The sequence below is a fragment of the Rhizophagus irregularis genome, chromosome 10, assembly GCF_026210795.1.
Source record: "Rhizophagus irregularis chromosome 10, complete sequence".
In the NCBI taxonomy this organism is placed as follows: domain Eukaryota; kingdom Fungi; phylum Glomeromycota; class Glomeromycetes; order Glomerales; family Glomeraceae; genus Rhizophagus; species Rhizophagus irregularis.
In genome coordinates, this window is record NC_089438.1 from 1,821,228 (window position 1) to 2,365,669 (window position 544,442).

At 28.3% G+C, this 544,442-nt stretch overlaps 130 protein-coding genes across 139 annotated transcripts; 60 read left to right on the plus strand and 70 right to left on the minus strand.

The window, feature by feature from the left end:
• Window positions 1–5,344: 5,344 nt before the first annotated feature.
• OCT59_001911 (uncharacterized protein) lies at window positions 5,345–5,614 on the plus strand (the record flags this gene model as incomplete). Its single annotated transcript, XM_066144154.1, has 1 exon — window positions 5,345–5,614. One exon carries the CDS (start codon window positions 5,345–5,347, stop codon window positions 5,612–5,614), a length of 270 nt encoding a protein of 89 aa, XP_065995346.1.
• Window positions 5,615–15,439: 9,825 nt separating this feature from the next.
• OCT59_001912 (uncharacterized protein) lies at window positions 15,440–22,165 on the minus strand (the record flags this gene model as incomplete). Of its 2 annotated transcripts, XM_025316098.2 has the most annotated exons (25): window positions 15,440–15,937; window positions 16,015–16,114; window positions 16,199–16,271; window positions 16,344–16,446; window positions 16,543–16,674; window positions 16,755–16,820; window positions 16,909–16,995; window positions 17,071–17,318; window positions 17,401–17,508; window positions 17,595–17,853; window positions 17,935–18,090; window positions 18,178–18,335; window positions 18,406–18,519; window positions 18,648–18,759; window positions 18,826–18,998; window positions 19,076–19,718; window positions 19,811–20,110; window positions 20,197–20,334; window positions 20,566–20,640; window positions 20,738–20,837; window positions 20,946–21,061; window positions 21,144–21,503; window positions 21,622–21,771; window positions 21,883–22,012; window positions 22,128–22,165. In XM_025316098.2, the coding sequence occupies 25 exons, from the start codon at window positions 22,163–22,165 to the stop codon at window positions 15,629–15,631; spliced, it is 4,248 nt and encodes a 1,415-aa protein (XP_025181490.1). In that variant the 3' UTR covers window positions 15,440–15,628. The 2 variants fall into 2 exon arrangements, with proteins under 2 accessions (XP_025181490.1, XP_065995347.1); XM_066144155.1 differs by lacking the exons at window positions 21,883–22,012; window positions 22,128–22,165 and having other exon boundaries at window positions 21,622–21,726.
• A 273-nt stretch (window positions 22,166–22,438) lies between these two features.
• On the minus strand, window positions 22,439–24,056 carry OCT59_001913 (Proteasome subunit beta type-7; the record flags this gene model as incomplete). The annotated part of the gene is made up of 6 exons (XM_066144157.1): window positions 22,439–22,710; window positions 22,817–22,890; window positions 22,983–23,169; window positions 23,253–23,666; window positions 23,816–23,897; window positions 24,001–24,056. The coding sequence occupies 5 exons, from the start codon at window positions 24,054–24,056 to the stop codon at window positions 22,820–22,822; spliced, it is 810 nt and encodes a 269-aa protein (XP_065995348.1). The 3' UTR covers window positions 22,439–22,710; window positions 22,817–22,819.
• Window positions 24,057–33,115: 9,059 nt separating this feature from the next.
• On the plus strand, window positions 33,116–36,251 carry OCT59_001914 (uncharacterized protein; the record flags this gene model as incomplete). The annotated part of the gene is made up of 13 exons (XM_025316094.2): window positions 33,116–33,168; window positions 33,747–33,880; window positions 33,978–34,112; window positions 34,230–34,313; window positions 34,416–34,534; window positions 34,720–34,842; window positions 34,977–35,034; window positions 35,111–35,208; window positions 35,329–35,577; window positions 35,645–35,765; window positions 35,858–35,921; window positions 36,012–36,029; window positions 36,111–36,251. 13 exons carry the CDS (start codon window positions 33,116–33,118, stop codon window positions 36,139–36,141), a joined length of 1,287 nt encoding a protein of 428 aa, XP_025181486.2. The 3' UTR covers window positions 36,142–36,251.
• Window positions 36,211–40,470, minus strand: OCT59_001915 (uncharacterized protein). Its single transcript, XM_025316093.2, has 7 exons — window positions 39,660–40,470; window positions 39,350–39,574; window positions 39,181–39,280; window positions 39,058–39,106; window positions 37,991–38,952; window positions 36,912–37,908; window positions 36,211–36,782 (listed from the first exon to the last, which is right to left on the minus strand). Exons 1-7 carry the CDS (start codon window positions 39,991–39,993, stop codon window positions 36,543–36,545), a joined length of 2,907 nt encoding a protein of 968 aa, XP_025181485.2. The 5' UTR covers window positions 39,994–40,470; the 3' UTR covers window positions 36,211–36,542.
• Window positions 40,471–41,410: 940 nt separating this feature from the next.
• Window positions 41,411–42,606, plus strand: OCT59_001916 (uncharacterized protein). Its single transcript, XM_025316092.2, has one exon. The coding sequence runs from the start codon at window positions 41,493–41,495 to the stop codon at window positions 42,450–42,452; it is 960 nt and encodes a 319-aa protein (XP_025181484.1). The 5' UTR covers window positions 41,411–41,492; the 3' UTR covers window positions 42,453–42,606.
• A 92-nt stretch (window positions 42,607–42,698) lies between these two features.
• On the plus strand, window positions 42,699–43,357 carry OCT59_001917 (uncharacterized protein). Its single transcript, XM_025316091.2, has 2 exons — window positions 42,699–42,781; window positions 42,866–43,357. Exons 1-2 carry the CDS (start codon window positions 42,707–42,709, stop codon window positions 43,271–43,273), a joined length of 483 nt encoding a protein of 160 aa, XP_025181483.2. The 5' UTR covers window positions 42,699–42,706; the 3' UTR covers window positions 43,274–43,357.
• A 2,440-nt stretch (window positions 43,358–45,797) lies between these two features.
• Window positions 45,798–47,984, plus strand: OCT59_001918 (uncharacterized protein). The gene is made up of 9 exons (XM_025325395.2): window positions 45,798–46,175; window positions 46,259–46,503; window positions 46,567–46,634; window positions 46,726–46,856; window positions 46,936–47,115; window positions 47,192–47,307; window positions 47,383–47,449; window positions 47,521–47,592; window positions 47,677–47,984. Exons 1-9 carry the CDS (start codon window positions 46,025–46,027, stop codon window positions 47,754–47,756), a joined length of 1,110 nt encoding a protein of 369 aa, XP_025181482.1. The 5' UTR covers window positions 45,798–46,024; the 3' UTR covers window positions 47,757–47,984.
• OCT59_001919 (Sm-like protein lsm3b) lies at window positions 47,797–48,598 on the minus strand. The gene is made up of 4 exons (XM_025316090.2): window positions 48,431–48,598; window positions 48,194–48,289; window positions 48,062–48,115; window positions 47,797–47,999 (listed from the first exon to the last, which is right to left on the minus strand). Exons 1-4 carry the CDS (start codon window positions 48,563–48,565, stop codon window positions 47,970–47,972), a joined length of 315 nt encoding a protein of 104 aa, XP_025181481.1. The 5' UTR covers window positions 48,566–48,598; the 3' UTR covers window positions 47,797–47,969.
• An 811-nt stretch (window positions 48,599–49,409) lies between these two features.
• On the plus strand, window positions 49,410–51,361 carry OCT59_001920 (negative regulator of the PHO system). Its single transcript, XM_025309192.2, has 2 exons — window positions 49,410–50,193; window positions 50,291–51,361. The coding sequence occupies exons 1-2, from the start codon at window positions 49,567–49,569 to the stop codon at window positions 50,897–50,899; spliced, it is 1,236 nt and encodes a 411-aa protein (XP_025181480.1). The 5' UTR covers window positions 49,410–49,566; the 3' UTR covers window positions 50,900–51,361.
• OCT59_001921 (ATP-dependent RNA helicase) lies at window positions 51,138–53,837 on the minus strand. Its single transcript, XM_025323266.2, has 7 exons — window positions 53,332–53,837; window positions 53,018–53,257; window positions 52,756–52,955; window positions 52,565–52,682; window positions 52,179–52,480; window positions 51,787–52,107; window positions 51,138–51,711 (listed from the first exon to the last, which is right to left on the minus strand). The coding sequence occupies exons 1-7, from the start codon at window positions 53,816–53,818 to the stop codon at window positions 51,397–51,399; spliced, it is 1,983 nt and encodes a 660-aa protein (XP_025181479.2). The 5' UTR covers window positions 53,819–53,837; the 3' UTR covers window positions 51,138–51,396.
• Window positions 53,838–53,951: 114 nt separating this feature from the next.
• Window positions 53,952–56,527, plus strand: OCT59_001922 (uncharacterized protein; the record flags this gene model as incomplete). The annotated part of the gene is made up of 2 exons (XM_025310542.2): window positions 53,952–54,000; window positions 54,076–56,527. The coding sequence occupies 2 exons, from the start codon at window positions 53,952–53,954 to the stop codon at window positions 56,445–56,447; spliced, it is 2,421 nt and encodes an 806-aa protein (XP_025181478.1). The 3' UTR covers window positions 56,448–56,527.
• Window positions 56,460–57,764, minus strand: OCT59_001923 (uncharacterized protein). Its single transcript, XM_025316089.2, has 6 exons — window positions 57,656–57,764; window positions 57,521–57,597; window positions 57,306–57,435; window positions 57,062–57,208; window positions 56,803–57,004; window positions 56,460–56,739 (listed from the first exon to the last, which is right to left on the minus strand). Exons 1-6 carry the CDS (start codon window positions 57,742–57,744, stop codon window positions 56,635–56,637), a joined length of 750 nt encoding a protein of 249 aa, XP_025181477.1. The 5' UTR covers window positions 57,745–57,764; the 3' UTR covers window positions 56,460–56,634.
• Window positions 57,765–57,888: 124 nt separating this feature from the next.
• OCT59_001924 (60S ribosomal protein eL18) lies at window positions 57,889–59,340 on the plus strand. The gene is made up of 4 exons (XM_025316088.2): window positions 57,889–57,979; window positions 58,280–58,366; window positions 58,441–58,826; window positions 58,905–59,340. The coding sequence occupies exons 1-4, from the start codon at window positions 57,977–57,979 to the stop codon at window positions 58,978–58,980; spliced, it is 552 nt and encodes a 183-aa protein (XP_025181476.1). The 5' UTR covers window positions 57,889–57,976; the 3' UTR covers window positions 58,981–59,340.
• On the minus strand, window positions 59,155–60,850 carry OCT59_001925 (uncharacterized protein; the record flags this gene model as incomplete). 2 transcript variants are annotated; one of them, XM_025316087.2, is made up of 7 exons in its annotated part: window positions 59,415–59,580; window positions 59,648–59,781; window positions 59,856–60,110; window positions 60,182–60,276; window positions 60,345–60,546; window positions 60,608–60,742; window positions 60,827–60,850. In XM_025316087.2, 7 exons carry the CDS (start codon window positions 60,848–60,850, stop codon window positions 59,415–59,417), a joined length of 1,011 nt encoding a protein of 336 aa, XP_025181475.1. The 2 variants fall into 2 exon arrangements, with proteins under 2 accessions (XP_065995349.1, XP_025181475.1); XM_066144159.1 differs by having other exon boundaries at window positions 59,155–59,781; window positions 60,812–60,850.
• Window positions 60,851–61,049: 199 nt separating this feature from the next.
• OCT59_001926 (uncharacterized protein) lies at window positions 61,050–63,935 on the plus strand (the record flags this gene model as incomplete). Its single annotated transcript, XM_025316086.2, has 12 exons — window positions 61,050–61,128; window positions 61,238–61,379; window positions 61,489–61,579; window positions 61,663–61,763; window positions 61,837–62,087; window positions 62,151–62,256; window positions 62,320–62,431; window positions 62,516–62,698; window positions 62,761–62,863; window positions 62,961–63,094; window positions 63,174–63,236; window positions 63,304–63,935. The coding sequence occupies 12 exons, from the start codon at window positions 61,050–61,052 to the stop codon at window positions 63,655–63,657; spliced, it is 1,719 nt and encodes a 572-aa protein (XP_025181474.1). The 3' UTR covers window positions 63,658–63,935.
• On the minus strand, window positions 63,788–64,872 carry OCT59_001927 (uncharacterized protein; the record flags this gene model as incomplete). The annotated part of the gene is made up of 2 exons (XM_066144160.1): window positions 63,788–63,948; window positions 64,028–64,872. The coding sequence occupies one exon, from the start codon at window positions 64,870–64,872 to the stop codon at window positions 64,363–64,365; it is 510 nt and encodes a 169-aa protein (XP_065995350.1). The 3' UTR covers window positions 63,788–63,948; window positions 64,028–64,362.
• A 155-nt stretch (window positions 64,873–65,027) lies between these two features.
• OCT59_001928 (uncharacterized protein) lies at window positions 65,028–67,848 on the plus strand. The gene is made up of 9 exons (XM_025316084.2): window positions 65,028–65,148; window positions 65,242–65,322; window positions 65,506–65,655; window positions 65,735–65,934; window positions 66,015–66,134; window positions 66,217–66,314; window positions 66,392–66,563; window positions 66,650–66,818; window positions 66,887–67,848. The coding sequence occupies exons 1-9, from the start codon at window positions 65,061–65,063 to the stop codon at window positions 67,501–67,503; spliced, it is 1,695 nt and encodes a 564-aa protein (XP_025181472.1). The 5' UTR covers window positions 65,028–65,060; the 3' UTR covers window positions 67,504–67,848.
• Window positions 67,849–72,811: 4,963 nt separating this feature from the next.
• On the plus strand, window positions 72,812–74,842 carry OCT59_001929 (uncharacterized protein). The gene has a single exon (XM_025316083.2). It carries the CDS (start codon window positions 73,019–73,021, stop codon window positions 74,516–74,518), a length of 1,500 nt encoding a protein of 499 aa, XP_025181471.1. The 5' UTR covers window positions 72,812–73,018; the 3' UTR covers window positions 74,519–74,842.
• Window positions 74,843–74,919: 77 nt separating this feature from the next.
• OCT59_001930 (uncharacterized protein) lies at window positions 74,920–76,965 on the minus strand. Its single transcript, XM_025316082.2, has 10 exons — window positions 76,795–76,965; window positions 76,604–76,728; window positions 76,482–76,512; window positions 76,388–76,404; window positions 76,255–76,306; window positions 76,083–76,182; window positions 75,886–75,990; window positions 75,410–75,799; window positions 75,268–75,336; window positions 74,920–75,194 (listed from the first exon to the last, which is right to left on the minus strand). Exons 1-10 carry the CDS (start codon window positions 76,901–76,903, stop codon window positions 75,113–75,115), a joined length of 1,080 nt encoding a protein of 359 aa, XP_025181470.1. The 5' UTR covers window positions 76,904–76,965; the 3' UTR covers window positions 74,920–75,112.
• Window positions 76,966–77,049: 84 nt separating this feature from the next.
• OCT59_001931 (uncharacterized protein) lies at window positions 77,050–80,330 on the plus strand (the record flags this gene model as incomplete). The annotated part of the gene is made up of 14 exons (XM_066144161.1): window positions 77,050–77,223; window positions 77,288–77,336; window positions 77,416–77,589; window positions 77,661–77,830; window positions 77,909–78,050; window positions 78,128–78,372; window positions 78,436–78,619; window positions 78,694–78,956; window positions 79,031–79,270; window positions 79,351–79,440; window positions 79,505–79,660; window positions 79,732–79,878; window positions 79,955–80,041; window positions 80,117–80,330. The coding sequence occupies 14 exons, from the start codon at window positions 77,050–77,052 to the stop codon at window positions 80,234–80,236; spliced, it is 2,241 nt and encodes a 746-aa protein (XP_065995351.1). The 3' UTR covers window positions 80,237–80,330.
• OCT59_001932 (uncharacterized protein) lies at window positions 80,239–86,743 on the minus strand (the record flags this gene model as incomplete). The annotated part of the gene is made up of 22 exons (XM_025325394.2): window positions 80,239–80,513; window positions 80,586–80,715; window positions 80,795–80,974; window positions 81,045–81,192; window positions 81,264–81,410; window positions 81,486–81,638; window positions 81,723–81,864; window positions 81,931–82,009; window positions 82,087–82,285; window positions 82,359–82,841; window positions 82,913–83,086; window positions 83,152–83,520; window positions 83,594–83,772; window positions 83,858–83,999; window positions 84,059–84,244; window positions 84,312–84,401; window positions 84,471–85,170; window positions 85,276–85,425; window positions 85,520–85,677; window positions 85,740–85,820; window positions 85,894–86,073; window positions 86,525–86,743. 22 exons carry the CDS (start codon window positions 86,741–86,743, stop codon window positions 80,327–80,329), a joined length of 4,476 nt encoding a protein of 1,491 aa, XP_025181467.1. The 3' UTR covers window positions 80,239–80,326.
• A 578-nt stretch (window positions 86,744–87,321) lies between these two features.
• OCT59_001933 (uncharacterized protein) lies at window positions 87,322–90,284 on the minus strand. The gene is made up of 6 exons (XM_025316080.2): window positions 90,213–90,284; window positions 89,975–90,129; window positions 89,327–89,889; window positions 87,993–89,216; window positions 87,418–87,923; window positions 87,322–87,326 (listed from the first exon to the last, which is right to left on the minus strand). Exons 1-5 carry the CDS (start codon window positions 90,243–90,245, stop codon window positions 87,538–87,540), a joined length of 2,361 nt encoding a protein of 786 aa, XP_025181466.1. The 5' UTR covers window positions 90,246–90,284; the 3' UTR covers window positions 87,322–87,326; window positions 87,418–87,537.
• A 7,584-nt stretch (window positions 90,285–97,868) lies between these two features.
• Window positions 97,869–99,434, minus strand: OCT59_001934 (uncharacterized protein; the record flags this gene model as incomplete). Its single annotated transcript, XM_025316079.2, has 6 exons — window positions 97,869–98,600; window positions 98,679–98,880; window positions 98,971–99,084; window positions 99,151–99,179; window positions 99,241–99,325; window positions 99,393–99,434. The coding sequence occupies 6 exons, from the start codon at window positions 99,432–99,434 to the stop codon at window positions 98,068–98,070; spliced, it is 1,005 nt and encodes a 334-aa protein (XP_025181465.1). The 3' UTR covers window positions 97,869–98,067.
• Window positions 99,435–100,157: 723 nt separating this feature from the next.
• OCT59_001935 (uncharacterized protein) lies at window positions 100,158–101,990 on the plus strand. The gene is made up of 8 exons (XM_025316078.2): window positions 100,158–100,263; window positions 100,350–100,435; window positions 100,521–100,572; window positions 100,645–100,940; window positions 101,013–101,053; window positions 101,128–101,418; window positions 101,483–101,626; window positions 101,702–101,990. The coding sequence occupies exons 1-8, from the start codon at window positions 100,191–100,193 to the stop codon at window positions 101,826–101,828; spliced, it is 1,110 nt and encodes a 369-aa protein (XP_025181464.1). The 5' UTR covers window positions 100,158–100,190; the 3' UTR covers window positions 101,829–101,990.
• OCT59_001936 (uncharacterized protein) lies at window positions 101,863–105,164 on the minus strand. The gene is made up of 5 exons (XM_066144163.1): window positions 104,965–105,164; window positions 104,390–104,797; window positions 103,827–104,313; window positions 103,463–103,554; window positions 101,863–103,382 (listed from the first exon to the last, which is right to left on the minus strand). Exons 1-5 carry the CDS (start codon window positions 105,046–105,048, stop codon window positions 102,654–102,656), a joined length of 1,800 nt encoding a protein of 599 aa, XP_065995352.1. The 5' UTR covers window positions 105,049–105,164; the 3' UTR covers window positions 101,863–102,653.
• Window positions 105,165–110,762: 5,598 nt separating this feature from the next.
• On the minus strand, window positions 110,763–111,218 carry OCT59_001937 (uncharacterized protein; the record flags this gene model as incomplete). The annotated part of the gene is made up of 1 exon (XM_025310541.1): window positions 110,763–111,218. The coding sequence occupies one exon, from the start codon at window positions 111,216–111,218 to the stop codon at window positions 110,763–110,765; it is 456 nt and encodes a 151-aa protein (XP_025181462.1).
• A 1,348-nt stretch (window positions 111,219–112,566) lies between these two features.
• On the minus strand, window positions 112,567–113,327 carry OCT59_001938 (uncharacterized protein; the record flags this gene model as incomplete). Its single annotated transcript, XM_025331838.2, has 4 exons — window positions 112,567–112,779; window positions 112,849–112,935; window positions 113,068–113,229; window positions 113,298–113,327. 4 exons carry the CDS (start codon window positions 113,325–113,327, stop codon window positions 112,567–112,569), a joined length of 492 nt encoding a protein of 163 aa, XP_025181461.2.
• Window positions 113,328–113,892: 565 nt separating this feature from the next.
• Window positions 113,893–114,320, minus strand: OCT59_001939 (uncharacterized protein; the record flags this gene model as incomplete). The annotated part of the gene is made up of 2 exons (XM_025325393.1): window positions 113,893–114,148; window positions 114,214–114,320. 2 exons carry the CDS (start codon window positions 114,318–114,320, stop codon window positions 113,893–113,895), a joined length of 363 nt encoding a protein of 120 aa, XP_025181460.1.
• A 184-nt stretch (window positions 114,321–114,504) lies between these two features.
• OCT59_001940 (uncharacterized protein) lies at window positions 114,505–114,756 on the minus strand (the record flags this gene model as incomplete). The annotated part of the gene is made up of 1 exon (XM_066144164.1): window positions 114,505–114,756. The coding sequence occupies one exon, from the start codon at window positions 114,754–114,756 to the stop codon at window positions 114,505–114,507; it is 252 nt and encodes an 83-aa protein (XP_065995353.1).
• A 1,150-nt stretch (window positions 114,757–115,906) lies between these two features.
• OCT59_001941 (uncharacterized protein) lies at window positions 115,907–119,420 on the minus strand (the record flags this gene model as incomplete). Its single annotated transcript, XM_066144165.1, has 1 exon — window positions 115,907–119,420. The coding sequence occupies one exon, from the start codon at window positions 119,418–119,420 to the stop codon at window positions 116,130–116,132; it is 3,291 nt and encodes a 1,096-aa protein (XP_065995354.1). The 3' UTR covers window positions 115,907–116,129.
• Window positions 119,421–119,728: 308 nt separating this feature from the next.
• OCT59_001942 (uncharacterized protein) lies at window positions 119,729–124,674 on the minus strand. The gene has a single exon (XM_025308335.2). It carries the CDS (start codon window positions 124,465–124,467, stop codon window positions 119,914–119,916), a length of 4,554 nt encoding a protein of 1,517 aa, XP_025181458.1. The 5' UTR covers window positions 124,468–124,674; the 3' UTR covers window positions 119,729–119,913.
• Window positions 124,521–126,144, minus strand: OCT59_001943 (uncharacterized protein). Its single transcript, XM_066144166.1, has 2 exons — window positions 124,968–126,144; window positions 124,521–124,884 (listed from the first exon to the last, which is right to left on the minus strand). The coding sequence occupies exon 1, from the start codon at window positions 126,123–126,125 to the stop codon at window positions 125,124–125,126; it is 1,002 nt and encodes a 333-aa protein (XP_065995355.1). The 5' UTR covers window positions 126,126–126,144; the 3' UTR covers window positions 124,521–124,884; window positions 124,968–125,123.
• Window positions 126,145–126,347: 203 nt separating this feature from the next.
• Window positions 126,348–128,143, plus strand: OCT59_001944 (Succinate--CoA ligase [ADP/GDP-forming] subunit alpha mitochondrial). Its single transcript, XM_025316074.2, has 7 exons — window positions 126,348–126,453; window positions 126,523–126,641; window positions 126,822–126,938; window positions 127,018–127,161; window positions 127,234–127,522; window positions 127,590–127,855; window positions 127,942–128,143. Exons 1-7 carry the CDS (start codon window positions 126,399–126,401, stop codon window positions 127,966–127,968), a joined length of 1,017 nt encoding a protein of 338 aa, XP_025181456.1. The 5' UTR covers window positions 126,348–126,398; the 3' UTR covers window positions 127,969–128,143.
• OCT59_001945 (uncharacterized protein) lies at window positions 127,960–130,341 on the minus strand. Its single transcript, XM_066144167.1, has 3 exons — window positions 129,500–130,341; window positions 129,093–129,433; window positions 127,960–129,026 (listed from the first exon to the last, which is right to left on the minus strand). The coding sequence occupies exons 1-3, from the start codon at window positions 130,003–130,005 to the stop codon at window positions 128,101–128,103; spliced, it is 1,773 nt and encodes a 590-aa protein (XP_065995356.1). The 5' UTR covers window positions 130,006–130,341; the 3' UTR covers window positions 127,960–128,100.
• Window positions 130,342–139,167: 8,826 nt separating this feature from the next.
• On the plus strand, window positions 139,168–139,644 carry OCT59_001946 (uncharacterized protein; the record flags this gene model as incomplete). The annotated part of the gene is made up of 1 exon (XM_066144168.1): window positions 139,168–139,644. The coding sequence occupies one exon, from the start codon at window positions 139,168–139,170 to the stop codon at window positions 139,642–139,644; it is 477 nt and encodes a 158-aa protein (XP_065995357.1).
• A 444-nt stretch (window positions 139,645–140,088) lies between these two features.
• On the plus strand, window positions 140,089–140,406 carry OCT59_001947 (uncharacterized protein; the record flags this gene model as incomplete). Its single annotated transcript, XM_066144169.1, has 1 exon — window positions 140,089–140,406. The coding sequence occupies one exon, from the start codon at window positions 140,089–140,091 to the stop codon at window positions 140,404–140,406; it is 318 nt and encodes a 105-aa protein (XP_065995358.1).
• A 7,584-nt stretch (window positions 140,407–147,990) lies between these two features.
• Window positions 147,991–149,720, minus strand: OCT59_001948 (uncharacterized protein). The gene is made up of 4 exons (XM_025316072.2): window positions 149,496–149,720; window positions 149,360–149,408; window positions 149,194–149,273; window positions 147,991–149,107 (listed from the first exon to the last, which is right to left on the minus strand). Exons 1-4 carry the CDS (start codon window positions 149,584–149,586, stop codon window positions 148,497–148,499), a joined length of 831 nt encoding a protein of 276 aa, XP_025181454.1. The 5' UTR covers window positions 149,587–149,720; the 3' UTR covers window positions 147,991–148,496.
• Window positions 149,721–163,664: 13,944 nt separating this feature from the next.
• OCT59_001949 (uncharacterized protein) lies at window positions 163,665–164,198 on the plus strand (the record flags this gene model as incomplete). The annotated part of the gene is made up of 1 exon (XM_025325392.1): window positions 163,665–164,198. One exon carries the CDS (start codon window positions 163,665–163,667, stop codon window positions 164,196–164,198), a length of 534 nt encoding a protein of 177 aa, XP_025181453.1.
• A 3,044-nt stretch (window positions 164,199–167,242) lies between these two features.
• On the minus strand, window positions 167,243–172,750 carry OCT59_001950 (uncharacterized protein). Its single transcript, XM_066144170.1, has 20 exons — window positions 172,152–172,750; window positions 171,982–172,092; window positions 171,441–171,893; window positions 171,197–171,343; window positions 170,965–171,123; window positions 170,716–170,883; window positions 170,547–170,630; window positions 170,166–170,462; window positions 169,941–170,099; window positions 169,748–169,867; window positions 169,577–169,666; window positions 169,414–169,497; window positions 169,206–169,319; window positions 168,986–169,125; window positions 168,778–168,913; window positions 168,436–168,710; window positions 168,267–168,351; window positions 167,986–168,126; window positions 167,819–167,908; window positions 167,243–167,741 (listed from the first exon to the last, which is right to left on the minus strand). Exons 1-20 carry the CDS (start codon window positions 172,533–172,535, stop codon window positions 167,340–167,342), a joined length of 3,639 nt encoding a protein of 1,212 aa, XP_065995359.1. The 5' UTR covers window positions 172,536–172,750; the 3' UTR covers window positions 167,243–167,339.
• Window positions 172,751–173,663: 913 nt separating this feature from the next.
• OCT59_001951 (uncharacterized protein) lies at window positions 173,664–174,345 on the minus strand. Its single transcript, XM_066144171.1, has one exon. It carries the CDS (start codon window positions 174,311–174,313, stop codon window positions 173,945–173,947), a length of 369 nt encoding a protein of 122 aa, XP_065995360.1. The 5' UTR covers window positions 174,314–174,345; the 3' UTR covers window positions 173,664–173,944.
• Window positions 174,346–174,996: 651 nt separating this feature from the next.
• OCT59_001952 (uncharacterized protein) lies at window positions 174,997–176,547 on the plus strand. Its single transcript, XM_025316070.2, has 6 exons — window positions 174,997–175,120; window positions 175,212–175,397; window positions 175,467–175,566; window positions 175,662–175,796; window positions 175,883–176,044; window positions 176,114–176,547. Exons 1-6 carry the CDS (start codon window positions 175,002–175,004, stop codon window positions 176,246–176,248), a joined length of 837 nt encoding a protein of 278 aa, XP_025181449.1. The 5' UTR covers window positions 174,997–175,001; the 3' UTR covers window positions 176,249–176,547.
• On the minus strand, window positions 176,390–180,900 carry OCT59_001953 (uncharacterized protein). The gene is made up of 14 exons (XM_025316069.2): window positions 180,790–180,900; window positions 180,596–180,701; window positions 180,292–180,504; window positions 180,086–180,183; window positions 179,901–180,011; window positions 179,625–179,825; window positions 179,440–179,541; window positions 178,929–179,364; window positions 178,745–178,848; window positions 178,134–178,652; window positions 177,999–178,058; window positions 177,883–177,933; window positions 177,743–177,806; window positions 176,390–177,671 (listed from the first exon to the last, which is right to left on the minus strand). Exons 1-14 carry the CDS (start codon window positions 180,835–180,837, stop codon window positions 176,527–176,529), a joined length of 3,258 nt encoding a protein of 1,085 aa, XP_025181448.1. The 5' UTR covers window positions 180,838–180,900; the 3' UTR covers window positions 176,390–176,526.
• Window positions 180,901–182,669: 1,769 nt separating this feature from the next.
• Window positions 182,670–185,281, minus strand: OCT59_001954 (uncharacterized protein; the record flags this gene model as incomplete). The annotated part of the gene is made up of 8 exons (XM_025325391.1): window positions 182,670–182,678; window positions 182,753–182,888; window positions 182,956–183,679; window positions 183,744–183,911; window positions 183,994–184,613; window positions 184,706–184,823; window positions 184,898–185,045; window positions 185,138–185,281. 8 exons carry the CDS (start codon window positions 185,279–185,281, stop codon window positions 182,670–182,672), a joined length of 2,067 nt encoding a protein of 688 aa, XP_025181447.1.
• An 894-nt stretch (window positions 185,282–186,175) lies between these two features.
• Window positions 186,176–187,595, plus strand: OCT59_001955 (uncharacterized protein; the record flags this gene model as incomplete). Its single annotated transcript, XM_025316068.2, has 1 exon — window positions 186,176–187,595. The coding sequence occupies one exon, from the start codon at window positions 186,176–186,178 to the stop codon at window positions 187,127–187,129; it is 954 nt and encodes a 317-aa protein (XP_025181446.2). The 3' UTR covers window positions 187,130–187,595.
• An 823-nt stretch (window positions 187,596–188,418) lies between these two features.
• Window positions 188,419–190,114, minus strand: OCT59_001956 (uncharacterized protein; the record flags this gene model as incomplete). The annotated part of the gene is made up of 6 exons (XM_025316067.2): window positions 188,419–188,689; window positions 188,769–189,130; window positions 189,208–189,356; window positions 189,430–189,835; window positions 189,909–189,995; window positions 190,064–190,114. The coding sequence occupies 6 exons, from the start codon at window positions 190,112–190,114 to the stop codon at window positions 188,419–188,421; spliced, it is 1,326 nt and encodes a 441-aa protein (XP_025181445.1).
• A 116-nt stretch (window positions 190,115–190,230) lies between these two features.
• On the plus strand, window positions 190,231–191,682 carry OCT59_001957 (Dimethyladenosine transferase; the record flags this gene model as incomplete). Its single annotated transcript, XM_025316066.2, has 8 exons — window positions 190,231–190,401; window positions 190,473–190,621; window positions 190,691–190,784; window positions 190,847–191,020; window positions 191,090–191,227; window positions 191,301–191,384; window positions 191,465–191,571; window positions 191,640–191,682. 8 exons carry the CDS (start codon window positions 190,231–190,233, stop codon window positions 191,680–191,682), a joined length of 960 nt encoding a protein of 319 aa, XP_025181444.1.
• OCT59_001958 (uncharacterized protein) lies at window positions 191,674–192,969 on the minus strand. Its single transcript, XM_025309201.2, has 6 exons — window positions 192,882–192,969; window positions 192,442–192,774; window positions 192,360–192,369; window positions 192,169–192,291; window positions 192,055–192,073; window positions 191,674–191,976 (listed from the first exon to the last, which is right to left on the minus strand). The coding sequence occupies exons 1-6, from the start codon at window positions 192,937–192,939 to the stop codon at window positions 191,815–191,817; spliced, it is 705 nt and encodes a 234-aa protein (XP_025181443.2). The 5' UTR covers window positions 192,940–192,969; the 3' UTR covers window positions 191,674–191,814.
• A 145-nt stretch (window positions 192,970–193,114) lies between these two features.
• OCT59_001959 (uncharacterized protein) lies at window positions 193,115–194,691 on the minus strand. Its single transcript, XM_025309193.2, has 4 exons — window positions 194,376–194,691; window positions 194,089–194,253; window positions 193,713–193,967; window positions 193,115–193,601 (listed from the first exon to the last, which is right to left on the minus strand). Exons 1-4 carry the CDS (start codon window positions 194,667–194,669, stop codon window positions 193,236–193,238), a joined length of 1,080 nt encoding a protein of 359 aa, XP_025181442.1. The 5' UTR covers window positions 194,670–194,691; the 3' UTR covers window positions 193,115–193,235.
• A 324-nt stretch (window positions 194,692–195,015) lies between these two features.
• OCT59_001960 (uncharacterized protein) lies at window positions 195,016–198,370 on the plus strand (the record flags this gene model as incomplete). Its single annotated transcript, XM_025316065.2, has 10 exons — window positions 195,016–195,160; window positions 195,225–196,064; window positions 196,156–196,818; window positions 196,890–197,022; window positions 197,090–197,160; window positions 197,233–197,317; window positions 197,407–197,761; window positions 197,831–197,935; window positions 198,002–198,071; window positions 198,324–198,370. 10 exons carry the CDS (start codon window positions 195,016–195,018, stop codon window positions 198,368–198,370), a joined length of 2,514 nt encoding a protein of 837 aa, XP_025181441.2.
• Window positions 198,371–200,978: 2,608 nt separating this feature from the next.
• On the plus strand, window positions 200,979–204,172 carry OCT59_001961 (uncharacterized protein). Its single transcript, XM_025316064.2, has 10 exons — window positions 200,979–201,250; window positions 201,503–201,654; window positions 201,730–201,978; window positions 202,087–202,323; window positions 202,400–202,514; window positions 202,602–202,746; window positions 202,828–202,928; window positions 202,999–203,336; window positions 203,419–203,671; window positions 203,744–204,172. Exons 1-10 carry the CDS (start codon window positions 201,079–201,081, stop codon window positions 203,752–203,754), a joined length of 1,773 nt encoding a protein of 590 aa, XP_025181440.1. The 5' UTR covers window positions 200,979–201,078; the 3' UTR covers window positions 203,755–204,172.
• A 777-nt stretch (window positions 204,173–204,949) lies between these two features.
• On the minus strand, window positions 204,950–206,903 carry OCT59_001962 (uncharacterized protein). 2 transcript variants are annotated; one of them, XM_066144174.1, is made up of 6 exons: window positions 206,883–206,903; window positions 206,778–206,782; window positions 206,468–206,612; window positions 206,227–206,304; window positions 205,998–206,110; window positions 204,950–205,931 (listed from the first exon to the last, which is right to left on the minus strand). In XM_066144174.1, exons 2-6 carry the CDS (start codon window positions 206,778–206,780, stop codon window positions 205,314–205,316), a joined length of 957 nt encoding a protein of 318 aa, XP_065995361.1. In that variant the 5' UTR covers window positions 206,781–206,782; window positions 206,883–206,903; the 3' UTR covers window positions 204,950–205,313. The 2 variants fall into 2 exon arrangements, with proteins under 2 accessions (XP_065995361.1, XP_065995362.1); XM_066144175.1 differs by having other exon boundaries at window positions 206,227–206,302; window positions 206,695–206,782.
• Window positions 206,904–215,931: 9,028 nt separating this feature from the next.
• On the minus strand, window positions 215,932–218,276 carry OCT59_001963 (uncharacterized protein; the record flags this gene model as incomplete). Its single annotated transcript, XM_025316062.2, has 9 exons — window positions 215,932–216,189; window positions 216,258–216,301; window positions 216,415–216,445; window positions 216,534–216,723; window positions 216,790–216,901; window positions 216,980–217,301; window positions 217,377–217,683; window positions 217,780–218,147; window positions 218,222–218,276. 9 exons carry the CDS (start codon window positions 218,274–218,276, stop codon window positions 216,119–216,121), a joined length of 1,500 nt encoding a protein of 499 aa, XP_025181438.1. The 3' UTR covers window positions 215,932–216,118.
• Window positions 218,277–220,862: 2,586 nt separating this feature from the next.
• OCT59_001964 (uncharacterized protein) lies at window positions 220,863–226,095 on the plus strand. Its single transcript, XM_066144176.1, has 6 exons — window positions 220,863–221,839; window positions 222,182–224,187; window positions 224,270–224,488; window positions 224,578–224,715; window positions 224,798–225,037; window positions 225,122–226,095. The coding sequence occupies exons 1-6, from the start codon at window positions 221,341–221,343 to the stop codon at window positions 225,644–225,646; spliced, it is 3,627 nt and encodes a 1,208-aa protein (XP_065995363.1). The 5' UTR covers window positions 220,863–221,340; the 3' UTR covers window positions 225,647–226,095.
• A 52-nt stretch (window positions 226,096–226,147) lies between these two features.
• On the minus strand, window positions 226,148–228,529 carry OCT59_001965 (uncharacterized protein). Of its 2 annotated transcripts, XM_025316060.2 has the most exons (11): window positions 228,443–228,529; window positions 228,315–228,368; window positions 228,127–228,221; window positions 227,865–228,010; window positions 227,618–227,784; window positions 227,393–227,516; window positions 227,159–227,201; window positions 226,937–227,008; window positions 226,829–226,838; window positions 226,540–226,645; window positions 226,148–226,451 (listed from the first exon to the last, which is right to left on the minus strand). In XM_025316060.2, exons 1-11 carry the CDS (start codon window positions 228,518–228,520, stop codon window positions 226,264–226,266), a joined length of 1,083 nt encoding a protein of 360 aa, XP_025181435.1. In that variant the 5' UTR covers window positions 228,521–228,529; the 3' UTR covers window positions 226,148–226,263. The 2 variants fall into 2 exon arrangements, with proteins under 2 accessions (XP_025181435.1, XP_065995364.1); XM_066144177.1 differs by lacking the exon at window positions 226,829–226,838.
• Window positions 228,530–229,447: 918 nt separating this feature from the next.
• OCT59_001966 (uncharacterized protein) lies at window positions 229,448–231,370 on the plus strand (the record flags this gene model as incomplete). Its single annotated transcript, XM_025316059.2, has 4 exons — window positions 229,448–229,963; window positions 230,047–231,088; window positions 231,181–231,222; window positions 231,300–231,370. 4 exons carry the CDS (start codon window positions 229,448–229,450, stop codon window positions 231,368–231,370), a joined length of 1,671 nt encoding a protein of 556 aa, XP_025181434.1.
• An 84-nt stretch (window positions 231,371–231,454) lies between these two features.
• On the minus strand, window positions 231,455–232,757 carry OCT59_001967 (uncharacterized protein; the record flags this gene model as incomplete). Its single annotated transcript, XM_066144178.1, has 4 exons — window positions 231,455–231,708; window positions 231,800–231,970; window positions 232,055–232,432; window positions 232,596–232,757. 4 exons carry the CDS (start codon window positions 232,755–232,757, stop codon window positions 231,586–231,588), a joined length of 834 nt encoding a protein of 277 aa, XP_065995365.1. The 3' UTR covers window positions 231,455–231,585.
• A 513-nt stretch (window positions 232,758–233,270) lies between these two features.
• On the plus strand, window positions 233,271–234,790 carry OCT59_001968 (uncharacterized protein; the record flags this gene model as incomplete). The annotated part of the gene is made up of 8 exons (XM_066144179.1): window positions 233,271–233,288; window positions 233,424–233,525; window positions 233,617–233,793; window positions 233,865–233,969; window positions 234,053–234,152; window positions 234,233–234,288; window positions 234,388–234,603; window positions 234,683–234,790. 8 exons carry the CDS (start codon window positions 233,271–233,273, stop codon window positions 234,788–234,790), a joined length of 882 nt encoding a protein of 293 aa, XP_065995366.1.
• A 923-nt stretch (window positions 234,791–235,713) lies between these two features.
• OCT59_001969 (uncharacterized protein) lies at window positions 235,714–237,030 on the plus strand (the record flags this gene model as incomplete). Its single annotated transcript, XM_025310540.1, has 3 exons — window positions 235,714–235,822; window positions 235,964–236,475; window positions 236,548–237,030. 3 exons carry the CDS (start codon window positions 235,714–235,716, stop codon window positions 237,028–237,030), a joined length of 1,104 nt encoding a protein of 367 aa, XP_025181431.1.
• Window positions 237,031–237,336: 306 nt separating this feature from the next.
• Window positions 237,337–238,455, plus strand: OCT59_001970 (uncharacterized protein). The gene is made up of 2 exons (XM_025310539.2): window positions 237,337–237,884; window positions 237,981–238,455. The coding sequence occupies exons 1-2, from the start codon at window positions 237,375–237,377 to the stop codon at window positions 238,134–238,136; spliced, it is 666 nt and encodes a 221-aa protein (XP_025181430.1). The 5' UTR covers window positions 237,337–237,374; the 3' UTR covers window positions 238,137–238,455.
• A 1,939-nt stretch (window positions 238,456–240,394) lies between these two features.
• On the plus strand, window positions 240,395–241,633 carry OCT59_001971 (uncharacterized protein). Its single transcript, XM_025309194.2, has 5 exons — window positions 240,395–240,490; window positions 240,571–240,699; window positions 240,770–240,815; window positions 240,890–241,163; window positions 241,281–241,633. Exons 1-5 carry the CDS (start codon window positions 240,462–240,464, stop codon window positions 241,379–241,381), a joined length of 579 nt encoding a protein of 192 aa, XP_025181429.2. The 5' UTR covers window positions 240,395–240,461; the 3' UTR covers window positions 241,382–241,633.
• Window positions 241,178–242,406, minus strand: OCT59_001972 (uncharacterized protein). Its single transcript, XM_025308330.2, has 4 exons — window positions 242,377–242,406; window positions 241,865–242,295; window positions 241,681–241,799; window positions 241,178–241,593 (listed from the first exon to the last, which is right to left on the minus strand). The coding sequence occupies exons 1-4, from the start codon at window positions 242,399–242,401 to the stop codon at window positions 241,383–241,385; spliced, it is 786 nt and encodes a 261-aa protein (XP_025181428.1). The 5' UTR covers window positions 242,402–242,406; the 3' UTR covers window positions 241,178–241,382.
• Window positions 242,407–244,915: 2,509 nt separating this feature from the next.
• Window positions 244,916–246,787, plus strand: OCT59_001973 (uncharacterized protein). The gene is made up of 4 exons (XM_025316057.2): window positions 244,916–245,089; window positions 245,165–245,970; window positions 246,058–246,111; window positions 246,191–246,787. Exons 1-4 carry the CDS (start codon window positions 244,936–244,938, stop codon window positions 246,284–246,286), a joined length of 1,110 nt encoding a protein of 369 aa, XP_025181427.1. The 5' UTR covers window positions 244,916–244,935; the 3' UTR covers window positions 246,287–246,787.
• On the minus strand, window positions 246,343–248,408 carry OCT59_001974 (uncharacterized protein; the record flags this gene model as incomplete). Its single annotated transcript, XM_025308329.2, has 7 exons — window positions 246,343–246,708; window positions 246,782–246,951; window positions 247,038–247,566; window positions 247,637–247,717; window positions 247,785–247,858; window positions 247,960–248,038; window positions 248,112–248,408. 7 exons carry the CDS (start codon window positions 248,406–248,408, stop codon window positions 246,343–246,345), a joined length of 1,596 nt encoding a protein of 531 aa, XP_025181426.2.
• A 155-nt stretch (window positions 248,409–248,563) lies between these two features.
• Window positions 248,564–251,558, plus strand: OCT59_001975 (uncharacterized protein; the record flags this gene model as incomplete). Its single annotated transcript, XM_025325390.2, has 5 exons — window positions 248,564–248,603; window positions 248,673–250,011; window positions 250,094–250,313; window positions 250,395–250,548; window positions 250,610–251,558. The coding sequence occupies 5 exons, from the start codon at window positions 248,564–248,566 to the stop codon at window positions 250,774–250,776; spliced, it is 1,920 nt and encodes a 639-aa protein (XP_025181424.1). The 3' UTR covers window positions 250,777–251,558.
• A 149-nt stretch (window positions 251,559–251,707) lies between these two features.
• Window positions 251,708–253,138, plus strand: OCT59_001976 (uncharacterized protein). 3 transcript variants are annotated; one of them, XM_066144181.1, is made up of 4 exons: window positions 251,708–251,774; window positions 252,140–252,330; window positions 252,439–252,644; window positions 252,765–253,138. In XM_066144181.1, exons 1-3 carry the CDS (start codon window positions 251,757–251,759, stop codon window positions 252,599–252,601), a joined length of 372 nt encoding a protein of 123 aa, XP_065995367.1. In that variant the 5' UTR covers window positions 251,708–251,756; the 3' UTR covers window positions 252,602–252,644; window positions 252,765–253,138. The 3 variants fall into 3 exon arrangements, with proteins under 3 accessions (XP_065995367.1, XP_025181423.1, XP_065995368.1); XM_025316055.2 differs by having other exon boundaries at window positions 251,713–251,774; window positions 252,834–253,131; XM_066144182.1 differs by having other exon boundaries at window positions 251,733–251,774; window positions 252,144–252,330; window positions 252,765–253,131.
• Window positions 253,139–265,126: 11,988 nt separating this feature from the next.
• Window positions 265,127–265,393, plus strand: OCT59_001977 (uncharacterized protein; the record flags this gene model as incomplete). Its single annotated transcript, XM_025325389.2, has 1 exon — window positions 265,127–265,393. One exon carries the CDS (start codon window positions 265,127–265,129, stop codon window positions 265,391–265,393), a length of 267 nt encoding a protein of 88 aa, XP_025181422.2.
• A 6,864-nt stretch (window positions 265,394–272,257) lies between these two features.
• On the plus strand, window positions 272,258–273,472 carry OCT59_001978 (uncharacterized protein). Its single transcript, XM_025316054.2, has one exon. The coding sequence runs from the start codon at window positions 272,531–272,533 to the stop codon at window positions 273,347–273,349; it is 819 nt and encodes a 272-aa protein (XP_025181421.1). The 5' UTR covers window positions 272,258–272,530; the 3' UTR covers window positions 273,350–273,472.
• Window positions 273,473–274,808: 1,336 nt separating this feature from the next.
• OCT59_001979 (uncharacterized protein) lies at window positions 274,809–275,843 on the plus strand. The gene has a single exon (XM_025316053.2). It carries the CDS (start codon window positions 275,010–275,012, stop codon window positions 275,583–275,585), a length of 576 nt encoding a protein of 191 aa, XP_025181420.1. The 5' UTR covers window positions 274,809–275,009; the 3' UTR covers window positions 275,586–275,843.
• On the minus strand, window positions 275,651–277,118 carry OCT59_001980 (uncharacterized protein). Its single transcript, XM_025316052.2, has 2 exons — window positions 276,690–277,118; window positions 275,651–276,618 (listed from the first exon to the last, which is right to left on the minus strand). The coding sequence occupies exons 1-2, from the start codon at window positions 276,848–276,850 to the stop codon at window positions 275,886–275,888; spliced, it is 894 nt and encodes a 297-aa protein (XP_025181419.1). The 5' UTR covers window positions 276,851–277,118; the 3' UTR covers window positions 275,651–275,885.
• A 2,201-nt stretch (window positions 277,119–279,319) lies between these two features.
• Window positions 279,320–281,063, minus strand: OCT59_001981 (uncharacterized protein). Its single transcript, XM_066144183.1, has 3 exons — window positions 281,008–281,063; window positions 280,795–280,920; window positions 279,320–280,712 (listed from the first exon to the last, which is right to left on the minus strand). Exons 2-3 carry the CDS (start codon window positions 280,910–280,912, stop codon window positions 279,592–279,594), a joined length of 1,239 nt encoding a protein of 412 aa, XP_065995369.1. The 5' UTR covers window positions 280,913–280,920; window positions 281,008–281,063; the 3' UTR covers window positions 279,320–279,591.
• A 308-nt stretch (window positions 281,064–281,371) lies between these two features.
• On the plus strand, window positions 281,372–283,208 carry OCT59_001982 (uncharacterized protein; the record flags this gene model as incomplete). Its single annotated transcript, XM_025325388.1, has 10 exons — window positions 281,372–281,575; window positions 281,654–281,716; window positions 281,797–281,856; window positions 281,939–282,095; window positions 282,163–282,320; window positions 282,395–282,492; window positions 282,577–282,673; window positions 282,755–282,844; window positions 282,914–282,979; window positions 283,050–283,208. 10 exons carry the CDS (start codon window positions 281,372–281,374, stop codon window positions 283,206–283,208), a joined length of 1,152 nt encoding a protein of 383 aa, XP_025181417.1.
• A 119-nt stretch (window positions 283,209–283,327) lies between these two features.
• Window positions 283,328–284,402, minus strand: OCT59_001983 (uncharacterized protein). Its single transcript, XM_025316051.2, has 4 exons — window positions 284,294–284,402; window positions 284,067–284,188; window positions 283,877–283,973; window positions 283,328–283,794 (listed from the first exon to the last, which is right to left on the minus strand). The coding sequence occupies exons 1-4, from the start codon at window positions 284,349–284,351 to the stop codon at window positions 283,556–283,558; spliced, it is 516 nt and encodes a 171-aa protein (XP_025181416.1). The 5' UTR covers window positions 284,352–284,402; the 3' UTR covers window positions 283,328–283,555.
• Window positions 284,403–286,544: 2,142 nt separating this feature from the next.
• On the plus strand, window positions 286,545–288,415 carry OCT59_001984 (uncharacterized protein). Its single transcript, XM_025316049.2, has one exon. It carries the CDS (start codon window positions 286,694–286,696, stop codon window positions 288,005–288,007), a length of 1,314 nt encoding a protein of 437 aa, XP_025181414.1. The 5' UTR covers window positions 286,545–286,693; the 3' UTR covers window positions 288,008–288,415.
• Window positions 288,416–288,431: 16 nt separating this feature from the next.
• Window positions 288,432–289,119, minus strand: OCT59_001985 (uncharacterized protein; the record flags this gene model as incomplete). The annotated part of the gene is made up of 4 exons (XM_066144185.1): window positions 288,432–288,574; window positions 288,651–288,716; window positions 288,784–288,937; window positions 289,000–289,119. The coding sequence occupies 4 exons, from the start codon at window positions 289,117–289,119 to the stop codon at window positions 288,432–288,434; spliced, it is 483 nt and encodes a 160-aa protein (XP_065995370.1).
• A 128-nt stretch (window positions 289,120–289,247) lies between these two features.
• OCT59_001986 (Mitochondrial inner membrane protease atp23) lies at window positions 289,248–290,218 on the plus strand. Its single transcript, XM_025310538.2, has 3 exons — window positions 289,248–289,465; window positions 289,535–289,875; window positions 289,955–290,218. Exons 1-3 carry the CDS (start codon window positions 289,270–289,272, stop codon window positions 290,090–290,092), a joined length of 675 nt encoding a protein of 224 aa, XP_025181412.1. The 5' UTR covers window positions 289,248–289,269; the 3' UTR covers window positions 290,093–290,218.
• OCT59_001987 (uncharacterized protein) lies at window positions 290,054–296,555 on the minus strand (the record flags this gene model as incomplete). The annotated part of the gene is made up of 22 exons (XM_025309199.2): window positions 290,054–290,600; window positions 290,675–290,809; window positions 290,882–290,900; window positions 290,978–291,231; window positions 291,304–291,446; window positions 291,518–291,642; window positions 291,713–291,791; window positions 291,888–291,931; window positions 292,010–292,199; window positions 292,276–292,338; window positions 292,409–292,520; window positions 292,595–293,116; window positions 293,192–293,494; window positions 293,566–293,692; window positions 293,770–294,023; window positions 294,123–294,557; window positions 294,657–294,723; window positions 294,798–295,404; window positions 295,500–295,918; window positions 295,999–296,266; window positions 296,396–296,436; window positions 296,514–296,555. The coding sequence occupies 22 exons, from the start codon at window positions 296,553–296,555 to the stop codon at window positions 290,251–290,253; spliced, it is 4,599 nt and encodes a 1,532-aa protein (XP_025181411.2). The 3' UTR covers window positions 290,054–290,250.
• Window positions 296,556–296,836: 281 nt separating this feature from the next.
• Window positions 296,837–300,548, plus strand: OCT59_001988 (uncharacterized protein; the record flags this gene model as incomplete). The annotated part of the gene is made up of 3 exons (XM_025310537.2): window positions 296,837–297,818; window positions 298,099–298,319; window positions 298,394–300,548. 3 exons carry the CDS (start codon window positions 296,837–296,839, stop codon window positions 300,266–300,268), a joined length of 3,078 nt encoding a protein of 1,025 aa, XP_025181409.2. The 3' UTR covers window positions 300,269–300,548.
• Window positions 300,518–301,797, minus strand: OCT59_001989 (uncharacterized protein). The gene is made up of 3 exons (XM_066144186.1): window positions 301,712–301,797; window positions 301,473–301,643; window positions 300,518–301,401 (listed from the first exon to the last, which is right to left on the minus strand). The coding sequence occupies exons 1-3, from the start codon at window positions 301,794–301,796 to the stop codon at window positions 300,662–300,664; spliced, it is 996 nt and encodes a 331-aa protein (XP_065995371.1). The 5' UTR covers window position 301,797; the 3' UTR covers window positions 300,518–300,661.
• A 391-nt stretch (window positions 301,798–302,188) lies between these two features.
• On the plus strand, window positions 302,189–304,295 carry OCT59_001990 (uncharacterized protein; the record flags this gene model as incomplete). The annotated part of the gene is made up of 7 exons (XM_025308325.2): window positions 302,189–302,607; window positions 302,676–302,958; window positions 303,030–303,196; window positions 303,273–303,442; window positions 303,520–303,685; window positions 303,776–303,998; window positions 304,080–304,295. The coding sequence occupies 7 exons, from the start codon at window positions 302,189–302,191 to the stop codon at window positions 304,293–304,295; spliced, it is 1,644 nt and encodes a 547-aa protein (XP_025181407.2).
• A 1,466-nt stretch (window positions 304,296–305,761) lies between these two features.
• On the minus strand, window positions 305,762–306,481 carry OCT59_001991 (uncharacterized protein). The gene has a single exon (XM_066144187.1). It carries the CDS (start codon window positions 306,307–306,309, stop codon window positions 306,016–306,018), a length of 294 nt encoding a protein of 97 aa, XP_065995372.1. The 5' UTR covers window positions 306,310–306,481; the 3' UTR covers window positions 305,762–306,015.
• Window positions 306,482–306,491: 10 nt separating this feature from the next.
• OCT59_001992 (uncharacterized protein) lies at window positions 306,492–307,077 on the minus strand (the record flags this gene model as incomplete). The annotated part of the gene is made up of 5 exons (XM_066144188.1): window positions 306,492–306,497; window positions 306,598–306,632; window positions 306,703–306,827; window positions 306,922–306,974; window positions 307,045–307,077. 5 exons carry the CDS (start codon window positions 307,075–307,077, stop codon window positions 306,492–306,494), a joined length of 252 nt encoding a protein of 83 aa, XP_065995373.1.
• Window positions 307,078–307,304: 227 nt separating this feature from the next.
• Window positions 307,305–309,109, plus strand: OCT59_001993 (uncharacterized protein). Its single transcript, XM_066144189.1, has 8 exons — window positions 307,305–307,631; window positions 307,701–307,775; window positions 307,855–307,966; window positions 308,040–308,216; window positions 308,296–308,394; window positions 308,467–308,621; window positions 308,705–308,815; window positions 308,892–309,109. The coding sequence occupies exons 1-8, from the start codon at window positions 307,341–307,343 to the stop codon at window positions 309,045–309,047; spliced, it is 1,176 nt and encodes a 391-aa protein (XP_065995374.1). The 5' UTR covers window positions 307,305–307,340; the 3' UTR covers window positions 309,048–309,109.
• Window positions 309,110–314,944: 5,835 nt separating this feature from the next.
• On the minus strand, window positions 314,945–316,142 carry OCT59_001994 (uncharacterized protein). Its single transcript, XM_025316045.2, has 5 exons — window positions 316,049–316,142; window positions 315,901–315,974; window positions 315,666–315,819; window positions 315,494–315,582; window positions 314,945–315,414 (listed from the first exon to the last, which is right to left on the minus strand). The coding sequence occupies exons 1-5, from the start codon at window positions 316,113–316,115 to the stop codon at window positions 315,289–315,291; spliced, it is 510 nt and encodes a 169-aa protein (XP_025181404.1). The 5' UTR covers window positions 316,116–316,142; the 3' UTR covers window positions 314,945–315,288.
• A 146-nt stretch (window positions 316,143–316,288) lies between these two features.
• Window positions 316,289–317,888, minus strand: OCT59_001995 (uncharacterized protein). Its single transcript, XM_025316044.2, has 6 exons — window positions 317,744–317,888; window positions 317,369–317,530; window positions 317,249–317,282; window positions 316,990–317,183; window positions 316,833–316,913; window positions 316,289–316,742 (listed from the first exon to the last, which is right to left on the minus strand). Exons 1-6 carry the CDS (start codon window positions 317,778–317,780, stop codon window positions 316,609–316,611), a joined length of 642 nt encoding a protein of 213 aa, XP_025181403.1. The 5' UTR covers window positions 317,781–317,888; the 3' UTR covers window positions 316,289–316,608.
• A 96-nt stretch (window positions 317,889–317,984) lies between these two features.
• Window positions 317,985–323,954, minus strand: OCT59_001996 (uncharacterized protein; the record flags this gene model as incomplete). 2 transcript variants are annotated; one of them, XM_066144190.1, is made up of 13 exons in its annotated part: window positions 317,985–318,274; window positions 318,358–318,531; window positions 318,604–318,698; window positions 318,767–320,285; window positions 320,362–320,628; window positions 320,701–320,781; window positions 320,855–322,316; window positions 322,396–322,590; window positions 322,679–322,753; window positions 322,821–322,906; window positions 323,002–323,164; window positions 323,346–323,500; window positions 323,900–323,954. In XM_066144190.1, the coding sequence occupies 12 exons, from the start codon at window positions 323,952–323,954 to the stop codon at window positions 318,491–318,493; spliced, it is 4,194 nt and encodes a 1,397-aa protein (XP_065995375.1). In that variant the 3' UTR covers window positions 317,985–318,274; window positions 318,358–318,490. The 2 variants fall into 2 exon arrangements, with proteins under 2 accessions (XP_065995375.1, XP_025181402.1); XM_025316043.2 differs by having other exon boundaries at window positions 318,358–318,533.
• Window positions 323,955–325,472: 1,518 nt separating this feature from the next.
• On the plus strand, window positions 325,473–327,291 carry OCT59_001997 (uncharacterized protein). The gene is made up of 4 exons (XM_066144191.1): window positions 325,473–325,824; window positions 325,921–325,994; window positions 326,063–326,159; window positions 326,343–327,291. The coding sequence occupies exons 1-4, from the start codon at window positions 325,731–325,733 to the stop codon at window positions 326,822–326,824; spliced, it is 747 nt and encodes a 248-aa protein (XP_065995376.1). The 5' UTR covers window positions 325,473–325,730; the 3' UTR covers window positions 326,825–327,291.
• Window positions 327,171–331,128, minus strand: OCT59_001998 (uncharacterized protein; the record flags this gene model as incomplete). The annotated part of the gene is made up of 18 exons (XM_066144192.1): window positions 327,171–327,838; window positions 327,905–327,955; window positions 328,052–328,130; window positions 328,214–328,395; window positions 328,479–328,503; window positions 328,581–328,683; window positions 328,754–328,869; window positions 328,940–328,971; window positions 329,052–329,085; window positions 329,176–329,191; window positions 329,275–329,334; window positions 329,411–329,471; window positions 329,552–330,098; window positions 330,170–330,251; window positions 330,321–330,501; window positions 330,578–330,671; window positions 330,738–330,813; window positions 330,914–331,128. The coding sequence occupies 18 exons, from the start codon at window positions 331,126–331,128 to the stop codon at window positions 327,303–327,305; spliced, it is 2,490 nt and encodes an 829-aa protein (XP_065995377.1). The 3' UTR covers window positions 327,171–327,302.
• Window positions 331,129–333,462: 2,334 nt separating this feature from the next.
• Window positions 333,463–336,405, plus strand: OCT59_001999 (uncharacterized protein; the record flags this gene model as incomplete). The annotated part of the gene is made up of 3 exons (XM_066144193.1): window positions 333,463–334,069; window positions 334,132–334,638; window positions 334,715–336,405. The coding sequence occupies exons 1-3, from the start codon at window positions 333,487–333,489 to the stop codon at window positions 336,403–336,405; spliced, it is 2,781 nt and encodes a 926-aa protein (XP_065995378.1). The 5' UTR covers window positions 333,463–333,486.
• A 474-nt stretch (window positions 336,406–336,879) lies between these two features.
• OCT59_002000 (uncharacterized protein) lies at window positions 336,880–337,655 on the plus strand (the record flags this gene model as incomplete). Its single annotated transcript, XM_025316040.2, has 4 exons — window positions 336,880–336,898; window positions 336,983–337,158; window positions 337,235–337,308; window positions 337,388–337,655. The coding sequence occupies 4 exons, from the start codon at window positions 336,880–336,882 to the stop codon at window positions 337,653–337,655; spliced, it is 537 nt and encodes a 178-aa protein (XP_025181399.2).
• Window positions 337,656–339,900: 2,245 nt separating this feature from the next.
• Window positions 339,901–342,047, plus strand: OCT59_002001 (uncharacterized protein). The gene is made up of 5 exons (XM_025310536.2): window positions 339,901–341,063; window positions 341,158–341,390; window positions 341,479–341,494; window positions 341,629–341,704; window positions 341,780–342,047. The coding sequence occupies exons 1-5, from the start codon at window positions 339,984–339,986 to the stop codon at window positions 341,920–341,922; spliced, it is 1,548 nt and encodes a 515-aa protein (XP_025181397.1). The 5' UTR covers window positions 339,901–339,983; the 3' UTR covers window positions 341,923–342,047.
• On the minus strand, window positions 341,776–342,648 carry OCT59_002002 (uncharacterized protein). Its single transcript, XM_025325385.2, has 4 exons — window positions 342,599–342,648; window positions 342,444–342,534; window positions 342,250–342,373; window positions 341,776–342,186 (listed from the first exon to the last, which is right to left on the minus strand). Exons 1-4 carry the CDS (start codon window positions 342,633–342,635, stop codon window positions 342,082–342,084), a joined length of 357 nt encoding a protein of 118 aa, XP_025181396.1. The 5' UTR covers window positions 342,636–342,648; the 3' UTR covers window positions 341,776–342,081.
• A 107-nt stretch (window positions 342,649–342,755) lies between these two features.
• OCT59_002003 (uncharacterized protein) lies at window positions 342,756–344,082 on the plus strand (the record flags this gene model as incomplete). The annotated part of the gene is made up of 6 exons (XM_025316038.2): window positions 342,756–342,822; window positions 342,897–343,000; window positions 343,183–343,218; window positions 343,298–343,832; window positions 343,981–343,989; window positions 344,066–344,082. 6 exons carry the CDS (start codon window positions 342,756–342,758, stop codon window positions 344,080–344,082), a joined length of 768 nt encoding a protein of 255 aa, XP_025181395.2.
• Window positions 344,083–344,093: 11 nt separating this feature from the next.
• Window positions 344,094–347,403, minus strand: OCT59_002004 (Iron-sulfur clusters transporter atm1 mitochondrial; the record flags this gene model as incomplete). Its single annotated transcript, XM_066144194.1, has 13 exons — window positions 344,094–344,260; window positions 344,348–344,714; window positions 344,795–344,924; window positions 345,119–345,276; window positions 345,351–345,508; window positions 345,578–345,840; window positions 346,034–346,122; window positions 346,193–346,274; window positions 346,346–346,532; window positions 346,606–346,717; window positions 346,784–347,023; window positions 347,097–347,216; window positions 347,293–347,403. The coding sequence occupies 13 exons, from the start codon at window positions 347,401–347,403 to the stop codon at window positions 344,094–344,096; spliced, it is 2,184 nt and encodes a 727-aa protein (XP_065995379.1).
• Window positions 347,404–347,549: 146 nt separating this feature from the next.
• On the plus strand, window positions 347,550–349,737 carry OCT59_002005 (uncharacterized protein). The gene is made up of 9 exons (XM_025316037.2): window positions 347,550–347,686; window positions 347,767–347,879; window positions 347,958–348,051; window positions 348,123–348,252; window positions 348,320–348,374; window positions 348,444–348,626; window positions 348,735–348,879; window positions 348,956–349,230; window positions 349,314–349,737. Exons 1-9 carry the CDS (start codon window positions 347,561–347,563, stop codon window positions 349,468–349,470), a joined length of 1,278 nt encoding a protein of 425 aa, XP_025181392.1. The 5' UTR covers window positions 347,550–347,560; the 3' UTR covers window positions 349,471–349,737.
• Window positions 349,718–352,321, plus strand: OCT59_002006 (uncharacterized protein). Its single transcript, XM_025316036.2, has 2 exons — window positions 349,718–349,912; window positions 349,986–352,321. The coding sequence occupies exons 1-2, from the start codon at window positions 349,807–349,809 to the stop codon at window positions 351,854–351,856; spliced, it is 1,977 nt and encodes a 658-aa protein (XP_025181391.1). The 5' UTR covers window positions 349,718–349,806; the 3' UTR covers window positions 351,857–352,321.
• A 24,239-nt stretch (window positions 352,322–376,560) lies between these two features.
• Window positions 376,561–376,986, plus strand: OCT59_002007 (uncharacterized protein; the record flags this gene model as incomplete). Its single annotated transcript, XM_025325384.1, has 1 exon — window positions 376,561–376,986. One exon carries the CDS (start codon window positions 376,561–376,563, stop codon window positions 376,984–376,986), a length of 426 nt encoding a protein of 141 aa, XP_025181390.1.
• A 13,397-nt stretch (window positions 376,987–390,383) lies between these two features.
• Window positions 390,384–391,976, minus strand: OCT59_002008 (uncharacterized protein; the record flags this gene model as incomplete). The annotated part of the gene is made up of 4 exons (XM_025316035.2): window positions 390,384–390,833; window positions 390,916–391,458; window positions 391,527–391,645; window positions 391,712–391,976. The coding sequence occupies 4 exons, from the start codon at window positions 391,974–391,976 to the stop codon at window positions 390,384–390,386; spliced, it is 1,377 nt and encodes a 458-aa protein (XP_025181389.1).
• A 180-nt stretch (window positions 391,977–392,156) lies between these two features.
• OCT59_002009 (uncharacterized protein) lies at window positions 392,157–395,261 on the plus strand (the record flags this gene model as incomplete). The annotated part of the gene is made up of 14 exons (XM_066144195.1): window positions 392,157–392,291; window positions 392,397–392,494; window positions 392,571–392,616; window positions 392,686–392,768; window positions 392,851–393,031; window positions 393,099–393,249; window positions 393,316–393,644; window positions 393,703–393,798; window positions 393,862–394,008; window positions 394,068–394,217; window positions 394,283–394,537; window positions 394,606–394,747; window positions 394,833–395,083; window positions 395,163–395,261. 14 exons carry the CDS (start codon window positions 392,157–392,159, stop codon window positions 395,259–395,261), a joined length of 2,163 nt encoding a protein of 720 aa, XP_065995380.1.
• On the minus strand, window positions 395,093–396,582 carry OCT59_002010 (uncharacterized protein; the record flags this gene model as incomplete). Its single annotated transcript, XM_025310534.2, has 5 exons — window positions 395,093–395,547; window positions 395,609–395,714; window positions 395,785–396,081; window positions 396,162–396,262; window positions 396,333–396,582. 5 exons carry the CDS (start codon window positions 396,580–396,582, stop codon window positions 395,366–395,368), a joined length of 936 nt encoding a protein of 311 aa, XP_025181387.1. The 3' UTR covers window positions 395,093–395,365.
• Window positions 396,583–396,633: 51 nt separating this feature from the next.
• Window positions 396,634–398,255, minus strand: OCT59_002011 (uncharacterized protein; the record flags this gene model as incomplete). 2 transcript variants are annotated; one of them, XM_066144196.1, is made up of 6 exons in its annotated part: window positions 396,634–396,895; window positions 396,987–397,070; window positions 397,149–397,188; window positions 397,262–397,459; window positions 397,766–397,832; window positions 397,918–398,255. In XM_066144196.1, 4 exons carry the CDS (start codon window positions 398,253–398,255, stop codon window positions 397,159–397,161), a joined length of 633 nt encoding a protein of 210 aa, XP_065995381.1. In that variant the 3' UTR covers window positions 396,634–396,895; window positions 396,987–397,070; window positions 397,149–397,158. The 2 variants fall into 2 exon arrangements, with proteins under 2 accessions (XP_065995381.1, XP_025181386.2); XM_025309200.2 differs by lacking the exon at window positions 397,149–397,188.
• A 1,607-nt stretch (window positions 398,256–399,862) lies between these two features.
• On the plus strand, window positions 399,863–400,763 carry OCT59_002012 (uncharacterized protein). 2 transcript variants are annotated; one of them, XM_066144198.1, is made up of 4 exons: window positions 399,863–399,978; window positions 400,063–400,198; window positions 400,306–400,426; window positions 400,504–400,763. In XM_066144198.1, exons 1-4 carry the CDS (start codon window positions 399,924–399,926, stop codon window positions 400,627–400,629), a joined length of 438 nt encoding a protein of 145 aa, XP_065995382.1. In that variant the 5' UTR covers window positions 399,863–399,923; the 3' UTR covers window positions 400,630–400,763. The 2 variants fall into 2 exon arrangements, with proteins under 2 accessions (XP_065995382.1, XP_065995383.1); XM_066144199.1 differs by having other exon boundaries at window positions 400,306–400,763.
• Window positions 400,764–400,881: 118 nt separating this feature from the next.
• OCT59_002013 (uncharacterized protein) lies at window positions 400,882–405,996 on the plus strand (the record flags this gene model as incomplete). The annotated part of the gene is made up of 18 exons (XM_066144200.1): window positions 400,882–401,045; window positions 401,135–401,258; window positions 401,340–401,426; window positions 401,490–401,678; window positions 401,754–401,888; window positions 402,030–402,161; window positions 402,236–402,395; window positions 402,479–402,663; window positions 402,739–402,950; window positions 403,018–403,198; window positions 403,260–403,488; window positions 403,548–403,738; window positions 403,802–403,933; window positions 404,017–404,253; window positions 404,325–404,622; window positions 404,686–405,305; window positions 405,372–405,566; window positions 405,648–405,996. 18 exons carry the CDS (start codon window positions 400,882–400,884, stop codon window positions 405,768–405,770), a joined length of 3,594 nt encoding a protein of 1,197 aa, XP_065995384.1. The 3' UTR covers window positions 405,771–405,996.
• OCT59_002014 (uncharacterized protein) lies at window positions 405,787–406,578 on the minus strand. The gene is made up of 2 exons (XM_025316032.2): window positions 406,333–406,578; window positions 405,787–406,252 (listed from the first exon to the last, which is right to left on the minus strand). The coding sequence occupies exons 1-2, from the start codon at window positions 406,503–406,505 to the stop codon at window positions 406,042–406,044; spliced, it is 384 nt and encodes a 127-aa protein (XP_025181383.1). The 5' UTR covers window positions 406,506–406,578; the 3' UTR covers window positions 405,787–406,041.
• A 3,106-nt stretch (window positions 406,579–409,684) lies between these two features.
• Window positions 409,685–410,648, minus strand: OCT59_002015 (uncharacterized protein; the record flags this gene model as incomplete). Its single annotated transcript, XM_066144201.1, has 6 exons — window positions 409,685–409,725; window positions 409,873–409,961; window positions 410,113–410,120; window positions 410,229–410,263; window positions 410,410–410,488; window positions 410,586–410,648. The coding sequence occupies 6 exons, from the start codon at window positions 410,646–410,648 to the stop codon at window positions 409,685–409,687; spliced, it is 315 nt and encodes a 104-aa protein (XP_065995385.1).
• Window positions 410,649–411,985: 1,337 nt separating this feature from the next.
• On the plus strand, window positions 411,986–418,041 carry OCT59_002016 (uncharacterized protein; the record flags this gene model as incomplete). Its single annotated transcript, XM_066144202.1, has 4 exons — window positions 411,986–414,770; window positions 414,871–417,735; window positions 417,907–417,931; window positions 418,019–418,041. Exons 1-4 carry the CDS (start codon window positions 412,986–412,988, stop codon window positions 418,039–418,041), a joined length of 4,698 nt encoding a protein of 1,565 aa, XP_065995386.1. The 5' UTR covers window positions 411,986–412,985.
• Window positions 418,042–419,009: 968 nt separating this feature from the next.
• Window positions 419,010–420,278, minus strand: OCT59_002017 (uncharacterized protein). The gene is made up of 3 exons (XM_025316031.2): window positions 420,109–420,278; window positions 419,927–420,006; window positions 419,010–419,840 (listed from the first exon to the last, which is right to left on the minus strand). Exons 2-3 carry the CDS (start codon window positions 419,938–419,940, stop codon window positions 419,273–419,275), a joined length of 582 nt encoding a protein of 193 aa, XP_025181380.2. The 5' UTR covers window positions 419,941–420,006; window positions 420,109–420,278; the 3' UTR covers window positions 419,010–419,272.
• A 7,128-nt stretch (window positions 420,279–427,406) lies between these two features.
• On the minus strand, window positions 427,407–427,988 carry OCT59_002018 (uncharacterized protein; the record flags this gene model as incomplete). The annotated part of the gene is made up of 4 exons (XM_066144203.1): window positions 427,407–427,450; window positions 427,523–427,593; window positions 427,664–427,706; window positions 427,790–427,988. The coding sequence occupies 4 exons, from the start codon at window positions 427,986–427,988 to the stop codon at window positions 427,407–427,409; spliced, it is 357 nt and encodes a 118-aa protein (XP_065995387.1).
• Window positions 427,989–428,317: 329 nt separating this feature from the next.
• OCT59_002019 (uncharacterized protein) lies at window positions 428,318–429,828 on the minus strand (the record flags this gene model as incomplete). Its single annotated transcript, XM_025316030.2, has 3 exons — window positions 428,318–428,408; window positions 428,474–428,670; window positions 428,746–429,828. The coding sequence occupies 3 exons, from the start codon at window positions 429,826–429,828 to the stop codon at window positions 428,318–428,320; spliced, it is 1,371 nt and encodes a 456-aa protein (XP_025181378.2).
• Window positions 429,829–430,371: 543 nt separating this feature from the next.
• OCT59_002020 (uncharacterized protein) lies at window positions 430,372–432,984 on the minus strand. Its single transcript, XM_066144204.1, has one exon. The coding sequence runs from the start codon at window positions 432,804–432,806 to the stop codon at window positions 430,458–430,460; it is 2,349 nt and encodes a 782-aa protein (XP_065995388.1). The 5' UTR covers window positions 432,807–432,984; the 3' UTR covers window positions 430,372–430,457.
• A 1,332-nt stretch (window positions 432,985–434,316) lies between these two features.
• Window positions 434,317–435,620, minus strand: OCT59_002021 (uncharacterized protein). Its single transcript, XM_025325382.2, has 3 exons — window positions 435,493–435,620; window positions 435,111–435,422; window positions 434,317–435,040 (listed from the first exon to the last, which is right to left on the minus strand). The coding sequence occupies exons 1-3, from the start codon at window positions 435,547–435,549 to the stop codon at window positions 434,426–434,428; spliced, it is 984 nt and encodes a 327-aa protein (XP_025181376.1). The 5' UTR covers window positions 435,550–435,620; the 3' UTR covers window positions 434,317–434,425.
• Window positions 435,621–437,216: 1,596 nt separating this feature from the next.
• On the plus strand, window positions 437,217–437,417 carry OCT59_002022 (uncharacterized protein; the record flags this gene model as incomplete). The annotated part of the gene is made up of 1 exon (XM_066144206.1): window positions 437,217–437,417. The coding sequence occupies one exon, from the start codon at window positions 437,217–437,219 to the stop codon at window positions 437,415–437,417; it is 201 nt and encodes a 66-aa protein (XP_065995389.1).
• Window positions 437,418–449,445: 12,028 nt separating this feature from the next.
• Window positions 449,446–450,801, minus strand: OCT59_002023 (uncharacterized protein; the record flags this gene model as incomplete). Its single annotated transcript, XM_025331836.1, has 1 exon — window positions 449,446–450,801. The coding sequence occupies one exon, from the start codon at window positions 450,799–450,801 to the stop codon at window positions 449,446–449,448; it is 1,356 nt and encodes a 451-aa protein (XP_025181374.1).
• A 2,458-nt stretch (window positions 450,802–453,259) lies between these two features.
• Window positions 453,260–454,648, plus strand: OCT59_002024 (uncharacterized protein; the record flags this gene model as incomplete). Its single annotated transcript, XM_025316027.2, has 3 exons — window positions 453,260–453,331; window positions 453,429–453,734; window positions 453,827–454,648. The coding sequence occupies 3 exons, from the start codon at window positions 453,260–453,262 to the stop codon at window positions 454,451–454,453; spliced, it is 1,005 nt and encodes a 334-aa protein (XP_025181372.1). The 3' UTR covers window positions 454,454–454,648.
• A 1,235-nt stretch (window positions 454,649–455,883) lies between these two features.
• On the plus strand, window positions 455,884–456,703 carry OCT59_002025 (uncharacterized protein; the record flags this gene model as incomplete). The annotated part of the gene is made up of 4 exons (XM_066144207.1): window positions 455,884–456,009; window positions 456,078–456,141; window positions 456,346–456,486; window positions 456,651–456,703. The coding sequence occupies 4 exons, from the start codon at window positions 455,884–455,886 to the stop codon at window positions 456,701–456,703; spliced, it is 384 nt and encodes a 127-aa protein (XP_065995390.1).
• A 1,238-nt stretch (window positions 456,704–457,941) lies between these two features.
• Window positions 457,942–461,525, minus strand: OCT59_002026 (uncharacterized protein). Its single transcript, XM_025309198.2, has 14 exons — window positions 460,947–461,525; window positions 460,797–460,859; window positions 460,638–460,736; window positions 460,488–460,560; window positions 460,396–460,420; window positions 460,272–460,326; window positions 460,135–460,203; window positions 459,911–460,059; window positions 459,686–459,839; window positions 459,493–459,602; window positions 459,254–459,376; window positions 458,878–459,188; window positions 458,655–458,797; window positions 457,942–458,592 (listed from the first exon to the last, which is right to left on the minus strand). The coding sequence occupies exons 1-14, from the start codon at window positions 461,199–461,201 to the stop codon at window positions 458,347–458,349; spliced, it is 1,875 nt and encodes a 624-aa protein (XP_025181370.2). The 5' UTR covers window positions 461,202–461,525; the 3' UTR covers window positions 457,942–458,346.
• Window positions 461,526–461,919: 394 nt separating this feature from the next.
• Window positions 461,920–462,268, plus strand: OCT59_002027 (uncharacterized protein; the record flags this gene model as incomplete). Its single annotated transcript, XM_025316025.2, has 1 exon — window positions 461,920–462,268. Exon 1 carries the CDS (start codon window positions 462,029–462,031, stop codon window positions 462,266–462,268), a length of 240 nt encoding a protein of 79 aa, XP_025181369.1. The 5' UTR covers window positions 461,920–462,028.
• Window positions 462,269–462,396: 128 nt separating this feature from the next.
• On the minus strand, window positions 462,397–464,403 carry OCT59_002028 (uncharacterized protein). The gene is made up of 2 exons (XM_025308321.2): window positions 463,772–464,403; window positions 462,397–463,702 (listed from the first exon to the last, which is right to left on the minus strand). Exons 1-2 carry the CDS (start codon window positions 464,133–464,135, stop codon window positions 463,527–463,529), a joined length of 540 nt encoding a protein of 179 aa, XP_025181368.1. The 5' UTR covers window positions 464,136–464,403; the 3' UTR covers window positions 462,397–463,526.
• Window positions 464,404–466,493: 2,090 nt separating this feature from the next.
• OCT59_002029 (uncharacterized protein) lies at window positions 466,494–468,616 on the minus strand (the record flags this gene model as incomplete). Its single annotated transcript, XM_066144208.1, has 12 exons — window positions 466,494–466,517; window positions 466,667–466,696; window positions 466,789–466,825; window positions 466,913–466,949; window positions 467,031–467,061; window positions 467,133–467,168; window positions 467,239–467,284; window positions 467,478–467,521; window positions 467,604–467,647; window positions 468,062–468,092; window positions 468,177–468,218; window positions 468,494–468,616. 12 exons carry the CDS (start codon window positions 468,614–468,616, stop codon window positions 466,494–466,496), a joined length of 525 nt encoding a protein of 174 aa, XP_065995391.1.
• A 4,841-nt stretch (window positions 468,617–473,457) lies between these two features.
• On the minus strand, window positions 473,458–473,751 carry OCT59_002030 (uncharacterized protein; the record flags this gene model as incomplete). The annotated part of the gene is made up of 2 exons (XM_066144209.1): window positions 473,458–473,488; window positions 473,558–473,751. The coding sequence occupies 2 exons, from the start codon at window positions 473,749–473,751 to the stop codon at window positions 473,458–473,460; spliced, it is 225 nt and encodes a 74-aa protein (XP_065995392.1).
• A 1,130-nt stretch (window positions 473,752–474,881) lies between these two features.
• Window positions 474,882–476,121, minus strand: OCT59_002031 (uncharacterized protein; the record flags this gene model as incomplete). The annotated part of the gene is made up of 3 exons (XM_025309190.2): window positions 474,882–475,342; window positions 475,413–475,914; window positions 476,017–476,121. 3 exons carry the CDS (start codon window positions 476,119–476,121, stop codon window positions 475,176–475,178), a joined length of 774 nt encoding a protein of 257 aa, XP_025181366.2. The 3' UTR covers window positions 474,882–475,175.
• A 337-nt stretch (window positions 476,122–476,458) lies between these two features.
• On the minus strand, window positions 476,459–477,582 carry OCT59_002032 (uncharacterized protein; the record flags this gene model as incomplete). Its single annotated transcript, XM_025308320.2, has 5 exons — window positions 477,551–477,582; window positions 477,235–477,456; window positions 476,877–476,951; window positions 476,581–476,801; window positions 476,459–476,501 (listed from the first exon to the last, which is right to left on the minus strand). Exons 2-5 carry the CDS (start codon window positions 477,448–477,450, stop codon window positions 476,459–476,461), a joined length of 555 nt encoding a protein of 184 aa, XP_025181365.2. The 5' UTR covers window positions 477,451–477,456; window positions 477,551–477,582.
• A 4,128-nt stretch (window positions 477,583–481,710) lies between these two features.
• On the plus strand, window positions 481,711–482,146 carry OCT59_002033 (uncharacterized protein; the record flags this gene model as incomplete). The annotated part of the gene is made up of 2 exons (XM_066144211.1): window positions 481,711–481,870; window positions 481,944–482,146. 2 exons carry the CDS (start codon window positions 481,711–481,713, stop codon window positions 482,144–482,146), a joined length of 363 nt encoding a protein of 120 aa, XP_065995393.1.
• Window positions 482,147–484,162: 2,016 nt separating this feature from the next.
• Window positions 484,163–487,318, plus strand: OCT59_002034 (uncharacterized protein; the record flags this gene model as incomplete). Its single annotated transcript, XM_066144212.1, has 13 exons — window positions 484,163–484,207; window positions 484,271–484,480; window positions 484,562–484,803; window positions 484,889–485,120; window positions 485,190–485,244; window positions 485,320–485,574; window positions 485,645–485,839; window positions 485,910–486,071; window positions 486,137–486,413; window positions 486,482–486,612; window positions 486,681–486,855; window positions 486,921–487,042; window positions 487,110–487,318. The coding sequence occupies 13 exons, from the start codon at window positions 484,163–484,165 to the stop codon at window positions 487,316–487,318; spliced, it is 2,310 nt and encodes a 769-aa protein (XP_065995394.1).
• A 4,372-nt stretch (window positions 487,319–491,690) lies between these two features.
• On the plus strand, window positions 491,691–494,224 carry OCT59_002035 (uncharacterized protein; the record flags this gene model as incomplete). Its single annotated transcript, XM_066144213.1, has 6 exons — window positions 491,691–491,728; window positions 491,800–492,149; window positions 492,987–493,433; window positions 493,506–493,778; window positions 493,845–493,947; window positions 494,065–494,224. The coding sequence occupies 6 exons, from the start codon at window positions 491,691–491,693 to the stop codon at window positions 494,222–494,224; spliced, it is 1,371 nt and encodes a 456-aa protein (XP_065995395.1).
• Window positions 494,225–496,058: 1,834 nt separating this feature from the next.
• Window positions 496,059–496,625, plus strand: OCT59_002036 (uncharacterized protein; the record flags this gene model as incomplete). Its single annotated transcript, XM_025310204.1, has 1 exon — window positions 496,059–496,625. One exon carries the CDS (start codon window positions 496,059–496,061, stop codon window positions 496,623–496,625), a length of 567 nt encoding a protein of 188 aa, XP_025185000.1.
• An 11,445-nt stretch (window positions 496,626–508,070) lies between these two features.
• On the minus strand, window positions 508,071–509,738 carry OCT59_002037 (uncharacterized protein; the record flags this gene model as incomplete). Its single annotated transcript, XM_066144214.1, has 6 exons — window positions 508,071–508,106; window positions 508,186–508,341; window positions 508,421–508,774; window positions 508,840–509,010; window positions 509,192–509,658; window positions 509,729–509,738. 6 exons carry the CDS (start codon window positions 509,736–509,738, stop codon window positions 508,071–508,073), a joined length of 1,194 nt encoding a protein of 397 aa, XP_065995396.1.
• A 14,088-nt stretch (window positions 509,739–523,826) lies between these two features.
• Window positions 523,827–525,237, minus strand: OCT59_002038 (uncharacterized protein; the record flags this gene model as incomplete). The annotated part of the gene is made up of 5 exons (XM_066144215.1): window positions 523,827–524,040; window positions 524,112–524,323; window positions 524,525–524,579; window positions 524,654–524,816; window positions 525,234–525,237. The coding sequence occupies 5 exons, from the start codon at window positions 525,235–525,237 to the stop codon at window positions 523,827–523,829; spliced, it is 648 nt and encodes a 215-aa protein (XP_065995397.1).
• Window positions 525,238–528,826: 3,589 nt separating this feature from the next.
• On the minus strand, window positions 528,827–530,175 carry OCT59_002039 (uncharacterized protein; the record flags this gene model as incomplete). The annotated part of the gene is made up of 4 exons (XM_066144216.1): window positions 528,827–529,089; window positions 529,289–529,640; window positions 529,809–529,999; window positions 530,085–530,175. 4 exons carry the CDS (start codon window positions 530,173–530,175, stop codon window positions 528,827–528,829), a joined length of 897 nt encoding a protein of 298 aa, XP_065995398.1.
• Window positions 530,176–534,001: 3,826 nt separating this feature from the next.
• Window positions 534,002–535,453, minus strand: OCT59_002040 (uncharacterized protein; the record flags this gene model as incomplete). Its single annotated transcript, XM_066144217.1, has 7 exons — window positions 534,002–534,495; window positions 534,582–534,672; window positions 534,737–534,829; window positions 534,910–534,990; window positions 535,064–535,128; window positions 535,211–535,305; window positions 535,377–535,453. The coding sequence occupies 7 exons, from the start codon at window positions 535,451–535,453 to the stop codon at window positions 534,002–534,004; spliced, it is 996 nt and encodes a 331-aa protein (XP_065995399.1).
• Window positions 535,454–544,442: the final 8,989 nt, after the last annotated feature.

Sequence of the window (544,442 nt, forward strand, 5' to 3'; positions counted from 1 at the left end):
AACAAAACATCATAAAGCTGTTGTTTCAGAACTTGAGCTTGCCCTCAAGGAATTTGTATTAACTTATTAGCATAGAACAATTTTAAGTGATGTTTTACTAGTTGAAAAGGCAAAACAATTGACCGATGAATTAAATGTTCCTGAAGGAATATTACAGTTTTCTTCTGGCTGGCTTCAAAAGTTTAAAGATTGAAATAATATTCGTCAAATAAAGCTTCAAGGAAGTAGGGCAAACTTGGGGGTTCTGGGACAGCGGCGGTATCAACGTAGGTCTGCAATGAATTTGGTGTGTTTTAGACCACTAGCCTTGATTTCTGATATGATAACACTATACCTGTTTTTCTATCCCCAGACCACCTAACCTTAATTCCCGATATGTTATTACTTGATAGCTAAAAAAGAACCCCCAAGCGTTGTAGATAAGATTAACATCATTTATTCCTAGGCATTATTACCACGCATGGATCCATTCCAGGGTATCATAATTTTATGCTATATCAGATTGCCTTTATAAGTGCCAAAGGTATGAAGGACACAAAGTGTCTGTAATACCGATGGCACGATTCAGCAATCCATTGTGGTATACTATTTTTATGATACTCTAAAATGGATTCATTTGATGATTTAAGCCATTCATGCTCTAACCAAAAATTTTTAGCAGGAAGGCAACTAGACATATTGTAAAGCTTTTCCTGCTATACGAAAAATCTGGGACAGCGAAGTCTAACCAAAAATCTAACCCAGTCTAACCAAAAATGTATAGCAGGAAGGCAACTAGATATGTTTTAAAGCTTTTCCTCCTATACGAAAAAATCTGGGACAGCGAAGTCTAACCAAAAATCCGACCCAGGTCTAACCAAAAAATGTATAGCAGGAACGTAACTAGATATATTGTAAAGCTTTCCTTGCAATACGAAAAAATCTGGGACAACAGGTCTAACCAAAAGTCTAACCAAAAATCCGTCCGAGGTCTAACCAAAAAATATACAGCAGGAAGACAACTAGACATATTGTAAAGCTTCCCCTGCAATACGAAAAAATCTGGGACAATAAAGTCTAACCAAAATTTAACCCTAATCATAAATTGCTCTGATTCTTTGACGAAGCCTATTTTCATACCGATTTTGATAGTAATAAGATGGGAAACATTTTAGAATTTATTAATTGAAGAAAAAAATTTTTAGGTTATTAGTACACAACCAGTATGGCAACAAGCAATCGAACTTGTGATAGATGTGGAAAGGCTTTTGCAACTCCACAAAAGCTTCGTAGGCATCAAAATAGAAAGTTTCTATGCAAGCCTGCAGCTAAACCTCAGGATCCCACACCTGAGATTGTACAATTGCAACCACAACCGGAGCAACTCCAGGATCTCACACCTGAAGTTATCCCAGCTCATGCAGAGAAAACTCCTAACTTAACAATTGATGAACTAGCAAAATGGTTAGCAGAACCTGGTGATTACAATCAATATACTCCACGAAAAAGAAGAGCTCCCCAAACAGATAATGAATGGTTTGCTTATATGCAAGGAGATTATAGAGGAAGATGGTGTGATATTCAATTTGTAAAAAGAGTTCATGATCCTGCACGTTCACATAAATCTCTAAAACATAAGACAGTATGGCAAGCTGATCTTAAACCAAATGTTAGAGATATACCATATTTCCCAAGTATAATAGCTGATACCCGTCAGAAAATAACAGAAATTCTTGAGAGTGAACTTGAAGAAAAAGGGCAAATCAAATCAGCTATCACTATATTGGCTACATATACAAATAATAGTGGAACAAATAAACAAGTTTATCATAGAGGAGTCATGCGTGTACTTCTTTTAAAGAATGATATAGATAATCATTTAACAAAATCAGCAGTGGATATCACGGATAAAATTGTCAAATTTATGAAAGGAGGGTCTGGTTGGAAAATTGTTAGTATAGATATATTAACTATTGAGACGTATACTTACCGCCGAGCAGAAGGAGGCTCATACATTCTTACACCTAAGGCACTTGCAAATAAGAAGTGCACTATCAATCCGGATAACAAAGATCTCATAGATCCGGACACAGGCTTGCTCTCTGAAAAATGTTTGCAAGGGGCTTTAGGTGCTTACTTTGCATATAAAGATGGGCATACACAAAAACTTGAGCGAATCTTTCGGGCAGAAAAATTTAAGCCATACTTGGAACAAGTCAATCTCAATGCAATTCCCATGCCCACTCCTGTTTGTCCACGCATATTTAGCAAGATTGAGGACCTCAATCCTGAGATCTCCATTAATGTATGGGAATGGGAGGAGAAAACTGGTATTCCAAAACCTGTTATTGCAAGTAAGAATTACAACCGTCAACATATCATTCACCTCATGGCCCTTACAGATATTACAAAATCAGATGAAGGAAAGTATGGTCAGAAGAATCACTTCCTTTGGATTAAGAATCCTGATGCTTTAATATACAAAGATACATCCCACAAGGGAAAGAAGCATCTTTGCAATCGGTGCTTCCAAAGCTTTCCATCGTCTAAATCTTTAACTAATCATCAGGAATGGTGTTTTGGATTAGGTGAGGCACCACAAAGAGTTGAGTTACCAGTTAAAGGTAAGAATGATTTTGAGGAGTTTAAGAATTTTAACCGAACAATGTATGCTCCATGTGTAATTATTGCAGACTTTGAGGCTGATAACAGAAAGTGTAATGAAAACTATGGTGGAAATATGCATAAGATTATGGAGCAAAAGGCTAATAGCTTCTGCTATATGGTCCACTGGATTGAAACTGATGAGACATGGGGCCATTCTTATACCGAGGACCAAATGCAACAGAAGAGTTTGTCAGCAGACTTGATAAAGAATTAAGAAGGATTAATGATGTTTTAGAAGTAAAAGTAGAACGTATTATAACAGAGGAAGCTAAAAAGGAATTCACTGAAGCAGTTAGTTGTTGGATATGTAATGGGAATTTCAATCAGGGCGTGCAAGACAAAAAAGTTTGGGATCACTGCCACATCACAGGTAAGTTTCGTGGGGCTGCTCATAATGCATGCAATCTTAAGCTTCAAATCGAAGCATGGAAGACTCCAATTCCTGTAGTATTTCATAACTTCCGTGGCTATGACTCCCATTTAGTTTGTGAATCTGTTGGACGATCAATTGGAGCACATCAAATCAAAGTTATTGCAGAGACATTCGAACGTTACAAATCCATGAAGGTAGGGCAATTCAAGTACATTGATAGCATGCAGTTCATGGCCTCCAGTCTTGCAAACCTTGCAAAGAATTTAGGGACAGATAAACCCCTCACAAAGCGACACTTCAAAAACTTCTCGTCTGAACATATTAACTTAATCACACGTAAGGGGGTTTATCCTTATGAATATATTGATTCACATGATCGTTTCAAGGAGACAGAACTCCCATCTATTCATGACTTTCATAGTACTCTTGGAGGAAAGATCACTCAGGATAATTACAAACATGCACAAAAAGTTTGGAAGGAATTTGGCTGCAAGAACTTGGGCGAGTATCATGACCTTTACCTTAAGACTGATGTTCTTCTCCTAGCAGATGTCTGGACAAAGTTTCGACAGACAGCGATGCATCGTTATGGACTTGACCCAAGTCATTATGTCTCTGCTCCAGCACTTTCATGGGATGGCATGCTTAAGATGACTGGAGTCAAAATAGAGCTATTCACTGACATGACCATGCATGATTTTACTGAAAAGGCTAAACGTGGAGGAATAGCTATGGCTGGACACCGTTTTCTAAAAGCCAATAACCCTAAGATGGGTGACTCTTTTAATCCCTCTAAACCTACTACCTGGATTTCCTATGTAGATGCAAACAATCTGTATGGATGGGCTATGAGCCAGTACTTACCTATTGGTAATTACAGATGGGAAGCATCTCCAGAATATTTCAAACAGAATCCAGATAAGCAGAAGCAGATACTTAATGTAATTCTTAATACAAAACCAGATGCTGCCCGTGGTTACTTCCTAAATATCAAAGCGCACTACCCCCTTAGGACTCATGATTATCTACAAGATTTACCTCCTGCAGTTGATAGTATAGCTGTAAAAAAAGATAGGTTAAGCCCATATATAACCAAACTTGTTGATAACTTAGATGGAGGGCGATTTCCTGAAACAGAGAAGTTAGTTCCACATCTTGGTAAACATGAAGATTATGTCATACATTACCAAGAGCTCCAGTATTACATTAAGTTAGGCATGGTTGTAGATGAGATTACACAAGTCCTATCATTTGATCAAGATAACTGGTTAGCTCCTTATATTGCAAAAAATACAAATTTACGTCAACAATCCAAGAATTCATTTGAGAAAGACTTCTTTAAACTCATGAATAACTCAGTCTATGGCAAGACTATGGAGAATGTACGTAAATATCAGGATGTCAAGCTTATGCGAATGATCAATGAAAATGATGAGAAGAAATTCCTTAAGAAAATCCGCAAGCCCTCCTTCAAGTATGCTCGTCAACTTGGCAACACACTTGTAGGAGCACATATGGGTAAGGCTAGTGTTATTCTCAATAAACCTATCATTATCGGTGCATCTGTTCTTGGTCTCAGTAAACTCTTAATGTACCGCTTCTGGTATGGTTTTGTCAAAGAGAAGTATGGAAACAAAGTACGACTTGGATATATGGATACTGACTCCTTTATCTACCATGTCGAGACAGAAGATATTTACAAGGATATGGCAGAGCGTCCAGATCTCTTTGACCTTAATGATACTAAGACTATCGGGCTTTTCAAGGATGAGACTCCTGGAAATGTAATTACTGAATCTTACCACATCCGTGCAAAATCCTACCACTATGTCTTGGCAGACAAGTCTACAAAGTCCAAACATAAAGGAGTAAGCAAGAAGGGTATGAGTGATATGGCTAAGGACACATATTTCCCATCTTTAGGTGGAACTTTATTAGATGATACAGTAGAAAAAGATGAAATCTTCGATCCTATGACTCAAGTATATCGGGACTGTCTGTTTGAAAATAATATCTTCTATGCCAAGAATGTGGGAATGCGTACAAAAAATCATGTAATATCCCTAATCGAGTCAGAGAAGAAGGCATTATCCCCAATCGATACAAAACGCTGGATTTGGTCAGATGGTATATCCTCCTTACCATTCGGACACTGGCGTATTCAAGTATATAAGAAACTTCTTGAGCGTGGCACAAGTCATGAGGCAGCAGAAAAAATAGCTATAGGAACCAGATTACCAGAGAAATATTAGAATGATATAGAATAGTTTAGTGATACTTAGGCATATATTAATAATAAATTATATTTTTTTCTCAGTAGTTAAAATGGAAGACGATCCAATCTATGATATACATAGTGAAGAATATATCGATGACCTTATACATATCACAATTCAGAGAGGTCTCTTTAAAGATGTAGAGGATGCAATAAAAAGTATAAAGGCATTAGCTAAAATGGTCATAAGTTCTAAGACTAGTATTGATGCATTTATGAAATGCCCTGTACCAAACATTCCAAATGCCTTTTATGACTTAGTAGAGGCATTTTATTATTCAATACTAAGAGAAAGACAATCATTAGCACACGACATCTAACAGATTTCTGGGAGGTGTCATATGATAAGATATTCTATGAAATTCTTCAGAATTCTTTGGAATTCCAAATTTTTTTTTCGTAATAAGAACTAATGTCTTTCAACCAGATATACACTGAGCTACTAGTTATGTTACCAGCTTCTGTAATACATGAGGCATGGATTCGTCTCACAACAAGGAAGCGCAGTCCACTATCTGTATCTGATGCCAGTGGAGTAAATTCCATGGTAGAGTTATTTTTGAAACATGAAGTAGAAAGATACCAGAAAAAATTAGCACGTCAGAGACTAACTGTTAAACAGACATATATGCCAAGAAACAGAATGACACAAGACATGATTAGTGAAGAGGTTTCCATACTTCAGAAGCACTTGCTTGAATATAATAAGGTTACTTTTGGCCGATTCATGCAGAACCTTACTAAAGAACATGAGAAATTGATCAAGATAAATCATCAGATACGACATGAAATTGATACCATGAAGAAGCAAGTACGAGAAATAGAAAAAAAACTTGCTTCCATGTCGTAGTTCCCATTATTCATCAAGAAATAGACGAATGGGTACTGTTGCTTCACTCAAATTTTGTGTGGATTGCACATGGGATTTTTTTACTGTGCATAGACTTTGCATGGACTTTGCATGGGAAATTTTAACTGCACATGGGCTTTGCATGGGCTTTGCATGGGACTTTTTTACTGCACATGGATTTTTTCGTAAAAAATGTTGTCTAAGATTAGAAGGATATAGGAATTCCTTCCCACAATGCTGACAGGTACGATCAGCTAGTTTTTTTTTATAGGCTGGCTATCTACTGCAAAAACATTACGTTGTGCCTTATGTACAGAGAGAGGAATTGAGACAACCTGTCCATTTACATTTGCTTTGAACTCACCCTTTACTACAGGTTCCCAACCTGCACGATACTGCCACTGTGTACCAAGTATTAGCAATGATTTGTCCTTACCATTTCGATCCTTCTCGGTAGGTATAACAGAGAATTCGTCTGATATAGTGACTGTATTTGTACCTTCACCGATAGTTATGGGAATTTCATTGATAGTGCCAAGAGTTTTGGTTGATCCAGCTACACCATTAAGTGCATGTATATTCTTTCGATCTATTTTGAGACCTAGATGCTTAGCTACATTCTCAGAGATTACTGAAGAGTCAGACCCTGTATCGATCATAGCATAGGGTATGCATACATTTTTGATTTTACAGGAAATGGTCGCTACATCATTGGGATCATCTAACTGGAGAAAGTTGATTTCTAAGTGTCTTGGCCAGTATAGGTTTTTCTGCTGATAGGCACGTATTGCATGGTTCAGTGTTTTGTCTTCTTTCTGTTCTACTTCAGATGGTACATCTGCAGGAGGAGTTGGTAATAGTGGAGTTGCTGTATTTACAGCATGAGCTAGAGGAGATAAAATGTCTTGCATATTTGCTGAAAGAACATCCCAGAGTTTCTTCCTTTCACTAACTGGATAGTCACTAACAAAATGGTTTAAAAGCGGGTCTTTCAGATTCTCATATGCTTGATTGGTATAAGCATTAATCTGTAGGAGGATTTCTTTAGGACATTGTGCTGCTAGTGAAGCAATTATAGACTTCAGTGCTGCATGAAAGACTTCATCAGTTTTCTTGAGAATAGGTTCTCTTTTAAATTTGGAAGTACGGGATTTCTTCCCTTTGTTTTTTACCAAAACTCTACGTTGACGAGTTTTTTTTTTACACTAAAGCAATTCTGAGATTCATCCTCCTCCTCTTCTTCTTCAGTTAACTCTTCCTCAGTTTCTTCATCAGTTTCCTCATCACTTTCAGATTCTTCATAGTCAACTATGTGAGTATTGTTAACTTTCTTAGTACGTCTACTCCGTGGACACTTGTTCTTGGAATGACCTGTTCTACCACAGTTTGAGCAATGACGTTTAGGAGAAGATTTGGTTGTCTTTGTCACCTTTTTAACCTGACCAGTTCCGAAGTGATCTCTTCTTAGATGTTGTGTTTGTCCACCTAACTTTCTGGTAAGATCACTCTCAATGAAAGTATGTATTGCTACAGGATTTGTTATGTCACCAGTATAGCCAAGACGTTGAGATCCCCCTATTCCCTCTGTCATCAATTTACAGAGTTGCCACATCGAACGGGCATTCCCATGGTCAAACGAACGAGTAAACGAACGAACGAACAAATAAACGAACAGCATAATTATCAAACAACATAAACAACGAACAACATACAACAACATTCTTGGTTTACGACATAAATAGCGTTAGTAATATAAAACGTTGGACGACATAAAATAAAATTTACTTCTCCAAATTTTCCCCAAATTATATCCACTTCTACCTTTAATTTCAAACTTCGATAGCTCTCGCTACGAATTATTACTTTTCAAAACTTATATTTAATTCATCTTAAAATTTCCATTTGTTTAATTAAAATTAATTAAGCGAACATTAATTAAAGTTTAGGGCGAACCTATTACCTTTAATTAACATTAAACTTTACTAACAAATAATTAAAAAATAAAACTTATATTTTTATTGAGTTCTGTGGATGAGAACTATGGAATTACCTTGAATTCCGTTCTCTATTTATACAATTTTTATACTACTTTCTATTCTATCTATATACTATCTTTTATGTTCTTTTTACATATTATCTTTGAACTATCTTTCTAATATACTATCTATATTTTAAATACGCTATCTTTTAATATGCTGTCGTTTAATATGCTATCTTTTAATATGCTATGCTATCTTTTTATATATGTTCTTTTTAATATGTTATCTTTTATGTTCCATCTTTATACTATCTTTTTATATTATCTTTTATATTATTTTGTGTGTTTTTTTTTAATCTTTCTGACATTATTCTATATGTTCTTTCAATTCACTTTATGTGTTTTGCTTATAATCTATCTTTTGTGGCTTATAATTATTCTTTCTAATCGTTCTTATTGTTAAAGATTGCTAAGCCGCAATTGATCGACTCTAATTATCCTATTGGTTCTTTGTCAACTACTTGATGAATATTACATTATGTAGATCATTACTCTTCCTAAATGTTTATCAACATTATAGATATCGCTTAGTTTATATATTACTAAAATATTGAGTTCATAAAAATTATGGGATTCCCATTACTCTTCTTAAATGTTTATCCTTTTCGGCTAATTATTTATCCATCTACGCCAATTCACAATCAATTTGTTCGTTCTTAATATTTGGAAATTACATTTGGTGGTTGAATTTTATCATCTTTTCATGCTTGATATTCGACCGTTTACAACGTACTGCTATATCTGCAAGCTTTTCTAATGCAGTTCTATTCTGTGGTTGTTCTACTATAGTGGTTGGATTTTTTCGCCCTCCACTTTCATACCATTTATTACGCAACTCATTAAAGAAAGCATCAAGATCAGCAGGAGCAGCAATTCTAACTCTCATTTCTAAAACATCAGGCAAATGATTATATAGATAAGGTAAAATTTCAGCATATACTTGTCCTTGTGCTAATGATCGAATCCTTTTTGCATATGTATCTGGTGTATCTATAGGAGAAAATGATTCATTCATGAGTGCTATTATAGCACCTTGATTTGTTCCAACCATCACATCTCTATATTTTCCTTGCAGCCAGTTTAGAAACTCTGGTTCTGTATTAATAGCAGCATTGGCATTATATGGATTATTTGCTGGAATAGGAATAAATCTACCAGACATTTTATTTTTCATAACACTACACCTCATAGCAGCATTAAAACCAGCAAAAGCTAGTGGACGAGCCATCTCATTGACAGCTCTAAGCTTTTGATAATAAGAGTCTGGCGGCTCTTGTCCATCATAAAATGGTAACTGTGCAAGACCTGGTGATATAGTATGCATGACATCTTGTATTGTAGCCATGTTTGGAGGATTGTTTTGTAACGCTAATATTTGTTGTTGTAAATTTAAAATATTTTGGGCCTGTGCTTGTACCTGGGTCTGTGAAATCCTATATTGTCTTTGCCAGTTTTGTGCCTGACGTATACAACCTGCATGCCTTCTTCTCCAATGTTCTGTATCAGCATTATAGCGTAACATCAGCCTGTGTGCATTCCTTCTATGCTCAGCTATCTGATTCTGTTGGTTTGCTATCTGATTCTGTTGATTTACCAGCTGATTCTGCTGGTTTGCCAGTTGTGCATCTTTACGTCTATTCAGAAAACGTATACCTAGATTGGCTATTTGTATTCCTGCAATACGTGCTTGATTCTGTTGTGCAACAGTTTCCCAGTGTCTACGAGCATTTGTCTCATATGTAAAATCATCACGTACTCTTATTAAGTCTTGATTAAGAGCATTTGTACGATCTAAAGATTCTCCAAGTAATGTCTGCAATCCTTCTATCTGATTTAGTTGGTCTACACCAATTTCTTGCATTAGAGCAGCTTGACGAATAATTTCATCAAGACTTTGAGTGGTAGCATTAAAGACATCATCTATGTCTTGTGGAATTGGAATCCTATTCCGATCAAAAAATAGTCGAATCTCAGACACACAATCTGCAACTGCCCGTCGGCGGTCTAGTATTCTTAGAATAGGATTGAATAATTCATTATCTTCATCCATTTCTATCTTTCCTTTACATAAAGATAATTCTTGAATGCGTTTTTTGAGTTTATCTACTGTGTCTTCAAGCTGAATGATACGTTCATCCTGGGTAACAAGTGCCTCTTCCTTTAACTCTAAGTGATCTTGATACTTTCCAAGTTCAACTAAAGTGGACTGACACTCTGCCTTTAACTGATCGATCTCATCCTCACGTGAAACAAGATTTTTTTCAAGATAGAAGATATATCGTTCACATGCCTCTATCTCCTTTGTGAGTTTACGGATTTTCTCCTTATTGGAAATATTATTTGTTTCCTCTTGAACTAGCTGTTTGCGCAAATCAAAGTTGCTATTTAACAAATCAAGATATGCCTGTTCAACTCCCATTGATTCCTATTATTCCAATAGATTCTGATGAAGCACAAAATGTAGAGGTGACTTCAGCTTTACGCAGGATATTCTACCAACCATCTGGATATCAGAGCGTACTGCCAAAAAATTGTGGGCCAGACATCACAAATTGACATAATTCCTTACCTAGACAAGGTGGATATCGAGGACTGCCAAAAAATTGTATGAGACATCACAAAATGCTGGATATGATTTCACCTTAGATGAAGTGCAGGATTGGCTTGAAAGACAGGCAGTACATCAAGTCCACAAACCTCGTCCCCGATTTATCCCTCGTGTAAGTTTTAGTTCTATACAAGTTCCCAATGAAGTTCATCAAGCTGACATTTTGTATATGCCATATGACAAGGTTGGACATGTGACTTATCTTTTCTGTCTCAATATAGTTGATATAGCATCGAGGTATAAAGAAAGTGTCCCTATAGGTTCAACCAGTGTTAAAGATCGACAGGGAATCCTAACTTCTCATACTATTGCTCGGGCTTTTGAAAAGGTATATGATGATACAACATGTCCGCTTACTTGGCCAAAATTATTGATTACAGATAGGGGTTCAGAGTTTAAAGGTGAGTGTGAAAAGCTGATGACTTCCCATGGTGTAAAGATTCAAAAGGCCAAGTCTAAGCGTACTGTTGGCATTGTGGAGCGATATAATCGTACCTTGGTTGAGAAACTATTTCCCTCTCAAGATGCATCTGACTTACTAACTTTAGGTAAAACGAGATCTCGAGTCTGGGTAAAAAACTTACCTATTGCTGTAGAAAGTATAAATAACTCAGTGACCCAACAACTTGGTATATCTCCTGCTATAGCTATAAAAAAATCACGAGTGTCTTCCAGATCTTCTTATCCTCGTGATGGACCTGTTGGGTATGAAGAAGAGAAACTACCACCTAATATAAGTGTAAGGTACTTACTTGAACCAAATGATCTGGAAGGTGGAAGACGTCGAGCAGGAGATATGAATTGGTCACCTAAGATTTATCATATCCATATGTCTTTAACACAGAAAAATCAACCAGTTTTGTACTGGCTTATTGATGATGATGGTAAAGAATCAGAGAGATCCTTTGTGAGGGAAGAACTTTTGGTTATACCAGATGATACAGAACTTCCACCACAATGGGTACTTATGAATTAAGATAGTCTTCTACCTCATCATCTGCTTGGGAGTCTGTGAGGAAGTAGTCTTTTGCCAATTCATTGTATAACCTGTATAGCTTATTAATAGCAGACAAAAGTTTTGGCTCTCTGCTATACCAGGTCTTATAATTTTCCAAGATTTGCTGATACTTTGTCTCATTAGGTAGAATAGATTGTGCTGTTTCAAGAACAAAATTTTCTGGTTCTTCTGCTTGACGCAATTTGATTATCCTTTGTTTGTAACATAACATGAATTTACCATCCTTTGGTTTCTTGTAAAGGATGCCTGCTTTAATTACAGCAATTAGAGCTGATTCAATTTCACGGTATGTTGGCTTAGCTGGTATAGCGGGTAGACATCATTTTTATATCATGTAAAGTTTTTTTTAATTTAACTTATTTATACTTAATAAAAATGATTGGAGAATATACTTGTGAATATTTACATAACACAGGAAAGCCTTGTGGTCGTCCTTGTGTGAGGCCAGAAGGTTGTCGCATTCATTGGAAGACAAAATCACGCTTTCGTGCTGTATGTGATAAACCTACAGGTTCATCTAGTGGTCGATGTCAATCTCATATTGGGAGTTACTATCAAAATCGGTATGAAAATAGGCTTCGTCAAAGAATCAGAGCAATTTATGATTAGGGTTAAATTTTGGTTAGACTTTATTGTCCCAGATTTTTTCGTATTGCAGGGGAAGCTTTACAATATGTCTAGTTGTCTTCCTGCTGTATATTTTTTGGTTAGGGGACTGACGGATTTTTGGTTAGACTTTTGGCTTATTGACCTGTTGTCCCAGATTTTTTCGTATTGCAAGGAAAGCTTTACAATATATCTAGTTACCTTCCTGCTATACATTTTTTGGTTAGACCTGGGTCGGATTTTTGGTTAGACTTCGCTGTCCCAGATTTTTTCGTATAGGAGGAAAAGCTTTAAAACATATCTAGTTGCCTTCCTGCTATACATTTTTGGTTAGACTCGGGTTAGATTTTTGGTTAGACTTTACTGTCCCAGATTTTTTCGTATAGCAGGAAAAGCTTTACAATATGTCTAGTTGCCTTCCTGCTAAAAATTTTTAAGGTTGTAGCATGAATGGCTTAAATCATCAAATGAATCCATTTTAGAGTATCATAAAAATAGTATACCACAATGGATTGCTGAATCGTGCCATCGGTATTACAGACACTTTGTGTCCTTCATACCTTTGGCACTTATAAAGGCAATCTGATATAGCATAAAATTATGATACTCTGGAATGGATCCATGCGTGGTAATAATGCCTAGGAATAAATGATGTTAATCTTATCTACAACGCTTGGGGGTTCTTTTTAGCTATCAAGTAATAACATATCGGGAATTAAGGTTAGGTGGTCTGGGGATAGAAAAACAGGTATAGTGTTATCATATCAGAAATCAAGGCTAGGTGGTCTGGGGGTACACTAAATTATGGTTAGACCTATGTGATAGCCGCTGTTCCAGAACCCCCAAGTTTGCCCTACTCACGGAGAAGCAGATTCTGCTGATGAAAATGCTGTTGCTAAAGCTTTACCATTATTACAAAATAAATGTGCAGAATATCCTCTTGAATAAATTTATAATATGGATGAAACTGGGCTTTTTATCGGTATATATTACTTTAAAATTTATTAAATACAATTTTTTATTTCACACTAATTTATATAATTTTTAAGTTAGAATCCGATCGAACATTAGCTTCAAAGCATCTTTTAAAACGTAAAAAAAAATAAGGAACGCCTTTTTATTGCATTGTGTTCAAATGCTAATGGATCACATAAGTTGAATCCTTTAGTAATTGGTAAATTTGCAAAATCACGGTACTTTAAAAATGTTAACATTAACAATTTACCAATGACTTTATATCAAAGCAATAGTAAAACTTGGATGCTGACAACTATTTTTCAACACTGGTAAAAAAATGATTTATCCTACACATATCTTACACATATTGGGTACTCAAAATGTAGAAAATCATACACAAATAATACACATATCATACACATATCAGGTACTAATATATATATCATACATATATCAGGATACTGATAGGTATACTATATATATAAACATTCCCGATATGTGTATGATATGCGTATTATTTGTGTATGATTTTCTACATTTTGAGTACCTGATATATGTAAGATATGTGTAGGATATGTGTAGGATAGACCATTTTTTTACCAGTGCAAGAGTGGCTTTAGGAATTTAATCGTCAAATTGGCCAAAAATATGGAGGACAACATGTTTTATTGCTACTTGATAATTGTTCAAATCATAAGCTAGAAAATCTAACTCTTTTATATGTTGATGTTTATTTTTTACCTCCTAACACCACATCAAAACTTCAGTCAATGGATGCTAGAATAATTATGGCTTTTAAAAAACATTATCGGTATTATCATATTAGGTTATTATAAATTTTTAATTTATTAATTTATTATTTTCATAAATTAATTTATGAACTTTTTTTATTTTAGGTGGATGTTAGAACAAGTTGAAGTGGGCCAGCTTATACAAGATTTAAAAATGAATGTTTTACAAGCAATCCAATACATTATTCAAAGTTGGGATGAAATTTCAGCCGATACTATTCAAAATTGTTGGAATCATACTGAAATTCTTCCCAATACTTTTCCTTTGTATGATATTTATGAAGATAATATTGATGATGAGCTTGGTAAAGTAATTGAAGCTCTTAATCTTCACAACAGAATGCAAGTAAAGGAATTTTTAACTATTCCTGATGAAAACATAGTTTATTTGATTCCTAACAGAAGATCAAATTATTTCAGAAATTGCAAAATTATTTAAAAGTGGATTAGATGTGGATCATTCAGATGAAATAGATGATAGTACTGAAGGATGATAGTACCAAAGTAGAAACTAATTGCATTAACGAAGCATTAAAAAGCTTAAAAACTGTATATACATTTTTAATTCAACAAGAGAATGCAAATGGTTATATGAAATTAATGGATAAAATTGAGAAATTTATTAAAAGAGAACAAATTAATTCAATGCAGCAAACTACTATAGATAAATATTTTAGATAGGTTTATTTCTGTATTTCTGTATTGATTTTCAGATTTCTTAATAAATATAATATTCATTAAAATCATTATATAAATAAATTATGTGATAATTCTATAAATGCACACCCTCTCTAAATGCACATTTGTACCTGATCCCAAGGGGAATGCATTTATGGAGAGTTGACTGTACATGTTAAAATTTCAAATATTATTAATATACACAATTATAAATAAATTGGCAGCTTATCCGTTATATTAGTAGTATAATTTTCATTAAAATTCGTTTATTCTTTTTTAATTAAAACAGATGTATAAATGCTAGAAACATGAAATTTTAAATATATACACTTTAGAATTTATTTTATCACATTAAAATTTCAAGTATTATTATTATATACAATTTTAAGTAAATAATACATATATAATGTCTGCTACTTTTGTCTAGGTAGTGTATATGTTATCTTAGTATTTTATATATAATCCTAAAAAAATGCTTAAAACTTTAAATTTACTAAAAAATATATATATTTGACAATATTTTAAAAATTATACTTTTTTGTTTTTGATTTTTTAAACTTGTTTATCAAAATTTGATCTTACTATCAAAATATTAAAATGTAATTAATTAATAATAAATAATCTTTTTATTTTTAGCAAAAAAAAAAAATTCTTAAAATTTATGCTAAAAAATTTTTTTCTGTTAATAGTATACAGTATATTAATTTGAACAAGTGTTTCTCTATTAATTATATTATTTTATGTATTATTGTAATAATAAAATAAATAATTCTGTAATTTCTGTAAATCTAAGCATCATCAATTGCTGTATCCCCATATGTAAATTTTACATGATTTTCTTTTGTATCAAATATTAATTTCCTTTTTGGTGGTTTTTCATTCTCAAATTGTGATTTTCTTATTAACTTGAATAAACCAGTTCCAAGTTGCATAGGCATTCCCATAATTATAGATTCACTTACACCTTCAAGACAATCACGTTTACTGTGTAATGCAGCATCAAAAAGATGATCTGTTGTCTTCTCAAATGATGCCAACATAAGAACACTACTTTTCATATTTGAAATACCAAACCGATGAATTCCTAGTACTTCACCCTAAATATTTAAGTTAATGGTTGATTTATTAATGATTTGTAATATTATTTATTATTAATTATTTAAATTTCACTAACCTTGAATGTCATTATATCTCCTAATAACATAACATGTCTTGGGTCAATACTCATTCCATGTCTACCCATCGTATATTGAATTTCTTGAATAATTGTATTTCTAAATATTTACAAAATAGAGATTAAAAAAAAAAATATTTTGGCAGATAATAGAGATAGAATTATGTATGATTATTTATTCTACCTAGCTGCTTCAATACCAAGAACTTTATGTACTTCATTAATATTATTACTTGTTGTTTCAATACCAACAATACCTATTTAGATAATTGATAATGCAAGAATGTTATTTATGTCATTATATCAAATAAAGTTAACTATCAACTTACCTTCGGTTGTCATAACTTCACGAAGTCCATATCCTTCAACTAACAATAATTTCTTTCCTCCCTTGCCTTCACTAATTACAGCTCTCGTAACAGTCTGTATTCCCTTTATATACAAAAAAAAAAAAAAAAAAAAAAAAAAAAAAGTTGGATTACTATATCGTTTATTAGTACCACTTGAAACATATTTAACATGTCTTACTTTTACTATAACTTTAGGCAGGGCTCGTTTTAAAACTTGTAACCTATAATATAAACAATATGGATCTTTTGACATCTCTTTATCTGAAATATAAACGTCAATTTCATCATCTGAAACTACACGAATTCCATGCTAAAGTTTAAAAGTTATTAATGTAAAAAATAATTTTGACCAGTATTAAAAAAACAATGATATTCGAATCATATACTTACAGCTTCAAGCTTTAAGCTACGATTATCAATAATTGCGCGTGCTATTTCTTTAATATTTGTTTCCAACTACAAAAATTAAACAAAATAAATAATATTAATAAATTGTAATTAAATAAATAAAATTTCATTATAATTATAATTGATTATAGTAAACCTGTAATTTTTGTATTGCCTCCAAATCCAACTTAATTGCAAGAAAACATTGATCACGTTCATAAATTTCATCAATATATTTTGCAATCTGAAATATAAATAATTAGTAAACAATATTTCAAAAATAAAGAAACGAATATTTAAATAATTAAGTATAACTCACATCACCCAGATATGTTGTTTCTAAACGTCCTTTAACAATTCTAGCTGATTTCACATCAGTATCATTGACAAGCTTACAAGTAATGATCGGTGTACTAATTGTTTTAGATGCATTAATAATTTCCTTTATACGCGGAACACCAAGAGTAATATTCATTGATGCAACACCAGCAAAATGGAAAGTTTTCAGCGTCATTTGAGTTCCTGGTTCCCCAATGGATTGCGCGCCAAGAGCTCCAACAGCCGTTCCTAAAATTTTCATATTAACAAAATTTGAATATATAATGAAACTTGAAAGGATTTATCAACAAAAAAAAAGGTAATATTTTACCTGGCTCAATCTTTGCCCTCATAAATTTTGTCCAACAAGTATCTAAAAACCTTCGAAGCTGTTTTTCAGTAATTTTTAATTTGTGATTTACAACAGCTTTAACAGGATCTTAAATTTAGACAAATAATTGTAAAATTAAAAATGAAAAATGAATTGATAAATCAAATATAACTATCAAATATAATTATAGTTACTTGAACCCATAGTATTATAAACTGCATCATCAAGATCTCCATATTCTTCACTAAGTCTATAATCTCCTCTCATTAAACCATATGATTCTCGTATAGAACTTAATCTATTAACAAGTTCTTGTTGAACAAAATTACTCAAAGATTCAATATAGGATTGAGTACATAATTTCACAAATTTATCACTTCCCAAAATACTATCTGTTATTTCTCGGATTTCATATGGTAACAGCACTTTATCATTACCCCATGAAACTATATTCTATAAATTGTTTAAAAATTCAATAAATAAAAGAGTTTATAAAAATAAATCATAACTTTAAAGATATAAATGAATACATACTATTATATGTTGTAAATTACGTTTAAGGTCCACCGGAAGAATTTCTGCTTCAAGAAAAGCTGGATCTAAACCATCATCACCATAATAAAATTGAACCAAACCACCTGATGAATTTCGTACCGACATATCATAATGAATTGTCAGATCTTCTAAAGCCTATATAGAAAATTATAATTAGAACTATTAAATAAGACATCAGGAAATATGTTGATATATTGATATATTTATTATACACATAAATACCTTCATCAACTTCCTTTGCATGTAACCAGTTTCGGCAGTCTTGACAGCAGTATCTACAAGACCTTCACGACCGGAAATGGCATGAAATAAAAACTCTGTTGGAGACAAACCACTATAGAAACTGTTCCTAACAAAACCTCGAGCTGCTGGTGTCTTTGCTATAAAATATAAAATGGTTATTATAAACAAATAATATTTGAATTCTGAATTTGAATCCGTCATACATACAATGCTTTGGGAAATGTGGTAAAGAACGATCTTGGAATCCATCAGGAATTCGGCTACCACTAATAATTTGTTGACCAACACAGGCAACCATTTGAGATACGTTAATTTTTGAACCTAAATTATAGAGCGCATCATGTTAAATTAATATTTACAATTTACAACCATGTCGCTAATACTGGGAAAATTCTACTGATCAGAAAAAGATTGACGAAATATAAATTAATACATAAGTTTGTTGATACCTTTTGAACCACAGGTTGCCATAATAAGAGGTGCATTATATTTGTTTAGTTCTGTCATGCAAATTTGACCTGCATCATCACGAACTTTTGATAGAACGCCAGATATATGGGTCTATTAAATAAATAAAATTTAATATATATATGTTTGATAAATGTTGAAACAAAATATTTTAATCACCTCCAATGTCTGTTCCTCATCACAACCAGGTTGATTTTCTATCAAACCTAATTTAGATTGTTCAATGAGTTCATTGCATCTTTTGTTTGCCATTCCAATGAGTTCTTCTTTTCTTTCCCTTAATTTTTCACCGGGCTGCACATCATTTATGCCAATTGAAAATCCTCTGTTAGCTATTTAATTAAAATGAAAATTATATATTAATAAAAATCAAGAATATATTATTTATAATATATAAATTAAACTTTACCTAACCACCGTGAACATAACTTAGATAAACGATTCATTGCACTAGCAGCCTCTAATGATCCAAAATCACGGAGTATCGTATAAAATAATGAATGTTTATTACCATCTCCTACCAAGGTTTTATCCATACAACCACACATAATCTCGCTATTTTGAATGACAGCGTAACCTTCATTTGGACAAAAATCGGGCACTCTGCCCTCCTTCTTGTCAAATGAACGTCCTTTGGCTTCAAGATTAACTAAAACTGACGATTTCTTATTTGGTCTCATTAATACATTAAAAATCTGTTTCCCTGTCCAAAGTTTCATTGGTTTCCATATTGAAGGTGGAGGTATATCAATATGTATATCAGCATCTGCCATATATGAACAAATTTGTGTAAACTGTGCTCGATTATAAAACACGTCTTTTTTTGTAAGTAGGTATGATGATGTGATAAAATCTTGAATTGCAGCAATGATAGGATCTCCATTTCTAGGTGTAACCAAATTGTTTTTTACGCCCATTAACTCTATTGCTTCAATTCGAGCTTCCTCAGTTTGAGGTACATGAAGATTCATTTCATCACCATCAAAATCTGCATTATAAGGACTACAAACACATTCATTAAAACGAAAAGTTCTCCATGGTTTGACTCGAACCTATCAATAAATTTTAAATTTAATACTTTATATTCATTGAAAATTATAAACATAGAAAAATTACAATATTTTTGTTTTTTATAATACTTTACATAATGGGCCATTATACTAAGTTTATGTAAAGATGGTTGACGATTAAATAAGACAACATCATCATCTCTTAAATGTCGCTCTACAACATCTCCTATTTGTAACTCGGCAGCACAAGCATCTTTTGATGCTTGGTCAGCATATTTAAGAAACCTTTTCCCTCCAGACTTATGCTTAACAAAATTGGCGCCAGGATGAACATCGGCACCATTTATTACGCACTGACGCAACTTATCAATATTATGTGCAAATACTCTTTCCGGATAAGTCAAAATTTTTGCTACTAGTTCTGGAACAGCAACCTAGCAAAGAAAAAAAATTTTGTATATATTAGATATAATCCATGTTAAAGAGCAAAGACCATTGAAAAGAAAATGTTTAATAATACCTCATCAATCCGTAAATTCGGATCTGGTGAAATTACTGTACGCCCAGAAAAATCAACACGTTTCCCAGATAAATTTCCACGAAATCTACCCTGTTTGCCTTTCAATCGTTGACATAAACCTCTACTTGGTTTTATACCCTTTTAATTTTTTTTAAAAAAAAATCTATTATCAACAATAAGATTCAACAAAGAAAGCTCCCATATTTACGACATATACAAGCTTATAATATTTCTCTTAGTTTTGGCCGGAATGGTCATGTGTTCATTCAGTTTCAGCCTTAAACTATAACAACTCTTTTTCTGCTATTCACAACAATAGCCTACACCGATCAATTTATTAATAAGAAACTAAAAAAATTCGACATTTACCGCCATATTTCCTAATCCTGGCATTTCACTATGTATGTACATGGCAATTGTTAATTGTAAGTAATCCCATTGTTCCTATATAAACAATGATGTAAACGATGAACAAAAAACAAAAAAAATAAATATATTTATACGTATTATTATTCCAATCGAAGAGTATAAGAAATATTACCATAAGTTGTGTTATAGTTACTCCTTTAGTTAAAGCTGCTGTAATATTGGTATTTGTTTGGACGATTTCTGATAATTTCACCGTCAAGTCGTCTTCTGTGCTAATAATATCAAAAGTATTTCAATTGAGCATGGCCTTTTTTTTTAAATTGTATTTTTGGTACACTGTATAATTAAACAATTTTTTTTTTTTTACAAAAATCTCTCACCTAGCATTATCTTGCGCAATTGAAGGACGAATCGCTACAGGTGGTACTGGAAGGCGTTGCCATATAAAAAGTTCTGGTCGCGCATTTTGAGGATCTAATCCAAGTAATTCACAATCCTAAATTTATATAAATGAAATATATTTGAATTATTAATTAAATAATTTATATATAAATCAATAATAAAATCATCATACTAACATCATCAGATATCCTTTTAAAAAGGTCAAGAACTTTCATGGCATTTAAATCTTCTTGTGCTTTATGTAAATGAGGTCTAAGATCTGGTGTATATTCGATCGCATTATTAAATGTACTCTTGAATTTTTCGTGCTCTTCATGTGCTTTCTTTGATTTGAATTTTTCATGAACGATCTTGAGTGCACCAACTTTCTTGACAGATCCATTTATTGCTCCACAATGTGGACAATCCACTTCTTTTTTACACAAAGTATTTATAGCTTTTTCGAGTTTTTGACGCGCAGATGACTCTCTAGAAGCTCTTATCCGTTTCAGATATGACCGACGATCATCTTCGTTTAGTAAAACTCGACTACATGTCTAAAACGCGTAAAAACAGGATTAATAAAACTTAAGATCAACATTCAAATTATTAAATTATTAAATAAAGAAGACCATATCAAACAGAAAATTTCAAAAAGAATAATCATTTATTTACCTTGCAAATATTTTGTAACATATTTATTACGGCCTTAAAATATCCAATGTGAAATACTGGTAATATCAATTTAACATAACCGAAATGACCGATACATTGAGCCATTTTTTCTCCACATGTTTGACACAATGTGTCATGATCCGATGTTCCCTATAAACATTTTTACCTTTTAGTATCAGTTAAAAAGTTTTAGGTGAGATATCAAACAAAGATTAGATAAATTAACAACTAAAATCATATTGATTGAAGTTTGAAACATACCAATCGCGTATCGAGAACGCCATTCTCCATGGGTTTTCGATTATCGTTAAAAAGATCGCGATGCGTAATTGCTAATTGAGCATTTTTGACGATTTCTTGAGGAGAAAGAACACTAAATTGAATATGTTTACTAAAGGATAAAGAAAAGGATAAAGGTAGAAAAATATATATATAAAATATATACATATATATCTAGTTTAGAATTTATTTTACAAGTATAAAAACTACAGAACACTTACACTTACATTCTTCGTGGAGCTTGCTCGAGAATTTGCTCTTTCATGATTAATTTATTTTCTTATAAATAAACACGTCTCGAGTTAAAAAAACCTATGAATTGTATAAATGAAATCACGGAAATTTATATATTTGTCGATCGGTAATTTACTAATAAATTATCGATTTGAACCAATTTGACTCACGTGCATTAATCTAATTTCTACAAAAAATTTACCAAATTTACCTAATTTCTACAAAACGTTTAAATGTTTTTAAATTCAGTTCTTTATGAACCAACATTTATATTATTTTAAATTATATACTCATCACATCAGTTATATGTCAAAAAAAGTATTTTTATTCATTGTTATCGTAATAGGTCTCAAACTTTGATAAGACATAATATAGAAACTAGTTGGTTAGTAATGAATTCATTTGATCAAAATGTTGATTCATTCATTTGTTTAAGAAAATAGTTAAAAACAATTATTTATAAGTGACGTCACTGGTGATTGTTTTCTAATAATAATTGTATTGTAACTTTTAATTTTAATGTTTCAACTTGAATTCGAATTCTAAATATGTATAACTTCATAGATTTTTTGTTTCCTATAATTTAAAATTATTTTTATTTAATTTATTATCATTGATCTTACTGAATTTGATACAATTTTTTTACAAACATCATTATTAAACATAAAAGAATGTAAACCACCTTCTATGAAATATCCATCTCTTCAATACCTTCTGTAATAGCAACAATATCTCTGATTGATTCCTTGAGGATTGCTATTATTTATTAAAAATAATATTAATGTAATTAATATAATTAATTAATAATTTTGAATAATAATAATAATAATAATAATAATAATTCGTACCAGTAGTTCCACGCTTAAATTTATAACTTTGTTCTTTTACTCCACGTTCATTAGGTTTTGCATAATTTCTATATACATCTATTTTACCTTTTTCAATTACAGTAACATCAACATTTGATCCAGAACCAAGATCATTGAAAATACCGGATTCAATGGCTTCCCTAACAAGATCAATTGCTTCTTGACGCTAATAAAATGACAATAATTTTATTTAAAAAAAAATATATATATATTTTTTTTAAATATTATCAAATCAAATTTTCAAATTACCTCCAAATCTTTTCTCCATTTACTTTCAAATACAGCCATAGCAGCTAGAGAACCACTACCCATAGTAACGTAAGGTAATTTATCCGTACTACCATGAGGATGTATGGTGTATAAATTAGGACCGGTTACATCATAACCACCAAGTACTAAAGCGGCACCAATATGACCTTGATATCTAAAAAGCATTTGTTTTAACATTATTAAGGCAGTGGCGACACGAGCTTCTCTCCCGGTAGTTAATCTATGTAATTCCAATTGAGAACTAATTAAAGCGGTAGTAAATTCAGTATCTGCGGCAGTACCAGCTCCACAACAATACATATTTGGAGCAAGATAATGAATTTTTTCACAGTTCTTATCCGCTACTATTGGACCAGCAGTTGCACGTGTATCAGCACCAAGACAGATACCATCCTATTAAGCATAAATTACATAAATTTACGCGAATGATTGATTAATTCGAAACGAAAAAAATCAAAAAAACAAAATAAAAAAATTAAATTAATTTAATTTAATTATAAATTAAAAAAGTAATACATTAATTACATTAATTATGTTAAAACCTTATAGATCAGTCCAACAATTGTTGTACCAGTTTTAGTCATTTTGGGGAAAGTAATACCCTTTTTTTCGAGAGCGACATTTCTAAACACAAAATTAAAAAATTTTTAAAATATTAAAAAATTAGTACTTAAAAAGATCATAAATATGAAGTAAGTAAAAGACGAGTAAAATATATCAAATATACCTTTGATAATTATCAAAATTGAAACCACCTTTTGGTTGCTCAAGTTTAGTTACCATGTTTGAAAAAGATATTTGAACGAGTGAAGATCTGATAAGAAATATCAATTAACTTTGATAATAAAAAAAGTATACGTAAGTTAATATGACGGCAATGTCATATGCTGATAATTTCGGCCTACATTAGTTGATGCAACAAATGAGTGATTATAAGCCCAATTAATCATGTGATACATGATACATTTAGTGATATGTACCAATTGTACAATTGTAACAATTGTACCATGGTATGTAACACTGTAAATCTGTAAAATAATACAAAAAAGAAAGAACTTCTTTTAAGAACAAGTATAGAGTGTGTGGCTTGCATGAAAAGAACGCCACGGTAGAATAGACATGCGACATGAAAACTTTCCACTGTTATTCACTGTTATTGTTGTTATTGTGGTGCATGTTTGTGGCAAGAGAAAGTATCTATCGAATTTTTTTTTATTCATATCCATTTAAGAAAGAACACTTCTTATCAGAAAAAAATGATAATTAAAGTTTTGCCTAATCCTAAAATGAAACCATTACCGAATAATTGGTTAAAAAGGTTGTGATATCTATTAATAAGTTTAAAAAACCAATGAAATTTAAACAAAAACCTTCTTCCTTTATTGATACATTTTTGGAAATAAGTTAAAAAATATTGTATTGTGAAACTGTGATAACGAACAAAAATGACTGCGGGATCTTATCTGTTATCTTTTTTTGTTCTGCGGAAGGATGTACAACAACGACTACAACAATATTACGTAAATGTCAAATCATTTAAAATATGCACCGAATATTTTTAAAGAACATCAGAACAATGCTAACAAAAAGAGCGTCAAGTCAATGGAATGACGGCATTGTCGACGGGATGACGGGCATATAGGATTATAGGATTATAGGATTATAGGGTATTATGTATACAATTATGGTTAACAAAAATTATCGACATTTTATTTTTTTTTTAAAAAAACAATACATTTTAAAGTTACATTTGAATTCCTTGCAGCAATTATCCTTAAAGGCATATAACCTGTGTACTAATAATAATAATGAAAAAATTCGAAAACCTGGTAAATTAAAAAATACATAAATAATAAAATAAAAAAAATATATATAATATAATATAATATATATATATATGTATATATATATATATATAAAATAATAAAATAATAATAATTTATTTGCATTTAATATTAGTCAGAATGGTGCCATCATTTACACGTAATATTGCATATAAACTATATAAACTTAAAAACTAATTTATAAAAATTGGCCAAGAATGGTGAACAAAAAAAAATCTTGCACCAGGTTTACTATTTATATACTTGATCATTTAAAAGTCTGGATTCTGGAATGATCGTGTCGCGTATATGTAACATGGGTATATCATTATATTATAATATACATAAATAAATAAATAATCAATTATAAGGTTACATTAAATTACTGTAAGGAGAAAATTGATGATCTACATCGTTTCGAAACGTGTCGTATATATATATATTTTAAAGTAATTTATAATTGATAAACACGAAAAAAAACAAATATAAAGTTAACTTATTAAAAAACAGACGATTAGAGTAACACTGGATGCGTAAAATGAATTTCTTTTGCACAAATAAGAATGCTTCGTTAATTCTCTTGATTCCTTTATTCGTAAAATAAAATAAAAGAAAATTTTTATTCCCATCAACAAAAATTTGAATAAAAAAAATTTTTATTATGTGTGACCTTTTTTAATTTATCGCGTGGTTATTATTACGTTAATCAAATCGTACAAAAAGCGTAAATAGTAAATCATTCAAAAAAAAACAAAAAAAAAAATCATTTTAAAAAAAAAGGAGAATCGGAAATGCCGTGAAAAAACTTAATAAAAGAATAGGAAAACCCGAATTAATCCCAATGAGTAAATATGCATGCAAAAGAAATTATTATCTTTATATCAATATAGTAAATAACCTTTACAAGTTTATCGTTTACGTGTACGTTTCACGTATTTTTCAAGTAAATGTATATAACGTAATTCTGTAATATCCGAAGAAATTACCCAAACTTGGCTTTTTATTGATACCAATAAAAATCGTTTATTTCCGCTATGACCCGTTTTCATTCATTGTTAAATATCCAATATCGATTTAACTATTCGGTAATTCGCGTATTAACTATCACGTGTGTGTAACTCAATGATCCTTTTTTATTTAATTAATTTATAGTTAAATATTCCCTTAAATTTTGTGGCTTAAAAAACAAATATAGTTTATTTAATAACTAAAAATATGAAACACAATAATTAAAGAGAGAATGATTTCTTATTTAATATATTTCATACCTAGAAAATTAAACAAGAAATGTACAAGTTTTTTTTTTTTATGTTTACTATAAAGTGATAATGTGATAAAATCAAATTTACGCCATTTTTATCACATGAAGTGTAATATCACGTGTAATTTTAAAAAAGTCGTGTGTTCTTTTAGAAAAATTTCTTTTTCTCACAATATTGTTTCCAATTTAGTTTTAGTAAGAAAGGTAAATATTATTTTAGAAAATGATCTACTATCAAAAAAGTGGGTTGACAACTTGTAATTTTTTTTTATTGAAATCTGATAATTGAAAGATAAAGGGAGAAATTTCAATAATTCAACCGAATATCATTATAAAACGGGTTCCGGTTTAACCATTCTCCTAAAGTAAAAAAATCAGCCAAATTTCCAAAATCCAACAATGGTAAAAAATTGAATTATTTTATTATTTGTTTGAAAACAAACAAATTTTATTTTAATTCTTTTATGCTCTTGAGATTTCCCATTTAGTATAAAAAAAAAAAACAGTTACCGTTCTTCTTATTTTCTTTCTTTCTTTAAATTTAATTCGTACAAATATTTTTTCCTTTAAAAAAAAAAAAATATATCCCATGATCGTTATTATAATCACATAAATAAATGCAACGTAATCTACAATACATGCGTAATTATTAATAATAATATTTTAGAATCAATTGGAAAAAATGGAACGATGATAACGAAATTTACACAAAAAAGTATCATTTTAAGATGAAAAAAAATAAACACGCAAAATTAAAAGATTCGTTGTTCCAAAATTATTAGTTTAAAACAAAAAGCACAATAAATAAATAAAAATATTAAAGTGAAACAAAATTTTAATTTTTATTTGTTACAAAGTAACACCGGAAAAAAAATTATTTTATTTTTTTTTTCTCAAAATTTTTTTTTTTCCCAGCAGAAATAAAAAAGAAAAAAAAGAAAAAAAATTTCATTGAAAACGAAATGTGGGGGTGGCTGGAGAATTTAGATCCGCAGAAGATAAGAATTAGTTATTATGACTCAATTACATTCCGGAATTAGCCCTCAAAGTTTAACCAAATTATAAACCTTGTGTAATAGATAAGATGTTGAATGGAATACTGCGGGAATTCAACCAATTCATCCCGTCTCCAAAATAAATAATAATAATAATAATAATAATAAATAATAATAAAGATCGGAAGAAATTTATTGGAACAGGTTTGCTGGAAACTAAAACTCCGTTGAAATTTTACACTAAACCAAATCTGTTAAATTGTTTATATTTGTCAAATGATATTTATTCCGTTGATCGTTTCCATCACATTAAAATATTAGCCACGGCATGATCTGACACTTGTCACCCACTTGTAACCATTTTTCAATAATAGGAAATTCCCGTTCATTCTCTATTCGCATATTTCTTTCCTTGGTTATGATATTCCAAAATATTTCAAACTACTTAAAACATTTCCTTTTTATCAGATCAGGTCTGGATTATTAATTTAATTTATGTTGTGTTTCGATATAAAGTCAATTGACCCTCCCGACTTCTCACGTATAGATAGATAAGTTTTTTAATTTTTATTGGTGCGAGTCTAAATTTTTTTTTTTTTTCATGACTCATTATCATCATAATCAGTAATGCAAATAACCCCATTAATATTATCGGGCGTCAAATAAATTCTCTGATTCTCTAGTTGGGGTCAATAAACTTGATTAGGCAGTGTAACATTTTAATAGGCGTTGGGGCAATTTACGTTCATGTTATTTCCTTATAAGTTGCGTCAAATTGTGCAAATTTTGTTTATATGGTGTCATTGGTGTCATTTGGTGCGTCCTACCGTGGGCGTCCTACCATGGGCGTCCTACCGTGGGACTTTAATTTGATCTCCTTAATTGTTTCAACCGGAATTTGAATCCCGATAATGCATACAACTTTTGAAAGAAGAAGATTCTCAACAATTTTCTAAATTAGTCTTCTATTATCCTTGGCGCCAAATAAAAAAAAAAAAATAATAATTTTAATATCTTAATTACTTTTTTATTTATTTATTAATATATACTTTTAATTAATATATATATAATATATAATAAATATATATATATATTTTTTTTTTTTTACATTTTGAATCGGGATCAAAAAAAAAATAAAGATAAGCAAAGAATAAAAAAAAGAATAAAAAAAAAATCGAAAAAATTAAAAATTATTAATCTCACGTAATTAAATTCCATGAATTAACAATTACCCATTCGGCGTTTTTTTTCTCCCTTAGCCAAAAAATTATCTTTTAACTTATTTCTTGTAAGGGACATATTAAGAAATGCTAAGAGAGATAAGAGTCGGTTTGCTTTGACTTTTCAGAATAGGAAAATTATTTTTCTTTTGTGTCATTGTTTATTTTTTTTTTTTGAAAAAAGTAAACTTTTTAAACCTTATTAAAGAAAGTTGCTACTGCGGGATTAATTAATTAATCACAAATATATTGGGTTATTATTGACAGAATTTATTATCATTTCATTTGACTCTCCAAATTTGAATTCTTATTACACAAACTCAATAAAATTACACAAACTCATTATAAAATCACAATAAAATAAATGCAAACTGTTTTATATTATTAATACATAAATAAAAAAAATAAAAAAAAAGAAAAAGAAAAGGTATTAAAAAATATGTTGATCTTACATGAATATAAATGAGTTTATTTATGCTTATCTTACTTTAAATTTTATTTTATTATTATAAACTTAAATATGTTATTTTGTCTCGTAAGTAAAGGGGATTTTTTTTGTGTATAAATATAGTAGCTATTTTTTGAATCAAAAAAATTTCCTCAGAAAACATTTTAGTTTCTCTTTGCTCCTCTGTATATTGGTATTTGATTCCTCTAAAAAACAAGTTTTAAACTCTTTATAAGAGTTTAAAAAAAAAAAGTATTTTTAAAACGTAAAGTTTCTAATTTTTTTTTCTTTTTCTTCGTACAAGAAATAGTAATAGTAATAGTATAATTTCTTAAGTATCAAAAAAAAAAAAAAAATTTTTTAAAAAAAAAATTGGTCCTCTTTTTTTTATTATTTATTAAAATAAATAGTAAACCATTTTCACTTCAAATTTTTCGTTAGTTTATATCACTTTATTAAATTTAGTAAAGTTGTTGAAACCCCGTCTGATTCAAAAAAAAAAAAAAAAAAAAAAAAACCTTTTTTAACTCACTTCTTTTTTTTTCTTTTTTCTCCTTCTTCCATTCTAGTTTTCTTACGTTTTTCGTGAACTCGGATACTACCACACACATTAATAACTTCGTTGTGGAGTCCGTTCCGAATAACAACCAAACTCAAAATATTTTAAATATTTATATGTACGAAGAATCTTTCAACAACTTACCTTCCATTGAACTAATGCATTACACTTCTACTCAAACATCTACTGATAACACCAGCACTATTAACCCTGATTATATAAATAATTTGGATTTTAATATTTATTCTCAACCTTCTACTTTAACTACTGATTTTACTGAAAATGAACTATTCAACTCTCTCTCTCAGATTGGCCCGCGAGCCTCACTTGTAAATCATCAAGAAGCAGAGATTGACGTCACTAATAATTATTCTGAAGATACCCCTCTAAATAATCACTCTAATCACATTGTAGAAAATCATTTCCATTACACAACTCAAGACCAATCAAATTTCACTACAACTTCGCCACACGGATACTCCGAAAATAACATTACAACTCCATTATTGGAACCTTATAACAACGGAGCTTTCTCCGTTCATTCTACACCACTTCTTCAAGACAGTAACCAACTCTTATTTTCTCCTTTAATAAATACTTCTCCTGCCGCTCATAGCGACTTGTTATTGTTTGACGATATTGGTTCAACACCAACTTGTTCCGATTTTGGAACTCCTTATACAACTTCGGTTCCTTTAATTACTCCAAATACTCCTTATATCAATACTCCTTACGTCACTAGTAGTCCTTTTTCTGTTGCTTCTTCAACTATAAACACACCTTTTTTTCAAACTACTTCTTTATTAGATACCCCTAATCTCGTTAGCGCTGACCCTGATTTATACGACGATAGTAGTAGGGGTTCTTGGTTTAGTTTATTTGATCCTATAAAAACTTATAAAACTCCTTACGATTATAACCGTATTAATCAACCTTTTCATTCGTTAAATATGGAGTCTCTTACTCTTAATAATAATATTGATATTATTGATAAGAAAGTTGAACAAGAAAGTCCAAAGAGTGACGTTTCAACTCCTATTCATTCTGAAAAGAACAATGAGTCCATTGTTGATAACTCTTTAAATGTTTCGGTTGTTGATACTGTTGAGACTTCTAAAATCATTGAAGCTAACTCTGGAATTATTGAGACTATTAAAACTGAAGCTTTAAATGCGACTGATTCAAATCCTACCACTCCAGTAGATAATTCAAAATTGGTTCCAATTAGACCTCGTCCTCAAGATGATGATGATTCTGGTGAAAATGATTCAACAAGAAGGAGCAAACGTCAACGAACAATGAGCGTTTCTGAAGAAAATGAAGATGAAAATGACGATGAAAGCGAAAAGAAATACAATTGTCCTGAATGTGGTAGAGGCTTCAATCGAAAGTTCAATATGCAAACTCATAGGTCAACTCATGATCCTAATCGTGTGAAACCTTTTGCTTGTGAACATCCTAATTGTGGTTCAAGGTTCACTCGAAAACACGATTTAAAACGTCATATAAACGGCATTCATAAAGGTGAAAAAGTTCATGAATGTAACGTATGTAGAAAACCTTTCTCTCGCAAAGACGCATGGAAAAGACACATCGCTACTTGTGGCAAGATGTAAGAAGTGTTGAAAGTATTGGTTATTAATTCTTTAAAAACAAAAAAAAAAAAGAACACCTCCCCTTTTAGTGGACAAAAACAATCTTGCAACGATTGCAGCGTTATTTTTTATACGAGAATACAAAAAAAAATTATTAATGGACTTTCTGTTCTTTTTTATTTTTCATATTTATATATATTTTTTATTTAGTCACAAAAAAAAAAAAAAAATTTGTTAGCCATAGTGAAAACCCATTTTCCCTTTTTTTTATATAGTTTTTTTTTCTCTTTTCTTGAAAATAGCTTATCTTAATCTTTTTTTTTTTGATTAGTTTCTTTTTCTTGTAGTCTCAGAATTCACTAGTGGCAAAACAATGACAAATTTTGTCAAGAAAAAAAAAATTCTCGTCTCAAAAATATTTATCCTGCATCCCGGGCCGTGTTAGTGTTCGCATAATTTAAAATAATAAAAAAAAGATAATGCGTAAACATCAATAGGGCCGTTTACGGATTGCAATAAGGTTTAGAATTAAGGCTTTTGCATTAAAATGTTTTCGCCTTTACCTATTCCCTTCCGTTACGGTTGTAAGACGGCAGTTCTAATCTGTTAAAAAAAGAATCTTTAGATTCTTTCCGATTTAGTTCACTTCTCTTAGTATTAAAAAAAAAAAGAACATTTTTTGTTTACTTTGCTTCCCTTTATTAAGACCCCCTCTTCATTTGATATAGCTTAGCATTACTATTCTTATAGTCGCTTTTAGTTTTTTTTTATTTGAACATTTTTTTTTCAATATATTTTAACGTATATATATTATCTTATCCCCCGTGATCTTTTTTGGGGAAATGAATTTTTGTTTAGGGAATATTAAGACTTAGATTTGAATCTTGAATCTTACCCATTATTTCGTTTTGTTTTCTTTAATGAATGGAATTTTAAATTGAATAATGTCGATGAAAATTATCGATGAAGAAAAAAATGATGTTTTGTGAGAAATGCCAACATGTTTGGGGATCAAAAAAGAGTAGTTACATCTGTGGTTTATTATAATTCCCCTTTATAATGTCCTGTTCGATTCGAATTTGTTCATGAATTTCTTGTAGATATAGGGAAAAAAAAACATCATCAAATTTGATACTTTGTTATAAGATTCCCTTCTCTTTTAAATAATTTTTCCCCCTGAATTTTTTTTTATAAATATTATCTTCATATTATTTAACATTAAATTTTCTCTTTAAAAATAATTTTTTCTTTTTCTTTTCTTCCTCATTTTATATATGTATATATATATGTATATATGTATATATTTTGTGAATTTTTTTTGATCAAAAAAAAAAAATAATAATAATAATTTTAGAGAACGTAGAGAGAATGTTTATATATAGAGAAAATTAATAAAAGAAAAAAATTATTTTATCGTTATTGACCTTTAAAAAAAAAAATAAATCTTTTTTTACATTTTTTTTGAATTGAATATTTTTTGATCGTTCAAGTAGTGTTTAAGTTTATATATCAGTACTATGTGAAAAAATCAAATGTTTATATATGTTTCTTTGATCTGCTGCGTAAAATTCGAAAGCTGCGTATAGATTATCTCTAAATTTTTTCTCTCGCTGCGTCTTTATCTTAAAAAAAAATTCTTAAAAGTATTCCAAATACCTGGTAGATTTTTCTAGATAACCTGGAAACCGGTCAAGAGAATTGCAACGGCCGCTGCATTGATAAAGCTTAAAATTAAAAGAACGAATAGGCGGAATAGTATAAAATTTCGGGTGGCTTAAACCGGCTGGTGGCTTAGCATAAGAGGATAGAAAAAATTATAAAAGGAGTGCAAATATTTTGACCTTTCTCTTCTACTTAACTTTTTTATTTCCAGTCCTCCGCTTTTTTCTCTTTCAATTCCCGCAGTTGGAGATTTGCGCAGTATAATCATTCAAAAAAAAGATGGAAGAACAACAGAGTTTGGATCGTGAGGATGTCCTCTCTTTAATCACTAGGTGAGTTGTTAAAGCGAACTATTTAACCTACTTAACCTTTTTAAAAGGGTTGAAAGGATATCTTGGTATCTTGGTTGCTGAGAAAGTAGAAATATTTTTTATTTTGGAAATTGAAATTATAGTTTGGATTGGTTTTTTTTTTTGAGATTATTTGGTTATGTAGAAAGGTTGTAGACAGAGTTAAAGTGAATATACAAGAGAAATTATAGAGAGAGAAATAGTTGAAGTAGGATAATAGGAAGAAGTACTATTTGACTTTCTTTATACGTAATGGTTAATAATTTTATTTTTGATAAAATTTTATTGATCCATTTTAAATATTTATCAAGTTTAATTGAGATGAAAAGAAATATCTGAATTAATTTTTCTTGTATAATTAATTATCAACACTTTTTTTTCTTTCATCTTGAAAAAAAAAAAATAATAATATGTAATTTTTTAAGTAATTTTTTTTTAAATAAAGTGATAAAAGCTATAAGCAAAAAAAAAAAAAAGAATTCCTTTTTTAATGATTTAATGATTTATTCCTTTGTTTCTTTCTTCCTTTTTTTTTCTTTTATATTTTGCCATTTAATTAGTCAATTACGTTATTATGGATATACAGAGATTGCTCAAACTTTAACAGAAGAATCAAATATTCCTATGGATCAAAATGCTAGTACAGAATTATCTGATTTACTTTATGCTGCAACATATTCGTCAAAGGATGAAGGTTTATATATCTTTCTTTTTTAATAATATGTATATATATATTTTTTTTAATAAAACATGATTATTTAAAAATTATTTTCTTTTTCTTTTTTTTTTAGATGAAGATGATGATGATGATGATGAATATGATATTCCTGTAATAGTTGATGATATATCTTATTCTGATGATGAAATCCAAAGTGAAGATATCCCAACAAAACATTTAACTGAAATAGATCCCGAAACGAATCATGGTAATTTATTTTAGAAATTTGAGAATTTAATATGATATGAACTCATATGAACTCTTAATGATATGAACTCCTAATGATATTAATGATATGAATTATTAATGATTAAAATTCTTATAGAACCGAAACAGACTCCAAATTATAATCTTTGGTATATAACAACTCATCGAGCTGCAGCCACATGTGTAAGATTTAAGAAAGATGGTGCATAATTTTGTGGTTTTTTTTTCTGGTATTTATTAATCAAAATTAAATAGCGGTGATGGCAATAGTACTTAAATAGTTTTGATGATAATTTTTTATTAGGAAAATTTGCGGCTACTGGTTCGGCTGATTCATCACTTAAGGTTCTTGATACTAGCAAGATGAAAAGTCATTCAGATGAAGATAGGCCCGTTATAAGGACTTTATATGATCATACTGGTGTAAGGCTTCTACTTTATTCCTTTCTTACCTGATTATTATAAACTGTCAACAATGTTCATTATACAAAATATTATTCTTGTGTTGATCTTTTTAGTTAGATGATTTAATACTTAAAAATTCATTTTAATAATGTTATTTATTAGATACTAACCATACTAACCTCTTTTTTTTCAAAAATTAAAAGCGTGTAAATGATTTATCATTTCATCCAAATGGACTTACATTGGCTTCATGTTCGGATGATCGTAATATAAAATTATTTGATATTGCAACACAAGGAATTAAACGATCATTTCGATTTTTACGGGTCAGTGAATTTTAATTCTATTTTTTGAGTAAAAATATAGAATGATATTTCTTTGATATTAATTCTATTAATTATTAATTATTATAAAAAAAAAGCTAATTAATAATTCTCGATATTTAACATTAATATAACAGGATAAATATCCAGTCAGATCTATTGATTTTCATCCTACCGGAGAATATATGCTAGCAGGTCTTTTTTTTTTATTTATCTGGGGGGATTAGGGTTTCTTATTGTTGATAATAAAATTTTACTTTATTTATTATAGGTACCGATCATGAGGCTATCAGATTTTGGGATGTTCAAAATATTAAATGTTATATTCCATCTAATTCACAATCCAATCATAGATTAAGTATAACTAAGGTAAGGTAGACAATTGTTATTAACGCGTTAAATGTAGTTTTTAACATTATAAAATCGATTTATTTGAACATTTAAAATCTAAAGATTCCTAACAATTCTCTTTTTTAAAAATTTTGATAGGTTCGATGGAATTCAAATGGTGGGAAATTCGTTACTTCTTCACTTGATGGTAGTATAAAGATATGGGAAGGAGAAAATGGAGATTGTATTCAAACGATAGATAATGCTCATAGTGGACAAGCAGTTTCAAGTGTAGAATTTTCCAAATCTGGGGCATATGTACTTTCTAGTGGTTGCGATTCTACATCCAAATTATGGGATGCTAATAATGGAAAATGTATTGTAACTTATGAAGGGGCTGTTCATCGAGTAAGAAAAAAAAACATTGTTATGTAGTTTTTTTTTTCCAGAAATGCTTACTATTATTTATTTATAGAATAATCATGTACAATCTACTTTTTTGTGTGAAGAAGATTATGTTATTAGTAGTGATGAAAGTGATAATTCTATAATTTGTTGGGATTCACGTACTGGAAAATTACTTACACGTTGGTCTGGTAAGTTTTTTAAAATTAATTTATTATTTATTAAATTAATTCAAGTTAGTTAATTGTAATTATTTCCTTTTTTTTTTAAAAAAAAAACAAAGGTCACACAGGAATTGTTAGATATGTTGCCGCTTCACCTACAGAATCAGGATTTATGAGTTGCGGGTAATTTTTTTAAATTTAATTTAATTTATTCGTTCAAAAAATTAACGATGTAAATAATTTTTTTATTAAATCAAAATTTTTTTCTATTAGGGATGATTTTCGCGTTAGGTAATTAAAATATTCCTTTTTTTCTTTTTTTTTTGCTACAATAATTAAAAAATTGACATCATTTAAAAAATGATTTATTAGGTATTGGAATTTGGATCCGATGCAATCTTAAGAGATTTTTTTTGATAGTATCAAGAAAAAATAAAAAAAAGAGTTTTTTAGCTTTTCTCGGCTTTTTTTTTTAAAATGATTTCAATTAATTAATAAAAATTTTATTTTTTAAACAAAGCTTATTATGATTATTATTATTTGTTAAAATTGATGTCTAAGAAAAATCTTACTAGATAAACCACAATATATTATATATATACTGCTGATAAATAAATAATTTAGAAGGAAATCTTACCTTGTTTAACTAATAAATCTATCACGCAGAAAATAATATGTCCCTCATGGCCCATAATAAACTAATTCTAATTTTTTTTTTATAACATACATGGAATAGAATATGTACAATAAAGTTCCCAAAAAAAAAGAAAAATTTTATCATAATTTTAATTTGTTTTACATATTTCATAAATTAATATCATCATTATTGTAATTGTCATTTAAATTATTTAAATTATTTACGCCAAGGTTTGATGATGATGATGATGATTGAGCATTCCCTTCGGAAAAATTAAATTGTTGATTAAAAAATGGTAAAGGGGCCGTAGGTAATGCATCCATACCACCATCAATAACGTTACTATTCTTGTTATCCCCAAGAGCTTCAATCATAGCAAGACTAGATGCCATAATATTTTTTAAATACTAAATTTTTTTTTTTAGAAAAAAATTTTAGTATATTTTTTTGTTCTCGTTTCATACAATTATAATTATTATAATTATCCAGAAAAATGAACAGAATATAATATTTTTGACTGATGAAACTTTACTTACCATAGTACGTTGTTCTTGAGGAGCAGCCTTATCGGCTAATTTTCTACGTTCTTCAATTGCAGCATCTTGTAATCTTAAATTCATCCCCAATACACTTTCTTCAACACGATTCTTACGACATTTATTATTTTCATTGTCTTTAACTTCTAATTCTTCATCCTCATCGGCATCAATATTTATAAAAGGAGAAGGATCAGATGAATCCGATGAAAGAGAGTCGAGTTCCATATCTTGAATCTCATCATATTGGGAACATTTTGAATTTGTATTATTAGATCTTGATAATTGAAGTAAAGTATTGTTTTTTAATAAATATGAATTATCCCTTGAAGTTTCTGAAGATGATGGTTCCGAAAAATTGTTTGAATATGGTGATGATGATGACCCGTAACCAGATGATCCGCCACTATCTGAAGATGATGTTTTTGATCTTGTTGCAAATGAAGTTCTTCTCACTCCTGGTGGTGGCGAAGTTCTTGGTTGAGGACTCATAGAAGGTGGTAATTGAAATAATTTTGTTGAAATAATTTTATGTGATTTTGATGATTGTTGTGGTCTTTCATTGTTTTGTTGTCCCATATCTGTACTACTACTATTACTACTGTTACTTGATGAGCTTAAATTTATCTCATTATCAACTAAAGATTCTTTAGAACGAGAAATTTTTTTTTCCGGAGGATGAGAAGTCTGTACTAATAACATAAAATTATCTTCTGTAATAATTCCAGGAACTTTAGTTGTGTGTAATCTTTTATAATCTGGTATACATTTAGATACTTGATCATTCCAATCATTAATTTCACCATAATTTTTTTCTGATTGATGATTAAACTCGATATCCTTTTCCATTAAAATCTTATTTAATCCATCATTTATACCTATAGAATTCACTTTATGACGATCATCTACTGCAATCATCGTGTTATCAACAGAAATATGTGAACAACTTAATGAACAATGATCATTATGACCACAAATATCACATAATTTCGTTAAACTTTGATAAAACAGAGAAAATAATTTGTTATTTTTATAAAAAAAGAATACTCTCATGAATCAGATATAAAAATTGTACGTACCTTTCATCTGTTTCTTGCCCAATATCACTTATTTCCATCAAAATAGTATTGTTTCCACCTAAAATAGAATTCGTCGCTCTTTTATAATGAGGTATATTCCATCTCTCCTTAAAAATATCGATATTGTCATCTTCGATTGAATTATCAAGTGCCGGTGAAGATTGAGTTCCAGATGAAGTTGTTGGTTTATCATCATCATCCATTATCACATCTCTACTAAAATCAGTACAAAATAAACCACCTTCATAGTAAATAACGGGACCATCGTGTTGATCATTTTCACTATTAGTTTCATTCGAAGATGAAGATGATGAACTAGCATTACGGTGAAGAAATACAGGCCGATAATGAGTTATTTGAGGGGTTGATTTAACTTGTTGATTGTTAGTATTAGAAGAAGTTAAAGATGATGGTGTGATATATGCATTTGCAGAATTTTTTTGATCTAAAGAATAATTTTGAATCGATTCAGACAAAGGATTCGATGGTGAAGAATCACTTTGTTTATCACCAGTGCTACTACTAATTTCGCTTACACCCCCATTTCTTGATAAATTTTCACTACTTCCTCCACTTAAACTAAATTGATCAGGCTTAATATGATCTAGACCCGTACGCCATCGAACTTTTGTATCATCTTCATTCAATTCTAAACAGTTTGAAAACGTTCGAATAGCTTGTTTAACAAAAGGTAAAGTGACACTCATTGTATGTAATTGTGCCATGTTCGTTAAAAGATTCAAGTAAACGTATCCTTGGGGATCCGCATCTTCCTGATCTTTGAGATAATGATCATCTAATGATGGTTTTGTAGTAAATACATTTTCGATTGCCCTAACAACTTGTTTCATCTTTGATTTATCACTTGCTTTAATACTTAAAGTATCAAGAGATAAAGAATTTTCTGTAGAATCATTCACATTTGTTGAATTTTGTGTGGAACTCGAGTTGGGTGTTGATAACTAAAAAAGTAGAAAGTAAAAAAGTGAAATAAAAATTAGTTACTAACTCATAAAAGCTATGAAAGCTATTACAATATTTTCTTTTTAGCGATAAATAATATTTACTTGCGCAGCGAATTGTCTTAAATATTCTTCCAACTCATGTCGTTTTCCTCTAAAATTAGAATTCGATTAGCCTGAGAAAATACATAAATAATATAATATTAATAATGTTAAAAGGATCTTCACCTTGGCATTTGATAATATCGTACTTCAAATAATTTTTCTTTATGTAATGACTTTGAATGAATCCTTTCTAATTTTCGAAGTTTTTGACGTAATTTTTGATCTTCACAAAAGAACACGTATTAGTTATTAAATCAACGAAAAAAAAAAAAATCGTGCAATTTCAACCTACTTTTCAAGGTTAAATCATCAATAACAGAACGATACGAATCGCTTCCCGAAGATTCTTCACATTTTTCATGAAAATTTCCATGATTAGAAACCGCATGATGTCCAGTACGTTGAGAATGTTGATGTCTTGATATTAAAGATGGCTGTTGGTTTGACACAAGTTTGGGATGTTTAGGATGTTTAGGATGAGTTTTATAAGAATTTACGTAATATGGAGTTTCGCTATCTAAATCGTATAATAATCATAATCATTTCAAAACAATTTTTAATCATTCTTATCCTATTTGACATCTTTTTATGCCTTAACTTACCATCATCATCAAAATTATTCTTATTCAATTCTTTGGTATTTTGATTAAATTCTCTAAACCATGCTTCCATAGTAGAAATGGAACTGTTACTTTTTTTTGAGTTACTACTATTACTACCATTACTCGTTTCACCACTTGTTTCACCGCTTGCTTCGTCCATTTCTTGGTCATTACCACTTGACTCGTCTGAGAGAAACAAGTTCATTTCAGAGTCTTCGGCATCAATCTCACGTTTCGTTAGTGAACTACTCTCACATTTTTCAACAGTCGTCGTACTATTTATTGGTAATTTGGTAATATTGTCACCAAGTTTCGTTGTTTCAAGGGAAGACATTTATTATCTTACTCCGTTAAGGAATTTATTTGAATAATATATGTATATATTATATACATATATATATATATATATGTTATATCAATTTTCTTTCTTTATTAAAAAAAAAAAAAAAAAAAGTTTTTATATATTTTTTATTTCATTTAGTAGAAGGAAATTACTAAAGAAAGACTTTATTTAAATAAAATAATGATACCTCGTACAGAAAAAGAAAAGAAGGGATGTATATATATATATATATATATATAATATTTTCCTTATTATAAAAATTCCAAGAAAATGATTTGGCACAAAAATTTAGCATTTTATTCAAAGAAACTTTACGATTTATTAAAGCCATGGGTAGAAATAAATTACTAATATAAAGAAAACGGAGAATTTTCGTCTTAAATGTAAATCGACTATAATAAAAATGGATAAAAATGGATAAACTACACAATTAAAATTATCTTCGAGAAAATTAGGGAAGAAAAATCCAAAAAATTCGATTTAAATTGAACCGGAAAAAAAATTTTTGCGCCTAAAAAAAATGCAGAAATTTTTTTTGATTCATCAATTCAATCGATAAATAAAGATTGTCGATCCGCGTAGATTAAAACAGAATTATCAAGCATTGTTTTTAATTTTTCATTTTTTTTTTTCGATTACTATATTCAAAGTCCGATCCGTATAACGTTCTAATGATGTCATACTTGCCTTGCATACGTTCCAAATATAGGAAGAAAGCGTAAAATAATTGGCTATACCAAAGCCATACGAATGGGCTATTTTTATTATCGAATCATCAAAAACCCTGGGTACTTATTTAATATTTTCCCTTCATCTAATAAATAATAAATTATTTCTATTCTTCAACTAGCATATAAATAACTTTGACATAATATGATGTAACTGAATTCAAAATAGGTAAATAGTTGCGCAATAATCGTCATAGAGCGTGCCAGTAAAAAAAAAGCTAATCACTTAATAACACGAGATATAGAATATCACAGAAGGTTCTTTGGACCGGGGATGTCGCAGTATTTGATAACTAATTAATTTTGCTAAATAAATTCGATCATCCCAAAATTTTATTTTTGGCGCATTCTGCTAAAACTTTTCGCAAATTGGCAAACGAGCAATGTAACTTTAATATAAAAGGCGCGATTTGCCGATTTACGTTCACATATTATTGTTTTTGATTTGTATTTCAACAAATCGCGATTGGAATAAATTTATGACATTATTAACAATTGTTACCAAAATATGTTTGATTGATGCTATGCAAGTTGACGACATATAATTGTCCTTCGCTCCGAAAATTATACATACTTTTTATGATTAATTAATAAGTCACGTGTAAACTGTTCGCGTCACATAATCACGTCATATTTGACCATGTGAATGTTATTGCAAGTACGCGTTTTGTTTCAAGCGTAAGTATTAAAGTTATAATTTATTCTTTATTTTCGATTTATTGAGTTAACAACCTTTATTTATTTTTGTAATTTAACCCAAAGATGTCAGAAGACTCGGTAGTACGTGTTTTTTTGCCACAATTTTTATCGAACAGTGAAAACTTGAATGAGAAGATGTTAACAGTTAAATTTCAACTTCTAAATCAAAATGAAGTAGCAAGATGTCGTCAAGCAGCAAATAATCCAAACGATCCATTCAATATGTCCGTGGCATTTGATAGTTTATCAATGGATTATAATAGATATAGTGATATCTTACCATTTAATCATAATAGAGTAAAGTTATTACAACAAAGACCATATAAAACAGATTATATTAATGCAAGTTATATTGAAGCACCAAATAATGTTAGAAGGTATATTGCGACTCAAGGTCCGCTGAATAAAACCATCGAAGATTTTTGGTTAATGATTTGGGAACGGAATACCAATGTCATCGTAATGTTAACAAAACAAATTGAGGATGGAAAAATTAAATGTGAAACTTATTGGCCTGAAAGTGTTGGATATTACGTGATAATTAAAGATATTGGATTAAAAATCACGTTGGAATCTGAAATTTTGGATCAAAGAATAGATTGTTATATACGTACATTAAAACTTGAAAAAATAGGAGGATTAAACACAGAATATAGACAAATAACTCAATTACAATCACTTGCATGGCCAGATCATGGACTACCTAATTCGCCTGAACCTATTATCAATTTAATTATGAAAAAAAATGAATATATTCAATATTATACTTGTTTAAATAATGGAAATATTGGACCTACTGTTATACATTGTAGTGCAGGATGTGGTAGGACTGGAACTTTTTGTACAGTGGATTCTACCTTGGCTTTATTACCAGATTTACAACAAAGTGATCCTACCGATTTAATATTTAACGTTATTCAACATCTTAGACAACAACGTATTTCTATGGTAGAATCATTTGCCCAATTTCAATTCTGTTATTTGGCCGTTCTTAGTAAACTTGTGAATGATTTACATTTATAAAGTTGCTTAAATTTATATGGGGTTCATAATGGCGAAATATTTGTAGTAACGTTAATATGATTTGCTGAATTATATTAAATTACCTTTTTTTTTTAAACACTAAATATTAATCAATAATATTTTTTTAAAAAATCAATCACATAAATCACATACAAAGTTAATCGGTCATAATGTCGTCATGATAAATATAATGTTTGTTTTTTCCTTGATTTAAATTTTTTTTTTCATTTTTCTTTAATATTTTTTAACACAATATGCCTAAAAAACGGAAAACATATAAAAGTTTCGATGAAATAATTGATTTAACAGACAAAATTAAAATCGAATCTGTAATTTTTTTTGGAACATAATATGTTATATATTTAATGGAAAATAATTTCAGTGTTAAACTTTCTTTTTTTGATATTATAAAGGATCGTCATTCTTCTCCAGAATACTCGCTATATTCTTCACAAAATATCACAAATCAGTCTAATAATCAACGGTCACCTTCACCTTTTCCTCCTCCGTCGTCTTTTCCTTATGATGATTCAACTTCGGGTCAACCTATTGTAGCATCTGCCTCACGTGGCAAAAAACGAGCATGGACAAAAGAAGAAGACCAAGCATTATTGGATTCAATAATTATTGAATTATCCGGTCATTGGTCATCAATTTGTTCTCGAAATAAATTACTTGCTCAACGTGGACCCAGTATGGTATCTCAAAGATTTAAAAATTCAATTAAACATAAATTATTAGGTGGGGATAATTCTAATTTTGTATCAGAAACTGGAAATGAAAATGGAAGAGGTAAAAGGAAAACCAATAGTAAAAAATAATTAAAAGATAGTTATAATACCTTTTTAAATAAATAGATCATACTGATTTAATAAAACTTACAATAGTAAAGAAATTTTATAGCTAATATTATACGGTTTTTATTTATATATGAAATTGAATAAATATTTGGTAACAATTGCCATCCGGTAAGTAGTAAATAGTAATATTTTCATATTAATATCTAATTAAATTTTATTTATAAATTATAACCTTTTAAAAAAAGAAATTTTAACATTTATATATATACCATAAATATATAGTTTTTAATATTGCCAGTTTATTTAAAATTGTATATAATTTCTAATTAATATATACACTACATAGACAAAAGTAATGGACCTTCTATTTTTGTTAATTACTCAAAATTATACATAATAAATAATAATACTTGAAATTTTAATATGTAATGACATAGATTCTATATTCAAAATTTCACAGTTCTAGCCTTCATATAACTATATTAATTAAATAAACTTAAAAAGGAAAAATATTGATAATTATATATAAAATTAAATAAATAGTCTGTTATTGCCTATTTATTTAAGATTGTATATAATAATGATAACAGAAATTTTAATATGTAATAGTACATTAATGTATATACATTAAATTTCTTTTTAAAAACAACAATACTGTACTTTTATATTTTCAAAATTTTATATAATAACATACTTTAATTTGTATATTGTTTAAAAGCCATTGTATATAAATTTTTATATTTTTACAAATTAACAATTAGTATCTAAAAGAATAAAAATCATTCATTTTTTAATTAATGATCAAGAATTTTGATTTTTTAATAAATACAGTTGTATGAAAGTTAAAGGCATAAAATTTAACCCTATATTCTTTAAAGTCTATATCATTACATTTTAATAAAATTAAATAAATAACTTACATCCTATATTAAATTTTAAGCATTATTATTATATGTAATTTTTAAGTAATTAATGAAAATAAAGAGTCCACTATTTTTGTCTAAATAATGTAACAATTACCAAATTTCTTTTTTAATTAATATAGTTATGTGAAAGTTAGAAATGTAAAATTTTAAATATATATTCTTTGAAATTTACATTATTATATATTAAAAGTTCAATTTTCAAGTATTGTTATTATATACAATTTTAAGTAATTAACAATAATGGAAGGTCTGCTACTTTTGTTTAGGTAATGTATATTAAATATAAAATATCTAATATAATAAATAGATAATTTATTACTATATAATATATGAAAAAGAAAATTTATTCATCCTATTGATAACAACTAATTAAATGTGATTTGTTAGTAAAATATTTGTCTAAATTCTAAAATCCTGAATACCTTTTATTTAATTACAAATAATATATAATAAAATGTATTTTTACAATAATTCAGTTAATATTGATAATAAAAATGCAATTTTATTACCATTAGATTCCTTTTAAAATAAATCCAATGATATAAATTTTACCAAAATCTAATTAGTAAATCTCTTAAAAAACAGAAATATGCAAAATAATAAAATTTTGAAAATACCTTTATAATATAATATATAAACTTTATGTAAACTCTAATGTGAGTTATAAATTACTCATAATAAAATATTTAAATACTTGAATTATTTTTTAAAATTTAGTAAACAGTAATTATATAGAGTTGTGAGTTGTGACTATTTAAGAGTTAATTTATTAATAAAAATAATATGTAGGTTGAGCAAAAATAGGGAGATGTTCTTAATATAGAGGGTGATTTATGGAGCCATCCGTTCCATTAGTAAAATTTGTCAAAAATCCGTTATATCGAGAAATCCGTTATATCGAGGGTAAATTAATTATAGATTATGATATCAAGGTTCGAATTTCACTGTGTACATTTTGAGTAGTGGGGTAGTCCCAATGAATTGGCCACAGTTACGGCAAAACCGTGTGAAACCCAATGTTGCCGTTAATGTTATTATTGGCATAACTTTTACTGTTGGCCAATGATGCCGTAAAGTATAAATAGTCTAATTTAATAGTATACATGGCTAAATTCCGAATTTGTTATCAAAATTTTAAAACTACTTTGATTATAAATTTCATGAAACAATAATTTTAATAGTATGAAAATTTAAATTTTACATATCTGATATACACAAATTATAGTGCCTATTTACGGCACATATACAAGTTACGGCACATTTACCAATTCAAATATGCCGCCGTATTTTCTCAAAGAGATTAGACTTTTAATCTCTTTTAATATAACGTTGTAAGTATAATTAATAATAAAACTGTATTGTGATTTACTGAATAAAAAGAAAACATTAATTAGTATACAAGCATTACATCATTATTCATTAAAATTTAAAAAACTATAGGTAAAAAAATTTAAGTCTTTGCCATATTATGTCTAGACATTTTTTTAAAAAAGTTATAATGTTTGTATCATCATATTTGTTTAATAATTTCCGAATCTTATAGTCGCCGGACCTTTGATTAGTTATTTATACTACTGTTATTATAATAAATAACGCCTGAAATTCACCGCAGGATAGTCGAAATTTTTGATCTACGTAACTATGTTACAAAAAATGTATTATCAAATATTATCGGATGTAATAATTAGTAATCTGATGTAGATTTACAAATCTTTTTTTTCGCGCTTTGCGAAGTTGTAATTTAATAGTTTATTTTTTTTTTAATAATTTTTTTTTTTTTTTTTTTGTAAAAAATTATTATTTAAGTATAAAAAAAATAAATAAGTACTTTCATTAATAAAATATAATGGACACTTCTTTGGAAACCGTTGAACTAGATAATGATTCTACAGTAGTTAATACTCCTTTTCAAAATGATACAGATTCTCGATCACATGCCACACCTTTAAAAAGAATGGTTGCGGCTTGTAGTGGAGCTTTATTTACTTCGCTATTCAGTAAGAATTAATGTTTCTTACGCGATTTTAGGACAACTGATTAACCTTTTATTCCATTTTATAAAAATCATGAATTTTTTTAGCCACCCCGTTTGATGTTATTAAAACTAGGTTACAATCTCAAAGTTTGTTCCCTACTTCATTAACAAGTACAAGTTGTTGTAGCGAAGTTTTGTTTTCAACACGGAATTTAAGACGAGAATTTCTCTGCCATTTAAATTTGCCTCGTGTTTCTTCTAATCAAGCATCGAGACTTAGTTGTACTGTAGCTGGTGCTACTACATTAACTCCTAGTCGCCGGATAGCTGGAAATCTTAATGGTTCATTGGTAAATTTTTGGTTTCTTCGCGAAAGCAAATATGTCTTACATTTAACAAGTTTTTTTAATTAGGATGGAATGGTTAAGATTGTTCGACATGAAGGAATTACATCATTATGGCGAGGATTATCACCTGCACTGTTAGTTTCGTTTTGTTTTCATTTTTTTGGTTATAATAATTTATATATTTGATATTTTATTAATATGTTTGTTATACATGTCTTATAATAGTGTAATGTCCATTCCTGTAACTGTAATATATTTCGTAGGTTATGATTATTTGCGAGATTCGCTATGGGCGAATTGGAAAGGAAAATATTCTGAAACCTATTCACCTTTGATTGCTGGGGCATCGGCAAGAAGTATGTTATCCCGTACATTATGTTTTTTTTAATTATATACACTTTAATACTAAAAAATATATCTTTCAATTTTATCCAGCAATTGCTGTTACTGTGATATCACCGCTAGAATTGTTTCGTACAAGAATGCAAGGACCTGAAGGTGTAAATGGTTTAAAAGAGGTGATGAAAGGAATACAAAAAATGGCAAAGGTTAATGGTGTCTCATCACTATGGCGAGGTTTAGAACCTTCATTATATCGGGATGTACCATTTTCTGGTATGAATATTAATTAACCTTCTATGAATTCATTTTATATCTTATTTCTTATTTAATTTTATTTATCATTTTTAAGCAATTTATTGGACTGGATATGAATTGACAAAAAGATATTTAAATAATTATATGTATGAAAATAACATTGACAATAAATTTGCAGTTTCATTTTTAAGTGGAGCTACTTCCGGATCGGTATGATAATTTTATCAAATAAAAATTTAATATTTATTCACATTTTTTAATTACCAATTCTTTTTTATTCCAAAGATTGCTGCCGCGTTGACAACGCCTTTTGATGTAGCGAAGACCAGACGACAAGTAACAAGTGATCAGAGTAGGTTAAATTGTAATTTTTCCTTTATTTTAGGGATCAAACAATTTATTGATTTTTAATTTTATTAATAGTGAAGAGACCACATATGCATAAAGTATTAAAACAAATTTTTCAGGAGGAAGGCTATAAAGGGTTATTTAGGGGTAAATACTTGAACAATATCTTTTCTTCTTCCTTATTATCTCACATCAAATTATTAATTTTAATATTGATTTTATTTAAATTAGGCGGAACTCTTAGAATATCCAAAGTAGCAGCTAGTTGTGCCATTATGATTTCAACTTATGAAGCACTTAAAATGACTTAAAACATATACTTCTTTTTTTACATCATGTTTTTTCATAATTTGCTTCAAGTAATACGAATTACGAAAGGGAGACTTTTTACATTTATTAATCACAACTTTGATACAACATTATTAATATTATATATTAAGTCAAAAAGAAAACCTCAAAGAAAGATTAATGTTAGTTTCTAATAAAACAACGGAAATAAAATGGAATCACTAATAGGACATTTGTTATGAACCAGTTCTAACTGGAGGAGAAACCTAAATTAAATAATTATAAAATTATTTAAGATGTATTAAATATTTCTAAAAAAAAAACTTACCAGAATAACGCCGTCACCGCGTACAAATAACATTTCTACGGTTCTTTTTACAGTCTAAAATATTTAAATAAATAGATAAAGTGATACTTTCAAGAAACATGAACAAATGATGTTGCTGCCATATTTACTTACACGAATGACTTCTTCATAAGTTTCATCATTAATTTCCACAATCGTAATAGTTTCTTCAACTTCACTCAATACCATATTGAGATGACCGTCATAAGCCTATCAAAGTTTTAAATTCACAAATTCAGAAACGCGTTTATTTAAATAAATAGACATTTTAATAAAATAACACGCGTAAAGTTTAAATCATTAATTCAGTTATCAGAAATAGACACGAGAAAGTTTAATATAAAGTATTACGTGAAGTTTACCGCGTAATTCACGATCTCCACGTAACTTTACATATATTCTTTCGTCAAGTGATAAACGAACTAAGTCGAGTGGTTCTTCTACGGCAGCGGGTTCCACTGGAGCAGCATTAGTCTCTTCAGTCATTGTTTAAACTTGTTTTTTAAAAGACAAAGATTTAATATAAAAGATAATCATCAAATGAGTATACTTAAGCAATTACTGGACCAATCAGAAAGATTTTGATACCTAATTTTTAAACCTACTCTCATAAGTCAATCCAACACGGCGACAAATTATTATCAATGTAAAACACAAATTTTTCTATATTTCTTAATAAAAAATAATCTTTATTATAAAAAGAACATAAGTTTACACATTTTATACATAAAAAATATCTATCCCTATGACCTATGTAATATAAAAACTCACCACTAGAACTAAAGACCTAATTAAAGTAATTCAAAACAGATGTAACATTGAGATGCTTAAGCACTTTATATACACAGGTGAAAAAATTTGAATTCTCGTTTAAGACCATATCAAAAAGAAATTTTACTATACGCTACTACAAAAATTATTTCATAATATATATGCTTCTAGATTCTGGTAATAAAATACGCAGGACCAGATTAGGGTATGATATATTAATATTAGATGGTACTTAGTTTGTATTGATCACAAAATTCTATACTGCAATTTAAATTAAATAAACTATTATATATTTGTGAAATATTAGTAACTTGACTAACTTACGCTAGAAAAATATTGACTATATGGTAAGCAGAGCTGATCTTTTTTTTTTGCAAGTTCTTGATAAGGTTTGTAGAGAGTTCCTAGAGTTAGCCAACTGCAACGGCTTCTTCTGTATTACTATGTATTACTGGATTACTGGGCCAACGTAGCACACATTTATGTTCAAAAAGGGAACGCAAATCAGCCACATGTGATTATTGTGATTATTAACAGCGGATTTGGCAAACCGCAGTATAAAAATGTTCTTTTCCGAAGGGTCAATATTACCCCTTGAGAAAAAAACTATAAGTAGCATCGCCTTAGCGTTCAACTTTATATTCAAAAAAGATTTTTAATCTTGCGCGTTTTTTTAAAAAAATAGGCTGCAAGTGAAAAATTATTTAATTGACTGAATGGCACAGCAGCAAAGAGAATACGTTAGGTTAGAAAAATTAGGAGAAGGTACATATGCTACGGTTTATAAAGGCAAAGAACGAAGGACGGGAGAAACAGTGGCTTTAAAAGAAATACATTTGGATTCGGAAGAAGGAGCACCTTCGACAGCTATTAGAGAAATATCTTTAATGAAGGAATTAAAACATGCCAATATTGTGAAATTGAAAGATGTAATTCATACAGAAAATAAGCTTATGCTTGTATTTGAATATATGGATCAAGACCTTAAAAAATATATGGATATTCATGGAAATCATGGAGCATTAAATTCAATGACAATTAAACTATTTATGTATCAAATGTTAACTGGAATAGATTTTTGTCATGAAAATAGAGTACTTCATCGCGATCTTAAACCTCAAAATCTTTTAATTAATAAAAATGGTCAACTTAAACTCGCTGATTTTGGTTTGGCACGTGCTTTTGGAATTCCTGTAACAACTTTTTCAAATGAAGTCGTTACTTTATGGTATCGTTCTCCCGATGTACTTTTAGGTTCCAGATCATACTCAACTTCAATTGATATATGGTCTGCGGGCTGTATTATGGCTGAAATGTATACCGGACGTCCCCTCTTTCCAGGTGTAAGTTATAAATTTAAATCATTTTGTTCTCTTTTTTCAAGTGTGCTTGTTAAACTCTATTAACACTCCTACATCATCACGTGATATTTCGATGTAGACTACTAATGAAGACCAATTGCTCAAAGTTTTTCGTATTATGGGGACTCCAAATGAACAAACATGGCAAGGAGTATCACAATATCCAGAATATCATAAACCATATCCACAATATCCTCCACAAGACATGAGTGCATATCTTCCAATGATTGACCGTCATGGATTAGATTTACTTATGCAAATGTTAGTTTATGATCCTGATAAAAGAATCACGGCAAAAAACGCATTAAAACATGTTTATTTCCAAGATCTATTGGTTGATGAATTTGATAATTCCATTAATATGGGTAATTATAATGGAATTCCACAAATGGCTCCTCAAAATACTATGAGAATGACTGTACCTCAAATGACAATGCAAATGGGTCCAATGACAACTGGCGTCAATATGCAAGCTCTTAACGTTCAACCTGTTAATATGCATATGGTCCCTTCCGGTGTAAATATGCAAATGAATGGAATGCAATCAACAGTTCAACCTATGATTGTACCTCAATTAATGCAAGGTGGTGCTCAAATGATGGGTCATCCTTCTAACGCACCTTCACAAGCACAAATGATGCCGCGTGCACCAAGAAATCATATGCACGACAATTATGGAATTGAATAATTGCTATATGTTTCTTTTTTTGAAAAAAAAAATTAAACAATTCCCTCATACCTTCAGAAGTAGAATATCCAGAATTATGAGAGTGATGAAGTTTAAATGTTTTTAAGTATACAAATGGAATTTTATTTCTCATTTCAGAGTTCAGCGATGAACATCGCTGATATTTTAAATCATCACCAATTGTACTGTAAATGTATAAGTATATTCTTAGATATCATATTTATATATATATTTAAATTTAGGTTATGATCGAACATTACATTCCATTAGAAGAAAAAAGCTATGTCATTTTCTCTTCGTGAACGTTTAAAAGTATTTATTATTATTATCTTGATATTGGCCTAATTACTCAATAATTGCAAGATTAAATTCCCTTTTTGTTGTTGTACGATGCAATTATATGAATGCATGAATTGCTATTATTAATCAAATAAACTGCAGACATTAATATTAAAACTTTAAAAAAAAAATTAAAAGTAATTAAATATTTTAAATATTTATTTACTCCACTGTTTATTTTTATTCGTTTTAAAAGTATTGTTTCTCTGTCTTGCAATGTGATCAACATTATTTAATCCCTTACTATTTCTACCACGTTTTTCAAATTTTGAACCTTTACCACTTGCACCTATATTAATATGTACTTTAGGCGGAATTTTAAATCCAAATGCTTTACCAACTTTTTGAAGATCTAATTTATTCACATTAAATATCGATTTAAGAGAATAAGAAGCATAAGCCGTTAAATAAGATCTAAATCCATCACGAGCTGATTCATGAAGATAATAATTTTTTTCAACAAGTTTTTCAAGCTATTTCATAATGAGAAAGGAAAAAAAAATGAGATTACTTTATAACATATAAAAAATAAATGTATAAATATATACCTGTGTTTGAACATTAGCAATCTTATTAGGAGGGAATTGATATTCATTTAATGGTACCTTTGCATGTTTAAGGTAACGTAAAAATCCTAATTCACTTGGTAATAAGAATAATAAACCTTTTCCATGTCCACCAGCTCTAGCAGTTCTACCAACTCTATGAATATAATCACGTGGATCATCTGGTGGATCATATTGAATGATCCAATCTACTGCAGGAATGTCTAATCCTCTTGCTGCTACATCTGTACAAAGAAGAATTCCATGTTGTGCATTAATAAATTCAAAAAAGGTATTTGTACGTTTTGTTTGTTTTTGCTTTCCCTTTTTAAAATAAGAAAAATAAACATAAGTAAATTTTAATTTGCCGTATAACAAAAAGAAAAAGCACTTACATGTAAACTTAATACCGGTACATCAATATAATTTAATAATTCAGAATGATATTTGACAGAATTACAACTTGAAAAAAATACAATCATTTTCTTTTTTAAATTTCTTTTTAAAAATGTAAATAACAATAAAAATCTTTTATCACTGTCACAAACAACATATCCTTGAACAAGCCCTTCCACTGTAGCTGTCTCTTTTTTTTCATCCACATTAATGTATATTGGTCCTCGTCTCAAAGATACTCGTGCGAGATCTTCAACTTTAGTTGTTTGTGTAGCGGAAAAGAGCATTGATTGTCGATTTTCTAAAGTATATATATATATATATAAAATAAAAAGTCAATAAATTATAATAATTAATTCGACACTTATAATATGTAAAAACTGACCGTTCGGAAGAATTTTAATAATTTGGTTCATTTCTTCTTCAAAACCAATTTCTAATATACGATCTGCTTCATCTATAATAAGAGACTTGAGGTTTCTATACACAAACCCTTTTGTGTTCTGTGAGACAGAACTCAAAAAACTTAATTACAATTTAATTAATTTTCACACTTGAATTCTTTAAATAAAATACCTGAAGATGATCTAATAATCTTCCAGGAGTGGCAATTAATAAATTTACCCCTTTAGTTATTTTTTGAACTTCTGCTTGTCTATTTGCTCCACCCATTACTATTCCAAATGTTTGGTTATGAAATTGAAGCAATTCTTTTACAACTCCAAGAATTTGAAGAGCCAATTCTCTTGTTGGAGAAATAACAATTACTCCAGTTCCTATCAAAAGAAATAAAATTATTATAAATTTTTTATAAAGTAATCACTAAATAAAATATTACCATTTCTAGGCTTAAACTTCAATTTGTGAAGCATCTCAACAGCCGGAATTAAAAATGCCAAAGTCTTGCCACTGCCTGTTTTAGCGGCACCCAGAACGTCTCGACCAGCCATTAACGGTGGTATTGTTCTTGCTTGAACCTCAGTCATTTTAGTAAAGCCCATCTCCTTAATAGCTTTACTAGTAGGTTCTGAAATATCCAAAGATTCAAAATCGTAATTAATGGTTTCTGAGGCGGTTTCTATTGTCGTTTATAAAAAGTTTATATATAAGCATTGTGAAAATTGATACCAAGCAGAATACTTAAATACTTACCATTAGTTTCAAGTGGAGGGACTTCACCAAATCCATCGACCACATTTGATTGAACGGTCTTTTGTTTTTTACTAACTTTTTCCTCCTCATCACTTTCATCATCATCATCATCTTCAGAGTCATTACCATCATTCATTTTAACATCATGATCCAATAAATTTTTTGTTTCATTATCAATTGAAGAATTTGAATTCGCTGATCTTGCGTCAACAATTTCAATTTTAGATTCTTCTTTATGATCTTGTTCTTGAGATTCTTTTTCAGAGTTATCTGATTCCTCTTTTTCTTCAATTTTAATATTTTGCGGTGATTGTTCGTTTTGTTGCTGGTTTTGCTGATTTTGTCCTTTCTTTTTATTTCTCTTTCTTTTTTTCCCTTTCTTTAAAACTTGACCATTTGAAAGTATTTCTAAAGATTTTATTTTTGATTCATTTTTATTAAACTTTTGTCTTTTGCCATCATTTTTTTCAGTTTTTACCACTTCCATTGCAAGACTGATACAATACGGGAACGTGATTTCAGTTTTTTTTTTTGATTATCTACTATGACGTTGTGTAACAATGTACGTGAGTCTTTAAAATATTGCCGACTAGCGTGACTAGCGTTACTATCGTTTCCTAATGTCAAAATTTAATCCTTTATGTACGATTGTTGTCACAATTATAGAAGGTTAGTTTTTAAAAAAATAAAAAATTAAATTATTCTGCTTAAAAAATATATATATATACATATATTACATTATAGGGCGCTATTTTCCTCAGAATCCAAATAGAAAACTTTATGTAGAATGTAGATTTACGGACGAAATACTTTCAACAATAAGTCCAGATTCTAATTCAATATTATCAACAGACAATGTAGAACAAGTATCATTTCCAATATGGGATACAGAATTAGCATGGGAAGTAGATCAAAAAACTTTACATATATTAAGATCACAATGGGCACATTTAAAATTACAATGTTTTTCAATAGATAGTACAAAAGGTAATGGTAATAATAATAGAGGGGAACTGATAGGATATTCGATGTTAGATTTAAGAATAGCAACTGATAAAAGCGGCAAAGAAAGATGGTTATCGCTTATTAATAAGAAAGAAAAAGGAGGCCTTTTACCCGAAGTTAAAATATCATTCTGTATTTTACCAAATTTATCTCCACCTACAACACCATCTGTTAATAATAGTATTGGTAGTTATATACCAAGTCCGTTAGGAAAATCACCATTAACATCATCATCGGAAGTAATTAAATTTTATAAAATTGGAGATAATGAAACTGAAATGTTTCTCTTTTCTATTACAATTAATTTTGGAGCTAATTTACAATTATTGTTACAAGATACGATATCATTTCTTACACAACAACAATTTCCTGAATTAGATTTATCAACTCTGAATCATGGATTCTATTTTCAATTTACCGTATTCGAAAGTGTTATAACTTCAAACAAATTTTATGATCTTTCACATCCAAATATTAATCCTGAAACTTTTACATTTAGGATACAATCTTCACTAGAAGAATTAAAATCTTTTTTAATTAAAGAATCAAAAGTTGTAATTAATTTATATCATGATAATCAAATTATTGGATTTGCTGAAATTCCTTTAACAGGATTATTCGATAGTAAAACTGGGGAACCACGTTCTCTTGATAGAGTATGCCCAATGTATAATTCGAAAAGAGAATTACCTGTATCAGCTGATGTACAAACTGCTAGAATTGGTATTTATCTTACCGTAATGAGAGAGAACTCTGATGATAATTCTGTAACAGAAACTTCATTTGACGTTATGGAAAGAGCAAAGTCTTTTCTTATTGAAAATGTTCAAGAAAATGGTCATCAACAACAACAAATTAGAGAACAAATTAGTGAACATAAGTATCGAGTATTAATCGATTTAGAGTCAATTCAGTTGAAAAAGAATATTAAAAATATTTATGTCAGATACAGTTATCCTGCATTAGGTATTACGCACAATAAATCAACTCAAGTACTTTCAAATGTTGAAGAATGTAAAGACATTTTGTTAGTAAATGGTACAAATACGATTGATGTTATAATGACTCCACAAAGGCTTAATAGATATTTTGAAGCTGTACCATTACTTATGGAAATATGGCAAACTATAGATCAAAAACAATCTCAAATTGGAGTTGCTACTTTACGTTTGGAAGAAATATTCTTGTCTCAACCTGTAATAGATGATGAAACTAATACTGAAATTAAAACTTTTACTACCTTAGCACCTATTAAAGCCATTGGAGTATCTACAAATTCTCGTGAAATGGGTCATATAAATGTTTTAATAAGACTTGATGATTATGGTGAAAATAATTCAATTCAAGTACAACAACAAAGAGGATTAACAAAATCACAGAGTGTTACCGAATTGTCAGAACTATTTAAAGAACGTCAACCTATTAAGGATGAAATTGAGAAAGAAAATGATGATGGTACTGCGAAATCGCCGATAGAAGAGAATGAAAATGGAAATTCTACCGTAAATAATTATGATGAACACATTTCAACATTTCGTTCAGATCTATTTAAAAAAGCGGCAGAAAATATGAAATTTACTCAAGAAACACTTGCCGTAAAGAAGAAAAATGTTACTCGTCAAAGTTTTGGTAAATTTAAAGTGCAACAATTAAAGTCAATAGATCGTCAATTGCAACAATACATTCTTTATTTTAAAACAAGAGATGAAAGTTTATTAAGGGCTGAAAAAGATTTTGAAAGACATTGGTTAGAATTAGATAGGCAATTTGATCAAAAATCGAAAGAATTAGAAAATCGAAATTCTTCTCCTTTAGTTAAGGATTTACATGAAGAGATAAATAGTCTTAAAATTCAATTAAATACGACAAAACGCGAAAAAGATCATTATAGATCTCAATGGTTAAGATCTTTACAGGTTTTAGCTGGAATGCATGAAAGTGAAAGTGAAGAAACTTTATTTTGGAAAGGTTTTAGAGAAATGGATAAGTGTTGGTGGCAAGTTAAAAGAATGGCTGAAGAAGAAATGGAATTAATTGATTATGAAAAATTTACTTTGGATATTCTTAAAGGTGAAATTGAAAGATTAAGATCGCTCTCTCAATCTTGTTAATTATATTCAATTAATAGTTTTAAAATTTAATAATTTTAAAAATAAAATAATAAAATCATATTTAACTTTATTGATTAATTAATCTAGCTGATCACAATACATATTTCTTAAAAGTAAGAATGTTTTAATATAACTAATTAAATCAAATAAATCGGCAATTATAACGTTTGCCAAATGTTTAACACGTTTAAGGACCATATCCTCTGAGCCCTTCAGCAAAATCCCATTGTGTCTCGGCTTTATAAGGTCCACTTATCTCTACACCCTCAGCGGTAATTTTGGCACGTTGAAACTATTACATTTTTAAAGTTATTAATAGCCAAGGTGAATATAATATAAAACATATCTTACATACCTTATTAAAACTTCTTGCATCTCTGTAATATAAAACTTTCATACAAGAGTTCATAATTTCAATGGCTTCAGTTTCTGTAAGTGTGTCCTCTCTACCTTCAACAGCTTTACGCAAAATTGGTTGAGCTAAATAACCTCCAAAACCAGTAGCGATTGTTGAAGATTGATAAGTCGTTCCAAGGAGATCAACATATCCAAGAAACCTAAAAATTAAAATTAATATTATAATATACCAAAAAAAAAAAATTTGAACTACTTACTTTTCTCCATCGTTATAACCTCCAACAACATAAGAATTCCATAAAGGATTAAACCGAGATCGTCTACCATACATCACACGACTTAAATACTCATAAATATTTTGCGTTCTAAGGACATGGCCATCATTTGTATAATATTCTTCTACCCTATAAATTTTAATATAAGTATTCGTCTCGAAAATTTTCTGAACATCAATTAATTTAACAATTCCATGAAAAAATAACATTTCCGAAATTAACATACATCACAGTATCTAAAAGGTGTTGGACATATTGAAAATCGGAAATATCTCCTGAAGCAGCGATTATCGTAAAATCACCTACGGGATAAAGACGTTGAATATTCGTAAACCGAGCAAGTGAGCCATATGATGCTAAAAATTGAAGAATTCGCAAAACGGTTAATAAAACTCGAATTACGAAAAGAAATATCTCCAAAGAAGGACCTTAATAACACACCCAATGTATCCGCAGCTAACATTATACCGTCCTTATACTTAAATGCAAGTACCGAAGTACCAGTCACAATCGGTTGTCTAATATAAAAAAAAATTAGTTATCACGATACTTTCATAAAGACGAAAAAAAACTCACTGAGTTCTCGTAATGGCATCGGCAAAAATATCATTTTTTGGCTTTTCGTGATAGTTTTCTCGATCGAAATTTAACGAAAATTGGTTCATGGTTAATGGATAACAAATGTGAAAAATTGTCGTTATCAGATTACGTTATTACGTTAGTTGTCTGATCCGATGATGTAATCGATGATATTAACGAATTAGGAATCAGAATCAATAATATCATGTGGTCATGATCCGTGTTACTCTGAATTTTTTCTCGAAGGCATAAAGGAAAAAATAACAAAAAATTATTTCTCCCTTCTATTTTCACCAAGGAATCAATCGATCAATCGAAATGGTATGTTTTTAATACTGTAGGTTTCTTTATGTCAATAATTTAATTATCATCTTAAATCTGGTGAAAAAATAAGATTCTTCACTGTATTCGATAATTTGATGGATGAATTTTTTTTTGGAGCTTTTAATTAAATTCGCGATCTCAAAAATAAGAGTAGCTTTCCGTGTTATTGAATAATTTAACTTTAATAGTTATCCGTAGAATCAATAAAATATTTAACATGAAAAAATAGGACTAAAAATAAATTCGAAGACAATACTTGCTTAAGATATTTACAAAAATTTAATTGCGTTCGTTTAGGGTATTGACATCAAAAAACATCACGTGAGACGAAAGAATCGGACTGCGCCAAAGAGTGAAGATGTCTACCTTCGATTGTTAGTGAAGGTATGCATCGATTTTGTTTGGAAAAAATGAAATTCAAAATGTGAAAATTTTTAATTTTTTAATTTTCTGATTAGATATACCGGTTTCTAGCTCGAAGAACAAATTCTAAGTTTAATAGTGCTATTTTGAAAAGGCTTTTTATGTCACGAATTAATAGACCACCAATGTCTATTTCTCGTATCGTTCGTAATCTTTCTAATAAACCTGGTAAAACAGCTGTAATTGTTGGCACAGTCACAGATGATAATAGAGTATTGGAGGTTCCGAAACTTTCAGTTGCAGCACTCCGTTTTACAAAAACCGCTAAAGCTAGAATTTTAAAAGCCGGTGGAGAAGTTTTAACTCTTGATCAATTAGCTCTTCGTGCTCCGACTGGTTCTAATACGGTCTTACTTAGAGGCTCAAAGAATTCTAGAGAAGCTGTTAAACATTTTGGTATGGGTCCGCATAAACACGCCAAGTAAGTTACTGTTTAAGGAAATTTCTCTAACTTATTCAATCTAAGTATAATATTAATTAAACATTTCATTTTATAAAGGCCTTATGTCGGATCTAAGGGAAGAAAATTTGAGAAGGCTCGTGGTCGTAGAGCTTCTCGCGGTTTCAAGGTGTAAATTAAAACCGAATCAGTTAACAGTTTTTGTTATAATTATTAAAAAAAAAAAATTATTAATTTAGCAGATTGCGTTGATTTATTCAAATTTAAAAAATAAATACGATATTTTCCAACCAATTATTAAATCAACCTTGTGTTATATTTACATGATCACATTACATCGCCATTTTTATCGGTAAAAATTCTTATGATTAAATTCTTTATATACTTTGTATACGGTAACTCAAATTGTAAATTAGAGTATAAGTTAATCAGTAAAAAAAAGGATAAGGGACTTTTTGAGATATTAGAATTAGTAATGAAGTTGTAAACCCATACTGTTGAAAACTAAAATTTTCCATTATCTTTTACTGAACCATATATTCGTAAATCTTCCATTATTATTGAACACTAGCCAAATAATAATGTTTTGTTTAAATAATATTTTGTTTATTAGGTAAAGGAATCCAAGAAAGTCAACATTAAAATTTCCCTTTTCACATGTGCTTCTGCATTATAAAAAATTTTGATTCCGAATACTTTGTCTTGCTCAATTAATTGGCGAAATGGTAATACGCCACCACCAACGCCAAAATATATTGATTTTGCTGCGATTAATCTAATTATTTATATCTATTAAGAAATGTTATGTAAAATAAGAGTGCATAATAAAAAAAAAAGGATACGCTACACCACTTGGTCGCTTTAAAGAGTATTTAATAACATTATATAATTTTGGTAGTGAATCTGTATTATATATTGTCTCTGAACTTAGAATCAGATCATACTTTTCTTGTTCAGAATTCAAATTTATAATGTCCTAAATGAAATAACATATCATTTTATCATTATGCTAAAATTAAAGGAATTTTTTTTCTCTTTATAAATGCTTACTGTTAATCCGCTCCAGTCTCCCATGAAAAACCTACTTTTCTTCACCTGATCTAACAAATTAGAATACTCCGGAACATCTATTTCTGTGGTACCATTAAAAAAATCTTTCGTTTTTGGGCATAATAAAGTGTTAAGCAATATGTTTGGAATTGTAACTAATTTCAAAACTTGTTTATTATAATCTTGAAAATCAACTCTAAATGGATTTTTAGTGGTAAGTATATATATGCCTGGAAGTGATGATCCGCAGCCTAGCTTTTTAATTATCCAATAGGTTAGTGTCACAATATACTTCTTAATTTTAAATGAAATATAATAATTAAAACCTCCAAAATTTTTTTTCCTTCAAAATCCAAGTTAATAATATTCTTTGAAAGAAATTCAACAAGATCATGTGAACATTCCCAAGTTTTTAATCCACCTAATTAAAAGAACTTCAATAAATTCAAATAATAAATTCACATAAAATTCGATTATATAATTGAACACCTTCATAGACTCCTTGAACTATGTCACTATCTGCTGTCAATTCCAAAATTCTTGTACCCTCATTGTAATTTGTTTCTAGCAGATTGTCCTCTTGTGCTAATTGAAACTTAACATCAGAGAGATGCCGTTTATAAAGGACAGATTGCTCACAAGTAGAAAAGAAAATACGTTCAGCTATCAAAGTTGATGGAAGTATATCAATCTATAAAAGGAAAAGAATTTTTAGGAATTTTGGAATAAACTTTCTTAATTCACTTATTTACCAAATTGTTAAGGACTAATTCACTTGGAGGAATGAATGGCTGTTTGTCGGATTGAAAGAGACTGTTCAAACTATCATACTTATCTACAGGGTTCTGAACCGTCGATTCATTTTCTGTAGGCTCAAGTTCTTCTGACTGATAGTTCAACGGAATAAGTCATTAAACAATATAGAAAAGGGCTTATATAAAGTTAAAAAAACGAACAGTAAAGCAAAGTACCGAAAAATTGAATCTAAAAGACATCTCGAAAAAAAAAAAATGATTTAAAATCGGACCTTTACCTTATTAGCAAATAAACTGGTAGGAGTTTATACTAGGTTAGTAACTAGGATTCTAAAATTTAGTTATCACATGCTAATTGTAAACAAATAAGGCAATATTATTAAAGTCGGGCGTTTAATAACTTCGCGCTAAATAATCGTAATAGTAATTAAATTTCTTTATGGCTTCTAATAAGATTAAAATCGGTCAATATAATGTTTTACAAACCCTTGGAGTGGGTTCTTTTGGCAAAGTCAAAAGTGAGTTTTTACTTAAATATACTGAGATTGCTTTTATTTATAATCTCAAAAGAGAACCAAATTCGATTATTAATGTTTTCTGAACTTTTTTTTTTTCTTGAATTTGTAGTGGCGGTTCATTCCATTACTGGCCATAAGGTAGCCATGAAATTTATAAATAGGAAGAAAATTGCAAATTTGGACATGGTCGGAAGAGTGAAACGCGAAATTCAGTACCTTAAATTGCTCCGACACCCTCATATAATAAAATTGTAAATAACTTATTTTATGGTTAGATTGTTGATTTATTGTTAATCGTTTGATAAATTAATTAATTAACCAGATGCATTAATGTTAAAATTCCGCGTCCATTAATTTCAGGTACGAAGTTATCACAACACCGACCGACATCATTATGGTAATGGAATACGCTGGAGGTGAATTATTCAATTTTATCGTCGAGAAAGGCAAGGTAAAAAGAAATTATTTTAAAAAGATCTTTTTCAATTCTCATTCTTTATTTAATTTATTTAATTGGACCCTATTTACTTTTAGATGTCAGAACACGACGCTCGAAGATTTTTTCAGCAAATTATTTGTGCTGTTGAGTATTGTCACCGGCACAAGATTGCACACCGAGATTTGAAACCTGAAAAGTGAGAAAGGTTTATATATCTTCGTAAAAATTCTTATAATAGCTTGTTAACATTTTTCTTCGTTAATGTAAAGTCTTCTTTTGGATCCCTATCAAAACGTCAAAATTGCAGATTTTGGATTATCAAATATAATGACCGATGGAGAATTTTTGAAAACGAGCTGCGGAAGTCCAAATTACGCAGCACCAGAAGTCATTTCTGGGAGATTATATGCAGGTCCCGAAGTCGACGTATGGAGCTGTGGAGTCATTTTATATGTTATGCTCTGTGGCCGTCTACCGTTTGACGACGAGTACATTCCAACATTATTCAAAAAAATTAATGGTACGTTAATTTGTTTGTTAAAAATTCTGGAAATCGAATTGCTATAACACAGTGTTTATTTAGGTGGTATTTATACGCTGCCGCCATTTTTATCACCCGAAGCCAAATCTCTTTTGTCTTCGATGTTGATTGTTGATCCTATGAAAAGAATAACTATTCAAGATATTAGGTAAATTTAAGCTTCTTATTTTCATATATTTATCTTTTTTATTGATATCTTTATTTGAATTAGGCAAAATCCGTGGTTTAATATTGAATTACCTGATTATCTTAAACCACTTCCAGAAAGTGAGGAAGCTCCATTTGCTGAAATAGATAGTAATATTGTGACAGAACTTCAAAAGGTTTTGTCTATTTGTATTTTCTTGCAAGGTTATCGTAATTTAGAGGATGAATATAATTGACAAATATATATACACCTTAATTAGAAAATGGGCTTTAGTAGGAATACTATATATCAGGCATTACAAGAGCCGGAAAATAATCAAATTAAAGTGGCATACCAACTTGTAGTAGATAATAAACGCATGATTTTGGCCGGAAAAATATCTGGACAGAAAAATTGTCAAGGCTTTTTTGCAGCGTCACCTCCTTCATGGAATTCTCTTCAGGTAAATAATAAATTAGTTGCAAATTATTACAATAAATTTACTAAATATATATCTTTTAAAAGAATTCAAAGGAAAAAGAAAGAATAGGCGACGAAGTTGATGACGCTCCGTCAAGCATTTCAGTGTTAAGTTCCAGCCTGCCTCTTAGCGAAGAATATTGTCAAGGTTAGTAAAATGATAACGATGTATTATAATTATCTTAAATGAAATATAACAATTTCCTTTTTGAAATTATAATTAAACGCGGTTTTTTATGAAATAGGTAATATTTTTCCTAAAATACCCAGTCCGAGTAAAAAAAAGTCGAGATCAAAATGGCATTTCGGAATTCGTTCACGAAGTCCTCCTCTTGAAGTCATGCTTGAGATTTATCGTGCTCTAAAAAATTTGGGAATGGTAATATTTAAAATTTTATAATTATTTATTATTTTTATTTTTATATTAAAAAGTATTCCCTGTACTAATTTTGTAATAGGAATGGAAAACAATGGACCCTTTCCATGTTCGATGTAGATATACTTATTCTACTGGTTCACAAGCAAGTATATATAAATCACAACTAAAAATTTGTTTTAGTATAAGATTCTAATAATTATTTTTATTAGGTTAAGATAGATCTACAGCTTTATAGACTTGACATCAATAACTATCTTGTTGATTTCAAAAATGTCGGATATGAGTTATCCGCTGCTACTGAATTTACATCATCATCAGTTTCATCACCTTCATCACTTACATCGCAATCTGAATCAGATGTCCCGTCATCATTGTCATCCAATCAACAAGACGGCCCTTATTCACCCAAATTTGAAAATAATAAATTTTTAACTCCTCCAATTACTTCGACAACAGCAAGAATGCTTCACCAACAAAGGACTGACGGAAAAGAAGTTACATCAATGTATCCCTTTTTTGATGTGTGCACGAAATTAATTACGGAATTAGCAATATCTGGATGATTGCTTTACAACAAATGGACATTTATGACTTCCTTATTTAACTTCTCCTTCCCAACTCTATTTGTAAATAAGGCAAATGTGTTTATACTAACTTTTTATATCTGCCATTGAAATTTTTTGTATTTTTATTCCTTTATAGAAGGGTATAAATAAGTTTAGTATTATTTATTTATTTATTATTGTACATTAAAATGAGAAAGGGGATTATATTAACAATTAACACTATTATAAAAGATATAAATTAAAAAATATTTATTATTTAGCATTCTTATCAAATTATTACTTGACATTCTAATTACATAAAAATAAAAGTAAAGATAAATATTAGAAAGATTTGGGTATTTTGAATACAAGATATTAATATACATACCCTAAACATTAGGGAAATTCTATGTCCCTTTGGTATAAGATTATTTTTAAATTTATGTAATTCAGGATCGATAGGAATTTCATGAGTGAAATTGTATCTAATTGTATCTCTGTAATATAACATAAATACTTAGAATTCGTAACAATTATTTAAAAATTTTGAAGTATATTACCTTTGAACGTAAAGACACCCAGGTTCTAATAAAACGGAAAATTTACATTCGGGATTATTTATATGTCTAAGTATCATTACAGTAGGAGAAATTAAACAAATTCCGACAACAATGTTACCAGAATACTTTAAAATTTTATAGTAACAATTAATTTCTTTTCTGTTTAAAAAAAATTTTTTATCAATAATAAGTAAATTACCTCAATGTTATCAACATGGGGTTTAATTCCACCAATAGACTCGGCCAATTCCAAAATATGAATGGGGAGCCATTTAATTTTAGAAAATAAATTGTAAACTTTATTGTCTAATAAATCATTGATCTCTTGTTCAATTTCATTATCACCATTAGTCCAACTAGTTACTTGACATTCTCTATAATTGTGTATGACGTGATCAAAATGCGAAGGTTGATATATTGTCCTTTTACCAAAAACTCTTTTTAATTTTTCTAAGGAACGAGTTGTTAAAAATGCTTGTTCCCGTAGTGTAAAATGGTCCGGAAAAAGAATAAAATCCGTTATACAGAATTTAGGAGTTAAGTTAGAAGGAATTGAATGGATGTGGCTTAAATCGAAATATTGTAATGAAGAACTCGATAATGAAGAATTATAACGACAATTAAGTGAAAATGTATTATATCGTGAACGAAAATGATTTAGGATACCTTTCATTTTTTTAAAGAATTGATAAATTTTTATAATTCAAATGAACATTCACTGTTACATATCATTGGTCAATCGTGTTTGGACTGGCGCAGTAAAAAACCTATTATGCAAAGTTTGCAAGTTTGCATATAAATAGATCAAAATTTTATATATAAACGAATGCTTTCCTGTTTAGTTGCTTTCTTTCTATAATTATGGCTTCCACACAGGAAAGAAAACACATTCCTGAACAAACTCAAACATCTGATAATTCAACTGAAAGCGTGTCTTGCGCATTATTAGGTTAATATATACAGTTAAACGAAAGTAACGAAAAGATACCCGTTAAGAGCTGTAATTAATTGTAATTTATCTTTTGTTCTTCGTTGCTTATAGATGCCGTGGCCCCCGAAAATATTACAGACATGGCAACTGATCCAGGAAAAAGTAATGCTAATGGTTCGGCAAATGACGCAGGTAAATCTTTATTTACTATTATCGACAGTAAAATATATTGTATACCTACGAAGACAGCGTGAAAATCGCGTACATTTTTTTCATAAATTTCATAAAGAAATATTCTAATCTCACGTGACAAAGTATGTTTCCTACGTCATCATAAACTTAAATTACTAATAAATGCTAAATGAAATATCACAGCTATGTCCTCGGTTGAAAGCACACGTACTCCAGAACAGATTGAGGAGTTAAAGAAAAAAATATTAACTCAAGTAGAGTACTATTTTGGTGACAAGAATTTACCAAACGATAAATTTTTGAATGAAGTAAGATCAAAAAACCCTCAAGGATGTAAGTTTTAATAAAGAATTATAAGCCTTTTTTTTTCATTAAACAATCAATTTATCTTTTTGCTATTACTTTGTAACAGGGGTTCCTTTGAAAATGATATGCAAATTCAAGAAAATGCAAGTTTATAAAGATTATGACTTGATCATTGAGGCATTACGAGAATCTCCCAACTTGCTTGAAGTCGATGAACAAGGAGAACACGTCAGACGAAAGACTCTCGTCATGATTGACATCCCTCAGCATATCAAAGATTCTCCAATTTGGAGATCAATTTACGTGGTAAGTTCAAGATATAAATTACATTTATTTTGGTATTTTTCGTATTCAACTAAATACATTTGATACGTTTACTTTGGTAGAAAGGGTTTAATAAAGATGAAATTGATACTAATTACGAGAAAGAAGTCGCGTCGTACTTTTCACAATATGGCAAAGTTGAAAAGGCCTTTGCGAGAAGAGATGATGATAACACTTATAAGGTGGCTTGTTTTTACTTTCTTTTTGTTAAGATAAAATCAATCATTTGACTTATGAACCAACATAATTTCCTATTATTTTTAGGATTCTTTCTTTATCCAGTTTGCTACACATGAAGAAGCCAAGAAAGTGTCGGAGATGGATATATCATATAAGAATGTAAAGCTTACAATGATGATGAAGTAATTATTTCTATGCAGTGATGTACTTTATGTATAGTACTTTTTACATCAGTCTAATTTATTGTTTTAAATTATAGATTTGATTATTGTGAAATGAAATGCGTTGAGAAGGGACTTGACCCTAATACAATGCGTTTACAAAAACAACAAATAACCAAGAAGGAGAAGCGACCTAGTAAGAAATGGAATCCCGGTTGTTTGTTACACTTTGAAGACGCAGGTCCAAAATCAACTTATTTGACCATTCGGGTATATATAAATAGATACTCCTTCACTTTATTAAACCTAATATAATTGTGTTAATTATATATCACATTTTCTTTACAATCATGTAGTCACAAATGCAAAATCACTTTGGGGATGTTAAATATGTACAATACGATCCAAAAAATTCATCCGGCGTTATCGAATTTGAACATCCGATTGATCATAAAATTATCGAGTCTACTCCGTCCGATAAACTGGAATTTGATGGCATTAAACCTAAATTTAGAATTCTTGAAGGTTAAGATCGTCCAGCAATATTTTAAATCCTATTTTAATTGGTTACTAATATAGTTCGAAAATTCTAGGCGATGAAGAGAAAGACTATTATCAGAAGAAAAAGAATGAATTCTTCGAAAAATCAAAACAAAGTAATGCACTCAAAGCCGAATTTGGCATCAATTCAGAAGAGAGTAGCGGAAATAATACAAATAAAAACGTTCGAGGTAAAGGTCGAGGTCGTGGGACAACGAGAGGTCGAGGAAACGGCCGAAAGGAAAAACAACATACTGGCGGTAAAAAAAGAAAGACCGAGTCACAAGACAAACTTGATGATGATGTTGCGCCAACAAACCGAGAAAAGCAATCCGAATCCGGTGGCCAAAAAAGAAAGCAGGACGGATCTGATGATGTTGCGGCCGATGATCTATCTCCGACAAAAAAATCACGCTCTGAGAAGGTACTCTCCGAAGATGATGATGCTAGTCCAGTTGAAGAAAAACAACATGTTGAGTCCACCGGCCAGGTCAAGCTTAAGGACGAGCCTGAAGACGATGTGGGTGGTCGGTCTACCAAAGAACACATTGTCCCTGAAGTTCTCTCATCATCTCTCGAAAGGAAGCGCAAGGCTATCGACCTCAACGATTCTGATGAGCTCCAAGAGAGACCACCAAAGTCTCCCAATTTGGAGATTGCTGACGAATAATAATATATTTAAAAATTTCTAATTGCATAATGATTTAATTAATTATATATATTTAATAATTACGCTAATTTATATATTAAAATTAAACTGATAAAAGATCAATGCTGTAATCTAAAAAAAAAATTCATCAATACAAAATTCGTATTGTCATGTTTAACCTTCACGTGACCTTTAATTTAACAAAAATTGTCAATACCCAAGATTTATATTGGATTTGATCATATTTTAATTTACTGGTGAAAAATCACATCCGTCATAAATCATAAACAGAATTTTTTTTGAAAAAAAAATGCTAATTTAAATATAAATAATTGTAATAAAAAAAAATTATATTTTTATATGAATATATATCTTTGAATTAACAATTCATATAATAATTGGTACAAAATTACTAATATTTCAATACAATAATAATAAATTTACAATTTATATAAATGGTTTATAAAAGTTATACTTATAATCAAGTAACTAAATATATAATCTAATTAAAATAACATTTAATGCTATATATTCAAATATAGAATACTGATTTGCATTGATTTCAGAGTTTTAAAAGTCTACTAATATTTTCTTTTGAAAAATCTATTACTTAAATAGCTTTAGCTTTTTCTAATATTAAAAGTATAGTAGTTATCCTAAAAAACTTGGAAGTTTAAACTTTAAATAATAAAAGATTTTTATTTATAAATTATAGTGTGACATTATAATGTTTTATTAACTTTTATTAAACTCAAATTAAGCTATAATAAACTCATAAATTAAGCTTTTATTATTTTTTTCTTTATCCAATTTCATTTCTTTCCATTTTTTCATTTTCTGACCCTCTTTTTTACACAAAACCTTTTTATTAATATTTTAAAGATTCAAAATAACAAAGATGATCTTATAAAAAATTAAAGGTGAACTTTACTTATAAAAAGCCTACTAATGATGAGCTTTGTAATCTTATTGATAGTAGCCAATATAAAAATACTGATTATTCAACTTCAAATTGGATATAAGCTTTAGAAAAATCTAGAACAGATATTAATTATCAAAAATTGATAGAAAAAGTTAACATAAAAGAGGAATTAGAGGATTAACTTTGTAGATTTTTTTATACAATGAAAAAAAAGATGTTTCTGAATATCATGCTTCTTCAGTTAATAGTTGCATATTTGCAATAAATAGACATTTGAATAATAAGTCTGTTCTTTCAAAACCTATTAATATTATAGATAAAAATTAATATTACAATTATGGCAGATTTTGAATAGTAAAATTAAGAATCTTGTGAGTTAAGATCATGAAAAGTGTAATGGTACTATACATGAAGTCAAAATTAAAGCCCAAAAGTCGAAATATTTCGACTTGGGAAGGTCAAAAGTCGAAATTAAAGTCGAAATGGTCGAAATTACATCATAGTCATGTGATTTTTATAATTATAATTTAATATAAAATTTTAAATGTGAATAACTCCGTCAATATTAATGCTACAGATATGAAATACATATCATTGGAATCCTCTCGATGAGCTGAATCCAACCGCGTAAAGGTCATAAAAATCGAATCACTGGATGCGGAGATCGTTAACTTTGAATTTTAAAATTGTTTACTATAAAAATTATATGACTATTTAATACCAAATTTTAAACGTGAATAATTCCGTCAATATCAATGCTACAGATATGAAATACATATCATTGGAATCCTCTCGATGAGCTGAATCCAACCGTGTAAAGATCATAAAAATCGAATCACTGGATGCGGAGTTCGTTAACTTTAAATTTTAATATTATTGTTTACTATAAAATCATATGACTATGACATAATTTCGACCATTTCGACTTTTGGAGGGGCTCAAGTCGAAATCATTTCAACCATTTCGACCATTTCGGAGGTCAAAATTAACCAATTTCGGTTTTATGTATAAATGGTACTAATGGATTTACTAAAGATGATCTTCTTTAAATTTTTGATTATTCAGCAATATCTAGTAAGGATCTTGCAAATTTATTATATAGGATCTTTTTTTTTAATGCTATTTTTTTAAGGTTAAGGAAAGGTGAACATTTCAATTTATAACTTCAAAATTCAGTTTTATATGAAGAAAAGATAAATATGGTGAATTTGTGTTATTATTTACAAATCAAAACTAATCAAACATAATGAGAATCCGCTTACTTATAAAATAGGTCACCTCAAGCTTAAAGTAAAAATCATATATAAATTCTTTGCAAATCCTAGTATTATAAAAGAAAATTTTATGTTATATTATTATGATTTTTTTTGTTTTTAACTAATTAACCAATAGAATTTTTAAAAAAAAGTAAGGTAAAAATTATTTAATTTCTATGGTAATCTTTATTATAAGTAAGTGGGATTCTATAGCATAGCGGGCTTTCTCATTTATCACATTAATTTGCCGATCATTTCCCGATTTTATTACATGATATAAAATGCCGTTACAAGACATTGCATAAAATTCTACATATTAATATGACCTCAAATATTGCAATAAATTTATTGCACTTTAAATTTTAATCATACAAAGTTTTATTCAAATTGAATTATTATTGACCGATTTTTACAAGTAGTAACTTTTAATTTAATGCATTTTACGTAATTTTTTAATATAAATGACTGGCAGATTTAAAAACTCACATAATAATCGTACTTTAAATCTTGCAAACTAATAAATATTAATAAAATATATTTACAAAAAAAATTTTATTAGAATCTGAAATAAATTCAAGAATTTTAATATGTACCTTCCATATAAATTAAAAATCCATTATAATCCCTGTTGCAAAATCATAAATAACTCAACATATATGCATGCTAGAAAAATGAATTTATATTTATTTGAAAGGAGAGATTGAGATCTATCCAAAAAGTTAAAAATCGCATTGATTGAATCATTGGTTCTTTAATAAATACGCTCAACACATTTACTATCAATTTGACATAAACTCTTGCATTTGAACGTAAATATCTCCTTATCTAATGATTCAATTTGCATGATTTTTGATTCCAAAATTAGAGCCCATTTACACCTTTCAAAGGAATATAAAATTATTCATTTAGCATATGTGTATGTTGATAAATTAACGATAATGTCATTACAATCAAAACCTGACACAAAATTTAAATTATATTTCTTACCAATAATTGTAGCCATAAAACTCCTTTCACTTTATTTAAAGGATGTTGTTTAAGCTTTTAATAGAATATACTGATGAAATTCATAAGTCAACTCCTAAAAAAGAGAAAGAAATAATTAGTTTATTAATAAAGGAAAAAAAATTTCTAAAAATCCTATCTGACCCTTTAAATGGTAAGGAGTTCTATCAATAAAGAATTTTTTTGACACTAAACTTATTTAAAAATTTATAACTTACACTTAAGAAGAATCTGGAGTGTCAAAATATATCTTTATTTGATTCCAACTATTTTTTGTCAAAAATTCTTTGTAAAGCCAAATAATATAAACGTACTATACTTATTTTCATTTTATAAGAAGGTTTCAAGTGTTTATAACTTCTGGATTCCACCTCCAATAGCCAGATTCCTTTGTAATACGTTTAAACAAGACCTGAAGAATCAATTTTTTTTATCGTCCTTCACTATTAAATTTTTTGTAGCACAATTAAAATAAATTAGTACAGCTATCACATGTGCGATACATATGATATTCAGCCAATAAAATACATATCTATATACAAACAATTATGTCAGTATTACGTCATTTAAAAATTACTAGAAAATGTGAATTTTAGTTATTTATTATGACGCTGTAACAAATAATTTATTAAATAAAAAACTAAAAACAATACATATGCCGATCATCATGCGATTATTCAAAAATTGTGATTATTGAAATTGGAAAGCCTCTTTATGTTGGATTCTATATGATGCCAATAATATTAAATCTCAAAATGATAAGTTATATATTTCCAAAATACCTAGTATTATTGAAATGTATGAAAATTATTTTACTAAACATCCAACTCTATTTTTATTTAAAGCCATGCAATATTAATAAAGGTAAATATTAAAAATTAGTTTTTTTTTTGCAAATTTAATATCAAAATTTTTATTATTTTTTATTTCATACTTTACAGTTGAATTTAATGGACAATGATATCATAAGTAACATGTATCTGAAAAAGAAATTAAATTCTTTATGAAAAAAATTGTTACTTTAATCAGAATTAATGTGAATGATCATAAAATTAGTAATCATTCAGGTCAGAAAATGCTAGTACAAATATTAAAGTAACAAGAATTTTCAAATTTTAAATGTAAAGCAAGTATATGATATAAGTCTAAGTAAGAACTTGTTAGATATAAGTATTTAGAAACTGAAATTTAATGAAATAATGCTGTTGAAGCATTTGGTTTTAATAAAAATAATATTCAATCAGATAAGAATTTGAAATTTTAATCATTAATTCTAAAATTTTATTCCATTTTTTGATAATTAATTTAACAAAATTGAACTTTTTCTAAATAATCATAAAGTTATTAATTTGACAAACAGTAATATTGAAGTTACAAGAAGGTCATTAAAAGATTTAAATGAAAAAATAAAAGTCTAAATTTGGAAGAATTAGTTTCAAAATTAACAGCTGATAAAGTTTTTATCAATTCTGTTGTTATTTCAATAATAATCCTAATAGCCATAATTAATAATTATAATACATGTATTGTTTATAGCTTAAATAAAGTTTATTGTAATTATTAAACTTACACATAAAAATAATTAAATTACAAATCATCAACATCATACAGTGAAGCATGATAATAGTTATTATTATATAATGATATTTATAGAATTCATTCTTTTTATTCTTTTTTTAAAGTAAAATTTCAGAAATATATTTAATACTTTTTCTTTTTACTTATTAATTTAAATTATTATTGCAAAATAGCTGAAAGATAATACAAATAAAATATTAATAAAATAAAATAAAATAAATGTTCTATTATGGATTTTTAGAATTCTTTTAGTTTGCATTTTATATATGAAGTTGAAAGAGTTGAAAGATAAATATTAAGTTGTAAGTTTAGTTAGTTTACTAATGATTTAAACTTCTTTTTTGATTAATATTTCCTTCATTACTAGTTTTCTTTCAATTTTGGTTATATAGGGATTTTTTTCTTTTTTTCTAAATTATTGCATGATCTTTAATCATAATAATGTTAGAAAATGGTAGAATACACCCGTTTTTGGAGGCTCAGATATATTATGACAAAAAATATATAAATTATTTTAAAACGCGTTAATTATCTATGATATAATGATAATTCAAAATTCAAGTAGATTATGTTGAATTCTGGCTAGAATTAAAATTTACACTAGATACAATAGTATATTGTTTATGGTAACACACGAGGAAGACATCAGGGAACGTCACCTTGAGAGAAGTTTAAAAGGACCTTGGCTGCGCCTCGGTCTCAGAAATCCACCAATTTTTAGCACCATTATTAGTTTGGAAGAAGAGGACATAGATCACTGTATTTAATATTAAGAATGACACAAAGATTTTCAGCTTCACCCTCTCCAAGGCCTGGAACACCAACACACCGTTCAGGTACACCTGGTACTACAGCTTTAGAAATAGTAGTTGGTTGTAAAGTTTTTGTAGAGGTAAAAAAAGAAAAGAAAGAAGAAACCCGAGAGTTTCGTAAAGCGGAAATTTTATCCGTTCGTACGCATAACGATAAGCCAGAATATTATGTACATTTTGTTGAATTCAATAAGAGGTTGGATGAATGGGTTGGCCTTGAAAGAATTGATATAACAAAAGATATTGAAAGACCCGCTAAGAAAAGGAATGGAAAAGGAGGTAATCAATTTAGAGATTCTGATACATCGTCTAGAGTTGGTTCACCACTTAGAGAAGTTACTGGTAGAGGTGGTGGTGGAGTAGGCACAACAGTTGGACAAAAAAGAAAAATTTCAGCAATAGAAGATATTCCGACTCCTAATGCTAAAGCAACAACACCATCAACACCTTTAGTTGAAGCTACAGGTGAAGACTATGAAGATGGGGGTACACCGGGTAATGGAACACCTTTAGGACCTTTAGCGGCTACATTTTCTAAAGAACAAGAAATTGAAAGGCTTCGTACATCGGGATCAATGACACAATCACATTCAGAAATCTCTAGAGTAAAGAATTTAGAAAGAATTCATTTCGGAGAATATGATGTTGATACATGGTATTTTTCACCTTATCCACAAGAATATAGTGATGCGGCAGTTGTTTATATATGTGAATTTTGTTTGTTTCATTATATTAGTGAAAGACAATTAAGAAGACATTTACAAAAATGTACAGTTAGACATCCACCAGGGAATGAAATTTATAGGTGTGATGACATTTCATTTTTTGAAATTGATGGTAATAAACAAAAAACTTATTGTAGAAATCTTTGTTTATTATCAAAACTATTTCTTGATCATAAGACGCTTTATTATGACGTGGATCCATTTTTGTTTTATATTATGTGTCAACAAGATGAATTTGGATGTCATATGATTGGTTATTTTTCAAAGGAAAAGGAAAGTACTGAAGGATATAATCTCGCTTGTATTCTTACTTTACCACAACATCAAAGAAAAGGATTCGGTAGATTATTAATAGCTTTTTCTTACGAACTTTCTAAAAAAGAAGGAAAAGTCGGATCTCCTGAAAAACCTCTTTCTGATCTTGGTTTGTTATCTTATAGAAGTTATTGGACTGAAGTTATTGTTGAATTATTACTGGAAACGAAAGAACTTAATGAAGATATTACTATTGAAGATATTTCTGCTAGAACTAGTATTGCTACTACCGATATTCTTCAAACTCTTCAATCATTGTGTGCTATTAAACCCTATAAAGGTCAACAAATTCTTTGCTTAAGTGATGGTGTTATTGCTTCTTATCACAAAACAAAAGAAAAACATAAGAATAGAAGAATTGATGAAAGTTTTCTTAAATGGACTCCTCCTCATTTCACTTCTAATCAATTACGCTATATTTAAATGGCGGAAAGAGTGCAAGATATGAAAGCTTGAAATTCTCTTTACAGCTTTTCCGCTTAATGTACTATTTTATTAGTTCCTCTTTCTTTGAATCGTATATTAATAGATTTGTTTTATTTATTAAGTCATTTGGTTTATTTAGAATTATTATAAGAATTATAAGAATTATGAATTTGAGAGTGTACAATTATCTATTATTATAAATCAACGTTTTTAACTACTTGTTATAAATTTAGAAGACGCAATGTAAATAGTAATAGCCTTCATTCTTTATCTGAAAAATTTTCGTAATTACAATTATTTAAAATAAAAGTATTAAATGATAATAATCGAAATTCATTCTTTTTACGCTAACATATTTGTACACGTATTCATGATTGTATGTATGTATGAAAGATTGTGACAATTTAAAAGGAATTAAGGTTTCGTTTTTATATTTTTATTTTTAAATCTTTGGTATACTTTTTATGGTATTGTAATGTAAAAGTTAAATAAAATGAATTGAATGTAAATGTAAATACTAATTGAGTCTGGGAAAGGGAGAATGAATGTATGTCATTATTAATATATATATTTTTATATATATTTGAATTTCTATTGTGTTCTTCCGTTAGCTTCATTATTACCAGAATTACCGCCACCAGCATCTCCTTGATTAGCAGAAAACTGACGCGCCCTATTGTAAATATGTAAAATTTAAGTTGATAATATATAATAATATATAATATTAAAAGAAACCAAATACATACAAGTTCACTAGTTCGGGGTTGTTCATCATCTCTTCAAGATTTCCTCCTCCTCGCATCATATTTTGCGCCCTAAAGAAGTACGAAATAATCTCATTAATTGTTATAAAACATTCAGTTTAAACAACAAAAATTCTTTAATTACATTTCAGTGACGTTTGGATTGTTCATAATATCATTGAGCGCTCCAGATTGCATCATTTGGGTAGCCATATTCATCAATGCTGGATTGCTCATTAAAGATGCAATATCAAACCCACCACCACCGCCGCCACCACCACCACCACCGCCACCACCACCAAGAAGGCTGGCGAGATTTCCAAGACCACCTAATCCACTACCACCACCTCCTCCTCGAGTCCCTCCATCATGTGAAGCTCCTCGTGAAGGTCCTTGATCTGCCCTAATCTCACTTGCTTTTTGTTCAGCGGTTGCAAGTGCTGATTTCATTGTGGCATTGTCAGGATCAAGAGAAAGTCCTTTCTCATATGCTTCGACTGCATCTTTATATTTGCCTATACAGAAATAAGCATGCCTTTTAAATAACAACCCATTTTAATGTTAGATACTTAAGTGTCTTAATAGGAATAAAATTATCTGTAATGATGACCATTAATTTACCCAAGTCTGCTGTACGATTTGCTATAAGAAGGATCAATTTGTGATGATTTAATAGCATCTTCGATTGCCTTCTCATGTTGACCTAATTGACTGTGCGCAGCAGCTCTATATCCAGTATTCGTATAATTAAATAGGAAATTAATAAAATTCGATTTCTGAAATTGATAAATCAACTTGCAATTTAAGATGTTGAATACCTATTCGCATAATACACGGCGTTATCTCCATTAATTGCAATAGCTTCACCATATAATTGAATTGCTGTTTTGTAATCTTTTTCAGCAACTTTGCGGTTGCCTATAAATAAATAAATTAATTTATATTATACGGTTCAACATAAGGTAACAATCTTCCAAAATCACAACTTACCTGCTGATTTCAATTCTTCTGCCTTTTGTTTTTGTTCCTCAGTAAGTCCTAACTGAGTAATAAATAAGTAATATTAAAACAATTAACATAAAAGATAATCAATTGAATAATTTAATAATTTAATTAATCTTACCTTAGTTTCCGCGACAACTATAATTTAATCATTAAGAAAAGATAATTATTAGAAAATTCAAAAGATAACAAGAAAGGATTCGATAAATTCATACCAGCTTGAGGGGGTGCCGATTTTGTTACAGGCTGTAATATTCAATCCATCGTGAAAATTAATAATCAATCATAAAAAGAAAAAAAAAATTATTTAAAATATAAAACTATTAAAATATTGGACCTTTATCTTCTCTTGAGCTTTAACTGCAACTTCAAAAATTGTCAACAAAGGTGCTTTTGTAGAGTATGCAGCTTTTTGTTCAGGATCTTCAACATTCACGCCAAAAGCTTCTCCAATGCATTGTACTGTATAATAAAAAGTTAGGTCTAGAAGAGTATTGAAATAAACGCGAAAAACTATTGAAATCGAACCTGCTACTTCGACACCTTCCGTGTCTTCTTCTTTAATAGTTCCATCCTTAATTGATTGTTGCAAAAACTGCAAAATTGAGAATACAAGACGTTTTTTTATGTCGGACATTATTGCAATTGTTTCTAAACAAAAAACTCTATTATTAGAACTATTAGAACTTCGAAAATGCCTGTGCCGCAGTAGATTAGAAATTAGACCAATAAAAATTTAATTTTAGATTGTCCAATCAAATTTGGAAATTTTCATTCTCGAAGATGACTTCAATAAAACTCTCAGTACAAGAAACCTCTTCTAATAATAATGCGCGTTTTAGCAGGAGAATTTATTTAAATGTAGAAACTATGCGAGAGCATAAGTTATGTACTGGTGATCATGTTATTATTAGAAAGGAAATTGGTGGAATGGAATGTCAGAACGCGTTCCTTGAGGTATAAAATGAAGAATTATATTTAATAATCAAATTATATATTTATATGAAATTCATTTTAAAAGATGGTCAGTGTGGGTATCGTATGGCCGTCGTTTACTATTAAAAATAATCGTATGTTTCCTTATTATTATTTGTTCTAAATGTGGTCTCGTTTTTTTATGATGTACTTAGTTTCTTTAAATATTTTAAGAGATCCAATTAAATAAATTGCAACGCGAAAATGCCAACCTTGAAATTGGGGGTATCGCAATTTTATCGCGTATAAAATGCGTTAATATAGGTGCGTCTAAAATTGTACTAAACCCGGGAAGTGCCAATTTTCCCATCGATCAAACGTTTAATATTTATATGAAGGAAATATTAAGTAAGTTTGGTCTTTATTGTTTAATATTATACTCGTATATATAATTAAATTAAAAAAAGTTTAATATATAGTGGACATTAAGTATTTAATGAAAGGTAATCATATAGAATTTCAGTATCATGGGATAACAAGAAGTTTTCGTGTGGAAGAAATAAGATCTATGAAAGATGAGAAAGCTATTAGTGATGATTTCTCAGAAATCGAGTTATACCCAATTAGCCGAGACACATCTGTTGTAATTGTACGTGTATTTTCATTAGGGAAATTAAATTAAAGGTTTAACAATTTTCAGATAGTAATTTAAGTTTGTAAATGAAAGAATGTTACTAAAGGTAGAAATATAAATGACGAATCTCTTGAAATCGGTTATGATTCAATTGGTGGATTATCAGAAGAAATTAAGATAATTCGCGAGATTGTAGAAAATTCTTTAAAAAATCCAGAGCTATTTATACAATTTGGTAATTTCATCCAAAAAGCTCACAATTATTAAAACATTCTATTAATAATCATGCTAATGTAACAAAATATATATTAGGATTACAACCACCTAAGGGAATTCTTTTATATGGACCTCCAGGTACCGGAAAAACATTAATTGCGCGTGCAGTCGCGTCGGAAACTGGATCAAATGTAATTTGCGTGAATGGTCCAGAAATTTTAAGTAAATTTTATGGAGAAACAGAAACAAAATTAAGAGATATATTTGAACAAGCTGCTGAAAATGCACCTTCAATCATTTTTATTGATGAAATTGATGCGTTATGTCCTAAACGTGATGAGGTATAATTATTTTCTAAATCAAATGTTCTAATTTGATTTACAAAAATTTATTTATTATAAAAGGCAGGAAATGAATTAGGAAAACGTATTGTAGCGACACTTCTCACTCTAATGAATGGAATCACTAATAAAAAAACTCATGGAGTACACCATGATCGCATTATAATTATTGGAGCAACAAACCGTCCAAACGCTTTAGACCAAGCATTAAGAAGACCAGGAAGATTTGATCGTGAAATCGAAATTGGTAATATTATTAATGTTAGTTGTTATTAATTAATTTGTTATTTTTTTTTATATATATATTTCTCTGAATTTAAGGGATTCCAAATTCCACTTCGCGACATTCTATCTTATCAACTTTATTGGAAAAGATTCCAAATACTCTTACATCCGAAGAAATCAACGCATTAGCATCAAAATCCCATGGCTATGTTGGCGCTGATCTGGCCGCTACCTGTCGCGAAGCCGGACTAAAAGTCATTAAAAGGTGTATAAAAGAAAATAAACGAGACTTTGTAAAGATTAATATACAAGATATGGAAGCTGCCATGGCTGAAATCCGACCAAGTGCTATGCGTGAGGTGAGTACATTTGTCAATTTGTGCGACATTCTTTAGCTTCACTGATTGATTCTAAAGAATTTGACACCGTATAGATTCTTTTGGAAGTTCCCAAAGTTTATTGGTCAGATATAGGTGGTCAAAAAGAGATCAAACAAAAATTAAAGGAATCAATAGAATGGCCATTACAGCACCCCGAGGCCTTTCTAAGATTAGGTATAAGACCTCCAAAAGGTATATTGTTATATGGACCCCCCGGTTGTAGTAAAACTCTTATGGCTAAAGCTTTGGCAACCGAAGCTGGTTTGAATTTTATTGCCGTGAAAGGTCCTGAGGTAAAGTATCTATAAGAATTTAGATTAAGAATTTTATTGAGTTTTTTTTTTTAACCAAGCTAAATTTATTTAATTAATAGCTTTTTAGCAAATGGGTTGGCGAATCAGAGAAAGCCGTTCGTGAAATATTTCGCAAAGCACGTGCAGCTTCTCCTTCAATCATATTTTTTGTAAGAGTTGTGGTTTAATAATTTCATTGATAAACACAAAAGACTAAAGTTGATGTCATTAAAGGACGAAATTGATGCTCTTACTGTCAAACGTGGTGTAGGAGAAGGTGGTACTTCAGTTGCAGATCGGGTTTTATCACAATTATTAAATGAATTAGATGGAATTGAACCATTGGTTAATGTAACTATTGTAGCTGCAACTAATCGTCCAGATATCATTGTAAGCAATCTAAGATATTCATAACAGGCATTGATATATTATATGAATTAACTTTAGGTTTATCGATTTAGGATAGTGCGTTATTAAGACCTGGTCGCATTGATCGTATATTGTATGTAAGCCCACCGGACTTACAATCTAGGAGAGAAATTTTTAAAATTCAGTTAAAAAAAATGTCACATGCGAAGGGCGTTAATCTTGAGGAATTAGCAACCAAGGTAATGAAATTATAAAAGCTTCGTTTATTTTATTATATTTGTACATTAGTTATTAAACCTTTGTTAACTATTGAAGACCGACGGATATTCTGGTGCCGAAATTGTAGCTATTTGTCAAGAAGCTGCTTTACTTGCTATGGATGAAGATCTTGAGGCTGAAGAAGTATCATCTTTTATGAATACCTTTATTCCTTTTTTTTTGTCAGACATTTCTGGTAATTTTTTAATTGGTATTTAGGTAAGGATGGAACACTTCCTCAAAGCAACCACTTCTTTTACACATCGTATTACACGCGAAATGATTAGATTTTATGATGATTTTCGCAAGAAATTCGACGATCTTCAAAATATAAAATGAATGATAAAAGATACATTTTGTTCATGAACGATTTATTTACGGTAATATCAAAAATGTTAATTTACAATATAATAAATAACATAATGTCACTCAGAAATAGTCGCAAGATCCTTGCACCGCCAATAAATCATCTATAATTCTTTCCACCGTTGTTCCTATATGTTTTGTCATTTCTTTTTGACGATGTATAGCAAGATTTTGGAATTGGAACAAGAGATCACCGTCTAAAATACCTTTGGCTGGATTAATAGCTAATTTCTGCTTCGAATTAAGGAGTCTATTTTTTATGTAAATGAATATCAGATATTTAATTACAAAGTTGACAAATAAATTTAAAAGATAAAGATACCTGAAAGCTTTTGGATTTAGACCCGCAACATGTTGTATTCCCGTCACCATTTTAGAATGTAAAAGCTGCAATCGTTTATACATCCTCTCAGGTATTGGGGTAACAATGCTTATGCTTCCATCAAGGGTTCCTAATAATCAATACACGAATCAAATCAGGAAATAGGATTCTAGATTCATAAATGAACTTAATTTCTTCCATTGATTTACCACACAAACAAAGTAATTTGCTTCCACTAGTATCTTCTTCCAAATATCGAGAACTTCCCTGCTCAATAGGACTATTTCTTACTAATTCTTTTTTTGGCATGCTTAACATCGTTTTCACTTGCGCGCCGACATGAAAATCACCACGACGAATAAGTTTTTGTCCCGAGAAAGACTGAACATCTTAAAAGAGAGAATTTAATGTTAATCTGAACTAATTTGTTAACCAGAAGTCGCAACATTAAACGCTTACTATATGGAGCGTATTGAAATAAATGAATATTTTTATCCATATCTGCTACAGCAATGTATAACATGGGCTCATCGATTAAATAATTTAAACAGCTAACCTCCAGTGAATGATAATCTTTGCCAACTAATATTAATTTTGCTGGTTCCTCCTGTTAAATGAAGATCGTAATTTATAATTTTGGGTATAAAAGGAAAACTGATATTCTTTTTAAGGAATTACCTGAAATCCAAGAAACCAAACACTCTTGTATACATCTCCCAATAGAATATAGTCCTTAACTGAAACTACACTATTACCATAAATTTGAATGTCTATGAACGCCACACTAATTAATCTATCGTTATCTTCAAAAGCACGTATAAATATCTATGTGTTGATTTAGAATAATAAATAAAAAATACGAGTATGGCACTAATGATATTAATGAATTTATATTTTCACCTTCGGTCCAACACATGTTAATAAGTATCCCTTGACGTCGCAAATTGCAGTCACAGAACCTTTTACTTCTTCATGACATAATAACTTGTACTTATGATTTGTTTGTGGATTATCTGGCTCGGGAACAACTTCAATTATTTCGAATACATACACCTGTTATATAATGTGTATATGTATATATAAGTTAAATCCTTTTTCTACTTAAAATATGATAATGTGTCTTTAGGGATTACGTACGTTTCCTCGCATACCTACGTCCTCGCCTCTGAAAAAACCCGTGCCAACAGCAATGAAAGATTTTCGTCCACTAGATGTAGACTTCGTTTGAAGATTTACACATTTAATACAGAGAATTTGTTCATCTTCCATAAAATCATATCTATAAAGATAATTAAAACATATTTAACATAAAAAAGATAAATTGAATAAGACTATATTGACAAACCTGTCAACTGTTTCCCATGTTACTGGAGATATCAATTCTAACGAAAATTTTAGAGTTTCTGGCAATAATTGGTCTCTATCTATAAACAAAGCAGATCTCCAGTCAGTTACCATGGAATTCAACGCATTCAAACGTGTTGTCATTTATTACGCTTACCTTGTTCCGCATCATTAATAGGATCCTCATTTTCATCCCCTAAAATAAATTCAACTGGAATTGAAGTTGCTAACGCGTACACTTGCATTTCTGCGTGATATTCGACTCCATAACCTGTTCGGCGTAATGGAATTTTCTTAACAGGCCACTCCATATCATATCGAAAGTCTGATGGTAACCCTGATAATCTTAAGTTGTTCTATAAAATCATATATGATTTATAATAGTATAAAATATCACATTAATATAGATTCGCATTGATTAATTCTTACCTCATGATTGGCATAAAGAAACCCCCGTTTACAATGCACGTTATGAAATTGAGTAAAACATTTTATTTCACCATCAGCGCTCATAGGATGCAATCTTAAGAAATTGTTATTTGCTACTAACAACCATGCAGGTTTAATACCAGCTATAAATACTCCATTATATCCACTAATATTTGAGAAAGGTATTATTTTCCGTGTTATTTGTCCAAGCCGAAAATTTTGCCTTTCTGATGCATCATTAAACTGGTTCATATCATTGCTATTTTCTTGTTGAGTAGATCTCTTAGAAACAGGTTTATCATGTATATCACTATAGATTGTATCGCGTGATATGTATTCTTGCGAAACTCGTGAAAATCGTATAGCAAGACGCCCAGATAATTCGGCTTGTGATTGTGATTTTTGATAAGGATCAAACACATCACTGCCAGGAATGTATTGATAGGCTTTATATATAATAATGTCACCAACACTAGTACGCGCCTATGAATAAAAGTACATTTAATTGAATATAAGAATGAAAGATAATTTAATTTATATTATAATACAATTACAATTAAATATGGCTCCTTTGATCTCTTTCCAAAATTTATCAATAAAATTTCTTTTATTTCAGATTTTTGTGTAGAATTTAAATTCTGTCGGGAAGCAAAATCGAAAAGAACTGCTGGAGACAAATCAAAATGCGGGAAGAGGAAAACTTCGTCAAAGTCAGGAAGCTTAAATATCTGAATGAATAATTATTAAAAATTAGTAGATTATTATGATATTGACAAAAATAATTAATATGTACCTCTAAAGAACCATCCTGTTTAAATAATGTACACCAATAAGTTGCTTCTTCTAATTTTTCGACTTTACCACTGACATTTTCTTCATTTACTTCGTCTAAAACACGTGGTGATTCATTTGATTTAACTTCTGTATCTATTTCCATTTTATTTTCAGGATTTGCATCAATGTTCTCATTTAGATTCTGAGTTTGAAAACCTTTACACAAATCATCAAATTCATCATCATCTAAGTTCATGGGTGAAAGGTGAACAGACATTTTTCTTTTTTTATCAGACTTTAAAAAAGAAAATTTTGGAGTTGCATCTTTAACGAGAGAAAAAAGTTCTGTATCATCTCGATATATACAACATGAAACTGTTGGAATAACCTATTAAATCGATTTGTAATTAAAGTAATTTTACTAAAAATATACTATTATATAAATATAAATAATCTCCTACGTTAATTCTCTCGGGTCGTGAATGAAATTCAATGATTTTTGTTTTTTCATTAACTTTCATCAACGAAATATCCCCATTATCGAATAACAGCAACACAAATGGATCTACAATATGTGCAAATACAATCAAGCCCTTTTCAAATGGTTCATCGATTGGAATTAATTGTGTAAGTTTTCCTTCTATAGATATGAAATAAAACATTATGTGAAAGAATTCATAATAACCTAAGTTCATGGGAAAAAAAAAGAATTCCGACATTCTCACCATTATCTAAGAGACGAAGACCATGATCATACACTTGTAAAATGCGTGTCCCATTCAACAAACTTCCAACAGTTATTGTTGGACCATCAGTATAAAAATCGGTTTGTTGAAGTTCTTGCAATTCTTCACCACAACCCAAAACCTATTTACTGAGAATTAGATTGATTGTGCAAAATATTCGAGTTCATCATAGTACATTACCATTGTTTTGTCTTTTTTAGAAATAAAAAGATATTTATCGAAAATATCTCCATCGTTAGAGTCAATTTTTGACCCCGGACTTTCCATAGGAATTCCCGCAAACATTGAATCTCGACAAGAAACTGTCCATATATTTGTACAATCCTCCATTGGAAAGGAATTATTCACTATGGGGTTTATATTTCGCTAAATATAATTAATCTGTTAATATATTAAGAATTAAAATTTGTCGAAAATTTAGTTGATTTCTTACATGAAATATACACAGTGAAGATTCATCACTATACCCAGAGCAAGTAACTATTTCTAGATTTTTTTGTATTATATGTAATTGTGACTCTTCCTGCATTCAAAGGGAATATAAACGTCACAACAAATTAATTAAAACATTCCATCACAAATAGTATCTTACTTCTGGAAAAGCCAATTCACCAAATGCCATATCCACAATAGGACCAACATTGACAAGAGTATCACAAATTATAAACTCGTAGTCTGACATCTTAAGAGGAGTATTTGATCTGTTACCAACACCTCCGTTATCTGCAGGATGACTAACACTGTTTGTTGCGCCATTCGATTTTTGTTTTTCTTGATCCTTTTTTGAAGTATAATATTTTATTAAATGGGAATCTCCTAATCTCGAACCCAAAATGAAATACCCCTTCGAAAATTTACAAGCGCATGATGGCAATGTATTATTGCCCGCTTCTTCTAATCGAATTCCTGTTACTGTTTCTTCATTTTCTACTAATTTAATTACGTATAAGTTGCCATCGCTTAAAGAAAGCAATATATCCTTATTATCCAAAGTAACATGATAAGATCCCTCTAAAGCAAGTCCAAGATTTTCATATGTTTTATCTAATGGAAATCTTGTTGTTGACGATGCATAAGTATTTACAGCTATTCCGACTCCTAATGAGCTATCATCAATATAAATTATAGCATCAGCAGCAATTATAATAACACCCATAGAGTCTGGGACAGGAATTAACTTTAAGCAAGTTTGTGGTAAAGCGTCTCGTGTAAATACGACAGGATATTTTTGTTTAGAAATGTCTAATGTCACTGTAATAACAGAACATGTATCTTTTATAGAATTCGATTTTCTATTTATTTTGGAATTGTAAATGTCAAAATTACAAATATATAAGTTCACGTTTTCTAATTAATCGATAAATGAAAAGTGAAAATTAAATTTAATAATATTTTACCCTGGCCATGTTTGATATGATTCAAAAAGTATCGCCAAAGTGGGTTCGTGGCAACCATATAAAAATTCCATGTCAATAACGTTCTTAATTTTAATCTGCGAATCGATAGACGTTACATCAAAAACAATACTTTGCAAATAGGGAAAATTGCTAACCAAATGATATACAGTAATAATTTATTAATTGTCTTGTTACTCGTTCATTAACCAAAACGCTTTCATGCTTAATAAAGAGAATATATTACCTAGCAATTTTAGCAATTTCTTCTTCGGATAAATTTGCGGTATCTTCTTGTCGAAACGGAAGAATGGCCAATTTATTACCATAAAAGTTCAAAACCGCACATCTGTTGGAAGGATCAACTTTCAAATCAGTTGGACAAGTATTCGATAGAAATTCGGTCTAAAGAGGATTAAAATTATTAGCATTTTCTAAATATATAAATCAAAATAACTAATAAATACCTTAAATTCCTCACGTTCATAATAATGAATTGAAACCGTAACAATACTATTTGTCGCTAATGACCACTCCAGAAGGGAAATCTATTAAACGTTGTGATAAACATTTATTGATGTTATTTACTAGTATTTATTTAAGGCTTATTATTTGACAAACCTTTGCATCCTTGAAACTTAACAAAAGGCTATCCATGTCATTAATGCCCGAAGACGTCGTTCGCACAACTCCCATAGAGGCTATGTTACCAAAAAGTTTATATTGTGCGACAAGTTCAAGATGAGCAGTCTTTGATGAAGATGAGTTTGCAGCCGGTTTGAGTGTTGGAAAAAGGAAATTCTACAGTGTCATTTTTGATTATGTTTTTAATTATAACGGTGTTGAAGAAGTAAAATCGGGAATATGTATAAGATCACAAAAAATTTGGACGAAATTTTGTATAAAAATGATTATTATTTTTTTATTGTTTATTTTTTTTTTGCTTTTGGAATTTTATATACACTTAATTAGCTGAATTACTATTTCATCATCCTCACTAGAATACTATTATATAAAATCCTCTATAAAATAACATTATACTTCTACTATTAAAGTAAATACTAAAGCTCATTAATGATCTATAGACATATCTCGCGATTCGAAACCTTATTGAGCTTTTATTGAGTAACTAATTTATTTTAAAAATACTTCTAACCAATCGAAAACAAGAACCTCGATTTTTCAAAGCTTACTCTTGACCTAAAATCACCAACATATATTTTCTAAACCCACTTATTCGACATAAGCTTACCTGATCATCATCTTTACCAAGTTCTTGAGTTAAATTACTATCATCTTCTCCGGGATTCTCTTCTGTGATAAGTTCATCTTCAATAAATTTGTAAATTTGTAAAAAAGACGTACGGGCAACTATTACGTTGACATCACTGGGTGAGGTGAAAGCGGCGCAAGCTATATTGTCAACCACTGTTGGAGGAAAAACCTCCTTGTAAAGAGGATAAATCGACATGACCGTACGAATCAATTGAATCAAAATATCGTACGAAAGTCGAATTTTATAATTTTATTGATAAAGTAAATTACGTCACTCCATTATTTTACATCACATGATTGTACAGTATACGCAATATAATTCTTCGATCACGTGATCTGTTTTATTTATCACATCGTCACACCCTGTCCGAGTTTCACTGTTTATATTTATCTGAGGGACTTAGATTTTTCAAGTAGATGAAATTCTATTTGTCACGTTTTATTCATCACATCCTAAATTCTTCGATCACGTGTCAGTGCATAACGCCGGCCGAGTTCGAAGAATTTTCTGGGTGCCGTTGGGGTAGTTAGTATACGCATTCCTCAGGGCCGGAATTATGATAATGTCAGTCAACGTCGGCAATAGCTTCTACCAGCCATTATCTAAAAAAGCATAAATTCTTTTTTGTCATTATATCGCTGTAATATTTTGGTGTCACCTAATCTATATATGCAGCTAATACTACTCCTAACTATTAACCACTATAAAGACAAATATACCGAAGCGGTAGTGGTGGTGGTAATGGAGAGCTCTCGGATATTGATACTGGTGGTGAATAGTGGTTACGCCTTACCTTTTGTTTTTTGTATGAATTTTATCATGGATAATTTGATGTTAATTTACAAAATAATTTCTTCACAATATTGAATAAAATCAAATATATATATTTTTTTTATTAACAACTAAACAAACATATTATCTTATCATATTATACAAAATTGCAATTATTGCTTTTTCGAAATACACATTTTTTTACTTTTAATTTTTTTTTAATTTTGATGTTTTTCAGCCATGCGATTCAAAGCCGATCCTGCTTTAAACCATTCGATTTGATTTTCATTAAATGTATGTTTAACAGTAATATCTACCGTTTCTCCAGTTTTCTTATGAACTCTAAGCGTTAAAGGTTTACCGGGAGCAAAAGTAGTAAGACCAACAATGGATACTTTATCTAATGGGTCGATCTTATCGTAATCAGATGGGTTGGCGAATGTAAGTGGCAAAAGCCCTTGTTTCTTAAGGTTAGTCTCATGAATACGAGCGAATGATTTTACAATTACTGCTGCGCCTCCCAAATGTCGTACTTCGAGAGCAGCGTGTTCACGCGATGAACCCTCGCCATAATTATCATCACCAATAACAACCCAAGGAGTATCTGTTGACAAAAATTGTTAGAATCATTTTTTTTTTAAAAAAAAAGGGATAAATAAATATTATTAATTACTTTTGGATTTATAATCACGAGCAACGTTAGGAACAGCATCATATTCTCCGGTGAAAATATTTTTGACACTATTAGCAGTGTTATTCTCAGCGTTGATAGCACCGATTAACATGTTATTTGAAATGTTATCTAAATGCCCTCTGAATTTCAACCAAGGACCAGCCATAGAAATGTGGTCAGTGGTACATTTGCCTTTGACTTTAATTAAAATAGGAAATTCTTCAAAATCCTTTCCGTTCCATTTTGAAAATGGTTGCAATAATTGAAGTCGGTTACTTTTTGGATCCACTTCTACCTTAACAGATGAACGATCCGCTGGAGGTTCTTTGTAAGTATCTTGACCAGGGTCATAACCTTTTACGGGTAACTCGTCACCAGTTGGACCCGTAAATTTGAAAGGCTTTCCATTTGCATCTATGAGTGTATCAGTTAGTGGATTGAAACGAAGATCACCTGCGAAAACAAATGCAGTTACAATATCTGGAGATGCTACAAATGCATGAGTGGCAGGATTAGCATCATTACGTCCCGTAAAATTTCTATTATATGATGTAATGATGGAATTCTTTTCGCCTTTTTTAACATCCTGCCGATCCCATTGCCCAATACAAGGACCACAGGCGTTAGCAAGAACAATGCCACCAACATCCTTTAGTACTTTTTCCTGGCCGTCACGTGCAATAGTAGCCCGAATTTGCTCAGATCCAGGTGTAATCGTGAACGTCGATTTTGCTTTTATTCCATGATCAATGGCTTGTTTTGCTAATGAAGCGGCCCGAGACATATCTTCGTATGATGAATTTGTACATGAACCAATTAAACCAACTTTCAATTCCGCTGGCCAGTCATTCTTTACTACCTCATCTTTAAATTTACTTATAGGAGTGGCAAGATCAGGTGTGAATGGACCATTGATATGAGGCTCTAATTCTGATAAATTGATTTCTATAAGTTGATCATACTGCGCACCTTCATCAGCACGCAAGTTATGGGCAAAGGATTCAGAGAAAGATGCAATTTCTTCACGTTTTGTGGCTCGGAGAAAATCAACCATACGTTTATTAGAGGGGAAAAGTGATGTAGTGGCACCAATTTCAGCACCCATGTTGCAGATTGTAGCCATACCAGTGCAAGATAAAGATTCAACACCGGGACCAAAATATTCAACAATAGCACCTGTACCTCCTTTGACTGTCAAAATACCGGCTACTTTAAGAATAACGTCTAAAAGAATATAGAAATAATTTATTGTTTGTTATCACTTTTCTTTGTTGACATGATTTGAAAAAAACATATTGAACGTCGCTTTTAATGCGTTCATATATATTACATACCTTTAGGAGCAGTCCAACCACTTATTGAACCGGTCAATTTAACACCAATCACATTTGGACATTTCAATTCCCATGGAATATTGGCCATGACATCGACAGCATCAGCACCACCAACACCAATGGCAACCATACCCAAACCACCAGCGTTAGGCGTGTGAGAATCAGTGCCAATCATAAGACCACCCGGGAAGGCATAATTCTCCAATATAATTTGATGAATAATTCCAGAACCGGGACGCCAAAAACCAATATTATATTTAGCAGAAGCTGATGCCAAGAAATCATATACCTCTTTATTCAATTTTATTGCACGGTCCAAATCCTTTTCGCCGCCGATTTGAGCTTCAATTAAGTGATCACAGTGTACGGTTGTAGGTACTGCAACCTCTGGCATACCGGCAGACATGAATTGAAGGAGGGCCATTTGTGCTGTAGCGTCTTGACAGGCAACGCGGTCGGGACGTAATCTGAGGTATGATACACCACGTTTTATATCTTGTCCATGAGGATCATCCAAATGACTATATAGAATTTTTTCGGATAGTGTCAATGGCCTGTCAAGCCTAAAAAAAGATTATAGAAGAAAAAGATTGTTGGTTATAATTATATTGTGAAATTTGTTAATAAACAATGAGAAAATAATTTTACCTTTTTTTAACTGTAGTCAAATTATCTTGAATCCTTTTATAATTAATATATTTATCTTTTTCAAAATTGGATATTGGTATTTTTTTATTCAAAATGTCTCCTGCGAGAACTTGAGCATAATTACGAACAGGAAACTTTTTCGACAAATGCGCATTCTACGATTATTATTCAATTGTTAACACTTATAAAGTGTGTAGAAGAAATCAAAGTTAACTAGTATAAGTATAAATATACATACTTTTAAAAAACTCGATAACTGACGAGCGATCATGTTGTTGTTTCGTCGTTTCCCAAAGGAAAAAGACGGTCCAGATTGTCCTTTTTACCCTTTTTTTTTTAGATATTTCAAATCAGGTTAAACAGATAATCTCCGTTGATAAGATTTGTAAATTATTACGTAGAAGTTATGCACTTGCACGTAACGTTAACTCCGGCCAGTGAATAACTTCTTTTCATTTTTTACTACTTATCTGTTATATTAGCATTACCATTTTTGGAAATTGATCAAAAAATGATAGTATAGGGCGTCCTTATCTTACAGGGGGGGTGTACAATCTTAACGTACTGGCGGCCCGAGTTTAGGAGTTATGCACGTGCACGTGCGTTAATTCCGGCCAGTTCCGTACGTTAATATCGTACACATTAGAACTTTATCACGTGACATTATGCTGAAGTCAAATCACGTAATATTTTTTCTTATACCAGATAGTTCCCTTTGTTTATTAAACATATAGCTATAATTGTATTAGACATAGATAACTACTCTTTAAAATAAAATAAATAAATAAAATACAATTATTTTTTTTTTAAAAAAAAAATTTTTTCACATATAGTAGAAGTAGAATTAATATTATACATGCTGCCCAAATTATTTTGGGATGCCATAATTATAATTTGGGATGTCATAATTCATTCGGTTTATATATAATTTACTATATAAAGTGCCAAAATAATTTGGGATGCCATAATTGAATTTGGGATTTTACTTATAATTACGGCAGTCCAAAATAATTTGGGTGGCATGTATAATTAACATGATTTAAAATTATTATGATTTGATAAATTTTTTATAAACTAAAATTAAAGTGAACTTGAAAATCATTAAATAAGTGTATTTTGGCCTGCTCTGCAAATTTACTTAAGGAGAAAAAGTGGATTTTAAACAATGTTTTTGACTTTACATATGAGCAAACAAATTTTGCTGATTATACCCAAAAAAGGATAGATCAATTTTAATGAAATTGAAAAAGTTGAATAAATCGAAAATGGTATTCTAAACTTCATTTTGTGACAGTATTAAAATTTACTAATGAATTTAGCATTTCAAAAATTGATTTTTTTTAATCTGAATAAATCTGATTTGACAAATTAATCAGATTTTAACTATTTTATGATTCTGTTGCAAAGTAACAACCAATAATATATAATAGTATATATCTATAAATAGTATATATTCTAATATTATTAAAAGAAATATATAGTCATATGATTTATAATATACATGAAGTTGAAATTAAAAGTCAAAAATCAAAATATTTCAGTTTTAGAGATCTAAAGTTAAAATTAAGGTCAAAATTGGCTAAAATTGATGCAAATATAACATAGTGCCTTTATTTTTATTAATTTTATTTAAACATTTATAATAAAAGAAAATATAATACAAGAAATAAAAATAAAAATAAAATTAACTAAAAATAATTAAAGCTATATAGTTTCCTAAAAAGTTGTTAAAGTAAAGTAAAAATCAAAAGATAATTATTAGTATATTAACACTTCTCAAATCATCTCCTGTAATATATTTCAAATACAGTAAATGTAATTATGCTAATTAAATAACGAATTGTACATTCATTATTAAAATCAATATCCAATAGAAATTGTTATTATTTAATAATACTACTAATCGCAATTCAACTCTAAAATCTGCAATATTGCGGAATTTGAAAATCATTTGCAGACCCATCCTTACATGCACGTGTAGAATATAGAGGGTGTGCACTTAGCTCTAAATCCCTAACTTAGGACCAAGCTATGGTGTGCATATAGGGAGAGAATGCACTTATAGAGGATGCACTTATGGAGATGTGACTGTATAGTGTATATGATATATAGCATTAAATATTGCAATATAGATTATAATATTTTATTAATTGTTAATAGAAATATCTTAATTAAACTATTAATAATAAAGAATAAAAAAATTATATGATAAATAAAAAAATAATTAATACATATAACTATACATGGCTTGGTAATTTTCTATTTTCATATAAATACGTAATTTGTAATCCTGGTAATTAATTACCAGATTTTTTGAAAAATACGTAAATATGTAATTTGTAATCCTGGTAATTAATTACCAGATTTTTTGAAAAATACGTAAATACGTAATTATTTATATCATACGTAATTAGCGTAAATATTATTGGCTGATTATGGGTTATGTGCTTTTTTTATACAAAGTCATATCAGCATTTTATTGGGTTTGCATTTTTATATATATAAATGCTGGAACCATCAGGACCCTGGATATCTCCAAAACAGGTCATAAGTCACACTTTCGGCAGATTGGCCCATTTTTCAGGGGTTCAAAAAATCGTTTTTTGTAAATATCTCGGCATCCAGTGGTCCAATTTTGATGAACATTTTTTTAAATTGTAGAGCTAAATGAGGGCTACAAAATAAAAAAAAGTTCATTAAAATTGAATTACTGGATGCTGAGATATTTACAAAAAACGATTTTTTGAGTTTCAGCAAAAAGGGGTGTTTTTGGCCAAAAGTCCATTATGACCTTTATATTAGATATCCGGGGTCCTGAACCATCTGTTTCGGCATTTTTTTTGCATTTCTATAAGTAAAAATGCCAAAACTATCAGTTTCGGCATTTTTTGCATTTTTATAAGCAAAAACATTAGAACCATCAGTTTCAGCATTTTTTTTTGCATTTCTACAAATAAAAATACCAGAACTATTAGTTCAGCGTTTTTTTGCATTTTTACTAGGAATTATCAGTTTCAGCATTTTTTTCATTTCTACAAGTGAAAATGCCAGAACTATCGGTTTTAGCATTTTTTTTTCATTTCTACAAGTGAAAATGCCAAAACTATCAGTTTTGGCGATTTTCTTTTTATTATTACATGTAAAACACTGAAACTATCAGTTTTGGCAATTTTCTTTTCATTTTTACATGTAAAACTGCTGGAACTATCAGTTTTGGCGATTTTCTTTTCATTTTTACATATAAACTGCTGAATTATCAGTTTTGGCATATTTTACTCGCATTTTCACATATCATGTAATTAATTACTAATAGTATTTATGGTAATTATGTTAAACGTAATTATTTACGGGTACGTTTGACTAATTACAAAGACATTAATAATTACGATTAATGTAATTATTTACATTATACATAATTAATTATGAATTATGTAATTATTTACGTATTTTGAATTACGAATTACATTTTTGGCTGATGATTTACCAGGCCATATATACATATAACTGTAACGTTGAACACCAGTAGTGTAATTTATAATTTAAATGTATTGAATGGTGATAAGATCACATCTTTAACATTGATAAATTATAGGTTAACCCATGCTAAATAATTTATAAAAAATTAGTATTAATAATAAGCTATCTATCAATAATAAAGACATAATCTTACTACCATTTAATTTATCTCAATGTGATGAATCCAATGAATTTAATTTATATTTATATGATCATTAAATGACAAGTAAATACATATATTAGCATTTTAATTTTTAATGCTTAAAAATTTTTAAAAAATGCAAAATTTAGTATTATTCGCTATTCAGTAATCATATACAAAATGAAATATATTGAATAGTGATAAGAATATGTCTCTAGTATTGATAGATAATTCGCTAATACTAATTTTTTAAAAATCATTTAGTGTGAATTAACTAGAACAGGACCCCAAATAATACTAATATAACTCACAAACGGGTTTGCGTAGAGTTTATATGAAATTACTTTTTAAACCCATAAATTGAGTTTGCGTAGATCGGTCAATTTTGGGATAACTCACATATCACGTTTACGTAGAGTTTATAAATATATTGCATTATATGTTGATCAATTGTATAATATTGATAGTAGTAAATAAAAATTAAGTTACGCAAAACCATTAAGGATGGGTCCGTAATATATTTATGAAATTTGCAATATTACGGATTTTGGTAATTAATTGTATATAGTAACAAAAAGTAATGCATTTCACATTATTTTAATATTTTTTAATAAAAAAAAGTGCGAAATGCACTACTTTAACAAAAAATGTTGAATTTCGCACCATTTTATTAACATTTTAATAGAAAAAAGTGCGAAATGCATAATTTTAATAAATAATTGGTGAGTTTCACACCATTTAATTAATATTTTAATATAAAAAAGTGTGAAACGTACCATTTTATTAATATTTTAATAGAAAAAGTGTGAAACGCACCATTTTATTAATAATTTAATAGAAAAGTGTGAAACACACCATTTTAACAAAAAAAATTGTGAGTTTCGCACATTTTATTAATATTTTAATATAAAAAAGTGCGAAACACACCATTTTGACAAATAAATGGAGAGTTTCGCACCATTTTATTAATATTTTATTATAAAAAAGTGCGAAACGCACTATTTTGACAAATAAATGGTGAGTTTCGCATGATATTATTAATATTTTAATAGAAAAAGTGTGAAACGCACCATTTTAACAAATAAATGGTGAGTTTCGCATGATTTTATTAATATTTTAATAAAAAAAAGTGCGAAACACATCATTTTAACAAATAAATGGTGATTTTCGCATCATTTTATTAATATTTTAATAGAAAAAAGTGCAAAACACACTATTTTAATATAAAATGGTGAGTTTTGCATGATTTTATTAATATTTTAATAGAAAAAATGTGAAATGAATTATATTAGTAACAAAAATTTTTTTGAACTAAGATTTGGATTTGCGTAGCGTTACTATGAAAAAAAAGTTGCGTAGAGTTAATAGTAAATGCATGCTGATCATTTGTGAGTTATATTAGTATTATTCGGGGTCCTACTAGAACTCTAGTTATCTTTTATAAAACTTATACTAATTTTTTACCAAAAAAAATTTAATTTACTTTTTTTTTATTTTCAGTTTTTTTACAATTATCTTAGCATCTAGTGATTTGATTTATACAGATTATTTTTTATTTTATAGAATTTGATAAAAGCAATAAAACAAAAAAAATCCATATAAATTGAACTACTGTATGCTGAAATAATTGCAAAAAAGTAATTTTTAATTTTTAAAATTTAAACAATTTGCGAAAAGTTATTTTTTTTTTATAGTTTTTGATTGTTAGGTTTTTGATTTTATTTCTTTTAATTTAACTTTCTCTATTTGTATTTTTGGAAGACTGTTTAACTTTTATTTTTTTGTTATATTTATTTGGAACTTCACATGTTCTTTTATTCATTTTGAAATTCTTGTATAAATTTAATAAAGATAAAGGTTACTAAGTTGTATTTACAGAAAAATTACTTTTTAAGGGTTAACCAGTGACTATTTTAGTGCAGTAGCTAAGTACTATATTCTTTATATAGCCTGATTATAGTGAGAATGCAGATTTAATTTTGCTGATCATGAAAATTTAACAAATTTTACTGCATATACTACAACTAATAGTGTTGAATTAAAGGCTTATCTAGGCTGGCATGCTTAATGCAGATTAGTTAATAGACTTTGCTGGATGGTATAAGATGCTATTGGTAGTTACACCTATATATGCTGCCCAAATTATTTTGGGATATCATAATTATAATTTGGGATGCTGTAATTCATTCAGTTTATATGTAATTTATTATATAAAGTACCAAAATAATTTAGAATATTATAATTGAATTTGGAATTTTATTTATAATTATGACAGCTTAAAATAATTTGGGCAACATGTATAATTACACCTGAAGAAACCTAAAGAATTGGTAGACTTGAATTAAATAATAACATATAAATCTGTAGCTGAAATTACTCTTAGATTAATAGGTTAACATATTTAATAAGCTAGGAATCGAATCCAGATCTAATATTCAAGCATTAGCTATTACTTACTAATAACTTCAATCTAACTGTGTTCTTATAGAAACAGTAACTATTGAGGTTCTAGGGATATTATCTATAGATTATTGCTTATGATTAGTAATATATAACATTATATTTTACACTTCTCTTTAATGATAAATTTATCTTAAACTAAAACTACAGCTAAAATATATGACTTTTTGGCATTTTGGCTCTTCAATTTTCAATTTTTCAATTTTAAGGTACATCTTTTTTTTTTCTTGTCTCTTTTTTTTGTTCATTCTGACTATTCTTTTCTCTCGGACATGATGCACTTCAATAATAGATGATTTAAATGCAAGTACATAAGGAAACTATAATGTAAAAAATTTCCAATTAATATAAACTTATTTAACATTTCAAAAAAAGTAAGAAAAGTAAAATTATATAAAAAGATCTTGAATATCTTTCATACAACTCACATTAGAATTCGCATAAAGTTTATATATTAATTCTAGCTAGAATTGTGTATTTCAAAAGTATTTTCAAATTTTCTTATTATATATACCTATTTTAAAGCGATCCAGTAATTGAATTTTGACAAATTTAGGCTTATTAAATTTATCTTTATAAAATAAATCTAATGATAGTAAAATTGCATTTTTAGTATTGATATTTACCAAATTATTGCCAAAAATGCATTTTATTATATGTTATTTAAGTTGTATAAGAGATGTTTGAGATCCTTATATAATTTACCAAAGGCTTTTATTTTTATTTTCTATATTTTGCTTAATATTTTCCAGCTCTTTAACCTTGATATTTCAATTTCAAGGTTCTAAAGTTTTAAGGTTTTAAAATACTTTTTTTTTTTCTTTTTATTTTTTTTTTCATTCGTTCTATTATTCTAACTTTTCTTTTCTCTTAGATCTCAGTTTTTTAGCACTTCAGCTCTTCAGTTCTAAAGGTATGTTTTTCATTTTTTTTTCTCTTTTTGTTTTTTTTTCATTTGTTTTATTATTTTAATACTTCTTTCCCCTTAAATCCCAGCTTTTTGGCAACTTCAATGCTTTAACATTTTGATTCTGTTTTTTTTTTGTTCCTTCTTTTTTTTGTTCTTTAACTTTGTGCTAACTTCATTTCCTTTTAGGTCCTGGTTCTTTAGCAATTTTAGTACTTTAGAATTTTAGTTCTATATAAATGGATTTTTTTTTTCATTTCTTTGTTCTTTTTTTCTTTAACTTTATTATACCTTTTTTTTTCTTTCTTTTTTTTTTTTGCTTTTTTTTATTTTTTTTACGAAAAAAAAAATAATAAAAATATTTTTGTTTTTGATATGTAAAAATCAAGATACTTGCATCATTTGCATTACATATTGCAGTTACACAATTGTAAATTATTATTTATATGGTTAGTCTAAATGTGTTTCTAACTTCTAAGTATTAAAAAATACTTTAAAATTAGTAAATAGTAAAAAAAAAATTTGAAAGTTAATATAATTTTTTATAAACTTTATTTTTAATTTGTATATAAATTTAATATAATATATTTAAAAATTATTTATATCAATTATGTATACAAAATTGTAATATTATATAAAATCAATATAAATTATATAAATTAAAGATTTAATTTTAGTGATTTAGCAGCTATTATTAAATAAATATATATATATATATATAAAATATCAATAAAAAGCAATTTAGATCTATTTAATATAACTATTTTATATTACTGGTATTCAATTTTATAATATATATTTGAACAAATTGTACTAGTTAAATAAAGTCACTTAGCACCTTTAAAATATTTTTTTTATATTGTTAAAAATTATATATGAAGTATTAAATACTATAAATTGAAAATATATTTATTATATTAATTGGCTAAACTACTAAAAATAAATAATAAAAAAGGTAACAAACAATATAAATTAGATGACTATGGTTATATGGTATTAAATACTGTAATAAGAAATACAAAATTGATGGATTTTTTATATTTAGAAGTGTATTCCAGTAAATATGACCTATATATCAAACATGATTTTGCTTTTTTGTACATCATTAAAAGAAGGAATACTTTCCATTGCACCAAGTTGACTGACAGCCAAACCTGAGGCAACAGTAGCTTCTTTCAATGCATCTAGAAAATCCTCTGCTGTTGGTAAAATTGTGGAAAAACTGTTATTTGTTCTCCTTTGTTTCAGACTTCGAACAATACTAGATACAAAATATCCTGTAAATGTATCACCTGCCCCTGTTGTATCTAAAACCTTTGTTTTAAAAGCAGGAAGGTTGAACACTTTTTGTTCCGGTCTGTACCATGCGTATAGACCCTCACTTCCAAGAGTCACAATAATTCCAATGTGTTTAAACTTAATTGATATAAATGTGAGTAGATCTTGTATGGAAATATCCTCATCCGAACTAAATCCACTAATTTGCTTGTAAAGTTGAACTGCTTCTAGTTTATTGACGATTAAATAATCTACAAGATTAAATGAAAATACATTAATGATATTTTCAGACAATGGCGATGGATTGAAAACAGTCGTGAGTCCTAGAAAATATATGAGCGAAAAGAAAAATTACTTATATGAATATGAAAGGAAAGAATTAAAGACATGAGATGTCCCACCTTTTTCTTTACAAAGTTTTAAAATTTCACCTCCTATCTGACCAATTTCATTTTGCATAATAACCCAATCATTTACTCCAAATTCTTGACTTAAAATTTTACGTGCTTCATCCAAACTTATCATATGGTTAGTTCCCGGCAGAAGGACAATAGAATTATCTCGTGTTTTTTGAGAAACTTGGATAAAAGCGCGTCCAGTTGGCTTTATTAAAAAATATATTTATATATAATAGAATGTAGCAATAACGAAATGAGAAGTAAAATCACTATACGATGTTATAATCAGTCTTACTTGATCTTCTGAAATAATTATATGATCCACTCTAACTCCATGATTATTCATATATTTTTTAATCCATTCACCATCGCGCCCGATTTTCCCAGCATGCCATATCAATGCACCTGCCTAAAGAATATCCCTAACCTTAGCTATTTAATATATATAGAATAAATCAAAATTTTAAAATTAAACCTTTGCTAAAGCAACCGATTGATTTGCACCTAAATTAAGAAATTAATTAATAATTACTTAAAGCAAATTTATTAATATAAAATGAAATACCTTTTCCTCCAGCTCTTTGACAGTATTTACTGCTCGTTATAGTTTCTCCACTCGAAACTATATGGGGAACTTCGAAAAATTCGTCCTAAGTCGAAATAAAAGAAATGATTATCGTATAAATTGCTTAATTTAGTTACAACTAATATACAAACAATATTGATAGAACCGAATGTTAAAACTTTAGGTTCTTCCATTAACAAGAATGTTAAGACGTTTAATTTTTAGATCGCCCTAATGGAGGGCCCCTGACTTTATATTCATCGTACGGTTACACAATTTTTTTTTTTTTTGATACATAGTAAAAAAAAAGAGACCTTCGAAGTCGTGTACAGTCATAACTATGAAGTAGCTTTTTAGGTTAGATTTTACTAGACGAATTTGGAAAAAATCGGTGAAAAATAATTTATTAAAAATCTATTAAGAGTAATGATTTAGAATATCGCCCATATAATTTTTATTAACCTGATAAAATTCGCATAAATAGTATTAGAGACAATATTTATTTATAATTATTTACGTAAATTTCTCAAGCTATTTATTTATCAAAAAATACAAGAATTCTTTATTTCAATAAAATTAATAACAGATAATTTAACAAAACTAATAACTTTTTTTTCGATGAAAAAAATTTTCTTTATAAAAATTAAATAATACCCGCGAAACTTGTTCGAGTTGTGTTTTCTGTCAGAAGGTCAATAATTGACATAAGTGGTTACAAACACACATCAATGGAACACTCAGTTCCCATTGCAAAACGATGAAAACCAAAAAATCGCATAATCATGTTTGAAGGTATATTACACAACCCATGTACACTCATATTAAATTACTTTTTATGGACGAAGGTTTATTTATGCGCCACACTGGTATTCAGGGGTCACTCGAAAAAACCGTTCGACAACCCGAAACTTGCACGTGCCAAGTACTTCTCTTTTTTTTTTTTAACGAGAATGTCTTCGACCGAGGTTTATCAACTTAACTTTGGTCCCATTACGGCCCATTCTTTCAATAAAGATCGAACACGTTGTTAAAATTTAACGTTTTCACTCATTTCTTTCTTGAACCTGGTCAATATCTCATTTTTTTTTCTCTTTTATTTTTTTAAACAGAGGTTGCAATTTGTCCTAATAATAATGAAGTTCAAATATACACAAAGGCTGGTAAAAGCTGGAATTTAATACACACCTTAGCGGAAGTATGTATTTGAGAGTGGTGAAATTTTCGATTTATCCAAAAAACACTATTGTACTCAATTTAAATAATACTATAATTCACTTAAGCACGATAAACTTATAACTAGCATCGATTGGGCTCCAGAATCAAATCGATTAGGTTCGTAATCATCATATAGCTCTAATGCATTATTATTGCTTAATCCTCACTATTTCATCGTTAATTCTTTAGTTACAAGTTCTCAAGATCGTAATACTTATGTCTGGAATCTTGACGAAACTGGTGAATGGAAACCAACTTTAGTGTTGCTCCGAATTAATCGTGCTGCAACATTTGTTCGTTGGTCCCCAAATGAAAATAAATTTGCTGTTGCATCTGGTGCACGCGTTATAGCAATATGTTACTTTGATGAAGAACATAATTGGTGGACTAGTAAACATTTGAAAAAACCAATTAGAAGTACCGTGTTAAGTCTAGATTGGCATCCTAATAATACACTTTTAGCTTCAGGTAGTGCTGATTTCAAGGTAAGTGTAGAAGGTTTTTTTCGTACTAAAAAAATATATTCTTATTGTTACCCTGATATTTCTATTTTAAAGGCATGTGTTATATCTGCATTTATTAAGGGTGTTGACAAAAGGTACTATAAAATGATGAAAGATTTATATTTGGCAATTAAACCAGGATGCTTATTTTTGTTAATTTATCCTTTAGACCACCGCCAACGGCGTGGGGTGAAAAGTTTCCATTCAATACTGTCCTTGGCGAATTCTCCAATGGTAGCGGTGGATGGATCCATAGTGTCGCTTTTTCACCTAGTGGTGAAGCTTTAGCTTTCGCAGGTCATGACTCTGAAATTAGTATTGCTTATCCTGGGGGTGCTATTAAAAACATTAGGTTAACTGGTTTACCGTATCTAAGTTTACTCTGGACATCTGAAGATAAAATAATTGCAGCTGGCTATGATTGTGCACCTGTATTATTTGAAAAAGCTAACGAAGAATGGTAGGTAAAAATTCAGTAGGTTTATATCTTTAAGTTTAATTAATGTGACTTTATGTTTAATTAGGAAATTATCAAGAATAATTGATGCCGGAAAAAAGAAAGTCATGGGCGAATCAACTGCCTTTAATAGATTTCGCGATTGGGACTCAAAAGGTCGCGGTGGTAGTGAAGATTCTGAATTGAATACTATTCATCAAAATACAATAACGTAATGTATCATAAAATATACTGTTATTAAAATAAAAAACAATTTGCTAATTTTTGATTTTTGAATCTTTTTTAGTTCAATTCGACATTATGCAGGGACACGTGAAAACGTAACACATTTTTCTACAAGTGGGTTAGACGGGAAATTAGTTACTTGGGATTTAGAAAGTCTTGAAAACCAATTTAGAAACTTAAAAGTATAATATGAAAAGAATTCATAATTTTTTATCTTTTTTTATGGTCTAATTATTTAATAAATTGCGATTTATTTTATATATACTGTATTTTTATTTACAGTTATAGTGATAGAATTATCTCACATAACAAATAAAATTTCATTTTTAATGATTCTACACCTTTAAATTAAAATTATAAAAAAATCACACTACAAACTAAAATTAATTTAAATGATTAAAAAAAGAGTGGGGTTATGTTTTACTATAATAACTAAATATTATTGTATTGTGATAATGATCAAAAAGACATGCGTTTTTGTTTTTAATAAAATTTGTCTCTCGGATATTATGTTAAGAAAAGATTAGAAAACAAATTTTTTAAAAACTCAAAAACTAAAAATTGAAATAAAAATTTACACAAGAAAAAACAAAAATAAAGTTGTATTGTAAAGGGGTAAATTAAAAAGATGTTTGCAAAGGAATAATGCTCTATTTTAATGTGGCTTAATATAGTTAAGAGAAAATGCATGCTAAGAAGCAAATAAAGGAATGAGTTTGCAAAATTTTAAAACATATATATATTAAGTTATTAGAAACTTTTAAAATGTCTTTTAATCTTACTAAGTGTCCAATTAATAAACACGCGTTTTAAGAACGCATGAATTTTATACCTACAAATGTAATGCTTAAAATTTATATGGAAGGAAATAAACACTTCACATATTCATTTTTTATAAGCAGCACTTACTGATCTCCAAATCACCGTTAATTTCATTAATTAGCAGGAACTGTATAGCTAATTACATACTAAACTAAACACATGAGCATTGCAAGTATGAGTAACAAGGCCAATTATTTGGATCGAGATAATGCAAACACTCCTATAATAGCTATTGCAAGTGTAAGAACAGCTCCAGGTAACAATAAATCATGTGGAATAGGTAAATTATAATCGGGTGCATGCTTGCCGCGTTTTCTACGTCTTCTCTTTTCAAGGATATCATCTGAATCATCATCATCTTCATAATCATAAGATCTTAATGATTTCTTTTCAATTTCTTGAATATGTAAAATAACACGACTCATACCCTGCCGTTGTGCGATCCTTACGGCATCAATAACATCATCGTCATTTGACATTGAAACATGATCATCGTCTTCATCTACATAATAGATTGTGAAATCTCGGACGTTGGAGGGAAGTTTGGAAGCTACTGTAGCTCGAATATGTTCAAAACTTGTATAATCAACGGTAAAACGATGTGATTTACCGTTGGGTGCTTTGAATTTAAAAGTAAAGAAGTTTTCATCATGGCCTCGTGGAAATGACGCCATAGATCCATCGTCAATTGCTGAAGCTGATTCACTTGGGTGAATTTCGGGAATTGGAGAGATATTACCGCTTCCACGCGTTCTTGAATTTGGTGATGGTGGTGGAATATTCGAAACACTCTGAGATGGAGCAATCGAATCTGATACCGTAGATTCATTATCACCATCATTAGCCAAAGAATTCCAAAACTTATTCCACATCGGACCACCTCCGTCATTACCATTTTCTTGATTTTGCATGGAATACATCTATTAAGAAATTTAGATCAAATATAAATAATATATTAAATGGTGATTTTAATAATTTTAATATTAAAACGAATATTAACCTGTTCCATTGTTGCATATGTCAATTTCAATACGTCAACCATCCCTAAAATGCTGCCGCCATCAACAACCGGTAAATTTAAATAGTGGCCGTCTATGTATAAATTTGAAGTTTAAATTTAATAAGCAATAATGAACACTCGTTTTTTGATAATTATTTGTTTTGTTTGATCAAGTCATAAAGCAAATGAATAGATAATATAAACAAATGTTTAGTTCATTATAATGTTATGATTTAATCGAAATTTAATATTCTCCTGCAGGATGACAAGTAATGCTGTTGTGTCTTTGCAAAGTGCAAACCTGTTTTAAAACAGGAGAACAGTCCACATTCATGTAAAAAAAAACTTATTGATTGATATTTACCATACATCTTTTTCAATGCATCTAGAATACTTGTCTGTGGCGGTGCGGTATCAGGGTGTGGTGTCATAACTCTGATTACGCTGCATGTTGAAGGATCTAAACCAGCTGCTATAACTCTCAATACAATATCTTTACTGGTAAAAATACCAGCAATCGAATGATGTTCCATGACTAATACTGCTGTTGTTCGATACTCTCTCATTAATCTAGCAGCATCTCTCACTGATGTTTTAACGCCAACTTCGGCTGGCATTGAGCCATCCAAAACGGACGAAAGATCTGGGCAAGCCATCTTTTCACGCAGCATATCCATGTATTGAAGGATCTGTGTAGGTTGATTTGTTGACCATTCTCTTTCAACACCTTCAAGAGCATCATATAATTTCTTGGATGAGCCGTATGCTCGCTCCATTTTATCTAATGCTTCGTAAAGACATTTGGTAATGTCGAGTAATCCTACAACGTCACCTTCTTCGTTACATACAGGCTATTAAAAGATAGTCTACATTAATTTCGGATTTGATGAGTTATCATCGAAAAATTACAGAAGTATATATACATACAAGATGGCGAAAACCGCGCGCAACCATTGTGTTAAGAGCATCTGTTGCTGAAGTATCATTCTTTACACACATCGGATTCCTCGTCATGATCGTTGCTACAGTTGTAGTTCTTGCGTCTAAACCATCCCCAACTACTCGGAAAGCTAAATCTTTAGCAGTAAAAATTCCGGACAAATGTTCTTCGCTATCTATAACAAGCACACAGTCAGCACGCTTAGCTGCCATAAGCTGTGATGCTTCCACAACCAACGCGCTTTCTCTAACGGTTAGCGCCTGTGATGGATTAAGTGATGCAACAGTCCCTTTAGCTCCCGGAACCTGTCGTTGTGGCTTTCCGCGGTTATTTAACGATGTGCTTTTTGTCCGATTTTTCTTGTTTAATTCATGTTCAACTTTTTTTCGAATCGCCTAGTAGTAAGTTGTTCAAAAAAAGAGTAAGTATGAGTAAGGCAATAAACTATATACAGGATGGGTTTGGCCTTCTCATGTCCATTACACTGCGACAGTGATGGGGTCATTACCTCATCCTTCTTTGACATTCTTTGACGAGCTATACCATCCGAAGGAGAACCAACCTCAGAAGAACCGGAATGGCTTTGAGCTGGTGTAGGATAACTAGGTGAAGAAGTTTTTCTAGGTCTAAAGGCTTGAGAAGACATGCTAGCAGCAATGGACGATATACTTAAACAAGCAAGGAATGTTTTGGTCAAAAATGCGAAAAAATATAAAAAATGGTTCAATTTTTTTTTGCAAGGGATAATAATATTTCTATTACAAATGTGCTATTTTATTAACTATATTTGAGTGTATTAATTTGTCACAGTGATGCACACAAACAATCACAATCATGTAAACAATCTAAAAACTTTATATTACTAGATAATCGAAATAGAGAAGAAAATTCCTGAATTAATAGCTGATCTTCACGTTATTTGATTATTATTTTTTTTTGGATGGCGTTGTGATTTTTTTGCCAAACATTACATAATTCTACAGACCACGCTTCAAAATTCAGTATACAATCCGTAATTAAAATCAGAAATTCGATAAATCGATCACCTAAGATATCATGAGAGCAAGTAAACGAGAAATATCCGCAGTTCAATAAATTCCTCATCATTTAATCTATATGCACATCTTTTTTCCGGTATTTCCGGTATATTATAAAAAATCGCAAGACATTTTGGATCGACCCTAAACTTTCCCTCATATGCGCCATTATTCCGAAAAGCCAAAGAAAATTAATGAGCGTCCCGTTCACAGTTTCCCTTTTTGTTACAAGATTTGTTATTAGCCGAAAATAAACTATGACTCATCTTACCGAAATTTCAAAAAAAGCCGTTGACTTCCGATGGGCTGAATCAATAAAAAAAAGATAGCAACTTTGAGTAACGAAAATGATTAAATGAAAATCACGTGATATGCGTGTTTAACAATTAGTAATTAGCAGTTAGTTTTTTTGCATTATATTATAAATATTGCATTAATAATATTAAATATTTTCTATCCAATTATATATTTCAGAGTATTTCAGATAAATAAAATCATAGATTCTTTTAGTTAATATCTAGTAAATATCTAATTACTATATTTGGTATTTAAAAAAATATTTTAAAAAATTCTTATAGAAATTAAGAGAGAATTATTTTTATTTTTTAATATTCATTAGAGATAAAATTCACCAGTGGTAATTTTCACCATATTACATGATTTATATTCATATTAAAATTTGAAATATTAATGTATAAACTTATTAAAGTTAAATCATATGCAAATGCATAACTTTTAAATTTAGACCAATTTATACATTAATATTGTATACCTTTATAAGCTTCACTATATATTAAGGATATTTATTTAACCAATATTAAATAAAGCAATTTTACACTATTATGTTTTTTTATGTTAACCACTACACATTTATTAAGAAAAAGTCAGAATATACATAAATACAAAGAGGATAACCTAGACTAAAATAACCTAATAAACTATTCATTATTCTATATTAAGGACCCCACATATGCACAATTAGGCAGTTTAAAGGTAGTTTTATTTAGAAATAAACTTTATCTTAGCCTTTTGCAAATCCTATAGTCTCAGCTTAATAAATTATAAACTAATATCACTATAGATTATATTACTATTATAAAAATATTAAAAACTAAAAAATTGAAAAAAGTTAAACTTCCTATGATTTCTACAGAGTTCCTCAACTTGCCAGTAAAATGGTATACTTAAATTCACTTAAACAGCCTGAAAAGATCTTGGGTCTCATCTACTAATAAATTTGCTTAATTATTGCATAAAGAGTTAACACATTCTGAAATGATAATTCATAGTTGTATGAATAAATAAAACCCTTTTATATATAATTTAAGACAGTAATACAAATAATGTTTCCCATTTTGATCCAAATAGATACACCAGATTCAACCAAACTCTTTATTTAAGTAATCTAATATTTTTAATTTTAATGATCCTTCTGCTGATCAACTTGAATTAATAAAAATTAAAAACTAAAATCCATTAATCTTATCAGCTTTCTAAAATGACCGATCTACATAAATCCAAAAAAGTTAAGTAACACCAAACCTTTAGTCAAGATGATCAACATTCCAGTACCTCCAGTTTCTCCAAAAGAAAACCAAGAGTAAAAACACTAAAATTTCAGGAAAAAAAAAACTAAAAAATAAAAAAGAAAATTATAATCTTAGAAAACCCTTAAGAAAAAAACTGAGTAAAAAAAGTAATAAACACCAAGCCTTTATCTATCACTTCAATGCCTTAAATGTTGATAATAAAGAAAAAGCTCACTTTCTAAATAATCACCTCTACTTCAACTTATACTTTAAAGTAAACCTTCACAATACTTCTAAAAATAAAAAAATTAATAGGAAAGCTTTACATTAGGCTATACAAACTTGATTTTATGGTTTTCATAATATAAAAATTTCATCAATAATCCAGCAACCCAGCTTTTAATTTTTTTTTTCAAAAATTTTATATGCGAAATTTTTTTTCAATTTTTAAAAAATTCTTACCTGGTAAAGTAATAATATAAAAAATTTTTTTTTAAGGCTTAACAAAATTGATCCGGCCGGACTATGAAAACCATTTTTACCACTTTGTGTTGCTTTAGTGCAGAGTTCAAAACCCAACTATTTAGTATATAACTGTTATAACTTTCAGAAATCTAGTGGAAATTATTTTTGGTAAGAACCACTCTACTATAGTTTTGTAATTCCACCAAACTTCAAATTAAAGGTTCATTCAAATCTTAAAAGAAAAATGAAAAGTCTAAAAACAATGTTAAAAGCATTCTACAACCACTTAAGTGAGAAAAACTAAAGTTTTTCTTTCAGCAATTTTTGCTAAATAATTGGTAGGTGAGAAATGTAACTGATTAGTCCTACACTATTATATTAAAATTTAAATAAATCAGGACCCTGGATATCTAATATAAAGGTCATAATGGACTTTTGGCAAAAACACCCCTTTTTGCTGAAGCTCAAAAAATCGTTTTTTGTAAATATCTCAGCATCCAGTAATTCAATTTTAATGAACTTTTTTTATTTTGTAGCCCTCATTTAGCTCTACAATTTAAAAAAAAGTTCATCAAAATTGGACCACTGGATGCCGAGATATTTACAAAAAACGATTTTTCAGCCCCCCCTCGAAAATGGGCCAATCTGCCGAAAGTGTGACTTATGACCTGTTTTGGAGATATCCGGGGTCCTAATAAATCTAAAATAAGTTATAATTGAACTTTACTAATAAAGAAAAAGCAAATTTAGTTAAATTTAAAATTTAACAATTTTTTGTAATTTTTTTTTTAATTATAACTATTAATAATAAATTTTAAAAACAAAAAGGTTTATTTAAATTTAATTATAAAATAATTATAGGAAAATTTTTTTCGCTAATCATATAGATCATTCTTTTACAAAATTTTAGCAATAATATTTTAATGAAGTTATAAGAAAATATGGGTTCTTTTGATAATAATAACGATAAAAGTATTACTTTTTTGAAGAATTTAAAATACTCTTTAATACTTTTAATAGAGAGATTTTTACCACTTTACTTGAATAAACTCTGAAAAGTTACCATTCTTCTAGCAAAACTGGTATATCTCAAAGCTTTTAAAAATTTTGGCCACAGATATACAATTATATCAAAACTTTTATACCAGCTATTGGAACAAGTTAAAGTATCTTGGTCTAAATACTACTATTTATATATACTTAGTTTTCCTTTTTTTCCATTTTCAAAGAATTATAGAAAATGGTTCTGTATAGAATATTAGAACAGTTTGTAAAAAAGAAATCATGTAAACAAAGCATGATAACAAAATTGATCAATGACAGTCCAGTTATACAAGTAACTTAACTGGCACAAATAGAAATTTTTGAAGAGTTAAAACATCAATCACTAGTTGTATTACTTACAATATAAAGTAAATTTTTTGATGTATAAATCCAGTCATTTATTTTAAGAAAATGGTTATCTTATGCTAATATTATCAAATAGGATTTAAATTCAGATGATTTTCAGTTTATTACACCTACGCTTATATACTAAATATAAAACACTCAAAATATTACTTCTAAAAAGAGTAGTATTATAGAAATCTGATCAATAGTTCATTAGAATCGTCTTATTGAAACAGTTTGAATGGTACTAAAATCATTCTTTTAGCATTGATAGATGACAAGTTATTTTTTGAAAAATTGGTAAAATTAACTCTTTATCTATTGATACTAGAAGGATGATTTAAATTGACTTGATAAAATGATTCCAATAAGCTATTGATCAAGTTTTTACAATTACTGGATAGCGAGTTATTGCACAAAACAAATTCTGATCAATCAAAAAAGAACCAAAAAATGGAACTGAACTGTATCATTTAGAATTTTACCAGTTATTCCATTAGTTAGCAAGACTACTTAGTAAATTTCTGATTTCAGCTAATAAAGTTAACTTGAAAATACCATTTAAATTTTTTTCCATCTTTTTGATCATCTTAATGGTTTGTCATTTTTCAAAAGATTTACTCTTCTTATTCTTATTATTTGAATTATTTGGTGCTATGTTTAAATCTATATCTTACTAGTTTTGTTTATGATGCAAATTATTCTTTTTTGGTGACCTATTTTTAGGCCTATTCAAAGTGAGCACAAAATATCTTTTCCATATACCTTTGAATTCTTAATAATTGAAATCCATATTTGTAATATTATTCAAGTTAGCCTAAAAATCATAATATGTAATCAACTTAGATCACCCTTTTCTTGAACTATCTTGAAAGCTTTATAATTTATGAAAGAAAGCAATGAATAGGCAAGGTTATTAGCAGGATATAAAATATCAATCGTTAGTAATTTGAAAATATCTATTATGACTAAGGTTGCTTGCCGAAACCTAAGGGTTTAGGCAAGATGGCGTTTCACCGAAAAGCGAAATTCTGCCGAAACTATATTAAAGTTATATTAAAAAACTGGCGAAACTTTGGAGAATAGCGAAACTGCCGAAACTTATTATAAATGCCGAAACTGCCGAAACTCTGCCGAAACTATAATAAATCTATAGTAAAATTTTGATGAAACTAATCGTAGGATTTTGAAGAGGTTTAGACAAGCAACCTTAATTATGACCATCTAGAATTTTTTATGTTTTTTGCATTATTTCAAATTTCAAGTTGCTAGAAATCATTTAACAGGTAAACTTCTAAGAAGAGCAGTTCAAACTTTACTATATTATTGTCTTAACACCATATTGTTAAACTTGATCGATACCGTAAGTGTAATGTATTTCTTCTGTGTTTTAAACTTTATTGCCAAAATGTTACCCTAAGCCTTAAGGTAATTAAGTATATCTATTTGAGACCATTTGGAGGAAATATCATAAACAACTATTTTCTGAACATTATCCTTGAGCATAAGCTCATATTTAGTTATAACAGTTGAAATAGTCTTTCCAGAGTGTGATATTGAAATTTGGCTTTTATGTCAGACTTTTTGGACTTCTTACTACCGCTATTAGAATTCTTTAAAGTAATGTTATTTATTGCTTGCTTACATTCAATACCAGAAAGTAACTAGCTATCATCATTAGGTGTTCATTTCACAATATTGGCAAAAATCATCATGTGGTTTTTTCCTTTCGAAGTAAATGGTACAGCTTTTACATTCAGAGATTTTGTTTGTATTTCAACAATCACATCCTCTGATTGGTGCATAGTAGTATCTAGAGCTCTGAAAATGACTCACATAAACTTGCATTTTTGACTCGCATAATTGTAAATTTTTGTTTAATTATATTCTAACTTAATAAAAAGTACTTTAAAATTAAGGTTTTTGACTCATGACTCGACTCAACTCGACTCATTAGGAGTTCTAGTAGTATCCATAATTTCTAAATTAGTAGCAGGTACAGCCAGAATATCAGGTTTCTTATTGGTGGCAAATATTTGTTTGTATTTTGGTTGTGATGTTTTTTCTAAGGTTCCAAAAAGGTTGTTTATAATACCTCCTATCATTTTTTTGAAAACCATCATACTGTAAAGGAAAGGCATATATTTATTTTCATTGTCTATGCCAAGTTTCATTCTTACATTCTCATATTTGTTATAAAAATCTTTAGTATACTTTTTTGTCTTGTTAGATAATATCCCTTCAAGTGTTTGGAACATTCTCATAGCACTACTTTTTTGGATGAAACCAAGCGTAATATCTATTTGGACAGCAAACTCTATACTGGAGAAAAGGTCAACAGCTTCTTGGGCTTCTTTCAAGCCTATTAGAGCATTGTTATTATCAGTTTCAGCCATAGTTTATGAAAAAATAAAAATTTTCTTTTCCGAAAAAAATGGACTGAGTGATCATCAGAAAGAGTTCCTTTTCACTAGTATGTTTTATAATTGTTATAATATTATATTAAATTGTAAATGAATAATAAACAAATGTTACATTTTTCAATTAATTTTATTAATTACTTATTACAAATATTGCATAATCTATAATGTCATGTGATGCGAAAAAACTTATACCAGATTTTTAAATTTTTTATAACGAAGGTTCAATAATCGGCTGGAATGCCAAATTCATTATAAGGTGAGCTAACTGTATTTGTTTTAAACCTCTTTTTATAGATATCATATGTTGATTACATCCATTTTTTTGTATGTTATTTGCACGTTTTATCATATATTAAATGGAAACATTTTAAAATATCAAATAACTTTATAGGTATATATTCCATCTTATTAACATAATTTGAACCAATAAAAATGTTTACATAACTAGGATAACAGTAACCGTTAAACGTCTGAAGCGAGCATGTTTTCCAAAGTGAAATCTTATTGCACTAGTCAAAAACCAATATATCGGGTAGCAGATATATATCAGATATGTACCCGATATGTGTAGTATTAATGCAGAAAATCGGGTACCCGATATGTGTAAGATATGTGTAAATATATATATCATATACATATCAGTACCCGATATGTATATGATATATATATTTACACATATCTTACACATATCGGGTACCCGATTTTCTGCATTAATACTACACATATCGGGTACATATCTGATATATATCTGCTACCCGATATATTGGTTTTTGACCAGTGTTGGTATTATATTTTGCAACGATTTATAAACATCATGAGCACAACATCTTTCACATTGGTTATAAGTTACATTTTCTCTAATTTTGCATTTTTTAAGTGTTTCAGGATGAATAAATACAGGCTGGCTATCCATTTTATATTTTTATTTATCATTTTAAGATTTTAATAACAAAAATAAATTACACACAATATGTTATATTTTTCATTTATTATTAATGAATCTTAAATTACATGAAGATATAATTTAAAAACAACTAAATTTATTATGTACATCTTATGAGTTAATAAAGTCTAATTCTAAGCAAGCTAATAGTATCAAAATTAATAAGCTAATAGTATAAAAAGTATTAAGCTTAAATAAAGCATATATATGTCACGACTGTCATGTGTATATAAGTCACGTATGGGACAGACAAACATTTCGTAGAATGTAAAAGTCCTCCACTCCACTTCGGACAATAAAAAAAATCTGGCCCCATTTAATTTGAAAAATGAGAAACATAAAATTTAATCTGCCTGCCACATCTTGAAAATCTTAAAACTACTTGTTGGATATCATATAAATCGATAATAAAATTTGGGGCGGTAACTGTAGCTGTGCCTGGGACTGCTCTACATATCCTCCAATAGAGACGCCAATTGGCGGGTCCCAAAAAATTTCAGAGACGGGGATTGTAACTTGATATGCAATAATGTTCAGAGCATTACAACCGGTGGGTAAATTATTACCGAATTGTACTGTCCCAAAATCCCACTATTATGTTGACGAAAATTATACTTAGATATAATTTTGATAGGAAATGATAATAGTAACCAATCTCACCTCCTGATAAAATACGCCTGACAGTGTTGTTACTGCTGTAGCCGCTGGTCCTGTTGGTGGAGCTGCTACACGTGAGTATAGCCTGGCCTAATAACAATAATAAAATATTCAGAATTTAAAAGATAGTACATTAAAAGGATTGTTGTATGTTATATTTATTGTACTCGTAACTAAAAAGAAATAATCAGAGACGAAAATTAAACAGTTGTCTAGACATACCGTTAAAGTCTGATTAATTGATCCTTTCCTCTTTTCATAGATCTTTATGCCAAGTACGTACCTAACGTATCCTTCAAGCATCCAATTTGTACACTTTTTATGCAAAAAATTAAGGTCTTCAGTATAAGCTACCTCGCAAAATATTCGCCCATGGTAATTTTTCTGTAAATATATTAATATTACCGGTAAGTAAATAGCTCAAAATAAATGATCAATGTATGTAAACTTACCTCTACATCACAAGGGGGTGGCCTATACATGCTGCCCAAATTATTTTGGGATGCCATAATTATAATTTGGGATGCCATAATTCATTCGGTTTATATATAATTTACTATGTAAAGTGCCAAAATAATTTGGGATGTCATAATTGAATTTGGGATTTTACTTATAATTACGGCAGTCTAAAATAATTTGGGTGGCATGTATAGGGTGGCCCAGGGTGTCTCAAATTAATTGGAACTGTAAGATGAGCTATGTGTGGGCTAACTTATACATGTAGTCGAAACCTCTATGAAGCTGGACAAGGTTTCGGCCTTTCAGTAATTTAATTATAATAAATTATTAAAAACTATTCAGAAATCCATCCGAAACTTCAAAGACTTTATATTATAGTTTCGGCTGGATGTAGAGATTAATTTTTATCATTTTTTAACTTAATTTTGATTTAAAAATGTGGCCAAAAATCACGTGAAAAGGTTTCGGCTATAAGTATAAGCTAACTGTAACGTCTGCATATGTTTTTAGTGTGTATGTGTTATCGGATGGGTCATAATGAGCTGCAAGAAAAACGTAAAATGTTAATAAAATGTTATAATTTCAAAGTCAAGCAGAACTAGAGAAAATTCCCTTACATGGTGCACCTAAAACAGTTATCGGAGGATCACGTATTACTCTGCCATTTGGGATTTTAAAAAAATCCTGAAGCATACTAACAACGGCTGCGTGGACTGGTAAAGGCATAGCAACTATAAATACGTTTCTATTTTCCAAATAAAATTTTAACTTTGTTGATTCGTTGCGCTCAAAGAAAGTATTATAATCTTTTTTTGAAACGTTCCACCCAATTTGAAAGGGCAAGCTGTAAACCAGTTGAGTTAAAATTGAGCAACTTTTAAGTAAATAACATGTGAGGATCACACATACTGTTCTTTTACTAAAGGAAAAACTGGTAGCTTTGGATAGTTATAGGCTTTATCTTGAACTTTTTTAACTATCCTTACTACCGATCTCCAGGCTGAGCTTAAAGACATTTTTAAGAATTTCGTGCAAAAAAAAGGAAGACAATCAAATTTTTTACTCGCTACTGATTTTAAAATCTGTCACGTCACAAGATTGTGTCACATTATAAGAGTACTTACGAATAGTTGTAGGTGTTGAGTAGAGCATGACACCCATATGACACCATACCCGGGTGATAACACTTCAACTGCGGTGCTAAAGTACAGGACAATGACGTAGCAGGATAGGCGAATAGGCCGGTAAAGAGTCATCCATAACCCAATGTGAGAGAGTGCATTTTTGATGTTTAAGTTGAATGGCAATTTGTTTGCCGAAAACCGGAAAACCATCATCATTAATAGACATGACCCAATATCGCTTCTTATTAAGAAGGAGCTGAGATTGAAGAAGTAATAGTTGGACGAAAACGCTCAAGTAAGAGCCCATCTGAGTCAGGAACCGTAACATGATTATAGACATCGTTAAACCATTTAGAAGGTTTGCCTAATCCTCATTTTTCAGTGAAGCGTGAGATAAAAGAGGACTAGCAAAGAAGCATGTAAAGGCTTTGTTGCGTGGTAATATCTGATAAGTAAAAGATGAGACGCTTTCGCAAACAGAAAAAATGAAAGGTGAATAATTTGGGTGATAAACACTCAAAAATCGGGATAGAATCATTAGGGAATGTCAACCTCGATAATATATTAGCAATATAATCTTTTTTGAAAGATAATAAAGAAAACCAAGGAAACCAATCGCTAACATCTAATGGAGAAATCGGAATCAAAAATCTATACTGAATATAATTAAAAATAAAGATTGATTAAATAGAAGAAGAATTAGCTATCAAAATTAAAATAAATTAGTAAGATGACATTGTTGTTGATGTGCAAATAAATTGATAAGCCAAAAGTGCTATTCAAATATAAAATGACATTAGGAAAAGTTTTGGATAAGTGTGCTTTGTGTTTCACTGGCCACCAAAATTAGGTTATATCACATAATTTTAAATAGTTGTGAAATAGTAAAAACTTTAAATCACAATAACTCCATGCTATAAATATGAAATTCATATATTCGAATCCTCTTAATGAGACGAATTGAATGGCATAAAGATCATTGGAATCTGATTACTAGATACCAAGACTGCAAGCAAAATGTTTAAATATGTAAGTAAGAACAAAATGGTCAATATTAATGCTATCGATACGATCTTACCACCATTCGATTCGTCTCGATTAGAGCTTTCAAATGAGCTATAAATCATCAGATTCCAATTACTAGATGGCAAGATATCTTTAAAATACTTTTATTATTAAGTTTTAATAATTGTAGATAATTATTCGACCATTTTTGACTTTTGGGGGCTAAAGTTGAATTAATTTCGACCATTTCGACCATTTTTAGGGTCGAAATAACCTAATTTCGGTTTCATATATAGCATTAACAAATTTCACGTAGTCACGTGATAAATAAAATTATATAGTTATAGTTATGGTGAGATTTAGGCAATTTCCTTAAAACTTTATAATAAAATTATCGTACTACTATAAAGTTGACGTAGTAGAAATAAATGAAATTATGTTAAAACTTTTATAATTTAATCATTTTTTTTTTTAAAAAGAAAATTCATATACTTTATTAATTTATAATAAGAATGATGAAATATGCAGTCTTTTTGAGTTAATGATTAAGAAATAATTAAAAGTGTTAGTTTATCAGAAAAATCTAAAAAAAAAACTAAGAACAAGTATATATATATATTAAAGAAAAAAGAATATTATACATATATAAGAAAAAAAATTTAGTAAGAAAAAAAATGAAATTAATATTTCTTTTCCTTACATTCCCTTTAATATACTCCAAGCTTTTGTAGCTCTAATTTCACTTTCACTTAATGATGGTGAATTGTTATTGTCATTACAGCTATGTTGTTGATTATTATCTTCTCCGTTTTCTTTATCATCACTATTATCATAATCACCTTCTACAATACTTTCAAGCATAACCAATTTTTTTATAAATATATCACGAATTTTTGTTATATCTTCAAATACCAAATTTTTTGATAATCTTCTTAAATATCTTGACCAGAGTGTTATTGCACTTTGTAATCTTTCACTATCCAACATATTAGGCAGCTTATTATTCAATGTGGATGCGGTAGTAGATTTTGTGTTAGTCTTCATTGTGGCGGAAGTTGATGTATTTTCAATTTTATTTTCTTTTCCATCTTCATCTTCAGTGGATTGTTTCGTGCTATTATTCAAGGTATTATTTAGAACGTTCATAGAAGATGATAATCCTTCAACGATTTTCCATCCTAAACTTTTTGCTTCTAATACAATCCATCCAACACAAAATTCTGTTAAGTAATGTATATCTTGTTCGATTTCAAAAGAATAATAATTTAATTCTTCTAATGAACTATCATCGCCATTTCTTTGTTCTTTTCTTTGTGTTAAGGCAATGCTAGCTTTATTAGCACATCTCAATGATGCTTCGAGCTTACCTTGCATTAATAACGCATAAGAAAGTAAACCCATAGCAATAATTTGTTTATCGTTAATATTCTCATTTGATTTAAATCTTGGATAATCTTTAAGCCTATTAACAAGATTTTCTCCAAGCTTATTATGTTCTAAAAAGAATGCCTCCATACAACATCCAACTAGTGCATACCAATGTGTGAATGAATTAGGTGTGGTATCTCTTACTAACTCAACAAAAGAAAATGAGTGTTTAATTTTCGGTGATGAAAACTTCCTTTTACCACCAAATTTAGTAGAAATAAATTTATAAAAAGCTTGTTTAAGATAGATCATTGCTTGTACGTCAGCCACAAGTGTTAAAGGAATCGTAATTTCTTTCGTTAATTCACTGGATGATTTTTCAAAAATTGAATCACGAATTCTATTAACAATTTCTTTCCACATTTCACTCTTTTGATCACAGTTTAATGCCATTTCAAGCCATTTCCCTCCTGTACCACTATCAAGTACTTTTTCTTTGTTTGCTAATTTCCAAAAGTGTGCAACAACTCTTCCTGAAAGGAATGGGATACTTGAAAGTCCGATATAACTTTGTAATGCTGCATTAGCATAAATACGTGAAGAACTAAGAGATATATATTTCCTTGTCGAATACGAACTTTCCAATAGATTAATGGTACGTAAACAAGTGTAAAGAATTGATAGACGTGAAACCTTTTCATTACCACCACATAATTCAACTTCACCTATTCTTCCCCATAATGCTACTTCAATAAGTCTTTCTTCATGATCTGTATGTGTGTAAACAGATGTAATATCCCATCCCAAAATTCTTCTTAAAGAAAATTTAATGAATTCTGAAATAAGTCCAACAAAAATCTCAAATATGTTAGAAGGTATTCCATTTGAAAGACTTGTAAGGGATCGATAAATTTCCTTAGCATCCTTAGATTTAGAGTTTAATGCATATGTGATGACTGAATTTGATTTGCGTGAACGACGTGATTGAATTGAAAATAATGAGGGTCGAAGAATGTAAGTCAAACATACAAGGAAAGTAAATATTCTTGCCAAATACCAAAGATCAATAGTAAGTACACCATCGTTGACGTCCAATGAATTTTTTTCAACGACAGGTGTAGGTGAACTAGTCAGTACACGACCTTCATGATGATGATCAATAGGATGAGATTGTGTAATATAACTTGAGGGTGATGTAAAGAAAGTCATACACATGAATAAAGCCATTAAAGCCCTTGAACCAACTGGTGGAGTTTGTGGAGTTGGTGGTGATTCATAATCTGGATTTGGCGAACCGGGAATAGATTGATCCGGAGAACCGCAGGGCGGTGTAGTGTTAGAAATATAAATATTATATAAATCAATACCACCGGGTAAAGTTTCAATTAATTTCATCAAGGTTTCATTTTCACGTTTGACTTTTTGATTATTATTTTTCAAGTAAGTAATATATTCGGTTGCTTTCCTAAGAATTGTCGCTTTATTCAATTTTGTAGCAGCAGGTATTCCATCAACTTCGTCGATATCGTCATCATCTTTACTATCCTTACTTTTGAGATGACAAAGTGCTGGGACGACATTTTTAAGATCATTAATACGATCATTAATATTATTTCTATAACGACGTTCAATGGCATTATGTGCAACTTTCTTTTGCTGCTTATTCGGTTGTGATTGAATATTTTGTTGCGGTTGTGTATTCGTGATTGTCGATTTGAGACGATTTATAGGTAATTTAGCAGTAGAAGAGCCATCACGAACAAGTAAAGGCATATTTGTAAATTGAGAAGAAGCTTCGATAAAATTTGTTGCGGAAGGATTAATAGTTTGATTCCAAGAATCCGGGTTAAATGCTAACATAGAGCCACTTGTTGCAAAATTTGAAGGTAAGTCCGAAGGAACGACGGGAGAACTAGGAACTATAATACTCTGAGTGGTGCCGTCATTACGCATAATATTAGAAACCAGAGAAGTTGGTTCATCTTTGATTAATTGTTCTCCAGAAGGTCCGGAAGATTTTAATTCAGTGAAAGGGCTTTTAATAGATTTGCTGCTACCATTTAGACCTTTGCGTTTTTTCTTTAAGGACTTGTCAGGTGAAACAGAATCGCGGTCAAAAACTGAATTAACACGTTTTCTATCAGCTTGTTGAGAAGTTAATTGATCAAAAAGAGATTCTTCCATAGAGGGATAATCTTTCATTATAACATCATTTGACGATATAATAAAGTCTTGTAAATTATTAAATTGTGGTGGTGATCTGTTATAAGAATTTGGCGAACTCAAAAAAGAATCGGGAGAGCTTAAAGAGGCTAAGATATCTGGAGAACTAAACAAGGGATTATCAGGCGAAGTTGGTACCGAATATTGAAAATTACTAAAATCATCTATATTACTAGAAAAATTTTGATTTTGACCAGGACTTCCCAAATCGTTATAATCATTATTCCCAGAAAAAATAGCTTGTATTTGTGCTTCAAATTCTGATAATGTAGTAGAAGGTGGTTGTGCTGTATTTGAATTATTATCAATAGTAGCAAAATCATCAAAGAATGTAAGCAAACCTAAATCCTGGATTTCTGTTTGCTCTCCGTTAAGTAAAGGATCTGTTTCGTACATTATTCTTTAAGATATAAAATTTTAAATGGGTTAACGAAAATTTATATGAAAGGAATATTTAAAAATGGTCTTTACGAATTTATTAGAAAACTTTAGGGGAATATATAAATTTTCGACAAGTAAAAATAACTGGATATAAAAAAGTGGCGTGAGCAGATCCAAATTTTTCTTTAAAAAATTAAGAAATTGATTGGATATTGATGAATCAGGTCAGAAAATATCGTAACACGAAAAAAAAAAAGATTTTAAATCTAACCCAACTTCCCAGGTATAGGTGCGTCAATTTATACGTCCAACCACATTACCATTTTTGAATTGTAAGAGTCATATGACAAAATTTACACTTTATTAAAATTTTTATTTCTATTTGCTATTTACAGTACATTATTAATTTTATTTTATCATTATTATTAATAATATGAATATAGATGCTAATTAATTTAAGAATATTTTTATTTTTATTTTTATTTTTAATTTTTTTTTTTTAAGTCCACTAATAATTTCTCCTTCGGTGCTTGTCGCCGCCTCCACCAGGCTTTTTGCTTATTCCCGGATTATAATGACCATCGGGCACCAACAAATCCGAGAGATGAGAAGGCACTGCCCGATTGATTTTTATTGGTGGCCGGGATGCAGGGGCAAGAACTTCGGGTTGGATCCGCTCCACAATTCTCTCCCCCGGACGCTCGATCAATCGCTTCTTTGAATCGGGTTCTTCATCCCGATCATGATCGGACCGATCTCTTTTCTTTCCTGGCACAAGGAGACGCTCGCGCTCGTCGCGCATTTGGCCCCTTCTTGACACGTCATCAATATGGCGCCGTCCGTTGCGATGGCGATCACGTTCTACTTCTCTTTCGCGACGGTCTTCATCGCGGTTACTACGTTCACGTCCTCTTTCTGTTTCTCTGCTCCGTTCTCGTTCTTTCTCCTTTCCTTTATCGCGTTTATCTTCACGTTTTTCCTCCCGTCTTTCTTTATCTTCGCGACGTTCTTCTCGTTCTTTTCGTTCTTTTTCTTTCATTCTCTCATCGCGATCTCTTAATTCTCTGTCTTTACCACGTGGATGATGATCCATTCTTTTCATTCGCTCATCACCAGGCTGTCTTTCTTTACTTGGTTTTCGGACATCCTTTTTTTCAATTTCTCCGCCACGAGGAGGCATATCCGGAATTTTGTTTCTTTCCCTTCCCATTTTTTCTCGTTCGTGATGATCAAATTTTTTGATTTCTCTTTCGCGTTCGTGCTCCATTTTTTTGCCCATCTTATCTTTTTCGCGTTCATTGTGGATGTCTTTTTTGTCTTTCATAATACGTTCTCGTTCTCTTTCACGTTCCTTTTCTCGTTCTTTTTCACGCAGCTGATTTCTAACATCTATAGGATTTCTTATTTCCATCGGTTTATCAGGTAATGGATGAATTTGTCTCCTTGGACTATTGGTTCTAGCTGTTGCACGTGGGGATTGATGATCATCACGAACATTCGAAAGAGGATTGATACGATAAGGTTGTGGAGTTGATGGGCGGTCAGGTTGCACGGTAGCTTTATTTTGTTGTACAGCTGAAGTAACATTTTTGAGAGCTGAATCATTTTGATTAGTAGCAGAATTCGAACCGTTTGAAGTTGTTTGTTGTTTGGGAGTTTGAAATTGCTTATAGGGAATCCATGACTTTTTCATACTCCTTAATTTGCCCAAATAACTTAATGCTAATACCTTGATATCTGATCTTTTTTCATTGTCTGCTATATTCTTTACAAATGACTCAACTTTCTTACCCATAGTTTCAATGGCAGGAAAGTATTGAACTATTTCGCTCAGAACTATTATAGTATTTCGTACCGAAATATATTCGATTGCAAGAAGACCTTGTTCAAAAGCCTTGAGAAGTTTTGAGTGCCATTTATAATAAACACGTCTAAAGTCTTCATATTGCAATAAATCAGTTTCAGCAATACTTGAAGGTTGTCTATTTAAAGCGCTCCATTTCATTTGGAAACCGGGTATTCCTCTTCCTTTGCCTCTTTCTTCGTATGCATTGGAATCCTTATGAAGAACGCTAAGAGATTTTAAACAGGTTTGTAAAAAGCGTCCATAATTACGAGCTTCAGCTTCTGTACATGTAAATGTAAGCAGCTGCACTTGATCTGCAAACACTCTATCATAAAGTGTAAGCGTTGAAAAATTCGCTGTACCAATTTCGTGCATCACTTCAATAAATTTTGCACAAAAAACTGCATTATCTGCAGACATAATCAGTCGTGGGAAAAGACAATATTGCCAGAACTGTGTAATGATATCTTGGCGATTTGAGAATTGGCCAGAAAACCAATGATCTTTCTCCTTCATTAATCTTTGTCGAATACGTGAATTATGTTCAGGGTGTTGTCTATATTCATCTTCAAGTGCGTTAAGGATAGCCGTATACTTCTTAATATCTTGCGGCCTTTTCTTGTCTTCAGCAAACTTAAGTAATCCACGAGTTTCGCTTATAGCCTTTTGATATTCTTGAGCCGGAAATTGAAGATCATACAATGAGAGCTGCCAAAAAGTCGTATAAAACTCTGGGCTTATCCCATTCCATACATGCGGTGGATGTATCTGCTGTACTTGCTCGATTACATCGCGTAAAGCAGGTTGCCAAATATTGTCGTTATCAACATCCATTGTCGTCTCATATTGTGATTTGATTAAATAATTTAATTTAGGACGTAATAGCATGAACGTATATTCCGGTTGAACTACGTATTTATTACACAATTCGATTATATCTGGAATCATCTTATGATGTTCTTTCATATCAACGTTGAGGGCAAGAAATTCCATATATTGGACATAAGTGTTACGAACTGTGTCCAATTTTGCACCTAATTGTTTGAGATCAGATGATGTTGATATCGTAAGTATGTTATTTCCATCTGAAATAGGGAATGGAATTTTCTGACACATCTGTGCTATATAAAAGGCGAGCGGTGTCAAGAAACCAGTATCTATAATAGTTTTAGCCAACCTTGCCGAACTACGCCGTACATTTTTGTTAAGATTGATGTTATATAATCTTGACTTTCTGAGAGTATCGAATCCGCTCATTAGCAATACATCACTTTCAGATGGTATAACAGATAGCTCGATACCAGACAAATTGGTAATAAGTTGTGATATAACACATAAATCGACATCGTTATCAAGTTGAAGTTGATTAATAACATATTGTAAAATACTTCTGAGATCGATTGGTTCATATTTCCGACAGATCTGTCCACAAAATAAAGAGATATTTTGTAACCAATCAACCATATTGATTCCATCATCTTTAATCCTAGGCTTATCGCTAGCTAAAATTTCAAGCATAAGATAACTCAAGACATCATAAGCAAAATCGCTCAGATATCTACAAGCTTCGACCACAGGAGTTATCATATTTGGATAACGTTGAACCTGGTCTAAAGCTATTGAATAAACAATGGCAGGGTTTCCCGTAGCCAATTTTGAAATTTCACGACCTTTCTGACGATAATTGTCATCAGTGATCCTTTTCATTATGCCTCTTGCTTTCCTAATTATATTAGTCTTTAAATCTTTTAAAGTTGGATGCAAATTGTAACTCTCACTCTTCCATTCTCCGTAAATCCCGTACCTTATTTCGTATGGATAATGACACAACACATCCCAAAAATCAGTAATTACTCCTGGGTTCGTCTCACACATTGATATGCTTGGTAAAATTACAGATCTTATGATATCAAGCCAAGCTGTTTCCACTTGATAAATATTAGGGGTTGACCTTGAAATCGTGAGATGCCTAAGAGCGAGCCTTAGGATTTTAGTGAACAATATGATATCGTCATTAAAGAAGGGTGACACGAGATTTAACAATTCTCGACCTTCTTCAAGAATTAGTTCACCAATAGTGTTAAACATTGGTATGCTGTCACTCCAACGATGGTACCAAGATCCAGGGAAAGTTGGAGACTTTCTTGATCCTAAGATATTCGGAGCTATTGGGGCATAAATTGGTTCAATAGATATATGTAGTAATTCACAAACTTTATGAGCTATTTCCGGATGTATGTGAGGTAACTGATAAATATAATATCGAGCGTGATATAAATCACCAATGCTAAGAAGAGCACAGGCAAGTCCAAGTTCATGTCTATGCTGAACCTCCAACAGATTTTTCCATTCCATTTCTTCGGTTATTTCATCAACCATAATATGCGGATGAAGATCGCCAACACTAACAAGTCCTCGGTGTATTAAGAGAGCGGATACTTCATAAAGGGATTCGAACACGTTTGGTATCATGTCATCACCTTCATATCTTTGATATTTAGTTCCAAGTAGCTGAGCACAAGAAGGATTTCCTAAATCATTTTCCCACATGAATGATTGATCATGATTATTTCCATTAGAAATTTGTGGAGGCTCAGGTTTCCACGGAGAAATCTCCAATAAACGTAAAAAGAATTCGTGGTGCTCTCTAACATTAACTACAAATACGTCGAGAATCAAATCTAAGACCCTATTTGGATCAAGATGAAAGTACCCTATTAACATTTTAATTTGTTCAAGGAGACTATTTGCTCGTTCATTTAACGCCGCTTCAGTCTCGGCTATGTACTCTGGATCACAGTGCTGAGCTAGTTCACATATTAACTTTGCATATCCTTCATTCTCTTCCCTTAACAGATTATACTTTTGTTGTTTATATAACATAGATGTGTTAATTCGTACAAGTCTCCGGTTGAATATCTTCTCGTCAACGAGACCAGTTGCAGCAAGTAAAGAAACCTCAAGTCTAGTCTTGAATTGTTTTATATCAATTATTTTCTTTGAAAAAATATATTTTACAATACTTGCGAGTTTTGTTCGGTATTCAGTATTTAAGTCATCCTGAAAAGTAGATTCGATATACCAGATGGTATCCAGTATTATGTCTTTGTCTGTCTCAGAGAGACTTTGTGTGTTTGAAAAAAGCTGATCAAGACTGTTCAAAGGTTTTCTTCCTTGTACGATTTGAATAAAAGCTTGACGAAAAGTATCTTCCATATTACAAAATTACAGTGAAAAATTAGTCAACTTTAAAAGTAAATAAAAGATTTAATTTGACAAGTACTTTTCAATAAGTCGAGATAAGATTAGTTTTTTTTATTATTTTAGTATAAAAAAATCTCGTTTTGGTTAAAATGAACCTTTTTCGATTGCGAACTACTCAATTTACAAGTGTGAGAGAAGTTGAAAATAATTTACAGTGATGACATCATAAAAAATTCGAACATTGAATTTTATTCACAAATCATTAATCATGCGACAATATTTCGAAACTGCGCCACACGTGAAGAACGAAATTTTAAAATTGGAATTGATTTAAGTGATTTGCAAATAAAGTATGTAAAGTATGATATTAAAGATATAAATTCGAATTTATATCAACTTTACAAAAATTCGCGTCTGAAACTTTTCTCCCTAAATTATAAAAGAATCACGTAATTTGTGAGCAATTCATAGCCGTAATAAAACCATATAAATTTATAATATTTAAATCTTACACCGTTGAAAAGTCAAGTTTTTAACTTCCACCGAATTCTTTAATGAACTCAACCCGCGATATTTAAGCTATTGTTACAAATTAGATTAAAGAAATTCACGTTTTTACATATAAACAACTTACCAATACCAAGTCCTATTACAAGTCAATTGAAAGATCAACTATCCTTTCTCGCTGTCCGATTTTCAAGAGATGATAAAACTTTTGCAGGTGGTGGCGGAGCTTTCATACTAAAAGTTCTAGATCTTTTCTCATCTCTTTCTGCTGCCTTTAATGTTGCTCTCAACGAAAATGGAACAAATTGACGATTTGACCTCTGATATGATTGTAAACGCAATTCATTTCGGACGTCAAAGGCAGTTCGTTGACATTCAACGTTTTTTGAATTTCCTTCTAACAAAGTTTTAGCTCTTGTCAAATATTCAAACCGCTCAGATTTCATGTTTTCTAATTTAACTTTAAGATTATCATTAAAGTGTTCATTCGTTGCGCTCAATGGTTCTAACAATGTAAAGGGGTCAAATGGTTGCCCAATGGGATGATTATCTATACTGCGACGAATTACTATATTAGAAGCAACTTTTGCCAAATCTGTGCCCATTAATTTGTTTCTTTTTGAATAATATTGTTGAGCTATATCATCTCCATCTTCCAAAATATCCGTATTCCCTAGTCCACCAACAGGAGATATACTTATTTCGTGAATTATATTATCGAAATCGTTTGTTGCTTTTCTTTTTATTCCTTTCTTTAATATTGTCCCACAGGGATCAATATCGGAAACGAACTCGAAGACACGTTCCTTTCTCATTTTTTCATATATATAAACCGCATCATGAAGATCATATTGTTTACAGTATTTGTAAAGTTCAAAAATCTGTTGCCATGTTGCATAAGTAAGGCGAATTCTCTCTTTAAGGAAAACTTCTGGTTGTGTGAAGTATAAAAGATATAACCCATATAATATGCCTAATTTTATCTCAAGCAAGCGCGTATTCATAACATTATAAGATAAAAAAATTTGATATAGCGTTTGCATGAACACCGGTCTGCCAAGTTTCTCTGGACAAGCGAAATGAATTAAAGAAAATGTCCTTTCTTTCCAAACATCAGTAAATGAAGTGAAATCATAAGCTTGCTTTTTTTGATAAGAAATCATTAACGTTTTAACATCTTGTTCGAGAGCAGATCGGGAAATGACCTCAATTCCGAGAATAATCTGATCATTCTTAATAGTATGTGCTTGAGAATTCATATGCAAGAATTGGATTGATTAGAAATTTGGTTTTTTTTACTATTGAAGTAGGTTTTTTTTAATAAACAATGGCCTCACTCACGTGAAAAAGTAGAGATTTAGATCATTTAGATGTGATCGCCATACAGTGTTTTATTTTACAATCGTTTTTTACACTTTCGACTTTTATGTTAGAAAATGATCAGCTTTAAGAATTCATTCTATCGTTCACTAAAACCAAAAGCGCAATTTGGTAAATCAATATTAAATATTGGAAATTAAGTTATTAATAGTATTAATTATGATAAATATTTAAAATTAGCATTACGTAGAGGATTTTCTTACAGTGCCATTCGGTCTGCTAGTTATGAGGATACCGTTAAAAATATGCGTTTAACTAAAGACTCTCGTGTTATATGTCATGGTTTTACTGGAAAACAGGTTGGGAGTTATTTTTGTAATGACATTACTTTCAAGCTGGTGTTTGATTAAGAAAGGTCCGCGGATAATAACGCGTATAAATTAATTCTAATTGAATTCAATCATTCTACCATTTTTAATTCACCCTATTCAACCACCAATTTATTTAATTGTTTTATTTTTTTTATATATATATCGTAGGGAACTTTTCATTCAAAACAAGCGATAGAATATGGTACAAATATGGTGGGTGGAGTTTCACCTAATAAAGGTGGACAAACTCACTTGGGATTACCAGTATTCAGCACTACAGCTGAAGTAAGTTTATGTAGAAATTTTACCTGTTAAAAAGTTTCTTAATTGTAATGATTATTTTTATTTTATGATTTTTGATTAGGCAGCTAAAGAATTAAAACCAGATGCTACAGCAATTTATGTTCCTCCACCAGCTGCAGCTGCGGCAATTTTAGATAGTATTGAAGCAGAAATTCCCTTGATTGTTACCATTACTGAGGGAATTCCTCAACAGGATATGGTCAAGGTGCATAGCATATCCAAATGCAAGTAAAAAGAGTTTATAACGTATTTAACTTATGTAATTAATTAATGATAGGTTGTGAAAGTTTTGAAATCTCAAAGTAAATCACGTCTTATAGGACCAAATTGTCCCGGTATTATTGCACCAGGAGCATGTAAAATAGGTATTATGCCAGCTCATATTCATCAAAAAGGTAAAGTTGGCGTAGTTTCGCGTTCAGGAACTTTAACTTATGAAGCTGTCAACCAGACAACTCAGGCAAATCTTGGACAAACTTTATGTGTGGGTATTGGAGGTGATCCATTTAACGGAACAAACTTTGTAGATTGTCTAAAATTATTCTTAGAAGATGATAGCACGGAAGGTTTGTAATTTCCGTATAAGAAAAAAGAAACAAGAGGGATTTTTTAAATAATAAATTTCACTTATAGGTATTATATTAATTGGAGAAATTGGTGGATCTGCTGAAGAGGAAGCAGCAGAATATTTGAAGCAACATAATTTGACTCGTAAACAACCAAAACCCGTAGTATCTTTCATTGCAGGATTAACTGCACCGCCGGGTCGCCGAATGGGACACGCAGGAGCTATTATAGCTGGTGGTAAAGGTGGAGCTACTGATAAAATTAAAGCATTAGAAAATGCTGGAGTTGTTGTATCAAGAAGTCCTGCTAGACTTGGAATTCACTTAAGAGAAGTAAGAAACTCTGACCAATTACGTGTTATGTAGTTGTGACTTATAGTTTTTAAGATAGTGATTTATAAATTTTTTTTTTTTAACAGGAAATGGAAAAACTCGGATTGGCTTAAATTTTTTCAATTTTATTCAACACTGTTCCTATTTTTTAGAAATTATTTATCGCAATATTACAAATCTGCAAAATATTTATCATTACAAAGAGTGATTTGAATAACTTTATACCCTTAAATAAATAAATTATTTTAGTCGGAAAGATCCATGTCTTCCACACAATCTTCGTCATAAGATATCTCATTATTTCGATGATTCACATTTTTGTTCTGAAGTGTCCGCTGTTGTTGTTTAAATGAATCTGTTTTTGATATGATTGAATCATCCTTTTTCCATAATAGTGATGATTTATCTACCTTATAATGTTCTTGGGATTGAATAAACATTGCTTCAAATTTTGAAGTAGAATTATCTGCTTCAAGTGAAGGTATTGTCCCGGGAGGTGGTGGCTGCACATCGGAACTAGGTGTAAATATTCCGGGAGGTGGCACACCAAAACTGTATGTAATTATCCCCGGAGGTGGTGGCTGTAATTCTAAATTACTTGATATTATCCAAGGTGGAACATTACTTGTACTTCCAGGTGGTTGTGGCTGTTCATAACTATACCAGTCTGAATATCCATTATAATACCAACCTGACGTGGTCGGATAACACACATAATTTTCTTTGGTATTTTTGGTATAAAATGCAAATTGTTCTTTATCATTATAATTATTTGTTTTTCTAACAGTCACATTAGTCCTATTTTCAAATTTTGCGAAATCTAAGTTTAATCCGGGATAATAAACTAATGGAACTTTCTTTTTCTTCTCTTGTTGAAGTTCCTGAGTTCCTTGGATTTCTTTCTCAAAAGTCTCTTTCTGAGATTCCATGTAAAATTTTATTAATTCCTCTTTAGTGTTGTTGGTGACACCCTCTCTTATTTCTAAACAATTTTCCCTATCCTTTGAATCATCATTCTCGGAATTATTACCTGTTAAATCGCTGCTAATACTAGAAACTTCCAATGAATCATTGCTATCACTCCTATTATTATCATAAATTTTTAATGTAGCTGAATTCCACTTTTCCTCTTCCAATTTAGATAATCTATCTTTTTTAGGTTTTAGTGGATCTAAAATTAAAATAAAATATCAGAACAAAAAGTTCATAACCCATTTCTTTAAATTATCATAATTACCATCTCCTTCATTATCTCCCCAATACCCTGGTGGATAGCCGTAAACTCTCATTCTCTTATAATAAGGAGGTTCGTCCTCACTTTCCAATATTCCTAAAGCATCTTTTAACACATCACTTATAACACCTGGTAAAAAAATGTTAAAAATAAAATCTTTTTCGTATTCAATAAAATATCTACTATTAAATTGTTGTCTTCCATTATTAGATTTACTATCTTGTTCATTATTAAATTTTTCTTTATTTATTTTAATTAATTTTTCATCTAAAGGTAATGGACAATTATAATATGAATGATATGGAGATGAACAGTTAAAGCATTTTCTTACTGATATTATTAGACTAAAAACAAAATAAAATTAATTTATGAAAATTAAATAATTAATAAGAAAAAAAAATGTTACACACCTTTTATCTACATTGTTGTTTAATTTGAATGTTTCGATTTCGTCATCTTTTTCTTTTTCCTCGTAACCAAGTACGCAATCCGTAATTCTTTCATAAATTATTGAATCCTCATTGATTAAACAATTATCATCATAATTATTCTTCGTTTCAATTATAATAGCAATTGCTTCATTATCATTCTTTTCTTCTTCACATATTATCTCTTTATTACAACTTGTCACTTCATGATCAATATATATTATCGTATCCCTTTTGAATGAATATGAACTATGTTTTTGTGGTAATATAGAAATATAAGGAGTAAAATGTAAATGTGGGGATACTTCTGGCGAAGATATTTCATGCTTTACTAAAAAATTAGCTTCTTTTAATGGTAAGCTATTATTAAGATGATCCTGAGAAATTTGAGAAGGAAAAGAACGTTGAATGTTTTCATCGTAATACAAATTTCGTTTGTGAAAATGATTTCGGTGAACTCGATCTATTTGATTGAGGTTTTCTTCCATTTCAATAGATAAATAGAGAATAAAAATATAAATATCCACTAATAGACAAGTACCCCTTTTTCGTGGCAGCAGTAAACTACCCGGAGTAAATAGTCACGAAATGGCCGGCATTACGACATTTGGCTGGAATTAAGAATGACGTACATGTGATATAGTTATTACAGATACTGATCGCCTGAAATTAATTAATTTCGGCCAGAATTAGAACCACTTGATTTTTGCCTAAATTAATTGATGCCAAATTGAAATATTAATCATGTGATTTTCTTTGATTTTCTTGATCAAACCTCTACTATATATCAAACTTTAACTTCAAATCATGAGTTTAATATATTAAGATTTGACTGTAAAAAATGAAAAAATGTGTAAAAAGATAAAAAAAAAATCAAATGGAATTAAATATAATAAAGGAACTTTTCTTTTATTATGGCAAGCATTGATCAAATTTTTAAGCAGTTTTTAATAGTCATCTAAAAATTATGTTGGATTTTTTTATTAGAAAATAGAATCCACCATTCCACTTACTACTAATAGATATCACCATAGAAAAATTTAACTTTTATATAAAACCTTATATATATATAGTTATCCTTCCTTATAATCACATGTCTTAGAACTGTCAAATGCTATGATTATAGGGAAGTATTCTTATAATAAAGTCCTTCCATATAGTCACATATATATAACAATATGAGAAAATGTAACTATATTTTTTTATCCAATTAAAATTAGTGAAACATCAACAAGAATCGGTGATATGTTTTTTATTTTTTTAAAAAAAATAATTTTTTCTTTTTTTTAAAAAAATATAATGTTTTATTATTATTATATTAAATATTACGAATTAATACAAAAAAATAGAATACATTTATCTGAAATTGATTTTATCATTAAAAAAATTATAGCCATAACTCGATATAACGATTCAGGATTATACATACTGCTCAAATTATTTTGGGATGTCATAATTATAATTTGGGATGTCGTAATTCATTTAATTTATATATAATTTACTATGTAAAGTGCTAAAATAATTTGAGATGTCATAATTGAATTTGGAATTTTACTTATAATTACGGCAATCCAAAATAATTTGAGTGGCATATATATTTAGAATAAACTAATTTTAGCCTATAACAAACTTTTTTCTTAAACTAAACTATTTATAATCAATTATATCACTATACACTGACTTTATTATAAATTTTGTGATATTACATATAACAAAGTTAATTATAAAACCAGTCATACTTATTATTTGTGATAAACTGATACCATACTAATTCTAGCCAGAATTAACTTAGTTTCAGTTGGCATTATTCAATACAGCAGACCACTAATTCTCAATTTCAGTGCATTTATTTACAAGTTTCTGTATAATAACATTATATTGAACTATTGGTATTATAAACACATTTTAAGGTAATAAAATTTGACTTTATATTGATATACTTTTTAAATATACTGTTTTTATACTTTTCAATATATCAATTGGTATACAGTCAAACCTCGATATAACGAACTCGCGGTTCAAGGGCAAAAGTTCGTTATATAGTAGAAGTTCGGTATGTAAATTTTTTTTGTGTACCAAACTCCATAAGTTTTACAGTAACAGTTCGGTATATAAAGTTATCACGTGATTAAAGAATATTAATTTTGGCCAGAAATTAAGATTTAACAGTATAAATTATGTGAAATTTCAACCACGTGATCAAGTTCGGTATATAAAGAATTTTTTTTATATGCTTTATTATAAACGGTAAATCATAAAAGTTCGGTATACGTTATATCGAGTTTATATGAAATTCGGTATATCGAGATTTTTTTAAATAATATGAACCCAGTTTTTAAAAAAAAGTTCGGTAAGTCAAGAGTTCGTTATATTGTGGGTTCGTTATATTGAGGTCAGACTGTAATAGAAATATTTGATTTATTATCAAATATTTGATATAATGATCTAAAATAACTTGAACAGAGGGTTTGTTATATTGAATTCTGACTGTATAATAGGACCCCGGATATCTCCAAAACAGGTCATAAGTCACACTTTCGGCAGATTGGCCCATTTTTTTTTTAAAAGCTCAAAAAATCGTTTTTTGTAAATATCTCGGCATCCAGTGGTCCAATTTTGATGAACATTTTTTTAAATTGTAGAGCTAAATGAGGGCTACAAAATAAAAAAAAGTTCATTAAAATTGAATTACTGGATGCTGAGATATTTACAAAAAACGATTTTTTGAGTTTCAGCAAAAAGGGGCGTTTTTGGCCAAAAGTCCATTATGACCTTTATATTAGATATCCGGGGTCCTGTATAACAAAATATTAATTATTCAAAAATTTATCAAGTGTATTTTGTTTTCTTGAATTAGTTTCTTTAACTTTTATCAAATAAAGATATTTTCAAAAAATATGTAAACCATTAGTATTAAATTGAGCTGAATTATTTTGCTATTCAAAATATTTAATAAAAGTTTGCAAATTATTAACTGTTTGTTGTGTTGATATAATAGGTATTTCTTCATTAGAAGTATCACTATTATCTTCATTTTCTTCAGAGTGTACAAGATTTATAATTTGTTTATTGGTAAAAATATCTTCAGTTGGAATAGGAGAATCATATATGGGGACACGCACAGCAAAACAAGGGGATAGGATCTAAAAATTTTTTTTTGAGATTTTATTACAACTGTAATTTTTGGATAAATTGGAGCATAATTATTATATGAACTTAAGAAATTTTTTTTTGAGGCTATCCCCTTGTTTTGCTGTGCTTGTCCCCATATATTATCAATTTCTGGTAAATTCAAAAGATATTCAATTTCTTCTTCAAAGTCAGACTTCTGATCCACATCATTTGTACCATTATCTATATTATCTTTATTTATATTAGATGGAAGAATTTCAGTTTTTTTTAACAATTTTGAATAGTTATTTCTGTAATATTATTCTATGATTTGGCAATTTGATTAATTGCTTCTTTAATATTTAGCTTATTTCTAATTAAACATCCCTTATTATTAATATAAATTCTAAAAAAAAAAGATTTTTTTTTAGACTTACTTTTCTTGATTAATTTTTCTATCAAACTAATAAATCAAATATCCACAAAATTCCCATTTATATTTAGCTTTAAAATTTTGAATAATTTCTGCAACTATAAGTTGAAGATGAGATGAGGTATTAAGAAAAAAATAAACAAACTTTACATTAGTAAGCTTAATATCAGGTTTTTTTTATTATTATTTGATTTGTTTTTTTCCTATTTGAGTAGAATTTGATGATTCAGCAATATTTTCTTCTTCACTACTAGTGCTCTACATGAGCCAAGCCAGCTCATGAGCTTTTAAGCTGAGCCAAGCCAAGCTAAACCAAATTGCAATTATAGCTTGGCTTGGTGCTGCTTAGCTCAATTTATTGAAAATTAAAACTAAAGTTTCAAAACGTGATAACTTCGCCAATATTGCTCCAAATTTAATGAATTTACTACCATTCGATTCCTCTTGATGAGACGAATCTAATGGTAGTAAAATCATTAAATTTAAAGCAATATTGGCGAAGTTATTTCGGTTTGAAATTTTAGTTATAATAAATTTTATATGATTTTGAAAATGAGCTAGCTTGTAAGCTTTTGGAACAAGCCAAGCTGAGTCAAGCTGAGCTAGCCCTTGGCTTGGCTCAAGCTGGCTCATGTAGAGCTTTATTCACTACTATTACACTTATTTTTTACTTTAATCATTTAAAATTGGAATCTCTTTATTAGTAATATCTTCAAGTTTTTTGGATTAAAATAAGATCTCATATTATCAATAAAAAGTAAAATTTTTCAATTTTTCATACGAAACTAATTATCAAGATAGTGAAACTATTTAATAAAGATATTAAATCTCATTCAAGTCTTTGAATTAACATAGCAAATTATAGGAAGTGCAGATTTATTAATGTTTTTAAAGCAACAGGAATTAAGCGATTTTTCAATAACAAGAGGAGGAACTAGTGACATTAACATACATAGGTCGAAAAGTGAAAAATCAGGTACCAATCGGTAACTGATTGATGCCTGATTTTTCACTTTTTGACCTGTGATAAAAAAGAACTGAAAGTTGATTTTTATCCTAATAAATTAATATACAATGTAAATTTAAGAAAAAAAGCATATGGTGCCAGAACTCTATACTTAAAAATGTTTCAAATTTTTAATTTATCACGTGAGAAGCACAATAGCCAATAAAAACTCACAATTTTAGACAAAAAATAGAAAAATCAGATACGAGCATGTACAAAAAAAGAAAAAAAAGGAAATCGGCTAAAGAATAAAGTAGAAAGTAGTATTTATTTAAGAACAATTAAGCTAAAATAGGGTTGAATTTAGACTTTTAAGTAAATTAAGGACATTTTAAGCCATTTTAAGCCTTAAAATAATTAAATGTCAGTACGAATTATGTAAATTCTCATAAAATAAATGCATTTATGTGACTTTTTGTTTCAAATTTGAGCCAATCATATAAAAATAACCAAATTTCAAACGCTTATAGCTTTTTATGTAGATATTTTTTTGAAAATCTGACCGGTAATTTAATAGTACTTGTCTTGTAGAACAAAGTTACCAGTTTATTTCTTTGAAATTCTATTTTATTAAAGTGTTGAAAGATTTATAATTATCACAATTTTATTTTTGAGTATAGAGTTCCGGCACCATATAAAATAAATAAATTGCAAAATTAATTTTACTTCATAAACTTGATGTTTTACTTTTTTTCAGCCAAATACTTTATCTGTACTAAAAGTTTTACTCAGTTCTATTCAAAAAATAAGCCTGTTTCATCTGCATTATAAATATCTTTCCTATTATAATTAGCTAAAATCTCTTGCAATTTTAAATGTTCATCTGATAATGTAATTAATGGTACACTATTCGCTTCACCAGAAAAATTAATTTTACAAAAACCATTACATTTTTTAAATTTATATACCTAGCTATTATCACATTTTATTCTGTCTTCAACTCCTAATGATCCTACAAATTCTATACCTTTTTCTTGTAAAATCATGTTACTAAAAAGAATATCAGCAGTTACAGCCTGACAAGTCCAAAGTTGCATAACTTTATCTAATACTAAAAATAAAACAGGTCATTGGCAAAAAGTATATGTTGTTTGAAAATTTGAAAGAACTGCAAGTCATTTGTTTTAGTCTTACTATATTTTAGCAATAGTTGATCTGTCAATATTTTTTTCAGTAATATTTTGTGTTAAAGTGTAAATAGCGCTCCGCATGCCTGACCTTCGGTTCGAGTTGGCTCGCGATCTAGGTATATCGAGAAGCTGAGCCGCGGCTCATAATAAATTTGGCTCAATTTCATTCGAGCTGAGCTTTGTCCCAGCTCGTTCGAAGTAGGCTGCGGATTATAATTTGTTCATGTTTCAGAACTTTCTTTATTATTGCTAGTGTCACGTGATTTTTAATTTTGGCCGTAAGTGATTGATATGGAAATTTCCTTTTTTGGAATCCTGTGCAATGTATTTCCCATTTTTGATAAGAAATAAAATTGCCTTTTTTAGATTGTATAACATTACTCAGATGTGAAAGTTCCCGAACAGGTCAGCCAAATCTTGCGTAACCCTGACCTAACCCTGACTGAAATTCAGGCATGCGTATAAAGATTGACCTGACCTGATTGACCTGTTGACCTGAAACTATTGATTCTACTATATAATAAAAGTGAGTTGCAGTATTGCGATTCACTTTTTTATATAGATTCTATATAAAAAAAGTGAGTTGCGGTATTGCGATTTACTTTTTTATATTGATTTTATATATTAAAAGTGAGTTGCGATATTGCGATTCACTTTTTTATATTAATTCTATATAAAAAAAAGTGAATCGCAATACCGCAACTCACTTTTTTTATACAAAATCAATATAAAAAAGTGAATTGCAGTATTGGGATTCACTATTTTATATGATTTTAATATAAAAATGTTGAATCGCAATATTTCGAGAAAAAACGTTGCGAAAACGTTTTTCATAATATTATATTAAAAAAATGTTTCATAACGTTTTTTTTTGATATTTCAATAATAACATTGCGAAAACATTTTTTTCATAATGTTATATTAAAAAAAACGTTTTGCAATATTTTTTTTTAATATTTTAATAAAAAACGTTGCAAAAACATTTTTTTTCATAATATTATATTAAAAAAAAAAAGGTTTGTACCGTTTTTTTTCAATACTTTAATAAAAATAGTCCTGAAATTTTTCAGGTTTTAGGTCAGGTCAGGTCAAACAGACAACCTGATATAACTTGACCTGACCTAACCTGACCCATTCAGAGCTCTACTTAGATGTTCAAAAAAGGAAATTTCCATATCGATTACTTAATTCTGGCCAAAATTAAAAAAATCACGAGAAATATGCAGAATTTGATAAAAGCTCAGTTCGGCTTGAGGTTAGCTCAACACGAGCCAATCTCAAAAATTCTAATTGAGCTGAGCCAGCTCAAATTTTGGCTACAGTTCAGCCAACTCGTGCGAGCTTTAAGTGTAAAGCAATATCAATCTGTTTTTTATTTAGATTTGCTTGCATATATTCACATATTTCTTTTTTAATAAAGGTACGGGATCTTTTTATCAAACAATTAGATGGTATTTTAAAAAAAAATGAGATAGGAAATTGTTGGAAAGTACCAATTTGACTACTATTATATATTGGGTATTTTTATGGTTTAAATAATTTCACAATTTTCATAATACGTATTACTTTATTAACGTGTATATCTTATGTTTAATTTCATAATTTTGTACTTATTAAATGAAGTTTATAAAGTCTTTATAATTTGTAATAATTTGTATTACTTTATAACTTATTATAATTGGTTAGTAATTATAAAGAAGGAATTTTTTTATATTTATTATTTCTTTGGACTAATACTTTGTTATAATTGTAACTATAAAACTATTGTAATTATAAAGAAGTATTTTTTATATTTAAAAAATTGGGACCAATAAATAATGTAACTAAAAAGAAGTTGTGAATATATAGGGGGTGACAAAACCCTGCTTACTTATAAAATAGGTTACCTCCAGACTTAAGGTAAAAATCATATATAAAATTCTTTCATATGGGCTGATTTGTTTTTGTATTTGACTTAAGGTAAAGGTTCATATTTAAGAACCTATTTATAGCTTAGTAGTCCATAGGTACAATTAGTTGACTAACGTATACCAACTAACTGGTATGTACAACCTGACCAATTATCACTACAACTGCCATTTTAGTTTGACCTTAGGATAGTCCTTATTCATCAATGGAATACTAACTGGCTAGTTATAACTCTCTACTCATCCTTTATCCATTTTAAAGGCAAGACAAGCTCGAATTTATATGCCACCCTGGCATGTCTTAGTAATGGAGGACTTTCAGTGTCAGATGTAATGGCAATCATCTAAAAACCCTTCTGTACCAACATTCACACTTCAGAACTGAACTAAGGTTCACTTAAAGCCACTACAGCCCCACAATTCCTTAGTCTCAAGGATATGGGCTGATTTGTTTACTCAGCATTAAAAAGAGTTATTGATTGATTTTCACAATTTTTGTTATTCAAAATTGTTTTGTAATACCTAAAAATCATCTGATTGATGATCACTTGACTAAATAATAAGTTAAACAAAAATTTACATTTGCGAAACTTAAATTATTAAATATAAGAGCTGTAAAAAAACCCATTTCACTAATAAAAACCCATTTCTCATATATATGGAATTTTTAACATATATTATTAAAAAGTAAGTATATTTTAATAAAATATAAAGTAAAATAAAAATTTATATAGCCTTAGTAGCTATAAATGTTTATAAAAGTATAATAAAAATATCATATAAAAGATGGTATCATAATAGATATTTTCAAACAATAAAAATAATTATTTTATGTCAGAGTTTGTATTACCATCTTTAAATGCAAATATATCAAGATTCACTGATCCGTTTTCTATAATTTTAGGCTCGTTGGAAAGCCCTTGTTCTGGACTTTATAGGCGAAAAAAGAGCTCGCCGATTGAATCATTAGATCCAGAGATATTTACGTTTAAAGTTGAGGTACGAACTTTTTAACATGCTTAAATGCAAATATCTTGGGATTTACTGATCCATTTTTTATAAATTTAGGCTCTTTGGAAAGCCTTTGATCTGGTCTATATGAATGAAAAAAGAGCTTACCGATTGGATCACTGGATCTTGAGATATTTGCGTTTTAAGTTGAGATACAAATTTTTAACATATATAGTAAGTGTTAAGAATTATATTAATTTAAAAGAAATATTTACCAAATTATAGTATAATAACATTAAATAAAAATTTTTTAATACTCATTTCCAATTTACTGTATATTATATAGTATTTTGTATAATAAAAATGTAATAAAATTAATTAAAGGTAGACAAATTATACTTGTAGCCGAAACCTTTTCACGTGATTTTCAGCCACATCTTTAAATCAAAATTAAGTTAAAAAATGATAAAAATTAATCTCTACATCCAGCTGAAACTATAATATAAAGTCTTTGAAGTTTCAGATGGATTTCTGAATAGTTTTTAATAATTTATTATAATTAAATTACTGAAAGACCGAAACCTTGTCCAGCTTCATGAAGGTTTCGGCTACATGTATAAGACAAATCAGCCCATATATGCTGATCCTACTATAAAAGGAAATTTTATGTTATATTGTTATGATTTTTTTCCTTTTTAGCTAATTAACCAATAGAATTTAAGAAAAAAGTAAGGTAAATAGAGATTAAATAAATAAATGGGGGTCCAACTTATAGGTTACACAGCCTGATTAATGATCGCTAAAACTGATACCATATATAATTTTATATGTAATACTATAAAATGTGATGTTACTCTTTCTTTAAAATGGCAAATTGATTGAAAATCGATTTAATAATAAAAAAATACGAAACTTTATGAATATCTATTTTTTTTCAGTTTTCGTGTTTATATTTCTTAAAAAATAAAATCAGCTATAAAAATATCTTAAATTTATAGGAAATTTTGATATTTACTTAAAAAAATGGTAAGCAGCAAAAGAAAAAATATACTTTTTAAATAATTTTAATAAAATATTTACAACTATTATCATTGATAGTCACAAAAAAATACATGAACGAAAATTATGATAATTTACCACTATCAAAACGGCAAAAAAAAGCAGAAGCATTGCAAGAACTTGTATATATTAGGCCTGACCTCAAAAGAAAAACGTTATATTTTTTTCATAAATATTTTGAGGGTATGTTTATATATGATGCAAAAGAAAAGAAAGCTTATGTGTATAGCATTAAAGATGATCATAAATTTGATTCATTTTTTAAATGGATAAATTGGTTGAAGAATCAAGGTTATTTTAAAGAAAAAAGATCAGCCATTGCTACTATTTTTTTGAAATCCAATTTTACTAGTCTGTCAATAGCATCTATTCTCCATACAGATTATACACTATACTGGAAAGCAACATCATTGATAAATACTATGGATATTCTATCAATTCAAGAAAAAGTTTTACCTGAAGGAGAATTTACCGGAATTGCAGTACAAAAAATTATTGGAGGACTTGAATTTAATTTTTTTAGAAAGTGACAATAAGAAAAAAAATTATTAATTCTAACTAGAAATAATGTGCATAGATATGAAGTTTATGTATTTGATCAATTAGTGCAAGAAAAATATCTTTCTGTTTCAGTTAAAGAGATAGAAAGGATACTTAATGAAATAATTAATTTTATTAAATATATTTTTGCTGTTAGCATTTGTCATCATGGAATGAGTACAAGTGGTAATATATTTTTAAATTAATTAAATTTATTTTATTTTATTTTATTTTATTTATTTATTTAATTTTAAGGATTTGAAGATGTAATACGCATTCAAGGTACTCAACTTGTTAGTAATAAAAAAAATCATCTTCCTTTTACTTTAATAGAAAGAATAGGTCAACCTGATGAAATATATTGAAGAATAAATTGCATACTTATAGTAAAAGAAGAAAGTATATGTAAAAATTGTGCAAAATTAAAAAAAACAATGCAGCAAATTCAGAAAAGGTGTTTAACAGGACCAAACTTTGTAAAAGCAATACATACATCAAAGGAAATTCTTATAGAAAAGGTTAATCAACAAAGAAAAGTTATCAAGAGACAAAATGAACTAATTATTGATTTAAAAAAGCGTCTAAAAGAGAAAATTGAAAAGGAAGAAGAAAAAGTATCAAATAACATTACGAATATTATTCATACTGTTATTAAAGATGTTATTAATAAATCTATAGATATTTCTACTCTTCATCCTATTTTCAGGAACTTATTTGTATTCAAATTGGTAAACCAAATGGAACAAGATTAAAGCTCTGAACGGGTCGGTTTAATCCAGATTATAGATGGTTCGGATTAGAGCCAAAATCTGTAAGAACTGAACTGAAAAACTGGCAGTTCGGTTCAGTTTAATCCGATTTTTATAAAAATGTGAAAAATCGAATAGCCATCCATCTAGTGATCGTACAAAATTGAGCCATATATCATTGGGTTCGTCTCAATAAGACGCGTCGAATGGCGGTAAGATCATGTCTCTAGCATCTATAGATCACATGTTAATCTACGCTAAATGATTTATAAATAATTAAAATTAGCAAGCTATCTATCAGTGCTAGAGACATGATCTTAGCACCATTCGACACGTCTCAGTGAGATGAATCCAATAAATATAAATTTGTACGTGTATGACTACTGAATGGCGAATAAAGTCAAGTTTCACATTTTTTTAAAATTTTCAAGTGTTAAAAATTAAAAATCCTGATACATGAATTTATTCGTCATCCAATGGTCGTACAAATATGAATTAGAACTCATTGGATTCGTCTCGATAAGACGAGTCGAATGGTGGTAAAATCACATCTTTAGCATCGATAGATAGCTTGCTAATGCCAATTTTTTATAAATTATTTAGCATAAATTAACTTACGATCTATCAGTGCTAAAGACATGATCTCACTACCATTCAACTCATCTCATCGAGACGAATCCAATGAGTCCTAATTCATATTTGTACGACCATTAGACGATGAATAAATTCATGTATCAGGATTTTTAATTTTTAACATTCGAAAATTTTAAAAAAATGCGAAACTTGACTTTATTTGCCATTCAGTGATCGTATATGGACGAATTTATATTCATTGGATTTGTCTCACTGAGACGCATCAAATGACACTAAGATCATGTCTCTAGCATCGATAGATAGCTTGATAATTCCAATTATTGATAAATCATTTAGCATGAATTAACTTGTGATCTATCAATGCTAAGGACATGATCTTACCGCTAGTACCCTAGCCATGGCGAAAAAAAGTGGCAGACATGTGACTTTTGGCCTGCATTATGGCATTATGCACTAACACGTGAAAATAAACAGTAACGGATAAGGGGTGACGAATAACTTTTTACATACTTGAAAAAAACTAAGTCCCTAAGATAAATATAAAAAGGGAAATGCGGTGGGTGTGACAGTTGTGATGAATAAAATGCAGTCACATGTCTGCCACTTTTTTTTTGCCATGACTAGAGGACCCCGCTTACTTCTAATAAAGGTCTCCGGGCAAAATTTCAGATTTACTAGTAATTTTACCAACCTTTCTTATCTCATAATTTTACCATATATATATAGTGACCTTTTAAAATTATATTAAATTTTACCTTAGATTTTCAGAGACCTAAATTTTTTTAAATATTAAATAAACAAAATATTTTATAATCATTACAATAAATTTTAAAAATTTTTTATTTTTACTAAGTTTAATTCTTATTCTTTAAAGATAAATAACTTTTATTAGTAAAAAAAGTACTTTGAATTACAAAAATACTATAAAAAAAATCTTAAAGACACACATCTTTAACTTTACTTCGAAACTATTATTCACTTACTTTCTTTAAAAAAATCTAATTGATTTTTTTTTAAAAAAAATAAATTCGTAATTGGTATTATTATGAAAAAATGCTCATACCCCATAAATATTAATCCAACTGCTATGAAAATATTTATCTAAATATTTTCGACCTTGCCGAACAACTTTACTTAAGCATGAAAAAGTGATTTCATTTGACCAAAGTGCCCAAATTACGCCCTATAATCACTGATCGGGAAAATAAAAAAAATTAAAAGTGCGAAAATTGCTCGTATTCCGTAAATATTAAACTGATTCTTATGAAAATTAATATTCAGGTAGTTTAGATCTCGCCGAACAATATTACTTAAGCTTAAAAAGGTGATTTCATTTGACTAAAATGCCCAAATTACGCTCCGAATTTAATAAACAAAAAACGTAAATTTTAAGTTAATATTAAAATAAAAAAATGCTCGTATGCAATAAATATTACTCCAACTGCTATAAAAATTCAAATATAAGTAGTTCGACCTTACTAAACAACTTTCTTAGATAGTAAAATATGATTTGATTTAACCAAAGTACTGAAATTAAATTCTGAAGTTGCTAATTGCTGTACGAATTTTTATATTTTAAAAGCTAATTTTTGTAATAATTTTCAAAAAGATAGTGCTAATGCAAATAAAATTAAAAATATAAAATGGTTTTTACAAGTATAAAGAAGAGAATAAATTTTTTATTTTGAGAAAAAATTATAAAACGTATATTACCAAATATTGTAATAATTGTTGTACAATATTTCAAATTAGTATATATAAGGTAAATATTAAATTTTATATACAATTTTACCTTATTATTTACCGAAACATTTGTAAACTTATATTTGATTTTACCTTATAAAACCGGAAACCTATTTTAACTTTACCTTACATATCCGGAGACCTTTATTTGTCATATATATAATTTTACCTTTATCTATTAAGAGACCTAAAATTTTTTTTTAATATAAATTTTACCTTATATTTTCGGAGACCTCTATTAGAAGTAAGCGGGGTCCTATGACTAGGGTTTTATCTTACCACCATTCGACGCGTCTTATCGAGACGAACCCAATGATATATGGCTCAACTTTTTACGATCACTAGATGGATGGCTATTCGATTTTTCACATTTTTATAAAAATCGGATTAAACTGAACTGAACTGCCAGTTTTTTGGTTCTAATACCCAAACTGAACCAAACCGAATTTTGAGCTAGTTTCGGATCAGTTTCCTGATTTAGCCTGAACCATTCAGAGCTTTAAACAAGATATCATCCAATGTAAGATTAATTTTTTTTACATATTGATATTAAAAAACTCAATTTTTTTTATTTAATAGGTTTTTACGTTAGGCTATATCTGTATACAGTAGATCTGGCCATGCAGCATATGATGCAATAAAAACAATTATACGTTTACCATCAATTTCTACACTTAAAAGTTATATTAATGAATGTGAATTAAAAGTCTAAAACTGACCTGAATGGCAAGATAAAATTGCTTATCAAGCCTATCAGAAAATAATTAAAAAATATTAAGATGGGTTTGGACAGTGGCAAATAAAACTGGCAAACTTACGCTGTTAGCAAAAATCAGGTCACTATTAAGAAAGCTGGAAAACTGATGGGATGACATTACTCAGCTTTGGTAAACTATAGGCAAGGCAAATGGAATATTATAGTAGAACTTCGTATTCATAACATACTAATTTATTTTTTATTAGTTTTTTCCCTTTTTAAAATTTTTTTTTTTTTTTACCCTGACTTTTTTGTTATTGTTCTTTTTTTCTTTTTGTATTCGAATTTGAGTTTTGTCTGCAGTAGCAGTGAGTCCTTAAGGGCATTCAAGGTGTAGACTAGGAGAATGGATTTCATTTAAAAAAGGACACCTTCAAGGTGAACTTACTTCCCTAGCTTAAGTTCTTCACTGACAGTACATACATGATTGCTTCGATGAAGTTAGTGGGTGGTGTAATTCTTGCAGTAAATTAGGATTTTGATTAATTGTACGTGTATTGTATTAGCTTGTCTTATTTAAATCTTAATAAAGAATTATATGTGCTGCAGCAAAAAAAATAAATAAATAAATAAATTTTGAAACTTTATTTTTCTCTTTAAATGATAAAATTTTGAAATTAATTTCGACAAATTTTTTTAAAAAAAAAAAATTAATTTTTGTAAATAGAACCTCCAGTTTTATAAACCAATTTCAAAACTTACAAAACAAATAAAATTAGCAAGTTCATTTAACTTTGATTTTCTAGTTAAAAATTAGATTTTTTTTATCTTTAATTTTTAAACAAAATGGTTTTAAATATTTCAAAAAATTTTTTTTTGTTTTAATTTTTTTTTTATTAAAATATTAACTAATATTCCAATTTTTAATATTTTTATTTTACAAAATATTTTTTAATGCTTCATTTAATTTTTTTTATATTTTCAATTAAAACATTAATTAATGTTCTGATTTTTTTTTTGTAAAACTATTACTTTAAAAAAATGTTTTCTAATGTTTTTTATTCCAGCATGAATACTAATATTTCAGGTAAATTTCAAAAAAAATTTTAAAACTTTATAAAAACTTTTTTTTATTTTTATTAGTCCTAACATGGATATTGATATTTCAAGTAAATTTAGAAAAAAAATTTTGAAACTTTCTTTAATAAAATATTTTTAATACTAAAAAGTGTTTTTTTATTATTTTTTATATATAGGAAATCGGTTCTAGTATGGATACTGAATTCCAAAGATAAGTTTCAAAAAAAAAAATTTGAAACTTCTTTAAAAAAACATTTTTTAACATTTTTTTATATGTAATTGTAAGGATATCAGTTCTGGTATGGGATATCAAATTTAAAGGCAAGTTTTGAAAAATTTCTTCAAAACTATTAAAAAAATGTTTTTTAATATTTTTTTTTACATTTAATTGTAAGGATATTAGTTCTAGCGTAAATACTAAATTCCAAAGGCAAGTTTCAAAAAAAACTTTTTAACATTTTTTTTTATATTTAATTATAGTTCTGGTGTGAATACTGAATTCTAAAGATAAGTTTCAAATTTTTGAAACTTCAATAAAAAATGTTTTAATTATAGGGATGTCAGTTCTGGTATGGATACTGAATCCCAAAGGCAAAGTTTTGAAAAATCTCTTCAAAACTATTAAAAAAATGTTTTTTTATATTTAATTATAGGGATATCAACTCCTACTTGGATACCAAATTCCAAAGGTAAGTTTTGAAGAATTTTCTTTAAAAATATTTAAAAAAACATTATTTACCATTTTTTTATATTAATTGTAGGGAAATTGGTTCTGATGTGGATACTGAATCCCAAAGAGAAGTTTTGAAAAATTTTATAAAAAAAATATTTCATACTTTTATATATCCAACGTGGATGCTGATTCCAGATAAGTTTTGAAAAAAAAAATCAAAACTTTATAGTTTCTAACCAAGTAAATTTCAAACCATTTTTGAAACTTCTTTAAAAAAACGTTTTTTTTTTTATATTTTATATGTAGGAAATCCTAATATACCTTTTATTCATGGGGCGTCTTTAAAATATAGTAGGGTGTACGATATTAACGTACGAACTAGCCCGAGTTTGGGAGTTATGCACTTACACGCGATAACGTTAACGTTAATTCTGGCCAGTTCGTACGTTAATATCGTACACCCTCACTGTACATTTTGTTCAATGATCTAAAAAAGTGTCTTTATAGATCTGTTCTAGATCTTACATACTATTACATTTACATATTATTTTTATTTGTTACTATATTTACATTGTCAAACTATTAAACTATTGGAAACTAATAACTATTGCGTCCTTAACGTACAGTGAGTGGGTACTTGCACGTGATAGCGTTAATGTTAACTCCGGGTCTCCGGCGATCAACTTAATTTTTGAAAAATTAGTATTATCTGTTATTTGAATGATCTCAACATAGTAAACTACGTATATAATTATCGTAGTATTATCGTTATGTAAAATAATACGGATCTTAATTTGTATTTCGGAAAAGCTATTAAATTTTTTCATATTGCCGATTATAAAAGCACCACTTTTTTAAAGCTAAACTTTGAGGTGGTGCTTAAAGCATTTGGAATTTTTTTGTACCCGTTAACCGTGAAAATATTTTTGTACACCCATCTGCTATGTTTTACTTTATTTTTTTAAGTGTTTCATCATTAGGAAATTGATGAAAATGAAAGGGAAATTGTAGATAAAGATAGTGAGTGATTCAGCTGATGAATTAGATGAATTTGAAGATGAAGAAATTGTTTTTTCAGAGTAAAATGAGTAAAATGTAAAATATATAAGATTCATTCAATTTTCAAATTTAAGGTGATACTTATATTTGTTTCTCAAGGTTTTTTTTCAAAAGGTCGGGTGGTGCTTAAAATTGGGTGGTATTTATAATCCGGAGAATACGATAATTTACAATCTCTATATCAAATTTGGTAAGATTATAAAGTACAGTACAAATATTTCAATTTACATTTCAATTTTACATTATCAAAAAGAATCAAGATATTACTAGATCAATCAGTCCTTAATATAATGAACATTTCCAGTTTTTCACTTAACGAAGAATTTTTAAAAGAATTTAATTGGACCGATTTCATTATAACTTAAAGTGTTATGAAAAAATTCGTTATAAAAAAAAAAAAAAGCAAAAGTTTATTATCGAGGAGGTTAGACTTGTTTAAAAAATGTTTAAAATGAAAATATTTCTATTATTGAGAAATGTTAAAAAATTTTTGTTTTATTTTTATATTTTTATTTTTTTTTTGGACATTTACAGAATGTATAAAATGTATTGAAAAATTTTGTCAGCAAAAACTTGTACAATTATTTTTTTTTTTGGCATTTATAAATATGAAGGTTCGAGCTATAAATTTATTTTAAATGTTATAAAATGAATTTCAATAATAAAAATAATAAATGTAAGTAATTTGAATAATAATGTCAAGTATGAATTTCAATAATAAATGTAATTTGTCAAGTATGAATTTCAATAATAAATGTAATTTGTCAAGTATGAATTTTAATAATAAATGTAATTTGAATAATAATGATAATAATGTCGAGTACATTTTTTACAAACTTCACATGAACTTTTACAATAATAGCTTTTAAGACATTTTTTTAAAAAACCAGTTACGTGATCATTTACGCGATGACCTAATAATAACAAAGTGCCGGTTTCTTTAAATAGTAATTTCTCAGAATATCTTGTGCGGTATACAATAATTATAATGATGTTCCTTAGTGAATCCTTACTTAAATATTACTTAAATGCTTAAAGTATGGTGTACACTTGAATGGTAGGCAGCGCGACTATCATTGTAACAAACCTACCGGCATAACCTTAGTGTGATTACGTAAATTCAATTATTCACATTATTGGTCATTAACTCTATATACGTTATATATACCAACATGAATGGTTATTTTTTTTTAAAAAAAAATAAATAAATTGTTGAATTATCGATCCCTATCTAATCTCTCTCTCTTTTTTTTTATCGGTAAAGATGTTACACAAATACCAAGAGAATTTTTGTTAAAATTAAAAAAAGATGTACTTTATGTACGACATATGAGTATGTGAATCGTAAAACAAAAATGTCTTATCCTAAAAAAAAAAATATTACTTGAATAATATTTCATTATCAATTGATAAGAAGAAAATTTTTTCTTAATGAAACATTTTTTTAAAAAAATAGGAATTTATATATGAAGAAATTAATATTTTTAATTAATCTCATTATTTATGAATCCCACAATCCCACAATCCCGCAATCCCGCAATCCCGCAATCCCGCAATCCCGCAATAACGCAATCCCGAAATCCCGCGTCCTTGTATGTTGTATCTGACAATATCAGGAAATTCATATAAAGAAATCATACACAAATGGGGCGTGGATCATTTTAACAATAAAAAAAAAAAAAAAGTGAACTAATTCTTTTTTGGAAATTAATAAAAAAAATATTATTATTTCTGATTATTAAGATGAAAACTTTATTAATTTGATTTTAATTAATTTTAATTGATTTAACAAAAAAAAAAACTTTATATATTTATTATTATTATTATTATTATAAAACAACAAAAAAAAAAAAACTTTTTTAATTAATTATACATACATACAAAAAAGTTTTTTTTTTCAGCAAAAAAAAAGGGAAAGGAAAAAAAAGAAATTCCATTTTCCATATTATATACACTATATATAACAAATTCACAATAATAATAATTTAAATAGTTAAATAGTAAAAAAAAAAATAATAAAATTATATATATACGTAATATAAATGTAATATATATATGGGTGGTATATAAATAATTATTTCTTTTTTCTTTTTCTCTTTTTTTTTTCTTCATTAGTGTGTGAAAAAAAGCTTTGTAAGTTTTGCGTGAAAAGAATAAAATGTAATGAATTATATTGAACATAAAAAAAAACGAAGGGTAATTAAAAATATTACAAAATGTATATATATATATTTGTTATGTATATATTTAGTTTTGGGATTCTATGTCATGCTTATCAGCTTTAGGTTCCCCCTTTCCGCATCTTTCGCATGCTTTTATTTCTTTAGGGTTCTCATTATTGCAATTTTCGCATTTGTTAAATTTACGATTAACAACATTAATATTTAATATATTTAATATATGCCAATAACCTGCTGCTAATAAACTACCTAAAGTAGGACCAACATAATAAATCCAATGAGCACGACCGTATTGGTTTGCAACAATAGCGGGACCAAGAGTTCTGGCGGGATTTAAAGAAGCTCCCGTATATGGACCAGCGCACAAAGCTGAAATAAATAAGGACATTCCAATACCAAATGGAGCAAGATATTTACCATAACGTTCACCAGCTAAAATAAGCACAGCCATGGTTAACACTGAAGTTGCAAACATTTCCATAAAGAGACCTTGAGCTACTGAAACTCCATCTGCAAGTAAGGTTGCTGCATTAGGGGCTTCAGGTTGAATCAAGTCAATGAGCCATGATCCAAATAAAGCTCCTAAGAATTGAGATACTATGTACAAAATTCCTCTATGCCATGGAAAATCTTTCGGGTTCGTAGCCATTAAAGCGATAGTAATGGATGGATTGAACACTAAAAAAAAGAATGAGTAAAATAAGCTATCTATAAATGCACAATATTTGAAAAATAATCATGTTGGATGAGGAATTTTCATTTACCTCCTCCAGAGATTGGAGCCCAAATGAACACATTAACAAAAAGTGAGAAACCGAAACAGAATGGAATAGCAAAACCCGGTCTACATAATGAGGAAAAAAAATTATAATGGTGCTAAATAAATAAGAAAAAAGAAAGAAAAAAAATGTATGAAAAAAAAATACTCACAATGGTGAACCAGCTGCATTATTTAAAAAATTTACAGCACCGCCGACACCTGTTTATGAAATTATGAAACAAAATTTTTAACATTTGGATTTTAAAAGGAAAGGATCAAAAGAAGATCGTTGATATTAATACGTACCCATGAATAAAAAGTAAGCGGTTCCAACAAACTCGCCAAAGGCTCCAGCGACATATTTATGTCTTTGGTCTACATTTAAACTTGAAAGCATTTTTTTATTTTTTTTGAATTTAGTTTTTAATTGTACGTTATCGTTAACAAGTCAATAATATTATTCGTAAAAATATATGATATCGATATATATTATTATAATGATTCAAAGAAAATTTGATTTTTTTTCTTTCCGTCTCTTGCAGAAAAATTGAGGGACTATTTATAATAAAACAAATTTTTTTTTTTATAAAAAATAAAATAAAAAACAAGTTTTTTTAATCCTGTACAATATTATAGTATACATAATCATATATAAATATAAATATATATTATATCTTAATATATGTTTATTTAAGTAATATAATATTAAAAAAGAAAAAGAATCAATCAAATGTAATTTTTTTGTTTATATTTTATTTACAACAATAATAATAAACGTGTAAATTAAGATAAATTTTTCAATTAAAAAAAAAAAGTTTTTTTAAAATATATGTTACTCAATATAATTTTATTATTGTAGGATTTTCTTTTTATAGTATAATTATTGTTACATGACATTTTGAATGCTTTATTTTATTGTGGAGGTAAGAATGGCCGAAGATCAAAAAAAGAAAGAACAAAAAAAAAAAAATTTTTTTTTATGTTATTGGTAAAAGAAAAAAAATTTTTTTTTTTATTATATCAAATAAAAACAACTAAGCCAGATTTATCCAAATACTGTAAGAAAGGATGAAAAAGTTCACAAGTAAAAAAAAAAAAAAAGCCATTAAACCCAAATAATTTATTTAAATGAAATTTAAAAAAAGAGAGAAACAATAATCATTCTTTATCATGCAAAAAGCGCCATGCAAAAGTTTCAAATTAATAAACATGATTTTGGATAATAAAATATTTCTGATTATGGAATTCTTCGATTAAAAAAAGTACTTGTAATATTTACTTCATATTAGTAAGAAAGATAACAATCATGGATTCATTAGGTAATATTTTGAAAATGATTAAAATGATTGCAGTAAGTTTAATCGAATCGAAAAATTTGTAAAAAAAATAATTAAAATAATTAAAATATTAATGATTTTTATAATTTCAAGTTTATATTAACGTTATTTGGAAATGATGCGGATCGAATCGAATATTGAAAAATGTATTAGCCACATTTTATCGCGTTTCATATCAGGTTTTTTTCCTAATGTGTGAAAATTTTCAAAAAACAAAATTTTTAAGTAAAAAAGATCATTTAAGTAAAAAATAGATGTTCAAAGATTTTTCTTATACGTTAAAATCATTTATTAATCGCTGCGAAAGATTTCGTTAAATTACCAAAATTGAAAATTTGCGGAGTTGCTCAAGTAAATTTGTGACGAAAAAATTTACATTACAAATCTGTGTAATTATAAACGCACAAACTTCGTACAATGATACAAGTGAAGTTGTTATAATGCAGAAGAATCTTATTAACGTCAAACGCGGTACTATTATTTGTTGTTTACGCATAATTAACAAAATTGTATGATTACATATCACATATATATATACATATATACATATATACATATATATATATATAGTAATTTATAACACTCTCAACAATTGTAAACATTCTTCTCCGAAGTAAGTTGTCCCATTTATTGGCGTATTTACCAACTTTCCTCCTTTAACCTTCTAAATATCCATCCGTTTAAAGATGTATTAAGACTTATTTGTTAAGGTATAACTAAAAATGTTACTTAATTTTGTATTAAATTGATGCAATGATTTAAATGGTGTAACTAACAACGGGTTTATACAACATTTCCTTTCTAATATTTATCTTTTGGATTATTTTATCGTCGTGTTAATAAAGTAGAAATAAAAAAATTTTATGTAGCATGTGATAATAACACAAAAAAAAAAACGCCTATCGGCCCAAGAGAATTTTTTTATATGTATTTCTTTTTTTGTACCATCTTTAAGTTCATTATAATTTACTCATTTTAATCCTTACCCGACCAAAAACCCGTAATTGTAAATCTATTTTTAAATCATATCACATGACTGTTGATTATTATTACCTGGTTTATTCAACTTTTTACCATTGACATACGTTGCTCCAATGTCACTCCCTTCTCCTTAGCCAGCTTATCAAAAATATTCAAGAATAAAGAATATTGTTTTAATGGCGTCTCTTTAATTTGAAACTCATTCCTCGTTTGTCATTTACAATAGCGCAAAAGGCCGAGTGTCACTTAGTGTGATATGCCATTATTTTAAGTAATTTAAGTTAAGTTATTTACTTATCATGTATCGCGTAAACAGTCATGTTTCATATGATTAGGATGAATATTTCTGTATGTAAAAAACTTTGGGATCCAGAATTCATCATTATATAATTTAAAAATGGTAAAATGACGCATCATTATCTATTAATAGTTCGTAAGCATATGACGCCATGAAAAAATGAGAATTTGATTATCTAAAACAATGTTTTCTGTGTGACGAAAAGTAATCGGAGTAATGTGGAGTACTGAAGTACGACTTAAAAACCACAGTAAATTGCATAAGTACAATAATAAAATTGGAATCTTTGATGAATTAACTTAGATATCCGCGTTACATTCGTTTTTATGTTTGACATTTGATTAAATAAGTTGACGGGAAGAAGAAATGGTCAAGAATATCAAAAATATTTAATTCAATAAACGTTTATTATATATAATATATATATACATGTATATTACAATGTCAATTCTTAGATATTTCCGTCTTTGTTTATTGTTATTGATATTTTTGTTAATGTTATTGTTACGAGTTTTTTACTTACCGAATTGTTCAACCGATCAAAAAAATAATATATATATATTTTTTTAAAAAAATGATAATAATAATAAAATAATAATAAATAAACAAATTCATGTTTATATATATATATTTTCATTAAAAAAGGTAACATTTTCTAATTTAACATATATTTTTTCTTCTTAATATTTTATTAATGCGTTAAAATTTATATTTTTTGTAACTTTTTTCGCTGTAATCCGTTGTGGTAATTAATAATATTTGATATACATTATTATTATTACACAAAAATTTACTATTATAAAATTTGTAAGATTGTAAAAAGATTTGTAAGATATTATTGTGTACTCTGTACATCAAATACACCTTATGATACCAACCCTTAAATATCACTGCATTAATTATCATGACCTTTTCGATTTTTCGATTTTAAATTGATTTACTATTTTAGTAAACAGATCCAAAAATATAAAGAAATTTCTTAAAGAAGTATTTTATTCTATTACTTGAAATTTGAAAAATTTTTTCTATCATTTTCGTAAATTGGGGAAATAATCATTTTATTTGAAAAGCGGGTAAAACCCAAGTTTTTTTTTGACATCCGACCCAGTCTTTGGAAAAACGAATGAAATTAAGTAAATCACATGATTTAAATTAAACCTAGTGAAACTAGTAAAACAGCCAAAATTCCTAATTTAATTCATTGTTTAACTCTGGACTTTTCAACTCGGTATATTTTTATTAACTGCAATGTATTTACAAACAAATATGAAAATCATTATGTGACACATGGTTCTAACTACATTTGAGATTAGTAAAGCTCTTTTCCTATTCTCTATTTTAATACTTTTTTTTCATTGAAGAATATTCTGAATTTTTTTTGTTTCATGTTCGTGTAATATGATTTTTTCGTTGTTACGGATCTTAGTTCCTGACCAAAGAAACCGACATGACCGACATTGATTTACGCAATCAAAAAAGTTTATTTTCTTAGTGTAACTAAACGTCAATTAACTTAATATGGTATATATTATAATAGACTTTTTTTCGAACAAAGAACTTTCTTATGGGAACGGAGTGGGAACGGAGTTTATTTTTATGTTTGAAACTAATTTCCATTTCAAAATGAGAAAATGAGAATTTTGCTGTTTATTGCTATTTGCCGTCATTCTGATTGATAATTTAGGAATCTTTAGCCATTGTTTGGGCCGAGTTATAAAAGTGTAACATTCCGAAACATATCGATTATAGGATTTTTGAACAATAGAAAATTTTTTTGATCCATGTTACAAATTCCGTAAGCGTAACTTAAAATAAAGAAATTACTAAATTTGTATTAATAATTTTTTTTTTCTTTTGTATATACCTAAAATGAACGAAAGAATTTAAATTTGGGAATATAAAAAGAATTGTGGCGAAAAAAAAAATAATGTGGCAATCAATAAAATGACAGTCCCGTTGTCCCGTTCAAAACTTTTTTTGTTTATCAAAAAAAATCACATGTAAAATTATAAAAGAACCTTTCCCTAATAATTTAATAAGAAGATTTTTAGAATTTCGAATTTTAAAAGGAAAAAGTAATTATATGTTATATGTATTATATGTTTGTTTTTATTATCCTTTGTTCCTTTTTACTTTTAATAAATTTTATTTTACTTTTTACTTTTTAATAAAACTAAATTTATTAAAAAACTTATTTTTAAAAAAGATTTGGAAAAAAAAAAAAAGATTAAAAATAAACGATTTTTTGACGGTTCACTCATTATAAATTACTATTTAAGGATATTGGAGTCCATAACTGACTGAACCTTAAAAAATTCTTGTAAAATCAAAGCATAAATGCAGTGTTTGCCGAGACTTCCTACTATATAAGATGTAATAGGAGAAATTTCTCCGTTAAAAGAAGATGTAAATAAGCGCGGGATTTTCCTGAGTCATCAAACATATTTTTAACCTGCAGTGTTCATCTTATCCCCTAATATTTTTTCTTTTACTTAAATCAATTTCCTAAATTAACTTAATTAATTTCGTTCTAGAACTGATCATCATATTTCATTTGATCTTTTGATGAATTTATAAAATTTCTTCATTATTTTCAATCGCTATTACTGTTTTGCATTACATTGAATTACTTTTGACATTATCTTGATTTATTATTATCATTATTATTCATTATAATTCATTATTTTAATTTCTTATCTATTATCTAACTAAATATTCTTTCACGATAAACGGATAAAGTCATATATCTCCCTTGTTCTAAATTTATCTTTTTATTTTTAAAAAAGTTATTCTAACTTTTTTGAAGAATTTCTAACTTTTTTTGAGATCATTTCAAGGATTTTCTAACTTTTTTGAGATTATTTTGAAGAAATTTCTAACTTTTTTAAGTATATTTCGAAGAATTTCTAACTTTTTAAAGATTATTTTTGAAGAATTTCTAACTTTTTAAAGATCATTTTGAAGAATTTTGAGATCATTTGAGATTATTTTTAAGAATTTCTAAACTTTTTTAAGATTATTTTGAAGAATTGATAAGGTTTAATAAAGAAATTTTTTTTTTCTCTCTAAAATTAATAATAATATATTTACATTCAAAAAAGAAATTCATTAAAAATATACATTATTATACGTATTATACGCGCATTACTTTTTTTAATAAATTAATTATAAATTAATTCTACCAATTAAAAAAATGTTCTTTGTCACTTATTTATGAAAAAAAGAGATTCGACTTTTTTATAATTCATTATAACAACAAATTAAGCTATTACATTAATAGTATATATGCTGTAATATCAAAACAATTTAATTAGACTAACTCAATCAATAAATTAAAATTAGCCAGTTAATCCTTTTTGCTAATATTGTAATATCAGTTTCTCGTTTTAAATGTGTTCTGATCCATTCAAGTATTAATTTTTCACAAAGAAAAAAATTACTGTTTTTATAATCCTTTTTTACCTTAGTTTTGAAAAAATCTTTCATATTTAATGACCAATCATATAGTTATACTATTTTATTCACTTGTTCGCCGTTAACATTTTATTGAATTTATAATATAGTTATTAATATAGTGTAAAAAAACTATACTGTGTATATAAAAAGCTATACTGTATAAATAAAAAACTATACCGTATAGATAAAAAAATTATACTGTATACTGTATAGATTTTCGTCAACTATACTTACTATACAACATCGGAGATATCAATATCGTTTAACTGATATTCAATTAGATGTTCATTCACCGCACTGTTATACCTGCGTCCCGATATATATATAATATATATATATATATCGATAATTTGAATACGATTAAATAGGATTACTAACCAGTAGGATTTCTGTCCTGTAAAAGGGTGAGTTATTCAATGGCAACGACTTCAACATATTATTTGCAAGTCAGGAACTGTCCCCGCACCATATTTCCTCATTCAAATATTAGAAATAAATAAATACTAATTCGGTCTTATGTCCAGGCCTTTTCATGTTATTTCAAAGCATTACGTCATTGCCTATGTAAATTTCTTATTACATGTCCAAGTTCATGATCATTTATCAGTTTTTTTTTTTCCAAAAATTTTTATTAGATATTCGTAATATCTTAACTCCAACCAGAATTAATCCCAGCTCACACACTACCTTATGTGATGCATTACTCATATTAACCGTATTAAATAATAGAGGACTTTTTTGATAAGATCTAGTTTCAGCTTTTAACAATATTTGTACCTAATAAAGACGAAGGCACAATGTTTATCATTTGATCCAAGTTATTAAAATAATATTATATGCATGATATAATATTAAATCATTCATAATAACATTTTTATCGTAAGCACCTAATAATAAAAAAATTTTGAATTTTATTATAATCTGAGTTTGAATCTTATACAGTTTTTGTTGATGTTGTTCACAAAGATTCCACTTTGTGGAAACGTGGAAACTTTCTACCATTTACCTGACATGATTTACAAGATTCTATTATTAACTTTCATTAGTGAAGCTTGAAAGTTCATAAAGCAAAACCAACCAAAAAAAAAACATACCCTATAAACTAAAAATTGTTTATATAGTTGAACTACTTTACTCACATCTGTGTTTTTTGTCAGTATCTTTTCTAAAGCCCAATCCCAGAAATTATATAGATCACTATTTATTTGAAAAAGAATGTAAAAATGGATTCAAAATCTGACAATTTGAAAAAAGTGGAATCATTATTGATTCGTAAAGTTTCTGGTAATAGATTCTTTCCACTTTTTCAATCATTAGCTCAGTATAATGTACTTTGTTAATTTTGATTATATTAACAAAATTAATCTAATTATCTTTATAGCTTGAACCAGAATTTTTACCAATTCCAATCTTTTGATTATAGTTCTGCATATAAGCCAAATTAAGTTATTAATTACTATTAATTTTCTGTATATTTATTTCATTTCTATAGATATAATATTGACTAATATAAAATATTTTATAATATTTTTGATAGTTTGAACTTTATAGCATATTTTTTTTAGAATTTTTGTACTAAACTTATCTTTTTCTATTTTTTTTAACTTTATTTATTTCATATTTAATATAACTAATAATTTTGCATCCATTCTTCTTCTATTTTTTTTTAAAAGTAGAGTTGTTTACCTATAGTTTTACTATAATTTTAGTAAGATTTTAGCAACTTTTGGTATTTATAATAAATTGAATTTTATTAACTTTACTTTTTAATAAATTTTTACTATTTTAGCATTTTATTAACTTGTAATTTTTCTACAAGATTAATTGATTTTTATATATATATATAACATATAAATAATATGAAGATATAGTGAAATTCTTAGTAAGATATATTAATTTTATATTAGTATAACTTTTTCTAAAATAAAAATATTAAAAAAACTAAATTTAACATTTCTTTTATTCATTGCAGTTATTATTAAGTAAAATTTAAGAATATAATATCTTAATAATAAAGAAATGTTATAATTATTTGAAGAACTGATTTATTTATCACTTTATGACCTTATTAATAATATTTTTTTTAGAAATTTAATGAAATTAATAATATTATTTAAAATAAGTTTATATATATATATTAAAGTAATATAATCTTTATTTTATTTAAAATTTAATAAATTAATATTTAAATGTATAATAAGTTAATAAATCATATAAAAATAAAAAAGTAATAAAGTTTAATATTAAAAATAATGCAATTTAATGATAATAAGATTTACTAAAATAAATAGATTATTTATAATTTTATTATTATTTCTTTAAAAATAAATAGAAATTTCATTATAATTTCTTATTAGTTTTTTTTGTAATTTACTTTAAAAGTTTTAGGATTTTTATTTTACTTTTACATAATAATTTTTATTTTGATTGAATAATAATATAATTTACTAATAAGTAAATTAAATGTATTATTATTAATATTATTTATATATATTAATTTTTTTGTAATCAATTTAAGAAAATTGAAAAAAATCTTTAATAAGTAATTTAATTGTTTTGTTGAATGTAATTTAATTTTAAATGTTAAGTTTTCTTTTTTATATTCTTTAATTATAATTTGTTGATATTTTTTGAATTTTTTCTTATATTTAAGCATTTTATATTTAATTATTATTAGTAAAAAAAATATTATTAATAGTATATAAACTTTTATTTAATAGTAAAAGAAGGTATATAATAAATTTTTCCTTCAAAATTAATAAACTTTTATTAGTAATAAAGTCAGGATGTTTGAATATTAAACTATAAATTAGTTACTAAATATCAATTCTTAAAAATTAGAGCCTAAAGCATATAGTTAATAAACTTAGCAATCTTATTATTTTTATATATAGTTCACTTAAAATATATGTTTAAATTTAATTAAATTGAATTATTATTATATATAATTTATAATAGTATATGTTTAAATTCAATCAACTGGTTATATATTTGTATATAGTAGCTTATTTTAAAAGTTATCTTATCTTTGCAAAATAGAAAAAAATACATACTTTTGTTTTAATATTTCAGTAACTTTTTATTGAACTGTAAATTTTTTTTTATTTCTTTTATATAATTATTAGTCCAAATATTTTTAAAATTATATTATTTGAGATTTGTAAAATATTGAATTAGAAATTGCTATAAATTTTTTACCAAATAACTAATAAATTTATTTTTGATATTTGCAAATTTTTAGTTAAAAACAATCCTACTTTCTATTTTTTTAATTCTATAAATGAAATATTAAAATTACTTTTAAAAAAGTGAAAACTAATATGTAAAAATTTATAGTATATAAATTACATATTATAATATAATTTAAGTTATATTTTATATCAAAATTGTTGTTTTATTTATTTTGTTTATTTAAAATAAGATGAATATTATTTGTAATATTGTATTATAGAGATCATATTATAATAACTAATATTATACTACCTCATTTACAATTTGTTAATTATATTTTATAAAAAATCTGAAATCTTTAAAAAAGAAACTTTTTTTACTTTTTGTAACTTAATTAACTTTTAAATCACTAGTAAAATAGAATATAGAACAATTTTATTAAGTAAAAATATTTACATATAATGATAAATAATTAATATGAGATTAAATACTCTTTTTCTTTATATTAATAGAATAGGATGTAATATATTAACTGATGATATAAATTTTAAAATATTAATTTTTACTTCATATAATATCACAGCTACCTTTTTATTCATCTAATTTTAAGAATAATAAATTATATATATGAAAATCTAAACATTTTCATTGGATTTTTCTTAAATAATATACATTTTATATTTTTGCATCTTTTCAATCTGAAATTAATTTCTTCTAAAAATCTATCATAAGTTTAAGTATTAGAAAAATATAATATTTAAAAGAGAAATAGTTGAAATTACTAATATATGTTTATTATAATATTATTGTTATAGTTTTATTTAAACTTTTTTCAGTATTTTGTTCTTTAGCATTATGAAGTTTAAGAATAAAATATGATCAGAATTGGAATTATAGAAAAACTAACAAAATACATATTTAATACTCACAAATTGCATTTATTTAGCTATAAAAAGTTGCCTATTTTATAAATATAATATAATATTTTATCTTTTTTATCTTAATATTTTATTTTATTATATTTTATTTTAAAATTTTAGTATTTTGGTTAAATTTATTTTATATAATATTTCAATTTAATTTATACTATTGTAGTTTATTTTATATCATAGAAGCTCATTAGGGAACATTTGCAGGACGAGTGGGGGTGTTTTCTCTGGAAATGTTTTGTGTTCACGTAAAATTAATTTCTATAACAAAACACTGCACCCCATGAGGGTAAACTTTTTAAAAAAAAGAAGTATGAATGATAATACAAAAAGAAAGTTTGGTTGTTCGAAATAGGGTTAAGCCCGTTTATCAACCTGAATTTTGCAATCCCTGAAGGCCCAGTGGGAACAAAGCAACAAAAGCAAGAAACTAATGTGCATAGGGTTTAATATACCTATATTAAACTAAAATGAAAAAAAAATTCTCCTCATATAGTGAACAATTACACTTCATTTAACTGAACAGGATAATATACCTGTATTTTGGCTTTATGTTATACTGTTGTAATATACATTTTATACGTTAATAAGATCAAATATGGAACGGCCGAGTACAAATTACGTTGTTATCAAACGTAAGCTACAAATATTGTACCATTTTCAACCCAATTTAAATTATTCACTTTTTGAAAAGAATTTTGATTATGCGACGTATTTTGTGGTTTCATATGTGCAGCATGCAGCAGAATTTTTAACAGAAAAAATGCTGTATTGGCATATGGCGAATCAAAATAGATGTTTTGAATATGAATTTATTGAAAAATTAACATAAAAAAGCATTAAATAAAGCAAGTTACTATCAATCCTTATTTAAGAATTAAAAACCTTTAATCTTATACTTTAAACGTTGATTTTTGTGGCAGTCACTTCTTTTGTTGTGACAGGAGGACAGGTTCCTCCGTAGAGATTTATGGAAGAACATCCTTCTTTGTAGATTCCGTTACGAGGATGACTACTTGTAGTATTTTTATATTTAATTTTTCGGGAGACTTTTATTATTTATAGATGCAATGCTGCTCGTGAAACGAAAAAAATGGTTTACTTGTAGATTCCAGCGAACAATTTCTCTCGAAAGTTGACTTGCTCTACTTCTACTTATAATTTATAAATTTTTCTGTACATACATTTGTATTTTTGAAATATTGTATACATGTACTCTTTAGATTAGGTAGGTCACATTTATTTCGTGTCCTAACTCCTATCAAGATAAAATTTGCAAAAAAAGTTACATATACTATTTACACAACTTTTTAAACAAAAACTTCATTATACACATGATCAGACTAATGTATCAAAGGCGAAATCTCTGAAACTTGGTGAAATTAGTTTAGCTACAAGTGTGAAATTCTGTAATATAATTGATTGGTTGAAGTATGAATAACAATACGGCGAAAATGATAAATCGAGTAATATATTAAATTTAGATACAGCGGTTTATGAAATTATTGTTCTTTTATTTTACTTTAGTTCTCTGATTTTCCTGATTTTAAATTTAGAAATTTTTTTAAGATTATATCTTATCTAAGAAATTATAATTTAACAAATTGAATAATATTTATATTGACGCAGCAAAAATGATACATTTATAAAACAGAACTTGGCTGCATAACTGTAAAATTATTAAAAACAGCAGATTTTGCAGAAAAATTTGCTTATAAAAATTACCAGAATAAAGAGGTCATTATTTATCGCTCTCATTGGATAGAACTAGCTTTCAATGCAATTGTTAAGAAGAGCTCTTTCATGATTTGAATATCATCTCTTGTCTCTTTGAATTCAGCTTTTAATTCTTTAAATTCCGATTTAAAATCATTTTTAATATCCACTGATTTCGGCCTTAAAATCGGTTTTAAGATCCTTAATTTCGGCCTTAAATTCGTTTTTAATATTTTTTAGTTCGGCTTCAAATTTTTTTTTCAAATTTGTTAATACCTTCTTTAACGTCATTTAGGCCTAGGTTAAATGAGACGTTCACTAGAAATGATATTTGAATCTTCACCTACCATTTGTGATTGGCGTAATTTTTTCAGAGACAATATAATTCACAGCTACAGCTGTGACTTGTGAGCGTGCCTGTAGTTCCGACAACTGCAACCGCAGGATACGCTTTTTTACAATAATCGACTGAGAAATTCATTATATAAATTAGTTCATCTTATCTCATAAAAACAAATAAAAACAATATATATATTTTTTCTTCTTACGAATTCGGTTATTATTGTTGACGATTTTCGAATAATATTTTGTTTGATATAAAGAACTGAAGAAACTTTGGTAGGAACATTTTTTATTGATGTTTTAAGGATTGACCTGGCAATAGGTATCATATATAAAAAATTTAGATTAAGAAATAATTAGAAGAACGATTTAAAAACTAAAAAATTTATGAAATAATCAGAAAAATGATAGAAAAAAAAATCTATATATATATATATTTCTCAGATACAAAATCTTTGATGCAATATCGTTGATTGTTATGAATAATAATAAACCTCCTTATTCATCGCGGAATAATCAAAATATCATTGTTTCGATAATTTTGGTGCCTAGAAAGTTTTTCTCACAAAAAATTAAAATTGTCTCATTTGAATTCCCTTATTTATATGAAATCGGAGCTTGGGAATGGAATTCCGAAGCATATACACCTCTTGTTCGGTAACATCCCATATTGTTTGTTTACATATCATTACCGAAAAGTTGGTCGTCATCATAATAAAAGTATTTTTAAATATGTTAAATTACTAAAGAAAATATGGGGTATTGAGTAAACATTATTTTTTGAAAAAATTAAAATGAGAATTTGATTTGTTATAAGTTTAAAATACGTTTACGGTATTCTTAAACCCTAGACAAAAGTAAAAGAAAAAATTTCAAAAAATACATGATTACATTCCGATTCTTGGTTCTTTTTCTTTTTCTTTATTTTAAATAATAATAATAATAATAATAATAATTTTTTTTTTTTAAATAAATAACTTACCCAAATTGTTCATATTGATTGAACTTTTTTTGATAAGGCGGTTCAATTATTTAGGCGATGACAAAGATGAAAGATGACCTATTCTCTAATAATCATTAAAGTTTTAGCATCTTTTATTTATTTATTATTAATAAGTTATTGTTTCAAAACCTGTTAGAATCAAGTAAAACTGACTAATTAATTAAAGATTTTTGAATGTTCTCTTAAAATTTTTTTATGTACAGTATCAAAATTCATTGTAGAATTTTTTTTTTAAAATCATACGACTCATTAAATCATATAGCTTGTTTATTTTTATGTCTCACATATATGTTTGTACCATTATTAATAATTATTAATAATTTGCTTTAAAAAAAAAAAAAGTTTTAAAGTAAACCAACATATTTTATTAAAACATAAAGTTTTTTTTTTCATTATTGATTGTTCTTTTACAGAATTTTATTACCTCAAAAAGATTTATGAAAATAACGCCTCAAATGATCACATTGTTCTGGTGCTTCTTTTTGTAACTCTTTTTAGACGTCTGGAACAAACATATGGAACCTCTTTCCCATAGCTCGTTAAAACGCGAAAAAGGAAATATTACAGACTGATCTGCAATATCATAATCACGGGTTTGGCCCGTTTGACCTATAAGATCACTGATTTTGGTTCAACAAGCGATTTAACAAATATGTGAAATACAGTATACTTTTCTTTGCGTATTCTAATTACAATAATTTATAAAAAAAATCCCTATTATTCTATTCTTTTACAATTAAAAACATAATATTCACTGAAATAAAATGATTTAATGTGACAAGTAATTTTTTTATCATCCACAAATAAAAAGATTCAAATACATCGACAATAGCAAGTTGCGTAACATTGATATTATATTTATTTAGATTCTTAGATTTGGAACAAGAATTTTTTTTTTTTAGAATTAATTTTTAAAATGAATTATATTAAAATCGTATATTGTTTTAACAACTACTGCTTGAGTCTATACATTATAAACAAATCATGCGCAATATTCTGTGTGTAATATTACGTATACTAGATTATTGCGACATTTGAAAGTAGATGGATCAGTTCCCCTGATTTAATGATAAAAAATATATTATTTATTATTCGGTTAATATTCGGCTATGATTATGTACATATTTTTTATTTTTAAGTATTTCCAACCGGTTATCAGGAAAAAAAACTTATATATAAACGCTAAATTTTATTCACTTTTTTTCCCAGATTCCCTCTTTTAAATAACTTTTTATTTTTAAAATGTCAAAAGAAATTATCGAATCCATGGCCATCTCATTACATGCTAAGTTGGATAGAAAAAACATATTTCCGCCGCTATACAATGACCCCGAGTCATACGTCCCTCCCGTCTCTTCAAATGATAACTATCGACAAAAGAGGATTCCCAATGCCTTTCTTATGTGTAGAAGAAACGTACATATGGAAGCGAAACATAAGGGATCTTTTGATATGCGTGTAATTAGCAAAGTTACAGGCATTTTTTGGAATAATGCGTCTTTTGAAGAAAAGACAGTTTATAAAAAACTGTTCAAACGTGTGAATGAAATTTATCATGAGAGAAAATATTCGCATTTGTTAATTCCTACTCCTTCTACTCCTTCAAAAGATTTGGAAGAAACTCCAATGATTTATTCCTCCTTCTCTTCCCCTCCAACTATTTCACCTCCACTTTCTATTACGACTAATAATATAAATCCACAAAACTTTTTTCATGATTATCAAACCAATGAATTGTTATTATACGATTTATATGATACCATTTTTTTAATCTAAGATTTTTTTTTTTATACAAGTATTTAAAAGATTCTGATCCAAAATTTTAATATAATTTTTATATCTAATTTTATTACAAAATTATTATATAAGTTTAAATTTTATTATAAATTATACAATTATATGTTTTTTAAATGTATTCTTTTGAGATACAAATTTTTTATAAAAATATTAAATAAGCTTGCTTTGTTTTTAAATGTTATTCTTTTGAATTATTTTTTTCTTAAAAAAAAATCATTATATTATTATTAGGATAAACTATTTTCTTTCTTTCTTACATATAAAATATTACAGATAGTTATTAAATTTAGTAAGAACTTTATTTAATGATTTAGGTAAGTGAACTGTGATTTTTAATTTTGGTTTAGTACATATTCAAATATATTTACCTTACCTTTCTGTAATTTTAAATTATAAATTTTACCATTAATTTGACATTTCAAGTACAATTACGGTATATCAAGAGATTATATGTAGTAAAAATAAAAAATAATAATAAAATAAAAATAAAAGTCATCAACTACAAAAGAATATTACGCTCTGGTCATGTTATTTCAAGTCATTTTCCGAAACCCTAAGGATATGTAACCCCTGCTTCAGATATCCTAGATTATAAATTTTACATGAAAAACAACCTCCAAATTGTTCTCACGCAAAATAAAACAAATACGTAAGCATAAATCATTGTTTTGATTATAAATTAAACCATATACAGAAATATAAAATTTATGATTTAAGGCGTTTTGTGTATGTGCAACTGGTAGGAAGTGTTACCATATTTATAATATTTAGATAAAAACAAGTTAGCTAAAAAAATTTCTAGAAGTGAAAGAGCAAAATCCCTTGAAAGCATGTCATATATTTCGCTTATAAAAAATAATAAAATTTTACCATAATCAGATCTTTTATCACGTGTGAAATGAGTATTGAGTGAGGATTCTGGAAGAATTACATTGCCACTTGTCGTAGCAGAACTGCTAGAAAGGCCCAACTCGATGGAGTTGAGAATTGTCGCCAGTAGGAAGTGACAGTACTCATTTGCCGAATGATTGGTACAAAGACTAGGAGGATTATATCGCTCCCCTTCAACCGAGTTGCCACTGGTCGTAGCAGCCCAACTCGAGTTGAGAATTGTCTCCAGGAAATGATCTGAGTTCATTTGATGAATGTTTGGTACCAAGACTCTAGGAGGATTACATCGCTCCCTTTCAACCGAGTTTCTGCTGGTCGTAGCAGCCCAACTCGAGTTGAGAATTGTCTCCAGGAAATGATCTGACAGTATTCATTTGCCGAATGTTTGGTACCAAGACTCTAGGAGGATTATATCGCTCCCTTTCAACCTAGTTGCCGCTGGTCGTAGCAGAACTACTAGAAATGGCCCAACTCGGATGCGCACTTTATAAATTGATGAAAAAATTCTCGTATTACGTCACCAATTTGATTGGTTTTAATCACGCATTTTGTAAAACATCTTAACACCTCAGTTATAAGTCAACGCGTTCGTTCATTTAGTCTCCAGTAACAAACATCCCAAAAAAGAGCACATATAAAGTGTCAGAACAGTTTGGAGTTTGGTTACCATAATTTCTTTTAAGTAACTGACGCGAAGAAGTGGGATTCTCTAAATTTGTTACGTTCCTGATCGACAATAATGACCGATAGCTGCAGTAAATGCATAGGTAAATATTTCAAAACTAACACGCGATGCTTCAATCTTAAGCATTGAATTGTTTCGAGTCTAACTATAGTGGCTCTAAAAAATAACCAGCTACCATTAAAATATTTTTAATTTTGCATACAAGTTTCTTATACCAGCTTGTAAAAAACCCTTTTTTTTTCCTTTATTTTTAATAAAAAAAAGAGATTATACAGTACATGATATAATTTATTAAAATGAGTCGGATCTATTGCTTTTCTGCTTTTCTGTTAAATCAACATTAATAGTAAATCGATCAATAATACATTTATAGGTGGATCGTACAAACCTATAAAACTCATGAACCCCAAAACCTCACTCCGTTTTAGGCTCTGCAATGAACATTTTCATAAATTTCGCTGTAAAAAAAAGTATGGACAGACTTGTTGAGTAATGCCCGAAGCGAGGCGACTTCCTCCTGTTCACAATTCGATACAGGTGGTCAAAACTTATAAACCATGGATCAATACTAGACCTCCACTATAAACACCAATAATTACCATTTATAAAATTAAGTTCATAAAAGAACATTCGAAAATGCAAACTCATGAAAATTCTATTAAACAGATATTTTTAATTATTTATCAATGTAGACATAACTTTTACCTTCTGGCATACACGAAAGCTTTTCGCAGGAGAACTTCTATGGGTTCCTACATGCTTTGTACCTTACTGAAAAAAGGAGAAAAGGAGATAAGGAGAAAATCCAAGTTTAAATGAAGGTCGCTTGTATAAATGCCATCTATTGAATTAAACATTATAGACAGCATACAATCATACAGTCATCAAATTTAATTGAAAATACGGGTGGCAATCTTATTGAAATATTCCCTATTCTTCACAGCCTATCAATGAATACGCTTACCAAGAAAATTCCTTACATTGCGACTCGGGTTTGGAGTTTGTCAGATCAACACTTCAACATTACAATTTATATTTCAATATTTCAATTCATCTAATGGTAATATTAAGAAGCAATATATCTTGAAGAATGTAATTTTGTCAATAAAGAAATAAAGATATTAGGAAGATTCATAATAATTTTACTGTCATTTTTCTTTTTTTTTCTAACACCATTCAGAGTCAAAAAAAAAATTCGGATTTATAATGATTTTTATTTCAACTTTCTTGATAAAAATATCCTTTATTATATCTACAATATAAAAATTAAATATATGTTATATATGTTTCTTTTTTGATTGTTGGAAAAAAAATATTAAATGTTAAAAATGTTAAAAACTATGTTACAAAAAAAATTAAATAATAGTAATAGTAACAGAATGATCATTTTCTATTAAAATGATTCAGTTAGAAGAATATAATTAAATGTTTAAATGTAATTTTTTCTTTTGAATTGATTAAAATGTCCCAACAAATATGTTTAATTATTGACAAAGATATACTGTCTATAATATATATATATATATTTTTATTTTTTTTGGCTTTTATTTTGTTTCCTTGTTTTGTTTTGGTAGTTGCGTACCGCTTTCACTATTATTTGTACTATGAGAATTACTCCTTTCACTCCTTGTTGGAATTTGTGATTTAATTGTTGAATTCCTTAATTTTGAAGTTGAAGTTGAAGTTGAAGTTGAAGTTGAAGTTGTAGGAGCTGATGGAATTGAAGAAGCCGTTGAAGCCCTGAGTGATGTTTTTTCTTTTGGCTTTTTAGCATTTGTATTTGCAATAGTATTAGTATTAATACCACCAGGTTTCCATGGCGGATTAATAAAGGCTGGTCGCTGATATGCAGTTCGTTTTCCATCTAATATTAAACTGTTCTGCATTTCTTCAAGATCTTTACGCAAAACAGCACTTTCAATCACATCCTTACGCTGATTAATTATCTTATATTATCATCAAAAAAAAAGAAAAATTTAGTCACGTGAAAAATTTAATTATAGATTATACCATTCATGTTTACCTGTAATCCATTAAGAACTTTAGTAAGCATTGCTTCTCGCTTTTCGATTTGAGCCTGTAAACGTTTATGCTCTTCCATTATACCGAGGAACTGTAATATCAGAAAATAAGTTTAATCATTTGATTTATCTTATTATATAAAATTTAATAATGTCATCGTAAATTAACCTGATCTTGTAATTCTTTGAATTTTTTCCTCTCCGTTTCGATTGTTTTATTTTTTTCCTCCAATTGCTCGCGGAGTTGTTCATTAAGCATTGAAAATGTATGCTCCGCTTTTGCCGCTATTGCCTTAGACTCATTATTTACCTATTTATATCAGTAAAATCAATATTTTAAGATATACTCTTGATGTTGAATACATTAAATTTAAAAACGATTTTTTTTTTGTACAATTTGAAAATGCATAAATGCATAGTAAATACTATATTTCAAAATTGACAATGTACCTCCATAGAAGCTTTTTGAATAGAAATCAATTCTTGTAATTGATTATTTCTTCTATTGAGCGCTTGTATTTGAGTCTCAAGATCCCTGCAAATATAAAATGCATGTGATTAATAAATAGATAATTATAAATCCCAAATAACTGTATTCAAAGTTCAAAAGAAACTATACTTGATATTATCGATTAATGATTCAACTTTTTCTTTAGCGCCTTGTTTTTCAACTTTAAGTCTCTCTTCAGATTGTTTTTCTCGATATTCTGAATCTTTCATTCGTCCTGTCCATTTCCTTTCTTCCTCTTTCATTTTAGATTCAATTGTTCTTGCACGACGTTCAGATTCTCTTAGCTTGCTTTCAGCTTCTTCGGCACGGGAATTAGCAGTTTTGAGTTCATCTATTTGTTCACGCATGATTGATAACTGATCCGTAAGCTCTTCATTCATGTTCTAAAATAGAATAATGAAATTAAAAAAATAACAATAATATAAAGTATGAAATGATAAGTTTATATACCCTTGCAGCTTCAAGTTCTCCCTGGTTTCTTTTAGCTTGTTCTCTCCAATCCTTTTGAGTTACAGTAGCTTTATTTACAGTACCTTCCAATTTATTTAATAAACGTAATTTAATGTCCATTTGATTCTTGAGAGATCTACAAAGGTAAAAAATATTATTAAGCCTCAAATTTATTAAATTCACAAATAATTATAATTTCGTTACTAACTCATATTGTTCTTGCCAACGATTGTCAATTTCCTTTGCGCGACGATCAAAGGTATTATGTACATGAGTGAGAGTCTTGAGTTTTGATAAAAGGTGCTCGTTGAAAAGACCAAAATTGGCCGAAGGCTTTGGATAGTTGGACTGTAAATTAAAGATTTAAGATTAGCATAAAAAATGATAAATAAATAGAAAAAAACTATTTTTAATAGTTTATCACGAACTTGTTTATTTGCACTGTCCGACATTATATTATCTAAATATTGATAAATAGTCATTAAAAGCTTATTGCGCTCAATAATTTGATCACGATATTGAGTTTCGTTCGAATATGTAGCCTAAAAAATCAATAAATAAATAAATAATAAGAAACTAAGAAATTTATTATTTTCATTTGATTTTAATCTAATGCATTTGGATAAACTTTCTTACCTTCTTTTCTTGTGTAAGATTATTTTCCAAATCGGTTACTTGCGTTTTTAATTCGTCAATTAGAGAATTTTTATCTCGAATGTCCTGTCAGAAATATAAAATTTAGTTAACCTTGTTCACTAAAATTTAGACTTCTATATCATACATATCCACTTATTATTACCATTTGTAAATTTCGGAAGACTTCTTCGGCTTTAGTACGAGCACTTTCACTAGATGATAATTTTTCGTTCAATTTGGTTCGTTGGTTATTCTAATTTCAGCGAACATATAATCATTTAGTTAATTGCTATAAAACAAACATCTTCCTATAAATTATATTTATTATATGTACCAAATGTTTTATTTCGTTTTCATGTTCAATGATTTGGTTCTTTTTATTCTCTAATTCATCGCAAAGCATTTCAAGTTGAGTGCGCAAACGTTCAGATTCCTGTCGGGATGTATCCAATTCCTAGATAATGTTATATATGAACTTAGATGATGTACAAAAAAAAAACCAAGTGTTAATTAGACAAATATGGTACCACTCTTAATCTCTCTTGTTCCTTTGAATAACGTTCGGTTGTATCTTTATTTCGACCAGTCTGGTTGCTTAGTTGTTGACGAACATATTGAAGATCGGCATCACGTTCTTGAATTGTCATATTCAAATCCGATATTTGTTGTTGTGCGGCCGACAATTTCTATAAATTATCATTTTAAATGTAATTAAATCTAATTATAATTCACAAGATGAATAAAATAATTACCTCAATTAGCTCATTTAATCTTTGATCAGTTTGTTTTTCATTGTCTTTCTTATCTTTGAGCGCTTTCTCAAGTTCTTTTTCATACAATTCTCTATCCTTATTTCTTTCAGCTATTAATTCTTTTTCATGTGACTCGGACGCATTACGCTGTTCAACTTCGTAACGCAGATTCTTTTTCATTTCGTCAATCTGTGTAGTGTAATTTTCTACCTCTTTATGAAGTAAGTCTAACTGCTTATCGGTCGATTCTTTTACAGCTGTTAACTCTACTATTTTAGCGTCACTCATGTTGAGTTTCTATCCAATATATAAATATATTAATTTGGAGTCAAAGTAACCGAATCAAAAATATATTTTAGTTATAAATTAAAAATTATTTACTTCTTTCAAGTCTGAAACCAATTCTTCATGTATTTTCTCATCCTGCTCAATGTTCTTAGTCTTGAGTTCCCAATCGGAACGTGCCTAAAAAAATAAACGATGATATGTAAATAAAAATATTCATCAATATAAAAAAATTGTAAAAGTAAAAAAAGTAAACCAAGTATACCTTGTCAAGATCTTCTGTTAATTCAGTTAACTCCCGTTTTTGATTGTCTATCTGAAGTCTTAGTTCAGCTATTGTCTCTTGACTAAAAGCCAGATCTTCTTGATAATCATGATTCATTGCATTAAGTTCCACTATTAATTGCTCATTATCTTGACAACGTATAAATTCCTTTAATAAATAAATAAAATTATCAATCAATAAAGACAAATTTATATAAAATGAAATATGATATTGAAGCCTATGACTAACTTCTCTCAATTCGGCTTCCATTCGATCCATCTCATCTTCAAGGTCTTGAATGGTATTATTAGCCGTTTCCAACTTAATTATGAGTTGATCAACTTCTGCAGATTTGTTTCGATGCTGTAATGTCAATTCAGCTACTTTATCTCGTAATAGGCCAAGACTCTAAAAAAAATCAAATAATTCCAGTCAAAAAAAAAAAAAGATTACTAAATTGCCCAAATAATAATATTATCACCTCTTCGTATTGATCGCTAAATTCTCCATTCATAATACGTGAAGATGCTGAACTCATAGGGTGACTTCTAATCAAATCCAACTCAGCAATTAAGTCCTCGTTTTCACTTTTATGTGAAACAAGTTGAGTTTTTAGATTAGAGATTTGCTACAAAAAAAATAAAAATAAATAGATAAAATAAAAAATTTTAATATTTAATTTTAATAATAAACTATTTCCATATTAGTCTAAACTTTTGCCTTACCCCCTTCAATTGTTGTATAAGTACGATTTGTTTTTCTGCTTCCTCTTGTCTTGCTTTTTCTGCAGCCTCTTCAATCCTTTTTATCATTTCTCGATTATCAATTTCATCATTCTGTAATCCTTCAAAATTTTTTATGGCAGATTCTCGTAATTTTTCCAATTCTGTATTTGTTTCTTGCATTTTGCTTTTAGCATCAAGTAATTGACGTTTAAGTCCATTCGCTTCATCTAAAATGATTTGTTTTTCATCTCTTTCTTTTTGTAATAAATCCTTGTAATTTTGTAATTCCGAATTTAGTTTTGAATCGAATGTATCCACCGATGGTGATATTCCCCCATCTTGTAATACGGATTGCTGAAGCGCTTGTATTGCATTTTCAGCTTCACCTAATAATTTATCTCGTTTTTTCAAAGTAGTTATCAATTCTTGATTTTGCATTTTAAGATCAACATTCTGACATGAACAATTCAAGTTAAAAAATTAGGATATAAAATTTGGCTTTTGTTAAAAAGAAAAAAAAGAAACAGTTGAATGAACACACTTCTTTTAAAGCTCGTTCCATTCCATCGGGACTCATTTTGTTAATACGTTCTTCCAAAAAATATATTTGCATTTTTAAATTTAAATTTTCCTTTTTGATTTCATCGATGACCTAAAAATTTCAAAAGATTAATTATAAATTCAAGAACTTAATTAATGATAATTATTTACCTTTTCTTGTTCTTTCAATGTCATTTGTGCGTTTCTTGATGGTGCATTAGGTCGTGGATTATTATTACGTCTATTCCTGATAGATCTTGTATCACTTGCATCGGAAATTCTCCTTCCATTTGCAGTATCCTCATTATTTAATAAACGTGATACATTATAAGCAACTTTATTATCGTCGGGGTTCAATTCTCTCGTATTATTCCCATTTTCTTGTATAGAGTTATGAAACGACGAGGTAGGTTGTTTGGACATATCCATAAATGATGAGACATTTTTTTCTAAATGGTCCAAACCTTTTGCAAAATTTGCATCGATAGAGCCGAAGCTCAGATCGTCGAAATCAAAACTCCCGTCGTTAGCTGTTGGGGACGAAGGCTCTGTCATGCAAACTTATTTTGTAGTTTTATTTTTATTTTTTTTCTAATAAATATATTTTTTTTAATTTCTTTATAAATGCGATCGTCAATAAAAGCTTTAAAAATATCTAAATAAATTTTAAACGTTTAAATAATGAAAGGGGTTTGAATATCCTTCGGAAGTGTTTCAGTATTAAGTAGTATGGTTTATTTTTATTTAAGGTTTTGCTCATCAATAAATATAACTAATTACTGTTTACACGGGATTATATAAAAATGATAAACCAATTTTTTCGCGCTACGTCATGCAAATTTGTAAATCAACGATTTCTTTGTGAGTAGAAAATGTCCATTAATTCTTCACATTATAAACATTATAAAGAATATTTAACAAAGAAAATATATAAATAACGTATAAATATTATTTGTTTTTCACAATTATTACAATTATTAAAGTATTTTTTTATTATGTTTTTACAATTTATGTTTTTGAAGAATAATAATTGAAACTCGTTTCACAGTAAGAATAAAATCCCTATGAAGATTAGGATTTGCTTTATACTATATTAGGAAAATTTTTTTTTATTATAATAAATTTCTTGATTATCTCATTGATCCATTTTGTTCGAAAGTTCGAATTCTCGAATACCGACAGCCAATCATTCATTAGAAAAAAAAAATTTTCCAAATTCATTTTTGAAATCACGAGTCAAGATATTACCAGGCCTCGTATTCAAAAAGTATTTAAAAGGTAAACTTTTCTTTTCTTCTCTTTTAATCACGTTTCTGTTTTTCACTATTTATTTGTGCATGTATTTTAGTGCAAGTTGTTTTACGTAAATTATACCTTTCGGTTCATTAGTTTTTTTTTCTTATTGTTTTGTAAATTGTAAATATAGTTTTATCTAAACTCAATTTTTCGATCCATGAACAAAATAAATAATAATTTACTCGAGAGATCCCAACTTACCCGCATGTAAATAATATTGAGACTCTAATTAGTCCAAGTATTATTTCAAGTGAAAGGAGTGAAATCTGTATGTACTATTAATAATTAGATAAACATTCATTCATTACATTTAATGAATTTTTTCTATGAAAAGAAAGAGAAAATTTTTTTAGAATTATTTAGCGTTATAAATATCACGAGATTGTTGACGGTATCAGAATTTCATATCGGAAAAAAAAAATCTTTTATTCAAAAGAAAAAGAAAAAAGAAAAAGATAATACAAAATAAATATATTAATTTAAAATATGATTTCATATCAGGAAATCAGAGATAAAAAAATTCTTGATAATTGAATAGAATAATAGATAATCAAATTTACAGTAATAAGTAATAACCCATTAAATTCCTGTCAAAATCTCACAATAACTCCACCCGAACATATAACCCTTCTTTTCCCTTTTATTAATTGATTGATTTCCTTATTTATTTATTCTTCCTTAGAAATACTATCCAACTTTTTAAAAAAATTTTCAGTAATTTCTTTTCCACTAGATTCATTATAATAATAATAATAATTATTATTATTATCTACATTTTTAATAGGAGAACTAGAGAATCCGAAATAAGTGGAATGAGTATTAGTATCTTTAGTATCCTTTGTAATAGTTGTACTATTATCAACTGTAGTGGCTGTAGTGATAAATGTATTTGAATTATTATACAATGTTCTCTTGTGTTCATTCCTATCATACGATGAAAGTCTTCTCTGCATCTTTGGTCGTTCCGTCGTTTTAGTTTCTCCGTTTGAACGTGTTTTGTAATGATGTGATGTTGTTTCATTTAACGGAGATTCCATCTCTTATTTTTTTTTTATTTAGAAATTCGAATGGGAAAAAAATGGAGCGGAAAACAGGCTTATTTATAAAAGAATTTTTAATTAAAAAAAAAAAGCCTATATTGCGCCAATTAAAATGTATTACACATACTATCCCAAAAAGACACTAAACTCTTTAATTCATTTTGTGTGTTTAATCGAAGAGTCAAAAAAATATATAGATAAGTTACATTTCACATGTGAATGATCATTCATATTACTAAAGAAGTATGCTGACAAAGGAAGTATTGACAAAATTGATCCCCAAACCGAACATTCAAAAAAAATCATTGTATAACAATGCTTTTCTTCACTTTCCTTAACAGTAACGCGCAAATTTACGCGACAACAAATCAACAAAGTAAAAGAAATAATGAATCAATTTCCTAATTTATCCAATAAATTAAAAGGAACAAATCTTGTTGCGTCCTGTGACACTGTAGATTAACGATATTAATTAATGAAGAGACGCGAAATTTAATTAAAAGATCGCCTCAAAACCGGATTGCCGATCTATGCGCCATCTATGATTTTTTAGCCCGTACAGCCCGATTATATTTTAAGATAACAAAGGGAATTATTTACGTAATACGCATCAGCCACAAAAACTACTACAAGCCACTAGAATACATTATATAGTCTAAAAAAGTTAATTACAAAATTTAAAAAAATGTCTATTATACCAAAACACGAGAAATTTCATGAAGGGTCACAACAAGGAATCAAAATTAATGAATGGACAATTACAACTAACAAATCATCAATTAGCAATTCACGAGAGATAGAAAAGTAGTACTATTATTTTCATTTTAATTTGCGCTAATTCATTATTTTTTGTTCTAAAATTTTTTTCTCCGAATTCAAAAATTTAAAATATTAGAGCGCAGAAAGAAGTAACTATATCATTACCTGAAATGTTTTTCGGAAATAATTTATTAAGAATATCGAATGATTATGGTGTTATATATGAATTTTCTCCATTGAATGCATTAAAGATGGTTGACGCTACAGCAGAAGGTGGTGAAAAAGTAAAAGTTGCTTATTCAGAAGAATGGAAAAAGAAGAGGTATGTATAATTAATAAATTTGTCATAATCTAGGATGAATAAATTAAACTTTTTTTTAATTCGGCAAAGTGCAAAAAATCATGAACATATTAAAGATGTGATTAAACCATATGATTGGACTTATACTACTTCATATACTGGAACTCTAAAGGGGACAGTAGATAATCAGGTAAAGTTAGAATAAATTCTCATGATTTAAATATTACCAATAAAGTTATTTACTAATCTAGATGATCATAAACACCTTCGTATAACTGGACTTAGGTATTTGAAAATTCAACAGATAGGATTGATATGGAAAAACTTAAAAAAGTAGAAGAAATATTGTTTTATGATGAAATAGATTTATTTGAAGATGAATTAGCCGATAATGGTACAGCAATAATAAACGTAAAAATTGTGAGTTTGTTCATGTTTAAAATCTCAAAATTTTTATTGCATTCACTTTTTCTTGATATACAATTTTTTTTTCATTTGTAATATAGCGTGTTATGCCATCAGGATTTTATATACTTCAACGATTCTTTCTTAGAGTTGATGAAGTGTTATTCAGAATGAATGATACGAGAGTTTATCATGAATTTGGAACTGATTACTTACAGTTAGAATATTCTTCAAGAGAAGAACATTATAACAAAATAAGAACAGTTAGTATAGAGATTCTTCTAATATTTTATAAGATAAAAATCTATTTTAACCACTCTCTTATTTATTAGTGTATACCTAAATACAAGGGAGATGATATATCACAATTAACTGACATAAATTGGATAAATTCAAAGTTACCGCCACCGAAGAAAGACGAACTAATGGTAAAAAAATTATGTGTTGTGCCAAAGAGTGAAATTTGATACACGTGATCAAATAAATTGTCTTTGAATTGGTCATTGCAGTAATTAAACATAAATTTGTTATAATAACAGATAATTTGTAATTAAAATTGCATATAATTATAAACTATTGACTATTCCACATCCATAGTCTGTAATAATTTCATTATTCCAATATTATTTTATTTACAAGACAGAAATTGATTAAGTTATTTATATATTAAAAAAATATGATTATAGTACTTATAGTAATAATTAATAAAGTAATAATAATATAATAATAAATAATATAATAATAATCAATCAGTATTATCGTTTTCAGATGTAACGGTATTAGTATTAATAGTGATGTTACCAGCACCACCAACGCCAATCCATTTCCTTAAAGATTTGGATAATCTTTTATCTTGATTTAAAGGATTTAAAGAATATAAAACATTAGCAGTATTATTTAAATCATTTTCCTCTATTTCAAATGTATTGTTTGATGAAATACTCTGTTCAGTTCTATTACGTTGTGAAATAATTCTTTGCTTTGCACCTTCTAAATCTTTGTAAATTGCTTGTATAGCATTTTGTACGCCATCTTCTTTTCTAATATTTTCTCCCACTAGTTCAGCTTTCTTAATAATTTTTTTATCTGTTGTAACTTTCACCAAATAATCTGATAATTTATCTGTACTTAATTTTTTTAAACAAAATCCAATTCCCATATTGTCAATACGATCCCCCCAAAAGAATTGATCTCCAAAAAATGGTTTAATAATTGTTGGTATACCAGCGCGTAATCCTGCAGCTGTAGTGCCCGCTCCACCATGATGTACTACCGCGTCAATTTTAGGAAATAACCAGTCATGTGGTACTGATTTCAATGAATAAATTGATGGTGGATAATTTTCCTCCTCATTTTGATTTGGTTTTTTTTGTAATCTATCACTCCATCCTTTTGATAAAATAGCTGCTACTCCACTTTTTTGTACAGCTTCTACAATTGTTTTTGTCATTGCTTGCGGATCATCTACAACAATTGATCCAAATCCGATATACACTATCGGTTTTTTATTCTTTTGATTTTTATTCAAAAATTCTATTAGATCTTCTGGTGGATTCCATCCATGATCAGGATTATCCAAAAACCAATAACCAGTCACATGAATCCAATCCGCCCAATCAAATGCTTTTGGAACAATATATTCACTAAAATTATATAAGAATGGAACTGTTGAGGGTTCCATTTTCTCTAAATTAGTGCCACGTAATTTCAATGTTTTCTTCCTCCATCTATTTACTTGTGGAGAAATCGCAAGCCAAAAGGCATTCTCAATAAGGACATAAGATGAATAATTATAGGGACCTTTGAGATCATGATCTGGTACTGCGAATGCATGAGGGTATGCTCTTGTTCGTGTCCAGGGCATTGTAAATGCACGGAAATATGCGACACCTACATAAAAATAGTAATATGTTAAATAATTGAGAAACGAAATTTCAAAACAATATTAAAAACATAATTACCAAGACATTCCGCAATATGAATTCCAGACATACAACTAGGAGATTCTATAATTACATCTGTATTCTAAGTGATCAAAAATAGATTAATATTTAATATTATATATTACAACTAGAATATTGATGAATATATAATGATGTACCTGACATGCCTCCCAAGAAGTCTTCAATAAATCATCTAACCATTCACGAAACTATAAATAGAAACTATTAATGTTTGAACTTTTTTAATAACATGCTTATTATGGATAAAACTTACGTTTGTGAGACCTTCCTTGAAAAAACCAAAAGTGAACATGCCGTTTTCAACACAAATACGCTGTAATAAAATAAAATAATTTTTTTTTAAAATTTATAAATCACACAAGAGCACATGTATATCTTTTATATTTACCATAAGCTCTGCAGGATTGCCACCAACGTAACCAAATTCAATGCCATGGCCTTCAACCCAATCCTTATATTCACCATGAGTAGAGATTCTAACTTTATGGCCCTCTTTCATAAGACCTTTGGCAAGTGCAATATAAGGTTGAACATCACCACGTGATCCAATAGTAAGACAAGTTATATGTAATGGCTTGTCAAATTTATTGGTCGCTCCTATATCGCCAAAATTTGTTGCTTTTGGTGACCCTGTGTTTGCTGACCATTGTTGCCATAGTAATTGATCTTTAATTATAGCTTGATTTATAATGCTATCACTTGAACTTTCCGACATTGTTCTCCTTTCTTCATTCGATTTCGTTTTTTTAAGTTCAATCATTTCAACAAATCTATCTCTTACATGTTCAAATCCAAATTCGAAAAACATTTCTTGTTGAGCTTTGGTAAGAATTTCCAACCCATAATATCCTAACATGGTTGCCTTCGTCTTTTTAAAGAAGTGAATATCCGCAATTGGCAATATCATCTAAATGAAACATAAAAACAATATTATTAAGCTGGTATTAAATATTTTTCTTTTTTCTTTATAAAAATAAAAAAAAAGTAAAAAAAACTTACATTAGTATTTTGACCTATAACTCTAGACTTGAAACAAACATAATTGTCGGATACATAAAATTTGCCGTACACCGGAAGCATACGCAAGAAATATCCGTAGAACACTATGCAATGTGAAAAAAATCTGAGTATAAGTAATAAATAAAGATGACATATAAAAAACAATATTTATTACAATACGTACCAGCATAAAGTTTTTCATTCTCTGGTAACGCAAAATGTTCTCTAAAATGTTGTCGAGTTTCTTCGGAAATATCTTCTTCGAAAGAACTAATATATTTCTTAGGATTTTTCAAAAATACTTGCGCTCGTTTAGAAACATATTTTGTTATATTCCATTGACTATCTGATGTTTCTGATGTTACAGTTTCTAAGGTTGTTGCACGAGGTGATCTGGATACAGATCTTGGAATAGTTGGTGATGGTGGCTCATCACGACTTTTATTTCGTTTATGTTTTATAAATGTTGTAATAGACCTTACTGATGAGACTTCACTTGACTCGGAGGCAACCTGTTTAATGTCTCTTGGACGCGAAGGATGAGCTGACTTGTGTTTTTCCCAACATTTGGTAAGTTCTTCATACAAAGACTCGCTTTCCGAGAAGACGACGAAAAAGTACTAAAGAAAAGATATGATTGTCATATTAATATGAATAAAAAATCCATATTGAAAGACGACTCAAAAAGTAGTTACATCTTCGTGATCATCTTGTTCCGATGTAACAATATGTAATGTATTAGAAAAATTCGATAAATTATTTTCAATATTAATAATACTTCCGATTGGTATAACAATCTATAAAAAAAAAATAAATAAATTATTATATTAAATAAATCATTAAATTATCTTTGCAAATTAAATATCTCATTAATAGTAACCTTTACGTTATCACCATCATTATTAGCTCGTACAATAGATCTTTCTAATTGTACCATCCATTCTTCCATAGAAGTTTGCGAATCTGCTTGAAATTTATACGTACGCTTTGGTGTAATAATTTTAAATCCATTCTTTTTACTAGTTTTCTCAACCTTTATAGCGTATTTTAAGTCGATAATCTCTTCGGGACAATACATATCCTAAAAATAACAAATTTTAAAAAATTTAAACTTCCCTGATTACCGAAATTAGTATACTTGGAAAATTAAGCTTACCATAGGATCTACGTAATAAGTGAGTACATCATTTTGAAGTGTAAAATGATAACGTTCATATCTATTTCCAAAATTTTTCTTAGCGAGATTACCATCCTTCAATACAATATCCTAAGGAAAAAGTTTATTGTGTAACCAAATGAAAGACAATCAACTTATAATTTGTAACACGAAGATGTCGTTACCTGCTCTCTTGGAAAATAAGCATGAAAACAAATATGATCTTCTGTCAGATACATAAAACCTTGTAACAATATTGATCTTAATAAAGTACATCTAAACTCTATTATAGTAATAAAAGCACAAATTAACTTTTACTTAAGAGAAAAGATGAAAGGATAAAAAGGTCAAAAAAAAAGAATAAATTTTCTTAAATTGATTGCTAATATACCTCCTTTAAGTTCTTCTGGATTTTGTAATTTAAAAATTTCTTGTAATTTTTCTTTGGTGGTTTTTTCTTTTAGTAATTTTTCTGATTCACTAGTATCTAATTCTTTTTCTTCTATAATACCCTCTGCATCACTTTCTTGAAATAAAGTTGTAAGGTATACCGCATCTAAAGAAGAATTTCCGGAGCTTCCATTTGAAGAATCGGAATCCGAGTCTATATATTATTATTAAATTGAATTAAAGATAAAAATTAAACTTTAGTAATACTATTGTACAAGAAGTTATTAATAAATAAGATAGACAACCTTCAGTTGTACTGGTTGGACTGGTTGGACTGGTTGGACTAGTTGGATTGGTTATATTAGTTGAACTTGTTGATCTTTTATTTGAAGATTTTGAGGGTTCAAAGATCTAAATAATACGAGAATGAATAGAAACCGAAATTATAATAAAATTATTACGTCATCGTCATTAACGAACGTTATTTAAAAATACTTACGGTTCCCATCGTAGCTGATAAAGCTTTTATTAAATTACTATTGAACATTTTTACGAAAAATCGGATATTTATAATTGTTCAAGGAGGCAAAGAATAAAAAAAGTTTAACAATCAAAATCATGATGTAGATTCTACTTTGTGTTTATAAAAGTAAAATCGACAAGATTAGCTTACACAAAGTAATTAGTAAATGTGTAAGTGGCTAAAAGTGTCAATTAAAGAGATGTGAAGTGTAAACGCGGCGCTAAATATTTTAATTTATTTTATTGTGTATACTAGGAAAGAGTAAATTACCGTATGTTGTCCGAAATTGGTAAATATCACTACCTCTGAGGCTCTGACACGAGGTTGTTAGAGTTGCATAGTGCACGTGGTATAGATGTTAGTTACTATCTCTTCTCGAAAATAATAATGCATGTTTCATGTTAAAACTTCTAAGACGTCATTTTTTTATTACCAATAAAAGATTGGTAAGTTCCTCATCATTGTTTTATTGATGATGATTATAATAATGATCATAATTTAGGATATATTAAATCTTGGCATTTATTAATATTTAGTTTAGTAAATTCTTTCTAGAAGAGTTTTATAATTAATATAGAAACTCTATAAAGTAGAATGAACTTTTTAACTTATTTGGACAAACATTAATTAGAGTCTGAAGCAACGCGGAAATAGATAGTGGTACAATCTACCCACGAAAAAAATTTTCAGTGGTCTGATTTATTTTGTACAACATTTTAGAAGCTGGTCTTTTTTCGAGAAAAGAGGGAGTTTTTAATTAAAAAGAAAATAGTTTATTTGATAAATTATTTGTTATTTTAGAAATTTAACAATTAATCCCCTGTCGCACTAAGTGTCATTCATGATCACCTTCGTGGCTTTCATACTAATTTTTTAAAATTGCGAGTGATTAGCTGAGTATATAAATGACTGGGAATCTTCGTTTACTTATTTCCCTCATATAGTTAGCCGGGAGATTACTAATATTAGTTTAAATAGTTAAAATAATTAATATTTAATGAGTGACACGCTCCGGAGGATTACCCATTTATTTTACGGGAAGGGGGTTTTTTCCCGAATTTCCTTTCGGGAAAAAAACCCCAACTCCCCATGAAATAAACAATACCAATCTTTATATAATTTAATAATTGTCACCTTTATACTCACTTCTAAGGCAAAAAATTTCAATTTAGTATATTAATGGGAAAACTCAATATTCGGCTGACATGTGATTCATGTGATTACGCAAATCTGAAAAAATAATTAGTTACGTTACCGACGCGCGTACCACTTTTTGTGGCGTCTCAATTGGAGTATCGTGTAAATAATTTATGGCGTCAAGTATGTGTTACTATTTAATAACATAAATATAATGTAAAAATCTTTAAAAAACTAATTTAAGAGTATATAAATTAAAAAAATTTTGCAGAAACTAATAGATTTTATAAAATGAAAAGTACTTTAAATTAAGGATAAATGAATAGATCAGTAAATAACTAATTGTTTCTGCAAAATGTTAATAAATAAAAAATACTTAAAAAGTTTAATTAAATCAAAGCATTATTTTGTTTCTATTAATTTTTATAATTCTATATTAAAGGTCAAAAAAATTTTACAATAAATTAAAATATCACACGATATCAGATCTTTATCTATAACACATAGAAAAAAGACGTGTATTGTGGATGCTTAAAATCGAATTATAGGGTTAAATGTTACAAAGAAAAAGTACTTTTAGTAGATTTGATTCAATTCATATGGCTCGCTGCTAATCATAATTTGTATTAACAAATGGTTCTTTAACAAATGATGGGGAACATTCAATTAAATAAATTATAAATAAATTCTTTTTTTGGTTATACACATATTCAACATATTCATGACCACTAAATACATAAATAAAATAAATATAAAACCATTAAAGAAAATCAGAAGCTAAATAAATTTTAAATTATCTTACCAAATCACGCAAATAACGCTTATCACTGATCCATTGAGTCAAAATTTTTAATGCATCTGATTTTTGTATTTTACCATGCTCAACTAAAATATCGGCCAAAGCATCATTAACACCTTTAGCCATACCTTGAGCATCTCTAAAATCATCAACAATCATTTAATATTTAAATAATCATTTAAACGAAATATACGTTCAATACTTACCCACATACAAAAATCATCGCATTCTTTTGATCCAGTAATTCATAAATTTCTTGACCTCTCTTTCTCAAAAGGTCTTGAACATATTTTGGATTTCCATTAAGTCCAGCATTAGGTGCTCTACTAATTACAACTAACAATTCTTTCAAAAAACCATTTTCTGAAAATCTCTCCAATTCTTCACGGTATAAATAATCTTTCTCAATATCTCTACATCCGTAGAATAACCACATTTCTCCAAATGTTTTTTCAATATTATTTAATTTTCGTTCAGCAATAATTTGTTGCTCACGATGTTGAATAAATCCCACAAAAGGTGCAACACCTGTTCCAGGACCGATCATAATTATAGGTCTTGAAATATCTGAAGGAACTGCAAATTCATTAGAGTTTGGCTTCATGAAAATAGGGATGTTTATATCCGTAGTTAAGGGAACCCTTTTATTAATTTCTTTGGCATAACCACTCAAATTGTCCAGCCACGGAGTACAAACTCCATATTTACGTACATTGTAAGGGACTGGTGTTTTATAATCTACGATATTAAAAGCAAAATGTAATAAATCTCGGTTCACAAGCGGAGAATTAACAATAGAGTAATAACGAGGTTGGTGAGGTGGCAGAACATCTAGTAAACGTTCTAAAGGCGGTTTACTCGAAGGAAATGTTATCAAAAGATCAAGCAAAGTTGGAACTTGTTCACGCAGAAGATTGAACTGAACAGATCCTATAATAAATTAACAATTAGTCTACTAAGAGTTAAAAAGTGATAATATAATAGAGATTTCTACCTTGTTTGCTGCAAAGAAACAGAAGAGTTTTTTTTTCTTCTTCGTTTGTTGTATATTCAGCCAACAATCTCAATAATGCTTTACGTGGCAAAGAGTTTAAATCTACACCATATCGCAATAACTCAATAATCGAAGTCGATTTAGCATTTCTCAAGTGCGATGGAAGCTCTATATGGACAAAATTAAGTTAATTTCAAAAAAAAAGAAAGAAGAATTAATGAGAAATAAAATTTTGGAATTTTTTATCTACCAGTTCCCTCAGCGCTTTCGACTGAAATTTCCTGATTGGCTTCATTCTCGTCAATCTCTAAAGTTTTTAAAATTCCCAAACATAATTTTTCATTATTGGGTGCAATGATTCCAAAGGAATCACCAGGAATAAATTCCAATTTTTCCCGATAATCTTTAATTTCCAACTCCAAATGGATAGTTCTTTTAAGTGCCTCGGGATGAGTAAGACAACGAACTGCATCTAATCTAGTATTCACAATTGGAGTTGGTGTATTAATTAAAGTAGGTAATGTCGGAGAATTGATTATCCTTTCCTCATTTGATTTTATAATCTTGCAGATCACAGTAGGAATACGTGGTAAAGCAGTAAATTGCTCAACTTTAGCTAATTCAGATAAATCCAACATAATTTTAGTGCCGCTCGCAATACCCATTTTTTTATCAACTGATTGACCATTTGGTGTTTCCAAAGGTAAAGACGTTTCATTGCTCTCAGTTTTACCATTAATCGAAAGAGTTTTTACAGATTCGATAATATTTTCGACTTGCGTATTATTATTATCCTTTCCTTTTTGAACACATACTTTTACTAATTCTGGCCATAAATTCGCAATCCAAGGATCAACGGTTGTTTCCAAGCTTGAAAAATATAAAGAATTTATGTTGGCGAACCGCTAAGGTTAAAAATTTTTCTCTAACCATTACTTAGACTACTAGACAGACTCTCATACCCCATCGCATCATCGGCTAAACCTTTATTATAAAAGGGTGCAGCACCTAAATCTATCATTCTTTTCTCCAATCGCTTTGCCGTATTGTTGAAATTAGTGTAATTAGTATCACCCAAACCTAATCAAAATTATAATAATTATAATAATAACTAGAACGTGAAATTAAATAATAATATAATTAATCTAACTTACCGAGGATTGTGAATTTTAAGTGGCTAAGAAAAGTATTTGATTTAATTTTTCTCAAAAATCGAAAGAACTTTGTAGCATTATCTGGTGGATCACCATCTCCAGTATTGGAAGTTACAAGGATCAAAACGTTTTCCTTCGATAAATCGAACTAATAATGTAAATAAGAAAAAAAAATTATTATACACTACGTATATAATATAATTATATATTTAATAAAAAAAAAAAATACACTCCACATACCTTGTCAATTTCCTCCATTACATAACATTCATTAACAAAACCACGTTCCGAAGCTTCTTGATGTATATTTTTAGCGATCCATTCAGCATTTCCAGTTTGTGAAGCATAAAGAATTACAAATCTCGAGCTTTTTTCTGAAGCCATTAGAAGAAAAAAAACCCCCTATGGATCAGCTGAAATTAGTTTTAGGTTAGGGAGGTTATCAACTTGATCAGTCAATCACCCGGCAGTCACCCGGTATACATACTATTTATCGATCGATTACATACTACTAACTACCGAAAAAGTATAGGAAATTGATGGGTTTATGCAGCTTGTTTCATGCAATATTCACTGCGCGGCGAATTCTTTGATCCTCATATATGTATTATAACGTATGTTAAACAGTCAAGGCGCAATTATATCATTTTGGTTATCATATTTTAAAACTATTTCGATTCTTTCTAATTTTAGTGTGAAACACTTAGATAATTGAATAAGGAAGAATTGAATAAAGAAACTCGTAATGAACAAAAAAAAAAAAAAAAAGATCGTCAATTTGTAAACGAGCAAACCTTCCTGAAACATTTTTTATACAATACTTAAATTATGTACTATGTTTTACGAGCTCATTTTTAAATTTAACGTTTTCTTTATTATGCACTCGTTTTAAATATTGTGGGACATCAGGTGAGAGTTTGGGACATCATTGTTTAATAAACTAATATAAACTCAACTATAATTTTAATACTTTTTTCATTGGTTTTCTTTCTTTAAATGGGAACAAAATCATTATTAGCTATTACTATTTTTATGTTACAAATAGTTACCCAGAATTATATATACTCCTAAATGTTTAATGTGATTGTTTGTCTGCAGATCTAAACACGAATGATATTAAACTATATGTATAAAAAAAAACAATATATAACAAGTATAAACTTTTAAAAAAACCAAAAAATTCTATTTTCTCATCGTTTCAACTTTTACATTTCGAAATTGCAAAGTCAAATATTTTACAAACTCGTTTAATTTTCTTTTCTAATAGTATTTTTAACTATGAATGGTTTGAAAAAGTTGCGTCAGACTTTAAGACGTAATGGTAATAAATCACGTAGTAATAATAAACCATTGAATGAAGTGTACATTTATACTCCATTACCCAACCATAAAAATGGATACATAATCGAATTTCGTCATTCCGATTCTTCCGAAATATATTATTACAAATATAAAGAAATTGCTGGAGGTACTTTAACGAAATATGGTTATTTAGTTTGCGATCATTATATTAGAAATTATGATAATAGTAAATATAATAAAAATGATTTTAGCGAAGAAATTGATTACAAAACATTATTTAGCGTTAATAGCGATGATAAAGAATGTATATTTTATCAGACTGTTGCTGATAAGGAACAAATTGCTTTAGAAAAACGTTGGATGAATGAATTAAGAGAAAAAGGAAAATTGCACATTTCTGCTTATGATGACGATGGGGAATGGTCTACTTTAATGCAACATAATAACGATTTTATTATATCCGACAACATACAACGCAGAAGACTGGATGAAATTTTAAATAAAATTGATTTAAATAATAATGACATACCAACACGTACATTGCCTCCATTATCAATTCACCAATTGTCAAATAATAATAATTCTTCAGTGAAAGAAAATGTTGAAAATGTTGAAAATTATAATAATTATTATGAATTTTATACTCCTCCTCTTTCTCCTAAAACTCCTCCTTCTTCTCCAACAGAAAATTTTGCAAATATCACTCAAAAAAGTTTATTAAACATGAATATTAGACAACGTGATAAAAATAAGGGCAAGAAATATCAAGAGGAGCAACAACAACCCAAAGAAAAGGTTAAAAAATTAATTCATTTAACTCAGCCTAAATTTAGGAAAACTCCGATGGTATATACTTATGATCCTGAAGATGCTTTAGAATATAAAGATTGTAGATGTGATTATTGTTTAATTGATGATTATTATGAGTAAATAATTTGTAAATTAAATATTTGTTTCTGTATTGATAAAAATCATGTTAATAGTTATTTATTTGAAAAAAAAGTTTGTTAAATATCTTAATCTTTTTATTATTTAACATATTTATTTTATTTATTTGTAAATTTTAAAATTATAATAGAAATTTTCAATTTTCATAATTTTCATTAAAGTTAATACCGCAGTATATTGTGTCATAGTAAAATCATTGATTTTTAATCGAGTGAAAATTTTATTTTTTTTAAATAATACATAAAATTTCAATTCTAATTAGTCATATTATTTTTTAGAAGATGTAATTTTTACTTTATAAGTTTTAAAGCCAGCCAGTCTAAAACTGAACAGGGCTTATATTTCTTGATTTTGATTGGTGGTTCTTAAAATACTTATAAATAAGTCTTTATCGTTAAAAATAAATAATTTATTTATGAAATAAAAGAAAGTAAAAAATTGGGTTTTTAATCAGTGTTTTTTTTCTAATCACAAAACAAAAAAATAAATTTCCCGTGTAGTGTCAATTAGCCAATCAAATTTAGGGGTGAAGAATTCACTCTTTTGGAATGTTTAAAATATTGATCTGTAAAATCTTTATGTAAAAGTTTCCATTAACAAAAAATGTACACCTTTTTTATGAGATGCCTGCCCTGTTGTAACACCTTAAGCTAGCTCTTAAAAATTTTTATATTGATCTATAGATTAAGCAAATCTTCAAGTTAATCACGAACTCGTGAGTCACGAAGCAAATATTTCTTCAATCTATCAAGCTTTAAACGCAAACTTACGAAGCAAATATTTCCCAATTTATCAAGTTTTAAACACGAACTTAGTCACTGATGAAATGGTCAGATCATATGATAAACTCCGAGTCAAATTTGCACCGACATTAAATCACGTGACTACGATATTGAATATCTGAATATCATTTTTTTACTATAAACTATATCAGATTTTACATATGTACATCATTTTTATTTCTTAGACTCTTTCGCATATATATATAAACTTCCAAACACAATCCAAACCGCTTATAAATAAATTCACTGATTCAACTTTCGTAATTTCCTAGTAGTAACTAGAATTTAGCGAAGAATAGGATTTCACATTAAAAATAGCGGCAACTATGATGGCTATTTTCCACGTGAAAGAAAGCTCACCACATCCACCACCAAATTTCATTAATAATTAATCGATACTATTATACTATATCAAAATTAAATACTGATCTAATACAACTGTGTGTTCATTATTAATAGTAAGTTGATTTCTATTTGCTTTTTATTTTTTTATTCATTGTCCTTTTTAAACCCTCCTAGTGACGATGAAAAATTATATTTGCTAGTTCCAACATTTCCTATATTTTCACGTAAATTTGAAGTAGAATTTGATCGTAATAATGAGTTAGATGATGATGGTGATGATGATAATGAAGTATCTCGTAAATTCGAAGAAGAATTATAAGTTCTTAATAAATTAACATTGTCTTTTGAAGATGAATGTCTTAATAATTTGTGATCATCGTTTATTATAGGTTGATTTGAATATGTTGCGGGATTTCTAAGAATGGAACGAAATAATATTACGGATAAGTTTAAAAAGTTAAGATGAGCTTAGATTCGACCCAGATTTAACTGACCTGAACACATTCCAACCTTGCTTCCTAGGAGAAAGATCCTTTATTATACCAACTCCACCTAACCTATTTGAATTAACACTATTTAATCCAGGACTTGGTAATCCATTTATTACACTATTATTCGATGAATTACTACCTGAAATTAGAATATTTGATAATCCACGTCTTCGTTCTTCCCTATTTGTTATAATACCTCCTGTTGATAAAGAGGTTGATGAAGAAGCTGCAAAAGTTCCTAATGTTGGACTTTGTAAATGTTCTGAAGTTATCCCGTATTTTTTATCTATAACTTTATCAAAAAATGAATTAATCTTTTCTATTGCTATAGAATTTGGTGTGAATTGTGTAGGAGCCACAGCACACTTTCAATTGAAATTTGATAAACAAAATAAATTAGTAATTACTAAATTAAATTTCAATATTCAAACGTAATACATACTAAATTTACATAGTCTCCACCAAATTCGTCAATAATACTATATCGTCTCTGTCGTCCTGTTAACTCATGTTTGACAAGATCTGCTTTAGTTCCAGCAACTAGAATAGGTATGTTCAAAGATCGTTCATTTAAAGAAAGCTTAAATTCTTCTATGGGTAAATGAGCCATTTTAAGTTAATATAGTCAATAACAATATAAATAATAATATTTAAAATTACATACCATTTTTCTTATGCCCATTATAAGTGCTGGAAGATAGCCCGGTCATATTTCCGCTTATACTATTGTTCAACATATTACTTCCACTCATCCAACTACCTGATAAACTTCCACTTACATTACTCCAGCTTCCACTACCACTACTATTCCAATTCATACTAGCATGAGAACCACTCATACCACTTGAATTGCTTGATTTTTCAAATTCTTTATAACCTTCAGATTCAATGATTTCAGAAACCCAATTCCATAAATTATAATAAGATCTTCTGTTACTAACATCATGTACTAAAATAATTCCGTTTATTTGATGATAAAACATATTACGTGAAGATTTATGTTTGGAAGAACCTCCAACATCAATAAATTCCACAAAATATGATTTATGTGTACGAGTATGACTGTGAATCTAATTATTTCGGATTGCATATAATTATTATAATGTTAATTAATATGCCATAATAGCGTGTGAATAGACCAACCTTTACATCAGCAGTACACCCGATTGTATATGAAGGATGCCTTAGTACTTCATTGTGACAAAGTATATGTACTAAGCTCGTTTTCCCCTAAAAAAATTATTGTGAATAACAATGAATCAAAAACACGTAAAAATCTAAAACAGTGTTGTAGTTACCACACCAGGATCTCCAACTACAACGATTCGAATTTTGTCAGAGAATTCCATTAGAAACTGTTCTTAGCCTATTGAATTTTTGGAGTTTATCTACACAAATATTTGTTAAATAGATCGACATTGTCGATCTTGTCGATCTGATTATTTCTCTCTTAATATCTACAAAGATGCCAAAAGTCAAGCACCAAAAATTTGGTTATTCTCATAATAGTCAGAGCAAAAATGTTACTAAATCTTCTACTAATACAGCAGCTCGGTCTCTCGCACCTTTATTTAATAAAGACTTGGGTCAGCATATTTTGAAGAACCCGCTTGTTGCCCAAGGAATAGTTGAAAAGGTGCTCAATTTTTGGTTTTTTTTTACAAATTATAAACACATTTTTTTCAACGTAGTCCTTAAAATTTAAAGGCTGGCCTAAAAAGTACTGATACAGTACTTGAAGTAGGTCCTGGTACAGGAAATTTAACAGTTCGTATTTTAGAAACGGCGAAGAAAGTTGTTGCTGTAGAAATGGATCCAAGATTAGCTGCCGAATTGGTTAAACGTGTTCAGGGAAAGTAAGCATAAATTTTGTTCGAGATTAGCGCATTGATACTTTCAATTAACAATATTTTTTGTTTATGAAGACCTGAACAAAAGCGATTGAATATAATGGTTGGAGATTTTCTTAAAACAGAATTACCATATTTCGATGTTTGTATAAGCAATACTCCCTATCAGGTATGATAGACAAGATTTGATTTTTATTATATTCAGCAATAATAATGGTATTTTTCTTTCAGATTTCATCACCACTTATATTTAAGCTTCTTGAACATCGACCATTATTTCGATGTGCGATATTAATGTTTCAACGCGAATTCGCTATGAGATTAATAGCCAAACCCGGTGATAATTTATATTGTCGATTGAGTATTAATGTACAATTGTATGCAAAAGTAGATCATATAATGAAGGTATTCATGAGTACATCATTTTAATCTTGACTTATTTACTTCGATTAATGTTGATTCTGTTTACAATAGGTTGGGAAAAATAATTTTAAGCCTTCGCCACAAGTTGACTCATCAGTTGTTCGAATTGAACCATATAATCCACCTCCTCCTATTAGTTTTAAGGAATGGGATGGATTAATGCGGATCGTGTTCGTTAGGAAAAACAAGGTTTCTATAATGTTTATGTTATTATTACCTTTTGAATTTACAGATATATAATACGTAAAATCTTTTTTATTAGACATTAGCAGCGAATTTTAAAACAACTTCGGTTTTACAAATAATTGAAAATAATTACAAGACATTTTGTTCTCTAAATAATATGGTTCACCTTATTTTTTTCCTATTTTCTTCAATTATTCTAATTTAGATGAGAGAAATTTACTAGTTTTTTATTTTAATTAGATGATTGAAGATACTTTGGATATAAAGCAAAAGGTTATAAATGTATTACAATCGGTCGATATGGCTGAATCCAGAGCGGCAAAATTGGGCATTGACGACTTTCTCAAGTACGTATTTTCGCAAAATAAATCGAACTTGGAGAACTATCTTCTAAACAAAATTATTTCATTTATAGATTACTTTACGCGTTTAATCAGGCGAATATTCATTTCTGCTAATATTTTGTATGATTTTATTTATTATTAAAATTTTTATGTGAAAATTTAATATTTTTAATATTATTTAAAAATAATACAAATTTTTATATACAAATAAAAAATAAAAAAAAACCAATCTAATTAATCAATAAATCACACGTAATATTGATTGGCTTCTAAGTTTTTAGCAATTTCAGGTTCCCATTTATCACCGTTTGCCAGTAACTTTTCTTTATTATATAATAATTCTTCACGTGTCTCTGTAGAAAATTCAAAATTAGGACCTTCTACAATTGCATCAACAGGACATGCTTCCTGAATATCAGTTAAACAAGAAATTGAATTAGTAATTTAAAGAAAAATAAATGCATATTTAAGTTATTACTTTTTTACCTGACAAAACCCACAGTAACTTGAAAAATGAAACATCAAAAATAGAAATTTTATTTAGTTTTGCTATCATAAATTGATCATAAGTTGAACTTACTAAAAACGGAGTTTGCTTACATGCACTTTGTCATATCAATGTCATAACGCGTTGTACGACGACTTCCATCATCTCTAGCTTCAGCCTCAATAGTAATTGCCAGCGCGGGACAAACAACCTCACAAAGTTTACAAGCTATGCATCTAAAAATTTTGAATTAATGTTATTTTTGTAAGGAGAAAGAGAGAATATTAAGAATGATAATAATTACCTTTCTTCGCCTTTTAGATTATATTGGTAAAAAAAAAAAGTTGATTAATATAAAATTAATTACATTATTCATTGATATTTACCTGTGGGATATCTTCTTAATGCATGTTCGCCCCTAAATCGAGGACTTAATGGACCTTTTTCATAAGGATAATAAATAGTATAAGGAGGTCTAAAAAATTGCTCAAGAACTAACCACATTCCTCTAACAATTTCAGTTAATAAAAATAAATTTGCAGTATAATCAAGTATCGTTGGTTTTGGTGCTTTTGGTTTAGCAGTTACGGTTTTTAAAGGTTTTTGTGGCTGTGGTTTTGGAGGTTTATTATTTTGTTCAATAGGATAGCGTTGAAGTAGTGTACTGGAAAAATTACGTGAAATTTGAGGAACTAATGGACAAAAAGTTGGACGTAGACCTGTAATTTAAGATTTGATCGTAAACATGTGGAGTACTTATTTAGATCTAAACTTTACTCGAAAAACAAACTCCGAACGTCGATTATCAGGAAAAAAATATATGTACCAGCTGTTAATGATACTCTAGGTATACCACGTTTGGCAATGTTACTAAAGTGAAACATCTTAGATCTCAAAAAAAAGAAAAAAATTTCGTTAGACTAGCATTCTCGACACATCATTTTGTAATCAATTCGGTGACACAAAATGTTCAATATACATAACTTAAAATCTCATGATTTCGCTACATATTAACGTGACCAATTGTCAAATTTACAAAAATTATTTTTTCTCTATTGAAAGAATCAATCATATTAAAATTCTGAGAATTAAATAATTAATAATTTTCAAATTCAAATAAAGTGTTCATTTAAATAAATATACACATTAAAATAGTCTTAATTTGGAATTTTGAATCTCATTACCCATCATCCAGTATCTCCTTACACGCCTCATAAGTTACAAAACTCACGCCAATTGCAGGAGCAACTTTTAAATAATTAGGAACCATTCCTTTATACAATCCTTTAATGCCTTCCTGAGCAATCAACTTTTCTAATGCATCCCACGTACTGGTATATTTATACGCGACACCCGGCATCCCTGTTACCTGCATTCTTCGTCGTAGTACGTCCAAAGGGTACGTTATCGTTTGAGCAAATGTCCCCGCAAGAGCACCACACAAAAGTTTCTGTGCAACTGGCGGGGAAGTTTGACCTTTCGGAGTGAAATATTTGCGTAACACCTCATAGGAATGAAAATTCAGCGCTACATATGGAGCTACGCCCTAAAAAGACGATCGAATTGTTCAACATTCTTTATCAGTAACTAATTAAACAAATTCTATAAAAAATTAAAACATTATTATGTCTAGCATAGAATAAAAATATATTTTTACCATCAGAGTTGGTGATAATCCACGATATAATGCTACAATACCACCCTCCGTATGATAAATAATTTTCATTGTTTTCCAGATACCTGGTAATTTATTATCAACTTCTTTAATGGACAGGCTTGCAGATTGTACTGAAAGTCTTGTGCGTACTATATCAAGTGGATATGTACATGAGACAGACGTTATTCCAGCCAATGCACCTGCAGTAAGACGTCTTGGTGCATCAAGTTCACTTTTTCCTTCTTCCAAAAGAAGCTAAAAAGAAAAAACAAATACTTAAACATTGAGTAATTGATTTGATAACTGAAAGAATTCATTATGCATTATTTTATTGTTTATCGTATACCGTTAATTTTTTAAAAAAAAAGATACATACCCTTTTATATTTTTCATATGACGCAAATTGAGTCGCACTATATGGCACAATTCTTATCACATTTGTCCCGTTACCTCTCAACATGCCAACCCACCCTTCTTCTCGCCATATTTTTGCGATTGTGGGTATTATTCCACGATATGAAGCTGGCTCTGGTCCTTGTACCTATACATTATATACGCATCCATAAAAAAGAAAAAAAAGATCTAATATTGGATGGGTCCAAAAAAAATTTAAATATTCTAAAAAGAGGGGGTTTAACTAATATTAAAAGTTATTATACGCACCTGAAATAAAATTTTCATTCTCTCCAAAGGACTTACTACAGTTCTGCTTACTGCACCTGCTACTCCACCGGCAATCAAATGTTTTACTGCTGGAGAAAATATTATTGATAACCAACTTTCGTTAGAAAGCTGAGAATCCGCATCTTGTGCTTTTAAAGCCGAACTACTTTCTGGTACGCTTGAAATCCAATTAATAACTTTGGAGTCAGAAATTCTATCCTCGGATATATGATCTGAATGCAAGCAAGCAATGTCCTTATCGTTATGCTCCTCATTATTCGAGTGAAAACACATATTAATGGGACCCGAAATTTCTGCTTTTAGCAGAAAAACCGGCATAAAAACAGAATTTATGTTATTTAACAAAATCCGCAGCAAAATTGATCATCCAATAGAATTACAGGAATTTTCACATACGAATTTTTAAAAAATATTTTCTTTGCGAACAATTTGGTTCGAATATCCTAAATGGAATTTGATGTAAATTCACCAATCCAATTGTTTCCAAATATGGAAATTTTTAATTTAATTTCGATTATATAATCACCAAGTAGTATCTCGTCTTATATGTCTTAATATTCTTGTCTTACATTGCAACGTAAATATTTTAATTATTTATCCTACCCTTTTTCTCTTTTCCATGGCTCTTGATTCTCTCGAATGCAAACCAGACCTAAAAAATTTTAACACAGAAAAGACTGCTTTCTTAAAGGAATTTAATGTACAATACGGTTATGGCGGTAAAATTGATCAAATACGTGAAGAAGAATACCCTCAACTTAAAGGTAAATTCGTCTTGACAACGATTTATAAATTTGATGCTTTGATGCTTATTTCCAAATATTATAGGGGCCGTCTTCCTTGATCATGCTGCAACAACTACTTATGCCAAAAGTGTTCTTATTTCTTTCACAACTGATCTCATTAATAACCTTTACGGTAATCCTCACGCAAATTCACCTAGTTCGCAACTCTGTAATCAAAGATTAGATAAAGTTCGTGATCGAGTTCTTAGACATTTTAATGCCAATCCTGGTGACTATCAAGTTATATTTACTCAAAATGCTACAGCTGCTATTAAGTTAGTTGGAGAAATGTTTCCATGGACATCGGATCAAAGCTCTTACAAGTATTTAAGAGAATCTCACAATAGTCTTATTGGACTAAGAAGATTTGCAGAAGAAGCCGATGCGAAACTTATCAAAGCGATAACAGAGGATGATTTCATCTGCTTATTTGAAAATGATCCGAAAACAGAGTCTATACAATGTGATAATCATTATTCAACTAACGCCCTACCCCGAGTAGGGTTAATTGATTCTCCACATGGAACTCAGCAGGAATTTCAAAACACTTATCAACAGGAGACATCTATTCAAAATAATATAATTTACAACCTTTTTGCTTATCCAGCACAATGTAATTTCTCTGGATCAAGGTTTCCGTTAAATTGGATTCAGAAAATCAAAAGATTCAATAAAAATAATAATTCAAAAACCTTAGTCTTATTGGATGCTGCTGCTTATGTTTCATCATCTTTACTTTCACTGTCCGAGGTCGATACATCTCCAGATTTTGTCACCATTAGTTTTTATAAGATGTTCGGCTTCCCCACTGGATTAGGAGCATTGATTGTAAAGAACGAATTAGAACCAATACTGAGAAAAAGATACTTTGGTGGCGGCACCCGTAAATAGCTTTTTTCTTTTTACCTTAATATTCAAAGTATTAATAGCAAATAGTATATAGTATAATATAATAAATACATTTTCTTCTATAGTCGATTCAATCGTGTATGATAGACCGTGGCAGAAATTTCGTAAATCCTTGCATGAACGTTATGAAGATGGCACGGTTAATTTCCTTGATATTATTGCTCTAGACCACGCGTTTGATACATCGGAACGTCTATATAATAACTTTGATCTTATCAAAAATCATGTCACCTCTTTAATTATTTATCTTAGTAGAAGTATGAAATCTCTACGTCATTATAATGGGCAACCTGTTTGTTATATCTACTCAAATAGAGATTTTTCAAATAATACACTTCAAGGTCCTGTTTTCAGTTTTAATGCGAAACGCGCAGATGGATCTTGGGTTGGGTACCTTGAATTAGAAAGGCTAGCAAGTGTGAATAATATTCACATTAGAACAGGGAGACTTTGTAATCCAGGCAGTTCTGCGAGATGGACAAAATTAGATTCTGAAGACATCATAGATAGCTTTTATAATGGAAAAACATGTCACGACGATCAAGATATGTGGAATGGAAAACCAGCAGGAACGATTCGGATTTCTGTTGGTGCAATGACAACAATTGATGACATTCTTATATGGATGAATTTCTTTAAGAAATATTATGTTGAGATAGCACCATCTTCTGTAATGAATAACTCTATTTCATTTAGCCAAAACTTAGTATTGGAAAAAGTAACACTATGTGAGTGAATATTATTCTTTTGATTATTAATAAATTTGACAACTCATGTTAACTTTAATTCAATTTATTAGTTCCAATTAAATCATGTCATGGGTTTAGCATTTCACCATCAACTTCATGGCCTATAACTAGTAAAGGACTTATGTATGATCGTGAATGGATGTTGGTGGATGCGGGAAATGGTAGAGCATTAAGTCAAAAAAGGTAGATTTACGAAGAAATTTTTTGAAAGGATTGCCTTAACAGCTTTTGAAATATCTCTCGTTATTAGGTTTCCTCGAATGACCTTAATTTGTCCAGAAATTATAAGAGACAAAGGGTTACTCGCAGTGTCAGCTCCCGGTAAATACCATAGTATTTTATTATAAACTATTAATTAAATTTCATATTTTGAAATAATCAAAAAACTTTTAGACAAGGAACCCTTATATATTGACTTGAACATTTATCCAAATACGGTTGAATTTTCCACATGTTCTTCACAGGTTTGCGGTGACAAGTAATGTATATTTAACATTAAATTAAATTAATTAATATCATAAGGCACTGGCACAATTAATATTAAAATCATTATAAACACCTTTGCAGGATTCAGACATGTGTATACACATCATCTGAAATTAATGAATGGTTCTCATCCTTTCTTAATGTATCATGTCGTTTGGCACGACATGCATCTATGAAAGATAACAGCTTACTTCAACATCGTTTTATTAAATCATACTTTAATGTGCCTGACAACATGCATCTATCTTTATCAAATGAATCACCATTTTTAATAATATCACATTCAAGTGTTAATTATATTAATAAAAAAATTATAGAAGGAGGAAACCAAGAAGTAGAACCAGATTGTTTTCGTGGCAATTTTTTAATTAAAGGAACAAAAGAATTTGAAGAAGATCAGTGGAAATTTGTTAAATTTGATGAACAAGTTTTTAAGGTAATATAAATAATGAATATAATTCGAATATTGCATATAAGTACTTATATATATGAGATAATTTCTTAGATTATTGGTCCATGCAGAAGATGTAATATGACCTGTATAAATCATAAAACCGCTGAAGTAGCTAAAGAACCTTATTCCACATTAGCTTTATGTCGTCAATTTAATGTATGTATTTAAGCAACATTTTAGTCATCAAATACAAAATGTATATTAATATTTTTATATTTATAGGGAAAAATACATTTTGGTCAACATATGATTCATGTTCCCGAACTTTCAGAAAAACCTTACTTAATTAAAAGTAATTCATTAGTTCAAATTTTAACAGATAGGAATTTGAATAAAAAATTAAAAAAGTGGACTATATGGAATTGGTTATGGATTAGTTTAGGGATTTTTTTAATTTATATTTTTAATAAAAATATTATTAATAAAATATATAATTATATTAATTATTATTAAATAAAATATTTAATAATAAGCATGTTTACTATTTATTAAAATATAAAATAGAGTAATCTTAAGTTATTTACATATTTTTAATTGGATTTAGACAAATCCAGTTACTGGATTATTATATCTAATAATCCAATTTTATAAATCCAATTGGTTCAATTTGGTCCAATTGGTTAATACTGATTTGAAATTCTATTTTTTTTTAGATATTATAAGTTAATACAGCTTAAAAATATTATTTCTTATCCATTAAATTGTAATAACTATAGTATTACTATAAAAAATAATGGCTATTCAAATGATTATTAATTATCTTTATTAATTAAAAATCCATTTGGCTATTATTATTTACCTATAAAAATATAGATATACATCACCTTAAATAAAGCTCTGAATGGTTCAGACTAAATTGGAGAACTGATCCGAAACTGGCTCAAAATTAGGTTTGATTTAATTTGGGTATTAAAACCAAAAACTGGTGGTTCAGTTCAATTTAATCTGTTATATTATCAAACTCTTTGTAATTAAACTTTCTTCTGCTAATATTAGCTATTTTATAGTATTAATAGCAGCCAACTAATGCTAAAATATAACTGTATAATTTTCTAGTAGTGTTATTATTATAGTAAATTACTGCTATTCAGATTTTTTACTAATTGAATGCAAATCAGTAAAAGGTAAATTAACACCATCCTAGAATTTTAACAATTTGTTAACAATTGAATTTATCTTGTATAATTCTATTTTTTCTATTTTTAGAAGAAGTACAAGATATAGTATATTTTTTTATTTAAATCTAATATTACAAAAAAGATTATATATTACTTCACAGATAATACCAAAATTGTAAATTAATAAATTAAATGGTTAAAACTAGTCTAAATTAATCATGATTTCAAGATTAGAATTGGCTGCTTCATTTGTAAAAATCAAGTATCTGAGTTGTTGAAATGTTTTCCATACTTCTCCATTATAAATATCAGTATATAAATTTGCTATATTAATCTGATTTGACCATTTTTAAAGTAACTCTATAAAACTCAAACGCTAATATGATGTAGCATATATATATTCATCAAAATTTAGTGTAATCTTAAAACTTATCTAGTCCTTCATTTTGTATAAATTTCTAAATTAATACCAATAAAATGATAAATTAAGTTATTTTCTTTCAATCTATCAGTTTTAATTTAGATTTTATAATTTATTAATGGAATTATTAAAGAATTAAATTGGGTAAAAAATATATGACTTTAATAATAAACATTAAAAATTTGAAAAAATTTGAAATGATAAATTTCATATGAATTTGTGATGTAATTTGACCTTTATATATAAATAATGAATAAAGATATTGAAATCATTATTTTCTCACATTTTATTTTTATTTTTCCAATAATATTACCAGCCAAATGAGATTTTCACTTACTAAGACTTAACAGCATATCATTTTTTATAATGTATTTCTAATAAGAGCTTATTAAATTATTAAAAATTAAGTTGTAATATCTGATATTAACAATGTAATGAACATTTATTTTACTTATATGAAAGTTACATAATCAATAAAATTACTTAGATTATTATTATTTATAATAAATAACATGCAGCAGGTATTATGCATCAGTAAATTATATTCAATCAAAATTATACTAAACTTTTTATAGTAATTGTTAAACAAATATATTATATTAATTTTGCTATTAATCAATAAACTAAAGGATGAAAATATTATGTAAACTCAGAATTCCACTTATTTATAATAAAGGTCACTGTAAATAATTGGCTCTTTACTAATAGTTTTTACATTACTTTTTTCTTAAATTTTATTGGTTAATTAGTTAAAAAGGAAAAAAATCATAATAATGTAATATAAAATTTCCTTTTATAGTAAAATCTGCAAAGAATTTTATATATGATTTTTGCCTTAGGTTTAGAGGTAACTTATCTTATAAATAAGCAGAGTTCTGGTTTCTGGATGGCTAATTAATTCAGTAATTTTAGATATACATGGAATTCTATAAATCAGATGAGTATTTCTATCTTAAATACTTTTAAAATTATCTTTTCACATTTAGAATATGAAAGCACATGGTGAATAATATTACAATCACTCAGTAAAAGAAAAGTGTTCATTTTTGATATATATGTTTAAATGATTAAATAAATAAATAAATGCCATCCTAAATATTGTTGTACAAATAGTTAGATGAATAAATAGATACCATTCCATTTAATACTATATTTTTAACATATAAATGGATGGATAGATGAATGGATGGATGATTTGAATATTATTATACAAATAGTCAAATAAACAAATGGATGGCATTCTAAACATTATCATATAAATAGTTAAATAAATCAACTACATTTCAACTTTTTTGTTTAGTTGAAATAAAATCTTTTAATAATTTTACTAATTTGTTATCACTTCCAATTCTAATGCAGTTTTTGCAATTGAAAATACTATAAATTTATTTCTTTTGGAAATAATTTGTTGAATATTTTTGTTATTATAAGATGTTCTGGAGTAAATTTACTGTATGTAGTATTGCTATATTATCAGATAATTCTATTACTGTAAATTTATAAATTCTAATAGCTTTTTAAAACTAAATATTTTTAAAAGAAATCTAATGTAATAATTCCTTATTACTTTATTTTTTATAAGATTAATGACAAAATAACGTTAAATCACGTGATGAAAAGAACTTCAAGCCACTAACAAGTAACCACAAATTTGTGATGTGCAACGGCCCTATTTTTATAAATTATAGCTAATCTCGTTCATTTAATTTCATTTTTTTACGATATTAAAGTATCTATTTATTTTTTGAACTAATCTAACAATGAACACCGATATTGATAATGAAGATAGCTTGTATCCTATTGCAGTTTTACTGGATGAGTTAAGGGCTGACGATGTTAATTTTCGTTTAAATGCCATCAGACGTCTTTCAACTATCGCCTTAGCACTAGGTGTTCAAAGAACTCGGGATGAGCTTATACCATTTCTTGATGGTGAGTGAGCGATATTTGCAATTTTTACAATATTATATACTATTTTATCGTGTTTTGAGACGAAAACGTTCTTTTAAGAAATAGAAAACGAACGAATTTACTAAGCAGTAATTTTTAATAGTGATTTTTCGTTATTTACTTATACATATTTTTTTAAACTGGTTGAAGAGTAGAAATTAATTATCCTTAAACTCGATATCATCAAAATTTTTCAAAAATGATAAATTAATTATAATATGCATTCTCGTGTAGAATCCATCGATGATGAAGACGAAGTACTTTTAGCATTAGCAGAAGAACTTGGCAATTTTGTAGAATATGTTGGCGGTAAAGATCACGCGCATATTATACTTGGACCACTGGAAAATTTGGCTGCCGTCGAAGAGACTCTTGTTAGAGACAAGGTTAATTTTAAAAATAATTTGTTAATATAATGATCTGAATTTAATATTGAAATCATTTTAAAATTATGTTAATAGGCTGTCGAATCTTTGACCAAGGTTGCAATAGTTCTCTCTCAACAACAAATTGAAGAATATTACATACCGCTTATTAAACGCTTAGGTAGTGGAGATTGGTTTACCAGTCGTACTAGCGCTTGCGGGTTGTATGCAGCAGCATACCAAACTGCAACTCCATCTTCACAGGATGAATTACGATCAATGTTCAAACAACTATGCCAGGATGATACGCCAATGGTTAGAAGGGCTGCTGCTGCTAACCTAGGTGTAAGTTTAGAACGACGTATTTTTTCGTAAAATTGAATAACTATTAATATTTATGCAATCTACATGCTTTATAAATTTGGGGACTTTCTATTTTGTTTTGATAAACAGAAATTTGCGAAAAAAATTCCAAAAGAGCAGGTTGTTTTGGATATTATTCCATTATTTAGTAAGCTTGCACAAGATGAACAAGATTCTGTGCGTTTACTGACCGTTGAGGATTTAGTTGCAATTGCTGAAATTCTTACTAAAGAAGAAAGCAAAACCTATCTTTTGCAAACTTTAAGAAGTATGGTTTCAGATAAAAGCTGGAGAGTTAGATATATGATAGCCGAAAATTTCGTCAAGGTATACCATATTATCACGATATTATTATATTTATTAATTTATTCTTGTCAACTTAATGCTATATTAAAATTATTAGATAGCAAAAGCTGTTGGTGAAGAAGTAACGCGCGATGATTTAGTATTAGCATTCGTTCATTTGCTTAAAGATAATGAAGCAGAAGTAAGAACAGCCGCATCTGGCCAAGTTCCAGGTACATCGAATGATTATTTATGTTTTCCGAGTATTGTTTTTTTGAGGGTCTTTTTTTCCTAAAAAAAGTTATTCCTATATGTATTAGGATTTGCACAAAATATCGATAAACAAACAATTTTATTACACATTTTACCATGCGTTAAGGATTTAGTTACTGATACATCACAACACGTTCGAGCAAGTTTAGCCACTCAAATTAGTGGATTGGCGCCTATTTTAGGCAAAGAAGCGTGTGTAGCTAATTTTGAATAATATTATGCTTTCTCTTTTTTTTCATTTAACATGTTTAAATTATTTGTTCATTATTTTAGTACAACCGAACATTTGTTGCCGTTATTTTTGCAACTTCTGAAGGATGAATTCCCAGATGTTAGATTAAATATTATATCAAAATTGGAACAAGTAAATGAAGGTAAGAAATTATTGATTATAATTATTAAATGAGTTGAAATATTTACATTAATAAGTGATTTTCATTCCAGTTATCGGAATTGAGCTTTTATCGCAGAATCTTCTTCCAGCTATAGTTGAATTAGCAGAAGATAAGCAATGGCGCGTCCGTCTTGCAATTATCGATTATATTCCTTTACTTGCTAGCCAATTAGGCGTTGCATTTTTTGACGAAAAGTTAGGAAATTTGTGTATGTCTTGGTTGGGAGATAATGTTTATTCTATTCGTGAAGCCGCAACGGTTAATTTGAAAAAATTGACTGAAGTATTTGGAGTCGAATGGGCAAAGACTACAATTATACCAAAAGTGCTAGCAATGGGAAATCACCCAAATTACTTATATAGAATGACGACTATTTTTGCTATCACGGTTAGTACTTCATCTATAAAATATACATTATTTTTTCTATTTTATTAGTGAATTAAATAAATTGAGTTAATAATATCATTAGACAATGGCTCCTGCCGTTACTCCAGAAGTGATCAGAGATTATATTCTTCCTACAGTGAATAATTTAGTTTCTGATCCTATTCCTAATATTCGATTTAATGTGGCTAAATCCTATGAAGTCTTAATACCTGTTCTTAAACAGAGTCAAGAAACCGTAGTACTTTTAGATGCACAAGTAAAGCCCGCATTGGATAAATTACGAGAGGATTCAGATGCAGATGTCAAATATTTTGCCGAAAAGGCATTACTTGCGGGTATGTAAATCTTCATAATGAATGCTTAATTAAATATTTATATTAATTATATTATCCTTATAATTATTATAGGCTATCAATAAGTGTTTGCTATAAAAGTGCTTCCATTGTTATTTATAGGAATCAAAAGGTTATCATACTCTTATTTTTATTTTCATTTGTAACTATAGAAAAAAATTTCAATTAATTTCTTTTGCATGGAAAGTTTGGAAATGGGTGTTAAGAAATTTGCAAATGGATAGAACGTGCAAACATATATTTATGTTTATTATGAAAGGCGAACTTAATGGTTTAATAATAATATATATTATTGGAAGTGATTTTCAAGTTGCTAAATTATATATAAATATATAATTTTCGGTCTTTAAAAGTTTTAATGTGCAAAAAATTATTTATAATAACTTTGATTAACATAAATTTAAAATTTTTAACCATATAGTAACATATTTTATAGATAAATCTTTATTGTAAATTGTAATAAAAACAAAGGTAATAAGCAATTATGTTATTTGTGCCCTTTTTTGATAGTTTAATAGTTTATGTATAATATTTTTATGTTTAATTGTGAAAGTAAATTTAACCTGTTTTCGAAATTAGATTCAGGATTTAAATACATATTGTACGAAATAATTTTTAAATATGTATTTTACACAAGTAAATCCTATTTGAAATTTTTAGTGAAAGAAATATTCTTAATTTAAAAAAAAAAAATTTAAAAAAAATGCTTTATATATATATTTAAAGAATAATTTTTTTTTATAATGTACTTTCAAATAAAGGCATATTGATTTTATTAAATTGCTATATATAAATAAAGTATATATATCAACTACTAGTAACATCATCAGTCTAATTATTTAATAAGAATTGCACAAAATTAATTTATATAAGAAGTAATAAATTCTTTTAGTATAAGGAAAGAAAGGAATATCCCCATATTTCAAAAATAGGACCAATTATATATTATAAAATTCTTTCTAATAACTATAGATCTTACATATTTAAAAGTTTTTTATATTTAATTTAACTACTATAAAATTTTTTTTTACTTACAACAGTCTTACAACCAGTGCATCTACTTTATTAAACTAAAAAGTAAATTTGTTTTGTCTAATTCTAATAGTTTTATTGAAGTTTAATGCTTAAAAATAAAAGAAAAATTATGGAATCTTAATTTATATTTTTGAGTTTTTATATCAAAATCAAAGAAAAAATGACAGAGTAACAAAATTTTACAAATGACTAACAAATATTTACTGTACTTAATACCAAATGGTTAATCAATTAATAAACACAAATTCATTAAATTTATTAATAATTCGTAATAAAAAGATCAAAGGAGAATAAATAATTTTTTTATAGTTCATTTTTCTAAATAAACTTACGTACTATTATTACACATTAACTAAAAAATAATAATAATTCTTACTAACATATAACAAAATCAAACAACTTTAATTTTAATCACAAATAAATACTTCACATTTTACGAAAACATATGGATGAATAAAATGAACTATAATTTTAATATATGTCTCTACAATTTCTTTTCTTTTTTTTTTCATTCTATATAATATCAATCAACGAAGAGTAACATATTAATATTAATCGTCGTATTCCATCTACATCTATTTTTTTTAGTCTAAAGTCTCTTCAGACTACGTTTCTTATCGGCTTGTTTTTTATCCAATTTTTTATCACCGGCTCTTTTCTTTGGTGTTACAGTAGGATTATTTGAAGCCAGTTGATTATCATTCGAATTCACAGAAGTAGGACTCTTTTTAAGGTGATTATGATTACTATTTGCACCACCATTATTCATCGCATTGGGAGATTTCGATTCATTCATTGAATTCGATACAGTAAGTGGAGTGATTAGAGCAGGAATATTCATTGTAGAAGAATTATTAATTGAATTAGTTGTATTAGAATTATTTGTCGTCATCGTATTAGTTTCTGTTGTAGATGCAGTGATCTGTTGTGAAGTAGTTTTCGTCATCATCTGTGAAGAAACAAATTTTTTCGGTGAAGAAGTGGATGGAGATGTTGTAGAAGTGATAATAGTAGTAGGTGAAGATGTTGTCGAACTATTATTGTTAGAGATATTGGAAGAAAATTCTGCTGCCTTATTTTGAGCATGTATTTTCGTCATCAGACGAGCATGTTTTGCATAATCATCATAATTTTCTAAAAGAAGTTTTCCGGCTTCTTCATTAAGTGCTGATTCTGGATTAGGAGCGATCAAGAGACATTTGACGGTCTTTTGATTCTTTTTTAGTAAGTAACTGTGAAAAAGTAAACGTAAAGTTTATAAATGATAACATACCAGTAAAATACGTTCAACCCCTGAATCTTTATTCCAATCTTTTTTCAAAGTATTAACACATACTTCACCAGATTTCGAGACATTAGGATGAAATAATTTTGTAATAAAATAGCCTAAATGTTTTTAAAACGAAATCCCCACAAAAACATCCAATCGAAGAAGAATTACAATTAATTATCATGTAAAAAAATAAAAAATAAAAATAAAAATATCAAGGATGGAAACTTACATTTTGGTGGGGCTGCAGGAAAATCAGCTCCTAATACCAATTTTACTTTAAAGTAACCTCCTTCATATGGTGTACTCTCTAAATAAAAACCGAATCATTCATTTTTAAACAAAAGAAAAAAAGCATAAGAACCTCTATAATATCATAAAGTATAAAAAACAATTTCCCATAATAATATGTCTTATAAAAAGTTTATTAAGGTAAAAAATGTTTTAACTAAAATTATATCAAAATAAGTTACCAGGTCCATAGATCCATGCCTGAACGTCACAGACGTCTGATTCATTTACTATAACTTTGATACCTTCCGGAGGTTGTGCAACAAGAGCATTTATCTCTTTTGAAATCCTCTTTATCACTGAAGGTGAGATGTTTTCAATGGCGGACTTTATTATCAATGTCAAGAAAAGGCAACAGTTATTCAAACAACAATTATTCATAAATTTATCAACAATAAGAAAAAATTACCAAAGACATAATGAAATAAGTCGCGTTAGTATATTTCAAAAAAAGGGAAATTTTGGAAAGTAAAAACATGACAAAAAACATACCATGTCTGTACAAAAATGATTTTTACGAATTAAAAAAATATAGTTAAAATTGGGTTATATATTTTTTCACGAGACTAAGCTAGCTCAAAAAAAGTTAATACTCACTTTTTTTTACAGGGTTTACACAAAAATATCAAAAGAGGTTGTTTTTCAAATGTTTTTATTTATTTTTCCTTAGTTGTTTGCAAAATGCCAAAAATCTAACGATCGTCACGTGCAAATACATATGCGCAAACATATCATATCTGATATGTCTATCAAGATGCATGCCCGCAACTCTATCGACACTTTTGCCGGTAATATCTTAATTATTAAATGCTCTTTTTTTTTGAAACGAGCTTTTCTTACTATATGAGTGAAATTGTGAATAATAAATTTCAATTATATATAGTTTTTTGTATGCTCTTTTCCTAAAAGAAAAAACATAAGAATTTTATGGATTAAAATTTAAAATGCGCTCTTTGTAAAACTTAAATCGACTCGCTTAATTAATTATACCTTTTTGGTATGCATAAATTGTTATAATTAATACATCAAACCTTACGATTCTGGGCTATTATTTTTTTCTTTATTCCATGCAACATTATTATTATATAAGAGAGAATGTACAAATATCGATTTTCATATGGAAACCAACATATCGTTATGTCGGAGTTTGATCGTATCAAAACCAATTCCATCGATACTTTTGCATTTAAAACTGATCTCATAATTCTTCCATACTATACGGTATACCTAAGTGATAATAAGAAAAAATCCAAACACAATGATTCAATAGAACAAATTTTTCAAGGTCATATTCTAAGTTGAATCAAGTTGACAATTTATAAAGAGAATTATTCAACCAAACATCAGAGAATTTAAGAATTATTTTCAATTTTATTAAAAAATTTTGTTTTTTTTTTAACTAGCAATACTTTATACTACTTATTTAAAGCTCTATTAAACTTCAAGAAAAATTATAAATTTACTATAATGCATATTACCTACCTAATTTAAAGCTTTATAACTGAAGTTACAACTTACATGTTACAAAATATATAAGCACAAATATAAAACTTTAAATATTAAATTGATCAAAATATTTTTTATACACGCAAATGTAATTTTCAATTATAACTTAATGTACCTGCGTCTATTGCACTACCCAAATTTATGTATAAATTTAAAAATGGAAAATTTAAAACTATTTTTTATGGAAATAATAAAATTTCATGAAATAATAGTAAATAAAAATTTTTGCTATCTATGTAATAAATATTTAAATAAAACATTTTGCCCTTTCTAATTTCACTATTTACTAAAGCCTGAGTGTTATAGATGAGATTTAACTTCTTGTATCTAGTGTTGCTGCCCGAAACTCATTTAACAATAAAATTCAAAAATCCGAAACTCAAAAATTTATTTTTTAATGAAAAAATTGGTAAATCTGAAACTTTCCTAAATTATAATTAGTTTCGGAAAAGCATAAAAATAGGTTAGGCAATTAATTTTATTATAAAAACTAGTTTCAGATTGAATTTTCTTAAAATAAAAATGGTATGAAATAAGTCTATAACCTACATTTTTGTTTTTAGATTTAGCATTTTCAATTTTAATAGATAATCGCAAAAAAAATACTAATTCTATATAATTACAGAAACAATTCTTCAATAAATTTTTTAAGTATACTACTAAATTTAGTATTTGGAAATAATCTAATTATTTGATTAATTAATAATTCTCTGTCATAATAAATCAGCATTTTTCATTTAGATCATTTGTAAAATGACAAATGCCAAATAATTTAGAATTATACCAAATAATATCAATTATTTGTTATTTAGCCATTTGTTATTGTAATTCTGTAATTCTGAAAAATTATTAGACAATTCCTAATTATTGAATTATATAATTTGTGAAAAATACCAAATTTTAACTAGTATTTAAATTGTTTGCTTAGATTATATACAATATAAACAATAAATTTTTTTATTAAATTATTTTTAAATTTGCATAAAATAGTAAAAAATAATACTAAAATTTTAATTAATTTTTAAAGAATGTTATATAATAATTACAAAAATAATTTATATTTATAAATATAAGTAGTTGGAAAAATAAAATCAAAAAATGCAATATTTATTTTTTTAGATATTTTTTTCTATATGGTATAATATTTTAATAATTATACTTGATTATATTTAATTTTTATTGTATATAATTTATTTATTTAAAATAATTTAAAAATTATAGGATTTTAATTGTTTAAAAGATAAGAAAATCATCAAATTAGTAGATTACTTTACAGAAATCTCAATGAATATCAAAATTGAATGTTATTTTGATATAATATCATTATGATATCATTACAATATAACTACTATATAATATCAAAATAATATTAAATAATATTTTAATAATATTAAATTAATATTGTAGTAATATCTTAACAATATCAAATTGATATTATAGTAATATTGTTAACAATATCATGTAGATTATTTTAACAACCTTATTTTAATATTTATTATAAAATATCAAAACAATATCATTACAATATTATATTTAATATATTGTAATAATAAATAATATTAAAATGATATTAATATCATTTATAATATTAAAAATGAAACCATTAAAATAATCTTAATAATATTATTTAAAATTTTAAGATTTTAATAAAAAATAATTAAAAAATTATATAATATAAAAATTTTTTATTACTATAAAAAATTCTTTTTATATAGTAAATAAATAAAATATTTTTCAAATCTATTATTTGACAATAAGGCCAATATTAAATTTTGCAACTTTTGAATTTATTAATTATAAATAAACAAGTGTATAAATAGCAGTATAGCAGACATTCCTATTTTATCACAATTTTACTGATCATTTGCCAATCATTTGTCGATTATTTTAAATATATCATGCAAAAAAAACTTAAATTTAATTATAATTTATTGTATATTAAATTTTATTAGAATTAGATTGTTATTGAGTGACTTTTCTTAGTAGCAACTTTTTAACTTTTATTATTGTTTGAAATTTTTATTAAATTTTAATGAATTGTTAACATATATTTTATGATATATATTATTTATTAAATTTTGCGATTTATTTAGTTTTATAACATCAATTTATTTAATTTTGTGGCATTAATTTATGTAATTTTGTGGTATTTACTTAATTTTATGATACTGATTTATTTGATATTTATTTATTTATTTTGCAAAATTATTTATTAAATACCCTACTAATAAAAAATCTGTTTAATGAATTGTATTACTATTTTATTTTTAATATATATTATATATAAGATAGAGAATATTTATGCAAAGTTTCAAGTTTTGCCTATGCATATTCACCTTCATCCATTAATTTTTGTCTAATGATCTGCAAAAATGACTAATTATCACATATGAAAAAATGTATTATAGCAATATAAAAAAATTATACTAATAATCACATAATTAAAATTATATGATAATTTAGCACTTAGCTTGGATTTCCATTATTTTTTTGCCATATTATTTTAAAATTATTTGTAGCTTTTTAACAAGTTTTTAAATTTGGAATTATGTGATCGGTAAATGATTGGCAAGATGATATATATTTATTCATTATACTATAAATAGTCATCATCAATTAAAAGAATAATATTATGCTTATATAATTTATAATTCTAAAAGTTCTTATATTTCAATAATATTAAATAGTTGTATTATTTCTAATAAAGAAAAAAGGTTTATCTATAGTATTATATTAAATTAATCTTTAAGAAATCTCTTATTATATATAGTCATCATTCTATTTAAAAATCTAGTAATAGTTAATCATTTTATATATAATTATATAATATTGCTAGGTTGCTTGTCTAAACTTCTTCAAAATCCTACGATTAGTTTCGTCAAAATTTTACTATAGATTTATTATAGTTTCGGCAGAGTTTTAGCAGTTTCGCCATTTATAATAAGTTTTGGCAGTTTCGTCTTTCTCCAAAGTTTCGCCAGTTTTTTAATATAACTTTAATATAGTTTCGGCAGAATTTCACTTTTTGGTGAAACGCCATCTTGCCTAAATCCCTAGGTTTCAGCAAGCAACCTTAGATATTGCATCAAGCCATCAATAGCTTTTTTCTAAAAGTAAGATGATTTCTAATGCATATATATAATTAAATTATAATACTAATAATTTTTAAAAATTCTATACTTTTATTGCTTCAATTTTTAATAAAATTTAGCCAGAATTTTTTTTTAAAAAAGCCAATCAATTATAATTATTAAGTATTAAAACAAAAAAGAAAAATTAAAAAATTGTTTCATTACAAAGTATAAGCAATGATTTTTTTATATATTTTTTTTATTTTTATACATAAAATTATCTTATCCATTACTTTACAAATAAATATTTCTTTGCATTTTAAAAATAGAATATTTCTAATTACATTTTTAAAAACTATAATCAATTGGCTTTCAAATAAAAAAATTTTGTTCAAATTTTATTATAAATTCATAAATTTTTATGCAGTTCAAAAATCATTAATTTTACTATATATTACTAAGTAAATTTTATGAAATTCAGTAATTTAATGTAAAGGTTTGTATAGCAAAGAACTAAATATTTATTGTTATTAAACTGATAGAATAATATATAAAGTTTAGTATTTTCTTATTAGTTCATTAACAATATTAGGAAATAATTAATAATGCCTGGTTAATTAAAATTTAAAAAACTTTAAAAATAAGCATTATGTTAAGTCCATTATACTTCATTATTTAATAATTTTGAATTTACACATATAAATTATAGTGAAAAAATACTATTGGTACTTTCTTTAAAATTAATTAGTTTATAACTTCAACCAAAAATGATTTTTTGAATTATTATAAACATAATATAATACTATAATTTGCTATAATTTTTACATTTTATTAATACTAATTATAACTAATATAATTGATTTTACTTATAATGTAATATTTTAATAATGATTTTTTAATTTTACTGAAAAGTATAACTAATAATACAAATATATATCAGGAATTATAGAATGATTGTGTTAGCTCTATTAATGACTTGGATTTGATAAATTTATATGTCATAAACATATAATCTTTTTAGACATTCTTTTTATTGGTAAATTATATCAATAATTTGATTAAAAATTGTTTTATTAGAGAAATTGCATTCAAATATTTTATATCATATACTAACTAAAAATGGTAAATTAAGAATTAATTATAATTTAAGTTAATTAATTAGTTAATTAACCATTATTTAACTATTAATTAATTTTATAATTCTAGTCAAATATTATTAATTTTGTTAATTTAATTATAATCAAATAATTTAAATCTCTTTTTAATTAGTTAATTTATAATTAATTAAATTAATCATTAATTAACCAATTTTAGATAAATATAATTAACTAAATTATTAACCTTCCATTCCTATGTACAATTCCATCTTTATCAACTTTAATGCATTTTCTTTTTAAAGAAAATCCAGAAAACTTTGCATATTGATTAAATTTTATTTTTGCATTCTTTTATATAGAAAAAATAGTATTAACTTTAATTCTTTCTATTAGAGTAGAATTATAATTTTATTATTTAGTTATTATTATTTATTTAAGATATTATATAGATTTTCATTATGTTTATTTTCATCTATACTTATTATGATGATGAAAAATATTAAATAAGTATTTGTAATAAATATATAATAAAAATTAAAATTTAGAGAAAAGTAGTATTTACAAAAAAGTAGTGTTTAACAAGAAAGTAAAGAAAATATGAGTTTTATTTAATTAACATTTAACTATAAATTTTAATAATAAACATCAAACAATATATTAAATTACATTATTAAATTCAAATATTGCAATAAGATATTTTGTATTAATTATTATTAAATTTAAATAATAAACACAAAATTCTATAATAATAAATCATGTAAATAGTTATTATATAATACTAGTGATTTTAACCATCTATTATTTGAAATAATTATCTATTGATTTATTAATATATTATAGTAATAGTAATTATAATATAGTAATTTATTTTAATTTATAATATATTACTTTGAAAATTACAAAAATTTATTTATAAAAATTTTTTCTATTATTTTTTTTATTTATCTTATTTTACTTTCATATTTTTTTAAAAAATTTGGTATTATTTGACCAATTAATAATATTTAGCTAATAATATGTATATTAAATATATTAATTTTTTTATAATATAACAATTTAATAAAAAAAAATTTGAAAATAAATTTTGTTCTAGTAATTTAAAAGTATAGGAAATATTATTCAAAGTTAACCATCCATTTCATACACTTATAGGTAATTTCTATTTTAAAGAATTTGGTTTAATATAAGCAAATTCATTATATAATATTTAAGTTGTATATTAAACTGAAAAGAATTAAATTCATTGATCTGCAGTTTTTTTTATTACTTTTAAAAAAACAATTTTTAAATTTACTTTATTTTATATATATTAAATATATTAATTTTTTTTATAATATAACAATTTAATGAAAAAAATTTTGAAAATAAATTTTGTTCTAGTAATTTAAAAGTGTAGGAAATATTATTTAAAGCTAACCATCCATTTCATACACTTATAGGTAATTTTTATTCTAGAGAATTTGGTTTGATATAAGCAAATTCATTATATAATATTTAAGTTGTATATTAAACTGAGAAGAATTAAATTCATAGATCTGCAGTTTTTTTTATTACCTTTAAAAAAACAATTTTAAATTTACTTTATTTTATATATATTAAATTATATACAATTATTTAAAATATTATATTTATTAAAAAATAATAAAAAATAATATAATAGTAAATAAATTATCAATCAATCAAATTCTTATGCAAAAAAAATATATATATTATAATTAATAACTTTCAATTATATAAATTATATAAATAAATAAATAAATACTCTGAGTTGATTTACTATAAAATAAAATAAATAAATAAATAAATAGATAAATAAATGAATTAAAAATAAACAATTATATAGCAATTTATTAAATATCAGAAAAGAAAATAAAAGAAGTTATATATTATATATAGATGGTTTTTTCAAATATAATAATAAATTATCTTAAGAATTAGATATCAATTTAAGTATTTATTTATAAATATTATATTTATTATATAAAATATCATGTAAAAGTCAAAGTAAATTTTTTTTTTTTAGGTATCATACATCAGTAACAATTCTCTTAGCTTTACTCACTACTTTTGACAGATGTAGTAGTTTATGTTTGCATAAATAGTGAGTATGTTAGTTTTTTAATCTTATATGATAATAATTTTTTTTTATTCTTTTAATATAAATAAATAATGCAAACTAAAAAATAGTAATATACTTTTCATGTTATTTATTTAACAAAACAATCTTTTTCATTATAAATTAATTAAGTACTTTCTGACAAAAAGATAATTTTTGGCTATGATCTCTTAAAGTAAATTTGAAGGGCAGTAATTTTAATTATTAACTAAAAGCCAAATCTTTACTTGATGAACTATAATCACTTTTTTTTGTTATTATTGATTACTTTTTTTCAATATATTATTAAAATATATTAAATATCATTATATCAATATACATTTTTTTTTCATGTTTTAAAAGTTTTAATCCATTACAAATTGTATTAATCTATAAATTATTCATTAAATATATTAAATATGCTTTTTTTTTTTTAATCCATCACAAATTGTATTAATCTATAAATTATTTTATTAAATGTATCTTTATATAGATCATCAACTTTTATCACTGTGATATTTGATCCTTAAACGTACATACAGTCGTACATACAGTGTTTCAGTGATATTCTCTAGTGTAATACTGTACGTGATACTTTTCTTCTTAATATAATAAATTAGATTTTTACTGATTTTACTGTAGTAATTCTACTTTACGGTATAGCCGTATAGAGAAAAGATACCAATTGGTTAAAATCCAATGTATATTATTTATATTTTTATCAAGTAAAAGCATCAGTTGTTTGGCCAAAATCCTGTTAAAATATATATGTTTTGACAAACATACTTTTTTTTTTATTTTGAAGAAAAATCAATTTCTTTTTTTTTTTAAAAAAAAATGAAATGATAATTTTATTACTTTTAAGGACAATTAATAATATGAAAAGTAATATGTACAGTATTATATTTTCACATTATTGAATCCAATTTCAATAATTTGTATCAATATAAATAACAGTTTCACAAAAGTTTTCAATTATCCAAGAATTTTTTTTAAAAGAAATTCGCATAAAAAAATAATTCGCAAATAAATAATTCGCAAATAAATAATTCGCAAAAATAATTCGCAAATAAATAATTCACATAAAATAATTCGCATAAAAAAATAATTTACATAAATAAATAATTCGCATAAAAAAATAATTCGCATAAATAAATAAACAAGAATTCGCATAAAAAATCAAAAATTTGCATAAAAAAAAAATAAAACAAACATACTATCACTTCTATAATCGGAATACTATAATATATACATGGTTTCAATTCACAATTATGTTTTCCTTTTAAAAAAAAAAATACAAAAAATCAATCCCGGGACAACCGTCTACTGATCTTCAACTTGTCATTCATTCCCAGTCAATTAAACTAATCGGAAAATAAATCAATGAATTTCAAAAAATTTTAAAACGTGTGAGAAAAAAAAATAATTAATTTTAAATATTTATAAAATTAAAACTAATTAAATTGTTTTTTTAACACGGACCAACATTTGATTATCATAACGTCAAAATGCATTGTTTATTTAAAGATCCGCAGATTATGGGCTGAAATAAAAAAAAAATATCATTTGCACAATAAATGACAATAAATGTTGTGTAATGTATATAAATATAAATATACAAAAAATCAGGATAATGAAATGGGTGGCTTTTTATTAAATTTCATTCTATCGGGAAATACCGAAATTCATAATATTATCATAAAATTATTTAGCGTGGGAGTATCCCTTTTAGAAAGGTTTATTTATTTTATGACGAACTTGTCTTTTTATTTCATAAATCATATTAAAATTGGGGAAATAAACAAACAGATAAATTGCATGATTATACATGTATTTAATATATCAATTAATTTAACGCAACATGAGGGGATTGATTTTCAAATGTTTTTACTTTTACAAAATTGGTAATTATTCTTAAAAAGGTTTAATATCGACATGAATGAAATCAGGAATAATTTATAATTTATACTTATATAAATTCGCGAAAATTTATTTTATAAAGTATATAAATTTTTACAATAAATGAATGTCATATTTGACATTTAAACAAAAATCGTGTAACCGTTAAAACATGAATTTTCCTAAATGAACTTGTACACTCTTTACTTGAGTATATTCATTTAACGAAGATTCTCCTAAAAAAAGTTAAATCATTTTTATTAATTTGATAATTTAAAATCTACTTTATTTATTTATATCTTACCGCCTTCTCTGCCTATACCGCTCTCTCTGTATCCTCCGAATGGTCTATTTTTAAGTAATTAACGACATTAGAATAAAGAATATCACATTAAATGAATAACGCATTAGAATAACGCATTAGAATAACGCATTAGAATAACGCGTTTTTAAGTACTTACACGTTTGGTTCATATAATCCATAACAATTAACTATATACATGGAAATACATGGAAATACAAAAAGAATTAATAAAGAATTACGTTACGATAAAAAACACATGATTGGAAGATTATATACCCCAAACAGTTCCAGCATTTAATTCTTTAGAAATTTTTAGAGCACGTGTAATATCTTTAGTAAATACCGCAGCGGCCAATCCATATCTAGTTAAATGAGCTTTTTCAATGACTTCTTCAACAGTAGAAAATTTCGATATCGCTGCTACTGGACCGAAAATTTCCTCTTGCATAATAGACATTTTCTCATTCTATAATTATTTGAATTATTATTTAGAGTTTTCGAAGAGAAACTTAGAACATTATTAAATACTTACCGTATCAGTGAAAATTGTTGGTTTAATGTAATAACCTTTTTCACCTTCTCTTTCACCACCAATTAATAAAGTAGCACCTTCTTTCTTTCCAGCTTCAATAAAGGACATAATTCTATAAACGAATTAATCATGCGTAAGTGTATTATTATTACTTACGGCAAAAAGCGTAATCTTAAAAAAGCAAACTTACTTATTGTAATGAATTTGAGAAACTTGAGGACCTTGAAAAGTATCCTCTTTAAAAGGATCACCAACTTTTGTACCTTCAGCACGCTTTTTAAATTTCTCTAAAAATTCATCATAAACTGAATCTTGTACATATATACGTGAACCGGCTACACAAACTTGACCGGAAGAGAAATAAATTCCCATATGAGCCCATTTAACTGCTTCATCTATATCTGAATCGGCAAAAATAATATTCGGAGATTTCCCTCCTAATTCCAATGTAACTTTTTTCAAGTTAGATTCCGCCGAAGCTTTAAGGATAGATTTACCTACAGGAACGGAACCTAAAAAATCGACAAGTTATGACAAGTTATGACAAGTTATGACACGTTATGGCAAACGTTAAGGTGATTATTTACCGGTAAAAGTGATTTTTCTGAGTTTCATATGACTTGCCATAGCAGCACCAGCAGTTGGACCATATCCTGATAAGATGTTTACAACACCTTTTGGAAAACCAGCTTCTTTAATTAAAGCTGCTACTTTAAGAGCAGATAAAGGAGTAAATTCGGAAGTTTTTAATACGATAGTATTTCCACAAGCCAAAATTGGAGCCAATTTCGTAGCTTGCATCATTATTGGAAAATTCCATGGAATAATAGCACCAATAACACCATAAGGTTCACGTTGTGTAAAGTCGAATTTATCAGATTCAGTTTGAAATAACTTTTTTAAAATATTTTAATATTTTTTTAAAAAGGAAGAAAAAAAAAAGAAATAGTAAAATATGAACATTTTTTTATTATTATTATTATTTTTTACCTCTCCATTAATTTTATCAGCAAAACCAGCATAATATCTATAGGTTTTAATAGAAAGTTGAATATCAACAGCTTTGGTAAGCAAAAAAGGTTTACCATTATCCAAAGATTCAATGGCGGCAAGTTCATCAATGTCACGTTCCATCAAGTCAGCCAATTTATTAATTAAACGACCACGATCATAACCAGAAACTTTACTCCAAACTTTAACATAAGTTTCAGTAGCAATATCGATTGCTTTATCAACATCATTAGACAATGCTTCAGCTACAGTAGTAATAACTTTTTCAGTTGCAGGATTAATAGTTTCAAAACGTTTTCCATCGATTGAATCAACGAATTCATTATTAATGAATAAACCCGTGTTTACTAACAAGGGGAGGGAGAAATAAAATTTAATTGATCGATCGATCGAAGTAGTGTAACGAGGGAATATAATATACCTTTGATAGTCTTTCCTGTTGGCAAAGTAATAGATTGTTCATTATTAGAAGACATGACCACAAAAAAAATCGTAAAAAGAAAGTTATATGATAAAAGAAATAATTGACAGTATTTATATAGTCAAATTGATAGTAATTACGTAAATGACTATAATATTAAAAGAAACATATTTCTCCAAGTGGTTAAGATTGAAAAATAGAATTATCTCTAATAAAAGTAATAATTTACCATAATTTACCAATTACCATTATTTAAGCGAGAATTAAGAACTGTTTTGGAAGGTAGATCCCAAAGCAATAATTTAATTCAAATGCATTCATGATTTTTTGCATATTTTTTTTTTTTCGTTAAAAAAAAATTTGGTCAAATTTTTTTAAGATCGGATCTCCATAACAATAAAAAAAATTACAAATATACAAAATATACAACAAATAATAGTACAAATATGTCACAATATTACAAAGTAATGTATAATATGATGAATAATAAATAATAATACATGAAAACCTGATTAAGTAAATGAAAAAAAAATGGGGCTTTTTTTTTTTAACAATATCTTTTTTATTTTTTTATTTTTTATTTTTTTTTCTTTATTTTATTTAAATGGTAAATATTAACACATTAAGCATTCTATCGGGGAGGACCGAAAAAAAAAGCAACAAAAAGAGCCACGTGTGAAACTAATAAATTTTATGAAAATCACACAAAGTTATAAAGGAATGACTGAGTATTTTCACCACTCATTGTATAACAAGTATCAACATGAAATTTTAGTGGTGAATGACTAATGCATTTATTAATGTAACAAATATATAACAAGTTAGTTCATTTGACTACAAAAGTATTTTATGTATATAATATACGGTAATATATTACGGTAATATATTACGATATATATTTCACTTTTTTTTTTTTTTACTTTAATGACTTTATGTCCTCGGAGGTTTGCAGTATTTTATTGCTTACGTAGTTAATTTGACGCAATGGAAACACAAACTAATCTTGCAGGGAATATCTTCATTCTTTTTAATTTAATCGAATGATTTTTTTATTTCTTTTTCTTCCCTTAAAAAATATTGGTGAATACCGAGATTTCGGGGCGTAATTTTTTCAAAAAAAAATACCTTTTTATTTTCGTTCTTTATTTTATCAGATTATGCAACCTTAAAAAAAAAAATAATAATTAAAATCTTTTTTTTTAACTTTTTTTTTTCTTTTTTCTTTTTTTCTTTTCGATCAAATGTTTGTGGTCGGACAATCATCATCAAATCAATCTGTTAATCAAACCAATTTTTGACAATCACACAATTTTTTTTAAATGATAATTATTTTTGTTAGCCATTGTTGATAAAGTGCATTTTTAATTAATGATTTATGATTTATGATTTATAATAATTTTAATTAACCGCAGTACTGCAGTAAGTAGTAATATAAAAAAAAAAATTGGCGGCTCAGTTGGCTGTAAAATTTCTCATAATAAACTTATAGAATGAGATTGTCTCACCAGAAGAGGCACATGACCATCAACAAGTCAACAAACATGGGAGTCCCGATTGTAAAGTTCTTTTTTATGTTGTACGACACAAGATTTTTTTTTATGTTCAAATGTTAAAAAAGATTTATTTTGCCAATTTTAGGGCACTTTGGAGACCAAAAGGGAAAAGTACAACGGCTTTATTGTTGTTCTCCTGCATCATCCCACATTTACTTACGTATTATGGTATTAACCGCTTAGCCCAATTACTATAATTTATTACTTTTTAATTGGCTATTTTACTTTACTTATCAGTAATTTGTTGTGATCATCATTTTTGATTGTTACAACGCATCATTCACATAAAAAAAAACGCCTCCTTTGTATGATTTTAGTTAAAATGAGTAACATTACTCACACCCCCTTATTTATTTTTATTGTATCGCATTTAACCTTTTTCTCAAATTCTCAAACACATATAATAACACCAATTTCAAACTTCTTTTTCTCCAATTTCTACTGTACTTGTATTTTTTTTTCCCATTCCCTAAAAAAAAAAAAAATAAAATAAAAATAAAATAAAAATATATTTTTTTTTTTTTAAAAGAAAGAAAGAAAAAAAAAAAAAAAAATTTTTTTATAATAAATACAATACATTACAGTAAAAAAAAATCCTTCACCCGCTTTTTTTTTTTTAAAAAAAAAAAAAAATACTATTTTACTTTACTTATTATTATTATTATTATTATTATTATTATTTTACACTACAACTTATTCTACACTTTTTTGTGTGTGCATCATAACGTATTTTAGTTACCTGTTAGTTATTCGGTAAATTTTTTTTTATTTTATTTTATTATTTTAATTATATTTTATTATTTTATTATAATTTTAATTATTATTATTATTATTAATTATATATTATATATTATTATATAGTTGTTTGTTATATATATATATACTTATACAACACATTATATATATATATATATACATATATATATATATCATACACACACACAACACATATATACCAAAAAGTAAGTCTACTTTTTTTTTATTTTATAAAACCCTTTAGTATTTTTATTTTTATTTTTTTTATTTTTTCTAAATAGTATTAATAATAAAAAAAAAAAAAAAGATTTTTTTTTTTTATTTTTTTTATTATATTTAAATAAAAAAAAATAAAAAAATAAAATAGAAATAAATTAACTACCACTGTTCAAGTTTTTTTTTTTATTAACGGTACTCCAAAGAAAGTCCAAAAAAAAATATTTTTATTATTATTGTTATTAAAAAGTATAATTTATTTTTTTTATTTTTTTTTTCTATACACAACTTTACAATAGACTTAAAGTAAAAAAAAAAAGCTTATCACCAAAATAATCAACAACCCAAAAAAAAAACACAAAGCGAAAGAAGGAAAGAAAAAAGCCGCGCACTTAACGACTTATATTTTTCTTATTACGAAACACTTTATATATATAATAATATATATATACACACACAACAACAACAACAACAACAACAACAACAACATATATTATTGTTATTTTAACGACTTAAAAATCCACCCGCCACTGTATTATATATATACAACAATAATATATATTAAAATAAAAAAAAAAAATTATATATAACGAAATGTTCAACGGTCAATATAATCAACCTCACCAGTCTCCTAGTGCACAACGGAATAATTATCCTCCATATCAAATTAGTCGTCAGTTTCCTCAGACTGGTTTACATAATGGTTCTCAGTACAGCACGATCGGTAATTATAATAACAGTAGAAATGTTGATATGCGTTATCCTGCCGCTGCAGCTGCTGTTGGTCCTCTTCCAGGTCACCCTTCACAATATAAACATGGTTCTGGTTGGGGAACTGGTGATATAAATGCTTCAGGAATTTCTTCAGGGAATGGTTCTTTAACGAATAGTTTAACTTATGGTACAAATAATACAAATACTGCTAATAATCCTGGTAATTTTGCTGCTCAAGCAAATCCTAATATGTTCGGTGCTACTGCTCAAGCTCAACAACCTCAAAGTTCACGAAGGATTCAACAAGGATCTGCAAGTATGCCTTTAAGATTAGGTTCCGAGGCTCATTATCAACAACCAACTCATCAATCCTCAATTGGTACGTAATAATATATTATTTATATTTTTTATATATTTAATAATGACGGATCCGTCGATCTTTTTAATTTAAGCTATGCAGAAATAAAAAAAAAATTCTATTCTATTAATTATTATATATCATATCATATATATATATATATACATATATATATGTATGTATATATATTTCATATATATATTATTATTATATTTATGTATATATACAGTATATATATATATATATATATATATTTTTTACCCATTTTTAACTCATTTTACCACATCTTACTAATTTAAACCTTTTTTTAACCTTTTTTTTTTAAATCTCGCTCTTTTTATAATCAATTGATTTTGATTTTAGCTGCAGGTCATACACCGCAGCAACCGGCAGCATTATCTTCAATATATTCTCCTACTGCTCAAACTGCTGTTGCACAACAACAACAAAATAACAATTTACTCGCTTTACCTAATCCAACTCAAAATGTTACAGGTTCAATACTTAGGCATCCTCAACAACAACAACAATGGTCCACTATGGATTTACATTCTTATAATTATAGAAATCAACCTGGTACTCAAATTGATACTTTAAATACTTATAGTGTTGTTACAGCTGATGATGCATCTGAATTGGATGATAGTCTTACAATGGATAATACTATGGGTGCTACCCCTTCTTTAGCTACAAATACTCCTTCTGCTCAATCTTCTATATCACCAAATAATCAACAAGCTTATTTAGGAAGTACTTTAACTCATCGTTATGCTAATCAACAACCTCAAACTAATCCATCTCAAGCTCATCATACTAATCAACGTCAACAGGTTCAACAACAACAGCAACAACAACAACAACAACAACAACAATCACAACAACAAAATCGTCGTTATAATGTTCCTACTTCTTCCCCAAATACTTCAATTAGTAGTATAACGGATAATGTTGGTTCTCCTTCAATTGCTAGTTCTATCACTCCTAAACGTTCTACTACAAATGATTCAAATCCTACTGTTTCTGTTGCTGCTGCTGCTGCTTATGGTGCTACAAATCAAGGAAGATCAATGTATAATAGTAATGCTTATATAATTAATCAACAACAATCTTATGCTACTCAGCAACAACCAAATACTTTAAGATCTCCTTATGCTCATGAAAGTTATATTTCTCCTAGTAATGTTGGTGTTGGTTTAAATACTGGTAGTTATTCTCAACAGAATAATACTTCTAATAATCAACAATCTCAACAACAACATTTACAATCTCAACATTCACATCAACAACAACAACAAATTCATCAACAACAACCTCAACCTCAACAACATCAATTACAAAATTTATCTCATCAACAAACTCGTAATCAATACGCTCAACCTTATACTTCTCCTCATATGAATCCAAATCAAATGAATCAAAGATCTGTAATAAGTCCTAATACTGTTCAAAATGCTAAAACTTCCCCAAGATTAACAAAATCTGCTGTAAAACCTTCAATACAACCGGGTACTCAGGTTTTACCTCAACATTTACAATCTCAACAAGCTCAACAGGCTCAACAGGCTCAACAGGCTCAACAACAGTTACATCAACAATCTTCTCAATTAAGTCATCAATCACAGATTCAACAACAACAGCAACAACAAAAGCAACAACAACAACATTCTACTCCAATACATCAACAACAAGCAATACAACAACAGCAGATGCAACAATTACATCATTCACAAACGATGCATCATCATCATCAACAACAGCAGATACCTCAACAGCATTCTGAACAATCCATGTCACAGATACAAATGCAACAACAAATGCAACAAAAATCTAATCAAACTCCTCAAAATAAGATGATGAGAAGTAATGCTCAACCACCTCAACAACAGCAGCAACCAAATACCTATCCACAAAATCAAATGGCCTCAATTTCAAATCAAACCAAACAAAAATCTTCTCCAATGATTTCAGCTTCATCTTTACAAAAGAATAATTCTATAACGCAGCAGCAACAACATCATCATCAACAGCATCAACAGCAACAACAACAGCAGCAACAACAACAACAACAACAACAACAACAACAACAGCAGCAGCAGCAGCAACAACAGCAAGTTCAACAACAGCAACAGCAACAGCAGCCGCAATCACAACCACAATCACAGCAATCCGCTCAAGAAATGAAGAATTCCGCGGCTCCTAATGCACCTACTGGTTTACCTCCACAAAAAGATCATAAACCAAAGAGACCAATGAACGCTTTTATTATCTTTTCGAGTGAACGTCGTCCTGAATTACAAAAGAATGACCAGAATATGCAAACTGCTCAAGTTAGTAAAATTTTGGGTGATGAATGGAGAACTATGGACAATGTATGTATCGAAATGATCCGATAATTTATTTACTCATAAATTTTAATTTATATTAATCAATTCATTTTATTAAATATATTAGGAACGAAAGGAACATTATAATGAAAGAGCAAGACAGCTCAAGGAGGAATTTAAACAGACAAATCCTGGTTTTATATATACTCGTCGTGGAACCACGGCCGCTTCAAAAAAGAAAGGTTCCATTTCCTCTACCACATCATCGACTACTCCTCCAACAACCAAATCTCCCAGTACTTCTTCTATAGCGGTTCCCCCTCAAGCTGGAAACAACGTTTCGATGGTAAGTTTACAACAGAATGCCCATTAATCATTTGTATTATGCCTATTATATTATTATATAATCTAATTTTTTCTTATTTATTTTTATAGCCTAATGGTTCAATTAATGGTGTACCTCAACGTAATAATAACAATAATACGTTCCCATCTTCCAATAATAATGCATCTTCATCGACGCCAAATACAAATAATCAACGAAATTCACCTAATATGAATAGACAACAACAGGTATGTATTATTTAAAAGTTTTTTTTAAAAAAAAAATTTTTTTACTAATGATATTTAAATTTAATTTCCATCTCAACAATAGCCACAACAACCGGCACCATCAAATCCACCAAGACCTGCACAACAATCGGTTGTAACTCCTTCTGTAACTCCAGCACAGACTGCAATTAATAGCAGAAAAGACCGTAAATTAAAGAGACCAATGAATGCATTCTTGATCTTTAATAAAGAAATGCGTCCAAGAGTGTTGGAAACGAATCCTAATATGACTGTGGCTGAAATTTCAAAAACAATTGGTGAAAATTGGCGTGGAATGTCTGAAGTAAGTTATACTAGAGTTATATACGTATTTAATAATTTTTTTTACAAGATATTTATTTACCTTTGTCTTTTTACAATTTTATAGGAACAAAGAGAGGTTTATCTTGAAAAAGCTAGAAATTTGAAAAGTGAATTCCACGAATCAAATCCAGATTTTGTATATACACGTCGATCAAAAGCTGAACTCGCGGCAGCAGGTCATCATAGTTATTCTAAGAAACGTAATTTCGGACAAGTTGATCAAAGTGAAGAATCAGATGATGGCGGTGAACATCCACGTGGAACTTCGCATAGTAATCATACCGATGCTCCACCAGCAGGATCTCCAGCTAAAGATCCTCGAGGACGTAAGAAAAAGCGAAATCGACATCCAACTGCGCCAAAACATCCAATGTCAGGATTTTTGTTCTATGCATTAGAAATGAGACCACACGTTGCAGAACAAAATCCTGGAAGCACGGTTGGGCCTATCAGTAAAATTATTGCAAGCCATTGGAAGAATTTAACCCCTGAAGAACGAGCAAAATGGGAGAAGCAAGCTTCTGATGATAAAGCAAGATATGCTAGAGAGATGGAAATATATTTACAAGGACAAAAGGATGAGGAATGAGTGTGATTAATTTTTGATTATTAATTAGGTAAATAAAATTTAAAAAAATAATAATGGAAATTCAAAAAAAAAAAATTGCATTTACATACATACATTTTCCCGTAGTTTTCTTTTTTTGTTTTAGTATTTTTTTTCTTTTGTTGACGAATAAGTTTAAAATAAAAAAAATTCGTCGATATTGTATATTTTTTTGGTTATATATATATATTTTTTTTACCGTTTTTTTATAGTTACTAAAAAAAAAAATTTCATTTTTTTGCATACAACAAATAAACAAAAGTTGTAAATTTTCTTTTTATTTGTTTGTATAATTATTATTACTTAATAGAGAGATGCAACAAAAAAAAAAAAAAAGTTTATTTTAAAATAATCAAGTAGGAAAAATAGTTAAAGTAAAAAGATTTTTTTTTTATTTATTTGAATATATATTGTTTCATATAAAAAAAATTTTTTAAAAATAATTATTTCGGGATTACATTTATAAAAAAAAAAAATACTTATTTTTTATTGTAAATAATAAATTAAAAAAAAAAATAATAATAATAAAAATAATCGGATGTGTAAAAAAAAAATTGTATAAAAAAAAAATTCAATAATATTAATATTAATTTTAATTTTTAATAGAAAATACTTCTCGTTCTATGAATATCAACTTTAAAATTAAGTTTATTTTCATTGGCGAAATCCCAAATATAAAAATCTAATATAATAGCATTGCTATTCGGAATTAAATCTAAAGTATTATCTTGTTTAATTTTTTGTTGAATTAATCTTTTTATTAATTCAACAGACCAAATTGAGCATCCTTTTTTTTATAATAATATAAAATTTAAACATGTCATTAATTTTAAAATTTTTTTTAAAATTGACAATTTTATTTTTGTATTACTTACCTCTGATTTCAATTTCCAATTGTGATCCATTTGGTAATAATGTGAATGAATTTAATATATTATGTAAGTTTTGTGAATATGATAAAGCACCTAAATGAAAAAGTGCCTAAAAATTTAAAAATACATATTTTAAAAATATATATATGTATGTATGTATGTATAAATATATATTGTATGTATGTGTATATATATATGTGTGTATGGTATGTATGTATATAAAAAAAATATGTATTATTATTAGTACTAAATATAAATAAATAGATAAATAAAATAAAAATAATCATTTTACCTGTGGAACCCTAAAAAAAAATAATAAAATAGGTATTTAAATTTTAAAGTTAATGCATAATTCCATAAAAGTATAGAAAAATGAGTATTTTAAATAATATATTTGTACCTATAATCTGCAAACATTGTGATATCATCAATATCATTAAAAGAACCATAATTATGTCCTTCAAAACATGCCCTTTTTTTTAAATTAAAAAATATTAAAAATATTTTAATATTTTAAAAAAATTAAAATATTTAAAATAAATAAATTAAAAGAGAAAAAAAAGTAATTTATATTTTTATATTGTTAATTTAAATTAAAAAATGTAAATTTAAAATTGTTTACCATATATCAGCAATTAATATTTGAGCTCGTTTATATAATTGAACTAAAAAAGAAAAGCAATATAAAAATTTTAATTTAAAAATTATTTTAAAATTAAGAATTGAATTAACATAAAAATAAATAAAATTAAATTAAATTAAATAAAATAAAATAAATAATTAAATAATAATAATAAATATAAAAATACATATATATATATATATATATGTATATATATACACGTTAATTAATTACCTTTCCTTCCAAGAAATTCACATTCATCACGAAAACATTCAAAATTATCGGTAATAATTTTTAATAATTTCATAGCAGAATTATTTGACTGTTTAATACAATTAATAAAACTACCATCGAATTTCTTTTAGAATAACGAAAAAAAAAATGCATTAAAATTCGAAAAAATGGTTCAAAAGTTAAAAATATTAAAATTTCGAAAAAAATAAAGTTCATAAAAATTACCTCTACCAAAATTTTACCGGCTTCTCTCATACAATTAATACGTTCTTGTAGTAAAGGTATTCCTTCACTTGTATGAGAACGAAAAATATATTTGATTTTATCATCACTTAAATTTTCCGATGAAGCATAAACGGATGGATTGGTAATTTGAATCCCTTCATCAATCGCTAAATTATTTAATACAGATAAGTGTTATATACATATGCAGTATTTACTAATATATATACACATTATATATTTGGAATACCTCTATTAATTGCTGCACATAAGGACCAGTATCCTGTATATATTTTATCCTTATGATATATAGAAAATCTTTCTTGAATATTTGAACCTTTTTCCTTTTCTAAATCTGACCAAAAAGAAAAATTTAACAAATCGACAAGAAATATCCTATAAATCAAACATCAGACAATCATCAAACATCAACAAACATCATCAAACAATCATTTAACATCATTAAATAATTGAAATTAATTTTAATAATAGAAGAATTTTAGAATATTAACCAATTAATCGCATCTTCGTTAGCAACTTTTGGATGAAGTTCGTGCTGTTTCCATACTGATATAGAATATTTCAATTTTTTCATATTTGAATAGATCTGATTATAAATAAAAAGTTGATTCTGTCAAGTAATTTTAAAGAACAAATTAAAGGATTCAATTGATCCCAAATTATTTATTGATAGAGTTACCGTATTTGCCGCTTCTTGGATACTGTCTTGAGGAATGAAGACATCCTTTGAATTCTAAAAATAGGACAACGAGTTAAATATTCATTGTTCCTAAATTTATTTTTTATAAAACCCGTTACAAAAAGTACCTTACTAATGAAATAAGCACTTTCTAATACAGGGTTAGCATATTGTTGAACCTCACTTTCACCAATGACCGAGTCCATTATTATAGACAAAAAAAAAATAGATAAATGTTAATCCCGATTTATTATTACGTATCAGATATTGTTTATTGGACAATGGATCAAGTAAAATGAAGTAATAAATACTTATTACATACATTTATTTATATGCATACATATTTTTTTTTTTCTTTTTGAAATTATATCGCGAATTGTAAAACTTTATGATCTACCGTGCAATTTATTTCGTCCTTGTTTAGCATTAATCGCATAAACACGCTTTGTTATTTATATATTCGGATATAAATATTTATTTTTATGGAAAAATAAACTTTTTTTCATATGCAATATATGCAATCGAAATAATTTACTAATCGGGATAAAGCAAAAAGTGCGGTAGGGAAGTGCGGAAACTTTAATAACTGCTAACTTAAATGTTAAATGATGTTAAAATGTTGAAAGAACCAATCTCTTTTTTTATTTAACCATTTGAAAATATTATGATTCCAAAATAGTAATGGTAATAAAGTTTATTGATAATGTAATGTGGTGGTTACATCATGTACACCTTATACTATATTGGTTCAAATCAGTTGAAATTATCATTTATCAACCCCTCATCCCGAAGTTCTTTTTTTACTTTATTTTTATAATACTCTGTATAATAATGAGCGGCGTAATATAAAAACTACAACAACAATGATCATCGAATCACCATTAACATTCGGAATTTTCAACGTTTTTTTTTTTAGATAAAAAAAAATAAACCTCTTTTTTCCTCGAAACAAAGAATTCTTTTTTCTTGCAAATTTAGTTGTTTGACGCGTCTTTTTATTTTTTCCTTTAATTTACTACTCTATAAATTAATTTACATTCATTCATTCCTTTTTTTTATCCTCACTTAATTCCCTCAAGCTTTTTTTTACACACCATTTTTTTTTACTTTTACACGATAAAATCTACCGTTTAATGGGTTGTGTTACTTCTTACCTTGGTTCCTCTTCTTCAGAAAGACTTTCTCCAACTTCTGAAATACATACTAAAAGTTTAACTTCCCTTCCTACAACAACTATACCAACAAATGTTTCGACTTCCGATATAGCTTCAAATACAAAAGCCCGGTTTGGTACTTGTGTGAATTGTTCTTCTCCATACATTTCGTATAATTGGTGCCGTAATTGTGCTTTTCCCGGTAAAGAGAAATGGACTACGGGTAATACGGCATTGGATAATTTCATCATTTATACTCAAGAAATATCCCCGGATTATGAAACATATTTAGAATGGATTCCATATGAAAAATTTACCGATATAAAAGAAATTAGCAAAGGAGGTTTTTCTACAATATATGAAGCTATCTGGACAGAAGGTCCCAAAAGAAATTTTGATACTTCCAATAGACAATGGTGTAGAATAGGAAATATAAAAGTTATTATGAAATCATTACATGATTCTCAACAAATTACTGAAGATTTCTTAAATGAGGTAAAAATTTTTAATTTTAAATTTTATTTATTTTTTTGTGAATGGTATGAAATAATTCTTTTTTTCTTTCTTTTTTTTAAAAGATTAAAAAATATTATCATTGTAAAAATCGGGAAAATTTAATCGGATATTATGGTATTTCACAAAATCCAAAAACAAAAGAATATATTTTAGTAACACAATTTGCAATTAATTTAGATATACGTACATTCATTTTTACAAAATGTTCAAATATTAATAATTCATTAACATGGAATGATAAAATAAATATACTTAAATCCATAGCGGAAATAATCAAATCATTACATAATGAAAAAACTCCACAAGGTGGAAAATTATTTCATGGTAATTTGCATCCTGGTAATTTATTAATAAATATAAACCAACTAAGTGTTTTAGAAGAATCAATTTTATTAGATTTAGTAAGTTGTTGGAAACCACCCACTACTTTAAGTTCCGTTCAACAACAATTAAAAAAGTCACCATCATCATCATCATCAAATAATTATTATAATAATAATAATTTTTTATTATATGGTGTATTACCTTATATTGCTCCAGAAATTTTAAGAGGTGAAAAAAAATCTCAGTCAAGTGATATATATAATTTTGGTATGATAATGTGGGAATTATCAACACTTTCTTTACCATTTTTTGATAGAGCTCATAATTTAGAATTGGCTATAGAAATTTGCGAAGGAGTACGCCCTGACCCTTTGCCTACAACTCCCGAATTTTATTTTGATTTAATGGAAAGATGTTGGGATGACGATCCTTCATTAAGACCAAATGCGGCTGAAATTATTCGTATATTAGATATGAATCAATTATATTTAAAATATAGTGAACAAACAATGAAAGTTGTTGAACATCAAGAACATTCTACAACGAAAACAAAATTATCAAAAATTACCAAAAATGTTATTAAAAATACTTCATTTATAAATACTGGTGGTTTAAGAGATGTTATGAGAAAAAAATTTAAAAAAGATGATTTTCATAAAAATATTCATTCTGAAGCTTATTATACTAGTAGAATATTTGATTTTTCTCTTAATAGATTATCAGTTTCTTCTAATTCCAATAATTCTTTTATGGCCGGTACTTCTGATGATTTTGGTGAAGGTAATTTTATTATATAATTATATAATTATTTGTAATGTGATTTAAGAAAAATTAATTTATCTTAACATACTAACTTAAATATTCTCAATTAGAAACAGGACAATCTAGTCTTGCAATTTCTGAAATGGGTTTAGGTATGTTTTCTCTTTTTTTTTCCTAAAAAAAAAATTTTTTTAGTATCATAATGTCTTACCTTTCTTTGATCTTGTAGATGATGTAATTGAAATTTCTGCTATAGATTATACTCTATCCAAAGATTCTAAAGGAAAGAAAAAAGCTTAAATATAATAATCAATACATTAATTTATCTACCGCTCAAAAAAAAGAACATTTTACACATTCATATATATATATATATTCTCAAGTTGTATATAACACATCAGATGTATTATATTATAATATTTTATTTTTATTTAATTCTTTATGATGGTTTGGCATCTTTTTAATTAATATATATATTCATATATAATTATTAAAATTTTTTGTAATAATATTTTTCATAGTACACCCTGCGAAAATCCTTTTACAAAAAATTGAACATTATTATCTAATATTTTATAATGTAATGTCGAAGGTCTAAACCATTTATCTTGATTTCTTGGTCCACGAGCAATCGTTATCTGTTTTTTTTTTAAAAAGAAAAAAATATTTGACATGAACAAAATCAAATAAAGCGTTAACGTTGATACTATTTAGGTTATTATCACTTACTTCGCCTGATACATCTTTTGAAAATCCTGAACCTAATCCTCGAACTGATAATAAATATTCTGATTGGTATATTAATGACTTTAAAAAAATTTCTTGATCTAATTCATCATCCAGAGAAGATTGTGTTATATCTTCGTCTGCATGAACTAACATTACAAGTGATCCATTATACTAACAATGTATAATTCAAAAAAAAAAAAGAATAATTTATTATATAATTCCAAAAAAATAATAATTTCTTCAATTATCACATACCTTCTCAATCATCATACGGCACGCTTTAACAAATTCGAGTATATCTCTTACACTAAATCCCGAATATATTAATACTGAAAGATCATCAAAAATCAAACAAACACGTGAATCATCAATCGATGAATGACGAGTTTCAATTATTTGTTTAATTATTTTATAAAAATTATGTAATGATTCTTTTGAAATTGGTGAATCCGAAAGTGAATCACAAGTTAATACTGAAGTTTGATTGTTGGTTGTTGTTGTTGTTGTTGTTGTTGTTGTTGCTGTTACTGTTGAATTAAATTTTGAAAATAAATCTGTTTGTGAATATAATGAAGTTAATCCATCTATAAAAGATAATAATCCTTTTTGATTAGCGAGAGTTAGATTCACACCCTATTGTTAATTATAATAATTATAATTACTATTTTATAATATAATTTTTATAGTAAACAAAAAAAAAATTTTTTTTTCATTATAAAAAACTTTCCCCTTTTTATATATATACCAATTTACGCCCAATTGTTAAATAATGGTTAAATATTTGAGAAAAACCAACCAATATTACATGTTTATCTGATTTAATTTGATTAACTATAAAATGATGAATAAGAAAATTTCCTGAAGCTGAAAGTGTATCCGTTATTAAGATTGATTTTTTATTTGGTGGAAGATTATTATCAGGAAATGAAAGTGACGAATCTAAACTTGCATATCCCATTATCCTATTAAAATAATGATTTATTCTAAAGGAAATGATTTTTTTTTTCGTTGTTAAACCAAAAATAAAGAAAATTTTTTTTTTCCTTGTTAAATAAAAAAAAAACGCGATAGTCAGTCAGTACAACCTAACGAACCAACCTATACCAACCTATGTTGGGGGGATTATGCCATATTTATAACTTTTCATACGAATTTCGTCATCATCAATAATATATTAATAATTATGCAGGAAATATGTTGTGTAACAACATCGGCTGATTTTTTTTTTACTCATTGAAAAGGGACCCCTCTTTTTTCAGCAGTCCCTTTTCTCACATCCTCTTGCTCCCACCCACCAAAGGGTATAAATAGCTCTCCTGATATAAAAGGATTTTTGAAAGTTGGGCACTCGTATATAAAGCTCATTTTTCTCCCAAAAAAAACTCGATTTAACCACTCGCGTGTAGATTATTAAAAATTTTAAATTTTTTTGCTCTTTCTTTTACGGATTATTTCCACTTATTAAAATATAATGTCTAACAGTATTGTGGTACGTTTTGACAGTATTTTGCCTTTAAAATTGTTAAGATGATTCAACTTTTTTTAGCTCCTGTAAAAGTCGCGTAAACTTAATTACAAGATTTTATTTATTAATATTCGCGTTAAATACTTTTTTATTTTATAGGCCACTGTATATAGTGGAGTCATAAGGGATGTTATTGATAATGTAAGGAAAGATTTTGATGAGAATGGTGTCGACGTGTCTGTTTTGGGTGAACTAGAAAAAGTAAGTATTATAAATTTTCTTATTATACATTATTAAGGAAAATATAGTGAATAATAATCATCTAATTTAATAAGTTCTAATTACTACGTAGTTGTGGGAACAAAAGATTAGAAATGCAAAAGTCGCACCCTGGGAGGCTAACGGGTTAACTGGTGAGGACCACAACCAAAATAATCAAAATATGAATGGTGGTTCAAGTAATTCTGCGCATTATATGCAACAACAATCCCTGCAACAAATTCAAGCACAAAATGATCCAAATTTAAAGGTAATTGTCTTATTTTGATTGATTTTTGAGAATTATTTGTTATCATTTTACGTATAATTATCTTAATGTAGTATCAGCAACCTCGTGATTTACAGGCTGCAGCATCTCTTCCAAGTCTTGCGGTCAATAATATGCACACTAATCATAATAATGAAGGCAGGCCTCAACCCTATATAGTACGTTTGAATTCTATGGTTTATTCATTTTCCTATTACTCCTCAGTGAATCGTCAAAATATAAATTTGTAACACTAAAATAGAAAAATGGTAACATTCAATTAACGGCACAATCCTCACCGACCTCATTTCCCACTTCATCTGATATCTCGAACAGCACTCCAATAAACAATCAAGCTGACGGTATGTAAACATTACCGTTACCTTAAATTCATTAATTTTGTGTGTTAAATATTCGCATGTACAATTACGTTCCTTCGTAGATCAAAAGATATACCACCAACATCATCAAAACCTTCATACAATGATGGGACAACAGGTATGAATTACTAAATATTTATTAAAAGTTATTGATATATAATATCACTGGATTTTTATCAGTATGCGTTTCTCTATGTTGTATTTTCGTTTACTAAAGGATGAGTTTGGAAATCCTTTGAGTGAAAAACTTATTCCTCGTGGTGGTGGTGAAAATAGTGCGAATAGTTCACCTCTTCCGGAATTTACCACTCGGTCGGAACCATCATTTGTAGATAACGATGATATTAATTCTGATCTTGATGATACAGATGATGAGGAGACTAATGCCGAAGGCGAAGAAACACAAAATATCATTCTGTGTTTGTATGATAAGGTAAATATTGAAAAATAAAAAGACTTTCAAATTTCCTCCTGGAATAGTTACAGTACTAATATTGCTCTTTTGTTTTTAGGTCACACGCACAAAAAATAAATGGAAGTGTCAATTGAAGGACGGTATCATGTCAGTGAATGGCCGTGATTACCTCTTCCAAAAGGGCAATGGGGACTTTGAGTTTTAATTTCTATTAGAACCCATTAGGAACCGCATGTTATGAATTTAATATGTAGGTATTCCTAAAGATTTATATTAAGTACATTTATGCTTTGCTAATCAGGAATAGATCTCAGTTCTATTAAAATTGAATTGAGTGACTGATCAAAGAATCCGGAATCAAAGATAACAACACGTTTGTGTTCAGGTGTTTATCTTTTTTTAATTATGTACAAGTAATGTTAATTTGTATTCCTGGTTTATTTCTTTTCTCTTTTGTTTTATTAGTTTATCTCTTACTTAAAAAAGAAATACGATATGTACACGTATTACAAAAAAAGATATAAAAAAAAAAATATAAATATATATATATTTTTTTTCTTTTTTTTTGTTGTGTTTGACTTTTGCAGTATGTAACACTACTTTCGTTTCTTTATATGTATATTTTTTATCATTCTTAACGCAAAGGGATGTATGTTTTTCTGTAAATGTAATTATTATATTATATTATATGAAATGAATAAAAAGGAGGATAATTATTAGACACAACGAAACAATTAGTAATGGCTAATATTTATGCAACAATGTCAATGTCCGTGGCTTGAGTAACAAACACTAATTATCTGTCAGATACGATCGACATCATGATTGCCATTTCGACACGTACAGTATTTTGAGTAAAAAGAAAAAAAATTACGTTGCTGCTTTTAATTATATCAAAAAAGGCAGTATCGTTCCTGATGCATTCGATGCTATAAGAAAACTTGAATGAAAATTTGCTTCATACTTCTAGAGTAATAGTTAAAATACAAGCATAATGCAAATCAGCATGATTATTTAATGAATTTAAACTGCGAATATTCTAAATAAGTATATAAAGAGAAAAAAATATACTAATACTCATTTTATTTATTTTTCTTCTTTTTTATAAAAAAAATTCATTCCTTAATAATGTCTTCTATCAAAAATTATTTACCAAAATATACTTATAAAAGAAATCCTAAAATCAGTAATAAGGCAGCAAATAAACAAAATGAATTAATGCGACTCAATGATGAAAGTAAGTCTTTCATTAACATAAATAAAACCACCGAGAACAATCAGTTCCTTTGATAAATCATGTGAAATCGTTTACCTTTGATGGCGCAATAATAAAAGATACACAAATAACGCCATTTTTCTTTTTTTTTAAAAAAAAAAGAACTAAATGATGATGCCACATCCATCACTAATAAAAACACGGTTACTTCATCCGATTTCACTGAAAAACAAAATCAAGGTGTGATATCATCATTTGTTATTGGACATATCATTAGCGAAAATGAATTAGCTTTAGCATCTCCATATTCATATAGAGAATTAAATGATGTATTTGATGAGTTTTTAGAATTACAGAAACAGAGTAATAAAGTATTCGGAAAATCTAGTATCAAGAAATCCGAAAAGAATTCTGATATAAAGAAGAATAATCAGAATAAAAATGTGAATAATAACGGAAGAGAAAACAGTAAAAAACGTGATGGTGGTGTTGGTGGAAACAGTGAAAGAAATCAAAGAGAAATTGCTAAAAGAGCATTGAAATCAAAACCGACTAACAATATTAACGCTGAAAAATCTGAAAAGATTTCAACAGATAAAAATCGTATTCAAAGAAATGTATTGAAGAATAATGATGAGTTTAATAACAAAATTGATAAAAAAATTGGAAATCGAGTAAGTTTGTTTTATTAATAGTTGTAAAAATATTGCGAAGCAATCAATTTAATATTTTATTTATTTTTTCAGAGGATTGATATTGTTAACCAAGATGATATAAACTTTGAAAAATATAATAATGAGTTTGAAGATTGGCACAATATGTATCCTATATTGACTTCAACTCCTAATTCTAGTATCAATTTCGAAACAAATACTATTACCAAATTCCATAATAATTCAAATGTAGAGGATGATGACATGGGAGATATTCTCCCAGATTCTTATTCTTTTCCTAAAAATGGTGGAAGAAATTCACCAAAAGAGAATCTATCAACTTTTAAACATGATCAATTACAACAATCGCAACTCTTCAATGCAGTTCCAAAAACAAATGGTAAAGAGGAAAAAGAAATTCGGTATCCATCACAAGATACGAATACGGAACTTTCATTACAATCATATGCAGAAAGAGATGAAATACGAAGATTCGTGTTCAAGCAATTGTCCGATGATGATAACGAATTGGAAGGCTTTTATGATTTCAAATCAGGAAATTATAAGAAAGACTAATTAATTTTTATAGTAATATATATATATATATATATATTTATTTAATATATTATTGTTTACTTTAATATATGTATGATTGTGACGAATAGAAAGGAAATGCTAAATTAAAATAATTGAATGAATTTAATATTATATTCAATATAATCGGAGATTTTTCAGTTGGTTTGCGATTATATAATAAAATTTAATTTGATGTCACTTATTATTATTTAAAATGAAGATCTATTCCAATTTTTATTAGTATGTATGATCTTTTTATACAGAAAAATATAAAATGAAGTCGAGAAATTATTTTTTTCCTTTTTTAAACCTTTTCCTTTCATTTTGTGAAAACAAAAAAAAAAATGGCAGAAAATATATACACAACAACTCAAGAGAATAGTAATTCTCCTCAAGTCTCCTCTACATCACCTTATAATAAAATATTATATCAACATAATCATAATACATTATCTTTAAATAATATCTCTCAAAATAATGATAATAATGGGGATGGAAAAGCAGAAACTCAATTATTATCACAAATATATCATATAAATGAACAACTTAATCAACTTAGCCATTTTAGCAATGCTTTTGCTTTAGAAAATTATAATCCTATTAATGAAAGGACACCTTCACCAATTTATATTGTACCTCCAAGTACTCCTACATATTTCAAAGATGAAGGGTTTGATTTTCAATCTTCAACTTTAGGAGGAACTTCAAGGGAATTACAATTAAACAATACAATGAATAACATTAATTATACAAATATGTTACCATTTATGTCTACAGGTACAATAAATCTAACTTGGCCTATACAAAATCAATATGTTAATATTGCTTCAACAATGAATTTGGAAGAAAATTCTGTAAGTTTTTTAACTAATATTATTATTTACTTTAAAAAGTAGCATATATTCAAATTAAAAAAAAACAATAATTTCTTAATTCTCTTTTTTTAATAGTCAAATTCTACAATTATAAATAATAACTTTGTTGATAATGGTGATGATATGACTGGTATAGAAGCTCAGAAAAAACAAATTTTTAATAACAATAACAATAATAATAATCCTGGAAATTTTCTCGTAAATGAGTTTCAAAATTTGAAACTTGAATAATAAAGTTCGCGCGTGTGTAATGTTTGATATTAAATGTGAAAAATTTTTTGTTTCGTCCTTGTAAAAACAATAATATTCATAAAAATTTTACACGTTTCTTTTTTTTTAACAAAAAAACTTTTTTCGACACTTTCATTGGAGACAATGAAAATCTATTTATTTTGTTAGGCATTCAATTCAAATTTGGCGTTTTTGAAAGATACTGTAATTAGTAAATTATAACCAAATAATATTATGTACACGAGTTAGAGTATAATTACGTTATAGTTTCTGAATTACTAAAATAAAAGATATCCATATAAATTATTAATTGGTTTAATCTAACGTTTCTTTTTCTTAAATTTATATTTAAAAGTTAAAACCCTCCCAAAACTCAAACCAATATTCGAAACATGATTATTTGGTATTGTTTAGTTACGTTTCGAAATTTAGTATTGTTTTAACTTGTAATCACGTGATATTGGCATTTAGGATATTTTATTTGAATTATTTACATTTTTTTTATATAACTTGCTTCTTTTCATTTATATATTAGAAATATTATTAGATAGTACATAAAATTTAAATAAATCATAGTCATTAAATGCGATATGCTGATCGATCATCAAAGATGTACTGCGGCTTTTAAATGATTTGATGATGCAAAATTTCAGAGATAAAAAGTTAAAAATGCTTATTAAAAATCAGGGAGTTGTGCAATATGGCAGACCGGGACGTCTCCAATTCTCTTTAAACATTCATATTTACATGATCGAATCCATGATTCATTTGGCGCGAACAATATTAAATAACTACTTGCTGCCTCGTCAAGCCAATTCAATTTCTGAAAGAGCACATCATCATATAGCATGGGTGGCAGTAGCTCATTACTGTCTTGCATCTGTTAAATGTGCAAGACAATTTGCTTCATTTTTTGCTGATAAAGTGTCGTTATGACAAAACTTTCCATACATTACAATAAATTAATTCCATCAGTATATTTGATGATAAAGTTGTATGTACTCAGTGGTATCTTGGCACATCTTCAATTACACACATGCAAGACCTTAATAATCTCACCCACGGATTCCAAATATGATGATGTATTAAATGTTAATGGAGATATTTGGCCTATCCGGATATTATTGGTAGATAGATGACCTGATGAAAATCCTCGATTTTTAAAGAATACTAAGCATATTTTCATATCCAAGAAATTTGATTTAGATTATTTGAGTGCAAGAACGCATGATCCAGGCAATCTAAATATAACCTGTTGAAAGAGGTTAGCAAAGTTGTCTAGTGGTATAACATTACGATAAAAATTTGAATACACAAGGGAGAGCTACAAGCCCATAATTGGCTACTCGAAATTTTCGATATGCAGAAGCTTTGTGTGACATTTAGAGTCGTAATTTGATTTTTGGAAAACAAGTCAATGCTCATTATGTAGATACACTCCCTGAAAATGTGCAGTTTGAAGGTACAGATGAGAAGAATTAAAAAGGCTAAGAAAAATGTCCAAAAAAGAATGAAGCGGATGCAAATACCTTTCTTGAATGCTTTGTACCATGGTCTAGGATTGAAACTTGTGTGCCTATCCAGACGATATCAGACGCTGCAAGAACACAAGTTGCTGTGGGCTGAGGATGCCATGAAGTTTCTACAAATTAACAATGGTTTCTTGTGATATCTTGAAATACTAGGCTATGATGCAGATTGTCCATCTATTGATAAGAGTATGTACACGTTTTTATTGCTCAATAATATTTTTCTTATTCTCACCTTTTAACAAATTATAAACGATTAAGTCAAGTTGGACAAATTCTCAACAACTGAACACATTATTTCATTTGATGAAATTCAACTTGATTTAAGAGAATATATGTCAGATAGAGAATGAATTTAATAAGTTTGAATAAATAAATTTGAAAAAGTCGTTTCACTTTGAAAACAATAAAAATAAAATTAATGTATTAAAATGAAATGTGTTTTTTTTTTATTTGTAATAGCGGTACATTAAAGAATAAATATATATTGTTTTTAACGTAGATTTTCTATAAAATTAAAAGTATAGAACAAAAATAAGCAGCAAAATATATATCAAGAATAAAATTAAAATTAAAAAAGATAAAAATTCGAAATTAAATTTCTGACAAATCACACTGTATTTGTACATCTCCAAAAAAGCCGGTAAAGCACGCTAAATTTACCGGAAAATCCGGTAAATCCTAAAACATTTATGCATAATTGAGCCAATCGTACAGTTCATAAGGTGCATTCATTAATAAATTTACCTTCTTTTTGATCATTTCATTTTTACTTTTTTTTTTAATCAGAAAAAAAATGGCCACCTTTAAATTCTGTAAGCTATGGTAAATATATGTTAATGAATATATTAAATAAATTGGATTACTTTATATATTTCAACCCCCTTTTTTATTATTGTTAACAGTAGTAATTTGTTATACCCAAGAGAAGACAAAGAAGCTCATAAATTATTTTATGCTTGCCGTAATTGTATTCACCAAGAAGAAACCGATAACAAATGTGTTTATAGAAATGAGCTTATGAATGCGTCTAGGTAAAAAAAAAAAATTTTTCCCTTCCTTTTTAAACATTGATCTAATTATTATATTTTTGGTTCGTTTAAGTGAAGTCACTACAATTATTCGAGACATAGCTTGCGATCCCACACTGGTAAAGATTTATTAAACAAATTACTCTTTTATAAAATTTATTGATTTATTAAAAAAATTATTATTTTTTTAAAGCCACGCACGGAAAAAGAATGTCCAGAATGTGGTTATATAGAAGCAGTATTTTTTGAACAACAATCACGTCGTTCAGGTCGTTCAGATACCAAAATGGTATTATATTATGCCTGTGCTAATGCTGAATGTGGTTTTAGATGGACTGACTATAGTGATAATAAGCCAAAACAACCAGCACCACAAGATGAGGAGAGCATACCTGAAGGATATACCGAAGATGAAAATTATATGAATGATATATATGGTACTCAAGGACTAGATAACACATTTCAAGGTATCAAAAATTTTTTCAACATTCTCCTCACTAAATATATAAAATTAAATTTTTTATTATAACAAAAAAGGTTCTATTCAATTTTCTAAATTTTCTTATTTTTTCTTTTGTAAACAGATCAATTGTATAATAATAATACTACAATTCTTGAACCCGAAGTCAATGATCCCATAACTAATTTACCAAAGAATGAATATCATAATCCGGAAGATTGGTGATTTAAAGAGCTCCGGCCTCTTTCAATTTAGAAATTAATTCATCTACAGTTCCTACTTTAGATCCACCTTGCCTAGCTGGTGGTTCTACTACAGAAATAGTTTCTAATCTTGGAGTAATATCAACACTTAATTGATCAGGTGTAAATTTGACTAAAGGTTTTTTCTTTGCTTTCATAATATTAGGGAGGGTGGCAAATCTAGGTTCATTCAATCTTTAATTTAAAAAAAAAATTTTAATTCACTGTTTTAATTAAAAAATATAAATTATAAAAAATCGAAGAAAAATGTAAAATAATTGCCTTAAATCGGTAGTCACAACAGCTGGTAATTTGCTACTAATGGTTTCCAGACCACCATCAACTTCACGTGTTACTGTAAGTTTGTCGCCATTTAACTCAACTTTTGACGCAAAGGTTGCCTAAAAATAAATAATTTTTAATTTGATTGTCTTTTTAAATTTAAAACCCGCTTTGTAAAAAGTACCTGAGGCCAATTCAGGAGACCAGCTAACATTTGACCAGTTTGACTAGCGTCATCATCAATAGCTTGTTTACCAAAAATAACTAAACTTGGTTGTTCTTTTTCAACTATAGCTTTAAATAATTTAGCAACAGCCAACGGCTGTAAAATATTTGCTACGTCATTATCATCTTTACCCACTTCAACATGTATAGCTCTATCCGCTCCCATAGCTAAAGCTGTTCTAAGCTGCTCTTGAGCTTTTGGTGGACCACAAGTTAAAGCAATAACTTCTTTTATTACATTATTGCCTAACTTTTCTCTCAATCTTAATGCTTCTTCTACCGCGATTTCATCAAATGGATTTAGAGAATGTTTTATATTCGCTGTCTCTACAGCCTTTTTCGCTGAATTAACTCGAACTTTTACTGCAAAATCTATTACTCTTTTACAACCTAATAAATAGATTAAAGTTTAATAGAATGAAGATCATTTCTTTTATTGAAATTAAATTATTAAATTATTAATGAACTTACCAACAAGAATCTTTAAATTAGACATTGTTTAAAAAAAAAAAAAAAAACGAAAAGAAATACTGATTGTCAAATTTTGGATTATCATGATTAAGATTTAAATTCGTGTAACATGAAAAATCATTTTGATCGAGTAGAAAATCCTCGTACTCATAACTTGGTCATCGGGTCATCAGAATTAATACGTACGGAAATATTTCTGATTGGTTAATTATTAACGAAAAAACCTTTCGCGAAAGAGATAACTTAACTTAGACCGGGAAGTTTCGGGTCAATTATCTTAGACCGTGGAGGTCCAACCTAGACCTGTAACCTAATTTGGAAAAGATATCTAAACTATTCGTAAAAGCTACATGACTTTAATCACGTGCAGTGGTTGCTCCTAGAAGAAATGGCATGTCAAAAAAAATGATAACAGAAAGTAATTTTATACTCGTGAGTTATTGGCGTTGATTAAAGACACGTGCAACTTTCCAAAAAAATTTGCTCACCACTGTATATACTGTATGTGATACAATTTATCATCTTGGTTTGTTGTTATCAGATTATCAGACTTGGAAAATTCAAATATTCAAATACTACCGAAAACTAAGGTGTCGAAGAAAATATCACAAATGAAGTTCGAGCTGGTTATCCCGAGTCAAAAAAATATGTCTTCTAAAATAGCAAAAGACAAAATCAAAAAATCTCAACGTTGTGACTGTCCTTTTTATGCTCGTGCTACACTAATGGTTTAGGATATATTATATAGCATGCCGGAATCTTGCTCATAATTATCAAATGGTTGATGAATGGCATCGATATTTCATGTCAAATGAGCGGGAGTATTCCTTATAATGATAAATGTTCTAGGTATGCGTGCGACTTTAAAGAAGAGTTTGGTGATGTTATATGGGCGTACAATGATATTTACAACTTTATATCAATTGAAAGGCTCTGGTCCGGGGAAGAAAAAGATTTTATACTGGCATTTGTAAAAATTATTAAAGCAATTTAAACATGATAATGCAGAATTTTTTATACTGATATTAATAATATAATACAGAAGTCATCATTTAACAATCTTTCAATGAAATATTTATTTCCGAAGTTGAAAAACTGAATAAAGCACAATCCAACACTATGAATATTATACCAACAGTAATAGTTCGTGGAATAAGACGACCATCCAATAAGAGAATTAAAAGTGCAGGAGAATTAAATAAAAAATCTAATAATAAAAAGAAAAGAGCTGATGAAAAATGCTAATAATAGTATGTCAAAACTTAACGTTAGTTTTTATAATTTCTTTATTTTTTTGTCTTTATTATTATTTTTAAATTTTATTCTTTTAGTCTTAAAACCATATTTTAACAAAAAATGTTGTTGAATATGAAATATCAATTGTATAACCTTATAAAACTGATATTAGAAGTAAGTTATTTAATGAACATAATTTCATTATTTTATACCATGAGGTTTGAGTATCTCAGAAGGTGAAAATTCAAGTAGAAACAGTTACCCTCTCTATAGCGAATTTTTATATAGTGAATAACTTGCTATAATGAAGAAAAGTTCGGGTACAGATTTTTATATATAATAAAATGACCCTCAATATAGTGAATTTCTAACTATAACGAATTTTAATCTCCAGCCCATGGATTCACTATAGTAAAAGTGAACTGCACTAGAGTTTTGGAACCGAAAACCATTGTGTTCCGAAATCCTTATCACAGTATTTAGTTCAAATTTTGGTACCTAAAACTGCAATTATACTTATTAAAGGCGATTCCGGAGGTATTTCTTTGGATATAGCGAAAAATATTATGGATATGTTTGGATTTTATGTTCATAATGGTAGTAATGCGTAATTATGTTAAATAACTATGTTATACTTTATTGACACTTTTTATTATATATTCCTTTTTATTATATTACACACTATTTTTAAATTATTTTTCCTTTATTATATTATTTTAAAATACACCAAAGAAATTATAATATATAATTAACATAAAATCTTAATTAAAAATCAAAAAATAAAAATCAAAAAACATGAAATTTAACGCATATAAATAAGTACATAATCACAAATTCTTTTAATATACATCTCGTTTTAAATTGTTTTACATTGATAGACCCCCTGTAAAAAAAGTCTATCCGTTTTTATATTCCATCTTTTTCCGTAAAAGGCTCATATTTCCGGAACTAATAATCTTATCACGGAATTTAACATTTTCTGTGAATGGATCCGTGAAAGGCTCATTTTTACGGAGTTTTTACAGAAACAACGGATAAAATTTTTTATAGGGACTTATTAGCTATAGTCGTACCAGATGTGATTTATTCCTCGAACCTTTAAAAATTGTTTCTTGTAACTTTCGGAAATATCTCTGATTGGCTAATTACTTTGTATTATTTGTAATATTGATGACTAAAATTGACGTAATAATGCCATTTTATTTAATCTATTAGTAATATTAATCTTATTATTAATAGATTTTAGATCTATAATTTTGTTATAAATTTACATTATATCCATTATTTCATGTTAGAAGCAATTTTTTCCGAGAAAAAGTAAAAATGTCGTTATATTCGTTTAATACAGGATTTATTAGTTTGTTTAAAGAATATGGTATAAAATATCCAATAGTAAAAGCTCCTATGGCAAAAATATCTGATGTAAAGTTAGCAAGTGAAGTTTATTTAGCAGGAGGGTTAAGTTTTCTTTCAACAGGTAGATAACTTGATTTTATCTTTATTAAATTTAACCGATTTTTAACTTTGGATTTAAAATTTTCTTTAATTATAGGATATAAGTCTTATGAAGATATTGATAATGATTTAAAATCAATTCGCGAATTATTAAAATCTACTCCAACCAACGGATTATTACCAATTGGTATAGCATTTATGACATTTGCACTAGACTCTGAATTTTCCTCCTCCTCTTCAAATTCGTCTCTTCATTTGACCCTTTCTTATAAACCATTAGCAATTTGGTTTTCATTTGGTGATTTTTCAAAATATGTACCTATAGTACGTTCATTATCACCTCACACAAAAATATTTGCTCAAGTACAAACAATAGAACAAGCAATAAATGCATATAAAAATAATGCAGACGTGATTGTAGTACAAGGTAATGAGAGCGGTGGACATGGATTAATTAATGGTGCATCTACATTAACTTTGGTACCTGAAGCTATTGATACTTTAAATCAAATTTATTCCTCTTCTAAAGAAGAGAACTTAAAAAAGCCTATTATCCTGGCTGCAGGAGGAATTATTGATGGTAGAGGTTTAGCTTCAGTATTAATGCTCGGTGGTGACGGAGTTGTAATGGGGACAAGATTTATAGTTTCTAAAGAGTCTGCTGCTCATCCTGATTCCAAAAAAATCATTATTAATACTAATGATGGTGGTGTAAATACGGTTAGAACTCAGATATTCGATAAATTAAAAGAACAGAATACTTGGCCATCTCAATGGGATGGTAGAGCAATTAAAAATAAAACTGTTGAAGAGATTGAGGAATTAGGTGGTGATGATGAAAAAATCGGCGAAAGAAAAAAAATTTACAAAGAAGCTGTTTTGGGAAAAGATTATTCGAGAGCGGTATGTTTGCTAATTATTTTTTTTTTTCTTTTTGTAATTTAATAATAAATTTGTTAATAAATTTCAATATATATTGTTTTTTGCTAGGTTATTTATGCTGGTTCCGGAGTTGGATTAATTCGTGATGAACCGTCTGTTAAAGTAAGTATATTTCATCATATAAGTAATACATAACTTATACTTTAAAAATTAATTCAACTTTTCTTTATTATATTCGTAGGAAATCTTGGAAAATACGGCAAAAGTTGCTACAGAAACAATCACACATGTATATAATTCGGTTATTACAAAAGAAAATATTTCGAAATTTTATTAGTCTAGAAGATTTTGTGTTTGTAAATTTTATTTAAATATTTTATTCAACTATTGTTATTATTTAATTCCAACAATGACCATATTTCTTGGACTTTTTAATTCGTCAAATATACCAAAACATTTGACTTCTTTTACATGATTATTTTCAAATAAATATAAACATTTATCTAATAATATAATACTCTCAAAACATGGTCCTAACATAGCTCTTAATGTCCAAAATACAATAATTTTACGCATATATCCTTTTTGCTTAAATTCATTATAATATTTTTCTGATTCTGATTGTGTGATACTATTTAATGGAAGAGAAAGTTTTTTTAATGCAGCATTGCAATATGTGGAAAATGATGTGAAACTTCGATGATGTAATTTTCCTATTCTTGGTGTATCTTTGACTAAATCTTTTTTAATTAATATATACTAAAGAAGAAGAAATGCGATTTAGCAAAAAAAAAAGACTTTTTTATATATAAATAAATGTGTATGACTTAACCTGTAATAGTGCTCGAAAAAAATGATGTTCAAATGCTTTAATACTTGATTCTTGTTGAACTGACCATCTTGATGGTACTTGGCATGCAAGATGTCTGATAGTTAATCCCATATAAAAATTTTTTTCTTTAAAAAATTTACTTAATGGGAATGAACATTTAATATCTTCATCTAAATAAAAAAAATATATTATTATTATTTATATTAAAACAAAGATTTCAATAAAAGAAAAAGAATATTTTAGTCATAATTAATACCTTTTGAATTCTCTTGTTTAGAATTTTCATTTTCATGAAGTAAATGGTAACAACATCCTACATTTACTACACATTTTATTTCTTCATTTTTAATAAATAAATCTAACATTGTACTTGATAATTCTCCACATGAATGTAATCCACATATTAAAAAATTATTATCTTGTTTTAAGTGTTTAGCTGAACAAGACCCATCTACGATATTTTTGTTATCATTAACAACCTTATTAAATTCATAATCTCCCACCTCTCCAACGTTAAATTGTTCCTTATTCTTATTCCACTCTGATATTAAATTAGTTAAAGTTTCCGTAGTCACATGTTGAGTAACATGAGTTAACCCTCCTTTTTTCTCACTTATAAGTTCATTACTTTTATCATCAACTTCCTTTTTTCCCTTGCGCAATAATCCAAGACTTTTTTCTGTACGAAATTGATATTTTTGTGCCCCACATGTTTGTATATTACTTGCATCTACAGCAAAGACACAAAGATTATATGTATATGCCAATACTCTACTTAAATATCCCTGTATAAAAGAGTAAAAATGATAAAGACGCTTATAAAATGAATTATCTTAACGCAAATTTATTACATACCTGTCCTGCTCCTAAATCAATTATTGAACTAATTTTATTTTCTTTTGTTAACTTTGCTATTAAACAACTCAATATTCTAACCTACAAATAAAATATGGTTAATTTTTAATTAACGTATATTGAAAGAAAATAATTAATAAATAACTACCTCATGTAACTTTTTTTCATTCATTCCTGGTAATATACGTTTATCAATTGATTCTTCACATTCTATCTGTAAATCTTTATAGTACTTTCATTAACAAATTATCATTATTCGTATCGATACTATCTATATAAGACGCGATAATTAAACATCTAATAAAGTAACCAAAGAAACTAACCATTAATTGAAATGTCACGCATTAAGACTAACCCTTTCGTATTTCTAATAAATTGCTTTAAAGATTCGGGCCAATCTTCCTGTCATTTATTATAAATCTTAAGACCAACTTTTTTCCATAACCTTCCCTACACTCACTATTATTTTATTTACCTCATATTCACAAAAACTAGCGAGTCTAATCATTTTATTCATGAATTTTTTCTCTTCTCCTTCTTCAGTAATTCCATTCTCACTTTCACTCATATATTCAACTTTAAACGCGTCAGTCCATTCTTCTGGAATAACTTCTTCCCAAGTATTTTTAATAAAAAAATCTACAATATGAGCATCCGCAAGTTTAGAATATTTTTTACAAAAGTTCATTAAAGTTTCTGCATAATCAAGTATATTATCTTTGTCATTTGTATAATTATGTGGATGCGGAAGAAAAATTTTTCGCGTGGACATTTTGAGTAAATAATTCAGTGTTAAAGTGATTCGCTATTGTTAATTCATCGTCATTTAATCATTCCTTTTTGGGTAAGCCGAAACTCGAGATTGAAATTGTCACTACTCCTCAAGGAAATATTTTATATCATATATATAATAATAATTAATGCAAAATGTTTAAAAATTCAAAGTCGTTGCTTCGTTCTAAAGCAGGTAATAATGATGGTTTCAAATTTATCTAATTCAATTTATTTAACATATATATATTTGCATATAATTTAGGTAAGTCAAAAGGGACAATTATTGATGTTCCCGGGAAATCACTAGAACCAACTCCAATTACAATAGTACAACCTTCAAATTCACAGGAGTCTGGTGGTAGTAATAAATCTACTCAGTCGGAAACAAATCCCGATGCTATTATAGTTAATTATGAAGGCAACACGATTGATGTAGTTAGTCAAGCGCCACAAGATATTATGATGGATGTTTCTCCATCAATATTACCAGCTAAGACGCGCTCTAATGAGAAACGATCCATAAATCGTACTGCTGACAATGTGATCAATAAATCCTCTGGAGATGGAACACAAAGAAAATCTTCACAAAAATTTCCTACAAGTCCGAAAATCATTCTTTCATTTACTAATGACTCACTGGTTGAATCATCCTCCTCTTCAAGTGCTACTGGAATGGTTGAATCACAAAATACTCGACAAGATAGTGAAGACGCAATATCTCAACATATTGAAGAATCTGATGTAACGACTGAAGATTCATCTGTTAAAACAAGACAACGTAAAACAGCTATTACGAATAAGAAACGAGCAAGATCAAATAATGATGATGAACAATCTGAAGATTCAACGGTAGCAACATCATCATCATCAAAACAGTCAAAACGTCGTAAACGTTCTAGTTCTATTGCATCCATAACGTCTTCAACTAATACGGATGGCAGTTCCACAAAAAGTAATTCTACAGCTGGTAGAAAACGACGAAGTAAATCACGTAAAGCGCGTACTACTACCCGTAGACAACAATCTAGTAAAAGCCGTGTTAAACCTTGGGAAGATGATCCTGAAGACGAAAATCCACTTGATGATTCTATTGTTACAATGGCCGAATTGTGTAAAGATTTAAAACGGGGTCGTAAATCTAATACTTATAAGGAACTAGAGTATGCTAAGTATCAAAAATCACAACAAAAACGCAGACAACGTGCAGCAGCTAATAATATTAGAGATGATGACCAAATGAATGTTGGTGATGGTGAAACCCCTATTTATCAACCTTTGGGGGATGAAGGTAATGAGTTAGCTCAAGATCAGAATATTCCCGGAGATCATCAAGATGAGCAAAATGAGCAAAATGAGCAAAATGAGCAATATGAAATTGAACAAAATGAAGAGTTTAATAATGATGGAAGCGAAAATTACGAAGAATATCATGAGAATAGAGAATGGGAGCAAGAAGGTTGTTATGATGAAGATGGAAATTGGATTCAATATGAAAATTATGAAAACGAAGAGTATCAGCAAGATTATGAAATGGAAGAAGTGGAAGATGAGAATACACAAGGCGAAAATAACGAAAATGATAAGCCAACTCTTATGAAACGGTAATTTAATATATATGTATATTTTTTTTTTAAAAAAAAAGAAAGTCTTCTTTAATTAATTCTGTATAATTCAAATGAAAAGTCGCGTGTTTTCATCACGTGGCAGCAGATTTGTAAACGCGGATGGACAATATACAGTTCGCGAAGAACAAGATTCACGTCCACGTATTTATGAAAATGATGAAGGAATGGAAGTTGTAGAAGAAGATAAATTTTCTCATATTGTAAATTCTTTTACTTATTCTAAAAAGCCAAGAAAAAATGAAAGATGGACAATTGATGATACTGAATTGTTTTTCAAGGTATTGTGAATATTCATAATATTATTAACAAAGTTTTATTTATTACTAATAACGGCACGATAATTTGTTTTTATAATATAGGCATTGTCACGATGGGGAACCGATTTTGAGATAATATCTAGAAAAATATTTGATAATAGAAAATCTCGTGATCAAGTTAAAAATAAATATAAAAGAGAACGTAAAATTAATCCATTGCGTGTTTATAAGGCATTGGATACGCGCATTCCCATAGGTAATAATTAAATCTCAACTTATTTATTCCAAATTTATACTAATTTTTTTTTTTAAACAAGAACCTGAAGAATTGGAAATCATTTCACGATATACCGAAGAACTAGCAACTATACAAGCAGATAATGATATTCAAGGTGAAACTATAGAAGTAAATCAAGACGATATAGTAAATGATGTAGAAGGTGGTTCAACTGAAGAAAACCGTGAAGCATTTGATCTGATATAATTTTTTCAATGACAATGTAATTTTTTTTTGCATTTGCAAATCGAATTATTTCATTGTACATTTAAGACTATTTAATTCTGTAATTAACCAACAATTTGTAAAATAAATTTTTATAATAAAGTCTGGTTGAGAGAAATTTTATGAGGATTTGGGTTGGATGTGTACCAGTAGCAAATGATGGGTCAATGGACACCGGCAAGATGATATAATTTAGGACTAGCTAACCAAAGACTTTGGACGGAATACTAGCTAATTTTAAAATTTCGCATTGATTCAATTCTTTACTTTCAAAACCGTTGAAACAAATGATTCAAATTATAAGTACGCTTCGTTGAAAGCACCGAACAAAACTTGGACTATTTTCTGCGGAGCGTGTTGATTTCTTTTTTGAATCTAGTAGTAAAAATTCCAAATTTTTTAAATTTTTTAAGCTATTTATTGTCTTACACGCTCACAATTAACTTGTCCAAAGTTGATCAAACTTGATAATTTTCATTTATGGAGGCGGGTAATTCCCTCTTTCAATCATTCGGAAGTAATATAATGTGGTATTGTTTAACAATCCACTTAACGAATTCTCGTGTACTTTATTCAAATCTTTTTTTCTAATTATTCCCTTCATGTATCATTTTGATGTTAAACCTCTTTTGTCACTAAATCCTTTGGAACTTGTTAGAAACTTCAATATCATTTTTCCCGGAGATTAGCCGGTCAAAATGTCCTAACTCCTGGATCTATTGCGTATTCCTCCACTATTGTCCATTCAGACAAATGACTCTTACTCTTAGTAATCAATTCTATTTTTAATTTCATGAGTGATACTCCTATACACAGTTGCCAAAAAAAGATAGTATAACACGTACACTGCCTTCCTGCGCCTCTTTCTGGTTTTCAAATAGGTGGTGGTTTAAATAAATAGGTCAGGGTTTTTTTTTTCAGCATCAGTCTTTTTTTTTCAAACTAATTATCACTCTCATAAAATGGATAAATTTAAGGAGGTTAGTCATATTAAATTTTTATATATTCTAGTTTAAAGGTCTAGAGTTGTTAAGTATGAGTGTAAGGAGAAGCGTAAAAAAATTTTTTATATAGATAATGAACGATGTTAAGTTTCATAGGTTTCTAAAAGGAGGTTATACATTCATAAAGTTTTCAAGGAATTGTTGTTATATTCTTATACCCTTAAAAGAAATTTATGTATCTTCTCAAATCAGTTTTATGAAAATCAAAATCATTTTCAAATATTTATTATTAATTTTTTTTATTTTTTTATTTATTTTTTTTGCAATAATTTCTAATACTTCTAATTTAATAAATAACGTATTCTAATATACTTCAATTTTTTACTAATTTTCAATAATAGAAAGTTAGTTCTCTTCGCGCTGACCTTGATGCTTCTCATGCTAAAAATGAAGAGTTAACAAATGAAAAGAAAAAATTAGAAGAAGAAATGACGGCAAAAGAACAAGAAGCTAGTGGGCTTTCGAAAAAAGTTGAAAAACTTGAAAATGATTTAGATGAGACTGAAAAGACTTTGAGAGAAACCACGGAAAAGTAAGTTTAAGAATTTCAATCCCATCATCTACTACTATTCGTTACTTAATTTAGTGCATATTTTGGTATCATCTACCTCTAATATAAAAATCTTTATTTTCTTTCTAGACTACGTGAACTTGAAATCAAATTCGAAAACAGCGAACGTCAAGTTGCTAAACTTGAACAAGAAAAGATAAAGTTAGAGGAGACTATCGAGGAACAAAGTGAGAAATTTAAACAGAAAGAGAAAGAACTTGAAGAAACTCTAAAGTCTATCGAAAATTTGTAAAAGAATTCTTTATAGTCATCCATATATTAGTTGAACCATATTTGTATGTATTGTATTTTATTTTCATAGTGCGTTTTTATTAATTAAATTTTTTTATTTTCATTAAATAACTGAATTATTAAATTATTAAATTATATACAACTATTTATATTACATTTTATAGATATATTTTTATTTTTTTTCTGGGTTTTAGTTGAACAAGAAACTTAAATTAATTTAATCCACTTTGTAGATATTATTTTGTTCTTAAAAGAAAATTAAATGCTGAAATCATTGTAATAGTAATCCAAAATTCTCTCAAGTCTAATCTTATATAGAGATAATGTAATCAATTCATGGAACAAAATGATCAAAAAGTGGAAGAAAAAATTTTTTTTTCTTGATGGGATTTATTAAAGGATGAAAGACCATTGTATTTTTGTTCTAATTTACATTTGTCTTACCATTAATATATAATTAAATAATCACAAAGTTTAAATTACAGTACTTAATTGGTATAATCAAATAAATTTACCTCCTTAAAATGTTAGTAAATAATTAAGAATCGAATTACCCAAACCAACACGCAATTAAATTTTATGTTGTGCATTAATAATAAACTTTTGAGGTGGTAAATCTATGCATAATGACAATATTAAACTTGCATGTTTTCTGTAGCGTATCACTTATTAAACTGAATTCTGGTCATATGGTCATATCGCAACACAAAGTTACGTCGTCATTTGCATGTCAGTTCTTAGACATATAATTCAAATTAACTAGTGATTATGGCATAAAAAACCTTAGAACATATACAAATATACAATATTGTAAAAAAATGAAAAAAATGCAATTGGTAAAAAAACTCTTAGATAGTAAATGCTAATTTATAAAAATAATAGTTTCATATTTTATTTTATTCATTACACAAGTTTTATATTTAATATTCACTCATACAAATCTTAATAGGCTCTTATTTTTTTTATAATTTAAAGAATTTTAATATTTTTATTATTGTGCAAACTTCTGGAATAATTAAATTGACCTCATAATGGACATTCCAAATATCCTATATATATATATTTGCAGATACTATAGTATTTCAGGTATAATACAAATTTCAGAGGTTTGCCCTTATACCTCTCTTTTATTTCTAAGATGTTAATCATTTTTTAGAAATTAAATAAATTTTTTTTCCAAGTAATTGAACAACTGAATCAATTTTACTATTTTTTTTTATAAGAAACTAATAATTTTTTTTGCTTAATCTTATTAACTAAACAAAATGAATGAAATAATTATAAGTATTTAAATAATCAATAATCATTTTTATAAAATACTATATCTGATATAAAATAAATAAAAAAATAATTATAGATAAATAATATATTTAAAAAAAAATATTATATATCAAAAGATTTTTTTTTTTTATAAAAAAAAGGAAAATTAATAAAAATGAATAGAAATAAAAATGCATGAGAATAAGGTTATCTTACTGTTATCTTTCTTGCAATCAGATCAGATAAACATAGTATCTATACGGTAAAAATGTCATAAGTTGGATTATCTCCTATCAATAATAAAAAATGGTATCTAATAATATTAATAATTAGATAAATATATAATAATAATAAAGGTATTAACTAATATATATCATATTTTTTTTAAAAAATTAAATACCTCTTTTTACAAAAATTTTGAATAAAAAGTTTAAGATGTTTAATTTTAAAAGATTTTTATGAGTATTTTATATATAACTTTTTTAATATAACTTGAAAAGTTTAAGATAATGTTTAATTTTAAAAAATACTTAATATTGGAAAAATATAATATTAATAATTTAATATATACTTTATATTTAAATTCTAAAATAAAATATTTTGGTTAATATTACATCTATAGAAATAAAATAGATATCAAAATATTTATTTTAACAAAATAAATAAAATTATTAAAATTATTGGTTCTTAAAATTATGAAATCAAATCTGAATTTTTTCAAAATCCTGTTATTTTTTTTTGTTATTTACAATAAAATTAATAATATTTTTTTTAAAAAAAAAATTGATTTTTATTAGCTAATTTTAATTTATTGAAAATTTTATAATAATTAAATAGTAACTATTATAAATCTCTTAAATAAATAAATCCTATATAATTTTTTTATTTATAAGATAATAATTTATTATAAATTAAAATAAAAATAAAAATATTAGATTTCTTTTATTGAAATAAATCTAATAATATAAATTTTATTAAAATCTAGTTAGTAAATCTTTAAAAAATAGAAGTATATAAGTATGATATTTAAAGTTCTTAAATACTTATATTTAGTATTAACCATTAGTTTTATTATTTAAAAATTTAATTACTATCAATAAAAAAACTTTTTAATATAATGCAATTTTAAAAAAGATATCTGCTTTATTTTAAATGATCTTTTACTCCAATAGTATTATTGGTATAAATTCTTAAAGTAACTATTTATTAAGACAAATATTCTTAAGAATTATTTAAAATTAAATTTTTTTATCTTTTATCAAACATTTTTATAATTTATATTAGAATTATATTAATTTTGATCAGAATTATATATTACAAAATTTTATTATTCTATATACTTTATTTTAGATATTGAAAAGAGACTCTTTTCAGTTTTCACTAATCGTATGAACAATTTTTTTTATGAAATTTCAGCAACATATTTTTGATAAAAATACTAAAAAATATGGACACCAAAGTACAACTAAATATGCAAGATGGTAAGTCCTTGCTCAACCTCTTGATGACGAGAAGTTTTACCTACTTTTTAAAAAAATGCTTGAAGTTTACCATTTAATTAGCACAACTGGTTTATCTCAAACCTTGAAAGAAATAAACTTCAAAACACACGAACGTTTACTGGAACTCAAGTCTCCATTCAGTGAAGAACTTGAACAACTGGATGTTAGCGATAACTATGACAAGTTTTTGTTCCTTTTCTATACCTTCAAAGATTTTTGACACACCCTCTTCTATGAGGAATTATATGCTCAACAAGCAACAATATCATCATCTAATTAAATACTGGCATAACCGAATGATTACTCAATGGAAATAGAAATTTTAGAGAAACCCAAACACCAATCACTGGTTGTACTCCCTATGACTATACATGAAACTGAAATTGGTTAATTTTGACCTCTGAAATGGTCGAAATGGTCGAAATGATTTTGACGATTCCCCTTTTTTTCCAAAAGTCGAAATGGTCGAAATTACATCATAGTCATATGATTTTATAGTAAACAATAATATTAAAATTCAAAGTTAACGAACTCCGCATCCAGTAAATCGATTTTTATGATCTTTACGCAGTTGGATTCAGCTCATCGAGAGGATTCCAATGATATGTATTTCATATTTGTAGCATCAATATTGACGGAGTTATTCACATTTAAAATTTGGTATTAAATAGTCTTAGGTCAAGTAAATAAAATTATTCGTTTCTCATAACCGGGCAGATCATGTAAATGTTAAAAAAAGATAAAAAAATTTATTTTATTTAGTCATGTGATTTTAGTTTTGACCAATCATAATCATAAAAAAATAATTTTTTTTTCTACCGGCAAAAAATTTATTAAATCAACCAATCAACTTCTAGGAATCGGCTAAATTTTTATTGAAAAATAAATTTTTTTCCGGGTGGCCGGGTCAAATTTAGCAATTTTTTTTCATGAGAAACGAATAATTTTATTTCTTTGGCCTTATAATTTTTATAGTAAACAATAATTTTAAAATTCAAAGTTAACGATCTCCGCATCCAGTAATTCGATTTTTATGATCTTTATGCAGTTGGATTCAGCTCATCGAGAGAATTCCAATGATATGTATTTCATATTTGTAGCATCAATATTGACGGAGTTATTCACATTTAAAATTTGGTATTAAATAGTCTTAGGTCAAGTAAATAAAATTATTCGTTTCTCATAACCGGGCGGATCATGTAAATGTTAAAAAAAAATAAAAAAATTTATTTTATTTAGTCATGTGATTTTAGTTTTGACCAATCATAATCATAAAAAAATAATTTTTTTTTCTACCGGCAAAAAATTTATTAAATCAACCAATCAACTTCTAGGAATCGGCTAAATTTTTATTGAAAAATAAATTTTTTTCCGGGCGGCCGAATCAAATTTAGCAATTTTTTTTCATGAGAAACGAATAATTTTATTTCTTTGGCCTTATAATTTTTATAGTAAACAATAATTTTAAAATTCAAAGTTAACGATCTCCGCATCCAGTAATTCGATTTTTATGATCTTTACGCGGTTGGATTCAGCTCATCGAGAGGATGATATGTATTTCATACTTGTAGCATCAATATTGACGGAATTATTCACGTTTAAAATTTTATATTAAATTATAATTATAAAAATCACATGACTATGATGTAATTTCGACCATTTCGACTTTAATTTTGACTTTTAACCTTCCCAAGTTGAAATATTTCTACTTTTGGGCTTTAATTTCGACTTCATATATATCTGTGACATAAACAAAATTGAATGTACAAACTCAGCTATATACTCCAAAAGGAAAAAAGTACGTGACATACACTGAAATTATATTAGGTTTCAGTGCCGATGATTCCTGACTTACGTTACCATCCCTAAGAAAAAATGGAACACTCAAAATGCTTTCAAGAAGGGTAGTACTCGTAGTACATCATCTAAACTACAGCTAAGGTTGCTTGCCGAAACCTAGGGGTTTAGGCAAAATGGCGTTTTGCCGAAAAGCGAAATTCTGCCAAAACTATATTAAAGTTATATTAAAAAACTGGCGAAACTTTGGAGAAAGGCGAAACTGCCGAAACTTATTATAAATGCCGAAACTGCCAAAACTCTGCCGAAACTATAATAAATCTATAGTAAAATTTTGACGAAACTAATCGTAGGATTTTGAAGAGGTTTAGACAAGCAATCTTAACTACAGCAGCAAAAGACAAAGAAGTTTAAGCTTACATTGGAGAAAACTATTTCAACTATTATAACCAGATATTTACCACAAAATACCGCTAATATCCGTAAAATAGTCATTTATAATATCCCTTTCACCATGCCGCAACTCAATATCTTAACGAACCTTGAGAAATGGGTCAAGTAATTGCGTTTAAAATTAGACACAAAAGAAGTATATGACAGTGACTATGTCTATAGATTTTAACGAGTGGGCTTTACATAACTGGAATAATGGAGTATAGACTGCTCCATTTGGAGGAATGCCTATTAGATGGTTTCCTGCGTCCTGATCTTTGAAGCAGCACAAAGAGCATGAGAAATTCCAGATTGTTGTGATAAATGTGCTTAAATCTATTACTAATAATGTTATTTACAATGCAGAGAATCCAATCCAATCAATACTATCGCAACTGAATGCTACCTTAGCTTTCAAAATCATTTAAGATCATGGGAGAAGGAAGTTGATCGTATATTTTGACATTTGGGCAAGTTTAGATAAAACTTTCAATACCAACTTCACTTTCTAAGAATTTAAAGGTGTTTGGACTAAATACTTTTCTCTCACCTTGAATCAGCCTAGAAATAGACTACCAAAAAAGATGGACTCTATATAGAAGCAGAACCAAGTGAAGACTCTGAATGTTTTACAGAAAGATGATAATGGTAGACAGAATAAGAAGGGAAGTCCAACAGAAAAAAAAAGTAATTCACTTCGAATAATAAGGGCTTTAACAGTAAGGACAAACTTACCATTTTAGCTGAAATTCAAACCTTGCTAAGATCACTGGCCAACTGATGGGGTGATTGGGCCAAATACAGTGTATTAGAGATGAATAGTGTACTTGCTACTATGTTAATATATATATTAACCTTTTTTTTTACCTTAATTTTTTTTTGTTTAAAATTTTTTTTTGTTTTCTGTTTCGTAATGGGTTTTGTGAACTTTTCCTAAGAACGAGTATGCATGAAGAGCAGAAAGTATTCTCATAGCAAAATATCTGCCTGACAGTGTATACGTGGAGTTTTTGCAAGAGAATATAATAAGTGATTTGAGGCTTAATAAATTAGTTTAGGATTTTTGTATATTTCGTGCTTGTATTTTAAATTTATTTTATTCTAATAAAGTTCCAAATACACTGCAGTTAACAAAAAAAATATATATATATTTTAAAAGATCTACTGATTAAATTTTAATAAAATTTATATTATTAGCTTTATTTTAATTAAAGGAATTATTATAAAATGTATTTTATTATACATTATTTATGAGTTAAATAAAAGATAATTAAAATTTTCTTTAGGATTTTTCAGTCAAAACTAATCAATATTATTAGGTAAAGTTATTAACTAATCTGAATTAATTATATTAGTTTAAGTTAAATTTTCAGTTTAATGCAAATAAATAACTATATATATAATAGTATAATTTTTGCAAATCTTAAAATTATCAGAAATTGAACTTGCATTTTTAATTTTTATTATAATTAGACTTTATAAAAAATGTAATTCTATTAAATATTAACAACTATATCACCTTTTTAAGTTATACTTTTAAAACAAGTATAATATAGTAGCCTTTATTTTTATTAAAATTGTAAAATGCATTTATTACAAAACAAATAAAACTATATAGCTTTTTTAAAAAAAATATAAAATAAATTACAAATACTTCTTAGATTTTCTATAATTTATTTTAATTATTTTAATTATATAATAAATATAACTATACTTACAAATTAATAGATATATTGTTTCTTCTAATTTGTTTTTTTACTTTAATAAAACTGCAAATGCGCTGCAGAAGAAAAAAAAAAATTAATAGATATAGAATTTACCTAAAGTTATTAGTTTGAAGTGCCTATTAGACTCCTAAAATTTCTATAAATTAATGACAGCAATTAAAAGAAAAATTACAGTTTATTTTCAACTATATTGATCATAATTTAAGTATTTAAAATCATGTATCAGAATCAGACATTTAAAATTGTATATTAAACATTAAAATTATGTATTCAGTACTTTAAATTGAATAATTAATACTACTTAAAGATTAAATTTGATTCTTCTATAAAACTAAATCAACCACTCAGTTAAATTTTGATTTATCTAAACTTATTTATACTAATATGCTATTAATATTTATAGTGGAAATATTATAAAAGCTATTTAGATTTAGGTAATATTATTTATTTTTATAGGTTAAAAATCCAGATACTTTGAAATATATAGTAGTAATACATTATGCAAATAAAACTTTATACATCAATACATCAATATAGTAAGAAGATATTACTTTCAAGTATTTTATCATATTGATATATAGGTAATAAAAGTAATAAGGTAGTAATTTTAATTTTAACTTTGACTAAATTGTAATTTTAGCTAAAATTAAATATATTAATTATTGTTGTAAATTAATTTTTTTTCTTATCTTACAGTATATGTTATATATGCTGTAATAATTAATTATCCTATTATTTAATACTTTATGCCAAATAGATAGATAAATGGAAATTATTTGCAAATTGAAATACTAATAGTAAATACAATCAGCATCTTCACTAACACTTCAAAATTTTTACATTATTATATTAAACTTAAATTATTAGCTTTTAATTATTAATAATCTTTTACTTTTATAGTTATTCAATTATTACATTTTAAATATTATATATTTATAACCAATTATTTTAAAGATTTTTCTTAAATATACTATATTATCTCTTTTAAACTTTTTACAGATAGAGTTCACAAAATACATCAAAATCAAATAGCAATAATAGGTGTTAAATATAAGATTGTTTTTTATGTATTTATTCAGTTAATATTTTTGAAAATAATTTGATATTTTTAAACTTCAAATGTTTTATTAAAAAAAATTCATCAAAATATATATGTTAAATATCATTTAAAGATGTAATTTTATGTTAAATTTAATAATATTCCTTCATATTGATTATGAGACATCTTAGCTAACTGAATATAAGTATGTGATTTAACTACGCCATTGTATGATTTGTATCAGTATCATGTGCGATTCATTATATACAGATCTCAATCTATAATGAACAAATATTCTGATTTTTATTCCAAATAGGAGCAATAATATTCATTTTACATAACGAACTTCCTATTTGGAGGTATTAGAAAATCCAAAAGTGCATGATTTTTCACCCTCATATGATTATCTGTTTTTCAAAAGATCTTAAAAATAAACAGTAAATTTTGTTATTATTAGATGGCGTTATAAATTGCTTTAGATAGAGAAAAAATGTAATTATGAAAACGTAATTATGGCGAATATGGTTACAGTATATTTCGCTAAAATCCATTTCACCGAAACCCATTAATTTTATTAACTTGTAGAGACATTTAGATTTACAACTTTTAGAGGATATGATCAATTTAAGATAATATAATGAATGAATTATTAAAATTATTTATTAACAAAAATACTAAATTTCTTTCGCCTTTTATTCCATGTGGATTTAAATATCAAATACATAATATTTCATGGGCTGAACAATGCTTTTCAAGTCTTAATTTCCTTCATTGTGATTAATAAACTCATATATCATATTACAGCGATTAAAAAATATTCATCACGCAATGAAAATAAAAAAAAATAAAAATTAAATTATTTTTAGATCACTTTAACATTCACGTAACTGATATGATAATTGTTAAACAATAAATAAATAACTTTACTTTCCTGAAAACATTTATTCACGAAAAAGTAAATAAAAAAAGATTTTAAAATGTGTTATAAACGAACGACAAGATAAATTTAATAAAAATCAGCTAATTTAAAAATTTTTCTAGAAAAGATTTCTTTATGTATTTAGTATAAAAACAATAAAATAACCAAATGAAATAAATAATTTTTCGGCGAAATGTCCATTCGAACGGTGAAATGGAATTCGGTGAAATGGAATGATTTATTCAAATCGTTTGGTAATCCGGTTCATCAGTAGTTAAATCAGTACAAAATTTTTGAAGTTCAAAAAAAGAATCATGCTTTTCATCGTGACGAAACGTGGCATAATTTTCTTTTTTTTAATTATTAAAATAAAATATTGTCGAATTGATCGCTCTTATCGGATGTTTAAATGTTGCAAGTCACGTGCGTTCTTTATAATTATCTGAGGAAACTTGAACGTGTAAAAAAAACACTATTTGTCACAGTAACATTGCTGACACACGCTTACATTTGTTTGGGACGTGCTAAATTGTGCTATAAACAGTAAACTATCTATATCACTGGTTACTACTCCACGTAAACCCCCTCCACACCTTGGTCGGCAAAAAGTCTTTCGGTATTCCGTAAAAATTTTATTCATGATTTTGTCATCAGCGATATGTTGCCATATTTGGTTTTCTTAAGTGTGCATGGAAATACGTTGTCTATCATTGATTTGAATACCTATACGACTGATATATTCAAAGCAACTAAAAACAAAATTCAATTCAATGAATTATAACTTTTATATTTCTATTTTCTCACCATGTATTATAATTGGTAGTTAAACGCGATGATTGTGTAGATGATTGCGGTCCTCCAATTTATGGAGGTAACCCATGATTGGTAAGAGAAATTGGTATATGTTGTTTTTAAGGAACTCTAAAAGACAAACATACTCATAATAATCTGATTTATTTATTTATTTATTATTTAATTTAATTTAATTTATTTATTTATTTGCAATAATTTTTAAAACAGATCTATGTAACCAATCATATTTTGTTAATTAATTTATTAAATACAAAGTTACTTGTTTATTTTTATTGTGATAATAGAAGTATAGCGGTCACAAAGGAATATTATCTAGTCAATATTGATCGTTATTTTAGTTACGTGACTGCGAAATTTTTTGTCACGTTGGTTTTAAAAAACTTCATAACAGACAAATACGCGTGTTAATACTTATGAAAAGTTTAAAAAAAGTCTAGATACATATCAAATATTGTAACGATGAGCAAAAAAAAAAATATTCCCAATTTAACACCACCAAAACCCGCTAAAAATTATAAAAAAAATCCCTCAATAGGAATTTCAAAAAATTCATTATCCCACTGCACAGAGGTACTCACACGGAAACCTTTAGTAAAAGGCGAAAGGTTTATACGATTTTGCGAACACCTCATGGGAAAAAGATAAGGGGAAAACTCTTACGATATGTTTGATTATTTATATAAAAATTTTAAATTTATAAAAATTATGGGATTGATGGTCTTGTGGCGCAGTAACGTTACTAGCGTATGATGGACTGATGGTGACGCCTAATTTTGGTAATAATTAAACATTTTTAGTAAAAAAGAATAACTAAAAATATAATAAATTAAAAAACGCCTAAAATGTATAATAATTCCATACTTGCTAAAATAAATAAAAACCATAGACCGAAAAATTGAAGTCGCATCAAGCTACAGATCACAAAATTCATTTTGCAGTGTAGCAAAGCCTTTATCATCTATAATATGTAAAAAAAGAATTTTTTTAGTCCTTTAACTATAGAATACGGTTACAGTCAGTGTTGTACATTTTTGATGTCCGCAGCTTTTTTTGGTTGTCCCGGACATGTTCGCACTCTGCGGTCTCTGCCCGTACTCCGTACTCTTCTGTAACTTAAAAAACCCTGCAAAAATTGTATGTATTTATGCGTAATTGAGCACCGAAACAGGTTATCATAGTAAAATTCGAGAGATTATCATTTCTTTTTTGTGTCACCTGTCCCGGCCCGTGACAACACTGCGGTTACTAATATGAGATAACTCTTGGTCGGTCTCTTGAAAATTTTTTTGAATTTTTTGGTTTTTTTTCTTGATCAAGAAATAAAGTAGTGAAAAGAGATAAAATTTTGCTAAAAAAAAGATAGTACTTTCGCCCGGAAAGATTTGACTGGAACAGGTAATGTTCTTGAAAGACTATCTAATAAAAGACTTACAAAGACGTAATTCATTAGATAGTTTATACATGAATTATTATTAAATTATTGACGCTACATGAAAATGTTCCGTCTAAAAACAGGTAAAGAAATACCAGGTTCACTGTAACCGCAAATTAAACTAACCCTATCTGATATTCTGATATCTTGATATAACCGTACTAGTATTTCGTTGGATAATTTATTATATTATATCATTCTTTAAAAAATAAAAACTCAGATCAGGTTCATCATGAAGTAATTCGGATGATAATTTACTCCCTGTCGTATTATCGATCAATTATTTATAAAGATTGTTGTGCCTTGTAGTGTGTGTATGGAAAAAATAGACATATAATTAAGTATTACCAATTTTAAAACGATACAAAGTCATACAAAGGAAAAACGTAAAGAAAAACTAGCTCCCACCTTAGCGACTACCTTAAAAGATCGTCCAACAAAGTCCGTCAATAATGCACAAAGGAGACTTAGTATGAAGAAACCATAATATATTTGGAGATATTTAGTACGGAGTAGTCGGAGTACGGACTTCCCGAGTCTCGAATAGGTATAGGCAATGAACTTGATGCATAACAAGTTCATAATTTTATTTGGCAATTTCGCGCCAAAACAAAATGTTAAAAATAATAATTGTTTTTATTATTTATATTTTATTTTTTTTTCGAAACAATGTCAATAATTATACTTTAATAATAATTTATTCTATTTATAAAATTCCTTATAAACTGATTCTTCATCATTCAACCAGTGAAAATATAACACTTTTCTACTAAACATTTACTGTGAGAAATAAAGCCAAAATGAAAATTGTGAAACCAATACTTGTACGCAGCATTTTAAAAATCAGCTTGCAGATCAGTTTGCAGATTTTGCAGATCATATTCACATGTACTGTAATTTAATTATTTGAATTTCTGAGTGTAATCGTATACAATAGATAAATTTGTCATATACTTTTTGATATTTATTAAAATAATATTCTTTAAAAAAAAATTAAAAATTTTTTTTTTAAATTTTTTGTCATTCAAATTTGTATATTTTTGGATTAAAAGTATTAAATGTTACACGAATTCGGCTAAAGAAGTTTCGTTGATCATCACTTGAAACAATCAAAAAACGCGCATTTTTTCTTTATCCAACATTCAAACAAATAAGCCTCGGCAAAAATGTCAAGATAACAATGATGATATTCCTTTAACACGAGATCTTTGTCTTTAACGGAATATTTAAAGTGGAGATTCATCTCCGTTTGGTTATTTAATGTTAAATTAATGGAAAATGAAACGTACCGGAAATAAATTTGCGGTATTCAATTCTTTTTAATTCTTTTTGTGGACGTTTCGTAACCGAACTTTAAAAAGAGAGAGATTTCATTTAATTATTTCCTTTATAATCAAATCATTTTGTAAATGAAAAATTTATTCTAGAAATATCCTATTATTAATCACCCATTTTTTGCTCAATATTGTACTGCATGAAGACTCAACAATGGATTATTAGTAATTTATTATAAATATCGATCATTTTTGCAATATTTATAAAAAAAAAAATATTTTACCTTCAATATTAAAATATATCCTCAATAATCCTTGAAACATATTGAATATGTCTAATCAAATAATAGGAGATTATGATCCTTGCCCTTCCTCTTCATATCGACCTTGCAATAATAATCATACTTATCAATCTTATGGTATTAACGGACTGGGAAATGTATGGTGTAATAGAGGAGGAGGTACTGCACCTGGTGGCTCTTTCTATTATTCAAACGCGGATGGTTCTTATTTTTATCAAAATTCTGACGGTTCAAGGTACTACAACAACGGAAACGGTTATTCTCGATACTATCCACCTCCACAAAATGGGCAATAAACGTAATGATTTGATATATCAATTATTAATTATGAAAAGAAAAAAAATTTGAAAAGGTATTGTTTTTGATTTTTTGATGAAAAAATCCTTTTTTTTTTTTGAAACAACTCTTTTCCCCTCAATTTTTTTTTTTACAATTTTTTTTTATCTTTTTTTTCTTTTTCTTTTTTTTTTGAATTATTTGTATACACGGTATATATTTTTTTAAGTTTCTTGTAACTATTGAAATGTTAGTAAATAGTTAATGTAAATATGGTTTCAAATTCACTTGAAATATATACATACTCATATATACTTTATTGTAAATAAAATGAACATATAGCATTTTTTAGGAAAAAAAAATAAATATTTTTTACATAATTTTTTCGTACATAAATTAAATGTTTGTGTTTGTGTGCGTGACGCGCAAACTAAAATTGGGATCCGAATAATAACTATAAAAGGTAATGAATATAACTAAGGGTATTAAACCAATAAAGTTCATCCAAACAATGATTATCATAATATTTTTGCATTATTTTGACATTCATAATTGAATTAAAAACAAGGGTATCAAAAAATTAATTAGGGATTTTCATTGTTGAATCTTAAAATGATATGTTTGAGAAAAAAGGAAAGAGCATAAGTGAAATTATTATAAGTTAAATCTTAAAAAAACGATAAGAAATAAAGACATAATTTTTTTTAGGTCGAAAAAGAAAAAAAAAAAGAAAACGGGAAAATTCATTTTAACAAGCTAACAGATTAAAGACGAATATAAAGACGAATAAAGATGTATATTTATGTGTATATACTTATATATACACGGTATAATCCATGCGTGCGATATAACAAGGGGGTGAAAAAATGTATTAATGAGAAGAAGCAGCATCGTTGAAAAAAGTACTACGAATTCATTTGTAAAATAAAGATATACAGTATTTATATGTATATACTTATATACACAGTATCAGTATGAACCCATGCATGCGACATAACAAAGGTTTAATAAAAAGAAACGAATTCATTTGAAGAATAAAGACGAATAAAAGATATATTTAATGTGTATATACTTATATATACCCATGCGTGAGACATAACAAGGGGAAAAGATGTATTTAATAAAAAGAAGTACCATTAAAAAAAGTACGAACTTGTAAGTTATTAGAAGTTTGTGTAGTTAGACGAACTACACGATTCAATGTAGATGCGTTGATCAACGCGCGTCTACAGTACCTCTGAATACGTTTTTGATGATATCTGGAGAGAGATTTCATTTTTATTTTTTTATTTTTTTTTCTAAATTTTTTTTTGTTAGAGGTTTTTCCCTACAGAAAATAGATCAAAAATACCCTTTATTTATAATAAATCATGATTTTTTAAAAAAAAGTTTGTTTATGATAACAAATGTTGCAATAATATTTTTATTTTTATTTTTAAAGGATATGCATAAAATAATTCATGATCCGAGTAACAAATATGGCTCTTTCCTTGCAAAAAGCTTCAAAATATTAATAAACACTAAATATTGTAAATACTAATAATAATAATTAAGCTGTAACATAGTACCAAAAAGTAAATAAATAATAATAATAGTACAGGTATCATATTTAGTAAAAGATAAGAATTTAAACAAGCCGATATCGTCTTAAGTCAACTTTATTAATTCTACTACTATTAAACTAAAATTGCCATAAAATTTAAGATGATTTCAAGCAACTTTCAGTTTTTTTTGCAAAACTTCCTTCCAAAATATCTTGAATCAAGAATCCCAATGTTGAAAGTGATTTTTTTAATTTGAAATCTTTGAAATCTTTAAAGTTTTTACACAACAAGTTTATGTGACTCAAAGATAACAGATAACAGATACCCCCTGGACAAAATTGGTTTATAACAATCTAAGTAATATATATATAAGGATTAGAAGGGAAAGTATTGAACAAATTTAATCATACATAATACCCAATTATAATGATTTTTCCCTTTTTTTCCTCATTGTTAAACTATGCAGGTACAGCATGGTCAATCTTATACTATTTCCATCTTAACGTGCCATTCAAATAACTATTAATGGATGAACACAAAAACTTATTTGTATTAGTTGCTCTTTTAAGAAATCTTAACTCTGAGAATAAATATGCAGAAGAAGTACGTACGTAAATTCGAATGTTAGAAGAGACTATAAGACTATAATAGGGAAAATTAAATAAATTTGGTTACACCCTTAGGCATTATCGGTTAATACGTTAATGCAAAAAGTATTATATAATAAATAAACAATTAACATAAAAACTAAATTTAATAAATCATGTCTCAAAAAAGGAATCTTATAGGCTCCCATTATAAAATTTCAAATCATTGCGATTACGAACAATTAAATTAAAAATAATAATTAATTAGTTATAAACCGAATCGTTCGTTGAATTCTTGTCTAATATTATGACGTGATTGAGACGATCTAATGCATAAATAAATAATTCATACATACCACAATGCACATCATTTTAAATCGAGACACATCCATTGTTATTAAACAATAGTGTAACTGTTTTATTATCAAAGCGATAATAGCAATACACCAATAATTTCCTTAATATTTATATAATATTATTATTAGAATAACATAATAGTGATCATTTGCATTTGTTTTAATTCAGTAATATGAAAACAAATCACTTCATACATGTATAACTTATTAAAGTTTTAATGAAATTTGCATATTATATTATTTTAAAATCATATCACTTCGAGAAGCGTGCATTGTTTTATAATGTAGCTATGTTGGTGATTTTTTCGTCAAAGTCTTATCAGCGTGATCTATATATATATATTACTGGTCATTTGCATCAGTTTGTTTTAATACAGAAATTTTTATAAATAGCCAATCAAATCATTCTGACTTTGTTTAAAATTATAAATTTGATCGATTTATAAACTTCATATATATACTGTATCATGAATCACTTTTAATTATTACAAATTATATTAACTTGCATAAATCATTTTAAAATTGAATATACATGTGAAATGAATGAATTGTTTTATTTAAACAATCATGTAACCATGTCGGTTAATGTTTTCGTCGGAGTGACCAATTGATCCATTCAGTTAAACATTATTACTTATCATTTTGTATCTTTTGTATCATTGTTTTAATACATAAAAGTTTAATAAAAAAACCAATCAAATCAATCAAATAATTCTGACTTTGTTTAAGATCGTGATTATAATTATAATTTTTGATCGATTTATGAATTTCATAAATGTACTGTATCATTATTACTAATTATTCATGATTATTGAACCTGCATATACCCATTTTAAGATCTAAAATAAATAAAACTCTATAAATGCTTCCTTATTGGAATGATAAAATGATAATAGTTCACCAATAGATTATACCATTTCCTTTTGTTATTATGATAATCTTTGTTTATTTAGTTAAGAATTATTATTTACTATTTTAAAAATTATCATTTAAAGTTTTTTTTCATGAAATGCTTAATCAATCAAATCAAATCATTTAAGTTTGTATTCATAATTTTGATTCAGTTTAATACATGCATAACTTGTATAACTTACTACAAATTATGAACATTATCTTCAAATCGAAAAATGATATCTTTCGAAAATTGTACATTGTTTTATTCAAAAACAGTGCGACTATGTCGGAAAAATGTTTTCTTATCAGAGCAAAAATAATAGTTACCAATAGATTTACATCATTTCCTTTTGTTTATATATATTATAGGTTTTGTTTACTTATTTGCTTAGTTAAGACTTATATTCAATAGTGATTGTTATAATTCAAAAAAAAAAAAATTTTTAAATACCTAAATCAATCAAAATCAAATAATTTAAGTTTGTGATTGTATTTATAATTTGGATGATTTACCACAAAAATTTCGACAATCAGAATATCCCCAACCCTGACAATCCGACATTCATTATCACAAAAATTTTAAAAAAATTATTTATTAAATATTAATCACTGAGTATATTAAATTATATCATCATATGCAAAAAAAAATTGCATATAAAGCTGTAAACTAGGAATTTATTTTTTTATAATTAACTAATAACATTAAATAATAATTCACTAAATTTTGCAAAGTATTATTAAATATCAATATTGTTGATTTTACGAATTACGATGCATTAATAAAAAAAAAATATTGATTTTTACAATAAAGAACCTTAATTCTTGCGAAACATTTTCATATATCAATAAAAATATTAATTGTTAATGATACAGAGTAATACAAAATTATTAAAAAAAAAAATTGTGTTCGGGGATAATGAGTGTCGGGATTTGAATCTTCATTTGTTCATGATTCTGATCGTCGGGATTTTTTGAATGGTTCCCAATTTGAAATGTATACATTATAAATTATTTACCCATTAAAAATCTATATTTCGAAGTTGTTTATAATTCAGAAGATTTTACCTAAAATAAATCATTTTTGTAATTATGATTTTAATTTTGTGTTATGCTTATTCAATTTAAGATTTTTTATATTAAAAAAATATTGAATATATTTTGTGGGCTGAATTCATTGTTTTATTTAAACAATAGTGTAACTATGTCGGTAAAATGTTTTCTTAATCAGAGTGATGATACTGTAGTTCACAATAAATTATAATTCAAGTGATCTACATATTTATAAACCAATCAAAAATCAAATCATTTTTGCCTTTTGTTTGTAATCGTTATTTTTATAAATTATAATTTTGATTCAATTTATAGATTTCATACATGTACTATATTAACTTGCAGTTTGTTACAAACTATAATGAAACTTTAACATTATTTTTAAAAAATCGAAGAATTGCGTAACGTGTCCATTGTTCTAATAAACAATAGTGTAACTAAATGTCGGCAAAATGTTTTCGCCGGAGTCTTATCAGTGACCAATAGATCTATTCAGTTATTACTGGTCAGTTGCATCAGTTATATATCCCTGTAAAAAAAAGTCAATCCGTTTTTTATATTCCAACTTTTTTCCGTAAAAGGCTCACATTTCCGGAATTAATAACCTTATATCGCGGAATTATTTACATTTTCCGTGAATGGATCCGTGAAAGGCTCATTTTTACGGAATTTTTACAGAAATAACGGATAAAATTTTTTATAGGGTTATTTTAATAAAGAAAATTTTCATCTATCCTTGTTTAGGATTGTGATTATAATATATTTCATATATGTATATACAGATTACAAATGGTTTACATAATCATTTTAAAATGAAAAAAATGTTAAACTTGTGCACTATTAATTAATCATTAGTGCAACTATATCTTTTCTTATCAGAATGGATAATAGTTCACAATAAATTTCTTTCTTTTGTTTATACTTTATATAGTTTAGTTTATTTATTTATTATCTTAAAATGATTTAAGTGATCATTTATTTGCATTTGTTTTTAAATAACGATTTTTATAAAACAACAAACCAATCAAAATCAAATCATTTACCTTTCATACATGTACTCACTTACAAATTGTATTGAAACTTAACAAAAACTTAAAAAAAAATCAAAAATTGCGTAACGTGTCCATTGTTTTATTAAACAATAGTGTAACTATGTCGGTAAAATGTTTGCTCCGGAGCGTGACCAATAATCAATAGATTTACTTGATGATCATTTGCATTTTATAACCAATTGTTTAAAAATTGAGATACATGTACTGTACTGTATTCTTTCAGAATATCTTACAAATAATGCAGTGAACTTATTAAAAATGAATGTTCAAACAATAGTGTAACTATTTAATGTTTTCTTATAAAGTGATAATGATTCACTAGTACACCAATTAAAGTTCTTTCGACTTATATAGTTTTTGTTTGTGATCTTTTGACATGTGTTATTTATTAACTTATTAATTTATTAATTTAGGAAATTTTTTTTTTATGGAATGCCCAATAAATCATTCTGCCTTTGTTAAAGTACATTTTCTATACAAAATAATTAAAGTGTAACTTATGTCAGCAAAAAGTTTTCGTCAAAAAAAAAATCGAATATTTTTTTATACTTTTTAAATATTGTGAATCACAGGAAAAAAGATTTGTAAATTTGGTATTTTAAGCTGACGAAAAATTCCAATTTCGATAATCGTTACGAAGCCCAGAACTTATCACGTTGGAAATGATACAATAACATGAAAGGTCAAACTATACTTGCCATCGGAATTAATTGCGCTTATACCGTAATATATTAAAATCGCCGTGATACTGTAATTATTTTAATGCCAAATATACAAAAATTACACAAAAGAAAGTAAATATTTTTTTTATTATTATTATGCCGTAAATAATAATTTGTAATCCGTAAATCTATAATGCTGATCTTGAAAATGGTAAAATCCATATTTCGTAATGCCGTAATTTCAATTCGGCAATTCCGATTTTCGATGGCACCTAATCTATAGGTTAAACAAAGAAAAAAATAGGCAAAGCTGATATATATTATTTGATTCACTTTAATTTATTTTGCATTTGTTGTATACAAATTTGTACAAAAAAAAATAATACTGTTAGGTAGGGAATGATTCACACTATACTAAATTGTTTGTGTAAATGACTACTTGAGTAATTTATTTTGTTTCATATTTGTTATAAAATTTTTATATTTGGGTGCGTTAAAAAAATTACACATTTGTAATACATGAACTAATTATATATCGACTCAAGGGAGTATCACCTCATCTAAAAATATATAGTCCTTCGCTTACGCTAATGGGAATCACAATGTTTCAAAAAATATTTTTTTTTGGTGGGGTATACACACCATTTTGAAACAGTCACTTGCAAATAAGGTAATCATGAGTGTGTATTAACCAAATATTGATTTTTAAAAATATCAAAAAAAAATTGTATAAAACGGGTTGAACCAATCAAATCATAAAGTTTATTTTTAATACATGTATTCTATCATGATCACTCATGATTATAACAAATGAATCTAATAAAAATATAAAAAATTTTCCCATACTAATAAAAGTTGAGTAAATATTAGTCAGATCAGATGTTTAATAACCTGATTAGTTGATATTAAACTAAATTCGGAAAGTGAGAATTCATAATTTATAAAATTGATAAATCTCTGATCTTTTTTTTTTTTTTTTTTTCTTCTCTTTCTTTTTTAATAATTATCAAACATGTCAGAAGTCAGAAATATATTAATAATTGGACGAACAGGCAATGGAAAATCAACACTTGCTAATGTTTTAAGCAATTCATGGAATTTTTTAGAAAGTTCAGGTAGTATTAGTAAAACTAAAAACTTCCAAAGTGAAACTTTTGAATGGGGAGAAACAAAATATCGTGTATTTGATACTATAGGAATTGGAGATACACAATTATCCAAAGCAACTATTTTATATAGAATTGCGGAAGGTATTAATTTTATGGAAGGAGGGATAAACCAAGTACTTTTTATTGTAGGAGGAAGATTTACAGAAGAAGAAGTAAATGCTTTTAATTTGTTTCGACTTGTCCTACATGAATCTCGAATTCTTGAATATACAACACTTGTGAGAACCAAATTTTCTCGATTCAAAAATTCCGAAAAATGTCGAGAAGATAATGAAGAATTACTTAGAGAGAATGAAGAAATTGTTAATTCATTTAAGAAGGTTATTTATGTAGATAATCCATCGATAGATACGGATGATGAGGAAGAAAGAAGAATTAATGGAAATAAGAGAGATCAATCAAGAGAAATTATATTAAATTATTTGAAAGATGAATGTAATGATAATTATGAGTTAGAATGTTGGAGTAGAATAAGCCTTAATTTTTCTAGTTATATAGGAAGGAAATTAGAATTGGAAAGGAAGAATGGAGAAGAGAATGATTCATTCTTTTTAAAATTAGAAAGTGCAAGAAATGAATTAGCCCAGAAAGTATCTACATTACTTCAAAGAGAGATTCCTTCAATTAATGATAACAAACGGTCTTGGTGGTCACTTTTTTAATTATTACCTTTGACCTTTAGAAAATATATTATAGTTGTTTACGTTTTATCATGTATATCTTTTTTTCCAATTGATTTAATAAATATTGATATTAACCTGTATTGCGAAATCAAATATGACGTAAATCAATGTGCAAGTAAAGAATGATATGTTGTACAAATTGTTTAATTGGTTGACTTTCAGCTGATAGGCTCAGATATCGATCTCACGCTATTTGACATATGGTAAAGTCTCACGTTTTTGAGGGTGAAAGTTGTCAGAGATTATCAAGTATATCAAGTATATCAGGTAATCACTGTCGCTTTCGAAATAGTCTAAATTGAATGATATCCGGTTTTTGATTTGTAATCGTATGGGTAATCTACATCCGTAAATTAAAGAAAAACTGTGTATAACTGATAATATTTTTATGGAAAATTTTGATAAATAAAGTTTATAAACCTGAATCAATTTTAACTCTTGTTTTTTTCTTCCGAGTTCCGACCGGTTTGTAAGTATCACAAGTAAAAGTATCTTGAAAGTTTAATAAACAAAACTTTAATTAAATCATTTAATTCATCATTTTTTTAAATAAAATTCATAAATTCATCAACTTTTTTTTTATATTTCTCCTTTTCATCTTATAAATAAAAATACTAATTTTTAAGTAAAAATTTGGTAAAAATGGGGTTAACGTTAAAGTATCGAATTAATTCTCTTTTATTTCTATTAACCAATGTAAATACATATGATTCAATGTAAATGCATATGATTCATATGATTCACAATTCAATTGAGATCAATATGTGGCTCTATACACTAACATTCTTAATATGTAATCATTTCAAACATGACTAGATGATTTAATATTTAGTTGACAAAGAAATTTTTTAAAAAGTAAAATGTACAATAATATCTTTTTAGTCGCTTACAATAAAAAGGTGTATCAGAAAGTGTGTTTTGTGTAATGAAAATGTAATAATTTTAATCCATCTTAAAAAGTTAATCCGTCCCGATTGAAAGATATTTTCTCATTTTACCACATGTTCTATATTAAACCTTAAAAATCAGCGTGAGAATAAAAAAAAGGAGATTACACTAAAATTATACCATACAAAGTAAACTGCCAAGATTATCAAAATTTTAGTTTTTTTAGCCCAGTATAAATTAATTCATTTTCAACATTTATAACGGATAATTAATTCCGTACACAACGCAGTACGCAGATTTTTAGAAATTCTAATGAAATAAAGAGGACAATAATAAATATTGTTTTTTGTCTATTTATGATACCAAATTAAGAAAACTTTGTATCATGATCGAGAAACGTAATGCATGATATATGCATTAAACTTTCTTTGAATTAATTAAGTTTCATTTTATCAAAAAGTTGTTCTTTATCATTATAACCGGTTTTTTTTTTTCTAATATTTCTTTTTTTAGATTAAAATGATCAAAATGATCAAATTTGATCCTTTTCGGTTCTTTTGAACTTTCGAAATCCCTTTCATCAATTACCAATTAAAGAATTCTTCATTTCAATTATCGGAAATGGGTTTCCATAAGTACTTTATCATCAAATCATCAAAATTTCATAAAAAATTTTCTCTTTTAAACGACTTTTTCTTGGCAAAATAAATTTTATTCAAAAAAAAAAATTAAAATAAATTTTTTTTTTAAGATGGAAACATTCGATGATTATAATAATAATTCGGATGATAAACCTTTCGAAGATCCATTACAAAATCCATATTTTAGATATTATTTAGAATATATTAATAATTCTTATGATTTTATAAAACTACAAAATGATGTTACATACTTACAAAACGCTTATAATGATTATTTTGATAAATTAATTGAATATTGTAGACCAAATTATCCTCCTTATATAAACGTAGAAGAATATACTTTAAGTTTTGATGAAATTATTAAAAATAAAAGAAGGGTTAAGGATATAACAAAAAAGAACGCAGGAAATTCTTTTATGTTATATAGAAAATATCTTTATAAATATTTAGAAACTTCTGGAATAAATATTCCTATGCAATCTCTTTCTTCTTTAGCTGGTCATTTATGGGCAAGTGAACCAAAATTTGTAAAAGATTATTATAAGAAACTTTCAGATCAAATAAAGAATTTACATAATGAAAGATTAAAGGATTTAATACAGAGTATACCTAATAAACGTAAACAACCATCAGATGATGATCAATTTGAGTTATTATATGCCAAATTTCAACGTTTAAGCGAATAATTATAATCTTGGGAATAAAAGATTAGTAAGATTTAGATTAAGAAGATTTAAGATGTATTGAGATTATGATGATGATTGATTAGTGTTTTTATTATTAGCTTAGGCCTTAGAGATAGTTCCTTGGAACATTTATATAAATAGTATTTTCATTTAGCATTTTATCAATTTTATCAAGAACATTTTTAAATGTATTTGTTTTTCAAATACTTTTCTATATTAATAAATAATTTATTTATTTTACTACATGTAAATGCTATTAAGTTCGTATAAATGCGCTATCTAATTATTATTCTAGAATTTCTACTTTTTAAGAAGGCATGTTAAAAGAAAAGTTGTATCAAAATATTTAGCATGACTAAGAAGGGATTTAAAAGGAAGTGAATTACTACATCTTTTATCTTCAGCATTTTGACAAACTACCACTTCATTTTTTGGATCAATCCAAATTTCTGGTCCATAATGATTATAACTAAGTGAACGAAAAGGTAAATGAGGTATAATATCATTCTTATTTACTATTCTAAAAAATTTATGTCCTGAATTCGTAACAAATTGTGTGAATTCTTTATTACCAGTACGTGGTTGACCATAAGTATAAGTAAAAAGGTTTGAAGGATTTAATCCTGGTGTACCAATTAAATCTAAAGTTTGAAATAATGCCAAACTTCCTCCTAATGAATGTCCTGTTGATATTACTTTATAATTAGGATTCTTTTTAACTAATTGTTTAACTAATTCTGTAATCTCATTTTTTGTATCATTATAAGTAGAAAAAAATCCTGAATGTACTTTAGCTTTAGGTACAGATGATGAAAATGGTATTAATTTAACTTCAAAATCTTGTAAGAATGATTGTTCATCAGATGTGCCTCTATAAGCTACTATAATAGCTTTTTCTTTATCATTAATAGCAACATAACCATTATTATCTCTTTTTGGTGAATCTTTAAAGAATTTTATTAATCGAGTTCCTTCCGTTTCACCTTCACATGCTTTACCACATTTCCAATCTGTTACATCACAATATGCGGCACTAAAAAAATGGTAACCTGGTTAATTTTGATGTTTTTCACGTGATTTGATAAAAGAAAACTTTCTTTTTACCTAGCATATTTTGCCCATAATTTAAATTCTCGAATATCGGATTCAGATGAAATATCTTGACGTTTATTAATAGGAGATGCATCAGATGTAATAATCATAATGGTTAATGCTAATACAAGAAATTTTCCAATCAAGGAAAAAATAAAGTATAAACCAGTCATTTTTGTTAAAAAAGGGATATTATAGGATTTAGGAATTTAGGAATTAATTTTGTTGGAGAAGGAGAGTGAAAAAAAAAAATTAATCTTTTTATGAATACAGTAATTCTTTTTTTTTCTAGAGGTGATTGCGGATAATGACTGAAGGGATGTTTAATGATAAAGAAGGCACAACTGAAAGGAGAGAGAGAGAGAGAAAGGAAGGAAGGAAATGAAGGGAAAAAGAGAGAAAAAAAATGAAAGGAAAAAGAATTAAAGAAAGTGAATTAATATTTGATCAAAGACTTCGGGGTGGTTGGATTTTATAGACATTTTTTGTAACATACCATTTGTTAATAATAATAATATAATTTCATTGATAAATTAACCAATAATAACAAAATCATATCGGAAAATGTGTGATGTGAATCGATTTTGGAAAACAAAAAAATTTAATCTTTGTACCGCAAGATGATCATTTTTTTTGGAATTCAATGAAATAAAATAATCCTGCATAAAATAATTCGAATTAAAAATAAAAAAAAAATATATAAAAATAAAATATATTTTTTTTTTGGGAATAAGACTTACCAAATTTATATCACTAAAAGGGATTTCTTACAATTAAAAAAGAAAAATATATATTTGGTTTGAAACTTCTTTGTGTTATTTCCATTTTTTAAATATTAACAATGTAAAATGGAAATTATGTGTTCAATATTTAATTTAAATATGGTTAATACTAAAAAAAATTAAACGTTATATTCGTTATATTCGTTATATTACGAATTTATTTACGAATAATAAGTTTTTTTATTTGTAATATTTATTAACTTTATTCGATCATTTAAAATTAAAGTTTTTTTTTTAAGTTTTTTTTTTCAGTCATTGCCAAATTAGATATTATAATGCGGAGGTATTTCTAACGCATGGAAAGCGTGAGAATTCAGTAAATGATTATTTTATTTATGATATTATGTAAAAAATTTTATCTGCCAAGAAATCTTTTATTTTTAGAGTATGGAGAAAAGAAAGATAATATTATTCCATTATTTGTAATTTTTTGGGAAAAAAAAAATAATTAATAATAAAAAAAAACAAATTTATTTTTTTACGAATTTGTCTCTTTCTATCGTATTAATTCATATGGTATCGATTTTTTTTTTCTTTTTATTAGTCTTTTTTTAATAATTGAATTTAATTACAATTCACGTAATTTGTTTTACGTACCTTCCCTCCTTATTAGAAGATTTATTAGAATAAAAAATGAGAATTATAGATTTAGTACTCGTACTCCATTGAGAGAATCACACAAAAATTTGTATCTACGTGTTAAAAGTTAAAAAAAAGTTAATTTAAAGTTTAAAAAGTGTGACGAAACCGGATCAAATCAACTTTATGCTGGTAAATAAGCATGTGGCAGTGCTATTATTAATGGTATATCGATTATCGATTTAAGGATTTAAGATTCTGATGCTTGATGATTTTTATCTAACAGATCAAATTGGAAATAATGAAATAATAATTTTGTTTTTTAAAGTTTTAAATTATCACTTATAGTCAATGATACGATCGATTACGAGATCACAATTTCATTAATTTCATTATAGATTTAGAGAGAACTTTTGATGTTCTGTCTGATAAATCCGAAATAAACAACGAGAGTGAGAATCACTCGTTTTTTTTAAAAATTTGATAATAAACTATTGTCCGAATGTTTATTGTGTAAGATGTTCTGTTTCGTTGAATTGTTGATGCGTTATTAAAATGATTCGCGTATTTACATTTTACACTCAAATCTATATATCTCGATGAGGTGATTATCAGTTCGCTGGTACCCTGCAAATTGGAATCTCTTAAGATTTCAAGCCTCCATTATTGATATTCCAAGTTAAAGGTTTCAAGATATTCAAGGATCATGACAGAAAAAGAAGACTAAATAGATTTTTCTGCCACACAATCAAAAGACAACTAATTCATTGCACTTTATTTTTATTTCATTTAAAAAAAGGCAAGAACAACTGCAATATCTTTTACTCTCATAAATACATATACTGATTACCTTATTTACCTATGATGAAATGCGAGTAGAGCACGTGCTCATTTCTAAAATGCGAGTTATTATATACATTTTAAACTGGATGAATCGTGCTTAATAATGGTATGATGTGGCGAAAAGCGCCACAATAATAATTAGTATTAAAATCTTTGATAGTTTTCAATGGTTTAACTCATGAATGATATACATGTTACTATCACTTATCGCAACAAATCACGAAAATATTGAAAATATTAATATATTAGTATTTTACACTTTCTCATATTTGACAGAGGCTTTTAAACGCAAGGCTTCTTAACGGTAAAAAACCTAGAGGTTTTCTCTAACGGTTAAAAGCCTGGAGGCTTTCAAATACAAGGCTTTCTAATGATTAAACGCGCTTATTGCTTATATCAAATAATACCACTATGCAAAGAATTAACAATAGGTAATATAAAATATATAATGAATTATTCACTTATTTACATTCTTTTAACTTTATTGTTATACATAGCATTTATAGCACGTATTGTATTGTTAATTCTAAAAAGCACGAAATGAAAAATATTGTACAAAATACAAAATTTACATGTTAAGACAAAAGACTTAAAATCGGCGACTTCATTTGTCGTACATATGAATTTAATTAGATATCTATAAAAAAATTCTTTTCGTTCTCTTTTTTTTTTGAAAATTTGGACTCGCCTATAATATAATTGTGTAAATCCTAGTATGTATCCTTCTCTTCAGATCGAATATTCTTTCCATAATACCTTGCTTCATTCTTTACATGATGTACCAAACAACTCTCAGAATGCTTATCAGTAAAGTTCATGTGCGCATTAATCCATTTCATACTCTTACAATCTTTAAATTCTTTTATACAGCTTGTCCGCAGCTCCCTCTCTTTCAATAAAGCGGTCCATCGATTTTGAGCAATCACACATTCTTTAAGAAAAGATAGTTCCAATGGACTCTCGAAATGTTTTCTGGTAGGAGAAGTTGAAGTTTGATTCCGTCCGTTTCGTTGTTGGTAAGCCGTATAAGTCGTACCCCGAAGTACACCAGGACGTCGAGGTTGACCGTTTGCTTGAGGATTATCTTTTAGCAAATCATAATCATATGCATAACTACTAAATCTTTTATTAACATTAGCATGTAACTCCTTTGTAATAGGTGAAAATTGATAGATCATCAATTCAAAAAAAGAATATATTCTCTTATTTCTTGGTTTACCAACTAGGCTTTGACGTTTCATTTGCATTGCTGAAGAAATTATCTCTTCTCGTGTTTCCTTCATATTATGAGTACAAAGCATAACTGTTGGATACTTCCCATTTACGGCTTTAACATGAGAAGGATCAGCAGTTTGTTTTGCATTCATGAAATTAGTATGAGGTGGTCGCGTCCCATTAGTAGGTTCAGCATAAGAAGGATAAGAAAGTGGTGTTTCTTTCATGGAGTTCGCAGGAGATGAAACAGGTGGAACTTCTTTAAAGACGTCATTAGATTTATTATTTATCGTTTTATTATCCATTTTTTTCTTAGGTGTTTCTTGTTCTAGAGACTTTGATGTAATCTGCTCATTTTGTATCATTTTACTTTCTTGAACGTTATTTACATTTGAATTTTTTGTTTCATTTTTATAATCTCTTCCAAAATTAAGATCACACAAGAGCTGATCGATCATAGAAACATTTACGTCTTGAACCGCTTTTCTAATAGGATCACTATCAAAATTATCGTCATTAGAAATTAACCAGTCATCATCAAAATTCATTAGATCAACAACGGTTGACGTGTCATTAAAGTTAGAAGACATTTGTGGCTCTTCTTCAATGGTACCCGCTGTTTATTAATATAGAATACCTTTAATAAAAATATATATATTTTTTTTTTATGACTTTAAAAACTCTAAAAAATTATTTACCCTGTACTGAATCTTGTAAAGATACTTGATCACTAACAGACTTAAGCTTGATATTTATCGTGTCGTAGCTGACCTTTTTCACTTCTTGAGGAAGCTGCGGAACTACAGGGTCACACATTATTTAAGCTATTTGTAAAAAGAAAACGCGTTAAAGTTTACGTAATAAAAAGGAAAGAAGAAGAAGAGGAAGAAGAAAAAGTAATTATTAAATACCTTCCCGAATAACTTTATTTTGAAATAATAAAGAAAATAAGGGAGGAAACGAATTCGGAACTTTGTAACGAGCTTATAACTAGTTTATCTAACTAGTTTTAAAACATGTATTTATTTATGTCACATGCGATTTATTAATTGTGCATGGGAAATATGAGATTAACAAAGATCAGGCTATATGTTTATCAATTTAATCGAGTTAGTAAAGTTAGTATTTATATTTTTATATATCACATCATTGTATTAAAAAATGTGACAAACTGTGACTGTGTTAAGTAATTGTTTTTTAAGCAGTGTGATTTTTATCGGACTTTAATCGCGGACTTTTATTTCAAATCAACTCTTTTACTTGAAAAATAAAAAAATGTCTACTAATACTAATAAAGGAGAAAAAAATAAAGTTCCAGTCAAACCTGGTCAAGAAAGTAACAAAGAAGTAACTTCTACCTCTGACTTCCTTTCAGATCCTAAAATGCACTTTGTTGAGGCGATTGGTAAATGGACTTATACAAATGACGACGGAGTAACCTTACAGTTTGACGAAGATCTGCAGCAATGGACTCAAATCGTAATTTATGCTCTCGTTTATGATAACCAAAAGCAAACCATTTTATGTTTTGATAAAAATAATGTTGATTTTTTTTAGGATGAGGATCTTTTGCTTATACTTCAACAATCTGCTTATTCAGTTCCTGGTGTTAACGAAAGTGTAAGATATATATTACTATAAAAAAGTTAGAAATTTTCTTCAGGAATACACATAGATATTGTTTTTTTTCGCCACCAAAGGAGCCCGCTGTCCCTTTAAAACGAGGCAAACGGAAAAATGATGTTTATACCTCTAACGATGTATGTATTTTCAAGTTGATCTTTTCATATAATATAAATTTAATTTATAATTAATTTTTTATATTAATTTCTTAATATATAGACAGAACAAGATTCCAAAAAGCAAAAGCAAAATAGTCAAAAGAAAAAACCCGTAAACACATCTGTTTACGTTACCGGTTTACCCCCCGATGTCACTGTTGAAGAATTAGCTGAAGTATTTTCTAAATATGGAGTTTTAATGGAAGATCTGGTTGCCGGTAATTAATTTATTATAATATTACTTAAATCGATCGTTTATTGATTCTTATTATCAACAAATTTTAGGAGGACCAAAAATAAAACTTTACAAGGATGATAAGGATCGATTAAAGGGAGATGCTCTTGTTACTTATTTAAAAGAAGAATCTGTTGCATTAGCTTGTCAATTGTTGGATGAAACACAGCTTCGTCCAGAGGAAGTTTCTGTAATACGCGTACAAAAAGTAATGTGATATAATTATTATTATTTTCGTCAACTTTTAACAGGCCATAATATTAATTTTTATAATTTTTATAGGCACAATTTAGAGAGAAAGAACCAAAACCAGATGCAAATCAAAATGATAACAAGTTAGATAAGAAAAAAGTTCAAAAGAAATTGCATCAACTTGAAAAGTATGATGTTATAATAAGAAAAAAAAAGAAATATTTCATACATTATTTGAATTAACTTGATATATGACTTTTTTTGTTTATTAGGAAATTGGATTGGTATGAATCTGAACCCGGGAAAAAAGCTGAGCGATATAATAAAATAGTAATTTTGAAGCACATGTTCACTTTAGAAGAATTAGAGGTATGAACTTAAATATATATTATGAATTATGAATTTAAATTATCAACAAATATATTGATTTTTAATCTTTATCGTTAAAAGAGCGATATTACTTTACTCTTGGACTTAAAAGAAGATATTCGTGCAGAATGTGAGAAATTAGGAGAAGTTACCAATGTGATATTATATGACGTATGTGTAATTTTATTACAAATTATTTGTAATAGGCCAAAACTACAACTTTTTTTTTCAATTTAACAGAAAGAACCGGAAGGAGTAGTGTCTGTAAAGTTTAAGGATCAATTAAGTGCTGATGCATGCGTAATGGTATATATTTAATTGAAATGAATGAATGATGTGACGGTATATTAAAAATTGTATTTATGTGATTTATTAGAAAATGAATGGACGATTTTTTGCTGGTCGTCGTATTGAAGCAGAAATATTCGATGGCAAACAAAAATATCAAAAGACTAATGCGAAGTCTGGAGAGACTGAAGAAGAAGAATCTGTACGACTAGAAAAGTATTCTAAATGGTTAGAACAAGAAGTTTAAAAACGAGTAAATAATTTTATTAGACTAAGGTAAGCTGTTAACTCAGTACATTTGTTGGTTAGTTAATTTAATAATAAAGAGTATATTGAAGAACATTTTAGGAACAAAAAGCTTTGTTTAATTTTTTATTAGTTTATTAGTTTATTAGTTTAAACATTAATCGGTATCTGGATGGACTTTTTTTTACATATACTTAAATTAATATAGCTTATTTCAAATTATTTAATTTATTATAAGATAGATATATTATTATTCTTGATTCATTATAAATTAAATTTAATTTTTTTTTTTCTTTTGATAATAAAAAATTGTTAAAATATTATTAGTGATATAAGAGATAAAGTCCATTAAAATAAAGTTATTGCAAAGAGAGCAGCTAAAGTTAAAACACTAAACCCATAATTATGAATAGAATTTGAAGAACTCTTAGGTGTAACAGATGGAGCACTTGAAGAAGTTGGCGATGGTGTAGGAGTAGGAGTAGAATAAGCTGTTGGCGTGGTACCAGCTTCTTTAATTTCAAAAGTTTCCGAAGTTGCATAAATTGAATTAATATTTCCAATATCTGTGAAAATCAATTGAAAACCTGTGTAGTTGTTTAAAAGAATAATTAATAAAATGAATAAATGTTTAATTAAAAGTGTATAAATTTTATAAAAATTATTTACCAGTGTAATTCATATTTGCTCCTATTTCAACATCTTTTTTACCAAGTCTTGGATCAACATTATTAGCAACAGCAAATTGTTTTAAATCGGAAATATTCTAATATGGGAAAAGATAAATAAATAAATGGATAAATAAGTAAAAAAAATAAAATTATAACTTGTTTTAAAAAAAATGATTGTTAATTTTTACCGCATTTATTAAAAAGATCGAAAATGGTAAAGTATCAGTTATTTCAGAAGTCCACATTATTTCATTGGTTTGACCTGCTACTAAATAGTATTTAGATGATGGAAATAAAATATTTATCGTGGCTTTTTTTGTCAAAAAAAAAAAAAAAAAATTGGAATTAGTAAAATTAGCAAATCATTTTATTTTTTTTAAATAGTTTATTATAGTTTAGTTTAGTTTAATTTTACCTGATACAAATGTTGCAATAAATGCTAAGAGACAAAAAGTAATTTGAATAATCTTCATGATTTCTGAATAAATTCTCGAGAAAAAAAACAAGAAAAACAAGAAAAAAGCAAGAAAAAAAAAAATTGTTTTTTTCCTAGTTCGAATTTAACGGTAGGATTTTATGGAGTATATTTAGTATATTTATATATTTTCTATTGTCAAAAACCTTATGATGTTCTTTAATTAGCATCGTTTTTTTTTCTTTTTTTGCAACACAAAATATAAATAATTCCCCCCGCAATGTTACTATGACCCATAACTAGAAATATCCAATTAGTGAAGTACATGCTCTCAAATGACGACTTTCGATCATAAACTCTAGTACACAAATAGCTTAAATCATTGTCTAAGCCTTTTCATATATGGAGTTCATACATACATATGGAGTAAATTCATCCCTTTAACCCGTTCATTCATTCATTCACTGAGTGAATCATCTTATTTCAAAATGTTATAGCAATAGAAAAATAATAGAAGGCATCAGGTTATGTTGATCAATCTATATAAAGGCTGTTCTAAGAGGGTTAAAATTAATGCATATGTATGTTCACTACATTAATTATCACTTTTTTAATTGAATATAATTATTTATATTTAATGTATTAGAGTGACAAATAGATTGTAATTACGTCTTTATCCTTCATGGCAACTTTTGAAAGATGGAATCACCAGATTTTCTGATCACAGCCCAAACTAATTTTAGAATTTTTTTCTAACATACTGAATATATTTTTTTGGTAAAACTGTAACTACTTTATTCATTTAAAAAAGTAAAATGATTACAAATCGTAATCTAAATCTAATAGTTTTGCAGATAATATAACGATAACATACGTTTTGCTAATTCTCTCTCACTTAATTCACATGTTCTATCTACGGATCTACCGTCTTTTATTATCCCGGTGTCTCAATTTATTATTAGAATGAAAATAAAAAATGAATATACAATTACAAACAAAAGAACTAACCCTTAAATAGAAATACTTTTTGAAGTAATCCTTTGAACTAAGCCTTTTGAATAAGCCTTTCGAATTTCTCATGTTCTATTATTATAATCGTTATTTATCATTGTCAACTATTTATAACTATTTAGAATTTTCGTTTTCTTTTAATTAATTAAAAGATATTTTGGTTATAGCATAACAAAATATGATTTTTTTTTAATTTAGTAATGATTTATTTAATATATTATTTGCAATTTAATATATAATTTGCAATTTATATTACTACTTAAAAAAAATTTGAATTTTTGTAAAATAATCCATAAATATTGACAATATTCATATTAAGTTTGGCACTTTAAAAATTCTTTAGTTGTTAGTAGTTGTTAATAGTAAAAGAAATATATAGAAATTTTTCATTTGGTTTTATCTATTTTGAAATCAAATTATGAAATAAAGTAATTCAAATTTCAAAATAAATATACTGTACTTATATACATTTAAAAATTATATTATATTTTTATTTATTTAATAAATAATAACTTGGTAATAATAATTCTTTTTTCTATATTATTAAATATATACTGTATAATTATATACTTTTTTTATATCAATTATTAAAATATTATTTTATACTAATCATTCTTTAAATTACCTGCTACTTATTTTTATACTAAAAAATGGAATTAAATTGATTAAAAAAAAAAGACTAATTATTGATCTATTAATAATTAATATTAATTTGAAAAATACAAACAAATTATATAATTTTTTTTTTGTTTTTTTTAAAAAAAAACAAATTAATAAATATGAGAAAAAACAAACAAATTAATTACCTATATATGATTTTTTTTTTATTTTAATAATAATATAAAGGGTAAATTATTTATTTAATTCTATTATTACTTGTTTATATAATATTTACATATAATTTATATAATTTCAAGATTTTTACTTCAAATCACCAGGGTGATTAAATGATTAATTGGTTTAATTATAATTAATTATAATTAAATATTTCTAATTGATATATTAAACCAACTTATATTTATTTAATAAATTTATAATCAATCAGTTATTAATCAGTTATTAATCAGTTATTAATCAGTTTATCTAATTCTATAAATTTTTTAAGAAAGTGAATTTAAATTTGGTAATTTATTATTATTATTATTATTATTAGTTTTATTCAAATTAACAAGTAAATTAGGCAAATCAGTGACGATCTGCACTATATAAACATTACGTTATCACGTCACACGTTACATTTGTTCTTAAAAATTTTGATCTTTGAATTACTTCTTATCGGTTCCAAATCGGTCCAAATATTTACTTTTAATCAAATGTTGTACATACCCAGGCAAAAGCGGGGCTTTGCAAATTGCAATAGCGTTAGAAACCAATTCTTTATTCGATATAATGGATCAATACCACCACTACATTCCCAGATTCCTTCTACGTAACTTTGCTATTGACAAATATGAAAGGATATTCGAGAGCAATATAAAACAACAGAAAAAGAAAAATCGGAGGAAAGCTGAACTTCTTCAAACTTACGATAGAAATAAAGATCAACTGGGTGTTTACTTAATTAGTAGAACATATGGATACCAAAATATGTACAAAGATCTTAATAATAAAGACGTAATGCACGTAGAAGAAAGGCTGGCTAAACTTGAAAGACGAGCATCAGAAACGATCCACAATATTGTGAAGGCATCTAGAGTAGAAAATCAAGTCGTTTTACTTAGGAGAGATCTCGGAGAGCTACGCAAATTCCTCTTCATAATGAACTATCGAAACTGTCAAAGATGGTCTCAGTTTACTGACGAGAAATTTGATAGCATTACTTTGTCTATGGTAAAAACTTTTATGCAACAGCACAACTTACAAAAACCTAAAGAAGTATGGTTACAAAATATCAGTGAAATACTAGACACTCCGCATGAAGAAGTCGGAAATAATCAGAAAATCTTTTCTATAGATAGGGAAGACTACAAGCAGCGCATGATCGATTGTTTTCTAATAATCTGGCAGGCTGGCGAAAATGATGAATTTATTATAACCAGCAACGGATTTGGAATCTTTGAAGGAGTATCTGGTAACATGTTCGGAGCATTTCCATTTCAATATGCTTTCCATTCGTTTTATGTCATTTCTCCAAAGCTAGTGTTGGTCCTCTGCCCTACTGTGTTTCGAAAAGAAGTTGGAGCTGACGAGTTATACCGATTTTTTGGTGGTCAGCGCTCGATATTTGAAAACGTTCCTCATCCAGGTGCAACTCCGAACTATGTTAGCACTGGGAATTCTTCTCGCAGTAAACCAAAAAATGAGCATAGCCACTCAAAATTTGACGCAACTGACCCATTTGACTTGCGATCTCGCGCATTTGACATGACTTTAAACAGCATGGGTATTGAAAGACAGTGGAACGATACATTTACTTTTTCCTTTGTCAAACTCGATTCGGCCACCGTTCACCTCGTAAATTATATCTTGCTCAATGAGACTAAACCAGACTTAGTTTTGACTTTCCTTTCCCGTCCGTATCTTTATAAAACAATTGCCAAATACCATAAGAAAGTAGGTGTACAACATGACTTCTCGAATTTGAAAAAAAAGTTGTTTATAGCATTGAATAGGACTCACAAGGATGACTTGCATCTCCGGAAAAACATTCCGACCGGCCAGACATACAGTTGGAATGTACGTGAAACGAATTCAGAATCCTGATTGGGATTTGGATTTGAATTTTAATGGCACATATAAGCAAAATTTTGCAAAAAAAAGCTTTTACATGATGAAAGAATTTGGATTTATTATGAAAATTTCACTAAATAAGATCACAAAACACTACATTTGTCGTATGGTTACATATAATATGTATTAATTCCAGCCAATCCAGATCTTAATTAATGATCATGTTAATTATTTACGATTTACGATTTACAAAAGTAAAATGTAATGATTGTCTTTTCATTCTTAATAATTTTTAAAAATAATTTTTCAATACGAGACAAAATAAATTTGTAAATTGTGCCATAAGTTTTACTCTACATCTATGTTGAGAGGTTGGAAAAATACTTAATTTACTTAATTAACATAACAATAAATGTTATAAGCTATCTTTACAAATAAGTATATACTATAAGGATATTTATTCATCATTTACTTCATATAATATATGAATTTTTAATGAACAATTTGTACATCCTGTAATATTTGCTCCTTTTTCTAAATCTTGTTCTGTTATAATATAATTTCCACTACAACGACATGATATAGAATATAATTTCATTTCTATTTGTAAAAAAAAAAGAAATTATTATATCAAGATAATTAATAGAAATTTTCTTTAAGACTCGAAACTTCGTACCTTCGTTGTATTCCATATCATCTAAATCAACGTCTGCGTTATAAATTTCATGTTTTAATCGCATCGCTTATGACACATTTAATTAGTTTAACTTATTTTAAATTCTCTCTATAAAATAAATTAAGCGAGTTACCTTTCAATTCATCATCGTATACCTTCTTCAATTCAGGGTCTCTAAGCACTTTCCATGCTTTAATAATGGATTCAACTTTATGTTCTTTATTATAATTATTTTTGATATTCTCATCATCATTATTCATTACAAACCCTGTTTTATCTGGATGATGCTTACATCCTCGTCAGTTTATCAATTACATATACTCTGATATAAAGAATTAAGAAAACTTACGAGAAGTAATAATTTTTGATATTGTTGTTTAATTTGTTCAATTGACACATTTTCATCAGAAATTTCAAGTATTTCGTAATATGTTTGCGATTTTGTAAATACTTGACGATTAATATCCATTGAGAGTTGATAAAAAATATAAAAAATTAAAAAATTTAATAATCTCGAATCTCTCGTCACTTTTAAATTAATAATCCTGTACAACACGATCTTGCATTTAATGCGTGTATTAGTGTATATATATATGTATTTCACAAATTCCCAAAAATAATGGAAAAAGATCCGATTGAAGAAAAATCAAAAGAACAAAAAAATTTTGATAAATGGAGAAAAAGTTTGATGTATATAACAGGTTTAGGTTTATCAATAGAAGATAAAAAAAAAATCGAAAATGAATTAGAAAAGGATTTAGAAGATTATCAATGTAAACGATGCGAAAAGTGGAGAGATATATTAATGAGAAATAGTAAATATCATCAATTTTTTTTTTTTAAAAAAAAATTAACTTTATATTATCGTTCTTTATTTTACACAGGTCCAATAGTAACATTTATGTTAAAATCATTGGAAGAAGCAGGTTGTAAAATTGATAAGAGACATTTACAGTGTAAACCATGTGATGAAAGTCGTAGCGGTGGATTTTCTCCTGATCATGGAATACTTTTATGTCAAAATAGATTTTTTAGTAAAAAACATCAAGAAGATACTATGGTACACGAGATGATACATTTATTTGATCATTGTAAATTTAAAGTTGATTGGAATAATTGTTTACATCATGCCTGTAGCGAAGTTAGGGCTGCTAGTCTTAGTGGTGATTGTAGATGGACTCGTGAACTTCGTCGAGGGTTTTTCAATTTCACAAAACAACATCAGGTTACTTGTTTTTTTTTAACTTGTATTTATTTATTTACACAAAATTAATCTAACCGTTTGTTTTTTCCTACAAAAAAAGGCTTGTACAAAAAGACGCGCAATACTTTCCGTAAAACAAAACGATGCATGTTCAGCTCCTGGTGTAGCAGAACGTGCGGTTGCTGAAGTATTTGAAAATTGTTTCAACGATACACAACCCTTTGATGAAATTTATTAGTACTGTATTTCTATATTCAATAATTAAAATATCGAAAATTGACATCCAGTAACATATAAGTTACAAACAGTGTACATAAACAAAAGAAAAATATACTATAATTAATATAAATTTACAATCTAAAATTGAAATCTTTCTATTATTATTGTAATAATTTATTATGAAACCTCTCGATCGTCTTTATCATGTTCTTTAGCATTTATATCTGGTTCTTGTTCATCCTCTTCTTGTTCTTCATCTACTTCATGTCCCGATTCGTGTTCTGTTTGTTGATCTCCTTGTATATCATCATCTGTTTCATAATCTTCCATATCTATTTCCGGCGTTTCTTCATCATCTTCGTATTGCTCCACCTCATCATGCTCGTCGTAATCTTCCTCCTCTGGAATATTTACTAATTCCATCAATATTTCTAATTCTCCAGTTTGCCCACATAAATGTCTAAACAAACTGTCTGGATTATTTATGAGACGATATGGCGTATCAAATTCAACTATTTTACCATCATCTATTATATATTCCCCATAAAATAACATTAGATTAATGACATTAAAATGAAATTTACTCAAAACCAAAACTTACTCAGAACGAGAATTCGGTCCGAATGTATAATGGTTTTAAATCGGTGTGAAATGCATAATACTGTGGCGTTGTTAAACTCTTCTCTTATAGTTTCCTGTATTTTGTTGTCCGTTTCTGGATCAATGTTAGCAGTAGCTAAAAAAAAAAAGGTAACATTAAAATTAATGCTTAACAATTAACAGATATTTATCTTAGGCATCAACATACCTTCGTCCATTATGATTATCTATCCAAAAAATTAAAGTAAATAAAATAAATTTCACTATATCTTAACCTTTTTCATTACAAATCACATTTTCATACCTTTGACTGGCGCAATAATGCTCTAGCTAAACAAAGCAATTGTCTTTGACCTCTAGAAAAATTATGACCACCCTCATTTACAGGATCTTCTAGGTCCGTTATTGGTCCAATAATAATAAATTGATTATTCGTCTGATCTTCTTCTTCAATGTGAATAAGGTGAACTCTTCTCAATACTTCCCATAAATCTTGATCTTCATATTCATTTCGAATATCCAAATTTGATCGAATAGTTCCTTCAAATAGAATAGGATCTAATAGGAAAATAAATATATTTAAAAAACTTATTTGAACGAGAGGAAACAAATTGCAATTACAATTAATACCTTGAGATATTATAGTTAACCGTGATCTTAAATCTTCTAAACCTAAATTAGAAATATCTATCTCATCAATAACAATACGCCCTTCAGTTGGTTCAGTCAGACGAAGAAATGAATTAGCCAGTGTTGTTTTGCCAGAACCTGTTCTGCATATTAATAACAATAGTCATCTTTGTTAAAAAAGTTCCATATATACGAAAACAAGATTAGATTATACCTTCCGACAATTCCGATTTTTTCTTCAGCGTTCACAGTAAATGAAATGTCTCGAAGTACAGGTTCAAGTTGTGGTGAGTATTGTATCGTTAGGTTTGATACTTTAATTGTACCACTGGTTGGCCACTATTAATTTACTAAGATTAGAACCTATAAACTATATTACTAAAAGTAGTTAAATAAATTTATACATTACTGCAGCTGGAAGTTGTGCATTTTCAATAACAGCAGGTGGTTCCTGTGGCATTTCAATATATTCTTTAATACGTTCTACACTAATGAGGTAATAATATCAAATTGGCAAATTAACAAGGCAAATTATAATTGACTATTAACTAACATGACAATATAAAAAGTTTACACTGCTTTACCTACTCAAACTCGTTTCCATTGTAGTATAATCTTTGACGAGCATCTTCACAGAAATTTATTTTAAAATGTTATTGAAAAATAATATAAGAACTTGACAAAGTAATGTGTGAATGGAACTTACAAACACAATTTGAACGAATCCAAGTGCATAACTTAAAGAGAAACCAGCCAAACCAGCATCAATGTCATAATGCCAAAGAATGAACACTCCGGCCAGATATGATGCTACAGCTCCGATACTACCCATGCGAATTGACATCCATCGATTAGACATATGCAAAAGATATGTCGTCCTATTAGATGTATTAAGCCTAAACAATATGTATAAATATAAATAAAGTCTATTTTATTATTGACAAAAGATATCAACACAAATTTAAAACAAACCTTTCAATAAACTTTTTGACGTATCGATCCTCAGCATTGAACGCCCGGATAGTTGCAATACCCCTGGAGGAATAATATTCTTTCTATTATTATCAAAAATGTGATGTTAGGAAAAAAAATATTCTTTACTTACGATATTGTTTCGGAATACCATAATAGAACAGGAGATCGAGTAATTGATTGAAGTCTCTTTAATTCTCGAGAAACATTTATATACATCCCTCCAATGATTAGATACAAAATGACTATAATTACAATAAATCTTCAATTCTTTTTTTTTAAAAAAAAAATGGTTAAATAAATGATGATAAAAACTTACTAACAACAACAGAGACCAGGAAAAATTCATATGTTACAGCTGTTACAACTACAAGAACACTTATTGCGCCTATGGCATTTCCAAGAAAACTTGTAATAACAGTTACAAGTCCTTGATCTACCATTCCTAGATCTTTTGAAAACCTATTCATTACCCTGCCCAATGGAGCTGTGTCAAAAAAGCTTAACGGCGCTCTAAGTATTGCATTTAAAAGTTTTGAAAATAAAGTCCTTGAACCTTTAAGTGAAACAAGAAAGAATTGCCACGCCATACGAATAATAGTGAAAACGGCAGATGCTAAAGCTATAAGAGCATATATCGGAATGTATTTTGCCAAGGCTGGATTGTCTTCATTATTTCCTTCAGACCATACGGACCATACTTTTAACCAATAGGTTTCACCCACCGTTAATAGTCGTATGATTATAAATAAAATTATGAGTATAAACCACAATATTATTCCACCACTAGATTTAAAATAAAAGTAGTAAACTCCTAGTTGGACCTTTCCTTGGAAACGAGCTGTATATAAAATAGACATTTTAGTTCGTTGTAATAATATTGATATATGCGGAATTACTGCTTAAATATATTAACCTTCTTCAATTGCCCAATTTTTTTTGTCAGCAACTGATTTTTCTATAGCCTGATTTACCAGATTCTGGTCTGTTTTATCTATATGTTCTGGTTCTGGTTTAACCTCTTTTCCGAGCACTTCTTCAGTAAGTGAACCGGCTTCACGCAATTCTTCCGGAGTACCTTTAGCTTGAACCAAACCATCTCCAAGTATAGCAATATAAGCTGCATTATCCACAAAATATCTCACATGTTGGGTTACCATTATTACAGTTCGACCATGAATTAGCGGACCATTAAGACAATTATCAATAATTTGATGTGCTAAAAAATAAACGATGAATACTCAATACGAAATGATAAAATGATAATAAGATAAATAAATCATTATAAACCTGTACTCGCATCTAGAGATGATAAACAATCATCTACAAGTAAAATCTTGGCAGAGCTGTACAGAGCCCGAGCAAGTGCTACACGGGCCTTTTGTCCATCATTAAGAATCATATTTTTCTCGTCATACTTTATTACATTAAGATGTAAGTTAAAATTTGAATAAAGAAATAATGAAATCACAAATTACTACTTATAAATCGTACCTCCGTGAAATCAGCTTGCTCAAAATTCTCAAAGTCTTTTGTCAAACAACAAGAATCAACAATGCTCCAATAACGATCATCATCAAAAGGTTCACCAAATAGGATATTGTCTCTAAAGGTTGCATTCTCCAACCACGCTTGTTGAGGGACATATACAATAGGCGAGGCAGGGAAATGAATTATCCCCCGTAAAATAAAAGTTTCGCGAAGAAGTGAAAGCATAAGAAGGGATTTGCCTGAAAATTTATTACCACCTTTTTTTTTGTTTCAGAAAAAAAAAATGCCAATCTATCATATAAGTATAAAGAATAAACTGATTCAAAAGAAAGAAATTAATATCCACCCATACATACAGATAAGACTCAGTTTACCCATAGGAAATTCCAAATTAACACCTTTCAATATAAAATCACTAGGACCTCTAATATGTTGACTCCAAGCAATATCAACATTATTAAATGAAATAGTAGTCCTTGCAGGGACTATGTTGAAACCTGGGCTTTCTCTTTGTACATCAGGTCCATGTAAAAACTTTTCAACTCTTCCTATAGCTACACCCAAACTTACAAGTTCAACAACTAAATTAGGGAATATCTGTAAAGGTTGTTTAAGTGTATTGAACAATGTGATACTTGTAAAGGCAATAGCAGCGGTCAAAGTGTTACCACTTGTGAACGCTGCAAAAGCAAATAATGTTACAAGGAATGGAGTGAGATGAACAAGCAATGTATGCATCGTGGTGCGCCAAAACAAACTTCGCAAATAAGTAAGTTCTTTTTTGCGCGATACTAACAATATAAATAATCAAAGGTTCAATATTAAATGATGATAGAATAATAATTTAAATAAAGTAATTATTGATCATTGATTGAAAATTAGACAATTACACATTAATCGTTCATGAAAACTACGTTCCCAAGCAAACATTTTAATCATTCGAACCGCATGGAGTAGCTATTTATAATTAAAAATTAATTTAGGGAACGTCATTAAAATAATAGAATATATAAATTATTATATATTTGTACCTCAAAAATTTCGCCGACTCTTTCATCTCTCGCTTTTTTCACTCGCTTTTGTAATCTGGTTATGCGTCTTCCAAATCTTTTATTGCTCCAAAGACATAAAATCATTACCCCAACACCAACAAGACTAGACCAGCCCAATAAAAAATATAAAAAAATCGTAGCAATTAAGATTTCGAGAGGTATTGTAATAATGAAGGGTAGATTAGAGAAAAAAGTCGCAATGTCATCGACATCCGTCGTAAGTACATTGCTTGTTCTGTTATTGGCAGATCTAGGAGACGCCTTCATACGCAATTGTTTTTTATATACTAAAATGCTAAGCATTTGTTCCACTCTAATTCCTAGCCATACCAACTGATAGTTCAATTGATTTAGGAAAATAATTCTTGAAATTTCAGACAATAATATTCCAAATATATAAAGATAAGGTTCTTCTGTATAATTTAATTTGTTTTTATGTGCTAAAGAAATACATATCAACAAACGATATAGGAAGAATGGAGTAGTAAAAGCAAAGACTGATCGAAATATCGCGATAATAAGAAAAAAAACTAGATTTGTAGCATTTGCGGCGAGTAATCGTGATAAAAGATCCATATTGTTCATTCTAAAAGCATGAATAAGCACGATCATGATGAGAAAATTTTTATGAAAACAGCACTATCAATATTCAATTACAATAATTAGAAATATTATACTTACTTTTCTAATTCATCATAACATTGAGCAGCTTGGCACCTTAATGGCAGTTCCCATAAATCTTCCTCTGAAAGAACACGTTTGTTCCCCAATTTAATAATAGGTGTCATCCATGCAAAAGATAATAATGACCATATGGAAGCAATCGTGTCATGAGATATTTCTCGGTTACTAGTATATTTCAATTCTGGATTTCTTGGTCTTTTAAGAGAGCAAGCTAATAATATACCACAAGCAATGACATTCCATATCGAAAAAACTAACTCGTAACCTTTCAAATCATGTCTGAGCATTGATCTGAGATTAATACAAGCAACTATTATAGAATACGTGTAAAACAAAAGAAGATGCCTTATATATGCATATTGGGTTTGATTTCTTCGTGTCATAAAATGGCACGCTATTAATGCACCAATATATAACTATGAATATTATAATTATATGAAATAAGTTAGTGATATTAAGAAAATCAAATTAAAATTCGTTCGAAAATAATACTCACCCAGGTAACAAATTGACCTATAGCACCAATTACTAAATATGGCTTAGCATTATCTTCTTCATATTTATCCATCCTCCAGCCGAAAAGAAATCCAATAAATCCTAAATGAAAGAAAGATATTACAAGTTGGGCAATATCATACTTCGAGACTGGTATTACCGGATCGCTTGGTAAAGGAGCATAATGACTTTGCCCGCGACATTGACGAACTATTAAATTTGTCACTGATAAAAGGATAATACATAGAGGAACGGCAGCATTAAGAATGCTGAATAATAAAATCGTTTAATTTCTTTTAGTAAAAGACCATGTATGTATGCATGCATATATACACTTCCTGGGCAAATAATTAATGAATTAATAAAAGTTTATAAAAAAAGTTGTTATGTAAACTTACATTTCTCGAGCGCAAGGAACAAGTTCAATGTTAATCGGATCCTAACCACAAATAAATAGTTCATAATTAATTGCACTAGCAGAATCGAATGCACGCGTAAGTGGTTGGTTAAACTTACCCAAACATCCGAATCACATAACCACTTCGTGCTTCTCAACATGACAAAAAACTTGAATTCTTAGTTGTAGATCATAAAAAATAAAAAACAGAGTACAGTATTTAAATGCCTAGAATCGGAACCGATTGATAGATAATCGCGTCTCCAAAAAGTATTTATTTACTGCACTAATGCACTAGATTGTTAGTTCTTGCATTGGCTAAAGATTATCCAATCGGAAATTTTTTGATGAGACGTTAATCGAATGTTGCACGCATTAGTGAATTTATTATCTAGGATTGATCTGATGATCAGATCAGAAGTTTGATTTCTTTGAGCGCAACATGTCACATTCCATTTCTAATGAAAATTTATCAATTTTATCTGCAATAAAATTGCCACCATTTCCCGAAAATGAAACAAAATCACATTCGTTCTATAATCACATTTTTAATAGGATTGCTAACTTTCTTTTGTACAATACTCGGCTTTACCTTCCCACGGAACGCACATTTAAGTTTTTGGAAATTGAATTTTATTTAAATGATGCTACAAATGATCATGATGACCCATATTCTCATGGACATGAGCATCAATTAACTTGTGGAGAATGGTATTTTCATCGTGTTGGAAAAAGCGGTTATCGAGGCGGGACAAGAAAAGGAATTGATATTACATTTGGCTCAGCGGAAAGAAAAATATATGGAGGAATATTAATACGAGCTATTCAAGATGAATTGACCAAAGAAGTTATAGAAGGACCAAGCCTTGTTGTTGACAAAATTCTAGAGGCATGTGGTGTAAATCAAGGAGGAATTCGAGAAATGGTAGAAAATGTATGGAAAGGAAAAAGCGAAATTTTACATGATATGAATAATACTAACGGTTTGGTTTATTTGATACAAGTAAATGATGAATTGACAAATATCGATGACATTGTTAAAAGAGACAAGAAAAGACTAAAATACTCAACAGGCCTTACTTCTCCATATTTTGATCAGAAGTCCTCCGGTACGCCATTGACGAGAGATAGCAATAAAATATATACTTCACCAAGAGTCGGAATTACGTTATCCAATAAAATGCCGTCGGTTAATCTTCGTTTACAATATTTACTAAAACCCTATAGATTCTTTACTTCGCCACACCTTCTAGATAAAGGAAAAGCTCAACTTATTATCGGATTGTATGATCATTTTAAACAAATTGACAAAGTTGCAAAAGTAGCAGGTATTAGCCAATTTCAGGTAGAAAATTATGTTCAAGAAATGACAAATGGAATTAAAAATGGTGATCTTAATGAATTCATTGGAAAAAAAGGAAAAGGTATAAAAGGGATTGAGTATTGTCAAATGGCCGGGGCCGTGAAAAAAATTCTCGGCTGAAATTTACTACTTTATTTGTATGATAATAGCAAATATTTGATTGTTACACGTAAATGTTTTACAGATGTTAGTAACGTCACACTTTGGTGGCTTTCGAAGATTATCCAAACATATGATTCGCAGATCGTATTAATAAAAGTACATTATTATTAAAGTTTTCAGTATCATAAATTATTATTTCTAACATCATTTTTCGAAAATACATAAAAAACTTTTACAAGTCGATTTAAATTCATTGTCCCAAATGAGACCAAACAATAACGTTCGACGTGGTACCCCAAATTGTTTTTGTGGCCTTTCAGCATCGCCAGCTTATTCTGAAGAATTCGGATTATTATATGAATGTCATTATTTACACAATAACCCATGGAAGGAAGTTAATGAGGATCAATCCGCGGTTTCTGAAACTGTGAACGGGCGAGCAAGTCCTGATAGTGATCAGGTAAGATTAAAAGTACTTGATGAAATTAAATGCAATATTAATGATTTTACATTTCTCAAACTTACCAAATGCAGTCGGATAAAACTTGTGTTGCGTCTTCAAGTATAGATCATTCTTTGTCATCATCTGCTAAACAAATAGATAAACCTGTTTGTGGTTATCATATTCATAAGGATGCTTGGGATAGTTTTTTTGATCGTAAATATAATATAAATGCGGAACATCAAGAACTCGCTATTTGTCCATTTTTTAATTTCACGTTTTGTGCTTTCTTTGATTTACGAAATTCTTATCCTTTAAGCCATCCATCTCCTCCAAACTGTTTTTGTGGTCTTCCTGTTATGATGAGACACGAGTTTCATGGAAAGTTGATGTTCACATGTCCAAATTATCTTATTGATGGTGCGAGACCTAAATGTACATGGAAATTATGGGCAAACGAGGTCCCATTTCAAAAAACTAATGGGTGTACACATCCTTTACAAAAACAAGGTATAACTAGACTTTTAGATCCTAGTCGACAAATACAAAATTGTAATCGCTCAATTGTAAAAAGAGAAACATTCAATAACCGCAATACTTTTTCAAGAAGTCGATTCGAAAGAAATAATTATAATAATAGTGGAAGATTCCAACGAGAAACAAGGCCCAACAGCGATAAGTATTCATCTTACAAAAGGGATTCTAATTATCATTCTTCAGAGAGATTGGATCGTAATTATAGAAGAGAACATGATTTCGGATCAAGGGATCATAATTACCAGTATCAACAAACTACATTTAATAATAGAAGTTCAAACGTATCGAGAAGAATAAGTAATGGGACAGGATGGGACCCTGGACGTAATCGGAATAAGGGCCAATCGCGACAATACACTATAAAGGGGTGTAAACCTCCAACTCGATGGAATAGTAATGATTCGAATTATTCATATCATGGAGATAATTCGAATGGACAGTCAATAGAATCTAATAAGTCATTGAATATTAATGGAAACAATGTAGAAAAGGTAACAGTTAATGAAAGTCTTCTAAAGTCAGAAAATGACGAATTAAAGCGTTGTAAAGATAAAGATTTATGTAATAATCGAGAGAAGAACAATATTATTTCCAATGATACAGAAAATAAGGAATTAAGATCATCAGAAATGGTAAATAATTCAAATAGAGAACAACCTGTTTCTAATGTTAGAAAAAATGGAGTTGATAAATCTGTGAAAAATTGTCTTGAAAAAGACATTATAAAGGAACCCTTATATGTTAGAGATAATCCTCGAACTAGTTCAGAAAGATCGGATTGCAGCGAAAAACGTTATAACGAAGAAAATGGTTCTTCGTCATCATTATCTAATAGAACCGATTCATCGAGACTTTCAATGAAGATTCATGTGAGGGAAATTCCTTATATTTCGACTTACAGTGAATTTTCCCAAACAAAACCCACAGATATTACAAATATGGCTCCAAAATGTGATTTCGTCGCAGAAACATCACGTCTTTTGACGGAAAACCAGAAGCTGATATCTGAAAATAAAAGTTTGAATTCTAAACAAGAAATTGATCAAATGGAAAAAAATGATTTACTTATGCAAGTGGAACAATTAAAAAATCGGGTGAACTACCTTGTTAGTAGGGTTGGACATTATAGATCTGAATACGATTCTGAACATAAATTCAGACAGTCTAGCCAGAAGAAGTTGATTGAACTTCAAGCACAAGTCGCAGATGTAATGAAGGAAATTGATGAATTACGTTCTTCAAGGGAGAAAGAAAGAGAAGAAATTGCTATGGGAAATATGAAATGTAAAGTATGTTTTGAAGGTCACATCACGCATGCCCTTTTACCCTGTCATCACTTTGCTTTGTGTAGTAAGTGTTCTCAGGTGATTACTAAATGCGTTATTTGTAGAAAACCAAAGGAAAATGTTGTTAGAATTTATTTGGGATGATAACAATATTTACATGAGATCAAGGCATTAAACCATAACATCATAAATTGTAACATAATTTATCCATAGAAACAACTTCAATATTATTTTGTATATATATATATATATATCATTTATTTTATTATAATTGCAAGATGTGTTAAGAGGCAATGATCAAAATTCCTAAACACATTAGTTATGCTAATTTTTTCAATCATATCAGTTATTAAAAAAAGTTTTTGAGTTTGATCTTTTTTGTGCTATTTATTTATAAAGAAATAAATTTATTTATTCAATTTTTTAAATTTTTTAGTTTCAAGTAATATGTATAAAATTAAGTCAAATGCAATTATACTATTAAGTACAAATAAGTATTGTTCCAACTTCCTCACACAAAAGTTTTCATCTCTTTATCTAAATTGTATGACCATAAATAACTCTAGCTTGTTTTCTTTCTTTTTGAATTTTATCCAACATTAATTTTCTTTGTACTAAACCATCTCTTGCAGCTAAACTAAGTATACCTGCTAATAATTCAATACCTCTAACAGAATCATCGTTAGCAGGTATAGGCCAAGTAACCTTACTAGGATCAAAATCAGTATCAACTATACCAATAGTAGGAATGTTACCGTATCGTGCTTCCTCAAGTGCAATCTCATTTTCTAAAGGATTTAATAAAACCAGTAAATCAGGTTTAAATGTTTTTGAAATAACATCATTTTCATTTTTTGGTATTAAATGACCTAAAGTTTGTTGAGAATTTGTTATAGTACCAGGTAACCAACGTGTAGTTAATTGATATTGATTGCAACGTTTAGCAGCTTTTATTACACTCCTAGAAAATAATCCTCCTCTCGTGTTAATAAATAATATTATGCCGCCATTATATGAAATTTCTTTCATCACCTTACATGCTCTACGTAAATAGATTAACGTATAATCTAAATTTATTATATTTATACCATATCTTATACCAAATATAAATGGTGATGTTTTTGGATTCCAAAGCGACGTTGAATGTCCTAAATGTAAATTTGCTGACAACAAAGAAGACATTGTTAAATCATATGGCGAAGGCGGAGATTCTAGGTTTTTTGTTGCTGAAATGGAAACCTTTTTAAAAGATCCTGTTTGTTTTACAAATTCCGGAACTAAAAGAAATTTTATAAAAAAATATTATTTATTTTTTCCTTTTTTTTAAAAAAAAATATTTTTTTTTTACCATCGTCTTTTAATTTCAATTTTGCCGAATCAATAGGTTTATCGTCAAAAGCTTTAAAAAATCTATAAGATAATTCCTGTTTAAAATCATCATAATCATGATCTATAACTTGCTGTTTAGAACTGTTTAAAGGCAAATCCTTATATAAGGATGATATGAATCTCGTTGATACTAGTAATTAAATAGTTAGAATAAAAATTGTTAAAACTTTTTTTTTAAAAAAAAAACCAAATGCTTACTAGTAAATTTTCCATATCGATTGTGGTATAATACTCGAGATAAAAAAGCGCGCGAATTATTTCGAAGAGATTGAATTGAATACATTAAAGATAATTTATCTAAAAAAACATTTTTATAATTTGTCACATTATCATGATCTAGTTTGTAATACGATCAATACGATCTACGAACAAAAAAAAACGAGATTAAATCGCCCCCACCTGGATTCGAACCAGGATCCTTTCGGTTAACAGCCGAACGCGCTAGCCGGTTGCGCCATGGAGGCTATGCTGTATGATGCAAAGTCATTTGTTTATATTTAAATCATTTGTGAGAATTAGGACAGCGTTCAGTGTCACGATGTATCATTCACACATGATCTGCATTTATAAAGTCGCGTGAAGTTGAATGATCTTCTAAATGACAAATTTTGACTAATATAATTGAACTTCTTTGCAATAAATATCTACTGTAAAACGTCGCGTAAAAGGAACAAAATGACAAGAACAAAGAGGATGAACTCATTCCCTTCTCCTGATACACCAAAGCGCAATAAGAATTCTATTAGAAAAAGCGTTGAAGACGAGTATGTTGAAGACGAGTATGTTGAAAACGAATATACTAAAGACATTGAAACTGACTTTGTTGTTACACCAAAGCGTAATAAGAGGATTAATTATAATGAAGGCGCGGGGACCATAACACCTAAGCGTAATAAAAGAGTAGACCCAATGGTTACTGTACTTATTACGCAAAAAAAAAATGAACCCCTGAAATCAAAAACTCACGATATTGTTTCAAATTACGCGAATGAGGCAGTTACACCCGGAGAACAGCCCGTTGTTACTGTACTCATAACGCCCAAAAAAAATAAAACGCAAATTCCTAAACAAATCGTTACTCCCCCCTCTATAAGGTAAGTGTTTTTTGATGTTCTTTCAATTGTTGTAAAATAATTAACTTCTCTTTGAAAATATATAACAGAAGAAGGACAGGTCGTTTATCTTCAAGTATTGATAATCGTATTCAACCTATCAATAAACCTTTAACAAGATACGATATTGCAAGAGAACAATTACGACTTGAAGAGGTTCCCATAAATTTTCCTTGTCGTGAAAAAGAATACGATCAAGTCTACAATAAAATTAAGGAATCAATTGATGAACTTAATGGTCGTCGTATTTTCATATCTGGTCAACCTGGTACTGGTAAAACTGCTACCGTACGACAAGTTATTAAAAATTTGAAAGAAAAAGTTTGCAAGAAAGTTAGTAGATTCGATAATTCGCTAATTATTTCAAATCTAAAAAAAAGTTAATCATTTTAAATATAATATAGGAATTAAATCCATTTGAATTCGTTGAAATTAATGGAATGGAAATTAAGCCTCCTGAAAAGGCATATAGTGTCCTTTGGGAAGGTTTAACCGGTGATCGTATTTCTCATAAAGATGCTGAATTTTTATTGAATGAAATGTTTAATGATGAAGATAATGAAGTTTCAATGTTTGTGATTTTTTTTTCTTTTTTCTCCCTTTTTCAATATTATTAATTAAGAAGATTTTTATTTGATTCTTTATAGTGTCTTCATGATAGATGAATTTGATTCGCTTATCTCAAAAAGGAGTATTGTATTTAATAATCTTTTGGAATGGACTGCTATACCAAATTCTGGATTTGTTTTGATTGCCCTAACTAATGAAATCAGATTACCGCACTCATTATTAACCAAAAGTCAAGAAAGCAAATTTAGTTAGTATCAATATTTATAATACGTGAAGAGTGTGCGGGTTTAACTGGTTTAACTTTTTTTATCGAATTTATTTTAGGATTGGAAAGATTAGATTTCGAGCCATATACGCATGAACAGCTTTTCACTATTTTGAAATCTCGACTTGAAAATATAGAGATATTTGCAAAGGAAGCTGTCGAATTTACTGCAAGAAAAGTGAGCGCTATTTCACAAGATGCAAGAAACGCTCTATGTATTTGCAGGTAATAATTTAAATAATTGTTTGAATGTTAAAATGGCGCGATCATTAAGAATAAGATTATTGAGAATAATCAATCATTGAAAATTTTTAGATATGCCGTGGGTGTTCTTGAGGCACAAGTGAAAAATAAATTTGTATCGGAAAATAGTTATGTAACTATACCAATGGTTCTAGAAGCTATAAAGAAAACTAATACTCCTTGGAAGAGATATATTAGTACAAGTTCTCTACGAGTAAAAGTATTCCTTTGTTCCTTATTATTATTATTGAAAGAAAGCAGAAAAAGTGGTAAAGATGAAATTGAATTTAAATCTGTAAGTTATGATATTTAATATATATTTAGATTCCCCGGATTCTTTACTAATAATTATATATTTATTTATATAATGTAATAGGTTATAAGAAAATATAACAAAATATGTGAATTTAAAGGTTTACCATGTCCTCCACTTGCCGAATTAACGAATATTGCCTATGATCTTTTATCATCTTCAATGTTGATAATGGATCCCAGTAAAGATGTTGATTCTTTAATTAAATTTAATGGAATCGAAAATGATGTTAATTCAGTATTGTCTAGTGAACTATTTTTTAAAGATTTAGTTGGGTGATAAGAATATAAGCTAATCAAAAAACATTTTAATTAAAGACTTTTAATTTGTTAAAAAAAACAAAATATATCATTAATTTAATCTTTGAATATGAATTTAATAATTTAGATTGGATCTTGGGTATAATTAGTGCACTTTATATCAAACACGATAATAAACAGTCTGTATAACCGTTTCAATTGATTGAGCTTGCTAAATATTACGTTATTTAATTTTTTTCTTTGACGTTAGACGATACAAAAGATAACATAATATTCATAATAATGATTAGGTTGAGTTTGTTGAAAATCATAAAATAAAAGGAGTTATTGGATATAATTATCGTAATAATGATTTTTATGATTTTTGGAATTATGAGCAAGACGTATTATAATAGGAATTGTTTGGAGGAAATAACAACATATTTGTGTGCAAGATCAATGTTCGTCTTGACGATTATGGCTGAGAAAGATTATGAATTTCAGATTTAAACAGACTATAATTTAAAGCAACATTAAAGTATTATTATCCCAAAAATTTATACTAATTCTGGCCAAACTCATAGTGCCAGCGAAATTTAATGAAATTCAATCCGGATGAAAATCCGGATAAAACCGCTACGGATCGAAGCACTAATCTTCGTCTCATTTAATATGAATTATTGAAAATGTAGACTGCTGTAACAGTGATCAGCCAAGAAAAAATAAATTATTATTTTTTTTGTTAATCCAGTAGACAAAAGATCATATCGCATTAAACTGTAATCAAGCCCTGAAAAGTCAAAAGAGATGAATTAGCTGAAGCAGTTCGTGCTTTCTTCTTATTGGTGAATAGATAATTCGTGTAGTCGTTTTTGATGGGTCTTACTCATTTATTACCTCATTTATTACATGTCATTAATATAAGGATATATAATAATACACACCACTACCATAATTTACCAGATTTCATAACATTACTTATTGATTTTCAAGCTGCAAAGAGGTTCACGAATTTTTAATAAAACTTAGCCGAAATTTTTTATTTTTCGTATATTGAAAAGAAAGAAAATTTTTAGAATATTAAAGGCTGTAATAAATCAGCTTTCAAATAAAAAAAATTGTCTGAATTCAATTAAATTTTTTTTTATTTGAAAGATATTGATATGTAGTTCTTATTTATTAAGAAAAAGGAGAATAGTTTTAAAACATTAAGAAATTATCTCATTGCTAATTATAATAAATTCTTTCTTTGCAATAAGAAAATTTTTATTTTTAAAGTTTTTTTATTTTTTATTAATAAAACTATGTAACCAGCTTAAAAATCAATAAGTGAATTTTATGGAATCCAGTAATTTATGATAAGGGTGTGTAGAATAATAAAATTCTACTTTTATTTATAAAACTAACTATATGCAAAAATCTGCTTTATATTTATTTATGTTAAAATTATACTTATAATTTATATATTGAAAAATATACTAGTAAAATTGAAGTATTCCATTATTTCAGTTGTTTAATTAATTAAAATTTAATTAAAGTATTGATAATACTTGTAATTACTATTTTATCCTATTAGATTTCAAATAAAACTAAGAATTAAAACTTAAAAAAATATATATAGGTTAAATTATGTTATTTAAACAATTTACCTATAATATTTTTATTTTTTTTACAACCTGAAGTTAGCCTATAATTTTAACTAGCATTACTATTAATGCAGGTACAAATAATACCTTATAATTAATTATTATTGCTTGGTATCAGGCTTTTTCCTTATCATCTTTTAGATTATTTGTAGTCTTATCTTTTGATTCTGAATAATTAATTTCATCTTTTAAAGATCTCTTTAAATCATCATTTATAGATAAATCTTTTTCCATTCCCTTAATCAATATATCAGCAATATTGCCAACACTTGGGGCCTTTTTATCACCATCATCATTAAATCTTTTTTCAACATTGATATACATTCTAGATTCTTCTTTAGTTTTAGCATTTTTAAACATTCTTTTACCTACACCTAACTCCTCCCATTCCCAACGAGTCACTCTCATACCAATGCCAGGAGGACAATTTTTAGACAAATATAATAATAATTTATCAATAACATTTTTATTTGCATCCTTAAATGTTAATAACCTTTTATGAGTTTTTCTTTCAAAATTTTCTTGGGATTTCTTATGCACAAAAGGTCCTCTTGGAACTGTCCATCGTGTTGTTTGTGTTGGCAGATAAACTACACCTGAACATGGGATTGAAAGGTGAAATGCCGTACGACGTGCAAAATCAACAAAAAAATCCATTGGTCCCAGTATATATGAACGAAAATGTATATTACATACGGTTATATTATGTTTTTGAGGAATTCTTTGTGGTTCTAATTTTATTTATATATAAAAAAAGTGAGGAATATTAATTATGAGATGATTATTGAAAGGTTTATTTACCTAAATAAATTGGATCGATTTGTTCTTCTTGGCTATCCGTTTCTCCATCAATTTTTCCAAAGGGTTTTTGAATTCGATCAATTGCTTGCAATTGATTTTCTCCAAATAAATCTCTAGAACCCACTCTATAAACAATTTAGAAAAAAAATAATTTTATATTGCAAAATCAGAATGTTAGCGAATGTAGCGAATGTTCAAAAATCCGAAATATGTAATTACACATATCCACGTAAGCTTGATATTCTTGAAAATACCAAAATTCGAGTTTTACTCTATTCATATAAATAATAAATGCTTAATTAATTGAAGAATTTACTAAAAATATTTTCGTTTAAAGCTTACATTTGAAATAACTGATTTAAAGAAGCTCGACATTACAGGTTATAGATGAAATTGATGAAATTTCTATCTATTGCAGATCTATACAACCTATCGATCGACATTTTAATGACAAAATTATTGAACCCGATTTTGCTACTACCAAAAATTGTCAAATTTTAAGAAAAAATGTCGAACGCTATAAACGGATTGGTTGAAGAATTTCCTGGAAGAACGCGTCAAATTGAGGCCTTAATAAATTGGTTTGGTGAAGTAAGTACGTAACAATAAAAACAAATAAAATAAAATAAAATAAAATAATGTATCTAAAGTTTATTTGTTATCAGCCTACAGAAAAAGCGCCAAATTCAATTTTTATACACGGAAATAGAGCGTTGGGAAAAACTGAAATTGTAAAGAAACTCTTCAAGATTTGGTTTCCTACATTCAATTATTCGATCCTAAATTGTAAAATATACTTTCAACTCGAAGATATATTTGAAGTTTCATTAAAACACTTGACTGGTAAAAACAATAAATGTAAAAATATTGATGAATTTGCCACGATGTTGCAAATAATTTGCGAAACAAATGAAGAAACGAGATATCTGGTAGGGACAGCAGTTAAAATATTCATTATTTAATTAATTATTTCTTTAATTTTCTTTTTTGATTTACAGATATTTGATAACGCGGAATTATTGTGGAATTTTTCTCAAACTTTAGTTCCTGCTCTCTTAAATCTCCCTCAATGGGTAAAATTATATATAATTTATTATGGTTATACTAATTTTATATTCTTTGCTTATTATGGATTCCTTCTTACTATTTAAGACTGGTACAAATCTTTGTGTAATCTTAATTACACAAGTTCCTTGGGAGAAATTTCGAAGATATCCAGGAATAACTGAGCCTATCCAATTATATTTTCCAGAATATTCAAAAAATATCCTTTCTTGTTCTGTTATTTCTCATACCGTTATTTTTTAATCATACAAATCCTTAATAGATTTAATAACGCGATATAATTCAGATTCTTGAGAAAACTTGTCCAAAAGATGAAGACATTGAATTTTATCGTTTGTTTGTAGATTATATATATAGTGTATTTTTTGACTCTTGTGATTTAATTGATTTATTCCGCGTTATACCAGATCTTTATATAAAATTTATTCAGCCTGTAAATGAGGAAAGAGGTAAACGGTATAGTTTATTCTTGATTATCGATTTCTATTCTTATTATATTATTACTAAATATAAATTTGACATGGATAGTATCAAGAAATGATTATTCGCTCTTATTCAATGAATTAAATCCGCACATAGAATTGGTATTAGATAAATTATACTCGCAGCATATAACACCATTAATAGGTAAGCGATTGAAAAAATTCGAATTATAATAAATCTACATTAATAACTTTTTACATTTTCTTTATATAAAAGAAAATCAATTGCCTATATGGTCGTTATACTTGTTAATTTCCGCATTTCTTGCATCTTATATTCCGCAAAACCTTGATAAACATCTTTTTTCAAAAGAACATGAAAAACAGAAACATTCCCGGAAAAGAAGAAAAAAAGAAATCAATGCATTAAAGGTTCATTTATTATATTTATTAATATATAAATTATATAGTTTGAAAAACAACTTTATTAAAACTTTTTTTATGTGAAAAAAAAGTTTAATGAACAATTTACAGGTCCCCAATCAAGTGAGATGGAGCGAATTTTTGCTATATTTCAAAGCATTTATCAGGATTCAATGATTCCCTATATATTACTTTTACAGCAGGTTCGGAAAATTAAATTTTAAACATTCATTTTTGTTTTAAAGAAATATTAATTATTGATTAAATTCTTTTTAATAGTCAGAAACATTTGTGACTTCTCATCTTTTCACTCGTACAGAACGTAATAATGTTCAATTATTTAGGTGTAATCTTAGTTTTGATTATATCAAACAAATTTCTAAAAATATTAATTTTGATATTTTTAGATATTTAGATGATTCTTTCACTTTGTAAAATAAATTTTAAAAAAAAGCAAGTATATATGTGCAAATAAATATATTTTAAATGACTTTATTAAAACACACCACTGGTATAGTTACTATAGTATGTATTTTCACAAAAACTATGGCCTAAATCAAAGAAGTTGTTCTAATTAAAATTGCTCAGCATCTTTAAAAATGGTCAGAAAAATGGTTTAGTTAGTATTATTCTTATTTTTTTATGCTGCAAAATAAAAAAATTTGAAAAACTTAGTAAAATATAAGCAAAGTATAGAACTCCGAACATTTCTCATTTTTAAACTCACAAATAATATATAATAAAATGTATTTTTTAAAATAATTCAGTTAATATTAATAGTATGAATGCAATTTTCCCACCATTAAATATGATATAAAATTCAACCAGTAGCCCTTTTAAAATCAGAAGTGTGTAGAATAACAAATTTTGAATATATTCCTATAATATGTAATTAATATATAAACCTACTTTTGAATTTAATTATTTAATAATATTAACTAACAATAGGCAAATTAATATACACTACTTGGATAAAAGTAGCAGAAATTCATATTTTATTAATTACTTGAAAACGTACATAATAATAATACCTGAAATTTTAATATATGATAATATAGACAATACAGAATAATTTAATATTTCAAAAAAACTCAAAAAAAAATTTTAATAATTATCTATATATTATATAATAAAAATAAAAAATAAACAAATAGTCTGATATTGGCAGTTTATTCAGAATTATACATAATAATAATACCAGAAATTTTAATATGTGACAGTATAGAATTTTAATTAATATATCTACAAATTTCTTTTTTCTAGTTTTTGTTATTATTTTAAAAATAACAGTACTGTTATTCTCACAATTTTTTAAAATTTTATATAATAAAATGCTTTAATTTTTATATTGTTTAAAAGCTACAGTTTTGAAGAATAAATATATAATTTTTATATTTTTACTTTTTTAAAAATTAGTATATATCTAAAAAATTAAATATTATTAAAAAAATTATATTTTAATTTAATAATCATTAGAAATTTTTTAATTAATATAGCTGCATAAAAGTTAAAAACATGAAAATTTGACTTTATATTCTTTAAAATTTATATTATCTCATATTAAAATTTTAAGAATTATTATTATATATAATCTCAAATAATACTACTATTTTTATATAAGTAATGTAGCAATTACTAAATTTTTTTTTTAATTAATATAGTTGTATAAAAGTTAGAACTATAAAAGCCATAAAAGGAAATTTTATATTATACTATTATGATTTTTTTTTCTTTTTAGCTAATTAAACAATAGAATTTAAGAAAAAAATAAGGTAAGAACTAATTTTTTACAGTTTAGAAGATTTTATTTTTTAAGAATAAGTCTTATATAATAGATAAAATATAAATTTTACTACTTTTGTTTAAGTAGTATATATGTTTTAAAAATCCTATTTACTTATAAAATAGGTTACTTTCAAGCCTAAAGTAAAAATCATATATAAAGATTTTACTATAAAAGCCATAAAAGGAAATTTTATATTATATTATTATGATTTTTTTTTCTTTTTAGCTAATTAAACAATAGAATTTAAGAAAAAAATAAGGTAAGAACTAATTTTTTACAGTTTAGAAGATTTTATTTTTTAAGAATAAGTCTTATATAATAGATAAAATATAAATTTTACTACTTTTGTTTAAGTAGTATATATGTTTTAAAAATCCTATTTACTTATAAAATAGGTTACTTTCAAGCCTAAAGTAAAAATCATATATAAAGATTTTACTATAAAAGCCATAAAAGGAAATTTTATATTATATTATTATGATTTTTTTTCTTTTTAGCTAATTAAACAATAGAATTTAAGAAAAAAATAAGGTAAGAACTAATTTTTTACAGTTTAAGATTTTATTTTTTAAGAATAAGTCTTATATAATAGATAAAATATAAATTTTACTACTTTTGTTTAAGTAGTATATATGTTTTAAAAATCCTATTTACTTATAAAATAGGTTACTTTCAAGCCTAAAGTAAAAATCATATATAAAGATTTTACTATAAAAGCCATAAAAGGAAATTTTATATTATATTATTATGATTTTTTTTTCTTTTTTAGCTAATTAAACAATAGAATTTAAGAAAAAAATAAGGTAAGAACTAATTTTTTACAGTTTGTAAGATTTTATTTTTTAAGAATAAGTCTTATATAATAGATAAAATATAAATTTTACTACTTTTGTTTAAGTAGTATATATGTTTTAAAAATCCTATTTACTTATAAAATAGGTTACTTTCAAGCCTAAAGTAAAAATCATATATAAAGATTTTACTATAAAAGCCATAAAAGGAAATTTTATATTATATTATTATGATTTTTTTTTCTTTTTAGCTAATTAAACAATAGAATTTAAGAAAAAAATAAGGTAAGAACTAATTTTTTACAGTTTAGAAGATTTTATTTTTTAAGAATAAGTCTTATATAATATAATGTAATTATAACTATATTTAAAATCAGATATTTATATCAATAATTGTAAAATTACTTATATTAAAAAGATTAAGTAAATATATTACTAATAGTTAATAAAAATGATTTTAATGCTCACCAAAGGTGAAATTTACCCTTTGATGAATTTCACTAAAGGTGAATTTTACCAGTAAAATTGGTAAAGTTCATTATATCATGTAACACCAAATTTTTTTCATTTAAATATAAAAAAAATGCTAATTAATAATGAATTTTTTATCATATAATGTAATAATAAACCATTACACTATAAAAAAAATTTTATCAAATTGTCTTATTTATAAATGCAATATTTTATCTATAAAAACAATGTTAAATTTATAATGTTCAACTAAATTTTAGAATCATATACATTTATTTATTACTTCAAGTTGATTTTATAATAGAACTAGTAATAAATAACAAAAAAAACAAGAAAAATAAAGTAGAAAAGAAGATATATAATTCATTTGCAACCTGTGAAAAGAACATAAAATTTGCATAATAGTGAAAAAAATTATAGGTAATAAGATATAATGGAAATAATAAAATAAAACAATAAGTAATAAGAAAACCAATGAGAAATAATAGTATTAATAAGGAATAAAAGAAAATAAAAATAAAAAAAAGGAAAAGAAAGTAAAGAAAATGGAATTGAATAAAATGAATGAAATAAATAAAAAGAAATAAAAAGAAATACAAAAATGAAAGGAATAAAAATGAAAATAAAATAGGATGAAAAAAACAGATATAATGAAAAAACAGAATAAAAAAATGTATTGAAAGAAATGGAGTTGAAAGAAATGGAATAAAAAGAACAAAATAAAAAGATCAAAATAAAAGAAATGAAATAAAGGAAATGGAATGAATAGTAAAAAAATGAAAGAAATGAGATAAAGAAAATGAAGTAAAAAGAAACAGTAAAAAAAATAAAAGAAATGTAGTAAAGATGAAATGATAAACACTTAAAGAAAAGAATAAAGTAAAGTAAATAAAACAAAAAAAATATAAAATGGCAAATACAAAGAAAAGAATAAAAGAAAGTTAGTAAAAACCACAGGTTAAAGAGTAAAAAATCAGGCATCAATCATCACTAATCGGTCACCAATCAGGTAGCTGATTGGTAACCAATTGGTGACTAATTGGCATTTTCACCAAATACTATTACCAATCAGGCAGTTTGCTAACTTTTGATCCAGTAATCAGAAAAAGATAAAATATAGCTCATTGGAATCATCTTAACAAGACGAATCTAATAGTAGTAAAATTGCATTTCTAGGATTAATAGTTAATAAAAAATTCAATAAAATATAAATGATATATTTTTATTTTTATATTTTACTTAATTTCTCATCAAGTATTAATCCTAGAAATGCAATTTTACTACCATTAGATTCGTCTTGTTGAGACAATTCCAATGAGTTATATTTCATCTTTTTCTGATCACTGGATCAAAAGTTAGTAAACTGCCTGATTGGTGACTGATTGATGCCTGATTTTTCACTTTTCGACCTGTGTAACAAAATATAAAGAACAAAAGAAACTAAAAGTGGAAAATAAAAAAAATACCTTTAATCATAAAACTGAACTAAATCAATTTCCAGAGTCATTCAGCCATTCCTAAAAAAAAGAGAAAACATTAGTAATATTTTCAAGTCAAAAAGAATAAAAAGCAAATAAAAAAAAAAATGAAATACTACTTATCTTACAATATTAAAATTTAAGCAAATGTTCAAAGCAGCAAGCTACTCCTAAAAAAAAATAAAAATTGCATTATGCATTTAATATCACAATTGTTATATATACATGGTAAATTTCACTATTTTAAAATATTTAAATATTATGGCCACCTGGTAAATTTAATTACCAGTTATTGTTAAATTAAAAATAATTATTAAAAAATATTTTTTTTTGTTTTTTTATAAATAATAGATGGTTTTTATCAATAAGAGATAACTAGAAAAAATGATTATGATTAATTTCAATCTCTATTTTTTTTATTAATTAAAATATATTATCTTATAATATTCAATTATTTCAATAAGTATAAAAAACAAGTAGATATTATAAATAAAAATCAAAATTATAATATATTATTTTACTTAATAATAAATTATATTAGATTATATCTATATATTTATTTTTGACTTATTAATAAAAGAATTGTATATAAATATTTCTTTTAAATTATATCTTATTCAATTAATATATAATTTTATATATCTTTTATTCTTTATATTAAATTGAAAAAAATAAATTATAATTTGCAATTATTATTTTAATATTTTGCAAATTTCAGGTAAATTTTTAATATTATATAATTTTAAAGTTTTAAATAAAATTATGGATTTAATATAAATATATAAAAAGGCACTTGATTTAGCTATTTGAATTAATAAAGTTAATAAATTTGCCAATTAAATAGAATATTTTATTGAAATACAAAATATTTAGTTCTTATAAAGAAGTGATTATATAAAAATTTTTAAAAATATATTATGCAATTTTATAATTTTAGCCAAAAACTATAATATATAGTCAAAATTATAATTGCAATAAGTTTTTATTAATATAAATAATATGTACACCTCCTATATAGTTATCCCTATATAATCATATCATATAAAATTCCTCTTTATAAGCATACTATATTTTGGCCTAATGTACTAATAAATATATTAGAAAAACCTTCTTTATAGTCACAACATATGACTTTTTTTATAATCATATCCTTTTTTTGGCTTCAAGAGATATGATTATATAGGGGGCCAACTGTATATTAAAAATTTTATGTAATAATGATTGTAGCTAATATGAGATAATCTAATAATACTAAAATCTATTCTACAAAAATGGATACTTATAAAGAAGTGTAATTATATAAAAATCAGATTGTATCTAATTAGCAGAAAAATGGAATTTCTATTGACAATCTAATAGATATAAGTTATATAATAAGTCTCAAAAAAAAGTAAGGTTTATTCAATTAGTTATAATAACCAGTATTTCTTTACAATATATAATAAAACTTTTTTCATATTATAATATTCAATTTCTTATATTTAAAGTATTTAAAATAAATATTACAAGAACTTGTATAAAATACTTTAAAAACTTTAAAATAAAGTATATTAACTAAATGGTATAAATTAATTGTATTATTTTTTTTTTATTTTACTTTTTTAACTTTTAACTGATTTAAAACTTCAACTATTTATAAATAAGTAAAAATCTTTTATACTTATTGCGTACATAAGTCAAAATAATTTTAATCTGAACTTAAATGGTTAAAATTATTTTACAGTCACATAATTTACATAATAAAAAAATAGAAAATATTAATATAAATTTTTAATGTCATGTAAAATTATATGACATGACAGGTTTTGTTATACAAAGCTATTAAGCTATTACTTTATAAACATTGAAGATAGGCTCTCTTTAAAAAAAAAGTTGAAAATAGAAAAAAGTGGGTTTCGGCAGGATATATCAAAATTGGTTATATATTTGAATTTGAATTGCGGCTGTATTTAATTTTTCTTGCATAGAATACAGATATTAGAATGGAGGAATTTAGTAAAACATGCAATCATTGTGGAAGAACGAGATTGAATGTGAGCTTTGGATTAATATCGCAGATTTTAGTTGATTGTAGTTGATCGATTCAATATTACGAAGAGAATATGTTTTATGTTTTATTTTATAAATTACATTCTTCAGGGGATTATGTATTATTTACTCAGGGCACTTTGAAGTGCTTCGTAAACTTCTACTTCAATTCTAGCTTCTGCTTTCTCTTCTTCCGTAGAGGCTGTTGAAGCTATACGTTGTGCTTCTGCCAGATTGGTTCTAATGGCCTATTTGCGTTTGTTAACAAGTTTAATTAGAATTATTACTTAAAGTACTTAATCTTCCGTCTTTTAAATTCAAATTTACCTCAAGTGAAAAATCTTCCAAAGGAAAAGCTTCGATTGCATTGATATCAAGGGAAGAATTGGGATTAATCATAGCAAATCCTCCACTAGCTGGATGATTTATAATAGATTATTAAAAATGGTTGAACACTTTCTTAACAATTAACAATACGTAAATATACATATATACATACCAAAATATCTTTTTATCGTAGTAGGATTTTCTAATATCTCAACAATACCTGGTTTCAATTGTTCAATGGATGGAACATGATTGGCAAGAATACCCATATCTCCTGCGGTTGAAGCAATGTTTACTTGCTGAACTTCAGCATTTGCATATATTGTCTAAACGTTGAATTAAATAATTCAAATTAATATTATTGTCTAACAAAAGATTTTTCTAAAGAATTAAATCTAAATTAATACTTGATGAGGAAGCGCAAAACTTAAACGTAGCCTATCACTCAAACCAGCTGGTGCTTCATTAGCATAATAACGAACTAAAATAAAGAAGATATTTATTATATATTTCAACAATTTCAAAGTTAAGCATAAAAGAGAATAAAGTACCTGCCTGAAGTGCATGCTTTAATGCGAAAGGCAGCACTAGCCGTTCTGACCGTTCTAAATAAGAAATTCATTTTTCAGATTTTTCAGTAATGAAAAAAATATCTAGATCAAGTTCATACTAGAGAGAAATTGATTTGCGGGTTTGTGTAACATATAGAATTTAGAAATATGACTTTTATTGTCAAAAAAATAAAAAAAAATTTATAGCTTGTTAACAAATGTAGAGATTTAAACGACTTTTTTTGATTGATATTTCTTTCGAGTCAATAGCAATTGTCAAAAACAACTACCATTTAATTTTTGTTTAGAGTCCGCAGTAGAAAGACCAAATAATCACGTGATACATACGATCTTAAACAATATAATATATATATATTATAAAAAAAATTATTTTATTCTATTTACCCAAAAGTTTAAAAGAAGCGCCCACCGAAAAATAAAAAGCATAAATCGTACACCACTATATCATTCCAAAAATAAATAAAAACTAAAAAAATAAATAAAGGAAGATTTATCATTTATTAATGTTGTTTATCAGGGTAAGAAAAGTTTTATTGTTTTACTTTAACAGCATTTGCCAGCTGCTTGTTGTTTTTCATCAGGCATAGAAGTAACTTGAATAGTTTCACCAGCAGTTGGTCTAGTGACATCTCCACTGTTATTTTCTAGAGCCTTATTAGAAACAATACGATATATTTCTTTTTTTAAAAAAATAAAACAATCGCATTAGAATTTAAAAAAACAAACAAATGAATAAATAAATTAAAATAAATCAAGGTTAAACATACCAGTTAAAATATTTTGAAACGCGAGTTCTACATTGCTAGCATCCAACGCAGAAGTTTCAATGAATGATAAACTGTTTTCGGCTAAAATAATAATGAAATAATAATTATTAATATTGTAAAAAATACACCATATGCCTAGCCAATAAAAATACTTTACCAGCAAACTGCTTAGCTTCCTCGGTTGGTACAGCTCTCAAATGTCTTAAATCGCTCTTGTTACCGACAAGCATAATAACAATATTGCTGTCAGCGTGATCTCTTAATTCTTTTAACCAACGATTAACATTTTCATAAGTAACATGTTTAGCAATATCGTAGACGAGTAAAGCTCCAACTGCCCCACGATAATATCTTTTATTAAAGGATAAATGAGTATTTTTCCGAGTTGAATTGTATTGATAATATTAAACACTTACGCGCTCGTAATAGCCCGATAACGTTCTTGACCAGCTATAAGAAGAATACAAAAGAAAATTTAATGTAATTTACTATGCTTCTAATTTTGCTAATGTATAAGAAATATATTGATAAATTACCAGTATCCCAAATTTGAGCTTTAATAGTCTTGTTATCTACTTGGATACTTCTAGTGGCAAATTCGACACCAATAGTTGACTTTGACTCCAAATTAAACTCATTACGTGTGAAACGCGAAAGAAGATTGGATTTGCCAACTCCAGAATCTCCGATTAAAACAACTATTTTTTTTTAAAAAAAAAATAAATAAAATTACCATCTGTACCTTCAAATTTATTATTTTTTTTTATCATTACAATAATTTTAACCGGAACTACTTTAATGTTTATCACAGATGGTAAGATGGACTTCTTTTTTTTTTATTCTTTTAATTTTGTTAAAGTGGTACCATATTAAACTCGCTTGTCATTATACTTAAAATACTCAGCGCTTACCCTTAAAAAGGTAATCATACTCGTCGTCTTTGCTCATCTTTACTGGTTAAAACTTTGCAATTATATCCGAGAGCTAATAATTGTAAATGAAGTTAAGGTACTTCACAAAAGTTCAAATGTATATACCTTACAAGGCTGAGTTGTCAAAATTCTAAATCTTAATCGAATTTATATATCTTTACCTTGTTAAGATTAGCTCGTAGTACACATGTTTGGAATCACGACATCTGAACACAATTTGTTATAATATAATATAGCTATTGTTTATATATACAAGTTTTATTCTATACAAAATTATGTGACTGAATTTTATGTACAAATTTTAAATTATTGTAAGCATTATTTGGGAATTTTTATATTACTTTTAATGCAACTTGGTAATTCTTCATTAATTTGTTTGTGAATGTTTTCTTCTTCGGTAAGACGTTTGAATTGAGTTAGTAGTTTATGCGCAGCAGTAGGAATTTCTGTTCCCGATTCATTATAATTGGTTGCATTCCAATGAATTAAATCAACATCTGCTTTAATAGCCTAGATTTTATAAAGTTAAGTGAAAATTAATTAAAAATAATTTTTTTTTAAAAAAAAAAATAAGTAAAAAATACGTGAATTACCCTTAAAGAACGATACCAATCGTTCTGTAAACGAGCTTCGATCATTCGAAGGCACATCGGATATGGAATTTTTGGGAGATAATCAGGTACTTCAGTGAAGTTGACATGATTTACAAACCAATCAAAATCAACTTCAGCAATAAATATAGAAATAATTTTGCTCATGATCGCTTTCTCTGAAAAATTATAAAAAAATTTAAGAAATATGAAATGATAATACGCTTGTATTCCATATCGCAAATTTACCTCCTTCTCCGTATGTTTTGCTATCGATTAAGTCTTGTTCATTCTCGCGTTTCAATTCCCAGCTATGTAAAGTGTCTTGTGAATTTTCTGGATCCCTAAAACAATTCAAGTTAATCATACTCTATTGTTAATCAGCAAAGAAACAGTAGTATTATACACTTACCAATTAACTGTGTAAGTTGGCCACGGAGACCAGTCGTCACTTGATTTACTTTTGTTGGACTGAACGATAGTTCCAGAATATGATGTATTGTCATATGTAGCAAATACTTTTTCTCCCACTTTTAGTCTCTTATTGAGGCCTGCCGCTACCCGATCGTAAAGAACAATAAAGTCACTCATATTAGTGTAATCGTAATAATAAATTGTAACTTTGGCAGTAGCCTTTCTATCAAACACGGGATCTAGAGGTAGAGGTTGTTTGTTGTTTTGAAGGTTTAGAGTTTTTGCAGTTATCTTCACAAAAGGTTTATTTCTATCTCCTCGAATCCATTCAATATCATCAATTAGACAAAATAAAACATTATCTTTAGCTTTTTTATCGGTTGTTAATTTATTCCAAGCATGATCCTTATGATGTACTGGGTCTTCAGGTCCCAAAATGTCAAGCAATACAGAATTATCATTATCATGATAGCATCTTCTAAGCATTTCTTTATGCCCGTTTAAGAAATAAACGATAACATCACCAATTTGAGGGTGGTATGGGGAAGCTTGCGGTTTAATCATCCTAATCCACTCTGGACGAGTGTCATCTTCTGGTTCTGAAGTATCCATAGAACTCGCGAGTGTTGCCCTATTCACATGTCCTGAATCATCTTGTTCAAGATTCTCATCATAATCAATTTCCATATAACTTTCATTGTCCCTTCCATGATTACCATGCGTGTCATCATAGGGAGATACTTCATGTTGTGAGGAAGATTCGACTATATAGGGAGAATCGTTGTTATTTTGCGATTCTTCTTGTTCTGAATCCTCTTGATATTCGGAGCCGCTTGGTGACTTCGGTGTTCTAGCGCGTCTACTACCAGATTCAAGTGAAGCGTGATCGTTTTCGACATAACTTTCATCTTCCGAAGTAGTGGTTTCGCTTTCTCCATAGTTTATGCGTCTCTTAACGCGTCTTAAAGGACGTTTAGTACTCGGACCCGCCTTATTATAATCATTGTTATTTCGTTCAATATATTCATCTTCTTCTTCAGACAAATCGGCACGAGGACGTTTTATTCTCCTATTTTTTGTATTTACAGCCGTGGCAGGACGGCTATATTTTTGTGCCTTTTCAGCTTTCTTTTGTCGTCTTGTCTTGACTCCATAGTCACTGTCCAGATCAGGGGAATTTACGACAGATGCTGGAATAGCATCAATCTCCATATAGTCACTATCATCAGTGCTATCAGGAGTTCCTTCACGATCAGAAAGACCGGGAACATAATCTTCATCGTCACTATCGTCCGGTAATGTGAAACTTGTTTCGTCAAGGTTAATGGAATCAATGTACTCATACTCTTCTTCAATAACGATCTTCCTCCTTCGCTTGGTTACATCCTTCTTATCCATAATATGTTTGACAAGATTTCCATACTTAATTTCTTCGACCTCTTCAACAAGAGTATCTCTCTTATAATTATCTTCCTGCCATTCTTGTATTCTGGAGACACCAGTACTAATTGCTTTGACTAATATAATAAGAATATCATTAAGTTAGTGCAATCATGATCATTACGAGATAAATCGAATATATTATATACATACGTTTATTCTGAGTGGTTTGCTTGAGATATGGAACACCACCCCAATTTACTACTTCACGAGGAGCATTTGGATCCTGCGGGAACCCTGAGTTAACATTAATTAGAACTCCTCTTTCGTCATCAAAGAAATACTCCTCATAATCATCATAGTCACTTCTGAATTTTTGCCCATTTTTGGCTCGTTCATGATATTTTTCGTACGATACAGTTTGGTCGACACCAATTAGATGGCATTTACCAGCATTGTCAGTAACCGCAAACATGGAACCTAAATAGTAAAAAAGAATTATAAATTCAAATTATCGGAGATATGTAGTTACTATATTTCTCTAGTACTTACCATCGTCTCTAAATTTACCGTCATGAAACCTGAGTTCTTCAGAATTGCCATCGATGAAGTTTAGACTAGTGCGATCCCATGCTAAATAAGTTAAGAAAAAGATGTTAATAAAAAAAGGACAATAATAAGTATCGATCTAAGAATCTATACTGACTTTTAACATTCCTGCCGTCTTGTATATCCCACATCGAAATCTTGCCATCGTATCCTGCGGACATAATGGTACGCCAATCATGAGGATGTATATCCAATACATAAAGATCGTTCGAGTGAGCATGGATTTCGATCTTGAGTTCACCGTTTTGAGAATTGTATACTCTGATTTTTCCTTTATTGTCACCAAGTATAACAAGCGAATCATCGACACTCCAGCGCATTGCGGTAACTCTGTGATCAGAATCTGGTGCGTCATCGGTGACGGACAACGTAATAGACGTCCATTGCTGTTTGAAATAATCATATCGCCAAATACGAGCAGTGCCATCATCGGATCCTGACAGGAGACGACTGTCCCCGTGAGCAAATTCAAGACTGTTCACAGTCCTGATGTGGCCATCAAGATCTGCTATATGAACATGGCCAAATAATTTGGATACGTCATTTTTCTTATTGTCTTTTTTATCTTTAGATCCTACGTTGGGATTCGGAATAACAGGATTTGTTGGACTCGATCTCTCCTGTTCCCTTGATTCTGATACCGGATGTGATTTCACCTGGCTCTGTTCTACTTCTACCTGTTGAATCCTAGCATTGATAGGCTGATGATGCTGATAATAAACATGGGAACGGTTTTGAGACGACGGTACGTTGCTTTGTTGACCGGTAAATGGAGGTGACGTTGAGTTGAAACTGAAATTACTACCAACACTATATGTATCTGTATCATCGCTACCCGGTGAATCAACGTCTGCGGTATCAACAAGTAATGATGAAGGTGGCTCATTGTGTCTTAATGTTGAAGGTGGCTCACAGAGTATTAATGATGAAGGTAGCTCACTAGGTCTTGTCGGCAAGGCCGAAGACTCTGGTGACCCAAAAATATTTATAGGAGATACAATAATATTTGATGAGGGTTCAATATATCTTGAAGAATCAGGAAGTGAAGAATCACCTCCATTATGTGGTGGTTCCGAACAAACCGAAATTCGACGAACTGGAATAGATTCTTTGTCCTTCTCTTCCTTTCCTTTACGTTTTTCTTCGTGGGCAACGAAAGGGCGAGGCATTACAACGTCCAAGATATCGATTTCTTCTTCTTCTTCTTCCAATTTTCCTTTTTCTCCATTTTCTCCCATAACAGTTTCATCACTTTCTCCCTTCCCCTCATCTTCTGTTACTTTTGAGTCTTCTAAGACGATTGTTGAAAAAACCCGGACCAATCCGTCAGTTCCCGATACGGCAAAAAGAGAACCGGTGTGATTGAATGCAGAACACTTCATTCGTACTCTGCCGACAGCGTTGACAGGTTTGATCTTACTTATTTCACCAAAAGAGGTAACTCCTTGTACGCGTTCGTATTTCGCGATCCATGTGTGCCAATTGTCGGATGTGGAGAGAATATACCTGTTCTCGGCCAATGGACTTGGGGAGAACGCGATGGATGTTACCGTATCATCCTTATTAATTAAAAAGCATGAACTTATGAGGTAAAATAGACAATAATAAGTAAAATAATAAAATGAAGTAACTAATTACCATTCTCAAACATTTTATGACTTGATAATTCTCCAGATCCCAAACTAAAACTGTAGCGTCCTCCGATGCCGTTGCTAAAAGGTTACCATCTTTGCTGATGGCCATATCCGAAATTACCGACCTATGTCCCTGGAGAGATCTCAATAATACGCCAGTACTTGAACACCATACCTTTGCGAGTCGATCATCACTCCCCTATAGATTTACGATATAAAAATAAAAAAGGTAAATAATAATCAATATAGTAACGATTTGATTATTAATGAAATATGTTGAACAATACCGTGATGATCCGCTTTCCTCCTCTGTCAAACAGTATGCAGTATGTAGTGGTATTGTGACCATCCAACGTGGTTAACTATAGAAAAAAGATCAATTTTCAAGAAATGAAACCGCAAAAACTTAACTTAATTTAATAAACGTACATGTTTATAGTCATTATATATCGACCTTATTGGTTGTGTGCTCTTGATTCTACCTCCACCGAGTTCACGGGATATAACAGCGGCGGCTATTAATATTAAAAAAAAACATAAAGACGACCACAAAAAAAAAAAAAAAAAAAAAAAAAAAGAAAGAAAGAAAGAAAGAAAGAAAAAAACTAACCCGGATTTTGGTCAACAAGACCAGCTAGTAACCTTGATGGAGCATGTTGTGCCAAGCCCAGCTTCGCTCGTTGGGCATCGATTTCCGGAAATTTGGCCATTTCGGCTTGGTATAAATTTTCGCTCAATTTACCAACACTTAATGGCCGGCATGGCAAACGTACCTATAAGAATCACATGATAAATCATGTGAGGTAAAGTCACGTGAGATGAAATATTATCATAATCAGAAGAGAATTTTTTTTTTTGTCGGAAAAAAATACATTTTTCTTTAACACGTGACATATAAAAGATGTAAAAAAAGAAACATGAAAATATAAAAGAATAATAATACGAAAAACTCACCAGCTCTTCGTAGGTTTGCAGGTGTATATTCCCTTCAAAATCTGTTCGAAGGGGGAGCAATTCGGGGTGTTCCGTTAGGTCTTGTACCAAAGACTGATGAGCACCCCGCGTTTGCGGGAACCTTTGGAGAAACCGCGCAACTTGAAACATAACCTCTGTGGGACGATTAGAAAAGAAAAAGTAAAAAAAAAATATGTTAATACGTGCAAGATGAGAAAATATTTAAAATAAATTAAAAATAATAATATTTGTCGCGCTATAAAGGAGTAAAAAGATAGTAAAAATAAGAAGTAAAACGCTTTGAAAGCGTTATGAATCATTGAAAAAACATCTAAATAAACGAAAGTGAATCCAAGTTTTAAAATAATTCCAAAAGTGCACGTAAGCAATATAATATTTTTAAGCAATATAAACTATAAAGAACGCAAAAAAAGCTTTTTTTTTTGCTTTTGTGTAAGAGATTTAAACCTTTTTGTTGATTTTCTCTCATTTTGGCAAGTCCTTTGCTTGAAATTGTTTTTTCAAACGGTTTTGAAATAACGTAATATACATACCCCGTTCGAGGTTTGTTAAGTCACTTGTAACGTTAAGATTCTGTTGGTTACTCATTTTTTGCAGATTCTTCAAAGGTGGGTTTTAAAAATTACTGATAACAGTAATTAATGGCGTCTAAAAATCTAAGAGAGTTTTTTTTGAAATTATTTTTTTTTTTTGAAAAACTGCCTAAATTAAATATATCAACTTTTTGACCGGGTATTTTTCGGAAATTTAACTTAATTGTTTATCTGATCATACGATCAATTTTAGTAATACAATGTTACTCTACGGTAAGTTAAATTTACGTAAGCTATATTTTTCGTAGATTATTTTTTGATTTACCGTACTTTGTAAAACTTTGAAGAGTCAATAACGCAAGCTATTAGATATGACGACAATGAAATAATGGTCACACTAATCGGTACTTCATTAAAATTTTGTTGAAACATTTTCTTGTTCGATAATCGAAAAAAAAATTTATACCAAGAAAATTTTGCATTCGTTCAAAATCATTAAAGCCGGTATTATAGCCGCAATATTTTTTTGGAGATTACTCCATTATTCGCGATTTTTTTAACTAAATCCGTTAAACAATTACACTTTAAGCTATATCACGTGGAACATTCTTTCACCAATCATCTTTTCATATAATGACCTATACAAAATATACGATTTATTATTATTATTATTGCGACTCAAGTTGTAAGAAGTTATATAATTTTCCTTGTGCCAGTAATTAAATTATTTTCGAAATTTTGAACACTCTCTGTTAAATAATATTTTGAATATCATTTAGGTAGTCGGTTCCAAGTAAATAATCAATAATAATGTAAATTATTGAGGCTTCTAACTTATATTCGGATTCTAAACAGGAAGATAAGATAGATAATATCCAAAATAAAGCTGCTTCCTGGTATAATGCATGTTGGCGCTTTAGTCGAATATTTTTAAAGTAATTTAGAATGTTTTTTCATGTCTCAATATGATAAAATACTCTTTCTATAGTCACACCATTAAAAAATTAAAGGTAGATCCTTCCTAACTATTATAGCTGAAATTATATGAAAAGCACGCTGGGTCTGGACATGGTAATTTGATATGATATCAATAATTTTTGTAGAAGTTAGAACGTAGATCTGTTATCGCGTGATATATAAAAATTTATGGAAATTAATACATTGTTAAATACTTGTTAAGTAACTTGAAAGGGATGAAGAAAGGAGGCTTTGGGGTTATTTTTTCAACAGTTGGTATTTATTTATATTACTATCTGGTAAATACATGTTCTTTTGTTCTCTTTCCCCCTTCTTTAATTCCAATTTGCCGATTTGGAAAAATTTAAAGATAAGAAACCCCAAGAAAAAAAAATGATTATCGTATTGCGAATGATAACCTTTTCATTATTGCTCACGTGAAAATTAAATAAATGAATAACGCCAAATTTGAAAAGCAAAAAGACTGTGGCTCATCTTTTATCGACTGTATTACCATATTTACTTTGGAAAATCTCGGGGTTATGTAGAAAACTTTAAAATTAACCTTTTTTTTCACATAAATAAAAATTAAAAAAAAAAAAATTTTTTTTTCTTTATATATTAAACCCCTATCGCCATACCAAAATTTCCTATCATTTGTCTTTCTTTTTTTGTCTTTCCTTTATTTGTCCACCTATTTATTTTCTTATTTATTCTTTACTTTTTAATTCCTACTTAAAATCAAAGCTACAAGGTTTTTTTTTTTCTGGAAAGGCCCTTGAAAAAAAGAAAATTAATTTCTTTTTTTTCTTATTATTTTATAAATAAAAAATAAAATTTGTTTATCAAAAAGTCGATATTTTGAGGTTTGAACATGTCCTTGATAAGACCTTTTTCATACTTAAGTATTCTATTTGTGTTAATTTTACTGAAGTCTGAGACAAGCTTCGCTCAAAGTAACTTTACAGGTATATACAAACGCGATGTTATACTTAAAAAGGACCTTTGATATTCAACTTGGAATTTAATACTTTCTTTTTCTCCTTTTTTCTCCTTCAATATAGAATTAATAGAGTGTTCTGCTTTTGCCACCTGTGGAGAATGTACTAGTCATTTAGCGTGTGGTTTCTGTGTTACTGTAAGTCCTCATTTTCTTTTCTTTTACTTCTTTTTTTTAAAAAACTTTATTTATATTCTATAATTTAGACGAATAAATGCGTACAAGGTGGTTGGAAGGGACCGTTTAAGGATCCAGAGATATGTACGATTGATAATTGGGAATATGAATATGCTCAATGTTTTGGTATGCAAGCATTTATTTAAAATAATTTGTTCACCCTGAATCAATCAATAACTTTCTTTCTTACATCAGATACAATTTTCGATTTTCAAAAGTTAATTTGAAAAAAGAATCAAAAAAAAAAAATATTTTCATTAATTACGCATAATTTTAACTCTAAATATATACTTTAATGCTATATAATAGTTTCCCATAAACAGGCTCTTATATCTTTTGCATCAGCACTTGTTGGAATATTATTTATTTCAATACTATTTTGTTTGTGTTGTTGTATTTGCCGATGTTGTAGAATAAGAAATCCTGATGACGAAAGAGCTCCTTTAGTACCAGGCGATACTATTGCAACACAACATTTCAGACGTGCTTCATTTTACAATTATAATCGAAATCGACCTTTTGAAAGAAGAGGTAGAACCTTGAGTAGCGGAACTGTTAATAGTGCAATGCAGTATGGCAGAAATTGGCGTAATGGCTCTGATGAATATATGTACGGATATGGAGCTCTTAATACACCTTCATTGTTGTGGGTAAATGAAAATCCGGGTGTTCCAACCGATTATGCCATGGGTTCTCATAATAATAGCCTCGGTAATGGCGAATGGAGAAAGTGGGAAAAGAAACGTGAAGAATTATTAGCCAAATATGCTAAAAATCCCAATGAATCATAAAAAAGAATGTTTGGGTAGAAGGTTAAAAATTTCCTCCTTCATACCTACCTTTTTATAACATTTTTCTTGTAAAAATTTTCATTTTTTTTTTTTTTATTATTTAAATTCTTTATTTATTTTATATATATATATATATATTTGATATTTACATCTAAAATTTATAACAAAATTTAAGTAAACATTTCATGTTAATAATAACTTTATATAAAATTATTATTTGAACTTTTTTTGTATATTGTACTCTTTTGCGGCTTAAATTGATTTATTAAATCAATCATCTGTAATTATTTGTCTTCTATATTTATATTGAAGCTTTTTATTTGTCAAGAAAAAAAATCTTTTTTTTTTTCGCTTTAAATTTTTCGTTTTTTATTTTTTTTTAAATAGGACAATCATTTTTTACCAATTTTTCAAAAAATATTATAAATTTCTATATATGAATAAATAATAATATTATTTGAGGAGTATAAGAAACGAGTTAAAGTTTGGCCTCTGGTTTACCGGCTTTAACCGGTCTACTCATTAAATTAGTCATTACAACAACATCAGCCGTGGTAGGTGTACCTACTATTTCAGCTAATCTTAATACACGTGAGCTTACAGTAGCGTTATCTCTGCGGTTTTTTCCTTCTCTACGAAATTTACCAATTCTTTCAACTAAATCCCATAATTTACCCTTTGGTTCTATCGCTCCTTCAGAATTCCTTGTTGGTATATAATCAGGAGATAATGCAATTGTTGTCATTACTTTTGTGTTGTGACTACGTTTTACCATTATAAGTCCTACTTCTTCTAATCTAATAAATGCATTTTTTAACGTTTCCTTATTTATAGCTTCAAAATATGATAAATCTCCCTGATAATATAAAGTTTTGCCAAATATTTGACATTTATTATGAAAATCTTGTTCATTAAACCATATTATAGGAACAGGTTTTTTTGACGTAGTTTTGTTTACGATTGTTGTTGTAGGTTGAGGAGAATTAGTTGGTGTCATAGAGAATAAACTAATAGCTGTAATATAATTGATTTGTTAGTAAGATTTCATATAGCTGAATAATTTACATAAAGGTTACTTACCTGCTAACCAATATGTTTCAATAAACGGCCATATCAGGAAGCAGTAAAAATCTTTATGGAATAATAAAAGAAGCTTATTTTTAAATGATACGAAGTACATAATAATGTGTAAGAAAATGTATCAAATATTTTTTAAACAAACTTTACCATAGTTCTCTCGTCCAATCGCTCTTTCCCTATCAGATAATAAAACATATTCGCCTTCAAGTTTCATGACTTGGTCATTCTATATTTTTTTTTTATTCAATTAAAAATTAGCAAAAAAAAATAATATTTTTTTTTTGTTTAAAATAGTAAAATTCAACATACTATTAATCCCTTTATTGTATTCTCCAAATTTATTTCGATCTCACCCGGTTGATATACAAATTCAACCTTCAACAACTGTGATAAAAATGTCACTTCATCTAAAAGTGTAGATATATGAAGTCGCTGTGTTGATTTTGCTCCTCCCTGTTTTATTTTTGTATACATTGCTGCAGAAACAATGGCTTATAACGTCGGTAAAATTTAAATATAGTTAACTAAATGGTCTATATAATTAAATAGTCTAACATATTTTAATAATACATACCCTCTGATACAAACAGATGCATCACCTATATATGATTTATTAAAATGAATATTTTGTATTAATTTGAAATTCAATAACATAAGTTAATGTTATCTATTTTACCTGATTTCGATAAAAGCTTAATTCAAATCTTTTTTCGGCATAAAAAACTGGTTCCAACAACTCTTTTCGTTCTTTAATTAAATCTTTTAATACAGTGATAGCTCTGTATAATAAAATTCAGATTATATACAATGATTTATAAAATAGAATTAATAAAAAAAAAATATATGTACCTATCAACTATCTCTCCTATGGTCATACCACTAAAATCTGCTACTCGTCCTCCCTTAGCTAGGATTGCGGTTCTTAACCATTCTACACGTCTAATTAATTCATTTCTACCAACTCCCTATGAATATTACGATATTATTCAAAATTATTAATTGTTAATTCATCATTTATGAAAATTGAAAACTTACTCGACCACGTAATGTCAATATTACGGTACCGACTTCAATTAATAATAATTTAAGTTGTTAAATAAATAACATAGCAGTATAAAAAAATTGTATAATATATAAATAAACTAACCAAGAGCGGTCGGCATTACTACTGAAACTGAATTCTAAAAATAAACATGAATAAATAAAAAACATCTGAATTGCCATGAATTTGTTCATTTGATAAACTCCTTTTATATAGATAAAATGCTCACAATATCTGACAAAACCCTAATATTATCAATATAAACACGTTGTTAGTAATAAATTCTATATTCCAATATATCGATATTGACTTTAGCAATAATACATACTGGTAGCCAAGAGCTCTCAATAACGTAATTTTTTGTTGTTCACTATTTGGATCAAATGATCTGTACCATTTATTTAAAACAATATTTTATAAATAAGATGCGCAAACTAAAATGAATAATAAACTCAGACAATTACTTTCTTCTCCCAATCTGTTCATTAATAAATCCTTGAAGAGAATAAGGCTTGGCAAATCGCACTATAAAAGATGATAAAAATGTTAAATAAAAGTAAATATTAGCATAGTACAGTAATAAAGAAATTACAGTGTTAGTTTACCGTCAATTCGACCCCACTTCAACTGTAATAATCTTGTATTAGTTACTATACCCCATAAACTTTCCCTTTCTTTGGGATTTCCTAATAATTCATTGACATAAGTCTCTGTCTCGATCACTTTATCATATTGGATAGACATGGGAACAATCCAACAATCCTTTGCTCTTCCCGATAGTATACAATCCAATACAATTTTTAAAATACCCAACTTCGGTGGTAACAATTTTCCAGTCCTACTTCTGGTTCCTTCTATGAAACATTCAATATTATGACCACGTTCCAATAAACCCTCTAGATATTCTTTAACTACACTTCCATAAAGTTGATCCTCTCCCCAAGAACGACGGATATAAAATGCACCACCTCGTTTAAGAATCCTACCAACAATTGGTAAATCAAGATTATTTCCTGCGGCAATATGTGGAAGTGCTAGACCCAATCGGAAAAACATATAAGATATGACAAGATAATCGATATGAGATTTGTGACAAGGAAGAATAATAAGAGATTGCGAATTTTGAGCAGCATGAATAGCCACCCGACGAAGCTAAAAAGATCAAACAATAAGTAAATACATGTATAATGTTAAAAAGAAAATAATTTATAATAAAGACTTACCTCAAGAAACTCGCGTTCTGATATGTGAACTCCCTGATGATACATCCTTACTAGTATATTATTTACAAAGAAACCGAAAAGTCTAATAAGAAGTTAAATAATATTACTATCACTCCCTTCTTAAAACAAGTAGTTATAATTATAAACAAACCTAATAAATCTCAAACTATTAAGATCAGCTACTAATTTATCAACCATCCCATTTGCAACAGCTTGTAATTCCTTTTCTAGTAATTTCTTCCTTCTTGCAATCATTTTTGAAGTTGCATTTGGTATTGTTTGAGCAAGTAGATTTGCCTGTTTTTCGGCCAAATAAGCAATCATATAAAGGACTATAATGAAAGCAATGTTTTTTTTAAAAAACTAATAAAATAATATAATTATTATTCTAATTACTATTAATATTACCACGTTCACTATTAAGAACTCGTTCTTTAACTTCTTCTGTATATCCTTCATATAATATCCGTGTTCCTATATAATTTTTGTAACTTCTCCAGCCCTATATATTACATCAGAATAATTAAAATTTATCAACTTAGATTGGTTAATCAAAGAGGCGACTTACCGTTCCTTGATAAAAAGCACCCATTTGCATCATAAAACCTACTGGATCATCGCGAAAGTGACCAGGGTGGTGTCGTCTATTTAATGGTTAGTTAAAAATTGCTTAAGCAGCAACATACAAACGACGAAAGGGTTTCTTTACTTGTGTCCAAGCAAACCATAGCTGTACAAACTCACGTCAGATTTCTTTCTTCGACACTTCTGGTGTCTCCAGTAGGTTGTAAACCTACTTCTTTGGTTTTTGCCTCACTGACAAGAGATGGTATTGGAGGTGAAGTGTCAGTTGAAGTAACTTTAGTCTTTTCAACCGTCAAAGATGACATTGGTTCGTCTTCAATGGGAGCAAAAGGCAGGATCAATGAAGGCTCAACTTTAGAATTTTCCTTGCCCATTAGTTTAATACAAAAATTAAAATCTAAAAAATCGATAAATTGATACAAATTTTTATAATAGATGGTGATCTTCCCGACACTTTTTTCACTCACGTGATCTTGATTTATGTTACACGTACATTTATTACATTACTATATGGTTTGCATTTTTGTTTAAATGAACAAATTAATGTATAAACACATTAAACACATTATGGAGCATCCACACCATTCTTTTTCTAACCGTTTCTAAACATATCTAGACAATTCTCGTTTTGATGTAATAAAATTAAGAATATATGAATAATCTTTGCCTTGGAAAGCCAAAGCACCGGCATGTCATCCCTTTTATGGTTAATGTTACACAATTATTTATAGCTACGACGGAGAGATTTCATAGTGATAAGGACTTTTTATTGCTACTTACCAAAAACCCTTGAAATTCCCGTCATGTGCATATATAAGAATGATGTGCGTCAGGTGATAATCGTGATTTTTAATTTCATTACGACATATATATGTTGATGATTGATTTAATTATTTTAATGCATATCCGATATTTAGACTTTTTATTTTATTTTTGCAAAACTATGGTACATCAAAGATACAGTACTTGTTTTAATTATTTGTCAAATTTATCACTACTTCCATACACAGTACTTGATATCTGTTCAGGTAATCTGGGATCGTTATACCAAATATTCGGCAAATATTCTTATTGTACCAAACTTAATAGTACAATTTTTTATCAAAAAAAATTATCATAATGAAAGAATTATATTTTTGCTAAGATGCCCTGTAAAGTTCTCTTACTAATAATTATAATAAAAAATTTGTAGCTACCAAACTAAAAATCTGCAACATATTTTAACCGACTTTATAGTTTAAATATTGAAAGGTCAACAATTAGTGAAATTTTAAAAGAAAAGGAATAATGGCTTTCTATGACAACTATTTCAGTTTCAACTTACAGCGTGAAGTAAAGTATCCTTTACTTGAACAAGTAAGACAAGCATTATCAAAAAATATAATTTATTAATGTTTATTTGTGAACAAATTTAAAAAATAAAGTGATGTGATTAAATTTTATTCAATGTCTTATTTCTTATTTTATTAGAAGATAGTTTAATCATCACTCCCTAGTCCCTCCTAATTAAAAATCATTTTTTTCTTTAAGTAAATCAAGTGCTTTCGCGGTATGTATAAAGTGATCAGTCGGCCAATCATATTTTGTTTATCTTGTGATCACATCAGCCACCAGCCACTTTCGTGACTTTTTTTAAAATTACCTTAGTTGCTATCTGTAGGTTCGAACTTTTTTAATTTCAGAGAGGTTCTCTTTCAAGAAATAATCTTTTTCATGATTGTGTAGGCGAAAATATTGTATGTATGGGTGGGATAATTTATTTCGGAAATCTGGTGTTTATAGAAGCTGTGAAAGTCTCGTAATTAGCGATATAGATAGAAACAAATTAACTATAGAAATTATTTGTAGAGCAAAGAAATGAAAATGGCAGTTGTCTGATGTTAAAGCCCTTTGCCGACCGGATGGGATAGTACATACCGGTCGAACAATATAATTTATAAATCACTTTTATTAGAATGAACCCCCGGATTTCACGGAAGCAAGAAAAAGGAGTAGACCGCGCCAACTCCACATCTACCAGCCAACAATTATTGAGTTCAACGGGAATGGAAATATAAATGCAAGTACTACTATCAATGGCGGATCTTTTATCACTGGATTGCCTAAGGAAACTATGGCAAAAGAGAAACGATCAGGGTATAAAGTTGACAAATTTGTAAACATTAGTCTGTAGTCGATAAAGATGGTTCAAACAGGAGAACTGTCTACAAAATCATTTAAGAAATTATGCACTTCCTGCGTCACCATGTCCAGGATCACCAAATGCTGACCATGAATTAGTTTAGCTTTTATGTTATGTGTTACCAATAAATGTATGCGATGCATCATTTAGATTTTAGTAAATGGAAAATTTCAATTTTAATTTTGACGATAATTTAATGACCAGTTTTCTTTGATTGAAAATTACTATAAAGGTATTTTTAATAATGTACGCCATTATACCAATTTTCATTCATCACAATGAAGAGAATGAAGAACTAAAAACTAATTCAACAATAAAAAAAAGGCAGCAAATTAATATTACTTTTTAGGTGACAATCTTTTTTAGAAGAATAAAAAAAAAAAATACTTTGTAAAATTTTGGCGTAAATTTTGCATCTAAAGCACAATCTTTCACTATGGATTAATCTTTATGCTTAAACATAAATGGTAAAATTAAATTTTATTCGTAATTATATAAATAGACGCACCGAAAAATTTTTTGTCGTAAATTTTCTCTTTAATTACGCGACATGGAAGACACTGTTATTGAAATTTCGGCACTGTCACCACTTTCTCAAGGAGATAATTCAATCCTTGATATTGATAGTGAAAAAGATAATTCAATTGTTAATAGTAATAGTGAAGTAACTTTGCTAGAAAAGAATCCTGTCCGACCGCATAATGGGAAACAAATAGATAAAATTATTATTTCTCAAGGAGATAATTCAATCCTTGATATTGATGGTAAAAAAGAAGTTTACAGTGACGACGTTACTTATAGTGAAAAAGATAATTCAATTATTAATAGTAATAGTGAAGTAACTTTGCTAGAAAAGACAGATAATTCTAATAGTGAAGAAGCTCTCAAAAATTATGTTGTTACATACAGCAAAGAAGATAATTCAATTCATGGGTGGTCAATTAACATTGAAACGAATGGACAACGACATCAACAACCCGATGTGTATTTTAAGCTTGATGAAGAATTGGGTATAGATATAGATTTAAAATCATTTGTATTATATAAAAAAATTTTATTATTTTATTATCGTAAAAATAAAAATAAAAGTGAATATAAAATTGAAAATAAAATTGATTATGAAAATAATTATTGTAAGTATTTATTTTATCATAAAATAGTTTTAATTTAATTAATTTAAAAATTTATATTATAGATCTTATTGATTTAAATGGTGATAAAGGTCGATCTCTTCAACTAAAGCATGTAGAAGGACTTCATGTTAAACGACATTCGATTGGATTTCTTCCAAATGGTGATATAATTCTAGTATCATTAAATGATAAATTAAAAGATTATAAAATTTATAAGTATTCTAAGCCAAAAACAAATACAATTTCTTGGGAGAATTATAAAATATATGATATAGAAATTCTTGAAGGATTAATAAAACATAATACAAATTGTTTTATATATCAAACAAAGTTATTTCTTTTTAATGGACGTCGGATGTACCAATGGAATTTAGATAATTTAGATAAATCAAATAGAATAACTTTTGAAAAACAATACTTTCTTTCTGATTATACATCTGATAATTCAATTAGATCATTTAGTATAGTAATAAACAAACGTCAAACATTATTGGCATTAAAGATTAAAAAGTATCATGATAAAATTAATATATTTTCAATGGAAACTGGAATGTGGATTTCAAGACTCGGTTAGTATTTACTTTTTTTTACAATGTTTTATAATGTACAATATTTATAATTTTATTTCATTTTTTTATATTATAGATGATCAATATTATCATCATACTCCAGTAGAATTTGTAACCTTAAAGAATGGCTCTGAAGTATTATTAATTGTTAAAGATAGCAATAACAAAAGTAGATTTCTAGATCCTTTTGTTACTTCCAATGTAATTGATATTGATGATATCAATACCGATAAAAATATTGTAACTAAATCAGACAAAAAGATCTCCATTGTTGATAATAATGTTTCGGTTACAGATGGAAATAATTTTGAACAAATACTAAATACCGTTTGTATTTATACTAAACCTATTTTCACAACTATAAGAAATATGCTTAAAGATATTAGTGAAAATGACAAAGAAGGTTTTGAATTTCCAGATAACAATAAGATTGAATTAGAATATGGAAATCATTTTCGGTTTATTATTGAAAAAAATTCAAATCAGGATGTTTACATTAAAGTATCTGAAAAATCACAAAATAATAATAAATGGGAAGAAATTGGGAACAAAAAATGTTATCATTATACTGATTTAATTTCATATAAACAACTAGATAATCAGGAGTTGGTTTTAATTATTAGAAAAGGAATCTATATTTATACAATAGCTAAAGACGAACATTCTAGAAAATTAAGACTTCGATATTTTTGGACGAATAAGGAATGGAACGAATATATTGAAACTTTAACAGACGGAAAGACAACAAAAAATTATGAATTTAAATCTCTTATTAATAATATTTTGAAAAACGAATTTAAAGATTCAAAATTTTCATTACCATCACCAAATTTTACAACTATACTTGAAAAGATTGGTTCCCCAAAATACGGGGAGTTATTTTTAGATATTATAAATGATCCAGCAGAATTTTCAAAATTTAGACAAGAAATACAAGAAATGTTAGAAAAAGCAATTGATAAAGGTGATAACTTTGTTATTAAATCAATTGTTAATAAAATAAATAACCCACCAAATTTTCTAGAAAAAGCAATTGAAAAAGGCCATTACTTTACTATTAAATCAATTGTTGATAAAACTATTGAATTAATCAAATCAAACGATTACTTAAATTACAATTATATGATTATGATTAGTTTGATCAGTTCAAATTTAACTAAATTATGCGAACATTATCCAAATTTAGCAATGAAATATATCTCATGTACATCTATTTTATTAGATCCTGATTGTTCATCAATTAGTTGTCAAATTAATCCTTCTCCAATTTATACATATTCAAAAAACATTTATATTAAACCATCAGAGAAAAGTGAAGATAAGTCATCATTAAAAGAAAAAATTGAAGAGAAGGAAATAAATCAAATAATTAGTTTTATTGTTCCTTTTCCTCATATTTGTGATAGCACCGAATATGATAATCATTGGAATGAATTAATATATAAACGAACATCTGTTCTTTTTTGTAATGTAGATACAAATGATTATTATCAACTGTGGAATTTTTTAGCTATTATAGATTTTAAATGGAAACATTTCGGAAGGATTTATTATTATTTAATTTGGTTTTTTTATACTATTTTTTATCTTTGTTTTACATTTGCATCTACATTAGAACAAAAATTCATTTCTGATTTTAATCGTAAAATACTTTTTATATTTTCAATTATACTTGGTTTTATACATTTAACTTTTGAAATTCGACAATTTTTATATTTACCAAATAAAATTTATTTAAAAGATATATGGAATTTATTTGGTAAGTGATATATTTTATACAATTCATTTTTTTTTAAAAAAAAAAAATTAATCAATTTCTTTTTATTATTAATAGATTTAGGAGCATATTCTTTACCTATTATAACATCTATATATTGGTTTATTGAAGATGAACCATCTCTTTGGATTACAGCAATTTCTATTATATTATTAAATTTCAAATTTTTATTATTTTTTCGAGTACTTCAATATTTTGGAATTTATTTTATTATAATGATTGGTGTTGGCAGAAAAATTATTCCATTCCTAGTGATATTGCTTTTTATTATACTTGGATTTGCTCATGCATTTTTTATTCTTTTAAGATCAACAAAAAATGATGATGAAAATGATCCATTGAATCTTGCTGTTAAATACAATTCTGTTAATTCAGATGGAACTATAAATTCTAATCCTACATTAATTCAACCTCCTGATTCAAATACAAATATGTTTAATTATTTTCCCACTTCACTTTTAGCAATGTATTTACTTCTTATAGGTAATAACTTAATTTTATTTTATAATAACTCTAAAGTTTTAACTTCATGATTAATTTATTTATTATTTTTGAATAAAATTATAGGTGATTCTGGATCTTTATCACCATGGACATATCGTGAATCTCATACAATGACATTTTTATTATTTTTATTTACATTTTTCACAGTAATTTATCTTATGAATCTATTTATTGGTTTGCTTAATATGGCAATTGAAAAATATGACAATTATGAAGAATTCTTACTTCAAAAAGCAAAGGTATTGTATTTTTAATAATCATAATCTGATTTATCAGTTTTTTTTTTTTAATCATATTTTATTATTATTTTAAAAGGTTATCATGGAAATTGAATTATTTTACATGTTACCTCGGCACAAAAAAAAGAAAGAATGGTTTCCAGATTGGATGTAATGTATAATATTTGTTATTATTGAAATATTTATAATTAATTTATTTGTTAATTAAAATTTATTTAATTATTTCCAGTCATTATAGTATTCCTGCTAATGAGGTTCGTAAGTTCATTATAGCAATTGATAAAAATAAAACTGGATTTAAATTTGATCCACCGTTTATCAGTAAAAAATTAAGAAGTTTAGTAGATGTTGAAGATGTTGAAGATAAAGATAGACAAGAAGAAGAAAAGCATCAAGCACAAATAAAAAATATGGAGCGTAAACTTGAAGATATGCACAAATTATTAAAAGACCTTGAAATTTTTAAAAATGCAGATGATAATAAAACTAATATTTAATCAGTGGAAAATTTGATCTTGGATATTTTAATTAGTCATAACAGATAAAAAATTGAATTAAATATTGGCTGAAAGACATTAATTTAAAATTTTAACAGCAATAATATAAGGGACTTATTTACTGTCCGTTAACTTATTTAAAAATTTTTGTTGAACAGTTGACTATAAAGTGTTTAATTTTAACTTTATCCATTCAATTTCACTTTTCCTGGCTAATTATAGTGAGCTTTGATTCAGTTGCCATTCATAAAATAAACCTAACATCGATTAAAAAGCTTATTTGAAGTAATAACCGTTAACTTATTTAAGCAAAATTTCGCTGGTAGTGATATAGATAGGCGTAAAAATTTATTTCAGAAATCTAGTGTAGATGGGGCTGAGAATCTTATAGTTAACAATAGTGATAGAAACAAAATAGCTATAGAAATTTATAAGAAATCTGAGAGTAAAGAAAATAACTTGATGCTGGGACTCGCATTAAATGGTTTAGGATCCGCGTACTCCCTCCCTCTTTGATAGCATCATATAATTCGCTTGCTAACTATATCATTTTCTAATTAGCCATGTGTCTGAAAAATCAATAAAATTTCACCCATTTAGGGAATTTGAATCTAAAATTTTTTTCGTAAAATACCCTATTTATCTCTGTCAAGTAATAAATTCAAGTTCGCGACCATAAATCTGTAAAGTAAACCCCAATAACTCACAGCGTAACGGATCAACCTAATCAATTAGATCATCAATCGAACTGTGTGACAACCGATTTCAAAAGTGACTTGGGGGCAAATGTATCTTTCTTATACGTGTACGACATACTATCTTATACTATTATGTGACATATACGTCGTATAGAACATAGCACCTGATCATATAAGAACGATACATTTGCGACTTGGGGTGATTCTTTCTATCAGCTCATTTATATTATACTTACAGCATATCCGAATACTTCAACCGAAATCCTGAAAGCTGAGCCGTTTGACCGAAAAATAGATTTTTACATAAAATCCCGAAAAAATCGCTGACTATGATCAAGGTATCTGATGCCAAAGGCTACTTGCTGGTCCCACTGGGACATAGGTGACCTACTCGGTTGTGATGATGTTCGAGTGGGATGAGAAATCGATGATAAATTGGCTAATAAAAGACTATTACTAATCTTAAATCTTCCATGAAAAAAAGCAAAGGAATGTATTTCAATAAATATATTGTATATTTGTATTATAAAAATATATTTTTTATTAATAAATATTAGCAGAGTATATCTTATTAGTTATAAAAATAATCTAAAAGAGTTTTCCTATTAAAAAATATTGAATTATTGCAATTTAATATTTATAAATTTATTATTAAATTTTGCTTAAACATATAATGCTAAAAAAGTTAATTTTAAATGAATTGATAATTAAATAATTGATTTTTTTTAATAATTTAAAATTAGTTGATTATTACTAAATATAATATAATATAAAATGAAATATGAAATATAAAGTTATTTTTTTCAATAAAAAAAGTATGAAATATTGGCTAGTATTAAAAAGGTAATAAAACTTTAACTGGTACTATTTAAAAAGAAAAAGATCTATATAAATATTTTGTTTTCCTTGGGATTTTTTATATATATAATATGATTTTTATTATATAATGAGTTGTTTTCTTTCTAATAGTTTTTTTATAATTGTATAATTTTTTGCTTATTAATTAATTCTATTAAGTTTTCTATTACTTCAAATCACCGTCACCGTTGGCCAGAATTATCAAATTTTACCGGCACTATATTTTTTTAATGCTGGTCGATCGTCATAATTTCAGTCACCGGTGATCATCACCCCCGGTGATAGTTAGAAAAATTCTAATATTAATTAGCCTTTTTAGTATAGTATTGTCTCTCCAAGTACTCTTTGAGATCATAGTAAAAAATGCACTTAGAATTTATTTATAGAGAATAAAATATTAAGAGCTCCTATAAGTTGAAACCATGCTTACTGCTATAGAAGGTGCACTTATAGAGGTGCTACTGTATTACTTTTTTTTTGAATTTAAAAGCATATATATATATATATATAATTTGAGAATATTTTTATTTGGTCAAAAATTTCTTTTGTATAGATTTGAAATATTTGAGGTGGTGCTCTAATTGTTACATGAATTACGAATTAAAACTACAATATAACATAATCACGTTGAGGCACGCGACTTTTGCCTGATTTTTCGGTAAGTTGACACTCACAACTACAATCGTTCTAAAATTAGATTATTCTGCAAATCGGTTTCTCTACTTATTTAATCTGAATTTTGAAGTTTTCTAAGCATTAATTCATCAAACTAATGGGGTTTGAGGAATTGTTTGGTAAAAGCTCACCCGGCGTCCAAAAAGATGAAATTACTAATGCAAATATACGACCTAAAGTAAATAATAGTTCAATATTGGGCGCAGTAGGCCAAGCTTTTAATCAAGCAAAAAATCACGATAATAACGTTTCTGGCGAAAAGCAAGCCGTCATTAATGCTCACACTTTTCAAGAAAAATTAAAAGTTTATTCTTCGGAAATAACGGAATCTCCAGACCCGAGTGATACTTCTGATAATATGAGTGATTCTGACGAAACAGAATCGTCAGATTCTTCTATTACTAGAGTAGAAAAGAGTAAAAATAAAGTAAAAAATGATTTGAATTTAGAAAAGTCTACTGATGTTGATAAAGGAGCTCGTGCCAAAGTATCAGCCAATATGATAATTTCTGATTTTAGTAATTTGCAATTGCAATCTAAACATCATCAGGAACAATACGAAAATTCTTCATTAACTAGTCCTACAGCATGGATAGAAACTAGTAATGAATCAGGTCGTAATAACGCAGTACGACGGCCAAGGGTAAAAGCATCTACAATCTCTGAGGGGAATTTTAGTTTCCAATATAAAAAATCGAATATTGTTGACAATCAACCTCGTAAAGTTTCGTTCGATTCTAATTCCGATGCCACTCTTAGATCAGAACAAACATATGCTCGTTCTGATACTCGATCAGATGTCTCTTGGGGAAGTGACCCTGGAAAAACACTGTATAATAATAGTAATCAAATCTCGCCTCGACAGCCAAAAGTACGAAATACTAACTCCGATTTCAGTTCTTATTTATCACAATATCAAAATGATAATTACGTACATAATGTACATAATAATAACCAAAAAAGTTGGTCTGATGTCACATATGGTGGTCCAATAGAATCATCTACTATAGTATCACATTATAGTGATCCTGGACCTCGTAAGAAAATATCTGTTTCTGCACAAATGAATGTAAATAATGAAATAGAAGATTATGAGGAAGAAAATACAGTTGAAGACGATCAAGAAGAATTAGAGGAATTGATGAATATGTCCTCTAATCCAAAAATACAAAGAAAGGTATATCAACTATTTTTTTTTTTTAAAGAAAAAAAATTTAAATTATTTGAGATTAACTTTGTATACTTATCATTAAATTTTCGCAATGATAAAGTTCCTTGATCTTAAAATTGCCAATAAGTCTCTACTCACCTTAAATGGCACTTTAGAGGAGACTATCAAAAAGCAATCCTCTAATTTGAATACATTTGAATCGATGACGGATGTGCAACAACTTCAACTTGATCATATAACTAAAGTTGAAGAATTGATGCGTGAATTATCTATCAAAATTTCATCGCAAGAATTAGAAATAAGAAATCTAAAAAATAAATTAGAAGATAATTCGTGAGTATATAATATAATATTTAATTCAAGTTAGATTTGTTATTGTGTCTTTATTAAGTATATTTATTATTTATTATGATAACAACAGGGGAAAACAACAAAAGGTGAGTCTGTTAAATATGAATAACAAACCCAATGAAAAATTTATATTCACGTTGGGAAAGTTTTTGATCTTGGCTTCATTGTACGGAATATTATTTAATCTGAATTTTGAAAAAATATGGAATCTATTAAAAAGCCTACTAGAGTATCTTTATTCTATGATCCAAGAAACCTTCCAATGAATACACTTCCGAATATAATTTTTGATAGAGGTTAGTTCTTGTAATTCATTTAAGGTTATTTTCACTTTTCGAGTTTATCTCATTTATTTATTTATATATTTTTAGTTTACGAAGATATCGTAATTTTATTTTCGGTGGTAATTTCCCTGATTTACACCATTTATATTTTACCCATAATAGTTACGGCTAAAACAGTCAAACTATTGGCTGATAAATCTAGAACAAAAATTTGGGAAATAACTGGTTAAATTTGTATTTATATGTATTTCTATATTATTTTTTCCTTCAATATTTAGAATAATATTTTTTTTTATTCTGAATTTGTATAAACAGTAATAATAAAAAAACCAGAAAATAGGAAATGCAAATATGCTAATATATACGTATAAAACTTATTCGTGATTTAGTTATGATCTCGAAATTACTTTAATGTTATGTTCTTTTTGAAATGCGATGAATTCTTCCTCTTTGGTTTTGTAGGAATGAACAAGATTATTCATTATATTCTTTACCTATTAAAAATAATAACATAAATAATGCTTCTAGACAATTAACCAATTTTATTATACGCTTACCCCATCATGATTCGTTTGCAAAGCAGGTAACACGTCTTTTACAGTGCGTTCAAGCAATACTCCGTTGACCAAACGAAAACACTTCCGATCACCATTCAAAGGAGATAATGTATCTATGACTGCCCTAAGCAAACCAAAACAATTATTGAAACAAAATATATATATCATAAGTTTCATATAAAAGAAAATCTCACTTATGTTCGTCAGCTTCAGATTCTAACTCTCCGATCTTTTGAGCTATATTCTGTAGCTCTGTTTTCATAGTGTTAAACTGAGCCGTTATTTCTGTTTAAAATTTTGTTTCAATAGAAAACTTATATAAAAAATTTTAATTAAATAAAAATTTTACCTTGATCGGTGAGTTTCTTTGTTTTTGAGCTCGACATTGTTATTAACTACATTTTATGATGATTTTCGCAAATTCAATTTAAAAGTTGGTATCACGTGGAGATAATGCGATAAATATCTCATCTATTTTTAAAGTGAAATTATTTTACTCTTTCTACATGTCATCATCCGAATATGCAAAGTTTATTATTGCCGTCGCATGGGCTTGTAGTTCTTGGACTAAAGGTAAATCTATTTTCCAATATTTTTGTGTTTTGAATAATATAACTGACTACTTTTAAATAAACGGGGATAAATAGCATATTTATTGCTTTACAAAGCTAATGTTGGTGGCGCACCTTTGATATTTCGTAAAAGACTTTCTGAAGGTGAAAAAAAGATAGTGGCGTGTTTCCATATGCTGGTAGGATAAGCAAAATTTACATAACATGATTCGTTATTGAGAGATAATCAAAGATAATGTTTTAGGAAATAACTAGATAATGGGTTCATTAATGTAAAAATTTAAAAAGAATAATAATATTATGATTTGGTTTATAAATTATTCGACGATTATCACATTGTGCATGATATTTATCATTTCAGATTGTATACGCACTTTTGCGATGGTTGAAAATCAAGGTAATTAAGTATTTTTGAATACTTTTAATACTTTTTATATTATCATATTAATATCTAATTTATTTATAATCTCATTTAGTCTCTTCCTTCTCCACATGTCATTTCTCTTCCGCCACTTGTTGCTTTAATATCAGAATTATTTTGGTGCTATTTACCGACGTGTTTTATAGAAGAATCTATTCATTTTCTTCTTTTAAGACATTTTATGCATATCCGAAATTCTACGTGTTTGATTATCAAAGGACGACCAGTATTAGATGGCACAAAAGATGATGACTGTTGTGTATGTTATGGAGTTGGAATTGGGAATGGACCTTATTATTCTGATGATCCGAATATGGATTCATTAGGAGTTATTGAAAATTATTGTAAAGTCTCTCATCATGTAGCACATCGAGATTGTATGTTTAAATGGTTGGGAATTAGTGTTGTATCGCGTTTAGGATGGCAAAATTCAAATCTTAGATTAAGACCGATTCCTACTTGTCCTATATGTCGCGGGGAAATAATTTTTGAAGTTATTCAAAAGAACTTATTAGAAAAGGAGGAGATAATTGAAGGAAAAAATAAAAATAATTGGTTGCGAAAACTTGGTGCATTGATCAAAGATTGGCGTAACGTCATGGACTGGCGTTGGATCATCGTGAGGGTTGAAGTTACAACTGTATATATCTTAATGGTTTGGAGAATTTTGAAATGGAGGGAAAAAATAATACGAAGTCTTACCTATTATAATCGAAATTTAACAAATTCGTAAACTAGAAATAAATCGTAAGTAATTTTCGAAGATTAATCTACTGTGAATCATATATTAAATAAAATTTTTATTGATTTTTTTAAATAATAGTAATAACATCTTTTTAAAATTGCGATAATTAAATTTCTTTATAAAATTCGGAGATCTCCTCCTCTTCCTCAAAGGCGGGATCGGACATTTCTTGTGTGAACCACATTTCTCGATAAATACCGTCCTCTTTTTGCATAAGAACATCATGAGTTCCTTGTTCCACTATAGCTCCATCTCTTAATACGATTATTTTATCTTAGTATTGAAAATATACATTATATTAATTCAAATGCATTTAAAATAAAATTTAATATTAAAAAAAACAAAAATTAAATTATATACCCGCATCGGCAATAGAACTTAAGTGATGTGCAACAAACATGCTAGTTTTTTGACTCTCCTGAAGGATACTTCGGATATTAGATAAAAGCGATTGTTCAGTATGTGTATCCAAAGCAGAAGTCGCTTCGTCAAAAAATATTATCGGAGGATCTTTCAGGATTGTTCTTGCTAACGCAATTCTCTGTTTTTCGCCTCCAGAAAGCATTAAGCCTCGTTCACCTACGAGCGTTTTGTATTTGTCTGGCAATGACATAATAACATTATGTATACGTGCACGCTTAGCTGCGGATTCAACCTTGTCCCGATCAGCAGTTATCTGACCGTATGCAATGTTATGATAAATTGTGTTGTTGAAAAGGGAAGTATCCTGACATGACAGAAAAAAAAAGCTAAAAGATTATGGTTTAATTAATTAAATTAAATTAAATATATTATTAATTGAATTACTTGCGGCACAACACCGATGTTCGCTCTTAAACTTTCCAATGTTACATCTTTAATATTTTGTCCATCGATATATATGTTACCGCTCTGTGGATCGTAAAACCGGAAAAGTAATCGGAGAATAGTTGATTTCCTAATAATTTTTATTTTTAGATAAAGTGTTTTAATAGATGTTAAAAAATCAGGGAAATGTAAGTTAGCTAACTGAATAGCTAGAAACTAGAAGTTATGGAGAGGAACTCATATATTTCTAATTAGAATAAGAAATATATTGTGTCGTTTTAGCTACATATTACTGGATATATTGAAAAACATTGTAAGACTTACCCACATCCACTTGGTCCTACCACTGCAACTTTCTTTCCTCTAGGTACAGTAAAACTTATTCCTTTCAAAATTAAGCGGTCAGGGTGGTATCCAAATATAACATCTTCAAATTTTATTTCACCACCTTTATGCATTAAAGGTTTTGCGTTGAGTGAATCCTACAATTAAAATCTAATTTAATAATATCTGATTTACAATATATAGAAAATCTTTTAATCTCTTACAAATATACCTTGATAGAAATATTCACTCCTTGTAAATTGAACATAATGTCCATATCAATCAAACTTTGACGCAGTTCCCTATATACCGAACCGAGAAAATTGAGAGGTAAAGATAATTGAAATACGAGCTGGTTGACCATCACCAAATCACCGACCGTAAGATTCCCTTAAAGAAAAACTTGTAAGAAAATACAATGTGATTTCCAATAAAAAACCAACCAATTTAATGAGATACCTGAAACAACCCCTTGAGCAGCCAGAAACATCATAGTGGTCAACGCACTACTAAATATAATATTTTGTCCCGAATTTAGGAGGGAAAGAGATGTCGCAATTTTAAGAGATGCTTTCTCATATTTCTCCAAAGCCTTATCATATTGTTCTGTTTCAAATTTTTCATTATTAAAATACTTTACGGCTTCATAATTAATCAAGGAATCAACCGCAACTGTGGCAGCTTCATTATCAGCTTGATTAGCCTCTTTTCTGAATTTTGTTCTGTAGAAAAAAAAAAATAAAGAATAATTGAATAACATAATTAAATTTTTTAATCAATCAAATAGAGATATTGGTCAATAAAGCCACTGCTCTCAGTGAGGATAAGTTAAAGAAAAAAAATAAAATAAAATAAAAGTATTGCTTGTAATGGAATTAGTCATTCATAAAGACAAGCCTTTTCATAAAAAATTACCGCCATGATGTTGTTTTAATGGTGAAAACTGCATAAGTTAGCATTGTAAGTGCCGTAACTGTTGCAAAGTGCGTGCCATAATTATATACCTAATAATAATTATTATAATAAACCGTGTATTGAGATATAAATAATAACGATGTCAAAAAAAAAACTCACCAAAATACTACACACAATGGATATTTCCAATGCAGTAGGTATTACATGAAAAACAAGGGATGAAAGCAAAAAGCTTATACCTCTAAATAAAAAATTTATTAAAACGATATTCGAAGTGCAGCAATTAAATCGCAAATTTAAAATCGAACTTACTTCGTTCCACGATCAATAGCCCTACTTAAACCACCAGTTTGGCGAGATAAATGGAAATTTAAATCAAGTTGATGCAAGTGATAAAACACATTCCTAGCAAGCTTACGAATGGCTTTTTGGGCCACATTTGCGAATATTGCATTTCTTAATTCTTGAAATATAGTCGAACCAATGCGAGCTGCACCATCTATAAAGATCACGCAAAACAGAATTAAATATAACAATAATTTTAACTATAAGATATTCATTTGTACACTTGCATCCGATTATCATTGCTCCAGCAATCGTCCATACTGTTCCAAATTGTGACATATCAATATTTAAGGAGTCGACTACATGTTTAAAAAAAAATGGAACTTGCACATTAAGGAGCTAAAAACGATAATATGAAAATTAGTTATAATAAACTTTGACCAAAAAATTTTAATCAATTCTTACTTTGCCCGCAACCAACAATGATAAGGCAGTTACCACCCGAATTTTGACAGCCGGATCATCTTTTGGCCAAATATAACGGACCAGATTTTTAATAATTTTCCAATCTGTAGAAGTTTGTGTTGTTCTGATAGTCTTATCAATAGCAGCCGGGGGACGAGAAGCGGGTAGTGTAGGTTCTTTGAGTGATTTTTTTAAAGGGGCTTTCGTATTGACAGCAAAATAGCGAATGTTCCATATTGGCTACAAGTGTTATACATTGTAATATTCAAATTAACCATAGTAAAATCATAAACATTATTTAATTTATACTTGCATTTGAGATAACAGTTTGAATTTGTCCTCGTTTCCGACAATTCTTCAAAAATACTGTTGAGCAGCTAATAAGATTTGCTTTTCTGTTAACAATATAGTGTAACGTTCTTTTTTGTAAAAACTATTTTTTAATACATCAAAGTTATAAGACTTTATGAAAAAAGAAAACTAGGAAAATTCTTCAAGTAATTACTAACTGAGCTGTAAACTTTAAATTGAAGCGGTGTTGAAGTTGGAACTGTTAAATAGACTGTGACTCTTGCACTTAAATTTTGGTGCAAGGTTGTTGTAAGACCTCTAATTAACATTACGCCGTAAGTTAACTGTTCCGTTATTAAGAACGAAGAATTTTGCAGCTAGCAATCTTTGATTATTAACATCTTTCTCCGAGTCGCTGTTACACATCATTTTATCACATCTTATCAAAAAAATTTTGTATTTTCACATTTGAATTTTATCGTGAGAATGGGAAAAGAACGAGTTGCCAAAAAAGAGCGGCACAATCCTCTTCATGTTCAACTGCTGGAAGATAAAAAACCCGGTGCCAAACATACTAAGCCAAGGCGAAGTCAAGAAAAGGAAAAAGACGATGTATAAGAGTTTATTATTTTATTATTTCGAGTGTTCTTTTTTTTTTTTTTTGAATCAAATCTCAAACATATTACGTTTAGAAATATGTCGAACCAAGTCTTTCGCGGAAAATTCTCAAAATTGCAAAGGAACAACAGGAAGAACTTCAGGAAGAACTTGAGGAGGAGGATACTTTAGATAAAGGTCAACCCAAGTAAGAAAAGAATCCAATGACTATTTTATTACCTTATTAACAACTTATAATAAATATCTACGTTTTAATTTATTTTAGTAAGAATGATCAAAATAAAATATTTTCTTCAATAATCGAAAGTGAAAGTGAAGAAGATTATTCTGACGAAGAAGATTTTGATTATGAGGAATTGGTTAATATTATCGAAAATTTTACGTATTTTAATGATCTCTTCTTACTAATGTCGTATATTAACATGAATAGGAAATTGATGAAAAGGATCAAGAAATTCTAAAAAAGTTTTTGCCAAATGCTCCAAGGGAAAGGAAAACTTTGGCAGACCTGATTATGGAAAAAATTGAATCGCAAAATTTGATCAAGGATAAAACTTCAGGTTAGTAATTATTTGAATAATTTATGTAATACAGAAATTATTATTTAACGTATGTTGTATTTATTAGATGTAACGTCTCAACATCCGTCTATAAATCCAAAAGTGGTCGAAGTTTATACAAAGTACGTTGAAAATATCACATATTTAATAAGTATAACGAACGAATTAACGAAATTTGCAATCTATTTTAGAGTTGGCACACTTTTGAGGCGTTATAAGTCCGGAAAACTTCCTAAAGCTTTCAAAATTATTCCATCTTTGTCCAATTGGGAAGAAATTTTGTACCTAACTCATCCTGAAAATTGGACTCCTCATGCGACTTTTCAAGCCACGAGAATTTTTGTTTCAAATCTTAAGACTAAACAAACACAAAGGTAAGATTAAATGAGCACTGCTTAATGTTTATCTCCTTGCAAAAATAAAAGTATACGGAATAGTACTTGTATAATGAGTATATATACAATTTACATTACTTACAACAGGTTTTTTGATCTCGTCCTTCTTGAAAAAGTCCGAGATGACATTCATGAAAACAAAAAGCTTAATTACCATTTATATATGGCTCTCAAAAAAGCATTGTATAAACCAGCAGCATTTTTTAAAGGAATCTTGTTTCCATTGTGCGAAGTGAGCAAGAATTAAATTTTATAATAATAAGCATTATAAATTTATTTACTAATTACTACACACTTTATATTAATAGTCAGGTACATGTACATTAAAAGAAGCCGCTATCATTGGTAGTATAATCTCAAAAGTTAGTATCCCTATACTTCATTCTTCGGCTGGATTGTTACGACTTGCTGAAATGGAATATTCTGGACCAAACAGTCTATTCATCCGCATATTACTTGATAAAAAATACGCGCTACCTTATAAAGTGGTAGACGCGTTAGTTTTTCACTTTTTGCAGTTTAAAAATGATGAAAGGACGATGCCGGTATTATGGCATCAGTCATTTTTAGTTTTTGCACAAAGGTATATTTAACCTATTTGTTGCACGTCAAATTAGATTGACTATTTCTTTTTGATATGATTAATGACCAATAATAATTTTACAGATATAAACAAGATTTAACAACTGAACAGAAAGATGCTCTTCTTGAAGTATTAAAAGTCAAATCTCACGATCTTATAACGTCGGAAATCCGCCGTGAAATTATTAATTCTGTTGCACGTGGCGAAATAATCGACGATGTGGAAATGGAAATTATCTGATCGACTGATCACCAAAAAGGTTAAATAAGCAAATAATATAAATTCACGTATTTTATACGGAGCATTGAACCATTTTACGACACGTAATTAGTTACATAAATTTAAATGACTAAAATGTACATCATACACATCTGACATATTCGCATACAGCCAATAGTTAATTGACAACACTAAAATAATCTCCAACCAATAGAATAATGCCAACAATATATTTTATTTCGTATTTCAACATTATAAAAAGGTCTTTATTTAAGATACTTTTATCTCAATTTCTTTTGTCATAATTGTCCGGTTAAAAACTGCTGTCTATTTTCGATAATTCTTGAATATTTTAAAATGAAGAAAGCTACTTTCTTCAAATTTATTGCAGTGTTATGTTCACTGTTAATAACTATTCCTATTGTAATAGTAATTGCTGATGAGAAACCCGACGTTGGAACAGGTATAAAAATTAATTGTTGAATATTGTTCTCTCGAAACTTATAAGTCTAATATTATATTCCATGGATCGACAGTTATCGGTATAGATTTAGGAACAACTTATTCTTGTGTTGGAGTACACGTAAACGGAAGAGTTGAGATATTGACCAATGACCAGGGTAACCGTATCACGCCTTCTTATGTTGCCTTCACCGATGATGAACGTCTAATTGGCGATGCGGCAAAGAATCAATATTCAAATAACCCTAGGAACACTATTTTTGATGCTAAGCGGCTAATTGGTCGTCGCTTTAGCGATAAAGAAGTTCAACAAGATATTAGGCACTTTCCATTCAAGGTCATTGACAAAGATGGTAAACCTGTTATTCAAGTAACTGTAAAAGGCGAAGAAAGAATATTTACTCCTGAAGAAATTTCGGCTATGATTCTTGGTAAAATGAAAGAAATTGCAGAATCGTATTTAGGCAAGAAGGTTACACATGCAGTAGTTACAGTCCCAGCTTACTTTAATGACGCTCAAAGACAAGCCACAAAAGATGCTGGCGTAATTGCTGGACTTAATGTCCTTCGTATTGTAAATGAACCTACGGCGGCTGCAATTGCATATGGTCTTGATAAATCCGATGGGGAACGTCAGATTCTTGTCTATGATCTTGGTGGTGGTACCTTTGATGTTTCTCTCTTGTCAATTGATGATGGTGTTTTTGAGGTATTGGCAACTGCCGGCGATACACATTTGGGAGGTGAAGACTTCGACAACCGAGTTATTGACCACTTCGTTAAACTTTATAAAAAGAAAAATAAGATAGATGTTACACAAGATTTAAAAGCTATGGGTAAATTAAAGCGTGAAGTTGAAAAAGCCAAGCGTACATTATCTTCTCAAATGTCAACTCGTATCGAAATTGAATCATTTCATGATGGTAAAGATTTTTCCGAAACTTTGACCCGTGCCAAATTTGAAGAACTTAATAATGATCTCTTCCGTAAAACATTAAAGCCCGTTGAACAAGTATTGAAAGATGCAAATATTGATAAGAAGGATGTACACGATATTGTACTAGTTGGTGGTTCCACACGTATTCCCAAAGTTCAACAACTCCTTGAAGAATTCTTTAATGGCAAGAAAGCTTCCAAAAACATTAATCCTGATGAAGCAGTTGCATATGGTGCCGCCATACAAGGAGGTATTCTTTCTGGAGATGAAGATGTAAAGGAAATCCTTTTGGTAGACGTTTGTCCTCTTACACTCGGTATTGAAACAACTGGTGGCGTTATGACAAAATTAATTCCTCGTAACACTGTAATTCCTACTAAGAAGTCACAAATTTTCTCTACCGCCGCGGATAACCAACCTACTGTATTAATTCAAGTTTACGAAGGAGAACGTTCTATGACTAAAGATAACAACTTGCTCGGCAAGTTCGAATTAACAGGTATACCGCCTGCACCACGAGGTATACCGCAGATCGAGGTCACATTTGAAATTGATACCAATGGTATAATGAAAGTATCTGCAGCAGATAAAGGTACAGGGAAAACTGAATCGATTACAATTACAAACGATAAAGGTCGTCTTTCTAAAGAAGAAATTGATCGTATGGTTGAAGAAGCCGAACAATTTGCTGAAGATGATAAGTTTCAAAAGGAACGCGTAGAATCCAGAAATCAGCTTGAAAATTTTGCATACACAATCAAAAGTCAAATTTCTGATGACGGAGAACTTGGTAAGAAAATAAGCGATGACGACAAGAAAACTATTAAAGATGCAATCAAGACGGTTGAAGATTGGTTGAATGACCATTCAATTTCTGCGACCAAGGAAGATTTTGATGAAAAACGGGAAGAATTACAATCAATCGTTAATCCAATAACTACTAAATTGTATGCTGATGGTCAAGCTCCACCTTCACACGAGGAACCACCAAGGCATGAAGATTTGTAAAATAATAATAAATAATAATAGTAAATAATATAGTTCGAATCAACGTAGATCTACAAAAAAAAATAATTTTTTCGTTATTCATAATTATCATTTTATAAATTAAAATTTAGATTGTTGGATAATTCGGTTGCAGAAAAATGAACATTAAAAATTTCAACATTTTTGCATTATTTCAAATAAAATTCTTATGTTTAATAAATTAATTTATACCGGGATGATATTATTGGTGTGATACATAATTACGAAATCAAGCACGCATAATTTTGTAACGATTTAAGTATTTAATTCAGGCTTAAATATGGTCCCAAAATTTCCGAAATTACACCATTTCCTGGGCTGTAAAATTTCCAAAATGCTCCAAAGAAAAAAATCTTTTTTAATTAAAAATGAAAATTTTTTTTAAAAAGTATCAAGTTTTAATAAATAACTTTTTTCTAACATAATTGGTTCAAAATGTATAAGCACAACAAATATAAATGATATTTTAAGCAAACATTTGATGATATATTAAATATTTACCATTATTAAAAACATAATCAAAGAAAAGTATTTAGAATTATCAAAAATCTACCAGATGAAGTGTAATTATCCATACAAGATACATTTAAATCTCAACAACCAACTATCCAAGCAAACATTGACCAATTGACCTGCCCGATTGATAATGATGTTATTTATAACATTATTCATAGGCATTATAAATACCATAGAGAATCATATTTGTTAGGATTAAAAAGTCCAAAAGAATAGGACAAAATGACAAATAAATAAGATGATGACATAAAAATACTTATGCTAGAGAAGTAATTTATCAATTAGTAATATATTTTATATTAATTGCTTTATTACTAATTTTTATTTATATTTTATAGAAAAGATTGCATTAAGTGAATTATCAATCAGCCACAAAATAAAAATGGTCTAATTAAGAAGTTTTCTAAAAAAAAACTTCAACTAATTATAGATAATAATAGATTTTACTTGCAAGAGGAAAGTGAAACTAATTCAGATAACCTGAAAGACTCAAGAAGAATTGTAATTAAATGGCATTTCTTAACTGTATATTAATTTGTTTTATATATTAATAACAGTCTGCATTTATTTATTATTTTTATTATTTTTATTATTTTTTAAACTCATAAATTTTATGAATACAATAGAAGTTTGAAAAAGTATATAGAAGATTATTGTAAAAGCTGATACTTAAAAATACAAATACATAAATTGGAAAAGGATGAAGAAAAAAAGAAAGAAAAGAAAAACAATGAAAATAATGAAAATAATGATAATAATAATAATAATCAGAAAGTATAGTGAATATGATAAAGTTTATAGTATAATAAGTATATCAAATAAATAATTATTAATTTGTTATACATTTATACATAATTTAGTATTTAATAAAATATTAATTTATTATTAATTAGTATATATATTTATACATAATTCAATATTAATTTATTATTAATAATTGGTATATACATTTATACATTCTGAATTGTATGCTGAATGATAATTAATAAGCATCTTCCAAATGACTTCTAAATGGAATTAAAAATACTAATGGTTAGTTCATAAGTTCAATTCTAAAATTGCAGTTTTTAGCTAAAACTGAACTGTTCACAAAATAATTAATGTTAGAAAGTGTCAATTATAATTTATTTAATAATATCAAATACCGGTCATATCACGGATTGGCATAAAGACTTTTTTACTATAAAATTTGTATAACAGTAAATTTTTACTCCATCTCACATAATAAGATGATATAAAGTGGTAAAAATGGTTTTCATAATCTGGCTGGTTCAGTTTTTATTAAGGTTGCCTGCCGAAACTAAAAAGGAAATTCTGAAAGGTTTCGGCCAATCAAATCAAATGCCGAAAATGCCGAAATTAGGCCGAAACTCGGTCTTAATTTTGGCCAAAATTAAAATTCGGCCGAATTATGACATTGTGTCACGTGACGTTACACAAATTTCCAAAAAAGGAAATTTTCGTGTCGATCATTATTCCGGCCAGAATTATAGTATTAATGTTGGCCAATAATTTCGGCCAAATTTCGGCCTTTCGGTAAAAGTTTCGGCATTGTATAATTTCGGCAAATTTACTTTTAATTGCCTAAACTTTCAGTTTTAAAAAAGTTTCGGTCTTGGCCTAAACTACTTGATTTCGGCAAGCAACATTAGTTTTTATTAAGTTCTTAAAAAAAATTTTTTTATATTATTACAGACCTCAGACATTACATATACAACACAAAATAAGGCGAACTTTTTCGCAGATTAACCTAAATTTTACAAAAAAAAATCAGTTTTTTACAATTATCTCAGCATCCAGTAGTCTAATTTGTATAAACTTTTTTTGTTTTGTAGCTCTCATCAAGCTCTACAAAATAAAAAAAAATCTGCATGAATCGAATTACTGGATACCAAAATAATTGCAAAAAACGGAATAAAAAATGTCCAGGTAAGGTTGCTTGTCTAAACCTCTTCAAAATCCTACGATTAGTTTTGTCAAAATTTTACTATAAATTTATTATAATTTTAGTTTTGGCAGTTTTGCCTTTCTCCAAAGTTTCGCCAGTTTTTTAATATAAACTTTAATATAGTTTTGGCAGAATTTCACTTTTTGGCGAAACGCCATCTTGCCTAAACCCTTAGGTTTCAGCAAGTAACCTTAGTCCAGGGTCCTATTATTGTAAGAATTTTTTAAAAATTGAAAAAAAATTTCACATATAAAATTTTTGAAAAAAAAATTAAAAATTGGATTGTCAGATTTTTGATAAAATTTTTATATTATGAAAACCATAAAATCAAGTTTGTATGACCTAATATATACTAAAATTTTGCACATAAATTCAAAATATTTTAAAGTCTTTGTGAGTCAATTTTTATTGAAATTAGATATGACATATTGAAAAATTTTTATTAAACTTATTTATTATTTGATTACAGCATGTAATATATGTCAAATATTCTTTTTATGCTGTTAAAATTAAACTTATACATGTAATTTTTGCAATATTAATATAGACAAACTACATAAAACAACAAAAATCATGAATTTAATAAATAGTTTATTATTAAATTAACCTTTTATTTACTAAGCATTTTGATTCCTTGTAAAAAATTACATGTATTTAAATACTTTAAATAATATTTAGTTTTCATACAAACTTGCATTTAAGGGTTAAAGTCAAAAAAGTAGAAAAAGTTAGCTTAATATAAACTTCTCAAATAAGTGTTATTTTGTTAAATAAAAGTTGAAACAAGTAGGTAAAAACCTGAAGAATAAAAGTTTACTAAGGTCTATAAAGGTTTTACTTAAGAGAAAACTTTGAAACATTTGTGCTGTATAATTTTTTAATTAGTAATTGATATGTCATGTGACATGATCACTGAGTGATATTCCTTAATTGCCGATCCGCCTAAAAACGGCACTGCGTTACTAATAAAATTCGGGGATAATAGCGATAATAAAAAAAAGCATTTTTTGCATCTCGCGCGCGAAATAAGTTTCACCCATTTTACAAACAGAAATATCATAAAAACAATATTTTCTTTCATTTTATGACAAGTCATATTTGCCAAAAAATTTTATAATTATATTTCTGTAACTGGTTTTCTTCAACTTTCACTTGTTTTTAATAATAAAAATATTTTAAAAAAGCTTTTAAAACCAACTTTAGAAGCTAAAAATTATAGGTTTTTATTGTAAATAATGCAATATAGTAAAATGAAATATTGAAATTTCGTATATTTTAAGGTGTAAATCTGACGCGCGCGCATAGTAAACTCATTATTTTGCATACGAATGTATAACTTTTTTTTGCAAATTCGTTTTTTTCAAGTATTTTTTCAGTATATCATATGATTTTTTTTTTATAGTCAATATGTCATCTATGAGATATCCTTTTTTGAAGTTTGTGTTCTAGCACAAAATCGGCAAATTTAACCCCGAATTTTATTAGTAACGCAGTGCCGATTTTAGGCGGATCGGCAATTAAAGTTATATTTTTTTTTTTATAATAATAATGTTAATTTAGTGATTTTTTTTAGTGAAATAAAAAATCATATGATCAATGTATAAAAGATAAATTTTTTTAATATTTTATTTTTATTTTATTTTTATTTTTAATATAAAGACTGATATTGACAGTATGTAATTTTTTTAATATTTTAAAAATAAAAATACTATATATAAATATAAATCATAATTTTTTTTTTTTTTTTTTCTGCAATGCATTTAATAGTTTATTAAACAGTACAATGACTTTAGATATTACATATAGTAAATAAAAAACCCAATCTAATTATCTAATATAATTAACTACTAAACTACTCGTCATGTTATATTGAGTACCTCATGTATACACTGTCGGGTGAAGTTTTTGCTCAGAGGGTATAGTTTGTGTGAAATGGCCATTCTTAGCATAAATGCCCCTCTTTTTTCACAAGGCATTTATAGGACCTACTACATTGCAAAGAAAAAAAGATTATGTTAATAATGAATAAAACCCTAATATATAAATTCCATTCAGATCGATCTTTCTATGAGTGTTCTGAAAGTGTAGGGAAAAAGTAGCTTCTTCAAGAAATGCATTACAAAATCAGGACTGACTAGCTGTAAATAAAGCGAAACGTTCCCATTCTTGAAGTCAACTAGTGCAAGGTTCCATTTACTGTTTGAATGTTGCATGGTGTATAGAGAGATGGACTCTAACATCAGATGTTCGTTATTATCCATTATTAACTCCATCTAACCAGTCAAGGTAAGCTCTATCCAAATTTTTAAGAAAACGTAAAAAGATAATACTATAACTAAATCTAAAAAAATAACTAAAACATATATAATAAATGAAAAAAAATAAAAGAAATATAAGAAATAAAAAAACAAATAAGAAAATCTGGACACCATAGCATCGAATTTTGTCTTTATTCTTTTTTCCCTGAGGTATATAGGCACAGTTGAAGATAAGGTCTAAGGTCTTCACCAAAGGTTAAAGAGAAACCAGAGTCGGTTAGTTCCACAATATCAGATAAAGGTTAAACCAAACATTACACTGAAAAAGCTATTGAAATTCCGTAAAAGATAGTCCATTTCGTGAATTATCCTAAAATGGAAGTTTTCTTCTGAGTTTTGAATTATTTGTTGGTATACTGGCAATTTTTGAAAAATATCCAAGAATGTGTCAAGTTTGTGATATGTTCTGATCCAAAATACTTCAGATGGTGTTCTAATCAGGAGTCTTATAACTTGACGAATAAGAAACACTAGTGGATATATGTAAACAATAGATGTTGAAGAAGGTGTAAAAGGAGGTAGTTTAAGTAAGCTAGTTAAAGTCTTCTGAAGGTATTTTTGTGTAAAGTGCTTATGGTATTGTAAAACCGTCACATGTTTCTTGAAAAATGATGGTCTGTTGGTATAAAGAAAATTGTTGTAGAGAAAATCCACAAAGTTCTTGTTATTCAGGAGTTCGTTAGTCGCTTTTTTCATGTCCAAGATTTAGTTATTTCGCTTATAAAAGGTAGTTTAATATTATCCTTATCTCGTCGTAGTTCAAAGCTTACTTGTTCTGGGCGATACGCCTCTTCAGACTGTCTTGAGTTCAGGAACCCCACAAAGAAGAAAACTGCATAAGATGGAAAAAAAAATAAAGAAAAAAAAGTAGTTTTAATACTAAAATAAACCGCTACAGGTTTTTTGCTGTCAAGGTTTTACTTGAAGTATTTAAAATAAAATAAAAGTGTATAAACTATAAGCAAAAAAATAAAAAAATAATAAAAAATATTATTGAAAAATTATGGTATAAACATTTAGCAGAAAGAGTCAATATTATTCATTAAATTATTCAAAATCATAATTTTTAATAGTATTCTCAATAAATTAAGAAAAGAAACATTTTTTCTTTTGAAATATATGATTAACTAATTACATATCCGCCAATTTGCGGAATTTGCCAATCATTAGTTATGTGACGCAGTACCGATTAAAATCGATCAAAACCCATTCCTATGTAAGAAAAAATGTCAAAAAATATATAAAAAAACTTTTAAGACCTCTCCCAAAATATTTACCTCTTTAATCCGAAGTCAGTAGAAGGAGTTTTTAGAAAAAAAAGGAAAAAATATTATAAAGTTAGTTTATTAAAAAAACAAAAGAAAAACTTTACAAAATTCAGAATATTTAATGATTTAACGAAAAAAAATTAACTGAAAAATAATTAATAATAAATATCAAATAGATTTTAATTAAACAACTAATCAATACATAATTTAAATTCGCTAAAATATCGTTATTAATATTTAGAGTTATTTATTTATTGAAAAGATTTTTTTTGAATAATTTTGCTTTCTAAATAAATTTTTTCTATAAACTATAAAAAAAAATAAAAAAACAGCTCCAAGTTGTATCTAATATAAAATAATTACAAATATACTTGCAAAAATTTGCAATTTACTTGATGTAAAAACTGTTTGAAAAGTTGATGGGGGAGTTGATAGGGAGTTTAATTGGGAGTTTACGAAAGAAAAAAATTTTTTAACGCTACTTTTTGTTGAAGTAATTTCTTAATATCTGTCATATGATCATGTAGCACAAGTGTGCTCATTTTTGCAAAACTTAATTTACCTAATTTTTATTAAATTATTGTCAAATTCCTTAATTTAGACGAATTTTGTTAATTCTGCAGATTGGCGGATATGAGTTTTTTTGTCAGTTTTTTTATATATAACACTGACGGTTAACTGGTTAGTCTTGAAACTGGTAAAAACTGGTTATAATCGATTATAATCAAACTTTTGGTATTTTTAAATGGGATCCAAATATAGACTATCATTTAAAATTATTTGGTAAATATTAAATGAGATGATCTGAATATCATTTACCATATTTGCCTGAAAATAAGCAATTGATAATGTAGTCCAAAATTTATTATAATGCGGGCCATGTTGCTTATTTTCGGTGATTGCTTGTTTTTAGACAAATATGGTAGATATCATTTATATACCTAGTTGATCTCTGATTTGTCATTATCTGACTGGTAGAAAAGTTATGATTTATTTTTAAAATAGTTGTGTAATTTCATATTAGTTATACTATAAAGAATATATCTAACAAAAAAACTGAAGTATTCAATTTTGATTAATATAATGAATAATCAGAGTAAGATTTGCTTAAGCTATAATTAATATTTATTTTTAAGATAAAATATGGAAAAGAACTTTTAATTTGTTTTTATTTTATTATTTTATTTCAATAAAGACGATTCAATATGATAATACTTTTGTAATAAGATTGTAGCTTTCATTATCAAAGATCTATATACTTAAACTTTAAAGTTGTTTACTTGACTTTTTTATGTTTTGTTTAATAAATAGTATTCAATACTAGAATTACCTAACTTAATAGAAAATGCATAGTTATACTTTTTGCATATAGGTACAGTCACCTCAGAAAGTATTGTACAATTTGAAAATAAAGACAAAAATAAAAATAATCATATTTTTCCACTAGCATATGTATTACACCACCTTAATTTGAAAATTTGATATTTTGAATTTTTCAAAAACCAGTAAAAAATCAAGTTAAAAACCTGTTTATTCAACTCCTTAAATAAAAATAGAAATATATTATATGATTCAATATAAATAAATTACTTTAAAATCTATATTAATTTTAAGGAGTTAAAGTTATTACCAAAATAGGTATTTAAACTTGCTTTTTTACTAATTCTTAAAAAATTCAAAATATCAAATTTTCAAATTGAAAATCATAGGGTGGTCTTACAATTTTACAATTTGCTGTAATAAAAAATTTATATCTAGTTTGCTGGCAGCCTTTTCAAAAACAAAACTATTTAAATTTTTATTTTTCTTGAAAAAGAATCACACTTTTGGACAATATATTAGATCATTTCTAATTATTCTTTACTTGGTTTAAATCAAATAAATTTGTTGGTAAATCAGTAGTTGCAATTTTATTTAATTTTAGCTGATTTTTGGCTTAAGATAAAGGTTATAATTATTTTGCCACTTGCAGTTATCTTGACATCCAGTGATTCAAATTTAATGATCAAAAGCTCATTGGATTCATTTCATCAATGCAATATGAGTTAAATGGTGCTTAGCACTACATAACTCTAGAATTAATATATACTAATGTATGCATTAAAATATATTTTAGACGTTTTGGATATTAACCTGTGATATACTAATATTATACACATGATCTGACTATCATTTGATACCTTTCAATGAAACAAATTCAATGAACCTTTAATCATCAAAATTGGACTATTGATATTCCTAATTTTATGAAATTCAGTATGACATAACTAACATTTAACTTATCTTGATATGACAAATCCAATGAGCCTTTATTTATCAAATTCAGATCACTGAATGCTAGGATAATCATAGTGGTCGAATAATTATAACCTCTCATCTATAAGTAAGACTATACTTTTATGTAAGTGGATTCTTATAAATTATATAAAATCATAAAGGAGAAGTTTTATATAATATATTAATATCATCAGTATCAGAAATAAATATTATTTAACATATAGCATTTATATATATATATATATTTAATTTTTATTGATCAGACCTAGAATTTTACCAACTCTCTTTAATAGGAGTGATTAGGTTAAAGGTGAAGATACTAAAAATTGACTTTGAAGAATATAAAAAAAAGCTATAATTTTTAGAGCTTTACCAGAATTCTTAAAAAAACCTGTAAAACCGCCTACAGTCAAATCTTTATATAATGATATGTCAGGACATATATGAAATATCATTATACCGATATTTATATATCCTCACATATAGTGGAAAAATAAAATTTTATTGGTATATTAAGTTTTTAATAGTATATTGGTATATATCAGTATATCAATATATTTATCTATATAATATACATGCTGCCCAAATTATTTTGGGATGCTATAATTATAATTTGGGATGTCGTAATTCATTCAATTTATATATAATTTACTATGTAAAGTGCTAAAATAATTTGGGATGTCATAATTGAATTTGGGATTTTACTTATAATTACGGCAGCCCAAAATAATTTGGGTGGTATGTATACTATATAATCCTTAAAAAAGATCTGCCAATCAACAACAGCAAAATTTGATGCATAAACATCAGCCAAAAATTCCCCAAAGAAAAAGAAATTATCTGAACCTGAGGCTATTCAGATACTGACTGGATACAAACCTGTTGGAGAGAAGCAAGAGCGAATTTAAGACAATAGTTTATGATATCCCATATACCTGGGACCTGCTGAAAATTTTAGCAGAGTTAAAATTTTGGGATAATACTATCAAGTGTTCGCTCAAACACCAACACAAGTAACAGATTCTTTGAGTTAAGATAGCACTATTCTCATTTGCCTTTTCCAGTTTAATAACTATTGGATGATAGACCTGAGAGGTATACCCGTAAGATAATTTCCTGCAAGTTGGATTTTATGAGAAAGAAAATAATGTGAAAAGTTTTAAGCTGTTATTCATAACATTCTGGCTATCTTGTAGAAAGACTGTAAACCAACTGAATTTCTAGCGATGATTGGTACTAGCTTGTGGCCTATTTCAAGGATTGGGAGACTATACTTAAGGCCATAGATATGCTACAAGTTTACTTGTTGACACTCCATTCCTAATTTGAAGAAAGTACAATTGAAACTGAAGGCTAAAAATACTTTGAAAAAAGAAATCTGGTAAGACAGGTAAAGGTTTGGATAGTAATCAGCCTAAGAAGAAGGATATAAAACAACAATCTTTAACAAAAGCTTCTAAAAATAATAACCAGAAATTAGTCTAGTCTATTGTATATAGCATTCTAATTTGTATTATTTTTTTTAGCAGAATATAGTTTTATATTTTATTTCTACTCTATAAGCCCGAGGCTTTAGAGGGGGTTTACCCTTTTTTTTTTATCCAGTGTGTATGGGTTGACTTTTGTAAGCTAATATCATTTAGGTCAGCTCTACTCTTTATCGAAGGAACCATCACCAGAGTTTTTCAAAAAATTCATCCAATGTTTATATTAATTATATTCCAAATTACATGAATGGCTTACTTCTATCAATTGTATTAAAAATAAAAACTATTGGTATTCACAATAATACATGGTGTCCATATTGCTCTAAATATAAACATAAAAGATTGTGTCTCAACTTGATTTTCTTAAAACTTCAGATCACTGGAACATGATATTTATTACCCACAATATGGATTTGCAACTGAAGTATAAGGAGAATAACACGAAAGATGTGATCTCAATAATTTTATTAAACAGCAAGCATGAGATCAACCCTAAAGGTACATTTGATATTATGAAGACCCATATACTATTATTCCAAAATATCTTCATGAATTGGATCTTATTAAATGAATTCAAGCAACAAAAAAATATTAATTATTAAGTAACAAACTATATATAATATGTTATTTTAGGCCTGATATGAGCAAAATTTATTAAATCTATTCTAATGATTATCCCATACATGTAACATTTCCTTTAGGTAGGATTCTAAGCATAATGCAATAAAGATAAGTTTCAAAGAAAATTCTAGATTTCATTAATCTTTTTATTTCCAGTTTTTGTTTGATTAAGCTAATAACTGGTACTTTACCTTTGGGCACCTGAGGTGAGATTATTAGATGATGAGAAAAATTATTTTAGAAGTAAAAATTGGAAATATTCAATCCATTAAGAACTATCAAGTACCTTGAAAAAGTATGTCTTAATTATTAATCTTTTCACAAAATTAAACTCAGAGAGATCTTGGGTAAGTTTAATCTCACAAAGCTAAAAGAAACAGTAAACTCCAGAGCACCAAATAATTTAGTTTCAAATTCGTTTTCACATAATGATACTATCTTATTCATACATTCTCTGATAGAGGATAGCAACTTTATAGAGATTGTATCCCCAGATATTACTGCTTCTTGTGATTGAAAAATGTTTCACTTCAATAAAACATGATTCTTTATGCTTGTCTTTTTCAATAATTTGACAAACAACCATATCTGGTTTTACCCTAAGTTTGTCTATAGGTCATACGATGTTCTTTAGATAATGGGCTTTAACCGTTTGCCTTTATTGTAATGTAATGATACTTAAAAATTTTAAAAAAAATGTATGTTTGCTTACTATGGTTTATAAAATGCATTCTCTCATAGCTAATGAAAGATTAGATTGAAAGCCATTAAAAAGATTAGGTAAAGGTTGAAATAAAGAATCATTACAATAATTGGGTGACACCTGCACTGGTCAAAATCGAGGCAAATGTAGCATAGTAGCCTTTATCTTTATTAAATTTTATTGAACTTTACAAAAATAGAAATAAAACTAACCAAAAACAAAGCTATATAGTCTCCTAAGAAAAATTAAAGTAAAGAATTAGTCTAAAAAAGAAAACTTGCATTACGCTAATATTTCCAGATCTTTCCCCTTGATATTTATTTATTTTATTTTATTCCGCCAAGAGCAGTAATCCTATCTAATACAAATAATAGCTATCAAAATATCGAAATACATTTCCACTAAAAACCGTGTCTAGAATAGGAATTTTATCCAGCACTAGGAGCTTAAATCCCTTGCTACCGGACCTCACTCTTTACTGGACCTCACTCTTTGATAAAGAGAAAGGCTCAACCTAGGTGAAACTTCGCCACCTAGACAAACCCATACGAACTGGGTAAAAATAAGGAAGAATTGGGGCAAGCCCTCTCTAAAGCCAAGGGCTTATAGAGTAGAATAAAAAGTAAAAAAATTCTGCTACTAAAAATGCGCTATATTCTAATTAATAAATGTGATTATAAATAAAAATAAATGGAAGCTAAACTAATTTAATCTACGTAATAAGTCCAAAATCTCTGCTAAAATCTCTTTGTTAATTATATTACACCCCTTACTCTTTGAGGATTTCTTTGCCTTCTGAGAATTTGGGTTCTTCAACTGGTTATCATCTTTAGCAGTCTTGGTCGAAGACTTCTTATCCTTTTTCGTAGGCTGATTACTATTTGAACTTTGTCCAGTATTTCCAGACTTATTATTTGGAGTATTTTGAGCCTTCAGCTTGTACTTCTTCTTCAAGGTAGGAATAGAGTGTTGACACCATTTCAACTTCTTATCATTAAGGAAAACTTAAAGATTATCTAAGGCCTTGAGTGTGGTCTCCCAATTCTTGAAATAGCCTACTAGTTTCCTCTTTCCTTGACTTGTTTGTAAAAATAATTGTGGTTTACGGTCATACTACAAGGTAGTTATCGTCATGTTTTCCAGGATATTATGAATGACAGCTTGGGAACCATCTCACTGGTATACCTCCCAGGTTAATCATCCAAAACTTGTTAAATTGGAGAAGGGTAAATGAGTTCAAAACTATTTTGACTTTAAGAGTCTGATATTTATGCTGCCGTTTAACTGACAACTTGATAGTATGACTCCATAACATTAATTCTCCTAAGATTTTCTTAACATCCCAGGTATACGGAATATCATATACAATAATGTCTCTAACTTGCTCTCACTGGTCATCAGCTTCTTTGTATCCTGTCAGTATTTGAGTGGACTTGGATACAGATAAATTCTTCCCCTTACGAGGTTGTGTAGCTGATGTTTGTGCATCAGGATTTGCCATTGTTGATTGGTTCTTGACTTTTTTGTTATCTGTAACATGCGCCTTTTGTTTATCTTTCTTCTGGGAAGTTTCAGGTGTCACAGTTTGATCAACAGGGGTCATTTCCACATCTGGCAGTATTGGAGGCATTTCAAGTACTGGATTTGGTGTAGTTTTCATATTTGAAGAGCTAGTCTAAGATGTAAACAATTCATCATCAGTGGAGGAACATTCCGATTCTGTGACATTACCCATATCACCATATAGAGTATAGGCGTTGGTAGCAAATTTATCCCACGACTTGGATGCTTTGCTTTGTCTACCACTAATGAATGCATTAGACATGATACTACAGAAGTGGTTTCTCCTTTTACTTGGGCCGATATTGCTGAAGTGGTTGGCTCTTACTATTTACAGTTGGTAAACAGGGCGGACATCCTCATATTATCACATTATTGCCAATTATTTTGCCGATCATCTATTTTAATATTATCACATATTTTTTTGCAAATTTAACTATATAAATTTTATTTGTCCAAAAATTAATGTTTTCAAATCCAAAAAATTAACTAAAACCCAAAAATGGGTTGAATTTTAATAATAATTAGAAAATTAAATTATTTTAATGATATTGTGACAACCAGTGATTAAAATTTAATTTTTGTTAGTTTTTTAGATTCATCTCATCAAGACAAACATTTTGATAGTAATTTCATAAAATTTTTACACTAAATTGATTGAGAAATTGCATTTTGAAAATTTTTATTTATTATATAGATTATAACAAATATAATTGCAAGTATAAATTTAGCTATAACTTCTTGATTACCTAAAATTAGGAATGATTACTTTGCCCATTGACCCATAAAAGTTTTAAGTTTCGGCCAAACTTCTGTGACTTCGGCCAAAGCTTTAAAGTCTGATATCACCCAATTTACTATAAGATCGGCAAATGATCTGCTTCCCTTTCATCCGCTCCTCTTCCTTTGAACATTGAATTGTCAGCCAATTTGGTTTTCTCCAATTCTCCTATTGTTTCCTTACCAGACTCGCACTATAAATTTTTCACTAATGGCTCTTTAATCAATCTTGGTAATCTTGAAGTTTCCATGGGATGGTCTTGGGTACAAATCTAAGATGCTGGTTTTTTAAATTTGATCGCCTCTTATGTGCATAATTCACGACTAGCCCTCCTCCACTTGTGCTGAAGCTGCTGCTATTTATGGTCTCCATATATACTGACTCTCAAGCTGCTAATGATGGTTTACGTCTTTGTGCATCTTCTTCTTATTCCAACAGCTATCTTTATTACAAGAATACTAATTTTGAACTTTGGGCCATCACTATTTTTTCTAAGCATCTCACGGTATTGCCTGTTAAAGTCAAAGCTTATTCCAGCAACTATTTGAATAATTTTGCCAACTTCCTGGCCAATACTGCTCATAATTCCTCTTAGGCCATTTTAATCTCTGGCATGAACCAAGCCTCTGCCCTAGCTGCTTACCTAAGCTTTTTGTCAATGATCACTGCTATTCATAATAATTTCATCCAGAGATTCAGAAAAAGAATTTGAAATCCGCGTTCTTATGAAAAAAGAAGATGGGAAGACGTGATGAATATAACTCTCAAAGTGAAAACTACTTCTCAACCTTCAAATTTGCCTAAGTCTACATACTTAGTACCTTACTCATCTTTACAACCTTCAACACTTAATGAAATATGGTTTGCCTTAGTTTAATCACTTTTCAGGTTTTATGGGTCATCTAATGGTGCTACTTAATAACAGCTTTAGCAGGATGGAGTGTTGATTTTTATAGTGGCATGCTATTTGTTATTATATTAGTATAGTTGCTTTTACTTTGGTTGAAATATATCAAGGAAAAACTCTTTCTCCTTTACATTTTATGAAAAATTCTGCAAAAATTTTTTTTAAATTTTTTCACTTTATTTAAAATTTTTTACATAAAATAAAAATGTTGAACATAGGAAACTTAGTTAGAAATAAGAATAATGCAGAAGACTTTTTAAAGTTTATCTCGTATAATGAATACCAATATTTACATGAAGTTACCGCGGAGCTCAGTTCATTTATAGAAAATGATTTTCTTAAAACTTTATTTGATAAGAGTCTACAGGCTATAGACAAAAAGTCCAGCTTCTAGTAGAGACGTTTGGTGAGAGTGCCAACCTAAATAACTTTTCTATACAGGCGCAGGTGATGAATATACAACCTACCATCCTTTCACTAATATTTTCTATAGCACCAGGACATTTTTTAGCATCAGGCATAGGAGTATAAGCAGTACAACCAGTGCAAGGAGCAAGCTTGATGATATCGTCTGGTAAAGAGGTACAAGTAGAAGTTCAATGAACAATAAAACAAGTAGTATGAGCAGGTTGGATGGACAATTGTTTTTCATTATACTTGCTGTCAGAATTAATTACTGCATATAAAGCTTCAGTTTATATACCATAATATATTGAATTGTAATTATTTAATGCCAAATATACAAAGAAAGTAAATATTTTTTTGATTATGCCATAGATAATTTATAATCCGTAAACCTATAATGCTGATCTTGATAATTTGTTAGATATTTAAATGGCAAAATCCATATTTCATAATGCTGTAATTTCAATTTGACAATTCTGACAGCACCTATAGCCAGAATCATGGTTGTTCGTGAAAAGGTGCATAGAGCTAGTTCAACAGCAGGAATGGAGGTTACAGGAAGTCCAGTACTGACAAATTTGTCAATCAGAAGATTGTTGGATTCAAGAATCGTAGTCTTCTAAATACCATTTGTATCAGACAAATTGATAAGGGTACCAGTTGAAGTAATAAACTGAGAATGATAAAATAATTGCTTCTTTTGCAAGATTTTCAGACTTTCTTTGAAAATCTTTGGGGTCATACATTCATATAAACGACCTGTATGGCCATCAGGCAGGGTAGCTGCAAGAGTTATGTGTGTATTAGACAAAAGGGAGTAGAAACAAGTAGAGCAATAGTACAAGCGATATAGTTTTTTTTAAACAAAATAAGAGAAGACCATATAGAGGAGAAATAGGAATTAAAAACCTATATTGAATTAATTTCAATTTACGGTCAGCCTTGATATAACGAAGTAGGCGTCCGGGCTGATCAACCCTTCATTATGAGAAAATTCGCTAATATATTAAAAAACAAATTCATTTTAAAAGAAATTCGTTATAAAAAGGGTCATTTACATATGTGAAATCAAATTTTTCTTCATTCAACGTTATAATGCATTTTATTAGTAAAATTCAGTATAACGAATTTTTTTATGACTAAATGTGTACCACACTAAAGATTTGTTATGTCGTGAAATTTGTTATATCAAAATTTGTTATAGAAAGGGCTGACTGTATATATAAAGAATTAGCTAATAAAAATAAATTAGTTAAATGACATTGTTGTTGCTCAAAGCCTGAGATAAATATAATATTGGGTTAGGTAGAGAGCGGGAGAAGCTAGCCTTATGTTATAGTACAGAAACTCTTTCATGAATACATTTTTTACGAAAATTTCTGCGTAATAATTTTTTTTAAAAAATAATCCCCTTATTAAATTTTATTACATAAATATAAAAATGTCTATGGATAAGAGCCGAACACCAAACGAAGAAGCTTTAGACTTCGTTTCCAAGTTTAACGAAATTTATTTTCAAACTATTACACACCACTTAAGTTCTTTTGTACAGGACAGTTTCCTTAAGGACTTATTTGATAAAAACCCCTCAGTACTGAAGGATAAAGCCCAGATACTGATAGAGCGGTTTGGCGACTCAGCCAACTCTGTGAACTTTACTACACAGGCTCAAGCTATGAATATACAACCCACCACCCTTTCGCTAATATTTTCTATAGCGCTATATGCTGCGTCCAGGTCTTGGGAAAATTTTTCTACCCAATTCTTTTGCAATTTTGGCGATATGGGAGATGATGATGATGACAATAAGGCTAATTCTCAGGTTACCTAATGGATGCGTCACCTTTTCTTGGGCAAGATGTAGATGATCTAAAACGCCAAGGATTTCAAATGCCACCAAATCCAGTACCTATCAAGCTTCCATCAATGCCTGATATAGTAATGACCCCTGTTGATCAACCTGTAATACCCGAAAACTCCTGGAAGAAAGATAAACAAAGGCGCGTGTTACAGATGATAAACAAGTCACGAACCAATCAACAAAGGCAAAACCTGATGTGAAAACATTAGCCAAAAATTCTGAACTGGACGCTACACAGATACTGACAGGATACGAAGCTGTCGGAGAGGAGCAAGAGCGAATCTGAGACATAATAGTTTACGATATCCCATATACCTGGAACCTGCAGAAAATTTTAGCAGAGTTAAAATTTTGGGGAACGCTATTAAATGTTCCGTTAAACGGCAACATAAGTATCAGACTCTTTGAGTCAAAATAGCACTTTCTTCATTTGCCCTTCCTCAGTTTAATAAATATTGGACGACAGACCTAGGAGGTATACCTGTTAGATGGTTCCTTGCAAGTTGGACTTTACGAGAAAGAAAACAACGTGAAAAGTTCCAAGCTGTTATTCATGACATTCCGGAGGATATGACAATGGCTACCTTGTGGATGGACCGTAAACCATGTGAATTTTGCTCATTTAAAATTATACAAACAAGCAAAGGAAGGAGGAAACTTGTGGCCTATTTCAAGAATTGGGAGACCACACTAAGGGTCTTAGATATGCCACAGTTTTTCGTATCTAATGGTAAGGAGTTGAAATGGTGTTGACACTCCATTCCCACCTTGAAGAAAGCACACAATAAACCGAAGGCTAAAAATACACCGAATACGAAAAAGTCAGGTAAGTCTGATCAAAATTTGGAAAGTAAACAGCCTAAGAAGAAGGATAAACCTACATCCTCGAAGAAAGTCCCAAAAAATAATGACCAGGAGGAGAAGCACCCAAAAACTCAGAAGAAGGCAAAGAATTCCTCGAAGAAAAAGGGTGGTAATAAAGATAACAAGGCGGTTTTAGCAGAAATTTTAACTTTATTACAGAAGCTAGTTTAGCCTACGCTTTTATTAGCGGTTTTACAAATTTCAGAATTGTATTACTTTTTAGGATAGAATATATTTATGTGTAGTGCCACAATTTCTTGAAAAGAGGACTTGTCCTCTCCACTTTTTTATTTTTTCCCAGTGTGTCTGCCTGGACTTTTATCGGATGTGGTAGTGGTTCAGGTCTTTTTTTTTTAAGAAGTTAGGGTCGGTTTCCAGCTTCTCTGGTTGTCGATGGTAGGTTTTGGTTGGGTCATATTACTTAGTAATCTATCCCTCTTTGTATTCCCCACCTGCTTCACATAAAATAAATAAAGTTGGCCTTATGTTTAACGACAGAACGAATAGCACTTGTTGCTAAAGAACATTCAGATTTGGAGAGATGAGTAACTTGCATACGATATTCAAGCTTGGGTATGAGAATGGTATTGTGCAAGTAAACAACTTGTTTAGCTGATAATTTCACTGGATGGATAGTAGTGGTGAAAGAATTACATTTGCAGGTGATTTGTTTTTGAACAAAATCACAAGAGCCATTAATATTGAACCAAACACCTAAAAAATGAAAAGAGGTAGTCATGGGGATAGGTATAATAGAGATAGAAGGAACTCTATTCAAAGAGGACAAAGCCAAGTTGAAAGTAATAGGTATAGGGGTCAAAACAGAAGTCAACAGCAAGGAGTTAAGTGGACAACATGAATTCCATTCCAGATTTTGAGGAAGAAATAAGAGTAGAATAATCCATAAAAACTAATAAGTGAAGGGGGAGAGAGAACATAAGGATCTGTCATTTCTTGTTTAAGAACTGTAAGCAGTAAATCTATATAAATAACCTATAAAAGAGGAGAAATAACTTCGCCTTGGTTGATACCAATGCGAAACCTATAAAAAAGGAGTATTCCCATGACAACCATTCATCAAGAGTGGCAGATCCAATAAGGAATCGTAGATAGAGGGAGATACATCAGCCATTGGTGGTAAGTGGAGGACCATCTATTAGGAAGTAAAGAAACAGAAGCAAGAGGAGTAGATTTGATGGGAACAAAGTTTTGAAAGTGGTTGACAACAGCATTATCGATGTCCTTAGAATTAGTCAATAAGTGAAAGTGAGATGAGTAATCAATAAAGATGCAAAAACTCTTTCCCAAAACTCATTTTTTACGAAAATTTCTGCATAATAATTTTTTTATAAAAAATATTCCTTTACTTAATTTTATTACATAAATATAAAATGAACATGAATAAGAGTAGAATACAATACGAACCAACTGTAGAGTTCGTTTCAGAATATAATTTTATATTTTACCAAACCATAATTCACCACTTAAGTTCGTTTGTAGAGGACGGTTTCCTCAAGAACTTATTCGAAAAAAACCTGTCAGTAGCTAAGGACAAAACTCAGTTACTGATAGAGAAGTTTGGCGAAGCTGCCAACCCTATGAACTTCACTTCACAAGCTAAAGCTACGAATATACAACCTACCACTCTTTCGCTGACTTGGGAAAATTTTGCTACCATGAAGGTATTACAGATGATGGATTGAAAGAGTCATCTGAAGCAGAGCTAGATAAAGATGATTTAGATTGATTAATCGATAATTTAGGTAATCCACCACCAAAACTAGTAAAAGAAACGCCTCTAATACTGCCTGATGTGGAGGTTGTCTAAAGCCGTGTTTGATCTCGTGACTTGTAAAAATTTATTTTTTTACAAATAAAACTTTTTCGCCAATATATAAAACTTTCAAATTACACATAATATGTGTATTTTAACCTGCTGTGCAAGTTTACTTAGTTAGTGGGTTTTGAATACCGTTTTTGACAAATTTGAATTTTTCATTTTTATCATCCATTTTTGGATATGATCAGCAAAGATTATTCATTCATATGTAAAGTCAAAAACAGTGTTTAAAACCAGCTTTTTTTCACTAAGTAAACTTGTAAAGCAGGCCAAAATACACTTATTCTATAACTTTCATACTTACATTAATCTTAGTTCATAAAAAAATGGCTTATTTATAAACAAAAAACGTGTATTACAACTGATAAACAAGTTTAGAACCAATCAACAATGGATCTGAATACGGCCAATTTGGCTCACATCAGTACAAAATGAGTGATGGTCGATTATTACCAGTTTAACTATTATACATGTCATAATGTCATATAATTATTGTTTACCCAATCACAACTAAATAACTAAATTCACGCTGCGGGCACAATCATGTGTTACTGTATCCAACATGTCCTTTAAATGTTATCTTTGCTAAAAACCTACTTCACCAGCTTACTTTTGAGCAGTTTGTATCTTATTAATGTCTTTCCTAAGAAAGTATTTGTTCATTTATTTCAAAATGAACCTTCTTTAAGGTATAATTCAGCACTATGAAAATATCGTTATACATTTAAAGGTGAGGCAGGAGAAAAACAAAAATAACAGGATATGTACTATTTGTGAATAGTGAAGAAATTTATGAAGTTTTTTTCAGTTAGGCACAAACAGAATGAATTGGTTGAATCTTTCAGTGTGAGACAGTTATCTGCACATTTACAACAGTTTTAGGAGAGTTTATTAATGGGTAAAGTTCAGAATTCTGCATACAAATTTTTTATAATTTTGAAGAATTAATATTTTAATTTTTTTTCTTTTTTAGAAATGAAGTAACAAATGAAAATCACACTTCTGCTCACTCTGCAATACCTACAATCGCAATATAGATTTATTTTACCACGCTCCCCCTTCAAGAATTAAATCAAAGATATATATATTGTAATATAAGATTTCAATAGGAATATTAAAAGATTTGATGATTTTAAAATACTAACATATTGTAAACAACATGTTTGATAGAATTTCGTAATAATGCTGAATGCAAACATTTTTGTTGATGAATGTAATGAATGTCAACTTTGCCATTAAAATTTTTCTTCTAAAAACAAACTTTTAATACGTAAAGAAATAAATGCTGCAATAACAAAGTTATACCCTACTATACTTCTCTTCTTTTGCCTTACTATTAGAATTAAATGAAAACACGCAAAATTTTCAGTATGGAACTGCAACTTGTACATTTATTACTAATTCTGAAGTTAATAAATTTATTTAATGTTGCAGCAATAAACTATCAAATGCATTGCGGAAAAAAAAAATAAAATAAAATAAAATTTAATGTCTGAATGGGTCGGATCAGGTTGGGTAATTGACTTGATTCGACCAAAGGCAAGTCATGAATTTGATAACCTGACCCAAATATCACATGTCGGTTCAGGTACCTGATCTGACCTGTTGACCTGATATATCTTGGGTCAAAAAAACGTTTTGGCGTTTTTTATATATCAAATCCACTCTCGAACTCACTGACCGACGGATGACTCAGATAGAATCTCATTTAGGTCTTTCACCCATTCCTGCTCCTAGTGATCCTGATCTGGATCTCATGCAAGATGATGCTCCTATTTCCCATGTTCCGCTCAACATCCAACCTTCTGCTAAATCTTCCTTACCACCCAAAAGTATCTTAACGTGACCCCAACTTCCTCCCCTAGTGCTCCACCATTTACACTTATCTCCTCCATGCAAGAAGAAATTAACGATCTCAAAAATAGCAGTCGTTATTGAAAGTAAATTGGATATGCTTACTGGTCATATCTAAGGTTGCTTGTCTAAACCTCTTCAGAATCCTACGATTAGTTTTGTCAAAATTTTACTATAGATTTATTATAGTTTCAGCAGAGTTTTAGCAGTTTCGGCATTTATAATAAGTTTCGGCAGTTTCACATTTCTCCAAAGTTTTGCCAGTTTTTTAATATAACTTTAATATAGTTTTGGCAGAATTTCACTTTTCAGCGAAATGCCATCTTGCCTAAACCCATAGGTTTCGGCAAGTAACCTTAGTCACATCCAACAATTCATCAGCTCCATTAGTGGCACTTCCTCAGAATAAGCTGATTCAGCTTCCTATGTTTAAATTTCTTCTTCTCATTTTATCTCCCCAACTGTATATATCATTGTGTTCTAATGTCGGACAATAATTTTGTTATTCACATGAATCTATGTTCTCCTCTTCCTATCCCTAATTCTTTTAATATTTCTTCCTTTGATGTCAATGGCCTTAAAATGAATGGTCAGACAAAAATTGAACAAATTTCTTTTAAACACATTTCCTTTGGTGGCATTGTTTATACTCATCTCCACCCTAAACAAATGAAATTTTTATCAAAACGTATTTCGGATTATACTGTTTTCTCTTCAGATCTGGATACTTCTAAACAAATCCTTTCTTCTGGTGGTATTTCTCTTTTCATCGCCAATTCCTTTGCTTCTCATGTACAAGATTTTGTTTCCCATTCCTCGCATTTGCTTTCTGTTGATTTATATTTTAAAGGCAATGTGAAATTACGCATATTTGTTGTTTATATTCCCCTCCTGCTGATGGTACTTTGCGCTCTGACACTATTGATTTGCCTCTCCAACAACTTATTTCTTCCAAACAAGCTGGTTTTTATCATCGATTTCAATATGCATTTAGACAAATTTTATCCATTTATTATATCATCTCCTCTCTCATGGTTATAAAGATTATACTTCTGTTAACCTTTCTGACTCTTTAGGCACCTTTCATCATAATGATCAAATTACTCGTATCGACTATGTATGGTCTTGCCCTCCTCAAAGGCTTTGCTCTTACCTCTTGCATCTTCAATGGATAATATTCCCGATGATGAACTGAGTCAAAAAAATGCATTTTCATTGGTACTAAAGTATTCAATACTTTCAACTAAAAATTCGATATTTGAGATATGTTCAGAAATTATTGACAACTTTCAAGGGGAAAAAGAGTTGGCACAGAACCAGGGGAAAGATATATGGAAGAATTCATAGACTATTATTATGTGCAAGATGAGCAAAATACGCATGATGAAGAAGAAGTTACTGTCGAACAATTTAATGAAAACTATCAAAACCTCATGCCATCTACCAAGAGTCAGCTAAATAGATTAAAAAATGAATTGGCTATAACACTCTGTAAAAAATGTTTAATGCCAACAAGAAATCAGGAATGTGACTGCTGGATTTTACAAATAGAGGAATACTAATTCTTCTCAAAATTATTTTTTACATCTGGGAAGGAGAATTGCGCACCAGATCATTCCACATAGTTCTAAAAATATCTTGAATAAAATCATAAACCATAATCATGGATAATTCGGCCTTAAATCTGAACATATTAACCTTACCTGATTTAGGCCAAATATGTACCCGAATCTTCGATGTGAAGATTATAGCAATTTTAGAATGAACATCACCCACATCATGCTTAATATACTTAATGGAAAATGGTAATTTCTCTTGAATACCATTATTAGATTCCAAAATATAAGCTAATGAGGTAAGATCAATAAACTTATTATCACCAATATTAACCGCAAATCTGTAATTAAGCAGAAGAGGCTTACTTCCTCCCACAAGTTCAACAGAAGAAAACTTGGGTAACGAACATTTAGCAAGATAATGTAAGAAGATATCAACAGGTTCAAGAGATCCAAATACTTGTATACTGCCAGATCTGGGGAAGTATCGGATAACCTTTGTATTCTCAAATTCATCCGCAATAATTATAAACTCAATACAAGCATTAAAAGTACTACCATCACCAGCACGTTTCCGTCTTCTAAATGGATTATCAGGAGTACTCCGTCGGCATCATTTTTTACCTTTAGGTTTAGTTAAGAATTGCTCATAACCCTCAAAAGCTTTATGAGTAAAATTGCTATTAATAGCAATTACATCCTTGGTAGGTTCTAGTCTCCCGCCAAGTTCAATATAATCAAGACCCAAAATATTAATTTTCAACTCTGTAAAATTAAGGGATGGAACAAGTTCACTAACACACTGATCCATTTTTTTATATAGGAAAAAGAAAGATTCAAATGGAAAAACAAATTGAAGATTTTGCATCCATCAAATGGGAAAAACAAATTGAAGATTTCTCCCCCATCAATAGAAAATCCCAATTGAACATATCTCGCACATCAATATCTCATGCAGGATATAATGGAAATTAATAGTTTACCCATCGAACTTTTGGAAAAGATAATCAAATCTGCATCTGAAGGTAAATACAAGCAAGATCTTTGAGAATATGCATTAGTATGCAGAACATGGGCTGTAATAGCAAATTCTCTTCTATGGGTAAAGTAGATCTTTACAGCCATTCTCATAGAAAGGAGTTCCGGATGTATAAACATCTTACAATATTGGGAACAGTATGTGGGAAATATATCCAAAAACTCAAAATGGATGAGGCAAGATTATGGCCTATCTGTATTGTAAAGATATTGCGTGCTTGCCCAAATATTCAGGAACTTAGCATGGCAAGTTACCATTATTATGACGAAAGAGGTGATGTCAGAGATTTGCTAAGTAATATCTCACATTTATTGCCAAATCTTCAAAAGCTAGATATTAGATTTAGCCAAGATTATTTTGATAAAAATAACAGTATTGAGAAGCTTATAGAAAGTAATAAAAATTTGCAGATTACAGCTACACGTAGATGCAAAAAGAATAATAATTATATCGAACATTATCAAGATAGGAAATGGCTAGATTGTCGTATTTGCAAAACTGGAAGATATTCTGAATAGTTAGCCATACTTCGGGATAAAGAAATCCAAATTTTATTATCTGTAATCTGCAACTAAAGCTCTCCATAAGCTGGCTTGCAAGTTGAGCAGGGATCTTTCCATCAAATTTTGCCACGTGTTTCTTCTCTGATCAAGGTACCTACATCTCTCGGCAGGATGCTTTGAGCTTGCAAGCTTAGTTGAAAGGGAGTTTTATCCACAACCATCTGGATAGAAAATTTTATTTTTTACTATCTGTAATTCACAGCTATCAGGATAAAAAAAAATCCCAATTTTTTACTATCCATATTCCACGACCATTCACATTCATGCAAAATGGGAAAAAGTAATTGAATAAAGCTAGTCTTCCATGTAGCAATAATAATGCAACGACTACCGGTAGAAGTAGCTGAACGAATTATTACCAATCTTTCAGATAAAGACCTATTTATTGGAAGTTCAGTATGCCGAGTGTGGTGGCAAATTGTTCGTCAAGAAGCATATAAGAGGTGGAAGAAATATGCTTGCAGGATTGGAGATATATATAAGGAAATCCAAGCTATAAGAGAGCGGGAACAGAAAGAAGAAATCGAGTGGCAAGAGGCTAGTTATGCAGTAGAAAAACTTAATAACTGTATGGGCACCTTTACTGGAAATCAGGTGTATATCATAAATAAGATGCTTAAATATGAGATGATTGTAGATCCCCAGGAAAGGGAAATTATCAAATATACATCAAGTGAATTTAACTGGGGAGGAGATCCTTGGAGATTTGACTGGGAGTGGAATGAGTGGACTCAACAGGAATAATGAAATCCGCTGCCTGATATTACCAAAAAATTTGGGCACTACCCGTCACTATCCGGCACTGCCTGGCACTGCCAAAAAAATTTGGGCACTACCTGTCACTGCCTGGCACTACCCATTACTACCCGTCACTGCCAACACTGCTTAGCACTGCCAAAAAAATTTGGGCACTACCCATCACTGCATGGCGCTGCCAAAGAAGTTTGTGAAATATACGGATTTTTCCTAGTAAGATGGCGCTTTAATTTAAAGGGAAAATCAAAAGATGTCCCACATAAATAGCAGACTAATTTGTTTCGAGGATGTGAATTTTTTTTAAGTCAATAGTATCTATTTGCAAGGAAGTTACATTAGTTTTCCGCTTATGCAGGGAAATCGGAATAGTGATTTTTTTGTGTAATGATAAAGGGATGGTTAGCTGCCGATTTTGGAAATCTAGAATAACATTAGCACGATCAATCCAAGGTACACCTAGCAATAAAAAGTCCTTGTCACTCTTAACAACCATAAAGTCATCTTTGATCTTTTTAGAATTTTCTCCATCATACACAAGAATACCAAGGCCATATACTGTCCCAATAGTATCGGATTTTATCACAACACTGCTACATTACTTCTATCCACATCAAGATTTAGGTGCTTTACAATATTATTGGATATTAGAGAGCTATCAGAACCAGTATCAAAAATCGTTGTGGGGATAACTAAAGATTTCTCACTTTCAGGCGCTACTACCTTAGTTTTAATAGTAACTACATCACTAGCAGATTTGCGGTTAAAAAACCAAAAACTATCAGTGCACATACTATCCTCATTTTTACGGATTAAATTCGCAGCCATATTACTGGATACAATCCCGATCATCGGCTGTAAAATAGCGGTGAAAGTTCTTTGATACTATCCCAAATTTTTTCTCATGTCTTTATCGAAGGTGATCCCTTAAGTTGGTTAAGTATTGGTTCTTTATAATTGATAAATTCTGCATTTAAAGCATTATATACAGATATAATAATCTCTTTTGGTACAGCATTAATGAAAGATTGAACTAAGGCCTTTAAAAGTAATTGGAAAACCTCAAAGATAATACGTTGCCTTTTAAGTCATGATTTCATCTTACCTCCTTCTTTCTTATCCACACACCTTCCTTCTGCACTCTTTTTTTTAATCCATAACAAGTATGCCGGGATGCAGAATAAGAATCAGAATCTGAATCACTGTCAGTGGAGTCAGATGAATCGGCAGAATCAAAAGAATCATGTACGTTAGATTTTGGACATGAACTTTTAGTATGGCCAGATTTTCCGCAACTTGAATATTTTTTTGATTTTGACCTGCGTAATACCAAATACCTGATTGCCATGGTAAGCATGATTAGGAGGTAAATTTTTATTAAGTTCTGTATCAATGAATGCTTCAAGATCTTCAATGGATATTTTACTTATATCAATATCTCTCAGAAGACCTAATTTGTATCCTAGAGCGACTAATCTCTGAAATGATACATCTTTTTGAAAACTTGAAAAGGGGCTAGATGATAGTACTGCCGCTAATGGTGGCACTGCAGATGGCGCGATCACAGGAATTTTAGAATTTATAAGATTCTCAATATCTGCTAAAGTTGGACCCTGGTATGTAACTATAGGAGTATGTGTGGAGATAGAAGCGGGTGCTGTATCTGTCTTGTATCTCTCAATTTCTTCCAATTTATTTAGGATAAATGCAACAGAATTTTCCAAACCAATACGTCGTGTTTCCATCTGATTTTCACTAGAAAGGCCATTTAAGAACTGTTGTCATACTAATTGAGTTGGACAATAGCATGAAACGTAAGTTTAGACTTTTCAGATGTTATAGTAGGGAAGTAATGCTTAAAATGATATATTAATTGTCCAATACGTATTCCAGGAGCCACAATTGTACCTCCATTATTAGCATTAGGATTACTAGCAGCTAAATCAGTAGGACGACCACCGGCTATTGACCAATCTTCATCCCATACAGTATGACTAGGTATAAAATCAGCACCAGTAATAGTATTAACTACAGCCGCCTGCCCATGTTGTGCAAGAGCTCTCCCCACAAATTGATTTGCATTTACACATGTATAGCACCATTATTCATACCATTAGCAGCAGCAAGATTAGCTACAGCAAGGTTATTCCGAATATTTGCACATTTCCAATTTTTTCCTTTGATATGCATTTCAAACCAATCTCTAGCATCATCTTCAAGTAAAGACTCAAAGATTCCATGAATCCTAACACAAGTCCTAGCATTAGCAGCAGGATCAAGTCCAGCAGACTCACACAATTGCCTGAATTCTTGAAGCCAAAGTTCTGGATCCTCACCTGATACTCCTCTAAATTTCTTAGGTGCGTATCCCGCCATTGCTGATTGTATTATTAAAAATTGTTGATTCAAATTTTGAAAACAGATTCTGCGCATTTTGAAGTTGATTTTGCACATTTTGCAGTTGATTTAGCCCATGATTTTGACAGTTTAGAAATTGCTGAATAATAGCAATAGTTCACCTTCTATTCCACTCTGTTTCTCTATTATAGCGTTGCAATAATCTGTGAGCATTTCTTCTACTCTCAAATTGAGTCTGGGTATTAGCCAATTGAATCTGACTGTTAGCTAATTGGGTTTGAGTATTTTGCGCAAGACCTTTCCAATGTTGACGATGATGCAACTCCTGTATATATGCATCCTTAAAGGTACATCTTGTATTTAGTACAGAGGCACGTGTATTATTAAGTTCTTGCCTTAGATATTCTTCACGGTTAAATGCATCATCCAACAAATCTTCAAGTCTAACCTCATTATTATTTTTATCTTCTATAATATTCCGCAATTCATCAGCATACCGGATAATAGCATCAAGACTATTATTTGCAGTATTAAATAAATTATCTATATAAGGGGTAACTGGAATATTTTCTCGATCTAGACATACACGAATATCAGCTATACTATAGGCAATAACTCCCGATGATTTAAAATTTCTCTAATGGAATTGTGGGATTGTGGTGATTGTGGCATATTTTTCTGTTGTCTCCTGGCAAGTTCTTTTATTCGAGCTTTGAGTTGAATATTTAAAGTATCAACTTCAATCAACTGGCGTTCTAGTGCTTGTAGCCCTTCTTCTTTTAGTGATACTGCTTCTAATGCATTCTTAAGTTTTATACGCAATTCTGCATTTTTTTGCCTAAGTTCTTCTATTTCAGATTCATATCCTGAGACTACGCCATACAAGTATTTTATATATTGTTCCTGTGATTGTAATGTACATTCGAACTTTATAATTAACAATGTCTCTTCTGTCTGATCAAACATCGCAGCTTCCACAGATTTTTATAGACCCCACCTTTAATAAACAAATTGAGCAAAATTATATTCTTCAGCGAATCTATTATCAGCCAAGTGAATACTATCATGTCCCGGAAAAACTTTGGGCTAAGGCTCGGGCAGAAGGATATGATATTGATATTTCTGATGTTACAGAATGGTTGCATAAACAGGCTGTATGGAAGTATATTCCACAGGTTTCTTTTAACAAAATTACACAATCAAATATGTATCATCAGGCGGATATTTTATATATGCCTCATGATACTGTAGGTAAAAAGCTATATAAGTATTGCCTAAATATTGTAGATTTTGCTAGCCGTTATAAAGCTTCTGTGCCTTTAGAAGATCACAGCTCTGTGCATATTGCTAAAGCATTTAAAAAGATTTATAGTAAAGCAGATTGTCTACTTATTTGGCCAAAGTTCTACAGGTGGATGGTGGATCAGAATTTGAAGATAAAGTTATGAGCTAATGGGTAAAAAAAATGTACGTATTCGGGTGGGTACTACTCATAAAAATCAGGCCATTGTTGAACGATATAATCAAACTTTAGCAGAGAGGCTTTTTAAAATACAGGATGCAAAGGAACTCCTTACAGAAGGTGTGAATACTGCCTGGGTTGAGAATCTTCCTGATATTGTAAATGAGCTAAATAATTCTAACACTCATCTGCTAAATATGCCACCAGTTGTGGCAATCCAAAAGGATCAGGTATATGCACTACCATCAAAGATTCGCAAAGATAGACTAGTGGGTATAAATGAAATACGGTTACCTGCAGGTTCTTCCGTTAGATACTTACTTGATAGCTCAGATTATAGAGGTAGAAGGCATGCCACAGATCCAATATGGTCTACTAAAATTTTTACAATTGAATCTTTGACGGTTATTGATGGGCAGCCGGTTATGTATCAGTTGACAAATGGACCTAAAAAATACTTTATTCGTGAACAATTATTAATAATTCCTTTAAATACTATGCTACCTCCCACCTCTTTACTTGGTTTACCCTAATAGTTATAACCATGTGCATATGTGGTTATATTATCAGGTGCAATCCATTTTTTATCATCCATCGGGGATAATCCAACTTTTGACATTTCTACTGTATGGATGCTATGTTTGTCTGATCTGATTGCAAGAAAGGTAACCTTATCCATATGATTAGGATCGAAGAGCGCCCTATTATATCGTTCGTGATGGAACTTTTTTTTAACCACTTTTGAGGGTACACCTTTGGCTCCTACTTTGAGAATAGACTTTAAATAATCCTGGAACTTTTGTATTTTCTGCAATCTTTTCCTCTCCTATTGCCTGACGAATAAGATGATCAATAGGATAATCACTGAAATCAAATTAGTCTGCCATATTTATAAGATCTGCGTTGATGTTCTTAGTTTGAATTTGCACAAGGAGTGAATCTGTATCAGTATAGCATAATCGCACTTTATCCTTGTATTTAGCCTTGAGAGTATCATAATAGAATTGATACATGTATAGCTTACTAAGATCGAGAACGCACATGCCAATATATGTGGGGCGGTTAAGATTAACTTCTGTTTTGCGGTGGTGAACTGCCACTAAGTTCTCTGTGAAAATTCTTCAACTCTTAAATGCAGGATCAGAAGCGAGCTTTTTATATTTCTTGGGATGAGTTAGAGGTTGAATCACTGAGACACGCTGCTGCTTTCTAAGGTTTTCCATAGTTTTACCGAAAACACTATTATTCATAAGTTTATAGAAATCTTTCTCAAAATCATTTTTTGATTTGGCACGCTGCTCGGTATTAAATATTATATATGGCTTCATCTATGGTGACTGCTCAAATTTAATAGCTTCGTAAATGTGCTCTAATACCATACCTTGATTTATATAGTATTGGAGATTGCGGCGATGAACTACATATTTATCCTTATCAAAGAGGTTCGGGATAAGCTTTTCGGTAGGTACAGTCACGTCCAAAAGTGACGCCCGATTTAAAATTAATGCCAAAAATGGCAAAACTTTATTGATTTTCATTAAAATTCACATAAAAAATAATTACTAAAAATGGTTAATAATGTGTTGGCCCTCCCCTTGCTTCTAGTACTGCATTTATTCTTTGTGGCATTGAAGCAACAACCTCTTCAAAAATGGAGCAATCCAAATTTTCCCATTCTTCACTTAGTGCAACTTTAAGTTCATCCACAGTTCTTGGAAAGACTTTACAACTCTGGATATTGTCCTTTAACTGCTTCCAGATGTTTTCTATTGGATTTAGATCGGGAGAATTTGCCGGCCAATCAATAACCACAATTTTATTCTTCTTCAACCAATCCTTGGTTATTTTCGCGGTATGTATGGGTGCATTATCCTGTTGAAAAATTGCAGCCCTTCCTGTTAACTCATGAACTGTATGCTGAAATGGATACAGATATGAATTTAGGATTCTAATGTAAGTATTTGAATTGATTTTTTCATTTCCTTCTTTATTTTCATCACAAAAAATTAATGGCCCTTTTATCCCTCCTGCAAAACATCCCCAAACCATGACTGATTTTCGACCACTTTTAAAGATAGGTGTCAAGCATTCAGTGTTAAACCTTTCCCCTGTGTGTCTCCAAACTCTTATTTGTCGTGACTGCTTGCCAATCTCAACACTTGATTCATCTGAGAAAATAACTTGTGCCCAATCATAAGCTGTTTTTTCTTTATATTTCTTACACCAACTAATACGAGCTAATGCATGCTTTTCTGAGATAAAGGGTTTTTTTGCAGCAACATGGGAATAAATTCCAACACTATGTAATGCTCTTTTAGCAGTTGTAGGGCTGCAATTTAAATCTAATGTATTAATGACTTCATGTAAAGGTTCGCGTCGATCTTGTGTAACTTTGTTTATGAGTGCATTTTTCTCATTATTATTGAGAGCAGGTGGACGCCCCGATCTAGGTAAATTTTCAGTTTTCCCTGTCTTCTTGTATCTGTCAATAATTCTTCTTATTGTGGTGGGGTCACGACCCATTTTTCTTGCTATTTGTGCAGGGTTAAAATTCTCCATATATGCTAGTATTTTTCCTTTATCTTGAGAAGTTAACTCAGTTCTATGTGACATTATTTTTTTAACTTTGCAACGCGTTTATTAGGTTATGAAATTGTGAGAAAAACATTTAAAAATAAAAAAAAGGGGGTATAAATAATGTAAATTTTGTGTATCGTAACACCATACAAAATCGGGTGTCACTTTTGGACCCGACTGTACATATCTTTGCCCTGAATGATTGATTAATTCATGTTGCTTATCACTTAACCATTCGGGTCTTACCTTCATTCTTTCTATGGCGAGGTGATAATCAGTATGGGAGGGATGGAGTTCTCGAGGATATGCAAGTTTAACTTTAAGAATGTAGTCTTCAGGTATATCATTTTCCATTTCATTACTAATTATTTCATCCCTAAGGCTTGCCAATTTTTGCTCATCTCTTATCCAGCGGAAATTTCCTGTAGGTAGGTATTGCATCATTGCCCAGCCATAGAGATTATTTGCATCCAAGTATAAGAGAAATGATTTAGGTTTATTCATATTCCATTTACCTTCGCCCATGCCGAGGTTATTTGCATAAGCATATCATCTACTTACCATAGATATTCCACCTCTGAGTCCTTCCTCAACCATCATATACTTCAAGTTTTTGCCGAGTTTTGAGAAATAGTGCATCCCATATGTTGACCATATTTACTTAGTGCTGTTTCCTGAAAACTTTGGAAAATATCCGTACATCTGGCTTTTTTCCAAAGGTAAAACGAAAAGTAGTAGAGTAGGGCCGGTGTGTTGAGTAGAGTATTATGATGTTTAGCGGTGTGTAACATAATGGTATTACAGAAAGAAGTATGGTTGGGTCAGCGTGATGAATAGAGTATGGTGACATTTGGCGGTGTGTAACATAAGGGTGTGAACCATACACAGGTGATGTATAGTGTTTGGCCCGTCGTGTTATTTATCACTTGAGTAAACTGTCACATAGGGTTCCATACTCTACTCATCACGCTGACCCGACCATACTCCTTTCCGTAGCACTCGTAACATAAAGGGTGTGAACTATACTCAAGTGATGAATAGACACCCAGCCAAAACGCTGGGCTGAGCTTGGGCCGAGGTGTTTATTTATCACTTGAGTATAATGTCACATTCACGTTATACTCTACTCAACACCTCTACCATACTCTACTACTATTCGTATCACTCTTTTTCCAAACATATTGCACATACTCATACTCACTATCCGAAATATGTGTATTATTAAGTTTACTGTAAAATGCATTTTTGAGTGGTAAATTAACTTTATCAAATTTTGACCAACTATCCATATACTCATAAAGGTAAACACCTTTCTTGATAAATATTTCTAATATTTCTAAACATCTATTTTTATCAATTCGCCAAAGATGATTAGGGTCAGCACTATCTTGTCAAGATTGGATGCTAATTTATCGAGACCTGATTTGAGAATTGCATACTGTCGATAAATTGGAGTGATCCTAACTTGAATGCCATATATTTCCATATTATATGGAATTGGTTCGATTTCATCCTTGCATTCCATTGCACCTATTCCTTGCATAATCATGTGGCTATCATAGCCTGATAAGTTGTGAAAGATGACAGGAATGTGCATTTCTCCTACTTTTATTTGAAGCTGAAGATTACATGCATTGTGTGCCGCTCCTCAGTACTTACCTGTTATATGACAGTGATCTCGCACTTTTTCTTCAGGCCTTCCAAATTCTTTCTCACATACCCAGCAATGTTCAGCATTATTATGGATCTCTTCTTCTTCCGGTAATAAGGGGATCATTGGTTTAGGTTGCGGCATTATGCTCTACATAAATTTTCTCTGGATATGATTGCCCATCATAACGAATTTTCATATATGCAAATGAACATGGGATATGTTCTTGAATTTTCTTGGTTTTATTAATATGATTCTCATTTATGATAGGTTTTAGTATTGCCTCAAAATCTGCGACAAAGTAATATGGAACTTGCATGCGTCGCTTCCAATTTTTAAACTGGTAAACATTCTCACCTTTCTTTGGATTTGGCATGCGATCTGCCTGTGGACTATGCTTAATTCCTCGGCATATTGCCATATGCTTGTCATGGATTTCTTGATTATGGGTGAAGTGTGAGATACACCACTGGCAAACAAGTGTTGCATGTTCATTTCTTGTCTGTTTATTGACTAAATGACTCATATTCTTTATCTAGCAGTAATGTTGCTTTTCCCCATTACTAAATCGATCATTCATCTACCCGTGGCTATATCATGGTCAGTAACATGCCATTTACTTATACAGAGGATTCTGTTACTCAAATCTTTGAAGGATTATCTCATCTGCCTGAACTGGAAATTTGATACCTTCGAAGTTCAACTCATTTACATACTGACGATATTGGGCAATATGTTCTGCCTTTTGTCCTACTGGATAAAGTGCACTTAAGATTGCCCATCTAAAATATTCATTATCCATATTTTGGGGATTCACAACTCCTTTCTTTGCAGCTAAGTCAGCGGGAAGAGGAATATGACCTGCCTTTCTAAGGTCATAGATTCAGCTTGGATTATGAAAGGTAAGTTAGGAGGTGGGATTTTTCACTTTTTTTTGCCTTTGGAATATCATTAACATGCCTTTTCTTCTCTTTTTTAGGGGGCGTGTCTTCCTGGTCCTAGGTAAAGCGTTCATTCATCTTGCTTTAATACTTTCATGTTTAATTATACCAATTTTGCATTAACTTTATTTTTCTCTTTAGGACTCCAGGTTCGCCTCTTGGATACCTGATATGGAAACATAAGTAGAATGGGAGGTGAGAAGGGAGTTTTTTTTAAAAAATTGAGAATGTTAATGAACATTATTAACATTCCCCTTTTTTTTCTTTAGGGACGTAGCTTCTTGAATAATAATACGAACTGTAAGCTGAAGGGTGAGGGGAGGGAATTTTTTTTTTAAATTAGGAACATTTACTAATGTTCCCTTTCTTTTTTTATCTTTAGAGACTCTTGTTTGCAGCTATTGGATACTGGACTTCGGAATGGGCTAATAGTAAGTAGAATGGAAAAAGGAGGAGGTTTCTTTGTGTTGGGAACGTTTACTAACTTTTTTTCTTCTTTAGAGATGCAGCTTCTTGGATAATAATACGAACTGTAAGTTGAAAGGGCGAAGGAGAAAGATTCTGAATGAATATTTATTATTGTGATATTATGAAAAATCAGTGATTTAACTTGTTGACTGGTATATGTATGATAGGCTACCGATAGGTACCCGATATGTGACTAATTGGTATATTTAAGTAGAGTTTTGTATTATTTAAAGTAATAAAGAGTTTAACTTGCAGTGTAATTCTAGTATAAATAGTATAAATGCATTTTATTAATTATAATAATCCGGATTGATATGTTGGGGTTAAAATCCATGACCCAATCAGAATTTGTTTTTGTAATCAGGCGATTGATCACATGATTTCAATATTTATATTTCGCACTTTGTTTATTTAAACTCTTTACTTAGGTATTATGAAATAATATTATTATTATATTTTTTTATTTATTTTTATATTAGAAATAAACATAAAGGTATATTTTCATTATGCTTGCTTTTTTCTTTTATATATACATTTTCTATTGACGTTCTAATACTTTTTTTCTTTTCTCTCACTATGTTTTCTACCACTTATTAACATTTTCTATTAATATTAAATACTACTAACATGTTTTTATTAACATTCTCGTATTAATATTTTCTATTTTACTAACTTTTCTTTCTTCCTACTAACATTTTTACTAATATTTTCTATATTTACCACTAACGTTTTTATTAACATTTCTATTTTTATTTCTCTTATTAATTAATATACTTACTAATATTTTCACTAATATTTCTTTTAAATGTTAAACAGATAATTTTATTATCATTGTTACTTTTAGTAGAACTTTACATATTACATAGTATAATTATTTATTTTTAATGTTCAACTTTATTTGATTTTACATATGTAGTAGATAGAGTAAAGATGTTAGCCTTAATTATTTTTATAGCCTTAATTAATTACGGCATATAAAAATTTTGTATTACGACACTTTTTTGAATTACGGCTAACATCTTTAAAATAGAGTAAGACTTGTATTATTGTTCAAATTTTAATAAAGTTGAATTTCACTTTATCTGAATTAAAATAAAAAAAAGAGATATATATCTATTAGTTTTAATATGAAATTTATAGCTACTAACTGATGTATTACAAATATTTTACTACCCGATATATGTGTGTTAAATATATGATATCTATAATATATATCACTGATATTTGACTACCCGATATGTATAAGATATATACGTGATGTTTACAAGATATGTCACCAATATTTGACTACCCGATATGTGTAAGATGTATACATAATGTTTACAGTATATGTCACCGATTTTCTACATTTCTATATCGGGTACCTGATATATGTGGTATTGTTAAATATCATACACATATATCACATATATTATACACATATCAGGTACCCGATATGTACCCAATAGTATTGATTTTAACCAGTGTTTTAAAAATCAAACTTATTAAAATATAAAGCTTCAATATCAATAATATTATTATTGCTTTCTCTTTTTCTGTTCATAATATTATTATCAGCTAGATTAAAATAAGTGTCATTTGGCTTGAGTTTACTACTTTTATTTATAATAAATAAATTTAAATTTAATTGCTTTTTAGAAAAAAAATTGTTTAACCATTTTTCTAATTTTTTTTATTATCTTTAATGCATTTTTATCAAAAATATTTTAACTATCATTTTACTCTATATAATTAAAAATTATAAATGCAATTAAGATCTCAAAACTTATTACTAAAATAATATTTTTATCACCTTTATCATTAGATATAGTATTATTTTCTTTAAAAATAGCAATAATCTGCTTTTCAAATGAAGGTATACCAGCAATTTCATTTTTCTGATCTAATTTAATGTATTCTTCAATAGTAAGAGAGTATATATACTCAAACTTATTAATTAAATCTTAAATTTCTCTATATTCATTCTTTTCTGTTTTTTTATACTTATTCTCTTCAATTTTATTATAAGAATTTGTATCATTTGTATTTTATTTTAGCAGTTAAATATAGTTTTAGGAAGAACTCTATTCTAGGCTAATATAACATATTTGGGATCTTTGCAATAGAAAGGTGTGAAACTCAAAAAAAATTAAAAATTGAATTAATATTAAATTTGCATTTATTTTAGTAAGAAAAACATAATTAACATATAAAGTAAATTAAAATTTTTTTTAAGTTTCATACTTTTATATTGCAAAGACCTTAGCTATTTAATAGTTTTTTGATATTGATTAAAAATTTACTATTTTCTGTTAAATTGTTAAAAGTCAAAAACCTTAATACAATTTTGAAAAAGCAATTTTCAATATTGATCAAATATTATAAGTTAAAATTTCTTAATTATTAAAATTATATTGGAAATTTAGTACAATTGTATTAAAAAGCAAAAATTCAATTATTATATTGGTAAATTCCACACCTTTATATAAAGCATAGTAGATAGGAGTATTATCTATAAAAAAAAATATATTTCTTTCTTTTAATTTTATTTGTGCATCAAACTTACAAATCCAATCATTCCAAATAGAAACTTACATCCAAACTGTTGAATTCCAATAATATTCTACTGGTAAAGAGTACTTTTAAGGTTTTAGGTTTGATTCTTAAGGTAGGTAAAGTTTAATTTAATAATCTAAATATTTAAAAATACTGCAATCACATGGGTATTATGTTTAGACTAACTACCCACATAAATAACCATAAATAACCATTTACAATTGTGTGACTACATCATGAGATCTTGATATTTATATAATAATACATCAAAAATATTACGTATTTAGTTTTTATTTTTTTCTTTCTCCTTTTTTCCTTTTTTTTTGGTATTGGAGAAAAAAACGCACACGAAAAATTAAAGAGAAAACTTTTTTTAATAATTTTTTTTATTTGTATCATTTCCTTTTTCTTTTTCTTTGGGTATTGAAGAAAAAAAAGAAAAAAAAGCATAGTGAAAAAATGAAAAAGAGAAATAAAGGAATGAAAAGAAAGAAGGAAAAGAAATAAACAAAAAAAAAATAAGGAAAAGAAATAAAACAAAAAGAAAGAAGAAAAAGAAATAAACAAAAAAAAAGAAAGAAAAAAAAGAAAAAGAAAACAAAAAAAAGAAAAAAACCCATCTATATATGAAACTGAAATGCCAAAGTGCTGAAATAGCCGAAGAAAGAACTAAGACCTAAGAGGAAAGAGGAGTTAATTAGAATGAAAAGAACAAAAGAACAAAGAAAGGAAACAAAAAAAATGAAAAAAAAGACGTACCTTCAAATTGAAGTGCCAAAGTGCATCCTAATATGCGTTACTTTTCTCATTTTCAAAGATTTCCAATTGAACAGAAATTTAGAAATTTGTGAAAACCATTTTTCAGAATCATGTTACGTAGAACATTCATTACTTTTCATTAACAACAACATAAGACGGACATCAACAACATTTATTGGGTTCAAGTCATATATATTATAGCTATATATAAGCATTTGTTTACAGCCAGAAATTGTAATATAATAAAAATTATAAAGAAAATTTTTTTAATAATATATAACTTCAAAAGTCACTAATTTTGGTTGCTACTTAGAGTGACAAATATATTATATTTATTCTGATGAAAATAATATATAATATTTTAATAAACTTTGAAAATTATATTAGATGAAAAAAAACTTGATAGTTTATAATTATGCATCAAAAATATTTAATATGAAATCTTAAGGAAACCAGTTTTTCATTCCATATAAAAGCCACCTTTCTTGAGTGACCTTTTTGTAAATTAATTTATCTTTATAACTCTATTAAATTAAATTAAACCTAAATAAATAATTAGCATTGAAACTTAAAATAGCCACATTCTTTTTTAATTATATTCTCACATTCTAATTGCACTATGTAAAATATTTTTGAACTATAAATGTAATGCATCCAATTGGTCAAGGTATTCTTTATATCCAACAAAAAATTCCATTTGCTTTGGATCATTGTACCAAACTGGAATGATACTCCAATGTGTTGTATCCTCGATCTTCCACACTTCCCATTGTCCACGAATGGGATTTGGTCTTGATTTTGTAGAAACTTGATATGAATGTTGATATTTGTATTTTTCAGATAGTGGCATACCATCATGATGGGTACAATAACCGGGAGAGCATGAAAAGGGATGATATTGAGATATAATGGGACATAGACCATCATTTTCATACCATTCGGGTAGTTCCTCATCAGTAATGGGTTGATATTGTTTGTATGCTTCTGGGAATCGAAAACGGCCAATTTTGTAGGAAAGATAATATATTGGGTAATACAGGGATAATGAGGGCTTTGGGGTATGATATATTGAATTTTCCGTGCAAGTCTAAGTAGAGATGAATGAGATGAATGAAATATCATCAATAGAGATATAAAATGAAGAGAATAGAATAGAAAATTGATTTTACAATAGTTGTAACATAAGAGCGATAAAATGTGTTTGGAAATATTCGACTCGTTTCGTTTACAATTTTCATCCCGTGTATAGTCATATCAAATGGGCCATTATCTTTATTATACAACCATGGACTTTTATACAAGCAATACAATAATCCATAGGTTTTGCCTGCAACACTTTGTTTTATTTCTTCAGACGTGTTTTGGTTGTCATTATCTGATTGTTGCTCTTTCTCTGTTATAGCACATCCCCACACATTTTTCCAATAAAAATTCCAATGATCAACATTGAAGTCATAAAATAGTTCTTTTAGCCATTGAATATTAAAGTATTCATAAATGTGAACAAATCGACCAAGCCAACAACCTATAGAAAATGGGCGAATAATGTTATTTGGATTAATCGTGCTACCGAGAAGATAGACACCTTGAGTTCCCTTAAAGGGTGTTGATACAGCAGTTAGAGAAAGTATCATGTCAGGATGTGGATTTAGAGAAGCGGGAAATATGTCACATGCTAGTAATTGTTGTAATTTCCAAATGGTAATGCCTCCCTGATAATGCAATTATATTAAGTGCAATTGTTCTTTCAATTCGATAGAATGAAAAATATCAAGCATACCAATGAATGTGCTAGAAAATGGACCGGGTTTGATGCGCTCCATTGGGGGTAAAATCCCTTGTATCTGCGACCAAAACGAGCGTGTCCAAATTCTTTTGCATGCTCTTCTCCATAGTCAACTATTAGTAAAGCCCTTGTTAGTGAATTTGCGAATCTAGTGTTCTACCATTAAATTGATTATTTACCTCTTCCGCCCTTGATCTGATAGAATATTTCAATTGCCCTATCATGCAATGAATTACAACAGCCGGGCTTCACAAAAATGAGTTTTCTGCTACAATTTTGATCAATACCTGTATTTTTAAATATTTCGGCAAGCGGACCCCAATTTTTTTGTTTACCGGACCCCATGAACCCTTCAACAAAAACTACGGGAGGTACAGAGTTCACGCTGGGAGGAACAGGAGCATTTGCTAAGTTTAACTCATTTTCGAAGGGATCAGGTGGCATGATTGCTTATGGGAAGTTTCAAATTTAATCACCATAATTTAACCATAATTTAGTAGTAAAACTATAGAGTGATCTACAAAGTTAGTGTCACTATAACTTGTATTAATTTTTTGCAGCTTGCGTATCCAATAATAGCGTATCCAATAATTAGCAATTTTAATTGTCCTTGAAATTTCAAAAATGACAACTCAGCGAACCAACTTTGAAATTCCTATAAACGACGAAAATGACGTTTTACAAGTTACGGCGTTGGGTGCTGGTAACGAAGTGGGAAGGTCCTGTATTGTCATTCAATACAAGGGGAAAACAATAATGGTATTAAATAGTCTAAAATAGATAATTAAGAATAGTAATATCAATAGTGTATTATTAATTTTAAAAGAAATAAATAAAGATATATTTTTACACCATCAATAATAGCTTGATGCGGGTGTCCACCCTGCATATAATGGTTTGGCTGCACTTCCGTTTTATGATGAAATTGATCCTGCTACTGTTGATGCTTTACTTATTAGCCAGTATGTTTTTTCGTACAAAACTTTCTAGCACGGTTAACTTGCCATTTGTTAATTGATTTGTTTAAAAAATAATTAGTTTTCATTTGGACCATGCTGCTTCTTTGCCATATTTTTTGGAAAAGGTATGATTATTAAATCGTCTATTTGATTTAAACAAAAGCTTTACAAAATCATTATTCTTTCATTGAAAGACAACCTTTCAAGGACGAGTATTTATGACACATCCTACAAAGGCGATTTATAAATGGTTATTGTCTGATTATGTAAGAGTAAGGTAATTCCCAAATAATTTAGTATTGGGTATATTATTTTTACGTATTTTATGTATTTTATGGATTAATTTTGAACTCTAATAGCAATGTTGCATTATTGGATGATATGCTCTATGATGAACAAGATCTTTTGCTTAGTTATGATAAAATTGAAGCTGTAGACTATCATCAGGAAGTAGAATTTGAAGGAATAAAATTTACTAGTTATAATGCAGGTCATGTTTTAGGTGCAGCTATGTTTCTGATTGAAATCGCAGGTGTTAAGGCATGTATAATTTTAAACTTACAATTAATTTCCTTGGCCATAAAACTTATCAATTTACTAAAATTAGATTTTATATACCGGAGATTATTCTCGTGAAGAAGACAGACATTTAATGGCTGCTGAACTTCCATCAGTGAGAATTGATGTGTTAATCACAGAATCCACATATGGAGTTCAGAGTCATGAACCTAGGTTAGAAAAAGAAGCAAGATTTACTGGTAATTCATTAAGATATCAATTAATGAATTCAAAATTTGATCAGTATTAATTCCTCTTTTTTGAAGGGTTGGTCCATGACATCGTACAACGTGGTGGTCGTTGTTTGATGCCGGTTTTCGCTTTAGGCCGTGCCCAAGAATTACTTCTAATTCTTGATGAGTATTGGAAAGCACATCCTGAACTAGAATCAGTACCTATTTATTATGCCTCGTCTTTAGCAAAGAAATGTATAGCAGTTTATCAAACTTATATTAATATGATGAATGAAAAGATTCGCAAACAATTTGCCATAAACAATCCTTTTATTTTTAATCATATCTCGAATCTTAAAAATATGGATGATTTTGATGATGTCGGACCTTGTGTTATGATGGCCAGTCCCGGTATGTTACAGGTATGTAAAATATCGAATGAAATTTTTTTAATATTTATCTCATTCATAGATATTATAGAGCGGATTGTCAAGAGAGTTATTCGAAAGATGGTGTCCAGACAAACGAAATGGCCTTGTTATAACTGGATATTGTGTTGAGGGTACTTTGGCTCGGGTAATTATATATATTTTTATTTAAACGACCAATTGAATAAATTTAAATTCATATTTTTTTTAGCATGCTATGACTGAGCCGTCAGAAATAATTTCTATGTCTGGTGCTACTATTCCACTGAGAATGTCGGTTAATTATGTTTCCTTCTCAGCTCATGTTGATTTTATTCAGAATAGTCAATTCATTGATGAAATAAAAGCTCCTCACGTGGTATGTAATTAAAAGAGCAACTAGGAGAAAAATATTTGATTTTATAATAATTTTTATAGGTACTTGTGCATGGAGAAACAAATTCTATGGCTAGGTTGAAATCCGCGTTACAGAGCAAGTTTGCTGAACGTGACGATAAAATCAAAATTTATTCACCAAAAAATTGTGAACCTGTAAAGTTATATTTTAGAGGGGAAAAATTAGCTAAGGTATTAAAAATTATGTACTTAATTTTCTATAATACTAATTATCCCATTATTTAACATCTCAATAGGCTATAGGTCGCTTAGCTGCAAAGTACCCAATAGAAAATCAAATTGTATCTGGCATCATAGTATCAAAAGATTTTCAATTTAATATTATGGATGCAAACGATCTCAAAGATTTTTGTGGTATCTCTACTTCAACAATAATGCAAAAACCGACTATTGCATATCATTCTTCTTTTTCACTATTGAAATATCACCTTGAGCAAATGTTCGGAACTCTGAAGGAAACTTTTGATAGCGAACAAATTCCAACTTTAACGGTATATTAGTATTTAATTTCATATTATTTATCGAGATCTGAGCTTATTTGTATTTGATTTGAATATAGATATTAAATTCGATTGAGGTAAAGCATATTAGTAAGAGCCAACTTCGACTAGAATGGTCAAGTACTTCTATGAACGACAAGATTGCTGATTCTGTGATAGCAGTAATATTAAACATTGAAAACAGCCCTGCCTCAGTAAAAGGTAAGTAGATATATTTAGACAAATTTTTTAACCAAGAAAGTGAAAGTTTAATTATTTGCTAATCTATTAATCTACAACAAAAAAGTCACAAATCAATCCCATCCCAATCATATGCCTGAAGGAAATTATGATATCGTTATGGATAATAACAAAATAGATTTTGATGAGAAAGGACTTGAAGAATCTATAGAATCATCACAGTCACTAACAATACACGATGCTGTTGTGATGTATTTGAGAAACCAATTTGGCGAAGCATTTAGCAAAGAAAATTCTGAAAATGAAATTGTCATCAAAGTTGACAATTCTTATGCAGAAATTAATATTAATACCATGGTTATTATTCCTTAGATAATTATTTAAATTATTTTATTCTTGAATTATATTTACTAACTTAAATTATATATGTCAACAGGAAATAAGGACTGAAGATGATTTATTACGAAATCGAATAACTAGAATGATGCCACGCATCGCTAAAATTTTGTTACCTTTAGAAACTTGTCCGGAATAATAGCAAAAAAAAAAACGGGTAAATTTATCGAATAATTAAGTAACAAACATTAAACTTACGAACTTAATCTTTTTATAACAAAGGTTAATAACAAAATTACAAAATCACTCATCACATGATTTTTCATTACCTTCACATTCAGGATATTGTAAAGATGTAGAATTAACATCATTGTTTTCTTGCCTTTTTTTCCTTTCTATTGTGTTAAATTTACGTTGTGGGATTACTTCCAAAAACGATTTTCCCCAATCTTTACATTCCAACCAACGAACAAGTATTTCAAATACTAAAGATAAGCTAAAATTGTTAAAATAAATAATAGATGAAACCCTAAATATTTTACTAACCATGATTTACGGCTAAAACTTTTCGTGTATTCAATTGAATATAATTTCCTATGGGTAGTTGAGCTGAGGCAATTTCATCTCTTTGAGATTTATTATAACATATATTCTAACGCAATCAAATAAGCTTTAAAAAAAATTTTTTAGCCGCAGAAAATAATTAACAAATATTGTTTTACCTTGTGCCGATTTTTATCCACTAGTCCTCCTATTATATAAATTTTTTCTTCATCTAATTCTTGTACATATTCATCCGAGTCGGCTGTCAAATAAACTAACTTTTCTTTGTTAAAACAATCCCAATAAGTTCTTGTTTCAAAAACCACATTTTTCCAATTAATGTGATTTTGAAGTTTGGTATTAAATCGTTCCTGGACGCGACCTCCATATGAAGTAAAATATAAATTCACAGGACGCATTGCTGATCGATTGGCTGAATAACAGCGTGATAATTGTAAAGACAAAGATGTAATTTCCTATAAAGAAAATTTTTAAGTTACTACTAAAATAAATAAAATCATGTCAAATAAATATAAAAGAGAGAAAAGAGAGTTACCGCTTCGGTCATAAATTCATCAAAGGATAAATCAATAACAACTTTCATATCACTAGGAATTTGTTCAACTTTAATTTTTTTTGGTGGTAACTGTATAAGACCTATTAAATACTGTTTTAGTAGCAAATTTTACTGAATAATAAATTGGTTTCTTTAAAAATTAACATAAACCTAATTCCTTAGCCTTCCTCCTTTCTTCTTTTTTCCTCTTGTCTTTTTCTTTTAAAGCCAATTTGCGTGCTTCACGTGTTTCCTCCCATTTTTGTTGTTTTCGAAGTTTTTTTAGTGCATTTTTAGATAAATTTTGTTGAGGTTCCTCTTTCTTTTCTTTGGTAATTTCATTTAACTTGTTACATGTATCATAGTTTTTTTCCGAAATAGTAGCTTCTGAGGTAGTTTCCTTCGTGTCTTTACTCTCCATTTAAAGAAATAGGATGAGGAAAGTAATACTTTTTGTGGAGTTAAATCACGTGAAATCAGTATTAATCGGTACACTTTTAAACAAATTTTATTGAGACTAGATCTTTTAACATCATTTTTGTTGATTCCAACATTTTTAATTTCACAATTTAGTGTCTATGAAAAGAAAAACTGATACAAAAAGACCTTTTTGGTATCATTCTAGTTACAAGTTAAGTTTCAGTTTCGCTTAACAACATATTTGGTATCCCATCTTTTATTGGATAAGTATGATTACAATTAGGACAAATCATTTGTCCCTGTTTAATATGTGTCTGTAGTTTCGAAAAAAAAAATTCCAAAATTAGATTATTAATTTGTTTAATAAATCCTAAAAAAAAAATCAAATCAAAAGAGATAATATACTTCTAATAGCACTCTATGTAACATCTTGAGAAACTCTTCATCCAAGTCATTTGGTAAAACATTAGGTAGCGTGGTTATATTAATCTAAAAAAAATTTTTTACAATTTGAGACCAAGTATAAAATATCGAATAAATTATTTCATACGAAGAGTGGACACTTGCATTAATATAATCAATAAAAAACAATTTCGTTGACAAACGACTTTTTTGGATAGCATTTTTGGAAATTGTTAAATGTTTTAACTTAAAATGTTAGGGAATAACAAATAAAATACCTCTAATGCCGTTTTTACTAAAGCATTCCATTCTAACTTTGACAGCATGTTTCGTAAGAACTTAGGATTAAAGTCAGTTTCTTGAATTTCGATTTCAACGTCGGAAAGTTGTAACGGAAAATTGTTTGAATTGCAGCCTTTTACGTGGCATTGAAGCATATTATGAGTTACCAAACGCATGGTCAAATACAAAAAAATCTAAAACCAAAAACCAAGAAGAATTTGAGTTTATTTCCACGTGACTTCAAAAAAAATTTGTACCAACAAATTTTGCGTTACCCGGTCCGGTGCTCACTGCTTAGTAATACAAAAATCAAGATTCAAATCGAAAATCTCTTTATGCACACCAAGCAACTAAGAAACTTGGAATTTCGGCAGACACCTTGCGTCGTTGACTAAAGCAAGGAAAAATTATTCTAAAACGTCTCCTTCTGGTACTCACCTTTACAACATTTCTTGCATTTTTCCAGAGTTGATTTCCCAAAATGCTTATAACACCACTACCACCACTGCACCACCACAACCACTGCCGCCGCCGCCACCAAAAAGGATTCCTCTATGCTCGGAAAACCTTGAACGACAGAAACAACTCCTCAACACCCGATTGAACTTGTTAGCAATATCGGCTCGGGTAACGACCAGTACTTACTTAAGACCTTATTGGACAGTCAAGGTCTCGGAAATTGTGGTTACCCATCGTGACCGACTCTGCTGGTTTGTCTTCGACCTCATCCAGTACGTGCTCTCCTACCATACTACAAAATTCGTGGTTCTCTTCAATGATGCGACCTCCGATGAGCACGAACTTTCCCAAAATATCCTTACAATCAACACTGCCTTCATCTGTCGAATGCAGCTGCTCTACATATACGAGAGCGTCAAAACAGGCGAAATAAGCAAGAAGAGGAAGGTCAGTGCAATAAGAGCACGCCAAACGACAACGCTCGGAAGAAATTCTCAATCGTACATTACTAGTCAAAGCGTAACCAACCATTCTCAGAAGCAATTGTTGAAACGTTGGATGGGATTGGCGAGGTTTGCTTATAATTCTGTGATAAAATGGAACAAAAGGTGTTATTTCACAAAGGAAGAGAGTGTTAAAAAAAGATATATGAAAATCCTATGACTTATCAACAAAAACTTTTTTTATTTAATGACACCTGAGCTGAAAATTCATGAGAGTTGTAGTTCGTTTAGGAATGCTACTACGCGGAACACTAAATGTTGCATCTGCAAATATAATTGATAAAGCAATAGATGAAGTATTAATTGCCAGAAGTAAGGTTATTAAACGAAATACTAAACGTGCACGAGGTGAATCTATTAATTCTCTATCATTTCGAACCTGCGACAAACTATTACCATCCGAGCTCAAAAATTTTTCATCTTCAATATGGGACCGTTTTTACATCACCTATCTGTACACCCCGTCGATGTATATACTTCACATCGTCATAAATCTACCACAATATTAAACAGTAACCAACATGCTTTGTATCTTCTGCATTTTGAAAAGAAACGTAAAAATAATAATCTTATTTTCGTCAAAAAAAATGATGGATCTATGAGATTCAAAAACAGCTCCGTGAAACCCAAGCGGACAGCTCTATTCATGCAGTCTCTATTGATCCAGGAGTTAGGGCACCATTAACATGGTACTCTCCAACAAAAGGTATAGGTAAAATTGGTGAACATGGTATTAGTCGGATTTTTCGTTCTATGCATGTATATGGATGATCTTATCTCAAAATAAGATCGATCAATTTCAAAGCGGCGAAAAAATTCATAGAAAGGCGAATTTGATGCCATTATTATTTCTCCTTTTGAAGTATCAGTTTGACAAAACGAAAAAAAGAAAGATTACTTAAAAGATAGTAAAAAAAAGGCACATTATTGATTTCGCCAACGTCTAGTAGCCAAAGCAGAAGAATTGAGAGTAGCTTGTGTGGAAAAATCCAAAAAATAGTGTATAATTGCCGAAATTGTAGAACACTGTAATTGATCGGATGAGAATGGCGCTAGGGAATCTTTCTCCGGGCATTGCTTGATGGAACCTTGATTCTCTCCGGAGATTATGTAGTTTACTTTACCTATTATTGATGTATTACAATCAATCCAATAAATTCTTGGATTCGGTTATAAAGACGACACAAGTGGCAAAAATGGTTTTCATATCCCAGCCGGGTCAGTTTTTGTTAAGTCTTAAAAAAAAAAATTTTTTATATTATTATTATGCCGGGCGAGAATTTTTTAAAAATTGAAAAAAAAACATTTCGAAAAAAATTAAAAGCCGGTTGTCGGGTTATTGATGAAATTTTTATATTATGAAAACCATAAAATTAAGTTTATAAAATAAATTTAATAAATTTATAAGTAAATTTTGGAATTTTCAATCGGAATAAAATTAGTATTATGTGATTATTGTGATAAAATCGAGTAATCGCACTAAAAGTTGATGGCAGAAGATATTATGCATGGTAAAAGTTTAAAGAAAATAATACAATATTTGCGCTCATAATACAGGTTTTTACTTGTAAATTAAAATATTGCCTTAAGTTTTTCCTTATTTAACGGCACTAGTGATAAAATTGAGAATGATCGACAAATGGTCAGCAATAAAATGATGTCCGCCCTGTTTAACTGACTTTTAGATAAAATTTGAATGTATTCAAAAATGTTTACAAACCAAATGATTATCCGTTCTACTTATTCTTGTGGTAATTAATAATATTATAAAGTTTGTTATAAATTCCTATTCAAAAATATTTTAATTATTAATGGGAACCAATAAATTAAAATAGCTCGAAAATTTTCTCCTGTTTTCTTTCATACATCTGCTATAAGAAGTTCTGGTCAAGTATTGGATTGTAATAAAGATACATTTAATAAATTAGTCATAGAAGCAAAAGAGCCCGTTATAGTTGATTTTTATGCTGAGTAAGTTTTGAATTTTTGTTTGTAGTTGTGGTTTTATTTAACGTATAACGTAAATAACGTATTAAACTGACAAATTATTTGATTCTTATCTATAATTGGACTTTAAGTTGGTGTGGACCTTGCAGGGTGTTGGCGCCTATTCTTGAACGAACTGTGGGGGAAAATAAAAAAGTTACCCTCGTAAAGCTTAACACTGATGATAACCCGGAACTTGCAAAAAAATATGAGGTTATTTTTGCGGTTCGTTCATAGTCTTTAGTTCAGACCTACTAATAAGAGTCTTATTTGATTTATTCTACAATTAGGTTTCAGCACTCCCAACAGTGCATGCATTTTACAAGGGTAAATCAATAAAAAATTTTATTGGTGTGAAATCTCCAGGAGAAATTAAGGCTTTTGTAGAAAATGCAGCATTGTTAGCAAATGAATAAAATAAATGTAAGGGCAGTAACTATGTCCAACGAATTGGTGCTCAATTGAAATTTTTTCGTTTCCAATGCTATTATAAAATATAAGTGCTAATTATTAAAATCAGGCTCGTTTTCTTTTTTAAGATCGAGTTACACAACTGATAACTGTAAAAATTTAAGGTCACGTGCACAAATTGCTTTAATCGGGCCAATCATATATTAAATAGTAAAAATTTTTTTTTTACCAAAAAAAAAAGAAAATTGAACTTGAAAATGGATACTACTTTTTTAAATTATTTTTGGCAATTAGCCTCATTAGATGTTGAAGAACGTCAAAATGCAGCCAAGGAGTTAATAATTCATTTACATAAATCATATCAACAATTCTCAAAGTTCGAAAAAGTATCTGATTTTAAGGATATCAGAGATTTTTCGGGGTGATTATTCAGTTGATAAATTTTTAGCGGTCAAAGTAAAAATTTTTTTGGTATTATTGTTCAAATAAATATTATTTATTAATTGGTAGAGCCATCGAGATAATTAAAAAAGTGGGTGGGCCTGATGTGGCTTATGCTATGCTTCGATTGACGAAGGGAATTACTAGTCCTCGAGCAGGCGCTCGACATGGTTTCGCGCTGGCATTAACGGAGGTAGATAAGGCTACGCGTGATAATTTCGTAAATAATTGGTTATTCATTAATATTAATAAATTGATGAACTCATCACTACAGCTTCTTGCTAGTTTTGAGTTCTTTACATTTAAGATGATTCTTCCGTTAATTGACAAAAACTGTCCGATGACTTCTTCCAAAGATAAAGTATGAACTTTTTAAACCATTATATATGGTAATTCTTAATATTAATTTTTTTTTTAATCAAAGGAAGGATCTGATAAAATTTTTGGACGCGTTTTAAGTTTTGTATCGGTTATGAGATCTGGTATTCTTTGGCGTGAAACTTCATCTGATGAAGATTATCGTGAAGTGATCAATGGTTTATTGGCTTGTGCAAATTGTAAACCATACGTTAGAGAAACATGCTATCAAGTTATTGTTTCAAGCATACCATCAGTAAGAAATATCTTCTTTATTCATATTCAAGGATTGGAAAAAGAACGAACATTTATTAAGTTATTACGTATTTAGTTGAAAAAAACTTCATTCGACGAAAAGGCTATTTCTCACCTTATAACGGTTATGAAAGAACGTAGTGATAAAAGTGGTGGTATTAATAACCCTGACGATGTTAATTTGGCTATAGTTATTGAAGCACAATACCCGGTATGAATGATGAACTTAACTGCCGTAAATATCTTTTTTGATTGACTTGTAATGATTGACCATTTGAAGTGTCATCTATACAAGCGTAAATAGATATAATTTTTTTTCTCTGCCATATTCATATTGTGTTTCTTCTGATAGGACATAATACAAAGCAGCCAGTGGAAACAAGTTATGGTTCATAATGTTGGTGTTGATTCACGTACGGCGAAATGGCATAAGCCACATATACTCCATCCCAAAAACTTAGAAAAGTTGACAGAAGCCATTCAAGTATTTTACAAAAGATATATTATTTGTATTTATTTCTGTCGCCTATATTTTAATTAATTATTTGATAAAATTAGGCAAAGTCCAGCAAATCTGCGACCGAAATTCAACAGAACCAAGAGAATCGGATTCATTCTGTGTGGGATACAATTCTCTGTTGGATTATTTCTCCTTCTAATGATAAACCTGGAAATCAAACAGTTACCTTTGAGCAATTTTGGAAGGTGGTTGTGGATGGTAAGAAATTTTCTATACCAAATTTTTAAAATAATGACTATTTTTGATTTATTCACATAATTGTCTTTTGGATAATATTATAGAATGTCTTTTTGATAGCGATACTACGCATCAACGTAAATTCTGGGGATTTCAATTATTTGAGAAAGCCCTTAAATTATGTCCTGAAAAGAATACCTCCTCGTTATTTACACCTAACTTTATGAGGACCTTGATAAATAACTCTTATGAGAAAAACCGTTATTTGCATGAAGCTGCAATACGTTCGGTAAATTGAATTGAGTACATATTTATATATTTTTATCATGATTGATTAATTATTTTATTATTTAATGTTTAACAGCTGAAGGTTATTGAACAAGTCAGTGACGAAAATCATCAGAAAGCCTTGGTTATAGTTAAACAATTTTTGGGTCAATATTATGATCAAGACTTTGATAAAACTAGTGCTAATATAGTCAAGAGAATACTTAGTGTTGTCAACAATCAAACAATTGAGGAGTGTATTCTATACCTGAAAAGTATTTTTATACAGCCTAGTGAAAATTTATCGGGGTAATTAAAATTTTTGTAACATTAATTCGTTTGTTTATTTAATACGACTGATTTCGTTTATTTATAGTGATAGTGATACGACAGAACAACAGCGACAATGGATCATAAATTATTTATATTCACTTCTAAAAGATTCTCGAATCAATCGCCAAGAAGGCTGGTTGTGTTTGGTTTTAGAATTATTTCTTATTTATGGATTTTATATAGCAAAAGATACATTTATAAATGATAAACCGAAAAATAATAAGGTATGAATTCACATATAACAAATTATCATGTTTAGGAAATTCATGTTCATTTTTTTTTTAGGTTGAAATTAGCTCTCAAAATAAAAAATTAAAAAAACGTGATTCGAAAAGGGTAAGGTTTGAAGATCAACAAAACGCCGAGAATAACTCAAACACGGATAATTCCCAAGAAAAAATCACAGAAAATATATTACCTAAAGCAATAATTAGTGAAAATACTCAAGAATGTTGTCGGGCAAGGTTCTTTCATGCTCTTGGTGAATTGAGCACTTTCCGCTCTTTACAAAGTGGTGAGTGGTGTTTATTAATAAGTTAATTTTGTTATGCGTTTATTAATAAATTTATTTAGATAAAACGGAAAAACCTGTACGTACTCGTGGTGGTTTTATGAGCGATGATCAATCGTGGGCTTTCTACGCTGTAACTTTGATGAATAAATTTGAGAATGACAGTCAACTTGAGCCTTTAATTGTTTTAAGTGAAGAAGCACTACGCCTAAAGAAAGCAGCAGTTGAATTGCTACAAAAAATTACAAAAAAGGTAAAATTTATTTGTATTATTAAGATAATTACATTGGTTCTAATAAACTTATCAAATTTTTAGTTAGAAGGATCAAAGAACGAAGGATCTCAAAAATCTAACCTTTACATCCAACTGGAAGGTTTTCATTGGTTATTTTCTTATGCTATTCTCACATTATATATAGAACCGGAAGAAGCAATGAATGCATTGGAGGTTATAATATTAAATTAATTGATCAGGGTTTAGCGTTATTTAAGGTTATAATTCTAATTTGTTTTCCTATGCTTGTATTATAGGATTTGCAAGTATGTTTTAACAAAATGTTTGTACAATCGAAAAGATCACTTAAGAAGAAAAAGACTGAAAAGACTGAAGAAAACGCCGAAGAAAATCATGATCCTATTGACGTAATTGTAGATGTTTTGCTTAGTTTTCTTGCAAAACCGTCTGCATTTTTACACAACATGACAGAACAAGCTTTCAAAGTTTTTTGCGGCGGCATTACGAAATCTTCTTTGGATTTAATGTTGGATGTATGTATTTATTAAAATGAAGATTTTCTATAAGCAATATTTATTAAAATATATCGTTTTCGCACATATAGCTTATAAGTAAAAAAGGGAATGTTGAAGAATTAGTAGATGAGATGGATATAGATGAGGAAAATAATGATGATTCTTCTGACGAATCCATTGAGCACGATTCAGATAATGAAGAAACTGATAATGAGAAAAGAGAAGTAAAGGATCAATCTGTGATAGAAATTGGCCAACAGGATAAACAGCATGAAAATGAAGATAGTGATGAGGATCAAAGTAACCAAGATAAAATTATGGAGGAATTTGATTCTAAATTATCCGAGTTTTTCAAACAAAAGAAATTCGAGAAGAAAAAAAGGAAAGGTAATTATATTTCATCAATTTTAGATTCGATGTTTTTTTTAGCTAACTATTTTTACATCATAGATGCTAAATACCAAAGAATTCATTATAAACACAAAGTCATTGGATTGTTGAAAATTTTTGTTAAGGAACAACCACATAATCCACTTATTTTTGAGTTAATCGTTCCTTTGCTTGAGATATCAAAGAATGCAAAAACTGATGAAATTTCCAAGAGCGCATTTGATCTAAGTACTAAAATTATTGTAATAAAGGATGGTCCCACCGAATTCGATGAAAATAAAGTGCTTACTTTATTAGAAAAAGTTCAGGATATGGCTCGTAAATCAAGCTTTGGTGACATGATGAAATTGTGTTGGAATTCTAGTGCGTTCCTGCTTAAATCTATGGTTCGACGTTATAAATATGAGAACATTCCAGGGGAGGTCATGAATCAACAACATATTAAAAAGGCCATTGCTATTTATGAATCAACATACAAGAGCTGGTGTGTTAAATCGAATTCTTTGAATATAAAGTGTTTTTCACAGTTGCCTAATCATATTCCTCAAATACCATGGCATTTATCTGAAATATTCCTTGGATGTGCTGATCCAAAGATAGCAAAGAATCCCAACAAGGTTATGAATGCTTATGATGTGTCATATTCTATTTTAAATATTGCGCTACCAAAGAAAAGTCGGGTAAATATGAATTATTTTTATTCAGATTGAAATTTCGGTATTTATTGACATGTATCTTGTTTATAGGAATCCGAAAGTGTTGACAGCACAATATCTAAATTAGTGCCAAAAATAAGGGAAGCTTTAAACAATACTCTTCAATTTGTTGCTGGAGACTTAAAATGTGGCGACCAAACCTTTGATTCTCAAACATTAAAATCGATTCTGAAATTCGCTAGTTTTGCAATTAAAAGGACTAGTGTTAAAATACCGATAGAAGAGGTAATGTTTTGTAAATTATTATTATTATTATTATAAGTAAAATCAATTTATTAATTAAATTTGACCCCGATTTTAATATAGCGTAAGAAATTATGGAATGCAAAAAATTTTTTACTTCTACTTGAGAAGATTAAAGAACTACCAAGATTTAAATCTTCTCAGGCCATTAATGGTTTAGTGAAGGAAATTACACGTAATTTTTAATAGTTATGAAATTGGGATATGGTTTTTTTCTTCGAAATAACTTAGCAAAAAATTATACAAATGTTTTGTATTAGTTGTATCGTATTATTACGGAGCCTTTTTTTTTAAAAAAAAAAATTTTTATCGTCTAGAAAATGATATTCACACCGAAAAAAATGTTTTGCTTTGTTTCTGTTTTATGGTATATAACACTTAATAAACAAAAAACAACCAGATAATTCATTTCAACAAAAAGAGCGTTGTATTTAATAGAATTAAAATAATCAATCAATTATTTTTCCGGCAAAATAAATACAGATGGGGGTACATAACGCTTCGAATTATATACACTTTCGCCCACTTTCCAATCTGGAACATCTTTCATAATTTCAGCTTCACGCTTTAAAGAAGCTTGAGAGCGACGATATGTATCACGATCAAATTCTGCTTGCAACATAGGAATAAGATGTATACGCGACCAACTTTTTTCACGTTTTAATTCACTAATAAAAACATATTAAATAAAAAAATTTAGAAAATAAGGAATTATAGGATTATTAAATATAATTAATTAATAACTTACCGGGACTCTAAAATCGTCTGTGTCATCCAATAGAAACCCAATGCAGATATGGCCGTTATACTTGTAAAAAGGACTAATCCAGAAGGACCCCTTCTTGGTATATTGCGCTTATATTGAACAGCTGGGAAACCACCGGGCCTCGGTAAGTCTTGTGTTCGCGGCGTAGACGTCATTAAATTTATTATAACGGTAAAAAAAGACCACCAGTGACAAAAAAAAATCAAAATTGCTAAAACTAAAAACTCGGAGCCTTAGATCGCTTGGCTGATGCAGATGTAATAAGGTGAATGTTACACGAACTCGAATTAGCACCCCGGTTTTGTGGGCGCGGTTTTTGTGTCACAGGGGTGACAAATAAATTTTTGACACTAAAAAAAAATTAAGTCCCTCAGATACTTAATGTTTTTGAACTCGTGGCTGCACGTGATCAGGTGACACTTAAATGTCACTTGTTCCTTATATGGCGAAGATCGACACAAACCGCGCCCACAAAACTTGCGTGCCTCGAATTATACGAATGACGTCTATAAAATTCTATATTTAAACCGAATTTTAGATAACGTGATAATTACTCATTGAAGGAGCGTCCAAATAGACCGTTCTTATCCTAGACCGCAACTGTATTGATCACGTGACGATTACTCTGGAAAAACTTATTTATATAGGGGGTTTAGGATAAAGAACCTGGACCCCCGGTTCAGGATAAATTTGTCCCTCATGAAGTAATTAGTGATAAAATGTGACATTCAAAGTCCGATCAGAGAACGAGGCTTGTGGAATGCTTTTTTTTTCGTTTATAGGATAGTTACATTACCGTTCATAATTTATCAATAAGTAGTGAATTATTTAAGTATTGCTCTTCTTGAAAAATACAATTTAAATATCTAAAAGAGATGAAAGAAAATTATTTTTTTTAAAAAAAACAAAAAAACTTACATATACAAATTTTTTAATTCATTATACTTACTATCTGGAATACTTAGAACTATAATATTTATATATACTTGATAATTATTACCTTCTTGTTCTTCTGTATAAAATTAAAAAATTTGTTTAATAATCAATAAAATCATAGAATTAATGATAATGATAAATATTATTTTATATATCTTACTTTCTATGGCATTTTTCTTTCAGGTAAATCTTCTAAATTATAAATTTTGCTATGATCAATTTCAATTGATGGACTTATGGTACTAGAATCTATGTTGTAAGTGATATATTCATTATCTTGATAGAATGATTTGCTAAGCTCTTTTTCCAGAATGTACGAATCTTTGGTCTCATGCCGTTAATGATATTTATTCATAATTATGTTTGAAATTAACACATGGTGGTTGCTCAGATGAAATTTCCACATAAGCACCGCGACGCAATAAATATCATATGCATAAGAATATTTATTCTTAGAAATAACTTCGGGTGCAAAAAAGAGAGATTTCCATATATACATTTTAGAGGTTTATCAGCAGGTCCACAAAAACCAAGATCACTGATATACCAATCATTTTTTTCTTTGAATATAATATATTTCCAGAGTGCAAGTCTCTATGGACGGAACTTTCCTCATGGTCCCATTCTTTATAATGTCCATCAATCCAATCCGCGGAATAAATCTTAGAGAGACCACCTTGGATCAAATATTTAAAATTTTGTAAATTTTCGTATGGGATCCATTCAATAATCATGTATGGAATAAGTGATTCTTTGACAGTTCTGTATTAACACATCAATAGTATCATTTCCTGATGTTCAATTTGAAAATTTTGATTCCAAATACTCTCGAACACAAAATTCACAATATAAGGTTGCAAACATTCTTTTGACAATTTCTTCTTATTCCGTCATTTCTACTACTTTAAAATAGTCATAATCACCATCAAATCTTTTTATTACTCTGTTTTTTCATCTTTTGTAAGTGATTCATCGTCAAGAATGAATATCATCATAAATAATTAATGAGTATGCTCTATTATATGTTGAATTAACGACTTCTTTACGAATATTGAACATAATTTACACCTTTCAAGAATAATATATATATGTTTCCGAAAGAAAAGATAAACCCAATGAGAAAAAAAAGAATGTTGAATTTATTGAATTAACCAATTTGGTAAGAGATTTTCATCACACAGAGATTAGTATAATCCGACCGCTAAAAGTAATAATCTGCACCAAAACAATATTGGGGTTTTCCCATCCAATAAACGGGTAGCCAGAAAATAGATATAATCTTGATATTGTTCTTTACAATTTGAAAAAAAATCCCTACAATGCAAGTACTAAATAGCTCAGCTAAAGATTCTGTTATTTCAAAAATTATTCGTTACCAAACCGAATGTAAAAAGTCTTTTGGAGGATTTTTATCTGAAAATATCACTTTAACATTAGACTGTTAATCCAATTATTTATTTCTTTTTCTTTTCTCTGTTTGGTCTAACAACGTTTCAAGTAAACAAGTAAATAAAAATAAAATTTAATGTGAATCAACACTCTTTGTACGTCCTATGCATGTCGATCACTAACACTATGCAAGATTGGCCAGATCTAAACCTCATTATCAAGAAGAGGAACAATTTAAATCATAATTTCTGCCAGTTAATAAAATACGATGATGCAGCATAATGATAAAGATGATGGTAAAGTTAAATATATCGGGATAAGATAAAATAAATTAGTACTATCAGAAGTTGCAATTATTATGAAAAATATCTAGTAAAAAAAAGGTTAAAAATCAAATAAAATACATTATTAACAAAACAATAAAGAAATTTTTCTCTGGATTGAAAAGTTGCTACAATAAGTAAATTTATTTAAGGAATCTAAAGACTTCATACGAAGAAATAACTAAAAAAATGTGGCTGAATTTTGTTATAATGAAATCCTTGTAGAACAATATTTTACAAAGAATGAATTATAATTTAGGAGGTATGGAGATAACTTCTGATTTAAATCTGATTTCTCTGATTCGAATTAAAATCTGAATCGTGATATAAGAAGTGAGCAAAAGGTTTGTTTAACATATGTATTGTAAGACATATGGGAATAAGATAAAAAGTTTTTTATTGGTTGAAATATAGGAATTTATACTTTTTTTTGTTATTGAAAGGACCATAAAATATTGAGTTTGATAGGTTAGGGGCCCAGTGTTGGGTTTGGACGGATTTTTAGGATTTGACAAAGTTTGGACAAACTTCTCAACACTGGTTAGGAGTATACAGTACATTTTTTGATATGTTTATAGAGTACGAACATATACTGTAAATCCATGTATCCATGGTCTTATGAATATTGTCGTTTGTGACTTTGTGTGAGCGTGTATTGTTCCTTTTCATGAAGTATATATTGCCATCTATTGGTTGACATACGTAAGTTGTTGGTGACAAGGGCGTTCTGAAAAAAAAGATTTGTTTTTTATATTAATACAGGTGATTTCGTCCAATGATAAACTATTCAAGAATGTTCGCTGAACAAAATGGTTCAACACCAGTGTTAACTGTATTTCATGTTGAAATATCGGCTTTTATTGAATATACTCACTATTAACAGTATTGAGTTTTCTATGGTTGTTATTATTCTCTGAAATCACAAAAATCTTCAGGCATGATAAATAAAAAATTTTTGCTAAACTAATAATAATAGTTATTAAGGTTTGAAAACACAAGAATTCGATTGATAGCCAAATAAGGTTAGATTAAAGGTTAAGAAAATTAATATTAAATTGTGCTATAAAAAAAAATGAAAGGACTACAGGAAACTAGACTACTTAACCGAACTTACATTAACCTCTTTTATTTTTGGTAAACAGTCATAAAAATGATCATAGTGCAATGTGCACTTTTGTGCACCTTGATAATATGTGTATGATTAAATTCTTATATATATAGTTACTGTACTATGTATGAGGTTTCTCCAAAGAATAACTCATAGCCTAAAATATTCCAACAGAACGAATACAACACAATACTTTGTTTTTATTGTATGTACAAAGTACTCAAGCATAGTAACATCCTTAAATTATCACATCATTATAAAGAAATGGTACAAAATTGACAAAATTCTCTATTAGTAAAGTACCCGCAGTCATACCCATATTCTCCAATTCTAGAATCCATCCTAACGAAGTTATTGATACCCACGAAATTACTAGACAAATCTCCATATATTATATATGTAAATTCCCGCATTTAAAATATATTAATATTAATTCAATAACTAACGCCTATGATGATATAATAAAAAAGTTCACTCACTATTGAATTGGAGTACGTAATAGTCTTATTATAATTTTTGCTACTCCTTGTTACCAGACGCATATGTTCAATATAAAGGAATGGTGAGGCTTCGAGTTATTTATTGTTAGACAGGCACTTAGTGACCATGGAAAAGTCGCTGTTGGTAGTGCTTGTGCTATATTGCAGAGAGTTGGTGTATTAGAAGTGAAAGGGTTTGAGGGATTAGTGGTGAACGGAAGTTATTCATTATAAACTTATCATAAAGGAAAATATTATGGATAATATTAAACCTGTCAGTGGAATGTACGTATATTATTATAAAATAAATATATATGACTTGTGTGTATTTATCAAAACTGAAATATACATTTGCTAAGTTATATAACTATCGTAATTTTTTACAAAATTCTCTATATATTAAAAGGATAAAGGTGTGTGCATACATATATTTGATTTCCTCAAAGGTGGATTAAGTCACTTTTCATATATATTTTACATAGTATTAGTAATCCGCTAAGATAAAATAAACGGGTGTCGGCCAATCACTTTACAGAATAATAATCACGTGATATTATCAGTCTGAATATACTAGATGAAATTAATTGGATAGCAGGAAACCGGACATATTTCTCAGCAACCGTTTATTATGGATAATGAGTATATTTATTTAAAAAGTTGCTTCTATTTATTAGATAAATAAAGAAATGGAACCCAGTAAAGAATCGATTACGTAATTAAATTATATTTTATATAACAATAATTACATAATAATTATATATAATTATTCCTTGATATTCTCACGGGTGAAATAAAAAGTCCTATCATTATTAGTCAAAATAAGAATATTAAAGGGCTTTATGGTACGGATACCGCCACTCCGTCAGTTGCGCCGTGAAAATCATTGATATCCACAGTTCCTCGTGAAATCACTAATAATTGGGTTATAAAAAAAAACCAAGTTTTTGTTAATAAAATAGTTGTTAAAATAACGAAGGAATTAAAGCTCGATTTGTGTTACAAGAATTAACATATTTTCGTAAGATACGTACTATAATAATGTAATAATTTCCTCTCTATGTTCTCAGTTTGTTTAGTAATCTGTTATAAAGAATTGACATGTGATATACCAATTAAGGGTCGCAGAATGTTCATATGAAAATTGAGACATAGAATTCTCAGTATAATAATTGCTGATCATTTTCTATGAATTTTATTATTGTTTCTTAGAATAGTAGAGATTTGTTACAATAATATTAATTGTTTGCCCGGTCATCATGACAAATTTTTATTTATACAAAAAGTTCAATTGTTTTATTTTTATTGTTTTAGATAAAAAAATTCCTTATGCAATAATACTAGAAATCATATATTCTCATAATAATAAATCCATTCTTATTTATTCTTATTGATAATTTTTATAGAATAACATTAATTTATATGTACAAAATTTATATGGGCCAAACTCATTCCAAATTTTGTTTAGGTCCATACAATTACCCCCAAAATCCTTATCCCTAACAAAAAAAAAATCATTATATAAATGCTATGGTTGTAGCGGCCGTGCCGTTATGAACGTTATGAAATCTTAACGTTATTTATATGTTTATAAATTTGTATCTCATTCATAATTTGAATTCAGGATCAAATTTTACATTATATGCATCATTATGAGTTTAATAATTGTATAAGTTTATATATAAATTCATTCTAAGCAAACCTTGTTAACCCCCGTCTCCGTCCCATTCAAATTTCTAAGAAAAACATATTTATCTTTAACTTCTATTGCTAAAGCTTTATCAGTAAATACTGTCATAGATGAAATGATGTCCGGCTTGAGACATTTACCGTAATTGGTTTGCAATATAGGTGACCTCCCCATTCTCCTCTTCGCTAATTTTTAAAGCTTCATTCATAAGTGCTAAAAATTATTACATAAGTTTTGTTTTGATCAATTTCCTTTTTAGGTCCCTAACTGCCATATTTAGCATTGTCACTTTTCATTACCTTTTCTATTTTAATACGATCGGCAATCAACAAACCTTTTAGTGTTTCAACAAACCTATAATAGACTGTATAATAGGTGTTCGGTTTGCTAAAAAAATTCAGATCATTTCTAAAATAGTTAAACTGTTTTCTTTTTTCCTGATTAAGCATCTTCTGAATCCAAATTCAGATGGGTTCTAAAACTTGTACCTAAATGTTCTGAAATAAACAAATAATCACCTTGTTTCTTGCCATTTTATTCAATATATCCTCACATCCCATCATGATTTTTCAAATAATTTGATTGGCTATGTTTCCATTGGCTTAGCCAATCGTATTGCTCGCGAAGAAACTTCTTACATTTATTAGAATTCTGTTCATTTTGTTTCCTTGGATGAAAATAAATGAATAGATTATAAAATTTATTCTTGAAATATGGCTTATAGCCAACTTAATAATGTTAATAATAGTGACATTCCTCCCGCACAACAAACGTCACAACAGATTCATAATTGCGATCATAGTTCGCAAGACTCTCAAACTAACGACCAATATACAAGACTTAATGATTCAACTAGTCTGTATTTAACAAACTTTAATTTCAACCGACTAGATATACAAGAAATTTTTAATACTCTTAAAAATAAATTTGGCTTCCAAGAAGATAATAGTCGAAACATGTTTGATTATTTAATGTGCATGTTGGACTCTCGTGCTTCAAGAACGAATCCATATCAGGCTTTACTTACCCTCCATGTTGATTATATTGGAGGAATTGATGCTAATTATCGTAAATGGTGTTTTGCTTTGGGTTTTGGAGGTAATGTTGATTCAGAGAATGACCTACAAGACAATGAACAATGGAATAAACGAATGGATTCCATATCAAAATATCCAGAGGAAATGGTTCGTCAATTGGCCTTATGGTTATTATTATGGGGTGAAGCTTCTTCAGTTCGATTTATGAGCGAATGTTTATGCTTTATTTTCAAATTAGCTTATGATTATGATAAGAGTTCTAAAAGTTCTCAAGTACAATTACTTGAAAGAGATTATCTTGACAATATTATAACACCGATTTACCGTTACATTAAAGATCAATGCTACGAAGATAAGCCAAAAGATCATGCTGAAACAATAGGATATGACGATATCAATCAACTTTTTTGGTATCGGGAAACTATTAATAGTATAGTTTTTCAGAAAAAGAGTGACTCGCCAATTAAAAATATTATGGATGTACATCACAGTAAACGTTATTTAAAGCTTAGACACGTAAAATGGGATCTTGTATTTATTAAAACGTACAAAGAAAAACGTACGTGGCTTCATTTAGTAGTTAATTTTACGCGTATATGGATTATCGAGTTTACCATCTTTTGGTATTTTATGACCTATATTATTCTATCTCTTAATAAACATAAGCTTGAACCAGCAGTACAATGGTCTATTGTTGCAATCGGGGGTGCGATTTCTACTTTTTTAATGATAATTGGAAGTATCTGCGAACTATTTTTCGATCCATTAAGAATTAATTTAATATTAATTCAACTGCTAATATTAATAATAATCGTATTTATTATAAACTTTGTTCCAATTTATATAATAATGAAAGACCCTACATCTTCAATATCTTTAATAGTAGGTATGGTTCACTTTGTAATATCATTAATTACGACGTTTATGTTTGCCATAATTCCGAAATCTCATATCTTTAGAAAAAGTGAAGCACTTCATGCTTTTACTGCCAATTATGCTCATCTTAGCAATAAGGATCGTGCAGTTTCAATTGGATTTTGGTTCTGCGTTTTTGGATGTAAATTGGTAGTGTCATATTTCCTGTCTTATCTATTCGTAGATTTTTTTGAATCTATGCTTAAAATGAAAGTGATTGATAGTACACTTTATTCTTTAATCTTAGTATTAGCCATCGTTACTATGTTCTCTTGTTACCTTATTCTTTTATTTTCGAGTACATATCTCTGGTATGTAATTTGGAATGTAATTTTTTCGATAGCTATTTGCACACTTGGGAGACCTATTCGGACTTCTCAAAAAGATAACTTTACTATGTTACCAAAACATATTTGTACAAAAATTTTGGGCTTAAACAATATGGAAGTTAGTTACGTGTCACCAATTTGGAATTCCATTATTACTTCCATGTATAATGAACATCAATTATCGATTAAGAATTTTGAGAGCTTACTTTATCTACAGGTTCGTATTTTATATATATATATATATAAATAATAATTAGTTTTTAAGATTTATTTGAAAAATTCAATGTTTTATTAACGTTCATAGTAACATTTTTAAGGGGAATGATAGAGATTCATGGAATTCTCCACCCATTTTTGTAAATCATAATGATGAACAATATTATCAACCAATGAGTGAAGTTGAACGTCGTATTACATTTTTTGCAAAGAGTTTGTCGAATAATATTCAAGATCCTTTGCCAATTCAAAAAATGCCGACATTTACAGTTTTTACTCCTCATTATTCAGAAAAGATTCTCCTTTCGCTTCGTGAAATTTGTGAAATGGATCAAAATTCACGAATTAATTGGTTTGAATACTTAAAACAATTACATTCAACTGAATGGGAAAATTATGAAAAAAATGATACTATAGATATATGGGATTCAATTCGTATACAAGATTATTTAAAAGAAGACAACCTTACTAAAGAAGATGAAAATTTACGTAAACGTAAATGGGTTTCACGCCGTGCACAAACTTTATTTCGTACTATTTCCGGATTCATGAATTATCAAAAAGCAATAAAGCTTTTGTATCGCATAGAAAATCCCGAAATTGTTGCTTCGTGTACAAACGATCCGGAGAAACTTGAGAATGAGATGGCCTCAGTAGCTCGTCGTAAATTCAAATTTTTAGTCTCTATGCAGAGATATAACGAATTTGACGAAGAGGAGCAAAAGAATGTGGATTTTTTATTACGTTCTTATCCAGATCTTCAAATTGCTTATCTTGATCAAGTACCATGGGAAAATAAGGAAATTGAACCAAAATTTTTTTCCGTTTTAATTGATGGTCACTGTGAAATATTACCGGATGGAAAACGCAAACCAATTTATCGAATCCAGCTCCCTGGAAATCCGTTTCTTGGAGATGGTAAATCGGATAATCAAAACCACGCAATTATTTTTTGCCGTGGTGAATACATTCAATTAATTGATGCCAATCAAGATAATTACTTTGAGGAATGCCTCAAAATAAAGAATATTCTTGGCGAATTCGACCAGTATAATATACCCGAAGAGCTAATCCCAAAAAGCGAAGAGAAATCATCAGATACTAAGCCCAGAACTGATGATATAAAAGTTACAATATCGCCTTATTCTTCTGTTAGTGAATCGTCAAAAAAACATCCCGTTGCTATTGTTGGAACTTGTGAATATATATTTTCCAAAAATTATGGTGCTCTTGGAGATTTAACTGCTGGAAAAGGGCAAGCTTTTAGTACGTTAACTCAACGGTTCACTGCTAAAGTAGGTGGAAGATTACATTATGGGCATACAGATTTTTTAAACGCCATCTTCATGACAACGCGTGGTGGAATATCAAAAGCTATGAAAGGTCTACACCTTAGCGAGGATATTTTCGCTGGTATAAACTCATTTAGCCGTGGTGGTCGTATAAAGCATTGCGAATATATTCAATGTAGTAAAGGTCGCGATATTGGCCTTGATTCGATTCTTCATTTTACAACAAAAACCAGTACTGGTATGGGAGAACAAAATTTATCGAGAGAGTACTATTACCTTGGAACACAACTTTCTTTAGACAGGTTCTTAACTTTTTTTTATGCTCATCCTGGTTTTCATTTTAATCATGTTTTTATTATATTATCAGTTCACCTTCTCATGCTTAGCATAATGTTCATTGGTGCAATAAGAGCTGTTCTTCCTGTTTGCAACAACTCACATAGTGAATGTTCTAATTTTATACCTGTAATTAACTGGATTAAGTGTTCCATAATTTTAATTATTGTTGCATCATTCATTGATTTTTTGCCATTATTCTCACAAGAACTTGAAGAAAATGGCTTAGTTCGTAGTGCTATACGATTTGGCAAACATCTTATGTCATTATCACCCTTCTTTGAAGTATTTAATACTCAAATATATGCTAATAGTATTATGACAAATCTTAAATTCGGAGGTGCAAAATATATATTTTCTGGACGTGGATTTCCTACAACACGTATTCCATTTTCTACATTATATTCACGTTTCTCTGGGCCAAGTATTTTCTTTGGAATGAGGATTCTATTAATTTTGCTCTTTGTTTCCTTAACCATGTGGATATCATATTTTATATACTTTTGGTTTTTAATTATAGCTCTGTGTGTTTCACCATTCTTATTCAATCCACATCAATTTTCTTTCGTGGAATTTATAAGTGATTACCGTGAATTCTTGATATGGATGTATTCAGAATCAGGCACGCATGCTAATTCTTGGATTGATCATTGTCGTGCTTCAATGACAATGATTATTAATCATAAATTAGGGTATCATTCTGGAAAATTGGTTGAAGATGCTTCACATCCAAGTTTTACTACTGCTATTTTTGGAGAAATAATCTCATCTTTTATAATGGCAGCTATTTTCATTATTGTTCTCATTTTCGTAAAGAGTTTTGATCCAGCAACTTCAGGATTACCAAATACGGGACTAAGTGTTGTAATTTATGTGACTACTATCGCAATTGGGCCTATATTAATGAATACGATTGCATTGTTCGGACTTTATCTTGTTTTATTCTGTTTGAAATCTATTTTTAAAAGATGGATTGACAAATTTGGAGTACTAATTAACACCATAGCGCATACTTTTGCAATTATTAATCTAGTTAGTACTATTGAATACTTATGGATTATAGAATCAGGGAAACCAGTAAATGCTATTTTAAGCGTAATTGTCATATCAGCGGTACAAAGATTTGTATTTAAAGTGATTACCAATTTTTACGGAAAGAAACTTGGATTCTTGTCTATAACACAACCATTTCGTGACAAAATAATTGAAATGTCTCTTTTTGCAAATGACTTTGTATTAGGACATATACTATTATTTATGCTAGCACCAATATGTCTAATCCCACGGATTGACACTTTACATTTCATTATATTATTTTGGTCAAAACCGAACAAAAAAGTTAGTGCACCAATATCTTTACGAGAACAAAAATGTAATGTTTGGATTTACGGATTAGTATTTTTCATAATATATATGTTCTTCATGGGTTTAATAATTGGACCCATAGTGATTAACAAATCATTTCTGAATCACATTTTTCATCATATGTCTAAGTCATAACTATTTTAGTCGGTATTCAAAAAAAATTCGAATGGTAGGAGCATTAACTTTTTTTTGTCTTTTTTTACATTTAAATTTTTTGACAATACAATTATATCCTTTTTGTGGACATTCACAAAAGATTTCAAAACATCAAAGGGATAAGTGAATAAAAGAATGAAAAGAATGAACACAAGAAGACAAATAATTCGAAGGAATGCTCATGAAGAGGCAACGTGCTAGAAGAGTGAGTACAAGTATGCTGTAATGTGGCCAATATTGCTGGAGAAGGATGACTACAGAGAATACAGTACCAAATGGCTCGGAGCTTATAAAAATAAGATTTTCCATAAATTTCAACTAATTTCACTCGACTTATCCATGTGTATATTTGCTAATTAGTAATATTTTGCTGAGAAGATATTTACAGTATTTACAGTATATTTTGAAACTGAATATTTGGAAAATTAATTAGAATAGTAATATATACTTAAATTATTTATTTGTACTCAATCGCTATTAATGCCAGGTAAATGTTTCTAGAAGCTAGTTTAAGTAATATACTTGGCTCATTGCTAAATTGACATTTTATTTTATGTAGCTCATTTAAGTTCGCGGTTAATATTAAGTTCGTGTCGTATAGTAAATCTTAATAGGAAATCCACGTGATTTCATGTATACATTTTTTCACTTCGTGGACCGGTAATATATATTAAGAAAATATCTCTTTATTAAGTACATCGTATTTACATATTTAACATAAGATTTAATATTTCTAATTAATTATTTCTATAATTATTGTAATTTATAAGTCTATAAGTCATTAACATTACCTTAGGATTTTGACAATAATATTGTCATTTTATTTTTAAAAGTCAATATATGATCTTATTATAAGAATTATTAATTTTTACTATAGTTTTTATAATTTATAATTTTATTTTTAGATTTCAGTTTTTTATCTTATTTTGTAAGTATTAGTCTTAATTTGCAATTCAGATTAAATATATTTATTTTATAAATAGATTACTATAATTTTATGTAATTCCATGTAAATTTTTTTTATAAAAAAAAAAATTAAATTTAAAAAATTAACTGATAAAAAAAATAAAATTAAATAGTAATAAAAATTTGGCAATAATAAAAAAATTGATTTTATTATAAAGATTTGTAAAATATATTTACTATAAAAATAAAAATAAATTTCATGATACTAATTAAAAATTTTTTTTAAACAAAATTATCATTGATCAGCTGATTTCAATAAAAATTAGATATTAAAGAATTAAAAAATTTAGTGGCATCTAACTTTAATTCATATAATACAATAGCATCTCCTATTACCATTATTTGATCTCAAATTATTTTCGTTTCTATTATTACAATAAAACTTGCCCTAACAACACTTAATCAGTCTGAGAAATAGCTTAATTAATCCCCCAAATCCCTTTACTCCTAATTCGCCAGCGCTTTGCAATACAGCACAAGCACTATTAACAGCAACTTTTCCAGAACGACTGGCCATAATCATGGCGGCACAACTTCCTTTAACTATTCCTCCAACGCCGAATCCTATACAACGTATGAGACCGGTAATAAGAGGTGGAAAAATCATAAGTACGGCTAGTACGGCTATTATGATTGCTCCAATAATGATGGCAACATGATGCTCAGCTAAATAATTGCGGATATTAGAGGAAATATTAGATAATTGATCATACAAGGTATTAGATTCGGTTGTAGCATCATGGACTTTATATGTATTATATGTGAGGGATTTATCTGCCTTATAGGCGTCAGAGGAAACCTTTCCGCAAATATGATGGCCTGTGGAAATTTTGATTGTAACCTCATTATCGTGAGACTGTAAGGCGATTCTTGGTAATACGGGAATGCTGGCGACAAATTGACACAAGATACACGAAATAATGATAAAAATCACCACTGTAGGGTAGAATGAAGTTCTATAATTGGAATATCACGAAAAAAAGAATATGAAGAGAATGTTATTGAAAAGAGGGAATGAGGAATAAAGAGAGCTCAATCATACCTGCTGCTCGCCATTTCTATTCTATGTTAATGAATAATTATTGACTTTTGCAAGAAAATAAGGCGAGGCCTTGTAGGTTTCTAGTTATGAGGATTGAGATCTAGATTAAAAAAAATTGCCAGCCAAAAATTTAAACCCTGGGATTTCAGAATACTTTATTTCGTTTGTATAGTAAAACACACAATTTGGTATTAGTATTAGGTAATAGGTTATCCTTTGTTATCCTTCGGAGGAGCATGCAATTACGAAATACAGTATCTATGCTTCGACTGTAAAAAAGTTTTTTTTTCTCAATAATCAAAGGGCGGAGTTAGCATATATTAGGTGTATTTTGACTTGCTCCACGTTTACTTGAAACGAGATCATTTTTTTAATCTATTTTATCTTTTTGATAATTATCAGATATCCAATACAGGGACGGGTTCATTGCTTAGTTGCTTAGAGCGCAATAAATTGATTTAATCTGTTGCTGATCAATGTCCAAAAAAAATCGAAAAATTGCGATATCCGATTTTCCTGAATTAGCTAGGTTATACCAAATGCCAAAAGTCAATAAATTTGTAGAGCAGACTTATTTTATGATTTTTAAATCCTCATAGGATCAGTATTAATTTTAAATTATTACATTTAGACCTAATAAACAATAAATGTATAATTATTAATAACTTAAAAGTTATTTATATAATATAGGTAATTATAAATTTTAAAGAATATCAAATGTTATAATTAATAATTGTTCACTAAATTTTATAAGATTAATATTAAATTAAATAATTAATCAGTTGTATATATTAAACAGTTATTCTATATGTAAATTTACAAAAAGAAAAAATTTGTCTAAGATCAAATAGGCTGTTTATCAAAAAAAAAATTAAGAAAAATGCAAAATTTTGATTTTTTTAATTTTTTCACTTTTTTTGATAAAGATTTCAAAATTTTATCATAGTTAATATCAAATTAATATTTATTTATTTAAGTTAAATTTTTATAATTAGTATTTTTTAACTCTGATTAAAATTATAAACTAACATTTAAATTTTAGCCAAATTGTTTTTTTTTGCTAGAATTAAATGGTAAAACAATCACTAATAATGATAATTACTACTGATAAAATTTAATAATACCCTAAATTTTATATTTATAATTTCTTAGTATAAATTCTTTTGTATTAATATTTTTATATATTTTTTTCTTAATTATTAATTTTTTTTTAAAAGTACTTTTTATTAATAAATACTTAAATAATTAAATTATAGTTAAAAAATTAAAAAAATATACAGTATATGTATTTTTACTTGTTTTGCAAATTTATTTTTTAATTACATAATTAAAAATTAATTAATTATTGAATATATTTAATAAAAATTAATGTTATAGAATTTATATAATTTCAATCCAAATTATAAAAAATTTTGATTAATAAAATTATATTTATATGATTTAAATTGAAATTATTTATATAAAACTATTAATTTAAATATTAATAGCTTTTATTTTAGATACTTTTTAAAAATTTAAATAATATTTATTTTAAAAAATAGTTTAGATTTATAAAATTTTAATTTTTTTAGACCTTTTTCTTTGCTACACAATGTAAAGCATTAGTAATGGTTGTAGAAATAGTTGAAGGATGTAAAAATAATTTTCCAAATAGATGATTTCTAATTTTTTTGTCAGAATTTATATAGAATTATATATTTAATATTAAAGTTTTTAGTTTCAGAAAATTGTACTATAATTAATATTATAAGTTAAATTTCTATTAATTTATTAATATTTGTTATATCTAAAAATTAAAATAAAAGATTTTTTGTTATTCTTAATTTAAGTTATTACAGTAAAACTATTATATTTAATTATCAAATTCAGATTTTATAGAATAATTAATTTGTGATCTGTCTCAGAATTAGTAAAAGCAACTAATATATACTAAAACTTTTAGGGCAGTGACAGATATTACCTAATTTTCTAGGGGGAGGGGGAGTAAGCTCTTATAATAAACTGATATTAGGTAATATCTGTTATTGCCCTTATTATAAATCAAATTCTTAATATTAAGCAATTTTTAAGTAAATTTATCAATTTTTTTTTTTTAAATAAATATATTAAAAATGTTTTAAACTTAAAAGTATTAAAATACTAATATTATCTTGTATTTCATAATTAAATAATTTTAATATTATATATAATTTTAAGAATTGTTTTCCAGTATTGCTAAAAAAAGAAAATTTTAATTAATAGTATTTAGTAGAATTTATCATTAAACTTTAATTTTATAGGTTATTTGCCATTATTTACCCAACTTTTTATTTATATTTTCAGATAGTTTGTGCTCAATTTCAACCTCAAATTTAACTCTAATTTATCATATTTGTAAAAATGCAATAACTCTCCACTCAGTAATTAAAAAAAAATGATCTATAGTTCTTTAGATTCTCTCATTAAGTTACATCTAATAATAGTAATTTATAATTCTAGCATCAAAAAACAGTAAAAAAATATTTTACCAGTATGCAAAACTATCCTACTATCCTTTGATGTTAAAGATGGATATATAATTACTAGTATCATTAGATATGTCTTGATAAGAAAAATTTAAAGAACTATAAATCATCCTTTTCTAATCACTGGGTGAAAAATTATTGCATTTTTATGAATATAATAAATTAGTGTTAAATTTGAAATTGAAATTGAACATAAACTATCTGAAAATTTACAATTAAAAAGTTAGTAAATAATGGCAAAAAACCTATAAAATTAAAGTTTAAATTTTATATAATATCATTAATTAAAATTTTCTTTTTTTAGTAACACTGGATTCTAATTCTTAAAAATATATGATATTAAATTTATTTATTTACAAAAATATAAAATAATATTGGTATTTTAATATATTTTTAAGTTTAAACTATTTCCAATATATTTATTTTTTAAAAAAAATTGATTAATTTGTTTGAAAATTACTTAATATCAAGAATTTGGTTTATAATAATAATTTTCTGATATATATTAATAATTTTCACTAGTTCAGAGGCAGATCACAAATTAATTTAATTTTTTCATATATAATTAAATAATTAATATATAATATTTAAACATTTATCTATTAAGTAAATATTACTATTCTTTTATTTAATTTAATTTATTTATTTATAGAATATTTTACTAGTTACTAGATTACTATTAAATTAAAATAAAGTTAAAAGTATTTATAACTTTTTAATAAATTTTTTATTAAAAATTTCTACTAAAATATATTTTAATAAAAAGATTATTCCTATTAATTTTACATTTAAAATTATTTTACATCTAAATTTTACATTAAAATTATTTTATTTTATATTCATCTTTTATTGTTAATATAAACTTTATATATTAAATTATTTTATAATAAAATTTTAATTTTAATGCTAGATTACAAAATATATTTAATAAAATTATTTTTACAAAACTAAAAGGTATATTTTTTGATGGAATTTTGCTTTTAATTTATAATATATTTTATTATCTTTACCAATTTTTTTTTTTGATTTATTTTTATTTGATTCTTTTAATTTCTTTGAAATTTATATATATATATATATATTGATTTATATTTAATTTGAATTTTATATATTAATTTTAGTTTTTACTTATTTTTTTAACATTTTATTGAATTATATAAATATACAATTCTTTATTTCTTATTATATAATAATATGATTATTACTATTATATAATTAGTCTTAACTTTTTATACTATTTTAAGTTATATAAAATTATACAATTGTATTATATAATTATCTAATTACTATACTGTTTACTATTATCTCTATTTATTAAATATATTATTATTAATTATTTTATATAAGTCAATACAATCTTTAGTTATCTTAAGATAATAATTAAGTTCATTTTTTATTAACTTTAAAGTTACAATATACAATAGCATATTTAATATAATAATTATAATAAAATTTGATACTTTATAAATTTTATGTCTCTAATAATATTTGTAATTTTTATTATGATATCTAATAAGATATTTAATTATTTAATTTTATTGTTAAATATAAATTTCTAGCATTAAGCTAAAGAAATAAAATTATTCATTTCTCATGAAAAAAAATTGCTAAATTTGACCCGGCCGCCTCAAAAAAATTTATTTTTCAATAAAAATTTAGCCGATTCCTTAGTGTTTCATTGGTTGATTTAATAAATTTTTTGCTAGTGGAAAAAAAAATATTTTTTTATGACATGATTGGTCAAAACTAAAATCACATGACTAAATAAAATAAATTTTTTTATCTTTTTTTAACATTTATATGACCCGTCCAGTTATGAGAAACGAATAATTTTATTTACTTGGCCTTATATTAACTTTTAAATTTCTTTTTATTTATTAATTTTCTTTATTTTATTAATTAAATATTATTCAATAATATTTAATTTATTTATATATTTAATTTTATAAGTATAAGTAATAAGCATAATTTTTTATATATATTTTTCAATATAAATTATATTTAAAAATTAAAAGTATTATTAAAAGTTAAAATACAATATAATAATTTATATAAATTAATTTTAATAATTTTTTAATTTAGATTAATATTATATTTCTGGTTTTAGTACGAAATCTTAAAAATCATTTGAGCGACTGACACAAGACCGACAACAAAATCTCGACAATCCAATATCTTGACAAGTCAAAATTCTGACAAGTCAAAATCCCGACAAAATTATAACACACTTAAACTAAATATTACATATTGCAATTATTTTATTAAAACACACATCACAAAATTGTTGATATAATGACTTGTCGGGATTTTGGATTGCCGAGATTTTGGATTGTCGAGATTTTGTTGTCGATCTTGTGTTAGTCATGCAAGTGACTGTTGAGATTTTGATCAGATACCTATATTTCTATTAGTTAAACTTCAGTTAATTTATTGAAATATTAAATGTTTTAGTTTTTTAAATATTAATAGACTAATAATATGAATAGTTAGCAGTAATTTTTAACTTATAACTTATATTATTACATTAAATAATTATATTTATATCTAAAAATAAATACTTACTATTAGTAAATTAGTAAAAAACTTTAATTTAAAAAACTAAATATTAATAAAAATTTATAGTAATTATTTTAATTTATTAATAAATATTATTACAAATAATTTGTATATTATTTTATTAAAAAGTTTAAAGTTTAAGTAAATATATAATATATTAAAACATACTACATATTAAAAAGTATTAAAAAACAAATCCTTTATATATTAATATATTTAAAAATATAGTTTAATGTATAAAACAATATAAATCAATACAGCAGTTAAAAAATATGGTATACTTTAGAAAATATGTAAAATAGTATTAATTAATGCATTTATTAATATGAAGATACACATTATATATTTATTACTATATTATTTATTTATTAGTAAATTGTATTATTTAACTAGTTAAGAATTAATTAAAACAAAATTATTTAGATTGTTTTAAATAATAAATTTTATTATATTAATTTGAATATTTACAAAGTAATTGGTATTTTTTTACAGAAATTGCTAAATATCACTGTAGTAATTATTACTAATCTAAAAATTTATATAGTATTTTTTCATGCAATTTATAAAAGAAAAAAGATTTTCTCAAAAAGATTATTACTTGAGTAAAATTAATTTTTATATATAATTTTTAATAAATTTTGACACATTGTTTCAACTTTATTATATATAAATTTATAAGAAAAATTATGTTAAAAGGGCTGTTATTAGTATTTAAGGAAAATATAGAAATTTGATTTTTATGTATAAACAAATTTTTTTTTACTTAAAAAATATTTCTTTTTACAATAATTATTTCACATGTTTGTTATTTAAAATTATTTAAATTTTAACAAGTAATTTTAACTCCGGCCAAATTATAATTTTGGATAGAATCAAAATAACATGAATCTTAATGCGGATGACTGCAGATAATCTAATAATTTAATATATTCATTAAATACCTTCTTTGTTGATGTCGCATTTATTTTTTTGAGATTTTTATACTATACCATGCATTAAGATTAATGCAAGAAATAGACTTTATCATTTCTATCAAAAATTTTCTTTTCACTTTATATTTTAAAATTAATTAAATTTAATAAAATTGCTTCAATTATTATCTAATATGGTTACACTTGTTAAACAATTTAACAATTCACTTTCATTTTAAAAATTGTATTCACAAAAAAGAGTATCGAAATCATGCACATCATGCGTATTACCCATCACTGAATTCAGTGTAATTTAATAGAATCAGCTGTTTTGGAAAATTTGTAAGCATATCAGAGTTTAAGTTCCAATCCAAGCAATTAAGGTCCCGCGGTATTACTGCCCGATTAATTTCGTTGATGTCTAATGGAACATTTGCATTCACTGATGAATGATGAAATTTAATAAAAATTAGAAAATTTATCTACACGTGAGAAATCGGGAGAGCCAATTGGCCATACATCGAAACACAAATTTTTTTAAGTAGTGAATATTCGGAATATCATTCCAAGAAAAGAGATATGCGAATATGGGAATGAACAAGAATTTCCCATTATTGAATAATGGTTACAAATGATCAAAAAAGTGATATCATGCCGTAAAAAATCATCGAAATAAATAGCATTTGACAAATACAATTTAACAAGGTTTTAAAAAAAAATTTCGCAATGATACGATATAATTGCGCAAATGCATATTGAATGTTTTTAATTACATTTGGAGATAAGTGTTCATGAATATAGGTTATTGTTGTTGTCCACACGTCCACTTTAATAAATTTTCCCAGATGATAAATAATATCTCGTTTTAAAATTATTTCTAAAATAAATGGATTCAAAGTGAGAAATTTGGTGGAATTAAATAATCGATCAGGTTTAAAACAAATTCTTGAATACAGTAATCCCATAATTTATTAAAAAAACTTTTTTTGATAAGTTAACTCGATAATTTCAAAATTTTCTTTAAGAATAGAATCATCATGATTGTTAATTAATATTTCTTGAAATATACGTGATTAAAGGTTGTAATTTAAATTCATCTGATAATAACAAGAGGTTTATTATCTCGTGAGGAATTAATTTTGTCAAATCAACACTTCCACAATATATATACCTAAGTAAAATTATTCTGAAATAATATATATTCTTTAATTTTACCAATTTTTTGTTCTAATCTAAAAAGTGGTAGATACTTGGTAAAAAATCAGTAAAATGATGTTTATTTATATGCATCAGCATCGCGCAATTTGATTCTTATAAAATCTAACAAGATCGATTTCGGTCATAACACGCTATAAAAAATCCTCCATTTTTCATGAACAAAAGTATAAATGAATTTTAATTTTATACACGAAACAAATCTATTGATTAAGCCCTTTTTAACCGTTAATTTTTTCCAACATATATTTATTATTTTATAATCAAATTTTAAGAACTATTTAGTACTTAAATCTAATGAGGGAAGCCTGGAACTAATTTTAGTGTTTTCGGTTTTCCTTTTTTTTAAAAATAAATAAATAAAATAAGACAACAAATATTGATAACGTTTAATCAAATAAAATATTTACCATTATTTTCATAAGAATTGTCATTTAATAATTCTTCAATCTTTCTCTTAGTTCCAAGTAATTTGGATTTACTACTAATATAAATAGTATTTTGTTGAAGATTTTATTTCGAATTAATAAAATATTTTTAATTTTAAATACCTTTCAATGTCTATGTCTAATACTACTTCTATTGAAGTATAATCTATCAAAAAAAAAAAAAAAAAGAAATTTAATTTACAGTATTATCCAAAGATGACTATTATTAAAATAGTATAATACACATACCATTTGAAGAATTGATAGATGAACATTTAGAAAATATAGATGAGCATTTTGAAATGTAAGAACTTATTGGTCTACTTGTATAAATAGCTTTTGGATGAGGCTTTTCACTAAACTTGGGACCAAGTTTCTTTGAATTTATTAACTCTTTTCTTTTTAATTCAGCAGCTTGATTAGATTGACGATACCAATTTAAACACATATTAGAAATTTCACCTGCAGAAGGTCTTTTTTTAGGATCAGAATCCCAACACCTTTTCATTACATTAGCATAATGATCTGGTGTATCTTCTGTAATTTCAGGTCGTACACCATCAATAATATTATAAATAAGTCTATGATCATGTTCAACATTAGCAAAAGGTTTACAACCCGTTGTAAGTTCCCACATAATCATACCCAGACTATAAATATCAGATTTTTTAGAAAATGTAGACCCTTTAAATATTTCTGGTGCAATATAAGGTATTACTCCATAAATTTCATTATTCGATAACGTATCATTTGCAGAAAGTGATAATCCTAGATCTCCTACGGCATATTATATGAGCGATCATCAACCAATATGTTCCCACTGTGTAAATCTCGATGTATGAAATTTTCATCATGAATAGTAAAGAGTCTAAAATAATTAACAAGTTAGTATTACGAGTTAATCATTTACCAATGTATTTAAAATATAAATACCCTCTTGAAATATATTCTAAAATAATTATTTTTGTTTTCCAATCAATTTCTGTAAATTCCTTCTGTAAATATTTATGTAAATCTCCTTCTGATGCATATTGCATGACTAATATATAATTATCCAATTTGGGATCTTTTGTAAATCCATAAGGTTTAATAAGACCAAATAATTTATAACAATGATAATTCGATTTTAACTATAAATTTCAAGATTAAAATTAAAATATTTTACAAACATTAAATAAAATAAATAAGATTTTTAAAGTATTTACCTCATTCAAAAAACATTTGTTACTATATTGAGAATTTTTAAATCTTTTTAAAATGACATTTTTAGTCCAATAATTACCATTTAACCAATTTGCTTGATATACGATACCATAACCTCCTTCTGCTATTTTTTTTACATTTGTAAATTGAGAATATGGTATATATTTCAACATTCGTGATTTATTTGTTAATAATTTTCTACATATTATGAATGGAACGAAATACTTATCAATATTTTTTACATATTTAGCAAATTTAACTATATCATATTCATATGATCTTGCACTAGCAAGAAAATCATCTAAATCACTATACCCATGGATAATAATACTATTAAGCTTTGTAATGGTTGATACTTTTTTGCATTTTTTACATTGTGATTGATTTGTATATCCAAAAATAATATTTGTTGTTAAACAATATCTACATCCGATAAAAAATACGAAACATTCCTCACAATACTTTTGACAGTTTGATGTAAATACTAATTTTTCATTACAATAACAATAAGATCTATTTTCCCACCATGGCAAATAAATAATTGAAATAAGTTTTTTAGTCAAGGTTGATTCTATACGTCCGGAAGATATTAGATAACAATCTGAACATAATTTAAATTCCTCCTTATAATGAGATAATAATTTTCCACATAGTTTACAATATTTTTCACTTTCAATCACGTTTTTGTAATTCACATAAGGAAGATAATTATAATGACGATAATAATAATTACCAGGTATTTGTTTAAAACATAATATTGTTAAACAATTTCTACAGCATTCTTGAATATTTTGTGGTATTTTTGTTCTACTTATTTCATGTTCATTACATTCCAAGTCCTTTGTGAATAAATATACGTCCAAGTATATATTATTATCGGTTATATTAGTTAAATAACTCGATAAACACGTTTTGCAATATCTTTGTTCATAAGTACCGGTAGGCGTTTTCATGTATTTTTCTCCACAATGAATACAATTTTCATCATACTCATTAAAAGAAACAAATAAAATTGGTACGGGACTAGATTTTAATTTTGGTGTTGGATCAAAAGAATTTTCATCATTTAATTTTACAAGTTCCATTTTGATAATATTACAGTATAAGTAAATGTAGAAAATTCGTCATATTTATAGTTTTTCAAATTCTTATATAATGAAAATTTTTCTGTCGATGAATAATAGCACTTTGGAAAATTCGATTTTAGTTTGGAAATACTTTATAGAAGGTATAGAAGGTGAGTGTTGATCGCATGTCTAACCCTATTTGTAAAAAGTTATAAAGTTTAATTTCATAATATACTGTCTCTATTAAATAATAAAATAATTTATTTATGTAGTATTTTAAAAAAAAAGTAATTTTTTTTGTTAATTATTATTGTCTAAAATTAAATTATACAGATCATATATATGGAGAATAAAAAATTCCACTATCTTATATTCTGAGAAATCAGATTTAAATCGGCAGGCTTTAAAAATGGAATTAGTTTTAGTAAAGAATTCCAGTCTCATTTATAGTTCAGCGAAAATAACGATTCAATTTCTTATATATTTATGTTTAAACATTAGTGGTTAAATTTATGCGCTGCTTTTTTAATCAAGTTTCATAAAGAATGAAAAAATAAATTTTGGCGATTTTGTATGTATTATTTTTTATTAATACTGTGAATGTGACAAAGTATATTAAATTTTTTATATATTTATAAAGCTAGGTTCTATTGTACAATAATTTTTTTGGCAATTTGTGGTGTGATTGTAAATGTTTCTAAAGTTTTAAAATGTTTTATCTTGTCGTTTTCAATTTCTAATTCTACGTCTGTAATACTATCGCTATCTTCTTCAGCGTTTATTACTTCATTTAAATCATTTATATTTGCCTCATTTATGATTTCTTCCTCTTTCTTATCCTCTTTATTGTCTTCTTTATTTTCGTCTTTAACATCCTCATTAACAACCTCTTTCTTCTTAATTTCATCATTAATATCCTCTTTCTTGTCCTTATTTTCATCCCTAATTTTCTCCTTCTCATCTTTGACGTTCTCTTTCTTATCTTTATTTTCATCCTTAATTTTTTCCTCCTCATCCTTAACGTTCTCTTTCTTATCTTTATTTTCATCCTTAATTTTTTCCTCCTCATCTTTAACGTTCTCTTTCTTATCATTATTTTTATCCTTAATTTCCTCTTTTTCGCCTTTAACATTCTCTTTCTTATCATTATTTTTATCCTTAATTTCCTCCTTCTCGCCTTTAATATCCTCCTTCTTATCATTATTTTCATCCTTAATTTCCTCCTTTTCGCCTTTAATATTCTCTTTCTTATCATTATTTTCATCCTTAATTTCCTCCTTTTCGCCTTTAATATTCTCTTTCTTATCATTATTTTCATCCTTAATTTCCTCCTTTTCGCCTTTAATATTCTCTTTCTTATCATTATTTTCATCCTTAATTTCCTCCTTTTCGCTTTTAATATCCTCCTTCTTATCATTATTTTTATCCTTAACTTCTTCCGATTCTGTTTCTTTCTTTTCCGTTAAATCAGCAGATGCTTCTTCAGAGTTTATATCTTTGTATTTTGCGACTAATTCATAAATTTTTTGTGGAATAAGTTCAATTTCACTGCGATATAAAATCATGGTCATCATAACTTCACAAGGAGGCAATGATTTTTCAGGAATTTTTTCAAGGATATCTTGAGGAAATTCAGCTTCGGGATTTTCAGCGACACTCTTATACATTTTTTTAATTTGATAATGAGTGCAATAACCAAGATTAAGTCGTACATCCATACGACCAGGACGAATACAAGCAGGATCAAGATGTTCAACATGATTTGTTGTCATGATAATTATATTTCCATCAGCTAAAATATGACCATCCAAACATCCCAAGAAAGTTGATAAACTAAAGTCTGAAAATCTATCCTCCTTATCAACTTTATCATCTTTTGATTTATCATCACTTTTATTAGAAGTTTTTGATGATTTAGAATTTTTTGTACGTTTATGAAGAATTTTTGATTGTGTATCAACATCTTCAAGTACAATAATTTGATTTTCTGGAACTTCACTAAATGCAGCACTTAATTCATTATCATTTTTAATGTTTTTAAGATTTAAATAATAAATATTACGAGATAATTGTGAAGAAATGGCATTTATTAAACTAGTTTTTCCAGTTCCTGGTTTTCCATATAATAAAATACCACGTCTATAAGGCATTCCAATTCTCTCATAAAAACTTTTATCATTCACAAATGTTTCCAATTCTTTTTTCAATAAAATTTCTTGTGATTCATCTAACGCAATACTATCTAACCCTCGAGCAGAAGATAATGTTTGAACGTAATGCCAATAAGATTCACTTCGTTCGTATCTTGAACGTACTTGCATTTTTTTCAAAGTTTCTAAATAAGATCTTACAATTTCATTTAAAAATTCAGTTGTAGTATTAACACTTGTTTCATTCGGATTTTCAGCGGTTGTTAAATAAATTGAAGGTTTCAATTGTTGTTGTTTACTAATTTGGTCATTATTATCATTATTCTCTTGTTTGGGATGTTCAGGAATAATATAAGTGACATGATATTTTTTTTCTTTATATTCGATTGTAATTTGTTGATTTTTTTCTGGAAGAACATTAAAATTTGGAGGAGCACAATCATCATCATCATCGTTCTCATAGATCGAATTTACAGGTTGAATAATGAATGAACCATCTTTTAATTTTTTTGTTTGTTGGGAAATTAACCAAGATAACGCTTCGTAAAATACATTTGGGCACGGGTAACCAAATCTTCCTTCACTATAATATTCAATTTGCATTGTAACATTTTTTTTATTTCCCCATGGAAGTCCTGTCATAGTAATAAATTGAAACAATGCAGGAAATAAAGTGGAAATTCCACAAGCTATAACACTTGTTATAAACATATCAACCGTGATGATTCCAGTCAAATATGATTCTAATTTTTGTGGAAGGTACGCCAAAAGAATTGTATTCAATTGCATTTGAGTGAATAAATCAGTTAAAGGACGAAAAGTTTCGGCGTAATTAACTTTAGACATGATTTGTTTTAATTTTTTTTAAAATAAAAAAAAAGAAGAGAAATTTGGTAATTGATGTAAAAAAAATTTGAAAAAAAAATTGATTTAATATTACAAAAATTTAAATTTTTTTTTTAAAAAAAAAATGTAAACAATTTATGTGATTATATATATATTTATAAAATTATTCAATTCGAATGATTTAAGTTGAGAAATTCTTTTCTCGTTTATATACATTTTTTTTTTTTAACTTTTCCGAAGTCCGTCTTTCAAAAAACAGATGAACGATTATTGATATCCGCATATGTAAATTATTTGTTCTTGGCGGCTTTGAGAGTGGCGTATAGCGCGTAGTGTAAATTATATTAAATGACAAATATGGTAAGTCGGTAAGTTCCCTTTGTGGCTAGAAATTCTATAAATTAAATTAGAGTTTTGGTAAATATGCCGAGAACTTTTTCTTGAACGTGTAACAATCTCACGACACAATTATTATAAACTAATAGTAATTTTCGGCAAAATATTTTACCCAGGTCATACTGAAATGGCATTATTTTCTTATGATTGCCTAAAATGGATATGCTTATGATTTTTTAGGAAATACGTATAAGGCCATTCTAACTACAATAATTAGTTTAACGCTGAAAAATTTGAGGGAGAGGGGGAGGGAATAATTTAAACAACAATGATATTTAAACATATTATTCGGTACACCCAATTTCAGAAAAGAGAGGGGATGCTTTAAACATATGTGAACATGTGAGTTTAAATTATTTTTAAATTTTCAAAAAATAGAGAAAAATTAATTTGGAATGGCCTTAAACTGATAATAACTATCATATCTTCCGATAATTCCGAAATTAAAAGAAAAAACGTTTCATTGATGTTTGATAAGCCGCAATAAAGGCCGAACAATTTAGTCTATCATATAAATTACCTAATATCACTTTTAATATAAGAGCTTACCCCCACCCCCCTCAGGTAAGATATATAATTCCTTATATAGTATTGTATGTAATCTTTCCCTCCCCCTAAAATATTAGGTAATATCTTGACAGCACCCTTACTATATACCTTTGATTTATGTTTAAACTAGTCATCAGTTGAAAATAACATACGTTATATCATAAATTTCCTACGCTCCGAATCAAAACACCCTTTTCTTCAGGAAAGTCTGAATAAAAATATGTGATATAACTTAACGATAGATATACAGTACATAAGTATATTAAAATTAAGAAGCTTTCAAAGATTGACAAAAAAGGATTATTAGTCGCTATTATGTTACTTGACCATATTTGGTCATTTCAATTGTGATTAATAACTAGGTATGAGAGCACAGACACACTCACTCGAATATCCTGTCAAAAAATCATTCAAAATGGTCTATTTTTGGATCATAAGGAAGAAAAGTCCTAAAAGAAATTAGAAATGATAAGCGAGAATAATAAGATCTTTGCAAGATTATTATACAGAAATCGTTCTGTCATTAAAAAATTTCGATTTCAGATACAAATTTTTTTAAAACAATTTAAAACGATAAATTAATATTTTATAATGTTTATTTATTAGATAATAATTTATTATTATTAATTACTTAATCCTTTATACCTAAAAAAAGAGTTCTTAATTTATTATTATTAATCTTCACCAAAAATAATTGATACTATTTCATAAAATGATAAAGATTGTTGTGAAACTTCAACATCAACGTTTGGACCTAACATTTCAATATTATATTGTTGTTCCATTTTAATTATATCACGAACATCTTTTAGTGGAGTATCTGCCAACATTCCATTTGAAGCTCTTAAAACAATGTTTACACTATAATTTGAAGTTTCTGAAATGTCATCTAATGTTCTTTCTAAATCGTCTTCTAAACTGCCTTCATCTGTGGGATTATCAGATTTTCCTACATCAATAGTTATTACATATGATAAAGAAATGAAAATAACGGATAATATAGTGTAACTAATAGTTGGATAGCTTATATGACTTAATACTATAATGCTTATATCTTGTATTGATGCCATAAATATACGTAACGAATCCCATATAATTAATCTATTAGAATGAATTGATTTCGCATTTCTGATATATAGAAAAAAACGAAATGCAACGTAAACATCTATGAGAATATCGGTTACAGTTGCAATTAACAAAAATGTCTTCCAATCATTTGCGTTTTTTTCACATTTAGATGAAACAGGATCAAAGAATATTTGCGGTTTTGTTAATACGACGTGTATAATCTAAATATAACAATGATGTTATTATTTTTATTATTATTAATATTTCGCTAAAAATAATTTTTTTACTTACATGAAGCGAACTTCTCGTTAAAAGTAATCCATATCCGATATAATCATGATTTTCAGATTTCCCAAGTTGCCTTAACTTCCAGATTAAGAAAATCATAACCAATTCTGAAAATGCGAAATTCGTTATCATTTCCAAATAAGTAGTAGCCAAACATTTTGATAAAGTCGCAGCGGTTGATGTAAAAAGTACTACTAAATTGGATATACCACACGCAAGACCACAAACATTAAAAATAATTTTTATTGTACTTGACACTTTAAAAATATGAGCTCGATAAAGCGATATGGATTTAATAAGATTATGTACGGAAGCCTGAAGAAGAAAATAAACAAAAGTCAAAAAAAAAAGAAAAAAGAAAAAATTTCCAGACGTTAATAATTACCATGATCATCAACGTTATGAGCACTATAAAATAGTTAAATTCGGTCAGTTCATCCATAATTTAATGTTTATTACAGTATGTTTAACTATATTGTTTTTTTTAATAATGAATTTGAATGTTACGTTGCGCAATTTTTGAAGAATTTTTTCTCTCATTTATATATGATTTTTTTCTCATTAAAAAGATTTATTAGAAAATAATTCTTTGACAATGCTTAAATTAAAAATGTTAACAATAATTGTTTCTCCAGGGGATATTTGTTGTACGGAGTTTAAAAGTTTCGGTTCTCAGTCTATACAATCGATTTTTTTCTGACAATCATTTTGCTAAAAATATATCGTCGAAACGATATAAGGAGGAGCTTGACTTTATTTGTTAATTTACTGCGCCAAAACATGAATTGCGAAACAGGAGTTTATCTAAAATTAGGAATGTGAGAAAATTCTAGTAAATTTACTTTTTTTAATATAAAATTTTTAAAAGTTTCGATTTATTATTAAATGGTAAGAAGAAATATTTATTGCTTCTATCGGATTTTTTTTTAAAAAAAATAACTATTTTTTAATATGTCACATTTTTTTGTTACATAAATTTTGACCAAGTCGTAGTATAATATTTATAATATTTTCAGTTTCATAATATACTATATATACACTTGATTAAATTCATAAAATTCGTTGTTTACTAATTCGGAAATTATTAATTGTTCCGATTTGGTTTAGCCTTGGTTTTTTATGTAATATTAAATCTCTATAAATTAAGGTTAACCCATTTATTCTTTATAAGAACGAACAAAGCAGATGACAATTTTTAGATAGATTTTTTAAGAATGCTCACCCACCACTAAATATTTTACATTACACGTGATATCCCATGAAAATATTATTTTTTATACTTTTAAAGAAAATATTTAATTAAAAAATCGAGTATTGTCACTCGTATTTTTCAGCAGCAATAATCTCTTGGATTATTGGTTATCTAATTCATAACTATTATACTTATATTATAATAAGGACTTTTATATAGCACAATGTTTGATAATTACCCTTGAATGGTTCGCGATCCAAATATGAGAATTTGTTGTGATATGGATTTGGTGGGGCTGAAATTCTGATTAATACCCAAAATAAAATTGATGAAACATGAACCATTGGATTTCGTTTTATATATTATACGTTTTCCAAAATAGCAACCAATTAGATTTTCTTTTTTGAATTAAAATAATTACTTTAATGATGCTGCCAAGTATAATTTAGTCATTATCATTTTTGTATCATAATACAAGAAACAAAAAGAACTGCTCAAAAAAAAAAGAAAAATAAGCAGTAAGACTGAGATACAAGTGAATCCCTTGGGAGTAAGTACATTGGCAAATGTATTATCTGCATTCCAATCTAAGCCAACCTATGACCACACCTATTTTCTCAACAAGGATTATTATCCTAATTTATATAAAGAATTTAGTATTATTATGGAATTACTGATGAGATATCATGCCCATTATGCAAGTTAAATCATAGCGATGAAGAAAGCATAGAAGGTAGATATAAAACTGGATCCTATTTTATTAAATGTGAACAGTATGAACTTGAAATAGTTGCATAGTCAGGTCACTTTGTGACTACATTTGCTAACTGACGCTTTATTATTTATTAAATGACATTTTTTTACACATGTCAACTATTACCTAATTAGATTGATTTGCAATTATAGAAAAAGGCAACATGACTAAGACCAATAAAAAATTAACTCCTGAATACCTGGATTGGTATGCCAAATTAACTGGGTTACCAAGTGTTTTGATAGATAGGATTCAGTCCAGCTTATACAAAAAATATAAAAAAGAGACTGGGTATGAGCCATGGCAATTATCAGAAACACATGCATCAGAAGCTAGATTCAAAGCCAGAAAACAAAGTATCTGATTTATCTTTTTCTGAGCAATGTGAAGAAAAGAGGCTATCACCTTCGAAGCCAAACCTGATTCAGAGTTAATTATCAAATCCATGTTAGAGCATTTTACATACTTGAAATTCCAAAATAGTTTTAGAGGGATTGATAATTATAATTTTGTATATGCTTAGCTGTAGAATTCACCATGTCCTATTTGCGATGAAAAACTTGTGAATTTTAGATTACATGGTGAATGGTACCACAAAAATGGGAATCAGTTCCCTTATGATCTTGAATTAGCAAAGTTGTATTTCCAAGATAAGTTGGAAATGGATTACAATAGATCTTGTTAAGAAATTGGAGAAATTGTATTACAAATTAGAATATGTATATTGTTTAAAATAAAAAAGTAACAAATATTAATAATAATAGTTCATTCATATTATAATACCTATGAATACAAATGTAACTGACCAAAAAAAAAGTATACAAATATATCTGAAAATAATTGTAAACATGTAAAATATTTGTAAGTATGGGATATTTGGATATCTGTATGAAAATCAGGATAACAATTCTAATGGATTACATAAATAACTTGAATCTGATCACTTTTTGAAATATAGTCAGACTATACTAACATTTAGGTATCAGAATATTAATTTATTAGTGAGATTATAATTGGCTTGTCTATTTGTAAATCAGTATATATTATTCTATATTCACCTTCACTTTATTACAAATTGTCAAAATCTGATTTTCTCATTTGATATGTAATATTTCTGGATTCAATATCAGCATTTATTTTAAAAACAGCACAAATCAGCTGTTAAAAATTAGTATTACTGATATAACAATTAAATTTTGTCAAAAATTAGCATAAATAGATAACAATTGGATTTTATCAAAAATCAGCATAAATAGATAGAGCTATGCATAAATTAGCTGTTAAAATTAGTATTATCAATATAAAAATCAGATTTTGTCAAAATTGGCATAAATAGATAAGGGGAATTACATATATTACATAATATTCAGTTTAATATAAACTTACTCCCCTCTCCCCCTTGTCAGATTTAATAACCAATCAAATTATAATATTTATAAATTATATATTTTATTAAGTGTAATGTAAGATTTTGGTTACCCTCTCCCCTCCTTTGATAATTACATAATATCTGTAAGCTTATTAAGACTATACACAAATCAGTATGCAATATGCACAAATCGGTAAAGAGAAGCAAAATTTGATTTTTTTTCATTTGACCTGTGAAATCATTTTGGGATTAATATTTTTATATGTATTATCTGCCATTCTTAAAATATATAATCTTTATATCATTTTTGTAATTAAAATCTACTATTTCTTAAAAAAGAATCTTGATCTTTATATTTTTATAAAATTTTACTTTATAAACTCTGCAATCTGTTAAGAATAATCCATCTATATGGCATTGAGAAAATGACCAATATTATGGCTAAATTGAAAATAATTAGATTAAGTAATTTACATACTTTATTGTTATTCTTTATTGTTATTCTTTACATTGTTATTACTTATTAGGTAATTTATTAAGCATATAATTGATAATAACAATTATTATATATTTTTCACATTAATTGATAGTATTTTAAATTGAATTAATATTACAACTGTTAAATTCAGTTTTAATTATTTTGAATTTTTTTTTTGTATACTTATAACTTGTGGCTGTTAAATAATATTTTTATTTTTGTAAATCTTACCATAAAGTATTATATTTGTAATTCCACCCTTGTGGTATAACTAAGATGATGTTTATTGTTACATGTCATATGATCATGAGGAACACGTTATTTATATTTATCTCAGCAACTTAAATTTTTTTTTGCAGTCTGATCTCTATTTGTCATTCCTTATTTGTCACTATTTTAAATGAGTTGGGATGGATTGGGATGGATTTCTGTTACTAAAAATAGTAAAGTCCAGTTACATTACAGAAGGATCCTAGAAAATGCTTACTATCCCTATAAAAAGTATTTATATTTAAAATATAATTAAAAACTTTTTAAAATATATTTAAATTATACTTAAAATATATTTAATTTAAAAATTGCAAAATACTTATAATATACTTAAAATGTATTTAAAATTATCTTAAAATATATTTCTAATATATTTAATTTTTGCCAAAATACTTAAAATATACTTAAATTATACTTAAATCAAATTTAAGTATATTATAGATATATTTTTTACATACTTAAAATATACTTATAATATATTTTATAATATATTTTAAGTATATTTTAAATACATAAAAATATACTTATAATAGTCTTATAATATACTTAAATTCTAATTTAAATATAATTTAAATATATTTTAAGTATATGGGCAAAAATTAAATATATTAGACATATGTTTTAAGATAATTTTAAGTATATTTTAGATATATTAAAAATATATTTTAAGTATTTTGCAATTTTTAAATTAAGTATATTTTAAATATATTTTAAATATATTTTAAGTATAATACTTTTTATAGGGTATATATGTAAGGTACCAAGATGCTTAGCCAATATAGAAAAATTTTATGATGTAAAAATTATAATGCTTAATTTTGAGAAAATTTTATACTATGTAAAATAATTAAATTGCATATTTTTGGTATTATTAAGAGTTTTTAGTTGCTTATTTTTCATATTTATAGAACTTTTTAAATTATTATATATTGAATTTATAATTAATTTTTATTTTATTTTCACTAACGGTGAGTGTTAATTTTGTACTACATTTCACGATTTTATATAAATATATAAACAAAAATTTTTTTTTAATGAAATTTCAGTTTTTTTTTCAATTATCTTTCAATAGTATCTTTTTAATTTTTATTAAACTCAGTGTATTATTTTTATTATAAAATTACTATATTATACATGTTTATTTTGTTAAATAAAATTACTGTAAATATATTTTACTTTAAAATAGTATGATTTCACTACTCACCACTTTGGTTATATCAAATTATCTTTTATGCTTAAGTAAGGTTGTTCAGCAAGTTAAATCTACTTGTATTTTAATTTTCATAAGGCTAAGTATAATATTTATATAGAAAAGCATATTTTTTATAATGGTAATAACTTTTAAATTTTTCACTTGTTTTTCATTTACAACTTCAGAGCATAATTACACCACTTCAGTCAAATGAAATCGACTTTCTAAATTAATTGAAAGTTGTTCAACAAGGTCGAAACTACTTATATATTAATTTTCATGAGTGTGGGTATAATACTTATGGAGAAAGTGCATTTTCATAACGGTACTAATTTTCAAATTTTTCATTTCTCTGTTTACAACTTCAGAGCGTAATTACACCCCTTTGGTCAAATGAAATCGACTTTCTAAATTAATTGAAAATTTTTCAGCAAGGTCGAAACTACCTACATATTAATTTTTATGGATGTAAGTATAATACTTATGGAGAAACTTACATTTTTTGTAATAGTATTAATTTTGAATTTTTCTTTTACTGTTTATTAACTTTATTAATTGAATATTGTTAATCTACTTGTATATTATGTTTAGTTTAGCTTCACAACATAATTAATAAATATATTTTATAAATTATATGTGTTATAATAAAAATTTAATTAGGTTAGAAGATTGATTTGCTTATTTATATAATTTTTAAGATTAGATATCAAAAACCTATGCTTAGAGCTATTAATAAAAAATATTTTTGGGATCTTACCTATATAAGTATTTTCTGGGGTCCTACCACAGAGTGGAATTACTCTCCAAAATATGCTTATTCGTAGTTTATAAATGCTAGATTTTATTACTATATGAACTTCATAGCTTATTTATTAATGTATTACATAAATAATTAATTTGACTAGCTATTGTGTTGGATTCATCAACTGCTTCCCTGCTGTAATTGTTTTATTATTCAATTAAATTTATTTATGTTTAGTTAAATTTACCTGTGTTTAATTAAATCACTTTTTGCTCTGAACTCCCGTTCTCTAGTTCATAAATAAAAGTAAAAAAACACCAATTGGCTTTTTTTCATAAAAAATAATGAAAAAGTGACACAAACTGGTATTTTTCATAAATAAAAGTGAAAAAAATGAAAAAAATGCCATAAATCGGCATTTTTCATAAATAAAAGTGAAAAAACACCAGAATGGCATTTTTTCATAAATAAATATAAAAAAAATGTTATAAACCAACATTTTTCGTAAATAAAAGTAAAAAAATGCCAAAATGTCATTTTTTATAAATAAAAAACCACATTTTTTTATTTTCAGGAACAGGTCAGGTTGAATCTTTAACCCGATCTGGTACTAGGTCATAGATTTGATGACCTATTATTTCAGGTCAACCTGATCAGTGTCATCTAAAATTACCTGATCTAAAGTTTCAATTCATCATCTGACGAATAATCACATTTTGACAGTTATACACTCATTTAATTAATATAAAAGAGCATTTTTTTTAAGGATATCCTAAGAGCATAATACAGTATATAATTTAATAAATAAACTTTTTTTTTAAAAATGAAAGTAAGAAGAAATTAGAAACAGATTAAAATATCATCTGACAGATGAAAATTTCAATCTGACTAAGATTTCACTCCATTTATTTTATGTTCAATTAATTAAATAATGTATAGTTTGATCACCTTACATCGAATGCAGTTCCTAAATTATAAATTATTAAATATAAATGTTTCTTTCCAAAAATAAATGAGAAGAGATTGATTATCTATCGAACGGATGACAGATTGGAACTCTAACCTGACCTGATTATTTTGAGTCAACCTGATCAGGTTACCTAAAATTACCTGACCTATTCAAAGCACTGCCAGTGATTCTGAAAACTTGGCATTAAATATGCAAAAGAATTAGCATATAGCAGGAATAAAGAGCATTTATCTGACGTTTACATTAATTATACAATACATTTATGCTAGAGATGTTTCAAATGAATGGCTCGCTTCCATTAGTGGCATTAAAAACAAAAACTATTGGTGTTCGCATTGTGCTAGTATAAAATTTGATATTTTGATGGCCAAATCTATTGCATATAGTCAAGATGGAGAATGTTTGTCAGATTCTTATATAGTATTAATTGCAAAAGCCAATTACTCTGGAAATGTAATAAAAATCATCAATAATATGCTACTCTTTCTCTTATAAAGAATTATAATACATGGTATCCATATTGCTCTAAATATAAACGTGAAAAACTGTGTCGAGAGATTATGTCAAAATATCTTGAACTGCCATCTAAAATACGTTAACCTGATTTTCTTAAAACTTTAGATCACCTAACTGGATTAGAACTTGACATTTATTACTCACAATGTGGATTTTGCAACTGAAGTACAAGAAAAATAACACGAAAGATATATAGATTATAGAATTCTTTTATAGAGGCGATTCCAATAATTTTATTAAATAACAGGCACAGGATCCACTTAAGAAAAAATTATGCAAAAAGAATCAGATTGCCCTAAGGTATGTTTAGTATTATGAAGACCTATATAATTATTCCTGAGCATCTTTGTTAATTGAGCCTCATTAAATAAAGTTTAAATTCTTAGTCTATGATCATTATATATGCACATTATTTTATTGGTATGTAAAATTCTTAAATTCAAAATCGTACATATGTAATTATAGTTTATTATAGAATAGAGATAAAATTGTATTTTTTTTCTTAAGCTAAGACAGTTAATTTCAAAACACTAGAACATGACTTTAAAACTGACACATTTCCAGAGTAGCAAGTAGCCATATTGTGTAAGTATATAGAAGGACATGAGAATAGACAAATACTATATCACTGCTTATATTATACTTCTTTGCCAAGTATAGCATCCTTATAAAAAAAATTTTTACTTAAAATATATTTAAAATATATTTAATTTTCTTTAAAATATACTTAATTTTCTTATTTTATACTTAAAATATACTGAAAATTGAATTTTCGCAAAATTTGAATTAAATTGTATTTAATATATACTTAAAATATATTTAATTTACATTTAAATTTTGCCCATTTCAGTATATTTTAAGGATATTTAAAATAAGAATATTTTAAGTATATTATTATATACTTAAATTATACTTAAATGATATTTAATTTTTGCCTATTTCAGTATATTTTAAGTATAAAATAAAATTTTAAGTTTATTTTAAGTATAAAATAAAATTTTAAGTTTATTTTAAGTATATTTTTAGCAAAAATATTTTTTATAGGGCATCAAGAGATTTTTCTGCAAAGGCAGAATTTAGTCTTGCTGATGTGATCTGGTTGTCATTAGCAAGGTCTTCGTCATCTTTAAAAATGTTTTGACTATTTAAAGTTCTTTACAGAAACTTACCATTTTTAATCAATATAGAATCGATATCGTTAAGTTTATCTTAATGGTATCATTTCAATATTATTTCAATATCATTTCAATATCGATTTAATATCGATACGATATCGAAATAAAGTATTATCACTTCGATATCATTTCAATATTAAATCAATATTGAAATGATATCAAAATGACATCTTTAAATTAAACTTAAAGATGTTGTTTTGATATCATTTCTATTATCATTTTGATATCATTTCAATATCAATTTAATATTGAAATGATATCGAAGTGATAATACTTTATTTCAATATCGTATCGATATTAAATTGATATTGAAATGATATTAAAATGATATTGAAATGATATCACTTAAAAATTTAAAGTTTCTGTAAAGTTGTTTTGAAGCAATAGGTTAGTGTAATCAAACAAATCTAACGCTAAACATCCTCCTATGAGATGGACTATAAACAATAGTCATATGTCATATTTGGATGAAACAATCACACAATTAATAAAAGAAAACTATAGAACTTAATTAAGCATGTAAATACATATAAAAAAGTAAAAATTAAATTTCCAATATTTGTGATTCTTTTGAGTAAGGTGTTCCAGTAATTTTGCCAAAACAACCTCCGATCTCAATATTGGCATGTTCTTCTCGATCCTTTCCCTTTCGCTTTCTTCTATATGTTTGAACATAGAATAAAGCAATGTCATTTGCTTTATTGCATATGTAGTTAAGGTAGTCTATAATCATGTAAAAATTGAATTATGCATATTTATAAAGCAGTAACATGACAAATCAAAAATTATCTTAACATTTTTCATTTTTACATAAAACTTTTTTAGACATGCAAGTGTTCTTATGGAATTGGGTAAAGTTGTGATGCACAATTCCCCATACCTATAAATGTTCGTCTCTTTGCAATCCATAGCAACAATCTTATGTATCTAGTCTTTGAAACAGGACCCCACTTACTTCTAATAGAAGTCTCTGAAAATATAAGGTAAAATTTATATTAAAAAAAAATTTTAGGTTTCTTAATAGATAAAGGTAAAATTATATATATAACAAATAAAGGTCTCCAGATATGTAAGGTAAAGTTAAAATAGGTTTCCAGTTTTATAAAGTAAGATCAAATATAAGTTTACAAATATTTTGGTAAATAATAAGGTAAAATTGTATATAAAATTTAATATTTACTTTATATATACTAATTTGAAATATTGTACAACAATTATTACAATATTTGGTAATATACATTTTATTAAAATAAAAAATTTATTCTCTTCTTTATACTTGTAAAAACCATTTTATATTTTTAATTTTATTTGCATTAGCACTATTTTTTTGAAAATTATTACAAAAATTAGCTTTTAAAATATAAAAATTCATACAGCAATTAGCAACTTCAGAATTTAATTTCAGTACTTTGGTTAAATCAAATTATATTTTACTATTTAAGAAAGTTGTTTAGTAAGGTATTTGAATTTTTATAGCAGTTGGAGTAATATTTATTGAATACGAGCATTTTTTATTTTAATATTAACTTAAAATTTCATTTTTTGTTTATTAAATTCAGAGCGTAATTTGGACATTTTAGTCAAATAAAATCACCTTTTTAAGCTTAAGTAATATTGTTTGGTGAGGTCAAAACTACCTGAATATTAATTTTCATAAGAATCAGTTTAATATTTACAGAATACGAGCAATTTTCGCACTTTTAATTTTTTTTTATTTTCCTAATCAGTGATTTTAAGGTGTAATTTGGGCACTTTGGTCATATGAAATCACTTTTTCATGCTTAAGTAAAGTTGTTCAGCAAGGTCGAAAATATTTAGATAAATATTTTCATAGCAGTTGGATTAATACTTATGGAGTACGAGCATTTTTTCATAATAATACCAATTACGAATTTATTTTTTTTTAAAAAAAATTAATTAGATTTTTTTAAAGAACATATGGGCTGATTTGTTTACTCTGCATTAAAAAGAGTTATTGATTGATTTTCACAATTTTTGTTACTCAAAATTGTTTTGTAATACCAAAAAATCATCTGATTGATAATCACTTGACTAAATAATAAGTTGAACAAAAATTTACATTTGCAAAACTTAAATTATTAAATGTGAAAAAACCTATTTCACTAATAAAAAACCCATTTCTCATATATATGGAATTTTTAACATATATTATTAAAAAGTAAATATATTTTAATAAAATATAAAGTAAAATAAAAATTTATATAGCCTTAGTAGCTATAAATGTTTATAAAAGTATAATAAAAATATTATATAAAAGATGATATTATAATAAATATTTTCAAATAATAAAAATAATTATTTTATGTCAGAGTTTGTATTACCATCTTTAAATGCAAATATATTAAGATTCACTTATAATTTTAGGCTCGTTGAAAGTTCTGAACTTTATAGGCGAAAAAAGAGCTCGCCAATTGAATCATTAGATCCGGAGATATTTACATTTAAAGTTAAGGTACGAACTTTTTAACATGCTTAAATGCAAATATCTTGGGATTCACTGATCCATTTTTTATAAATTTAGGCTCTTTGGAAAGCCTTTGATCTGGTCTATATGAACAAAAAAAGAGCTTGCCAATTGGATCACTAGATCTGAAGATATTTACGTTTTAAGTTGAGATACAAATTTTTAACATAGTAAGTGCTAAGAATTATATTAATTTAAAAGAAATATTTACCAAATTATAGTATAATAACATTAAATAAAAATTTTTTAATACTCATTTCCAATTTACTGTATATTATATAGTATTTTGTATAATAAAAATGTAATAAAATTAATATTTTAATTAAAGGTAGACAAATCAGCCCATATGAAGTAAGTGAATAATAGTTTTAAAGTAAAGTTAAAGATGTGTGTCTTTAAGATTTTTTTATAGTATTTTTGTAATTCAAAGTACTTTTTTTACTAATAAAAGTTATTTATTTTTAAAGAATAAGAATTAAACTTAGTAAAAATAAAAAATTTTTAAAATTTATTGATTATTATAAAATATTTTGTTTATTTAATATTTAAAAAAATTTAGGTCTCTGAAAATCTAAGGTAAAATTTAATATAATTTTAAAAAGTCACTATATATATATGGTAAAATTATGAGATAAGAAAGGTTGGTAAAATTACTAGTAAATCTGAAATTTTGCCCAGAGACCTTTATTAGAAGTAAGCAGGGTCCTTTTGAAACAAAAAAAAATATATGTAAATATTTATTTAGAATGAAGCTTAGTTTGTGTCAACTATCTGCTTACTCCATGATTAAAGCTTTAATCAGGTCAGTCTTAATCCAACAATTTGAACCAAAAATTTAGATTGGTTCAATCTGGGTTGATGTTTCAACTATTCAGTTCAGTCTGATCCAGTTTCAGATTATAAATTTAACCTGGACTGAATTAAACAGGTTGGGAATGGACCAGACAGGATTCCGCTTACTTATAAATAGGTCACCCCTAGGCCTAAGGTAAAAATAATATATAAAATTTTTTGCAAATCCTACTATGCATATGGGCTGATTTGTCTACCTTTAATTAAAATATTAATTTTATTACATTTTTATTATACAAAATACTATATAATATACAGTAAATTGGAAATGAGTATTAAAAAATTTTTATTTAATGTTATTATACTACAGTGCATACAACCTAGTCCTAACAAAAAAATTTTTAAGCGGCCAACTTTTTTACATTATGTAATACTAATCCTGTAATTTTATTGGTCAGATTTATTTAATTTAAATTATAATTCTTAATTCTAGCCAAATTTACATAGTTAATAATTAAATTGGCCAGACTTACATGTAATTCTGGTCAAAATAAAACAGCCAAATATTTAATTTAATAGTAAAATATTTCAACTTTGAATTGCTACTACTTTATTAAAAAATACTTTACAGGAAATTTAAAAACATAGTTTTATTAAGCTGAATCTGGTTTATCATTGTACGTTTATACTTTATGTTTATCTTTTTTTTTGAATGAATAGTAGTGTCTACAACATTTTGACTTATCATAAAATTGTAAATATGTAGACTAAACATAAAACAAGAACGCCTTACTACATTGGATTACTCTCCTAGATAAAAATAGCCATAATAATTTTAATGATAATAATAAAATAAACATAATCAACAAATAATAGCAATCATTAGTCACTTACTTCAACTCCTGCATCCATGTTTCCCCGTGCTATAACAAAATGATTAATAATGATTAATTCAAGCAAATAATTTGAATAGTAATTTAAAAAAAAAGGAATACTTTTTTTTTTAACATGAGATAAATAAATAAATAAATATATATATAAATATAATTAAAAAGAAAAAGATGCTTTTAATAATTACGTAACATATATAGTTATTCGTCACTATAAACATTCATGCACATATAGTTATTGTACGATAATAAAAGTTTAATTATATTTACAAACTAATGCTTAATTGTGTGATCGGTGATAATGTAATCTCAACGAATTACAATCATTTTACAGTATTTCGTGCTCGTGCCACCATGATTTCATAATTCAGATCGGCATTATATAAAAAAGTTTGATTAGAAAGAAAATCAAAAATCGAATTTAAGGTTGATCCTTAATTACGATAAGTTATTTTAAAACCGATTTTAATTTTAAAATCCCTCATTTTGGGGTAAATCGGTATTGCCGAATATCAACAGTTCATCCTAAGTTGCAAACGATGAAATCTTGCGATTGGTAACTTCTAGTCCATTTTCGAAGTATACAAGCTGTTCCTTAGAAATCCAATACTCTTCTGAATATGAGACCTCTCGCAAAGCTGATACTCTTTCTCTTTGGTATGATGAGTTTGACTTTAACAGGTGAAGTTTCTCAATCGTAGTTTGCACTATCAGCATCCTTTAAGTTTTAATGATATAATATTTTCTCTTAGATCCTCATGCATTTCAAAGTGTTATGACCAATTAGAATTACTTTTATGTTCTGCTTTAATATTATCAACCTAATCTTCATAAAATGCTGAATTCTTTATTTATAATTTACCTGTCTAATTATAATATTACTTCAACATATTTAATTTCACATAACCAATTTCTCGCTTAACATAATCACCAAGTAACTTTTTTCTTATACTTATACTTCAGTTGCATTACTGTATGTAAATCTCAAGAAGTTAAATAATTTTGAAAGGAATGTAAAAAAGCAAAACCTAATTTTATTTTTATTTTTATTTTTAAAATCCACGTGAACTAGATTACAGAAAGATAGACAAGAACAAAAGATGAAACAAAAGTCAAACGCTATCTAATACTAAGCTATAATCAAACCGCCCGAGGACGGCGCCACTCTGGTATATAAAACGAAACAAGGGTGGGTCCCAAATACGACACCGATCCCAAAAAAACCAAAGAACTGACAATCTAAACTAAGGGAAGAAGAAAAGATCCGTATTTTTCTTTCAGTCATAAAAGACCGCCACCTGTCAATACTGTAATAGGTGGAGTGGTTCACACTATTCTAATTGTTGTACATCGGTAAAAATTGTGTACGTGGGGGTAACCCAAAAAAAAAAAGATGTAATAAAATACAAGTCAAAAAAAATAAAAATGTGGCTAAAAATAATGTAAGCTATAACTATCAGCGTGCCACAAAAATAATAAAAAAAAATAAGCTGATAGGTGCATCTATAAAATATTAAGATAAATCGAAGACTTTAAAGTCTTCTGGAGACAGAGTATCTAGTCTCAGTTTCTTGATGTGAATGACAGGCCTATCGGTATTTGTAGTTGAGGTAGGAGGACGTTTATGTGGCCTGAGCTCGAGTTGCTTTGTATCGTCGGATGTGTGTCCTTTGTAGCGATAAAGGGGTGCATTGTCGTCTATGACAGAAAAATAATCGATCTTGAAAAAACCTAGTTCCTGTTCTAATTGGAGTAGTTGTTTATTAGATTTGTAGACATTTTTTCCTTGTTTAATTCTGTTCTCTAGGACAGAACGACGCTCAATTAGAGGCGTGATTTTCTTGTGATAATGTTCTTGAAAATTGGTGAGATCTTTCGTCATATCTTCACGATATTCTATACGGTTGGAGGAGGTACCCCAGAGCTGAGCTCTGGCAGAAAGTTCTTTTTCGAAAGCAAGGCGTGCGGTTTCCCATGCCTCTCGATCTTTTTGTTGTTGCAAAGCTAGTTCGTGAGCTTCTTTACGTTTTTTAATACCATCTAACCAGTACCCACTGCCTGGTTCATGTTGTCGACCTTTGAGTTTTGCCTGTCTTTTAGAATAATAAACAGGTTCGTCATTTACGTAAGGGAGGAGATCGTTAGAAATCCAAATGCCCAACTTATCATGCCAAGTTTTCTCATCTTTGACGAGAACGGGTTGTGAGGGTATGGCAGGCGAGCTAGTATTTGACGTGCTAATTGAATCATTCCCTGGATAAAGTCGAAGGGGCGGCTTGAGAGCGATTAATAAGCAAGCTACAGCACCACGAGGTGCGATGGTTTCTGGAGGTATATAAAAATTGTAATGTTTCTCATCTCTGAGCACTACTTTCTTGTGATATTTCAAATGTTGTATAGGTTTATTAATATGTTGTGAAGGTAAAAATAAAAATCTGTGTTGTTTAGCACGGCGAAGTTTTTCTTCAAGAGTATCCACGCGTTTCTGTGATTTCTTGTTATTACCACGATTGTAGAAAACAGATTTACATGCCCGCTGAAAGCGGGATTTTTGTTTTTTACTCCTTTTACTACTGTCGGAGTGATGTGAACAGAAATTATTCAATCGTTTACGGTACATACGACGGTCCTTGTATAAGTGAAAAGATTTGTATCCATTTGCTAAATAAGAGACATCATAGGAAATTCCTAGACGGTTTGAGTAAACATGTTTTGTGGTCTCCTTCCACCATCGGAAATAAGTGCGGTTTGCATGAGACTGTTTGTTGTTGTTAATGTCATTGTTCAATAGCGGGGTGTGTTTCTTGACATTGTGAAAAATGTCTAAATTTTTTTGATGAGAAACGCAAGCTCGTCTATTATAAGACATGATGTAAGGGGAGGGGACACTACACAACTGTGTGTGTTCAGTTCCAAAATTGTAAGTGGTGGAAAAATTACATGGTGTAAAAATACCGAAGTAAAAATGATAACGTTTATAAGAAAAATTAAAGAAAGTTTTTGTACGGGAATTTTTTTGTGTGACATTGTCAGCACGTGATTTGATAAGGAAATATCTATCGAGTAGTTTGGAACGAATAAGATTAAAATATCTCTTTTGAATGGAGCGTGGGATGACTTTTTGATGAGAAAAAAAATGTTGTAACATCTTACTAATCTGATATTTCAGATTAGGAAAGCTACAGGTGGAAGAGTAGCTAATAGGGGTAGATTTCATGTGATAATCATTTGTGTATATTTTAAGATGAATATCATTGGTGTTTGCCGAGGGATCAGCTAACTCAAAAAAGAAACTTTTTGATCTTCTGATTTCGTAAATCTTGTTACATCCAGCCCGTTTGGGTCTAGTCACGTGAAATTTATGGAATGAGACTTCGAAAGAAAATTTTCCCAAAGGAATGGGTTTAGAAAAAGTAAAAGCCATATTATTCAATATGCTATATAGGTGTGAGGTAAAAATATTTTATTATAAAAACTTCTTTCAGAGGTCGGGTGGTAAGGAGAAGAACCTTTCCATAAGAGGCCACCCAGTGGTCCTCTTTCTTCTCGAGCGTTAACAAACGTAAAAAAAGTGTAAATAAAAAAACAGTATTTAACTGCGGATTTCTATGTGAAAAAATGGAAAGGAGAAAGAGTTTTTGTTTTTCGAAGACCAGCAAAACCTAATTTTTATTAAATATACAAAGTACTTACGTATTTTTTATAAATCATGTGACTTCCATAATCACGTGGAATGAAGATATACATAATTTTGTTGGCTGCCGATCATCTATTTTAAGAATTCCAGAATCGGGAACCTGCCAAAAAATAACAACCCGACAAACCAGTTGTTAAAAAACAGCAATATAATGAATTTATATAGTATTTAAAAAAAAATATAATAATAACAGATAATAATAATCATGATTAATCATGATAATCATGATTATTCCCTGTTTAATAATAATATTATTAATTATTAACATTGTCCAAGTAAATTTTCGATCTTTTAATTAGTTAGAGTTTCGGATCCTTTTTTGTTTCATTATTTCTTTTCTCAATTAATATTTCGATTTCCTTTTCATATTATTATTATTTATTTATATTTACCTATAAATATATTTTTAATAATCATTTAACATGATACGAAGGAGATGGTTAGTTGCCAACAAAAGCGGACAAGGGAAAGAGCAAGAGCAAGCAACTTTAATCATCAATCCAATTATCCAAATAGTAGTTTATCTAAGGGTTTAATAAGCAAGTATAAAAGTATATTATTAATTTAATTTTTATCCTTTATATATAGTCAATCTAATTCGATCGAATTTCAATTATATAGTATATTACCATATCGAGTCAGTAAGACAAGTGCGGGGAAATTGAATCGGAATAAGAAGTGAAACTTCTGGAATTCTTCAAAAACTTGATATTTTTCAAACACAAAATTGTAAAAATTTTAGGAAAATTGAATACAATGCCTCATTTTTTATTGTTGAAAACCTGAATAGACATGAATAAAAAACGTATTAATAAACACTAGATAAATTCCATTTTTAATGAATTCAATAAATTTGAAGAAAAATCTTTTTTATTTTCAAAATAAAGTGTATATATATATATATATATATATATATATATATTATATATGTATATTATATATGATATTTACTTATATGTACTTTTATTCTTGGGCCAATCAAATCTTTAGGATTTTTAAGATCGGAAAAAATCTCCGATTACAAAATCCAAATTTAGAGATGATCTAATAAAAGCTGTTTCATGTGTGAAAGGTGAGACACTCCTTAAATTAGGAATTATCTATTAAAAAATTTGTGCATAACCTTGCATAAGAGATTACTGAAAAAGCGTGAAAAAAAAAAAAAATTTATTTTTTTAGGTACATTATTTAGTATCAAAACAATGTTTATATAAACAGGGTGAAAAAAAAAAATTTTTTTTATCGCGTGTATTTGTAAAATAATAAAATAAAAATTTATACACATAATGAATGTTATTTTTAGAAATCTGTTCGGAGAAATTTCGATAAAATTATAAAAGGGATTGATAAATCGACCTGAAACCTTACGTACAGTACAACTATTGTCCACAATTATTTAAGTATTGTTCATCAGTTGTTTAAATCTTAAATCATATTACACTTCAATCTAGTATATATACGAGTTGAAAATACTTTTTTTTTTTTTTCTTGATTTTTGTATATTTTATAACCTAACATTTTTGTAATTAATAAACATCAAAAAACTTTCATTTCTTTTTTTTTCAACTTCTTTGTAATAAATAAAATTTCACTTTCACATATTTTTTTTTTACTTTTAAAAAAAAAAATCATGAAAATCTTGGAAAATACGAATTTTGTCAATTTTCATTATTTATTAACAATTATAATAATAATGTTTATGGTAAGTTCAAAATTATGTTCGAAATTTTATTTTTTCACTTTTTTAACATTTTTTTTAACATTTTAACATTTTTGTTTTTTTTTCTTTACGTTTTAAGGCTTCTTTACATAATCTTATTAAATCGATCCTTATTTATCAAGTGAATACTTCAAAATCATTAAATACGATAAAAATAGTACTAAATTTATGTGGACTCGCTTTCGGTATAACCAATATTGGAATACTTTTCACAAAAATTAATATGTCTTTAACAAAATGTTTTGCTGTCACATATTTACAAATGATAACCAATTTCGCTTTCACGGAATTGATCATGATTTACATAATCTGGAAATTAAGACAATTTGGAAATTTGAAAGATCGATTTGGTTATTTATTACTTTTAATGAGAAGTTTATTATTCGTAAGTATTTAATTTAATAAATTTAATAAAAAAAAAAAGAGTTAATTATAATAAATAAATAATTATTAACGAAAATCCTTCATCTTTTTTAGATTATATACATCTCATTATTAAGACCACAAATAACATTTGATGGTGAATGTGATAATAATGTGAATAATGGAAGAATATTTCTTTTAGCAGCAACTATTACAGATCTTCTAATAGATATATATTTTATATTTCATTTAATTCAATATATAAGAAAATTTTTAAAATCCAATCAAAACATTCCAAAAAATTCAATAATATGGAATGCATTACTTATATCTTTAGCAACAATACAACATATTAATATCATAATATTAAGTGTTCCAATTGTCGGATACGCAATACAAACCTTTGTTTTTGTTACCTTATCATATTTAATAACATTTGACGTAGAAAAATTAGATAATCCAACACCAACTAGCGAAGGGAGTTTAGAAAACGATTTAGAAAGGACAAGGCCATCAAGTAACATTTCAATTATCAGTGAAGACGTTGTGTTAAGAGCCTCTAACGGAATGTTGGTAAATATGTCCCTTAAGGATGTTCGGAATGAAATTAAGATGGAACAGGGTTATAATATTGAGAGGATAGACTCAAATGAGGAGGTTGGAATTTCACAACAGCCCGTAACATTTTATGAAGTAATGTCAATGTTTTTAGGAAAGAGTGATAAAAGACAATCAATTTAATAGAATCTGCAGTGCAGTGTAGTGCAGTTTTTTCACATCGTAAAAAAAAAAAAAAGACTTTTATATATTTTTTAATTTACGAACTCACTTTGTTTATAGATGTAAAAAAAAAACATTTTTCAAATTATTTTCCACTTTCAATTTTTATTTTTTAGTAAAATAATATAATAAAATAAAATACTGTATTAAATGATTAAATAATTTTGGGTAGACATTACTAATGTTACTAAATTACCGTCGATCAATTTCATGTCATGCGTATCAACTTTATGCATAAATACACGTAACATATTTCCTTTTTAAGCATTTATTGTAGTCGGAGTTTCATTATCTGTTTCAGAACAAAAAATTTAACATTTATAAATAATAACAAAATGTCCATTCAATCTAAATTAAGAAATTCGTATAATAGTACAACGCCAACGCCATATGATGGTTGACCGCAATCAATCGTGATTTTTTTTCTTTTCAAAGAATTTCTACCATGAGGCTAAAAATATATAAATGGTACCTTTCAAAAGAGATAAAAGGAATAATAGAAATTTTGAACAATATTTTGTACCTTTTTTAGTTAAATCCTAGAAATTTTTTTTTTTTCCACGGAGAATTTCTTTTATCGGACTTTTTAAATGTTCTTTTAATAGGTTACTATATATGTACACTTGGATTACTATATATGTACGCTTATAATTTCTTGTTTTTACAGAAAAAAAATATAGGCCACCAAAAAATTATAATCAAAAACCATAAAAATATAATGTTAATCATAATATTTGAATAACATGTGACTAATTCGATATCAGTATTTACGTATTTTACGCCAAAGAAAATCATATATATTAAGTATGAATCAGCAATATGACTTTCTAAATAAAGGTAACGACATACTTTTTATATTTTGTTTTATTTAAGCTTATAACGCTCATAACCGAATCAAGTTTTAATGTTTTTATTTAAGGCTTATCTGACTTACGCCGATTATGACGTCTAACGATTCCATTTTAAATACTCATAAAAAGAGCAACCATTCTTCAGTCAAATTACAAAAATAACAATATCTATTGTACTTTAAAAATGGAAGAAATTAAATATGATACGCTCTTTATTGGTTTCGTATCTATGGTTGGTTTAGATAAATTTAATTATAATTTACCAACTTACTAAATTAATTTACTCATTAAATTAATTTATTTTTAAATTTATTTTCGTTCGTTCCATAATTTTATTAGGTTTCTTTTCATAATTTTGTAAAGTCGATCCTTCTTTACTGTTCTGGACGGGATAAAAGTTTATCTTTTCTCAAAATTATTTTTAATATTAGCAGCTTTATATGTTCCATAACAAGCCTTCTGTTCTTTATGATAATTAATCTGTCTTGCGAAATGTATATGAGGGTCAACTATGTACAAATGATTTTTAATTATTTTATGATGCAATCTTTGGCTGCTTATATATTAATTCTTATCAGCAAATATGAAAAGAATAAATCTGAACTTACCAAGAAAGTTGACATGTGGATTAATATTGTTCTACTTGTAACAAGAGCAGCATTTAATGTAAGTTTAATAACATATCACTAAAAGATATAATTAATATGATTTTTAATCAAAGTTTTAATTCTCAGGTTGCATATATTTTTTTTGAAATTTCTTATCAAAACAATCATGAAAAAGGAATCAAAGAAAAAGGTTTTTATTTAATGAATTTAACCATAATAATTGATATTTTTATTGACGCTTACGTTATGGTTAGATTTATACAAATTTTACAAAAGAGTAAACGTCATTATTATTATTATTATAATTATAATAATAATAATAATAAAAATTATAATAATAATAATTATAAAATATTCAATCTAATCATTTATTGGAACATATTAACCATTTTAGTATCATTATTTTATCATTCAATTATTGGTTTAAATATTTTTAATGATTTTTATACTAGTAAATTATTTCTTTTAATTTATTTAACTCAAATTTCTTTATCTTATCTTATTACTATTGATACGGAATTTAAGTTTAAAAAAGGTAATTCAAATTCTTATTTATTTGAAATTTATTAATGATGAAAAAATTCTTTTTTTTCCAAAAAAAAAAAAAATTAATGTAATTAGCCTATAATTTTTATGTAATAAGCAAAATTAGTATTTCTTTAATAAAATATATTATTTTGATAAAATTTTGTCTTATAGGTACAACAGTACGGTTGATTTTTATGACGTCCAATTGTCCAAATAATCATTAATCATTATATTAAATGTCCAAATAACTACTATAATTAATAAATGGACATTGGTGTCCAAATTATCACTATGATTAAATGGACATTGCCACATTGGTGTCTAAATAACCACATATAAAATGGACATTGGTATCTAAATGTCCATTTAATATATAAATATTTGGATATCACATGAAAAAAAAAAAGAAAAATTCTATAATATACTGTACTGTAAGTATATATAGGGCAAAGTACAAATTTTTGAAAATTTGATCAATCGTACCGGGTTTTCCTCTAAAATAAATGTATTTAGTTGTAAAAGTCACGTGCTCCTGTTAGTCCTAATGAGGAATGGCGTCGATTTTTTTTTCGAGGTCCTATTTTCCCTATAAGACTATAACAACGGTAGACGGTTGTGGCCTTACATTAGTTTCAAATTCTACTCTATATACAGTATATATACGTAGTTTGTACTATGTTTGAGTTCTATTAGCTATAAAAAATAAAAATAAAAAAGTAAGGGATTTATTTTCTGAAAGAAAGAATCCGAATTCGTGAAAGAAGCTGATTAAAAAATATGTGCGCGCGTTATTTATAGTAATATAAATATAAATAAACATTCGTTTCTACATACTATCATTAAAATCACTTTTAGGGTTTCTAACTTATTTTGCTTATTTTCCATCCGAACATTAAGTATCAAATATTAACAATAATTACGGAAAACTTGATTCAGTGATTCACGCGATGAATAGTAGATACATCCAATGTTACTGTACTAATTAAAAATCTAAGGAAATAAATATACATGAACTTTGAATGTATTACAAATATCCTTTTTTATCATATGACTTCGATATTATTTTAAAAACTTTATTTCATATAAATTATTCAGCATTGTTTATAACCACTTTGTAGCAATAATCAGTCAATTGTAATTTATCTATACCTGAATTAAAAAAATTATAAATTGTGAATATTATAAATGAAGGATTTTTTTCTGCAGTATTATCAAAATTTTGGCTAATGGAGGAAGAGTCTTATGAGAATCAAGAGTAATAGAAAAAATATCGGATGTAATTAATATTTGAAATATAAAATGAATATTAGGAGGTGGAAGTTAAAACATGTATTATCATTAATCAACGGCAAAAACATATTGAATTTCTGGTAAAAAAATGAATTTTTCTAAAAAATTTGAAATTTTTACTACGCTATATTATCTGTTATGTAAATTATCTAATATAATACTTATAATAATTACTCTCCTAAAAATATACGCTTTTATTGCGAACCTTAAAATTTTTGTTGTGATCTAATTTTGATGGTACATGTGATTTTACTTAAAATACAAATGACCTTTTTTGAATATGACCTTTACTATTATTATCGTATGTTGAGAATCGATTCTCTAAAATATGTAGTTTTGAATTTTTTCTGAAATCGAATCCAATCTCTGAGATATCCCCAAAGTCGGGGTCGAGTAATGGTTACAACACTGCACAATTAATAATTTTTTACCTGATGACTTATGTGTCAGATACTCAGATTCTAGGAAGTTTTAAATATATTGGTAAAGCTGAATATCGCAAAATTACAGATATTTTTTTACTTTATATACTTCTAGAACTTATAAATTTATGCGAATATTTCGTGATACATAAAATTTAATTTTTAGGGGTCGAAGCTGTTATATTAGAACCATGCTCGCTATCTGATTCAGGACATGGAGATGCAGGATATGATCTTGTGATATTCATTTTATCGTATACTTTCGCTTTCTTCGGAGTTGACATGCACGCAGATAACTGGTGCTGATTCTCATCTTGAGATCGTTTTCGGAGCCCGGCACTCTTAAATGATTTTGTAGTCTGTCCTGTTTGAACCACCTTTATCGTCTGTTGTACTACAGACTAACGTTTACAAATATGTTAATTTTGTATAATGAAACAGAGAACGAAAGTATGAATCTAACCTTTGCATTCAGAACAGACGCCAGGATCGTCAAAACGGAATCAAATTTTTCCACTGTGTCTGGAACTTCCATCAGATCACAACGCCGAAACCTGCAGATATGACCTTTAGGGTTGTCAACATATACCATTATCATCGTAAGGCCTATTACAGAATTAATATACTTTATTAACGACGAGCATTTGATAAATAAATCTCGTAAGAATCAAGTTTCTGGCACATACCTCTATGAATAATACCTAATGTTTGTATTTTTCTGCGCATCTCTTCGTTCCAATTTATTCTTTCCATTAAATTTACAAACATATCTTTGAGCGTCTTAGGGAGCTTTAGTCCGATTTCTTTAAGATACTTTGTTCCATATTTGTCTATCCAATCTTTACCCGCCTCCCCGGCCCCAAATTCATCTTTGTTGCCGTTACCAACAGCCCTGATAATCCAATCCCCTCTGCGACCGATTTTACGACGTTCCCCTAATTTCCTTTTTGTTTTTTTGTTTTTTCGTGTGGCCGTTGATATACTCGTACTTTCGCCCCTTGATTATAAAAAACCTAGTCAGATCAAAGAAGCTACCTTTTTTTTTTAAGGTAAAAAAATTACCTGACAATAGCCACCGCCTTTATGTCTCCGAAAGCTTGATCGAATATTACATTCCACACATGGCAGTTATACCAATTCTCTAGATTCGTGTCCTTGAGATTACCGTTTTCTATTTCTCTCACCCTGTAATTAGTTTTCACTTTCAGTCAGTCCACTATTGACGTAACAGCCTTCACAAAAACTCTAACGAGATCCATATGTGTGACAGTCACAAGGACAAAATAAAAAGAACTACATACAAAGAATATAAAGCCAGGCATATATAATCTACATCATGATGCTTCTCACGGTTGTAATCATCACCAAAAATTGATTCTTTTATTATCTGTCGGATCTCGTTCAAGTTAATCTACAACAGAAGAGAAAAGAGGCTTGGTGACTTATTACAGTATACGCATGTTGCTAGTAATATGTAAATGAAATATTTATTACCTTGCCAAGGAATTTACATAAAAAATCGTTAACTTCATCTGAGAGCTCAGGTACCTCCGGAATAGGTGCGCTACTTATCTCTTCAAGTTCTTCCTCAATGAAATGTTCCATAATTAACTCATCTTCAACATCAAGAATAAAGGAATGAATGGCACTATGAAACAAAAATGCAATTTATTATAATTATTCCTACACAAACGTAATCTCACATACATGAATACTTACTGTTCAAACTCCAAGTCATTTCCGAGTTCAAACAATTCCTCTTCGACTATTCTCCCAGATGAAAGTTTCCACATGTATTCTGTATCCATCGCTCTATAGGCTTTCGCAATCTCCTCTCGATTTTCCTCGCTCATTCTAAATGGTCCTTTCTAAATGGCAAAAGAATAAATCTTTATTACTCTTAAAAGAAAATCGATGCCTAAAAATTCTCAATGATGATTTACTTTGTTTTCCTTCACCACTTCCACTTTATTGTTGATTTCCTTCTTCAATTCTTGATCATCAATCGCCTCCTTCAGACAGATAGTAGTAAGAATAATAAATATTTACAGCTAACAACACCTGCCCAGATATAATTTACCTCGAGCATTTCATGATTCGTCATCGTTCTCGGAGTTATAAACATCAGTTTCTGCCTGCGCTTACATCCAGTAAGTATAAGGGAACCACTTTTTCGTACTAAACATTAATGTAAATATAATTACCTCAGATATGGAAGGATCTGACGGACTGGAAATTTGAGGTCGTTGAGACTGTGAATGAGAGTCATGTTGAAGGGGAGAAGTAACAACAGCACGTGGTGGAGAATTATTAACGCTGGAATAAGGAGATCGGAAATTTTCATCGTCTACTTCATCTGGCTCTCGAGTCTATTCAAAATTCAATTATTTTAAAATACAGAAAAATACTAATCTGGTTTAATTCTAACCTTACTAGGCAAACTTACATAATCATCAGAAAAGATTTCCGCTTTTTTGTTCATTCGATCATTCTCCACCGCAGTTTGGAAATCTTCTCTTGTTATCTCAGTCGTAATTTTCCTTTTCTAAAAGAAATTGACGTTAATATAAGATGCTTCATGATATGCAATGACTTTTATGCTTACTTTCGCTTGTTGTCTTCTTAAATCAAGTAAAGTAAGACCGATAGTTTTCAACGTTTGAGCCAGCTAATGAATCGTTGAAAACAATTAATAAATGGTATTAATAAAGAAGATATACTAAGACAATGAATAATAGTAGATAGGAAAACTTACAATCATCTTTTTTTGGAAACTTTTAATATGTTCCACTACAGAAGTATTGATACCTTTAGTATTTATGATTTTGGAAAGACTTTGATCATATTCATTCAACACTTCTTGTGGTGTTATAACAGGGTTCACGGCGTATATGGATCTTGTAAAAAGGTCGACATGGTTCCACCATCTCAAAGTTGTCTTGGTGAAGAACTCGTTTATTTCAGAGTTCTTTGGAACAAAATCCAACATAAACTTATCAAGCTTATTCATCTGTTTGCAAAAAGAAATTTTTGGTTAGCTATTAATAATTCACAGACCCATTTATCAGTTTCCTTGTACTTGTCATTGGGTCTAAGTTATTCGGTCGCTTCATGCGTGTTGAGACATATGGAGTTTGCAGGCAAACCCTGATATTACAGCATATTGACCCTCGCCACCCTTTCGTGTTGAAACGATCAGACAGAGTGGTAGCCTCCTGCAACATAGACCGACACTCTCCCAGATGCAAGTTCTTTCCCGCAACCTCTTATCTTACACGTGTGTTGAACACGGAAGATTTGCATGTAAACCCTGGGACGTTAGTATTCCAGCATCCTTTCTGTCTGACCAAGTAAGCTACCTTTTCGTGTTGAACAACCAGGCAGGGCTTGATGGTCCCCATGCAACAAGAAGAGACGCGGGTACGCTTGATGCGTAACAGATATTAACCATTAAAATACTTAACTTTTGAGCATTGCAGAAGAATTTTGAAGGTAGCAGTCGTGTTATTTACAGTAAAAAAAAAGTTTCTTTTTGTTATTTATTTATTTGATTATTAAAGTTTTTTTCTTTCTTTTTTTTAGAAAGAGAAGAGAAAATAGAGTTATAAATTGTACTAAAAAATAAGCGTGAAATCTGAATCGAAAGTTATGTGACGTAATACGCATTAGAAGCTGCCTGTGCGACATAAAAACCTATATTAACGCGTTTTCCCAAGATTCTCTGATTGCTATATCATGTGATGATCGGGAAATTTTTGATCTATAAAAACTAATTTTTTATGTTCACCAAGTTTATATTAACAGCTATATTTTTATCATATTGTATTATAACGGACAATGACTACATCATCACTATTCGCTTTTTATCACGTTACTACTACTGAAGATTGGATCTGCGATAATATAATAAAATATTATGATGCAAAAACGGGGCAAAAAAGAAAGGAAGAAATTGCTGGATCGTGTAAGAAAAGAAAAGAACTTGAAATAGTGGCAAGTCCCGTTTCTGAGTATGATATTACGTGCGAGAAAAAAGCTCAAGAAATCCTGGACGATTGGAAAGTATTGTTTTATTAGTTGGATAGGGATTTGATAAGTTAAGAGCTTAGTCCAACAGTGACGAACTGCTAGTTCGACGCTTAGCGCGAGCTGGGACTGCTAGTCTCCAGTGATGAACTGCTAGTTCGACGCTTTAGTGCAAGCTGGGACTGCTAGTCTGAAGGAATGAGCTTTTCAACAGTGATGAACTGCTAGTTCGACGCTTAGCGCAAGCTGGACTGCTAGTCTACAGTGTTCGACGTTTTGCGAAAGCTGTTTATGTCATTTAATTTGTATAATGTTAATGTAAAATGTTTTTCTTACAAGTACTAATCCGTATTATATTTTCTAAGAACTGGAAAAATTCGGGAGAAAGATTCGGATAATCAAAATAATGCATCTGTGAATATTGGACACCTGCAGGTGAGTCAAATGGGTGGAACAATTTGCAACCGGAAACGCATAGGTCATTAACAACCGGATTACGAAAAAGACTATTAGCGGTAGGGTAATATTCTCTAATTTCTTAATAGTTATGGTCAATTAAAAGTAATAATTTGAGACGATTTACTATAATTGTGAGTTTGTGAGTGGATCAATATAACGTTGTACTCTACCATAATTTTTTGTGACAAGAATATAAATTTTTTATTAAAGAATATATGCAAGTAATTTTTTATTTTTGTGCATTTAAAATATTTAAAGTTTAAAACAATTAAATAATCACGTTATATCATATGAATATCTGATGTATATTTATGAGTGACAGAGTGACACGCTCTTATCCTTCTGAGGGAAAAAAGCCTATTTACTCCTAGCTCCCTATAAAATAAATAATGCTAGTAAAATTATATTTTAATTATTTAATATATCAACTATATATTAATGCATAGTTTTACAATCCCCGGTGAAAATAACACTGCTTCTTAATTGGTCATAACTTCATTACTATCCAGATTAAAACATTACTTATTATACCAAATTGAATAAGAGCAATAAAAAACAAGTAATTTCAAATGCTTCCATTACAATTAAATCTATTTATGAAGCTGTTAACATTTTCTTGCTCCACAACTCGTAGTAAAAAATATAATAATATCAAAACATTTATTTAATTTGTCAAACTTAAATTGTACATTTACGCGTTCAAAGGTATGATGTATGAAATTGCTGCGGAGTTACTTGTTAACACTTGTATCCCGCTCTTCTACATATCCATAATCCATTTAAGAATGTTATTGTCACTTACATCCTATATTCTATATTTTGCAAATGATACCATAGTAGCAATATCCTTTTATCCAATTGCACAAAATATTAGCATTGTATCCAAAATGTGCTCCAATATCTTTTCGTAATTGGTTGTTTTAGCTAACTCTCCTTCGAACCTGGGGAGATCAATATAACTATCGGCTGTTAATCCAAATAACGTATTGATTTGGGAAAATGTCCACGACGAAAATGGCTGTTGTGCTATAAAACATCCAAATTAATTTCTGTCAGACGTGTTACGAAATATTCTCAAAAATAAACGATACTTACATGTGTCCACGACGATTGGGAGATCCACCTTAAATCCCTGAGTCCAGATTACACTCGCCAAATCCTCATCATCAGCCAAACAAATAATTTCTTTATCGTTGCCAAACTCACGATTTATAACGATGTGTTTGTCTTCTGTCCCATCCGGAAATGTGAAGCATGTGCGAAGCCGAGACTTCAAAGCTAATAAGGTTATTTGTCTACGGGTTACTGTCCACTGAAACTTTTTTGACTTACGCCCATACATTGCGGTGCAGTGAACTTCCTTCGTTTCAACAGGACGCTGTATGATGATATGTATGTGTTCGTCGACTGGCTGGGAGGAAAAGTGTTTGCTAATCTTCGAAAGTGGAAGCAGTTCCATACCACCAAGCTCCTCCTTAATATTAACATTTATTTTTGTATTAACGAGATCAAGTTTTTCATTTTCTTCTTCGAGGGAAATGTCGACCTTCCCATAGTTTGATGTCTTTACCCAACGTTAGCGAAAGCTTGTGTATTTTTTTCCTTGATAGCATTCTTGAGTTCGCTAACCGCCTCTGTCTTATTAACTTTTACATTGGAAGCATTTTCGTAAGGGTTTTCACCTACGAGGCTACGACCAAACAACTAAGAGTGATAGTTGACATAGCGCTATTTAAAAAAATACAGTGCGGTACCTCTATAATAGGTACCCCTTATATCTTGTGATCTAATGGTCAGAATTTTATAAAATTTTAAAATTAGATAGCCTTTAATAAAAAGATAAATACATTAAGCAAATATCTCAATTTTTTTTGCTGACATAATACAAAATCACATAACTTAAAATAAATTTGATTGGCTAATACAATACTTAATGTTAATTAGAATTATATATAATTTTTTATATATAATTTATTATTTATTATAATTATTTAAAAGTAATTTGATTAAATATATCATCAGGAACTTTTCTATAGAATTTATATTTTTTTTAGCAAGTTTTCCTGTAATTCCTTTTTGAGAAATAAGCATAATATAATTTGTAATAAATAAAAACTACCAAAATTTTTTTTAATTTTTTTTCAAAATTTTTGCATGGGTAAGTTTATAAGCTAAAATGATTTATTTTAATAAGCACTATCAAATGATTATTTTTTTTTATGTTACACAAAAATCACTTATTCTCAAATTTTTCCCATCATAATAAATTACCCGAATTTTAAACTTATGTAACACTAGCAAAATTCATTATTTTTTAATCTAACCTGATAAGTTTAAAAGCTCTTGATATGCTTTATTATAATTATCGGTTAGAATTTTATAATATTATTTTTTGCTAATATGACATCTTTTTGAAAATGTCACATTATGACTATAAAATTGGGTCAGTTATTATAGAGGTACCGCACTGTAGTATTACTTTCCAGAGTGAGATATTCTGGTGTTTAATATAGGTTTTTATGTCGCACAGACATTACATCATTTTACGTGATTGAACTTTATTTTCTTTGAGTAAACTTTACAACTCGAAAATATCTATTAACCATGGCATGTCTATGTATCAAGTATTAGCTTTGCTTTCTTTCAGTAAATTTTGGATTTTATGATCATCTTCACAAACTACTTGCCTTAGATACGAAACCAAAAATATTACACTTTCAATATCTTTTAACTTGTTATCGTCAAAACTATGCTGATCTCTATTATATGATCAGTCATTCTACCGGTCTACCCTTAATAATAGTAAAAAAAGAATTTGCACAAGTTTTTAGGGAATGAGATGATTTAAGCCACTATGTGTGTGAATTGTTCATTATGGTAAATTGATAATTCATAAATCAGTTTCAACCAGTTTTGTGAAAAGGGTCAAACCGGGTGCACCCGTTTTAAATTCAGTTTTTATGGAAAGCCGCCATGGTCAAAAGTGCGTAGCAAACACTGGTCGAAATAGTCCAAATCAGCTAGAAATCGGATGTCCGATTTTAGGCTGAATTTGGTGATAAAGATGGCCGATTTATCAATCCAAAAAAAGTTCCGATTGGCAGGCTGATCGACACCGATCAGAATGTCTGAATTGTATCTGGATTGCTTAGTATTTTTAATCTGAATTGTTTAAAAAATATATTCATAAATTTACCGAATTGCAGTGAATTTATTCTGAATTATGATAAATTTTGATAAATTGTGATAAATTTTAATCTGAATTGCAGTAAATTTTAATCTGAATTGCGGTAAATTTTAATCTAAATTACAGTAAATTTTAATCTGAATTGCGGTAAATTTTCTATTCTGAATTGCGGTAAATTTATTCTGAATTGCAGTAAATTTTAATCTGAATTGCAGTAAATTTTCTATTCTGAATTGTGGTAAATTTTCTATTCTGAATTGCGGTAAATTTATTCTGAATTGCAGTAAATTTTATTCTGAATTGCGGTAAATTTTAATCTGAATTACAGTAAATTTTCTATTCTGAATTGCGGTAAATTTTCTATTCTGAATTGCGGTAAATTTTAATCTGAATTACAGTAAATTTTAATCTGAATTGTGGTAAATTTTATTCTGAATTGCGTTTGAATTGCAGTTAATTTTATTCTGAATTGCATCTGAATTGCAGTAAATTTTATTCTGAATTGTATCGCAAATTACAGTAAATTTTATTCTGAAATTTAAAATATTACATATACATATAAAACAATTTTGCCCAAAAATCAATATTCCAGTTGCCTGAAAACTTGAAAGGTGAAGTAGCCGTTTAAAATCACCTTACTGAATTTCCATGCGTCTAAAAGACCCCAGAATAACGTTAATAATGTTTAATTGCGTAAATAATAAAATACTTTTTTATAAAAGTTTTGAATTTTTTGTTTCGAAACTAACCTGGGATTCCGGTATATGTTAAATTCCTTAATTCCTAGAAAATTAAAACGTTACCTGTAGGATGGCAAATTGGAGCCGATTTCCCTACAAAAAAAATAATAAAAATAATAAAAAAACGTTAAATTAAACGTTTTTTATTAAGTTTTGTCAAAAAGTTTCAAAAATAGAAACTTTACTTGCGGGATTTCAGTATCCAAATTGGAGCCGGTTTCCCTGCAAAAAAAATCAATGAAATATAATAAAAAAACGTTAATGTTTTTATTAAGTTTCGTCAAAAAGTTTCAAAAATCGAAACTTTACTTGCGGGATTCTGATATCCAAATTGGAGCCGATTTCCCTACAAAAAAAAAAATAAAAAATAATTAAAAAACGTTAAAATAAACATTTTTTATTAAGTTTCGAAAATACGAAACTTTACCTATAGGATTGGCCAAATCAGAGCCGATTTTCTATAAAAAATATAAAAAACGTTAAAAATAACCATTTTTTATGAAAGTTTCAAAGGAAGAAACTTCAAAACTTTACCTATAGGATTGGCCAATTCAGAGCCAATTTCCTATAAAAAAAATATAAAAAACGTTAAAATTAATATTTTTTTATTAAGTTTCGAAAATACGAAACTTTACCTGTAGATTTGGCCAAATCGGAGCCCCGCACTTTGGTGTTCTGGACCTACAAAATTAAGAACGAACGTTAGTTAACGTTTGTTAAAATAAAATAAAAAAAAAAATTTTTTTTTCGAAGTTTTACCTTCGAAATGCCGCCTGGAAGCCAAAAATCTAAAAAAAAAAGAAAACCGAAACGTTAGTTAACGTTTCGTTCAAATAAAAAAAAGAAAAAAAAATGCGGAATTTCGAAGAGGTACCTTCGAAATTCCATCCAGTCATACGGAAACTGAAGAGCCAAAACCTAAAAAAAAAGAAAATTGAAATGTTAGTAACGTTTCGTTCAAATAAAAAAAGAAAAAAAATGCGGAATTTCGAAGAGGTACCTTCGAAATTCCATCCAGAAATACGGAAACCGGAGTGTCAAAATCTAAAAAAAAAGAAAATCAAAACGTTAGTAACGTTTCGCTGAAATAAATTTTTTTTTTCCCTAAATTTAAAGAAAGTTAAAGAATTGAAATCTCCTTCTTTTTTACATCATGTCAAATATAACAGAAATTTTAACACTTCTAACAGAATTAATAGAAGTTTCGCACCTTGATACTCCTCGATTATTAAATTGTCTTTATCAAAATAGAAAATTTTTTTCTTTGGCGGTTCCATTAATTTGGGAAAATTTGGGTGATCGTTATTAGGTGCTGGACCAAAAACTCCATTGCGCTGGCTTTTTTTTTATTCTTTCTTTTTTTTTCCTTTTCGGTTTCTTTTTTCAACCCGATTTTTCTCTTTATCCCTCTCCCAAATTTTTTTTTTCGTCTTTATTTTTTCGATCGAAGGTTTATACCTTCAAAATGGAGTCCAGCGGCATCCTGGACCTAATAAAAAAAAAAGAAAACAATGTTAGTTTATACCTAACGTTCCGCATTAAATAAAAATAAAAAAATTTTTCGGGGCATTACCTTCCTTTCAAGGTTCCTAAAAGTGAAAAGCGTCTTGAGGGTCTACAATAAAAAAAAGAAAGTGGAACGTTAATAAATGTATATTAACGCTCCAATTTAAAAAAAACAATCCCTTCTCCTCTCTAAATACCTTCTAAGTGCCGTTCCGTTAGTTCTGAGGTTGCCCTAAATGAATTTTTCCACCGTCCGCATGAGGATCGGAATGTAAAATGGTGTCCGGAAGGTTAAAAAAAAAAATTTTTTTATAAAAAAAAAGATGGATCCATCTGATCAACAAAAAAAGAGCCGTTTTCAGAAATACCGGCATATCGATCTACCGTTAAAAAATTAGGCTTTTTTTTGCATTTATTATAATATTTTGCAGAAAAAACGTTCTGGTATTTTGCCGATTGTTCAAATTGCTTGTTCATACTTGCAATTACAGCAATTTCCTTTTTCATTTTGAATAATTTTTTCCAAACCTTCACCATTTGATTTAGCTGATTTGATCATTAAATTGGAATGCCAGAAATACAAAAAAAATTATTAATACCGATATCCATCTACAAATAATCGTTAAATCAACATCGTAACCCTGCAACGATAAAAAAAGATATTTTTTGATACCAGCATACCCGATATCATGTACAAATAAAGAATATTTTCATTAAATCGGAATGCCGGAACCTGCAAATAATATTAAAAATAATAAAAAAAAATATATTTTTATTATTTCATTTCATTACAGTAAATCGGAATGCTGGAATAAAAAAAATTTTTTTTCTTCAATACTGGCATACTGATATTTATTAAATCGGAAAAAATTGAGATTCTTTTATCAATTCCCAATTTGAACCATAGAGCAATAAAAGAGAAATATTTTGTTTTGAGGAAAAAAAGGTTAAAAGGTTGTAATCTTAAATTAATCTTAAAGCTAAAATTATACTAATTATACTTTTAATACAATACGCGTCGCGTCTTATTATAATTGATCAACAAATAGTAAATATTATAATAGTTTAATTTTGATTGATACCCAATTGAAAAATGAGCAAATTTCTAACTATTGAATAAATCAGGTGACAGATTATGATTTAAACTATTATATAGTTTAAATCATCCAACAATAATATTAGGGACCGTTCATGCAATTTTTAATGAGGATAACCGAATATTTATTATTTATCATAAATTACATATATCAATAATATGAAAAGATTCAACCATAAATCATTAACCAGTATGCCACAAATCAGAAGTGCCAATTTGTAATTTTAACCAATATTGGGCAAATTTTAGGCTGATTTGCCATTTGTCTGATTTTTTTTGTTTTTAATTTTTAACGCAATCAATCAGCCGTCAATCAAATATGATGATTTTTTTGCCGAATTTTTATCAAATTTTTATTGAATTTTTATTGAATTGTCAATTTTCCTGAAGTATCATATTTGAATATTCGGTAAATTTTAGGTTGATTTGCCATTTTGTCCGATTTTTTTTTTGATTTCAACCAGCATCAATCAGCCGTCAATCAAATATGATGATTTTTTTGCCAAATTTTTGTTGAATTTTTATTGAATTTTTATTGAATTGTCAATTTTTCATAAATCTGAAGTATCATATTTGAATATTGGGTAAATTTTAGGTTGATTTGCCATTTTGTCTGATTTTTTTTTGATTTCAACCAGCATCAATCAGCCGTCAATCAAATATAATGATTTTTTGCCAAATTTTTGTTGAATTTTTATTGAATTTTTATTGAATTGTCAATTTTTCATAAATCGGAAGTGCATATTTGAATATTGGGCAAATTTTAGGTTGATTTGCCATTTTGTCTGATTTTTTTTTTGATTTCAACCAGCATCAATCAGCCGTCAATCAAATATGATGATTTTTTTGCCGAATTTTTGTTGAATTTTTATTGAATTTTTATTGAATTGTCAATTTTTCATAAATCTGAAGTATCATATTTGAATATCGGGCAAATTTTAGGTTGATTTGCCATTTGTCCATTTTTTTTTTGATTTCAACTAGCATCAATCAGCCATTAATCAAATATGATGATTTTTTGCTGAATTTTTATCGAATTGTCTGATTGGCATCAATCAGATGTGCCGATTTATAAATTATAATGTTAGCCAATTTTGGTCTGATTTTTGGCCGATTTTCCATATGTCCGATTTTTTTGATTTCGACCAGTGAAAACATAGCGTGTACATGCTATGTTTTGTAGCGTGTACACGTTATATTTCACAGCGGGTTACCCTGTTCTGTCTGTTAACATGCAATTTCAGGGGTAACCTGTTGCAAAAAATAGCATTTAATACGCTATATTTCATAGCATCATATACGTTATATGTTATGACGGGTACCTATTATAAGAAACGGCAGGTACCCGTTATAAGAACTGGCAGTCAGCATATTAATAACTTTTGATAAACTAATTATTTATTTAATGAAATTTTATTTGCAAATATTAAATGTGTAACTTAAATTTTAATATTTTTACGATTTTAAAGAAATAAATCACCATATTTATTTTTATTGAAGTGTACAAATAAAAGAAACAATAACAATAAATAAAAAAGATAAGTAAATTACAATGATCAAGAAGAAAGATGCTAATAAAAAAAATGAAATAACAATGGAGTAATGGAAAGTAATAGAAGGTGAAAGGGAGTAAAAAAAGAGTAATGAGAAGTGATAGGAAACAAAAAGGAGAAATAGGACATAATGAGAGATGAAAAGAAGTGATGGGAGACGAAGAGGAGTGATGGGAGATAAAAAGAAGTGATGGAAGACGAAAAGAAGTGATGGAAGATGAAGAGGAGTGATGAGAGATAAAAAGGAGTGATGGGAGACAAAAAGAAGATGAAGAGGAACGATGGGAAATGAAAAGAAGTGATGGGAGACGAAAAGAAGCGATGGTAGATGAAAAGGAGTGATGGTAGACGAAGAGGAGTGATGGGAGACGAAAAGGAGTGATGGGAGATGAAAAGAAGTGATGGGAAGATGAAGAGGAGTAAAAATTTATTAAAATTGTAAATTTAAAAAAAAATTTTCCAATAAATTTTCAATCAATTTTTTATAAAAAAAAAGATCTCTAATGAAATTCTTTATTAAAAAAAATTTCAAGCCAAAATTCTCGATACACTTATTAAAAAAAAACTATTTTCAATAAAATTTTCTATAAACAAAATTCTCAATCAAAAAAAATATCCCCGATTAAAGAAAAATTCAAAGATTCTTACCACCTATTAAAAAAAATTCTCAAAAGAATTTCTATATCAAAAAAAAACTCCTCTCCTATTAAATACCGAAATTCTCTATCAAAAAAATCTCCCCTGTTAAAAAAATTTACATTAACGAAATGATCTATCAAAAACAAAATTTCACTTGTTAAAAAATTTTCTAACGAAATTATCTATCAAAAAAAAAACCTTCCCTATTAAAAAAATTCTTCAAATAATTTTCTACAAAAAAAAAAATCTCAAATAATTCTCTATCAAAAAAATCTCCTGTTAAAAAAAAAATTGCTCCAACAAATTAAGTACATGTCAAAAAAAAAAATCTTATTAAAAAAAAATTCTCCAATGAAATTTCTATCAAATAAAAATTTTTAACGATCAAAAAAAATCTTATTAAAAAAATTCCCAAAGAAATTCTATCAAACAAAGCCTTTACCTATATTAAAAATAAAAATTCTCTACAAAATTTGTTTATAAAAAAAAAGCCAATAAAAAAAAAAAATTAAATGGCGGGTACCCGATATGTGAAACGGCGGGTACCTGATATTTGAAACGGCGGGTATTCGATCCCTTAATAATTTAAAATTTGGTCAATAAACCGTTATAATATAAAGCGCATACACGTCGTATACACGTTGCTTTTTATGGCGGGTTACCCCTGAAATTGACAGGGTAACCCAACAGAACAGGGGTAACCCGCCGTGAAATATAACTACAAAACATAGCGTGTACACGTTATGTTTTGCCACGCACTTTTGACCACTACCGCTTGCCATAGGTTTTCAACTCTAATGTGGCTTATTTGATTATGATTGAATGATGTCAAGTACTTTGCCACAATATTCATTGAAAATAAATAATTTCGTCTAGAAATTTGTCAATTTATTTATTAAATTCAAATATAAAATCTAAACCGCTTCAAAACAATTGAAAAAATGAAGATCAGAGCTATTTTTACTATTTTTGCGATTGTTATTACTATTTCATCAGCCCAAAGTTAGTAGTTAAATAATAATTTATATTATTTTGCTACAGTTTAATTTCTTTACAAATTATAATATTTTTAGAGTTTCCCTGTCATCCTGGTTCGCCAAACTTTCCTCAATGTGGGGATAAATAATTTTGAAATAACTTTCTTGTCAAGGTATTTCTTTTCTTATATGTTTTGTTATTTTTGTTATTTTGCTTTCGAAATAACACTAACACTAGTTTTCCTTGTTATTATATTTTCGCGATGTTTCTTTCATTACTTTCGTGATGCTTTCTTCATTATCTTCGTGGTGTTTTCTATATTATTTTTCAATATTTTTGTGGTTATACTGTAATATCTAAATTTTGCAGTACTTTATCAGTATTTTTGCAGTGTCACTTATTATTGAATTGATTTTGCTGATATGATTTATGGTTCTTTTATACAACAATAAATAAAGATTTTGTTATCGTCCGATAAAAAATTTACTTAACTACCGCAGTATATATAATATCGTACTATATAATGACGTAATATTATCACACTGAAATTGTATTGAACTACGTATAAATAAAACTTTTTTAAAAATGAAAATTAATCATATATATATATTTACTATCAAATTTTCGTTTCAAATCTGATTAAAATCATTGATTAAAGCTATATGCAACCTTATACTTAAATATATCATCAGAAAAAAATCTTCCCATAGATGCAATTATTTTATCTAAGGGTAGAGTAATCTCTATAATTGATTTTTATTATACTGTAACAAATGTCCACAGTTCGGATTTATCAAAACAATCGGCACGGGAAGGAAAAAAAAACATATAATTTTTTTAAAATATATTTTTCTTTATTTCAACACTTGGAATACTATTATATTAAGCTTTAATAGACGAATAAATACGCGAAATAGTCGTGAAATACACGCTAAATATGTAAATTTTTAATAAACAATGAAATTTTTTAATAAAATTTATCATCTATATTATCAGTTATTATCTCAACTGTATTGTTACTGTTATAAAAGTTCATATTTTGCTTAATGTCATCATTAAACCAAATTAATTGATAAAGTTATTTATCGTTCAAGCGAAATACCCATATTATGACTTAAATAAAATGAATTAGTTATTCTTGTTATCCTTCTTTAATGATACTTGTTCAATACTAATATTCACCTTAATATTAACTGCCTTTTCCTTTCATTAAATAGTTTTTCACAATCCACACATAAACGATGAGTATGCTTTTTACTTATTTTGCACGTTTGAATTGAACATTTTAAATCAAAAGGTTCAAATAATTTTGTTTTATTACTACAAGATACCGAATTTCCAGATTTTCCTATATCGCAATCTACGTTTGATGGCATCTTTATTTTAAAAAAAACTTTCAAAAATTGTCTACCTTTTATAGAGGTTTAATTTGAATTGTATTAAGTGTTAATATAATCAGAATTGAAATTAAATTGTTGTTTTTATATGCATATGAATACCAAAAAACGCTAGCAGGTGCGTATAGTACTGTATTCATTGACTGTATTGTTTTTACCGCTGTTAATGCTATAAATAAAACAAATAATACAGTTATCATGCTATCTTAATGGCAATAATACTGATAATACAAACCTATTCTGAATTAAATAACAAAATGAATTTTGAAATAATACGCATTTGTAAAAAAATAAAATTCATATAGCAGTAAGTTTCTAGTGATTTGGCAAATTATGCAACTTAGAGCATATTCAATTAAATATTTATATAGGTTGCAACAAGCTCAAGTCTTACAACAATCAGGATCTCTTCAAAATGTTTGATAGTATCATTTGTGGAGATGATCCAGATGTCAAAAATGGCAAACCCGCATCAGATTTATTTCTTTCTTGGAAAAATTTAATAGCCCGTCTTTAAATCATCGAAGATGCAATTAATGGAATCCATGAATGTAAGTTTATTTTTGATAAAATTTGTAAATACCTTGCTTTAACAACTTTTTTTAGGTTATTTGGGTTTCAAATCCTAGTATAAGAGAATTACATTCAAATGTTAGTGGTATAGTCGAAGTGATTCCTTCTTTAGAAAACTTTGATTTAGCAAAATATGGTTTACCACCTTATTAATCAATCATATGAATGCGATTTTAACAAATAAAACTTCACCAACTATAAAATTTGTTATTTTTATATACTCCACCTTTACTAAAGTATTTTTATAAAGTTCATATAAAAGAAAAAATAATTAGTTTATTAATTTGAGTGGTGAGACGGTGTATGGTATCTTACTAGACCCCAAAAGGGTTTGGACCACCCACCATGCAAAGAATGAAATACAAGAATCGGGAATATTTTGTGATACATAAGATTTAATTTTTAGCTGTTATATTAGAATCATGCTCGCTATCTCTGAAATCACGTTCTGTTTCGGAATGCCGATCACTTTGCAATATGACTGTATATAACTATATATAAGCATTTTTTTTTCGATGCACATTTTGCATGCAGTATACATGATAAAGACAAACTTTATTGAAATATTTAGAATATCTAGGTAATTAGATTACAATATTTTCGTAAATTGCAGGAAAAAAAAAAATATAATGATCGGTTCAAACAAGCTGCTAAAATCTAACAATCATTTTTTGGAATCAAATCTTCCATACCGAAATGGACATATTCTATGACAATCTCGTGTCTTACTCACAAGCTGTTTAAATTTGGGTGTTCCAAGTGTCATGTTTGAAGCTTGCTTTTGTTGATGGTAAACTTGGATCATTTGGATTACAGAGTTTAGCATATAATTAATCAAAAGATTTGCAAAAGATTTCTCGTATTTTCAGGAGTATTTCTATTTCATCAACAAAATGTAACATTTCTTTTACTGAAGCTGGAACTGATATTTGGCCGATGTGGATCATAATATATGTTCCTTGAACAATATCCATCATGTAGAAATCCACTGTATAGTCTACGAAGTTAAAGGGTTATTTATACACAAAAATCACGAGAAAAAAAGAAACTATTATAATTTGTATTACCAACGCATTGAAAGCCTAACGTCTTTATGTCAGCACCCAAGTCTATGGCTGAGTCGAGACAATCCTTCATAAAAACACCAATTCGAATTAGATCATTACAGTTCTTATATACATTGTTCTTTTCTGAAGGTGGACTGACTTCGCCCACAAATATAACACCGCTTGTCTGTAACTGGTGGATAACAGATACTACAAAGTCCGGCTGTTTGCTTCTTCCTGATTTCCTTGCCTTGCTTTCATCAAGTCCAGTGTTTGGCCATTCCACGATATATTTATTTGGATCATGTAGCATTCCTTTCATGACGTGATCTAAATAGTTTGTGATCAAGGTTGTTTCACTGGGTTCATTTTTGATTTTTGCGGTAGGTAATGATTTCAAACATTCCAAGATCACGAAACCTAAGTTTTCATCCAAAGTTTGATCGTTTGCAAGCTCTGTTAACCACCATTTTTTAACACTGCTCCATGACTCTTTTATTGCTCGCTTGATCACTTCCCTAAACTTTAATTCGCTCTCCAAATTTAATGTTGGTTGTTACGGATTATTTTGATATTGCCTAAATAACATAGACACGTTAATTTCTTTTATTTTAAAATCATCTACCAGATTTTCATTCACAAAGGACAGTTCGCATGGGATATCATCAATTGATATAATGTTAATTTCCTCGGAGAAGAATTGGTCGTCAATACCCATTGAAGATTCCATTTGTCTTTATATACTGCTTCGCATGATGGCGTAGTATACTTGTCTTTGTGCTGCTTTTTTGGAATTCTTCCTTCCTCATGATGACTTGTATTTTGTCTTTTTCCTAGGGCATGATCACTATGATTTGACTCTTTCTCAAACTGGCCGTTCTCTCGTTCTTGTCGAACGATTCATCACTGTATTTTTCATTCAGCTCAGTATTCTCAGGTTTCGCTGGTGAACTACAATTTGATTCTTTTTGGTGGAGATCTGTTCTCTAAAGGCCAAAATAAAAAAATTATTTTATGCATGATAAATTCAGAGATCTAACGTTAAAAAACATTTACTTTTTTAATCTTTACATCTTTACTAAAATAACATCGTCTTCCCCTGATTCATCACTAAAAATACGTGCGAAAGAATTTAATGACAAATTTGTAAATTATAAAAGGAAATACATAACTGATAAAGTAAACCTACGAAGGAGTATATTCGGATGAGGAATCTAACAGTGTAGACGGAGTATATTCGGACGAGAAATCTGACTTTGTATTCTGTTCATCTGAATTCAAGCCAATTTTTGGACTATATCCCGCCGGGAGCAAAGATAAGAGATTATGTTGGTGTATTTCATTTGTTGTCCTGATTGCGTTTAAGACTCCATCTGTTGTCACTTTAACGGATTGTAACCTCCCTTCATTCTTGTATCAGAATCAAAAAAAAAAGCTATATATTAGTCTCTGCAAACCACACAATGAAATAATACATTCACTTACCCGCACGATATTCAGTTCCCTTTCGTGATCGACCTCTTTCCAAAAGACGGCGACGTTTGCGTCGGACATTTGGTTCTAATGAAAAAACAATATACATAGCGCATCATGATCTTGACACATAAACACATAACAACATATACAATATTTCACGACGAGCTGAAAAGTCGTCAACAGGACAGCTGAAAGGTGCCCTGCCTAGTCGTGGATTGATTCGTCAACAGAGCTGAAAGGTCTGTCAACAGAGCAGCCAAAGGGTGCCCGGTATTTGTTCCACCACAACGAGCTTGAAGGTCATCAACAAGGTAGCTAAAAGGTACCCTGCCTAGTCATGGTGAAACTCCTAGTCTAATGCGCCTACCTTCAAAATATGAAGTAGCTCCTGTGCTCGTTTTACCTTTTGATGGCTAAATTTACTCTCTAAGTTATTTATGATGGTCTTCAGATTGTCATTCAGCCAGGAGTTCTCTTTGCGGAAAACGCCACTAAAATCACTTTGTAGTTTTCGAAATTTGTAGTAACCGTGAATGGTCCAGCTCTCAGGCGGTGCGTTAAAGTATGCGAGATTTGTAGTCATTGGTTCCTAGAGTTTTATGGAATGATTTCGTAAAAATTATTTTGAAAAAAGTATTTTTTTTTTATAAATGAAATCTTTTTTGAATTTTTTTTGAACGAACCTTTTTTAACCAAATTATTCAAATATATATCTTTTATACAACTTTATTAATTAGTCAGATTTTTTTATATTTATAGTAAAATAAAAAACGAGATCAGAGATCAGGGACGATGAATTTCTGCGGCGAAATTTTATAAAATCTGCCGGCGGTTTAACCTATGATCTGCCCTGCTTCTGCGGACTTAAAATGATTATTTCGGCGCATTTTCTGCTCATTTATTTCGCAATTCTGCTCATTTCGGCTATAAAAAAATTTTATTAAAATCAAATTTTATTATATTTATTATTTGGCTTTACAATTAGTTTCCATTAAAATACATCATATTTAATCCTTTCAAAGAATCCTCTGAAAGATTTTGTCGATTTTCATCCAAAATATTATTATAAATTGAAAAACTTCTTTCCATACTACAGCTTGATACAGGTAACCAAATATAATCAAGTGCAATTTTTGAAAGAATTGGTAATTTATCTCCAAGATTCATCCAATATTCTTCTAAATTAATTTCTCCAACTGAATTTTCCAATTGCAACCCACAATAAATGGACCATTCACAAAGCAATTCATCTGAAGGGTTGGCTAATTCTCTAATAGCACTATATTGACGTAAATTTTTTCTTTCCAATGGACCAAGTAAAATATATTTAGGATCAAAAATTTGGGCAGCCAAAAAAAGTGAACGTGTAGGATGTGAGGGAATATGAGCATTAAATTTGTTAAAAGCAGCTTCAAAAGCTAAACGAAAAACAGGATAAAAATCAGGTGGGTTGAAATAATGTGAAATAATAGTATTATCAAGATCTGGACCAAAATCTTGAGAATTGCAATTACTTTCTAAAAATGCAGAAAGATGATTAAGGCGTCCCTCTACAAATGGAAATATAGGCTTGTTTTATTTCTGAAAAAAATCAGTATCTTGTATGAATTGTCTTGCATATATAGAAATAAAATGAATATAAACTGAAATTGTACCAAATTTGAAAGGATCAGAAAGAGTTTTTAAAATATTTTTAAGTGTTTCATTTGTTGAATCATTGGTTACTTCATTCTGAAAAAAGGAATTCCAATAGAGTATATGTATTTTTGTATACTCAACCATTTTAAACCATGAATTCCAACGTGTAGAAGTAGGAAGAGGAATTTTACAAGGAGAAGATATACCATAATTGCGTAAGTGTGTTAAATATCTACCTCTTCTTGCTGGACTACGAACAAAGCATTCTTTTACTTTAGCCAAGAATTCTTTTAAAATAGCAAATGGATTAAATTTTTGCCATGTTTCACTACAAATTTAAAATATTATACAAAATTATTTTGAGATAATTAAATTTATAACAAAAATACTTTACTTACCCAATTAAGTTCAATATGTGTGCACAGCAAGGAGCATGAATCAGTTGTGGCATAACAGGTTTTAACACTTCATGAAAACATTTCTTCATATAAGCGGCTGAATCTGAAATGAATAAACGTGGAAGAGAAAAAGGAATATTGTATTTTGTCAGAATTGTAAGAAGAGTTGATCCTATTGTTGAATTATTAACTTGAATTAAAAAATCCACAGAAACTAATTTGGTATTTGTGCGAAAGTGAAAAAGAGTATTCACCACACTACGAGCACAATCATCTGTAGTTTCATCCATGGTGATTGCTACTGGCTTACTTTCAAACATAAGTTTAAGTTGTGTAAGATGGTTTTCAAAGATTTGAGGTAAGTACATTTGATGTAATGTAGGTGCTTGAGGGATGAAACCTTTTTGTTTTACATGTTTTTCAAAAAAAAGGAATAAGAGAATTCACTTTTTCTAAAGGTATATTAGCAGTAGCAAGAGCTTGAATTAAATCTTCAATTAATTCTTTTTTACTATCAGCAATAGAAATTGTTGAAGTAATTGTCCTTTGTTGTCGTATTTCACCATTTCTCTGTTTTTTTTCATATGCTGCCTTTTTTGCACAATGAACAGGACCACGAATATGGTCATCAACAGTTGATTTTTTTTCCCATTTAATAGCATAATTGCAATATATACAAAGCAAAATACCGTCATCAACAACTTTAAAATGACCTGGATGTTCAGCTGCGCGAGTATATACAGTTACTTTTTTTCCATGCTTAACCATTTTTAACTAGTAATTACGATTTTTTAAAAAAATACTTCAAAAAAAAAGATTAAAAATAGATTTGATTAACAGATTTGATTGGACAATATATGTAATACAATCTATTTTCTAAAATCTGCTATAATCTGCGGTTATTTTTATGGTATCTGCTTTGAGCTATCATTTTGAACAATTCTGTGATTTTCTGCTTAAAGCAGAAAATCATCGTCCCTGTCAGAGATCAGTATTAAATAACGCGATCTCGTCAATCACGTGATCGGCTACATTTACCCCAGTACAGAGACCCAGATTTATTCTGATATTAAATCGCAAATTTTTATCACGATAACGGAAAAAATTCCGATTTTATTCTGATAAAAAATTACCAATTATAGTAAGAAACATTTGATAATTCTAGCCGGTTTACATATTAATGCAGGCCAACTTAGGTTGCGCTAGTGACACGACAATAATTTTAGCCAAAAACTGTATAGATATTGCAAAAATTGCAAAAGCACATTTTTTAATGAGACTTCTATAACGATATAGTCAATAAAATATGCAATAATTATTGGATTTACCGTTATAACACCAACAATTTTATAATTAAACTTCCACCTCCACGTGACAAGTGACATTTGTGAGGCAAAAAAAAAACCTAAGTCCCCTCAGATAAATATAAACAGTGAAAACGTGCTTGAGGTGTAATGCGGGTGATGAATATTGGGGTGGAAATTTTTGTTGAATTCTTGGAGAAGAAAAACAATTATTGGCTAGTTGTCGTATTATTAAATAAAACTGTAAAAAATCATAAAAATTCCGTTTTATTCCATAATATAGCAAAAATTCTGATTTATTCATTTATTATAAAAATGGAATTTTCCCAAAGGTTCTCTATTTGCATTCGCCACAAAAAATTTCCACCTCACGTTTTTTGGCCGGCATTATATGTCTCGGCCAGCATTAAGAAATTAAGCATGTGACAAATAAAGCGTGTCAAATAGGATTTTACACACTGAAAAAAATCAAAGTCCCTGAAATACATAGTAAAAATGGAAAACAGGAAGGGTGTGACGCCAGTAACAAATTTTTAAGATCACATAGAGGTGGAAAATTTTTGTGGCGATACTGGGGAAGATCACTTAAACATCACTGGACACCATTTTTTTTTTATTAGAATTCCGCATTAAACCCAAATTTTTGTAAAAATTTTTTTTTGAAGAGGAGGAGGAGGAAGTGAAGGCCACTGGGTAGGCCTCACGGAAGGCTTATCTATAATTTTAAGCTTTTAAAACTTGCCCGAGAGAAGTGTGGGCGAGACTCTACAACTACTACACAGGAGTTTTTGCCTAAAGACTCAGCTTCTTCAATAAATTTCATGTGACCAGACCTAATCGGGCTGGTTTTAACAAGATATATGACATCAGCCAACTTGATATTCATCTAAAGATATACACAAATGATTATTAGCTACAATTTCACGAGTTGGCTTTCCTAATGACAAATTTCAAGTGAGCACAATGTTGACTCATTTTTTTCACATCAACATGTGATTCCTTGACATTCAACAACTTATTCAAAAAAAATTATTGGATAGAATTTATATAGTACTATCACGTGGTTATGAATTACGACTGAGGATTGAGGAATACTTTTTTCAACTTCAATTACAAACGTTACAGATTTTATTTTGGTATTTTTATCCTATGTAATCACTTGGTAGCTGGAAAAGGATCCTGGAAAATACATATACAGGTCACATTTAAGTTTTGGCGAATTAACTCAAATTTAACTTAATGTCCAAATTTAAGTTTTGGCGAATTCATGAAAATTTAAGGGGTAGTCATAATTTTTAGTTTTGGCGAATTGTATGAATTTTCTCATAGTCATATTATACGTTTTGGCGAATTGAATGGATTTTCTCATAGTCATATTATTCGTTCTAGCAAATTTATCCTGTTTTGGTATTTTTTTTTTTTCACCCTTTCTCACGATCAGAAGTATATATTTTGAAACTAACTACGCGTTTTTTTTACAAAAACTAAAACTTTACTTTTATAATGTTGAAATGGAAGCATACTCGAACTCGCTTAAGTGATAATAAATTTTGTGCAGCTATTATTAATAAACGTGAAGTATTTTGCAAATGTGGACAAAAGGTTATTCTTGATAACGACTATGATGAGAAAAGGCTTAACGAACATTCTAGAAACTCTAGATGTAAAATAAATAACCAAAAATGACAACTTGGTTTACCTGGTTTGTTTCCTGTCTTACCTAATCCTAAAAAAAGTAAGAGAAGACTTAGAAGACTCATCACCGCCACCACCGCCACCATCACCGCCATCATTTCCAAATAAACCATGTCCTGGACTCCATTCTGAACAAATTGTTACTTATATTAATCGAACACCAGCTACATATCACTGGTCGAATGAAGGGCTACCGGGTAAATTTCATATACCCGATAGCCCTATTATATGTTTTCGATTTTAACCTGAATGGCAGCTGATCGATCCACCCGATTTGTGACTGGTTCTCGGCGCAGATCAGGTATAAGTCATGTGACTTTCAGGTTAGAACATAACGGTAAAGTGCTATATGAATATCGGGAGAATTTCAGCAATCCGATATTTCTCCGAACTATTTATAATATTAGATGTATATTTGCTACATCGAAACCCGAAACTTATTATTTATTCATTTATATATACTATATATTATTCATTTATTTATTTATTTAACATAATAACATATATATATATTTATTTTATTATTATATTTTTAAAAATTATATTCGTTAATTTATCCTATTCTATCTATCTACATTATGTTGTTAATGGTTTGGAATATTATTCCAGTTGGTTCGATTCCAACAAACAACTATTTTTCCCAAAGTTTTTATGCCAACTCTTCCGAACTATTGCCTACTAATACCAAACGAATTAAGCAGAAGATGGATATTAGATTGTGGTGGATTAGGTTGATTTTGACTTGGTAAAATTGTGAGTGAAATATTATTTCGTTCTCTATAAAAAAAAAGAACGTTTAGTAAACGTTCTTAACGAAAAATATTAAAAAAAATAAGTTCTGGTACCTTGTGTCAATTTCATCTTGAGCGAATTACCTACAAGAAAACGAAAAAAGTAACGTTAAAAATGTTACAAAAAAAAAATAGAAAAACCCTTCTATTTACCTTTCGTCCAAAGTCCAGTTCGTAATCTTGTCTGGCGTTCCTACTAAAAAAGAAAGAAACGTTAGTACGTTTCTTTAAAACAATTAAACACCATACACCGCATTATCCCATATACCTAAGTCCACGGTAAATTGTTATTTATTACGACTACAGCAGGCTAGTGAGTACGACTACGTGTGAGTACGCATCACATAGATATGTAATCACGTATTATGTAGTCATATGACTTGAAATGATTACACAAGTACGCAATACAATCTTTGTACTCACTGTACTCACGTACTCACGTACCAATCATTAATTGTATAACGACCAGTTTCGGCAAATTTTTTTTTAATTTTTTCAAAAGGCAATTCATCGCGCTTTTTTTTTAATTTATTTAAACCAGCTATTTTTCTTTATTTACAGAAATGCTGGCATTTTTTGGACTCTTAACTGATCTTAAAGTAATTCAACTTTTTTTAAAATTTATTTAACATTGTCTTTTATTTACCTTATTTAATAAGAATGTCGTGCTTGAATTTTTAAAGGTAAACTCATTGAGCTAAACTTAATAAAAGGGAATTTGTTTTATGTAATTTTAACTGGTTTGAATTACAGAATAAAAATACGAAGAGCTGATAACTAGCATTTGAATAAGAACTAGTAAACCAACAAGAAAATAAAATAAATACACCACTACAATTACCAACAAAGTAGAATTTTCTCATTATGAATGAGAGACTTTTTACGCCATTATGACTACCATATTAAAATAAAGCATTAAAGTAAGAATTTCAATATATTACTAGTCACTTTTTTTTTATTGTTTAATATTTATTCTTTTTTTTGCTTTCTGTTTTTAAAACATAAATAATGTAAATGAAAACTAAAAGAAATCTCATTATTTAGATCATTTATATATTAGCAAAAAAATTTATTTGTATTTTTATACGATCATTTGATAACTGAAGTAAATTACATCATTGTGGATTCTTGATTGACCATTACACTTTTTTTGGTTAGTCAATTTTCAATTTAGGTGAGTTGAATACTTCTCAGTAAAAGTAAATTAGTTATTTTTTAGAATTTTAACATTTTAATTATATTTAATTATGGAAATAACCTTGACGATTTTATAATTAATAAATCTATAAAAATTATTTTCAATAACTTTTTTAGAAATTGTGTAATCATGTTTATACCAACTTTTTACAATAAAGTTTTATTTCAAACGCGTTCAAAATTTTTTCAATTTTACTTTTAATCGCGTTTTTTATATTCTGTTTTATTTTTGTAACTACAAAAACCAAATTAAAATTTTCAAACAAACTAAAATGTCTGATTTAAAAATCATTAACATTAGTTCTGATTCATCAGAGGTAAAACAATTTATTAATATTTTAATATTATAATACAAAATTTTAAAGTTTTCATTATTTTAGAGTGAAGATCAAGAATTCTCATTGCCACAGGAACTTGCTTATAATGAAGAGAGACTGGAAAAAACATTAGCTTTAATTAATACTATATATCATATAACTGATATTCGCCATTCTTTATTTCCCATTGAGTATCCTGATAGTTCAAATGATGGAATTGCATATGTTTTTCATGTTGAAAACTGGGCTGATAAAAAAGCTGTATTTGGTGATGTAAGTGATGGAGTTTTATTTTTAATTATTTTGTCTTTTAATATTAATTAATGAATTATTTTTCCTATCATTTATTTTAAGATTCAGTATAGTCTTGGAAAACCTAGTGGTGCTCATTCTAATACTTTTTGCCCGTATTTGGGAGTAAAATGCAAAGACGAAAAAAAAACATGTCAAGGGTTAAAGCTCTGCAGTATTGCTGCTTCTGATCTTACTATAAACACGACTCATACTATAGTAGATCCTGATGTTGACCTTCTTTCAAGAAATCCCAGCTTTTTTACATTATCTTCTTTACATCAAATTCGATTAAATACACAAGAGTAATTATTTATTATTACAATTTTTATTTATTTCTTATTGAATATTTACAAATAACAATTTAATTAAATTTCTTTTAATTTTAAGGGAATATCTTGCTGCAATTAAAACTAAATGTTGTTATAACAATTATACATGTAATGGAAAACCTGTGGTAAGATATCACAAAGCCAATAGAAGTGATGCCAATCAGTACTTTATTGGTTGCAGTTTGTATACCTTTGGCACGCGACATAGATATATAAGTGGTAAACCTAATATTGATGAAGATCTTTTAAAAGAATTATTTAAAAATGAAGGACGAATTAGTACTATTGAGGTAATTTAATATTTTTTCAGTTTTATTATTTTATAATAAATTTTAATATTCATTTATTTATTTATATAGGATGATAAAAAATGTTTTACCACTATTCCTAGTGCATCTAGAAAAAAAGAGTGTCGTAAGTAATTATTTATATGATTAACAAATTAATGTTTAATTTTTTTTAAATAGTAATTTTCCTATTTTTATATAGCAATCCCTCATGTTAAAGATGGAAAAATTGAACTATTACCACTTGTAAAAATTGGATGTAATGTTATATTTCATAAATATGAACCATTAGATTTAAAATCATGTCCATATATAGTCATGGTTGTAAAAAACACTCACTCACATCCACCACCTCCTCCTCATCGAATACCTGGCCATTTACAAGAAAATGTAAAAAATTTAATTAAAAATTCAAATGATCTTTTAAGTGATACTACTCCACGAAAATTAATTTCAGGTATAAATTGTTGATTTTTTTCTTTATTTTATTTTATTTTATTTTTAATAACTTTTGATTTTCAAAAAAGGTCCATTAATAAAAGCAGTTTTTGGAGAAGTTGTTTTATCAGATATTCGTGCTTCGATGAATAATATTGATAAACTTCGTAATATTGTAATGAAAGAACAGAAATTATTACATCCACATGGACAGGGAATTATGGGAGTGGTTCATGCTTTTAATCAAAATGAAGCAAATTTACGTGATTATATTCAAAGAATTAGTAAGTATTAATAAAAAAAGTTTAATAAATTTATTTTAAAGATAATAATACAATTATCATTATTTTTTAGTATTTACAGATAGTGGAAATGTTATTATTTTATGTATGATTAAATTACAAGCTATTCGTATGTCGAAATTTAAATATTTTATGGTAGATATGTCCTATAAACGTGTATTTGGAGAAATGAATGAATTTGAGTTTAATGCTTATGATGAAGATAATCATAGTAGTAAGTAGTTAAGATTCTCAAACTTTGATTTTAATTATAACATAAATTAATTTTTTTTTATTTAGTTGTAACATTTTGTAGAATTTTTACAAATGGAAGTGATTCTAAAATTTATCAATGCATGTTTACAACTTTCTTTGAAGTTTATGAAGATTTAACAGGAGAAAAGCCATCTTTTTATCATTTTAATTCAGAAAAAAAAGGATGGGCTGCTATAATTGTAGATCTTGACAAAGGTCAAGCTAAAGGATTGTCTTTAGCTTTAAATTCTTTATGTAATTCTATAAGTGCTGAGCAACATTTACTTTATATTTTAAAGTCTTGTTCAGTTCATTTTGAAAGGTAAAAATGAAGTTTTTTGATTATTTACAAATAAATTGCTAATAATTATTTTATTTATATTAATATAGAAATGTAAGAAATTCTAAATATTCAGATGAAAGCAAATTTTTAATGCGTCAGCTTCTAAAAGCCAAAACTAAAGATGATGTAGATTTTATATTTGAGCAGTTAGAAACTATTGGTGATGAGAAAATACATGGTAAATAGGTTAATTTTATTAGAATTTGTATTATTTATATTGTTATTAACGTGATTGCTAATAAATAGATTGGATAACTGAATACCAAACACCATGGATATTAGCATCATTGAATCATAATTATTCTTTGATGGATTATGATATTTGGATGACTACCCCTTTTGATACTAATGTATCTGAATGTTCACACGCGAATGTAAATAGAGAAGGGACGCGATTGAGATTAAAAACTGCAATATTTCAGTAAGCTATTCTAATTATATAATTATTTAATATATTTTATAATTATTAACAAAGTTATTTTTTAGTTCATGGAACTATGATCTAACATTGTATAGGCGGTTTCATAATTACCAGAAATATAATATTCCTATGTCAAGCAAGAATAAAAGTGGTACAAAACGAAAAATAGATGCTAATAAGCGAAAAGGTAATTAATAATTTATTTATTTATTAAATTTAATTCTTATTACTTATCTATTATTATTTATCTTTAGAAAAACGAAAGAATATCCAAATTCAAAAATTACCAAACAAAAGGCAGAAAGTGAGTGTTAAGGAAAATGACTCAGAATTTCAAAAAAGAATTCAGGAGTTGGAATATGAAGAACGTAAGGAAGAACTAGAAAGAAAAAGATTGGATAACCAATTGAAGAAATTGGAAATTGCACAGAAGGAAAAGGAGTTAAAGGAGTTAAATGAATAAGTATTATATAATGAACTTATTTTAAGTTATAGCTTTTAATTGTTATGTGCCTAAACTAAATAAAATATAAGCTGTGACGTTAATTACTGATAATTAAAAAATTATTTTAAAGAGACGTATAGGTTGTTTATTAGAATTAACAATATTTATATAACTATGATCGCTTTTTTATTATTTTACACAGGTTGTACATCCTGTAAGGATGTTAGTAGATAAAACATAAAACAATTCGTCTTTTACCAATCACTAAAATTAAAAAAAAGTAGAAAACAATAATCTGTCTAACATTTTTTATAGAAATTCGCCCTTTTTATTTCATTTGTATTCTTTTTTTTTATAACATGTATTTTAGAAGAGTTTAATTACAAAAAAGAAAATTGCAATTTTTTCTTTTATATGTACAGTTGTTTATGTTTTATTAATTTCGTGTTTCATACGTTATATTGTAATATGGTAAAAATAAAACTTAATATATAAGCTCTTCAGGAATGTAAAAATGAAGTAGTGTAGTACTGTAGTTCAACGGTGTAATAATATTTCACTTAAAAAATAATTTAAAGTTCGTCAAATATATTGAGAATACATGTGAGTACACGTGAGTACATGAGTACAAGATATTCAATTCACGTACTCGTACTCACAGCTGCGTTGTAGTCGTAATAATTAACTATATAATCCTAAGTCCAGGTTCTCCCAAATTCCTAGGAGTCCGGTAATCTAAAAAAACAAAAAAAGAAACGTTAATACGTTTCTTTAACATAATTAAACACCAACGCTATACACTTCCCCATATACTTTACCGGGTTCTTCCAAATTCCTAGGAGTCCGGTAACCTAAAAAAATGAAAAAAAGAAACGTTAATACGTTTCTTTAATACAATTAACGCCATACACTCCTCCCATATATTTTACCGGATTCTTCCAAGTCCGGTAACCTAAGAAAATGAAAAAAGAAACGTTAGTACGTTTCTTTAACACAATCAAACGTCATACGCCACCCATATATTATACCGAGACTTCCAAGTTCCTAGGAGTCCGGTAACCTAAAAAATTGAAAAAAAGAACGTTGATACGTTTCTTTAACAGCCCCCATATATCTAAATCCGATTTATTGAAAAAAAAATATTTAGTTTCGACAAAAAAACTTACCGAATTTAAATACCGAGCTCAACAAATCCTACAAAAAAAAGAAAAAGAAACGTTAAAACGTTTCTTAATAAAAAATAAAGTTTCGTAACGATTTTCGTTACGAAACTTACCATTTCGACCTTAGAGTACCGGAGCGGCGGAGCCTACAGATTCTACAAAAAAAAATAATAAGAACGTTAGAAACGTTCTTTGAAAAATAAAAAAAATATTGAAAGTTTGAAACTTACCCTCTCTTAGGCCTTAGCATCCCAGTCCGGTATAAAAGTCGAAGGGAGCCTACAAAAATAAATAAAGAAACATTAGTAACGTTTCTTTAAAAAAAAAATAAAAAAAGAATCGAAGTTTCAAAACGAAACTTCGAAACCTAACCGAAATCCAATATCCAGAGAGTATCTACAAAAAAAAAGAAACGTTAATATAACGTTTCTTACAAAAAAAAGAATAAAAAAAAGATTGTTTCGCAACGTTTAAACTTACCGTTTCGAAATACCGAGCCGAACACTTGAACCTACAAAAAGAGAGAAACGTTAATATAACGTTTCTCAAAGAAAAAAATTTTTAAGTTTCGTAACGTAACTAAACGTCGCGAAACTCACCGTCATTTCGAATTTCACAAGGCCGAAATACTTGAACCTACAAAAAAAAGAGAGAAACGTTAATATAACGTTTCTTACAAAAAAATAAATAAAAAATAAGTTTCGCGTTGTGAAACTTACCATTCGAGTTTGCCATTTCGAAGCTCCCCCACTTGAACCTACAAAAAAGACAAAAAGAGAAACGTCAGAATAACGTTTCTCAAACTCTCAAAGAAAAAAATTGTAAGTTTCGCAATGCTGCGAAACTTACCGTTCGTTTCGTTGAAAAATGAAAAAAGATATTTCGAAGTATACTTGAAGTATATCTTCGAAATGTCGAATTTAATTTCGTCCGTCTAAGGAGCCGCCCAAAAGAAACCGAACCTAAAAGAAAAAAAAACGAAACGTTAATAAACGTTTCGTTGAAAAAAAACAAAAAAAAATATATTTCGAAGTATACTTCAAGTATACCTTCGAAATGTCGAGTAAATGGAGCCGCCCAAAGAAGTCGAACCTAAAAAAGCAAAAAAAACGAAGCGTTAATAAACGTTTCGTTGAAAAAAAAAACCCAAAAAAGAAAGACATTTTGAAGTATATATACCTTCAAAATGTCTTATTGATTTCCGTCCGTCCAAGAAGCCAAGAAGCCGCCCAAAGAAGCCGAACCTAAAAGAAAAAAGAAAACAAAACGTTAATAAACGTTTCGTTAGTCGAAAAAACAAAAAAATAATTATTTCGAAGTATACTCGAAGTATACCTTCGAAATATCGAGTTCCGTCTCCAAGGAGCTGCCCAGCCGAACCTAAAAAAGCAAAAAAAAATGAAGCGTTAATAAACGTTTCGCTAGTCGAAAAAAATAAAAAAATAAATTATTTCGAAGAAGTATACCTTCGAAATGTCGAATTCCGAACCTATACCTTCGGCGTTCTGGACCTAAAAAATAAAAAAGAATATTAGTGCTAACGTTCATTAAAACAAATAAAAAAAAATTTTTTGCTTACTCCGGAAGACTGGAACTAATTTAGATACCGGTATATGTCTTCGGCTTCCTTAAAGTCTCCAAGAGTCCGGCGTTTCCTTTCCAAAAGAAAAGAAGTCCGGAGACTACTAAAGTGAAACTTTTTAATCCGTTTCTGCATGTTGCAGATTATATTCCGAACGTTGGACGAGCTTGCCAGAAGTTAGAAATTTGATTTCGAGTTAAATATTTGGTTCTTCAAAAGGTGTGATAAAAATTTATTTATTTAAAGTATTGTAAGAAAAAAGTTAAAAAAAAATTAACTTTAAAGTGTAAAAAAAAAAAGTTTATCAATTAAAAAAAAGATCGAAGATTTTTGTGGGAATAGAAATAATTACATGCCGTAAATTATTCCAATGACCTATCAGACTACTGATAGGTATAATAAAATTTTCTGATATTTTAATGATATGTCTTTAAAAAATCAGATTTTTTTCATAAAATATTATTAAACATTTCGGATTACCAATACTTGTAAATGTTTAATATTGCCTATCATGCCATATCGGGTTTCTGATTATTTCCTGATATTTGACCAATACGTTATTACCCGATATTTCATCATTTGACCAGTGTATGGAGGTGCACGACGACGAGAAGTAATTGGAAAAGAAATGTTTCCAAATAAGTTTCCAAATAAACTATTATTTAATTCTAAAAAGCTCAATAAGGAGGAAATAACCGATTTTAATCAGCAAATGATTGTTGAATCAGAATGGTTTATTGATCGTCTTGGTAAAAAAAATTAGTTAACCGTATGATGATCATTTATCAATTTATTAATACTGACGTTTAATTTAGGAATGTGCGTTCGATCAGTCAACTGTGAGAAAAAAACTTATGGGCAACCCTGTTCACTATGTTCCCATATTCATTTTAATTCAACTTTTTTGAATCGTTTGCATTGTGTAGTTCCCGATCCAAAAAATACTAAATTTACACCGAAATTTTATTATGAAAATAATCCGTTATTAATATATCTAAAAAATGGTCATATTAAACAATTAAATGAATTCCTTAATACCGAGGATTCATCTGTAGGATTTTGGATGGAACTTGCTAATAAAGCTGTTCAAGGTGCATTTGACCAAAAACCAGTATTTAAAGGACTTTGCTATATTATGTTACAAGCTGCAGAACGTAAAGAACAAGAAAAAGGCTTACGAAATCTCAAATATCCAACTGAATTTTTAAATTTTCTTATAGTGTTGGGAAGTATTAGTTTAAAAGCATTGGATTTGTTCCATCAGAATTTAGCTGGTATAACAATTCGTACAATAAGGTAATAATAATGATAGTACAATTAAAATTATCTAATTAGTACGATTATATCTATAATTAAGCATAATTTTTTATATGTCCTATATAGGTATCATCAAAGTATTTCTGAAAGCTGTTATTAACAATCGACACTTTATGTTGCGAGAATGTTGCTCGATTTAAAAGGCTCTTAGATTCATTACACTATAAAGGTCATGTTGTAGCTATGACGGATTGTACAATTTTAAAGTCCGGGTTGCAATATTCAACAAATTTAGGTTGTATTGTTGGATCAACTCTAGACCGAAATGATTGCAAAATTGAAACCTATGATGATATATATAAAAAGATTTCTGATATCAAGCAAAGAAATGCGATTGCAAAATATGTTAGAGTTTACGTTCTTCAGGTAAATTTATTAAAAAAAATTGATTTGAATTTTAATTACTATTATTAAATTTAATTGATTTAAATTATTAGGTACCTACCAAGGTTTCCACCCGTAATTGTGGCATTAATTCCAACTGGAAATGACAGTGCTAATAAAATTTTAGCACTTCATCAGAAACTTATTGATATTGCAGCAGATTTTGAATTACCTATAATTTCTATCGGATCAGATGGTGCTGCTGCTGAATTTCAGGCACAAAATTTACTACAATCAATTAGAACAAGAAACCGTGTTCAGCATCGAAATTCCCGATATGGAATTAATTTCAACTGTCCTGTATTTCCCAAAGTTGGACCTATAGTTCGTATTCAGGATCCTAAACATGGGAAAAAAACAGCAAGAAATGCAGCTATGTCTGGTGCTCGTTTACTTACATTTGGTAATTCTACAGTATGATTTGATCAGCTGTTAACGTTATCTTTTCAAGAAAATAGCATTATGTATAAGTGAGATGTAATAAAATTGGACCGTCAGGATGATAATGCTGCGTATAGAGTATTTTGCTCAAAAAATTTGGCACAAGTATTAGATGGAGAAAAGGGATTATCATCTGAATTTTGAGGATTATTTGTATATCTCTTTGTTATGGGTATGTATAATGTATTAATTTTAAAATCTTTTATTACTTATTTTGAAATTTGGTTTATTAATTAATATTAATTTATTTTAGGTGAGCTTCGATAGTTACCTTAATCGAAACATTACACATTATGAGAGGATCGAAATGGCTATGACAGCATATTTTTTTTTACATTTGTGGAAGTATCATATCGAGACTCTTAGTGATCTTTATCCTTCATATATATCTATTTCAAAAAACTTTTTAGCAATGCAAACTTTTAATATTATGATTAGTTTAGTTGAATCTTTGGTTCTTTTAATTAAGATTCACAGAGATTACTATAAAAATATACCTTTATTACCATGGAAGCATGGCACCAAATCTTGTGAACATATTTTTGGAATTTCTCGACAATTTCGTTCTGATTTTAATTATTTGGAAATTCTTCAAATGGTTCCGAAAATTAACCAATATCTTAGGTCCGTTCAATCAGATAATTTGCTATTTAGAAAGGAAAAAATTGTACGTGAAGGTAAATTTTATGATTAACATATATTCTGTGATTATTTTTAGTGAAATTTAAACATTAATGACAAAAAGCAAAAAAAAAATTATATTATTTTTTACTTATCACGAAACTTACATTATTATCAGGTTATGACTTTAATGAATATGCAGAAATTAATCTTTCAAACAATAATCTTGAATGTTTACGGTATTGGCCATCTGATATTGAAATTGATAATGCAATTAGTATAGGTTATGCGAGAGCTATTCATCTAGCAAAATATTTGGAAATGACAGCCGTACCTGATGCTTATTATTTCAATATTCATAAGAGACTTCCGGATTTACAGCTTGATGATTTTTGGGATGATAATCCAAATCCTAGAATTATGGATAGTAATGATGAACTTAATGTGGATAATTTGTCAACTAATCAATGTATAAATCACGCAATATCTAAAATGAATATAAATCGAGAAGAAGAAATTAATTCTGATGATTCGCAAATTACATTTCCAATGGAAAAAAATTATAATTGTCAAGTAATTGTAGAACTTGTAGAAAAATTACCTGACATTCCATGGTTTCCAAATGGTAAATAATAAGTAATAACAGTAATTAATTCTTCATTTTATTGCTAATTTTGTATTTTATATTTATAAATAGATCCTAAATTCAACTGTAATTATATATTGGATGGTGAATTAAATGTTGATTTTTTTTTGGATTTACGTCAAAGCCATGATGCCTATACGAGTAGAAATCTTGAACGAACAAAAACTGTTTTTAGAAACAATGAAAATAATACTTTAGATAAACTTGATGTTAATATAGCCAGTAATTTGGTTTCATATTTAACGAAAAATGATGATTCTACCTTGACTAAATCACGAGAAAATAGATGGAAATCAAATAAAAAGACTGATAATAACACAAAAGGTAAACTAATCTATTAATCGTTAATTGTTAAAAGATGAATTTTTTTCATATTGTTTCTATTTTTAGATCATCCACGTGCTGATAACTCTGCTTTTTTACCGTTACAAATCGGATCTTTCGTAATAGCTAAATTTGACAATACATTTTGTGTTGCTCAAATCATTGCCATGTATGAACAAAAGTCCTTGATGCATTCATATACTGATACTCCTGTTTCAGATCTCAAATCTCTTTCTTATGTATCTATGAAAATTTTCTTTTCATGTTAATGGTGCAATTTTTTCAGAGATTCGGATCATCATTTTTTAATTTTTTCTCATACTAAAGCTTCTCATATTATTCATCATTTGGTATTAAAAGATGTTATTATTAGTGAAGAAGCATTAATTCTTAAAGGACAAGCAAAGGAATATTTTAATGCACTCCTTAAAAGTAATAATAAATAAAATCTTAATAAATATAATAAATAAATTTTTTTTCTACATATTTATTTACATATAAAAATAAAGTCATGCTTTTAGTTTTGGCGAATTAATACTAAATTTGTATGTAATAATTCAATTTTTGGCGAATTCAACTGATTTTAAGGGTAGCGAAATACCCATAATTTTGTGCAGATCATTTATGACCTATATATGTATTTTCCGGGGTCCTGCTGGAAACATGTTCCTAAAGGACCCCGGATAATTATAATAAAGGTCATATACAAAAAAAGTATATTTTATTGTATTTTTAATGAAAAGGTCATATGCAAAAGCGGGTATTTTAAGTAAAAGTCACATGCAAAAATAGAATACTTCTAATATAATTTTATGTAAAATTTTAAGGTCACATGTAATTTTTCTAATAAAGCATATATTTTAGGGGGAATATAGTGGAAATATAATATGCAGTAGTGTTACATCAAATTTAATATAAATAGCAAATTTTGCTTGAGATAATTTTATCATAATGATAACGTAATAAATTTATATTCAAAAAGTTCATTTTTTTATCACAATGTAATATAATTATTTAAATTTATTAAATTTATTTGCTTTTCATATCAGATAAATTTACCAGAGATTCAATATAATTTACCATTAATTATTTTTAAAATGTTAAGACTTAAGACACGTGTTTTCGTATTTTAATTTTTGTCTTTAATGTCATTATATATCAATACAAAATGAAATATCTCGAGAAACTTTTAAACATTAATACTTTCTACAATTCCACCTCCTAATATTCATTCTGTTCATGTTTCAAATATTAATATATCTGATATCTTTTCTATTACTTTTGATACTCCTTATGAGACTCTTCTACCGTTAGCCAGAATTAATAATACTGCTGAAAAGATCCTTCATTTGCAATATTCACATTTAACTTCTGCAGCTGTCTTTTCTAATGGGGGTTGTTTATTAAACCTTAGCATTACAATTTAGACTAGCTATTTAAAATTAATGAAATTTTCAGAAAATTGCAAAAATTTCACTGAAAATATGGGATTTTTGATTGTAGGAAAAAAAAAAATGATAATCTATAATTTTTTAATTCAGCTATAAATAAATTACAGTTAATTATTTCTACAGAATCAATTGATGATAATGCTGTATAATTTTAATATAAAATAAAATTTTGACCTATTTTTTAGTAAAAAAATTATATTGATGTCATATGATAAAAAAGGCGTATTTATCAGCTAAAATAAGGTCATATGATAAAAATGTATATCAAAACGGCAAAATTTACTTATATTTCATTAGATTTTTAATTAGTACTGCGGATGTAACCTCTATTATAATTATCCGGGGTCCTGTTCCTAGTCCTATCATAATGTCACATAACAGACGCGCTTACCGCTCACCAGAAATATCTTGAAAAATACACTTTTATAAAGAAACCTAAAACTACACCTGCTTCTTTATCTTTCTCCAAGTCTTTTCATGCAAAACACCTCGTAAAGTTAAACAAATTCATTCAAAATGTCAAGGTATCTCTTATACAGTGGAATATTAGACAAACTCAGGGGAAAAAACAATACCTAAGGCGTAACAATTACATGTATCAGAAACGATATGAGAATTTTCTCCAATATCATGATAAAACAACCAAAATCAGCCGGAATCAGAAGGCTCAATTCTAGCATAATTGTAAAAGAGTTTTCAACTGGATAAAAGATGACCCTGCTCTTACCTTAGATGATCAAATTTCTTGTGCATGTCAACATCGATTCTTGTTAAAACATTGACAAGCCCATTCAACATTTGAAATATAAAGATAGAACATTTAACCAGAATGAAAAATGATTATAATTTTCAAACTCTCAGGTTTCCAGGGAAATCACAAAGAAAACCAAAAATCAGTAAGAACGCTGAAACCTCAAGGACTGTAATTTCTATTCAACCTCTTTCTAAAGAAATCAAATCAGATGTAGGTTTAGAAGTGGCTTATGACTTTAATATTCCAGCGGATCTCCTCCCTTTCGTACTTGATGGGCCAATATACACATCAAAAAAACAAAAAAAAAATAATAATCTGATGGTTCCTGGTAGCCAAACTTGGCTGACTGAATTAAAATCTAGAAAGAAACTCCATATCTTGAATGAAAAACAACATTTAGAACATCTAGCCAATGTCCGGAAAGTGGCATTTCTTGGTATATGCATAAATAGACTACGCATATGGTCTTTTTACGAAGATGTCTTCATGTGGCACTTAAACTCTATTTACAATGATCTTATCTCTATTTTCGACCGCTGTAAGGAATGTACAATGGCTGAGGAAATTGCCGACCTCAATCAAGAATTTAATAACCTTAATTGTATTTTGTCAATTATGACTACATGGAAATTCATCACATAAACTTTCCTATGAAGATACTTTGGATAGATTTACGCCTAAAGAATTATGACCTAACAGACGTAACACTAATCACAAATTTTACTTTGGCTCTTCTGAGTCAAAACATATAGATAAAAAACTTATAAGGATTGTGACACTTTACCACTCATTTAAATTTTGACGTCAATGTATAATATCTTAAAGGAAATATTTTAATATTTAACCTTCAATTTTTTTTTTTCTACTAGACTCCCGATTTTTTGAATTTAACTAATTTTTATATAGTCTTCTTTTTATAATGAGTCTAGCACTGGTAAAAAAATGATTTATCCTATACATATCTTACACATATTGGGTGCTCAAAATGTAGAAAATCATACACAAATAATACACATATCATATACATATCGGGTACTAATCTATATATCATATATATATTAGGTACCTGATAGGTATACTACTATACTATATATATAAGTACCCGATATGTGTATGATATGTGTATTATTTGTGTATGATTTTCTACATTTTGAGTACCCGATATATGTAAGATATGTGTAGGATATGTGTAGGATAGACCATTTTTTTACCAGTGTAGATATTTTTAATTGTAGCTATTTATGAAATCCTTTTATAATCTACAATAATTATTCACCATTTTTAACAAACAATATTGAAACTCCACCTATGACAGTATTTATAAGTGGCGGCCATTTGGTCGAAAGAAAAATACGGATCATTTAAATTTCTAGTTTTTTTACTTGGTTATTCTTCCCAGGTTGGCAGATGAGTTCTGGGAGTGGTTTTGGATCCTTCCCATTTCTCGCTCTTTTTCAAGATCAGAGGTCATCATCTACCTGACTCGCTGGGTTTGTGGTTTGGTTATAGTAATAGAATTATTTTTGACTCAATATATTTGTTGTCTGTATAATTTGTACTATAACTTGGTTCCATCTGAAACATAAAAATAAAAATAAAAATTGATAATTCATAAAAAAAAAATGATTTTTTATTAATATTATTAATATGTAAAATAATGTAATAATTTCAAAAAATTGATTTCCTATTAGATAATACATCGTCTCTTCCATTATAGAAAGAGATTCTATCATAGATGTGGGAGAATAACTGAGAATAACTCATTGTATCTGAAGCATAATAAGAGTATAACTTGTAGGAATCATTATTTGTGATATTGAGCTTATACGACTAAGTGCAAGCATTGAACAAGCCTCTGATTAAGGTTGCTTGCCAAAACCTAGGGGTTTAGGCAAGATGGCGTTTCGCCGAAAAGCGAAATTCTGCCGAAACTATATTAAAGTTATATTAAAAAACTGGTGAAACTTTGGAGAAAGGCGAAACTGCTGAAACTTATTATAAATGCCGAAACTGCCAAAACTCTGCCAAAACTATAATAAATCTATAGTAAAATTTTGACGAAACTAATCGTAGGATTTTGAAGAGGTTTAGACAAGCAACCTTACCCCTGATGTTGATGTTTTTGCTGTTTCATTGTAAAAATTAAGTAATGATTAAATATTTTTATTAATATGTACAAAATTTTAGAATATTTCGCAAAAATTTTTTTTATTAATAATTTTAATATATGCAATTGCTTAATCCTTCACTCAGCGGTACAAAATGATCATTAATTTTGTCAGGATTTTTATATGTTAACTAGAATTTTTAATGGTATTCTTGATAAAAAAGCTTAATTTTGCAATAGATAACGCTGAAAAGGTTTTATATCCTACCCTATAAAAAATATGGATACGGTTAACATACGGTATTACCGTATTTTGCGAACAGTATCATTACAGTATCATTAAAGTATTTTAACAGTATTTTCACATACGATATACATTTGGTATTTTGCACACCGTATTATATACACGGTATTTTTAAATAGTGAAGATTTGTATACTTTATACTTATATGCAGTATTATATTTCAGTTTATAACGTATGTGATTATTTGCGTATTCCAGTTTATAACGTATGTTTTATACTGGTGGTTATTTGCGAACAGTATTATACCTCAGCTTATAACGTATGTTTTATACTGATGGTTATTTGCAAATAGCATGATGCCTCAGTTTATAACGTATGTTTTATACTGGTAGTTATTTGCGAACAGTATTATGTTTCAATGTACAATGTATGTTTTATACTGGTGGTTATTTGCTAACAGCATAATATATGTATATTTTATCATATTTGCAAGTATTATTACTACGGTATTTTTATATATAATATAAATTTATATATTTATATATTTAACATGAAAATTTGTCCTTATAATTATTAAATTTTATTATTAAATTAAAAATACTACAATCAAATATAGAAAGTTAGAAGGTACAATTTTAATAGTGATAAAAAAATAAAATTAGTAGTAATAAAAAAATAAAAAATTAATAAAAGATGAAATTAGTAGTAATAAAAAATTAATAAAAGATGAAATTAGTAGTGATAAAAAATTAATAAAAGATGAAATTAGTAGTAATAAAAAGATAAAGTTAGTAGTAATAAAAAGATGAAGTTAGTAGTAATTAAAGATGAATTAATAGTAACAAAAGAATGAAATTATTAAAGATTAGATTAGTAGCGATAAAATTAGTAGCAATAAAAAGGAGATACAATTAGTAGTAATAAAAAGATAAAATTAGTAAAATAAAATTAGTAATGATTAAAAGAAGTCAAAACTAGTAGTAATAAAAGAAAAGGCTAAATAAAGACAAAAAAAGGAAAAGAAAATCAATGACTGTACCTTTTTTATTAAGTATATAAATATATTTATATTAGAAAAGTTCAAGAAATCAAAATAAATAATTAGTAATAACTGAAAGTTAACCATCATACTTAAATATAAAAAACTATTATAATTTCACAAACATTAAATATTTTCACAAACGTATAAATGTTTTTGTAAAAGTTTTTCTTTTAACTTTTTATTTGGAATCAGTTTAATAAAATTTTCTTCTTAAATAATAAAAATAAACAAATAAATGTAATATCTGAAATAATAATAACTTGAGTAAAAAAACAATGATAAAAATAAACAAATAAATGTAATATCTGAAATAATAATAACTTGAGTAAAAAAGTAAAAACAAAATAAAAGAAAGAGTTTGTATTTTTCCAAATTTATATTATTCACGTTACAAAAACAAATAATCTGCAATCATCTATTGGCTAATTTTCACGTGGTAATCCACTGATCAGCCAATAATTTTGTTCTTATATAATTAACCCAGAAAAAATATTTTTAAGACAGTAAATAGCCTATAGTCCTATACAATACAAATGTGCATAATTTGATCAGAAATATGATTAAAAAGTTCTAAGTCCGATAATTACGATTGTTAAGATACCGCTCAACTTTAACAGTTTAACTTTTTAACTGTATAGTTGAAAGCATGATCGATAAATTAAATAATAATAAGAAAAATTCGTGAGAATTTTCCTTGGTACTGCTTAATTTTTTTAATTTTTAAATTAAAACCTTAATACTAAATTAGAATAAGCAGTATCAAGAAAATTCGCGGACTTTTCTTGTCATTGTTTAATCGATTGCTTTAAAAAAAACAATGGCATACTTTGAACTAGTGTTCTAAATGGATCGAATCAGATCGGATTTGAGATGAATCCGATTTGATCCAAATTCGGATCAAAAAAAGTTGGATTTGATCTGATCCAAATTCGGATCAAAAATAATTGGATCTGATCTGATCTGAATCCGAAATGAGCTTGATTCGATTCGGTCTGAATCCAATAATTAATAAACCGTTGCGAAACGGTTTTTTTTAGTTAAATAAACCGTTTTGCAATGGTTTATATTAAAATAATTAATAAACCGTTGCAAAATGGTTCTTTTTAGTTAAATAAACCATTTCGCAACGGTTTATACTAAAACAATTTAAAAAAACTGTTGTGAAACGGTTCTTTTTAGTTAAATAAACCGTTTCGCAACGGTCTATATTAAAATGATTTAAAAAACTGTTGCGAAACAGTTTTTTTTAGTTAAATAAACCATTTCGCAACGGTTTTTATTAAAATATTTTAAAAAACCGTTGCGAAATGGTTTTTTTAGTTAAATAAACCATTTCGCAACGGTTTTTATTAAATTCGTTAAAAAACTATTTCGCAACAGTTTTTTTCGTTTAAATTGAAATAAAAAATGTTTCGCAACATTTTTTATTAAATAAATTTTTAAAAAAACGTTGCGAACCATTTTTTTAACTTCTGATTCAGATCGGATTCAGACCGGATCGGTTTTATCTGAACACGGTTTATTTAATTAAAAAAAACCATTTCGCAATGGTTTTTTTAACGATTTTAATATAAACCGTTGCGAAATGGTTTATTTAACTAAAAAGAACCATTTCGCAATAGTTCTTTTAATTGTTTCAATATAAACCGTTACGAAACGGTTTATTTAATTAAAAAGAACCGTTACGAAACGGTTTATTTAATTAAAAAGAACCGTTTCGCAACGGTTTTTTTAATTGTTTTAATATAAACTGTTGCGAAATGGTTTATTTAACTAAAAAAACCATTTCGCAACGGTTTATTTAACTAAAAAACCATTTCGCAACGGTTTATGTAACTAAAAAAACCATTTCGCAACGGTTTATTTAACTAAAAAAACCATTTCGCAACGGTTTATTTAACTAAAAAAACCATTTCGCAACGGTTTATTTAACTAAAAAAACCATTTCGCAACGGTTTATTTAACTAAAAAAACCATTTCGCAACGGTTTATTTAACTAAAAAAACCATTTCGCAACGGTTTATTTAACTAAAAAAACCATTTCGCAACGGTTTATTTAACTAAAAAAACCATTTCGCAACGGTTTATTTAACTAAAAAAACCATTTCGCAACGGTTTATTTAACTAAAAAAACCATTTCGCAACGGTTTATTTAACTAAAAAAACCATTTCGCAACGGTTTATTTAACTAAAAAAACCATTTCGCAACGGTTTATTTAACTAAAAAAACCATTTCGCAACGGTTTATTTAACTAAAAAAACCATTTCGCAACGGTTTATTTAACTAAAAAAACCATTTCGCAACAGTTTTTTTAACGATTTTAATATAAACTGTTGCAAAACGGTTTATTTAACTAAAAAGAACCATTTCGTAACGGCTCTTTTAATTTTTTTAATATAAACCATTGCGAAACGGTTTATTTAATTAAAAAGAACCGTTTCGCAACAGTTTATTTAATTAAAAAGAACCGTTTCGCAATGGTTTATTTAATTAAAAAGAACCATTTCGCAACGGTTTATTTAATTAAAAAGAACCGTTTCACAACAGTTTATTTAATTAAAAAGAACCGTTTCGCAACGGTTTATTTAATTAAAAAGAACCGTTTCGCAACGGTTTATTTAATTAAAAAGAACCGTTTCGCAACGGTTTATTTAATTAAAAAGAACCGTTTCAACGGTTTATTTAATTAAAAAGAACCGTTTCGCAACGGTTTATTTAATTAAAAAGAACCGTTTCGCAACGGTTTATTTAATTAAAAAGAACCGTTTCGCAACGGTTTATTTAATTAAAAAGAATCCGCTTTCGCAACGGTTTATTTAATTAAAAAGAACCGTTTCGCGAACGGTTTATTTAATTAAAAAGAACCGTTTCGCAACGGTTTATTTAATTAAAAAGAACCGTTTCGCAACGGTTTATTTAATTAAAAAGAACCGTTTCGCAACGGTTTATTTAATTAAAAAGAACCGTTTCGCAACGGTTTATTTAATTAAAAAGAACCGTTTCGCAACAGTTTATTTAATTAAAAAGAACCGTTTCGCAACGGTTTATTTAATTAAAAAAGAACCGTTTCGCAACGGTTTATTTAATTAAAAAGAACCGTTTCGCAACGGTTTATTTAATTAAAAAGAACCGTTTCGAACGGTTTATTTAATTAAAAAGAACCGTTTCGCTTAACGGTTATTTAATTAAAAAGAACGCTGCAACGGTTTATTTAATTAAAAAGAACCGTTTCAGAACGGTTTATTTAATTAAAAAGAACCGTTTCTTTCAACGGTTTATTTAATTAAAAAGAACCGTTTCGCAACGGTTTATTTAATTAAAAAGAACCGTTTCGCAACGGTTTATTTAATTAAAAAGAACCGTTTCGCAACGGTTTATTTAATTAAAAAGAACTGTTTCGCAACAGTTTATTTAATTAAAAAGAACCGTTTCGCAACGGTTTTTTAACAATTTTAATATAAACCGTTGTGAAACAGTTTATTTAACTAAAAGGAACCATTTCGCAACGGTTCTTTTAATTGTTTTAATATAAACCATTGTGAAACAGTTTATTTAATTAAAAAGAACTGTTTCGCAACGGTTTTTTAAAATATTTTAATATAAACCATTGCGAAATGGTTTATTTAACTAAAAAGAACCATTTTGCAACAGTTTTTTTAATAATTTTAATGTAAACCATTGCGAAACAGTTTATTTAACTAAAAAAACTATTTCGCAACAGTTTTTTTAAATTGTTTTAGTATAAACCGTTGCGAAACGGTTTATTTAACTAAAAAGAACCGTTGCGCAACAGTTTTTAAATTGTTTTAATATAAACCGTTGCGAAACGGTTTATTTAATTAAAAAGAACTATTGCGAAATGGTTTATTTAATTAAAAAGAACCGTTTTGCAACGGTTTTTTAAAATATTTTAATATAAACCGTTGCGAAATGATTTATTTAACTAAAAAAAACCATTGCACAATGGTTTTTTAAATTGTTTTAATATAAACTGTTGCGAAACGGTTTATTTAACTAAAAATAACCGTTTCGCAACGGTTTTTTATTGTCTTAATAAAAAACGTTGCGCAAAACATTTTTTATTTTCCAAGATTTGGATTTGATTCAGATCTGATCCGAATCTGATCCGAATCCATTTGAATCTGATTCAATCTGATCTGATTTGAATGAATAACTGATCTGATCTGATTCGATCTGAAATGGATCAAATTATTTTGATTCAGATCAGATCACAGATCATAAAAAAGCTGATCTGATCCGATCTGTTTCAGATCAGATCTGCGGATACGAATCAGATTGGATTTTTTTGGAACACTACTTTGAACAATAGCAAGAAAAGTTTGAATGAATTTTTCTTACCATTGTTTAATCAATTGCTTTAAATAAACAATGATATACTTTGAACAATAGCAAGAAGAATTTTCTTGCCATTGTTTAATCAATTGCTTTAAAAAAAACAATGATATACTTGAACAATGGTAAGAAAAGTTCGCACGAATTTTTCTTGTCATTGTTTAATCGATTGCTTCAAATAAATGATATACTTCGAACAATAGCAAGAAAAGTTCGAGCGAATTTTTCTTGCCATTGTTTAATTAATTGCTTTAAAAAAAACAATAATAGACTTGAGTTAAACAATAGCAAGAAATATTCGAACTAATTTTTCTTGCCATTGTTTAATCAATTACTTTGAAAAAAAAACAATGGTATACTTTGAACAATAGCAAGAAAAGTTTGAACGAATTTTTCTTGCCATTGTTTAATCAATTGCTTTAAAATAAACAATGCTATACTTCGAACAATAGCAAGAAAAGTTTGAGCTGCGAACTTTTCTTGCCATTGTTTAATCAATTGCTTTAAAAAAAAATGCTACTTTGAAAAATGGCAAGAAAAGTTTGAGCGAATTTTTCTTGCCATTGTTTAATCAATTACTTTGAAAAAAAAACAATGGTATACTTTGAACAATGGCAAGAAAAGTTCGAGCGAATTTTTCTTAATACCGCTTAATCTTTAAATTAAAACCTTAGTAAATTACTTTACAGAAAGATTCGAAATCGAATAATAATATTGCACTTACATTGTTTCAATATTAAGTTAATGTCAAAAATCTTTATTTTTCCCGCCTTGTGTACATTAAGTAAACATCGAAATGACATCGAACAGATGTCTATCTGGCATCATACAAACATTATGCGAATCGAGATAACATCGGACGAGCGTTGATTCGACGTCAATCAAACATTCGACATCAGGACATGATGGCTTAGTGTATTTTATTCTAAAAGAAATAAAATGAAAAAAAAAACCTAAAAGGAAGTTTATTGAGACTTTTTTACTCATTTCATATATACCAGCATTGTATGTAATGTGATTTTGGTAAAATTATATTTATTAATTAAGGTTTAATACTAGTTTTTATTATAACTATTATAATACATGGAATTATCTGGGGGTGTACTGACAGTAGAACTTTGACTAGTATTACGAGGTGGTTTTTCATTTAATGCCTGCGTTATTAAACTTTTATTTACAATTATAACGTTCCTTAGGTTCAATAAAACACGTATAAGGGATTTAGTGTTTGTTAAATGTGGTGATATTGGGATTTCAGCATGATCAACATGGAAATATCACGGTATACCACCTAGATCCTTTACCAAAACATTTAATCGCATATCTAAACCAGCAATTTGAATACCAACAACTCCAAATTCATTACTGGCCAGTCTACATAATGCGTTTATAGCTAGTGCTCTACATGAGCCGGCTCGAGCCGAGCTACAGTCTGGCTTGGCTCGGCTTGAAGATCTGTGCCAAGCCAAGTCTGAAATGAACTGAGCCACAAAAAATCTTGGCTCAGCTCAGTTCGAGCCAAGCTGAGCCATGAAAATCCTGGCTTGAGCCAAGCTGGGCTCGAGCTGGCTCGAGCTTTATCATAAAAACGTTTTCGCAACATTTTTACTTTAAATTATTAAAAAAAATGTTGCGAAACGTTTTTTACTTTTATATTTATATAAAATGCTGAAACTATTTGTTTCGGCGTTTTTCCTTTTGATTTTACATGTAAAAACGCTAAAACTGATAGTTTTGGCATTTTTTTTTCGATTTTACATGTAAAAGCGCCAGAATAATTGGTTCTGGCGTATTTCCTTTTGGTTTTACATGTAAAAACGCTGAAACTGATAGTTTCGGCATTTTTTTTTTGATTTTACATGTAAAAATGCCGAAACTGATAGTTTTGGCATTTTTTTTGATTTTACATGTAAAAGCGCCAGAATAATTGGTTCTGGCGTATTTCCTTTGGTTTTACATGTAAAAACGCCAGAATCATTAGTTCTGGCGTTTTTTTTTTGATTTTACATGTAAAAACGCCAAAACTATTAGTTCCAGCATTTTTTTTTCAATTTTACATGTAAAAACGCCAGAATCATTAGTTCTGGCGTTTTTTTTTCAATTTTACATGTAAAAACGCCGGAATCATTAGTTCCAGCGTTTTTTTTTTCAATTTTACATGTAAAAATGCCAGAATCATTAGTTCTGGCGTTTTTTTCAATTTTACATGTAAAAACGCCAGAATCATTAGTTCCAGCGTTTTTTTTTTCAATTTTACATGTAAAAACTTAAATAAACGTTTTCGCAACCACTGGTCAAAAACCATGCAAACATAGCTTGAGCTTGAATTTTATTAATTAATGCCGAAGTGACTTTAGAGAAACACAGAGTGATCTAAAAAGCACCGCAACAAGTGCAGAACTAATAGAAAAACAAAGAACAAATAATCTTCCAAAATTACATATAAAGAAAAGCTAAGATTATAAACCCCACCCTCTCTATATAAATAACTACGGCTACTCCCCCCAAATCTATTTCAAAATGGGTAAAGTCGACTATGCTATACGTAACCCATCCAGCGTCGTACCCACTCCTACAGAATCGGTAAAAGAACCTCCGAGCTACCATTAGCACTATCAGAAATACCTAAAATTCAATTTCCCCTATTTGACTACATACTATGGATAACAAACCTATTTCACAAAGACCTCAGGGAACTTTTTAGTGTCGTGCAGTCCAGCCGATGGGGAACTTTTTAGTGTCGTGCAATCCCCGAAGGGACACCCACCTCATTTCGAACAATCCCAAACGGAGGACACCCACCTCATTGCGAACAATCCATCGACCTAAGATCTACCTAGATAAGTCAATCCAATGATAGTCCAACATGTGACCACCTTGATCGGCATACTACAAAAACTGCGGTACCCAACCTGTCACCCCCCTTATCACCCAGATGATCATCGATTTTCAAAATAGTAACACCAAGCCACCATGACGATCAAATTTACTGGTCAAAAACCAATATATCGGGTAGCAGATATGTATCAGATATGTACCCGATATGTGTAGTATTAATGCAGAAAATCGGGTACCCGATATGTGTAAGATATGTGTAAATATATATATCGTCTACATATCATTTACATATCATATACATATCGGTACCCGATATGTATATGATATATATATTTACATATATCTTACACATATCGGGTACCCGATTTTCTGCATTAATACTACACATATCGGGTACATATCTGATACATATCTGCTACCTGATATATTGGTTTTTGACCAGTAACTCTCTCCTAAATTTTTCAAAAACGAAAATTTTTGACGAAAATAATTTTTTATTACTTTTAAAAAATAATACAAGCTACTAATAAAATTTTATATTTTATATATTCCCAACTCAAAGCCCTCTACTATGTCTGGTAACTATGCCAAGAGAGGCTGTGGAAGTCATAACCCTAACAGTAGGAAAGCTTCCCGTTAAGAACGAAAAAATAATAATAACTCTGATAACTCAAGCTCCGATGGTGAAAACACTGTCCAGCAGAAACATAATCGTACGATTCATTGGGAAATTTTTTGGGGAGCAGATCTGCGCAGATTTTCAGAAATTATATCTGCGCAGATCTTATACCCTGGCGCAAAACATTAGAGGAAAATTTTAATAAAAAACTGCGCAGATTTTATAAATAGCAATGTTCTGCGCGGATTTTTAAATAAAAAACCTTTGAAATAAATCGAAATATAAAATACAATTAATATATGATAATTTATAGTCCATTTATATTAATTAATCATAATCAATTCTTTATTTCTACCAAAAAAAGCAACGTAAAATTTCGCGCAAAAATACGAATTATAAAAATTAAAGTATTTCAAAGAAATACATACAATTAAAGAATATAAAATTACGAATTATAAAAAAAAATTAAAGTATTTCAAAGAAATACAATTAAAGAATATAAAATTACGAATTATAAAAATTAAAGTATTTCAAAGAAATACAATTAAAAAATATAAAATTACGAATTATAAAAAAAATTAAAGTATTTCAAAGAAATACAATTAAAAAATATAAAAAAAATGATATAAAAAAATTAAAGTATTTCAAAAAAATACGATTAAAAAATATAAAAAAATGATATAAAAAATTTAAAGTATTTCAAAAAAATACGATTAAAAAATATAAAAAAATGATATAAAAAAAATTAAAGTATTTCAAAGAAATACAATTAAAAAATATAAAATTACGAATTATAAAAAAAATTAGTATTTCAAAGAAATACGATTAAAAAAAATAAAAAATATGAATTATAAAAAAATTAAAGTATTTCAAAGAAATACAATTAATCCTGAGGAAATTGCGAATCTAGATTATTAATCTAAAAAAAATGATGATTTAGCTTAGTAAAATAATTCAATTAAGTGTATAATCGAACATAAATAATAACTTTAACTTACAAAATCATCATAATTTTCATTTTCAACTGAATCGCTGCTCTCTTCTGCGACTGCTGACTCGTATTGATCGGTTCTTTGACTAACTTCTTTCGCTTCTTTTTCAGCTAATTCCTCCATTATTCGAGGAGTTATTTGCGTTTTATTTCTAAACGCTTGCTGTTAATTAATTATAGATTAATATCTGTAAAATATTAAAAGATTAAAAGAACTGCGAAAATTTGCGAAAATTATTTACTAGAAAAAATTCGACTCTTTTCGTAACAGACTTGTCATTACACTTAATACTATAGCTATTGGGATTTAACAAGATGTCACATATTGATAAAATATACGCACAATGCGTAAAAGGAAGTTCTTTATCCCTATACTGTTTGAAAACCGAATGGCCAATTTTCGTTAGAATATCGTGATTTTTGAAAAGTTCATAAAACGCATTACGCGTTTTTTGATTCTGTTTCCATTCAGCGATCTTCATAGAAGGAGAATTGTTATCTATGCGTTCCAATCGCTGTTCTCCAAAGACGGAAAACATGGCACTCCTGATACTTGCGGCAAAATCATTTCTCCTGCTTCTGCATTTAGTTTTTATCTAAAAAAAAGTTAAATAAATATAAAAAAATACCTTTTTTTAACGATTATTAATATTTCACATACCTCTGCCAATAACTTATCTGAAAATAAAGAAATCCACGCGTTTTGCCCAATATTTTTAATGTAATGTTCTGCATGTTTAGATAAATATGTTTCTAAAGCCTTTCGGTACTCTATATCCGAAGGATATAAAGACGTTGGAATAAGTTCTTTAGCTACATTTTTATAAACGCGCTGTGAAGATATTTGGTTATTATAAGTATCTTTAGATTAAAATCAAGTTGATAATTTTTAATTAACTTACATTCCAGAAATCATCGCTTAATACATCACTTTTTGCAACATTTTGCGTATCTTGAATACTTTTTTGTTACTGATCTCCAATATATCGACAAAGTTTGTAGATGGCGTTTACCTTTCCATCTAATGCATTCATGGCATAATTAAACTCTTTCACAGTTAGGTAACGTTCACCCTCTACATTATGTGGTTTTGGTAAAGGCTCACGGGTATCACTTTTATCGCGGTTATCATTATGTTCTTCGTTATCATCGTCATCGACGTTATAATAATCAATTTCTTTATCAAGGTCAATTTGCATTGGACTAAGTATGGGAGTTGGCGTCCTCGAAGTTCTTTCATAACTCATAGGAGTTACAGATGGCGTCAATGTAGTTGAAACGGAAGTTTCAGTATGCGCAGTCCTGACTAAAGAATTCTCGCGATTTGTTGAGGATTTCTCACGATTTGCTGGAGTAAAAGAAACAGATTTAACTAAAGATCTTCCACGATCTACATCAAATGGAGTAACGAGTACGAAAGGACCAGTAGGTGATTTTTCACGATCTGTGCGCTGATCTTTAGGAATTTCTGAAGATTCTACTGTTGGCGTTCAGCAAAAGTTAATTATAATGTTAAATTGCAAAATATCAGCATCTTGACGACTAACTACCTGATAACATTTGTGCAAATATATTTTGTTGGCTTTCATTCTGTCCTTCAGGAACGTCAAGTGCTTATTTTCTTCTTTGTCCTTCAGGAACGTCAAATGCTTGCTTTCTTTTTTTTGAGTTTTTTGCATTTTTTGACCTTTTAGACGCCATAATCACTTAAATTCTAAATTCGTAAAATTTGTATAGGAAAAATATTGCGGAGAAAAATTCAAACAACAATTAATTCGAAAAATTGAAAAAAAAATTGTTAAGATTCATATAAATGTAAAAATATGCGACGATTCAGCCAACTGAAAAAAAATAAAAAAATTCTTACATTATAAATAATTGAAAAATTGTGTAAGGTTAAAAGTTTTGCCGGAATTTTTTTAAAAAATCAGTTACTCCTGAATTAAAATATATTTAAGGATCAGTAAATTAAATAAATTAATTGTTAATGAATTGGTAAAAAAAATCAGTTACTCCTGAATTAAAAATATCAGTAAATGAAAAAAAATTAATTACTAATCAGTAAATAAATTAATTATCTTTCAGTAAACAAAAATAATCAATTATCAGTAAAATTTATATTCGCTTGATAATCAGTAAAATAAAAAATATACCAAAAGTAAATCTTCATAAATATTTCTCGCGTGAAACTAATCGAAAAAATTTTCCTGCGTTAATTTCTAAACTCGCATTGATTTCTAAAGAAAAATGGTCAGATATAAATGTCAAATTTGCAAGAGATATTTTTCAACTCCCAGCGGTTTGAGACAGCACGCTAATGCCAAACACCATGGAAGAACAATAACTTCTCGACCAAGTGAACCAAGTGAACACGTTCAAAGATTCTCGCGACAACCATCAAGAACAGCGGTTATGCCAGAACATGATGTTCAGTTATGGAACACACCCATTACAATGCCAGATACATTTACTTCGCATGAAAAATCCACATACCAAGATGATAATATTGGTGAGATGGAGGATATAATAATCAACGAAATTCCAACTCAAGATGCAGACAATTTAGAATCTGAACCACATTATAATCTGCGAAAAAGATCAAAATCAGAAAATATAGAAGAGAGAGCTGAAGAAATTTTTGAAGAAAATTTTGAGGAGTTGGGAACAGAAATACCAGTAAATCTTGACAATATTGATCTAGATCCTGAAGATCTTCAAGGAGCATCGTTAGATGATGCTTTAGATGCTATTGAAGGAAAAAATCTACCAGAACGCGTAGCAAAGTGGCCAAACGATGCATACAGAGATTTCATGAGATTAATTGTAGAGGGTAATATATCTAACAAAATTGGAGATCAAATAATTAAATTCTTTAATAAATATAGCAATCTGGAAGAATCTCCATTACCGAAATCAACCAAAAATGGCAAAGACCATCTCAATCAAATAACTTCACCTTCATTAGACTTCAAAGAAAAAGTTGTTTCAACCTACAGCGGTATTGACATTACACTCTACTATCGTCCCATATTTCGCGCTATTCAAGCTCTTCTGCAACGACCAGAAGTAGCTAATAATTTTGTCTATAAGGGAATTCTAAAGAAAAAAAGGGTAAATTTAATAATTATGAATAACTAAAAAGAAACTGAAGATCATCACTCATATTTTTGGTTGTTTATATTCTTAGGATGATGGAAGCGAAACAAGAGTGTTTGGTGAGCCATATGAAGGCGACTGGTGGCTGGAAACGGAGAAGACTCTTCCGCCATTAAATCACCTATTGTCTATCATCTTATATTCGGATGGGACCACTTTCGATGGACTGGGCAAGACATCAGGCCATCCAGTATTTTTAACGCTTGGAAATGTTCCAAATTGGGTTCGAAACCTACCAGAATCTAAAATACTTTTAGGTTTTTTGCCTAAAGTTCAAGATTCAGGCATTAAAACTACCGAAGTCTTTCGAAGTTTGCAGCGTGAAATATTTCACAAATGCTTTAATATCATGCTTTGGCCTTTACTGGAGAAACCTGATACGTTATGTTTTGGGATTAATGGACAAGCGAAAACATTTGCTGCACGAATTTCTTTTTTTCTCGCGGATATGCTCGAAGCAGATGATGTGACCGCTACATATAAAGGAGCGCGATGTAAAATGCTATGCCATACTTGTATGGTTCTGCAAAATAACTTAAACGATATGAAACTTACACGAGAAGATATACTTTCCAGAACTCATGAAAATATGAAGGAAATGGTTAGCGCTGGACAAGGAAAGGAGTATTCTGTACATTACGTCAAAAATGCCTTCTGGGAATTTCCGTAAATATCACTAAATTTTATAAGTAATGACGACGTTGTAAAAATTTTTTTACATATATAAATTTTTTTACAGAAATCTGAATATATACGAAGCGTGCGTTCCCGACCGTATGCATCATATCGACCTTGGACTTTTTAAATATCAACTGGAGTTTACGCAGGAAATCTTAAAAAAGGTCGGAGGGTTGGAATTACAGAAGATTTTCGATGAACGTCTTCGACAAATTCCACGTTTTCCAGGCCTTAAATTGTTAAGTAAAGTAGGTCAACTAAAAGTAATGACAGCATCAGACTATCGTCATATTATGAAGATAGCGATTTTTGCTTTGGATGAAATTTTCAGCGAAGAAAATGAAATAACTTGTAAAGAACTTTGTGAACTTTACACGAAGTTTAATAAAATGTATACTATGAGCAGACAAGAATCATATACCGAAAATGAACTGAATATCTTTGAAGTAAGAAGAAAAATTTAAAAAAAATTAACTTTCTTTAAAAGTTAATAGATGATCTAACTACTAACTAAAATAGGAAGCAATCATTGATTGGTGCATAGAGTTTAAAAGAATATTCTCCCCATTATCTACTACGGATTGCAGTTTTCCAAAGCTGCATAGTTGGCGTTATCATGCAGGTAATATAATTTGAAGATGGCTATTAATTTATACAAATTTTAATTTAATTTAATTATTTTCAGTACCTGCCATTGTCAAATATGGTGCACTGAATGGCCTATCAACGGAGACTTACGAAACGCTCCATAAATTATATATTAAAATTCCATATCGAGCAACAAATAGAAAACACGTGATGCAACAACTGGTGAACGCTGTTAGTAAAAGTTTTATAAGATTTTTTTAACTTTTCTCCAACCATAAATACTAAACTATTAATATTTTTGCAGGTAAAGCGTAAAGAATTAACTCCAACTACCAGCGGCATGAAAGTCATTCGTCGTAAAACTGAAGGGTTTGGAAAAATTCTTTGGGAATTAAATCTAGACTCCATTGATGAAAAAATAAAATCTTTAAAAAAATCTGAAAATCCGCCACATCCAAATTATATTGAAGGATTGGCACAAATAATTACAGCGTTGGATACTTTTTTAGACACATCCTCGCAAGATTCAGAAAATGATTTTTTTATCAAAATTTATGATTCAGTTCATCTAGAAAGTGGAGAAATTCTAAGATCAACGGGTGAATTCCAAGGAAAAGAATGGTTTAGCAATGTCGCAGTAACTCATGCGGAGGATCAAGGACAAGACGAAGGTGCTTGGTACGGAAAAGTAAGTGAACTTTAAAAATTCGTAAGTACGATTTTACTTCGTAGTTCTTTACAAATTATTTCTTTTCAAGGTATTGCTATTTTTAAAATTCTTTCGAGGATCATATAAAGAGCCATACGAACTTGCTCTTGTTCGTTGGTTTGACATTCATCCAATAGAGCTTATAGTCTATGGTTACTCCCAATTATACTATACTGAAGAATATAACATTATTCCAGTTGAATCTATCAATCAGGAGGTTCATATAATTCCGAGGTTTAACAAAGAAAATTGCTTTCTGTTAAATAAATATATGTTCTAAATCTTCAAAATAAAATTGTATTAAATAAAGAAAAATGACGTTTCGTCATCCATACAGTATATCTAAAACGCCACTTTAGCTTTTTTCGCTAGTTTTATGAAAAGCCTTTCAGATCGACAAAAAGAGGGAGTCTTTAATAGTATGATATCTTACGGGTTGCTAGTAAATTAAAGCAATTAAACAAACTGTAAAAAATAGCAATTTATCTCATGATTTCTGTCAGTTAGTATTAGTACAGAGTTTTCTTCAGTTAGTAATATAGTGGTTATAAAAGCGGAAATCTGCAAAATCGCAGATTACCGCAGAAATACATACATAAAAAATCGGAAACTTGCAAAATTGCAGATTATTGCATAATTTTGTAAAAAATAAAAAGCAGAAATCTGCAAAATCGCAGACTTCCGCATAAATTCACAAAAAAAATGCGGAGATCTGCTAATTTTACAGATCTCCGCAGTTCTGCATCTTAAAAAATTTCCCGATGTTACCGAAAATTCTATGGAAGAAGATTACGTTGCCGATGACCAGACGGCTGACGTTGGAGTAGATGGACCTTCCTCTTCTCCTCAACAAAATATCTCTGGCAAAAATACTTTGACCTCCTCCCCGAACAAATCTGCTGCGCCAACTGCACCCAGTCACGTCGCGTCTTCTGGAAATGTAGACGCGTCCATGCATGCACCTTCAAACAAAGACTTGCAACAACCCCCTAACGCGTCGCCTAATTTGGATACCAATGGTGCTCCAGATGGCGATCATACTCCAGATCCAGTGGTGACCCTCGCCATAACTAGAGATGATTTTCAGGCTGCGGCTGCGCCGAATGCTGCCCCTGAGTCTCTCAAGAAATTCCCTACCAATAAAGCCCTTATTGAGGCTGTGAATAACCTTTTTTTAGAAACATACGAGTCATTCACTGGAAAAGCTCGTATGACTGGTTCTGGTGAGGCTAAACGCCTCATTATCCACTTCCATACCGCTGAAGCACGCGACTTGTGCGTTGGTTCCTCTCATCCTGAGTTCCCTGACTTGATCTTTTATGCCCATGACCCTCGCCAGCTCCGATCCAATAAAGATCTCCGGGCTATCCAAGTTACCGATATCCCCTTTTTTATCAAAAAGGATAACCTCATAGCCTATTTCAAAAAATTTGGTAACATTACCTCTTGCCGCCTCTTTTCCAGGCCTAATGCCAAAGTCCAGCAAGCCCGTATTGTGTATGATCACGCCGATTCAATTGCTCGTTTTACCGATCAATGGGCTGTATACTGTTTCTCCACCTGTCTCAGAATTACTCCATGTTTCTATACTGTGGATCAAAAGGCTGCGCGCCGTCAATACGTTGCTACCCTCACTCAACTTCCCCCCAATGTTAAGGATATCAATTTGGCTCCTCTTACACGTGACCTTGGCGCGAAGGCTGTCAATGTTCCTCTTTCTTTAAATTCCTACAAACCCAAAAGATGGGCCTATGTCACCTTCAACTCCCAAGAGACCATGGATGCTGCTATGGAACAGACTGTCAGCTTCCAAGGCAAAGTGCTTTTCTGGTCCTCCCCAGATAATACTAATAAACTTTGTCACAGATGTGGCAAATTGGGTTGTGCTCCCAATTTTTGCCCACTCAAACAAACCAGAAATAGAAGTCGCACTTGCGACCCTGTTGCAAAACTCAAAGAATGATTTAACGTTAATCAACCTCGTCGTTCCAATCCTAATACTGTCAATACACGTTCTCGCTCTCGATCTCATTCCAAATCTAAAGATCGATCTGCTTCTAATTCTGGACGTGTCAATAACATTTCCCACGACCGCACTAATAATGATAATAATCATAACAAACCCCTCCCAATACCTCCCAACGTGCCCGCCATAATAGCAAAGAATGATCAGTCTCCTTTTCTTCCTCCTCTCGTTCTACAGCACGTCCCTTACCCCGACAAACTCCTAACTCTGCATTATCTCCTGATGATGCTAATAACATTTTAAACCTTTTGCGAGAATTACAATGTGAAGTTGCTAACTTTCACAAACGCATCTCCGCTCTTAAACTTGCTTACCAACGGATGACTCGTATTGAATTACACCTTGGCCTTGATCCACTCCCTCTGCCCAATGAACCTGAACCAGACCTCATACAAGAAGATGCCCCTATAACTCACGTTCCGCTTAATATCCAATCTTCCACTCAATCTACACTGGCTCCCAAAAGCATTTTAGCGTGACCCTCGCCTACCTTCACTATTATTCCTGACACTTCTCTTCCTTCTTCTCACCTTTCTCCAAATGCTCCTCCTTTTACCCCTATCTCCTCCACGCAAGAAGAAATTAATGATCTCAAAAATAGTAGAGTCGCCATTGAAAGCAAATTAGACCAACTTACTGGTCATATCAAACAATTCATTAGCTCCCTTGGTGGTGCTCCCCCGGAACAAGCTGATTCAGCTTCTTCTGTTTAAATTTCTTCTTTAACTTTTACTCCCCGTTTGTTTTTATCATTGTGTTTTAATGTCGGACAATAATTTTAATCATGATACCTTTGTACGAAACCCTCCCAACCCTGATAATGTTACTGAAATGTTTTCCCATGAATCATTATTTTCTTCCTCCAGTAACACTTCCCCTATCCCCAATTCATTTAATATTTCTTCTTTTAATGTTAATGGCCTTAAAATGTATGGTCAGACTAAATTAGAAGAAATTTCTACTTTCTTTTTGTTAAAACATATTTCCTTTGGTGGTATTGTTGATACCTATCTTCACCCTAAACAAATGAAGTTTTTATCCAAACGTCTTTCTAATTATACTGTGTTCTCTTCCAATTTGGATACTTCTAAACAAATTCTTTCTTCCAGTGGTGTTTCTCTTTTTATAGAAAATTCTCTTGCCTCACATGTTCAAGATTTTAAATCCCATTCTTCACGATTACTCTCTGTTGATTTATATTTCAAAGGCAATGTTAAATTGCGTATATTTGTTATTTATATCCCTCCCCCTGCTGAAAGTGTTTTGCGCACTGATACTATTGATTTGCTTATACAACAACTTATCCTTACTAAACAAGCTGGTTTCTACCATGCTGTTTGTGGCGATTTTAATATGCATTTAGATAAATATTACCCTATTTATTTTAATCAACCCCAAATTGCTTCAAAACATATTCACTGATTATTTTTTCATCTCCTTTCTCATGGATATGAAGACTATACTCCTGTTAACCTTTCCGATTCTTTAGGCACCTTTCATCGCAATGATCAAATTACTCGCGTTGATTATGTATGGTCCTGTCCTCTTCTCAAAAGATTTGCCCTTACTGCTTGCATTTTTGATGCTCAAGACATCTGCACATCTGATCATAACCCTGTCATCACATACTATGATATGTCTTTACTTTTTGCCTCTACTAAATTGGCTCGCGCTCGTCAACTCAAGCGCCAAACCCGTCGCGTCTTCAAATTTGATACTGTAACTGATATTCAATGGACAGAATTCGCTGACAAAGCTGATGCTTTATGTGCTGTCTTACCTTCAACCTTTTCCTCCTGGCATATCAATCAAATGTGCGAATATCTTCAATCACGCATCCTTAAAGCCGCTAATGTTACTTTACCTTCTTCTACTGTTGGCAACAATTATACTCCTAAGGTTCCTAAAGATCTGGAAATCTTAACTCAACACTATCGGTTTTTAAATCGCCTATTGCATTCGATACGTTTATTGCGCAAATATCCTTCATCTTATTCTGCTGCTCATGAACATAAGTGGTCTACTCATTTAATTAGACTTCAAAACATTTTGCTATTATATAAGAAAGTATTTACTTTCATTCCTATCTTGCCCTCTTCTCTTTCATCATGTCGACAAGATAATTTCAAGTCACTTCTTGATGATTTATCCAATATTTCAAAATCCTTACGGGGATTTCATTTGCTTCAAGAGAAAGATTTTCAAGACTCTTCCATTCGCGCTCACTTGGACGATAGAAATAATAATTATGAAACGGACCTTTCTTCTTTTATTGAGTCAGCGCTTTCTCGTACCTGCCGCCATATCATTTTGGATCATGTCTTTATTGATCATCCCACTCACCCTCAATTGTTAACTGGTCATAAGGATATTGATGATGCTGTTGTTAACCATTTCCAAAATTTTGTACCTATAAAGTCCACTCCTCCTGTATCTATAGATACATTACCTGATAGATGGTCTTCTGCCTACCAACCCATGGATGATGTGTCCTCCTCCATCTATGATGCTTTAATGAATCCCCCTACCCTCGACGAATGGTTATCCACCATTTCTTCTACTCCTAACGGTAAAACCCCAGGTCCTTCCATGATTACGTATGAAATGCTCAAACATCTTGAATCCCGTACCTCGGCTCTACTTCTTATTTTAATTCACACATGTCTTTCCAAAGCTGATATTCCTGATTTATGGCGTCAAGCAATGGTTTTTCCCATTCCTAAACCTCACGAATGGAAATGTCAATTGAAAAATACTCGTCCTATTACTTTACTTGAAGTGATCAGAAAATCTCTTGTCAAACTTTTTTATAATCGCCTTTCTTCTATTATGGCTTCACATGATGTCCTCAAAGGTGGTAACTTCGCTGGTCTTCCAGGTGGTTCTTGCCGTGACCCTATTATTACTTTAGAATCTATTATCCATGATGCTGATATCAACAAAAACCCACTTTGGATTCTTTCCCAAGATATTTCTAAAGCTTTCGACTCAGTTGATCTGACAATGTTACGTTTTGCTCTAGAACGTATACGTCTTCCAGCTTCTGCTGTCAAGTTTATTCTTTCTCTCTTCACAAAACGTATTAATAGCGTTTTCACTGCTCATGGATCTACGCCTGCTTATAGGGTTCGCATTGGTATTGACCAAGGCGAAGTTATCTCTTCTCTTTTATGGGTTATTTATATTGATCCTTTACTGACTGTCTTGAAGAATGAAATAATGGATCCTTATGTTCTCTCTACACCATCCTTAATTGATTCCCCTAATTCTTCTTCTAATTTGAAGATTAATAATTTAGTATTTATGGATGACTCTACTCTTATTTTCTCGTCGAAAGCTGGCATGGAATCTATGTTATCCATTACAGAAGAATTTTATCAAATCAATAACACTTCTGCCAATTATAACAAATATGTGTTAATTACTAATTCGTTACCTTTGACTTCGAATTCCACATTACTTCCTATTACTTTTAATCTGGATTTATCCTCTTTAAATAGTATTCCCTCCATTACTATTACCCCAATCTCCATGACAACTTCTTTTCGTTTTTTAGGTGTTTGGTTTAACATTAAAAGCTCCCGGGATTTTGTCAAAAAACAACTCAAACGCGAATGTTGCTCGTTCGCCGTGACCATCCGCCCTGCAAAGCTCTTTGCCAAACAAGTTGTATACTTACATAATACTGTCCTTATACCGAAACTTGAATACCGGATGCAAGTCACTCACTTGTCTGAATCTGACTGCCACCTAATAACGAGAAGTATACGATCTGTTGTAAAGCACAAAGCAAATTTCTCCCGTTCTTTACCCAATCCCATTTTATTTTTATCACACGCCTTGGGTTTGATTAATTTGTTTGCTCACCAATGACAATGTCATATTACTAATTTATTTTTAATGGCTAATTCTTCTTCTTTTTTTATTCAATCTCTTTTTATTTATAGATTGAGTTTGATTCAATATAATTTTTTAATTCCTATTTCTCCCCTTTTAATTAAGTATTGGTCTATATGGTCTTCTTTTTTTTCTTTTAAGAAAGATTATATCGCATGCACTATTGCTCTCTTATCTTCTACTTCTTTTTGTTTGCTTCATACTCAACTTTTGAAACTTCCGAACCTAACTTTGTTGAATGGACATGTTCCTTTATTTGAATGCATGACACCTAAGGCCTTTAAAGCCTACTTCCCTATTTTACGGAAACGACAATTGTTTTACCTATCTCAACTTGTTACTCCCCAAGGAACTCATTTAATTTCCTGGAAAGCCTACTATGATAATTTGGTTGGACGACGTGGCCCTGGCCGCATCCCTTATTGGTATAAAGATATCCAACAAGTTACCACTATTCCTGACACCAACAATCGTTTGCTGGCTCAGTTTGTTACTACGCCTATGATCGATTCCTCCTTTTATGAATTGGAACCTTGTTTTTCCTCTCCTCCCACTACAAAAAATTGGATTGTCACGTTAGATGACTATGGCTCTCCCTTCTTTGGCAAACAACTTTTGGTCCAAGCAAGTCGTGGTACTTGCTCTATTGTTCACTGGGTTTCTCCTGATTGTGAATTTTCGCCTGGTGATCTCATTAGACTTTCTCCTTGCCCTGGTTGTGTTGCTCACACTCCCTTGGCTCCTTCCAAAAAATGGAATGTTGATTTAACCCTTTGTACGCCTACGGTTTCTCTTCAACATTCACTTATTCTGCCCACTACCAATGAGCGAATTAGATGTAACACTTCTGAAGTGACTTCTTCCTTTACTTGGGCTGATATAGAAGATGGTGTCCGTCTCTATTATAGTCGATTGGATTTTGATTTTGACTCTCCTTCTGATGACATTGTTGAAGCTCTTGTTCCTCCTATCACTATTGAATCTTCAGCTGCTGCTGTTTTTGCTGCTTCCCCGTTGGTCGTGTCTTCAGACTCACGTTATACCTTTTTCACTGATGGGTCTCTTATTAATCTAGGCACTCCTGATGTTTCTATGGGCTGGTCCTGGATGCAAATTGTTCCAGATGCTGGTTTTCCTAACTCTATTGCCACTTATGCTCACGGCCTTATTAAAGATAATCCTTCTTCTTCTCGAGCTGAAGCTGCCGCTCTTTACGCAGTTCTAACCATTTCCCTTCGCGACTCAGAAGTCACTATTTATACTGACTCGCAAACTGCCATCGATGGCCTTAGAAAGTGCTCTACTCATACTTACTCAAATAGCCGTCTTTACTACAAAACAACTAATTTCAAGCTTTGGGCTATTATTGAACGAACCATCCTTTCCAAGAACTTAACAGTTCTTCCTGTTAAAGTCAAAGCTCACTCTGGCAATTATTTAAATGATTTCGTTGACTCCTTGGCCAACACTGCTCACACTGCGTCATCCAGTATTTTGATCTCTGGAATGGACCTAGCCTCTGCCCATGATTTTGTTCTAACTTATGACAATGATATTGTTTGTGAATCTAATCCGCGACACCTCCTCAAATAATATTATCAAACGCAGTTAATGCGTGATTTGTTAAATTTAACGCGATTCCATTTTATTTCTTTATTATCATCTAATATAGATTATATTGTCGACTGGAAGCTTACTTGGTTTACTTTGAATTTCAGGCCTTCTCACGATGCATATTTTACTTTTGAACATGCTTCAAGACACCTAACCTTTAAATTCAAACTTTTCTTGGATGATTTACCCACATTGGAAAAGCTTAAGCGGGTTCGACCAGACCTATACATGGACGAATTAACTTGCCGTTCTTGTATCAACCGCATGGAAAATCTGATGCACCTTTTTATGTGCAAAAGACGTCGTCTACCTATGCAACAAATTCTCCAATCTTATCAAAATCATTTGATTTCCAAAATTCTGGAAGCCGGAAAACTGGCCGACATTGATCCTTCTCCATTTATTGCTAAACTCACTGCTCTTCCATGCTGGTCCTTTTCTTCTACAAATTGGTCCTCATACGCTCTTGTTCGTGGTTGTTTGCCCAAACTTTTTATCGACTTATTTGTCGATTTATCTATTCCAAGAATCTTTGCGATTAAGGTTATCGCTGCTATTCATAACAATTTTGTTCAAAAATTCAGAAAACGAATTTGGAATCCGCGTTCCTTTGAGAAAAGTCGATGGGAAAACGTGATGAACATTACCTATAAGATGAAAATTACTCCGAAGCCATTTAATTTGCCATTGTCAACGTACATACCTTACTCCTCATTACCACCTCCGACCCTACACGATTCACGTGACTCTGGAACCGATTGGTTGAAGAACTCGATGAAATATGGTTTGCCTTGGTTTAATCACTTTTCGGGTTTTATGGGTCATCTAACGGTGTTACTTAATAACAGCTTTTGCAGGATAGAGTGTCGATTTTTATAGTGGGCGCGCTATTCGTTATTTTGTTAGCATAGTTGCTTCTACTTTGGTTGGAATATATCAAGGGGGAAGATCTGGGGAAATTTAGTGTAATGCGATTTTTCTTTTTTAGATTAATTTTTTACTTTATTTTTTCTTAGGAGACTATATAGCTTTGTTTTTAGTTAGTTTTATTTTTATATTTTTCTTTTTATTTTTTGTAAATTGTAAAGTTCGAATAAATTTAATAAAGATAAAGGCTACTATGCCACGTTTGCCTGGTTTTTGACCAGTGAACGTTCTTTAATAAATAATGAAAAAAAGTTGCGAAAATGTTTCGTTTATGCATGCATTATTATATAAAACGTTTCGCAATGTTTTTTGTATAATAGCTCGTTTGGCTCATGAGCCAGCTCGAGCTTTTTGAGCCAAGTCTGTTACAGGCTCGAGCTTTTTGAGCTGAGCCTAATAACTGGCTCGAGCTCTTCCAAGCTGGCTCGTGAGCCACCAAGCCAATTTAATCATGGCTTGGCTTGGCTTAGCTTGAAAAGCTTGAGCCAGCTCATAAGCCAGCTTGGCTCGTGTAGAGCACTATTTATAGCATATCGGCGGATTTGTTGATCTGGAATTAATAAGTTTAAAGTAGAAAATTTCCAAAATAAATCGTACTTGAAATTATGCTGTAGCACAGAAAATCATCTGATGATTTATTATCTGACTAATGATCATCTAAAATTTATATCTTGAAACCAAAATTATCAGAGAAAACATAGTCGCTTAAAACCCATTTCTCCTATTAAAAACCCATATCTCACCCTTCGTTAGATAGTTAACTGTCTGTATTTAACAAGTAAGTTTTTTTTTTAAATATATATTAATAAAAAGAAAGAAATTAATATAATTTAAATATATAACTCTTTAAAATTATGTTTATTATATCTGGCATGTGCATTTGCTATGATATTATGAAGAATTTTAAAAATTTTATCAAAAAGCTTAATCTCCAGATAAATGATTGAAGAGAAAACAATAACTTAGAAATACAAGGAATAAAATAGTTCAGAGCTTATTTTTTAGGTTTTGGTTTTGGTTCCTTGGCCTTTGGATGTGTGAGTTTATATTCTTTTTTTTAAATTATATTTTCTTTATTTTGTAGGTATCGGGTCTTGGGCATTGGATAATTGAATTTCGAAAGCTTTGCTTCAAACCTTTTTTCTAAAAAAAATATTTTTATTTTTATTTGTTCTTATTCGTTTATCTTATGTAGGTATCGGTTCGGTTCACTCCCTAGGTTTTGGATCGGTAAGTTTTGAATCGAAAGCTTTGAAACTTTTTTTATTTAAAGGTTTTTTTATTTAACTAACTTATTTTCGTTTATTTTGTAGCGGTTCCTTGGACTTTGGTCTTTGGATTAGTAAGTTGCTTCGAAACTTTTTTATTCAACATAGGTCAGCAGAATCCTTAGATCCTTGGATGGAATTTCAATCGATGATAGATATTAACCTGATATTAAGAGATATAATACAAATACAATGTTAATAATAAATAGTATAAACATTTACATGATCCTTAATGTAATTTAATTCATGTACTGTATATTGTCTTTAAATCTTAAAAAAAAAAATAATAGATTAGACCTAAAATTATTTTGTGATACTAAAAAATCAGCTGATCGATGATCAGCTGAAGTAAAAAATTTATGTCGCGAAAACTAGACAAAACACACAAAAAGACCCATTTTCCTTATAAAAATTAAATCAGAATACATTAAATCAGAATAATAACTGATAATGTTGCTTTAAAATACTTACATAACTGAATACATAGAAATTACTAATGACATTTGAGGATTTTATTTAAATTTAACTTTATTTACATTTGCATGTTTTAACGTATTTGAACATTGTAAACTCTTTATTCAGAATAATATTTCTACAAATATTATCTTTTTACTTTTAATCTTTTGATTTTATTTTGCGATACTTTTAATTCAATTCTTACAATTCCTTGTCCACAATTGACGGTAATTTCCTCTTCCGTGTCTATACTATTTTTTTTTTTAATTAAAAAAAAATTTTTTAAAAAAATTATTAGTTTTTAAATTATAAATTAAATTACAATTTTACTAATTTAATATATAAACTTGCCTTTTGGGTAATTCCAGATTTAGAATAACTTCCTTGTCTGGAAAAACTGCTTCTCTTAATAGGCAATGAGATCCCTCTAAATCTTTGGGTAAATCATACTCAAATTTGACAAATATGAGTTTCGTATTATTAATATTTACATCAACAGAGAGATTTTTCACATTAAAAATAAAAATATCTACAATTAAACAGCTTTACCAAAAAAAAAGTAAATAAAATATTAATAAAAACAATTAATATTAATATAAATAAACTAATAATACCTATTACTTTCAACTTCAAAAATATTGTAAGCTGGTAATTGTGATTGTGATGGTTGTGGTGATTGTGGTGGTGGGAGTTGTACCGGTGATGATTGTTGTAATAGTAGTTGCAACGGTGATGATTGTGGTAATTGTTGTTGTAACGGTAGTTCTAGTGATGGTTGTGATAGGGGCGGCTGTACCGGGGATTGTAGTGATTGGTTTCGTGTATTCTAATTTTTTATAAAAAATTTTAATAAGTAATAATTCCTTCATTAATTTATATTTCATTAATGTAATAATAGTGCTTACAGATCATCCATTTCATCATCATCATCATATTCATCATAATCATCATAATCTTCACTTTTTGGACAGGCTTCTGCGAACATGATTGTTTTACTTAGAGGTCCGATAAATTTTTGGTTTCTCACAAAATTGTAAAATCTAGTTTTATTATCATCATTTTCAAAGTGCACAACTCCATACCTAAATATAACAAATGTTCATTTAATTAAATTATTAATTAAAAATTGTATATATTAATTATTTTATTTCATTACCTCCAATCAGGATCCTTTCTGACATGTACAAAATTGTAAGAAAATCTATTCTTCAACCATCCCTTAACGTCTTTCGATTTTATTCCTTTTAACTCTTTCGTGTTCTTACCACCGAAGAAAACTGATAATTTATGATCACAACAACATTCATGTCTTTTCTTACCTATATTATTATTAAATAAAATTTAAAATAATAAATTAATACTTTATATTAAAAAAAAGAAAAATGATTCATTCTTGGTATATACTTTTTCATATAATATATTTGATTTCAATAAAGGGATATTAAATATTATATTTTAACAAAGGAATGGGAATGTTAAAGATGAAAGGAAACATATTTAGCCTTTCGTGACGAAAGGAATCTTATTTTAGCCTTTCGTGACAAAAGGAATCTTATTTTAGCCTTTCGTGATGAAAGGAATCTTATTTTAGCCTTTCGTAACAAAAGGAATCTTATTTTAGCCTTTCGTGACAAAAGGAATATCGATTATTTTAACCAAGGATTTAGCCTTTCATAACAAAAGGAATATTTTAATTCAGCCTTTGTGACAAAGGAATAGCAAGCAAATTTACTTACCCATTTTTCTTTGTTTACTAAAATCTTACGAAACCCACATTCTTATTGTAATTCGAATGCAAAATTCGATGAATTTTATTGGTCAGTTAATGTTAATCATCATGTGAAATTAAATATTTTTTTTTTAGTCATACTCAAGTTTCACAAACCCAATTATATTGCACTATACGTCATATTTACACATCTTAATTACAAAAAAACTTTTTGTGTTACTTATCAGCCCAATTAAAAAATAAATAAACCGGATTTTGAATAGGCGTAGCACAAGATTATATTTAAACGGTACGGCAACACTAATGATGCTAAAGGTTTTTTGCTGTTCATTTCTAAATGATATTTATAAATATGATACTGAATCTTTCATCAAATTTTTAAAAAAGAATACCCAAATTAAAGATAAATATCTTGATTTTCTTCGTGAACAAGAAATAACCGGTAGTATCTTTTTCAAAATAACAGAAGAAACATTTCGAAGTTATGGGTTGAAAGGAGGACCAGTGAAGATCAGTTCTCGTAGAGTTTGCTAAAGAATGTATGGAAAATATAAAAAGGCAGTTTGCCGGTAGGCATTGATTCACACGTTGATCAACATCAACAAGTATTTTTGTTGCACAATATTGTGTACTGGTATATATCAACACTTAGTATTAATATACATGTTGTTCAATTCTAATGCTCAACACATTATACTGTTATTCAACACTATAAGTAAAACTTGAAAAATTTTGGATTTCAAGATTTACTTGAGAAAAACGAAATTTGGATTTTGTTAGACGATCTGCAGATTGCAGTTTAATTAAGCTTTTTTAAGCTTAAATTTCTTCACTGTTCCATTTCCTTTCTCTTCCCCATTTTCATTCTTTCCCTTTCACTTTTACACGTTCTTTTCCTTTCTCTTTCACCTGTTCTTTCGATTTCACTTTTATTCTCACTCACTCTTTCAGTTTCCTTTATTCATTAAACGCTTTAACGAAACGTCTTCGGTAGGTTTAAGACTTTAATTTTCTTTTTTGTTTTTTTTTAACGAATTGTTTCTAACAGTTTGATTTTTTCTTTTTGTAGAAGGGCTTGGTTATTGGATATGAGTTTGGCGAGGGTATTAAAGTTTCGAAGTTAAAATTTGAATACTTCAACAAAAAAAAGTTATACTAACGTTTTTTATTTCTATTTTGTAGTCGTCCGATTTTTGACTGAGACGAACGAGAGGTTACGCTGGTACGTTTTCGAAAAAAAAAATTGAAAACTTTCTTTTTAAAAAAAATGGTAGCTAACATTTTATTTTATTTCTCTTTTGTAGGAACTTGGCCAAATATCGATTTCGGACTCACACATGGGTAGTTTTCGAAATAATTCGAAAATTTTGTCTTAAAAAAATTAAAAAAATGTTTTTATTTCTATTATGTAGGAATCCGTTTTTGGTATATTTGGACGTGTGAAAATTCGGTAAAGGTTACTTATATTAATTCTTTTAACGAAACGATTATTAACATTTTGTTTATTCTTTTATTTTTTTGCTTAATTTATTTATTTAACGAAACTTTTTACTAACGTATTGATATATCTTTTATTTTTTAGGGCGGTCAGGTTTCCCTTATCGTCCTTCCCTTTCCTTTTCGTCCTTCCTTTCCTTTTCATTCTCCCCTTTTTCTCACACCTTCTTCCACCTCTTTTTCTTGGAAGTAATGTAAGTTTCGTTTTGAAACTTACATATTTTTTTTAATTTTCTTTTATTTTATCCTTTTTTTTTTAAATTTAAGAAATGAATTAACGTTTCTTTATCATTATTTTTTTTGTAGGATGCCGGCTTGGTCATGAAACCAGACTTTAAGGTAAAAAACGAGAAAGAGAAGAAGGGATAAAGTAAAGAAACGAACTAACGTTTCTTTTTGTTATTTTTTTTTGTAGAACGCGTAGGAGGATGCCGGCTTGTTCACGAAACTGGACTTTAAAGTAAAAAATGTGAAAAGAGAATGGGATTTAGAACCAAGATTCTTAAGAATCTTGGTTTTTATTTTTTTTTAATATTTCGGAACAGTTACTAACCGTTCCTTTCTTTTTTTTATAGGTTCAGTGGATTTCTGATGAATGGATGAACCAAGATACGAATCTTAGTTTATTTATTTATTTTTTTTTATTATTATGGAACGATTACTAATAACCATTCCTTTTTTTTTTAAGTTTCGGGTAGGCTTCCTGGTTCCGAAGAACGAAAAAAAACCAAGATTCGTAAGTATATTTACGAATCTTGAATTTGTTTTTTTATTTTTTTTTAAACAATATATTATGAACGGTTACTAATAACTGTTCTTTTCATTTTTTTATAGGTTCGGCCGTTCGGGTGAGTTACCAAAGAACGGAAAAAACTAAGATTCTGTACTATAAATCTTAGATTTTTTTTCTTTTTTTTCAATATTTTAGAACGGTTATTACTAACTGTTCTTTTCTTTTTTTTTATAGGTTCGGTGTCTCAGGTGGGCTTTCGAAGAATGGAAAACCAAAAGATTCGTAAGGTACGGTACGAATCTTTACTTTTTTTTTTATTTTTTATTATTACAAACGGTTTACTAACCGTTCTTGTATTTTTTTTTTATAGGTTCAGGTGGGCTTCAGACAAATGAAGGAACCAAGATTCGTACTTTGTGATTTGTTCTTTTTTTGTTTTTAACAAATTTAACAACTTAAAATAACGTAAACCACCCCATCTCTTACAATATTCACAGGTGGCAACCTTATCTTATGGGTTGAAATTACCTATTCTACTTCAGTTGGGTTTTAGAATAGTTTTTATATAATTCTAGTCAGGGCTCGATTTATTGGGCGACGATTCTACATTGTGTGTTTTTATAATTTATTAGCTTAAAATTATCAATGTATTTTCCTGGCTTACCTTTAAGGTTGCTTGTCTAAACCTCTTTAAAATCCTACGATTAATTTCGTCAAAATTTTACTATAGATTTATTATAGTTTCGGCAGAGTTTCAGCAGTTTTGGCATTTATAATAAGTTTCGGCAGTTTCACTTTTCTCCAAAGTTTCGCCAGTTTTTTAATATAACTTTAATATAGTTTCAGCAGAATTTCGCTTTTCGGCGAAATGCCATCTTGCCTAAACCCCTAGGTTTCGGCAAGCAACTTTACTTACCTTAAAATCCTTAAAATAAAATAAAATAAAATAAAATAAACAAATTCTATATCACGTCATTTATATAAATTACCATTTATCACCATAATCAGATGGTGATAAATAACTATTTGTCACTATAAAATTTCAACTATAGCAATGTATTTTATTATATATTAATAAAGAAATTATCTAACTGTTAAAATGCAATGATTTTATTACATAATCCCATAAACCAAACATCTTGACCCTAATCCTAACGTAATAATAATTCAACGTACTGTCCCTAAACGCAATTATAATGCCAACGCACACTGACCTTAATTATAACACAATAGATTTTTCCAAAAAAAAAAATCACCCGACAAAACCCAGTTGAAATTATTAGAATTATAAAAAAAAAAGTATTTCTAATAAATAGAGATATTCAAAAAACCAAAAAAAAACAAAAATAGAAGAAAAAAAAATGAAATCACTAGTCAATTATCATTTCATCATTATCACCATCATCATTTTCGTTGAAGTAGTATTTCGGAGAACCAGTATCATCATGATCGCTCGCTTGAATCGATTTATATATTCTCTGAAGCTTATATTCCCTTAAATAATTCTCTTCAATTTTTTTATAATTATAAATTGTTTGTCCCTCTTCTTTGGTCATAATGAGTCCAGTCTCAATGAGTTTGAGCCAAACTTCATACGCGGCATTACTTATTGTAGATTTGAAAAAATTTATGTCTAAATTTGGAAAAGCGTCAATAATTCCTCATTCACGATTTGAAAGACTAATTAACTTTTCAATTCTCTTTCCTGTTTTTATAAAAATTGATATATCTTGAGTTTTAAATTTGCTAGATAGAACTGCTATATTCAATTATTTTTTTATTCGTTTGATTTTTAATCATTTCTCCCCTAGCTTTAGTCTTATATAAATTACAATAAACCTCTATTTTTTGATATATCATAAGAAAATTTACATATCCCCTAAACTTTCTTCTTCTTCTTATTTCTGTTTCGATATGCTCTTCAAGAATCTTGTCATAAACTTTTATTAAATGATTAACTAACGTTTTTATAGTATTTTCTTTTATAATATCAAAATCTGAATCAAGCTTTAAGAGGTTTGTTTCTGAAATGATTTCAGGAAAATTTAGTTCATTCTGAAAATCAATTACTACTTTCTCTTCTTCCTCCTCTGAATAATAAACTTTTAAAAAATCCTTGTTATTTTGATTTTCAATTTCAGCTTCAAACTCCTCCTTTGTTGAAGTACTTAACTTTTCTAACAACTTTTTAATATACAATTTAATGTCAATATTGTTTGGATTTATTGTAGGAGGAATAGTTGGTAGATTATCAAAATATAATAGGAGTTTGTGTAGATTTTTTGCTATTTCGATTGCCGGCGCGGTTAAGAATGATCTTAAAACAGTGGTTCTTGCTGTTGATAAACTTACTGAACTAGATCTCGGGGCTACATTTGCTGCTTGTAAAATTGTATTTTCTTCTTTATTGAAAAGTATTTTAAAAATTCCAAATTCTTTACTATCTAAAATTGCTTCTTGGTTTGATGATATATTAAGAGAATTTATACCAAGGCTTTCCATATTTTTATTTATATCTACAACAAATTTTACAATGTTTGATTCTAGAATTGAAACAGAAATAAATGTTTATTCTTAATAAAAATTTTATTTAATAATTATAAAAATTATATATATGATTCTACATACTATTTTGGCTTGATGTTACTTTTTGAACATTCACCTCTTGATGTTGACTTGTTGCTACTTCTTGATCAACTTCTTGATTAACATTCATCATTTGTAAGTAAGAATGTTCAGAAGAAAATTTATGTTCGGAAGAAAATTTATGAAAAAGGAAAATTTATTTATGAAAGAGGAAAATTTATGAAAGGGGAAAATTTATGATAGAGGAAAATTTATATTTATGATAGAGGAAAATTTATGATTATGATAGAGGAAAATTTATGATTATGATGGAGGAAAATTTATGAACGAGGGAAATTTATGATTATGATAGAGGAAAATTTATGATTATGATGGAGGAAAATTTTATGATAGAGGAAAATTTATGAAAAATTATGAAAAAAGAAAATTATTTAATTATTTCCAGAAAGACAGTTTAAATAGCAAAAGAATGTATTGTATTGAGCGTATGTATTGTTCGAAAGTTGTTATTAATTTTTAATGGCACAAAGAATATATATATACATAATTTGTTTAAATCATGATGTAATAGGTTTCCTTTTAAGCAACTTCATTTCTGGGGCAGTTTTTAAGCAGCCCCAAATTAATGGTACAAAAGAAGTAGCCCCGTTTTCTGGGCGCAGTTTTTAAGCAGCCCCATTTTCTGGGCACGATTTCTAATTTCCTGATCCTACTGTAAACTGTATAAATAAATTTCAAAAATAAATTTCACGTGATCATATAGAACCGCGGTATCTTTGGCTTACAGTAATTGGCATAACATTTGTTCTGGGTATTGATTGCAGATATTACGGAGTTTAAAGTTCATATATCAGATATTCGCAATTCCGCAATAATGCAATTAATTGTGGTATCACAGTACTGCGGATTAATTGCGCTTTGGCTATATTTCGTTTTAAAGGGCTTCAGTTTTTGCAAAAAATATACTTTGAACAATGGCAAGAAAAGTTCGACCGAATTTTTCTTGTTATTGTTAATCGATTGCTTTAAAAAAAACAATTATATACTTTGAACAATGGCAAGAAAAATTGGAGCGAATTTTTCTTGCCATTGTTTAATCAATTGCTTTAAAAAAAACAATAATAGACTTGAGTTAAACAATGGCAAGAAATGTTCGAGCGAATTTTTCTTGCCATTGTTTAATCAATTACTTTAAAAAAAAACAATGGTATACTTTGAACAATAGCAAGAAAAGTTCAAGCAAATTTTTCTTACCATGGTTTAATCAATTGCTTTAAATAAACAATGATATACTTTGAACAATAGCAAGAAAAGTTCGCGTAAATTTTTCTTGCCATTATTTAATCAATTGCTTTAAAAAAAAACAATGATATACTTTGAACAATAGCAAGAAAGTTCGAGCGAATTTTTCTTGCCATTATTTAATCAATTGCTTTAAAAAAAAACAATGATATACTTTGAACAATAGCAAGAAAGTTCGAGCAAATTTTTCTTGCCATTGTTTAATCAATTGCTTTAAAAAAAAACAATGATATACTTTGAACAATAGCAAGAAAGTTCGAGCAAATTTTTCTTGCCATTATTTAATCAATTGCTTTAAAAAAAAACAATGATATACTTTGAACAATAGCAAGAAAGTTCGAGCAAATTTTTCTTGCCATTGTTTAATCAATTGCTTTAAAAAAAAACAATGATATACTTCAAACAATGGCAAGAAAAGTTTGAGCGAATTTTTCTTGCCATTGTTTAATCAATTACTTTAAATAAATGATATACTTCGAACAATAGCAAGAAAAGTTTGAGCGAATTTTTCTTGATACTGCTTAATTTTTAAATTAAAACATTAGTATTAAATTAGCTAATTAGAATTAAGCAGTATCAAGAAAAATTCACGAGAATATTCCTTGATACTGCTTAATCTTTAAATTAAAATCTTAATACTAATTTATTAAATTTAATTTATAATTGAGCTTTAAAAATTAAACAGTATAACAGTATTATCAATCGGACTTTGAACTTAAAAATTAAACAGTATTAATGAAATTCTTGTGAATTTTTCTTTACATCAGTAAATTTTTGGGTAGTGCATACTAGTGTCGAAGTATACATTATAAATATATGGGTTTAAAATGTATAAAGTTCATAAAGTTGTAAAATTTATAATAAAAATAATATAAAAAAATATCGTATCTATAGAAAATACGCTATAACATATGAAATTTTTATAAAGGCTGGTGATTATTTGCGAACATTACAAATTTAAAACATTTTTTATTTTGGTTTATAAAAAAAAGTAAATGATTATTTTTTCTTGGTTTTCTTTTTATTGTTCTTATTACTGGTACTAACAACCCCACTGGCACTACGATTGACCTCTTCTTTATTAATGGCCATAGGTCTTCTACGCAGGCTTCGTCCGTCTAATGTAATAAATAAGAAAAAATATTAGAAGTTATTTTATTTAAATTAATTAATTATAAAAAATTTTTTTACTTGTAATTTTACTTGTAACTTTCAATCGTTTGTTGTTTAAATCCTCTATTAATAGAAAAAAAAAATACATTTAATTATTTTTATTTAAATTAAAATATAATCATTTTATAAAAAAAAAATTTTACTTTTCATAGGTTCTCCGGTTCATTTTTTTGCTAAATAATAAAAAAAATGAATCACAAACATTAATCACAAACATTAAATTAAGTCATTTCCTATGGTTGATTTGTTACAATATAATTATACCTAAAGTTGCCTGCCGAAATTAGGGAGTTTCGGCATGTCGAAATTGTTGAAACTATTTCGACATTTTGACATTGGCTCTCTGATTTGCCGAAATGCCGAAATAGTTTCGACATGTTGAAATTGTCGAAACCTAAAAATATTACGTTTCACGTAATAACTTGGCATCCAATGATCGTAGAAAGATGCACCATAGCTCGTTGGAATCGTCTCATAACGACGAGTCGAATGGTGGTTAGATCGTCTTTCTACGATCACTGGATGCCGAGATATTTAACAAAACGTCAAAAATCGGCATTTTGTATTTTGCGATACTGCGCCGTTTTACGTTTCACATAATAACTCGGCATCCAATGATCGTAGAAAGATGCACCATAGCTCGTTAGAATAGTCTCATAACGACGAGTCGAATGGTGGTTAGATCGTCTTTCTACGATCACTAGATGCCGAGATATTGAGCAAAACGTCAAAAATCGGCATTTTGTATTTTGCGATACTGCGCCGTTTGATTGCTCACATAATAACTCGGCATCCAATGATCGTAGAAAGATGCACCATAGCTCGTTGGAATCGTCTCATAACGACGAGTCGAATGGTGGTTAGATCGTCTTTCTACGATCACTAGATGCCGAGATATTAAGCGAAACGTCAAAAATCGGCATTTTGTATTTTGCGATACTGCGCCGTTTGACGTTTCACATAATAACTCGGCATCCAATAAGATGCACCATAGCTCGTTGGAATCGTCTCATAACGACGAGTCGAATGGTGGTTAAATCATCTTTCTACGTTCACTAGATGCCGAGATATTTAACGAAACGTCAAAAATCGGCATTTTGTATTTTGCGATACTGCGCCGTTTGACGTTTCGCCTATTATCTCGGCATCCAGTGATCATAAAAAGATGATTTAATTACCATTCGACTCGTCGTTATGAGACGATTCCAACGAGCTATGGTGCATCTTTCTACGATCATTGGATGCCGAGTTATTATGTGAAACGTCAAACGGCGCAGTATCGCAAAATACAAAATGCCGATTTTTGACGTTTCGTTAAATATCTCGGCATCTAGTAATCGTAGAAAGACGATCTAACCACCATTCGACTCGTCGTTATGAGACGATTCCAACGAGCTATGGCGCATCTTTCTACGATCATTGGATGCCGAGTTATTACGTGAAACGTAATATTTTTAGGTTTCGACAATTTCGACATGTTGAAACTATTTCAGCATTTCGGCATTTCGACAGGTTTTAGTTTCGACATTTCGACAATGGCCTGTAGAGTTTCGGCAGGCAACTTTAATTATACCTTGATCTTCGTCTTCAACATCATTTTCTTCATTTCTATTTCGGATTTCTTCGTTTCCTTCAATTCTGATTATTACAGTTCTAATCTTCTCTTCTTGTTCTTCATTCCTAACTTCCTCTTCTTCTTCTTTTTGTTCTTCATTTCTAATTTCTTCCTCTTCCTCTTCTTCTTGTTCTTTATTTCTAATTTCTTCCTTTTTTTCTTCTTCTTGTTCTTTATTTCTAACTTCTTCCTTTTCCTCTTCTTCTTGTTCCTTATTTCTAACTTCTTCCTCTTCCTCTATTTCTTGTTCCTTATTTCTAACTTCTTCCTTTTCTTCTTGTTCCTCATTTCTAACTTCTTCTTCTTCCTCGTCTTGATTCCTTTTCTTAAAATATCCGTTTCTATTCTTGGCTTTATGATCGTCTTTCATTAATATAAATTAAATATAAATTAGATTTTTGATCTTTTTTTTTTTAAAAAAAAAAAAGAAAAAAAACAAATATACTCACGAACATGTTGGACAAGTTTTTTTAACAATTCATACGCAAACCAATCATTAAAGCCGAACGGTATATGTAAGTCTTTCGTTCTTAATTTTAACTAAGAAAAGGTTATTATTTCATTATATTTATAAAAAAAAATTTATAAAACAAATAAAAATTACCTTTTCGATTATTTTGAATAAAATGTTTTTAGGAATGTCTTTATAGGCATAATTGTATTCAAGCTGATAATCAGCGCATATGCGCATTGCAGCCTAGTTTTATTGATTATTAAAGTCTTGTTTTGTATAACCAAATTATTTATGTATATACGCATTACACATGTCGTATTTACTTCATTCGAAATATTTAACACATTTAACATATCAGCTTTTGAAATATACTTCTTTTTTGGCTTTTGTATAAAACTATGTGTCTTTTAATGATATATTTAAAAAATAAATAAATAACTTAAATAATTAAATACAGTAATAATAATAAGGGCTTACAATAACAGAAGTTATGGACGACGACGTGGAGGGTGGCGTCTTTCGCTGTGAATGATGTGGAAGGGCTTACAGCAACAGAAGTTATAGACGACGACGTGGAGGTTCTTCGCGTACTCGCTGTGAATGACGTGGAGGGTCTTCACGTACTCGCTGTGGAGGAAGGTCTTTGGAAACTTAACGCTGTGGAAGGTCTATTATAACTTGTTATTGTTGTGGGAAACGAAAAAGTACTATCCAGAGAACTGAAAATAAATTTTTTTTTAATAAAATTTATGAAGAGTTGCATAAAAATCCTTATTTTTTATACACATACTTTATTTTTTCCAATAAAGCTTCATTTTGTTTCTTGATAAGGTCCAATTGTTCTTGGAGATCATTATTATTGCTCATACAGTAGTCATGTAAAAGTATCGAATGTATCGTAAATGTATAAATGTTAAAGAGAAAAAAGTAGGAAAAATACGTGGATTTTTATGATGACTGGGGTTTATTAACATCAGGTGATAAATTAAAATCATGTACATTTCCCGTGTAAACAGATACGTGAAACAATGTGAAACATGACCTGCCTATATATAGCGATTATAGGTGCACAAACACTTTAAAAGGACGGATCTCAGCCCATCATTTATTATCAGGATTGTCGGGTACTCGGGTTACTCAGCTAGTCAGGTTATTGTAGAAAAGATATATAACACGAGACATATATACACATATATATGATGGCGTAGTATAAAGTATAATTGTATATACTATATAATATAATTATGTTATACGTTAATTTTAGAGTTTATTTTGAGCTTTACCGAATATTACCGAATATTTTCGAGTTCTTTAAAATTTGCTAAGTCCCGTACATTATGAAATCAGTTATAATAAATTTCAAGATTTTTCATTTCGATATTTGTATTTCGAGCTTATTAAGTGTCAGGCTTATGAAATGTCAGGATTTAGAGTGTCGGGATAATATACCAAACTCTCGAATATATATATAAAGAAAGCGAATTCAAAGAAAGTACTAACAAATTATATGTGATAAAACTCTCCAAATACATATAATAAACTTTATTAAATTAAAAAACCATTAAATAAATATATTTTTTTCCTAATTGAAATTATGCCTAAGTGTGAATGTAAACATTGTTTAAATTTATCAAATGGTAAGGGAAGAGTACTTCATAGGACAACAGTAGCTCGACATTTATTAAAAGAAAAAGAGGCACAAGCTCTAGAAGATGAATACCAAAGACTTCATCCTGAAGAAAATTTTTATCATTCTGAAGAGGAAAATTTATACAAAGAAAACTTACGTGAAGAAGACTTGTATGAAGAAAATGAACGATCATTTATGGTGACAAGTGATAATGAAGAAGAAAATGAACGATCATATATGGAAATGTGTGATATTGAAGAAATTCCAAAAGAAACTAATGATGATTTTAGTTTCCAAAATGAAGAAAATGAGAAAACTAATAATTATGAAAATGATCATTATTATTATTATGAAAATGATGATTCAATTTCTGATTCTCAAAATGAATCAGAATCTGATAACATAAATTCTAATGCTGATAATGAAGAAGGTGAATTCCAAAATAAATTATTAATAGTATTTAAATACATTAACTATTTATTAACAATAATGATAAATTTTTTAGATAATACAATTATTTCTGATGAATTGCTTGAAGGATTAAAGCTTTTATATGTGAAATCAAATTTTAATTTTTCTGAAGCTGCATTTAATAATATATATAAAGCTTTCAATAGAAATAAAATGAGCTTAAATAAAATAAAAAAATACTTGGTTTGATAGTAGGAATTGAACCAAAAATATACGATATGTGTGTCAATTCATGTTGTGCGTTCGTAGGAGTTTTAGAAAATGAAAGAAAGTGTAAATTTTGTAAAGAGAACTGATATTATAGTAATGGTAAATCAAGAAAAAATTTACCTTTTATCTCTATAATTGAGCGTTTAAAGCTTCAATTTAAAAACTCTAAAAGATCCAAAGAATTATTATATAGGCATAACTATACTAATAATATAGGAGATCTTGTTCATAGGGACATAGGTGATATTTTTGATGGGCTGATTTATAAAGAGTTATTAAATGATGCATATTTTCCTGATCCTAGAGATGTTGCATTTACTGCATCTTGTGACGGTTATCAAATATTTCGACAAAAAACTGATGACTGTTGGGTATTTCTTTTTATAAATAATAATTTGCCTCAAGAATTAAGGGTAAAAAAAGAAAATTTAATGGTAACATTAATAATCCCAAGGCCAAAACAACCTCAAGATTTTAATTCATTTCTCTATCCATTAATTCAAGAGATGAAAATGTTACAAGGTATATTAAAAAATATGAAAAATAATAATTAATATAATATTTATTAATCATATTTTTGTATTTACAGATGGAATATTATGTTATGATGGAAACAAAAAAGAATATTTTACTTTACGTGTTCACATATTAGCTTGGACTGGAGATCTTCCTGCTCTTTCAAAAATTTTATATTTAATGGGATATAATTTATATTCAGGTTGCAGATTCTGTAATCTTCGAGGAACTTTAAATGAAATGAATAGACATGTATATTATCCATTACAACAAAATATTGATCCTATACGATTACCAATTCGAACACATGATGAGATGCTGACTAGCATAAATCAAATAGAACATCTGAAAGGAGATTGTAGAGAAACTTATATACGTAATTGCAGTTAGTTCAATATTTTAAATAAACTCATAGTAAAATTGATTAATATATTTTCTGAATTTTTAAAATTCTTGTTTAATAAAAAAAAATTAGGAATTAAAGGAAAGAGTATATTATTTGAGTTATCTTCTATAAAATTTCCGCGTTCATTTCCAGTAGATATAATGCACCTTTTTTTCGAAAACATTGCACCTCACATGTTTTGACATTGGATAGGAAAATTCTATCCAAAAAATGATGAATGGAATTCAAATAATTATACAATAAGTTCTAAAACATGGATTGAAATTGGTGAAATCATGGAAAAAAATAGATCTAATATGCCATCTGATATTGGACGTCCTTTACGCAATATCATTAAACATTCGGCTGGGTTTAAAGCTATGGAATGGGCAAATTGGATTATTTTATTTTCTTTACCATTATTAAAAGGAAGGCTGCCACAAAGGTAATAATAAATAAAAAGAGTTAATTGTTAAAAAATTGATAATATAGGAAAGCTTATTTAAATAATTTAAAATAATAGTTACTTCTTAAGATGGTCAAATTTTGTTGAAGCTGTTCAGTTATGTATTCAACCTCGAATAAATTTTGAAGATCTAGATAAAATCTGAAATTTATTGATACAATTTTATAATCATTATGCAAGGTATCATCTTTATGGAATTATATAATAACACAGGTCGAACAGATGTCATTGTCGCAAAATTTGCCTGGAATTTTTCTGGCAAATTGAGAATTATCCCAGTAAATTGGGGTAAATTGTATTACAATTTTGGGATAATGGAGGACTTACAATTTGGCAAATTTTGTCAAAATGGCGGAATTCCTACAGAATTTCTAATTCAAATGTTGAGAAATTTTTCAGTAAATTATCATTAATTGTGGGAAATTTTAGGTAAATTTTTAGTAATTTTATGTAAATTGTAGTGAATTTAGTCAAATTTTTAGTAATTTTATGTAAACGTAATGTGAATTTAGTCAAATTTTTAGTAATTTTATGTAAACGTAATGCAAATTGTGGTGAATTTAGTCAAATTTTTAGTAATTTTATGTAAACGTATTGTAAATTGTGTAAATTTTAGGCAAATTTTTAGTAATTTTATGTAAACGTAATGCAAATTGTAGTGAATTTAGTCAAATTTTTAGTAATTTTATGTAAACGTAATGCAAATTGTGGTGAATTTAGTCAAATTTTTAGTAATTTTATGCAAACGTAATGCAAATTGTGGTAAATTGTAGTGTATTTTTAGTAATCATCAGGAAATTTTATAGCGCGAAAAATTGCGTAAGTTTACGATTTTGTAAGTTTACGAAAGTTTATGGCATAATATTTCGAAAAATTTCAAAATATTACGTAAGTTTACAATTTCGTAAGATTTATGTGATATTACGGTTAAAATATTACGTAAGTTTTCAATATCGTAAGATTTACGCAATATTACGGTCAAAATATTCTGCAAATTTACGAAACTGTAAACCTGCGTAATATTACGGTTGAAATATTTTGAAAATTTACGAAACTGTAAACCTGCGTAATATAACGGTTGAAATATTTCAAAAATTTACGAAACTGTAAACCTGCGTAATATTACGGTTAAAATATTTCGAAAATTTACGAAACTGTAAACCTGCGTAATATTACGGTTGAAATATTTCGAAAATTTACGAGATTGTAAACTGCATATGCAGTAGAACGTATACAAGGGGCATGTGATACTATTGAATAATCAAAAATAATATAAACACCTTTTCTTTTATATAAACACCTTTTTTTTTAAGTTTGGGAAAGCAAATTTATTTTTATTTACGAATTTTTTATTATTTACAATTTTTATGTTAAAAATTAAAGTAAATTCTAATTTTTATTATAACTTAATAAAAAAATACACATTTGATACTTGTTCGCTACTATTTTATAAAATAGTACCCAGGCTGTACGGCGTGAACGTCAGTATCAGTCACAGCCCAAAAAACGTGAGTCTCCAGCCGATATTTGGTACGGACTGGGCCTAGCTACTCACTTAATAAATAATAAAAAAATAAAAATAATTATCTTCTTCTACGATACGTAGGTAAGTTTCTCCTTGCCCTACGATCATCACGCGTGACTAAAATTGATCAAATTTATCAAATTTAAAACATGAACGTAAATATTAATTATAAATTTTATTATAGTATAATTACCCAGCCTCTCCCAAAATCTCGTTCTAAATTCGCGATAATATCTTGCGCCGGTACGCGTCCACAGCCACCGCCCAGAGTTACCATTACGATAAAGGACATAGTTCTAAATATCAAAATCAGTTTGAATATTCGGTAAATACATTTAATTTATATGAATGTAATGTTATTTATTTACTTACATGGTAATCCCTGACGAGGTTCCTCCACTTTTGGCTGCACTGTTGCCCGGAAACCCTCGTTCGAAATATTCTATTTATTCTGATTCAATTAAATGGATTGGTTAATTTGAATTTAAATTCTTTCTTAAAGAAATTATAGATATTAGTCATATGAACCTATTGGCAACAAAGTCCCAAAAATCTTGGCAGCTTCTACCATTAATATTGTGGTAGGCGTGGTTTCTGTCTCGGCGTATGTCAACAAGTTCGTCCATCATAGCCCAGTTCCAATGGACGTTATAGTGGGAATGACGACATGTGTGGCGAGGCATTATTAGTAATTTGATTTTGGGATGAGTAAAAATTTGAAAGAAAGTCGTAAAATGTCACTTTAAATAAAATTTGAACAATACCTCTTTGGTTTGATTTTATTTCTCGTTTCAATTAAAATTTAATTTATTAGACTTTTCATCATTAAACATATTAATTAAATCTCATGCGGATATGGATTATCTAAATATAAATATCATGATTCTAAATATAAATATAAATCACTTAATTTATTTTAATTTTTTTTTAAAAAAAAAATCTTAGTTTGATTTCAATTAAAAATAATTAAAAATCATGTACATGTTTTGGTTATTTAAATATAAATATCAATATATTATATTTAAAAATAAACCAATTTATTATTAGCACATTCTATTGAATTTTAAAAAAATCAATTTTTTTTTTAAAAAAAAATCATCAATATATCATATTTAAAAATAAAACAATTATATTCTGATTAAATATTTTGCGTACATTTCTTAAAAAAATCATAAAAAAAAAATCTTGTACGTCGTACATGCAATTACTAAATATCATCCCCTTGTGATAAATAAAAAATTACGCAACACAAATTCAACACAAACTCAACACAAATTTAACAAATTTAACGAAATTTGGCCAAAATTAATAATTTTTTACCAAAATTATCAACACAAATTGAACACAAATTGAACACAAATTTCAGTCACGATTTATTTATGTCACACCCATGTTGTTAATAATTAAATAAATAAATCTGCATTTTATTTATGATATGGGAAACGTGACCATAAATTCTTTAAGGATATAATTTTATTAAAATAAATTAAAACTCCTATATCAAGTGACTAAAAAATATATTTATTTACAAAATATTCATTTTGTTTATCAAATCGGGGTACTATGTGAACGACACCATGTATAGACTCTATAGCTACAAAGTTATATAATTCTATCAATTTTAAGTGAGGACATCCATATAAATATGGGTTCCTTTTAGATTTAAAATCGTACCATTGAATTAATGCGAGATTTAGCGGTGGGTCTGTTAATACTTCTGCTAACAATAAGGCCTATAAATAATAAATATTTATTAATACTTTATAATAAATTATTACATAAATTGAAAAAATACCTGTCCATAACAAAGTCCTTTGTCTGATATATAATCATTTGATTCTTCAGAATCCATTGAAATAGCTATGTCGCTAAACCATACTTTATTATGATACCTGTTTGTGGCACGCATTATGGCACCATTTTCCAGTGTTACCGATCCGTATATGTTTATTCGGGTTTCACCAATAATTGTGAACCCATCAAGTAAATCTAGATATGAATCCAGACAACTTATAAATCTAGCAAAACCGGTCTGCATTTTATTGTCTACGGAATCTTTTTTTTCATTAAAAAATGTATTTGCATCTTGTAAAGAGAAATCAAAGAGTCTTGCAGAAAATTTACAAGTGCGAGGTGTTTTTGCCAGATTCACTGAATGTTGAGACATTCTAATAGATATTGCTTGACGTTTTATCTATTAATTTAATTTCCATCTTAAGTTATATAATAAATATATACAATAAATAAATTTCCAAATACTTACAGTTCGTAAAAGCTGAAGTTCGACATCTTTTTTATTGCTAATTCGGTAGGGTATTTTAACGAAATATTTGTGGAGACTTTCGTAAGTTTCTGTGGTATAGCCATTTATTGCGCCATAAGATTGTATTGAGTCAATAATGTGATAAACCCATGAATGCAATTTAGGCAACTTCAAATTGGAAGGAGAAACAAATTTAAAAGCCTTGACAAACATCCGCGCCCATCTATGTATTGCATCCTAAAATTTAAATGTTAATTTAATTTATTTAATTTAAATTTTCGATTTTACTAAAATTTTAATACATACATTAAATTTCTCCAAGTCACTTTCACTAAATTCTTCATATTTACTTAAAATATACATTTCATTCCAATATTCGTACAATTTCACAAGATTATCATTATTTACAAAATTATCTACTTCGTTATTATTTTCATCATATAAATTATCAATAACAAATATCATGACTTTCATCAAACTTCGATATTCATTAGCAGTTAATCTTGCAATTGACTGCAGTTTATTGGAAAAAATTTTAATGGCGGGAAAACGTGGAATTGCTGCTAGACGGCGATCTACTTCTTCAACTAATTTATTACCATTAACATGTTGCAATTTTAAGATATCGCACGTGAAGATAATTTGATAACGAAATAAACCCAAATCTAAATGATGCATTCTGTCAGGAACAGTAGCCAAGTAGATATTTATATTCCTTGATAATATAAATATTTATAATTAATATATATATATGTTATTATAATTATTTCTACTTTTGCATACTTACGGCAAATTCCAAAAAAAATTAGGTACAGATTCTATGCAAACAGATTTTTGTGTATCATTTTCAAAATATTTACGCATTTCATCATGAGTTCTTAGTATTACATCATTAACTGATAAGTTTATATTTGCAAGATTGTCCCTTTTAATTAAACAGGAGTGACATGGAAGGCTTGAATTGGAGGATTTATAAACTAAACAAAAACTTGCGGCTTCTGGCCAATCTGCAATAATAGTTGAAACTCTAGGATAAAACCAGGTATTTTCATTATTTATAAAAAGGTCTATACCATCTTTTAATAAAATAATAGGTTCTAGTAAATGACGTAAAGATTTATGAAAGGTATCACGAACCAGATCTTTATTTGCAGCTTCTAAAATTGGTAAATATCCCAAAAGTTGCTTTGCATCCTGTTTATTACGACGCCATATTGGGATATTGCCTAATGAAATATATATTGGATGCAATTGACTTTTTCCTAATGTATCTGTAGTTGTTGCATCTGAATATAAAATAATTGATAATAATTTGGAACCAGTAGGTAAGGATTCTTGCGTAGTTTTCCACCATTTTCCAGTGTTTTGTTCACTGTAAATACTTTCTCTATTATACTATAAAATAATATAAATAAATTAAAATAAATATTATTTAAATTATTGAATTAACTAATATTTACTATTTACCTCATAGTTTTCGTAAGATAGCGCAAAATTTTGTGTTATGTCAGAAACAGTTAAGATATTTTTGATGCACTGTATTAAGTTTTGATAATAAAGAAAATAATCTTTATCCTTATGTTTTGTTATAAGAACTTTACTAAATTCTAAATTAGAAAACTTCATATTATTCATAAATGCTCGTCCCTGTTCAATATTTTTTGGTAATGGTGATTCTGTAAAATTTGAATGTTTATTAAAAAAATGTATTATTTCATTACCACCTTTATTGTTTATTTTATATTTCGTTACTAATAACATTAGATCTTTATAAGCATCATTAGGAAATTCTGTGCAAGTTTTGGTATTGAGATTTTTGGGTTCTTCAAAAATTTCAGGCTTTTCAGATGAATCTAATATATTTTCAAAGTTACTATCTTCAAGGCTCATCTCTGATATTGCACTTCCAATACTGTCAAATGACATATTTTGTACATTATTATCATCATCCACCTAAAATTATAAACCAAAATGAGTTAGTATAATTTGAGCTTTTTCTTTAAAAAGAATAATCTGGAATAACATAATTACTTCAACTTTATCATTTTCATATTCACTACTTAGATTACTTCTTGTATCCATTTCACTGCTATATTTTTTACTATTATTATTATTATCATTATCTTCTACTTCTACTTCTACATTTTTTAAGCATTTTTGGGCGTGTTGAGTATATGCAAAGCGTTGACTGAATATTCGCATACAAAGGGGCATTTGAAACTCATGTTACTAAATTAACGCGTCAAATTTGATGAAAAGTATCAATTCACTATTTAATTTATATGAGATTATGTGTGCTAATAAAATTATATTGCAAATTCATTGTAAAAATTTAATGAATTAATTGAATGGATTACAATTGATTGAGTTATTTGAATAGACACGACTAC

Bases quoted from the DNA above. Each gene is read 5' to 3' on its own strand.
- OCT59_001915 (XM_025316093.2), bottom strand. From the start codon at position 39,993: ATGTCTTCCCTTGAAACAACGAAACTTGGTGACAATATTACCAAATTA. The intron at 39,575-39,659 runs GTAAGTTAAGGC...TATACGATTTAG, and splicing joins GAATAATTTTGATGATGATG to ATAGCGAAACTCCATATTAC. The intron at 37,909-37,990 runs GTACGTACAATT...GTTTTATCAAAG, and splicing joins GGGCAAGAAACAGATGAAAG to TTTAACGAAATTATGTGATA.
- OCT59_001916 (XM_025316092.2), top strand. From the start codon at position 41,493: ATGTCAGAAGACTCGGTAGTACGTGTTTTTTTGCCACAATTTTTATCG.
- OCT59_001917 (XM_025316091.2), top strand. From the start codon at position 42,707: ATGCCTAAAAAACGGAAAACATATAAAAGTTTCGATGAAATAATTGAT. The intron at 42,782-42,865 runs GTAATTTTTTTT...GATATTATAAAG, and splicing joins ACAAAATTAAAATCGAATCT to GATCGTCATTCTTCTCCAGA.
- OCT59_001918 (XM_025325395.2), top strand. From the start codon at position 46,025: ATGGACACTTCTTTGGAAACCGTTGAACTAGATAATGATTCTACAGTA. The intron at 46,176-46,258 runs GTAAGAATTAAT...GAATTTTTTTAG, and splicing joins TTTATTTACTTCGCTATTCA to CCACCCCGTTTGATGTTATT. The intron at 46,635-46,725 runs GTTAGTTTCGTT...GTCTTATAATAG, and splicing joins CGAGGATTATCACCTGCACT to TGTAATGTCCATTCCTGTAA.
- OCT59_001919 (XM_025316090.2), bottom strand. From the start codon at position 48,565: ATGACTGAAGAGACTAATGCTGCTCCAGTGGAACCCGCTGCCGTAGAA. The intron at 48,290-48,430 runs GTAATACTTTAT...AAACTTTGATAG, and splicing joins AATTACGCGGTAAACTTCAC to GCTTATGACGGTCATCTCAA. The intron at 48,116-48,193 runs GTAAGTAAATAT...TAAATATTTTAG, and splicing joins CTTATGAAGAAGTCATTCGT to ACTGTAAAAAGAACCGTAGA.
- OCT59_001920 (XM_025309192.2), top strand. From the start codon at position 49,567: ATGGCACAGCAGCAAAGAGAATACGTTAGGTTAGAAAAATTAGGAGAA. The intron at 50,194-50,290 runs GTAAGTTATAAA...ATTTCGATGTAG, and splicing joins GACGTCCCCTCTTTCCAGGT to ACTACTAATGAAGACCAATT.
- OCT59_001921 (XM_025323266.2), bottom strand. From the start codon at position 53,818: ATGGAAGTGGTAAAAACTGAAAAAAATGATGGCAAAAGACAAAAGTTT. The intron at 53,258-53,331 runs GTAAGTATTTAA...AAACGACAATAG, and splicing joins CCCTCCACTTGAAACTAATG to AAACCGCCTCAGAAACCATT. The intron at 51,712-51,786 runs GTATATATTTAT...ATTATGAAATAG, and splicing joins TTGCTAATGTTCAAACACAG to CTTGAAAAACTTGTTGAAAA.
- OCT59_001923 (XM_025316089.2), bottom strand. From the start codon at position 57,744: ATGAACCAATTTTCGTTAAATTTCGATCGAGAAAACTATCACGAAAAG. The intron at 57,436-57,520 runs GTGTGTTATTAA...TTCAATTTTTAG, and splicing joins GTTAGCTGCGGATACATTGG to CATCATATGGCTCACTTGCT. The intron at 57,209-57,305 runs GTATGTTAATTT...TAAAATTTATAG, and splicing joins CACCTTTTAGATACTGTGAT to GGTAGAAGAATATTATACAA.
- OCT59_001924 (XM_025316088.2), top strand. The intron at 58,367-58,440 runs GTATGCATCGAT...TTTTCTGATTAG, and splicing joins ACCTTCGATTGTTAGTGAAG to ATATACCGGTTTCTAGCTCG. The intron at 58,827-58,904 runs GTAAGTTACTGT...CATTTTATAAAG, and splicing joins GGTCCGCATAAACACGCCAA to GCCTTATGTCGGATCTAAGG.
- OCT59_001928 (XM_025316084.2), top strand. From the start codon at position 65,061: ATGGCTTCCACACAGGAAAGAAAACACATTCCTGAACAAACTCAAACA. The intron at 65,656-65,734 runs GTAAGTTTTAAT...ACTTTGTAACAG, and splicing joins ATCAAAAAACCCTCAAGGAT to GGGTTCCTTTGAAAATGATA. The intron at 66,315-66,391 runs GTAATTATTTCT...TTTAAATTATAG, and splicing joins AAGCTTACAATGATGATGAA to ATTTGATTATTGTGAAATGA.
- OCT59_001929 (XM_025316083.2), top strand. From the start codon at position 73,019: ATGACACAAAGATTTTCAGCTTCACCCTCTCCAAGGCCTGGAACACCA.
- OCT59_001930 (XM_025316082.2), bottom strand. From the start codon at position 76,903: ATGTCCGACATAAAAAAACGTCTTGTATTCTCAATTTTGCAGTTTTTG. The intron at 75,991-76,082 runs GTATTCAACATC...TACTGGATATAG, and splicing joins GCCGTGTATTATGCGAATAG to AGCTGCTGCGCACAGTCAAT. The intron at 75,800-75,885 runs GTAAATTAATGG...GTTATTTAAAAG, and splicing joins AAATCGTACAGCAGACTTGG to GCATGCTTATTTCTGTATAG.
- OCT59_001933 (XM_025316080.2), bottom strand. From the start codon at position 90,245: ATGATCGCTCGTCAGTTATCGAGTTTTTTAAAA. The intron at 90,130-90,212 runs GTATGTATATTT...TAATAATCGTAG, and splicing joins AGTTATCGAGTTTTTTAAAA to AATGCGCATTTGTCGAAAAA. The intron at 89,890-89,974 runs GTAAAATTATTT...ATCTTTTTTTAG, and splicing joins TTGACTACAGTTAAAAAAAG to GCTTGACAGGCCATTGACAC.
- OCT59_001935 (XM_025316078.2), top strand. From the start codon at position 100,191: ATGTCTTCGACCGAGGTTTATCAACTTAACTTTGGTCCCATTACGGCC. The intron at 100,941-101,012 runs GTAAGTGTAGAA...TCTATTTTAAAG, and splicing joins CAGGTAGTGCTGATTTCAAG to GCATGTGTTATATCTGCATT. The intron at 101,054-101,127 runs GTACTATAAAAT...TTTATCCTTTAG, and splicing joins ATTAAGGGTGTTGACAAAAG to ACCACCGCCAACGGCGTGGG.
- OCT59_001936 (XM_066144163.1), bottom strand. From the start codon at position 105,048: ATGTCTTCTCAAGCCTTTAGACCTAGAAAAACTTCTTCACCTAGTTAT. The intron at 104,798-104,964 runs GTTGGTTCTCCT...ACTTACTACTAG, and splicing joins GCCATTCCGGTTCTTCTGAG to GCGATTCGAAAAAAAGTTGA. The intron at 103,555-103,826 runs GTAAATATCAAT...ATTTATACATAG, and splicing joins TGCATTGAAAAAGATGTATG to ACGGCCACTATTTAAATTTA.
- OCT59_001942 (XM_025308335.2), bottom strand. From the start codon at position 124,467: ATGGAAGATACTTTTCGTCAAGCTTTTATTCAAATCGTACAAGGAAGA.
- OCT59_001943 (XM_066144166.1), bottom strand. From the start codon at position 126,125: ATGATTTCTTATCAAAAAAAGCAAGCTTATGATTTCACTTCATTTACT.
- OCT59_001944 (XM_025316074.2), top strand. From the start codon at position 126,399: ATGATCAGCTTTAAGAATTCATTCTATCGTTCACTAAAACCAAAAGCG. The intron at 126,939-127,017 runs GTAAGTTTATGT...ATTTTTGATTAG, and splicing joins TATTCAGCACTACAGCTGAA to GCAGCTAAAGAATTAAAACC. The intron at 127,162-127,233 runs GTGCATAGCATA...AATTAATGATAG, and splicing joins CTCAACAGGATATGGTCAAG to GTTGTGAAAGTTTTGAAATC.
- OCT59_001945 (XM_066144167.1), bottom strand. From the start codon at position 130,005: ATGGAAGAAAACCTCAATCAAATAGATCGAGTTCACCGAAATCATTTT. The intron at 129,434-129,499 runs GTGTGTAACATT...TTTTGTTTTTAG, and splicing joins AACAACAATGTAGATAAAAG to TCTAATAATATCAGTAAGAA. The intron at 129,027-129,092 runs GTAATTATGATA...TTTTAATTTTAG, and splicing joins GGGAGATAATGAAGGAGATG to ATCCACTAAAACCTAAAAAA.
- OCT59_001948 (XM_025316072.2), bottom strand. From the start codon at position 149,586: ATGCTTTCAAGTTTAAATGTAGACCAAAGACATAAATATGTCGCTGGA. The intron at 149,409-149,495 runs GTACGTATTAAT...TTTCATAAACAG, and splicing joins CGCTTACTTTTTATTCATGG to GTGTCGGCGGTGCTGTAAAT. The intron at 149,274-149,359 runs GTGAGTATTTTT...CTCATTATGTAG, and splicing joins AATGCAGCTGGTTCACCATT to ACCGGGTTTTGCTATTCCAT.
- OCT59_001950 (XM_066144170.1), bottom strand. From the start codon at position 172,535: ATGACAGAGCCTTCGTCCCCAACAGCTAACGACGGGAGTTTTGATTTC. The intron at 169,320-169,413 runs GTAAGAAAGTTT...TTGATTTTTTAG, and splicing joins ATCTTACACAAGAAAAGAAG to GCTACATATTCGAACGAAAC. The intron at 167,742-167,818 runs GTAAACATGAAT...TGATAATATAAG, and splicing joins AAGTTCTTAATGGATTACAG to ATAATTAATCAGCGTAAGGA.
- OCT59_001951 (XM_066144171.1), bottom strand. From the start codon at position 174,313: ATGGAATCTCCGTTAAATGAAACAACATCACATCATTACAAAACACGT.
- OCT59_001952 (XM_025316070.2), top strand. From the start codon at position 175,002: ATGTCTATTATACCAAAACACGAGAAATTTCATGAAGGGTCACAACAA. The intron at 175,121-175,211 runs GTAGTACTATTA...TTAAAATATTAG, and splicing joins AATTCACGAGAGATAGAAAA to AGCGCAGAAAGAAGTAACTA. The intron at 175,797-175,882 runs GTGAGTTTGTTC...TTTGTAATATAG, and splicing joins CAATAATAAACGTAAAAATT to CGTGTTATGCCATCAGGATT.
- OCT59_001953 (XM_025316069.2), bottom strand. From the start codon at position 180,837: ATGTTCAATAGTAATTTAATAAAAGCTTTATCAGCTACGATGGGAACC. The intron at 180,505-180,595 runs GTTGTCTATCTT...AATAATATATAG, and splicing joins TCCAACCAGTACAACTGAAG to ACTCGGATTCCGATTCTTCA. The intron at 179,826-179,900 runs GTAAGCTTAATT...TGTTATTTTTAG, and splicing joins CTTATTACGTAGATCCTATG to GATATGTATTGTCCCGAAGA.
- OCT59_001958 (XM_025309201.2), bottom strand. From the start codon at position 192,939: ATGTTTCACTTTAGTAACATTGCCAAACGTGGTATACCTAGAGTATCA. The intron at 192,775-192,881 runs GTACATATATTT...CTTAAATTACAG, and splicing joins TAGAGTATCATTAACAGCTG to GTCTACGTCCAACTTTTTGT.
- OCT59_001959 (XM_025309193.2), bottom strand. From the start codon at position 194,669: ATGTGTTTTCACTCGAATAATGAGGAGCATAACGATAAGGACATTGCT. The intron at 194,254-194,375 runs GTGCGTATAATA...TATAATGTATAG, and splicing joins GAATGAAAATTTTATTTCAG to GTACAAGGACCAGAGCCAGC. The intron at 193,968-194,088 runs GTATGTATCTTT...TTTTCTTTTTAG, and splicing joins CATATGAAAAATATAAAAGG to CTTCTTTTGGAAGAAGGAAA.
- OCT59_001961 (XM_025316064.2), top strand. From the start codon at position 201,079: ATGAACACCGATATTGATAATGAAGATAGCTTGTATCCTATTGCAGTT. The intron at 202,515-202,601 runs GTACATCGAATG...TATATGTATTAG, and splicing joins CGCATCTGGCCAAGTTCCAG to GATTTGCACAAAATATCGAT. The intron at 202,747-202,827 runs GTGTGTAGCTAA...TCATTATTTTAG, and splicing joins CCTATTTTAGGCAAAGAAGC to TACAACCGAACATTTGTTGC.
- OCT59_001962 (XM_066144174.1), bottom strand. The intron at 206,305-206,467 runs GTAACTTATTTT...GTTTTTATTTAG, and splicing joins GGCATGGATCTATGGACCTG to AGAGTACACCATATGAAGGA. The intron at 205,932-205,997 runs GTATGTTATCAT...AAGAATCAAAAG, and splicing joins GGGTTGAACGTATTTTACTG to ACCGTCAAATGTCTCTTGAT.
- OCT59_001964 (XM_066144176.1), top strand. From the start codon at position 221,341: ATGTTCAACGGTCAATATAATCAACCTCACCAGTCTCCTAGTGCACAA. The intron at 221,840-222,181 runs GTACGTAATAAT...TTTTGATTTTAG, and splicing joins AACTCATCAATCCTCAATTG to CTGCAGGTCATACACCGCAG. The intron at 224,716-224,797 runs GTATGTATTATT...TCTCAACAATAG, and splicing joins ATATGAATAGACAACAACAG to CCACAACAACCGGCACCATC.
- OCT59_001965 (XM_025316060.2), bottom strand. From the start codon at position 228,520: ATGGACTCGGTCATTGGTGAAAGTGAGGTTCAACAATATGCTAACCCT. The intron at 228,222-228,314 runs GTAACTCTATCA...ATTTATAATCAG, and splicing joins TCCAAGAAGCGGCAAATACG to ATCTATTCAAATATGAAAAA. The intron at 227,517-227,617 runs GTAATTTTTATG...TTATTCTAAAAG, and splicing joins CCGGTAAAATTTTGGTAGAG to AAATTCGATGGTAGTTTTAT.
- OCT59_001970 (XM_025310539.2), top strand. From the start codon at position 237,375: ATGGCAGAAAATATATACACAACAACTCAAGAGAATAGTAATTCTCCT. The intron at 237,885-237,980 runs GTAAGTTTTTTA...TTTTTTTAATAG, and splicing joins TGAATTTGGAAGAAAATTCT to TCAAATTCTACAATTATAAA.
- OCT59_001971 (XM_025309194.2), top strand. From the start codon at position 240,462: ATGGCCACCTTTAAATTCTGTAAGCTATG. The intron at 240,700-240,769 runs GTAAAAAAAAAA...GGTTCGTTTAAG, and splicing joins GAGCTTATGAATGCGTCTAG to TGAAGTCACTACAATTATTC. The intron at 241,164-241,280 runs GTATCAAAAATT...TTTTGTAAACAG, and splicing joins ACTAGATAACACATTTCAAG to ATCAATTGTATAATAATAAT.
- OCT59_001972 (XM_025308330.2), bottom strand. From the start codon at position 242,401: ATGTCTAATTTAAAGATTCTTGTTG. The intron at 242,296-242,376 runs GTAAGTTCATTA...TCTATTTATTAG, and splicing joins TAATTTAAAGATTCTTGTTG to GTTGTAAAAGAGTAATAGAT. The intron at 241,594-241,680 runs GCAATTATTTTA...TTTAAATTAAAG, and splicing joins GTTGTGACTACCGATTTAAG to ATTGAATGAACCTAGATTTG.
- OCT59_001973 (XM_025316057.2), top strand. From the start codon at position 244,936: ATGTCGTTATATTCGTTTAATACAGGATTTATTAGTTTGTTTAAAGAA. The intron at 245,971-246,057 runs GTATGTTTGCTA...GTTTTTTGCTAG, and splicing joins GAAAAGATTATTCGAGAGCG to GTTATTTATGCTGGTTCCGG. The intron at 246,112-246,190 runs GTAAGTATATTT...TTATATTCGTAG, and splicing joins GTGATGAACCGTCTGTTAAA to GAAATCTTGGAAAATACGGC.
- OCT59_001976 (XM_066144181.1), top strand. The intron at 252,331-252,438 runs GTAAGTTTAAGA...TTTTCTTTCTAG, and splicing joins TTGAGAGAAACCACGGAAAA to ACTACGTGAACTTGAAATCA.
- OCT59_001978 (XM_025316054.2), top strand. From the start codon at position 272,531: ATGTCAGAAGTCAGAAATATATTAATAATTGGACGAACAGGCAATGGA.
- OCT59_001979 (XM_025316053.2), top strand. From the start codon at position 275,010: ATGGAAACATTCGATGATTATAATAATAATTCGGATGATAAACCTTTC.
- OCT59_001980 (XM_025316052.2), bottom strand. From the start codon at position 276,850: ATGACTGGTTTATACTTTATTTTTTCCTTGATTGGAAAATTTCTTGTA. The intron at 276,619-276,689 runs GTAAAAAGAAAG...CCATTTTTTTAG, and splicing joins TTATGGGCAAAATATGCTAG to TGCCGCATATTGTGATGTAA.
- OCT59_001981 (XM_066144183.1), bottom strand. From the start codon at position 280,912: ATGTGTGACCCTGTAGTTCCGCAGCTTCCTCAAGAAGTGAAAAAGGTC. The intron at 280,713-280,794 runs GTAAATAATTTT...ATTAATAAACAG, and splicing joins TTTACAAGATTCAGTACAGG to CGGGTACCATTGAAGAAGAG.
- OCT59_001983 (XM_025316051.2), bottom strand. From the start codon at position 284,351: ATGAAGATTATTCAAATTACTTTTTGTCTCTTAGCATTTATTGCAACA. The intron at 284,189-284,293 runs GTAAAATTAAAC...TGACAAAAAAAG, and splicing joins TATTGCAACATTTGTATCAG to CCACGATAAATATTTTATTT. The intron at 283,974-284,066 runs GTAAAAATTAAC...TTCCCATATTAG, and splicing joins CGATCTTTTTAATAAATGCG to AATATTTCCGATTTAAAACA.
- OCT59_001984 (XM_025316049.2), top strand. From the start codon at position 286,694: ATGGATCAATACCACCACTACATTCCCAGATTCCTTCTACGTAACTTT.
- OCT59_001986 (XM_025310538.2), top strand. From the start codon at position 289,270: ATGGAAAAAGATCCGATTGAAGAAAAATCAAAAGAACAAAAAAATTTT. The intron at 289,466-289,534 runs GTAAATATCATC...TATTTTACACAG, and splicing joins AGATATATTAATGAGAAATA to GTCCAATAGTAACATTTATG. The intron at 289,876-289,954 runs GTTACTTGTTTT...CTACAAAAAAAG, and splicing joins ATTTCACAAAACAACATCAG to GCTTGTACAAAAAGACGCGC.
- OCT59_001989 (XM_066144186.1), bottom strand. From the start codon at position 301,796: ATGTATTCAATTCAATCTCTTCGAAATAATTCGCGCGCTTTTTTATCT. The intron at 301,644-301,711 runs GTAAGCATTTGG...TTTAATTACTAG, and splicing joins TCGATATGGAAAATTTACTA to TATCAACGAGATTCATATCA. The intron at 301,402-301,472 runs GTAAAAAAAAAA...AATTTCTTTTAG, and splicing joins ATTGAAATTAAAAGACGATG to TTCCGGAATTTGTAAAACAA.
- OCT59_001991 (XM_066144187.1), bottom strand. From the start codon at position 306,309: ATGAGAGTGACTCGTTGGGAATGGGAGGAGTTAGGTGTAGGTAAAAGA.
- OCT59_001993 (XM_066144189.1), top strand. From the start codon at position 307,341: ATGTATCTAAAGTTTATTTGTTATCAGCCTACAGAAAAAGCGCCAAAT. The intron at 308,395-308,466 runs GTAAGCGATTGA...TTTATATAAAAG, and splicing joins GCATATAACACCATTAATAG to AAAATCAATTGCCTATATGG. The intron at 308,622-308,704 runs GTTCATTTATTA...GTGAAAAAAAAG, and splicing joins AAGAAATCAATGCATTAAAG to TTTAATGAACAATTTACAGG.
- OCT59_001994 (XM_025316045.2), bottom strand. From the start codon at position 316,115: ATGAATTTCTTATTTAGAACGGTCAGAACGGCTAGTGCTGCCTTTCGC. The intron at 315,820-315,900 runs GTATTAATTTAG...TTCAACGTTTAG, and splicing joins GTTTTGCGCTTCCTCATCAA to ACAATATATGCAAATGCTGA. The intron at 315,415-315,493 runs GTAAATTTGAAT...AAACGCAAATAG, and splicing joins TGGAAGATTTTTCACTTGAG to GCCATTAGAACCAATCTGGC.
- OCT59_001995 (XM_025316044.2), bottom strand. From the start codon at position 317,780: ATGAGCAAAGACGACGAGTATGATTACCTTTTTAAGG. The intron at 317,283-317,368 runs GTAATTTATCAA...TTCTTCTTATAG, and splicing joins AGCTCAAATTTGGGATACTG to CTGGTCAAGAACGTTATCGG. The intron at 317,184-317,248 runs GTAAGTGTTTAA...CTTTAATAAAAG, and splicing joins TATCGGGCTATTACGAGCGC to ATATTATCGTGGGGCAGTTG.
- OCT59_001997 (XM_066144191.1), top strand. From the start codon at position 325,731: ATGTCCTTGATAAGACCTTTTTCATACTTAAGTATTCTATTTGTGTTA. The intron at 325,995-326,062 runs GTAAGTCCTCAT...TCTATAATTTAG, and splicing joins CGTGTGGTTTCTGTGTTACT to ACGAATAAATGCGTACAAGG. The intron at 326,160-326,342 runs GTATGCAAGCAT...GCTATATAATAG, and splicing joins TGAATATGCTCAATGTTTTG to TTTCCCATAAACAGGCTCTT.
- OCT59_002001 (XM_025310536.2), top strand. From the start codon at position 339,984: ATGGGGTTTGAGGAATTGTTTGGTAAAAGCTCACCCGGCGTCCAAAAA. The intron at 341,064-341,157 runs GTATATCAACTA...GCAATGATAAAG, and splicing joins ATCCAAAAATACAAAGAAAG to TTCCTTGATCTTAAAATTGC. The intron at 341,705-341,779 runs GTTAGTTCTTGT...ATATATTTTTAG, and splicing joins GAATATAATTTTTGATAGAG to TTTACGAAGATATCGTAATT.
- OCT59_002002 (XM_025325385.2), bottom strand. From the start codon at position 342,635: ATGTCGAGCTCAAAAACAAAGAAACTCACCGATCAAG. The intron at 342,535-342,598 runs GTAAAATTTTTA...AATTTTAAACAG, and splicing joins AAAGAAACTCACCGATCAAG to AAATAACGGCTCAGTTTAAC. The intron at 342,187-342,249 runs GTAAGCGTATAA...TATTTTTAATAG, and splicing joins TGCAAACGAATCATGATGGG to GTAAAGAATATAATGAATAA.
- OCT59_002005 (XM_025316037.2), top strand. From the start codon at position 347,561: ATGGGAAAAGAACGAGTTGCCAAAAAAGAGCGGCACAATCCTCTTCAT. The intron at 348,253-348,319 runs GTTAGTAATTAT...TGTATTTATTAG, and splicing joins GATCAAGGATAAAACTTCAG to ATGTAACGTCTCAACATCCG. The intron at 349,231-349,313 runs GTATATTTAACC...ATAATTTTACAG, and splicing joins TTTTTAGTTTTTGCACAAAG to ATATAAACAAGATTTAACAA.
- OCT59_002006 (XM_025316036.2), top strand. From the start codon at position 349,807: ATGAAGAAAGCTACTTTCTTCAAATTTATTGCAGTGTTATGTTCACTG. The intron at 349,913-349,985 runs GTATAAAAATTA...ATGGATCGACAG, and splicing joins GAAACCCGACGTTGGAACAG to TTATCGGTATAGATTTAGGA.
- OCT59_002012 (XM_066144198.1), top strand. From the start codon at position 399,924: ATGTATTCAAAAATGTTTACAAACCAAATGATTATCCGTTCTACTTAT. The intron at 399,979-400,062 runs GTAATTAATAAT...AAATTAAAATAG, and splicing joins CCGTTCTACTTATTCTTGTG to CTCGAAAATTTTCTCCTGTT. The intron at 400,427-400,503 runs GTTATTTTTGCG...TTCTACAATTAG, and splicing joins AACTTGCAAAAAAATATGAG to GTTTCAGCACTCCCAACAGT.
- OCT59_002014 (XM_025316032.2), bottom strand. From the start codon at position 406,505: ATGACGTCTACGCCGCGAACACAAGACTTACCGAGGCCCGGTGGTTTC. The intron at 406,253-406,332 runs GTAAGTTATTAA...TGTTTTTATTAG, and splicing joins CAGACGATTTTAGAGTCCCG to TGAATTAAAACGTGAAAAAA.
- OCT59_002020 (XM_066144204.1), bottom strand. From the start codon at position 432,806: ATGTCTAAAGTTAATTACGCCGAAACTTTTCGTCCTTTAACTGATTTA.
- OCT59_002021 (XM_025325382.2), bottom strand. From the start codon at position 435,549: ATGGATGAACTGACCGAATTTAACTATTTTATAGTGCTCATAACGTTG. The intron at 435,423-435,492 runs GTAATTATTAAC...TTTCTTCTTCAG, and splicing joins TCATAACGTTGATGATCATG to GCTTCCGTACATAATCTTAT. The intron at 435,041-435,110 runs GTAAGTAAAAAA...TGTTATATTTAG, and splicing joins TAACGAGAAGTTCGCTTCAT to ATTATACACGTCGTATTAAC.
- OCT59_002026 (XM_025309198.2), bottom strand. From the start codon at position 461,201: ATGAATAAGCTTGATAAGTTTATGTTGGATTTTGTTCCAAAGAACTCT. The intron at 460,860-460,946 runs GTAAGTTTTCCT...ACGATTCATTAG, and splicing joins GTTTCCAAAAAAAGATGATT to CTGGCTCAAACGTTGAAAAC. The intron at 459,189-459,253 runs GTAATTTTTTTA...TTTATAATCAAG, and splicing joins AAGGCGGTGGCTATTGTCAG to GGGCGAAAGTACGAGTATAT.
- OCT59_002028 (XM_025308321.2), bottom strand. From the start codon at position 464,135: ATGGAACTGCTTCCACTTTCGAAGATTAGCAAACACTTTTCCTCCCAG. The intron at 463,703-463,771 runs GTAAGTATCGTT...GATGTTTTATAG, and splicing joins CCCAATCGTCGTGGACACAT to CACAACAGCCATTTTCGTCG.